The sequence below is a fragment of the Pleurodeles waltl genome, chromosome 3_1, assembly GCF_031143425.1.
Source record: "Pleurodeles waltl isolate 20211129_DDA chromosome 3_1, aPleWal1.hap1.20221129, whole genome shotgun sequence".
Lineage (NCBI taxonomy): Eukaryota > Metazoa > Chordata > Amphibia > Caudata > Salamandridae > Pleurodeles > Pleurodeles waltl.
In genome coordinates this window covers 1678340807-1678771761 of record NC_090440.1, presented here as the reverse complement: position 1 = coordinate 1678771761, position 430955 = coordinate 1678340807, and the positions used below count along the sequence as shown (strand labels likewise).

The 430955-nt window shown below is 39.8% G+C and overlaps 1 protein-coding gene across 1 annotated transcript; it reads left to right on the top strand.

The window, feature by feature from the left end:
- The first annotated feature begins 2998 nt into the window (after positions 1 to 2998).
- TTN (titin) lies at positions 2999 to 374795 on the top strand. The gene is made up of 321 exons (XM_069225433.1): positions 2999 to 3201; positions 5767 to 5870; positions 27122 to 27325; positions 28020 to 28307; positions 29924 to 30009; positions 30100 to 30344; positions 31459 to 31690; positions 31907 to 32137; positions 32393 to 32530; positions 33701 to 33964; positions 34069 to 34194; positions 35055 to 35327; positions 35626 to 35691; positions 36759 to 37017; positions 41092 to 41152; positions 41270 to 41485; positions 42647 to 42789; positions 43603 to 43760; positions 43863 to 44093; positions 45406 to 45650; positions 47949 to 48169; positions 48266 to 48430; positions 48521 to 48689; positions 48779 to 50469; positions 51055 to 51336; positions 51671 to 51937; positions 52028 to 52300; positions 53383 to 53646; positions 54781 to 55041; positions 55709 to 55969; positions 56360 to 56623; positions 56706 to 56966; positions 57059 to 57319; positions 59697 to 59957; positions 60047 to 60188; positions 60549 to 60714; positions 62311 to 62542; positions 64582 to 64866; positions 64967 to 65092; positions 70870 to 71058; positions 71991 to 72365; positions 73002 to 73535; positions 75742 to 76263; positions 76665 to 76721; positions 92553 to 96398; positions 97297 to 97575; positions 98213 to 98776; positions 99213 to 99494; positions 99594 to 99872; positions 102538 to 102816; positions 102915 to 103193; positions 103292 to 103576; positions 103690 to 103968; positions 104071 to 104352; positions 104448 to 104726; positions 104818 to 105096; positions 105192 to 105470; positions 105592 to 105879; positions 105974 to 106252; positions 106345 to 106626; positions 106719 to 106997; positions 107145 to 107423; positions 107528 to 107806; positions 107920 to 108207; positions 108438 to 108716; positions 108940 to 109221; positions 109906 to 110184; positions 110302 to 110583; positions 110697 to 110975; positions 111074 to 111361; positions 111767 to 112045; positions 112147 to 112425; positions 112528 to 112806; positions 112899 to 113186; positions 113742 to 114029; positions 115257 to 115538; positions 117397 to 117675; positions 117791 to 118072; positions 118212 to 118490; positions 118581 to 118868; positions 119010 to 119288; positions 119394 to 119672; positions 119758 to 120036; positions 120167 to 120454; positions 120587 to 120874; positions 122584 to 122865; positions 125243 to 125521; positions 125640 to 125921; positions 126079 to 126357; positions 129375 to 129662; positions 130348 to 130626; positions 130730 to 131008; positions 131103 to 131381; positions 131699 to 131986; positions 133558 to 133845; positions 142881 to 143171; positions 144289 to 144576; positions 145491 to 145583; positions 145693 to 145975; positions 148853 to 149033; positions 149173 to 149262; positions 149349 to 149616; positions 149917 to 150177; positions 150798 to 151007; positions 151096 to 151173; positions 151685 to 151711; positions 152429 to 152479; positions 152632 to 152679; positions 153013 to 153054; positions 154086 to 154154; positions 155119 to 155178; positions 160144 to 160434; positions 161439 to 161522; positions 162539 to 162625; positions 162810 to 162887; positions 163742 to 163822; positions 167532 to 167615; positions 167811 to 167894; positions 168162 to 168239; positions 170353 to 170436; positions 171978 to 172061; positions 175920 to 176003; positions 176402 to 176485; positions 176633 to 176716; positions 176939 to 177025; positions 177412 to 177495; positions 178128 to 178211; positions 178842 to 178925; positions 180179 to 180259; positions 180479 to 180562; positions 180743 to 180826; positions 181261 to 181365; positions 181525 to 181608; positions 183290 to 183955; positions 188390 to 188464; positions 188653 to 188721; positions 190086 to 190169; positions 190664 to 190747; positions 192407 to 192481; positions 195824 to 195901; positions 196111 to 196194; positions 196336 to 196416; positions 196916 to 196999; positions 197440 to 197520; positions 197683 to 197766; positions 198377 to 198460; positions 198828 to 198905; positions 199171 to 199254; positions 203634 to 203711; positions 203881 to 203964; positions 204077 to 204160; positions 206871 to 206954; positions 207068 to 207151; positions 208285 to 208359; positions 208523 to 208606; positions 208722 to 208805; positions 209378 to 209458; positions 213301 to 213378; positions 213544 to 213627; positions 213739 to 213822; positions 216336 to 216413; positions 216578 to 216661; positions 216769 to 216852; positions 217371 to 217451; positions 217746 to 217823; positions 218898 to 218975; positions 219140 to 219223; positions 219333 to 219416; positions 219936 to 220016; positions 221660 to 221737; positions 221902 to 221985; positions 222089 to 222169; positions 222358 to 222438; positions 224546 to 224620; positions 224807 to 224887; positions 228502 to 228582; positions 229581 to 229664; positions 230118 to 230195; positions 230500 to 230592; positions 231011 to 231070; positions 231335 to 231415; positions 234353 to 235636; positions 237342 to 237395; positions 238242 to 238634; positions 239460 to 239735; positions 242364 to 242639; positions 242752 to 242891; positions 244650 to 244776; positions 244870 to 245133; positions 246138 to 246404; positions 247258 to 247521; positions 247616 to 247755; positions 247851 to 247977; positions 249448 to 249714; positions 249824 to 250090; positions 250559 to 250825; positions 250916 to 251055; positions 252224 to 252350; positions 253577 to 253719; positions 258032 to 258155; positions 258240 to 258506; positions 259497 to 259594; positions 261002 to 261170; positions 261287 to 261553; positions 261649 to 261918; positions 262853 to 263131; positions 263487 to 263895; positions 264002 to 264126; positions 264225 to 264491; positions 265001 to 265270; positions 265831 to 266133; positions 266276 to 266578; positions 267190 to 267377; positions 268299 to 268413; positions 268543 to 268827; positions 268917 to 269068; positions 269990 to 270137; positions 270311 to 270488; positions 270575 to 270696; positions 270806 to 271093; positions 271190 to 271486; positions 271594 to 271780; positions 272331 to 272446; positions 272532 to 272831; positions 273034 to 273333; positions 273787 to 273892; positions 274394 to 274590; positions 274709 to 275014; positions 275183 to 275461; positions 275561 to 275860; positions 275955 to 276257; positions 276809 to 277186; positions 277272 to 277574; positions 277681 to 277980; positions 278571 to 278867; positions 278971 to 279255; positions 279691 to 279984; positions 280394 to 280693; positions 280782 to 281090; positions 281195 to 281385; positions 283223 to 283652; positions 284831 to 285139; positions 285224 to 285372; positions 285836 to 285868; positions 285993 to 286122; positions 286222 to 286521; positions 287039 to 287356; positions 287447 to 287743; positions 287993 to 288292; positions 288403 to 288717; positions 288807 to 288955; positions 289039 to 289189; positions 289793 to 290074; positions 290167 to 290469; positions 290848 to 291150; positions 291246 to 291527; positions 291616 to 291915; positions 292014 to 292316; positions 292401 to 292709; positions 292790 to 293071; positions 293679 to 293978; positions 294071 to 294364; positions 294464 to 297430; positions 297539 to 297859; positions 298841 to 299125; positions 299211 to 299510; positions 300780 to 301082; positions 301201 to 301476; positions 301562 to 301861; positions 301956 to 302258; positions 303939 to 304238; positions 304347 to 304634; positions 304721 to 305017; positions 305108 to 305410; positions 305513 to 305818; positions 305906 to 306193; positions 306280 to 306570; positions 306666 to 306953; positions 307070 to 307660; positions 307746 to 307850; positions 309681 to 309878; positions 309963 to 310259; positions 311835 to 312422; positions 312521 to 312823; positions 312915 to 330023; positions 330461 to 330757; positions 330854 to 331441; positions 331528 to 331830; positions 332686 to 332982; positions 333782 to 334069; positions 334162 to 334461; positions 334559 to 334861; positions 336322 to 336627; positions 336731 to 338497; positions 340590 to 340883; positions 341566 to 341853; positions 341962 to 342261; positions 342347 to 344413; positions 344502 to 344804; positions 345617 to 345922; positions 346005 to 346295; positions 347101 to 347397; positions 347490 to 347795; positions 347905 to 348210; positions 349213 to 349494; positions 349616 to 350209; positions 350299 to 350586; positions 350705 to 351004; positions 352778 to 353080; positions 354237 to 354539; positions 354634 to 355218; positions 355333 to 355638; positions 356312 to 356611; positions 357693 to 358268; positions 358353 to 358658; positions 358753 to 359346; positions 359441 to 364852; positions 367723 to 368246; positions 370427 to 370580; positions 373075 to 373365; positions 373491 to 374795. Exons 2-321 carry the CDS (start codon positions 5780 to 5782, stop codon positions 373787 to 373789), a joined length of 106035 nt encoding a protein of 35344 aa, XP_069081534.1. The 5' UTR covers positions 2999 to 3201; positions 5767 to 5779; the 3' UTR covers positions 373790 to 374795.
- The last annotated feature ends 56160 nt before the right edge of the window (positions 374796 to 430955 follow it).

The window sequence follows — 430955 nt, the reverse complement described above, 5'->3', positions numbered from 1 at the left end:
TGGTAAGGAAAAGAGCGATTGTTGCCACAGCCCCTTACAGCATACTCACATGTCGCTGATGAACTCTCCATTGTGAAAGGAGTACTGATGCATGCAGATGTTTGTTTTCCACCTTTATATCTTCATGTCAAGCTTAATGAAACTGCTCATGAAGGTCAGTTAGGATTAAGTGGGACATGCAGAAATATAAAGCAACATTTTTGGTGGCCTTCAATTGACACCCAGGTTTCACATTAGTTAGATACCTGCAACACGGGTCTACTTTCTGACAAATACTAGAAAACTAGCTCTACACCATTACATGTTGTGCCAACACTGAATGATGCTTGGTGTAAGGCTGCTTTAGATTTTGCAGGCTTCTTTCATCTTCTTCCCACTGACAAGAAATATCTCCTTGTATGAACTGATTATTATTCTATGTGGGTTTATTTTGAGTTCACTGCAGCACCTACTCCTTTAGCAGTTATAAGATTTCTAAGCATTGTTTTTTCAATTGAAGGTACTCCAAAAGAATTGGTGGCAGATAATGCCACACACTTTACATCTGCACACATGAATAATTTTATCATATCAAACATCTCAGAGTAGCCCTATATTCTCCATCGTCAAATGGTTTTGTGGAATCGATAAGCAGGTTTTTGAAGGAAGGCAGGCAAACAGCTTTATCTATGCTCCCATGGAAGATTTTCTAAGGAAGAAACTATAGTCTTATTTGATAACTCCGTAGCCAACAACAGAGATCTCTACATTTTGCTTGATAGGAAAAAGTGATCACAGAGCAAATGTATGTGCAGATTGGGTCAAAACATTTGAATTCAAATTATAGTTCCTGTGTGTGTACAGACAGGAAAAAGATGGTAGATACCACATCCCATCAACAGGCACTACAAAAAAAATATTTTGACTGTAGACCTACAGTAAAGAATCAGGACTTTAAACTTGGAGACTGGGCATTGATAAAAAGGCCAGTTACGTTAAAAAAAGGAAATGACTATATTATCATTGCCTGTTCGAGCCTTTAAAGTTGCAAAAGGTCCTTTGCTGGTAGAAAAAAGGTTGGTGGGGGAGAAAATGCCTAGTGAAGCTACCACTTGGTCAAGCAAGAAGTATCATGCAAGGGGGAAACTTACAACACGAGGATCTGTTTGACACTTTACAATGGTCTCCTCCCAACTCAGAATGTTTTTCACAGAATGCTACTGGTTTTTCTACCATAAATATTAATCGGCCTGATCAGAATGAGGGCTTTGACACATACACCTAGGCATTCTTCCACCATGGCTGAGTCTCAAGAGGTCATGGTGGATCAATATCGTGCAACAGGAGAAACAGCACAGAAAGAAGCGAATGCTGGAATTAGAATGTGGCACAATGTTTCAGTGCCTGCAAAGTATAACGTTTTTTTCGTTCAATAAGTATGTATACAGAGTTTATTGTTTGTCTTGTAAAGGGGAAGATGATCTAGTGATTATTATGTAAACAGTTATAACTCTGTTGTTGACATTAAATTTGTAGCTCGTGCTGGTGCGCTTGCACGAGTAATACTTGTAGAATTGTTTCGATTTATTTAAGGCCTGTGACTGCTCACTTGCTCTGTGGATTTCAAATGCCACTGCCTGGTAGTTGCGGCTGGAAACCACAGGATGTGGAAGCAACCCGTGGGCTCCTGCTAATATAATAAATACATAAATGAAAGAATATCATCGAGTTGGTGAAATGTCTCGTCTTCACGGGTTGACGAAATAAAATGTGTGCTTTCCTTCGTACAATCGGCTAATTTTCAACAATACCTAAAACTTAAAGGAGGAAGATGGATTCTCTTTACTGTACATGGAGCACTTATTTGGAGCATCCCCAATATGTACACCATTGACCTCACCTTCAGGGAAAAACGTCAGAACAAAGTAGGAGGCAAACTTTCTAGATTCCGCGCACTTTGGCACCGTCTTCCTCAATACAGTTGGCTTTGCTGTGTTGGTGTGGGTGTCTGTGTCCGGAATAGACCCGTATAAGCTGGCACAGTGCCCTGAGATCGGGCGACGCCCTGTATGCAGCTGTACAAAAATACACGTGCTTAATTTATATGCAGACGTCATGTCGCGATGCCTGTTCTATAACGCTAACATGCAAATGACCAGGCAAGCTGTGCTGCTGCCGTTTCATGTGATTGGCATCTAGACAAGACCAAATACATTCCTTGTGTTAATGCACTTTCTTCCATGGTGAATAGTAACTAGCATTGGATTTGCTGCGTGCCTACATTTTTCATTGACATTGTGTTTACATACACACCTTTCGCCCTACTGCACCGTTTTACTACAGTTGTTCTTCCGAATCCCTAAACCTTGGTTGGGTTGGAGGATTAGACGACAACTTGTTGTTAGGCTAAAATAATTTGTCACACGTCAAACAAGTGATGACAAATGGAAATTCGGTCCATCCTGCTCTTTAGATGCGGACCCTCTCAACAAAGCAACTTCGTCCATTTATTCCCATCTCTAAAAAAGTTGCCGCACCTGCCCGCAGCGAGGGGCGTTTTGAGGTTGGGGGACACGGGATTGTGCCGCATGCATGAGGTCAGCGCACTTGACGGGCCACTAAGCGACACAATTACAGGGCGGAAAGGGCCACTGGCTGAATATTTCTGCCAATGACTGTGCCAGTGGGCAGCAGCGGACTGTAAAAGTAATTCCTTCTTTATCAAACAAGCTGAAGCAGTAAATGGATTCCGGGCCGCAGAAGAAACGAAACTTATAGTCTGTCCGCGCTTTCCCCGGTTTCCGCTCTGAATTTGAGTGGTCCCAAAATTAGCCTCCGCCGGCCGGGCAACAGGTGCGCGCTTGCATAAACCGAAGCCCCGCCTCCTCAAGACCTTCGCCTTCCCGCAGCCAATCAGAAGTTGCCGCTGGGGTCCGGAGGGCGGGGCCGCCGGGCTGTCAGCAGATCTGTGGTATAAGAGGACCAGGGGCCCTGGGGGCGCTTCTGAGCAGTGCGGGCATCCCAACCTCGCCTCGGGTGTAGGGATTGCATGGAGGGAGGCAAAGCTACACAGAGGCAACCGCTGTGTAGTTTTGTTTTCAGAGCAGGAGGCTCAACCATTCACATACTGGGATTGTCAAAACCAACCGGATAAGGAGGTCGTGCCGCAAACTAACCAACTTGGGCTCAGCCCACCCTTTTTAGGCACTCTCGAGAAATCAGGTTAGTGGTGTTTTCTGTCAAACCGCTTGACTTTCTTATATCATTCTAGTCAGGAGCTGGTTAGAGCTATGGGCGTCCTCACATTCATTTATTGCAAGAGCAGCTCATCGCTTTACTACATATGTATAAGTAGAAACATATCGCATTCTTAAATTAGACGTAATTCGATATATTTATAATATGTGTTTCTGAATGGCCCAGAGCTACAGATATACGTATGAGTATAGTACATTATTTTTGTATGTTTGCATGGGAATAGATGAATTTGCTTGTGTTCGTTTTTAAGAATATATATGTGTAAATGGATTATTTGATTTATATAAACCCATTTCGAGGGAGTTTCATAGAGGCGCATATAAAGAAAACTAGAATATATACCTACTTATATATTTGCATCTATAGATGTAAAATGCACAACTTTTTCACGAGTTGGCAGAATATGACCGTACACATATATAGATGTTCTTGTTAACTAGTTGTGTGAGGCCGTGCGTGCCTCGTGGGGGAACCACAGAATAATATGTAAGCATCAGTCGTGCTAAGTTTGGAAGTGGTCGTCTGGTGGGAGGTGCTGCCCAGGGAAGAATGCTGAAGGTTATCTGTCAGCCACCAGCTGAGCAGAGCCAATAATAGCCCCGACTCAGGGCAGGCGGCAGCAGCTGATCAGGCATGGCTTTTTAAGGCAATGGACCGCGAGGGTATCAATTGCCCCCTCTCACCCCTCCCTCCCCAGCCAGGGCACACTTGTCCGCTGTCAGTCAGAGCGGAGAGGGGACTATTTTTAGTCCAGGCCATATTGGATGAATGGCTTTAACCATCAAAAGTATAAATTACCTATCACCAATCTCAATATTTTCATAATAGGCTTTATCAGAGCACCTTTAAAACTTTTTTTGTGTGCTAGCCACATGTCCTCGATTTAATGGACTTAAATGAATAACTCGGACCAAAGGTACAATGTAACCAATATAAGTGGAAACCCTTAACGAAGACGATGTTTTACAGAATAATGTTTTTTTTTAAAGTATACTTACACATCTCATACCCAACTATGCCCCATAAATGGCTTTAACCATCAAAAGTATAAATTACCTAGCACCAATCTCAATATTTTCATAATAGGCTTTATTAGTGCACCTTTAAAACTTGTTTGGTGTGCTAGCCACATGTCCTCGATTTAATGGACTTAAATGAATAACTCGGACCAAAGGTGCAATTTAATCACTATAAGTGGACACCCTTAACGAAGACGATGTTTTACAGAATAATGTTTTTTTTTAAAGTATACTTACACATCTCATACCCAACTATGCCCCATTTAGTTGCGTTTCTCGATGCCCGCTTATTTACATTGCTTTACACCACTCTAAAATATTTTCGTAAACAGAAGTTGTGAAGAAGCCCTTAAGAAAATAGCATTAAACCACATGAAGAGTGTGGTATAATATTTGATTTCAAAACTTGTCAAATTGTGGAAAGCACATCTTTGCTTTGATGCGTTTATTCTGTATAGCGGGAGTTGTGGCGCAGTTGAATATGCCCTGACCACGGTATCTCTTTGGAACTTCACGTCTGCTATTTCGTGCAACCTCACGCTGAGAGGGAGGGAGCTTCTAGACACTCACACCTGTTCACATCTGCGCTAAGCTAGCGCCCCTATCGGCAACTTCTGACTTCTAGAACTGGACCCCCCACCCCACAAGCCTCACCACAAACAGTTGCACGCATTTTATCCACATTCCTTTCAACAAAACAATAAAAGTATAGCAAACGATTTACATTTCGTTCGTGTCGCTTGTAGACATTCAGATCATTAAAGTACCTAATATTTCAGAGGTATTTTTTGATTAATAAACCGTTTCATATTACTACGTTGGGAATTTAAAACAGGGCAGTACAGATATGCGAACTGTCAAATGTATCTTGTGTTTAAATCTGAAATTAGGTATTATGGGAAATGCTAAGTGCCCGCATTAATAATGCCCAAGGATGGGGACGCAGGTGCCTCTTTTGAGTCCGATATGAGGTCGGCGCGTGCCTGCATTGGAGAATGATGATGTCGGTGCTTGGTTTGTGCCGGTGCTTTCGGTAGTGGGCACCGGCAGCTGTGTTTTTTGGGCCTGCCACTTATTTGCCGTTCCCAAACTTCATCCAAAAGCAAGGCATGTAGAGGGAGAACGAAGGTTAATGAAAACGATTACAAAAACACAAAAGTGAGCTAGATTGTCGGGAGAGGTCGAAAGAGACATGAGGTGAAATCAAAACGAGGCGGTCGTCCTTATATTTGTTATCATTCGCTAACCTCGTCTTTTGGCACAAGATCTCCTAAGAAAAAGTAGGGCGGATGTCTTGCTTATTTTATTCATTAAGCACGGAGCCGAGTTCTGACAAGCCCATGGTTACTCCGTTCTTCTCATTGGGCCGTTATGTGAAGTCGAGGTTAGAAGGGTGCGGTGGGGTTGTGGGAAGAGGGGATACCAGGTTCACGTAGGCGCAACACTGTATATTCTTGAACTGTGTATCTATCAACGTCTAAAATACGTTTACACCTGTTCTCTCTTTCAGAGTGCCTATCAAGATGACTGCGCAAGCACCGACGTTCATACAGCCGTTACAAAGCGTTGTAGCACTTGAGGGTAGTGCTGCAACCTTTGAGGCTCATATTAGTGGTAAGTGGACTCTTTAAAATGCATGCTTATATTCAATTCGAGTTGTCGTCGAGCTATGCACACATTGTTTCCAAGCCTGATAACTCTTATAAAATATCGGATAACATCGTTACACCCTGGTTCCAGTCCTGGGCGCCTATTTAACTACTAATGCATTCTGGGATTTGTAGTCTTCTTGCTACCCTTTCTTGGGTTTAAGTATCAGATGAGACGGGTTTGCAGGGCTTGGCAGCGTGGTGTACCTGGTGGCACAGTGTTACCTGGTAATGTCACACAGGCTCTAAGGTGGCACATTTATATTCTGCACATTCCTGTTGATACGAGTGATATTGAGTGCGACTGGATTTTTGTCATTTTGGGATCCTCCTAAGTATCAGCTTTTTATTTGGGTCTCTGGATTTCGTGTTTCTGTCTTAGAAACTGATTCAATATGTACATAAATTCACAGAGCCTAGAATCGTGTTTTCTTCAAGGAGCTAGATTGAAATCCGGTTGTAATGGTGCTGCTGTGCTAGATATTATTAAATAGCATAGACTACTCGTTGACTCACGTACTTAGTTATGTCCAGCAGTTTAACCATTCTTCAAACGAACCACGCCTATAGAAACTTATAGAAACGGTATATGCTCCTGTGTTCGTAGTTCGTACAGTTTGGGCTTTGGCCGGAGAATGGGTGACTAGACCTTTCCAACAGTAAGAGACTTGGGCCCGTATTTATACTTTTACGTCATGTTTTAACGCAAAAGCGGCGCAAACTCACAAAATACAATCGTATTTTGTGAGTTTGCGCCGCTTTTGCGTCAAAATGCGGCGCTAAAAAAGTATAAATAAGGGGCTTGGTGTCATTTGCCCATAGACTTGTTTCGAGCCTGGCCTGCTTGCATTTGTGGATTACTGCTTCCACTACTGTGACTCGCGTTTGGCTCCATGGCCACAGTTTTGAACCTTGAAAGACCCACTCAGCCTTTCATCCCTCCGATGTCGATAAAATGAGCACCATTTAGTTGGGAAGTAATAACATTTGTTAGTTTGTGCTAAATACTGGTTAAAGATGTACTTTACAAGTACGCATAATCTTATGTTATTTTGTTAAGTTATGTTAGCATTAGTGCAGTCGGCGTTCTAGTTCTCATAAAAGCAGTGCCAGTGATCTCAACTGAGAGTCATTCCCTAGAAATAGGGGTGATGAGCTGTTCTACCCCCGCCGTTCCTCACTGGTGACATAATAGATTAGAAGGCTCGGATCCTTGGCATTTATGGAAATGAGGCATATTAGTGGCAGCTTCAGTTTTACCAGTGGAGTAGCATAGGCCCCAGCCTTGGAAGGCCCCGCCCACAGCCTGACTCATCGGCAACTGATACCGGGCTCAACTCTTGCTAAAAGTAGACACCAGACCAGCAGCATTGGCATGTGTAGCGGAAGGGATGCTCTGGGACCGCCTGCGCGCATTTCTCCTGCAGTGGCGCACTATTATTAGCCAGACCTAAGGCCTCTGTGCCTCTGCGCTAATGCCACGGATTACAGTCAGTCAAACATGCTATTCGCCAAGGAATATGTTCTTTCATGCACCACCACGTATTAAAACATATATATAAAAAAGCGGCATATTTGTGCCTTTATTTCATTAGCGCCATAGGCTTAGAACGAGTGCCATGGGCCCTATTTCCAGCAAAGAAAATAGCCCTTTACCCAGCTGGTTGGATAAGAAGAGCCATCGGGTCCGTCACACATCTGGGCCCACCAGGTGACACTGAACCTGCTGCACTAATGATAGCTACGTCAGCGAAGCCGTTGTCACCAGCTCTTTTCCCCCCGCCAAGTAGATATTACAGCATATTTTTACTAAGTTCCAAGGAATGTTCGAATTTAAAGCAGCCGTCGCTTATTTTATCAGTACATAAAACGAACCCCGTAGCGCAGGGCCCAGTTGAAGTCAATAAAACAGTCTCTACCCTCCACCTCACTCTCCTGGGTTGCAGAGCGCTCTCTCGGTTGGGATAGCTCCTCCCTGGTCATAAATCAGCAGAACCTGAGCAGGAGGGGCTAAATCCACGGTGAAGCGCGATAAAGCCTCGTTCGCCAAAGTGTTGTGTGAGAAAAGGACCGCCTTTTAGAGGTGCTACAGCATTTGTCACTGAAATACCCACCTGTTGCCCCCGCTGGGATACTGAGTGTGTCTTTTCACATGGTGGGTTCTCAGAAACAGTGCCAGCGTGGCAGAGCTGAAGAGTTTTAAGAAAAGAAAAACAGCTCTTCTCCAGTATGGGGATAGGCTTCTTTTGCCAATAAACGTATGATGAGCATGACGAACTAATGCAGGGATGACGTGTGGCTCTGTAAGTATCAATGATACAGACATCTGTGCAGATCACTGCACCGTACATTTCCAACTCTGATATGTATAGAGTTGATGTAAATGGATCTTGTGGTGTAGATTCACAAATCTTTTCCTGAAAGTAATCGTGCCTTATGCCTTCCTTAACCACGATTTGCTCCTGGATTTCGAAACCTGATTCACAAAGCAATTTCCGTGAGTAGTTTACTCTAGGATTAGGAATTACTTTCTTATGTCCTCAAACTCACGCATTTGTTCACGAGCAAGGATGTCTCACTCTTGGAAGTTCTGAGATCACATCTAAGCCTGAAGTAACATACATCCTTTCAGGAAACAAGAAAAAAGCAGCGCATATTTTGAGTCGGACCAAAACAATGCAATTGACATTGGCATGGAAATCTACACAAATTGTGTATTTTGAGGAGTACCCTTGTATTAGTCCACCCTGGATACCAAGGGCTTCTTCACACAGCACACATTCTTCTGAAATAAAGCTAGCAGAAAAATGCAAAAACGCATAATATCTAGTTTTGTTTCTACAAGGAGAACACAATAAAATATACGGTTGTTCCACTCTTACCGATCCATTACTACCCTGTACTATTCCCATATACGTTAGTGTACATACAAAGCAAGTATTAATCGCTTTACCTCTGTTTAGAAACCCCAAAGTGCGAAATAAAATTGCGAAACTCTTTTCGAGAGACATAACAGCATTCAGTGGCACCATGTCATACCAATGGCAGAAATGTGTGACACAATTGTTGCATGATTTAACATTGCATAACGGTGTATGATATTACTTGGCCTAGCGGGTTGACATGTCGGTGCTAAATACCTGCATTTGCATCCTTTCAAGGAGGGTCAGTTTTTTAAGTGGAAATGTTAATAAATGTTAATGAAATGTTAATTAAAGTGGAAGGTTTTGGACAACATGTTATGAGTGTACATTTGTATGGTTTTCAAAATAAACGGAGATCTTACATGCGTATCAAAAAGTCATACCTCTTTAAAAAAAGAAAATAAGTGGATTTCAAAATGTGGATTACCTTACACAACGTGTTTTTTTAAACTCTGCTATTCATTACAAGTAGTAGTGGTAGAGTCTGTGATGCGTCAACCAAGTGATTTAAAAAAAATAAAGAGTGCATGTTTGTTTCTGTTTATAATCTTTACAAAAACTCAGTTTCTCAGATGTATGATCAATAAATGAGATATCACTAGAAGTTCCAATTGCTGAATTGGACAGGGGAGTAGTGGGTTCCTGTCCCAAGATTGTTGTCTTGTAGAATGTTGGTGCTCACTTTCAAAGATGGCTACCTTATAGCATATTGGTGCCCATTTTAAAAGATGGCCGTCCTACAGTAGGTTTGTGCTCCCTTTCAAAGATGGTGTCTTATAGAGTTAGTGCTCCTGTTCAAAGATGGTGTCCTATTATACCATGCTGGTTCTCCTGTGCAAAGACAATTATGTCATAGTATGCTGATGCTACCGTTTAAAGACGATGTGTTATAATATATTGGTGATGCTGTTTAATAAGAGAGAACGTATCTAGTGGTGACTCTGTTCAAAGTCCTTTTTGGAGATATTAGAGGAAGAGTTGCAGTGGCACCACTTATTGGTCATTGTGTATAACTGATCGCCAGATGTTATCGCTGATGTTCATTCATTACACTACATTTGTGCTAATCCAACCTGCACGAATGTCTACATAAATTTAAAAGCAAGCCTTGCCCCGAAAATGAATACCAGCACAAGAAACGTAGCCTTGGAGAAAATTTTTAATTATACTTGTCCAGGCATTAGAAAATATAATTGTAAACATTTATAAGTAATTACACATTTTTAAAAATATAATTATATACATTTTTTTAAAGCTGCAAACTCACCAGATGCCAGAAAACTTGAAACCTTCCAAAGTACGAGTTCAATTGTGTTTTTGGTGAATTAATTCGATTTTGGAATTTTCCCAACAAATCCCAGATTAAATCAGTGACGTAACATTAGATCCTGAAGCCCCCGCGATACAATGGGGACCCTGAGCTCATGGTGTCCCCTCAGTACAGTAACCTGGCCTGAGAGCTCCTGGCTGAGACCAGGGGTGGGGGGGGGGGCCCTCCATATACTTTACTGTGGGGGACCATCAAGTTTCATTATGCCACAGGATTAAATGTACTACAAAACATATTACAAAATGGTATTCAAAAACCTATGTACGGAGTTTAGTCTCTGCCTTTCTTCTTTTTTTCTGTGCAGGTGACTCCACCCAAGTGTGGAGTCTGTACACATGTAAAGTATATATTTTAATAGTAAATGTGGGCGAGGCAGAGAGGAATGGCTGGAAAATGGGAATACTTAGAGAGGAACAAGGAGGAGTGAGGAGGGGTTAAGGGAGGGCATAGGTGAGGGTTAGGGAGGAATGTCTATCCACCCACAGAGTAAGCCCATTCCTATTCATAAACTGCACTTCTAAAGTTACTACAGCCAAAAAGGGACTCAAAATGGTAGTAAATTACCCGAGCTCATAGATGAAGTAAGTCCAGCGCCACACATGGTGAACCAATGAGACTGCAACAGCCTTCTATAGAAATTAATGGAGTTAGGGACGTAAAATAAAATCCCATACAACCTTTTTGCATTAAAAAATGTACTAATACATTTCACTTAATATCATTACATTATCTTTAGTTCTATGCATCACTTTTAATAATAATGCATTTTCCTTTTACTTTAAGTGGACATTTATTTTAGAATGTAAACCCCAGAAACATTTTTATTATAATCATGCCTTCTTATATTTTTAACTGTTTTAAATCATTTAGTTTAGTTTAGTAATAATTCCTACGGGGTTTATTTTACGTTCCTACCTCCATTTTTTCTATGGAAGGCTTTTGCACTACCAGCAGTTGGCCATGTGTAGTAGTAACTTACACTTGTAAATTTGGCTTTACCCTTTTTAATGGAGTGGAGATGTGTAAGTCGACACTTCTGTGTAACTTTGCATTCGGATTTTGTGAACATTCAAAAGTAGTATAGTTGCTCAAATGTGTAAGTATAAATTTGCATGTGTAAGTTACTTACAAGTGTAACTTACCTCTGTAAATAGACACATACGTGTATAAATTAATGTTACAAAATAAAAGATAATCAATATTTTAATGAAAGTACTCCCTTGCTCTACATTTATATTTTACATACCGCTGACATAGCCATAAGGTTAGCAGAGCACCTAGAGTGCATTATGGCCATGTGAATATTTTAGTGGTGAACCTAGCAAATGAGTGAAACTGGGCATCTGTAATGACTGCCTGATAGTGTGAAATATATTCAACAATACCAATAAAGCAAATATGTTCATATTTCTTTCAAGATAGCAATATTAAAGATAGCTTGCAACCCACTGTAACTTAGCCTCTAGGCCAGAGATCTATACCAAATGTAAGGTTTTTGCACTGGCCTGCCCCAGGCACACCCCACACTGCATACATTAGCAGGGGAGTGCCTCAAAGTGATTTTGAACAATCTCAAAAATAATCCTTTAGTGCAAAATAGGTTTTGCATTTGAAAGTTAACCCATGACTCCTGTTTGAGTTGCTTTGCAACGCTTCGCAACACTTTGCTTTGTTTAGCATCTCTCCAAATCAAACTCTCAATATTTCTGTTCTAAGACAGTCAGCATTTCATTTGTCTCACAGGTGTGGTGCTAAGTGTAGATATTTATAATGGTCATTAGGTGTGTTGGACCGTAGTGAAATTTAGAAGACAAGTGGGGTTATAGTTAAAAATTAAAAATATAAACGAAAGTGTGTTTACCCTTCCACTGTTCTTGTGTTTTCAGACATAGGCTAGGATTATTAAATTTACTTGCGACTTTGAATCATATGTTCACTGTCATTGGCATAAGACTGGATGCTAACTTTGTGTGCATTAATGATGTTCGGAGTGCTCTTAAATAGCTCTTGAAAATGATTGAGGGCTGCAGATATCCTCGCAGAACAATGTTATTTTCATTTATATTCTGACAACTGCGCGTTGGTTTCCATGTACTCATATTACTGTGACACGAATAGGAGTTTCATGTGTCAGTACTGTTTTGTTACCTACAATCACAAAAACCCATAAGGTTAATTCTGATCACTTTACGTCATTTTTGTGTTGTTCTCAACAATAAATGCTTTAAAATTAATCTTTGTTACTTATTCTAAAGGCCCACAGATATGATGAAGCAAGGGTATTCCTTTGACATTTTTAAATTTAATAAAACATGGTACAGTGTACAGTGTGGTACACTAATGAGAGCATTAGTAAATATAGGCCAGTACGTGGATATTGACATATGATTGTAGAGTTAACTTAGAGGTTGATGATAATCAGTGAATAAAAAGTTAATGTGATAGATATTTGAGAACCTGCAATTAGCGTGATTGTCAAGGGATCATGACACCATGTTGGTGTATTCATTCTGTAATATTTATGGACACAATCCAGAAAAGTGTCAGGTTTTACTTTAAAAGTTACACAAATGTGATGTATGGCAAGGTGGAAGCAGACATCTTTCATTAGGAAACTCTGTTGGTAGAATGTTAAACGTGACGGGTAACGCAGCTCTTCACAGTGAGGATAATGGTGTGGAGAGCACCATACAAGCAGAGAGGCTGTTGAAAACTATGGAAATAACTGAAAAGGCCCCATCGTGGGGTTCACTACAGCCCTTCCTTTGCTGAGGTTCTGAATTGTTCATGTGCAAGTTGTATTTTCTAGTTCAAAATGAGGTTAGTGCAGGAGACAAGAGGCCATTTAAAACTGATGTCCGGAACCCCATAATAAAAAGTAGACAGTATGTTTGAAGTCTTCTATGTGCAAGAAACTGTGGGAGCAAATATCCAATCCAGTTCAGCCTTGCCTGGGTAGTACCACATTTTTGGGATCTGAATGAGTGTCAAAGGCAGATAAGTGAAGTAGCAGCTATGCTTTAAGGCTTTTTGAGCAAGGCTACGGCCGAAATGCATTGGGTGTAAACCGTCTGCAATATTAAATTTGGCAAATGCAGCTACGAGTGTCCGGGACTTCTTTTCACATGAGAAGAGTTGTTGCGTGAATTATTAGGGCTACCGGAGCCCATTTCGGACCACCGAAATCAAGAGCATCTCTAACTCCAGTTGAAAGTTTAGTGTATATATATATATATATATATATATATATATATTCGTAACCAAGTCCCGGAATGCAGGTGCTCCACACAGCGGTCCTGGATGGGTTCCGAGAGACCCTAATATAACCTTAGACACTCCTTCCAATATCAGGAGAACCAGGACACCTCCAATATGAAAATTCAGTTTATTTCAGCACAAAATCCAACGCGTTTCGGCAACAGCCTTACTCACCATGAGTAAGGCTGTTGCCGAAACGCGTTGGATTTTGTGCTGAAATAAACTGAATTTTCATATTGGAGGTGTCCTGGTTCTCCTGATATTGGAAGGAGTGTCTAAGGTTATATATATATATATTTATATATATATTTTGTAACACTATAATAAAAAGATATATTTATATTACATTTTTTAAATTATTTTTTAATTTACTACATAAGTTTACTACATAAGAAGCATAAATATATAAATACATGTATTTGTGTATTTAAATGAAGCATAAAAAAATATTAAAGCACAACTACACACAACTACAATACTTTAACATAAATTATCATATTAATTATATAAATTGTAATTAAATAAAATATAAAAATAAATCGCTAAATGAATCAAATTAAAAAACTATAAAATATAAAATATAAAAAATATTACAAACATTTAAAACATATATAAACAAATAATATAAAATTAAACACAATAATAAATATAGTCCAACAATTATAAGAACAATTAACTTAAATACAAGATGTACTATTCCTACTCCAGTCTGTGCAGTAGTGGGGAAAATGTTGGACTTCAGAGGAGTAAAATATACTATTCCTACTCCAGCATTTGCAATAGTAGAAGCCTTGGACTTCGAAGGGGTAAAATGTACTATTCCCACTTCAATCTGTATAACAGTAGAGAAAACATTGGACTTTGGAGGGGTTACATTTACTATTCTTACTCCAGTCTGTGCAACAGTAGGGAAAGCATTGGAATTCAAAGGGGTAAAATGTACTATTCTCCCCCCGGTCTGTGCAACAGTATGAAAAGCATTGGACTTCAGAGAAGTTACATTTACTATTCCCACTACATTCTATGTAACTGTAGGGAACATGTTTGACTCCAGAGGGGTATATTTATTATTTCCACTCCAGTCTGTGCAGAAGTAGGGAAAGTACTTCACTCCAAACATATAACATATTTTAAAAACACTATTAGTTGCCCTGAAATATAAAACACTTAATAGGAAAACATGTATATATAACATTAGAAAACAATTAAACTCTATACATAATTTGTGCACATTTTACTTATAAGTTAAAAATGTTATTAATTTATTTTTTAATTAAGTTCCCACGCAATACTCCAACAGAACTAGCAGCCCACACTTAAAATGTAACTAAAATAAATAAGTACACCACAATTAACATATTTAGTAATCAATTAAATAATGATTAATATATAATTGTCAATTATTAATTTTACTTAAACCGCTTACCACCCTATATCCGTATAAACACAATAGCCCACACCTAATATACAACTTTAAAACATAATTATTAATTAAGCAGTTTATATCATTAATAATCAATTAAATAATTAATACAAAATTAATAAATAACTGTTAATTAATTGTTACGGAATGAACTTATCACCCTATACCAATACAAACCCAACAACCCGCCCCTAAGTATAACTTAAAAACTATAATAATTACACAATTTCATAATTAATAATGAATTCAATAATTAGCAATAAATTAGCAATTAATTGCTGAATAATTATACTCAATTAACTTGCCACCCTGTACACTTGCCAACCTCACAACTCGCTATGGCACTTTATTTCACTATTAGCAATGAAATTAAAAATTATGAATCACTTAAAATTACAAACTCTGTTTAAAAATATTGTCAACAATTATACAAACAACATTTAACATATACAATTAATATATGAACTAAAACACAAAAAGATAATTAACAACGATATTTCTTACAACTACATTATTGAAAATGACATTAACAACATAGATATTCTTGAAAATTGTATTATTTTCCTACAAAATCTATATTCTTGTCAGCAATATTTCTGCATCATGATATTTTTGTATTACACTATTTTTTCTGATATTTCTGTATCTCAATATTTAAAATGCAATATTTTGTCCAAACACTGAAAATAATACCAGAACTGCAGCACCTAACATGGTTTGCTGATCTTCTTTTCACTGACTTATTGAAGTTTCTGGAGAAGCTGCTTGATGTCTAGCCAATCGATTAATTAAATGGGTGATATTAAGTACTTACCATGTCATAACAGTATTTCAACACTTTGTTGGTCTTTCTTGATATGTTCAAGTACGGAATGGGAACAGTTACAAATTAGCTGTTCATTTGGCAGGATTATCAGTGATGTCTGGATATTAATTGGATAACCCCCCCATACCTTCCTTCACCCGTGTGGCCCTGGCATGTTGGTAAATGAGAAAATTAAGTTTAATTGATCATGGAGTTGAGGCTGGTTCACAATTGGCTATAACAGTCCTAAATCAATGGCATGTTTTTTTGCACATAGAATATGTGTTGTGGTAGCCATTACAGATAGATGTTAATTTAACGTCACTTCCTAATCTCTGTGTTATGTCATGTAGTACACTGGTACCCTAATAACATGTTTTTGTATACATTATTGGTGGAGGTAATATTTTTATGTGAGATGGTAAGGTTAGAATATGTAACGATAGAAACATTCTTAATGTGGCTGAGAGAAATGTGTTGGAATAAGCAATAATTGGAAGCCTGGCTAAGTGGAACAAATATTACTTTATGGTGAAATGTTTGGTGGACAAGGCACCATGTTTCTATCCATTTTAAATCATTTATCAGACTTTGATGCGTTAACTTAATCAAATGTGTGGCTATTACAAGTGAAAATTGAAACCAGCAACTCTGTTACCCCCAGACAGCACATTTCATTCTATCTTGTTGCTGAGTACAGTTGGAGAGTTCTATTATGGTGAGACTGAAGTTCCAAATGTTCTCTATAGAAAAATACACCAATCCTCTCCTGAGGTGTGAACATGTGTGAAGAGAATAGCATGAATTGCATGTGAATGAAGGGATGCAGACACAGACTTAGGTGTCTGGGGATGAAATAGCCTGTATTTAGATTTCTTGAATTCTTGCCTCTTGACTGTCTTTAAACAGGCACAATGTTGCTGTGCATCTTTGCAGAAACGTTGGGTGGCTTTACTGCACATGTAGAGGTTGATTGTAAAGGTAGTCTTTGAAGTAGAATCCCAGTTGCTCTGAGCAGTCCTGTTTGCCTTATATTCACCAAACTTCCCTGGTAGTTATCAGGGAGTAAGACATTCCTCTCAAAATGGAACTTGTAATATGGCGGACATGATATCCCCTCTGCTAAAGTCGTAATCAAGCCCCTAATCTTGACAGAACTAACAATATAGACTTAGAATTATGATCTGGCAATTGGGTGGAAATAGAGTGGAGGAAATGTCTGGCCTTTTGTAAATCTCTGAAATTGTCAGATCACGTAAATTGTGCAACATTGTGGGCCTTGACATCAATACGCAGGACTACACAAATATAATATTGTCTTTGGCAGTTCTTGAATGCTGCCCAATATAACTGCATTTAAGAGGAAACATCTTTTTCAGGTTTTGTGTTGAATGGGATTATTAGTTTAGGATCATATACCCTTTCCAGAATTAATAGAGGACCGCTCTTTGAAATGTATATTCAGCCTTCCTCCCTACATACTGATTCAGGTTAGACTTACACTTGATTTGATCTCTTTGGGATACCAACATTTGCTTTCATCAGAGGAGCACAATAAAATCCCTAAATTGTGTTTAAACAAGCACCAAACTAGTTAAAAAGAATAGGATTTCATAGTATTAAAGTGGATTAAAGTGTTAAAATATTTCTCTTGACGTGAGAACTGAAATCTTTAGGAACTCAAACCTCCACGAGGAGAGATCAGGCCTATTTGGGAAAGAAGTTGTTAATTTCCCTTAATTTAAATTATTTGAGTTCAAAATATATCTATCCATACATCTCCCACTTACCAGATCAAATAACAACAATAGAGTATTTAAATGTAAGCTAGGATTGAACCTCGTGTTCTCTGCAAAATGCATATGGTCTCAAATCCAGTTGGGCTGCTTTCTTTTTAGAGCTTAGTATCAACAACTTTAGAAACCATTATTTGCAAAAAATGGTGTAATGTCTCACTGCCTAGCTAGTAGATGATGGCACCCAGGATTGTAGTTGTGGCAAAATCTATGCCTCTTGATACAATCTAGAATTGGTACAAACTGACATAAAAGAAACAACTTTGAGATTTTTCTGATTGTCCAGATATGATTTTCAGACATCCCAAGACAAAATTTCTTGTAATAGACTAATAAATTGCCTAACTGATGGAATACAAGTAGCTATACCTCTGCGTAAAATGACTTCCTGTAGTAACTTGGGGACTCATTATGAGGCTGGCGGTCAACAGACCGCCAGCCCCGCAGTGGCAGTCAGACCGGCACATAAAGATCCTAGTGGTCAGACCGCCAGGGTTCTGCCAGCACCACCGGGATCGGTGATCCCGAAGGCCTGGCGGTGGCGGCAGAGATCATAAACCCTGCGGATTACAACCTTGTTCTCCGCCAGCCTTTTCATGGTGGTTTCACTTCCATGAAAAGGCTGGCAGAGAACAGGCGCAGGACTCCCCCTGCCCAGCACCCTCGCAATGTTCACTGTCTGCTGTGCACCCTGCGGCTACAGCATTGCCGCCGGCTCGATTATGAGCCAGTAACCGAGGTTTCTGCCTGCCGGCCTAGCTGTAAATTCCTAATAGGTCAGGCGGGGTGGTCTCAAATATGGCAATGGCCACCCTGTCAGGAATTTGGGAGACAGGTTTTCCCGTCATCATTACTGCCAAGAATGCCCATGTCATAGAAAACACATTATCATGAATACCAAGATATCACTCTGGATGCACCTATCCTGGTAACATTCCTATATGGCAAAAGTCATAGGAAACATTAACCTCTATACATTGCTCAGTACCCCCTAGTAGTGCACACCTCATATCATACCACTATGAATCAGGGGAACACATAAACCACAGATTGTCCTCTTATATTACACAAAACGAGGCACTCTTGCGCGCCTATTGCAGGTAATGCTGTAAATAACTTAATCACTCTAGCAGGATCGGGGACCTCCGTTAGGGGTTGCCACCCCGTCCTGCTCACTGCACCAAATATGTTGTGCCAGAAAAGGTAGGCAGCCAATGTGGGAACTACCAGGGAAGCGACCCCACTTCTCTCATGGAGGCTGCTTCAAACATGCAACCCTCTGCCAGGCGGGACCTCCATTGAGGCTCCTCTCCTGCCCAGCGAGGGACAAAAGATGATCAGAGAGGCACTCCTGACTCCCACTGCAGGGACAAATGCCAGAGAAAGTATGCCCCAGCATGGGGACAACACTCTGCTCCCGTCCATGTACCTTCGGGGGCCGCCACCCCCTCTTGACTGGCTCGGCCTCAGGCAGCAGTCTCCTGGGAGGTTTCGGAGAGTCGCAGTACTCCTCTTCTCTAGGCGGCCGGGGCCGCGGCGATGATTGCACCGAAGCAGGGGCTGGCTTGTGCCCCAGGGGCACCTCTAAAAGCGCACCTCATCCTCGCTCGATAAATCACTGCTAACTGCTCTCCTTCATTTCTCCTGGACCGGGGGGCATCCACAGGGTGATCCAGTGGCACTTCCATGTGCCCTGGAGGACAAAGTAAAGCACTCTTCATGCATTTGGGATGCAAAATAAAATAAAGCACTCTTCACACGCTTGGAAGGTAAAATAAAATAAAGCGCTCTTCACACGTTTGGAATCCAAGGATAAAACGCTTCTTTCTTTTTTAGAAGGTGACTGTGGGGGGGGAGGGGGCAGACCTCCCAGGCCCTGGAGACAACAATGGGCACAGGGCTGCCAGGTCTCAACAAGCAGGCCAGCACAAGGGTTGAGACGCCTTAGCAGGTCACTGGTCAGCACAACAGCAGCACAGTTCCAAGGCAGGTTCCTGGTGAGTCCTTCCTGCAGCCTCCAGTGTCCAGTCCCTTAGTTTATTAGTGTCCCAAATTGTGGGGGAAAACCCCTTTTACTTGTACTCATTTTGCAGAGTCTCCACAAAAGAGGGAAAAGGGGGTTCCAATCAGCCCTAACCGGTTGGAGGAATGTCCCCTCTCTTCTCCAGCACTGCCTCCAGACATCAACAGAGGGTAAACGAGCCATTTGTTTTTTAAGTCAGGGCACATCCTTTACAGATGCATGCATGCCCTGCCTCTCCTTCTCCCAGCCTAGGAAGGCCATTCAGTATACAGACACTCTCTTGTGACACCTCCACCCTCCCTTTGTACAGGCTGTCTGAAAAGTATGCACAAAGCCCAGCTGTCACTCTGCCCCACAAGTGGATTGGAGGCAAGCTGCAAAACACCAGAGTCATAAACACAGAGAAATGCTTACTTTCTAAGAGTGGCATTTCTATAATGGTAATAAAAAATCCACCTACACCAGTAAGCAGCATTTCTCAATACCATTACAACCATACCAAACAAGCCTACACTACACCTCAAAGATGAGATAATACCACTTAGACATTTGTTAGGGAATTTCCAAAGCAATCCTATGAGAGAGGCAGCACTCGCAGTAGTGAGAAACTAGATAGGCTGTCACTACCAGGACATGTAGTACATAAATACATATGTCCTACCATTTACATACACAGGACCCTGCCCATAGGGATAGCTAGGGCCTACCTTAGCGGTGACTTATATGTAGTAAAAGGGGAGTTCCAGGCCTGGCAAGTAAATTTAGATGTCAGGTCCCAGTGGCAGTAAACTGCGCATGCAGGCCCTGAGGTAGCAGGCCTGAGACAGATTTGAAAGGCTACTTCTGTGGGTGGCGCAAGCCAAGCTGCAGGCCTACTAGTAGCATTTCATTTACCGGCCATGGGTATAGGGATACCACTGTACAAGGGATTTACATGTCAATTAAATGTGCCAATTAGGTGTAAGCCACTCATATTAAATTTAGAAGGGAGAGCACCGGCACTTTAACACTGGTCAGAAGTCATAAAGTGCTCAGAGTCATAGAGCCAACAAAAAGAGGTCAGAAAAATAGGAGCAGGAAGGCAAAAATTTAGGGATGACCCTGCAAAAAGGGCCCAGTCCAACATGAACATTCTTAAATATTATGAGAAGTGAACCTGGTCATGATCTTCAATAAAATGAGAGGTGTAAAATATTCTAAGACAAGGAAAGACTTAGCTGTTTAATCCATGGTCCCTCACTAAACGTAGCTATTTCTCCATTCCTACCATTTATTAGATTGGACTTTTTAATGTCCCACCACCTACTTAACTTTCCCCAGTGGACATTTCCCTAACCCAATCCCATATTGTATTGCCCTACCATGCTTTACACCAAGAAGCACCTTCTTCTGTGTCCCAGCACATTTTCATACACAAAGTAGCTGTTTCACTCCTTCATAATCGTATGCTGTCCCAGCTTTATTCTACTACTTTTACTGACCAGCTTTTTTAAATTTCTCCAGCACAGTTCATTTATTGGTGAACTCTTCATTGTTGAATTATGGCTTTCATAGGCTCTTCTCTTCACCTCTTTCTTAGATATACCACCTCTTTAAATGTTGCATAATATCTTTCTGACCCCAAATTAACCTTCTGTACCACAACACCTCTTTGAGAGAATCAACAACTCTTTCATCGGTACATAATCACTTTTATTACTCCAATACTGCTATCTAGGGACCCCCCCTTTTTTTTTTTTTTACTAAAACCACATTCATTCCAAACCTCTTTTGGTTCTCTTCTTATATCACTATACCACTTTCATTATTGCTACACCTCTCCTTCGAGTTTCTTCCACTCATATTTTTCTCTAACACATATTTTTCATGTATTTTAGTTAATTAACTAGGTTGCATTAGTACACATGTCTTAGATTACATATGCTACATATTGAACCACATCCCAGGGTTGGGGACATGGTCTGATTTTTAATCCACATTGATTTGGATGCGCATTCCTTATCAGTTATAACAAAGCCATCAGTTTGCTTTCTTAAACTTTCCTATACTTTGAAGTCATTTTGTGGCCTTCATAATGCTATCTATTTAATTCCGACTAACTTGTACTAATTGTTTGAAAATTAGTCTGTTTTAATATCCCTGGTGCCCCATATCAACGGTTTCACACTTTATTCCACCATCATTTTTTAATATGAAGGTCTTACTGAATTCAAGCACTTTGCAGTTGACACTAATAATGGTCTTATATTTTTCTTCCGATATGATACCTGTAGCAATTCACTGATAGCTCCATGCAGAGCCACTAAGTAATCAGGTGGCTCAACGTACCAGTGACATTTTTTATAACAGCCAGTTCTTCATTCCAAAAGGGGTCACATTTTTCAGCATGCCCATCAGATAAGTAGTACCATTCTCCAGGCTGCAATCTCTAAAGTATCAGTTAGAGTCTCTTGGGCACATGCAACCAAGTCTTCCCAGAGGACTTCTCACCTGTTACATATTTCCACTGTATTAGAGCAGCTGGATGCTTTGGCATCCTTGTGTTAGGTGGATTTGCAAGTCTACCTCAGCATCTCTTTTTTAAACATCCGGTTCCAACTGCAGTTTCTTTTTAGTGTCTGAGAATTTAGCATCCTGTCTAGTCAGAGGACTGGATGCCTTGTCAAATACTAAAAAAGAGAACATTAAAAACGGAATTGTCCCCTGCGTCTCACCATGTTACCTCAAACGTCATAACCAATAATTATCACTGGATGTGAAGGGACAGATAACCAGGTTACAGAGTTTGTTTCCTATCATAAAGGTTATAAAAGAAGATACTTTTGAAATTATGATGCCAGGGTTTCTTTGTGGCTTAAACAGTGACTGGGAGTAAACAATTAAATTAATCCTCTGTAAGAAGTTGGAATTCTGAAATGAGAGGCAGTGGCAAGCAGAGATGCTCAAGTAACAGCCTTCAAAGTGACCTCTTCCACAGTGATGTCTAGGTGGAATGTGTTCATCTTATTACATAAGAAGTCAACAATTCTTTACAGAAAGAGAGTTAGGACTACACAGAGGTTTTCATCACAGTCAGAGAATGGAGTTCAATATGGACTTTTATGTCTCTTTAGAAATACATGTGGCTGAAGGATCATTTTAATGGCATAGATTCTTTTGGATGCAGAAGACGTTTTAAAAGAAATATACTAAAAACACATTTCAACAGGTTTTGAGTCCACCCCAAGATTCTTTCTTGTATATGAGATCTTAATTTTGTTGCTGCCAATTTGAGGGCTAAACACTTATGAAATTCACTTTGTCTCAGCGACTTAGAATTAAAAAGTTGCTACTTAAATGAAAACTTTGTGTTTGAGTGAGATGAATTTAAGCAACAGGAGAGTAGGCTGTGGGCTAGGAATAAGATGACTTGTAACTTATGAATATACATTTTATGAAGCACAGGAATTGATTTAGCACCAAAATGGCTGCTTTTGACCATTGCTAGGTGTTTTATATGTTAACATAAAGGTCTGTTTAGGGAAATGCATTGGTTTGTTTACCAACACAGACACTGCTCAATGGTGGGTATGCCTGTGTTGTTAAGGAAGTTGGCTCATTACAGAAGCCCCCTAACTTTTTGCCCCCATTTTTCACATGCTGGTGTTTTCCTAACTCTGATGGTGCCTTGGGCACTGCTAACCTGTCCCAGGGCCTGTGCTCTGATTAAAATGATTATGCAAATTAGGCTAATTGTAATTGCCCATGTCAATGTATCTAAGTCCCTAGTATATGGTAGGGCATACAGGTTTAGAGACCTCAAGATAGGTAGTGCACGCATAGGTGCATGCTGTGGTGCCCAGGGTCATTTAATTTTAAAGGCAGGCCTGCCTTACTGGCTGCTTTTAAGTTATTGTTAATCCCAAATTCGACTTTGGAATTAAAAGTACTTCCAAAGTCTTAAGCTACCTTATTCTTACATGTAGGTCACCCCTAAGGTGTGGTCTAGGTACCCCCAGGGTTGATTGTAGTGTAACTATAAGCAGTGAACTTATAAAAGATGTTTTATAAGCCCTGGTGAGGGAAAAATAGCTAAATTTGTTTCCCCCGATTGTAGTGAATGTGCTCCACGGGATAACCTGAAGAGACTTTATTTTTAATTAATAAGGTCTCAAAAGGAGCTAAATATTTCAATTTTGGTATCAAACTTATTGTTATAATAAATCCATTACCATTGTTAAATTTAATATAACTAACATTTAATATAACTAACTCATGGAAAGAGTTTTAGAACTCTACCTGAAAGTTGCCAGTTTCAGCTCTTTAGTGCCCTTCTCTGATTGCCCATCCTCTGGCAGCCTGACCAGGCTGCCTTGATGAGGGGTGAAGTGGCCTTGGCTGAACATAAAGGAAGTGCCTGGGGAGGAGAACTGCCCAGCAGATGGTGAAACAGGATGGGGGAGAACAGCCAAACTGTGCTTCAAAGGAGGGAAGGACATTTGGTCCTGCAACTGGACCTCCCCCATTTCCTGCAAAACCAGACAGCCAGGTGCCCCCTGATTAGATTAGGAGAGGGCTGGAAATGGGAGTGCTAGGGGAACTTAGCCACACCAGTGGGTGGGCACAGCCAGACCTAACCTCTGAGATTGAATTCCTGCCATTTTGGATTTTTGAGGAATGTCGTTACCTGGAATTGATTTTTGCCACACTTCCCAGGAAGTGATCATCCTAGAGGGTGGTGGCCTGGTTGTAATTGGACAGTTGGCACACACTGATTTCCACCCCAGGAGCAAGGATCAAATTGACAGAGCTGCGCCCCCACCTCAGATCCCTACGAGGAACCAAGACAAGAAGAAAATCTGCCCTGCTGGACCCCTGACCTGCACCTGGAAACTGCACTCTGAAGGACTCTACCAGGTGCTCACTTGCACTTCACCAATAAAAGGACTTTGCCTGTCTTCAACTGGTTCAAGAAGGGACTCCCTGTTTGCTACAGGTAGAAAACAGATGACCAGAGTCCCTGGCATCAAAGTTTAAAGAAATTGACCAGCTGACCAGTGGATATTGGTCAATTTTGGATTTGAGCCAGGTGCATTCTGGAGGTTGGAGTCCTAACCCTCAAGGAACAACTCAGAACTTCTGCAACCTTGGGGTGAGTTGTGGACTCCTAAAGGACCTTCAAAGACCATCTGGGAGAAGATCCAGAAGTTTGGAGAAGATTGGAGAACTTTTGGAAAAAAGCTCCATAAGTGGACCTACTTGACGTCTTGAGTCAAGCCGGCTTACGCCAAACACGACCTGGCCTGACTTGCAGGTTCGTCCTGCTGAAAAACTCCAGATCTCCAGACTTCCAGAAATCCACCGGGGGCTTGTGGTAAGGCAATCCCACAATGTCAGCTCAAAATCGGTTTGCTTTGGAGGGTTGTCCGACGTCAGAGAGAAAAAGCTCCCAAAAAGTTTCTAAGTCTGAACGTAAAAAATTGACCGAGGCTTCCTACGCAGGGTAACCGAAGAGGGTTCCATGGAGGTCTGATTCAATTTCAAGTTTGTCCCTGACGAAGATTTCTGTCACAGAAAATATTCTAAGTCCGAAGGTCGAATTCTTCTCTGAGGTCTCCTGCTATGCGTATCCGGAGAGTGCTCCAGGGAGGTCGGATCTGACTTGTGACTTCGTCCAGATGAAGAAAATCTTCAAGAAAAGATTAAGTTGTAAGGTAAAACGTTGAACAAAGCCTCCCGCTTACTTTAGCCAAGCAGGTCTCCATCGCGGTGGACCTCAAATTTTGACTTTGCCCCGGTCAAGTGCGACCAGATGTCTAGATTTGACGCTTTTAGTTTCTATGCGCTAAAAAACATTCAATCTTTAAATTTTCATATCTCCGGTTCCCTTTATTGGATTTTTGGTTGTTTTACTGTCGTCTTAAAGATAAAAATATAATCTATTTTTATAAATTGGTGTTGGATTTTTATTATGTTTTGTGATTTTTAAATGCTTTACACACCTGTCTCCTATGTTAAGCCTTGTCACTCGTTGCCAAGCTACCAAGGGTTGAGCTGGGATTAATTTATTGAGACCTGACTGGACCTAGTGGGGGTTAGTGGCCTATTGCTCAGTGTAGGTAATTACCTGCCCTTACCAATAATCCACTTTCCAACATTTATCAACTGTTGTTATGTCTGGCAGTGGATTTAAATATGCTTTGATATAAATGGCCCATGTTTATTTTACAAAGAAGTCTGGAAATCCTTCATCTCCATAGTAGCTTCCCAAAGATCCATTAATATTCTAGACTAGTTAAGCTACCAAGTTGCGTTGCAAAATATGGTGTATTAATAAAGAGAGAAATAGAAAGAGAGGCAAAATCCATGCATAACGGGTATCTGTGAAATATAGTCCTTTATGCCACTGAGGTTTTGTTATGATAAATCACAAGATCGAAGACATTGTGGTTTTTAAATGTCATGAAGGAACCGAATATGGCAATATAGTAACTATTACAAAAGCTACCTGTTACATATTTTCATATTACATGTCGAATTTGGTGCAGTAATTGAAAGCAGTAAGCTGAATAGTGCACTATAGTGTGTGATTGTAGAAAAAAGGATGGAAATTTAGTTATTTATGTAGCTAAGACTATTGTTTCTATAAAATAGTCTGCTTTCTTAAAAGACTCATTCTGGTTATAGAAATCTGAGCTCGGAAAACAAAGCAGAGCTAACATTGGGAGCTGATTGCAATTAGTAAAAGTTTCCATAAAATATTATATTGCACTATTTCTCTCAGATCAAGCTCAAGTGGTGGCCAGCTTGTCATCCTGGTGTGTGCACAAATGGGAGTTTGCACCCAAAACGTGATTTGCAGGCAGTCGTAACCAGTGCCCTTGTTTCAATAAACATGACCCTGTTTGATAGAACGCTCTTCTCATGCTACTATAAAAACCACAGAAAAAAACATGTAATCTTGGTGTTTTGGTGGCATTTACAAACACGTGGCAATTGGCTTCCGACATCCATGAGTACATTGCCACCAGAATCACTCAGTGACAGTTTCTCTCTCTCTCTCCCACTCTGCCAATATCTCTCTGCGTGTACATATAATTCCCTAGTTTCCAAATAGAGAGAGCGCGAGAGAGTGTGTGTGCGTGCGTGCGTGTATACACGATACTGAAAGGAGCCTGAGCTCTGGTTGTACATATTGTGTAAAACATATTCATCCGCCAAGCCCTTTGCTACTAGAGAATACTTGACTATTGGCAGTCTGCACTGTCTGACTTGATAAAGAAAATGTACACATTCGATGAAATACAATATGACAACTTAACTGCTATGTCCTTGGTTTTACCCGCTCACTGAAAAGATGGAGCACAATAAAAAACCTTTATTGTCATTGATATGTGACAGAGTCTGAAAAAAAACAGTTGCTGGTACGATTAATTTAAACTGCAGAGGTTCTGCACCAAGAGGCGTTTTGTTTCCTCATCCACGTGTTTATTTTATGTTTGACCTCAAATTGTGGCAGTCTCCAAATCAACAGCAAGATTTCAAATCAGAGAAAAAAAAAGATAAAATGCATTTTGGCTTGAGATCACCAATCCACTTTGCGGCAAGCCGTGTTTAACATTGATTCCATGTAAGCGTGATGGCGTAACCGCCCCCCTTTCTTCTGCTTCCGCTGTAGGTTTTCCGGCTCCTGAGGTGAGCTGGTTTCGGGATGGCCAGGTAATCTCCCCTGCAACTCTGCCCGGCGTGCAGATCTCATTTAGTGAAGGCCGCGCTAAATTGACGATCCCCGCCGTGTCAGCAGCCAACAGTGGAAGATATTCCGTACGAGCCGCCAACGGAGCAGGACAAGTAACTAGTACAGCCGAACTACTAACGACAGGTATGGCAGACTGTGAAGTGGGATTACTGTAGAGTGCTTGTTAGCCTATTGGAGTTGGTTGAAAACATTAAATAGATGACGAATACCATTTAATCATTTTATACACGTCATCTGTCGTTGAGGATGGGGTTAGATCTTTGTACGGGCAAACTGTTCTGTCAAATTATAATTCTGCCTGTGCCTTCCCCTGTTACTGGATTGGCCATTATCTCTGAAGTGCCAATTTTTCACAATTAAGATGTATCACCACTATCTATGAGATATATAATACAGCTAAGCATACTTTCGCCCAAGAAGCTATCAGCCCAATTGGTAACCACAAGGTTGCAATTCATGGAGCACAACATGCAGGGTCTCCTTTAATAAAGCCGTTTACATCCCTATGTGACACGCAGGCGTGCCAAAAGCAGCATTATCGGTGCAAATTCAATTTTCAAATTGAAAAAATATGAACTTGCACTCTGAACTGAGACGACCCAGCATTTGGAAAGCTTATTCACATGGCACACATTCTCAAATATCATAAAACTCCACTAAGTTAATTACAGTAATTATGATATTGGTATTGGTGAGCAACGTGCTACTGTTAGATGATTGAAAGAAAACGTTCAAAAAATATCTATCTAAATATACATTTCTTCTTGGATTGTATTGGTAAATTTTGTTGACTTGGATTTATTTCCCAAACTTGCAGCTGAAACAGCACCTCCTAACTTCATACAACGACTACAGAGCTTGACAGTAAGACAAGGCAGTCAAGTTCGCCTAAACGTCAGAGTGACTGGAATCCCTACACCTGTGGTGAAGTTCTACAGAGAGGGGGCTGAAATCCAGAGCTCCCTTGATTTTCAAATTTTACAAGATGGAGACCACTACAGTTTAATAATTGCAGAAGTGTATCCTGAAGATTCTGGAACCTATTCCGTAAATGCTACGAATAGTGTTGGACGTGCCACTTCCACAGCTGAACTCACAGTTCAAGGTACAGATTACACATTCCACCCACAAACCAACATCTACTCTGGACTAAAGTCACTGTGCATCTTGTGTGTTTGTTGGTTGCTTGCTGATTTCTTCAGTTGTTGGTAAAGAAATGGCAGAGCTATCAATATTACAAAGTTTACATTCTTTAAGTAACAGGGCACTTGTCACTTTCTAGATACATATTCTTAACTTCAGTGTTATTGAACAGCCATGTGAAATCGAGGTTCCTGTATAAAATATATTTTAATTTGAATATGTGATATTTAAAAACGATAGTTGCATCCAATCGGTATACATCTCATAATATACGCAAGCGGGAGTGAGCTGAGTTATGTAGATACAGTAGGATTACTGATACTGGAATGTGGCATTATTGGATTTAATCTTTTAAATTGTTCCTTGTGATATATATAGATTGGATGCAACTATTGTCTTTAAATATCAGATATTGGAATATTAGCCCTGAAGAAGAGGGTTATCCCTCAAAACACGTGTTGGATGGCTGTGCAAGAAGGTCTAACTGCCTAAGACCAGTAAGGTTGGTTTCGAGCGATTGACACCAGGTCCTGTTATCCCCTAACTCCAGTCTTTTTCTGGTGTTTGGCAAGGTGCAGTGTCTGTTTTTCTGTGTGCCTCCAAGTACATTCACCAGCTGTCCAGTTGCAGTAGCAAGGAGAGCAGGACTGGTTCACAGTCTCCATCTGACACCCCCTCTAGCGACACCACTGATTACAATTTACGTCAATAAAAGGATCATGTAACACTCCTTATATTCAATCATCAACTGAAGGCTTTGAGAATAAATTTCTGTTTATTATTATTGCAATCCATATGCCCCATCCTAACTCTCACTGTATCCATTCTTCAGTTTCTTCTTTTGGATTTGCATATGAACTGGTTACCTACTTTCGTCTCACCTGTTGCCTTTACCTTACCAGCCAAAAACAGGCCATCCCCTCTTTGAAAGTTGTGATTAGCAAAACAATGTGATTGACAGCCCGTGAGATCCTTTTCCTCCGATTTGGTTCACCCAGTTTGCATCCTTTTTATAATGATTAAGAAATATTGTGTTTGTTTTCTTATGCCTAAATATCAACAAAATACTCATATAGTTAATAAACATTCATAATGTATGATACCGTACCCTAGCAGTTAGGCAAGTGTTAATAAATACATTAGTCACAATAGATTATAATAGAGAGAGAAATTGTCAATTTATGTTTTAGAGGTGTTCTGTCGACTGGCTGCTGAGTATGGGACGTCCTTTATATACAAAAGATGCCAGTCCGCACCACAGATTTACAGTCTCAAATTGACTTATTGTATCGTTATACCTAATCAGGTGTCATTTATTAGTGAGGATTGCAGGGAAATGATTTGGTCCCTTAGCGTGCAAATGTGAAGTGAATCACTTTACTCAAGTTTAGCCTTTTCATTGCAGTTAGGGTTGCAGAGCACTTTTCCCTTGAATGTCATATATTGATAGCTGCATCACACAAATCATGACTGATAAAGGTGGCCTTGAAATGTTTTAGTGAGCCAAGAACATCCATACCTGTGACTCATAGAACGTACAAAATATTTTCTGACTGTTGTTGACTTTTATTTTCATAGCTGATGAAGAAATACCCGCTAAAAAGACAAAGACAATTATGTCTACTGCTCAGATTTCCCAAACAAGACAAACAAGAACAGAACAGGTAAACCTTTGTCCTCTTGAATAGTTATGAGAAGCCAGATGCTCATTTTGAAAAATAATTTCACATGGATGTTTCTCACTTGCATTACAGAGGATAGAGTCTCATTATGATGCAAAATCTACAACCACTGTTGAAATGCTTGTAGAAGGCAGCCTAGGACTGCAGCTGCCCCACAAACAGCCTCCTCGAACACCTCCAAAGCCTACGTCAAAGTCACCAACGCCGCCAATGATTGCTGCTAAAGTTCATATGGCACGTCAACAGTCTCCATCACCTATTAGACAGTCCCCTTCACCTGTGCGACACGTGAAGGCACCAATACCATCACCTGTTAGGTAAATGATGTAAACTTACTCTACTCTGCAACAACTGTATCAAATTATCTTTAATATTTCGGGCTGCTTTTTCACTGTAATAAATAGAAATGAGAGCCCTAATATGAATGGCATGTGCATCACTTTGCTTTTTGATGTACTGTGTGATGAAAGCTAAGGAGATGCTGAAGATACTAAATCAGTATTCTAATAAATGTGTTAAACTTGGAGATAGAATTAGCCAACTCAATAGCTAAAACATCTGTAGCTAGTGTTACTAACCCCATAGGAATTACACGACCATCCTTAATGAGGGTCTTAGTGTATTAACATTCATTGCTATTAAGTATGCAACATACACACACCTCTATCTATCTATATGTATGTATATTTTTTCTCTACTTTCAGTAGGGTCCTTTCTACCAGATCCCACAACAGGAATTAAAAGACTTCGGGCCAGATTTAGAGATTGGAGGAGGGGGTTCAGGGGTGTAGATCCAGGGGGTTGTTTGGGGTGTTAAACCCCTCCCTAATAAATGTATTTTCAGATAAATAGTTGGGTACAAATGCTTTCAGTCGGGTATGGTGAAGTGTCTGTCAGATTTTACAAGGGATTTTTCAAATATACACAGACAAGGGTGCCCACACTTTTCCTCTCTCTGTTTTGAAAGTCTTCAAAAATCATTTTTTCTCTTACTCAGTACACCTATCAATCCGCATTCCACTCTCTTTCCACTGCCTCTTAAGCCCCTCTCATGCACCCTTCATGTTGTATAATATATTTTAGCATTATTTGCCCAAATGATTGTTGAAAAATCTGACGCTCCCACCCCGCCACCAATCTTACTGACCAAGCTTTGTCGCTCAGGGGGTTACGCTATCACAAACATCTTGTATGGTGTATTACAATTCCATTATAGCCTGTGGAACTTGTAAAATGGCGGCTGGGATATCCGTCACTTTTGTGACGGAGTAATCACCTCTGCGAAACTCTAAATCAGGCCCTTACGCTTTACTTAAGGAATCATAACGGGTCTGACATATATGAGGGCCAATGAGAATAGATTTTCACGTCTGTTTAAGCAGTTGTTCTTCTTCATCGTATTGATGCTTGAATACTAATTTCATTGATTAGGTCAGTGTCTCCGGCTGGAAGATTCTCTACTTCTCCCATTCGACCAGTAAAATCTCCCGCCGTGGTCCGTAAAACACCGACCACTGCACCCGCTGACACACTTCCACCTTGGAAGCAAGAGAGCTATGTGGCTGAAACGAGTAAAGTATCCATGCACACGAAAATCGAGGAAACCTTTGAAGGAACATATAGAGAGCAGGAGCGGGTGACAACTCCTTCTGCTCCGCCAGAGGTAATGACAACCACAGAGAAAATTGCAATGCTTTGTCCATCACAGTGATATGTGTTGTAGTAGGAGCGGAGACTCCAGTCTTGTCCATAAAACCACCTGTGTCTATGCCTCTACTAGATTGTATGAATATTATTTGTTGTAAGGTTCATGTTGATTTTCTCTGTGCTTTCTGTGTGCTATCTGTGAAAAGTATGTCTTTTTATGTAAATAACGTAGGTTCTCAAAGACACTGGGAAGACAGTGGCAGTGGCCACCGTGGTCGCTGCTGTTGACCAGGCCAGAGAAAGAGAGCCCGTTCTGAGCGCCTTTGAGCAGGCTGCTAAAAGGCCTGCTGCAGTCCATGTTCCACCTCCTGCAGTCCATATTCCGCCAGCTGCAGTCCACATTCCGCCAACTGCAGTTCACATTCCGCCTGCTGCAGTCCATATTCCGTCTGTAAAGGAAAAGGTAGAAATAACGCCTTGCTCTTCTGCTATCGCCATTCCACCTGTAGCTAGTAGCACAACCCTAACCAGAGCTACGCTTAACACACACCTGTTTGGTTGATTTCAAAAGATAACATTTCCGCCCTCACATTTTCACTCCTCTATTTTTTCATCTTTGTTATTTATTTATTTATTTTTTGGACGCGTATCATTTGTCATTACTTTTGTTTGAAAGAACGTTTTAAGAAAACACTTTCTTTCCCATTATGAATATCAGATCCGAATCGAAGCTGAGAAAACCTCCGTAGCTTCTTTATCTGTTACTACTGAAAGAGCCGTACAGAGAGACACAGTAACAAGAACTCTAGAAGAGATATCGACTAAAAGGGAACCGATATTTATGACGCAGCAAAAGGTGAATACAGCCTTTGGCCTTTTAAAAGTCACTAGAACATTCCATGCAATTGTATATCGAACCATTTGAGTTTTGCTGTATTCTGCATTCATTCAGTCTCTTCCCATTTGCTTACTAACACCCCGCAAGGCTACTTTAACGTGGTTCTTCGCATATTCCGTGATAATATTTTGTAGTAAGCTTGTTTAATGTTGTATTTTGCCACAAACATCTAGATTATTAATTGCCCCGAGAAAACAGGAGCAGTTGCCACCGTTTTGGCTGCTTTAGAGGAAGCCTGGTCTCGCGAGACTCTTCAGACAGACAATCTGTCAACAAGCACACAGTTAGTTACTGCTCAGGTAGTTTAAAAGGACATGTATGTTACACTCCTAGTCTAAAGTCCCTGCAGTTTTCTTTTTATTGTAAATGGTGCACGCCTGCCCTTCCCGAGCACTGGACTTGTGTGATTTCTGCCTGCACCAAATTCACAAAAACACAAGTAGCCTGATAGGGTTTGCACAGGAACCTTCGTGCAAGATCACTGCATGCGAGAAACCCTGCATTTCTGTTAAGGATTTGGAAGAAGTCACTTGAATCGCTTCAGAAAACGCCAGATGTTTTTATAACCATATATTAAGAATTGAAAGCAACAGTGTACTGTGTCCACAAGCCTGCGAATAATTCAAGCCCTGCGCTCATCACTTTCTTGGTGCTCTATCGTTTGCTGGTTCTCGGTATAACTTCTTGAATAGTATGTCTGTCTAAAATTGGAATGTCTGTCCATTCTTTCATTTCCACACGTGCAAAGTATTCACGTCTATGTGTGCATTTGTTTACTGTCCAATTGTGAAAACATGGATAGACACAGTACATATGTTTCCTTCAACAGTGATCCCAATGCAGGAAATAGTTGAATACCCTTGTATGTAGTAAGCTCTTTAATGTAATTTATTGACTTTATTTCTGAAGGTACTTGGATTTCATTCCTAATAGTTGTCTTCTCTGCAATAACCCTGTTGATTTTCCTCCCACTTCTTTCTTTCTCCATCACATCTTGCGTCGCTCTTATTCCTCAATTTTATGTAAATTCTTGGTGTCCGTAAAGGTGTCTATTGTTTACCTGTATAAATTATTGTGTTTTTTTCTGTGACCATGTCTGTTAAGTTTTCAAATATTACCTTTGTCTAGATCGATACAGGGAAAAAAGCAGAGGCTGTGGCTACGGTTGTTGCTGCAGTTGATGTAGCCCGTATTAGAGAGCCAGAGCCGACTGAAGAGTATGGCAGAGAAAGATTGGAGTATACATATAAGGAGCATGCTTTAGCAGAGAAAACAGTTGAACTCCCGGCTGAACGCCACACTATCACCAAACCAGTAAAACCTGCCATAGTGCATGTTACTCCTGAAACCAAAGCACCTCCCACAGACTATGTGGTGACACCCATCGTGCAGGTTAGGCTCAATTTTTACCCAAGTCTTCAGAATTACATCAAGACTTGCCTTTCCAGTGTGGTGTGAGCACTGATCACTCAACAAAATCTTATTGGTTAATGTAGATCAAAAGAACACCAGAACCACCATCTGAACCACCAGTCCATGTGGAACAACCACGTCCTCATACTCCAGCTCCTCATTTCTCAGTTGCCAAAATCACTGTTCCTAAACCAGATCATACTTACGAGGTAAGATGTGGTGGAAGAGCATGTCAGGCAAGCAGGCACAAGCAAAATGGATCAATGGTTATCGTAAAAAAACATAGTCGTTGATAAAGTCACAAAAACAACTATAACAATCATTTGGCCTTCAGTATGTTGACTGTTCGCTTTTTTCCATCATTGGTTTTCCTTTGTAATTCAAATCCCACATTTGTTTAAAAAATGCTTCAGCATCAGCTGCCTGACCTGCAACTTCCACCCATTGAAAGTAGACGGCTTCCCGATTGAAGCTACCCTTGAGTTATTAGTCTAACACTACAGCCAGTGAATATGTAACTCTTAATGTTGCAGTGTCCGTACTGCATACTAAACCAGCTGATAATTAACATATACTACAGCAATTACCATAACCAAATTTCAAACTTCTAATGGCCAAAACCAATGTTTTACTGCATTTTACAATTACGCTTTTTCCTTATTTTTTTGTGCTTTGATTTTTTTTCTTCCATGTAATTGGTTCACGCCTAATCCAGTTTAGCAAATCATTTTAGTACTATCACTTTCAAATACCTCTTGTTGGCTTTAAAGATGCATTGCATGTTCCTGAAGCACGAGCCAATCCATAGAGAAAGTGTCTGACAGGGAGAAGTGCAAAAAAGCAAATTGTGTGACATAGCTCTGAAAACATGTGGCAGTAACTCCGCTAACAAACGACTAATGCCTAAAGAAACAAGGTTTACAAATGACTTAGTAAAGGACCTTTCACAATTATTATGGAATCCTTTGTCAATAAAACATCTTTTTACCAACAAGAGATCAGTGCATCTTAAAAAAGGAGGTGAAGAAAGTGACAAACTGTGTAACACTTTTTCTCTTGGGTTGGTTAGGTCTCCATAGCAGGGACTGCGATTTCCTCTCTGGAAAAAGAGTTGACAGCAACCACTGCTCAGAAGGTCATAAAACCAGTGAAAGCTCCTTCTTTAAAGCCAACTGAGCCCAGAGGGGTGCCAGAGAAGGTGGTATATCAACCTCTCCTGATGGGAGAGACAACAGAGACATATAAAACACGTTATGATCTTGAGATGAAAAGAGACCTGGAAGTGAGCATTACAACTGATGTAGCCTATGAGGAGCCATTAGCGAAGCACATTAAAACAGAGGTTTGTTATCGAGTGACTTGTGCTAAATCTACATGTAAAGTAGAAGTTCTTATGGCACTCTAACTTGTATATCTCACCCCTCACCACGTGTCCCACCCTATACCTTACTCATGTCTGTCTACCCAACATGTAGCTGTTTTGTCAAGCTGTCCCATGCTTTTAATCATTTAATGTATTCGCAAACAGGTGGCAGTCCCTTTAAAAAATAAATATTCTTCACACACTCTTGGTATTGTGTGATATCCTCACCTGTTGAGCTCTTAATCCTTTTTTACTAACACTATTTTATATTTTTTAGGCAATGGAACCTGTACAGACACAAGAACCAGAAGAAATTCCTGTGACTCCTCCAACCATAGTATCTGTAAGTAGTGTGGGAGAACATGCTCATGTTTGCTGTTTGGTCCTAACTGCTAATGTTTCTGTTTATCTTTGCACATTGTGCACATTTTGTGTTAGGACTATTGTGTATGATAAGGTGTGAACTGGGGGGGGAATGTTGACTAGGTTATGATTCATTCCTTGCTTATGCAAATGCCAAAACAACCCACACACTCTTCCTAATAATTTTAGCCTCTGCAGAATGGAGCCAGGGCTAAAAATGGCATTCTCCTTCGAAGAATTGATCAGCTCCTCAATGGTCTATATCCCAACAGAGGGTCAAACTCATCTTCAGCCCTCTCATCTGAAGCCCTTGCTTTCATCACTTACACATCTTTACAGCTCAGCCAATGGAATCTGCCTCAGTTGACTAAACAAGTCATCCATCCTTGCCTTGTGGAAGTTGTTTGAATGGATTCAATGAAAGGGCAGAAAATGTGGGGTACCCAATGGCCTCTGCACATACCACTTATTCTGCATAGAAGCTGTAATAGACAAAATGAATGAAAAGAAATCCTCTCAAAACTAAAGCATGCGAATATGGACTTCATCATCAATGTCAGCTGGGCCAGACAAAGTCCCTGAATATCATCACCGATGTTAACAGGCAGTGTCAACCTTTTTTTGCTAATCTTAGCATACTACCATTCTCACACATTAGTCACTCACTCCTAATATTAATTTAGCATCCTTTTAGGGAAAGAAGGCAGTGGCGCTGCTTGTACTGTGTAAAGTATTCATGTCATCAACTTTAATATTTTATAGCCTGGATACTTTGTCATACAATCTATGGGTTTGTTATGAAGTTCATAATAATTTTATAGCAGTTTTAAAGACATGAAATCTTTATAGATCTTTTTATGGTTTTAAAGTTTATGACAGATTGTTTACATATGCTGTATTTGATAAAATTAAATTCTTTTTATGGACTTTTATTGTTATTGTGCCAAAGTAAAGATTTTGATCAATAAACATATTCAAATAATAAATTGTATTTCATACTCACACAGTTTCTTAATTCACAAGGTTATTTTTCGTTGCTCACTTTAGGGTCTGAAAAATGTGACTGTTATTGAGGGTGAGTCTGTCACTCTGGAATGTCAGCTTTCCGGACATCCATCTCCAACAGTGATGTGGTTCAGAGAAGATTATCGCATTGAAACATCAATTGACTTCCAAATTACTTTTGAAGAAGGCAATGCCCGCCTTCTGATTAGGGAAGTTTTTGCAGAAGATAGTGGACGATTCACTTGCACCGCAACAAATGAGGCTGGCACCATCAGCACTTCTTGCTATTTAGTTGTCCAAGGTAAGTAAGCAATTCTTTTGAGGGCAAAGATGACAATGTCACAAATGTGTTTTGTCCTAGACATATAATGTACAACTGTATATCTTATATATATTGCAATGTTATGGAAAATGTAGTGTAATTGAAAATGTATTTATGTATGTATATGGTATTTCTATACGCAAACCTAGCCAAAAGGCAGCATATGGCTGTTCAGGTTCAAAGAGACTCATAAAGTCAATGAGTGATAGGAGACCTGATTTTGTTGTGGACAGCTGTTGTGTTCTGTAAAGAGGTGAGTCTTTCACTCTTCCCTAAATTGAAGCAAATTTCAGTCATTTGTGATGGATACAGGGATGCTGTCCAGATTCTGGGTCCATAGGTAGAAAAGGCCTGCTGTCTTGTTTTTAATTTTTTACACTCCTAGGGCCAGATGCAGGAAACGGATAGCGACTCGCAAACGGCAAAAATTGCCGTTTGTGACTCGCTAATCGCGTTTCCCAATGCAGAAATGCATATTGCGAGTCGGTACCGACTCGCAATATGCATTTCAGAATCGCAAATAGGAAGGGGTGTTCCCTTCCTATTTGCGATTCTGAGTGGTATGCAATACCATTTGCGACCGCATATGCGGTCGCAAATGGTGTCGCAGTTACCATCCACTTCAAGTGGATGGTAACCCACTCGCAAATTGGAAGGGGTCCCCATGGGAACCCTTCCACTTTGTGAATGGACCCACAAATATTTTTTCAGGGTAAAAAAATACCCTGAAAAAAACCCGAAACTAAAGGTTTCGGATTTTTTTTTAAGTGCAGCTCGTTTTCCTTTAAGGAAAACGGGCTACACTTAAAAAAAAAAAACTGCTTTATTTAAAAGCAGTCACGAACATGGAGGTCTGCTGACGACAGCAGGCCTCCATGTTTGCGAGTGCCTAGACTCGCTATGGGGCTGCAATTTGCGACCCACCTCATGAATATTAATGAGGTGGGTCATTGCGACCCCATAGCGAGTCGCAGACGGTGTCTGAGACACCGTACTGCATACCAATTTGCGAGTTGCAAATTGCGAGTCGCATGGACTCGCAATTTGCAACTCGCAAATTTTGTTTTTGCTACATCTGGCCCCTAGTCTGCTGTCTGATGGCATCCTGCCTGTGGGCGTGCATAGAATGGCGGTAGTGCCCTGCTCTGTGGTCTCTCAGACACCACACTAGCACCCTTTAAGGGCATCCTACCAGTGCAGCACATCTCATCTAGGGCCTGAAGAAATATGGCCAAATCATCCCTACTCTAATGGAACTCTATTGGCACCTCTTGCCTGCACATGGCATCTTCAGAATCAGCCAGTGTGGTGTCTGATAGACCATAGAGCAGGGCACTACTGCCATCCAGATGCAGTAAAAGGGCTTGAACAGCATTTCTTAAATCACTTCCTGGAAGAAACAGTTTCACTTTCTTTAGAATAGAAAACGTGTACCAGGCCGTTTTTGTTTTTTGGCAATTTGTTCCTTGAGGGTGAGCTTGGAGTCCAGGGTGAATCCAAGTGACTTAGTATTTGGTGAAATCTGGTGTTCAAGATTATCAAGGTTCATCATATCATTGAGCTAGGTTTGTATTGTTGCTTGATTGTTGTTCTTGGCAAACAACAAGAACTTTATCTTGGTTGGGTTGAGCTTCAGGTATGGATGATGTGTAGCTGGTCCTTGAGGCATTGGATGTCTGAAGCAGATGCTGTTATCTATGGGAAGAGCACCAGTTTGCTTCATTTAGAGGTTAAAAATGACAGACAGTATTGAACCCTGTGGGACACCACAGGTGATAGGAATCTTTGGGACCTGAAGGTAGTCTTGTGAACAAACTGATATCTGTTGGAAAGGGTAGAGGAGAACCAGATAAGTACATTGCCGGTGAATCCCATCCAAGACTCCCGGGTCTGTATAAGGGTGGAATATTCAACTGTTTTGAAGGCAGCTGAGAGGTCCAGCAATATAAGGAGGCAAGGGCCATCGTCATCTGTGGTCAAGAGGGTATCGCCTATGATGTGTATGGTAGCAATCTCTGTTCTGAAGCATGATCTGAAGCCAGACTGGTATTCGTGCCGGAGATTGTTAGCACTGGTGTGATCTTGGAGTTAAACTTAGACTGCTTTTTCAATGATCTTGCAGATGAATGGTAGGTGAATAATCAGCAGGCAGTTGGCAAGGTCATCAAGGTCTAGTTTAAATTTTGTTAGGAGTGGAAGAATCTGGTCTGTTTTGAAAGCTTCTGGGAAGATGCCTTTAGTGAGAAAGCATTGGCAATAGTGAGTAGGGGGTCAAAGAGTGTCCCTAGAGAGATAATTGACGAAGGAAAGACATTTCTTTCATAATAAGTGGCTATGAGAGAGTTGAGTATGTCAGTGAGAGATAGGGCTTTGGAAGCTTACCATCGCAGGAGTTTACAGAAGGGGTAGGTGAAAGAGGTAAAGTAGGCTGGGTATTGTCAATGTGCTGTCAGATCTTCTGTATTTTTTCACTGGAGAAGAGGTTGATGGCATTTCACTTTTCTTTGATGTGAGGAATATGCGGGCATGGCATGGCGTTGTTGCAGTGCTTGATTGTCTTGGGTGAGTATTTTTTTTAATTTTGTAGCAGTAGTGGCAATGGATGATACTTAAAGCCATCACACATACACATTCATTCTCCAAAATGAAAACAGAATTTATTGGAAAGAAAAGTTAGACATTCTGGTGGCTTACTAACATCTTTGAGCTGTCATCAACACATTACATATAATAGTATGTCAGCATGATTACAATGCATATTTCTTTATAAATAACTATTGTATTGTTTGGCTGCAGTATTTAGGCCTTATTAGGTTGGCCTCCATGATATTGTTTCCTTGATATTCTGTTGGAAAACCCACCAGATATCACCTCACAAGGCAGTAGAAATGGAAGCTCCACGTCCTTACATTGTGTTACACTTAAGCACAAAACATTTTAAGGTTTAATGGGGAAATTTGCATAATCAACACTGCTTATCAAAATCTGGAATACCAGATCATCCCATCATATCAAGAAATGTCATTACCTTTAGACTGCAGTGCACACAGCTGTTCATGTTTTTTTTATTTAATGCCTCTGGAAAAAAGAGAGTTGAAGGCTCTACATGTGCAGCCATGGGCATGACGACATGCTTTTGTATGATAATGACAGCAAGTCACTATCTCCCTCCCAGACATACAACTCAAGCATAATACCTTGAAAGGTAATACCATTTCTCAAACACAACCACACGTATGCAGTGGATATTCCACTGTATCAAATTCAGATGCTCAGCACAGACTACAGGCAACACTACATTCATGATCCAATCATCAAAATGGTTGTGGGCGCTGTGCTACTCTTTCAAATGAATGAATTGTGGGTGTAAATGGATGCCTACTGAGTGTCACTCTATCAGTTGAATGGCAAAAAGCATCCTGATACTTTTCCACTTCGTACGGTACAAGGAAGAATTATTTGTATATTCAGTAGTCTTAGGTTGCATAGTCATTTATTGATTTGTATCTTTACAACTGCCACATGTTTTTCTGAGGTAATCAGCTGACACATTTTCTCACGCCATTCATTTCAGTGTTGTGAATATCCTAGTAAAGCAGCATGCTCTGATTATTATAACTTTTACAAAAATGTTCACACTATCTTAAGATAATCATAACTCATTATGGCCATCTTCTTGTTTTTGAAAACATTTAGGGGAACCCTGGGTTAGGTAGGAAGGACTGTCTTTCATTTCACATGATGTCCCATTTATGAATTTATTCCTGCTGCAGTTTAGCAAATTACTTTTTCCTCTTGGAAAACTAAAAATGAAATCACTTCAAACTCACACTCCTGTCTAATGATGGCCTGAAAAATGGTTAGTGAAAATAAGCCAATGTCCTTTTCCATCTGTTTTCCAATAACCTGAGCATTCAAACTCAGATTTTCAATTCAGTATATGTAAATTACCACATTATTATGTCCATGTTCTTGGCCTGGTAGTGGATTGTCCTCACCTCTCCAGTTCATATAGAATTTCAAATACTGAATGGTTGTGTATTCCCTTTTTAGTTTCTGAAGAGTTTGAGAGCAGAGAAACCATCTCTGAGAAAATGGTCATTGATGAAAAAGGGTAAGAATTCTACATCTCTTGTTTCTCAAACCAGGATTTCTTTTCACACACATTTCAATTAATGTGGAATTGGATGCTCACAGGCCCCAATTTATTTATACATTTGTGCATTTACAGCTTTGAAGAGCCAGTTAAGGAAATGGATGTGGAGCCTCCCATTGTTGCTGAGCCAACTGAGCCCACAGAAGGTGTTGCTCCATTCTTCATCAGAAAACCAACTGAACAGAAGTTAGTTGAAGGAGGAAGTGTTGTATTTGACTGTCAGATTGGCGGATCCCCCAAACCACATATTTATTGGAAAAAAGCTGGTGTTCCTCTTACCACTGGATACAGGTACCATCACTAATTATAATATATTACACATCTGATCACCTGTTCTGCTATTGTGATCATGAGCTACTCAATATAAAATGGATACAAATAAAATTAGAATGGCACGACAATGAACTTTATTGCAGGCTATGCTGCATTTATCAATTAGATAGGCCCGTTTTTAAAGTTCATCAAAATATGTTCTGAAATGTAATAGCTGAAATATACTTGCATGTTGAAAACAACTTCAAAGATTCTGGTTCTTTTCCTCAAATCAAGGAAAGACCCTTAACTTGTTTAGTTAGAGTGTTAAATAAACAGTCATAGTTATAATCATAATAATTATTGGTTGACTAATGCTGGCCATGCATCAAAGAACAGTGAGCTGTTACAGTGATGGTGGACCACATAGTGGACTTTACAGCTTTGGGTGCCTTTGAAGCCTATATTCATAATCACTTAGTGTGTGATTCACAAATTAATTTGCACCCATTCACTAAGGCGTACAAGGAATATATTTATGGTTCCAAAGGCCACATTCCACGTCACAGAAGCAGAACCAGTGGAATGTGAAAACCTCAGATGCATGTGCAATTTTTGAGAATCTGCCACCATTATAACGTACAAGGGTTTCAACATGTGTTATGCAGTCCTATGTATTTTACCATTCTAATTATACACCTAAATGATTTAACAAAATACAGTATGCTTCATGCAAGTGTAGGGTTCAAGGTTTTCTCACAGGAAAAAAGTAATTTTACTTTGGGAACAGAAGTAAAAAAGTGTAAACCTTATGAGTAACTATAAAGAGGTGGGCCTTGTTCAAGTGGAATAAACATCCAATTAAGGATAAGTGTATGAGCATCAGCGTATGATTTGTTGTAGGTTCAAGAGTTCATGGTTTCAGATTTTGAAAAGCATACTGAGGTCTAAAATCTACACAAGTTGAAGGATAAAATCTGTGAAGAGTAAATTAATATTTTTCATAATATAAGCATGAATTTTGCCCTTCAGAAGAAATAAGAGCAAAATGTTATGGAGTTACACAATAGTTCACTTAAGAAACTGTTGAGATGATCTTTAAGTATATTGCTTTCATATGAGTATAGTGACTTGCCTTGGGCAAAAAATAACACGTGGTAACAAACAAAATGTTGACTGCTTTATCTTTTTTCCTTAAAGATACAAAGTTAGCTACAACAAGGAAACCGGAGAGTGTAAGCTGGAAATATCTATGACCTTTGCAGATGATGCAGGAGAATACAGTATTGCTATTCGTAACAAACATGGAGAAACATCAGCAACAGCAAATTTATTGGAAGAAGGTAAAATGAAACATAACTCAAAATTAAAACAAAGACGATATTATTCATAGAAAGCATATGGTATGTTACATTATGCGATAGTATATAATACAATGTGCAATCACCCCTTAGGGCATCCTGGTGCTACTGTTTTGTAGATGCAAAGTATTTGTTAAAAAGCAAAGCACCAGATATCTAAGCCCCCATTCTAGATATAGGGCTTACCCTTTATGTTGCAGGTTTACATTTCTACTTCTCATGCATAGAACAACTGGTGGCATAACTGAACTATCAATGGTTCACTAAGCACCAGGGATGAAATTATGAGATGGAGTCTGTTTTTCGGTGCATAACGTTATGCTTATTACACAACAATTGTATTACAATAGACCTGGTTCACGGCTTCAATCTCCAGGAAATTAAGATAGGCATGATAAATTTGCATTTAAAGTCATGACATTGGTAGGTTATCCCTAAATATTAAATTCAGTAGGTTTGTGACTTTTTCCCCTATTCAGAAGGTGTGTTGGGTAATCCATGAAATGCTCAAATTACAAATTTCAGTGTTTCATCCAACATCATGCATTAAGTGCTCTACCACTAATTTTCCTTACCACGATTTAAAAAAATTGGAAAGCAGTGTCAAGTATAAGAACACAACACACATCTATCATTTACTGTAAATTAAAAAAACACTTGCATATTCCTTTAAGTTAAAAATCAACCTACTTTAGTCTTACTTATAAATTGGTCTGCTGATTGGTTTTGTTAATGCTGAAAAGTGGTTTATACCTTGAATATGTTCTAATCTTTCAATGTATCTTTAACTTCTAGCTGAATATGAATCATACATAACACAATTAACTGCATATGTTCAAGAACCAAAAATTGCAGAAGAGGCTCCAGAAATTCTATTAACAGAATATGAAAAAGAACAAGCCTTGATAAGGAAGAAAATGGGAAAAGATACTATCTCAATCAAAGAAGTACATGTAAGTTCAACATTGGCTTTGAATGTTAGTATATATTGACTATGTGTATATGTTCCCCCTAGCTGCCTTGAAGATGCATAATATCCCTTTATCTATTTGCAGGAATACCACATCTCGACATTTGAAGAAAGACTAATCAGGGAAATTGAATGTACCATTATAAAAACAACCTTAGAAGAACTTCTTGAAGAGGATGGTGAAGAAATGATGGTTGACATTTCTGAATCAGAAACTATTGAACCAAGATTTGATATAAGATTAAAAAGTTACAGAATACTAGAAGGAATGGGTGTTACCTTTCATTGCAAAATGTCAGGCTACCCATTGCCAAAGGTATGATTTATATTTTCGTAAACCTCAGCTGTAGAAATGTAATGGAATAAACTAGTTCATGAAATAACAAGAACACTTATTGATGCCAAGGTACTATCATATTGATAGCCATAAATAACTGAAAACTTTGTATAGTGAGAGGTTAAACCATGCATACCTCACTAAATAGTTAGTAACTGGGAAATTTAATGAAAGTACTTCTTAAAAATATTCTCTGATGTAATCGTACCAACACATTGCATTACTATCTCCAACTTTAAAGAAACAACAAACTATGTTTAGATATGAAGGCAGAGTTATTCCCTCATAAATTGTGTGTTTTCAATTTATACCATGTATAATTTGAATTTGATTAGTCTAAAGTTTCCTTCCATTTTCCCAACGGTTCATATTTTTACTTTAACATATTCCTTTGAGCTAATTTAATTTGACTTCATTGGTATGAAGAAATCTATCAGTTTCAAGAAGTTTAAAATTATTTGAAAACTTATGAATAAAGAACTCAAAGAAGCATTTCAGTCAAGTATGTACAGTAGTGTATCTTTGAAAATGTGTTTGTTTCAAACAACTCTACAGTAACAGAATTTGTATGTGATATTATTCATATGTGATGGCTTTCCTTTAAATGTTTTAAAATTCCATACCAAATATATATTGTGATTCTACACATGGCACCATTTCTTAATTTATTTGGTGATTGTTGTATAGCAGCCTTATCAATTGGCAAATGAGGTGAAATATGCTTATGATAAATGTGCTATATACAAAGCAGAGCGACATAAAAAAAGATCATCATAAAAGGACATGTATTAGTACTTTGTAAACATTAAAAGGGGGTTACAAACTGGCAGTGAAAAAATGAATTAAGCTTTTAGGTAAATGCTTTGATGAAACTCACAGATGCACTACTGACTTAACAAAGAAGAAATAAACAAATGAGATGTGATAATATTTATTGCTCTGAATTAATTAAAAAAGACAATAGCCTTCTTGGCAAAAAGAGGATGATAGTTGTTGACAGTCCAGGAGGGCTGAATTCTGTAGGGATTCAGGTTTTCTTCAGATAATACTTAGGAGATATACTTACAAACAAGGTAACACTAGGTGTTTACACTGAAAAGCAGATTGGTGAAGCCCTCCAGAACTGCCAACCCATGCCATGAAAGAAGAATATGAATTTGTGACACTAGGCATTGGCAAATCACAGGAGTCCTTAATCTCTGCATTCTATTCACTTGTACACTATTGACTGTTGTGTGCCATATGTGTCTTAATACTAAAGCACATTGCTTATTTGGTTTTTCTATCGTAGATTGCTTGGTACAAAGATGGTAAACGCATTAAACAAAGTGCCCGGTATCAAATGGATGTTTTGCAAGATGGCAGAGCAAGTCTGCGAATACCTGTCCTCTCTCCTGAAGATGAGGGGATTTACACTGCCTTTGCCAGTCATGTAAAGGGAAATGCAATCTGCTCTGGGAAGCTGTATGTAGAACCCACTGCACCAGCTGGGACTCCAGGGTACTTGCCCACTCCAGATGCAGTTAAAAGAATTAGGTAAGTATATGTGTAGCATTCTGTACATATTTTCATATTGTATAATTTTTTTCTCTACTAGAGCGAATGCATTGCCTGTTCATGCTTGGAATATTTTGCATTAGTGTTTCCATTCTAAATTACATTACGTATATTATACTGCAAAATATTCTTAGAAGCTTCTTATAAAGCAATATCATTTAGAGAAAAGCATGCGGGTCAGTCTCCAATGCAGTCACACCCCAAGCATTATTAAAGGGCAAACTTCCATTTACCTTTTTACTTTCAAACACAATTAAGACATTCATACATAGCTTCCAGCAATTGGTGCTTCTTGCAATTAGTGGAGGAAACAAACCCAGGTTAGGTTTTATGGAAATTAAACATTCTGTGCATAAGTTTCTCCTGCATATTAGTTAGGCAGAAGTGTTACATTAGTAATCCTTTTTGTCAGGTTGAGCACAAGAAAAAAGGGTTTTATAGACATTAACACATGTCTGTATTCTAACCAAAATGTGTACATGCTTGACACACAGCTAAATCAATTGGCGAAGAAGGCCAACCACCATCTTCAGAGCTTAATTTGAGCCATACGTTGCTTGCTCTCCATATAGGTGCTATGCATGGATAAATCACAGTGTCAAACACCAAGTTCATTGTGTTTGGGCTTTGCTCAAAACCCACTCAATAAATTAAAATTGTTATTAGACTTAAATTGCAGGAAAGCATCCCTCATGGTTTTGTCTTAAATCAGTTGTTGCTGAGACTTTAAAAGTTGCATCTATTTATCAGACCCATTTGGCATTCTAGACCTCCTTACCTTAGATAAGTGGTTCTTAACCTTTTCACTTCTGTGAACCCCCGCTCATTCACTGTTGTAAGCTGGGGACCCCATTCTAAGCAAATTCTACTATTTGAATCTCAAACGGTACACAAATACAGAATTAAGTATACATCAGACAAATAAACGAATAATTAAATACTCTACTTGATTCACAAAAAAACGAACATTTCACTTTAATAGGAAAATTAGAGCTTTCCAAAATGTATTTTTATTTCTAAAAGATACAGAAATGGGTTAGACTCAAGCATATTGCGTTGTCTTAGTTTCTCCTAATGCATGTGGTACTTTTGTCCATTTATTCCAGTGCTTGGATTGAGGCCACCAATCAATCATTTTAGATTCTGTTTGTTGCACTTGACCTGCTGCTACAAATCAAGCTGATAGCAACTTAATTTTTAGCCTCTGTTTTAAAATTCCTTCACATTTGCAGAGCATTTTATCATGTTCAGTTTTACACTTTATTTATATAGAATGTGTTAACCTAGTAATATTTTCAAAACAGTCTCGGACCCTCTTAATAGGCATGCAGACCCCAGGTTAAGAACCACCACCTTACATCAATTAGGTCAATCATGGATTGTTTTCTAATTTAAAATGAAAACATTTCAGAAGGCATTAATTTGCTGATAATATTGGTAAAACGTCCTCTTCTTTAGGATGCACATTTTAGCACTGTGACTACATAGCTTTGAGTTTCACAAAGGAACTTACAACATATAGCACTGCTGTTTCTCATTGCCCTACAATCAGTTACTTTTCAAAGTAGAAAAGAACGTCTTGTAGGATCACTGTAATTTCTTGTGCAATAGCAAGTAGCTGCTCCATGGCATGTGTCACATTACATAAACATCCAATTAACCTGTAGGTTGTTGTAGTCATGTGAGCATTGGAGTTTGTATATCATTGGTCTACCCAAAACCCCAGATTCCTTTAACATTTCATTAAGTTTCCCTTTGTCGGAGCAAGCCTTTTGACATGCAACAGTATGCCATTTAGCAACAAAGTGTCTATCTCCTGACATCCATCGGGAAACCCATGACAGACAATTGTTGCCCTAGGGCTTCTTGGTTTACGACGTTTAACGATTCCATTACTTAGATTATATTAAATTGACTTTAAAGTTAGCTTCCTCTCTGCATTTGTTTTAGATGTAGAGCTTCATGTACTCTGCCACATGAAGCACGGAATATCCCGGCTTATCTACAACGTGATGTTTGTAAATTAAATGGCATTTTACATTATTTTAGAATATCATACATTTGGCAAAATTCTCATCTGGGTGCACTGATTAGTTTTTTCACCTATCATTAATTATTATCATTTACAACTACTTAACTTTCTGTTTTAGTTCAAACATAAATCTGTATGCAATTCTAGAAAAGAATAATTATACCTATGTGAAATGTGAGTACTAAGTTTAATGTTTTAATTGCAGAAATTAGTGAAAGTCAATATTTGTTTGCTTCTCTTCTCAGATCTGTTTCCCCACGTTCACCAAGTAGATCGCCAGGCCGTTCCCCTGCACGTTCTCCAGCACGCAGGCTGGACGAAACTGACGAAGCTCAGCTTGAGAGACTGTACAAGCCTGTTTTTGTGCTGAAACCAGCCTCATTCAAGTGTGCTGAGGGACAGACTGCAAGATTTGACCTCAAAGTTGTTGGAAGACCTATGCCAGAAACCTTCTGGTTTCACAATGGTATGTATTAAATATAGTCAATATTGTCTCTTAAAAATGAAAACAACTTTCGCATTTGGTGAATCTCACAGGATACAAAATATTTTGTTCACACAGGTCAACAAGTTGTCAATGATTACACTCATAAAATTGTCATCAAAGAAGATGGCACACAGTCACTGATTGTTGTTCCTGCTCTACCACCTGATTCGGGTGAATGGACAGTCATTGCCCAAAACAGGGCTGGCAAAACTTCAGTCTCCATGACCCTGACTGTGGAAGGTATTTGCACATCTAGAAACACACATTTTTAGAAAATAGTTAGCATAATTTTAGAATCTCTTACATTTTTAAATGTGTTTGTCTTTTCAGCAAAAGAGCACTTACTAAGGCCACAATTTGTGGAAAAATTGAAGAACGTCAATGTGAAAGAAGGTAGTAAACTAGAAATGGCAGTAAGAGCGGTGGGCAACCCTAATCCTGACATAGTATGGCTGAAGAACAGTGACATTATTGTGCCACATAAATTCCCAACCATAAAGTAAGTATTTGTAATAAAATAGTCTGAGAATAAAATACAAGTCAAATGTTGATTGTTTCATACCATAATTGCCTTATTGTCTTTTGTAGAATTGAGGGGACAAAGGGGGAAGCTGCACTTAAGATTGAACGCACAACCAACAGAGATGCAGCCTGGTACACTGCAACTGCCATCAATAAAGCTGGACGTGACACAACAAGATGTAAAGTTAATGTTGAGGCTGAATTTGCCGAACCAGAACCAGAAAGAAAACTAATCATTCCAAAGGGGACATACAAAGCAAAGGAGATTGCTGCCCCAGAGCTAGAACCACTTCACTTGCGTTATGGACAAGAGCAATGGGAAGAGGGAGATCTTTATGACAAAGAAAAACAGCAGAAACCATTCTTCAAGAAAAAGCTCATTTCAGTAAGGCTCAAGTGTTTTGGGCCATCACACTTTGAGTGCAGGCTTACACCAATTGGAGATCCAACAATGGTTGTTGAATGGCTTCATGATGGCAAACCTCTTGATGCTGCCAATAGACTCCGTATGGTTAATGAGTTTGGATATTGCAGTCTTGATTATGAAGTAGCCTACCCCAGAGACAGTGGTGTTATCACTTGTAAGGCTACTAATAAATATGGAACCGATCATACATCAGCCACTCTTATAGTGAAAGATGAGAAGAGCCTTGTTGAAGAATCTCAGTTACCTGAGGGCAGGCGTGGACTGCAACGCATTGAAGAACTAGAAAGGATGGCCCATGAAGGTGCTCTTGCTGGAGTATCAGATGGTGAAAGGGAAAAACAGAAACCAGAAATAGTTTTATTTCCTGAACCAGCTAGAGTCTTTGAGGGAGAAATTGCTCGGTTCCGGTGTCGTGTGACTGGTTATCCTCAGCCAAAGGTCAACTGGTACCTGAATGGACAGCTCATTCGCAAAAGCAAGAGATTCAGGATCCGATATGATGGTATCTATTATCTTGAAATTGTTGACTGCAAATCATATGACTCAGGAGAAGTTAAACTCACTGCAGAAAATCCCGACGGTGTAGCCGAACATGCAGTTAAGCTGGAGATACAACAGAAAGAAGACTTCAGATCTGTTCTTCGTCGGGCACCTGAATCTAAATTTGTGTCTCCAGCGCCTGAGCCTGGAAAACTTCAGTTTGAAGTGAAAAAAGAGGACAAACCCACTGATATTACAACCAAAGAGTTTGTGAAGCTGAAGCGTGCAGAAAGGATAACTCATGAGAAGAAAACTGAAGAGAGTGAAGAACTGCGCAGTAAATTTAAACGAAGAACAGAGGAGGGATATTATGAAGCAATTACAGCCGTAGAGCTCAAGTCTCGTAAAAAAGATGAAGCATATGAAGAAATGCTAAAAAAGACAAAGGAAGATCTTCTTCACCACACAAAAGAACTTACAGAGGAAGAAAAGAAAGCACTTATTTTGGAAGGAAGTATCACCATTCCCACTTTCAAACCAGACCGGGTTGAGCTTTCACCAAGTATGGAGGCTCCCAAAATCTTTGAACGTATTCAGAGCCAAACGGTTGCACAGGGAGATGAGGCCCACTTCCGCCTGAGAGTTGTGGGGAAACCAGACCCTGAATGCCAGTGGTTCAAAAACGGTGTCAAAATTGAGAGATCTGACCGTATTTTCTGGTTTTGGCCCGAAGATAATGTCTGCGAGTTGGTGATCAGAGATGTCATTGCAGAAGACTCTGCCAGCATCATGGTGAAAGCAAGCAATGTAGCTGGTGAAACGTCAAGCCATGCATTCCTACTGGTTCAAGGTAATGTAATAAACAGGGGTGCTTATGTTAAACCGTTATTGCATAATTAATAAAAATCGTTGCAATCAGCAATTTACATAAATGATCAAATTGGTGGGCAGGAAACAACCACCGGCATTTCAAGCTCACATAGTGTAAAACAATGGGCACTAGCCAAGATGTTAATGTTAAGTTTAGGTTTCTCTATTTGGCCATTTGCAACATTATTTTCTCTATCAATTGAGAAAGGCAGTTAACTCGTGGCTATTTTTCAAGGCTCAATTAACCACACACATAATTTTACGTCTTTCCCTAAAATGCCAAAAAACCTTTACAACAGAATGAAACCTTTCTAAAATGGTACTTGCTTTCGGCTTATGAATGAGTGTTGTGGCAACAGCCCCAGAGGGCAATGCAAGCAAGGAAAACTGGCTTTAAGCGCTGTTGATGTGTAGTGAAACACAACTATATTTGGGGCATTCTGGACCACGGCTACTCCTTGGTCTCGGTACCACTGCACCTGCTGCACTATTAATAGCTCTGCCCCTCCTATGAATGTTAGTCCTACCAAACATATCGTCAAACACCTCTTTATTTCATTTGTAGGAAAACCACAGATAACCTTCACCCAGGAACTGCAGGATGTTGTTGCCAAGGAAAAGGACACAATGGCTACTTTTGAATGTGAAACTTCAGAGCCATTTGTCAAAGTGAAATGGTTCAAGAATGGGACTGAGATTCACTCTGGCGATAAATACAGGACACATTCTGATCGCAAGGTCCACTTCCTTTCTGTCCTGATCATTGACATGTCTGATGCTGATGAATATAGCTGCGCACTAAAAGAAGACGAATCTATGAAAACGACTGCTAACCTTATTGTTGAAGGTAAGAAAAAATGCGTCAAGCCCTTGTGTCTTACAGTCTGGAGGGCTTGCCGTTTTTTGTTGTAAGACTACTATGACTCCGTCATTTTTCACTGGAAGATTAACTTAGTTCAGCAGTCTTTAAAATATTTTACACCGTGTTTTGAAACTTTCATTACGTAAAAACAAAGACCATGATTCATTTATTGTAATATATACTACTGTCAAAAGGGAGCATTTTTAACTTGACACAAAATCAGTTCATGTGCACATAGGTCAAGAAAGGGGAAACAGAAAGGAGATTTGCATTAGATACATATAGGCGATTTATCAGTGCATATGTTTTGCTTTTTTAGGCACTCCTTTTGAATTCACTAAAACCCTTGATAACATTGAAGTCCCGGAGTCGTTCTCGGGTGAACTGGAATGCGCAGTCACTCTGGAAGACGCGGAAGGAACATGGTATCACGGCGAAAATGAGATCACACCGTCAAGTAAATATGCAATAACTTCCAGGCGAGGCCGCCATATTCTGATTGTTAAAGACGTTGTAAAGGAAGACCAAGGGCAATACAGCTTTGCCATAGCTGGAAAGAAGACCAGCTGCCAGCTCAAGATGAAGCGTAAGGAAGTTTCGTTGTATCCTCTCACGAAAAGTGATGTTTGTGTGTTTTGTTATATATTCACGCCTGTTCTCTCTTGTTGTTTAACAGCGCGCCCCATCACTATCATGCAAGGCCTCTCTGATCAGAAGGTCTGCGAAGGGGAGATTGCACAGTTTGAGGTGAAACTCTCCCTGGAAAATGTCGAAGGTGTCTGGAAGAAGGATGACCGTGAACTGCAGCCCAGTGACCGGGTTCACATCGTCATCGACAAGCAGACACACATGCTGCTGATTGAGGATGCTACAAAGGAAGATATTGGAAGCTATTCTTTCCATATTGCTAATCTCGGACTTTCAACATCCGGCCGCTTGTCTGTTTTCAGTAAGTAAAACTATTTTTTAATAGTTCTGTTTTAAAATAATTCGAATGCACTATTTGAAAAAAATTCAATCAAAAGACTCTGCTAAGATGTTATCACGTGCACTCCAGCGGGCGATGTTCCAACAAAACGAAGCATGCCCGAAACAAAATGGACTTTTCACTGTGTTTTAATCTTACATTCGCTAAGCATTCTCAAAGCCACTAGGTTCGGCTCCAAAATGCTAAGCTATTGGCTTTTTCAATGCCTTTTTTGCCATTACATTGGTGCATGTGCGCCAAGACGCATTCTGCCACATGGCTGTAATCTTGGAATGGGTTTTCTGCTAAAGAAAGCCCTTCCTTTCCTAGGATGCTGCAGTGCTGACATGACTGCATGTGTCGTGCATCAATTTGCGGCCACTTTTAATTATCCAAATCTAACATGTAGGTGGCCATTTTAGACCAGTACATTACAGGGAAAATAAAAAGTCAAACAAGTCACTCAAAGCACAAAAAAGTGAGCGAGCAGACCCGAAGCACTTTGCAGCTGCCAGGCTCTAATAACAAATTAATAATTAAATACATTTACATATATGTATATATTTTTGCTTAACATAGGATGGGGAATGGACAAAGAGTAGGGTAAACAGCACTGAAGAGCATGGAAGGGGAGACAAAAGAGCACTTTGTGGTTGCTGGGCTCGTAAAAAATAAATAGGAATACATTTAGAAAAAGCAACCTGCGAGATAAGACACGGGATGGGTCGGCGAGTATTGTATTGAGGAACTTCCACTAAAACCAAAAGATTTCCCTCAAGTATGCAGCGGAAGGATACAACTCGTCCAATCAGACCATTCTGAGACTGAAATGGCCCTATCCTGGACAAATACAAGCGTAGGGAGCAAACTTATCAGGAGCAATCAATGGAGAGGAACAGTAAGGCTGTCCAATCATGAACAAGTACCTGAACGGAAATCCACTCCAAGTGTATGTTATGAACTCGAAAACAAGAAAAACGTGCACATCTGACACCTAAAAATAAGCCTTTTCCTTCTTTGGCTACAGCTGTTTTTGTAGGTTGACATTTCTGTGACTTTTGCAGGCGTTGATATTGTCGTGCCTCTGAAAGACGTGAGGGCTGTTGAAGGAACAAAGGCTGTGCTGGAATGCAAAGTTTCAGTTGCTGATGTATCATCTGTGAAATGGCACCTTAATGATGAACAGATAAAGTTGGATGACCGCGTTCAAGCAATTTCCAAAGGAGCTAAACAGCGCCTTGTGCTCTCTCGAACCCACGCTTCAGACGAAGGACGATACAAGCTTCAAATTGGCAAAGTGGAGACCACCTGCAACCTCTTTGTTGAAAGTAAGTTTGTTACCATAAGACATAATTTGTACATTCGAAACTGGCGTCATCACCCTTTTAGTCCTGAAAAAAACAAATGCTTGATCGCACTCTACACACAAATGTGAAATAATACTGCACGCATCAAAGTTCTTTATCCCATTCCAACTCACCGACCTTGACAATTACGAAAAAGAAGTAATAGAGTCACCGTCAACTAGGCTTTAATGCCAGGTTTACCTAATGCCATGCACTAATTTACACCAAAAAACACACTTTGTCAGTTTGACCTACTGATAGTTAGAAGTAGAGACCTAAATTGATACAGTGCTACACATTTATAGAGTAAACTAACCTGATATTCAGAGACTGTCCTGTTTGCCGACACAATTATGTATTTAATTGATAGTGGCCAGAAATGTGCATGTTTGAATGCTGAAATATTTTTGTGAGTCTCGAGGTAATCCTGATGTGGGGGCAAACTTGAGTCAGTGTCTGAATCAAGATGTTTGGTAATATCACACTATTTCTATGCCAAAAAATTACCGGATAAAATAAGGTGATATATGTGCTTGCAAATGGGGGGAATATAGCACATTCTCAGTTTTGCAGACTGGAACAGAAGAAAGCACCCAGTGGTACCATGCCATAGCCCATTCCAAGGAGTGGAGCTTTACATCCAGAGGTACTAACACATCCAAAAAATGCTGCATCTGGTGGTATTGAAATCTACCTGGTGTGGCACTATCCCTAAAATAAAGAGGCACTTGAAATGAGGTTCAATATATCTTCAAGTCATTTGTGTTTTGCAGATAAAATGCTGCACCACCAGGGGCCATCATGATATTTTTAGCTAGAGTTCCAAATTACAGAAAAAAAAAATTCTGACAAAAATTGAGTGCCCTAAATATGGTTACAGAAATAACCCCCCCGAGCTAATAAAAGAAAGCAATATTTTAATATATGGAATTTTGGCTACTATCTGCCAGAATATATTTTTCATATTGAAATTCTGACACACAACCATAGAGCCATATTAGCGTGGATAAGTGTGTTAGGGCCAACTGCATTTCACTCATTCACTGTGCTCATGCACTAATTGACGTGTCATTTGCTGGTTTATTTGAGTGTTTTTTTGTTCTCATTTCTCTGCAGAAATAATGATTATTAGAGGCCTCCAAGATACAACCTGTACTGAAACTCAAAATGTCACTTTCGAAGTTGAGCTTTCTCATGCAGGCATTGATGCACTCTGGATTTTTAAGAATCAAGAACTGAAATCTAGTGATAAATACAAAATGGAGGTAGATGGAAACATCTATAAATTGACAGTGGTAAACATGATGAAAGATGAAGAAGGGGAATATACATTTATGGCTGGAGAAAAGAAAACAAGCGGGAAACTGACTGTAGCAGGTGTGTATATGTGTGATTCTACATAGTTGATATTTGTGATTTTAAAAAAATGATATGCTTTAATGTGAGACATCCTAGCGTATTCGTACATTAATAATAGGCTTTATTATTTTACACCAACCCAAACTATGGTAGTATTATTTCTTTCTAAACAATGTTACTTCATTATGAATAAAAAAAAACAGATTTTGGGTAGCTTTTCCAACCTTTGCAGAGTTTGAAGTGCTGAAAGTTTGTGTCTTTTCGTCTGCGAATACCATTATTGCACCTAACAGACATGTTCAAAGTATTAATAATGGCTGAAAACATAAACGCACACCCCAGGATGAGGCGCAGTTAGGGCATTCAGGGAGAACATGAGGCCCTCATTACAGTTTCCATGGTCTTATAGAAAGTCACTTAAATTGAGAAATATAATCTAAATATCGAAAGCTGATGATAATTTGAACAAGCACTAATATCCCTCTTAACATTGTGGCAACCACAGCATAGCAAAGCCTTGCAAAGTAGTTTTAGTCTGTAGAGTTGCCAAGACTTGTTAGTTTACAAGGAGACATCCAGCATGTAAACATAAATGGTATCACTTCAAAAGAATTTGATAACCATATGCACAGGTGATCAAAAAGAGGTACCCTAACCATGATGTTCTTTCTTCCCTTTCCTGTAGGTGGCGCAATCAGCACACCCCTTGTTGATCAAACTGTGGCTGAATCTCAGACAACAATCTTTGAATGTGAAGTAGCCAATCCAAACTCAAAAGGTCAGTGGCTGAAGGATGGCAAACCAATTTCCTTCTCTAAAACCGTTCGAAGTGAAGCAGAGGGCACTACAAGAAGACTGGTACTTGACATCACTAAGATGGATGATATGGGAGAATATACCTATCAAGTTGCAACCTCCAAAACATCTGCCAAATTGAAGGTTGAAGGTTAGTATTGCATCATATATTCATACTTCAAAGTGGGATAAGACCTAAAGGCTCCTTTAATGCCATAGTCAATTTCATTAACTTAGATTTGCATCACTTTGTGTTTACTCGTTTCTGATATGTCAAAACTGTTGCAGCCCTAGGTGATTTACACAAAGTGATGTCTTAAACAACATGCATAGAGGTCTAGAGTTTGATAACATAATGATGGCAGAAGCTAAATGACAACTCCTGGCAACACTTTAAAATCATGAATTCCTTTTCAAGTAAAGCTTCATCAGTTTTCTACTTCTGTCAACTCAGGGCTCCCAAATGTGTGCCTCTGTATTACCCTCCTCTGTGACATGGCAGTTGTTTTTGTTTACCCTTTGCTCTCCTGTTTATTTTCAGCTGTTAAGATAAAGAAAACCTTAAAGAACCAGACAGTCACAGAAACACAAGATGCCATATTCATTGTGGAGCTTACTCACCTTGATGTGAAAGGAGTCCAGTGGATTAAAAATGGTGTCCAACTCGAATCAAATGACAAGTTTGAAATCACTGTTGACGGAGCTGTTCATACTCTGAGAATTAAACACTGTACTGTAGCAGATGAATCTGTATACAGCTTTAAACTTGGAAAGATTGGTGCCAACGCTAGACTCCATGTTGAAAGTAAGTAAATTAATTTTATCCTTCATTATCTGCATGATAAAGTGAAACAGGGTGCTAAATAGCTGTACCTTCTTTTTTCAAGCTATCAAGATCATCAAGCGGTCCAAGGATGTAACTGCCCTGGAAAGTGCCCAGGCTTTGTTTGAGATTAGTGTCTCCCATGACTCCATCCCTGTGAAATGGTTCTTCAAAGATACAGAAATCAAACCAAGCTACAAGCACAAGATGATCACTGAAAGGAAAGTTCACAAGCTGGTTCTACAAAATCTCACACCCGCTGATGCAGGAGAATACACAGCCGTTGTTGGGCAACTAGAATGCAGAGCAAAATTATTTGTGGAAAGTATGTTTTGCACTGTGTGCTCAATTTGTTCTAAACTGGATTTCATGTTTTATATAATCATATTGTAAATGTATTTTAATGTTCCTTTTTAGCTTTGCATATAACAAAGACAATGAAGAGTGTGGAAGTTCCTGAAACAAAAACAGCTACTTTGGAGTGTGAGGTATCCCACTTTAATGTCCCCGCCACCTGGCTAAAAAATGGAGTGGAAATTGAAATGAGCGACCACTTTAAGATAGTTGTACAGGGGAAACTGCATCAGCTAATCATCATGAACACAAGCAGTGAGGATTCTGCTGAGTATACATTTGTCTGTGGAAATGACAAAGTCAGCGCCACTTTGACAGTGAAACGTGAGTACATAGACTTGTGTTCATGGTACCATGTGTTTTGCCAAATGTGCTTCATTTACGTATGAATAATGGTTGTTATAATCACTATTTAGTTGTTATTGTCACTAGCACATTTTTTTTAGCTCTTCTGATAAGTATTCTGATATTTTTATAAGGCAGTCAACTTGATGATAAGGATGGTCCTGCCTCATAGTTGCATTAAATAGTAGCATTATATGTAGCCTACATGACTACACTGAAATTATTAGTGTGTTGACTGATATGTGTACCTATTTGTAATGATTTACAACCATATTATTAATTACGACTAGCTGGTAGATTGCATGTAGCCTCATCTGAAATGTTTTTTCACTTCTATATACCTGGTCACTGAAGAGGTCCAATATAGCTTGTTGCATTTCTAATGTTAGGAAAGGTTTAACCAATGTATCAAGCAAGAAGTGTAATATCCAAAGAAAGTCAGAATCCCCGTGGGGAAAAAGGAACGTGGCTCACCAGTCAACCCTTACCAGTTTATTTGTGCAACCAAGAACAACTTGTTTCAGCTAACCAGTAGCCTTTGTCAAGTTAAAATAATGCACTCTCAAGGCTATAGAAATAGAGATTTCAGTTCATAGACATAAACAACATACTATGCAACAATATCTTTCTATTTATGATAACAAAAACCTTTGTTGCATTTTATATAAAAAAACATTATGTAATTCTATAGTTTTGTTGTAGTTAAATAAGAAAAAAAAAATGTTAAAGATTGAATATCATTACTTGGGTACACCACATTGCATAAATATGGAAGACATACCCCAACCCACATCACCATCTTTCAGGTTCAATACATCAACGTAGAAGACATACTTATGATGATGTCATTCTATTGTGGTAACAAAAACAATGGATACATCTCTTATTGCATTTTATATTGTTTAGGCATATTACAATGAAACAGGAACATTGAAATATACTGATAATGGTTCCTTAGTCCTTATTCTGGTTTCTCATATTATTGCAAGGGTGCGAGGTACATACTTTAATTTGTGTGCCCATATCACTGGTAATGCAACTGGTTATTAAGTCCATCAATTCATCAACATGGTTATCACATTAGTCGATTACACATTTCCCTTGTATTCCTTATTAATATTCATATGGTGAAGGTTTTTCTTCATGATATTGCACTAATTAATTGATTAACACAAGGAAATTGTGTAATCAACTAATGCGATGACCATTTTGATGAATGTATGGACTTAATATTCGTTTGCATTACCAAGAATAAGGGCACATGAGTAGAAGTTTGTTCCCCACACCCTTGAAATGAGAGGTACCTGAATAAGGACTAAGAAATACTTGTTAGCGTATTTCAATTTTCCTTTTTCATTGTGACATGCCTTTCCATTATAAAATGCAATAAGAGATGTATTAATGTTTTTTGTTACCACAATAGTATGACATCATCATAGGTATGTATTCTATGTTCATGAATTGAAAATGAAAGATGGCAAAACCGGTGGGAGTATGTCATTCATATTCATGCGAAGTGGTGCACCAGAGTAATGGTATTCAATCTTAAAATTATCTTACATAACAACAACAAAATTATAAAATTACATGATATGTTTTTGATATAAAATGCAACAAGGGCTCTTCTTATGATAAATAGCATGATATAGTTGCATAGTATATTGTTTATGTCTGTGAACTGACATGTCTATTTCTATGGCCTTCAGTGTGCATCATTTTAACTTGACAAAGGCTACAAATTGTTCTTGGTTGCATGAATATATTGGTGAGCATTGACTGGTGTGCCACATTCCTTCTTCCCTACAGGGATTCTGACTTAACTTGCTTTGGATATAAGACAGAGGCTGCAAGTACCAACACTGAGAGGCAGTGTCAGCGGCACACTTGTGGCATCTTGGATTTAAACTTTGGAATATATTTACACTTTATGTCTTAAACCGACACTGACTGGCTCTTTGAAGGAGAATGTTTAGGATGTAGGAGAAGAAAGAATGTGGTCTAGGACAAAATTAATTGAGCTCCTCTATTGCTTTTCTAAAATTATCAAATGTGTTCTGAGTTATTCAGTTGTGTATTTCATTTCTCTAATTATAGCTTGTAGAGGTCTGGTTCTACTTTCCTGCCATATTTGAGCCCTGCATTGAATATAGCAAGTGTGTTCAACGGTATTAGAGTATTTCTTAACCATATTCAAATTTTTGTTTAGATGAGCTATAAATGTATATGTTTTGAAACTTCAGTGCCACTGGCTGGTAGACCTTAATACTAGGAAATAATACCTATTTAGAAATACAAACATATTCCTGGATAACCTAGAACATGTACCTACTAAGAACTGTATTTGATCTGTTTGCAGCTATCTTGATTACGTCAATGCTGAAAGATATCAATGCAGAAGAAAAAGATACTGTGACCTTTGAAGTCACTGTGAACCATGAAGGCATCACCTACAAGTGGCTAAAAAATGGTATTGAGATCAAATCAACTGACCGATGCCAGATCAAATCCAAGCATTTGTCACATGCTCTCACCATAAGAAATGTCCACTTTGGGGACGCTGCTGAGTACAGCTTTGTTGCTGGAAAAGTAGTATCAAAAGCCAGCTTGTATGTAGAAGGTAAGTGTCCCAATTTCATTCCAATATCTTGAAGCCATCTTTATTTCGATTACATTGGTAAGCAATAATATGTGTTTTTTCCTTCACAGCGCGTCATATTGAATTTAGAAAACATATTAAAGACATTAAAATTCTCGAAAAGAAAAGAGCCACCTTTGAATGTGAAGTTTCAGAGCCTGAGATTTCAGTTCAATGGATGAAAGATGGACAGGAACTCCAAATTACTGACAGGTAATGTTTGATAGTGTGTATGTGTTTTCACTTGAAATAAAAAAACGTCTACAGCTGCCATGGTATCAACAGGCATGAGTATTCATTGCTTTTATTTTAGCCAAATCATTTAGCACTATGAATTGTACTTTCAAAACTGTTTTGAGAATGCTTACACTTGGATTTTCAATTTTGCATTAGATCATTTTGCATGCAATACGCAGAGTAATGTATCTTTATAGCATCTACTAGGATTTATCTAGTGTGTATTAGCAAAAAAGGGTACTATATCCAAAGTGAAGCACTATGAAATTTAAACAGTCTTACTGAGTATTTGTATACCAGTGATTTGATGTGCTACAATTTTACTACATTTCTTAGAATAAAGATTCAGAAAGAGAGGTTTGTGCACCGCCTGTTGATTCCAAACGCCAGACTGTCTGATGCTGGCCAATATACTGCAGTAGCTGGAGGAAATATGTCCACTGCAAATCTGTACGTGGAAGGCCGCGATGTTCACATAACCAGCATTCGTAAAGAAGTGCAGGTAAAAGTGTTTTTGTATTACAATTTTTCCTTGTTTGGTATTCCACGTCTAAATGAACACTCTCTTCCTATGGTCCACGTAATGAACAAAGTCTACGATTATAGAACAATGCAGTAGGATCGACACTTAAAAGAAGCATTCAATGTTTTAGTACACTAAAGCACAGTGAAAATATTTACTAAAGTTCACTGATTGCAGTTTAATGGAAGCAAGGAGGGAACAACCCCTGGCTTCCTCACTATTAATTTTTACCCCATGACTACATCTCTTCCCCCAAGCATGTATGATTTTTATCAGTTCCTTGCTGTCATTCAAATTCAGTACTCATGAAAACTGGCAGAGTTCCCCATCTCCAGTATGGAAAGGAAAGTGATAGCCACTGTAGGGTGAATATCTCTGGCACAGAGGTCATTGATCCACACTTGTAATTTATAAAACAAAAAGTAATTAAGAAAAAAGTATTTCTGACTAAAGGGCTCCTACTTTCGTTATACTAACAAAGAAACTGACAAAACCTCTGGAGAGAACTGTGTCTCCAAACAAAATTGAATATGGACAGAACAAGAGCCAAACAAACATACTTGATAGCTGCATGTGGTGGTAGGAGGTGGTATCTCTCAATTGCTTTAAGTGGTAGTTATTCTACCTGGTCTGAGTCAACATAGTAGTAAAATGTTTGATTTCATTTTACCTTAATGCTCAATCCCAATCAAGGATAAAGGAAAACTCTGATTCTGATTTTTACATGGTTTCCTTTATTGTTTAATGCACGGCCACATAAAGAGCAATTTAATATCAATATCTTAAGAACTTCTCTCACACCCAATTCAATCCATCACATAATGTTTCTACACTACATAGCTCATTAGGTTTTTGTGACAAAAATTGGAGAGTATTTCATCTCAATGGGAAGGCCTTAGAGAAGCCAATTAAGGGCAGGTGCATGCCGGAGTAAAACTCATCATGGTGTAGCATCGTCAACCACACACTATCACAACTACCCCAATTTGACCCACACCGGAATGTATTTTGGTATAACTTTGACAGACATGTTCATCTATTGACATCATAAAAGGCTATCCAGAGGTAGTAACTGCTACTCCTGGCTTGTCTTTTGCTACTTTGTTACCTCACCTCATAGGGGATCATAAAGGCAATGGCTAGAACACAGAAAAGGGCTCGAAGAACCCTGTTTCCTTCCTGCAGTTGCCACTCCTTCTCCTTTCTTTAGCCTTATAACAGTGAATAGGAGGCTGTTCATAGGTAACAGGTATGAACACGGTTCAACCCTATGATGGCTTTTGGGCCTGATGGTGATGCCTCTTTCCCTACACATGACATTTTTGTGAATTGACATCCATGGGTCTGACTACTTTGTAATGGATTAACACATCCTATGGCATACATTTTCACTTGAAAGCATGAACTTTAGTTGATGTTGCAAAGAAGGTTCGGGTTCCTATCGACCCAAGCATATACACTGAAAACATTTAGATTGTGTTTTATACAACAGTAAATGTAAAATATTTTGAAAAACAGTGGTTGGGAAAGTTGGAGGAGTTTGCCATATTTTCATGAAAAAATCATTTTTTAAAGGTTGTTGAGAGACAGCGAGCTGTGGTTGAGTTTGAAGTCAATGAAGATGATGTAGACGCTCGCTGGATGAAAGATGGCATTGAGATCAACTTCCAGATTGAAGAAAGATACCAATATGTAGTGGAGAGAAGAGTGCACAAAATGTGCATCACTGAAACCAGAATGAGTGATTCTGGAGAATACACCTTCCTGGCAGGCAGGAACAGGAGCTCTGTTACTCTCTATGTAAACGGTATGTACAGTTTCCATGTCCAAATCAAACATGTATTTCAATGTTTCTATAACATCATTTTACTGGTCAAGCAATATTTTATTTCTTTCAGTGAGATTTCTAAAGTGTTTATGATGTTTTACAGACTGTGACACCTAACCCACCTTTATAGCATGATTAAAAGAACATTTTTTTAAAATAATTAGAAGTTTAGTACCTTTCAGTGCACTTTTTTGTGTGCTTTTCACATACTGTTTTATTACAGCTCCTACTAAGAGGAGAGCTGTGTGGTCATCATATGTTGACTCCCTTAGTCTTGATATATGTAATATTTGGTGACCGGTTTCTTTGATTTGTATAACTTGCACATTTCCAGTAAATGTCTGGATATCTGTTACTAGTCAAGAGGGAGTACTGTATATACATAAAGTCATGATAATTTAAAAGACAAAACCACACATACAGGACGGTTTTGCTCTCCTCCCACCCACTAGTTTGCTAATGGGTGCTGAAACCTTAGCTTTCTAAATAGAAATCACCTTCTTGTTGAAAGCATATTATGATACATGGTCACTGATAGCTCCCCCCCAATCCCTCTGGATTTCTGTGATGAAATGAAGTGACCATGCCACATCCAGAGTTTGCAATTGATTTAAAATTTATAGGCTGGGCTGTAGTTCTTTGTACAATTAAAAAGGAACATTTGGATCACCCAGCCCAGCCTGTAGTTCCTTGTACAATTAGAAGGGCACATTCGGATACTACAAGCAAAGGAATTTCCTAGCATTTGTCAAAGAAGTCAGATCTGAGTAAAGATAGCCTGTATGTTGCCCTTTTCACCAGTTCAGAAATAACATATGAAGCAGATAAATACTATAATTCTCTAATAGTTCACAGCAATGAAAACAAATTATTTATGCATGTTAAAGAATTCCTTATAACAGTAAAAAACAATGATTCTCTTAAATGTAATTTTATCTTTTTAATTCCTTATTTTAAGGTCCCTTGCAAAAATAAAAGTGATTATTGTCATAAAGGTTTAGGTGCACCTTCTGATAACTATGATGCTTTGCCTGCATTCTTAGTTTGGCACTCAGGTACTGCTGGAGGTTGATTAGTATAAAAACATCAGTGCAATTTCTTCAGTGACCTTTTCGGTCTATATATGAAAACAAATAAATACACAGGGTGTCATTACAACCCTGGGCAGTCAAACTACCACATTATGACCGTGGCGGTAGCACCACGGTTAGACCGCCAGCATCGCCAGCATCGCCAGATCACAAGTTTTTGTCAGTCTGGAGGTGCTGGTGGTCCTAATATGCCAGGGCAGCGTTGCAAGCAGTGCTGCCCTGGGGATTATGAGTCCCTTCTCTGCCAGTGAAAGGCTGGTGGAGACGCGGTGTAGGGGGTTCCAGAGGGGCCCTTCACTGCCCATGCACTTGGCATGGGCAAAGCAGAGGCCCCCCCGGCCAGCCCCATTGCGATGTTCACTATCTACACTGAAGATCGCGATGGGTGCTGGCACACCCTAAGCACTACAGCATTGCAGCTGGCTCTATTATGAGCCAGTGTCAATGTTGTAGGCCATTTCCCGCTCAGCCAGTCCACCCGCTGACCCAATGGGAAACTCTTAATGGGGCCAGCAGGAAGGCAGCCGCACTGGCGGCAACCTCACCCTCAGGACGTCGGCAGATGGCCTTTTCCATCCACCAAAGTCATAATCAACCCCACAGTGTTTTTAAAAATGTGTATATGGATCTCTACCCAACGAGCTTCAAGTGAGCAATGTGACTTTGTAAAAATTGTTATTACATTAAAATGAGCTGGCAATATTTTTTATTTAACTCTGAATCTTTCTGAATGGTACCTAAGAGTTTTATTGTCAGTGAAAACTTCCAAGTCCACAGAAAGTTTTATCAGGTCAATAATTTACAGTGTTGAAAATGTTTTTAAATATTATGATGTTTTTAATTGTACAGCAACCACATTCAATGTAATCTTCTAATGTCACCATACGTCATTGTGTGTTCTAATTACCTGATATGTTATATTTATAGCTCCAGAGCCACCTCAAATTTTGCAGGAGCTTGAGCCAAGCACGGTGGAGTCAGGCAAGCCAGCAAGATTCTGTGCTGTAGTGTCAGGCAAGCCTGTGCCCAAGATATCTTGGTACAAAGAGGAACAGCAGCTGTCTGCAGGATTTAAATCTAAGTTTCTGCATGATGGACAAGAATACACCTTGTTACTCATTGAAGCTTTTCCTGAAGATGCAGCACTGTATACATGCAAAGCAATCAATGACTATGGAGTGGCCACTACTTCAGCATCACTTACAGTTGAAGGTAACCTGCTAAATAAAATATTTTAAATTCTTCTGAAAATTGTATGTTGTGTCTCTTACACTCTACAGATATATCATAAAAGACATTTCTCTTTGTGCAGTCCCAGAAGTTATCTCACCTGATTTAGAAGTCCCATCGTACCCACCTACCATAATTGTACCAGTTCGTGATGTCATTACTTCTGAAGGACAATCAGCTTGCTTTCAGTGCAGAGTTGCTGGCACAGGTGAGAACAATTTTATCATTCAATTTAAAATAAAGTACTGACATATGTCTAGAAAGGAAAAGATAGATTCATAGAGCACACCGGGGTTCCTATGATTTGTTTTTCCTAGCAATAACTATATTTAATCTACATAAACATCTCCTAAAACTCTTTTTTCAATACCAAAGTCTATGCTACAAGATTCATCCTCCATTTTGCTGACATCTCCTTTCCCTTCATGAAAACTACTACCCAGATTTAATAACAATTGAGCTATTACAAGGTCATACAAAGCAGTACAAAGCAAAGAACTGGTAATTACTTTCCGGTGAAAAAGATACTATGCTCTAGAAAGGTGCCTCTTTTTTAGTACAAAAGTGTTGTGCATGAGTTTGTGTTAACAGACATTGCTGGTGTGTTACAGTACAGGCACCCATAGTATGTGACACAAAGCCAGATGTACTAAGATATTCGTCAGACCAGATGTCTTACCAAAAACGAATTGAAGGCAGTGCTCTCAAGGAGGAATGTTTTAATTCCTCCTACAAACCACCCTCACACTGCATGTGTGTTTACATTCATAGCACACACTAATGCATGGGATCTTTCTATTTGACTAGCCATGGACATTTTTACCACAAGGGTTTCCTGTACTGCAAATCCTGTACACCTGTTTGAGGCTGTGCATTGTACAAGGCAGCTTTTAAGTGCATCAGCGCAGGGAAAGACAGCACCAGGGCAGTCTTGGATATGGCTCTGCACTATGTTTTACCCCATGCGCATTGCAGCACAGCAAAATAAACAATAAATATAAACTGAAAATTAGTAATTGTGCCGCACTGTTTCAGAATCTTCCTTATCAGACTTCTCTGCCTCATTTTAAATATTCTTCAGGCCTCTTTTAAAACCTATGTATGCATATCACTCATGAATGATTTGTGTGTTTTCCATTTCATGATGTGTTTGAGTATGTGTGAGACAATATAATTAAACACCTCCCATTACAATTAACATTTAAATCAATAAGTAAACTCCTGAAAAGAAGATGACTTATTATGTTTTCTGTATCATCTAATTTTCACAGTGGATTACTTCCACCTTACGGCAATTAAAATGAATTCACAATTTTATAGTTATACACACAGAAAACATCAATAAGACAAAGTTGTCATTTGCAGATCAACATATTTCTAGAAAACGTGCTAGGTTTCAGCAACTTACCAGCATGCCCATACGTGCATTTGAATGATGGTATCTTGTATGACCCAATGTAAACATTAATTAGACGAACAATGTACCCGACCTAATAGACAGAATATATTAAACATGATTGAAAGTACCCTCTTACAAAGATAGTTGTATGCAGAAATTAATACACCTACCCTTATTGAGGTGGGCAGTCACCCACTTCAAGGAATAATTACATAACTTGTAAGGATGAACCCTAAAGACATTAAATTAACCAGAGCTCAACACCTTTGTAGCTAAGGCATGGAGCAGACAGACTTAACTTAAGGCAATGTGTAAATTATTTATGCAGTACTGAAACAGTAATAAAGTTAAAACATCTAACAATAAAAATCCCTAACCAAATTAGAAGCATAGAATGAATTATAATGAATAAAATGACCCAAATATAACACAAAATGAGGACAGGGAACCTGAGGTATGAATTGTAGCTGTTTAAGTTAAAATAGTCCCAAAAAGCACTAAGCGCCAATGATGTCCTATGGAAGTGATAGCCTGGGACCTAGGTGGAGTTTCAGGCCTCCCTGACGGCTGTGAAGGTCTTGAAAGTCCAAAGATGCTCTAAGTCCCAACTTGTCAGGACTTTTGGGGCAGCTCCCCTGGGTCACTTCTAAGGCTCCCAGAACCTCCGGGCCACCAGGAAGGTCTAGAGCAGGTCCATTTGGTGCTTGTCAACTGGTCAATTCAATAAAAAGGCCTCTCTCAGCTTGCATCCTTGTAGCCATACAGGAGGTCAGTCAACTGACCCATGGAGTCTTCTTCTTTGACCTGGATACAAGAGGGAACAGGTCAAGTCCTCCAGGGCTCCTCTAACAGCGCAGACAGCAGGTCCGGTACACTTCTGATCTTCTCAAGCACCAGAGAGTATTCTGAGGAGGGTTTCTTGGGGAGCCACATTCATTAGCCAGTGAGTGGGGGGTAACTCCTGGTCACTCCCTAACCAATGAGGAAAAAGGTCCTTGGCGCAACTCTGCCTATTTTTTCAACAGATCCTATTTGTACTACAGCAAACAATCTCACAGTGTCCCTCACTCCTAAAATCCAAGGTGAGGAAACTCTTTTTCCGTTGTGCAAAGTACTTAAATCTACAAAGGAGTGTGCCAGGGAAATGATCAGTCCCCTCCCTTGTGTCCATTCCAAATGAGTTCTGGATATATCTTCACTCCCACTGGGTTTTAAAGTCAACCCAGCTAGTGTGGGCTTTGGGGACAAAGATTTTGGGCCTCATTACGATCCTGTGGCACCAATGTCGGAACGCCAGTACCACCAGGTCTCCTCCACTGGAGGGGCTAGCGGTGCTGGTGGTCCTAATCCCCGAGGGCAGCACTGCAAGCAGCGCTGCCAGCAATTACATGACGGTAGCACTTGCCATGGGTAGTGCAGAGGCCCTCCTGGCCAGCCCTGTCATGATTTTCACTGTCTGCTTTGCAGACAATGTAAATCGTGATGGGTGCTGGAGCACCCTATGCAGTACAGCTCAATTATGAGCAAGCGTCAATGTTGTAGGCTGTTTTCTGCTGGGCCAGCAGGGGGAACCTGTTTCTGCCAGCTGACCCACCGTGAAACTCTTAATGGGGCCTACGGGAATGGGACCGCACTACCAGTAACCTGACTGCAGCAGTTTGGCGGACGGTCTTTTCCATTCGTCAACCTCATAATGACCCCCTTTATCTTCTTCAGGTCAATTCCTACACAACTATTATTGGACTGGCCTCACCTCTGTGTCTTAATGGCGTTCCTGGATCCACCTCAGCTGTCCTTCTTGGGCTGATAGGGATCAAATGCTCCACACCTGGTCCATCCTGTCACCTAGCCTGAGCTATTGTTCTGCTCTGAGAAGTTTTCACACCTCGTTAATGTCAATCACTTACTATGCAGCTGCTAACAGGCTAATGCAAATTAGTCCCTAAGACATTGAGACAGGGAAAATGTAACTTTCTAAAATTTGCTTTTCCTGCATATTTATTACAGAACTTTAAATCTAACTTCACAAAAAAATTGGATATACATATATATAACATATATAACCCAGTGGCGGTTATTACACTTAGGATTGTGTTTCCATAAGAAATTGCTTTTTTGGTTTATTTATTTCTTTGCCACCGTTTGATGAATATTCACAAACCTTTCCAAGAAAAATATTTTCACAGAAGGTTCTTCCTTAAAAGTTTTTTGGGGATCTGTCAAGTGGGGGCGGTGACAAACATGCCAGCCACATGCCCTTTCTCACCTTTGCAATGACATGCGGTCCCGGGCATGGGGTCTCTGGGTTCTACTAACGCTCAGGAAGGGGAGCAGAGCTTCCCTCCCTCCATTTTAATGTCAGTGACCCCGGGGATGGGGTTTCTGGGGCCACTATTGGCTCCCAAAGGTTGGCTGCCTGTGGGTGTGGTTGACCCCCAGGCCATGACCACAGCCAGGCCTTGTGGCCAACCCCCTGCTGCATGCAGCTAAAACCTGTGCACAACATGGGGTTGCCTACCTGCAGAAGGATTGGCCAATGGGCCTTTGGCCATGCGCAGCATAGGGATGGCTGCCTGGAGAGGTTGGAAGCAGGGCCTGGCCACTGGCCAACACTTGTGGCCAACCCCCCACTGTCCATGGCCAATGTCCAAGCACAGCATGAGGTTGGCTGCCTGTGGGAGGTTGGGCAATAGGCCCTCTGGCCAACCCTCACTGCACCTGGCCAAAGGCCGAGCCCAGCCTGGGGTTGGCTACCTGTGGGGGCTTGAATGCAGGGCCTTCCTTGTAGTTGCACCCTGTGTCTGACCAAAGGCTGTGCGCAGCATGGAGTTGGCTGCAAGCCCTGTGACCAACCAGCTGCCGCACAAGGCGGGGGGTTGGTTTTACATACAGTAACAAAATATTACATAACGTTGAAAAGACCCTAAAAATTCACTGGAAAAAATGAAGGTTGGAGTAACATTGTAGCTAGGTAAGAATTTCAGTGACAGCATAATGTTTTAAACATATAAAACCACTGAAACCTACCAGCTATGGTTAGCTCTGGTAACTGTAACTCTTATCCTAATGTAAATATAACTTGCACCTTCACCGTGCTCTGCTAATTATCCCACATATTACATCACTCATTACATCTTCTATAACATCATTGATAATATCACTGCAACATTTGCAAGGAAAATATTGATGAGAAAACTGTTCATGGTGGGGGCATGAGTTATAGTTACCTTAGGGCACAAGTTATATGTACCACAGCTAAATATAACTGTGGAATTTCAGTGGTTTTGAATGTGTATGTGTGTGTGTGTATATATATATATATATATATATATATATATATATATATATATATATATATATATATATATATATATCTTCCTTTCTCTGTCATGTTCTCTTTTTTCAAAAATTCTAATCCAAACTTAAGACAATACCTTCAGGCTTATCTTTCTTATTGTCTTCATTCTTGTGCCTTATACTTAAAATAAAATTTATATTCTTTCTACTTTATGTTAGAACCATTTGCACATTGTTTTGGTGAATCTGAAATGAAAACACAGGAAATAAATATCAAATTTCCAATTAGATAACTTTCTGTGACTCCTGTCTATAAAAATTACTTATTGTGAGAAACGTACCTTATTGGGCATATTTTCTCTGTGAACTACCCTTTTAACAAGAAAATATCACTAGAGTTCAGAAGGTGATCCGTGTCAATGAATACACGTGACTTATGAAGCATAAGGAACAATGCTATTATGGTGGTAAAATGTGTGGCTGTCATAGCACCCAATGCATGTGTTACAGGCACATAGCAGTAAAAAACAAGTGGTGCACTATCAGAAAGCTTCAAACAATGATAAATAGAGAAAATATAATTGTTAACTCTGTTGTATGAACTAATAATGTTATTCAGTGTTTCTGGTAACATGATAATCCATGGAGTGGATGGCTGAGTGTTTTATAAATGTCAACAGTGCCCTGGGCTTTGCTGGGACATAATCTACATTTTACCAATTGTGTACTTTTTTCTTACATGTTTACTTTGGTTCAGTTACTATTAAAATAGCCACACACAAACAAGATTTCAATACACAAATTAATTTTACATACCTTATGATGTCTGTGGTTATTAATGAAATCAGTATTCCTCAATTTAGTTGCTTCCAACATCTAGCAATTTTTGTTTATTCTGAATAGGTCAGTTCCTGAAAGGTATCAAAGCGTTCAGTAAGACATGGAAATAAAAATACATATATTCCCTGACAGTGTAAATCTATAAATTTCACTTAAAGTTGCTAGCATTTTCTCCACTGATATTAAATGGCCAGACTTTCCAAAATATTACATTTATGATTTAGCAACATAGATTAAATTAATATTCATATTCACCTGGATGAGATTTATGATTATATTTCTACACAATATTCATCCACTTTAGATTCAGAGGTAATCACTGCTAGCCTCAAATAATAATAGTGTCTAATGAATATATCATGTATTTGGCCACAAGCTATTACTTTGGCCATTCAAATGTATTCTTTTTTAATGAAATTATTTGGTTTTTTTTGTAATTTCCTTATCAGATCTGAAAATAACATGGTATTGCAAAGACAAGGAGGTCAAGCCCTCCCGGTTCTTCAAGATGACTCAATTTGAAGATACTTACCAGCTTGAAATTGCTGAAGCTTTTTCTGAAGATGAAGGAATATACACATTTGTTGCTAGCAACCCACTGGGACAAGTGTCATGCAGAGCAAACTTGAAGCTCGAAGGTAAGTAATAAACATATTTGTTCACATGCTCTTGCAGTATTGGCATCATACTAAGTCATGCATGTTAGTAGCCGGCCTGCCGTTGTAATTTGTTTCTGCTAAACTTTTGTCATGTTGTCTTAGGCATCCATTAGTTTTCTACACCCTGTGCCAGTATCATTGGCTTGTATCTGGTGTGTGTCTCTTTGATGTTGCCAGATTTATCAACAATGCTCCCACATTATGTGTAAGTTCGTCGCTAGAGCAGGTTTTCTATTTCCATGTATTCTAAATAGCCTTTTAAGGTGCAAATGCTAAAATGCAGTCTAGCGTAAGATGATTCAACAATGCACATTGGGACACATATTCAAACTTCATATATATATGTGAATGATTAAGCCTAAGTCAACATCTGTTTCAAACAAATATCAGCCATCTTATATTACATGTAATTGGTTTTGAACTGATTTGTAATTCATGGGAGGAAATAGCCAACACTTAGCTTCACAATTTAATTACCATTGTGTTAAACATCACATTGGAGCATGAATAGACAAGTACCACCAAACATTTAGAACTAAGCAATGTATATGTTAATTAAAGGGCACAACTTGGGGAGGCAATGACCAGTAAAAATGTAAAGCTAATCATTGGGTTTGAAATGGTGCTGAGCATGGTGCTGAGCAGAAGACCTTTGTAATATTTCAGACATTAAAGGTATATACTCTACAAAATAGACATGTAACAAAATAGACAATAGTGGCAATATTGGATTCCTATTAAAATGATGAAGGATAGTCTTCATAGACAATACACTCATGAAACTATTTAGAGGTGTATTACCTTTTTTTAATTACAAAGTTTGACATGTATTCAATTCTAAACTGACAGCAAGAGAATGCCACAACTTCTAGGTAGGTTGCAGGCTTAAATATTGGTGTACTTCTTTTCAGGGTACATAAAAATTAACGAAGTTACATCAGAGTCTCAATGGCATATTTCTTCAACTGTTTCCTTAAAGAAAGATCTTCCTTGCCAAAAGCCTGCCTTCATCCAGCCTATTTCAAGCTGTAGAGTTTGCAGTGGAGAAACAGTCAGATTTCTTGCAAAGGTTTCTGGTTTGCCAAAACCAGAAATCCAGTGGTTTCACAATCAACAATTGATGACACCAAAAAAGGATATAGTTTTTAGTTTTGATGTGTATACAAACACAGCTATGCTTATTATAGTTGATGCCTTTTTAGAGCATGCCGGGCAATACTCTTGTATGGCAAGAAATAGTGCTGGTGAGGTAACATGTGAGGCTTTACTGACAGTGACTGCAGAAGGTAAAAACTTGAAAATCATTAAAACACATTTTATTTATTCACGTGCACAATGTTATTGATGTCAACTTTCATACTCTTAGTATTGTGTTTTCACTGTGTTTTGCACTGCCACTAGTAAAACATGTACATTTTTTTCATATTAAACCTAATGTAGTGTTATAAGAAATTAATACATTTAAAAACTAATCCACATTTTAAATATTATCTACACAGAAACACAAAACTGTTTTCTGGGGTGTAGAGTTCTCTGTATTTATTATGCATGGTCTTATATTGATGACAGTTGCTACTGAATGTACATGGAAGACAATATTTATAACCAAAAACATATGTATTCTGTATCATCAGCTTGAAGCTTTCATTTTTATCAGTGTTAATGCACAGTGTTAAGATGCCAAGTTGTAAATTGTTGGGATATGCTACGTCCTTATCAGCAGCATGAAGCTTTCATCCAGTCATCAATCATGAATGTCATTTTTGTGAATTCCCAGCTGCAGCATGATTATGACATGCTTCATTTTCAGATGAAAATGATAGGTTCTTTCTTTCCATTCACTTCATCTTGAGTGTGTTCATCCTTTTGGCATCCTAAAATACTTTAGTTGTTAATTTATTTTTTGTTGCTTGATTATACAGTGGAAACCATAGCTAGGCAAAACATGACAAGTTCTGGGACATGTTTAGAGGACTCCACTCTTTTAACAAAGGAAATTATGCAAGTGCAAGGAGCTTCGTATCACCATGAAATGCAGGTTTTTGAAAGCCTTTCAGAAAAGTTGACTATACAAGCAGCATCTGCAAGAAAAATAGAAATGCATCAGAAAACATTAATTTCACAAGGTACTGAAAGCAACAAAGTATCTGCAGTCGAACTCTCTGACACTAAGGCTGCCTCTCCAAAGGTCACTCTAAAGCTGCATCCTCTTTGTGTGAAATGTGGGGAGACCGCTCAGTTTATCTGCCTTTTTGATGGCGAGCCCTTTACTGGAATCACCTGGGATCACGAAGGTGATGTGGTACAGGAAAGTGAGAGATTAACAACCTCACAAAATGGCAGTGTTCAGATGCTTACTATCCTTAATGTGCAGATGGCTGATCAAGGACTGTACAGTTGCACTGTACAAAACTGCCATGGAGGAACGACAACTTCTGCACTACTAACCGTAGAAGGTGGTTATTACATTTTAACATTGTAGCATATTATATTCACACTATATTTGTAGATCACAGCTTGCTTGTGTGTTAACATGTACATTTTAACTATTATGTTTAACTTTTTTTATGCATATCTTGCTCTATTCATTAATGATGTATAGTGGCTTTCTTGATAAATACATTTTAATGATGTAGTGCATCAATTCCCATGTTTAAAAACACAGTAACCTTTCCTTGTAATGTTATTCACATCAAGCAAACATTGGAACAACTTTTTATGACATTTGTGTCTGATGCCAAAGATTAACCTTACAAAATGTCGCAAACAGATGTTCCTCTCATTGGTTGCACTAATTTATCAACCATAGTGGGGGAGAATCAGGTGCTTACCTATATTATATTTAGTACCTTTCTATCAGATGTACATGGTGCACAGAGAAAAGTCATGGTAAATTCACCTTCTGGTTCTTACCACAAAGCAGATATAATCAGACTTTCATTCCTTCTATACACACTGGCCTGAACACTCTACTATTTTATCAGAGTAATGCTGATGTGAACATAGTAACAGATGCATTGGGAATAGGTAAAAGGCAGTACAGGTACACAATGGCATTTTCACAAAGGGCAAAGAATCAGGAGCACTACAACACAAATGTGTACATTCCCACCTGCCTAAGGAGAAATTGGATGGTTTCCTCATAACAACCAAACAGCCCCGTAAAAATACTCACTGGCCACCCTCCCCGGACCACATATCTGACAAATGAATAAGTTAGATATATTATCCTCGACACAGTCTACATGCAACCCTTATACATGTCCCAGAGCTCTCATAGCAAGCCCTACTGGCCTAAACACATGTGCTGGTGTTATGCGTGTTTAGCTTTAATGGAACAAAGGCAGATAAAACACAGCATTAAAATTGAGTAAAATTGGACAATTCTATAAATATATTTACAGTTAAGGGGCATTCCACTGTGTGCCATACAGATAAGGTGAGAAACAGCATTTTGAAATCAAAGAAGCATATGTTAATATAAATTACAAATTAAGGTCACCACAGTTAAATCTTTGCTTGTTTAAGTGCAACTGAAATGCTGGGGTAACCTAATGAACAGATTGTGCTAGTGCATCTGAAAATAGAACAATAGACAACATAGTTTATGTATTATACTAGCTTCACCATAATAGTTACTATGAACATTTAGGTTCTCTTTCACAAGTAAACATTGTGCAATGTGTGATGTTTATATCTGCCCAGATTTGATACCTTTCACCTCACGTTTCCACACCATCTAATCTTAGATCTCAATAACTCTAGAATTAAATAAGAACACATTAATGGCTTTAAAGTAGTTAACATGCACATTCCAGGCCTATGTGAGGTAGGTGTAATCTGGTCTCTCTCTATGCCATTATAATGGTGGCCATTGTGGTGTCAGGTAGTGCAAAATATTTCACCTACTTGTACGAAAAAGCTCAAATATTTCTACCTGCCCACAATGTGGCAGCAGTTTTGACCCAACACACACACCATGTAGTCTTGTTTGGCAAAATATTCACACACCCATTACCCCCAATTTATTTTCTGATAAATGCAAATGGTTTCCAGAACCCAGCTCAATCTGTGTATAAAACTCAAAATTCTTCACTAATGTCAGCCACAGCTACATCTCCAAAGATCAAGACTAGTCTTGCCTATGAGATGCAGTTGATGGCTAGTTGATATTTATATCACACAATTTCCTTTTCTCATCATTTCAAAATGTATGAGAACCTTTTCTTTGAATGTGGCATTCAAGAATAAAAAGTAAAGATATTTTCTTCACACAGTGCCAAGGCAAGGTGAATTTTTCCAGTCCATGTGGAAATAATAATTTAATAATCCAAACATTCCACAAAAAAAGAATTATGATTATTACAAAAAATACCTGCAACATTCAATCTGTGAACTGGGCATGCATGCAACTTGCAAGCAGGGTACACCCTTGCAGCTGGCTAAATATTATAATTAACACTTATTAAAATTAACCATCAGTAAAAAGGCCAGTACTAAATTTAGAAAGGCATATGTACTAACCTAGACCTGAGTTGAAAACTAACAGTCTGAGCATTTATTCTCTATACTAATCATAAGGACATTTATATTTTGTTTTGAGTATGATTCCGTTATTCAAAGCAACTAATCTATTGCTTTCCTAACTTTATTCTTGCCTAGCTACAGAATCACAATCAAAATCAGTTACACAAATTACTATTGAGTCTAATACTAAAAGTATTAAAACACACAGAGAAACCCAAAGTAGGACAACCTATGAAATGACTCAAGAATCATCTAAGAAAACATCAAGCATATCAATATCTACATCACAGAAGCCACGGAAAGCAGAGAGACAGAAAAGCAGAGAATATTATCCTGATGTTGTGCCAGCTGAGGAATTGATAGACACTGATATCAGCATACCTGAGTTTCTTGAGAAGCTAACCCCGGAAATGACTGTGAAAGAAGGAAGTGACGTTTCACTCTTTTGCGTTATAAAGGGCATCCCAACTCCATGTGTGATCTGGCTGTTCAATCAGCTGATTCTTGACAATTCTGCCATGTGTATCTTAAAATTTGATGGGCCCATCTGCAGTTTAAAAATGTTGAAAATTGCTCCAAACCAGAGTGGTATATACACTTGCAAAATAGTTAATTCTGCGGGACAAGCCGAGTGCAAAACTCATCTAAAAGTGACAGGTTGGCATTTGCATGTTCCTTCCCAATGTGTCTTCCTCTTGCAATCAGTAGCAACATTTTGTCTCAGACCATAGGAAAAAATAAGGAAATGTATCTTGCTAACATTTCACAATATTGACTTGATGTTTGATTTTTAAAGCATGCTATATCATTGAGAAAAAAATGCAACACATGTTATGGCATAGTGATTAAAACTTCCATACACTTTCTAGAAGGATGTCCCTACAGCCAACACCTACTGTTGGATTAATGTTTGCATTTGTCTGTAGTTATATGTTGCAGCTTCGTGTCTCTTGTACACAAAAAAAAATGTTAATTGTGTCTTTGTCAGATTTTCAGTGAGTCACATTGAAGAACAGAGAAATTAGAGTATTCATTTTTTATTTCTTTTTTCATTCCAGCCTTGGAAATAGTTATTCAAGAGAAGATTGAACAGCAAATTGAATTGGAGGTTAAAGGTACAATATTTTATTGAACCAAAGTCTGAAATGTAATTTGTTGAATAATTTAAAATTACTTTAATGTTTTTACTCAGAATGGAAGTGCTCAATTATTCGGTAAGCATATTTATATTCAGGGTGTGTTTAACTTTATACTTATTGTTGCATTTATTTATTAAGCACTTCAGTGCTGCATATAATATGTATGTCTCAAAGCAAGTGTTAATTATTGACTTAACTATGAATGGCTACTGCAGTATGTAATGGGAGGCTGTAAAGTGGGATAATACATGATGATTTCTGCGATTACATTGATCATTGCTCATTCATGGTAACTGCGATATTTCCGAGGCATCATGGGCGAGTGGCAGTGGGGATGGAGGAATATTACATTTTGGCAAGGTGAAATTTAAGTGTTTTCTACTCATTGATATGGACTTTAATGCTTTAGGGTCAAATGCAAGGTGGCCAGAAAGAAGTGAACTGAATCTCGATATGGTACAGGTGTATTTGGCGATGCTAAGGTGGTGTAAGGTGTATGATGGAAGAGGTGGGTGGAGGTGCAATATTAGAGAGCTCTATGGGGAAGGAGAAGAAGACAAGATTAAGGGCACATTTAGAGCTTTTCAGAGAGATTACTCCATGCAAATGTGATAGAGTTCTGTATGTGCCAAACTCTTGGTCTGCCTATCTCATTTAGAGAACTTAAGTATTCCATGGATGAAAGAACTCCCAATGCGAGAGTTTGTTTCCATAAAGGAAGAAAAGTAAAATGTGAACTTTCGTCAAAACCAATGCAGGCCTTCCACCAAATCTTTAGTACAGTGAAGGGAAGCACCATGTTTGGTGGTCCTTTCAATCTACACAGATGACAAACAGGCCAGTAGTCATGTCTACATTTTGCGTCTGTAGTAAGGTCAAAATGGTGGAGGTAATGTCATCTACAATCCTGACCGACATAACTCTGTTCAACGGACACTACTCCATAAGCCAATCTCTAAATCAGGCCCCACATGACTTGTGTAAGAACCCAAAGCAAACAATCAGTCAGTTTGCTTGGCATCCAAAAGGGTCAGCTGAAACAGGATTTGAAAAGACAAAGGCATGCAAGGCAATGGTGCAAACCTTTTTTCAGAGGCTAGGGTGTGTAAATGGGGAGACTGCAGAGGTACTATTATGTATGCCAATAGTCACAATATTGGAAAAGATGTTATTTCTAAAGATGTTGAAAATAAAATTGGCATGGGGTATGCTGAAGTTTAGTGGGTGGTGGCAGGAGGAGGGTAGCTGCTCAGGAAAGAATGGTTGTCATTCCCATTTTGCTGTTGGAATGAATCTGGAAAGACTGAGTGCAGGGGGAGGAAAGGATGGAGTCAGAAACAAGGGTAAGGGAAAGTATTGGCAGCAGTGAACAATGGAAAGGGCCTTAAACAATAGTTGGCCATCCGGTAACAGCAGGAGTGCAATCTGTTATGTGAACTAAGAGTGGGTTTGTAAGGGAAGGAAAGGAGATGAGAAAATCAGTTTTATTGGTGAAAGAGTGGTAAGAGATGCCACACATAAAGGTTCTGTTACAAAACAAGGCAGTATAGTGTTAAAAAGGATGTGTTGGGCCCTGGGTGGAGTGGAGGGGAAGCAAATGTGCCTGAGGAATCATGGAATTCTTACTATACACTTTGGTCAGAAGAGGATAGGAGTATTCTGGTCAAAGGTATGAAGCATGCCAGAAAGGTTGAGATTTATTATGATGGAGGAGAGGGGATTGTGTTTTATCACGCTGATGCAGCTGCAACTGTGTGAGGCTGTGAAATTACATTTGTAGAATCTGTATTATAGTGAATTATGGAATTAATTTGAATTGAGATACTGATTGTGACTGGTAAATAGGAGGCACAAGTAGTTTTTTTTAAAGTAGTGGAGGAAGATAGTGTGAAGGATTTCAAGTTACAGAAGCTCCACACATATCCCATGACTACAGATAAGCAACCAGGTTTAGTCATGGTATGAGTGCGAATCAGAGTGCATTGTTTCTTCAACATTTGACAAAAGAATTGAGGAAGGATTCAATGGTTGTCGGGGAATCAGTTCAGAAGAGTACAGAAGGGATCAGAAAAATGTATTGTGCTGGTAAGTTTAATAAGTGGTGGGGCCGGGAGAGGTTGGAAAGCCAGGAGCATGATGGGTTGTAATTAGAAGAGCAGAAGTGGTGAATGATAGAGCAGTGGACAGGTAAAAATGGATGTCTTAATTTTTTTGATATTTGCTACTAGGAGTTTCCTGCTTGTTTTTGTGAAGGAGGTTAATCGTACAGGGTTTATGGAGTTTGGACAGAAGGTACTGGAGGATACTGGAAAAATTTCAAGAGTGAGGATGGGAAGGAAGATGAGTGTCTGAAATTAGAAGGACTTGGCAATAGGAAGGGAGAGAGTTAGTTGGTTAAATCATGCTTTCAGCTGATAGTGGATTGGGTGAAGGTGTAGAGACCACGGAATGTTCTGAAGAGAAGATACTTGGAACAATTTTACTTTTCATGACATTATAAACGTTCATCTACGTTTGTACATCTTAACCCTCAATGTCTTTAAAAAGCGTTTGACTATTATACAGGCCATGTTCATGCATGTCTGTAAAGATATTCAAATTAAACCAAAGGCCAAGTATGACATATCTTTAATTTAGGAACATTTTTCAATATTCAGTTCTTTTTAACTAACTCACATAGAAAAATATTATCTCACGTTGATTAGAGAACCATATAACGCCACCCTTGAACCTTCATATTACATATACATGAAATGTATTATTTTGCCTTCCAAATCCATAAAGCATATACATGTAATGTATTATTATTTCATTTCTAAATCTTCCTTACATGGCTTGCAGATAGTGTATGTCGTCAATGTTGCTTGCTTTTGCATAACATTGTGAAAGTAGTGGCTGTATTAGTTCGAATAAACGCCTTCTCGTGCCAGTTTAGTTATATACAGACATTTAAAATGTATAGCATTCAAACAAAATTCGGGAATTTTTATCATCATTCAAAGTTTTCAGAAAGGGCGTTTATTCTACTGTCTGCAAGTCAGGTAAGCTGTATATAACCTGAACACCTAACACACTAAAAAGTCTTTCCAGAACTCAAAACACACATGCACATAAACGTTATTTCGAGATTCATTTTTGTTTGTTCAAGAAGAAATGTCCACAGTTTGAAGAAAGAACAGACAACGAAAGATTCTGGTGTCAGAATTTTAATAAAGAACACGGTGTTGCGTTTATTCGAACAAATATGGTGAGTCCATTTCCTTATACATGTGTGAAAAAGTTATGTAGCATGTGTTTTTGTAAATTTCAAATACTTTATTTTCATTTTTTATTTAAAATATAGTTTTCATTTTATACTGTTATCGTTCTCTTGGCTAGGTAAGTTGTAATTCAGTTTCATTCTGTTGCAGAAATATTCTTCAAGGGAGATGGTGAACATTTAAGAAACCAAAGAGATCTGCGAGATGCGTTTTCAGACACAGAAGACTACTTGGATCATGGGCTTGTGTCATCAAAAAGATGTGCAAGTAGAACATCCTCTATCAGTTCTTGGACTGAATATATAAAGCCATCTTTCACACAAAAGCTTACTTTCAAATCTGTTATGGAAGGAGAGCCAGTACTTTTTAAATGTAAATTAATTGCTTGCCCTACACCAACACTGTCATGGTTTCATAACAATAGGCCAATTGCTAGAGATTTCCGCCGGGTTACAGAAATGGATAGTGATATGCACATTCATTGTTGTAGCTTGAAGATTAAAGCAGTTCAGGAGAGAGATTCTGGAAGTTATCGGGTATTTGCCATAAATAGTGAGGGATCCGCTGAATGCACTGCCTCACTGCTAGTGGCACTCAAAGAAGAACAAAATGCTAAGTATTTGGATTTTGTGAGGAAATCAGAGAAAGCACATGAAAGTATTGATTGCCTGGTACAAAAACGAAGGGAGGAGAGGTTGAGAGTTGATCTAAGATGTGTTGGCTCTCCATTGGATAAAAGAAAGCAAAACAAAATAAAGCCAGGTGACCTTTCCACTAGAAAAGGGCTGATGAGAACAATCAGCTTTGAAAAAATGTCTGCAATAAGCAAACATGACCCAATCTATGATACTGAATATAGAGCAACTAAATACATTGAAGATAAAGAATTTAAGGAAAGCGAAAGTATGCTTGACGTGGACATAAAACTAAAGTTGAGGTGTTTGCGTGATGCCAGAAGAGTTGGCCTAGGAAAAAGAATTTCTGTTTCTTCGTCAGAAGCATCTTCTGAGTTTGATCCTGACTCTATGAGAAGTGAAAGCAGTTTTTCTTCAGGTCTTCTACCTTCAAGCGATAGATATAAACACTTTGCTCAGTTTGATGTACAGGACGATTTGCTCACTCATGCTACTATAAATTACCAAAATGATGCCAAAGAAATACTATGTGAACCAGATGGAATTATAAAAGGGCATAAAGCGATTACTGAGCATTATGCCCAAGAAGGTTCAAAACCTGAAATAATCCAGAGACAGGGAGAAAACTCTGCTGCAGGAATCATGCAGGAATATTTAGAGAGAAACAGATCAATGTATCCTCCCCAAGATGATTTTTCACATGATGAAAGTGTTAGGAAAAAGTTAACATGTGAACAAAGTAAACCACAATCTGAGCATGTTACATTTATGAACATCTCTACAACAACTGCAGAATCAGCATGTTCTTTTGAATACCCTACAGATAAAACGCAGGAACATGTTCCAACCATCTATGAAGAGTTGGGAGAAAAAGAACAAATTGCACATGTAAGTGCTTTGACAACTAAGTTAGAAAATGAGCATGTGGCAAGCGTAAGCCATGTTCAGAAAGGTACACCACATGGTCCCCCAATGTTTGTTCGTGACATTGAGTCTCAAGAAGTTAGTGCAGGTGAGGTGTGTGCTTTTAGTTGTCATTTTCGAGGTTACCCTCAGCCAACCGTCACTTGGTATAACAATGACAAACCAATACCCCGCAATCAAGAATACACCATCCTCACAACAGAAAACCGATCAACGCTAACATTTTGTCCAGCATTTCCCCAGCATGAAGGATCCATAACATGTGTAATATTTAATCAATATGGCACAGACACAACTTTTGGTATGTTAAAAGTAAATCCCACATTGCACCTCAAAGAAGACTCTGTCCCCCCCGTACATGTTTGGGATCATATCCTTGAAACTGATGAAGACAATGAAGAACTCATTGTCTTGTATGATCTTGACAGTGACAATGGTCTTTTTCCTAAGTCAAAAGAGAGGTCCACCCTCCAAATCCCAAATATTTATATACCAACAGTTGGCACTTCAGAATCATCTTTGCTTTCAGCACCAGTTGAAATTAAAGTAACTGCCCCAACTCCAATTCCTGAACAGGATGATGAGTTAAAGGAATGTTTTGAGTCCACTGATTTGCCTGAATCAGCTACAATAGATCACCAATCTCAAGCATCAAAACACAAATTTAAATTTGCTTTTGATGCTTCACATGGAGCACCAAAGATTATAAAGGAAATTGAACAAGATATTAGCTGCAAGGAAGGTGAATCTGTGGTTCTGGATTGTGTAATATCTGGACATCACCCCTTAGTAGTGACTTGGTATCACAATAATATGATTTTACCTGATAGTGCAAAGTTTAGAGTTGAAGAGACAGGCAACAGATACAAGTTATTCATTGAAGATGTTTCCATTGTAGATGATGGCAAGTATACTTGTTTAGCTAAGAATCATTCAGGGATTGCAGAATGTACATCAGATCTTAAAGTGGGGAGCTCACCTCAACGATTCAGCAGCTCCCCTGAAGAAATTATTATTACTGATTTGGAAACCAGTGTTTACCCTGATGCAGGGATTCAGATCAAAACAACAGAGCCAGTATCTGACCAGTATGAATTCTCAATGGGCTCTCCTCATGAAAGTATTAATAATAAAGAGCATGTAGTGAGCCAATATTCTCACAGTCTCAGCCAAATCCAAAAGAGAGAAACAACCCTGAATAAGTCAGTTGTAACTCTAAGTCACATAGAATCAATACTGCCTATAACTGAGGGTGAAATGAACACTTCAATACCTGTGACTGAGCAACCTATATCTTTAAATCTGCCTGCTCATTTGCAGGGTCAAAATGCAATAAAGACAGACATTAGCAAGGAACAGTTACAATCAGAAGGACTCAAGAAGCACTCTTCAGGTGGTACTGATAATGGCAGAAAATCCTTAGATGCAACTGACTATCAGACATGTGAATATGATGTAGAACTTAACCAAAGTACACCTGCATTAGAAACATCACATTTACCAAATGATAAATGTAACACACTCATTGACAGTGATGAAAGGAATTTTAAACCATCTAAAGTTGAAAAGTCTACATGTTTTATGTTAGATTTCAGGGGGAAAAAGGTAAGGGATAAAGTCAATGATTTTGAACACAAGCAGTTATTTGGAACAATAGTCTCTGAAGAGTATAGCCATGGAACAGATGTGAGGGATGCACCATTTGTGGGACACACCTGTGTGGCAGGTAAACATTTTGAAATTAAAGCAGAGAAACAATTTCTGGAGATTGCAGAGCCAGAAATCGAACAACATCATACAAATTTCCAAAAACACGATCCACATTCAGAAGGATCGTTGTCAAGTGACATTCTGGAAATGCCATTTAAGAAAGAAAACGAACTCCATTCCTTTGACAAAATGATACTACCTACTAAGAAAGTGGTGAAAGATCATGAGCATTTCCAGAAATCTGGAACAAAAAGGCAGGATAATGATAAGTATGAAAAAGATGTGCACTTTACAAGTACTTTGAATAGTAAATCCATTGCAGAAGACCAGCATGATCTAGATGTAACTAGCTTACATTTTGCCAAAGACACATACAGTCTTGATAGTAATGCAATGGAGGCTGACACTAATGCAGAGATGCAGTCACTGTCAAGCATAAAACATGACCAAGAGACTTCAGTACAGGACGTAGGCCATGCATTTGCCTATGATCCCAGGGATGAACCATTATACCCATTACTTAGAAAAAGTGGCAGTCATGCACAAAGTGGTTTGGACAGGGCTCAGTCATTATCTAGTGTTTGTACTATAAAAGTATGTGAACAAAAAATGATGCTTGATGAAGATACACAATGTGATGTGACTGGTCAGACAAAGAAGCAACATGAACAAGAGCCAAATCACGAGCAGCATTCTGTCCCTCAACGTATATCTTACTCAAATCAATGTGTGCCCAATTTACAAAACAATAAATCATTTGTTCCAAGAAAGCTGTCTGAAGACCAGGGTATTTCTTGTAGTGATAATATAGTGAGGGAAAAGAGTGAAGTTGAAGAACTAATCTTAGAGCAACATAATATAGCGATAATTGCAGATAAGGTTGTGTCAAAGAAAATCACAGATCCTGGTGGAAAGACGTGGCCAGTGCATGAAGAATTGAGTGCCTACGAGAAATATAAATTATCAACACATTCCAAAGAGATGGATAGCATAACAGGTCAAGATGTCAACTACCTGGTTCCTATCACACCAGTTTCCTTATCTCAAGAAACCTCTGTCTACCAGAAAGCCTTTGACTTTACAAAAGGAGGAGAAAGCTTGGAAGCCACGTACCCACATCCATCAATGAAGGCCTTTGCTATACCTGATGAGAATTTTAAAACAATGGCTGATGAAACAATTGTTCCTGTTGAAAGAAAGTATGTGAAGCCAGACAATATAACTAATATAGCAGATTTAAAAGCGTACACTGCAGAAGAGGTGACAAAGGACATAATTCTGCAAGAGAAAAAAAACAAAATATTTTCTGAGCAGTGCAGAGATCCCAAAAAGAAGGAAGTCCAATCGGAGCTATATTATGAAAAAATTATTCCTGAGCAATCGGACAAATCAGAAAAGTCACTTGGAGAATTGTCCTTGGATCGATATTTTATTTCATTAAGCAGCGAAGCAGACCAGATTCATGAAGAGCAGCACAAAGAAGAAATGCATGCTTTGAACCAGAAGTTTTATTTGGACGAACACAGTGCTAGGGATTCCATTTCTCATGCAAGCGAACCTTTACATTCAGCTACTGAGGATCCCACAAGTTGTCTATTGCACAATGTTCCTGGATACAAGGAGAAGATTGTAAATGACAGTGCAGAGCCAAAGACAGGATTTTCTTTAGCAGAATACCTTCTCAGTACTGGGCAACTGGAAAGGCCACATACTGAAAACATTGTTACTAAAGAATCGGTACCAAGCATAGAGATTGAGGATGTAACTTTCAGCACTGTCTATGACTTCTACAGTCAGAAACAGCAGTTGTCTCGTCCGCTGTCTCCTGATTCTGAAACATCAGTTGAAGTTGGCAGCACTGCTAGCGATGAAGAAGTTGATCTTGAGGGTTTCTATACACCCCCTTCATCTGTGGATAGGTTTGAGTCTCCATCATCTTTTGATTCTTACCACACCCCTATCCATTCACCAGAATGGTGTTTGGCCCCTTTGCAACCAAATGTGATCACTGATAACCAGGCAGAAACATACTTTACAGGACACGATATGCTTGGGACAACATCCCTAGGAGATGGCCAGCATGCATCATTTGGTGCTCCATCAGAAAGATGGAGCCCATCAGAAGCATGCCGTGATAATGTGTTTCCCAGTCCAGGTACAGCTAGTGTACAAAAACAAAACATGCCTCCAGCATTTATTAAACCTTTGCCAAGAAAGCGGATCTATGAACATAGTACATTGGTTTTTATAGCAGAGGTTATAGGTTTGCCAGCACCTGATGTAAGTTGGTATAGGAACAAAGAGTTAATTGAAAAAGACCACAGGGCTAAAATGGGAAGAGAAGGTGACATGTGCATTTTGGAAATCCATGACGTGGAAAGAATAGATGGAGGAGAATACATGTGCCATGCCATAAATGTAGTAGGGGAAGCAAAAAGCATTACACTGGTGGACATTTTACCCCAGGATGGGAGATCAGTGGCATTGCCTCCTACTGTAACTCACCAACATATAATAGAGTTTGACATGGAGCAAACAACATCAAGATCTCCTTCCCCTCAGGAAATACTTTTAGAAGTAGAGTTGGATGAAAGTGAGGTTAAAGAATTTGAGAAACAAGTAAAAATAGTCACTATTCCTGAATTTACTGCAGACAATAAAAGTATGATTATTTCGCTTGACGTCCTTCCTCTCTGGCTCGATGAACAAAACTCACAGTATGCCAACAAAGAAAGTGACAATGTGAAAATTGAAATGGAAGTCACTGAAATGCCACCTCGGTTTTTGATGCCCATCTTTGACCTTCAAGTTAGGGAACACGGAGAAGCAAATTTCAGATGTTCTGTGGTGGGTCTCCCCTCACCGACCATAACCTGGTACAAGGAACATCAAAGTATTGATGCCACACCTGGGAGGTATGTCTTGGATAGTCAGATAGAAAATTATAGCCTTGCTATTGAAAACATATGTGAGTCTGACAGCGGCATGTATGTGTGTAAAGCTAAGAATAGGTTTGGAGAGGTTGAATGCAGAGCATCGCTTACCACGATTAAGCAATAGGCCTCAGCTGCAAAGGTTAGTGGATTAGCAAAACAACACGCGTGGGAGTTTGATCTACTGGTTGATACTCCAGGTGTAGATCCAGTCACACAGAAAAACACTTGAATTTAGCGATTTACCCGTGAATTATCAGAAAGTTGTGAAAACACTATCCGTTATATCCTTGATATATATAGGGAAAGAGAAGAAATGTGTAAATATGACTTTTGATATTTCTGTTTTACTAGAAGAAATACAAGCGATTATAGATGCATGCCACAAATACCGTGGAAACAGTGATTATGTGCAAACTTTAGAAAGAGTTAATTTTGGGTTTTATGACTATTTTATGATTGAACATGTGACATTATATTTTTATGTGTGCCTCTAATGATTCCATCGTGGCTATGTAAACAAAATATAAAAATAGTAGACTCTGCTGTTCCAGAAAGCCAGATGTTTCTGTCTTTATATTTACTTGGAAAACAAATTTCCTTGGCATAATTATGAGGGTAAATATGGGTTTTGTTCAACTACATAGGTAAGCATACGTGCTGGACAGTGTCACTCCCGATACCAACCAAAACCCAGTAAATATGGGTTTTGTTAAACTACATAGGTAAGCACACGTGCTGGACAGGGTCACTCCCGATACCAACAAAAACCCTGGTCTAATATGCTCTAACGTCCTAGCTAGTAAGTAAGATGGTATGGTTAACATAGACCATATATAAATGAGCATGATCTCTGTGCATTCTATAAAGTTCAGCTACTATACCTGTAAATAAACACAATTTCACAAGAACAACAACAGCTCTTGTGCAGACAGGAAAACCAGATAGGCACATTAAAGACAGATAAGAACTCCATTACCGAGTCACTAAAATAAATAATACTTAATACCTACGAGGTAAATATAATAACTAGATTATAAATTCAGATTATAAAGAATGAGGTCCTATATCCAAATCCACCAATATTTATGAGAATTTAATTCCGTTGTAGATCTCTAGTATAATTTATTAGACCTAAAAAAAAAGTGCTATATAATACTGTTGTTTCTAAATAATGAACACGCTCCTAGTGGTGCCAGAGTACTATTAACGAGTTAGTTATGGTTATGCATGGTATGGGATATAGGACCATTACACTAACTGCATCTCTATATTTCCATAATGTGAGTGTATTCTGTACCCGAGCAATTTTTACGGGCATTGCCTACCAAACATTTAGATGATCAGGCTGTAAAATTAAATAACAACAACCTATTTCATATTTATATTTTTCAAAATGTAGTTCTTGCTGATTTTGTCCCATTTGTGAATTAATTTGCAAACACCTACCTGGTTTAAAGTATGTAATATGTCACTAAAAGGTGCTGTTTCTTAAGCTTCTCTTCTGTCAACATGAAGAGTAAATCGTCATCTTCCCTTGCTCTGATGGATCCAGGCTTGTTATTGGGTCAGTGCTGGTCCCTAGGGCCTCGGAAGTTCTTACTCACTTCCTCTTTTTTGTGGCCACTAGAGCTAGCATCAGTCCTCTCTAAAGAACAAACCCAAAAGTGAGAGACACGCGCACACAATTATAGAATGGGGGACTGGGGGATTTTTGACACAATGTTAAACTCTTAGGCCAAACAGTTTACCAACAGTGGGCTAATCTTGTGAGGCAGTTTCCATTTTTATGGCCTATTTGTTGTCAACCCCTATAATTTAGCACCCTGAAGAAAAACAGCATTACAAACGGCCATATTTTGATTTTATGTACAATGTATATGTAGAAATCCAAATATGATTTTGATTTTTATATCAGTCTTCAGATAACCTGCTTTTACTTTTGTTAAGAGATTTTTGTAATGTCTGTTTTGGAGTGAATTGTCCAGCTATGATTTCTGAAGGTGTCAACAGCTAGGTGTATGATCTCCAACTATGTAACTGATTCCCATAAATGTACCCCTGTCTGTTTTGTCAGAGCAGAACATACTATAAAGGTCATGATGGGATACCTATAACTCTTTCTTTGTTTATTGTAATTTATTACTTGTAAAAACATTCATTGCTGTTAGCATGTTGGAGGCAATTGTTAGGATGAAAATTGTTAACAAATAAATGATAGTCACAAATGCCCCATTTGTAAGCCGATTGTGAAGAAAGTCCTTTGGTGCCTATTTGCTATGCAAGCGGTTCATTGGCTACTTTGGTAGTAGTGGTATGAACACATGCCTAGGATGGGTGAAGAACAGGGAGGAGAGTGAAAGGACAGTGCTGTCACTGCCAACCTCTCCTTTCTACAGGAGCTGGACAGGGCAGCCAGCTCATACCCGGTTGGACTATGTTAAGTGTGATTAATATACCATGTGCTGCACATCTGACGATGTGCACATCATGATTAACTTGAAAAAGAGGTATTATTTGTCAAACAAAGATGGGAAAGGCAGCAGAAACATCAGTGTTGTGAGGCTAAGAAATGTGAAGGGAAGAGACAGATGGTGAGGATAGGGAGGGTTGTGAGGAACGTAGGAGAGTCGAGCAAAAATGGGTTTGTCCAGGAGAGTACGTTAGACATGAGTATATTTTAATAAGAGGCAGATAGCTACACATCCTCGTGTGCAAAGAACACACAATTGTCAAATGAGGATAGGACTGATGGGCAGCATCAATGTCGAGGTGAAACAGGGCATTCAGTAGTATTTAATAGTGCTACTTAACCCTAGAAACCCCTAGATTGCCTAATGTAACTGTTATTCAAAGCTGACACCCATAGTGGATTTTATACACAATGGGTGACTGAATCCAGTTATCTAGCACTGCAAACTGGTTGTGTTTTTAAAAAACAAACGTGACTATGCACACGAAAAATCTGCTTAAATTCTGAATCATCGCATGCACATTTGCATCATGATATTTAATGTTTGATATCCCTCAAGCATCTCGCTTAATGACCTCACGAGGTCGAGGGATGGTCATGGCTGTACATTAGCTTTCATTCTTGTTTTCTGTCTCACCTACATTGGGCTGTCCTAGTAATAACCACAGTTGAGATATGGTTTGTTATCAATTGTGTACCACTCCTTTGAAATGTAATGTACCAAATACTATTTCTGATGCCAAGAATTCATTTTGTGTTCGTCCTTTATAAAGTGCAATGTTAACTTGCTTTGGCCTAAGTAAATACTGCTGAGAATTAATAAAACAAATATGGCGGTGGCCATTCTTCTGTGTCTTAATGAGCAGTATAAATTGTGCTTCCTCGCTTGGCACACAGAAAAACATATCATAATGTTTTACTTTAGCAAGTGCCTTTTTATTGTATATGATTTGCCCCTCTGTGATTTTATGATGTAATGAGGTTTATTAATAAATAAAGATTTATTGAGGTATAACTCAATATTCAAGGATTTTTCCTTTCAGTAGTTAACTGTTTGTCAGTCAGCTGAAGCACAAACACGTATTTACTTTTTTCAGTTTTTTTTTCTTTTTTAACGTTAGCATGCTTCACCTGCAGCAAAGCACTAGGCAATCATTTAAAAAGAGCAAATTACCACCTGTGGTCTGAACCCACTTATCTACGCTTGTATACACCAAAAAAAGTGAAACTCGCAGAAACAAACCAAAATGAGGTACTTTTCAACTGATTTTAGCTCAAAAATCGGTGGGGAAGTTTTAGTTTGTCAACTAGCACTAGTACTTATTCTACACGGAATTTGCAAAACCTAAAATGATCAGAATTCAGTAGGATAAGTGACTTTTAAATTCTGGGTTTTCTAATACAACCACAAATCTTGCATGTATGTTGGGGAAGGCAGGTGAAAATGTTTATGGACTGTCCTCTAAATTCAACTAGTGGAGATGTCGGGATTCATGGTCTATTTGAGTCCATCACTTCTATAAGGCAATTGGCTGCTGCCTTTTGAAGCGCTGGGGTGGAACTAGGAAATCTGGCCATGGACTGATGTCCAGGGCCAGTCTGTGAAAACACTAATTCCAGGCCATGGTCTTAAAATCGGTTTCAGAGGTATCTTAAGATTTGATTTTCTTGAGATTCAGCAGTACAATTTTGGTACTTTTCACCCTCTGACTAAAATGGCAACACATTCGGGGTTTTAATATCTACCAAAGCACTCGTCTATGTTGTATCTCTTGGCGACAATTTTTATTGGCCTAAACTGGGAGCCAGTTGCACTTAAAAATGGTTTGCCTCCCATAACTCAAAAAGGCAGTGCCCTAGGCACCTGATGGCCTTGATAGCTAAGACTTTGTGTCCAATTGAGTTTCCTCTACTTCCTGATAAATAGGTAAAACCAATTGAGTCATCCGAACCCCCATGAACAGGATAAAAGAAGAGAACCCTGCTGTGGATGCAGGGGATGCTACCAATTACTGGGCCTCATCAATATTGATGATACTGGATCAGGAGGGCAGCTGATGCAGGGGAGGCAGAGTATTAACTTACACTGGCCCATCTACAGGTGGGTAAGCGTAGTGGGAACTGTATTAAAAGATGCCGCCTTTCAAGAGCAAATAGTTGTCTTTGGAGCCGTGTACTGTTGGCATTGCTTTAGTGCTGGCTAAAAGATAGACTCACTCTTCTACTCTTTTAAATAATAGTTACTGGTCGCTGTTTAACTTTAGACTGCTGTAGTTTATTCTCTTCTTCCAGTATTAAATGTAGCTTGCTTGTTATTAAAACACAAGGGATGGTGCAATATTCTAAGCGTAGCCGGGCAAGAGCATTTTGATTGACCACTTGTTTGTAATTGTACATTATGTAGAATTATGCATTAGGGAAATAGAACCATGGGCAATATGTCACATGGCATTCCCAGTAGTATGCCCGGATACAAGCGCCTGCACGGCGTTGCAGGCACACTCTGCACCATGCAGTTGCAAGTCACACAGGCTAGAATGGCGAATAACTGAGCAGGCCTGGTTTCTCTAGGTGAAAAAAACACATAGTTTTTCCCCCTATTGCGACCTGTTCAGCAATGTCATTCACCATCTGCTGTGTGCAGTTGGTAACTGGGAGCAGTGGAATAAGGGTGCGTCCAGGGGGAGTGGCTGAGTAGTGCCATGTTGCAGTGGGGTGCATGCTGCCATCAGGATTAGAAATGGGTGCATTAACAGCAGGAATGCTGGGGAGCGTGGCTAGCTCCACCCCCTTCCAACTTGGTGCTGCGGGAGCAAGCCCTTCTCCTGCCCCAAACACCTATCCTCTTCATGCACCAGTCCAGCCAGTTTGTACTAGGTGTGCAATCAAACTTGGTGAAACCAGAACCAGGATTACTGGGTGCCATATTATCACACCCACTAATCTCTCATGTGCAGAAAAACAATCCCACGTGTAATGGCCAGAAACCTTATTCTTCGCTCCTACCAGCGGTACTGCTTCAGGCACTCGTAATCAGGGCTATATAGCATGAGGCACACAGCAACCCAGGAACTGACTTAGGATAGCTGTGTTCTGACATTTCAGAAGGTAGCTTCCAATTATAACCATGTGGTCATGGACATCATTTAGGGGTCGCCAGTGGTCGCAGCTGCAACCCCCCAGTTTGTCCCTTGCGACCCCTGGCAGTGCATCTGTGACCCCTTACCTCAGAGGTGGGAAAATCAGAGTCAGGAACATAGGGGCAGCTCGTCCTTATGGACGTTTCTTGTTGCTCCACTTCTTTGTTTTCAATCAGGTTTTTTATCACACTAATATTGAATAATAAATTATTCACTATTAGGGTAATAAAAAATTGAGTACAGTTAGTTGGAATATGGACCTCCTTGGTAGGTGAAGTAAGGAAAAAACACTTTCAAATGTATGTTGTGTGCATGCTTGCGGGTAAGAGTGTGTTTATGTAAAAGAAAGTGTGTGTATGAATGAATGTGTGTTTGTGTAAGCATATCTGTTAGTGAAAGTAAAGAAGAAATGGCGTGTGATGTCACTTTCGCAACCCCTGGCATTTTGGTGAATTGACGTCCATGCATGTGATACAAGGAAAACATACACTGTGCTTCTAACTAATTATCGAAAATACAGACAATTTTCACAAAAACATATAGCTACATATGTGAAATGCCTGCAGTTTTTAAAAAGGATATTTTCCGGTGGTCAGTAATTTGTCATATTTGATCCGAAACGCTGCAATTTACAGGAATTTTTCAACTTCATGTTTTTGTATTATATTGATTGTTTTTTGAAAAATTGATATGTAGACAAGGTAAAACTGTAACACTTTCTTTCCCATACAGACGTGTCTGCTAGCTTTGTTATATCTGGAGAGGAAGACAGAGCTGACCTCCTCAGCAGCGGATCTCAGTTGCCCCACACAGATAAAATACTCAAACTCATGCCTGAATCTCCAGTTTACCCAGAAAGACTTGCCATGAAAAAGGAAAAGGGCAAAGTCCCTGTTTTCATTAGGCATGCTTCCTCAATAGAAGTTAATGTTGGTGACATGGCTCGGATGTCCGTGGTCGTCACTGGTGTCCCAAGGCCCAAAATTGTCTGGCTACATAATGGACAGAGATTAATACCATCAGTGGATTATAAATTTGTGTTTGATGTGGATACATATAGCCTCATTATCCCTTATGCAAAGCTAGGAGATGAGGGTGAGTATGGTTGCATCGCCACCAACAAATACGGAGAGACAGCCTGCAGTGCTTATCTGAAGGTGAACGCAGACCATGCTGACAGGTTGCCAGTAGAGAGACATGATGAGCATAAATCCAGCATGTGCCCTCCTCAGTTTGTGTCTGAGATTACAGCTACCAAGTGTGTGGAGGGCCAAGCTGCTACATTCAAATATAAGGTGTTAGGAGATCCAGCCCCAGAAGTCCAGTGGTATAAGGGAGACTCCCTGCTAAGCAATGGTGAATTTTGCAGCATCTTCCATAGTGCAGATGGTGCAGGTTCCCTGATTTTAAAAAATTGTCACACAGAAGATAGCGGGTTATATAGTTGCAAGGCACAGAACACCACAGGAGAAGCACTATGCACTGCAGAATTGCTTGTGTTGAAAGACACCAGTGGAATACTTATTCAACAAGAACATCAACTGTATCAGAAACATGTTTCAAAATCATACAAGAAATCTGTAAATCAGGAAGCTGTGGAATCTCGCATATATGCTGTGAAACTTCCAGGAGAAGCTGCAGCCAGTCTGCAGAAGGGACATCAGATGTTATACACAATTGGCACAGAGGGCAAGTATTCTCTTAAAAAAGAAGAGGTTTACCAATTAGAGGATCGGTTCTTCTTGGCTGAATCAACAATTAAAGAAAGCAGTCCTGCAGAAGAGATGGTTAAAGATGAATCTCAAACGATGGTAGGTCTTCCCATTTCTGCTAAGACTGAAGAGCCTTTACTTCCAAAAACCGAGCACACACTCCCTTTGGCTTTTACTACTCCAGATGTTCAAGAAGATCTTGGTCTGACAGAGCATCATCTTGAACCTATTGCAAGCCTGCCCATTCAAGAGCTGTCTGCTTTGACGTTGCATGCTACACCTGATCTGCACCTACCACTCGTGGAGGAACATAGACAAGATGTTAAAGAGGAGCACTTTGAGAATGAAGCATCAGAGACCGTTGAACTCAAAGTTTCTAGAGAGGAAAACTCTAGACTGGCACCAGTAATTGCTGAAGAAAAGCATACCAGCGATAGCGCAATACCACTTACCGACATAGATGTAACAACTGGGACTTCAGCGTGTGAACAGAAGCATGTGCTCTGCACTCATAAAGTTGAAAGATTGGATGAGCTGCCGAAGGAGACACCAATGGTGGCAGACCCACCAAAGCAAGAGAAGTGTTCTTTATCGCGGGAAGAAAATGCATTAGTTCAATCTGTTCAGGTAGTAGAGCAATTCAAGTTAACAGAGACTCACGGAGAAGAGATACCCGCTATTGGCTTACCTGTTAAAGTGAACATATGTACTGAGGAGCCACAAAAATGGCATGTGTCTGTATACAATTCTCAGAAAATGGCACATAAAGAAGAGGCATTGCCTGTCATCAAATCTGACAAAGTGCATGAGGTACTAACCCCAAATGTGATTACAAGTTCCATTGCTATCACAGAAGAGAATATGCAGCTGATAGGGGGGCAGGCCGTACCAATTCTCAGTTCAGATGTACTAGTTGCTGCAAATGTACAAATAGAAGCAAAACAGCCTTTGCATTTGCAGGTTTTCAATGGTCAAAGTGCATTTACCAGAGAAGAGAATTTCAGTTTTGACTCTCCTGTTGAGAACAAAGCAAACATCAGCAAAAGTACAACTTTACTCCACCCCTTAACTGTAGCAGTGCACAACCTTATCTCACATGAGAGCAGTGACTGGGTGATCCCACTTGATAGTGAGCTCAACATTTCCTCCACCTCCGAGTACCCTTCAAGTTTTAGTCTTCCAACCAAAAGTTCAGAAGGCATTTTGACCAAGGAAGATATACTGATTTTTGAAAAACCTCCATCTCAAATGGCGTTGTGCAAATCAGAGCAAATACGTAATTGGGCCCTGAGCACAGAGGAGAAGATCAAAGTTTCTTATGAACAACTTGAAGTTCTTCAAACAAAAATAGATGGCGTTCTGCCAGAACAATCACTTGAGGCTCAGCTGCGAAAATGCATTAGCACCATAACAGAGGAAATCCCCTTGCCCAAAGAAAAACTTATAAAGCCAGCTGCAGGGGCAGAGAGAGCAGCTCTGAGAAAGGAAGATCCTCCAAGTGATGTGCTTGTAGCAACTGTCATTGAAAGCCAGTTTTTAAACCAGAGACACGTTGAATTTTTCAGAAGCAGAGACGCTGCTGTCTGTGAAAGCACATACGAGGAGACAATCCCTTCCCAGGCTCTCTTCACTGAGAACTGCGGGGTGCCCATGGAAAGTACTGCTCTTTTAGAAGCAGCTGAGCAGGACTTTGCTTCTCGGATACAGGAAGGACAGTCGGTAAGACTTCCAGTAATGATGGAGGAAAAGCAGATAATCAAAGAGGCACACTCAGTTGACTCAACAAGTATGCCATCAGAAAACATGACAATCACAGAACAGAACAGAGATATTTTAATGGTAGGTGAGATAGAGGAAATAGATGTTCTAGCAAAAGAAGAAAATGTCTTATCTCAGCATCCCAAACCGTTTAGCATAGATGTGAAATCTCAAGCCAGATGTCCACAACGGTCTGCGATGGCAAGTGAACAATGTATATTTTCTGCAGAACATTTACATAATGCAAACAGTGTTACTGCGAAGAAGGTTAAACTTACCAAAGAGCCTTCCTATTTGATCTGCACTCATCTCACTAAAACAGGGAGTTCAGCAGCCCAAGAAATGGCGTTGGCAGTGCAGAAGCTGTACCCACAGACAGCAGATGTGAAGAATGAATTCAAGGCTGCTTTGCACGCCATCATTCAGCAAGAGCAGCAGATGTTATTAGCAGAGCAATTAAAACTGGGATTCATTGTTAGGCCAGAAAAAGTGTACTTTGCAAGCTCTCCTGTGCAGGCATTAAATCCTAATAGTGTGTCAGAAATACCATTAGTGCTAGAAGGAGTTAGACCAACTACAGCTGTTCCGTCACCCCAACAGGCTGAAATGGCCAAAGAATCTCAAGTATATTTTGATGAGCTATCTTCCAAGGAAGCATTAAGCACTCCAATAGAGAAACTGCCAGTTAAAGATGTGGGAGGTATGTCACTCAGTGTTGATGCTAAATTAGCATGCCTCCCATGTGAGGGACCACTGCAAATTCTAAGAAAGGGAGATCAACAGGAAGAAATATGTGAGGATGATTTTTCAGAAGCATATTCCCTCAGTAGACCAAATATATTTAAAAAACTGGAGGATATTACTATTGAGGAAGGGAGTTCCCTATGCATGGAAACTAGGATTTCCAATGTACAGGAAGTGAAGTGGTACTTTGAGGGTAAACTGGTGCATTCAGACAAAGAGTTCAAGTGTTTACAACACAATGACATGTTTACATTAGTGATCAACAAAGTAAAGATGGAGGCTCATCAAGGACAGTATGCCTGTGAGGCACTGAACAAAGGTGGAAAAACTACAACTTCAGCGAAACTCACTGTAGTAAAAAGAGGTTGGATTATAGGAAATACTATCACACTTTAGTGTCACTAATTTACTAATCACATAAACATGTCTGTATATCAACACAAAAACATCACATCACATGTTGCCCTTTGTCTCCACAGTGATCGTATTATCATAATCACAAAATGTTTGTGTCTTCCTATTTATAGTCTTGCCTCAGACATTTTCAAAGCCTCTCACGTTTCTCTGCACAATTCATTAATTTTGTAACACACCATAGGTTGTATTAAACCTCACCCTTCCTTATGATCCGTTGGATAGTCTCCATTTCCTTAATCTGATTATGACAGTAATCTCATTTGCCCATTGTTTATTTCACTATTGAAACTTAGATATGAGGCATGTTCAAGCACTTCCATCCCTAATTTGTGGGACATTATTTTGATAATGATGTTTCTTTTTGCATCTTGTTTGTATAACTTCATGAAACTCTTCATAACCTGATTTTTTGCAGCACAATGAGAGATGAATATCACATGTATGTTTATAACTATGTATCGCCAGGGCCGTTTCTATACATAGGCCTCATATGGTCTTCCTATAGTGACCCTTGCTAGGGGGCACAATAGGCATCACCAGTCTGAGGTCCTGAAGTGTTTCACAGCACATCTGGAGTAATGTCAATGAAAAAAGAGGTACAAAATGAAATAGACCAACAAATGTTGGGACGGCCCTGGGTACCACACTAGTACCACCAGTTGTTTGTTTTATCACTGCACAATAATTGTGTATTTGGTTTGTCACTTCCCTTTCATTTCCGCATCCACTGTCCTGGATTGTTGTTCGATATTCACCTATCTAATTTCCACTTGCCTAGCCATACTGTTAAAACAATGCACACATGAACGTATTGTCAGTTTTTTTGTGTTTTTTTGTTTTTCTAGCTGTACCTGTGTTTCGGAGACGAATTGAATCACTGGAAGTCGCTGTTGGACATACTGCAAAATTCACCTGTGAAGTTGAACCTGCACCTAATGTCAGATTCCAGTGGTACAAGGCTGGCCGGGAAATCTATGAGAGTGATAAACATTCAGTGCAATCAACAAATTACCTCTCTACCCTGGAAGTATTGAGACCTCAGGTCGTGGACTGCGGAGAATACACCTGCAAAGCTTCAAATCCCAATGGCAGCATAAGCTGTACGGCAACCCTGTCTGTGTCTGGTGAGTACAGGTCCACAGGACAATTGTGCCAGTGATTTCATAGCAATGATTCTTACAGGCTTCTTTATACAAGAGCTTCTATACATAGCCATGAAACATTGTATGGAACGTGCATTAGAGAGTGCACATATTCCTAGAGCTACATCAGTGTTTGTACATAAAGTTTCTTTAGATGTGGTTCAATTTTCTTCTCATGCATAATGCTGGAAAAATATTTTATTACACCAATCTTAGCACAAAAGTACTTGCAACTTTTTTTGTCATAAAGTATGCAAAATATTGTACTCTTTCTTAGGGAGCTTTTGGTATATTTTCAAGCAGAATATCAGCGGATTCACTTTGCTAAAATAGGCTAGTAATGGATTTTACAGTCATATTGCATGATCATGCAAGAAGCATCTAATACTGGAGTGGATGATCAACATCTTAGTCATATTTAAACTCTTTAATTACTTCATTACAGGTCAATGTCAGACAAATCTGATTGTGCTACCTTTTACGACTTTCACCAATGTTTTTATTACTCTTCATATGCCATGAAAAGAATAGATCTTATTTTCTTGTAATCTCCTTCAAAAACTAAGAATACTGTTGATTTCCTTTAAACTGAATATTGTAATTTCTTTTCTTTTCACAGAAGCTTTCCCACCATATTTTATAACTAGACCCGAGTCGATTACATCTTTTGTGGGTAAGACAGCAAAATTCCAGGGTACAGTGTCAGGGACCCCAGTTATTGATGCTGTTTGGCAGAAAGATGGGTTTGCAATACCATCTTCGAGGAACTGTAAAATCTCAGCTGCCAACAATAAGCACGTACTGGAGATCCCCTTTCTTACTACAGCTGATAAGGGAGTTTATTCTTGCAAGGCATCCAACAAGTTTGGAACAGATATCTGTCAAGCCGAGCTTACTGTGGTTGATAAGCCACACTTCATCAGGGAGCTGAGCAACCTGAACTCGACTGTCACCAAAACCATCCGCCTGGAGTGCCAAGTGGATGAGGACAGAAAGGTCACCGTTGCATGGAGCAAAGATGGTCAGAAACTGATGCATGGCAAAGATTGCAAGATTTATTTTGAAGACAAAGTGGCCTCTCTTGAAATTCCTGTGGCCAAACTTAAAGATTCTGGAAATTATGTGTGCACTGCTTCCAATGATGCTGGAAGCAGCTCCAGCTCTGCTTCTGTGACCATCAGAGGTAAGGCAACACTACAGGTACAGACACACATAGACACACAACATTATTTAAACCAGTGTTTAATCATAGTCTTGATTAGGACATCTCAAGAACTATGCCACTCACTTGTGTACTTATTTTGAGAAACAAAGTAACATTTAGACCAATCTGCAATGTCTGTTAATGTTTTTGTAGTGTGCCTTTTTTTGAGGCTCCATTCCTTCTAACTTATGGTTTGTATTTTCTTCTACTCAAAACGTTGACCAAATGTTATCCTTTACAAACTCTACTGTTATGTCTCTTGTTATATGTCGTTTCTGTGTGGTTTGGTGCAACCTCATTTCATACTGAGGATAAGAGTGAGTGCAGATTCCTTCTGTGTGTTGACGTTTGCAAACATCCTCATGTGCATATGAGTCTTACTTTAGTTTTTTTCTGTTTTGAAATCTTTCTATAGAACCCCCCTCCTTTTTGAAGAAGGTGGATCCATCTATTCTTTTGAGACAGGGACAGTCAGCACGTCTGCAGTGCAAAGTAAAGGGCTCGCCTCCTATTCATGTCACTTGGTTCAAGAACAACACTGAAATTAGACAGACTGATGTGCGTCGCATAACATTTATCAACTCTGAGGCAGTGCTAGATATTGTTGACATGAAAGTTGATGATAGTGGGCACTACTCCTGTGAAGCAACTAATGATGCCGGCAGCGACAGCTGCACCTCTGAAATAGTTGTCAAAGGTTTGTTTGCTCTAACTTTCTCTTTAGCTCTATTATCTGGGATAGAAATAAATGGATAATAGAGATTAACCATGTCTTGATACTTTAATGCTTTTATAGAACCACCTTCTTTCACCAAAATGCTTGAGCCAGCAGAACTGGTGAGAGGATCCAATGCTACTCTTCAGTGTGAGATTGCTGGGACTGGACCCTTTGAAATGAATTGGTTCAAAGACAAGAAGCAGATACGAAGCAGTAAAAAATACAGACTTACATCTCCCAAGGGTCTCGCTTGCATGGAAATTTCTTCATTTAATAGCGCAGATGTTGGAGAATATGAATGTGTTATAGCCAATGAAGTCGGAAAGTGTGGCTGCAGTGCAACGTACAGGCTAAAAGGTTAGTATTGAGGTGAAACTCTTTCTTTCTACGGATTTTGAAGACCAGCACATTCTTGCTCAAAGGACTCAGCCATCATCTTTATCCAGCCACTCAACATCCTTCAATGGCATTATCTTTTGCTTTTTTACAAATGGTTGTGTTGTTATTAATTTTCCCTTTGAATAGGGTGAATTAAGAGAAAGTAACCTGCAAACCATCTTATAAGTAATTATTTAGGCTAGTGGAGGCTAAACGTTGTACCGTCTATCCTTGTGCATTAGTAATCAAAGGACCATCTCTCCTTATGAAGCTGTATTTACAAGCCTTAGCCTTAATGTACTTGCATTCATTACGGACAGTATGAGCCTTGCAAGCATCCGAAAAAGGAAGTATCATTTTGGTGTCCTTTATTTGTGTGCCTGCCTAAGCCTTTTAGTTATTTGTTTATGTATTTATTTGGTCAGTATCTCAGAGTAGGCTGTTCAGGGTGTACACTGAATTGTACATAGATATTTTGCAGTGGATGATGACCAAAATACAGAACGGGAGTTGTTGGAGAGTGAATAGTAGATGATTCCATATGTTAACTGACGGGTTAAGACGTTAACATCATACCTTCTGTGTAGGTGAATTTTACTTTTGTTGTGCAGGTTTTCTATAGATGCTCAACTGAGTTCCACTGAGTTTAGTGGGCCGTTCTGACAGTGTAGTAATGGTGAATGAATTCAGATTGATGGGGAGGGAATTCCAGTAAAGGAGTGATTGGAAAGGCTAAGATCTGAGTCATAATATTTCACACAGAGTGTGGAGCTTGTACGGTGACCTACAGTATGTGTCTAGAGAACTGAACAAAGCTGTAAGGGTAAATACATTGACTGGGTTTGAGTATGCGCTGAAACGGTACATGGTATTTGATCCATTACTTAGAGCCACCTTCTTTTGTCAAGTAGATAGAATGTGTAATAGTATTCTTTGGAAATACAGTGACTTTCCAGCCGGGTGTGAAAGAGCCTGAGCCAATTTTTATTACATGGATGAAAGCAAAGATTATTCTTAAGGAAATAGACAATGTAGCACCATGGACTTTTGTTACACAAGACTTAGACACTTGTAGAGACACCTATTGTTCATATTAAACAAGCCTTTATGATCACTGAACGACGGATGATGGTGGAAATGCAAAGAAAACATTGATGGAATAATAGTGAAAGGCTGCAGTAGGAGATGATTGTTTGATTCGTTAAGTTTGCTGGGCACAGGGACACTACTTTGGTTCTTTAGATAGTGGAATGTGAGGTGGTGTATCAATTGCAAATATTAAGCATGTGGTAGTACGGGCCAGTGCCATTCCATGGGTTGAAGAAGAATAGAATAATTTTGATTTTATAAACTACCCTTGGATATTGCCAAATTGGTGATTGAGAATGGCGATAGGGAAGCAAGCTGAGACATTTAATGTTCTAAGATGCAGTAGGCAAAGAGAAGTAGAGTTACTTGGAATTGGAGTGTTTAAGCAGCACATGGTCATTCGTGGTTGCACAGCAGGATGGAACTAAGATGCATTGGTATGGTTAATTATCTAATGGAGAAGAGCAAGAAGACAGTCTTCCTGCCATCAGGGATGAAGTAGAGGGTGAAAGGAGAGATGCTGACACTGATACAAAATGAAGAAAAAGGTGTTTAAGGACAGACCAGGGGAGAATTTTCTTTGGTTGGGGGTGTGCTGGAGGAATACAAGGTGACTGATGTGGAATGGTCAGCACAGGAGAAAGAGGGACAAGGTAGGATTGTTTTTAAAGCCCAAACTATGCAAAGAGGAAAAGATGTTGGGCACGACTGTACTAAAGTCTGTTGAGAAGTTTGAAAGAAAAAAGATTCAGAGAGATGACTGTTAGTAGATATTATGATAACTAAGTTAAAAATAGAGAGGCCAGTTTTGAACAGTACATTTTACAGGAGCACAAGTGTAGGGTGATTGTAAGGGTTATTGATGGTGGGGTAGTGTGCTAGTAAATTAAAGATAGCCCCATAAGCTTTATAAAGAATTGAAGGATCAGGTGGTGAAGGTGTCGCTGGATGTGTTTCTTCTTCTTGTTATGTGATAAAAGGTAGTTTGGAAGCAGGGAGAGAAGAAAACAGAAAAGATGCACCAGCTGAAGAGGCGCAGTAAATCGAGACTGAAAGAGGTATCAATTTGTATGATTTGAGGGACAAAGACTTTGGTGGCAGAAGAATAGACTGGTGAGGGACTGGTGAGGCTGGAAGGAATGTAACAAGACAGGAATGAGTCTGAGAAGACCCTTTAAATAACAAAGAGGAGCAGGCAGTGTGACAGAAAAGGGCTTCTTGTGTTCCTTTGGGTTTGGCTGGAAAGGAAAAACAACATAGGGCCTGATTACAACTTTGGAGGAGGTGTTAATCCGTCCCAAAAGTGACGGATATACCACCAGCCGTATTACGAGTTCCATAGGATATAATGGACTTGTAATACGGCTGGTGGTATATCCGTCACTTTACCGTCACTTTTGGGACGGATTAACACCTCCTCCAAAGTTGTAATCAGGCCCATCATTTGTAACGAGAGAGGAATTGCCAACTTGACGTTGTGCACTTGATAAATAATTGCAACTCACAATGTGTCGCCAACCTACCTTTCATTCTTTTGTATTTCTCCCTTAATCAGAGCCACCTTCTTTTATCAAGAAGATAGAGAATGTGACAGCGTTCCTGGGAAACACAGTGACTTTTCAGGCAGTTGTGAGAGGGTCCGAGCCCATTTCTATCACCTGGATGAAAGGAAAGGAGATTATTAAGGAAATGGACAAAGTCAAAATCACTTTTGAAAATAGCATTTCATCTTTGACTATTGCTGACGTTCAGCCCAGTTCTGCGGGCAAGTTCACGTGTCTTGCAGAAAATGAGGCTGGAAGTCAGACATGTTTCGGGGAGCTGTCAGTAAAAGGTTGGTGTTCTAAACATTAAACCCTACAGATTCACTTTAGCACTAAGAGGCATGGTGACAGGCATTTTCTTAATAAAAATTGTTGCATTCTGTTATAGAGCCTGCCAAAATAGTCGACAAAACGGAACTGACCCAGGTGACTGCGGGTGACCCCGCCACTTTGGAGTGCACAGTTGCAGGCACCCCAGAACTGAAAGCAAGGTGGTTAAGACATGGGAAGGAGTTGGTGTCCAGCAAAAAGTACAGAATCAGCTTTAAGAACAATATTGCATGCCTAAAATTTTACTCTTCCGAACTGCAAGACAGTGGCGAATACACCTTTGAAGTTTCAAATGATGCTGGCAGAATGAAATGCCAGCTTACTTTTACAGTGCTAGGTCTGTATATGTTCTTTAAGTAATAGTTGTCTTCGTTATCTTTCATTTAAGTCTAATTTAATGTTCTTTTTTCCCACGTTTAATTCTGCCCTCAACAGATCGCGCGATCCCCCCAACTTTCACCAAACCCCTGAGGAGTCTTGACAGCATAGTTAGTGCAACCTGTCGATTGGAATGTAAACTCTCCGGCTCCTTGCCAATGAGCGCTTCTTGGTTCAAAAACGGGAAGGAGATCACAGGGGAAAAGTACAGAATAGCATTTGGGGAAGGCTCTGCGTCTCTGGATATCAGCAGAGTAGACATGAGTGATGCTGGGATATACACTTGCAGAGCAACAAACTCTGCAGGAAGTAAAGAAAGCAGCGGAACTCTAACAGTGAAAGGTTTGACCCTCTTTTTGCCCTGTATGACATGACAGATGTATGTTAGCTCATAAAATTTACAGTGTGTTCACCTACTGAATACATCCAACATGTTTCTTCTTCGTGAAATGTAGAACCTCCAAGTTTCACGTCCAAGCCGGATTCGCAAGAGGTCTTGCCTGGATCCACCGTGCGCTTGAAGGCTGCCTTCCAAGGAACCGCCCCATTCTCCATACACTGGTTCAAGGGCGAGGAGGAGCTGACCACTGGTGGGACCTGCTACATAACCAAAGAAGCCCTGGGAACAACCCTGGAATTGTATGCAGTGAAACAGTCCAACTCTGGCATCTATGTCTGCAAAGTCAGCAACGTGGCTGGCGCTGTTTCCTGCACTGCGAACTTGTTTGTAAAAGGTTTGCATTCTTGTTGTCTTTGACCTCTTACACTCTTGAAAGCTCTTCAGCTCTTTATGGGCTGCCTCTTACTTTGTCTTAATAACTTTCTTCCTTCCCTAGAACCTGCAACCTTCACCGAGAGGCTGGAGCCGTTGCAGCTGCTAAAAACAGGGGATTCTTTAGAATTGAGATGCAAAGTTGTTGGCACGCCTGTAATTAAGATAAGCTGGTCTAAGGATGATAGGCCCATTAAAGAAAGTGCGAAACATAACATATCTTTTCTGAACTCGGAGGCGGTGCTGCTCGTTAAAGACTGCTCCGTGGGAGACAGCGGGGAATACAGCTGTGAGGCGCAGAACGAGGCGGGCACAGACTCCTGCAGCAGTATTGTCACAGTGAAAGGTTTGTGTGATGTTTGCCCCTTCTTTCCAAAAGTTCAATGTCTCGAAGAAGTTTGGTTGCATGTTAATGAAAGGAGCCCCTTTTTTGCACCACAGAGCCGCCTTCTTTTAGCAAGAAGTTCGACCCAGTGGAAGTCCTCAGAGACACAGAGGTCGTTTTGGAGAGCCAGTTGCTGGGGACTCCTCCATTTGATATTTCGTGGTTTAAAGACAACAGACCTATTCGAAGCAGCCGAAAGTACAAGACACTCATGGAAGATGCATTAGTGAAATTAAATATCATAAGGTTCGACTCCTCCGATGTTGGGGAATATGAATGCAGGGCCTACAACGAGGTTGGAAGCTGCATGTGCAGTTCTGAAGTCACATTAAAAGGTTAGCATGCTTAGATGTTCTTCTATATGGATAGTTTCATCAAACTATTTTAGCAAAAACTGATAACGACTGTGAATTTATTTTTTGCTAGAACCTCCATCCTTCGTCAGGAAAATCGAGAACCTTAGCTCCCTGATAGGAGGGACAGTGACATTCCAGTGCATCGTTAAAGGTTCCCAACCAATCTCCGTAGTATGGTTGAAAGACAACGAGGAGGTCATAGAAGACGATAATATCAAAGCGGCATTTCAGAACAATGTGGCCACACTCTCTATTAGTTCAGTTCAAGCACAGAATGGTGGCAAGTTTTCCTGTCAGGCTAAAAATGAGGCGGGAACGCAAAGGTGCTCCGCCACACTCTCAGTGAAAGGTTAGTTTGCAAAAAATGCAAAGGGTGTTTTTTTTTCTACATTTTATCCAAAATATGTACAAATTGTTAACACTGTCTTTCCATGTTTACTACAGAGCCAGCCACTATAACCGAGAAGCCTGTGTCCATAGACGTCACAGAAGGTGACCCGGCTACCTTACAGTGTAGATTCTCTGGCTCTAAAGACATAACTGCAAAGTGGTTGAGGGGCGGAAAAGAAATAACATTCAGCCCAAAATATAAAATTAATACCACAGACCAGGCATCAGTCCTTAAAATACTCTCAACCGAAAAGAGGGATAGTGGAGACTACACATTTGAGGTGCAAAACGATGTTGGCAGAAGCAGCAGCAGCGCCACCATCAGCGTGCTAGGTCAGTATGCGCACCCACAGTGCCACAGCCATTGCAGAGTTTGTGTATGGTTTAGGTAAGGTAACCTTGCACACTACAATACTTCCACCTAACTAGTCTATTTTCACTCTGTGTTATTTAGATCTAATAATACCTCCCTCCTTCACCAAAAAGTTAAGGAAAATGGACAGCGTCAAGGGGTCCTTCGTTCACCTCGAGTGCATAGTATCCGGATCACACCCGATTACAGTGAAGTGGCAAAAGGAGGGCCAGGAGATTGTCCCAAGTGAGAAGCACAAATTCTCTTTTCATGAAAATATTGCATTTTTGGAAATAAATCAACTGGAAGCCACGGATAGCGGATCTTATACGTGCGCCGCAGCAAACAAAGCGGGGAGCAGTCAGTGCAGCGGATACTTGACAGTCAAAGGTTTGAACTTCTGTCTTTATTCTCCAGCATAAGTCTGCTCACAGGGGTTTCTTTGAGTCTAAAACATATTTCCCTGTCTCTTTGCATATTGCAGAACCCCCATACTTTGTTGAAGAACCATTGTCACAAGACGCCATACCTGGGGCTAGAGTTCACTTCAAAGCCCTTATGGGCGGAACGAGCCCTATGGTAATAAAGTGGTTTAAGGATAGCAAGGAGCTCCTATCGGGGGCATCTCGATCAGTGTGGAAGGATGAGTCTTCAAGTATCTTAGAACTTCTTTCCACCAAGGTGGCAGATTCAGGAAGCTACACCTGCCAAGCCACCAATGACGTTGGCACAGTAACATGCAAAGTTACTCTCTTTGTAAAAGGTGGGCATATCATACCACTGTCATTCTTCAGCATTTTCTAAAGTTTTTTCAGTATCTGTCTCAATAATCAATTTTGCCTTTTTCATATTTAGAACCCCCTCGATTTGTTAAGAAGCCTAGCCCTGTAATGTTGCTCAAAAAGGGTGAACATACATCTTTTGAATGCCAGGTAGCGGGCACACCCCCAATCAAGCCAACGTGGTACTTGGATGGGAATGAAATTGTGGGAAGTAATAAGTACTCAATGTCTTTCTTTCACGATTGTGCCACCCTTGAGATTATCCATTTGGATATTGGAGACAGTGGCATTTACGTCTGTGAAGCTTCAAACGAAGCAGGTAGTGAGAGCTGCAGCATCGATGTGCAAGTGAAAGGTTTGTACTTACTACATTAATCTCTTGAGACAGTGAGTTTTGCTTTTACTCCATAATTGTAATCTAAAACGTGTGATGCCCTTGGTTTCTAGACCCTCCCACCTTTACAAGGGAACTCCAGCCAGCAGAAGTAGTTAAGTTTTCCGATGTGACTCTGGATTGCGAGGTGACTGGCACTCCGCCTTTTGACGTAGCCTGGCTAAGGAATAATAAGGAGATTCGAAGTGGCAAAAAATATACCATCACTCAGAAGGACTCCGTATTTACAATCAACATACTTAAATGTGATGTGTCAGATGCTGGGGAGTACTTGTGTATTGTTTCAAATCCTGCAGGCAGCTGCTCCTGCACAGCACCCGTCGGCTTGAAAGGTTAGTTAGTACAAGAGTAAATTAATGTGAACTAATCCTAACCTTAAACCTAATCCTAATGTGAATCTATCTCAGTAAAAATTACCTCTTGAGAGCTCATCAATTAAAAACTTGATTTCTCTTTTACATTCTATCGCTGATGTGCAGAGCCCCCGTTATTTGTACAGAAGATAGAAAATGTGTCCACCGTGCTGGAAAGCTCTGCCATTTTCCAGTGTACCGTGGCCGGTTCTTCACCACTCTCTGTGTCCTGGATCAAAGATGGCCGAGTGGTGGAGGAAGGGGATAATGTGAGCCTGACCTTTGACAACAATGTTGCCACATTGACAATATATACAGTGGAAAAGAGTCATTCTGGGAGATACACTTGTCAGGCTGCGAATGATGCAGGCACAGAAAAGTGTTTTGCCTCCCTTCAAGTCCAAGGTTTGTGAGCCAGACTATGTCATACTTTAGATAGGCTAGTCTTGATAACCAAATAAAAAGCTGGTATATTAGATCTAAACTTCTTCATTCCAATTCTTACACAGAACCTGCTAAAATCATAGACAAAATCAAGTCAGTTGATGTGACCGAGAGGGACCCGGTGACCCTGGAGTGCACTGTGGCTGGTACACCAGAGCTTCAAGCGAAGTGGTTCAAAGATGGCCGACAGCTCATGCCAAGTAGATACTATGCAATTAGTTTTGAAGACAATGTCGCCAGATTCAGGATCCAGTCAGTGATGAAAGAAGATGGTGGAGAATACACCTTTAAGGTGGAAAATGACTTTGGAAGCAGTAGCTGCAAATCTCTGTTGACAGTTATAGGTTTGTATTTGTGCAGAATCTCTTTTTTTTACAATACTCAAAGAAAAGTATATCTTACTTAATACTGAAATAAGGTAAAATGCAATAATGCATTTTTTACTATTTTTGAGCAGATCAAGCTATCCCTCCTTCGTTCACCAAAAAGATAATGAAACTGGATAAAGTTCTAGGATCCTCTGCTCATATGGAATGCAAAGTGTCTGGCTCAATGCCCATTAGCGCTAAGTGGTACAAGGATGGCAGCCAGATAACTGAAAGTGCAAAATACAGGCTCCTTTGCCACGAGAATACAATATCATTGATGATTTCTAACTTAGAACTGACCGACACTGCAAACTACAGCTGCAAAGCCACAAATGTGGCAGGGAGTGATGAATGCAGTGCAACCTTAACTGTGAAAGGTTTGCCATTCTTTATTCTTCAGTGATTTTATTGACTAACTTTGATCAACCTAATAATAAGCAAAAATGTATCCCTACTTATGACTAATATTATTCCATCTTCTGAATAACATTTTTTTTTAGCTCTTTGTTGATTTTATGCTAATATTTCTTTTAATTTTGTGTTGAGCAATTCTTTCGCCATTCATAAGCAAGAGATTTAATTCAAGGGTTTTTCTTGAACACCACAGAACCTCCGAGCTTCGTAGAAAAACTTGAAAACCAAAAGGCTATACCGGATTCTTTAGTTGACTTTAAAGCCGAACTGAGAGGAACACCACCCTTCAACGTGAAGTGGTTTAAAGAAGACTTGGAACTTTCTCCTGGAGCTAAATGTTTTTTTGGTGTTGAAGGGTCAATAGTGTTCTTAAATCTATTCACAGTGGATATTGCGAAGGCTGGACAGTATACCTGCCAAGTTACCAATGACGTTGGTAGCGATTCTTGTTCGGCAATGTTGGTCATAACAGGTGCGGAAATCTTATTTTTCAATTCTGCATTCTTTAGTCTTTTACCTTGGAGTGGGTGTGTGTGCAAGATTGTCTGTTTGTATTGTATGTCTTCTTCTTGTGAGGGTTTGTAGTTCACCTACCATATTCCCCCATATTTTACTCCTTTGGTTTGCAAAATGTTATCTGACATCTAAACTCATTTTTTCTCCATTCACCTCTTCTTTATTCTCTTGGCTTTCAGAACCTCCCAAATTTGTTAAGAAATTAGAGCCTTTGAAAATAGTGAAACAGGGCACATCAACTCGCTTTGAATGTAAAATAAGTGGCTCTCCGGAAATCAGCGTTGTTTGGTACAAGAATGACAACGTGCTCAAACCCAGTGAGAAGTACGTGATGTCTTTTGTTGACTCTGTGGCAGTCCTGGAAATGGAGGCCCTCAGCATGGAAGACACTGGAGACTACACATGTGAAGCTAACAATGATGCTGGTAGTGCAAGCTCCAGTGTTAAGGTCACGGTAAAAGGTCAGCTTCTAGAGAACTTTTTGTTCTCTCTTAAGTAGTCACGATTGGGTATATTCTTAAAAGGGGTATATCGTTTTCCATGTATTTTGCTTGTGTCTGTTCTTAAAGGGGATATACGGTTTTACAATAGCCCATAGCTATACTCCAGTCCTGGCTGCATGTAAACACCTCCATCCTAACCTGACCTGCATCTCCTTACCTGATGTACTCTGCGCTACTTGACAGCGACGTTTTCCCCTTTCCATGCATTTAGTTGTTTTTCAGGTAAAACATCACCTTCCGAATACCAGACCTAGCATTTGCAACCCTCTAGTTAAGGTTGAAATATTATTTGCAAAGAAAAAACACTTTTTGCCTTGTTTATAACTTTGGCTCCCATTCACCACTTCCATATGTATTGATAAATAAATACTTAAAAGAGCTGGTATATGTATATACTTATAAAATCCAGATCAAAAACTTTCTTATCAAGTTGAGCTTTTGAATGTGGTGTAGGATGTGCCACAGCAACATATAACATGACTATACTCGATTCCTTTTGTCCACTAATAGACGTACACGTTACTCTATTTACATTTCTTGTGGGGGGTGGGGGGGGAGTGGGAGCTTCTTGGCAGAACTTTCCTTGTGGTGATATTTGCGTCTTCATTCCATTCATGTTTGCTCAAACGACTTTCTTTACAGAACCCCCTGTTTTCAGCCGGACACCGAGTCCTGCACAGATACTTAAAGGAGTGGATGTGAGTCTTGAGTGTGAACTTTCAGGAACTCCGCCTTTTGATGTCACCTGGTACAAAGACAGGAGACAAATCCGCAGTAGCAAAAAATATAAAGTTACCTCTAAAAACACCCTTGCAAGTGTTCACATTCTTAATGTTGAAGCATCCGATATTGGTGAATACCAGTGCAAAGCAGCCAATGAGGTTGGAAGCGACACTTGCATCTGTACAATAAAGTTGAAAGGCAAGTATACGTGTGTTTGCATGACAACCATAAGTAACATCTTAAACAACATGTGAAGCCCTGATTTCCTGAAAGAGCACACAGTTCTTAATGTCAGTTGCATCTTTCTTTGCTCAGAACCACCTCGGTTTGTGAAGAAAGTGGACAGCATCACTGTCACTGCCGGCGAACCTGTTGAGTTGCAAGCCACGATTGAAGGCTCACAGCCCATTTCTGTAACATGGCTGAAAGGCAAGGAAGACATTATCAGAGAAAGTGAAAATATAAGGATATCCTACGTGGGCACCATTGCCACATTGCACATCGCAAAAGCAGGTCCAGAAAATGCTGGAAAGTATACCTGCCAAATCAAAAATGATGCTGGGATGCGGGAATGCATAACAACCGTGTCCGTTTTAGGTAATGGGATCTTGGCTTTCTTGGTTCTCTTAGACATTGCGTCTTGTAGTGTGCTGGTGGTATGTTACGTATCATCACCAGCTAATAATGACTGCGATCTTTCTTCCTTTTAGAACCCGCGACAATTGTAGAAAAACCCGAATATACCAGAGTTACTGCTGGAGACACATGTAGCTTGGAATGCACAGTGGCTGGAACACCAGAACTTTCAACTAGCTGGTTTAAGGATGGGAAAGAACTTACCAGTAACCAAAAATACAAAATTAGTTTCATCCACAACGTGGCTTCCATTAGAATCGTGTCTGCTGGCCATGCAGACAGTGGGGAATATACCTTTGTGGTACAAAACAATGTCGGGAAAAGCAGCTGCACTGCCTCAGTGGATGTCCTAGGTTAGTTGGGATACATTTATTTCATTTCCGTAGTACATTGAGCATCAAACCCATTATTTCACTCTGTAAATTATACTTTATTGAATTTCCCTGCACAGATCGAATCATCCCCCCTACTTTCACGAAAAAACTAAAGGAAACCTATGGTGTGTTAGGCTCCTCTGTCCTGATGGAGTGTAAGGTGTCTGGGTCACCGCCTTTTTCCATATCCTGGTATCAAGATCGTCACCCGATTTCAAGTGGAGCTAAATATGAGCTTTCGAGTACCGACAATGTTTGTGTCCTGAAAATCAACACACTGGAGTCACGTGATGTAGGCAGCTACACCTGCAAAGCTACCAATGTAGCAGGAAGCGATGAGTGCAGTGCCACACTGACTGTTCAAGGTCGGTACATATTGGGTTTAGTGCTAGAATTATGTGGTGTAATATCTTTCTTCAAAAGCTGCTAACTTTCTTCAGCTTTCCTTGTTTTTGTAGATATTGATATTGAATTGACCAACAGACATGCGGTCAAAAACTGAATAGCAAATTACCTTCCATGAGCACATTGGGATCCTTCTTTAGATAAGAGTCTCAAACACGAATGTACAAATCAGTTTTTACAGTTATTTTGCCAGTTTTATAAATAATATCAATGTAAATATTTCTTTATTGGCCTGACATTGCAGCAGACAGGCATTTAACTAGCCTATCAGGTCATAATAGGGCTTACACTGGTGTTTTAGCCCCTCTTTAGAGTCCATGGGTAAAGTGTACATATGCAGTCTCCTTTGTTTTATCTTTGTCTAGAGCCTCCATCCTTCGTGAAGACACCTGAACCTGCACACGCCTTACCTGGCATGGATATCATTTTTACAAGCATCATTAGAGGTTCTCCTCCATTCAAAGTGAATTGGTTTAGAGGAAGTTCTGAACTACAATCAGGAGAAGGATGCAACATCATATTAAAAGATGCAATTGCCATGCTGGAGTTGTACAATGTAGATCCAACTCAGAGCGGCGATTACACATGCATGGTGGCCAATGACGCCGGCAAAGCTTCTTGTACTACGCGCCTTTTTGTGAAAGGTTTGTTCCGTTGGTTCTTTTCTAGCGTAGTGCTCACATTGCGTTTTGTCTATTTTGGATGGTAGAAATGCTCACTGCTGCACTTTATTATTGCTTACCAGAACCTGCAGCATTTGTGAAGAAACTGAATGACTGCAGCGTGGAGACCGGCGCCTCTCTTGTTCTTGAATGTACCTATACCGGCACGTCTCCTATCTCTGTCACATGGGAAAAAGATGGGGTTGAGATTCGCCAGTCTGAAAAATGTACAATCACGACTACAGAAAAATCTTGCATACTAGAAGTGATAAATTGTTCAAAAGAGGAGGATGGAGAATACACCTGTAGCGTGGAGAATGAGGCTGGAAAAGATTCTTGCCAAGCTCTTGTGTCAATACTAGGTGTGTGTTCCTTGGATTTTCTCCTAGCATTTAATTCTTATAACCAAGACCCATGTAAAGTGTAATTTGTATCTTTACTGATTGTCATTGTTTCTGCTGTAGAACCACCTTACTTTGTTACCCTTTTGGAACCTGTGGAAGTCACTGTTGGAGATTCTATATCCTTGCAGTGCCAAATCGGAGGCACACCAGAGATTAAAGTATCTTGGTACAAAGGAGATACGAAACTGCGGTCCGCTCCAGGCTACAAAGTATACTTTGCAAATAATGTGGCCACCCTAATGTTCAGCAGAGTGGATAAAAATGACAGTGGCGAGTATACTTGCAAAGCTGAAAACAATGTAGGAGCAGCCTCTACAAAAACCCTGCTCAGTGTGCAAGGTGATGTACCACTTCCTTCACAGATTATTGCCTTTTTTTATTCACATTTTAATTGACATTAACAAATATTCTTAATGCTATTTTCTTTCCAGAGCGTCAACTTCCACCCTCCTTCTCTAGAAAATTGAAGGACATTCAAGTGACTCTGGGGTTACCTGTTAAATTTGAATGTCGTATCAATGGCTCAGAACCCATTGAGGTTTCTTGGTATAAAGATGGTGCACTTTTGGCAGATGATTCTAATTTACAGACATCATTTATTGATAATATAGCAACTCTTCAAATTTTGGAAACAGATAAAGATCATGCTGGCCAATATTTTTGCACAGCGACAAACCACATTGGAACTGCTTCTTCAAGTTCCAGGCTCACACTGACAGGTGTGTTTCATTCTGTTTTCCTCTCTTTTAGAAAATATGCTTTGCTAAGATTCAAAGCTAGAAATGGCTTATCGCAGATCCAACTGTACCTCTTGATATTTGCAAACTATTTGCATCTCCTCTTCCTCTTTTCTTTTTTTATCTTGGATGACACTTTATTTTCTGTTTAATCCTCTCAAATTGTGACTGTTATATTTTGTAACACTACCATGATACTGTCTTGTACTTCACCCATCTTATGGCTCTACTCTTGTAGGGGGTGGGTTTATGTGAGGGATGTTCTTGAGGATATGACGTTGAATGCTGTACTTACGTGATGCCAATTAATGCACACCAGGTGTGGACAGGGTTCTTAAAGCATTTATTAAATCAAACGTATCCTTCTATGGTGGGTTGCTGTATATTTCATAAATGCATTTAGCAAGCAGGAAGATGCCCGTTGAACTAACATTTGAGAACTTAAAGCTGACAATTTAGTAATCACTAACACTGGCAAATTCTGAACTTCAGTGTAACAAAACTGTAAACTATAACATGTGTAATTTCAATTTCCAGAACCCAGAACACCTCCATTCTTTGATAGAAAACTTGTGCCTGTTAGCACAGCTGTTGGACAGAGTGCTGATTTTGAGTGCCAAGTTACTGGAACCCAACCAATTAAAGTTTTGTGGGTGAAAGATAACAAAGAAATCCGAAGCGGAGGAAACTATTCCATCACCCACTTAGGCAACACTGCACATTTGAAAATATTTAAAGTAGGCAAAGGAGAGTCAGGGCACTACACATGCCAAGCGAGCAACGACGTTGGCAAAGCCTCTTGTTCAGCTGAACTTTTTGTAAAAGGTACTGGTTCTTGTTAGGTCTTTTCCAGCTGCGCTGTTTGTAAAATTGTAACAATATTTAAATCTATGATATAGTTTGAATATTCTCAAATTGTTTCGTATTTAAGCAGATTAATATGTATGTTTTCTGCCTTTATATCCACATTCTTGAAGTGGGAAACCTTTTATTCCGAGATTTGTTCGCATATGAATGTTGTTGTAGGTATAATGTTCCTTTGTCTTTTTTGTATGTCTTTTTGTATAGTTTTTGCATGAAATGATTAATGACTGAATTGTGTTTTCTCTTCGTGATTCTTTAATGTTCAGGTAGACAAAATTGCAGATTGGTGAAAGTTAGAGTGAGGTACTTGTCACAGGGAATGTGTTTTGGGAATTGGCTTGCAGCAGCATAGTCAGTGGAACTAACATTTCTCATGCAAAAACAAACATTCAGGGGGTGATTCTAACATTGGCGGGCGGCGGAGGCCGCCCGCCAATGTTCCCGCGACAAAATACCGCTCCGCGGTCACAAGACCGCTGAGGGTATTTTGAGATTTGCCCTGGGCTGGCGGGCGGCCGCCAAAAGGCCGCCCGCCAGCCCAGGGCAAATCTACCTTCCCACGAGGACGCCGGCTCCGAATGGAGCCGGCGTAGTGGGAAGGTGCGATGGGTGCAGTTGCACCCGTCGCGTATTTCAGTGTCTGCTTTGCAGACACTGAAATACTTTGCGGGGCCCTCTTATGGGGGCCCCTGCAGTGCCCATGCCAATGGCATGGGCACTGCAGGGGCCCCTAGGGGCCCCGCGGCACCCCCTACCGCCATCCTGTTCCTGGCGGGAGACCCGCCAGGAACAGGATGGCGGTAGGGGGTGTCAGAATCCCCATGGCGGCGGAGCGTGCTCCGCCGCCATGGAGGATTCCGCCGAGCAGCGGAAAGTCGGCGGGAGACCGCCGACTTTCCGTTTCTGACCGCGGCTGAACCGCCGCGGTCAGAATGCTCGAGGGAGCACCGCCAGCCTGTTGGCGGTGCTCCCGTGGTCGGTGACCGCCAGGGTCAGAATGACCCCCTCAGTCCTTTAAAGTACCACAAGGCCATAATCTGATCTATGAGCCATCAATTATGCTTCCACAATTTGTGGTCAGGACTCATTCTTGTGACAACAGAACAAATGCTACTGTTTATGCATCTTTTTCTTTATTTGCGATCTATGACTTGCCTCTGTAGTTATTTGTTCTCTTTGGCTTCTTAGAACCTCCAAAGTTTGTTAAGAAGTTCGAATCAACAAAAGTCGCAAAGCAGAGTGACTCCATTCAACTTGAATGCAAAATAAGTGGATCTCCTGAAATAAAGGTGACATGGTACAAAAACGAGAGCGAAATCCAAGCCAGTGGGAAGCACAACATAACATTCTTGGACTCAGTGGCTGTTCTTGAAATTGCTGACGCCAGTGTTGAGGACAATGGCGACTACACGTGTGAAGCTCACAATGATGCTGGGAGCACAAGCTGCAGCACTGTCATCACAGTAAAAGGTTAAAACCACTTACTTATTTGCTACTTAGCTACACGTATTGTACCAGAATGTCCTCTGGCGTAGCTTCTTTTGAGCTCTTTGAAAGGTGGCCCAGCAGCCATGTTAGGTCAAATCCAAGAAAAAACTATAAAACGACATTGAAACACTGATTTATAAGCCTTACTGTGGCAAGTGTTTCCCACTCCATAGTTCAGAAGTTACAAGAGTGTTTTTTAGGTATGAAATTCAGTATGTTTCAGGGTGCTCTAATACACTTTAGTGAACTATGAAAGATTGAAAAAGATCATGTAGTTCAACAGCACTTGTGGTCTCAAAGACTAATGTACTACATTCTTGTTATTGGTGGGCCAATAACTACTGCAAATACTAACGCTCTGTCACTTGCATTATTCACCAAGCAGTGAGGATTGTGATCTGCAAAGCATTAGAGTTATGTAAACAGTATATGATGGAAACTAAGGGACATACTTACAAGCCCCTAGCGCCACCTTGCACCACCCTAGCTCTATTTCTTTTTACACCAAGGCGGCGTTAAGGAGGCCTTTCTCCCATGCCTATGTAATGGTGTAATGCTTGTATTGTGCCACTATGTAACCCTTGTGTCACGTTATGCCTGCGCCAGGCATAATGTATACAAGGGGGCATTCAGACGCAGGGAGGCCTGAAAAAATGGCGCTGCGAAATTTACAACATTTCACTGCACCATTTTTTCTGACATTTTAAATGTCTGCTCAGAGCAGGCATTAACATGATGACCCCATAATAACCAATTAACCAATGGGCCTCCCTGTGCTTTGCTGCACTAGTGTCAACATTTTTGATGCTAGTGCAGCAAAGTGCCAAAATTGTAACGCTATTGTCCTACTGACCACCACGTTGCACTATATTGTAAATAACAGTGCAACCATAGTGTCACTAGATGGGGCAGGGTTGATGCAAGAAAAGTGGCAAAGTGGTGAAGTCTGTTTAGAGTATCCTCTTTGATACTTAATACATCATTATGGAAGATTACAACCCGAAAATTCATAGGTACATATTTAGATGTTTTGTGTTTCTTTCAGAGGAGGGGGAAGTCATTGTGCCTCTGGAAGTTAGGAACGGGCATGAACCATTCACAAAATCTAGCATCTTTCACTGTTTTCATGATTTGGAAAGTTCTTGTATGGCAATCCTTTCTAGAACATTCCACTTAAAGACTCAAAGAAAGGGTCATTCTGTCTCCTTCTCCAGACCTCTTACCAGCTGAGCCTACTCCACTCTAATAGAGAGAGCTGGGAATGAGGTTTTGGGAAGCCACCATTTCCACATATTGATTTTATATGTTTTACTAAATTATTATTTAATCTGGAAAAAGAGGGGTTCAACCAGGAAGTAATATTTGCAAGGCATGGGATAAATATGAACATTCCACAAAATGGTTTTAAAGTGGACTGCAATGAGGTGCTCAATATCTGCAAGTATCATGACTCACACACCAAGAAGTGAAGATCCCATTGTTGTCTTGGCTAGGTGAAGGCAAAAGAAACAATATCAATACAGTTTCATCATCAAATTGAGAGTTTAATCAGAGGCAATAGCATGCGATAATGAAAAATGAAAATATGTCCCAGAATGTATGCGTAATTGCAGTAAGGTTCACTGTGTGGGCATCAGGCATTGCTTTGTCAGGGAGGGCTGATTTAGGTTCAGAGTCTTTCCCATCTAAAACAGTAGGTGTGGCTTCCTTTGATGGTCCTGTTGCTATGTCATGCTGTTCTGATAGCAAAGGAAAATAAGTTACATATCTCCTTTACTAGTGGGATGTGTGCAAGTTCTCTTTAAAGTACATGCAAATAAATAATTTTTCTTTTTCGTAGAACCACCTGTCTTTAGCAAGAAACCTAGCCCCGTAGAGGTACTTAAAGGCGTTGATGTGAGCTTTGAATGTGAACTTCTGGGAACACCACCATTTGAAGTTGCCTGGTATAAGGACAGGAGACAAATTCGAAGCAGTAAGAAGTTCAAAGTCACCTCCAAAGACTCCCTTGCGAGCGTTCACATTCTTAACATTGAATCTTCAGACGTTGGTGAATACCAGTGCAAGGCAGTCAATGAAGTGGGAAGTGATAATTGTGTTTGTGCCATTAAATTTAAAGGTTTGTATGCATTCTTGCCTACAGTGAGCTCAACTCTACTTTGTTAATTTTTTTCTTATGCAACCCTCTTATGGCCACTTGCAAACTTACTCTAGTTACATATTTCCTTCAATAGAGCCACCACGATTTATGAAGAAGCTAAGTGATGTGACCTCCCTTGTTGGGGAGCCTGCTGAATTGCAAGCAACAGTAGAGGGTTCCCAACCCATCTCCATATTATGGCTAAAAGATAAAGGAGACATTGTTAGAGAAAGCAACAATATCAGAATATCTTATGTGGGAAATGTTGCCACTCTTCACATTGGAAAAGCAGAACCATCTAATGCTGGGAAATACATCTGCCAAGTCAAAAACGATTCTGGCATGCGGGAATGTGCTGCCATCTTCTCTGTTCTAGGTTGGTAACCAATATGCATATCGGGATCACAGTTGCAAATCTGGTCATGTAAATAACTATTTGCTTTGCCATGAGGAGCTATTTTCTACTGCTTTGCCTTTAAATGTTAAATATGATTACTCTTTGCATCTTATTACAGAACCTGCAAGAATTGTAGAAAGGCCCGAACCAACCAGGGTTACAGCTACAGATACTTGCACTTTGGAGTGTACTGTGGCTGGGTCCCCCGAACTCACTGCTAAGTGGTTTAAGCGGGGACAGGAGCTGACCAGTGGCCAGAAGTATACAGTTAGCTTAATCAATAAAGTTTCAACCCTGAAAATCCACTCTGCAGACAAGAGAGACAGTGGGGAATACACATTTGAAGTGAAAAACAACGTGGGCCAGAGCGCATGCACTGTGTCCGTCGATGTCTTAGGTTGGTGTCTTTGCTTTTGAAATCTTACAGCAGCTTTTAACCACTTTCCTTCCTTCTTTTTAAAAGTGTATTTTCCATTTGCTTTCACAGACCGAATTATTCCTCCATCTTTTACAAGAAAATTAAAGGAAATCAACGGTGTTCTGGGGTCATCTATTCATTTGGACTGCAAAGTGTCTGGCTCACCCCCTATTTCTATTGATTGGTATCAAAATGGAAACAAACTCACTAGTGGAGACAAATACGAACTAACATTTGTAGATAATAACTGTGTTCTGAATGTGAATACACTGGAATCTTCAGACACAGGAAACTACACTTGTGAGGCTACAAATGTAGCTGGAACTGATGTGTGCAGTGCAATCTTGACTGTCCAAGGTTAGTAAAATGTGGTCAAGCAACTTAAAAGTAGGGACATTCAAAATGTCTCCCTGTACTTTATGGCTATTCTTTTGATCTTGTATGGACACATTCTGAGTTGTTTCTGTTATTTTTCTTTTTGTCTGTCTCTGTGCTCAGAACCACCAAGTTTTGTGAAGAAGCCAGATCCTTTAGAAGTACTACCTGGCACTAATGTAACATTTACAAGTGTCATTAGAGGAACACCACCTTTCAAAGTTAACTGGTTTAGAGGAAGCAGTGAACTTCTACCAGGGACCACCTGCAATATTTCCTTGAAAAACTCCTTTGCCACATTGGAGTTATATAATGTAGACTCATTACAAAGTGGAGACTACACTTGCTTTGTAGCAAATGATGCTGGCAAGGATTCATGCACAACACATCTGTTTGTGCAAGGTTCGTCTTTACAGCTATTTTAGTTCACATTTCTTAAACCCCCCTCCCTTGGGACATATTTATCTAACATGCTGTAATTTTGACCCTGTTTTCCTTCTTCTTCAGCCCCAGCTACCTTTGTGAAGAAACTAAATGACTGCAATGTTGAAAAGGGGAAGCCCCTAATCCTGGAGTGCACCTATACTGGCACCCCCTCCATTATGGTGACATGGAAAAAGAATGGCCTGGAAGTGTCACAGTCTGAAAAGTGCAGTATAACCACCACAGACAAATCTTGCATACTTGAAATCTTTAGTTGCACCAGGGATGAATGTGGAGAGTACACATGTCAGGTTGCAAATGAGGCTGGAGAAGATTCTTGCCAAGCATCTGTGTCAATATTAGGTGTGTTAATCTCTTATTTTGCTCAGTCTTTATGTATTTTCCATTATAGGATTGTTTGTGCTCATTATAAATCTTTATGCTTCAGAGCCGCCTTACTTTGTTTCTCACCTGGAATCTGTGGAGGTCACAGCAGGAGATTCAATTTCCTTCCAATGCCAAGTAGAGGGAACACCAGAGATTAAAGTGTCTTGGTACAAGGGGGACACCAAACTGCGATCTACTCCTGCCTACAAGATGTACTTTAAGAACAACGTGGCTACCCTAGTGTTCAGCAAGGTGGATAAAAATGACAGTGGTGAATACATTTGCAGAGTGGAAAACGCTGTAGGATCTGATTCATCACAGGCTCTTCTATCTGTACAAGGTGAACAGTTTTATTTAAAAATAATTTTCATTGTTACCTACTTCAGCGAAACTGCAGTCTTATAAAAGATAAATTCAACATCAGTAACTCTTGGTACGTTATTGTTTCTTCCAAACCTATTTTCTTGCAGAACGTAAAGTTGCACCTTCATTTGCAAGGAAAGTCAAGGACATTCAGGAAACCGTTGGCTTACCAGTTACATTTGATTGTCGGGTCAATGGGTCTGAACCTCTTAAGGCCTCCTGGTATAAAGATGATATGCTTTTACAAGATGACAGTAATGTGCAGACATCTTTTATTGACAACATCGCAACTCTTCAGATCTTTGAAACTGAGATGATCCATGCTGGCCAGTACATTTGCACAGTTTCGAATCTTATAGGATCTGCTTCTTGTAGTGCCAGACTTATTTTAACAGGTTTGTTGATGTTTCCATCTTTAAAAAAAAATGTTCATGTCAATATTTTTGAAACGTCCGCTAAAAATGCATTTCTTATAAATTGATAAAAGTGGCATGGCGTAATAATGTGGTCTTCTTTCTGGTTTCCAGAACCAAGGACACCACCCTTCTTTGACATAAAACCAATTCCAGTTGATGCACCCGTTGGTAACGCTGTTGATTTTGAGTGCCATGTCACTGGTACACAGCCCATTAAGATCACTTGGGCAAAGGACAACAGAGAAATCCGTCCAGGTGGAAACTATAAGATCACCTGTGTAGAGAACAGACCACACTTGAAGATTTTGAAAGTGAGCAAGCTAGACTCTGGTCTATACACTTGCCATGCCAGCAATGACATCGGGAAAGATTCTTGCACAGCTCAGCTTGGTGTTCAAGGTATTTATTTAGGAAAAACATATTTTTCCAAATATGTCAGTGGTTGTAAGGTAATGATTATGACTTGTAAATGATTATAACTAAAGCTATCTTTTATAACGTGTAAAATAATAGATTTGCGCCATAAGGGCATGGTATACCCTCTTTAATAGCTCATACTTCTTTAATATCAGTTCTTGACTTTCTAGCAATTTATCAGTGTGTGCCTTTATATCACTGTATGCTTCAATTCAGTTAATACATCGGCACTGAGTCAAATAAATTGTATATATTTTAACATGTGGATATTGAATCAAGTTAAATAAGGGGTTCCTTGTGAATATGCCATCAGAATCCTGCGTACTTGTTGAAATGCATCGCCATCATTTTAAACATTGTGTATATACTAAAACAATTAGAGAATGTGCAATATTTTAAATTGGGCACAGCTTATGGAGGTGTACACCTGTTGGGATAGGTGGCAGTCTAAAGAACTGGTTGTGCATTGATGATAAATATTAGAGAAACCAAACTAGTTTTTCAACTTGGTTTTTGTAGTTATACCTGGACAGCAAAGCCCTAAATGAACCTCAGTTATTCCAGCTGTGTCCATGGCGACCGGCTTCTTATCTTAGATGAATGCCTTTGCCGTCTCGACCCGAAGCATGCTTACTTGTCTTCAGTTCAGAATTCTTATTGTCTGAGGTGTATGGACTAATGGTAATTTAAAGGGGCACGTCATTCCAAAAATTGTTTATGTCCAGAGTCGATTTCTGTAACAAAAAAAAATCCAAACTGGAAGTCCAGAGTAAATGCATTGGGAGTCTACTTCAAGTTTCCAACCCAATAATTGTGCTTTCTTGTTGCATGCAATTGTTCTGTTTAGATACTTCACTACTTTTGCAAATCACTTTACAGTTGCTATGAACTGTTGTGGACAAGAAAGTGTTATTTATTTATTTTGTACATCTCTGCCTTCAGGTTCTTAAAAAAATAATCTTGGTGTAGTACATCCCAAACACATTAATTCATATGCCATCTCTGAGGTTACAGTTGAGCCATCTGTTGACTTCTGAATCTTTTCTTAAATCTAATGAATTGGCTAAAAAAGCTTTTTTTGCTCTGCTGGATGGGTTCATGCTATGACACATAAAATGTTTTTTGTATTTGAGTTTTACATATATTTTCCAATCATTGAGTATGATCTGTTTCTGAGTCTACTCAATTTCCAACACTAAGGCTGAAAGTATTAAACCATGCACTATTAGAATTGTAAGTAAAGCATGGAAAGTGTGTTGCACTGGCATGTTTTTAGTAGTAAATGTGAAGCGCTTGGTCGATATTTAAGGTTGGGCTCAAGCACTCAGTTTAATTTTATATCTTGAGATTGATGTTGGTATTTAAAAATAATTCAGAACTTACTTTATAACAGCAAATCAGTTTCATGTATTGTCATCTGGTAACTGTACTTGCCACTTATTCAATTAATGATGCAACAAATGTTAATGACTTAATCTTTTCTTTTGTTCTAAGTGCAATGAAAGGTATCTTCCCTTTAAATTTCACCTGACCCTCTTCGGACCCATTCAGTCTTATTTCAAATTTTATGATATATTGTTTAGCTTTCTGGTGTAGGTTTGCTTTTCTTTTACAATTTGTTTCCTTGCAATTTGTTCACTCAATGAACTTTTGCTGATTCAAACACATAACTATTATGTTTGGTCTTGTAGAACCTCCAAGGTTTGCAAAGAAGCTGGAAGCATCAAGAATTGTGAAGCAGGGTGATTCCGATCGTTTTGAATGCAAAATCACTGGATCTCCAGAAATTAGAATTGTGTGGTACAAGAATGACACAGAGATTCAGTCTGGTGGAAAATACAGAATGTCCTTTGTTGAATCTTTGGCTGTACTTGAATTATCGGATGCTGACATTGAAGACAGTGGTGACTACACCTGTGAAGCCTACAATAATGCTGGAAAAGCGAGTTGCAGCATATCTTTGAAAGTAAAAGGTCAGAATTAGTTCACCAACTTTAATTTATAAAAGAATTTCAAGAAAAACAGGATTTTCACTTTGTCAATTTACTACATAATCACAACAAACTACATGAAGTTAATAATTTTCTTAAACAGACTGTAGTTTTATATCAAAGTTTGCAAATCATGATTTGGTCTCACATGCATTAAAGCAGAACTAGTTTGATCACAATAGATTTTTTAGGTACAGGCTAATCCTATTTTGCTGTTTTGTTAATCAGCAATTATCTCACAGTGTACAATGATCAATGGTGTCCATCTGCTTGATGTCTCATGTGGGCTTGTAGCCCTGTTGATATGCTAGCCATCTATGACTTGTCTTGGGTGGAGAGTACATTGCTACCACCACAATACAGGTAGAATTTGTGAATATTGCAATAGTAAAGTTTGGTTTCAAAAGATGAAAAGTGTAGAATTCTTAGAAGACAAAGGAGTGCTCATTGTCAACAAATACCTATAACCTGTTTATCAACTATTCAAATGTTAGTCTCCTGAGTGGGGAGCTTGCTTGAGACTCAAGGTATAACAAGGTTTTTCTTCCCTATAGTGGTTGCAAATAAACAATTTACAGCTTAAATTCAATGTAAGAGTGATACGTGCCACAGTATCGTTGTATAATCCATTGCAGCTTCAAAGCTAACCTCAGGTTAGGTCTGGGACTGAAGATAGGTAAAAGCAGCTATACCAAGAAACAAGACATTAAAAAGTAGAGGCAGCAGGGACCGGAGTTCTTCCCACCAGTGGCCCTGCCTTCTTCCCTTTTGGCTTAGTTGCCTGTCAGCTTCAGCCAATGAGTAGGATCGGTAGGACCGCAAGGAAAGCTTTCACTTTATCCTGCCTATTGAATTAAGTACTCTTTGTAATGTAAAAAAGAGTTGCTGCCTTTTCCCACCACTCACATGCAAATTGTGCATATGGTGGAGCCCTGCGTCTTTGGGCAACCTTCATCCACACGTGCAGTTTGCATGCAAGTAGAAGTAACTGAGCTGATGTTCTTTGAGTGACATTAGGTCATTACAAAGAAACTCGACCAAACAAATAGGTTTACAAATAAACTCTAACATTGAAAATTATTTGTAAAATATCAAAACAAAAATAAAAGTATTGAATTGTTTTGAGATTAGTTAAAGAAAAGTTAGTAAAAGAGGTAAAGTTAGCGTTATGTACAACCTAAGCTTCATGTTAGGGTTCAGTGTTGAGTACATTTTAGGGTTTGTGTTAGTGTAAACTTAGGACCGGTTAACATAACACATTTTCACTGCAAACAATTCCAAAATCATGACTGTAAAAACTGCAGGCTGTAAGAGACCTGGAAGAACAAAACAGGGGAAACTGTGAGGGTTTAAACACTTTGCCTACTACTCATGGCTTTTAATCCAGCAGTCTATCTCTCCTTCTATCTTCCCACTCATACACTACCTTGCAAATACAGTCAGTTGCCTTCTACAAATGTTCATGTTAAGAAAGCTGTAGGGAGACATTTTATTCCACCTATTTCGGGGACTGGTTTGGCTTTTTCCACATTGACTAGCAAACATGATGTCTACACCTTTCCCATTTTATAAAATAAGACATCAGGTAATCCAAGACCTCACAGATCAAGAAATCACATTATAATTAACATATTGGTAGTTAGGCTTTAAGGAACGATAGACTCCGTAAATTCTTCTTATTGCCTAAAATTAAACCACATTCTGCACAAAAACATCCAGCATCTCAAAAATAAACACAGAGTAGCAGTTGAACTCCTAAATAAATCTTTTGTGACAATCCATCAGGTGATGATATTCATATATCTCCTTAACTCTTACCTGCTTGCTGAAAAAATAAAACATATGTCTCTTATCCATAGGTCACTTATCAAATGTATTTTCTTTTATTAACATTTAGGAAATATTTGCTTATTAACCTATATGTGGTTCCATTTTCCATCTTAACACGTGCTGTTTTTGAAAAAAATCAATGAATGCACATAGTTCCACAGGGGTATCTAGGCTCAAATGTGTATTCACCTTAAGACGCACCTTCCTCTGTGGTGCTGCTGAAATATTAGACATCTTTATCTGCAAATTCAAATTTGAGGGCTTTTGCTTTGTTCTTTTTTACTATAAATAATAATTTCATAACTCACTCTGTTTTTCTTAACATATTCATAATCTTCTGAAATGTGTTTGTTGTACAGCTGACCGCTGTACAGATGTCTTAAATGCAATTGGAGTGGTTCTTCACTAAAGTCATTACTTCTACCTTAGACTCCAAAGATTGCACTTGTCAACATCTTGTAATTGGAATGAATCTTTGGAATATATTCATGCATAGACAGTACTGAAATGTGTGTTTCTTCTGTTATAGAACCTCCAGTGTTCATTAAAAGACCTCAACCATTAGAGACTCTTAAAGGTCTGGATGCTAGCCTTGAATGTGAGTTACAGGGTACTCCACCATTTGCAGTGTCTTGGTATAAAGACAGAAGAGAGATTAAAAGTAGCAAGAAATTCAAGATTATCTCTGAGAACATGTTTGCTAGCATTCACATTCTTAAAGTTGATGCTGGGGACATTGGTGAATATCAGTGCAAAGCAAGTAATGATGTCGGAAGTGACACTTGCATCGGCACCATAAAATTAAAAGGTAAGTACTTGGTCTGACCGGTCCAATTTCTTCTTCTGCATTATTACTTTCTTAACAACTGGTCACTCTTATCAAAACTTTTTATGTTTACTTTACAACTTCGTGCTTTCTTTGTCAGAACCACCAATGTTTGTGAAGAAGCTGGAAAACATCTCTACTGTTGTTGGTGAAGCAGCTGAATTCCAGGCTACCATTGAAGGCACTCAACCAATTTCTGTTCTGTGGCTGAAAGACAAAGAGGAGATTGTTCGAGAAAGTGAAAATATCAGCATCTCCTACTCTGACAACATTGCAACATTGTACTTTGCAAATGCGGAGCCATCCAATACAGCAAAATATACTTGTCAAATCAAAAATGATGCTGGAATGCAGGAATGTTTTGCTACTTTATCTGTTTTAGGTTGGTAAAAACTATGATCAAATATGTGCTGTATCTTTCTGATGTAAATGTGCATTTTCTTCACAACTGTGTAGATCAGGTATACATTACTATAACTTTCACATTTAAGATCCTTTTGACATAATGCCTAAGCGATTTGTCTTTTATTCCTTTTCAGAACCAGCCACAATTGTAGAAAAACCAGTACCCACCCGAGTTACTACAGGCGAGTCTTGTGCACTAGAATGCACTGTAGCTGGAACTCCAGAACTTATTGGCAAGTGGTTTAAGGATGGAAAGGAACTGTCCAGTGATGACAAGTACAAAGTTAGCTTTTTTGGCAAGGTGTCCACACTAAAAATATTTTCCACTGGAAGAGCAGATAGTGGAAAATACACTTTTGAGGTGAAAAACAACGTTGGTAAAAGCAGCTGCACTGTTTCCGTTGAAGTACTAGGTTAGTGTGTGTTATTGTTTTGTACTTTTACTCTTCATTGGTACACTATTACACAGTCGAATACAATGTAATTTTATGCATCTTTTGAGAAACACATTTTCTTTACAAAATACATTTTGCCACAAAAAAATAGAAACTTAGAATTTTCTGGGCTGCTTTCTTTTATCCCCTCTTTCACCTTTGAATTGAATGTATACATTCAATGTGTGCTCCTTTCTCTTTAAAAATGGAACTATGGTCATTGGTCATGGTGTGCACGATTTTCCTACATTTGCTAGAGTGAGTATTTATGAATGTTTTTGGTCCACAACTCTTGGACATTCTTTCTCTTTCTGAATTGCAACTCCAACCTTGATGCAAGATCCCAGTTCTTACAAATGGAGAACAATGTATTTATGGCTAAATATGCACAATGTTTGACCTTGACCTCTGTATACTGTGGTGTATGCTGCATTCGCATTAGCTGCGTATCTTTAATGTTAATGATTTTGGATATCATCTTAATGTATCACAGCACTATAATTTTTATAGTATGACAGTCTGAAAAGCATTACATTATTGAAAGTATTCTCATCAATATACCTATTATAAATGAAAATGCATCCTTAGGCAACAAATTCTTCGGACACTATTGTCAAACAAACATATGTTCTTATAAAGGGTTTATGAAAACTATTATTTCACAATAATGAAACAATCTTTATTGACAACTCCCACTACATTAATTGGTTGCTACTTCAAAGTAACCACTAAAGAAGATGCAATCACATTGATTTTGGTAAATACAATAGCTTTTAATTTAAATTAAGCAGTTAAAATAATGTACTTGATTTAATTTAATGTACTTTTTTTAAGGAGTAGTGATATGTATTTTATTTAATTTGATTTACAATAATCGTTAGGGTTAGGTACCATATTTAATGTAATTTGTATTGTTAAATTAGGTTGGGGCAAATGGTATAATGTACTTAATGAATGCAAAATTAAATCACTTTATTTAAGTGAGGGTAAAGGTTTGGGTTTAAAACGTGACTTGACATAATCTAATTTGAAATAATAGAGATTTTGAAATAATAACTTTAATTTATAATGAATTAATTACAGATTAGAGCTGGGACTAGGAGTAGGTTCATCTAATTTACATACATTTGTGAACATGTTTAGGGTTGGCACAGGGGTTCTACTAGGGCTACAAACTTAATTTAGTTAATTTAGTCTGTTTTATGCTTTGGTTTACAATTAGGGCAGGTTAACAGTTAACTATATTAATTTTACTTTAATTAAAAAAGGCTATGGATGATGGAGGTTTGAGGTAGTGAGATCAAACATTTCCAATATACATTAGAGCTTCCATTAACAATGTAGTTGCTCACTGGGGCATTGGCATGAATGTAGTGATACCTTCTGGTAGGGAACCTTGAGGTGGTGACAAACAACCATATTTTAATATTCATATCCTGGTGTGCTGGAGAGAGTACACACCACAATATTTAGCAGTCCTACTAATCTTTTGATGATTGGGTAAAGGGTATGGGCCTTTGATAGAGTTTGGAAGATGGGATATGCCATCAAAACATGGCACATATCATATCTGCCATATTACATGTGCCAAAGGCTATAATACACTTGTAATACTACAAACAGAAGACCCACCAAATCTATGATGGATTATCCCATCTCCCAAACTCTAAATAAGTCTCTAAAATTCATGATGCCTTCTTTCCTTGTGAACACAACCTTCTAGATTATAAGAATCTGGCTGCTCATGGGTTTTCATGAAGGCCCTAGAATGCCTCAGATCAGAAGAGGTCACAACTGGAGAAACAAACAGGCTGGCAGCAAATGTGGCTCGTGTAAATTTGAAGACTGTGCCTCAAGGGCATGTGTTGGACCATGGTATTGAGTTAGCATGTAGAATAGAGCTCTTCAACTGTTACTCTCTGTTCTCTTTTACTCTCATATATCTCTGCAGCATTGTTTTCTCATTTCTGAAAAGCAAGTCACAAAACCTCTTTCCATGGTTTTTGTGTATTAAGTTGTAGATTGCCTGTGATGTTGGTGCCTCCTCTTTATGGACACTAAGACAAATGTAATTGAGTTCGCAACGAATGGAATGTATGTCCACCATCTGTTCTGCCAAGGCAGCATGTGTGCATCAATGTCCTGGCATCAGGCTGAGATTCTCCTTACTTTGACCGATGATCAGATTTTTCTGTGAGGGTTAGTCTAATGTAAGAATGAAAGAAAACCATCTACATCTCACAGAGGAGGACAGCCACAGCAAAGGGTGGGAGTAGAAAAGAGTAGCAAGACTGCAGGCAAAAATCTAATTTTCCTGCACCGCCCTCTGCACAATGTCATGATCTTTTGATATATCAGACAATGCTGCAGAAGGTGGATGGCCTTACTGTCTGTCTGTTCATCACGTTTTATGCTAGAGGATTGCTCACCCAGTTGTTCTCACACATAAAGAAAACAAACAGCAAAGACTAAGTTCCATGAAGGTTTGCACAAAGAAATTGTCATTGTTAAGCTGTTCCTTCTCTAGAGGTCACTAGTTGCCATACTTCACTGATCATAGCAACTACCCGAAACCAACAAAGAATTTTGAGCACCCTCTTTTCTAACATATTTAGTTATTTGTCAGACTTCTCTTTATATCCTATTGGTTACTCTTATGGTACTTTAGTCTTTCTTAAGCTTGATTCTACTATGAAAACATGATCAAGAAGGTACCTTTTGGATTTCTCATATCTCCTAGGATTGTCTTTTAAGACTAGAAAATTATGTCTTGGCTGTGCAATGCTTGGTATTTACTTGTAGAAAAGCTTGATGCACCAGGGATGTCTTGCCTGAAACAAGGGTCAGTGTCAGAAATCTTGGGCAAGGGCACTGAGTGGATGAGCTATCTCAGGTACAAGGCCCAAGTGTTGATTCTTGCAGTGTCTCAAAGAATATATATTCAGCTTCTTCTCTTTCATTACTCTTTTTTTCTTTTTGCCTTATTTGTCATGTAGACCGGATAATTCCACCTTCTTTTACACGAAAACTAAAGGAAACAAATGGGTTGCTGGGCTCTTCAGTTGTCCTGGAGTGCAAAGTTTCTGGATCACCACCAATTTCGGTTGCCTGGTTTCATAATGGAAGTGAAATCATCAGTGGAGAAAAACATCAAGCCACATTAACAGACAACACATGCTCTTTGAATATAAACTCATTAGCAGCAGAAGATAGTGGGAATTACTCCTGTGAAGCTACCAATGTAGCTGGATCCGATGAATGCAGTGCTATTCTATCAGTAAAAGGTCAGTAACTTAAAAAAGCTGACATCCTTTTGTATAGTTAAATTCAATCAGCTCACATCATTTAACAGTAATCTTTGCATATGTGCCATAGTATGACTAGTATTAAAAATCATTTGTCTAGCTTACAAAGCTGCCCCCCTTACGTATTGCACTGTAAATCTTAAAATCTCAGATGGTGCTTTTGAGGTTCAATGATAAGAAGTGACCATTTAAAACCTAGCAAGATCTTGCTCTCCAACATCTGTTATGAAACTTCCCATCCATATAGAAATTTCGCACAACTGCCCCTACTCTCATATTGCAGAATCCTAACAACCCCCTGTTCTATTGATCACTAAAAAACCAACCATCTATGTTCATCTCTTTTCACCTCATATTTTGTTTGTCTTCATACAAAACACGTCACTGAACCTGTCTTTCTGCCAAGTACTCAAAATGTGCATGCATTCTTCTCTGCCTCCCCCTTCCTGTCTTCATCAATAAGATATTTATTGCAAAGTCCATCCAGTTCTGTGTCATTAACAAAAGATCTTTTTAAGGAGCCTTGACTTCATCTTTATCGCTTCATCCCAGGAAAAGTGCCATTTGCTCACTGGGGGCCAGTTTGCACTAGTTAAAAAATAAAATAATATACTAACAATGGAAACCCAGATTCTCACCTCTTGTCTTTGTTATGTTACTCTAGAACCTCCCACTATAGTAAAGAAACCAGAACCTCAAGAAGCCTTACCTGGTGAGAATATAACATTTACAAGTGTCATCAGAGGAACACCACCATTCAAAGTCCACTGGTTTAAAGGAAGCAGTGAACTGGTATCTGGAACCAACTGCAGCATCTCTTTGAAAGATTCCATTGCAACGCTGGAGCTTTACTGTGTGGATGTTTCTCAAAGCGGGGACTTCTCTTGCCAGGTTTCTAATGATGCTGGGAAAGATTCTTGCACAACATATCTTTTTGTAAAAGGTTGGTGCCTATATCCATTATTCCTCTTACTTTTACAGTACCCACCTTCCACTGAATACTTGACATTAAGTGAGTTTTCCCTTATTTATCTTTTTTGTTTTAGAACCAGCTTCATTTGTGAAGAAACTCAATGATTGCAATATAGAGACAGGAAAGTCCATTGTTTTGGAATGTACATATACTGGAACAACCCCCATTTCAGTTACATGGCAAAAGAATGGTCATAACATCACTCAGTCTGAAAGATGCAATCTGATTACTACAGAAAAATCCTGCATACTGGAGATCTTCAACAGTGCAAAAGAGGATGATGGTCAATATGTATGTAAAGTTGAGAATGAAGTTGGACAAGATTCTTGTCATGCCTACCTTTCGATCATAGGTGTGTGTCTTTTAGCTTATGTTTCCATCATCGTTTAAATAATAGTGAAGCTATATTTCTCTTCAATCTTAATATTTAATTGTTTGTTCAACAGAACCACCATCTTTTGTGACCCAGTTGGAGCCTTTGGAAGTAACTGTAGGAGATTCTGCATCTCTGCAATGTCAAGTAGAAGGAACTCCAGAAATTACAGTGTCATGGTACAGGGGTGATACAAAGATAAGACCAACGGCTACAAACAAAATGCATTTTAAGGATAATGTGGCTACACTGGTTTTCAGCCAAGTGCATTTATCTGACAGTGGAGAATACATATGCAAAGCCGAAAACAGTGTTGGAGTTGCTTCATCTTCTTGTCAAATTGATGTTAAAGGTCATTTATTTTACCTTATTTTTAAGCTTTTTACTGTTTATATTAATATATATTTAGCTTCGATTTAAGTTGTAATTGTATGCAGCAGTTCATCTTTTTTAATGAATGCTAATTATTTTCATTTGCCTGCCAAGATTTATATGCACAGTGGCATGTTGAAAAGCTTACCTTTGTTGTCATTGATGCTTACTCGCTCAATTTGTAATATTACCTCATATTCTATAATACATTTCCTGTTTCTGTGTACTGTTGCAGTACACAGAAATAATACGAAAACTTCCAGTAAGCTTTAACGTTTCATATTTTTCTTTTTACAGCACAACAACTTCCACCTTCATTTGTAAGAAAAGTGAAGGACATTCAGGAAACAGTTGGATTGTCAGTTACATTTGAATGTCAAATAAGTGGTTCAGAACCAATTGATGTTTCTTGGAGTAAAGATGGGGTTCTTTTGAGAGACTCTCTTCATGTGCAGACGTCATACGTAGATAATGTAGCCACCCTACAGATTGGGCAAACTCAAAGGAGTTCTGCTGGTCAATACACTTGTACTGCTACCAATTTTCTTGGAACTGCTTCCTCAAGTGCCAAGCTCATACTCACAGGTTTGTTGATTATCATTCGATTTTAGTTTAGTTTAGCACCATTCTCCTATTTGTTTTATGAAGCCTAACTGCTTTGTTCTGTTTCCTAGAAAAGAGCACTGGGCCCAATTCTGAAGAATAGTTGTAACTTATAACTTTCTTAAATTAGACCTATGTCTGCTCTTAACATACACCTCTTGCATAATCACTAACAATCTCTTCCCAAACAGGTGTGACACAGGACAGTCTATGGAAATAGTTTTAAGTGATTGGAATTCACCGATAAGACACTCAAACTTATAAATCTATGTCCAAGTATTTTGTGAATATGTGTAAAATGCACTAGGTTATGGTTAGGATATTTACATATATTTATATTTAACCTTAGTTATTCTTACTTCTCTCACTTAAATATTTTTCTCTAAGGTCCTGTCTTTTCCCACCCACCCTTTTAAAAATGGACTTTGGGCCCTCTTTCTCACACTTTACACTACATACAGCAGTTAAGCCTACAAAAGCCAAATTGCAACTTATTGTGATGTAAGAGTCCAGATAAGTGTGGTAAATGCCTTAAAATATTTTTGAAAATAAAAAAGTTACACCTGAGTGGATGTGTACCATATTTATATGAAATTTTTGTAATCATTCCCATGAGCCCACCTCCCTAACCCCCACCAGTATTCCCACAAGTACAAGCCGTGGACCTCATTTACGAGGTTTTGGTACAGTGTAGTGTTGCAAGGATTCCTGCTGCGCTGCCCTGCATCAAAAGAAAAGGGCAGGAATAGACTGGATCTTTGAGATATGGCGCAGTCCTGTCCTTTGTCCCTGCTTTGGCACACTATGGGCTGCCATGCGCCAACGCAAGCACCTCTACATCATGGTGCAAGCGTGTCTGCGTTGCAAGGATATTTGTTTTTGTGCAGGAAGATATACCTTCCTGCTCAAAAACAATCATGAGTGGCATTTTCCTCTTTATATGTGTGTGCAGAATGCAGCACACAAAGAAAAAAGAAAAACAAGGAGAAATACTTTTATTTATTTGCACCTCCCTTATGCCTCCTCTGTGGAGGCATAGATTTTTGATGCATTATCACATTTACAAAATCTCGTACATCTGGGAATGTCTCATATGCCATGGGTGCTCACAGGAACTAATACCGTAACACCCATGGTACACATCCCTATTGAGGGGTGAGGCAATGCAGTGACTTGCGCTGCATTGCCTCAGTCCATAGCTACAAGGCCATAAAAAAAGCTATGCAGGGTGACTTTATGTGGCCTTGTAGATATTGCCCTGAAGATTGCACTGCTAGACCGTCACTAAAAGTGACCTTCAGGGGCACACAGAGCTTGTAAATAAGTCCCTGAGCACTTATCTTACAGACTTATCTGAGCTAAGCATTCTTAAATCACTTTCATGAAACACATTTGAAAGCATAGGTTACTCCTATTTGCAGATGTACCTCAGTCCTAAGACAGAAAATGTTCTTCATGATTCAGGCTCAATGTGCTTATATATAATGTCACACAAATGAGTCATTAGGAAGGCCTGGCCACGAGTAATTCTTAGTTTGTTTTTTCATTTTTAGAAGGACGTCAGCCTCCTTTCTTCGATGTCAAACTTTCACCCGTTGACATTCCGGTAGGAGAAGCAGCTGATTTTGAATGCCACTTCACTGGCACTCTGCCAATTAAAGTTGCATGGGCCAAGGACAACAAAGAAATCAGAACTGGTGGAAATTATAAGATCAGCCAACTAGAAAATACATCCCACCTCACAGTGCTAAAAGCAGACAAGATAGACTCTGGGCAGTACACCTGCACTGCGGTGAATGAAGTCGGAAAGGATTCTTGCACAGCTGAACTTCGGGTGAAAGGTAACCAATTCTAAAAGTACACATTTTATATATTGAAAGAGTTATTGTAAAGACAAAGCTAATGTTTATTGAGAACACCAGCATCACAGTGGTTTGTAAGGACTTAAGTATGATCATTAGGCTATTTCTCATAAACGTCAGTAATTTACTTGTGAATGCAATTCTGACATTTTTGAATATGCACAGGATTATAGTAGTGTTCTGTTCTTAGGAAACTGTTACAGTTGGTTATTTCCCATGGGTATTTCCAGAATTCATCTGTGCATTACTTCCCCGTAAAATACTGTTCTTCTGCATAAATGTAACAATTGTATATTTACATGTATAAGTATTTTTACCCATGGAAAGCCCCTCCCCCAACATCCCTACTACTTTTATTAGTGTCCCTCCCCATTTACACCAGGATATGCACCCAGACTTCACAGGAAGAAATGAGTGATTGCAAATGTGTCTCGAAAACTTTGAGAATACCCCCAAACTCAATTTGTTTGAGTGTTCACCATCTCAGGAAGAACCTGGCCTGGAAGTTTAGACTGGACTGTTGCAATTGGAGAAGGGTTGAGACTGATATACATATGGCTAGGTCTAAACTGAGGTGCATTGGTGTGAAAAATAACAATGGGTTGGGAATTGGGCACTGATTAATTATCAGTGGATAAGATTAAGTCAAGCATTTCATTCATCACTTTTTTGTATACTTTCATGTGTTCATCTTCTGAGGCACTGTTTTGTAATATGTAATATTGTATATGAGCAACTCCATTTCAAAATGTAAAGTCACTTTTTCTAAATTCAAAATATGACCACACTTATGACTGTAGATATTTGTAAACCATGTTCAACATGCTATTAGTCTACATTATACAAGGGCTAATTCACCAGGACACAATTGAGAAAATTAATTGTGGGTCCTTTGCTGAACTAATGTAACACATTATTTTGCCTCTACATAACTTCGTTCAGTAAACAATAGAAAATGATAGTCAATGAAAATCACAGTGATTTATGGGATAAAAACTGGAGAAAAATGATTTTTCCTCTTAGTCTCTACCTTACATTAACACCCTAAAATTGTGTGAAATCAATTTATACCATGTTTACTCTATTTGAAATAGTATTTTCCCCCCTTTTGTGCATTGTTGGAAAATGGGTTATTGGTAAGGACATGTAAGTACCTGCACTTAGCAACAGGCCACTAACCTCCACTTAGGTCCAGTTAGGTCTCAGTAAATTAAACGTAGCTCAAAACTTGGTAGCGTGGCAACGAGCGACAAGGCTTAACTTAGGACACAGAGTGTAAAGCATTCAAATATCACTAAAAAGTAATTAAATGATACACAGGAAACAGTTTAAAAATCCAAAACCAATTTATAAAAATAGATTATATTTTTATCTTTAAAATGACACAAAAGTGAATAGAATCGGATAAGGGGAACCGGAGATATGAATTTTTAAAGAATTATTGCTTTCTAGCGCCTAGAAGCAAAAAGCGCCAATCTGGTCGCACCTTGACCGGGGCAAACTCAAAAGGCCGACCGCGATGGAGCCTGACTCCGCTACAGCCCGCGGGAGGCCTCAGTCAAAAGTTTACCTTCGGACTTAGTCGTTTTTCTGAAGATTTTCTTCAGCGGGAGGAACCTGCCAGTCGAATCCGACCTCTTGAAACTCTTCTCTGGATACGCGTCACGAGAGCCCTCCGTGGAGTCTTTTACCTTCGGACTTAGATGTTTTTTCGAGGTGAAAATCCTTTGACCGAGGCAAACCTGGATCTTGATCCGATGTCTTTGGAGCCCTCCTCGGATACACTGGCTGGGAGGTCCCGGTCAACTTTCTACGTTCGGACTTAGTCTCTTTTTTGGAGAGTTTCTTCACCGGGACGAACCTGCAAATCTGGCTGGGTTGCGGTTGAGGCAAGCCGGCTAGAGTTGCCGCTGCGGGTCGGTCCCTCTATGGAGCTTTTTTTCAAAAGTTCTCCAAACTTCTCCAAACTTATGTATCTTCTTCCAGATGTTCCTTTAAGGTTCTTTTGGGGTCCACAGCTCACCCCAAGGTTCCAGAAGCTCTGAGATGATCCTTAGGGGTGTGGAGTACAACTCCCAGAATGCACCTGGCGCAAACTCCTTTTTGGCCACTGGACAGTGGTCAGGTGGTTGATTTCTTCAGGAGTTGGTACAGGGGATTCTGGTTAGCAATTTTTCACCCGTAGCAAACACGGAGTCCCTCCTTGAACCAGTTGAAGCCAGGCAAAGTCCTTGTTGTGGTGAAGCCCAAGTGTGCAGCTGGTGCAGTCCTTCAGAGTGCAGGGTCCAGGTGCAGGCCAGGGGTCCAGCAGGGCAGTCCTTCTTCTTCTGTGGTTCTTCCTTGTTGGAATCTGATGGGGATCTGGTAGGGAACTAAGGTGTGGGTGCAAGTCTGCCAGTTTTATCCCTGCTCCTGGGTGAAAAACAGGGGGCCCTTCCCCCTGTGATGACCACTTCCTGGGAAGCGTGGCAAAAATCAATCCCAGGGAGCAACATTCCTCAAAAATCCATCATGGCTGAAAGTGATTTTTGGAGGTTACATCTGGCTGAGCCCACCCACTGGTGTGGCTAAAAATCCTAAACACACCCCTCTCCTGCCCTCTCCTAATCTAATCAAGGGGGCACCTAATTGTCTGGGTTTGCACGATGTGGGGGTGTTGATGGGTTGTTTCAAATGTCTTTATCTGCCTTTGAAGACCAGTTTGGCAGCCCTCCCCTTCCTGCCTCACCATCTGCTGAGGGGAAATCTCCTCCCGCAGGCACATGTCTTTGTGTGAAGCCAGGCCACTTCACACCTCATCAAGGCAGCCTGGCCAGGGAACAGCAGCAAAAACAATGCGGGCGGAAGTTGCAACTTTTAAGGTAAAGTTTAAAACTCTTTGCCTTAACAAGTTATATTAAATCCAACAACTGGAAGTTGTGGGATTTATTCTAACAATTAGGTTGATACCAAACTCTTGGTATCTGTTACTTAATAAAGTCTCCCCATTCTAGCCTATGGAGGCCATTCACTACAATGAGGGAAAAACGAATTTGTCTGTTTTACCTCACCAGGGCTTATAAAACTATTTTTATAAGGCCCCTGCTTATAGTTACATGGCACCCAGCCCTAGGGGCATATAGGGCACACCTTAGGGGTGACTTATTTGTACAAATAAGGTAGTTTCAGACTTTGGAACTACTTTTAATTCCAAAGTTGAATGTGCATATAGCTTTAATTTAAAAGCAGCCAGCAAGGCAGGCCTGCCTTTAAAATGACACTGGGCACCTCAGCAGTGCACTACCTATGCTGGGGTCCCTAAACCTACATGCCCTACCATATACTAGGGACTTATAGGTAGGTTGACTTAGCCAATTATAATTAGCCTAATTTGCATACTGATTTTACACAGAGCACATGCCCTGGGACTGGTTAGCAGTACCCAGGGCACCATCAGAGTCAGGAAAACACCAGCAAAAAGTGAAAAATGGGGGCAAAAAGTTAGGGGGCCTCTGCAATCAGCCCAGTTCTCTCTCACATGCATCTATGCAAAGTTTTTGTAATAAAGACTCCTTTCTTGTCATGTACTCAAATCACTATAATGAGTTTTAGTTTGACACAATATTATGCAGTTTGAACATTCAAGAGGATTCTGGATTTGGATTTAGATATTAGGCAAATGTATAAAGAATGACAAATAAAATATATACCTTTACTATGACTCAAAAAAGTCCCAAAAACATTTCAATTTTATATATATGCCAGGTTACGTATAAAATTGACTTTTTAAAGAAACACAAATTAATATATTATCTATGAAAATTCTTAGGTCATGATTGTTTAGTGCACACAACATTATTGGCTTGAGTGTTTAACACCAAAGCTCAATGAGGAAAGTAATTTCTTTTTAAGTGTGCTCTTGTTGAATGTTTAGCTATTGGGATCTGCAGTCCAGAGCAGCTAAGTTTTGCATCGTTTTGTGAAGGCTGGTCACTTTTCATTGATTTTGGAGTGCTTGTAAGTGTGTTCTCAAAGGCCCATACCAGATGCCAGAAGGCAAATTCTTTTATTTCCTATCATATATTTTGCACAAGGTGATTAGTCTGCCCCATGAACTCAGTTCCTTGTGCTGGTACCAATCCTCTTGGAATAAACACTCCTGTGATTTAATTTCAAAACAAAATAGACAGTAGTGCAGGATGTGAGTCCGAGTTCACCATTTCAGTTAACCCAACAACAAAAACATGACACGTTTCAACCGTAGGCTTGTTCTCATTTACACTAATCTCATCAACCTGCTATCTGTATAGTGTTTCTCCTACCAAATGCCAGTGGGCAGAATAAAAGCTCTAAGATGAGTGGATTCCACATACATAATAGTAAAGCACAAAATAAAGACACCATAGGGAAATAACTAGGAAGAGGAATTGTATGTACGAATATTCTGATGAATTGCAGAGGAGGTGTGCTCATCAGAAGAATTTGTTAATTTCAGCTGTGCTTTTGGGGAAAAAAAACATACTGACCACTTTTTAATACATACAATTTATTGGATTTATGGTGGAATATAAATGGGAAAAATAAACAGTATGTCAATGTGATTACATGAATGAACTGGAGCCCACAAATGGGCATGATGGGAAAAACGCTGGCATGTGAAATAAACGGAAGTGGCAGGAAGGTGAGTTATTAGCACAGTGCAAGAACAGAGTAGTATGCTAATAACCCATTAGAGGGTAGAAAAGGATAAAAATGAACACATGATTTTTGCTATAAGAAATTCTATAACCTATAAGGACATGTAAGCTTAGCATGACAAATCCAGAATGCTTTGCAAAACTAGGGTTTCATGTGGGTAGAATCATCATCATTATTATGAATTGAAAAATGGCCTTACAGCTCAGTACTAAAAATATGCCTTGTGATGAAAGTATGTACTGTGGTGTTTTACCACAGTGTCACAGTGGTAAACTAGACATATTAGCAATACAAAGAGAGCAGAAACACAATTTGGATTGCGTGGTGATGGGATTTGTGTAAATGCAAACGAGAGTACAGTTGAAATATGTACTTTTTTTGTTGCTGGGTGCTGGACTAAATAAAAAAGGTGAATTTGAACTCCCATCCTGGAGCGCCAACCATTTTCTTTAGAAAAAAAAAATACAATCATGTAAATTTTCACAGATAGATTTTTTTGGTTTGTCATTTGATAAATCTTTGCAAAACATTCCCAATAAAACGTTTGGGTGCTCTATCAAGCAGGGGCCGAAAAAAAAAAAGGGAAGATTCTAAAACACAATTTCCTCATGCGATTTCCATGGGGATTTTTGAATAACGCTACAGCGCAAACGGCTGAAAAGATTACACCAAATTTAGCTGAAAACTAGACCTTTATCCAGAAAGCATGCTATTTGTGATTTGGTGTGAACTTATTCAGTAGTTTTGGAGAAATTAAAGTTGAAAATGTATGTATAACTGGATGGGTGGTTCTGCGGGGGTCCCACAGGAGTCCTACAAACATTCAACTTCAAATAACAGAGAGATCTGATTGACTGAAGGAGCTTTTTTTCACATCAGCCACCTTGTTCCCATGAGAGTGAGTGGTTCTCTTGACTCCTACAGGAGCCTGCACTCTGGTTGACTGGCGACAGCAAGAAAAGAAATGTTGTGGCCGTCATTATAGGACTCAAGCAGCGGGGTGCCACAATCATGTGGGAAAGCCACGTCAGTCAGCGCAGTTCCAATGTTCCCATGGGACTACAACTATAGGCGAAAAAAAGAGGGGGGGAGATAACCGTTTGGATTGGGGAGTTGGGGAGTCCATGGGAAGGAGGGTAGAGTGCAGTGCCTGGCCAACCCCACTCTACACATTCACAGATTCTTGAGTTAACTAAAACTGCTGAAAGTGCTTTTTTCAGTTTAAAATGTAACAGTTAAACTGATATTTTCATCTAACCAGAACATCACTTTAACCTTTGAAATTGTAGTGAATTTCTAATGTTTTTAGGTGTAAAATAAGATATTATTGTGATACTAAAATATAGGCCCATATTTATACTTTTTGACGCAAAACTGCGCTAACGCAGTTTTGCGTCAAAAAAATTAGCGCCGGCTAACGCCATTCTGAAGCGCCATGCGGGCGCCGTATTTATTGAATGACGTTAGCCGGCGTTAGCCGCCGTCGGCGTCTGGTGTGCGTTAAAAAAACCGACGTACACCAGGCAGCGCCGGCGTAGGGGAAAATGGAGCTTGGGCGTCAAGAAATGGGGCAAGTCAGGTTGAGGCAATTTTTGCGCCTCAATCCGATTTGCGCCATTTTTCTTTCACTCCCAACCCCCATAGAAATGACTCCAGGCATAGTGGCATGTAGGGGGGCACAAATCGGGCCCCCCTATGCCACAAAAAATAAAATAAATACTTACCTGAACTTACCTTAATGTCCCTGGGATGGGTCCCTCCAGCCTTGGGTGTCCTCCTGGGGTGGGCAAGGGTGACAGGGGGGGTCCCTGGGGGCATGGGAGGGCACCTCTGGGCTCCTTCAGAGCCCACAGGTCCCTTAACGCCTGCCTTTTGCAGGCGCTAAAAAACGGCGCAAAAGCGGCCGTACGTAATTTTTTTTGACCCGCCCACTCGCGGGCGTGATTTTTGCCCGGGAGTATAAATCCGACGCACATGCCTCGGAGTAGATTTTTTAGACGGGAACGCCTACCTTGCATCTCATTAACGCAAAGTAGGTGTCCACGCTAAAAAATGACGCTAACTCCATGGACTTTGGCGCTAGACGCGTCTAACGCCAAAGTATAAATATGGAGTTAGTTTTGCGTTGAAATTGCGTCAAAAAAAACTACGCAATTCCGGCACAAACGGAGTATAAATATGCCCCATGATGTCATTTTAACCTTTGTTTTTGTCAGTAAATATATACACATATATTTAGTTTTCTATAGTTTAGTTTTGTCCCATTTCTCTCTTCCCCTGACAAGTACCCATATTAAATCTACCACATGACCCATGGTGCAAAGATAAGAGAGTATAGGATGCCCAAACTCTTAAATGGTAAGCACCTTACAAAATAATGCACAGAATTTAGAAGACTGTTGCTCTTAATTGCTATTTTCATTCTCAAACAACAGACAAAAGTGACATATGAAAGTTCGGGCTTTAATATCTTGAGCTGATTCTTACGTCCTTCAACATATATATTTAGTACATGGTTTAACGGTTATTATGAGAGGATTCATTGTGCTAATGAACGTCTTGATAGATGTTTTATTAAAAATGTAGTGGTTTCAGGTGCTGTTATTTATGGTCTGTACTTGAGTTTCTTCAGTGTGTCAGTCAGAATAAATAGCCATTACATTAATAACCATTAGTATTTTCTCACCTGAATATCTTTATATAAGATAGCATTAGAAAACAGAAACAAATGCTGTTGGTCCCAGAATTGTTTCCCCCAAATTTCTAATTCATTTTCATTTACAAATACCTGTTGTGAAGCTTTGAGTTTAGAATCGCACATCAAAGGTTGTAGATTATCCTGCCTTATGACTAGGGCTCCCAGTTTATCATTTTTACCGATTTTGACAGATAAATACAGACAAAAACTATTTGTTTTCCTGTCTGCATTTATTATTAAATACACAAAATTGGAAATTAGGCCTTCTTCAGATGCCTTTCTCTACTGTAAATCATGAATGCCAGGTCAGTAGGGGTATAGGTTGAGAGGTTGGGAGATGAAAAAAGACAATAGATGTCCTAATTAAGCTTGATTTAGTGCGTATCGACAGTCATTTCTTCTACAATGCAAATTTGTTCAGATAATGCTATTGCACTCTCTACTGCTGAAACATTTTAGATATTCAAGTGCAAGTATACATTCATCAGTTAAATAGTTGTGGAAAAATTCACCTTGCAGCTTTATTCATACAGTAAATGCAAAATAAAAATGGATAAATACAAAAAACATGAGCAAAAAATCAATATGGATAAATACAGATGAAAATGTTGAAAAAATAAATACCATAAAACCGGGAGACCTACTTATGACTAATGATCTGCAGTGCCATCATAAATCCTCTGTAATACTGCCTGTCACATTAAGGGTCATATTTACACAGAAGTGGCGCAGCTTGGTGCTGCCTTACAATTGTCAGTGCCGCGCTGCGTCACTTCTGAAATGCAGGGATGTGCCATATTGACGCAAATATGGTGCACCCCTGTGTTTCTCCTAGCGCTGGTGCTAAATTTAACTGCCAACACAGGCATCCTTGCACCATACTGCAAGGGTGTCTGCGTTGAAGGGATTGATTGTTTATGATTGTTTATGAAGGTGTCCATTCTGCACGTAAACAATCTACAATGATGAAGTAACAAATTGTCATTATTGAATGGTTATTTATGTGCAGGAAGGGGCACCTTCCTGCACATAAACAATCATTAACAGTGTTTTGCTTTTTCTGCAGCACACATAGAAAAAGCAAAAATGAAGAGAAATAAAAGTATTTCTGCTTGTTGCATCAAGCTATGGCCACCCCTGGGGTGGCAGTAGCTTTTGCCACTGCCACAGATTTATGAATTCCTGTAAATCTAGCCTAGCACTGCCCTGTAAATATGGTGCAGTGCACAGCTATGCCGGAACATCACAAAAAGTGACACTCTGGTGGTGCTAGGGGCATGTAAATATGCCCTTAAATCCTTCCATACATCCATGCACAAATAAGATTCATGATTTCAACAGCATTGAAATACATAGCCTTTATAATAGCACTGCTGATTATTAGTCCTAACCCATGTAAATCAGGGTATCTTGTGTTGATATAATTTTGTTTGGAATAACATGAAAGCTTTCCCAATTTTGATGATTCTAGCCTTAGATCGCTAAAAGGTGTAAACCAATAATCGATGTGTTTACTTTTGCATTCCTTAAAAAAAAGAAGATCAAATGCTTACTTGCATGCTTAGGAAGACCATGAAGCACCTACGTATACAGATGGACTACAATGAGTTAATCATTTGTAATGAACACTCTTTTGCAGAACGAAAAGTACCACCAACTTTTACTAAGAAGCTCTCTGAAGCAATTGAAGAAACTGAAGGAAGCATGTTTACACTTGAGGGCCGTGTGGCTGGTTCTCAGCCATTAGCTGTATCTTGGCTCAAAAACAATCTAGAAGTTGAAGAAACTGCTAACCATGAAGTATCCTTCAAAAACAATGTTGTGCTGCTGCGTATCAAGCAAGCAAGCCAGTCAGATGCTGGTTTATATACATGCAAAGTGTCTAATGAAGCTGGAAGTGTCCTCTGCACATCTTCTGTTGTAATTAAAGGTACATCTGAATTATGTTTCGCTTGTATACGTTCTTCCTCTATTTGCCTCAAAACACACCTACAGCTTGTATGGTACAATAGGTGAAATAATCATTCTGTCACTGCTAATTATGATTTTTGAGCAAGGATTTGTGACCCCATAAACAGCCTTACAAATATTATGAATCAAGATACAATTCTGCTCACTGAAATAGTCCTAAAAATATATATGAACTAGAACTCTTGCAGAAAGATTTATTATACTAAGAGGGAAAACAAATAACATAGTGTGATTCTGCATAGTAACTTTTAATCTACCAGCCTTCCATCGGTGCTCATTAGTTCCTGAGTATGTTCTTTAATTTTTGTTAACATTTTGCCAAAAACAACTAGACTGTATACAAAATTAGAACATATAAATAAAATATGATCCAAAGATTCAAGTAGAGCTTTACAAAATTAGGCAGGTCTGACAGTTGTATTAACCCTTCTCTACCCAAACTCCTTTTATCATATGTAAAGAATAGAAGTGTTACCATTTTTGTAGCAATTTACCAAATACTGCAAAGGCAACTGTTGTGCTGTCAGAAAAGATGTACTAATCGTTCTTATTTTTTCAGTATGTCAAGTCAATATAGTTAGAGAGTCTATTTGAAAGTATGCTAGCAATTCCACAGTATTAATGGGATGGCCAACAATGTTCTAACATTATAACTATCAGCTTACAAACATTTAATACCAATCTATTCAGCAACGTTGCCAAATGCATTTGCTTCTTCACTTCCTCCTTCACTTTCTTGATCCACCACAGCAATAAGTCTTGCATAAAAAGAATGTCAAACTATTACAATTAGGTAAATATAGAACATTCTGTGTGAGTTACAACTTTACCATTTAAATCCTTTGTTGTTCCAAACCACCTTTTCATGGAGAAACAAAATACACATTTCATTTTTAAGTAATGAACTACCTTATGTTTAAAAAAGGCGTCTGCCTACGTCAAGTTATCCCTCACATCATCAAAATATTCATACTTAGAATACTACTGCTGTGACCACCAATGCTGGACTATTTCTACTGTCAAAACATATGCACTCCATAACTTATTACTTAATGAAGAATGTGTTTCCATTCCAGAGCCCAAAAAACCTCCAGTGTTTGATCAGCCATTGGAACCAGTGATGGTTACCGAAGGAGAGAACTTGCTGCTGACTTGTCATGTACAGGGATCACAGCCAATCAAAATCCAATGGCTTAAAGCTGGCAAGGAAATAAAATCATCAGATAAATGCAAGCTGGGCTTTATCAAGGGAACAGCAAGTATGGAACTGAAAGCTGTTGCTAAAACGGAGTCTGGCGATTACTTATGCAAAGCTACTAATGTTGTAGGAAGTGATACTTCCAAAGCAAAGGTTTCTGTCAAAGGTAAGTTTCTAGCATGAGTTGCTCTTTTGCACATTTTCAGATATCTGGTTTGACCACTTACTGAAATAACATAAATGGTAGGTGTTAAAATGAATCACAATTCTTTAAAAGAATCAATTATGTATGGAACATAATGCTAGCTGAGCAGACATCTACTATCCTTTATTCAATAATTGCAATTCTATATTGGCTTCGTAGCATTCGCCACAAACCTGCATGGCATATTAAGGCAGAAAGATTTGCCACCACCATACATTTCTTCTTCACCAACTTGTATCAACCTCAAATGTGATTTCTTTAATTCATGGGAATTTCCCAAATGGAATGTAAGACAAAATTCAAACTAAAAATGTTTCATCTGGTACAAGTTGGCTCCACTCCCTCATGTAAACATATGTTTCAGAAAGTGGAATTTAACAATTTTACAGCTGTGAGCAAGGCCAACATGGCTGAAACATTAGCTAGTCTCCATATACTAAATAAACATGAACAACACTGACGTTGGCCTCAGAGAATAGCTCATCCCTTACTATTGACTAAAATGAGAGAGTTATCTCTGATATCTATCTATCTATCTATCTATCTATCTATCTATCTATCTATCTATCTATCTATCTATCTATCTTTTATTATAAATATATTATTATAGTGAAATAAGAACACACAAGTCAATGCTGGTATGCTGTCCTGTACGTCATTATTCCAGGAAAGGGTAATCACATACTGTATTGCATGTAAACGCACGCATTCATAGGTTAAGCACACTTTTATTCATAGTTTAATCACAGATCCTTATACATAGCAATCATGCACTTACTATTCCCTGTCCATGGTCAAACAGTTATCTGTCTTCACATTTGTAAATGTAACTTAATTTATACCATGTTATCACAATATTGTATTATACTTTCCAGAAAAGCCAGCTGTTGTTCCAGTGGTAAAAAAAGCACCCATTGATGGAAAACTCTTCTTTAAATCAGAACCTCCCGGCATTAAAGTAGCAGAAAGTAAGTATATTATCATCTTTGCATCATACTAAGGATCCCAATACTTATACATAACATTTACTCTTGAAAAAATAAGTTAAAACTAATTCACCATTTTTGCTTTTTCCAGAGAGCACAGCCACATTCATAGCTAAGGTTGGCGGTGACCCTATTCCCAATGTTAAATGGGTAAAAGGAAAATGGAGACAACTAAACCAAGGAGGTCGCATTGTTGTACAGCAGAAGGGAGAAGAAGCCAAACTGGAGATTAAAGATGTAACCAAAACTGACTCTGGCCAGTACAGATGCATCGCTGTCAACAAACACGGTGAAATTGAATGCAGCACAAACTTGCAGGTTGAGGAAAGGAGGCAGGAGACAATAGAGGGAGACCTTCGAGCTAAACTAAAGAAGTGAGTATAATAACGTACATTGACAAGTTGATGAAGTTACCTGTTTAAAGGTTGCTAAGTACCTCTGTAAAGCCACAACATGAACATTATCATGGCTTCACAATAATGAACGGTGGTAGTGGAGGATAGCTAGTCACATGAACCCAGCAGAGGCCAGCAACAGTGTCCAAGACAGGTCCAGTGAAGCTGGCCAACTCGTAATGCAGGAAAAGGGCCTCTTGGAGATAGTAGCCCAAACAGTAGGTCAGCCTTATGACCCTTGTAGTCCACTTCTTTGTGCTAGGTAGAGGGAGAGCAGAACCAGTCTTCAGGGCTCTTCTCAGGTCACAGAAAGCAGCTGCAGCCCTTTTTTAGCCTCCCACAGGTCCGGGAAGTGTTCTTAAGAGGATACTGTGATTGCCACATTTATGCCTGGCACCAGCCTGTGGGTGGGAATGACTCTTGGCACCTCATTGGTTAGAGAGGTGCCAAACGTCATTCCCACCCACAGACTGGTGGTAATTCAAAACTGGTTCTGGGTCAGCCCCTTTTCTATGGATTTTGATGCTTCACTATATTTACAAGAACTTGTAAACCTGGGGATGCTCCAAAATCTTATGACTCCCCAGGAGAAGCGTAACAAGGAGAAATATTTATATTTCTCCTCATTTATTCCTCTTTCTATGGGTGCTGCATTCTGCAACACACATAGAAACAGACATATGCCTCAGAGGATTGTTTTTGTGCAAGAAGGGACATGCAACACAGGTCCAAGTGTGCCTGCGTTGGAGCTAGACAGCCAAAAGGGCGCCAGAACATGGGAAAGGACAGAAATGAGCTGTGTTGTAAAAAATACACTGCATTCCTACCCTTTCCCTTTCAATCTGTGCTGCACTGCGTGACTTGGCCTTAAATATGGCTCTTCAGTTGTACTATTTTTTACTAGCTAAGGGGCAAAGAAGGAGACCGGCCCAGGTGATATGTACATCTGCTTGTGATAGGGCAGGCCTCTTTGAAGTTAATTACGTTCCTAGGCACAGCCCAAATGATCAGCCCACCAGAGAAGCAGAACATCTCTCCACACCCAGGGCCTTTGTTTCAGTTCTGGGAGCAAGTTCACACCTGATCAAAGGGGCTATTCAGCTCCTGTGTGACAGCTGGAAGCTCATGCAAACTGTATCTTTAGACTTTAAGCAGGTAACAAGCCAATTTTTAAAAGTACCTGTTCTAAGGTATTTCCTACAAACCGGACTTTACCAATGATTGGCTTGTAATAAATATTTCATACAGTTTAAGAATTAACTAACCCTGTAGCTGGTTTTTGTAAACAGAGAAAGCAATATAACATTTAATATTGTACACTAATGCTTTCTTATGGAACATCTGACCCTGTTACTATACAAATAGCCTTTAGGTCTCTTTTACTGTATGGAGATGTTTAACATTTACATTTTACATGTCCTACATTTATATACCACACACCCTGCCTTATGGCTGTGAGGCCTACTCAAGAGTCACCTATTAATATTTAAAAGGAGGGTTTAAGCTTGTCAGAAGGGATTACTTTGACAAGTCCAATTTGATCAATAAACCTGCACAGCCTGGCTACACATGGCAGGCGAGCAGTAATGTTTGCATAGTCACTGCAGTGGGTGGCACAATGAGTGCTGCAGCCCACTGGTGACATATAACTTACATGCCTTGGGTACACTTTCAATACTATATACTAGGACCTATCGGAAAATTAAATATGCCAATTTCATCATGTTGAAAGAGGAAACACAGTAACTTCATCACTGGTTGGCAGGGGTAAGGTGGACAGAGTATCTCAGACAGCAATAGCAGCCAAGGCAAAGGTCTGCGAGTACTCCACACAAAATATGGTCATTTCCAATAATTTAACAATGTATTTAATTTATTTGAAGCAGTTTACATAGAACTACAAAGTCTAATTCAGAGTGTTGGAGTGCATGAACTATAGTCCATGCATTATTGGATTTGTAAAGCATGACAATTTGGCACTGGCAAATTGAATATGATAAGTGCTACTATATCATCTGCACAACACCACCACAACTACATTGTAGGATATTGCATCATCTCAGAAGGGTGTGGACTTCCTGATCCTCCAATTTTAATTTATTTACTTTTAACCCTTTCCTTAACATATTTATATAATTGTTATTGCTGTAGCATCCCATAATGTAAAATGGCCGAGTAGTGCCCCATGACGTAGTGGATATGATGGGGTGTTGGAGTGTCATAATTTGTAGAACTTGTAAAACCTGAGATGGGAAAATGGCCCGGCCAAAATAATCAAGTTAAAAATACAGATGTATCCGGTAGTGGTTGGGTATATATAAAGATGTGGTATATCGGCAACAGACCTGTGAGTATCTGGGTATAGTTTATCCAAGTATGTTTCTTTAAGGCAGATGAATTTCAATGTTGTCTGTAGGTGGTTGCCGCAAAGTGTATTCACAATGAAAATTTTGTGATGAATGAAGCTCCAGGATAAGATGATTTAAAAATAATTTAGGAGGCCCGAGGTTTTTTACTGATTTTCTATAACAGCAAACTATTCAAGTCATCATCTAGATTTACAAAACAGTTCCTTAATAATACATCAGCAGGGGATTCCATAGTTTTGGGATGCATGGGAGCCAAGACAAAAAGCTAGGTTTAACTCTGAAAAATATTTATTATCTAGCACAAAGCTTAATTTGCAGATTGTGGTTTTGATTCTTTCTCAGAGAGATTTTGGCATCTTCTTCACATTGCAATTGCACACTAATAAAAATGGTAAACAGAATATTGTAACATTATTATAGTTAAAAGTGATTCAAATAAATAGATTTTAAAAATTCAGCTTGTTAACTTGATCCATTCTGTCAACAGGACACCAACCAGGAAGAAGGAAGAAGAAGAGCAACCCATTGATATCATGGAACTTTTAAAAAATGTTGATCCTAAGGAGTATGAAAAGTATGCTCGCATGTATGGAATTACAGACTTCCGTGGCCTCCTACAAGCCTTTGAGCTGCTTAAAGCAAGCAGGGAAGAAGAGAGCCATAGAATGGTAGTCATCACATTTGCACTACTTTGAAATACCTTATTACTATGCTAATCATGTGGCCACATACACTGGTGTCCCTTAGAAAATTAGAAAAGCATTATGTATGTAAACAAAAAATAATTTATCTTTGTCTTCCAATCAGGAAATTGAAACAGTGGGGAGGTCCCAGGCTGAGGAGCAAGAATTTGATGAATTGGTCCAGTTCATTCAACAAAGGCTCACCCAGGCAGATGTAAGCTCGTGTCTGTGCGCTGCCACAAGTATTTCTTGAAAACCATACGAATTGCAGTTGGACTAATGTAAATCTTTTTTTTCCAGCCAATCACTCTGATCAAGGACATTGAAAACCAAACAGTATTGACTAAGAATGACGCTGTCTTTGAGTGTGAAATTAAGATCAACTATCCAGAAATAAAGCTTTCCTGGTACAAGGGAACAGAAAAATTGGAATCAAGTGACAAGTATCAAATTAGCATTGAGAATGACTGCCACATTCTTAAAATCAAGAATTGCCAGCCACAAGATCAAGGAAATTTTAGAGTTGTCTGTGGTCCTCATATCTCCAGTGCTAAACTAAGTGTGATTGGTGAGTAAACTAGCAAGTTTGAGTTTGAGCATAGCTTTGCAAAGAAATCTGTTATCTATATTCTGTGAAAATAAAATGTAAAACATTAGCTAAATTAGCTAAGGACTTGTAGCCGTTAGTGTTTTGGCAAACATTTAGGTAATATTTGCATGTTTTTAGAGAATAGAAGAACATTCCGAACAGCACAAAACGTTAAAATTAAAACTGTTGCCTTGTGAAAAAGTCAGCCTTTTTCTCAAGTAGCTTTACAAAGACAAAATATCTTTGAAATACTAAATGTATGTTGTTACTTGGTAACAGAACCGATGGTTGAAAGGCACATTGAGGATAATGTTATCAGAGAAGGACACAGCTGCACTTTGACCTGCCAGTTCTCTGTGCCGAATGTAAAATCCCAGTGGTACAGGAATGGGAAAGTAATTGAGCCACGTGGTAGATACAGAACAGAGGTGGATGAGAAAGTACAGAAGCTGATCATCAAAGATGTCACCACTCAAGATGCAGGACGATACACCTGCAAGTTTGAGAGCCTGGAAACCACTGCAGATTTAATGATTGAAGGTTTGTAAAAACAGTTGTTGATTTACCCACATATTACCTTTCTCTATTAATGACAGAGCAGTCTTGTTACATCTTCATAAGGTATAGATCTAGGGGCTTTATATCATTAAGTGCAGTGGTGCATAGCATTGTACATGTGAATGTAAACATCACTGTTTTCATAAAACTAATTAATACTTCATAAACATCACAGTTGTATCACAGATGGTTACAGAAGAGCCTAACAAATGGGATACTGTTCAAAGTTTTGCTGAAAGATGTAGCTAACAATAGGGACAGAATTCTCTATGGCAAAATGTCACCAATAGGGACCTTTTTGGACATTAATCTAGACGGTCCTCTTGTGGTTCCTTTTATGATGACTAATAGAACAGGAAAACAATGCACAGAGTGAAAGAGAGTGTTGTATTTGTAGGGGATTGTGGGTGAGTACTGTTTGTGTAGTGTGAGTTTTGTTGGAGCTAAATTATATGAAAGAATAACAGTGAACTGTACTACAAGTATATACTCAAAGGTTAACACAAGGCAATCTGGATTAGAGAAGAAAATGGATCGTCATCTGAAAGTAATGAAAATAATACATCTGTTGAGAACATAATTTGTCTTTTTTTTACCAACAGCAGAACCAATACAGTTCACAAAGAGCATACAGAATATTGTAGTGAGTGAACATGAGTCAGCCACTTTCGAGTGTGAAGTATCTTTTGATGATGCAATAGTTACATGGTATAAAGGAACAACAGAACTGCGTGAATGTGAAAAATACAGCTTCAGAACTGCGGGTCGTTGTCATTACATGACCATCCACAATGTTTCGTCAGAAGATGAAGGTTTGTTTGCATTGTACCTGATTTACTCAGTTATTCTTTTCCCCTTACCTTCTTTTGCTAATATGTAAGCTTGTCTTTATTGCTTCAGGAGTTTATTCTGTAATAGCAAGTCTAGAACCAAGGGGTGAAGCAACAAGCACTGCAGAACTCTACTTGATGACTAAAGGTAAGTGGATACTGATTGTGTATTACCTAATTATTGTTGTGTAGTTAAATTGTTCAACAAAAGTGTCATATCGCAGCACAGAACCAAAAAATAGGGAACCCACTTCAACACATCATTAGCAAAAATTATGTTTAAATGATTCTGCATAGTCTTGCTAAAAGTTATTTGGACAATTAAATAACATACTACTACCACATTATGGGTACTAGTTGTTATTTCAGACTTTCAAGGAACACTGGGCACTAAAGTTGGCAGATACTGTGGGATTCACAGTCAAACTGCTCTTTAGCTATTAGTTGATGGTATAGCATGGTGACAACCAGTAAAGTGAATAGTTGCTATTTAAGAAAGTCATTGTTTCATATATATGATTATCACCATATTCTAGCCTGTTATATGCTGTATGCTTTCTGTACAGATTGCAAACACAGCCTGTAGAGAAAGGATATGCTTGAGGAAGATAGTATTTGAATTGATGAAAAGTAACATAAATCCCTTTGCTTTTTTTCAGAAATCAAATTGGAATTAAGACCACCTGGTAAGGAAAGATAACAAAAATGACACCTAAGTGTACTTGACAAATATCTATAACCTTTAGTTATGCCATGAATACTGTTGCATGCTTGATAGCATACGCATAAGTAGATGTCATTAAAATCTACAAATTTGATTGGAAGTTATAATGTACCAAAGAATTCAATAGGTTGTTCTTTTGTTAACTCCTTTCAACGTCCAACATTTTGTCCTTTTGCAATAGTGACAATCCGAAAATTAATAAATGAAAAAAATGTAACGCCTGGCCTTCCCCCTTTAAAGCAAATCATGAATTTGTTTCAACCACAATGCTGACAGTATAGCATTTTACAGACTTCAGGTACTTGGACGCTTCAATTGTGAAAAGCTCTGCTTGCCAAAAGAAAAATGGATCACATAATAATGTTTTCCTACAAAAAGTAAGCAGCTCCATTTCTCTCCAAATCAGGAAGGGATGCAAGCTTACCTGGACTGTTTGATGATATTAACTGTCAAGCAGTGCATATATTGAAGGGAGAGGAGGTGTTAGAGCTAAAGCCCACATGTGTTGCTCAGAGTAGGAGGACTTCATAAATGTTCTATGAGTTTATGCTTAAGAGCTGCAAACTTTATTTGCCTCTAGATTAGTTTCAGATGCACACTTTTAGTTAGTGACATGCCTCATTTGAAAAACTAATATTGCTGTCACATGTTTAATTAGGATCATCATATTATTCCCTAGATGTTCCTGACACAAAGATTTCATATCCAGCTGAAGAAGAACTTATTGAAGGTAAGGCACATGTGAATGTTTATTAAAAAAGTGTCTGCTTCAAACTACAAACATATTAGCACAGTTCATTCATCCTTCACTCAGATAGCAAACAGAGTAAAAACTTGAATTTGGGTAGATTTGACAGAAAACCTATTATTTGTGTTTCTAAGAAATATCTCCTCCATTACCAGTACCAGAAGAGAAGAAGCCCAAGAAAGGTACCATAACTGGCTGTGATGTAAAACACATCTTATGCAAAGTGTTTGGACTTACATTTGTTCCCTAAATACTAAAATATAAATATCAGTTTGTTGCAACAAATATAGTTATATAAATCACATTTGTTCATTCCCTCACATATATAGACCTAACATATGTCCCTTATAACATATCAGATACTTATAACGTAGGCAGATTTGCTGATCACTAATTGTAACATATACACTGTTTAGCATAACAGTTACCCCATAATCCTTCACTCAGATAGGAAACCGAGTAAAAACTTGAATTTGGGTAGATTTGATAGAAAACCTCTTATTTGTGTTTCTAAGAAATATCTCCACCAGTACCAGAAGAGAAGAAGCCCAAGAAAGGTACCATATCTGCGTGTGATGTAAAACACATCTAATGCAAAGTGGTCGGACTTACATTTGTTCCGTAAATACTAAAATATAAATATCAGTGTGTGACAACAAATATAGTTATTTAAATCACTTTTGTTAGTTCCCTCACATTTATAGACCTAATATATGTGCCTGGTAACTTTGATATTTATAACATAGGCAGATTTGCTGATCACTAATTGTAACATATACACTGTTTAGCATGACAGTTACCCCATAACTAAATGAGCATTTTAGAATTGCTTACGTGCTATTAATGAAATGACTTAACATTGCCTTTAAAACACAGCTAAAATTGCTAACATGTAAAATCTTTGTTAATGTGTTTCTCAGTAACAGAAATGCAATATATATATGCATAATTTTGAAGAAATGCTGTTTGCCTGTCAATGTATCTACATTTCAGTTCACTTTTATCAGCTGCTCTTCAGACTTTAAAAGCCATTAGTACTTTCTGAAGTATGTTGTTATGAACAGTCAAAGTATGTTTTGCTTAGTATAGTTATATGCTATTTGTTAAACTGCTTCTTAATCATAAGAGAAAAAATGCCCTAATGGAGATGCAATTCACACTTAAGGCCAGATGTACGAAAGGATTTTCCCTATTCTATGTCTATGGGAAAAAGCTTTCGTACATATGGCCCTTACTGTCTTCTATCATTTGCTAACATTTCCATTCCTTGCCTCTTCCTTTCTATCTCACCACAAAAGTCTCTTTTACCCCACTGTAGTAGATAACATAGAGTGCATCCTCACATTCTGTCATTTACATTGTCATTTTAAAAATGCAAAAAACTAAATGCCTACCATTGATTGCTATGTGCTTGATGTGATGCAAACTGGATTTCTCATTCAGTGGCACTATTTTCATGTATGTTTGTCGCATTTGTTGTTCAATGACTTATTTGTGGAAACATGTCTTTAAAGTCTTTCTTAAACACTTTTCTAAAGAGAAGGTGTTGGAAATGCATGTGACCATATTCTTATTAATCTCTTTAAAGTGCCCAAAACTCTTAAGAAAGTCCCTAAAGGAGTTCCACCAGCTATGGAAGAAATGCCCTCTGTCAAAGGTATTGAACGTAGGCACACACACTCTTGATGGCTGAAATTGATTGCTGTTTATATGGTTCAGTTATGTGGTTACCTTTTATTGTAGGTTATTTCCTCAAACATTAGTAAACATTGCAAAGCAATGCACCTAGGCTCCTGCACCATTTGACCATAGCATCTTAGAAGTGCTTTGCTAATTCGGTGCTATCTTTCCAAATTGGTGGGCTTTGCCTTTTACTAATGTTGACATTGACATAGTCGGCAGATGCTAGTGCCTCAAACTGGAGGAAATTTTGTAGCACCCTAACACTTACTGACCTCATGCACCCATACTTTTTCCCATCAAAAGAGTTAAAAATTAAACAAACTGTACAAAACTGTGAAGTCTTGTCTTTCTGATAGGTATTTATAGTTTCAGAGTGAGATCCATGGTAAGATAGCATGCCCACACTGAAGTGTACAGACAACCTAATCCAGTCCTTCCCCTCCATGGACCTAACCTCACAATAGATGTAGAATAGTACAGGGCATTGAATAAAAGCAATTGCAGAAAATCATATGAGTGTGATGTGCATTTGAGGTTTACTTACGCAGTGCGGAGGCATCATTCATGAATGATGAGGTTCAGAAATATTCAAGATCTTCATCAGAAGCAACCACAGAAAATCAGGTATCATTGTGCTTGCATCACAACTTAGTGTTTGTTTCAGCAGTATCTATCAAGTATAATTGTTACCTATGATTAAAACTGTCTTTCAGAACTGATGTATGAACAAAGCCATTAGGAATACAATGACAATAAATGCTTCTTGACTTTACTTTTGGCAAGCAATTTTTCGATTTTTATTTTCAGCTGTGTATTTGTCTGTTGTGTGAACACTTCTGTGTTGAATCAGGATTCTAGCCATAATTTACAAAGCTTTATTTTGAACACCCATTACTGTTTTGATAGCTAACTGTATTGTAATGTTTGTGTGCTTTCAGATATTGCAAAGAAATCAGTTGCACCTGATCTCATCTCTGAGAGTGTGGCTCAAGAAAAAGGTAAGAGATAACAAACTATTAATTAAAGTACAATTTGACTCCCCTTCCATTAAGTACAGCTACATTTGTGCCCCGTATTATGTTACCTTTTAATGGATATTAAAATGCCTACTATTCCTGAGTCAATGTTGTTTTAAAAAAGCAAGTTAACTGCTCAGTTCTCAAAATATATTAGAAGGCAAGTCAGTGAGGTAGGTTGGACATTAATCCTTTGCATACAATTATACAGTATAACATGTCATGGAATATGAATACCAGCTAGCCTTTACAGTAATCATCTTTCATAGCAGTGGTGTAGCAAGTGTGTCATGAGCCATAGCAGAAGCAAGCAAGGTACAACAACCCCTCAACCCCAAAGTCAGGTTGTAGAAACAGCTAATACTGGGGTGCAGGGAGACCAAAACATCGCTATCCCCAGTTCTACTGCAACTGGTGCACTAGAAGCTGCTTCTCTGTTTCATAGAGTGTTAAAAGGAAAGGTCATTTAATACTAGTTCTTCAGTATGCATAGCTCCCTCTCTTTGTCCTCAGAAACATTTTTGCATGCATGGGAGAAAATGGTGAGGTGAGACTTGCTTTATCATTCAACCCGGAAATGTTTCAGGCACAGTGCACAGTTAGCTACTGCTAAATGTTAAATTCATACAGAAAATGAAGCTACATTTACTACTGCAGAGTGTTTTGAAACGGTGGTATTTCATGTGCCAAGGAAACAGATAAATACTTGGAAATGCCAGCCTTATTGTGAGCTGAAAGATCTTTGAAATGCTGACTGCTACAAAATAGTAAATATACCCTGCTATCTAAAGGAAAGCAGAGCCATGATATAATCAACACAACTTTTTTAAACATGTATTCCATTTTCACTGCACATGATTGATGTGGTTTGTTGGCATCTTCATCTTGTTCACCTTCGTTATGTTTACAATTATTAAAATTCAAAGCATTTCTATCATGCGTAGGCTTGTATTCCTTGTGAAGTACGTGTTTAATATGTCTTACTATATGTCTACCAAGACCCTTTAGCCTTACTTACAGAGATGTTATATACACCTGTCCTTAAAAGACAACTATCTCTTTTAGGGGGTAGATCATAACCCCTTGCAGCATCTTTCTATGGGCAGTAGCCATGACTTTAGGTCTAATTTCTTTACTCACTTGGAAACATTAATCTTTTCTCTTAACTCGAAGTTCCAATTTGTGTTCTGAGCTTCTTGTGCACGTGTGCGGCTGTAACATTCTTCAGAGTGTTTCTTGTTTTGAATTAAATTATCAGTATACTTGTTGTTTATGTGATGTCTGTAAAATGTTCATGGAGTTAAAACCCAGCCATAGCCATGAAAGGAAATATCATAAACAGAAATGGAAAAGACAGGCAACCTCATGGTGACTGGGGCGAAAATCTGAGGGGAGTCAAAGAGGACTAGAATATAATCAAGCCACAATGAAATTGAGTCCAGTACGAAGAGAAAAGGGCATTGCCAAATGCAAACCTTTCCATATGCAATTTCATGGATTTGCACAAATATAGAATACAGTATATTTGCTTATTGAGTCTTAGAAAGCACTGCATAGAAGTACTATAGAAGATATTTTGGTTCAGCAATGAGTGTAGCCCACCCCTCTCCTCCAAGGAGATCACACCATCATATAGCAAGTATCCCATTTATAGGTCGTTTGATATGGTATTGCCGCCATGATCAATCAGTAAAGATCAGGGACAAGTGTGTGTGGCCTCTTGGGTTGCAGGTCTGATGCCATTTAGAGGTAGCAGTCGCTATTTATGAACAGTACTAGCCATGTATAACAGCAAACTCAAAGGTCATACAGTAAAGGGGCAGGCATGACTTCGCATTGTCAACCATATTTTAAATTGCATCTCCAATAAGTTCATTTAAACTGAGTTAAATACTTTTTTTGATGCATTTGAAAGGGTGTATAGTGAATGATTAATAAGGGTGTGTTGGTTTATACCACTGTAAGAAATTGGATCATTGTTTTGGGGTGGGTGACTGTCCGCCTCAAGGATTAATCACAAGTTTTGTCAGGGTAACCCTCAAAGTCACTAAATTAACCTGAGCTCCAGTCACTGGTAGCTCTGGCACAGAGCAGACAGGTGTAACTTATAGAAATATATAAAGTATTTATGTAATAACTAAATAGGAATAAAGTCAAAACAAACAATAAAAATCCCAAACAGATCAGGAAAATAGTTGAAAAGTTACTAAACAAAATGACAAAAATCTCATTGGGGAAACAGAGATATTGAGTTTTAAAATTGTTAAGTAGTAATAGCATCAAAAAGCGCAAAGCACCAAAGATAGTCACTGGCCGCAGTAGACCAGGGCCTACACACATTTTGAGGCTGACCGAAATGAAGTGCTGGTTGAATACAACAAGCATATTAGTTCCAGTGAAAGTATGGAAATTAAAAAGATCAAAGATGTTTCTGTGGGACTTTGTTTCTTTTCTGAAGAAACACATTGACATTTCTCCTTAGTCCCAAACAAACACTGGAGTATATTTTTAAGGCTCCCATGGCCTTAGGGGAGGGCACTTAGAGACACTCCGGGTATCAGGCAGAAGCCAACAGCAAAGCCCAGTCAAAGTCAGGTTACCACTGACCAGCCAAGCACTTAAGGAAAAGGGACTCTTGAAGCTTGTTGTGTCCCTGTGGCCACACTGGAAGTCAGACAACTAGCCCTTTGAGTCCACTTCTTTGTCCTAGGTACAAAGAGGAGCAGGTCCAGTCCTTGAGAACTCCTCCTAACTCACAGACAGTAGGTCTAGGCCTCTTGACCTTCCTGAGGTCTAGAAAGTGCCCTGCTGTGGTGCCTGGGGTGCCCGGATCTAGCTAGTGGGTAGAGGTGACTCCTCTGTACTCCCTAACCAATGGGCTAAAAGTTCAAGGGGCAACCCTACTGACTTCTTGTTTGCCTTCCTACAAACAGTCGCAAAATGCCATAAACTAGGGCATTTTCAAGATGGTAAAAATCTGTGGTCCCTCTAAATTTGAGCTCTGAGGATTTTAGGTCTGTAGTTGGAGTGCACTAGGGTAATCACTGGTGTCCTCCAACATCGAGGTCTAAAATTAAATTTGAAGCAGGTCCTATAGCCTTAACAAAAGAGCAGGCAGAAGGCTGGGAGAACAAATGCAGGGTCCTAGAATCCTGTTTTCTTCCTTTCAAGTGCACCAAAGTGTTACATGTCGCTCAATTAGACCTATCAGGCATGCTGTGACAATGTGGAATCAATAGGAAACCCACAGCCCCTACTCCATAGATTCTGCAGAGCCCAGAGGAGTTACCCCTGCTCATTCAGGTGAACCTAAAATATAGCTCCTTGGAGTAATTTCACACAACTTCCACACCTCATTAAAGGCTGAACACAGACTAGGAGTTAGCAGATACTAATGTTAATTAGCCTGCAGAAAGTTTACGCAGGTAAAGAGTACATTTCTATTTGTTACTTTTCCTTATTACTCTTTTAAATCCAACTTCACCTTTCAATTGGATTTTTAATAAATATTTAAAATAGTGATTTAATTATTTTTCTTGCAGGTCCATTTCACGAGTTAGTATTAGTATTTTAATCTACCCTCTACTCTCCTACATAGAACAGCTTGGCCTGCCACAGTGAAAATAGCTTTTTGGTCCCTGTAATGGTAGGTACATGGTGGTGTTAGTGTTCTACCTGTCCCACATTTAAATACCATGCACCCTGCCTTGTGGAATACAGGCCTACATAGAGGTAACCTACTAATACATAAGTTAAAGTCTTTTACCTGTCAAAAAGGGATACTTTGGCAGGTCCGCATTGCAGGTTTTACACTGCAGCAGACATGCTACACAAGGTAGGCCTGTAGCCGTGTTTGCAGTGCCACTGTAGTGGATGGTACAATAGGTGCTACAGTTTACAAGTGACATTTAACTTCAAGGCCCTGGGTGCATTTTATACATGACATACTAGAAATTTACAGGCAAGTTAAAGGTGTCATTAAGAAATAAGCCATTGTAACTATGTATAAAGGGGGGGCAGAGGCACTTTACTCCTGGTTAGCAGGGATAACGTACACAGAGTTCTAAAGCCAGCAAAACAGTGTCCAGAACAAAGGCAAACCATCTGGGGGTGACTGTACAGAAAAGACAGGTTACCTATAGTCATCATACACCACCTCTCTCAAACATATTGGGAGGGGCATTAGTTTGTTTTGTTAGCCTTATTACTACTGTGTAAGAATTGTTTCAGTGATACGGAGTGCATTCTCCTTTAAAAGACAGCTCTACAGCATTTACCACAGTTATGCTGCATGTCCATTCACTACATTTGTATGCTAATTTGCTTTTTATTAGTTACAATGATGTTGATCTAAATACTGAAAACATACATAGATTACAGATACAGAGATGGAGCATCTTAGCATACACATATACTGTTATATTCAAATGGTATAAAGACATAGCGTTTTGCAAACCCCTTCCTAAATCAAAAACAAGCTATTTGCTACCAGCTCAACATGCCAATCACATGCCTACTGTGTGTTGTCTTGTCTAACATGTCCCTCAATTTATGTTGTAACTGTACACGTTTGTACAGCTACTTCTGCTACACTGTACTCAGTGCTACGGACCCAGCTAAAACTTACAAGTTAATTAAATTGGAGGAAATGCAACATCTCAGCCTTCGATGTTTGTGGGAGTGAATGCAGTCTACATTGTTTATATTGAATGTTATCTGTCATTCATGTTCTTTAGTTTTCTTAAGCTTTCTTTCAACTAAAAAAAGTTCAACATCAACTCTTGCTCCAATGAGCCTACTTATCTTGTTACCAAGGACTTAATTCATAAAAATATATCGTTGAAAATTCCAAAAATCTCTGAGACAAGGGAAGCGGTGTTCAAGTGGAACTGTTCGTCTATTTAACATTAAGCGTTTATATATTAATATGAATGAATATTTTTCAAGTTCCTCCGGTGTCAAGGAAGACTCAGAAGGAAGTAGCTATTGTAACTAAAAAGGAGCATATATATGAAGAAGTGTACCCTGAGACACAGCCGGCGTATGAAGAAGTCACCTATGCTGAAAGAGAAGTTGGCCGCAGAGAAGAAGTAGAATATGGTGAACTAGAGACATCTTATGAAGAACATGTTTATGGCCAGAGAGAAGAATTCTACGAAGAGCATGTATATGAGAAAAGTGAAGAATATTATGAAGAAAAAGTATATGGAGACAGAGAAGCATTTTATGAAGAGAAAGGTAGATTTTGGTCCTTTACTCTGCATGTGGTCAGTGTTTTCTTAAATGTGTATCTAAACCTTTGCCGAGAATAGGTTAGTATTTCTTTAAAATGCATCAAACTTCAAACATACACTTTACTTGTGCAGTGCGACAACAGATAAAACAGTACAGAAAGAAAAATATATTAAGCACCTGAATTTGTGTCAATGTGCCTTTCCACAGTCGGTGTTCCTGCACAATTTTATCTTTAGATTGATGTTTTATACTTCAAAAAAGCATTTAAAGTACGATTATTAGTTATGCGTCTTGCCTTAAACAGAATTTTACAATAAATATTTCCAGACCATTCCACAAATTACCTATGCATCTTCTCTTCATCCACATTTTAACCAGAAATGATTCCCAGAAATGTTGAAACCATATGTTTGTGAGTAAGCTGCTTTTCTGTCTCTGTACACTGTTCAGCAGTTTTCTATACTTTTTTATATCTTGTTTTAGGCATAATAATAAATATAAATCTGATAAAAGGCAATAATCTGATATTGAGTTTGTAATACTGCTTACATGAAAAGTGTTCAGAAATATTTCAAGTTAAAGATTTGTTTTAGGCAACAGGTTTGAAAAAACGTGTTCTGTAAGTGGGAAGGCAAAGCATTCAAGTGCACAACACAAGGGAATTTAATATGTCTAACATCACATATTTGTTGAAAAAATGGTTACAAATATACATGGACCCAAACATATATAGCTGCTCAAAGCATCATATTTTAAGTTGATTTTACCTTCCCACAACCACACACAATGCACTGTGGTTAATGGTATATTCTGTAGTGGTATGTCATAATATATCAGTTGACCTATCACTTTCTAGAGCCCTTGATTCATGGGTTAGATACTATTGCAGAATGTTTTGTGATAGTTTTTCAAATATAGGGAACGCTTTCTAGTGAAATGAAAAATGTATACAGTACTGCTGTTTTTAACATTCGAGTCCTCAGTGCAATAACTCATTCTAATTTAAGCTTATGAAGTCTCTGAGGAAGATGTGACTGAAGGAAGAGTGCCAATCACAGAGCCCATGAGAAGAGCGATATCAGAAGGAGCAGGTATGCCGGTTGATGCAACTTGTGCTACTACAGCCAAATCTGTGTATGCTTTGCATATGGGCATAACCACATTTGTTCTTTTCCAACTGCAATTTGTATCCAGAACTCTTTTTACTGTGTGACCTGCCTTTACAGCATGTTTGAGGCACTGGGTGTCATCAATGTTCTTTAAATGGTATCCTATGTAATGGGTCCATGGCAAATACATCAGAGCATAAAGAGGGTACCAGAGATTAACTAGCAATATTGACTGACTCTGAGGACAAGAATGCCACTAGCACTTGAATGTGCCAGTGCTGCCAATTCCACACACTATTCCCTTTATTAATGAGCTAGCTCTTGCCATAGAACTTGGAAACAGCTGTTACATGCTGCTTTCCACTCAATCTGACTGATGCCACATGTGGTACTCTTTTTTTGTTACTTGTGTCGTTACACAATTTTTGTTGATGTCGATAAATGTGCAGTGCTTCTTTTTAATAATCATCTTCACAATCTTTAGTTGTTTAATGTTAATGTTTTTCACTTAACTAATTATGACACTTATTTCACGTTTGGTCTGTTTAGTTAGGGAAGAGTTGTAATTGTCAGTGGGCATGTGTGTTCCTGAGTGGTATTTAAAAATGTCTTTTATAACACCTTGTAGACAATTGATTTGAAAAGTAAACGTCTTTATTATAACTGTCTTCATTAATTTCTTTACATAATACCTAAAAGAGTGCTCAAGGGCAGTGTTGTCCCTAGGCTTCACCCAAATGCTAGTTTGATAAAAGATGCCCAGTTTAATGTTCATGCCATAGACGGTGCTGCTCAGTTGTCACTGTCTAACACAGACTGAGCAGTTCAGGTCATATTATAGTTCCAGCAGTGCTTCATAGAGTTATAGTTTATAGGGCTAACTGAAGAAATGCAGTTGGTTAATAAAATGTTCTTTTGTTAGGGTATTACTTCATATTTTTATACACCATATTTCACAAGTCTAATGAAAAATAAACACTGTATAAATGTCTTTTAAGTACCTGCAGTTGCCAGGAGACCTGTAGATGAACAGTTTGATCGAACCTATGTCAGCCGAGAGGAGGAAGAGTTTATCATGGCTCAAGGTATCTGTCCCTTTTTTATATTTTTACACTAGAAATATTTATTTTCAGGAGTCTTTTGTTTCTTTTGCTCATTAACATGCACTCAAACCATGTTGCTGTCACTTTTGATATGTTAAAATGTTGCAACCTTCAGTGTACTTGCAAGCTAGCAGCAATATCAAAATTAAATGTATTATTTTTAAAGCCCAAGAAGCTGAACGAAAAGTTTTACCAAGAAAACCTGGCCCTACACTTGTGCACGAGGAAGTAACAGAAAGGAGAGGTACATATATCTTTATATTAAAAAATGCATTCATTTAAATTTGGTCAATGTGGGTATGTACTTTGTCTACATAAAGAGAAAATATATGTGTCTTATTTTATGCTACACAGTAGTTATGTGAATATGTATGATTATATTTGTGAGTCCATTAATGTATGCTTTGTTTTATTTTACTACTCACAATATAGTGGTAATGGAATAACTTCATATCAAATGCTATGTTTGTTACGTTTGTCCTATCAAGAGCTACATGTCAATGTTTTCAGTGTTCCAAAAAATGATTGATTTCAGTGTCATAACTTCTTGAATCTTCTTTCAAAAGCTTATCACTTGGAATGCATGTCTTTGCCCATTATGCATGTGTATTACATTGACCTCTCTATATCAGCCACATTGTTCTTTAGGTTTTAAATTATTGGACCTGTTTAATTACTTCCTTTTTATTTGTATACACTTTAAGAACATTATAGTGATGATATAATTAGAGCATGTTCCGCTTCTTATATATTGATAAAATTAAACTTCTTATATTTTTCTTAAAAGTAACTATTTACAGGCATTTCTCCAACAAGGTTTGAGAGTACTGATATACAAACATATATATTCCTTATAGTGCTTTACAGTAGCATGTACATTTGCTGCCAGACAATGACAAAAGGCATATGCCTTTGGGGTTGCTGCCTGCAAATTGAGGTGGGTTGTGCCCATTGTGCAGATTTTCTAGGGGCATGGTATTCAGGCACCTTTTTAATTTTCATTTTTAAGCAGTGAATGTGTTTCAAGGTCCTCTTTATTGTTTCAACCAGTCATAATGCAACAAATGAGCATACAAAATATTTATACTATTTTTAAAGTACAAGACGTCCGGCAGTGGGGTATATCAGAAGAAAAAGTATCCATTTCAGTTGGCAGAAAAGAGGTCACAACTGATAGAGGTAGGAACCAAGTATTACAAAATATGTGATTGTACAACAACATAAAAATGCATATGTTTTCAGTGTGTTCCTGTGTATGTCTGTGTACGTCTAAGTTTCTCCCTGTACATATATACATATGTGTAAATATACAAATATATATATATATACACATACATACCGTTATATTTCTATATACATATCTATATGTCTGTCTCTATCTATATCATGTATCTATATCTATCTATATGTCTATCTATCTACATATCTGTATATATCTATATATATATATAGATATATACTCACACAAATATAGTAAGGTAGCCTTACAATGTGGCCTTAACAATAAAACAATTTGCAACTACACATTTTAGCACTTCATAGAGATATCACTCAAGACATTATGACAAGCCCTCTCCATCTCCTTAAGAGACAACTGTCTTACTGGTTTCATCTCAACTGTGCTCCTCCATATGTATTTGTTTATCTGGGTTATTCTTCCCCAATGGCCAAAATATATTTACATTTCTGCAGTGGCCCAACATCTCAGTGTGAAGGTAAGGGACTTAAAACCCAGAATCTCACCCACTAACTTCTTGAGAATGCAATCAGCCAGTGTTTCATAAAAGCATGGCACCAGAATGATCTCTACAGCCTTGAGGTTATTTAAGATCCATCCCTTAAGGTGAATCAAGCAGGTGAACATAAATTCATCTACGGTTGCTGCTGAACAAACACTGTCACGGTCAGTGTGCAAATTCAACATACTTTCCGGTATCATAGATTAAAATATAGCTCCGCCATAAGAGAACATGAAGAACAATCAAAATAAACATGCAAGTAGTTAATTGAGTTAGTTTTATGATAACTAATTTAACAGATGTGTCCAGAACATTGCAAAACATCTAATCATTTAATAGTCTTCGTGGAAGATCTTAAGCTAGAGAATATTGTTGTTAGAAAGTTGGTTTATCATCCACGCAAATTTTTCTGGTAAGGTAAACCTTTTGTTTTATCTCCCAGAGGCATTATATTACTGAATCTTAACCACAGGTCCACACTGTCTATGCAAAACAATCCACAGAGTGATTAGCTTCTCTGGTGTTGAAGTGTCATCCTGTCAATGCTTAGTGAGAAAGAATGTTATTTCCCTGCCCATTTTTCTTTTCTGAAGTATTGGAATCCACTAAAGGAATACTCAACGAGCCACAATTCTGCAGTTAGACTCAATGCAAAAGAGGAAACGGTGGTTAAATATGAGCAGGAAAGAAGTCAACAGTACTCCCTCTTTACAACAGAAGAGAACATACATTATGGGGGTCATTCTGACCCCGGCGGTGCCCCGCAGGGCATTCTGACCGCGGCGGTAAAGCCGCGGTCAGACCGGCAACACTGGCGGTCTCCCGCCAGTGTACCGCCGCCCTTTTGAATCCTCCAAGGCGGCGCAGCTAGCTGCGCCGCCGAGGGGATTCCGACCCCCCCTACCGCCATCCAGTTCCCGGCGGTCCGCCCGCCGGGAACCGGATGGCGGTAGGGTGGGTCGCGGGGCCCCTGGGGGCCCCTGCAGTGCCCATGCCACTGGCATGGGCACTGCAGGGGCCCCCGTAAGAGGGCCCCTATGAGTATTTCACTGTCTGCTTGGCAGACAGTGAAATACGCGACGGGTGCAACAGCACCCGTCGCACCTTCCCACTCCACCGGCTCGATTACGAGCCGGCATCCTCGTGGGAAGGGAGTTTTTCCCTGGGCTGGCGGGCAGTCTTTTGGCGACCGCCCGCCAGCCCAGGGAAAAACTTAGAATACCCTCCGCGATCTTTCGACCGCGGAGCGGTATTTCGGAGGGGGGAACTCTGGCGGGCGGCCTCCGCCGCCCGTCAGGGTCAGAATGACCCCCTATGTCTGGTAAAGCATTCACTATGGGCTGCACATGTCAGCTATTTGTTTTTTACTGGTCGACAGCAGGATAGGATGATTGAGACTTCCTAAAATGTATTTTAAATTATCTGAACCTGAGTGGCTTTCCTCAAATGCCTTACCTGCCTCGCAAAGACAATAATTTAGTAACAATCAGTCAAATCATACAAATATGTTTCTGTGTCCTCCTTAATTTACATTTACTTGTGTATTTGCGCTCATGTTGTTTAGTAAGTGCGTCTCTCATTAGGTGTGTGAGTATTGATTCTACAAATGTAAAGCTAAAAGCATAGGGTTAACTCTTGACACAGCCACAAAATGGCAGCTCACTTTACATTATGGGCCAGTGCTTCTTTTCACCCCCACCCCCAATTTCATGTACCTCAGAAAACCAATACAAAATAGTTGAGTCAGCCATCAACTCCCAACATTGGTTTGACAAAATAGCAATTTTCCGATATTGATAATGGGAAAATGCCTGTGATGTAAAGTGCTATACACTGATGACATTCCCCATGAATATCTTGGTGACCTTCCAAACATGTTACTTGACCCATAGCAGTGGCTAAGCAATATTGGTACTGTTAGAATAAAATAACTGTGCCCTGGGCAATGTCTCTGCTCTGGCAATAAATGCTACATTACCACAACATGTAGAAACTCCTAACTAGGCAGTGTTTGCTACTTCACAAATCCAGACAATAGAAGGCATTCTCCTTTAGCATCTGAACTTCACCATGGCAATCCAGCTTTCTATCATTAAAGTGAGAATGCCTCTCTTCTCACTATTATGTCATCACTCTCTAAGACAGAAATTGCAGAAAGGTAATTCGCTGAATGGTGCTTGGTGCAATGTAGATCACATTTATAGATGTATATATTAATTTGTTCATTTGTTAGGTATTTGTCAATCCACACACATGTTTACAAATAGCTGGCATCCCAAATCCACCCACTTAAGTATTGAAATGTGTTTTAAATGTCATTACTCTGAAGCAGCAGCATGTCTTAAAACAGTCTGTTGCAGGCATTCCAATGATTGATTCTCATTAGACTTTCTAGATGTCTTCCTGTTTTTTACATTTAAGACAGACCTTCAGGTGGGCAATAAGTCCTCCAGGCATTTTGTGTTGGTCCCAACAACACATGGTGTATCTAAGACACTAATGATGACAGTTAATTCATGCAACAATGTATGCAGCATCATGCATTTTGCAAAACCACAATATCACTAACTCACCTTAAAATATTTCCTCTTAATCTCTGTAAAGTACCTGAGTCAGTCAGGGGAGTTGCACCAGAAATGTGGGAGCATATTGATGTTACTACAACAGAAGAAGTTCCATACACTGAAGGTATGATTGTTAAAACAAATCTTTAAGCTGTAACAAGATTAAAGATTGCTCAAAAACATTATACTTATACTTTCAAATTAATGTGATGGAAATCTACAAACTATAGCCATGCTTAAATACAGCGGCCATTAATATTTCCAATGCACTCATGGGTAAGCAAAATTATTAGGAATTTCTATGAAGTATACTTCTGAACAGCTAATACAAGTTGACCCACAGACAGCATTAACAGACCTGTTGAGTTCTCAAATACATTTTTGTGTGCAATCTTATTTCATCTGACATATTTATGTTATACTTGTTAATAATGTGATCAAAATAAACCAGGCATGGTCTTGAAAGAAAAGGCCTTGAAAGAAAAGGCTGTATTCTAATACACTATTCTTCAGGTATGTGATTGTTTGTTTAATGTTTTGGAATTCATGAACACATAAAGAAGAGTATTTTTATATCTCTTTAAGTAACTGGTGAGTCCAGGAGAACTGCAGGTGAAGATACAATTTCTGTTGGCATCCCTAAAAAAGAGGAGGCTCCTCCAGCAAAAGGTATTCCTGTAGTCCATTTATTTTGACAGCCACTTTGATTTCTGTTGTTATTGAATGTACATGTTCAAAATATGTTTTTGACACATATGTGGAGTTTAGTTTCAATTGCATGCCTGTTCATGCTTGACAAAATTAGATGTTCTTAAGTCTATATTCATGGTGTTCAGTGTTCTAAAGTCTACATTGTCTTTAAAGTACCAGGAGTGCCAAAGACAGCTGTTCTAGAAGAAAAGGTGCCTACTGTTGTTTCTAAAAAGGAACTGGCCCCACAAGCTAAAGGTATCCAGCTCTTTTTGTCCCACACCAAGCTTGTTCTAATATCTTGTGAATATGACTGTTTTCCTATATTGTTGAATATGGCTTCTTTCTTTTGGTGTTTTATGTGTTAGTTTTTCATTTTTGAATGCTTATTTTAAATGTTGAATTGCATGCTGCTTCTAATCTTTGGTGAGGAGTGAATATGTATTTTGAAATATTGCTATCTTCATGTGTGCTTTGGTTAAAGATTGCACGTAATATTTACTTCTGGTCACAATATCTTTAAAGTGACAGCCGTTCCTAAAAAACCTGCCCCAGAAGAAAAGGTGCCAGTTTCCAAAAGGGAGGAAGGCATGCCTACAAAAGGTACACTTGAAACAGCTTTGACTTACGCAGCTTCTGCCTTTGCTTTTTAAGCATATCAATCTTTCAGAATGAAGCATCTCTGCTTGTTCGTTGTATTTTATTGTTCATTTATGTTGTTTGTTTCCTACCTTATGTTTGTAATGTTAAAATGGTGCATTTAAATGGTGCTCAAGAGTTAATATTTTAGACTATTGAACGTTTTTTCTGATAATTAACATTAGATCAGTTAGGAGTTCTAAATGTTGATGCTGTACACCTGAATAATATCTTTCAAGTGGCAGAAGTGGCTAAGAAAGCTATCCCTGAAGAAATAGTACCTGTCTTTCCTAAAGGTACATTGTTCTATTTGTTATCTAGATGTGTTGCTTGTGGTCTGTGTGGTTTTCGAGTTGTGCATCAGGTTGTTAAATGGTACCATTAGTATTTTAGTGTGTATATGTGTTTTCAGAACACACATTTTATGTTGCCTTTTTGTAATATTCTGCTCTACTTCAATATAAAACATATAAAGACTCATGTTTCCCAAAAGACATTCAATTTAGTTTTGCAATATATGAAAAATCCCCATAATTATCATGCTACTGAATGTCCCTTCAAAGCACCACAGGCATACTAAAAACAAACCATCTTGACCCTTAGTCCTATAGTTTCTCCTAAATCTATAGATATTCAAATACAGTAGTACACTAGAGTGAAAGTGGACATAAATATATGTAAAGCCTGCCCATCTCCCAAGCAAAAATATAATTGGCGCTACCTGACTTTAGACAGCACAAAAGCTGTAACACACTTTCCAGCTCTTGGCTCTTGTAAATGCAGTGGAATGGATGCCCAGGCTATTCGCTGGGAGCCCAATGAGCAACATGTCTTTTACTGATTCATAAAGGCTACTAAACATCATGAGGGTACCAAACACCTGAAATGAAGACCGGCAAACAACTGTAGTACTGTTAATGTTGTGGCAAAAGACAAATGAATAGGCCCAAATGAACTAAGCTTGATCAAAACCACAACTTCTACTTTACTGCAAGAAGCAATCTGCCCACAATCCCGACATTCGCTTCAAGAACACTTTGGTACTGCATGCTGATTGGACTCAAAGGAGATAACTAGAGGAGATACAAGGAAACCACAGGAATGAGACTGGTTAAAAAACAAGAAAATGATTTGTGGGAAGAAGGTAGACAAATATGTACAAGGAGGCCAAATATGATCTACTCAACGCAGAAGGGTCACCTGACCACATGACTTACTAATTCATAACCTAACATTTAGGCCTGTACCAATACATAGGAATGTGAAGATAGCATATGAGGCATAAGAGATGTGTGCCATACATTCTGCCACTCTCACTCATACTCCTATCTAACTTGCTGACCCAGAGTCAGTATAGCATACTCTATCGCTGCCCCCAGGCTATTTAGGAAACACATTCATTGCCCCTACCCATGAACATTCTTTCTTAGGATTCTCCACTACATGTCACAAGGAGGCCAAGGAATTGACATAAGTCAGGAACAATGGCACTTGAAAGAATGACCAATGCATACCAAGTTTTCACATTAGTGTCAAGAAGCTATAAGCATGATTTACCATTGTATTTTCTAGTCTGAAGGCTGTTTTAAGCCAGAATAGGTTTACCTGAATTCCTCAGGTTTTCCCTTGTCATAAGAATGTCTTAAGTACCCATTGTAAATCTTGCTCATCTTTTGTGGTTTAAAAACATTTAAACTCTTTCGTTAATCTTTCATGACATCATGATGCAATTGTCATTATCAGCAGGGCAACTGTTTATGTTTTCTTTATTTTATTCACCTTCAATTTTGTAGTCTGTTCAAATGTTTGATCCGTGGTGCCTGTGTTTGTTGGAAAAATGCAAACTCTTCAGCTTTACGCAAAGTTTCAACACAGCACCAGATTTCTTTGCCCTATTTCTAATTGTACCTGTCCGTTTTACATTTGTTTTGACGTTTTTGTGTGTTGTACCTCGAGCTGCCTGTGTGCTGTGCTTCTTGATGGGATTCTTACTAGTTGCTAACAGGAATGGCATAGTTTTACTGCTCTCAGTTAAAAATGGAAGACTTTAGAGAACTTTCACTTGGTATCTTTAAAGTGCCTGAGGAGCCCAGGAAACGTGTCACCGAAGAACATGTGACTTCTGATGTTCCCAAAAGAGAAGAGGCTCTGCCGGCAAAAGGTACTTATAATTCTAAACATCAAGTTATGTTCAATGCCTGCTCTTTCTAAATTTAGGTTGTCTGTGATCTCTTCTCCATCATTGTGTGTAATTGTTTAGACATATGTTTGTCTACTATTTGTCTCTTTCATTTTTTCATTGGACTTTCTTTAGTGGAAATGCTCTAAAACATCACCTAATAGCCATGCAAGTTGAAGGTGCGCTAATCTCAACATCTATTTTGTTTTAATTGTTTCCAACCACACACATTCTCTCTTTTGAAATCAGAAACCCTGAAAACCACACTTGGGGCTACACCATCTCCTTCCACCTGTGGATGGCACAATATATAAATGCATCAGCCCAAACATTAATTTGCATGCAAATATAATAGACTGCAACCACAGAACTTCGCCTTCTATTGGCTAGCTTTGTATTTGAGAAATTCCAAAGACACACATAAAGCCAGCCTTACCAGGAATTGTCTATGTAGTTTTAATAAGTGCAGTACCAACATAATATTTTTTAAGATGTGCTTTTAAAATTGTACAGAAACCAAACATCAACCCTAATGACATCTGAATTAGGGATGAGCAGTAGACATGCACAAGGGTTGGCTTTGGGGTAATAGCAACCTTTTGATTGTACAAACAGATGGAAATGAGGTGTTTTATAAGGAGCAGACTCTGGTTGACAACCCCAAGACATATTCACCTGAGAGAAGCTAGATATCATTCAAGTATATAGGTGCCCACTATTTTACATTCATTAAATTAGATGATATCATTGTCTAAGCATATGTCTAATCTACTGTAAAGATGCACCTAAACAAGGGAAGAGATGTGGTCTAATTGATTAGGTTGCTGGCATTTGATCCTGGGGCCCTTGCTTCTAATCCCAGCTTCCCTACTTGACTCAAACCAGGTTGGGCAAATGTCTATATTTCCCTGTGCCTAAAATATGCAAATGTATTCTATGAACAGTTTGACTGACCATCACACCATTATTTATGTAAACTGGTCAGTAGTGCTCTTCAACATACCTAATCAAAGGAATGGCTGCAATTTTTACAATATAGTATCTTGGAATACATATTTTAGTGCCTGAGAAATGAGCACCAGAAGAGAAAAGATCAGTGACTAAAAAGGAAGATGCTTTTCCAGTAAAGGCCCATGCAGTTTTTGGTTACCTCTTACATAGTTGCCCATAATACCTTTGTGTATTTTTGTTGCTTTGAACATTTGGTTATAATTTGTTTCCTTTGTTTCAAGAAACCCCTTAGCGTAGTTGTTGCCCCTTAATAGAAACTCAATCAACCTGTACCAAACCTTTATGTACTTTTGGCATTAGATGCCTGTTGTATTGTGTTTTACCATGCTACTTCCTTTACATTGTTTAGTGTTTTAAATACGTTTTAAGTGCCACACAGTATTTATTTTACATCATTCTGCATTGCTTTTCTCAAATGAGATCTTTATCAAGTGTAATTTTTGGTGCTATTTAGTTTCGAAGTATTTTAGACAAAGTGTGGCATGTTTTAAAATTGCAAACTATCTTTAAAGTGTCTGGAGTACCAAAGCGAGCTGTTCTAGAAGAGAAAGTACCAGTTGCTGTTCCTCAGAAAGTTGGAGAACCACCTTCTAGAGGTACTGCTTCTCTTTGAATATAAACCTTCATATTATTGTACTCCTACTTTTGTTTGTTGTATTTGTGTTTATTTGTCACCAGTGCTTTTTGTGTGTATCATGCCTTATTACACTATTTTCAAAATATTTCTTAAAATGTTCAGACTATTTAAACATTTGTAAAAGAAAAAATGAATTGGATGCTGCTCTGAAAGGAAAGCATACTTTTCACCATCTAAAAGTGCACTTGCCATGCACATTGTGAAGGTTTAGTCTAATGTTGCAAAATAACAATTGCTTTTGTTTAAGTGCAAATATGTTAAATAGTGTTCCTATGAGTTCTGCCCTTGTTTTTATAATTGTTATGTGTATTTCTAAAGTGTGTTATCACCTGTAAGGGTATCCTGGTGTTGAGCGGATGTGTGTGCCTAGTCCTGCCCATGGTTGGTTGGTTATTTGAAAAGCCAGGTCTTTAGCTTTTTGCTGAGTTCTAGAAGAGAGGAGGAGGCTCCGATGTGGAGTAGTAACCATTCCATGCTTTAGCAATGATTAATAGAACTGCCATTCCCCTTACATGGTTCTGTGTATGCTTGGGATATATGCAAGTAGGAGTCCTGGGGAGGTGTCTGGCTGGTTGATGGAAGGAGATGCAGCAGTTTAGGTAGGTGGTGCCTAAGTTGTGCAGTGCTAGAATGTCTGTGTGAGGCATTTGAAATGAGCAGGTTTGAGTATCTGGAGTCAGTGGAGTTCCTTGAGGTGTGGTGTGATATGTATTCTGTGTGGGAGGTTGAGGATGAGACCGGCTTTTGGATGATTTGTAATCTTCTAGTGAGTTTCTTGGTGATACCAGCATGAATGGTGTTCCCATAGTCCAACTTGCTGGTGACTAGGGCCTGAGTGACAGTTTTTCTAGTGTTGCTTGATAGCCATTTGGAGATCATCCACAGTGTGTGGAAGCAGGATGCAGTGATGGCATTCACTTGTTTTGTCGTGTCCAGTTTACCGTGAATCATTATTCCAAAGGTCCCATGTGAGAGTGCTGGGTGTGGGTCCCAGTTCAGCTGTCCACCAGCTGGAGTTTCTTGGTGAGGTATTTTTGCTGAAGATTACTACTGTCAGTGCAGACGGTGAACAGTGAACTTGTTTCTTGTATTGGGGGTCTTGTCTGAGAGGTAAAGTATGAGTTGTATGCCCTCAGCATAGGAGAGGAGAGGGATCTCGTATGCATTTAAGAGGTTGGGACTGAGTGATGAACCTTAAGGCACTCCGCACATGAGTTTGCAAGCTTCCGATGAGTAAGATGCCAGATTGACAGCTTGTGTTCTATCTGCTTAGAAAGAGCTGATCCAGCAGAAACAGGTTCTTGGATGGCAATCATGTGCAAGCACCTGAGGAGGATGGGGTGAGACTGTGCCAAATGCTGCAGAGAGGTCCAGGAGAATGAGGGATGCCGTGCTGATGTTGTCTAAGTGCTGTTTCTTTACCGTGGTTGGGTGTGGAACTGGACTTTGTGGCATTGAGGAGCTGATGGTTGCTGAGGTGGTTGATGAGGTGTTGGGTCATTAGTTTCTCTAAGATCTTTGCTGTGTAAGGTAGCAGGGAGACAAATCTGTAGTTGTGAAGTGTGGCTGGGTCAGCAAATGGTTTCTTAAGCAGGGGCATGATAGTGGCATGTTTCCAAGTGTCTGGGAATGTGGCTGTGATAATGAAGCATTGAGGATGGGTGTTAGTTCTTCGCTGACTGGTAGGAGTCCTTTAGTGAGGGCATGATGAGGCCGAGAGACAGATGAGGCTCCCTAGTGAATGGTCTTCATGGTAGCAGCGATTTCAGCAGTGGTGACGGTGGGTCTTAAGGTCAGTGTATGTTCTTTCACCATAATGGGAAGTTGAGTTGTGAACTGGTCTGGTTGAGGATCGAAGTTGCTCTATATGGAGCAGATTTTGTAAAAGAAGAATTCTGGGAGCTTGTTGCAATGGTCTTGTGAGGGTGTGAAGTTGTGGGAGGTAGAGAGGAGGCTCAGTGAAATCTTTGATGATGATGAAAATTTCTTTACTGCTGTTAGTGCTTGTGTTGATGCAATCTGCAAGAGATATGCACTTGGTGCTCTGTATCTGCTGGTGGTAGCTTCATGGACTGATTTGAAGATCTTTATGTCTAGTGTATTGATTTGTTCTTCAGTTGTGCTCCAGTTGCTTACAGTGGCGTTTTGTCAGCCTACGTTTCTTAGCAGTTGTCATCAGGCAGGCCCGAGGTGGGAGGGGTTGGAGCATATGGTGCTGTGGGGGAGAAACCACACATACAAGTAACATATTCGTGTCTTGCTGAACACAGTTGTCACACATTTTTGGCTCAGAAATGGCTCTAAAAGATCAGAAACCTTTTATGTTTTTGAAGTCCCCATAAAATGTACCACAGAGAAAATATACATAACACTGTAAACACTGAACAGCAAACATGTCTTTTGTGAGAGATGCTACTTAACTGTGCACATTCATGTGTGTATTCATCCAGTCATTGAAACCAGAAGCAAAAGCATTAATAATTGGCATTACTACAATTTCAAGCTTTAACGAGGCAGGAAGTGAGTGATGGAAAGGGATGGCATCAGTGCTTAATTTGAGCTGGTAGCTGCAAGTGGGGACCACCAGCACTCTTTTTTGGGGACTGGGACTTTTTTTAGTCTTCGGATTTTGACCCAGAACAAGAGAGGGAAAAGCAGCAAAGATTTAAAGAAGGAGGAAGAAAAAGACAAAAAGCAGAAGCAAAAGAAGAAGGCAGGGATGAAAAGGAATCCACAACAGTGCAGTACAGGAGCAGGTAGATTATATTGGTGGATGCAACAGTCATGAGGACCTAAAGACTAATTAGCCTTGGAATTCTGCAACCCGGATATTTGGAAGCAGCACCATTGGGGTTCTCAGAAAAGTTTGGAACCCCCAACATTTATTCTTTACCAAATAAGGACTGGAAGGTGTTAACATTAGACATTTCCAAAATTGAAAGAGGGGGGCAGATCTAATTCTGATGGTCTCCAGACCAACCAGTAGTTAGTTGGATCATATCTGCTTCATTGCTTTAGTTGAATACTTTGGTAATAATGATACCTAGCTGGGAATTCAGGTGGAATTTGTAGCATGAAACAGGAACATATTGAGACATACTATAATGTGCAGCAAAACAGGTGCAGTATTTGTGTTAGGACAATGTAGTCCTCTTGATGCTCATATCATCCCTTTATTTTTGTAATTGGGGTATTTTGTGTGTGTGAGAGAGAGAGAGAAAGAGAGAGAGAGAGAGAGAGAGATGCATGCACACACTTTTAACCCACACTTTGGGGGCAACCATTAATAACTGGATTGGTAATTTCTGACAAAGCCAGACAAACACCATCCATCTTTGTGTGAACCATGACACTATAAGGACCGGTCCCTGTACTGATTTTAAATATAAATACTTTCAAGTGAGTGTATCAAACAAAACTAAAAGCACAGTTATATTTTCTTCAGTCCACCTTATATCCTACCCCATTATGAAGGAGCACTTGGAGTTAGAATACTAAATACACACTCCATTACAGTCAATGACCAGGCCTCCTGTACATAGGTATGTTATGATGTGTGTGGCTTTGTGGATATGTGATACATGGAGGGAAAGAGACATTAAATCATGACAGGTGAGATAATCCTTCTGTAGTTGCAGACAGATAGGAGAACAGATATATTTACTTTTGCACTTTTGTGTCTGCATTTTATGTCTATGACTCTTGTCACACTACATGTCCTTTTTGGAACATGAGCATATTTCAGTTCTACTTCTGCATATCCCTGTGTCTATGTTTGTCACTTAACATACCATTCTTAATATTAATATCTTTGAAGTTCCGGAGGTGCATAAGAGACCTGTCCCAGAGGAAAAAGTCCCTGTTGCTATTCCTAAAAAGGAGGAGGTACCATATGAAAAAGGTACATTGACATTTCTATGTGCTAAAATTCCCTGTCTTGCTGATGTAAATCCTATATCATTATAATACACATGCTATAAATATTGATATGTTTTGTGGTATAAAGTGAATCATGTCTAAATCCTGTGTACATGTTACATATGTATAAAGTCACTGTTTGCTTGGGAAGACTGTAGTTTTCTTAAAGTCAAACAAATCATTTACTTCTAAAACTATTTCCTTTTCTACTTTAATTGTCCATGTTGTCTCAAAGCTTTTAAAGTGATAAATGTTTTGATGTGCTGCTCTTCTCTTTAAAATACATGTTTGTTACAAGACCAATCATACTTATACATCTAGACACAAAATTGCCTGATGTATTACCAAATATTACAACAAACATATTTAATATATTTTAAGTGCCTGAAATTCCAAGAAAATTGGCTCCAGTGGAAAAGGTTCCTGTTGCCATTCCCAAAAGGGAGGTGACACCACCAGCGAAAGGTATATGAACCCTTTTGGTAACCAAAGCAAATACTTAGTTTGTATACGCTGTCAATGTATGTCTCAGAAAGTATGTTTTATGTGAGTTGTGCTTGTTGTTTCCTTCCTTTCCTTCATCTTCAATAAAATATTGCAATATTTTTAAAGTGCCTGAGGTCTCTAAGAAGCCAGTGCCAGAAGAGAAAGTGCCAAGTCCCATTCCTAAAATAGAGGAGGTTCCACCAACCAAAGGTACATCAAGTAACGTAAATCAGTAACACTATTAATTTGTGGTGCTGCGCTATGTTGTTCATGGCTTCTAACATCAGTATTTTCATGATGTGCACTTTTCATTAACTTGAAAGGGGAGCTAATACTATTATTGTAGCATTTGTTTTGTAGCACTTTTTGAAATAATTTCAGACTATTCCACCACATTAAATTCCAGTATTCATGTAACTCCTCTTTCCTAAGTCCCTGCGGTTACGAAGAGAATCATCCCAGAAGATAAAATACCAACTCCAGTGGCAAAGAAAGAAGAGAAAACCCCATCGGTCAGAGGTACACCTGTTCTTCATAAAAAGAAGTGTTTTCTTACCTTTGAGCTTGCTTCAGTTTGCTCTTGCTTCAACTATCTTTTTGGAGTATTTAGTTATGTTTTTGATGCAGTAAATGTCAGGGTCAGTTTTGTGTTTTTATTTATGTATTTGCTTTTGTGTCAGTCATTTTTTATACACTGTTAGTTATGTGTTTGTCCTTTGTGCATTTTTATAAGAATAAATTTTAATTTGAGAAAACTATACTACTCTCTGTCACCATTCACTGTGTGCTTTTTCTTTGTTTTCGGGGGGGGCGGGGGGGGGGCTTTAGGACATAACAACCAAAAATACATTATAACTATCTTTGTACATAGTAATACCCACTAAGATAACATCATATCTTTAAAGTTCCTGAAGTTGCAAGAAGGCCCACTCCAGAAGAGAAAGTACCAGTTGCAGTCCCTAAAAAGGCAGAAATTCCACCTCCTAAAGGTATTTCTTCATAAAAATGAAAACCTTGTTTGCTTATGTTTTATGTGTATATGAGTATTTGTGTGTTTTCCTGTGGAACTTGTCTGTTCTTCGATAATTCAATAAAAAAGAAAGATGTTTTGCCTCTAAATTCTGAACCTGGAATCACAGGATCAGTATTACAAACTTAACTTCCCCACTGTTTTGTGTATTATTTAGTCTCCCCATGTCTCAGTGTATATATGTCACATAACTATTAACATTTAAGTATATGGTGTACATCTGAATCAAGTGCATTATAAAACGTCTGTTCCCTGCAGCCTAGAGTTATTTGACTGATATCTATCTTTTTGGAGTATTTAGTTATGTTTTTGATGCAGTAAATGTCAGTGTCAGTTTTGTGTTTTTATTTATGTATTTGCTTTTGTGTCAGTCATTTTTTATACACTGTTAGTTATGTGTTTGTCCTTTGTGCATTTTTATAAGAATAGATTTTAATTTGAGAAAACTATACTACTCTCTGTCACCATTCACTGTGTGCTTTTTCTTTGTTTTCGGGGGGGGGGGGGGCTTTAGGACATAACAACCAAAAATACATTATAACTATCTTTGTACATAGTAATACCCACTAAGATAACATCATATCTTTAAAGTTCCTGAAGTTGCAAGAAGGCCCATTCCTGAAGAGAAAGTACCAGTTGCAGTCCCTAAAAAGGCAGAAATTCCACCTCCTAAAGGTATTTCTTCTTAAAAATGAAAACCTTGTTTGCTTATGTTTTATGTGTATATGAGTATTTGTGTGTTTTCCTGTGGAACTTGTCTGTTCTTCGATAATTCAATAAAAAAAGAAAGATGTTTTGCCTCTAAATTCTGAACCTGGAATTACAGGATCAGTATTACAAACTTAACTTCCCCAATGTTTTGTGTATTATTTAGTCTCCCCCTGTCTCAGTGTATATATGTCACATAACTATTAACATTTAAGTATATGGTGTACATCTGAATCAAGTGCATTATAAAACGTCTGTTCCCTGCAGCCTAGAGTTCTTTGACTGATATCTAACTTTTTGGAGTATTTAGTTATGTTTTTGATGCAGTAAATGTCAGTGTCAGTTTTGTGTTTTTATTTATGTATTTGATTTTGTGTCAGTCATTTTTTATACACTGTTAGTTATGTGTTTGTCCTTTGTGCTTTTTATAAGAACAGATTTTAATTTGAGAAAACTATACTACTCTCTGTCACCATTTACTGTGTGCTTGTTCTTTGTTTTCGGGGGAGGGGAACTTTAGGACATAAAAACCAAAAATACATTATGACTATCTTTGTACATAGTAACACCCACTAAGATAACATCATATCTTTAAAGTTTCTGAGGTGGCAAGAAGGCCCATTCCTGAAGAGAAAGTACCAGTTGCAGTCCCTAAAAAGGCAGAAATTCCACCTCCTAAAGGTATTTCTTCTTAAAAATGAAAACCTTGTTTGCTTATGTTTATTATGTATATGAGTATTTGTGTGTTTTCCTGTGGAACTTGTCTGTTCTTCGATAATTCAATAAAAAAGAAAGATGTTTTGCCTCTAAATTCTGAACCTGGAATCACAGGATCAGTATTACAAACTTAACTTCCCCAATGTTTTGTGTATTATTTAGTCTCCCTATGTCTCAGTGTATATATGTCCCATAACTATTAACATTTAAGTATATGGTGTACATCTGATTCAAGTGCATTATAAAATGTCTGTTCCCTGCAGCCTAGAGTTAGTTGACTGATATGTAGGAACATATGTTCTTCACACTTGCTGTACTATAACACCAATGATATAAAATAATATGTCATACACATTTTCTGCTCTTTTTCAAATACGCATCTATATCTTACCCATCCTCCAGAAGCATCATCTTTATGTTCCATTAATTTTTTAATGTTAAATATCCAATCTCTGTAAATACCTTTCCACTGACATCATATCTCTGGAATCTTTCTAGTTGTTTGGAATTGGCTTGGCCCCTCACTGCTTTCAAATGCTACTCATGCAGGCCTTTATGACCAAGGACTGTTATTTTCCCACAATGTTTTTCCCTGAAATACCATACATTTTACACCGGTCCAGGACAGGAAGATCTTTCATATAATGAATACCCAAACTGTCTAAAGTCAAGGCACTTTGCTTCAGGCATTATGTATACCTGTAGTATTTATTTAATAATTGCAGGCCCAGATAAACAAATATTTTGTGCTGGCTTTGCGTCACAAAATTGTTGAACATGTGCAAAACTCTACTAACAATAGTAGACAGGGTTTTGCAAAACAAAAATGCTGCCACTTGAAAGCATGCATTAAATAGGAGAAATGCTTTCATCCTCGTAACTTTTTCCACTTTGCACTGTTGCTGCACACATCCAAAGTTGAAAACGTTTTAACGTTTGTCTAGGCATAGTATGTTGTGCTGGAAAGGCACTATTTGAGTACAAATCCCATGCTAGACTCACGCAGACACATTTGCACTTTGGCATCAATGTGTGTGTGTGGCCTTTGGCAGCCTGACTGGGCACCAGGGCTAGTGAGGGAACAGGAGAGTGCTATATCTCTGTCACGAAATGCAGCGCAGCAACTTGATTTGCTGTGCTGTGTTGTGTGATAGTTTGCTAAATGTGAGCCACAGTTTTCAGTACATAGCTAACAATTTCTAATATCTTTGAAATAGCTGAGGAGCTCAAAAGGCCTCTTCCTGAAGAAAAAATGCCTGTGCCCACTCCCCAAAAAAGGGAAACTTTACCAGCAAAAGGTAAACGTAAAGGGAATTGTATGTGTTTGTTGCAGTATTCCCAAAAAACAATATCTGTGCTATCTTGAGTTTATTTGTTTTGCTGTGTTCTCAACATAAGGTTAATCTTGGTCATTGTGTGACAGCAATTGGCATATTGCTCCATTTGCCTTTCTTGATTAATACAGTGACAAATCTTAAGTAAGGTTCTTACAATCATGCTCTTGCAATTTCTTAAAGTGCCTGAGGTTCCTAAAAAAGAAGTCCCAGAAGAGAAGTTGCCAATTGCTGTGCCTAAAAAAGAAGAAGTCCTGGCTCCCAAAGGTATACCATGCTGTACATCTTTGAACAGTAACCTTTACAAGCTTTACAAATATTTAGAGACACATTCCAAAGATTGTTGCATGTCTCAGTTTTGCAGTTCATGCTGATGGCGTTATGGTGTCTTTAGTGTTGTATTTCTGTCTGTTTTACAATACTGAAAACAACTATTACTATTTAAAGTGCCTATAGTTGCTAAGAAGCCAATTGCTGAAGAAAGGATACCTGTTGCAATTCCCAAAAAAGTGGAAGCGCCACCAGCAAAAGGTATTTTATGCTTCAGTGTTACATGTTTTCTTCTGCATGTTCTTTGTAATATTGTTGCCTTTTGTGATAGCCATTTCAATTTAATATCAGTCTAATTGTTCTTCAATTCCAAATGTAATATATGGTTACAATAATTCATAACAAAGATAGATTTACTAAAAAGAAAAGAAATAAATAAATTGGTAGAATGCATGGTGAATTTCCCTCATTATTATAACTTGATCTCAACCATGTGAAGGCAAAGGTCCATGCTATAATAGTTACAGTAATCTGTGAATAATGTGTTCTTAATAATGTCTGCAGATGGTATATATGTTAAGTTGAAGTATATGGGTCTCTGCTCAACTTCATGTTTAAGTTTTGTCTATCAGTCTTGTGTGTTCTTCAGTATTTTTAAATGGAGTTTAAGATTCTTATAATTAATATCTTTAAAGTGCCCGAGGTCCACATGAAGCCTGTTCCTCAAGATACAATATTCACAGCAGAAGAAAAAGTTTCAGTTCTTGTTTCCAAAAAAATAGAAGTTCTTCCTTCTAAAGGTATTCTGGTTTAAAAATATGCCTGTTTGTGAAATTAGTTTTGTGCTCTTTTGTTTTGTTAATTGCTACATGTAACTCTTTCAACATTTTCTTATTTGTGTATGTCTTTAAAAAAATATGATGTATGATTTTGAGATTTCATTTGTATTATTTTTGAAGTACCTGAACCCCAAAAGAAACTCATTTCAGAAGAAAAAGTACCAATTGCAGTGCCCAAAAAAGTAGAAGCTCCACCAGCAAAAGGTACCTTGGAGGCATAGGTTTAACAATCTTCTGTGTTCTTGGTGTGTTTACTTCAATGTTGTAGTCTTAGCAGTTTTTGTTAGAGGAGTTGCACCTTCAGTTATGTTTGTCTTTCATACTAACTTATGTGTTACACGTCACTGTAAGTGTGTGTTTACAATTCTTTAAGTTAATATCTTTAAATTGCCTGGAATACCAAAGAAATATGTCATAGAGGAAAAAGTATAAGTTTCTCTTCCTAAACGTGCAACCCCTCCACCAGCTGCAGGTATAACTTTCCTAGTGAGAAAAACGGAACACTAACATAATCTTATATCCGTTTGTTGTATCTTTCTTTGTCGTGTTAATTCCTAATACATTTTACGTATGTATTTGTCTTTATTGCTTTGCAATGTCAGGACCATTGATTGAGGATAACTGCTAAATGCTGCTTGCTAATCAGTTTAAAAATAAAGAAATAGTGATGACATGCCCTGAAGTGCCTTTGGTAATATTTTTTATTTTCGTGGCTATTAGAAACTAAGCAAAAGGAAAAGGAAAATGTCCTATTCATATTTGAAGACATGTTGAATTTTATCCCCTCTTCAGGATTCTATATTTGATTGTGTGATACACTTGTGCAATTAAAAAACTGTTTATTGTACATCTATGGTATAAAATCAAAACATAATATGACATGATTGCAAAAACAAAACAAAAATAAGACTTTGTAGAGCCATAACCTTTCTCTTCTTACCAATATTTTAGAGGAGAGTCAAATGTATGAGCTGACTATGAAACAGGATTTTGACCAAATTTAGTAAATTATCAGAACGCTGCTTATGTAAGTAAGATACCTTAAAGACGGGTAAATTAACATTCAGCAATTTAGTGGGCAGCATTGTTAAAGATGGAAAGCTGCAAAGTTCATTATTTAATTCAATTAAATACTATAGCACCCCATTAATCATAGCAGATGGCAAAAGCAAGACAGGGTCTACAGAGAGTCCTCCAATCAATATAGATTATGTCATTCTGGAGGAAAGTTGCACTTAGGAAATATTTGCACCTCAACTGGTCATCCAGTGACTGAACAATTCTTCGCTTGTGGCCTACTTCGCCCACAATAATGTCAAAGTCCTTGATCAAAGTCAAAATGTGATGTAACAAAAGGCACAATCTGTAAATTGGCAGTGAATAGATAATGTTACATACTTTTAATGTTGAGGAGCAGGCAGTGTTTGAAGGTAATTCACTAATTAGGTGTACCACTAATCTGTAAATGTAGACTATGAAAAGCCCTGTCCATTTTAACTAGCAGTAGTTTTGTTTAAGCAACACAAAGATGTTTGATTTAGCAGTAAGCAGTTGGTCACATAAACTAAATATTTTAATAAAAAGTTGACAATGAAACCAAACGTGTATCAAGATACAGAAATTAAATTAGGTGATACTGATCTTAAATATACAACTATCATTAAACAACTAGTTTATTAAATCACCTACTTTTCACACCATGCAGTCAAATCAATGTATTTAAAGGATGATCCTACAATGTATCTTTTGTATACCTGGTGCAATGCTCTAATAAGGGCAAGATTAGGCCAAACACTGTGTATTTGTTTGCATGAATATATGTGTTTTCACTATGTTGGTTTAAATATGTCAGCTCATATTTTAACATAAATATGTGTTTTTAAAGTCCCTGCAATTCCCAGACAAGTTGAAGAAGTAAAGGCAATAGCCCTAAAAAGAGAAAGAGGCACTTACAAAAAAGAGGATGACATCCATATAGAAGAGGTCTATGACAGAAAGGAGCAGTATTATGAAGAGCAGATCTATGGAGAAAAAGTCATTGAGGAGCAAGTAATTGGAGAAAGACAGAAAAGACAGATTTATCAAGAGGAATTTTATGAGGAAAAAGAGCAAATCTTTGAGGATGATGAAGAAGTAGTAGTAGAGGAAGAAGAAGAAGAAGAAGAAGAAGAAGAAGAAGCAGAACAAATATATGAAGAAATTCACGAGGAAGAACATATTTATGCAGCAGAGGAAGCACAGCAGATCTCAGAAGAAACAATTTACGAAGATGAAACTACCGCTTACAAAGAAGAAGTCTATGCAGAAACACCTGAAATTGAAGAAGAGGAAGAAAATGTTTATGAAGAAATAAAACAAATAGAAGAGCAAAAGAGGATCATAGAACAAATTCAAGAGGAAAAAGAACTCTACGAAGAAAAAGTTGAAATTGAGGAAGAGGTTGAGCACATTTATGAAGAAGAAGAGATCACTTATCAGGGGGAAATCTATGAAGAATTCCATGAGGAGGAAGTTGTTTCTGTTCAGCTTGAAGAAGTTTATGACAAAAAAGGTACATGTTTGTTTCTCATGTATGTTGTAAATTTCACTTCTTTTTTCTGCTTAAATTTTCTTTGCCTTTTTCACTAATACCCTTCTTGACATTATAAATCATTCCTCAGCAGTGGCCTTAATAATTTCCTTTTCCAAGTGTTACCAGAAATGAAGGGCTATGCACTCTGGCATCTTCTCACTAAATTCTTGTTTACAATCTATTCAGTTACATGCACTCATACATACAAATGTACTACCACACCCACCTGTATTGCAGATGCAATCTGGGGAAAAATCATTTAAATATTTTATTATCTTCAGAGAACCTCTGTCACACTTTATGTACAACAATAAAGCTTGCTTACTTTCTACTCTGTCACATTTATGGCAAATGCAGTGAAGCAGGCATTTTGCACATTTATTTTTGCATTTAAGATTTTGACAACTTATTTTTGAATGGTATACTACAATGTTCCTCCATTGTATTTAAAGAAGAATCCGAAAATGTTCACAAAAAAGATGAGTGATAAATGACTAAACAACAGCAACAGATTTTTCTTTTTTTGCATTTAAAGTAAGCAGTGAGAAGAGCTGTAAATCATGACATTTTTACATCAGGTGGCACTTTATTCATCTGATATCACTACACACAAACTGGCACTCTGTTAGCAAATGCCATTATTATAATCTTTGATGTGCAGCCCATTAAGCTAAAATATGGTGTTGCTCAGTGGGAGTTTATGCACACACAGTTTCATCCTATATATTTCCTTTGTGGTAAGTGGAGAAACAACACAAAACAAGGTAAAATAGAATGGACACTTATGTGACCTAATAGGGATGAGAGGCTTAAGACCTCACTAGGTTGGTTCATACTCACACTTTGATGAATTTGTGAGAAAACAAACAATGACAAGTGTAATAAAATATAATTAATTTGTCATTGTCTAGTTTCCTTTCAGCTTCTGTCACATTATTCAGTCCTTATGTCTTCAAAGTTCCCATAATTTACCCAGGGGTCCTGGGTACAATCTTCTGAGAAAGTAGAACATCGGGTTGTTTTGAGCATCATCCTAGTAAAAGAAAATACATGTAAACTTTAAGCAGACATTATTGCCATCACACCCTATATCACATTGAGCAGGTGATGATGAGTTCCTTCTAAATTACTGACTATCATTAATGAATTTGACATACACAATCCTCTTATACGTTCACAGATGAGTGATACTAGTTCTCATTTACTTTCAGCTATCTTCTAGTATAAGTTTATCATTCTTTCATCAACACCAAAATCAGCTGCCAGTCTTCAATATCAAAATAACAATAGCCACTACTTATTCACACTTACAGCTTCTAGATGCCTTGGTTCCTCGACTCTCATGTATTTCCTAAACCCCCTAATTAATCCAATATCCAGGCTCTGATTTGTTATCTCACCCGGATTATCAGTTATTCCTGACTTATCTAGTCTCCTGTTTTCAGAGCCTGTACTTAATAATTCTCATGTTTTCTCCATTACTCGGTCATATATTCTCTTTTCTTTATTTTATTCAGCTCCTAAATCATAACCTCCTGCTTTCCTAACCTCTAATTTTTCCATTTTCTTGGTTTCCCTTGGGTTAGCAATATTTTAGCCATTCATTGTCTGTTACGCTAGACACTCATTCACTCTCAGTTTCTCAACCCCTCAATCATCCATTCATTTGGATTATTAGCCAGATACTAATAGACTGTTTAGATGTGAGTTCTTGTCCTACATCACTCTGGTTTACTTCAACACCTTACATTCATCTGATTTATCAGAGTCTTGCTTGCTCACGTGGTAGTTTCACACTGATACACTGTCGCCACTTCTAATTCACTCTACTGGTACTCTCTTGGTTTCTCTGCTCAATACACAAAGGATTTCTTCCTTTTCTTACTCATTCATATAATTTCTTCGTTGTACAACCTCTTCACTTATTTACTGTTTTCACTTTCCAACCTGCATTCGCCCAGTAGATTGGATTCTTAGGGCCTTGTTTAGAGTTTGGTCGATGGGTTACTCTATCATAAACATGATGGAAATCCCACCTTCTCTATCACAAGTGTAATAGGATGTAATGGAATTGTAATACAGCAGACGGGATATCCGTCACATATGTGATGGAAGAACTCTGTATACTAACTCTAAATCTGGCCCTTAATCCCCCCTTATTCCACCCTCATCTATCTGATCCATTCCTGATCCATTTTATTGCTCCCTTTCTTGGTGCCCAAGCACTTCGCAAGTGCTCTACACAGATTTCCTAATGCCTCATATACAATCATTTTGTTTCTCAGTACTGCACTCATCGTCTGTGTGTATTTGCCTCTCAATCATACATTTATGCCTTGCAGTAGCTCAGGATGGATTCTCAGCTCTTACCAACTACGGCTGCACAATAGCGCATCTTTTGCTTTTCTGTTGTCCCCTTTCATAATTTGTAACATCTCATCCATTCACTCTCTTATTTGGCAAACCCCTGATGCTTCTAATCTCTAGGTTTCTCAATTGACTCACTAAAATACCCAATCATATTTTACCCTCTCATTTACCTATTCTCTTAGGTGTGGAGCCCCTAACCCATGAGCTTGCTTGTGTGTTTTTATCATTCACTCATTTACTCTTTCGTTTACTCAGACTCTTATGAACTCACTTACTTGATATCCCATCATCCATTTTTGTTTTTTTTCAGTCCCTCACTTGCTCAGTCACCTGAACCTACTGTATTGATCCAGCGTTCTCTGGCTTTGACAATTCCCTTTTGGTGATTGCACACCCAGCACTCATCCATATTTTTGATTTTTGATTTGATGAATGATCCATTGATTAAGTTTCTGCTCTCCTTAGTCATACAATCTCTTGTTTACCCAGACTCACTACTTTTCTGACCTCTTGCCTGTACATCCTCTCGTTCACCTGCTGTCATGGTTACCAAGTCCTCTTACAGATCTACACATTTGGTTTATTATCCCATCCCTTATGCATGCTGTAGAATTTGTATCCCCACACTCCTCTACAGTGAGAGTTACCAAGGATTCTCACACATCATTTGCCTTGATTTCCCAGCTCATCACCTATTTACTATCTTCTCTACCAGTGTCAAATCTGCTATCTGTAGTTGTCACTGCTTACTCATCTACAACCTTGATTTCTCACCACTTTGTGGGTCAGCCCTTCATTCAACTGTTTACCGGGATTTTCATTATGCTCAGCCATTCCTCCTTTGATTTAAACAATCCCACACACCATGCTCCCTTTATTCCTCTAACTTTATTATTCCCTCATTAGGTTTTCAATCCTTTTATTCATCTACTCACTTCAATTGTTTGCATTTCACAAATGATCTATCATTTTCTTGGCACCCACTCAATATGTCTTTCTGTGCTTTATTAATTCACATTAATCTACTATATTAAATTATGATATCCTTTGTTTATCAATTTCAGGACCATCTGTTCTCAGCCCTCTATCTCATTCTTTTTTTTTCTTTCTCAGCCCTTGATTGAAAGGGGGAAATTTAATTTCATTCCACTTATTCATTAAGTTCTCTCACTCCTTGGTGTTCTTTGGTTAGTAAGTTAGTTTAACGACATCAATGACAGGCAACCTGTTTAAAACATCTTCTCTCAAATACACTGACTTTTGGCAGATATATTTAATTAGTAACTGAGATGTACATCAGCTGACATTAGTACACACCTCCATTTATCAGAGAAAAATGGCATCACCATGGAGGCAATGGCAACAATAGTAATATTCTCCCAGACACAGAAATAACACTCATATTGCAGTGGTATTCCAGAAAATGCCATAGTATGTGCCAAGGTTAGTGGTATTCTATCTTTATTCTTTATCAGACTGACAAAAGACGGATAATTTAAAATCTGAGAAGTTTCAGTGTAAATTTGTACCAGATATCAGCTTGTATTGATCCAATTTGTGTTGATGCATTCTAAATTGACTTAATAATATTCATATTTTTAAAAAAGAAGTCGAATACTTATATCACCTGTTCCAATTTGCCCTACCGTCTGTGAACTTTAAAATAAATGCCCCTCATCAAACAGCATATCAGCATTTCATGAAATAATCTGAAATCTGGTTCTGTCATTTTGTTTCATGATTTTTAACTGTTTGACTGTCTACCAGTTAACCACAGTGCCTGCATTTCAAGACGCATTCTACACATGCCTCCCTTATGTACCACTGCTAGATGCATGTGTCCAATATCACAAAAACATGCAAACCCCACCAAATTGATACATGGGAATTATATGTTTCCAAACTTATGGGAATGATATTCTCAGGAAGTTTGTAATATAAAATATATGTCTGCTTTTGAACATGTGTTGCACATTACTGTTCTGTTTCTGTCTGTTTCGTGTGTAAGTATGATATTCTTAAACCAAAATAATATTTTTAAAGTGGCTGAAGAACCCCAAAAAGCTGTTCCAGAAGAAAAAATGCAACTAAAGAAAGCAAAAGCTCCTCTGGTCAAAGGTACAGCATTTCTACCTTAATTGCTGAAGAATCTAATCTTTCTTGCACCTTTTTCGCTTTTTCTATGTTTATAAGAATCAATAAATCAACTTGTAATCAAATTGTGTATATTTTACGTTTTTGTCACCTGTTTTGTGTGTGTTCAACAATAAAAACTCTACTGAATGTCTCAACTAATATCTTTTAAGTGGCAGAGAAGACCAAAAAAGAATTGATGGCTGAGAAAGTTGTTCTTAAAAAGATTCCTCCAGTGAAAGGTATTTGTACTTCATAAACAGTGTGTCTTAAGTTCCAATTTAAAGAAGGCATTAATCACAGAATCATCTCCATCCTCAAGTATTCACTCATACTAGCATTTCATCCAAAAGAAAAAAGTTCATCGTTAACCCCTTTAAAGGAAGCACTCACACTACAACCTCTGTCTGTTACCATCCTAAATGTAACTGTGTTCGTTCATTCCATCCACTTGTAGCTTTTGCTGGCCTGTGACAGTGTGCAACAGGAAGTCAAGTTCATTAATTCTCTTTTTTCCTTGCATGAACATTGTTTGGCTTAATGTCTGTGCTCTGTCTGAGTTAGAACTATACTGTTTCTAATTTTCATTGACGACATGTATGGTAGTGTGTGGAAGGAGGCTTCTTTTATATGCCCTTTTTAGCTAATTGAGAGCCTTCTCAGCATTAAATGGTTTAACATTTTTGAAGAGCTGTTCACTTGCATACTGCATAATAGGTTTCTCTAGTGATATGAATGAAAACAAGGGTCTGTTTTCCATAAAGGTATACTTAAGAAAAGGCCTTATTTTAAATGTGCATTCATTACAATCAGTTTATTTTTCATTTTTTTCTGCAAATGCTTTAACCCACAAATCTTAGAATTGCATCAGAACCTTTTTGTGAGGTACAAAAAATAAAATGTTAATGTTTTCTGTTAGTTATGGTTCACAAACCATAAACTCTTCAGATTCCTGAAAAACATTTAGAGATTATTTGAGTTATTCATTGCCAACATACTTTAAGAGACTAGTACTAACACGTGCATGTGTTTTAACCAGCAACATTAGTACTGCTTCAGATTTCATTCCTTCCCATCAAATGTATTAGTGGCTGAGTCAGAATCTCTTGGAGTGGGTGAGATAATACTTTAACAACAGTAAATATCGCATGGCCAAATCTTTCTACTACATATGATACCACAGTTGATCTCAGGCGACATCCTTTGTAGTCTTGCTAACAGTTTCACTCAAACTGTTGTGAAAATCATTGTTGTAAATGGAACATTGCCCATAAATGCTAAAGCATATGTCTACTCCATGCCATATGTGCCAACAGGGAAGTGGGATGAGGAGCTAAGGGGAACCGTTATGAAGGTATGGGTATCCTACCTTGGCTTGTCTATTTTAGACAACATCCTACTAGAAAAGCCCTGAAAGTGATGATAATTTTTGAAACATAAATTGTATTAGAAGTGAATGTTTTATGTACAACCCTGTTTTAATAATTATCGTGTTTGATGATCCAATTAATTGTAGAGGTCTGTATGGAGTTTTGTGTTATCTCTTATGTTATATTTGTGTCTGGGTAATGTATGATGTTTTCTAACACAAACAATATCTTTAAAGTACCTGAGATTCCAAAGAAACTGGCACCGCAAGAGGATATTTTACCTTCCATTCCTAAAAAAGAGGAGGCCCCACGTGCCACAGGTATAGTACTTCTTCTTTTTTGAAGTCTTCATTTTCTCAGCATATTCATGTGTAATACCTATATATATATGTATACATGTGTCTTGTAACTCATGTAAGACTGAAAGTCTATGTGCTCAATGTGTCTTGTTTTCTCTCTGATCTGTGACTTGCGATTTCTGATTTCTTCAATAAAGTGATTCCCAAATTATTTTAAATACACACTTGCTGCCTTTTCAAGATGTTATTAGTAAAGTTAATCTATAAAATTTAAAAGACAGCGCATACTACATTGCGGATATGGTGGGATTCTTGAGGAGGCTAAAATTCTGTAGGGTGTGAATATAATCAGTTACAATTACATGTTTGTTTAACTGGAATTTAAATATCAACAATGGGGATGTTAGGAAAGATATTTGTAATGCATAATTTAACACCACCTCCGCTCAAAATGTCTATCCTTATTTGTAAATAATAACTGTATTTTGCTAAGAAGAACTGCAATTTCTTTAAAGTTCCCAAGGTAGTTAAGAAAGTTGCCCCCGAAGAAAAAGTGACCGTACCAGTACCTAAGATAGAAGAGCTTCCACCAGTTAAAGGTACATAAAAAGAAAGCTTTAGCAAAGTGATTTACACTTGCATTACTAACATCTTTCTGTAGATATTAACACATCACTTTCTTAAGTGATTCAAATTGTTTATTATAATCTGTTTCCTAGTGTGGTAAAATGAGTAACGTTTCTGGTTTGTTCATACAATAATACTGATGCTGCAATATACATATATGCATTCAGAATTTCTTAGTGAGGATTTGATATTTGATTAGCTTACAAAAGCTAGTTTTAGTAGGGGTGTTACTGTTTGCTATAAGTAATCGAGAAAGGCAAATATTGAGGGAAGATCGCCGCTGTTTAATGAGGACAGTATAGTGTGAAGATGAAAGTGTTTGCAAAATGCACAGACTAGCAAATATGAGGAAAAGAGATAGAAATAAATTGTCAGGTGTTAGTGTGAGTGAACGTATGAGTGCTTGTGTGTATTTCTTTGGGCACATGTGCACTCACACGTAGAAAGAAAACATTTTCAGAAAGGTGTACCTAAATACATTTTGGTTCCAAAATTCACTTTTGTCTGACAGACTAGTTTTTAAGTTGACATTTAGGGGAAGTAATTTTTTAATGGGCTATTTGTGGTGCCTAAAACTTCATATGACAATATTGCAATACTACTAAATTGGTGGAATACAATATATTTGACTGATGTTCCATACTTAGGGCTAGATGTAATAAGCTTTTTAACCATTGCATAAACTCTAATTCAGTGTTTGTGACACTTAAAATACTTTTTTTCAATGTACTAAAGACTTCTTAAGAGTTGGTAAACTTTTGCTGATTCCTAAAATGGCTTTGTGAATGTATACCAATCCGCAATTTTTAAGGGCGCTCCTTCCAAATTGAGAATCAATATGTTACGTATCGATGTTTTAAAACTGAAATACGGGTGCAAAACAACAAAACAAATTTGACTCCTGAGTAGGTCTGGTAAAGTGCTCATAAAAGAAGCCCCCATGTAACCCGTTCTTTGTAAATTACCAAAAAAAATTTGTTTGGGGGTACTGTCCACTCCCAAACACATTTTTTACTAAAATAAATGTTTTGTTTTATAAGCAGCCCTGGTCTCTTTCAGGGAAATGGGGTGTATTTAAAAAACATTTTAACGATCACCGCCATGGTGGTCTGCTCACAAAAGAAGGCCATCATTCTTGTGAAGGCATCTAGTTGGAGTAAGTCAGTTGTAACCTACTTCATTAATATTCATGAGGTAGGTTGGATTGTGACCCATTTTAACTACAAATTTTACAAACCAACCTATCAGTACAGATGTTGTTTCATACAACTTAGTATGGCTTGTTGCAATACTGGTCACAATTTGCCACCAGTATTTTGCAACCAGTTATTAGCACATCTGGTCCTTAATGTTTTTCTGTATATTTTGAGTGCTTACTAAACCATAACTCTTATATTAGTGTTAAATCATTAATGATTGCAAACAATTTTAAGTTTAGAAAGACCATGAAAGATCTGTCTACATGTCTGTAATGTTTTGTCTGATGTGTTAATATGTATGTTTTTGTATGATGTAAAAATATACCCGGACAAATTCTAAAAGTAAGGATGTAATTTTTAATCTATATCTGTGGATGCATATGGATAGATTCTATCTAGATACTAAACATATAATATATATTATTTTCAAAGTCCCTGAAGTGCACAAGAGAGCTATACCTGAAGAGGTTCAATTACCACAAAAGGTGGAGATTCCACCAGTTAAAGGTAAATTTTAAAGTTGCTCAAAAATCTGAAATCTTGCAACCTAATTATTCATCCTTAATTATGGGCTTATGAATTACTTACTCTTCCTCACACCATGTAATATTGTTTCATAATAATGCTTAATGGGAATCTGCAAGACTAATGTTTCTGCTAACACTGTTGCTCAAAGCAGCTACTTGACATACATTTGTACTACTCAATCATACATTCCCTAGTGCTTCTCTTGTAATCAGTAGGTGCAGTTCTTTTATGATTAATCCAAATCTACCTCTCTCTCCCATGAACACGGAGAAGAACACCATGTGATATGTTTACCTTATGTGCAAGGAATTTTACACTTTTTAGAAAAATGTATCAAACTCACTATCTCATGTGCAGACTCTCCTACTCTGCTTAAAATTAATTATGCTTCATGTTGCCCTAATACAATATGTGATTCGCTGTTACAATTACAGCTTTTGATGTGCTCTTACTACCCAAACGTGTGCTGTGATTGTAAATTCCATAAACTTTCGAAATCCCAGTGCTCTCTTCAGATAGGATAAAAACTATTTTTCAAGAGGTGTAATTGTGTTGGTTTCACCATGTCCTTTCCTATTTCCTTCATTGTTATTTTCTTTGATAAAATGTCTTTGCATACTTGCCTCTACTACTCTCCCAGACACTCAAATAGTCCACATCTTATATTCCACAATAAATGTCTTCTCTAGATTTTTGCAGACAATCTTTTATCCTTATCTGGTGTTTTACTGACCAACCCAGCATTCAGTTTTTGTCACCAATCATTCTCTTCCTTTAGAGTTTACTTTTCAAATGCTCTATAATTTCTTGATTTTTATAGTTTAGGAGAAATATTTCTAAAAATACCATTTGTGTCCCATGTCACCTCTATACCAATCCCACCTCATTCTCTTCTTGCCTAATTCACTCTATTAACATATTTCATTCACTAAGTCATCTGATGCCAATACCTCACATATACAGCAATTTTCCATGGTCCTTTATTCTAATGTCCTCCCAATGCTATGTATAAATATGATCAATTCATACATAGTGTTACAGTATATTTCTTTTTATGGTTTACTCCTCTTCTGTTCTCTTATTTCAATTCTCCTACCATTCTGTATATATTCATAGATGAGTTGTTTACAGCCACTGCTTATAAAATATCCTATTCCCATATCTTTAAGTTAGGTCTTGCACATTAGTTTTTGTTTCATTATTTTTAAAAGTTGTGTACATTTGTAATTTAACCTGAGCCATTTTAGAATTGTACAGTTTAAACCTATAGATGAAATACATATTTATTAGAATGGTCAGCATATAAAACAAAATACACAATGATATGCATGTGTTAAATGCAAATGATTAAGCAAAAGAGGCAAACATGTCAATTCTCCAAATACATTGAACTGCAAGATTTGTCAAAGTACAATTCTCACATTATTGCCATTTCCATATTTTTTGTCCTCTTCCCTAACCTGACATCTGCATTTAACACTATGAAAAACCACCATCCTCTCTCATTCCATTCCATAATTATTACACCATGTTATACCAGCTAGTGTAGTGTTTCTCTCTCCCTCATTCTCGCAAGCACAAAAACATACGTCAGTTCTTTAAATTAAATATGCAATTAGCTTTGAACATATAAAAATACAATAGCATTACTTTTAGTGCCAGTAGCATCAAATGATTCTCCATGTAACTATAACTCAAAAACCTAGCTATAACGTCCCTGTAAACTTTGGTTTTTCTAAGTGAATTTCTATGGTTTTTTTAAATTTAATTTCCTAACTATAACATAACCTATCCCTATAACCTTTGCTTTTTAGTGAACGTCTATGTTTTTTGTAATGTACAGTAATTTCCATTACTGCACTACTTTATTCCAACCTCCGCCCGGGGTGGGCAGCCTGGGACATACCAGGAGCCGGCCCTGGGGATGATGGACCCCAGGGCCATCAGTTGCTCCACGAGGGGGATCATGCAGCCTCCTCCAATATGCACACAGCCCTGGAGAGGTAGTGGTCCCCGGGGCTGGGGAGTCCCAAGGGGACCCCGTTTCTGTGTTTTAAATAATTTACCCAGGGAAGGTGGTGATCCCCAGGGCAGTGGGGGAGTGGGGTGCATGCCCCCCCACAAATAAATTACAATTTAACCTGGAGGTGGTGGTCCCCAGGGCAGCGGGGGCATGCACCCCGCATATTTATTCACAGCCCTGGTGGTGGTCCCCAGGGCAGGGGGGCATGTGACCCCCGCATATGAATCTTATGTATATAGATATATATAGATATATATATATATATATATATATATATATATATATATATATATATACATATATATATATATATATATATATATATGTGTGTGTGTGTGTGTATACATGCTCTAAAAACGTAAGCATGCGACTCCTCATATGTAATGTGTCAGCTATAAAAAAATCCACACTCTAAGCATCTAAAAGTAACATCTAATGAACAGTAAATAATGCAATCGTAAATACACAGCCATGATACCAATGCACTGGAGTATGCATGAGAATTTCAGTTGAAAGCTATCACATATCCAGTTCCCGAGCATGTAATTAAAGTACCATATAGTAACCCACTTCTAGAACTACTTTTGGTATTATAGTGGTGATTATGTCACTGCACTGTTATGGAAATATTTGCCTATGCTATTTTAAAACAAATACATATATGATTTATGTTCCTACTAATATGTTGATTTTTGTAGAAGTTGATCATTCTAATTTGTGTATTTACACACATCTGAAGGTAAAACGAAGTATAGCACTTACTCATGAGAGGAACCATATTGAGAATTTGATTTTAGTGAGCTCCTTGAATCTCAATTTATGTTCAAATTTCAATGACATATAAAAACCTGAACACTCCCTATTCAGAAAACCATACACACATCAAACGGGAAGCTTATTCTAATGAATATGCATTTATTGATCATATGCACACAATCTAAGCTGCATAGTTTAAAACTGAAATTACGCATATTCAGCTTAAAAGTATCTGAAAGGTATGCAATCAAAACATAGCCTTCGGAGTGTTCAGATTTAATTCACTAAATGTTAAATTGACTTGTAACAGAAGGCCACACAACAGCAAACTCTTTGGAGACTTGTGGTAAATATACACCAACATATATGGAAAAAAAAGAAACCTATTTAAACATATTTTCAATTCCGGTGAGTTTCCTAAATTAAAATAGCTGTAACAGCCCATTTTTAGGATCTGTGTTCTATGTTTTATTTCTATGCTTGTGTTTCATGTGTGTTGTAACAAATGTACACATTCTGAAACAAAATGGATATCTTTTAAGTGCCTGAAGCGCCAAAGAAACCAGAAGAAAAAAGACCAATTGAAGTTCCTAAGAAGGTGGAAGTTACACCACCAAAAGGTATAATAACACTTCATCTTAAACTTTTAAGCCATCTGTTTCATTAGTGTCCCTTTCTGTGTAGTATGTATTAGGGTGTTGTTGGTCTTAGTTGTATGTGAAATGTTATTATTTGGGCACCCCTTGTTCTATGTTGCATATTATGCCTTAAGTGTCCTTACGTTCTAGTGTATTTTCATAGTCCTAAAATCTAAATAATATCTTTAAAGTACCTGAACTGCAGAAGAGAGCTGTTCCAGAGAAAAGAGCACCCATTGCTGTTCCTGGAAAAGAAGAGACTCCGTCTGCTAAAGGTATAAATACTCTTCCCCTTCAGATCTGTCTTAGAAATACTTAAGATGAGGGTTGTATAGATTGCTTGTGATACTTTTATTCTTTTGCAAATGTTGAGTACAAGGTTTAAGCATCCCTAATAGAGACCAATGTCTTTAAAGTGCCTGTGCTCAGAAAAGTTGTACCTGAAGAAAAGAAGCCGGTTCCTACTCTTAAGAAAGAAGAACTGCCAGCAGTCAAAGGTAGATAGATTTTACACACAAATTATTTTAAACTCTTCATACGTGTTTTTGTCTGTGTTTAAGTGTGTCTACTTGTGAATATTTAGTATGCATTAATGTGTATTGAAATAGAGCTGGATAATAAGAAATTAAAACTTTAACAACTCCAATGCCATTAGTCACACTTTTTTAATTCATCAGTGACACTCCTGACACACATGTTTGTCCTTGTATCTCAATAAGTGACATGATTATATTATGAGAGATCTATTTCAACAATTCTAATTCCAAGAAAGTATTAAAATAGCCTTTCTTATGCCTACTTAGTCTTTGCTAAACATAAACAGGTAATTTTAACACAGGGTAAATGTCCATTCGAGCTTTGACAAGGTAGCTCAGCTAAAGGAGTTGCTTACCATATGCCATGTGCAGCAATTTATTCTATAGGTTATCACTTTATTGTTTAATATTTCAGTTAGAAAACAGGATTTCTAATGTTGTGAACTGACTACACTTTCAGTGCCTGAATTGGAAAAGCAAGCTGTATTTGAGAAAAAAGTCTCAATCTCTGTTCCACACAGAAAAGAGGCACCCTCTCCTACAGGTACACATATACATCTTCTAAAACCATCAGACTTTCATTACACACATATCCTGTCACATTTTAATGTGTGTGTCCAGTCTACCTATATTTGCTTATTGTAGCCATTCAATAGGAGATGTTACTATAGTGTTTGCTCTCCTTTGTCATTCCCAGTTTTCTTTTTGTTTTATGTTTGAGTGCTTCTGAAGTTTTGAACCAAAGGTGCTATCCTGTCAGTAGTACCACAGAAAGTTGAATGTTCAACCCATCATCAAAGTCCCTATGTCCTTGTTCTCATTGTAATGTTTGTAAAATAGAACAGTCTACTTCAGTTAAATTAGTATATTCATTCTTTATGAAACACCACAGTGTTAGTGCCCAATGTCGGTGTTTCTATTTTGCATGTTGTTTTGTTACATGTATGCTTTTAGAGTTCCAAATCAAAGATATTGTCTTTAAAGTGCCAGAAATACTAAAGAAAGAAGCTCCAAAAGAAAAACCTGTTCCAGTTCCTAAGAAGGAAGAGGCTCCAGTTGTGAAAGGTACATAGAAGATACATCAAACAATCACTCACTGTTTCATCATTAGCTTCCATTCTTACTCTATCAGTAGTTAATGGTCCTGTCTGTCTTAATCATCGTGTCCTTGTCAGTTTGATGTATGTACTTTTTAAGATTTATCAATGGAAATACTTTTTTTTAAAGTGCCAGAATTGCCCAAGAGAGTGGTGCAAGAGGAAAAGGTGCCAACGATCATTCCCAAAAAAGACGAACCTCCACCAGCTAAAGGTATAACAAAGCCACAATATATTTATAAAACGTTTAGTCCTTCTTCATAATCACTTTCCATACTACAAGTACAATTATTTTAAGGAAACAAAAAAGGAAATACCAGTGGTATGCTGAAATACAAATTCATTTTTAACTAATTAAAGAAAATAGAGAAGTGTATAGCTCACAAAAATTAATAGGTTATTTTAAAAACTGTGACATGACTAATCATTCACAAAGAAAATATATGCACTGTAGCATTATTAAGGGTACTCTGGACCTTATGGATACAGTGAGCAAAAAATAGCAATGTATGAATTACAACCTTTTACATGGCAGGGGCGTTCATAGTTGACTTACTGAATTATGTGAACAGATAAGATACTACCATAAATGATTTTGTCTTGTAAGTATTTTGAATTAGCAACTTGTCCTTTGTTTCTGACCCACATTTCAGTTTATTCAAAACACCAATTTGTGTTTTTGCAATCCTTTATAAATATCTGCAAATTTGACAACTGTTAAAATAAACAAAAACACTGATGTTTGTTCACGTGCTACAGAGAATTTCTTTATATTTAAAAACTGGGTCTAAATGACTAACAAAAACTGCTGCATGTATTTAAAGTTCAAGAAGTCCCTATGGTAGCAGTTCCAGAGAAAAAAGTTCCGGCTGTTGCTCCAAAAAGAGAAGAGGCCCCACCTGCCAAAGGTACTTATATCTTTTTATCTGTTATAGGCATAAAATCAATTATATAGTTAAGTATTTTAAAGAAAAACATGTGTAGGGTCATGGAAAACAAGATATGAGGAAATAATATTGAGTTACACATAGCTCACATCAATCAAATCTAAATATTCTCAATAAATTGTAACTGATTTTCACTTCATCAGACAGCAAAATGATATAATGCTTGTTTAGTGACCTTTTCAATAAGTAGGGCCTTCTTATTTAAGGTAGAACAATAATTCTGGATAAACCAAAATGGTGCACTCTTTTTATTTATATTTCAACTAATACATTAAACATATTTTAGGTAGTATACATGTAAATTAAAAAACAATCTATATATTTAAAGTTCCAGAGCTGCGTAAGAGAGTTGTCCCTGAGGAAAAGATCACTGTTCCAAAAAAAGAAGAAGTTCCACCATTTAAAGGTATATGGAACTATTACTTCAAACATTTCATATTCGTGCACCCAAACAAGTTAAAAAAAAAATTGTAATAATGAATGCAATACTACATGCCATGATGGCATGTGTACCGATATACAACAATTTTTCAAGATATGGATGCAGAGTGTATTGGTGTGGTTTTCTGTTTTGTTTTGTGTTATTTATCTGTGGACGCGATGTGCATACCTGTTGTGGATAATCTATACAAAACAGCTTTCAAGTTTCTAAAACACAAATATCTTTAAAGTGCCAGAACTGCGCAAAAAAGCTGTTCCTGAGGAAAGAATCCATGTTTCTCTGCCTCAAAAGGAGGAGGTTCCTACAGCTAAAGGTACTTGGAGTCTTTATACGAACCCTCTAAATTCATCAATCATTTCATCTTAACAACATACCATCTTGCTTACAAACTACATCCAGTCATATGTACTGATACTTATATGTTCTCTGTTTTGTGGTAAATGTGCAAATTAAACCGGTAAATTTCAAATATACATGCTTCAAGTTTCTAAAACAAACCTAATATCTTTGAAGTTCCGGAACTACCTGTAAAAGCTGTCTCAAAAGAAAAGGTCCTCACAAAGACATTTCCAGCAGTTAAAGGTACACTGTGTCTTCATTAAAAATCATAATTGAGAACTCTTTTCTTTTGACATAGTCTTGAAATATACTCTGCTTTATAAAGCTGTCAATTGTGTAGTTTTCTGTCTTCTGTTTGTCACTGGTGTGTGCAAATAGTTTGCAAATGTATACTAAAATCTTGCTATGACAAAACTACAAAATAAGCTTAGTGTCTTTGATAAAACTTTAACCCATTTCTGGCAACACTGACAAATAAATAATTCTTTATGCATGTGAAGTTTTTCAGTAAGGGTAAGAATATGGAATTCATTCTGAATCTAGTAACAACAAGTCACACAAGTGTGGGATACTTATGATATTTAAATGAAACCATTTGGTAAGTTGTATAATAATTAGTTTAAATGCCTGTTCACTGTACTAGGCCTGCTCAATGTAAACATCCCGTTGAATAATATTGAATTTAATAGATATTATTTTCTCTATGCTCATAATTCTGTTTGGTTACAATGATTCTTGAGGAATGGTTACCAGAAAGCAAAAATGGGATACAAAGGGCAGTATGCTGTAATGTAATGGGCATCTCAGTATTATTATCATTTGATCATAAGCAGCATTTGTGATCATACTAGAGTACAGTGGACTATGCTTTAGTACTTTTATGAAACCAAAATGATAGCAGAATATTTATTGATGTGCTCAAAATTTTTACATTCTGCATATTGGTGAATGGCTGTTTATATATGCATGTGTGTCTACACAGCATTCTCTTTAAATACTGTTTAAGTGCCCTATGGCATTTTCAAGAATACTATTATTGGTAGGGGTATTTTGCATCCCTCTCCTAGGAGTATTTTCATAGCTTGACCTATAAAAGTTATATTTGTAGCAAATCAAAATACCTGTGGTAATAACAATGATTGCCTCCACATGGATATGTTCTAGCATACCCATTAGAATACTATTATCCTCATTGCCTCACTTACATAATTTTATTTGGTAATTTTGCACCCATTAAATCTTGATATCACTATGTGCAATACTGATTGGGTGCTTAATTCCCATACCATTCTAAATTTTAGATATGTGTTGTTTCTCCACACAAATTGCACCAGGTTTTCCCTGTTGTTTATTAGAACCACATAGCTTAGATGCATGCTGCTGCAGGATAAGGGTATTGCTCTATAAGGCAGTAAGAAAGCATAACATATTAATATGCAAGTATACCTGACAATTATCACATCAGATGTCATTACATTTTCTATGCACTTCTTTTCTGCCTCTAAAAGTAATTGTGCCATGTGTTTTCACCTACTCGTTTTTTAAAGTGCCTGAAATTCCTGAGAAAATCATACTAGAAGAATTGGAAAAATTTATTTCACCAAAAATAAAAGAAGCCCCTCCAGCCAGTGGTAAATCACTTGGCATGACTAACTAATCTCTTCATCACTTCTAAAATGTTCAGAATAATGGATTGCAGTTATAATGATGCTTCAAAACTGTTGGAGTCATTGACTTTAGAAGAGAAAACATGTATTTCTACAGCTACTGATTAAGAACATTCCTTCAATATAACCATGCAGACACTGAAATATGACACAAAATGTCATAGAATTGGACATGTCTCTGTGTGTGTTTGCACATTTTAGATCAACATAAATATAGGCAATGATAAACACATCAAGAGGAGATTAATACAGGTAGCTGCGAAAGGAAACATTGATTTATATTAACCCTCCCAATAATTAACAGTTTTCTAAGAAAAATGCGCTTTTCAATATAATTAACCATGTAGAATATTAGTTCTGATAGCACATACCATATCAAGTAACAGTTTATCCTTCATAATTCTGACAAACGTCAAACAAAATATTGCCAAAATTAACTAGATGTAAATTTTCTTCACAATATCAACATTTCTAAAGAACTGGAGATACTTAGGAAGGCTGTCCCTGAAGAGGTACACATTCCTGCTCCACAGAAAGAAGACATCCCCAAATTAAAAGGCATATCTTTTATCTCTACAAAGTATGCCCGGATATCACCAGCCCAACTTCATTCACTAGATTATTCATCTACATAGTGCATTCATTCTGTATGTATTTCATGTTTCCATGCCAGTACTTTTCAATCATTTACTCATATCACCTTCCCCTTCAAAATACAGCATCTGGGAAACAACTTGAAATACACTCTTACATTTCCCCACACTATCGATATTAATGCTGTTTGTGCCCATTGGTATGCTTTATTTGTATGCCTAAATCCAAACTAGTCTCTTTAAAGAACCTGAAGTGCCAAAGAAGTGGGTCCCGTGAAAAGCACTCATGTCTGTTGCTAAGAAAGAAGTATTCCTAAAAGAGAAGGGTACTTGAGCTACTGAGAGACCTAGCATGAAATAAATGTTGACTACCAAATAATTCATTATTTTATCATTGGATGCATTGATGTGAACAGATGCCAGTCACTGTAGTATTTCACAACATAAAAACATAGGGGGTCATTATGATTTTGGCGGTTGGAAAAAGCCGTCTGCCAAACTCCCGCAGTCAGGTTGCCATCAGTGCTGCCACAGAGTTTCCACCCACTGGCCCAGCGGGAAACAGCTCACACCATTGACAATGACTCATAATTGAGCCGGTGGCAATGCTGCGGTGCGTAGGGTGCGCCACCACCCACCGTGCTAACGCGATGAGGCTGGCAATGGGGGCCCCTGCACTGCCCATGCCAAGTGTGTGCACAGTGGAGGAGCCCCCCTGGTGGCCCCTGCACCTCATCTCCCCCAGCCTTTACATGCAGTGCTACCATCATGTAAAAGCTGGCCAAGAGAGGGGTCGTAATCACCAGGGTGGCTCTGCTTGCAGCGCTACTCTGGAGGATTAGGTCCGACAGAACCACCAGTCCCTCCTGTGGAAGTAAACTGGTGGTGCTGGCGGTCTGACTGTGGGGCAACCACTGCGGTCATAATGTGGTGGTCAGACTGACGCCAAATCGGTCGGATCACCACTCTGGCAGTGGTCAGACCGCCATCGCAAACCTGCCAGTCTAAAGACCACCAGGGTCGTAATGAGGCCCATAATGTATCTTTGAAGGCAAAGTTTGGTAAGCAAGTGAAGGAGGATTAAAACATTTATACATATTCATTATTATGTATTAAGTGCCCCACTATTTATTTCACCATCACCCTAAATTGAACTCTTCGCACTATGAATGTCTAACACAGCAACTAATATCTTTAAAGAAGGTGATGTGCCAAAAAACGATTTCACAAAATGTACCTGAGCTGGTTTCCAAGAATGAAGTTCTAAAACTAAAATGTTATTTGTTTCATTATTACAATATCACCATAACTTCATCATACACCATCCCATAAAAAACTTTTGTATACTGGTGTGTTTTTGTCCAATGTCCTGTTTCACTGTGTTTTAAACTGCATTTCCAAATTGAATATTTATTTCAATTACCTGTATGTGGTCTTCTGTTCAGTCTTGCTATTTTATGTTCAGTCAGTAAATGTTTCATATTCTCACCTATTAACAAAATGTTTATGTCAAAGAGAATGCACCATACTTTCACAGCATGTGCTCATGTTTAGGAATATAATGCAGCACAAGCAGACTGAGATTTGCTGTATGTGCCACTTCTGCTTTTTTTCAAATGAACATTTATTGGCTTGCAGAAGATTTGCTTTCAATCACTTGTGATGTACGCTACCAAGCACTTCTAATTGTTATATGTGCAAATGACATACAATCATAAACTTGGGAACAACTATTTTTTTCCTGTGTATCACTATGCACATTGGCAGTATCAGAACATGTGTTTTGAAACATGAATCCAGTGGTGGAGCAGACAGCAAGTTTGTGCATGATTTGTAGGAGTCACTTCCACCCCTTTTTTTAAATTTCTAGGCTTATGTTAAAAAAGCATCAGATGGTGTAAACCATTTTGCACCCCTTCCTCTTTTAAGAAGAGATAGGTAACTGAAGGTTCAAGCCATGCTTTAATAATAATTGAAGCATTATGGAAATGCAAGTGCGAACTAAACATAAGCACATCTCTTCCATAAGCTCATATTTGCAATGTGAAAGGAGCACATTTATAATGCTAAAACAAAACTAATATTTTTTAAAGAAACAGAAGCACCGGAGAAGATTACACCTCAGAAAAAAGCTGTATCTGTTCCAGTGGAAGAACCTCCAAAAGTGAAAGGTACACCACCTCCTTTCTAGAAGCTTTACAATTACTTCAATGCACATCCACATTGTTGATATTTCAAGAAAGATAAGCTCGGTCCTTTTCCTTGTTTATATCGTTCTCTGATTTGTATTTTGTCTCACTGTTCTGTGTTGTGTAACTGAAAAATATAATATCTTTAAAGTGTCTGAAGTGCCTAAACCAGCTGACTATGAGGAAAAAGTACACATTCTTGTTCCTAAAGAAGAGGAAGTCCCACCAGCAAAAGGTACACACATTCTTGATAGTCCCAAATTTTAATTTAGCAAATATGTGTATTCTGAGATTAGGATGCTACTGTACTGTTTTAAAGTCCTAAAAAGTGAATGTTATTTTTAAAGTGACAGAGAAACCCAAGAAGGTTCTTCTGGAAGAAAAAGTTCTTCCCACTCTTCCAACAAAGGAAGACGTTACACCAAAAAAAGGTAGATGCATTCCTGGAGAAAGTTTTCTAAAAGACGTATTTTTCATCCTTAATACTAACATCTTTAAGGTTTAATTGTGTTTTATTGTACCTGTTTGTCATGTGCTTTTTGGTACAAAACTTGTGTATCTTACAACATTTAAAAGTACAACTGTCTTCATTGTCATGGGCAATATGAAGGTACTGCTTTGCTATCCATATTGTGGTTGATAGTTTCTCATAAATTGACTGGGGCACCATTCACTTACATTTGTAATAGCTATTCTAGGCTAGTTAATTTTATATTTTACCTTTTGAAAGTATATCTGGAGATCAGCAGCCTATATTTTTCTTCATTCAGTAGATTATTCACCTAAATGGTGTAATCAGTCTGTATGGCTTTCATGTTTCTATGCCTTTCCTTTGGGTATCATTTGCTAATATCATCTTTAACTTTACAATTCCACAATGGGCTTGGGGGACTTCTTGAAAGACAGTCTTACATCCCCCCCCCCACCAATTATAGATATGTATAGCATGAGTTTTGCCCATTAATGTAATGTGTTGTATGTTAATTGTCTATATCAAAACTAATCTCTTTAAGGAACCTGGGCTGCCCAGGAAGGTGGTCCCAGGAAAAGCACCCACTTCTTTTGCTAAGAAAGATCTAGCTCTAGAAGAGAAAAGTACTTGAGCTATTCAGAAACCTTGCATGAACTACACCTTCTCTACCAACTAATTTATTTGTTTATCGGATGTACTGATATGAGCAGATGCTAATCATTGTAATATATACAAACATAAGTACATAACATATCTTAAAGGCAAAGTTATATAAAAGGGAAATGAGGGTTGAAAAATTCATGCATGTTCAATATTGTGTTTGAGTGCCCACCTATCTGTTCCCCTCACCAACTATTGTATTGCTTGCACCACCAACTGGCTAACAAAAACAACTAATATCTTTAAAGAAGCTGTCATGCCAATGAAACTTTTTACAGAAAACGTACCTGAGTTGGTTCCCAAGAAAGAAGTTCCAAAATTCAAAGTTACTTCAGTTCAGCATCAGATTCTCACAATCACTTCATCATACACCAACCCCTAAAGCAGTTATTTTTAACGTTTAGTGCTGTTTTGTTAAACACCTTAATTCACTGTTTTAACACTGTGTTTCTTAGATGAAAGTGTTTTGAATTATCTGTATGTGGTCTTTCTGTTCACTCTTTTATTAATTTAATGTCAGATCTGTTTATGTTTCATATTTCTCATCTATGTTCAACATTTCCTTAACCACATGAAAGAGAATGTGTCACATATTTACTACATGGCTTTAGGTGTACAAATCTAAAGTAGCACACCTAGGCTGGCAAGATTTGCTGTATTTGCCTCTTGTACAGCCGAATGAACTTGATTGGCTTCCACAAGGTTTGATTTCAATCTCTTGTGATGAGTATATAACAGAAACTCCTTTCAGATGCATATTATGCTACCAAGCAATTCTAGTTGTGATGTGTGCATATGACATACTATCATAAGCTTGGTTACAAATATATTTCCTATATAGCACTACACACACTGGCAGTATCAGACCATGCCCCTGATTCTAACTTTGGAGGACGGTGTTAAACCGTCCCAAAAGTGGCGGATATACCACCTACCGTATTACGAGTTCCATAGGATATAATGGACTCGTAATACGGTAGGTGGTATATCCGCCACTTTTGGGACGGTTTAACACCGTCCTCCAAAGTTAGAATCAGGCCCCATGTGTCATAAACCTCTATCCACTGATGAAACAGGCAGCACCTATGTGTAGGATTTGTAGGAGTTCTACCTATCATGTATTCATTTTCAAACAACTTTTTAAAACAGTATCAAATACTGTATAATATCTTATGCTTTTCTTTCAATCACTTGCAATAGATATGTAGTAGAAACTCATTTCAAATTGATGTTACATTACCATGCAATTCTAATTGTGATGTCTACATATAATGCACAATCATATAGATTTTATCCGGCATACCACTGTACACACTGACAGCATCAGAACATGTTTTAACCTCTATCCACTGGTAGAAAAGACAGCAGGTTTGGGCATAGTGGGTAGGAGCCCCTATCAATGTCCAGGCATATGTTAGGAAAAGCATCAGATAGAGTAAAATGGCTCTGCCTACTCACCAGCAGAGTGAGGCTGACCAAGCTAGTGCTGACACCACTATGCTGACATCACCAGTGCCAACATCAATATGTCCTGATAGTTTTTTTGTCAGTGTTATGGATATGATGAAAATGCCAGTCATTCACCTAAAAAGTGAGTGAGCGTCTATTGGTTTTTCTGGGAAGAGCAAGCATAGCCAAAGCTAATAAGTCTAACATTAGGCAGCAGCAAATGAGAAATAAAAGTAAGTACATTAATTCCATAAGCTCACATTTGCAGTCTAAAACAAAACTAATATATTTTAAAGAAACAGAATTGCCCTAGACAATTACACCTGAGAAAAAAGCTGTATCTGTCCCAGTGAGAGAAGAACCTGCAGAAGTGAAAGGTACACCACCTCCTTTCTAGACGCTTTACAATTAACTCATTACATCTCCACCTTACTAAGAATTGAACCAATGAGACTTCGAGAAAGAAAAGCTTGATCCCTTTCCTTGTCTCTCTTTCCTGGCTTTGCATTATGTCTAATTTTTTGTTTTTATAACTAAAAAAACTCATAATATCTTTAAAGGGCCTGAAGTGCCTAGAAAAGTGCACCGTGAGGAAAAAGTATACATTCCTGTTCCTACAGAAGAGGAAACTCCACCAGCAAGAGGTACATTCATTCTTCGTGGTGCTCAAATTTAATTTTGAAAATATTTTTATTCTGTGGTTATGATGCTACTGAATTGTTTTCAAAATCCTAAAATGAAAATGTTATTTTTAAAGTGACAGAGGAGCCCAAGAAAGCTCTTCAGAAAGAAAGAGCTCCTCCCGCTCCTTCTAAAAATGAAGAAGTCAAACCAAAGAAAGGTACATACATCTCTGAAGGCATTTTTCTAAAGAATGTCTTTTCCTTCTTTAAGAGTAAAATATTTAAGACTTAATTCAGTTTCGTTGATCCTTTTTGTCATTCGTTTTGCCAAAATAAAACCTGTGTACCTCATAACACTTAAAACTTTATGGCCAGAAGCAGGTCGAAGGTACTGATCTATTACATATATTCTGAATAATGGTTTCTCATATATTGACTGTGACACCCTTCAATTGCATTTCTAATAATTATTCAATTATAGCTAACTGTATATTTTATCTCTACAAAGTTTACCTTGAGGTTAGCAGTCTACATTCCATAGATTAATCATCTACATGCTATATTCATTCTGCATGTCTTTCATGTTTCTGTGCCTGTGCTTGGGAGTCATTTGCTAATATAATCTACAACTTTGAAAAATGCAATATCTTTGGAAATACCTGAATGACAGTCTCAAATTTCTCAGACTAATTTCACTTGTGTGTGATATGTCTGTTGTGCATACCAACATAATGGGGGTTATTCTAACTTTGGAGGAGGTGTTAATCCGTCCCAAAAGTGACGGAAAAGTGACGGATTTACCACCAGCCGTATTACGAGTCCATTATATCCTATGGAACTCGTAATACGGCTGGTGGTATATCCGTCACTTTACCGTCACTTTTGGGACGGATTAACACTCCTCCAAAGTTAGAATAACCCCCAATGTGTGCTATGTGAAATGTCTAAATCAAACTAATCTCTTTAAAGAATCTGAACTGCCCAGGAAGGTAGGCCCAGGAAAAGCCCCCACTTCTGTTCCTAAGAAATACATAGCCCTAAAAGTGGAAGGTACTTGAACTAGTCTGAGACCTTGTATGACATGCACCTTCACTACCAACTAATTTATTATCGGATGTATTGATATGAGTAGATGCCAATCATTTAAATAACTACATAGATTAAAGATAACAGGTCAAATATAATGAGGCAGGAACTGAGGATTGAAAATATGTTTTCATAAAAATTGAGGAACTATGACTTTCAAGTGCAATTGTGGACTAAGCATAACAACATAATTTCCAAAAGCTCACATTTGTCATGTGGCAGGAGCATGTTAATTTCTCTAAAACACAACTAATATCTTTTGAAGAGCCAGAAATGCCCAGGATCACCCCTCAGAAAAAAGCTGCAACTGCTCCAGTGAGAGAAGTTCCAGAAGTGAAAGGTACACCGTTCCCTTCCTAAGAGCTTTACAATTACTTTATTTTCATCTCCACCCGTTATGTATTGCACTAATTAAACTTCGAGAAAGTCTGTTTTTCTACAATTTGCATTATGTCTCATTGTTTAGTGTATTGTATGACTAAAAATCTATAATATCTTTAAAGTGCCTGATGTGCCTAGGAAAGCCGAACATGAGGGAAAAGTACACATTCCTGTTACTACAAAAGAAGAATCCCCACTAGCAAGAGGTATACTCATTCTTGATAGTCCTGAAATTCATTTCAAATATATACATTTTTTTCTGAGGTTATGATGCCCCTGAGTTGTTTTCAAAATCCTAAAAAGAAATTGTTATTTATAAAGTGACAAAGGAGCCCAGGAAAGCTGGTCTGGAAGAAAAAGCTCCTCCAACTCCTCCTAAAAAGGAAGATGTTGAACCAAAGAAAGGTAGATCCATCTCTGAAACACCATTTTCTTCCTTAGCTCTAACATCTTTAAGGTTTATCAGCTTTTCAATGTAGCAATTCATCATGCTCTTTTTGGCACAATAACGTGTATCCCATACCATTTAAAAGTACATTTGCCTTCATTGTCATGGGAAACTAGAAGGAATTGTTCTGCTAGCATATTGTAGTTGATGGTTTCTCATGTATTAACAGGGGACTATTCAATTACATTTATAATAATTATTCCAGGATAGTTAACTTCATATTTTACCTCGTGAGAGTATACTTTGAGATCAGCAGCCTATATTTGTCTTCATTCAGGAGCTTATTCATTTAAATGATGTAATCATTCTATATGTCTTTCAAGTTTCTATGCCTGTCCCTTGGCTATCATTTACTAATATCACCTTTAACTTCCAAATACAATATCTTAGGGAATGGGAAGGTACTACTTTAATGACAGTCTTACATTTCCCCCACTAATTTCACAAGTGTATGATATGTGTGTTGTGTTGTGCCCAGTGGTGTAACCGTTTTTGTTAAATGTCTAAAACCAAACTAATCTCTTTAAAGGACCTGAAGTGTCTAAGAAGGTGGTTCCAGGAAAAGCACCCACTTCTGTTGCTATGAAAGAAGTATCCCTAAAAGATAAAGGTACTTGAACTGTTCAGAGACCCTGCATGAAATGCACCTCAAGTGCCAAATAACTTACTAGATCATCATCTGATGTAGTCATATAAGTAGATGATCATTGTGATATCTACAAACATAGCTATATAATGTATCTTAAAGGCAACGTTCTTTAAACAGAGGAAGGAGGGCAGAAAAATTCACGCATTTTCAATATTAGATTGTGTATTCATGTCCACCTATTTTTGCCAATGTCTTGTTTTGCTAACAAAAACAACTAATATCTTTAAAGAACCGGAAGTGCCAAAAAGACTATTCCACAAAAAGTGTACCTGAGTTAGTTCCAAAGAAAGAAGTTCTGAAATGTGAAGGTACTTCCAGTCATCATTATAATGTCACCATACCTCCATTAAAGGGCAACACCTAAGGCATTTCTTTTTGTGTATTATGTTGTTTTGTTAAACACCTTATTTTAATGTGGTTTTAACACCATTGTACTGATCCAAAATTAAATCCACACTTTTGTTGAAGTTTGTTTTGAAATTCACAAAACTGCATGTTAATAGTAAGTTTATGAGTGTGGAGACTCCATAGTTAGGGCAAAGAACTCCACATTTAAAAAGATAGGCATGTTTTATCTTTTTATTTGTGGAGTTCTCCACCCTGGCTGTGGACTCTTCACAGTCGTAATTTTTTATTGAAATACAGTTTTGTGAATTCCAAAACAAACGTGTAAGTTTCTTGTATTACTTTTTTTCAACTTACTTGCATGTGGTGTTTTTGTCACTCTTTTGTTAAAGTTATGTCATATCTGTGTATATGTTATATTTCTCATCTACTGGCAATCTTTGCTCAACCATAACAAAGAGAATGTGGCATATTTTCACTACATGACCCTGTGACCCTTTAGGCTGAAAGGATTCACTGCATTTAATTTCTCTTTGTTGGAAATGGCCTTTCTACAGGGTCATCCCCAAACTTTTTATCTTCCTCCTTCTCTTTTTCTGACCTCATTTTTGCTGGCTTTAGGACTCTGCGCACTTTACCACTGCTAATCAGTGCTAAAGTGCATATGCTTTCTTCCTAAAACATGGTGACATTGGCTCATACCCAATTTGCATATTTAATTTACTTGTAAGTCCCTAGCAAAGTGCACTACATTTGTCCAGGGCCTATAAATTACCTACTACTAGTGAAACTGCAGCACTTGTTGTGCCACCCACATAAGTAGCCCTTAACCATGTCTCAGGCCAGCCACTGCAAGGCCTGTGTGTGCAGTTTTCACTGCCACTTCAACTTGGCATTTAAAAGTAACCCATAAGTTAGGCCCTAGGTAAACCAGAGGGCAGGGTGATTTGTAGGTATAAGGCAGGAAATGTACCTGTGTAGTTTATATGCCCTGCTAGTGTAAAACTCTTAAATTTGTTTTCCACTACTGTGAGGCCGCTCCTTTCATAGGATAGCATTAGGGCTACCCTCACATACTGTTTGAGTGGTAAATTCTGATCTGAAAGGAGTAATCAGGTCATATTTAGTATGGCCAGAATGGTAACAGAAAATCCTGCTTATTGGTGAAGTTGGATTTAATATTGCTATTCTAGAAATGCCACAAGTGAGCATTTCTCTACACTCAAATCCTTCTGTGCCTTACAGCCTATCTCCAATCCACGTCTGGCTGGGTTAAGCTGACAGCTCCCTTATGCATTTCACTCAGACAACCTCAAACACAGGATGCTCAGTCACACCTGCACACATCTGCATACTGAATGGATCTTGCAGGGCTGGGAGGGTGGAGGGCCTGACACTTACATTTCAAAGGACAGTGGCTTGCCCTCACACAATGGGCTGTCAAACCCCCTACTGGGACCCTGGCAGACAGGATGGAACTGAAAGGGGACCTTGTGCTCTTCTAAGCCACTCTTTGAAGTCTCCCCTACTTCAAAGGCACATTTGGGTACTTAAACCGGGTCTCTGACCCTACCAACTCAGACACTTCTTGACAAGATACCTCTTGGGAAAGAAACTCTAAACCACAACCTGCAACCTGCTAAGAGAAGCTGCCTGGCTGCCCACAGGAATCACCTGACGGCTTTACTGTAAAGGACTGCTGCCTTGCTATTGCCCTGCTGCCTTGCTGCCCTCTGGCTCTGCTGAGAAGTGCTCTCCAAGGGCTTGGATTGAGCTTGCCTCCTGTTCCTTGAAGACTCAGGACCAAAAAGAGTTCATCCCTGCAAAGGACTCCTTGTGCAGGGGAAATCGACGCACAGCCTGCTGGAATCAATGCACAGCCTGCCCTGCGGTGAGAAAATCACCACATCACGGAACCGGAACGATGCAGCCCGGCTCACCGAGTGGAGTTCGACGCAGCGCCAGCATTGCGACCAGAACTTTGATGCACGGCCCACCGGATTGGCACATCGTCGAGCCGGAACAACGCAGCCCAACTTCCTGCGAGAGGAAACGACACAGTGCCTGCCGTGTGACAGACATTTCCCTGCAACACCCACTCGAGCGACGAAGCTCCTGTGACTTTGTCCTGCACGCCCAGGATTTCTCTGCATTATCCCCGGGGCATCCAAATACCCCACAAACCCAAGAGGATCCAAGCCTGCATGTCGGAAATCAATGCAAAGCCCTTGCTGCGTGGAAAAGTATTGACGCATCATCTGTGTGCGCCCAGAGAAACCGGCGCACACCTCCCCATTTTTCACGCATCTCCTCCCCTGCGGTCCCATGCAGATGATTTAAACACAAACCAGGTACTTTGTGCTTGCAAGAGACCATTGTTGCTTTTAAGAACTTAAAACTCATCTTATCATTACAAAAGTGATATTTCAACTTGTACTTATCAAATCTTCATCGTTTTGACCTTAATCTACTCAGATAAATTTTCTATATTTTTCTAAACCTGTGTGCGTTTTTTTTTGTAGTGTTCCACTGTGTTATTCCATGATTTATTGCACAAATACTTTACACATTGCCTTCTAAGTTAACCTGACTGCTCAGTGCCAGGCTACCAGAGGGTGGGCACAGGATAATTTAGATTGTGTGTGACCTACCCGGACTAGAGTGAGGGTCCTTGCTTAGACAGAGGTAACCTGACTGCCAACCAAAGATCCCATTTCTAACACTCTTGTACTGCCAAATGAACTCAATTGGGTTGTAGAAGCTTTCCTTTTAATCATCTGTGATTGATTTAAATGTGTGTTACACTACCAAACAAGTATAATTGTGATGTTGTCATATGATTTACAATCATAATCTTGGTTTCAAGTATTTTCCTATATAGCACTATACACATTGGTAGTATCAGAACATGCATTTTTAAACCTCAGCCCCCTGGTGAAACAGCTAATGGGTACATGATTTGTAGGAGTACCTTATACTCCATTTGAATTTCAAGGCTTCTCTTAGAAAAAGCATCAATAAGTGCAAACTAGCTTTTGCATTGTTTACACTGTTTACCAGTATTTCTCAGGAAGAAGACAAGGAGCGGTGTTAAATTAAGACACAGTTGGGGATTATTATGATAGCAAAGACTGATTTGTCATGACATCCTATTGCTGACATTAATACATGTATAGATAGTTTCTTTTAGTGTTAAAAATATAATGAATCTACAAGTCATTCAGAAAAAATATAGTGAACCTTTAATACCTTTTCTGGGAAGAATGGGTAAATCCAAAACTAAACAGTCAACTATAATGAAACAGAATTTAAGGATTTAAAATATTTTTCCTTCGGAATTGGGAAACTGTGACCTGTGAGTGTAGACTAAACATAACCACATTGTTTTTTATTAGCTCACATTTGCCATGTGACCAGAGCACATTCATCACTCTAAAAAAAACTAATTTCTTTTAAAGAACCAGAGGTGCCCAAGATTACACCTCAGAAAAAAGCTGTAACTGTTTCAGTGAGAGAAGAAGTTCCAGAAGTAAAAGGTAGCCCCCCTATTTCCTAGAAGCTTTACAATAACTTTATTACCTATCCATCTTGTTGTGTATTGCACTAATGAAACTTCAAGAAGGTCTTTGCCTTTCTCTGCTCAGTACCATGGTTCATTGTTTTCCTTGTTGTGTAACTAAAAACCCTTAATATCTTTAAAGTACCTGAAGTGTCTTGGAAAGCTGACAGGGAAGACAGAATATACATTCCTGTTACTACAGAGGAAGAAATCCCACCAGCAAGAGGTACACTCATTCTCGATAGTACTGAAATTCACTTTTGAATATGTAAATTGTTCTGCGGTATGATGCCACAGGACTGTTTTCAAAATCCTTAAACAAATGTATTTTTTAAAGTGACAGAGGAGGCCAGGAAAGCTGTTCTGGAAGGAAAAGCTCCTCCCATCCCTCCTAAAAAGGAAGAAGTTGAACCGAAGAAAGGTACATGCATCTCTGAAAGCAATGTTCGAAAGAACATCTTTTTCTTTATTATCACTAACATCTTAAATTTTAATTGTGTTTCATGTACCTGTTTGTCACGTGCCTTTTGAAACAATAGAACCTATGTATCCGATAACAGTTAACTGTACAACTGCCTTCATTGTCATGAGCAAGTAGGAGGTACTGCTTTCTATCTGTATTGTTGTTGATGGTTTCTCATCTATTGACTGGGGCACCATTCAAATACAGTGTAATGATTATACTAGGGTATACCTCAAGACCATCATTCTATGGATAGTCTGTGCCTGTCCCTTGCATACCATTTGCTAATATCAACTTTAACTTCAACATACATCGGGGGGACTACTTGAATAGCAGTCTTACATCTCACCTCCTAATTTCCCATGTGTACAATATGTGTGCTGTGTTGTGCTTGTTGGTGTAACGTTTTTTGTTAAATGTCTAAATCTAAACTAATCTCTTCAAAGAACCCGAAGTGCCTAAGAAAGTGGTCCCTGGAAAAGCACCCACTTCTGTTGCTATGAAAGAAGTGGCCATAAAAGAGAAAGGTACTTGAACTATTCAGAGACCTCCATGAAATGCACCTTCAGTACCAACTAATTTAATAATTTATAATCAGATGTATTGATATGAGTGGATGCCAATTATGAACTATCTACAAACATAACTACACAGTGTATCTTAAAGACAAAGGCCCTCATTCTGACCTTGGCGGGCGGCGGAGGCCGCCCGCCAAAGTCCCGCCGTCAGATTACCGTTCCGCGGTCGAAAGACCGCGGCGGTAATTCTGACTTTCCCGCTGGGCTGGCGGGCGGTCGCCTTCAGACCGCCCGCCAGCCCAGCGGGAAAGAGGCTTCCACGATGAAGCCGGCTCGGAATCGAGCCGGCGGAGTGGAAGCTGTGCGACGGGTGCAGTTGCACCCGTCGCGTATTTCACTGTCTGCGCAGCAGACAGTGAAATACATGTAGGGGCCCTCTTACGGGGGCCCCTGCAATGCCCATGCCAGTGGCATGGGCACTGCAGGGGCCCCCAGGGGCCCCGCGACCCCCCCTACCGCCATCCGGATCCCAGCGGTCGGACCGTCGGGATCTGGATGGCGGTAGGGGGGGTCGGAATCCCCGCGGCGGTGCAGCAAGCTGCGCCGCCGTGGAGGATTCAATGGGGCGGCGGTACACTGGCGGGAGCCCGCCAGTGGTGCCGGTCCGACCGCGGCTTTACCGCCGCGGTCGGAATCCCCATTGGAGCACCGCCGGCCTGTCGGCGGTGCTCCCGCGGTCCTCCGCCCTGGCGGTCAAAGACCGCCAGGGTCAGAATGAGGGCCAAAGTTCTGTAAACAGAGGAAGGAGGCTTTAAACATTCATACATTTTCAATATTATATTATGTTTGAGTGTACACCTATTTATTTCCCATCACTTTGTTTTGTATGGTTAGCACTATGAATGTCTGTCTAACAAAAAACAACTAATATCTTTAAAGATCCTGAAGTGCCAAAAAAGACTATTCCACAAAAAAGTGCCCAAGTTGATTACAACAAAAGCAGTTCTAAAATGCAAAGGTACTTCAATTCATCGATATAAAGCAACCATCACTCCATTATAAACCAACAGCTAAGGCCTTTATTATTTGTGTATTGGTGTTGTATTGTTGAACACTTTATTTTAATGTGGTATTAACACAGTCTTTCTAGATTAATAGTTTTTCAATTACGTGATTATGGTGTTTCTGTTCACTCTTTTGTTAATGCTATGTCAGATCTGTTTATTTGTCATATTTTTAATTAGTTAACAAAATTTGCTTAACCACAGCAAATAGAATATGCTATACCTACACTACTTGCCTCTATGGACCCGTAGGCTGAAAGGCTTTGCTGTATTTGCCTCCTTTTGCGCTGCCATATAAACTTAATTTGCTTGCCGAAACTTAGCTTCCAAACACCTGTAAAGGATATATAATAGGAACTTCTTTTAAATGAGTGTTACGCTTCCAAGCAATTCTGATTGCGATGTGCACATATGATATACAATCATAAGCCTTCTCTTACAGAAAGCATCAAATAGTGCAAACCACGTTGTTCTTTGTTTACACTGTTTACCAATATCTGTTAGGAAGAAAACAAGGAGCAGTCTTAAAATAAAACCAACTAGGGTTTGCTATGATAGTAGAGTAAAGTCTGACTTGTCATGGCATGCTATTGCTAACATTACTATGTCCAGATAGTTTCTGCCAGTGTCATAAATATCATGAGAACACCAGTCATTCATATAAAAAGCCAGTGAACTTCCAATGCTTTTTCTGGGACAAATGAGCACAGCCAACTCAATATCATGAGGGAGTAACTGAGGATTCAAATATTCTTTCATAAGACTAGAGGAACTATGTCCTGCAACTAGAAGTGTGGACTAAATTTAATCACATCATTACTAATAAACTCACATTTGTTGTGGCCAGAGCACGTTCATCACTCTGAAACAAGCCTAATATTTTTTAAAGAACCACAGGTGCTCACGATTATACCTCAGAAAAAAGCTGTAACTGTTCCAGTGAGAGAAGACTTTCCAGAAGTGAAAGGTAGACCACCTCCTTCCTAGATGCTTTACAATTATTTTATTACATTCCACCTTGTTATATATTGCACTAATGAAACTTCAAGAAGGTCTGTGCATTTCTCTGCTTAGTACTATGTCTCATTGTTTTGTTTGTTACATAACTAAAAAAACATAATATCTTTAAAGTGATTGAACTGCCTAGGAAACCTGACAGTGAAGACAGAATACACATTCCTGTTACTAAAGAAGAAGAAACTCCACCAGCAAGAGGTACTCATTCTTGATAGTCCTGAAATTCACTTTGAATAAGTAAATTTTTCTAAGGTTATGGTGCCATTGAGCTGTTTTCACAATCCTTAAAAATGTTATTTTTAAAGTGACAGAGGAGGTCAGCAAAGTTGTTCTGGAAGGAAAAGCTCCTACCACTCCTCCTAAAAAGGATGAAGCTGAACTGAAGAAAGGTACATGCGCCTCTGAAAGCAATTTTCAAAAGAACATCTTTTTCTTCCTTGACACTAACATCTTTAGGTTTTAATTTTGTTTCCTGTACCTGTTTGTCATGTGTTTCTGACACAATAAAGCCTGTGTATCTGATAACGTTTAAAAGTACAACTGCCTTCATTGTCATGGGCAAGTACAAGGTACTGCTCTTCTACCCTTATTGTGGTTGATGGTTTCTCATCTATTGACTGGTGCACCATTCAATTACATTTGTAATGATTATACTTGGGTAGTTAACTTTATATTTTATCTCTACAAAGTATACCTTAAGATCCCCATCCGATATATATAGAATATGCCTGTCCCTTGTGTATTATTTGCTAATATCATCTTTAACTTCAATGTACAGCATCAGGTGAACTACTTGATTAGCAGCCTTACATGTCCCCCACTAATTTCACATGTATATATGTGTGCTGTATCCATTGGTGTAACATATTTTTGTTAAATGTCTAAATCTAAACTAATCTCTTTAAAGAACCTGGAGTGCCTAAGAAGGGGGTCCCAGGAAAAGCACCCTCTTCTGTTGCTAAGAAAGAAGTGTCCCTAAAAGAAAAAGGTATTTGAACTAGTTCAGTGGCCTGCATGAAATGTACCTTCAGCACCAACTAATTTATTAATTTATTATCGGTTGTATTGATATGAGCAGCTGCCAATCATTGTAATATCTACCAACATAACTGCATAATGTATCTTAAAGGCAATGTTCCCTAAACAGGGGAAGGAGGCTTCAAACATTCATACATTTTCAATATTGTGTTTGAGTGTCCATCTATTTATTTCACATCACTATGTATTGTACTGTCAGTACTATGAATGTCTTTCTAACAGAAAACAACTAATATCTTTAAAGATCCTGAAGTTCCAAAAAAGACTAGTCCGCAAAAAGTACCTGAGTTGATTCCAAAGAAAGAAGTTCCAAAATTCAAAGGTACTTCAATTCATCATTATAAAGACACCATAACGCTATTATAAACCAACACCTAAAGCATTTATTTGTGTGTATTAGTGTTGTTTTGTTGAACACCTTATTGTAATGTGGCCTTAAGACTATGGCCCATATTTATACTTTTTTAGAACCGCATTTGTGTCATTTTTTGACACAAAAGCGGCGTAAACTTACAAAATACAATTGCACCACTTTTGTGTCAAAAAGCGGCGCAAATGTGGCACTAAAAAAGTATAAATATGGGCCTATGTTTTTAGATAAATGTTTTTTCAATTACTTGTATGTGGCATTTCTGTTCAGTCTTTTGTTAACGTTATGTCAGTTCTGTTTGTTTGTCATATTTCTAATCTGTTAACAAAATGTGATTGACCACAGCAAAGAGAATGTGCCATACCTTCATTACAAACCTCTATGGGCCCTTAGGCTAGGAGGATTTGCTGTATTTGCCTCCTCTTGTGCTGCTATATAAACTTAATTTGCTTGCAAACGCTTTGCTTCCAATCACCTGTGAGACAGGAGCTCCTTTTCAATGAGTGTTATGCTTCCAAGCAATTCTGATTGTGATGTGCACATATAATATACAATCAGAAGCCTTCTCTTAAAGAATGCATCAAATAGTGCAAACTAGCTTGTTCTTTGTTTGCACTGTTCACCAATATCTCTTAGGAAGACGACAAGGAGCACTCTTAAAATAAGACCAATTTGGGATTGCTATAGTCGCAGAGTAAAACTGTCTTCTCATTGCATGCTAGTGCTGACATTACTATGTCCAGATAGTTTCTGCCAGTGTTAGAAATATAATGAAAACACCAGTCATTTAGAGGAAAAGCCAGTGAACTTCTAATGCTTTTTCTGGGACAATAGAGCATAGCCAACAAGTCAAATATAATGAGGCAGTAACTGAGGATTCAAATATTCTTTCATAAGAATAGAGGAACTATGGCCTGCAACTGCAAGTGTGGACTAAACATAACCACATCATTACTTGTAAGCTCACATTTGTCATGTGGCCAGAGCACGTTCATCTCTCTAAAACAAAACTAATATCTTTTTAAGAACCAGAGGTGCCCAGGATTATACCTCAGAAAAAAGCTGTAACAGTTCCAATGAGAGAAGACGTTGCAGAAGTGAAAGGTAGACCACCTCCTTCCTAGAAGCTTTACAATTACCTTATTACATTCCACCTTGTTATGCATTGCACCAATGAAACCTCAAGAAGGTCTTTGCATTTCTCTGCTTAGTATTATGTTTCATTGCTTTGTTTGTTGTGTAACTAAAAACCCATAATATCTTTAAAGTGCCTGAAGTACCTAGGAAACCTCACAGCGAAGACAGAATACGCATTCCTGTTACTAAAGAAGAAGAAACTCCACCAGCAAGAGGTACACTCATTCTTAATAGTCCTGAAATTCACTTTGGACATGTACATTTTTCTAAAGGATTATGCCATTGAACTGTTTTCAAAATCCTTAAAAAACTTTATTTTTAAAGTAACAGAGGAGGCCAGCAAAGATGTTCTGGAAGGAAAAGCTCCTTGCACTCCTCTTAAAAAGGAAGAAGTTGAACTGAAGAAAGGTACATGCATCTCGAAAGCAATTTTCAAAAGAACATCTTTTTCTTCCTTGACACTAACATCTTTAAGTTTAAATTGTGTTTCATGTACCTGTTTGTCATGTGTTTTTGACACAATAAAGCCTGTGTATATAACATTTAAAGATACAGCTGCCTTCATTGTCATGAACAAGTACAGGGTATTTCTCTTCTACCCGTATTGTGGTTGATGGTTTCTGATCTATGTATAGGGGCACCATTAAATTACATTTGTAGTGATTGTAATAGGGTAGTTAACTTTATATTTTATCTCTACAAAGTATACCTTAAGATCACCACTCTATATATAGTCTATGCCTGCCCCTTGCGTATAACTTGCTAATATCTTTCACTTCAACGTACAGCATCAGGGGGGCTACTAGAATAACAGTCTTACATGCCCCGCCACTAATTTCACATGTGTATAATATGTGTGATGTGTTGTGCCTATGGGTGTAACATATTTTTTGTTAAATGTCTAAATCTAAACTAATCTCTTTTAAGAACTTGAAGTGCCTAAGAAGGCGGTTCTAGGAACAACACCCACTTCTGTTGCTAAAAAAGATGTGGCCCTGAAAGAGAAAGGTATTTGAACTAATTCAGAGACCTGCATGAAATGCATCTTCAGTACCAACTGATGTATTCATTTATTATCGGCTATATTGCTATAAACAGATGCCAATCATTGTAATATCTACAAACATAATGTATCTTAAAGGCAAGGTTCCATAAACAGGAAGGGTACTTGAACAATTCAGAGACCTGCATGAAATTCACCTTCAGTACCAACTTAGTTAATCATTTATTATCAGATGTATAGTTATGAGCTAATACCAATCATTGTGATATTTACAAAGATGCTTACATAGGGGGTTATTACAACTTTGGAGGAGGTGTTAATCCATCCCAAAAGGGACGGTAAAGTGACGGATATACCACCAGCCGTATTACGAGTTCCATAGGATATAATGGACTCGTAATACGGCTGGTGGTATATCCGTCACTTTACCGTCACTTTTGGGACGGATTAACACCGCCTCCAAAGTTGTAATAACCCCCATAATGTGTCTTGAAGTCAACGTTCTGTAAAAAGGCAAAGGAGGCTTCAAACATTCATACATTTTCAATATTATATTGTGTTTCAGTGTCCACCTATTTATTTCCAGTCACTTTGTATTGTACTTTTAGCACTGTGTCTGTCTAACAACTAATAACTTAAAAGATCCTGAAGTGCCAAAAAATACTATTCCTCAAAAAGTACCCGAGTTGATTCCAAAGAAAGTAATTCCAAAATTCAAAGGCACCTGAGTTCATCATTATAAAGCCACCATCACTTCATTTTAAACCAGAGCCTAAAGCCTTTATTTCTGTGTATTAGTGTTGTTTTGTTGAGTACTTTATTTTAATGTGGTCTTAACTCCATGTTTCTAGATTCATGATTTTTTCTCCATTACTTGTATGTGGTGTTTCAGTTTACTCTATTGATAATGTTATGTCAGATCTGTTATTCGTCATATTTCTAATCTGTTACCAAAATGTGTTTAACCACAGCAAAGAGAATGTGCTATACCTTCACTACATACCCCAGTGACCCATAAGCCGAGAGAGTGTGCGGCAATTGCCTCCTCTTGTGCTGCCAAATAAACCTAATTGGCTTGCAGAAGCTTTGCTTCCAATCACTTCTGAGAGATATATAATAAGAACTCCTTTTAAATGAGTGTTACGCTACAGAGCAATTCTGATTGTGATGTGCACATATGATATACAATCACAGACTTCTCTTAAAAAATCATCAAATAGTGCAAACAACCTTGTTCTTTGTTTACACTGTTCACCAAGATATTATAGGAAGAAGACAAGGATCATTGCTAAAATAAAACCAACTAGAGATTGCTATGATAGCAGAGTAAAGACTGACTTGTTATGGCTTGCTAGTGCTGACATTACAATGTCCACATAGTTTCTGTCAGTGTTAGAAATTTAATGAAAACACCAGTCATTTAGGTAAAAAGCCAGTGAACTTCTAATGCTTTTTCTGGTACGATAGAGCCCAGACAACAAGTCAAATATAATGAGCCAGTAAGCGAGGATTCCAATATGCTTTCATAAGAATTGAGGAACTGTGCAAGTGTAGACTAAACATAACCACATTATTATTTATAAGCTCACATTTGTCATGTAGCCAGTCCACATTCATCACACTAAAACAAAACTAATATATTTTAAAGAACCAGAGGTGCCCAAGATTACACCTCAGAAAAAAGCTGTAACTGTTCCAGTGAGAGAAGAAGTTCCAGACGTGAAAGGTAGACCACCTCCTTCCTAGAAGCTTTACAATTAATTTATTACTTTCCACCTAGTTGTGTATTGCACTAATGAAACTTCAATAATGCCTGTGCCTTTCTCTGCTTAGTATTATGTCTCATTGTGTTATTTGTTGTGTAACTAAAACCCCATAATATCTTTAAAGTACCTGAAGTGCCTAGGAAACCTGACAGTGAAGACAGAATACACATTCCTCTTACTAAAGAAGAAGAAACCCTACCAGCAAGAGGTACACTCATTCTTGAAATTCACTTTTGAATATGCACATTTTTCTGAGGTTATTATGCCACTGAACTGTTATAAACATCCTTTAAAAAATGTTATTTTTAAAGTGATAGAGGAGGCCAGGAAAGCAGTTCTGAAAGGAAAGGCTCCTTCAGCTCTTAAAAAGGATGAAGCTGAACCCAAGAAAGGTACATGCATCTCTGAAATCAATTTTTGAAAGAACATCTTTTTCTTCCTTAACACTAACATCTTTAAGTTTTAATTGTGTTTCCTGTACCTATTTGTCATGTGTTTTTTGCATAATAAAGCCTGTGTATCTGATAACATTTAGAAGTAACTTTTCAAAATCCTAAAAAATAAAATGTTATTTTTAAAGTGACAGAGGAGCTCAGGAAAGCTGTTGTAGAAGAAAAACCTCCTCCTTCTCCTACTAAAAAAGAAATTGAACCGAAGAAAGGTACATGCATCTCTGGAAGCAGTTTTCGAATGAACATCTTTTTCTTCCTTAACACTAACATCTTTATGGTTTAATTGTGTTTCTTTTTACTGTTTGTCATGTACTTTTTGGCACAGTAAAATCTTTGTATCTCATAACATTTAAAAGTACTACAGACTTCATTGTCATGGGCAATTAGAAGGTATTGTGGTTGATGGTTTCGCATCTATATACTTGGGTACCATTCAGTTACATTTGTAATAATTATACTAGGATAGTTAACTTTATATTGTTTATCTACAAACCTTGAGATCAGCAGATACCTTGAGATCAACAGTCTATATTTGTCTTCATTCAGTAGGATATTCATTTAAATGATGCAATCATCTGTATTACTTTCATGTTTGTATGCCTGTCAATCGGGTATCATTTGGTAGTATCATCTTTAACCTCAAAATACATCAGGGGCATGGGTCGTACAACTCAAGTGACAGTCTTAAATTTCCCCCATTAATTTCACATGTGTAAAATGTACAAGCTGTTTTGTGCCCATTTGAGTAACATCTTTTTTGTTACATGTTAAAATCCAAATTAATCTCTTCAAAGAATCTGAAGTGCCTAAAAAGGTGGATCCACAAAAAGCACCCACTTCTATTGCTATTAAAGACATAGCCCTAAAAGTGAAAGGTACTTGTACTACCAAGATACCTTGCATGAAATGCACCTTCTCTGCCAAGTAATTTATTCATTTATTATTAGATGTATTCATGTGAACAGAGGCCAATCAATGTCATACTTATTAACATAACTATATAATGCATCCTTACAGGCAACATTATGAAACAGGAAAAGGGGGTTGAACTAAACATACATATTCAATATTGCATTGTATTTGAGTGTTCATCTAGTTAAGTATTCCTCCCATCACCTTGTATTGTATTGTATGGCATTGTTTGCATTATGAATGTCTGTCTAACGAAAAAACTAATATCTTTTAAGAAGTTGATGCACCAAAAAAGATTATTCTAGAAAAAGTACCTCAATTGGTTCCTACAAAAGAAGCTCCAAAATTGAAAGGTACTTAATTTTATCGTTATGTCACAATCACTTCATCACACACCATCCTAGACAGCATTTGTTTTTGTCTATGTTTGTAGTTTTGTTGAACATTCTATTTTTCTTCTTTTTCTTTGTGTCACACTGTGTTCCTAAAATGGACGTTTTTCATTTAACTGTTTGTGGTCCTTCTCTTCACTCTTTTGTTAATTTTGTGTCAGATTAGTTTAGGTTTCTTATTCCTCATCTATTAACAATATTTACTCAAATACATCAGGGAGAATATACCATACTTTCACAACATTTCCTAACGAGGAATACAAATCAAAGTGGTAATTGTATGGTTCTAGCAAATGATTCAGATTGGGTTGCTAAGGCTTTCCTTTCAATCTCTTGTGTTAGATAATGAGTAGAAACTCCTTTCAGATTTATGTTACATTGCCAAGCAATTCTAATTGAAGTGTATGCCCATGATACACAATCATACAAAATTGATCCTATATAACACTGTAAAGATTGGCAGCATCCCCATGTTTTTAAATCTCAATCCACTCGTGAAACAGCAATTGTGGGCATGATTTCTAGGAGCCCCTTCCTTTTTAGTTGCCAGGCTTATGTTACAAAAAGCATCAAATAATGAAAAATTGTTTGTACCTTGTTTACGCAACTCACCAGTATTGCTCAGGAAGTAGGCAAGGAGCCATGTCAAAATACAAAAAAATGGGGATTGTTATGATTGCAGACTCATTTGTCATGCTGACATCACTGTGCTCTATTAGATTATGCAAGTGTTCACAATATCATGAAACCACCAACCATTCCAGACTTTTAGATGTAAATAAAGTTAACTTATCATGCTTCCCGTGTAGAATGAGTAGAGCCAAAGCTAAGAAGTCGCATTTGATGAACCTGTAACTGAGAGTTCAAAATATGCTTTAGTACAAACTGAAGAGCTATGATTTGCAGCTGAAAGCATGAAAAAAACAAAGCACATTAAGTCCATAATGTCATATTTGCGATGCAGCAGGAGCATGTTTATCACGCTAACACAAACTAATATCTTTTAAACCAGAAGTGCCCAAGAAGCTTATACCTGAGAAAAAACCTATACCTGTTCCAGTGGAAGAAGGTGTTCCAGAAGTGAAAGGTACATCCCCTCACTTCCAGAAGCTTTATAACAACTTCATTACAACTCCACTTTGTTGCGTATTGCACCACTAAGACTTCAAGAAAGAAACACTTGAGCTTTTCTTTTGTCTATGTATTTTTCTGCTTTGTATTTTGTCTCATTGCACTGTGTTTTGTGTAACTAAAACCCATAATATCTTTAAAGTGCCTGGAGTCGCTAGGAAAGCTGACCTTGAAGAAAAAGTATACACCCCTGTTCCTACAGAGGAAGTCCCACCAGCAAGAGGTACACTCATTCTTTATAGTCCTCACATTTAACTTTGAAGACATACATTTTTATTCTGAGGTTATAATGCAGCTGAACTGTTTTCAAAAGCTTAAAAAAGAAAATGCTATTTTTAAAGTGACAGAGGAGCCCAACAAAGCCAGTTTGGAATAAAAAAGCTCCCCCAGCTTCTCCTAAAAAGGAAGAAGTTGAACCAAAGAAAGGTATATCCATCTCTGAAGGCATTTTTCTAAGGGATGTCTTATTCCTCTTTAACATTAATATCTTTAAGGTTTAATTCAGTTTCATTGTACATAATTGTTATATATTTTTTGGCACAGTAAGACTACTGTACCTCATAACATCAAGAAGTAGTAACACCTTCATGGCCATGGGCAGTTCGAAGATATTGTGGCTATTGGTTTATCTTATAGTGATTGTGGCACCATTTAATTACATTTGTAATAATTCTTCAAAGATGGTTAATATTGCAGGAAGGATGGTATATGCATAAAATACAAGGGAATAAAGAATTACAGATAGTGGCTGATTGGGTTGTGAGAGATGAGTGAGTACATGGAGAATCAATATTAATGTATTAAGTATTGTGAGATAAGGTGAGACTTGATGCTTCCAAATGCAAGAGAAGTGAGCACTGCACCTTGGTATATAAAGTTGATGTTAATTAGACTATGGCGCCAAAAGCGACACAACTGGATATCAGATTGATATGAAATTAATTTTGGAATAAAAAGTTGAGAATATGTTGACTGACGGAGCATTTGCTCATATTTGTCATTGTAATACTAGGGTAGGTAATGTTAAGGCAGGGGTATTGTGTACATGTAATACAATGGAACAGTCAAGCTTTAAGTAGTGGATGAAAAAACATGAGAAAATAAGAATAATCAGCATACTAGGATTCATATCTGTTTGTGGATTAGGGCAAATCTCCACTTTTCCAACTAGAAGAAGATGAAGTTTCACATTGCATCTTAAAGCAACAATCAGTATAATGGGGACCAGAAGGTATGAGATTATATAGCCAATGAGTAAAACAGGGAAAAGGACAATAAGTCAACCTGAATTTACAAACTTGCTAAAGATTGGTGGTAACAGTGTGGTAGCACTAATAACAGATATAGACGGTATCTCTCAAGGGGCAAGTTTTTAGAAGTAATTTGAACATCAGAAAATAATGTTCTTTTCTCTATTTGAATCTACAGCTCTAAATGATTTTGCCAACTTGCTAAAATGGGTATCTTTGCATGGTTTATTTAGACACATTTAAACATACCTTTTCAATATGGTAGAATCAACATGATTGTTCAAATTTTCAAAATTATTTAGAGTGCACAAGTTTTGCCTGCTAAACAAAGATGATAAGCCTGTAAATATGGGCTATGGAATTGAAAACTACCAAAAACAAGTATGTGCAAACAACTTGGCTCTTATTTAGAGTCTGGGAGATGGGATATTTCATCACAAATGTGGCTGATATCCGGTCCACTGTGTTATATGCCCCGAGGCTCAAATTCACTTGCAATATGGTGGACAGGATATCACTCACACTTATGACAGAGTATTCCATCTGTGCAACTCTAGATAAGTCCCAAATTCTTCAATGTTTCTTCCAGCACAGTAAAATATTACTCAATGGTGCTGGCAGAGTTTATAATGTCATTATTACTTTTTAGTATCCCAGGATCATGGTAGCAACTGAAAATTAGTTATTTTGTCTAACAGTTTATCCTTTTTTTGTAATTGCTATAGTACACACTGGTGTTCAATATCTGTCACTATGTGTCAGCTCCAAGTTATTGTTTACTGGATATTTAGTTTTTTAACATTGTGTGAATCTTTACTTTTTTTAAAAATATCATGTAGGCAGATGTTTTTTAAAGGAATTTGAATCCAAACTAAGTAATTATTGTCCTACCTGACTTAATTCAGTCATAAGCCTAACACCGCCAATTCTGACATCTTACTCATGTCTGTAAAACCATGCCACGACATTAAATGTATCCCCTTGTTGCAAATTGAGTGCTGTTTGCTATCATGGCTTGTCGCATGCAACTCTTTAACCTGGTACTGTGAGGCAGCTTTTGGCAGTGTGTAGTACCTTTCTTGCAGCCATAAATAAATGTAATAACAACCTTTGGGAATAGGTTAGGGACGAATCTTGTGCCTCCAGGTCTCCATCAAGTGAACAACCTTAAATGCCTGCAATTTGCATAGGTGCATACTATTCCCTAAGTATACAAAATGTTTTCCCCTTTCCATATTATTTTATTTGTAAAGAGAAGACCAATGTGTTTTATGTTATCATTGATTTAATTGATTCCCTTGTATTTATCCCTCTGTTTAAAACATATACATTTTTATGTTGAACATTTACAGAAAATATCAACCAGCATGATTTTTCAGTAACTCTTTTATACACACATTTTCATTATAATCTTAACTATATAATACTGTTCTTTGAAAAGAGTTTGTCCTCTCCGAAAGAGTACACAATTCATGCTTATTGTATAAGAACTACCTTTGAATGGATAAGATTTGTTTAGTCTTTAGTCAGTGATGGCAATTGATATTCCTTCACCATCTCCAAGAGCTGCTTGAAAATCACCTACAATATAGTTTGTTAGTGTTCATGAAGTCCATGCTAAGAAGAGTTCTTGGACTATATTGTATGTGGCTGGGAGGAGCTAAATGTGTGCATTGTGTTTTATGCTGACAGAATGAAAATAGGAGGTTGGAACAGATAATAGATAAAGGTCCTTATTACGGAGCTGGCAGTCCAAAGGCTGCCAGCCTCACGGTGGCTGTCGGACCACCACATTACAAGGTTAGCGGGCAGACCCACCAACCTCTTGCCATCCCCGCCAGGATCAGTGATCCCGGCAGGCTGGTGGCAGTGCAGGTTCAAGTCAGCCAGGCTGGCACTGAACTCAACACTGCCTTGCTGATCACAACCTTTTTCTCTGCCAGCCTGATCATTGTGGTTCAACTGCCATAAAAAGGCTGGCAGTGAACAAGTGCAGGGAGACACGGGGGCTTCTGCATTGCCCAAGCTCCTGGCATACGCAGTGCAGGAGGTCCCCTGCCCAGCACCCTCAAAATGTGCTCTGCAGACAGTGCGCATTTCAAGGGTGCTGGTGCCTCTGCATGTGGTAGCATTGCTGCCGGCTCTATTATGAGCTGGTGACAATGCTGCTGTCCCATTCCCACTGGGCTAACTGGTGGAAACCTTGGTTTCTGCCTGTCAGCCTAGTGGAAAGTCATAATGGGGCAGTCGGGGAGGTTAACCGCATGGCGGCGACCACCCGTCGGGAGTTTGGCAGACCGGTGTTTCTTTCCACCAAACTCTTAATTAGCCCCTATGTCTCTTTACCTTCTTTGTCCAATGCCTTAATCTAAAAGCTGTTAAATAAATATTCACTATTTATATTTATTTTTATTTCGTTAAAAAAACATGATAGTCAACTTGTGTCTTAATTGTGCAATATCACTGCTCACTCGCTTCTTAAACCCTTCTTAGGAAAATTGATCAGTTGCTCTTGCTTTCAAGCTCATCCATAATATTCATATACAGACCAGTATATTTATTTAAAAGTCCATTGTCTTCTTTAAAGCTCCTGAGCCTAAAAAGGTTACACCTGAAAAACCTGCCCCTATTTCTGTTCCAACAAAAGTGGAAGTCACACCAGCCAAAGGTAAAGTAAACTTAGAAGCAATATTCAAATATGTGAGGTCTGGCAAATCTTTAGTAGAATTCTTCCTTAGTTATATCAATAAAGTTCATGCAATAATTCTGTGAGCATAACTATGTATGTGGATAAATATGTTTGTTCATTTTATGTTTGTATAGATGTAGCTAAGGCTAACCTTTTGTAAGTATATGTGTATCCCTACAGATTGTGCATTGCCTGCCCACATATAAATATACATTCCATGTTAGAATTGTGTTTTTGAATTCTGGGACATTGCTGCTAGTACTAAAACTGCTTAATACAAACTTGGAAGACATTTTGGTGCATTTTATACAGAATAAGATAGGCTAATATTTATCCTCATTCTATGTGTAAACGTTTAACCCCGTACCTCAATAATTAAAATGTGAGTAACTTCCATGCACAAAAGTCTGTTTAATTTCTAACAGACTAGAGATTGAAAAAAATAATGTAAGAGTATTCAAATGGGTTGTCTGTTTACTTTGCACAAATTTAGATACACTGGGATAAATAAACAACACTTTTCTGTACAACTAAATTCAACTTGTGTTTGAAAAAGGTGATATCTACAGATGCAGGTGGCAGATTCCAATTCACTAAATCAGAATCTGCTCACACAAAAGGCAGTAGGAGGAGTGAAAACTAGGTATGGAAAACATCCCTTTAGTCACTGAGAGCATAAGAGAAATCCTCTTCTTGGAAGAGGTTAAGGTGCCCTTCAAACCTAACTACAGACCAAATGATTTCCCAAATGCTGTAAATTTAGATTTATGGTTAAGAGTACAGGCCAATATGTATGATTTTATTGAGACTGAGATATGTAGATATAAGAATTTTCTGATTCCCATCAAATTTAACTTCATTAAAACGAAAAATGTAGGACTAACATTTCTAATGAAGACCTTGTAACCAACTCTTCTGTGATGTTGTTAAAATATATTAAAATGTGTGGTCTAAAATAAAAATAATATTCTTTTAAGTGCCTGATGCTGAAAAGAAGGTCCCCCGCAGAATGATTCCTGAGGTTTCTCCTCCAACAAAAGAAGAAATTGTTCTGAAAAAAGGTAGAACAAATTGACATTTGATTACAGCTATTTTAGCCTTCAATGGGAAACACTAATGCAATGTGCCCTTACACAAGTGACGAGAAGATTGTACAAAATATGAAAAAAATAGATTATATCATGCTTATGTTTTTCTGATTACCTGGTGAGCCATGAGATTCCCTTCTGAATACTGATTCTAGGGCTGATTTTGAATTTAGCAGAGAGCTTCATTAATCAAAGACTAAGCTTTCACGAATGGGTGGGATAAAAACCAAGTGGATGTCACCAATTCCAAAGCCGTAATCTGGTAGTCAAGAAAGTATCCATGCCTTCAGTACAGTTTAATTGGTGTCTTGTGCACTACAGTATGTTGCATGTTTTGTGATGTCGGTTTTACGATTATTCTGTTGTACATTTTGTAAGCGTTTTATGTTGTCTTATTTCCAATGGGTTCTTGTTTTTATTTGAAAGTTCCACGAGCTGCAAAGCAGCCTGAAGTTGAAGAACCTCCAGTAGAAAGGGTACTTGAGAAGATTAAAAGAGATGAAGGTACCAGTTCTAATCTAAACAGCACTCTTTGTATGATATTTAATGTGAGATATGATCCAAAATTAATAATTTTAGTTAAAGCTCAGACTCATAGGAAAAGGTTAAATATGGAGAAATATAGGTTAAGCTCTGTATTTTCTTATCTTATACCTGGAAATCAGGATAGCATACACTGATCACAAATGACACAAAACACTTGCAATGTTTCTGTTACACTTTATGTAAATTGATTTATGAAAACATATAATTTTATGAATAGATCTCTGCATAGTGAAATTAAAAAATATATATTTTAAAACACCAGATATTCCCAGGAAGAGGGACCCCGGAATAGAAATATCACCTAAACCAGTTGTGAAAAAGGAGGAGATCAAACCAGCAGTAGAGCTTAAAAAAGGTACAATATGTGTGTCCCCCAAAGCAAGCAACTGAATCTTTCCAATTCCAGTCTGGCATACCAAGTTAGAAAGCAGGTCTATTTAACTACTAACATCTTTCAGTCATAAAAATCTTCTTTTTCTTTTTCATAGCCAACTCTTTCTTCATCATCATAATGTTTCTATGACGTCATATATAATCTCTGCATCTTAATGTGGCTGTATACCATCTTATTGTAAACTCCTCTTGCTAACTTACCATTGTTTCCCTTTTTGATTTATTCAAAGTGAAAGGCACAGAACAGTGGCCTTTCAACAAAACCTTCACTTTTTCCAGGAATTCTTAGTCTTGCTGCCATGCCCTGTTGGTGACTATTGTTTTGTTATACGTTGAAGGAAATACTTTTCCTAACACTTGTATTAATCTTGTATTTGAAGTTCCTGCAGCTAAGCCAGAGACAGTATCCCCACCTGCGGTTGAAGCAAAACCTGCAACAGGTAGGATATTTTTCATTACTTTTTTAATGATTGCAGCTTTGTGTGTTTCGCCTAATTTTAACTAGTCTGTTATTCATTGTAGGAGCTACCTAGCATAGTAAATTATTATGAATGCCTACATCCAAGCATTGATAATACTGAACATTTCTGCAGGTTTTAAGTGTTTTGAATATATCCAGTATAAGTATTCAAATTACTCTTGTATCATCTTAGCGGTCACTTAATTACATGACAATTATGTAATACTTTCCAATGTTTCTATAGATGTAAAATCACCTAAAGCAACTGAAGAAGTGGCAGCTGTAACCGCCCCAGTGACAACTCCAGTTGTTGGAAAGAAACAAGGTATTGCAACGGATTTAAGTATAAACAGTGTAATAACACCTTACAGTGCAATGCATTCAGTTTTTATATATTTTCCATAGAAAATTGCATTCACCAGTCAAGTCCATTGTCAGTGGTATTAGTGTAGACTACTATTTGTCTCCATATTTGTTTGTCCCTTTGTATTTGACACTCTTAAAACAATATAGAACAAACTGTTTATTTTCATTCAGCTATCTTTTCTGGTTGCACTTTGTGCAATACTTTCTTTAGCTTGGTGGTTATTGAGCTTCTTCCTCTGCTGGCCAAAGTTAATGCAGTGGTGAATCTTGTTTGGTCCGATCATGTCTTGATTCCTTTTAAGATTATAACTCAGATGCCTCACAGTTTACCGTGTTTGATTACAAAACCGTCTAGACTCTGGCATAGGGTTGAAGGTTTGCCTCTTACAGAGGCTCTCTAGTTCATCTATTTGGACCTAACTGGACACATAGAACAAGATGTTCGCCTTTATAACAATTGAATTGGGAAGGCCATTTACACCAATGCATTTATGAAAGCCCGCTCATCCATGAGATCTAAGCCATCGGCACCTCGGTTTTTCGATGCTCCCAAAGCAGAGAAATCCCATTGTAAAAAATTAGGAAGGCAATAGAGGATTAAATATGATAAGGAAAAAAAATGATTTATCAGGTCACACTTAAAAGGTATCATGCAGCAATTTGGACGGCTCAAAAAACATATATTGCTACGTCAATTTCTGAAGCCAATAATTTACCTTGTGAACTGTTTAAGGTGGTTAACTCCTTTCCTTCACCTACAGATACCAAATACACTTGTTCTCTCTCTGCGGAACTTTGCAAAGGCCTTTCAGATTTTTTTCATAGTTAAATTCAAGCAATCTATGATCAATACCCTGTGCCCATCTCTATTTCACAAAACATTTTTGCTATATTGCTCCCACACTGTACTATTTTGCTCTTATACCCCTGGAAGAATCCTGTAAGGATCTCATCAAATTGAAATCAGGGTCTCCGCTTTACCTCCCCAGCCATTCTCAAATTGGTGAATCCTATTTTGAATAGATTACACAATGATTCCCTCACCCAGGAGTTTGACTCTTCCAGTTGGAAACAGGCTGTTTTACTCCCTTTACTTACGAAGTCACCAGCTAATCCTAAAATCCTTAGTAATTTAGAACTATTTCACTTCTTCCCAAAGCTTCCAAACTCTTGGAGAAACATATAAAAAAAGGCAGCTTACAGGTTTTTTTGCAGACTAACCAGGTGTTGTACGACTCGCAATCATGATTTTGTTCTAATTACAGCACTGAGACCACTCTTCTTGATGTCTCTGAATATGTCAAAGTAAACCTGGATCTAAACATTGCAGTCATGGTAATGCTTGTAGCTCTTTCTGCGGCATTTGATACTGTCTCCCATGCTATTTTGCTTGAGAGGCTGGAAATGATCGGTATTTGAGACCACACCCTGCTAGGGCATAAATCCTTTATTAGCAGTTGTACGTAGGCTGGTTTCCTTCCTCCTTTTACCTCCGCAGCAAAACCTTTGGGTTGCAGAGTTTCACAGGGTTCAGCTCTCAGCCCAACTCTTTTTTAATATTTATATGTCACCTATGGCTAAAATTGTTGAGTCTTGGGGAGTGAGAATTGTATCATATGCAGATGACACTCAGCTCCTCCTGGCCTTTCAGGGAAACCTTCCATCTACTTTGAGTTCTTTAAGTCATGCCTCAACTCTGTCATGAATTGGGTGAATGCCAGCTTAACCTAGAAGTTCTTTTCTTTGATTTCAAGACCACCCCTGATTCTAATCTCTGGTGGCCATCGGTGATGCCCCCCCCACCCCACCCTTCAACTGTAGAAAGAAACCTTTGGGTGAAATTTGATTCTGTACTCACTTTTGAGCCTCAGATTAAGGCAATATTAGCCTCTTGTTTTTTCACTCTGAGGTCCCTCAGAAAGATGTTCCACCTAATTCCTGTTAAACATTGCAATACAATTGTCCATGCTTTGATTACTTCAAAGCTGGACTACTGCAATAGCTTATACTTAGGGCTCCCAGCTTTTCTCATTCAGTGTTTCCACACCATTCAGAACACAGCTGCTAAGCTGATTGGTAAACTTCCACTCCAGGTCTCAGTATCAAGTTACTTATGCCAACTTCACTGGCTCCCGGTAAACAGAAGGATTCAGTTTAAGGCCCTTACCCTAGCTTTTAGGGTATTCAATTGAAAGAGTCCTTTCTACCTCACCCACTGCTTTAAGCTTTCTTCTCTGGTGCGCTCCCTGCATTCAAATGATCTTAAACTTTTTCAAACACCGCATATATACAAAGTCAGAATGGGAGGCAGATCCTCTGCCTTTTTGTCAACTATGCTGTGGAATTACTTCCACTTCCTCTGAAAAGCTGTCCTTCTGAAACAGTATTTAGAAAACATCTGAAAACGATTCTTTTTTTATTCTAGTTCTAACAACTTTTAATTTTGGTTGTTTTTTTATTGTCATGCACGTACGTTTTCTGCTAGTGCCGGGGAACCTCCTCCCGTTAGCTGTGTGCTTTAGAAATGTATTGTATTGTATTCCTCTTTATGTAATTTTGTTGTCATTTGTTTGTGCTGTTTGTGAAATGTTTTAGTCTTATGCTTGGTGTTCATTGTGAAATGTCAGAAACATGTTGTTATATTTTCACCTACTATTGTTCCAAGTAATTTAGTATTCTTTGTGTTATGTTGTTAGCTTCAGAGAAGTATCTGTTGTGTATTAGTGCTGTCTCTAGTTTAATGTTGTCAGTGTAGTCTGTGTCAAAAGGCTATCATCTTAATGTTCTTCTGTTAAGTCAAAATTTACTTTTAATAGAGTGGTTTATGTATCTGGGCATACCAATGGTAATCTTAATCTCTTATTATTCTTACCAATCCCATGTGAAATCTTTAAAGCTGCAGACACATCAGAAGCAAGATTAATCCAAAAGCAGAAAGGCAGACTTCCACCAGTGGATGAAAGCAAGACAGAAATGCCCATGTTAAAGAAAGTACTGGCTACTCGTGAGAAGCTTATAGTGGAGAAGGAAAGTATAATTCAGACATCTAAGCAAAGACTGAGTGAAGAAAAGGAATACCGATTAAATGTACCTCCAGACAAACTAAAGGAAAAAGCAGCTGATTATAAAAAAGAAGTTTCTGAAGTCATTGTGAAAGTACCTGAACAACCTGCCATGTCAGGAGATCAGGACAGGAGAACTAAAGAACAAATAATAGAAAAGGCTGAGGTTTTTACTGCCAAAAGGGATTTTCCACTTCCTTCAGACAAAGAAAAGAGAGGCCCTGCTCTGCAGTTTAAGGAGGCAGAAAAAATCCAAGAACAAGAAGAAAAGAAAGTACACTTTGTAAGCAAAGAAAAAACAACAAAATCAGTAATAGCCTCAGAAATTAGTAAAACGATTCAGAAAGCAGAGAAAGAACCAACACAAGAGACACTGGTTAGCATTAGGCAACTTGAAGTTGCTACAGACTTAATTCAGCCACCTGTGGAACTTAAAGAAGTTGCCCTTATTAAACCTTTAAAGCAAGATATAACTCCTGCCAGAACTCCCACAGAACCAGTCCTTGTAACTAGGAAAGAAGACAGACCTGCATTAAAATTAATGAAAAGGGTTGCTGAGAAACCAAAGGAAAGTGAAAAAGATACACTTACAGTATTAAAAGAAGTGAGTCTTAAGAAGACCCCTGTAGATAGAGACAAGGCCATGCTCACAAGGAAAATGTCACCTAAAGCAAAAAAGGATGAACAATTAGTAATTCCAACTTTAAAGAAAGTTGTGAAACCTGATGCTGAAAAGCAGAAAACTCCTCTAATAGCTGAGGAAGAGAAGAGTCGTGAGCATGTGGAAAGCATACCTGAGGAAAAAAGAATAGGGCGAATTAGCAGAAGCAGTACACCAGTCATAAAGCCTACAACTGAAAAATCCCCTGAGAAAATAGCCTCCCCCCAAAAGACTCCTGTGAGTCTTCAGGTGCCGAGCTCTCAGAAAGTAACTAAAGTGCCCACAGGCCCAGAGGCAGAAGAGGAACAAGAAGAGGAGGAAAGCTGGGAGCAGGAATTGGCAAGTCTGGCTGAACAAAGTAGAGATGTCTCAGAGGAGGAGGAAGAGGAAGAAGAAGTGCACGAGGCACCACAAGAGGGCGCACTGCAAACTCCAATAAAACCCAGCAGTAGACGAGGTGAGGTGGCTGACAAGGAACCCTATGCAGAGTATTCTCTCTTTCGCTATGATTTACAAGATCACCTTCCATTTCACACCCATCTTCATTCTTCTGTTCAGCCTTGTTATGATAGTACAAGTTATTATTTTGTGAGAATGCTTGTCCCATCATCTCTGTGTTAATTCATCTGATGTACGTTTTATGAGTTGCAAACTAGATGCAACTCAGTCTCTTTGATTCCAAAGAAACTTTAGGTGCACTGAATATGTTTGTGTTCAGTTGTCTGTCTTTGTCATTCACTATTTTATTTCTGGTCACAATCTTCTTTATTACATTTTAAAATGTTAATTTCATTATTTCTTATCCACCAATCATACACATTTGTCTCTCAAACCCATAGTATAATGATAGGAATGAGTCTTCTTCCACTAACACGAGGATGTGTTTTATATTCATTTTCATTATGTGTTTTGTATGGATTGTAACCATGCATGTTGTAATATTGTTTACATCACATAAAGTGTGCTTAGTGCTAAGTCTCTGTAATGCTGAATTGGTGTTGGAAAAATGCAATCTCATCAGTACATGCCAACTACCTGCAATGTTTCTGACCTAGCCCAGAATATACTACTTCTAAAAAGGTTAAATAGCAAAGGAGCATTTAACGAATTGCATGTGTAGGCTTACATTGTTTGGCAATAGCAATTTTTCATTTATAATTATTGATCAATATAATAAATCAGTTAATAGTTTGATTGGCAACTAATACTCAAAGTTCATACAAAGAGGAGTATATATGTGTAGAAGGGTGTGTGTTTTATTTAAGAATGCTCTTGGATCATCAAAGGAAGGACTTTATGGCACACCTATCTCACTACGGCCATCCAATTTCCCAGTTTTCATACCTATGGCTTGATATAGAGATTGGAATGCAGACACTATCTATCACAAATGTGATGCTATCCCACCCCCTTCCTTACAACGGCATTAGGATATAATCCATTTGTAATAATACACACAGGATTTCTGTCACATTTGTAATTGTGTACCCATCTACCAAACTCTAAAGCAGGTCCTTAGTTTTCAAAGGCAGCCCTTGATTGGAAACATTCTTGCCTCATGTTTTCCTGCACTATTGCTTTCCAAGCAAAGTGTGGTTTCAGGCCTCCATCATTTGATAATCCAGCTGCGTTTTTCAAAGAGAAATTGGGTCCTTTAGAACTAGACTTAGTTCTCCAGATGAGGCCTTACTCATGTTGTGCTAATCAGTAGGGCAATCTTTTTCCATCTGTTGGGTTGTCTGATTCCATGGTTGTCCAGTTTATCCCTTTAACTTGACACCCTATGAAGCCACATCAAGGTCATTAAACAACTGACTAAGTTTCATCTGCCTAGAAAAAAGAATCCTTAATGTGACCATTCGGCTTGGAATTTAGGAACTGCAACAATAGACAGCTTATATTTACAAGGAGAAGACAATAAAGTAGCATTAGTTAACAAACACTTGAAATGTCGGTGCAAGACAATATAAACAATTCCACAATATTCATGATGCATAGTTTCTGATACATGGTCTACATTCAACCCTTTCAGTAAAGAAATACCTGATTAATGCATAAGACCATATCTAAGACAGACAGTAATTTTGGGTGGTTAACAAAATGGAGTGCCATTGACTGCAGTGTGTTTTTCCATTTCTTATTATTTGTACATGTCTCTTCAGAAGCAAAACCAGCACCAAAAGAAGAACCTGGCAAAGGCAAAAGTCCTATCAAAGGTGAGGAATAAATCAGAGCCTCCTCTGCATGCCCAACGTCACACTTGACTAGAAAATTGCAGGGCCTGATTCATGCAAAGTTAGCGCGGTCTTTGCGTACTGTTTTGACACAAAAGTGTTGGAAACTTACAAAATTTAATTATATTTATAATATATACTAAATATATATTATTATAAATATAATTATAATTATGTATTTATAAGTTTGCTCCGCTTTTGCATAAAAAAATTACGCAAAGGCGGTGCTAACTTTTCATTAACCAGGCCCGCAGTGTCTTACTTATCTGATTGCAACAAATATTGTTACTCTCAGGTCAGTTGTTTGGGAGATGTTCTGTGCTTACTTTTCAAGTGTGAATTTACCAAGAGTTCAAGTTTAACGACTAACCTTGAATTGTATTAAAAACATAATACTTAAAGTTACAAATAATATCATATTTGAAGTATCTAAAATACTGCTTGCAAATATGTGTGACTGCTCTGCGGGATACATTAGGATTGTTTGCACTTTGGTACCTAACTCAATGAATACAACAATAATAAAAATAAAATAAATTGTTCTGTTTATAAAGAGTGGGATGCCTCTGTACTGTAAAGGCAAACACTACTCCCCATTCAGGAAACATGCTTTTGCTTGTAATTAATCTGCACATTTTGTGCAACAAGACTGCCCACCAACTATACGTCAGCGTTTTGATACAAAAACTTGAAATCCATTGTAGATAGCATTTGCTTGTGTAGATCCAAATGTAAGAAATAGGCTTTCCCTTTTTTAACAAATAGAAGTTGTGGTTAGCATCTGAGTAGCCCACTGATTGAGTATTTGCTTTCACGTTTGATTTGTAGCCAAAAAGACACCATCACCTGGAGATGATAAAAGGAAGATGAGACCTGGCAGCGGTGGTGACAAGCCACCAGATGAGCCTGCCTTTTCTTACCAGCTGAAAGCCGTGCCGCTGAAGTTTGTGAAGGAACTGAAGGACATTGTGCTGGAAGAGGCCGAATCTATTGGGTCCTCTGCAATTTTTGAGTGCCTCATCTCGCCTTCGACTGCAATCACTTCCTGGATGAAAGATGGAAGCAACTTAAGAGAAAGCCCCAAGCACAGGTTTATCTCTGATGGCAAAGATCGGAAGCTGCACATTATTGATGTACAACTTTCAGACACTGGAGAATACACGTGTGTTGCACGCCTGGGAAACAAAGAGAAGACATCAACTGCTAAGCTGATTGTTGAAGGTATTTCAAATAGTGCTCAACATCATTGTTTTTCAGCTGGCTCAAATTCTTTCTTCTAGGGCGCACAGCACAGCAGCGCAGAGATTTGTAGGGTGAGAGGACTGGGACAGAATTTGGCCAAGTACCAAAATAAAAATGATACCCCACTAGCAAATCAGAGAACTAAAAAGTTATCCACATTTGCAAGATGGTTGGACTGTATGGATTTGAGCTTGCTGCAGGCAATGTTTGTGGTAGTATGAGGTAAATCAACAATACAAATCAGCTCACCAGGCCCTAAATAGGCTCGCAACAAACCAAAATAAAACAACCCACAAACTGAACTGTCAGAGTAACCCTTCTATGGCCATAAAGGCCAATGAACAGTTTCTTGGGCAGATCATTAATGTTACGTTGCATTCATTTATAAAGTGTATAGTGTTCTTGAAATTTTAACGCCATTTTCATTTCTGGAATGCTCAAAGTGGTGTGTGGAAATTGTATTTGGCTGGGTGAAGAGAAGAATTATGTTGGGCAGTTGCTGGCGTGTTTAGAATAGACTAATGTATTGTTTAGTAATGGACTGTACTGGACAGTAGCCAATCAAAATCTGCCTTGCACTACACATAGAGATATGCGTACCAAAGGACTGTACCAATTATTTCCTTCTAATACCCTCACTGGCCTGATGTCAAACTCATAAGTTAGGCCAACAAAAGTATGTTTTTTTAGCTCATGGTAAGTAACAGGTCATCTTAGCAAATAAATAAACACACTCTTTAATTTTGATATTGAACATACCACTCATACAGATTATTTAATACTAATAAACCTCTTTCTCCCCAGAACTACCAGTGCGCTTTGTGAAACCACTGGAGGCGCAATTCTCTGTCACCAAAGGGCAGCCCATGTACTTATCTTGTGAACTCAACAAGGAGCGAGAGGTGGTATGGAGGAAGGATGGCAAAATTGTCTTGGCGAAACCTGGCAAATGTGCAATTAATATCATTGGCTTGCAGCATGCTGTCACAATCATGGATGCAGACGAGTCTGACTCTGGAGTATATACATGTACTGTAGCAAACACAGAGATCCAATGTGAATCCAATGTAAAAGTAGTCGGTAAGTTTTTGTTCCTTTTCTGTGAGCTGACATTTTATGTACTCACCACAACATATTATCAGTCCATCATGTTATAGGGTTATTTATAAATTACTTACAGGTGTATTATGTTGCTTTTCTATGCCTGCTGATGTGGTTCATGCAGTCTCAACATATCTACACATTTGATATTTATCATTGTTTTTATATGTTTTCAAGAAGCATTACAAAGTAAATGTAAATGTTCCTTGCCTAGTAGAATATGTCAAAAATAAACAAAATGAGTGATGTGGTGGTTATTTTCACATTAGAATATCTCCCTGTGCCAGACCCAAATTAAGATATTAGTAGCGCTACACGGGTTCAGTTTAAATGTGAGGTTTACTCATCTGCAGCCAACGGTGTTTGTAGGTCATTTGTAATTAGCGAATTCATACAGTAAATTGTTCAAACATTATCTAAATACTAATGTATTCTGTTTGTTGAATAGTGATAACCTTGAACAAGACTATAGTGTTAGGTGTGCTTGTGCAAGACGGCAGAAATTACCATTGCTCACACAAAATTAATCAGAAATCTTCAGCAAAACTCACTGAGGATGCCACTACCTGATTTATGCCAATAATTACAAATGGTGGGCATCAGCGCTCATTTTTGGGGACAATACATTTTTTGTCATTCGACAAAGGCCGAAAGAAGGAGGAAGAGAAAGTTAGGAAAACAGTGCCAAAGGGAGAGGGTAGAAAAAGAACCACCAAAAGTAAAATAAACAGAAAGTGTAGAATGTTAGAAGAAAGAAGCATGAGGTGGAATCAAAACAAGGCATCTTTGGTATTCAACAACTGACAGCACCAGTGGCCGGCTCTTCATAAAATCTAAGGGGTATATTTACATTGAATTGGCACATGGCATCATTGCAAGTCTTTTAGCTGTGCTGCCCTATGCCAATTCGAAAGGACAAGAATGCACCGTTATTATGAGTTACAGTGCATTCCTGTCCTTTCAGCCATCACACAATTTGCTGCCTATGCAGGCACCCTTGCACCATGGTGCAAGAATGTCTACGTTATTGGAAGGAATGTTTTTGTGCAGAAAGGAACACCTTCCTGCACAAAACAATCCATGTTTGCGTTTTCCTCTTTCTGTGTGTGCTGCAGAACGCAGCACACATAGAAAGAGAAAAGAATTAGGAGAAATAAAGATATTTCTCCTCGTTTTCCCTCCCCTGGGTAGGCGTACAATTTTGACACATTCCCAGGTTTACAGATCCATGTAAATCTGGGAATATGTCAAACCCCATGGGTGTTGCATGGGAAAACCCACCCCAGTGCCCATGCAACGCCCCCTGATGCAGTGTAAGGCAACACAGTGACTTGCACAGCGGTGCCTTACACCATATCTACGAGGCCGTGAAAAGCCACAAAAAGTGGTTTTGCATGGCCTCGTAGATATGGGTCTGCACTCTGCGATGCTGGAGCCTCATAAAAAATGACTCTCCAGCAGTGCAAAGGGCTTGTAAATGAGCTCCTAAGGCACCTAGCATTTTTTTTACTTATCAAGCAATAGAGCCAGGATGTAATTTCAAAGGCAAGTTAAGTTCCACGAGAACAATAAAGATGATAGTTGCTGATTCAAGCTTCAAAAATATAACATAAATAGTATAAATGAATATTAGAATTAGTAAATAGAACAATATAGTCAGATACATGGGACAGTTACAAAGAAATTAGAAGCTGATAGGGTGATGTGTCTGCGAAACTACTGTCAGAGTGTGAAACCAAAGGTGGTTTCGGAAGACAGAGGGAATGGAGCGACAAGACACTAAGAGGCTCTTTTACGAGTAAGTGGCGCAGCACTGTGCCAAAATTGGCAGCTACACACTGCATCACTTCAGAAACACAGGGATGCGGTGCACTCCTGTGTTTTCCCCAGACCTGGCGCTAAATTTAGCTATCTAGCACCAACGCGGGCACCCTTGCACAACCTTGTACCATAGTGCAAGGGTACCTGCGTTGCAAGGAATGATTGTTTATGTGCAGGAAGGTGTTCCCTCCTGCACATAAACAATCAATAATGGAAATTTGCTAGTTCTATGTGTGCTCCATTCTGCAGCACACATAGAAGTAGCAAATCGTCCTTATTTAATGATTGTTTATGTGCAGGAAGGGACACCTTCCTGTACATAAACAATTATACATGTTGTTTTGCTCTTTCTATGTGTGCTGCAGGACACATAGAAAAAGCAAAAACGAGAAATAAAAGTATTTCTCCTCATTGCGCCATGCCGTTGCTTTAGTTTTTGGCGCTGCTTCAGATTAGCAAATCCTCTTAAATCTGGGGTAGCGTCAGAACGCCCACAGCAACACCCAATGCATGCCCTTCTGCCGCAGAAAACTGCGTCGTGGACATATTCACAAGGCGCAGTTAAGCCACACACAGAGGCTTAACGCTGCCTTGTAAATATGTAAAATGGCACAACGCCACTGAGGCGTCACAAGAAGTGACGCTCCGGTGGTGCTAGGGCCTCATAAATCAGGTCGTAAGTTGAATTTTCAATATGCTGGAGCACAAAACCTTTAAGCCAAAGAGCCTGCTAGTATGATTTAAACAAGTAAATATGTTGATTGCTTCCTTTCTTTTGCTCTGCAGAAGTTATTAGAGACTGGTTGGTGAAGCCTCTGAGAGATCAACACGTTAAGCCCAAGTCTGCAGCTACTTTCTCCTGTGATTTGGTGAAGGATACACCAAATGTTAAGTGGTTCAAGGGTGATGAGGAAATTCCATTAGAGCCAAATGACAAAACTGAGCTTCAGAGGGATGGCAATAAACTGTTCCTCATCGTCAAGAACTGCGGCCCAGAAGATATTGGAGAATATTCTGTGGAAGTTGAAGGGAAGAGAGTGACAGCAAAGCTTACTCTTGGAGGTTTGTATGCACCAGTTCAGATGTCTTCTACACCGATGTTTCACAGATAATTGCAGTAATCAGTTCAGATCAAGCCACGTATTAAATATATACGCTTCCTCTGATATTTCAGAAAGGGAGGTTGAGCTTCTGAAACCACTACAGGATGTTGTAGTCTATGAGAAAGAAACTGCTTCATTTGATACGGAAATATCTGAAGAGGACATCCCTGGAGAATGGAAGTTGAAGGGAGAGACTTTGAGACCATCACCTGTAAGTATTGTTTCTTTACTTAGCCGGCACAGAACAAAATATAATTTGAATACATTTGACAAGCTAATGAATATTTCCCCTCACAGACTGTCTTTCTGCTTCTTTGGAATTATAGTTTAACATGTATCTTTCAGGTGGGTGGTTGTATTGACATTGAAGAGTGCAATGAGAATCGTAGCTGGATCAAATTAAGTCTGGCTGGTTGTCTACCTTTTAATCTGTCTTTTGAGTAATTCAAGGACACCTCAATGAAAGGCACATACTAATGTTAAAGTTAGAATTTTAAAGAAATTATAATTGAAACTGAAATGTAAATGTGCATGATAACCACATATTTTGCTTTGCTTTCAATTTTGACATAACACATGACCAGTGAGGTGTATGTAGTTCACTGTGCCCACCAGCAAAGCAGTAAATGACCCTTTTACCTATGAGTGTCCTGTGTGTACTTGAGCAGTCTCAGGGGCAGCAATGTATCCCACAGATTACCTCGGGAGTGATAAGCATTGAATTAATTTGTAATACACGGATTCGAATCAGTGTGCCTGAAAACAAGGTTGATGCTTATTCATTGGGCCTCAGATTCTGCCTAGTTAGTGGTTGAATAGCTTCATATATCAAAGTTTTTGATATTTTTTCCAGCTACTCTATATTTGATCATTTCTAAAACCTAACTCAATGTAGAAAGGAAAATCACATTACATTTGAGTTTTGGAAAGCATTGTTTTTCTTTGTTACAGGGAATACTTGTATGAACACACTGTAATGCATTACTTAATGTTTTCAGAACCGGATGACTTTTAAACTCTGTTGTCATGTTAGAAATGGTTAATCATTGAAGCTGCAATTAGATATATTTGAAGCCATTAAAATAGTTGCAGTGTTTTCTATTTTGTCCACCATTCTAGCTGCAACCTTGAAAATACGATTCCCTGACATCTCTGCTCGATCTTTTTTTTTAAAGTCAATTTTATTTGGTTTAATATCAATTGTAAAACAAATGAGTCAGTTGTACTTTGTAATGAACATTGAAACAGTCTCCGGTTTTCCACAACGAATGAAACCTATTGTATTGCTTTCCTGATTTACTATGCAATAGGTTCATAATAGCCTAATTTTGACACATAATTTACTGGTGTCTCTGCCTATTAGTTAATTCACATGGCAATAATACAGGTTTTTAAGTAGCACATAACTTACATCTTCGGTTTTCTGTGCAAATTCCATAACAACTTTCCAAAAATGGCAATTGCCCCAATCTTAGCAACATAAAAACAGTCTTAGATCATGGAACTGCCAAAAACCATTTGTATTTATGAGGGATTCCCCTGGTTTAAGATTGGCATGCCTTGATTAACAGTCTTCGAATTCTGATTTACAAAGATTTTTCCTTGATTATCATACTCTTGCAAAAGTTTTCCTTCAGTTAGAGTTTTGAAACTGCCTCGCTTCTCTTGGAGATATTTTGTAAATCAAGCACACTGTGTTAAGGTATATCTTTTGACGGTTACAGCCATCCTGCATTAGATAAGCAGTTACATTTCAGAAGATCACAAACAGACTAAAAAGTTGAAATACATACTCAGGTCTAAATCAGACATGTAGCTGTACTAATATTTCCTTTTTCCAAATCGCTGCGTCTTTCAATCATATAGGTCCATGTTAATTTAGTTATATTCATTTCTGCACAGTTTTATTTGTGCACTGTGGTCTTTAATACATCAGTAAAACATCATGCAATGTACATTTCTTTTTCAGACATGTGAAATTAAAGCAGAAGGAGGAAAGCGCTTTTTAACATTACACAAAGTCAAATTAGACCAAGCTGGTGAAGTTCTTTACCAGGCACTCAACGCACTTACCGCTGCAATCCTTACTGTCAAAGGTAAATCAGATTACCCACCTGTTAGGATGATGCATGATTTACAATTTCACCACATGCACCTTACTAATACACACACTTGTCCATTGTTTCCAGAAATTGAACTTGAATTTGCTGTCCCTCTGAAAGATGTGACTGTTCCTGAAAAGCGCCAGGCCAGGTTTGAGTGTGCCCTCACACGGGAGGCCAATGTTATCTGGTCTAAAGGTCCAGATATCATCAAGGCTGGGGATAAATTTGACATCATTGCTGATGGGAAGAAGCACATTCTTGTAATTAATGATTCTGCATTTGATGATGAAGGAGATTACACTGCAGAAGTTGAAGGCAAAAAGACAACAGCAAAGCTTACTGTTGAAGGCAAGTAAAGACGCGTGCAGTGTGAAATGACACAGTAGGAGAGTGCGGGGAAAATTAAAGAGACAGTTGTTTATAATGTCTTTCATCATCACTTAACTTATTGCACCAACCACACTCGCCCTTCACTATTGCATGTAGTAGAATGACACTGGAGAGATAGGTCCATGTTCTTGGCCACACAGTGCATTTGGATTCCACACATACCTAGCTTTCACCATATCAAATACTATTTGCCAGTTAGATTTTTGGAAGACCAGTAACGAATCTGCAAACTGTTATATTAATGGTCACCTCTACAAAGTGCTGCTATTTCACATGCTATTCTCGCCCAGTGTGCATAAAATTATAATGTTTAACCCCAAAATGTTGTCTTTACTCTAATTCCTATAGCAGAAGATTGTGTTACTGAATACATTACCCCTGCAATGTAATGTGAATAAGCAAGCTCCGTTTTAAATGTCATGTGACAGTGGATTTGACATCATTTCTGACTCAAACCACTTATAAACATTATCAGTGGAGTGTGCAAAGACGTTTTCAAAACTGCAATGAAAAAGCACATGCATTAGCTTCTGTGCCTCTAAAGTGTAACCTATGGCCATGTTGGACTTCTTTGGAAAATATGCTTTAAAATACACTGTCTCCAAATGATATCCATCAATCGTGTATTGGAAGGTTAGCTAGTAATGTGAATCTATTGATACTAAGGTAAAGACCAGAGATCACATCGTAAGAAGCTAACATTCCCATCCCGGTGCGAACAGCATGAATGGGTCAGGCAGGGGTGGGCCTAACACCCCTGTATAGTTATGGTACACTTGAGTTCCATCCTTATATTTGCATGTAGGTTTGGGAGGTCCTTCATTTGGTGCATCAGGGTGCCATTGGTGAGCAGGGCCTTTTCTGTGCTCCTGTTAGTTATCATATGCAAGAGCAAAGGGTGCCTCCAATGGTATGCTGCTCTATTTCTTTTACATGACTCTAGTCTGTCTCTTTTATCATAGGCATAAGACTAAAATTCATCAGCCCGCTCAAGGATCAAACGGTCAAAGAAGGGGAAACTGCTAATTTTGAATTTGAACTATCTCATGAGAATATGCCCGTGACTTGGTTCCGGAATGACAAGAAACTTCATACAAGCCGAACAGTTCTTATTTCCGAAGAAGGCAAAACTCACAAGTTGGAAATCAGAGAAGTAACTCTTGATGACATCTCTCAGATTAAAGCAGAAGTGAAAGGCCTCCACACCAAGGCTAACCTGAAAGTCCTAGGTAACATGCTATGATGAATACTACATGGTGTTACAAAATGTAATTTATGAACATAATCATCAGGCCTTTTGTCTACCTCATTACCTTCTTCTCATATTGGCCATTCCCTATAACCCATGCACACATGGTGGCATGTTTACTAATATTGCATATTACACAGAGCGGCAAGGGAACTAGCTACACTGCGTTGCATGAAGGGGAGAGAACAGAAATGCTCCATATTTTCAAAGATATTGAGCATTCTTGATCTCTTCTTGTGTTGGTGCACTGTGTGCTGCGTTATGCCAACACATGCACCTGTGCATAATTATGCAAGCCTGAGTTATGGGCGGGATTGCATAAAAATAGTTTTTAGCTGCATATTCTTCTTTCCATGTGTGCTGCAGAATGAAATAAGGAGAAAAAAGAAAGATATTTCTCCTTATTACCTCTCATTCGGGTAGGTCTTTGTAAATCTGGCTTTGTGTCAAAATACATTGGTGGGTGCATGAGAACACCCATGATCCACCTATGTAATGCCTACCCAATACAAAGTAATGCGAGGCAGCGTTATGCGCAACCTTGTTTTGCCTTTTTTTTTACAAAACCACACAAGGGCATGCAAAGTGGCTTTGCATACTTTAGTAAATGGCAAAAATGATTTTGTGTCAGGCTGTGCCACAAAGGTTCACAATACCCTGACGTAAAATCATAGCAAATGTGAGCCATAGTTTCATAGATTGCAAGAGGAGTAGTGGTCAGATTTCAATCTTTAGTGAGAATATGGCATTTTTAATGTTCCACATAAAAAAAGTATTTAAATACGCTACTTTTATATGCCATTTTTAACATGTGCAATGTGATCCATTTGCAGAAGCGGACCCCTATTTCACAGTTAAGCTACAAGACTACACGGCTGTGGAAAAGGATGATGTGACCTTGGAGTGCGAACTGAGCAAAGACGTGCCCGTCAAATGGTTCAAGGAAGGGAAGGAGCTAAAAGCTTCGAAGATGGTCTCCATGACGACCGACGGCAAGCGGAGAATTCTGAAAATCAAGAAAGTTGAAGACAAAGATAAGGGTGATTATGAATGTGACTGCGGAACTGACAAGACGAAGTCTAACGTGAACATCGAGGGTACGTTCAAAAACTTCCCCCAAATCCACAGCCAGGGAATTTTAGAAAAATAGGCCTTTGACAAACTGACGGACATGCCTTTTTGTGTTTTCAGCTCGCGTCATAAAAGTGGAGCGCCCCTTGTATGGCGTGGAGGTGTTCGAAGGTGAGACGGCGCGCTTTGAAGTGGAAATTTCAGAGCCCGATGTCCATGCACAGTGGAAGCTGAACGGAGAAATACTGACCTCTTCCCCCGTAAGAGCCTTTCTGTCACCGTGTTACATTTACAATGCTCCTTTACTTTTTTAAGTGTCCGCTCATTGAATATTTATTTCGTTCCCAAAACACAGGACTGCGAAATTAAAGAGGATGGCAAAAAACATGTCCTTATTTTGTACAACACCAAACTGAATATGACTGGGGAAGTCTCCTTCCAGGCTGCAAATGCGAAAAGTGCAGCCAATCTCAAAGTAAAAGGTAAAAATGATATATTCTAATTATTATTTATTTCATACACCACATCATTGCAAATGCATTCGACTCTATGCGCTACCGCTATAGAGGCACTGTACCCAGCTCAGATAAATGAAATAAAATGATTTTAGTAGTTTTTTTTTAAACAGAAGCTAAGGGTAAAATACTACTAAGCGGTGAATTGCTTTCCGTGAGACAAAGACTGAAGTCTTGTTTAAATTCTCAGTGAAGTTTGGAAGATTTCTGGGAGGAGTTCAGAGTTTGGAGTGTAGAAATTGTCTTTGCCAATCATGAGGTATCAGTAAGAACTACAGAGATAGTTGTGCAAAGTACAGAGAACTGAAAAGTAGATGTTTGAACCAGGAGTATGTGGGCTGCAGAGAGATGTGCCCACACTTTCAGATTTGCAACTAATCTCACAAGCGGTGTTGGATAATTGTAGGTATGACTAGACAGAAAGGCAATACTATCTTGTTGTTAAGTGCAGTTGTACAAGGGGGTATTTATTGGAATACCAGCTTTGATTCTCCTGTACAGTCTGGGAAGAATGATAGTTTATTTTTCAGGGACCTTAATTGGATGTTACATGTTTCCATAACATTGGACATTGGGTTTTATAGCCAATGGTCCTTATTGTAAATTACATCTCTGATTCGGTACGATTTATCCCAGCCATTGCATGATTAGTGAGAGATGGATATGGGGGTTTGAGTCACACATTTGGTGATTTTGGTCCCAGTAGCAAAGGAGGCCATCTTTAAACCACTCATTCTGAAGACACTTTCTCCGTAAAGGTTTGGGAGATCCTTAAAGCACTGCCTACAGCTTTAATTGTGTTTTCTTTGTTGCTTAGCCTGATATAGGCTTAAATATTTCCTATGCAGCAGTTTCCCATGTTTGTACTTTTTGTTACAGGAGGAGTGATTACATACACATATTGGGTATATCTGGGATCTTCATGATCCTTTGGGAGAGGACCATGTCCTGGGGCTGGGTTATTAGGTGGAACTGTAACTGTTTAAGTTTTCAACTATGAGCATTTTGAGGATCTTGGAAATGGTGTGGAAATTAGCAATGTGATGTTAATTTTCATGCTCTTCAGAGGTTTGTTTTGATTCTTTCTGGAGAGGCATGTAAATGGTCAATTAGCGAGCATCAGAGTCTGCTTCTGAAGAGAATCATCAATCGCTATTGTGAATTGGCGAAAACAGCTAGTAGACATGTTCTGAAGGGCCAAAGGGAGTTAGTGTAACTGGGATGATCATGTGTTTACAGATTAAAAAAGGAAAATATTATCAGTTGCTATTGGTGAGAATCAAAGAAGTTTTGCGATGTGGTGGTATTGTCAGGTCACTACAATTATTGCAATACATGAAATAAAGTTCTCTTGTGTTTCCTAAATATTCCCAACAACAAAGAAATTAAAACCAAGAAAATCATTCAACTAAATCTACTTTTGATTATCTATTTCAGAGTTGCCTCTCATCTTCATCACTCCTCTCAGCGATGTCAAGGTATTTGAGAAAGATGAAGCAAGGTTTGAATGTGAAGTGTCCAGGCTTCCAAAAACATGCCGTTGGCTGAAAGGAACACAAGAAATCCAAAGCGATGACAAATTTGAAATTCTGGCAGAAGACACAAGGCATTCATTGGTGGTTAAGACAGTCGCCTTTGAAGATGAAGCCAAGTATATGTTTGAGGCTGAAGATAAAAGAACAAGTGGAAAGCTGATTATTGAAGGTGTGCTTTCAAAAATGTTTACAATTTTATTGAACACATTAGTCAGGTATGCATTCAAAGGTATTATGTGATTAAATTAATTAATTTAAATGACTTTCCTATCTTTTAGGCATCCGTCTAGAATTCATTACACCACTAAAGGATGTGACGGTAAAAGAACAAGAATCTGCGGTATTTACTGTTGAACTGTCGCATGACAACATCCAAGTTAGCTGGTTTAAAAATGACCAGAGATTGCATCCCAGCAAGTTGGTGTCCATGCAAGATGAAGGAAAAACTCATTCCATAACATTTAAAGATGTGACTATTGATGACACCTCTCTGATAAAAGTGGAGGCTATGGGGAAAACATCTGAAGCTAAGCTCACAGTCATTGGTAAGTGACAAATAACAAGGATCTTGGAATTTCTCTGCAGTACATTATAGAATTTGGAACCAGAGAATTGTTTTATTCCCACCCTTTTAAACTCTACATTATATTTATTTCAAGTTCACAAACATATGCTTGTTTTTTATACACTGTCAAATCAGGCGTTAGTTGGTTGTTATGTGTTCCTCTGTTTTGCAAATTATGGATTGAGCCTCAAATAAGGCAAGTTATCCTCACAGGATCAACACAATTAAGGGATTTTAATGAAGTTCTCATAGTTTCTGTCTCAGAACCTGGACTACCTCTCCGCACCATTTTCACAAACATGTTCAGACACAGTTGCTTGCCAGCAGTGCCCCATAGATTGATCTGGTCATGTTTGAAAACCAAAGCATAATTCCCTGTGTGAAGATTTCAGCACAAAAGTTGAATTTTAGTATATTAAAAAAAGTTTCTCTCATTTATCTTATGTAGAGGGGGATCCTTACTTTACAAGCAAGCTCCAGGATTACACTGCTGTGGAAAAGGATGAAGTTATTTTGCAATGTGAAATTAGCAAGGCCAAGGCACCTGTAAAATGGTTCAAAGACGGACAAGAAATCATCCCATCCAAGAACATCATCATTAAGACAGACGGCAAAAAGCGCATGCTGGTCCTCAGGAAAGCCCTGAAAAAAGACATTGGGGAGTATACATGTGATTGTGGAACTGACCAGTGCTCTGCCAAGCTGAACATTGAAGGTAGAGATGTTGAGGACTGCTCCTGCCTATTTATCCTTTGTCACCTTTAGATGGGGTTTGTTGCTGATGCCACTGCTTCTTGCTTTTCAGAGAGGGACATCAAGGTGGTGCGACCCTTGTACAGTGTGGAGGTGACAGAGACCGAGACTGCACGCTTTGACACCGAGATTTCTGAGGAGGATGTTCATGCCACCTGGAAACTGAAAGGAGAAGCGTTGCACTCCTCGCCGGTAACCTTCAGTCCTACACCTTAGACCATCCACACTGTAAAAGACAGTATCACAAATAACATAACGTTTACATTAGAAATATATGTGCACAGGTTATACACTGCTACATCCTTACGCAATAGCACAAAGCCTTCTTTAAAATGCTCAGGATATCCTGCAGCCAAACATACAATAATGTTCTGCATTACACGTCAGTGGCCACAATGTATTAATTTTGAGGGATTTCAAAGTGCTGCCTTTTGTGGTTCACACTTAGAAACCCGGAAAAAAAACAATAGAAGACTGCCTACGGTTTGAAAAGTTCTTACCCCCAATATACATTTTGTTAAATATGCTGTGGTCTTCAGAAGTGGGTAGTGCCTCCTCGCAGAGTTCAAGTTCATTTAGTCTAGAATCCGCCCTTCCTGCTAAGGCTTTCCATTTTTCATTACATTCCCTCTTTGCTCCCTCTCTGATTCACTTTCTGCCTACCTCCATCTTTGCCTCCATCCCTCTCTCTTCACTGTAAGTGTACTCGCCCCTTGCCCCAGCTATCCTCAGACTGCCTCTTCCCTCGGGTTCACGCTCGCCTGCCACCAGTGCCAGGCCTGAACCGCACCACCCACTGCTTGCCAGGCAGCCAGTTTGCCCCATTCACGGCGGGGCACTCCCCGTGCATCATGCCCATGTGGTAACGACTTTTCAGCCATTTTCACTGCAGAGTCTGTGCTTCTGAAGTGAAAAAAAGAGATACCAACGAGCAGGCGACTCTTTCCCGAGTGACCTCATATTTGATTTGGCCGTTGTTCATTCATATGCCAGAACGTGGAATAAAAGAATGTATTTGGCACGCGTGTGCCCCCCATTTAAGAGATAGTTTCGTGTAGTACAAAGGTGTATGACTAGGAGAGAAACATTCTTTGTCACGCCACGACTGATCAACACATTATTTTATTGGGGGAACCAATGTGTCCACTCACCCCTCGGTAGGTAGTGGGGACAGATGTATATGTTTTTACTAATGCATATGTAGAGATCTGCAAAAAGTTCACTTTTATAAAAGGCTGAATAAGAGACGTAAACAATTTTTAACATCATTCGAGGGAAATGTGACGTTTTTCTATTTCCAAAACGTTTGCTCGAGTGGATTTGTGAAACAAAAACTGTTTTCCACCATGTTTCCTTTCAGGATTGTGAAATCAAGGAAGAGGGCAAGAAGCATTTCCTGATTCTTTACAACGTCCGTCTGAATCAAGCTGGAGGGGTCGACTTTCAAGCAGCCAATGCTAAGTCCAGCGCGCACCTGAAAGTAAAAGGTATTTCACTTGGGTTTTGTCAGTCAGGTATTGAAGAGGCCAGCTTTGTTACCAAAGGTTTTAGTTTCCCACAAACAGATAGAAAATATCATATACATTCTGCACCAATAGAAGAAACAGATGAATCCCATTTGTATTATTTTTGCAGCGAACAAAATAAGAAAAGCAGCAATCTGTTCTGCACTTAGTATGTACCATAATACATATAGTTAGATGCCGCGGCGAGGGAAGAAAGTGAAATGATTTTATATTATACTGCCCGGGAAACAGGGGCCCCGTTACACTAATTCTGTTTTAATTTTTAAGTGTGTTAGAGGAGCCAGTTTGGGGAAATCAGTTTAAGTTTTAAATTAATATATACAGAACAAATGTACAGCACAAAACCTATTTCCGGATTTTAGCCCTCGCAAAATAATTACTTAATTTGGGCGTGCAAAATCTTTACATAAAACGATGCCTCGGCCATCGTGTTTGCTCCTTTCATTATAGCAAAAAAAATGGTGACAAGTGGAAATCTCTGTAGGTTGTACTTCGGAGCTATGTTAGGTTGTGTGGCCTAGTCCATTAATGCTTAATTCAGTTGTTCTACTTTTAACTGATCGCTCATGATCAGGATATGTTTTGTTCACAAACAATCTGTCAATGATATCTGTCGGCTTTGACACTGCTCACAAATGTTAAGTGCAATTCCTAGTCATGTTTTAGCAGATCCGCTATTGCCGTTTCTGAATCCGAATTCTGTTTGGATGTAGGCACTCAGTTGTTATGAAACTGACGAGCTACTAAGAACAATATATGCTGTGCTTGCATTTTAAGCATTGCTGAAGGACCTATTTGGGAGGTGCCAAAAGTTTGATGGACAGTAGCAGATTAGCCTGGCAGATGCTGACCCCCTTCACTGGGAAGTGGTGCTATTTTAAAAGAGACAGTCCTTATGGAGCATGAGCCTGCAGAGTGGGAGGGGCGAGGGGGTGGGGCCTGCACTGCACATTTACTGCTGACAGCGTCCATCCGCCTGGAGGCAGCCAATGGACACTGGGGAGGGCCCCTGAGAGCCCGCCCTCTTTTTTTCCTCAGGTGGCCTCTTTTGCTGGCAGAGGTTAAATAGCTTCACTGTGGCTGGTGGCTCTCTTGGAGGTAGCCAGGATGGAGAGCAGGGGGTGAGGGGCAGCAGCTCTCTTGAGTGTGCACAAGTAATAACCTGGATATGTCTTCTCTTGGGAAAGCCCGGGTGATCGGCCTGCTGAGGCCCCTTAAGGATGTGACAGTGACGGCCGGGGAGTCAGCCACCTTCGAGTGCGAGCTCTCCTACGAGGGGATACCGGTGGAATGGTTCCTCAACGACCAGAAACTGGAGCCCAGTGACAAGGTAAGTCTTTCACATCTTCTAACCATTCTCAATTAAAAAGCTTTCAACTCTTGCTCTGCTCACTCACCAGACGAGCTGGTTCATTCATTCATCTCAACTCACATTATTGTACACTTTGAAACACTGAATTAAAATATAAATACATATGAGGCTTCTTTTTAATTCCTCCTTATTGATCATTTCGCACACACTTAAAATACTTGCTGTGATATTGATCAACGGCCCATAGTGCTACGTGCAGTCAGGTAGCAGATATTATTATAAAACGCGGTTTGATAATACCCTTTTTAAACACGGCACTGGTAGCCACACTGTTTATTGTGTGGGACATTGTTGGTGTTTAAACGCATGCCTCTCTTGGCCCCTGCCTCTCGCCGTAGTTATGTAGTCACTTTACTGTATATGGGGATCTGCAGGCTTCGAATTCCACTCCAGGCAACTGATCCGGCCGCCAAGATAGCCCCGGGCCAGATCTGCCTCTCAAGCGTTTCTCGCCGGCTATTTTTAACCCCCCTTCAAGTGCTGGCGATTTACAGGAAGCCCAGGGGCCCGGGAAGTTTTTAATAGCGCGCTTAAATGCAATAACAGCAATGCATAGTGCGAATACTTCACTTAGAGAGAAGTGTTGTACCTAATTACGCTGAGTAAACTGTGGGCTTAAGGATGTGGTATGCAGAGCGCACGCTTTGTTATAAATTAAGTTTACAGCCTGGCAGAGTATTGCCATGCCAAACTGTACACCGACATTTTCACACGGGTTTGTACATTTTAATGTTTTTGGAAAAGCAAATACACACATTTGAAACATGCAGGTACTATATTTGTCTGCGTTTCATGCACAGCTTGACACTTGTCCATTTGAGTAGCAGAGAGTATGCAAGCACCGCTCAACTGGGAGCAACATTTCCAACAGATGTAGTGCCTGGACACGAGAGGTGATACTCTTCATTAAGACAATTTCCGACTTTAAGTGCTCATATACAGGTTTTAAAACACCTTCTTAAAACCGATTCTTCAACATTCTGCAAGTTTAAATGGAATACCGACTAAGTAAATATAAATCCCCCTCGTTCTATTTTGAATTAACAAGTACACAATAATATTAGAATTCATCATCTAATGGACAGGAATATGTTGCAGTTCTTCTTGAGGATCCCAACCGGTTCCTCTCCAGCGGAGGAGACTATATCTCCTTCACATTTCAGCTGCAGCTCATCGAAAAATAGAACGCTCACTTCAATATTCTTTGATTTTCAAAGAAATTAATTTTATTTTAATTTGGTAACGGACTTAAAAGAAATATACGGAATTAAAAAAAAACATGAACATTACCCTCGTGTATACAGAATTCGATTTAGCATTACATAGAGTAAGTGGTGTGGGTGATACAGGAATACCAATAAACTTGCCTACTACCTCTTTCCCATACAATTGAAAGTGTTTTCTTCCTTTTTATTGAATTTCATATAAAACATCACATTACCTTTCTACATGCATCAGTAAAATGCTAATGCAAATTGTGCAACATTAGATTCATTCGCCATTAATTAATTCTTGGCCCAGAGAGCAAATTGTTCTAGGAATGCAACAAAAGTGACTCCATAGGGGAACAGAACATTTCACGACATGGACAAGCCTCTACTCTGTTGCTGCTCATCCAGTCTCATAGATAATCTAAATATTTATTTATTTTCAACTCGGATTTTTCTGCACATTCATGTACATTCTTAAAAATAATTTTCAAATTATTACTCAGAGTCTAGTATAACATTTACAGCATCCAACGCATGCAAAAGGACCCCCAGGATTCACATACAGGTGTTCCACAAACACTCTTGTTTCAGTAACAGGCACATTTTGGGAAACGAATGAACAAATAAAGCAATTTTATACACACACATAAGTGTAAGTATGCACTTCCATAATGATCCACGATTTTTTGACATGTGTCTCTTTACTAAAATAATTAGTGCATCTTGACTGTTTAAAAGTGTAGAAAGTCAAATGGGAAGACACTTCAAAAAGTTAGTTTGTCTATATCACATACTATTTGGCCTTCATGAGCTCTGCAGATTTGCCTTCCTCATAATATTTTCTCTTGAGCTGACACTTTCTTGACTACATTCTTGTTAACTATAGATGTGAGAAAGCACAGACCTTAAAAGGACCAGGTATGCCCTAAAGCCCAATAGGTCTCAAAACATTACTAAACATTCCCCGGAATTTTCTGTAAATGTTAATTGTTGGCGACTGTTGCTTATACAAAATTGTGTAAAGGTAACTATTTGTGACATTTTAACTGGATGACATCTGTGAACTCCAGTCATAGATTCCTGTATTAAATATGGCAATAAACATGTCCAGAAAAGTCATACACGTGTACAATTGTATGATTGTGGGCTTTCTTACACATTTGCATTGAATGCTCAGAAATTGTCCTTGGAATTGATGCACAAGGTGTACCCATAGATCTGCTCATATACAGTATTAGTAGTATGTAAGCTAGTACTGGTACACTACTCGCGAGGTACCTTTCATTTTATGACATGAAGCTTCAAGTAAGATAGATACATGATGTGAGGGAGCTACCTGGGTTTTTTATCATTACTTAGTTGTCAGCTATTTGCTGTGAGCCACGTACTGCCAGGCCACTGTCCTGCTTCTTTATTACAAGAGTAATAGACTCCTACAAGGTTCTGGAAATAGCTTAATTCTTACGTAACATGTCCTATTAGGAACTGTTCCTTGCACAACTATACTCATCTCCCCATTCATTTCTTTATAATCCATTCATTGTAAGGTGTTCGCAGGCTGCCTCATATTATTATTATTATTAGTATTAATATTATCGTTATTGAAGGCATTTTCTTTTGTAGCATGAACTGTAGTTACTCCAGGCTTATCTTCATCTTATTCTCCCATTTCCATTTATTTCTTCCATGTAGCCTTACATTCCCCTCTGTAACATCCTTAGCCTTATTGACCTTGTTTCTTGCTCAAAAAACCTCAAGTGTCTGCCACAGGTCTGCAGTCAAGATCCTGTTCCTTGAGTTCCTTTTACGAGATTAATCTTAGTAGATGCTGAGGTAAACTCAGTTTACAGACCAGAAGGGGCTGTTGGCACTCAAGCAGTATGTAGACATTTACCACAAGCCCATCAATCAACGTTATTACAGAAAACTTTCTGCACGGAGTTTAGCCTTTTTCTAAAAGTTCCCAAGTTAAACTTACAATGTACACTCATTTTGTTGATTGTTAATATACAAATTTACTTCAAGATTAGTGCATAGTGGCACTCGGCAGATCTGTTGCTATCCTATCCATCTCCAAATAAAGCTTAGGAATAATTGTCAATATTAATTATTTACTAATGGGGCAAAGGTATATAGTGCAGAGGTGTTCCTTTAATTATTTGTTTCGTAGAAAGTTTTAGCTGCACACATTTAACCGCAAGGCATGTTTTAATTGCATTGGTTTTAATGTAAGAAATGATCGCATCTGATTGAAATGTTCAGAAATCTTCCTCTCATTTGACCTTTACTGTTCCAATTAAAAATAAATAGATAGGTTGTGTTTTTAGAGGTAAGAACATTCACCTAGCAAAATAAGTTCTCTGGTGGGACTGACACATTATTATATTAAACTATAAACCATTACCAACTCATTGGAAGTCAGTTAATCCAAGAAATGTAGTAACATTGGCTTTTTATGGATTGTGTACCCCAAGTACAAGAGGAACCAATAAATATGGTAGCCACAATGTATTTGCCTGTTCTATTTCGCACTTCATACGCATGGCTCACTTCAAATCAGGGAGAATCATTGTACTTAAGTACAATAGGTTGTTACTGTGTCAAAGTACCATAGTAATTATGACCATTTCCCATTTTCGCAGTTTATAACAATTTCCCATAAATAATGGAGCTGGAAATAGAAACACAACATTGGACTTACTTCACTGCTTTGAACACATTTCTGCCCGTTCTCATGTACAATGGTAGTCAAACAACCCTGCACGTCAACCAAATCTACATCCTGCTTATGATAGAACCACAGCTAGACCATAACCAGTCATCCAACCATTTTTCTTCCATTGCTAATCTTCTCCATGAGGGAGCACTGTGATATGGCCATACAGTGATTTGCTGCCATGATAGGAACACCAACATAAATCAAACATAAATCAACAAATATGTGTGTTTCTCTTTATTTTTGATTAGACTGTTATGTTTTGAACAAATAGAATTTGTGAATTTAAATGGCCCTACCTGTTGCACTTCAGTAAGTTAAAATACTATTCTTCATCTAATAGGTTGTCACACGCGCTGAAGGACGAGTCCACACGCTTATTCTCAGGGATGCCCAACTAAGCGATGCTGGTGAAGTGAAACTAACAGCTAAAGACTTCAAGACCCAAGCCAACCTTACTGTGAAAGGTAAAGTCTGTTGTATACGAGAATGGCCATACATGTGTGAATCAAAATTGCCTTTATTACAAATCATTACATTTGTTCTTTCAGAACCCCCAATTGAGTTTACTAAACCGCTTGAGGATCAGACGGTAGAAGAAGAAGCCACCGCAGTACTTGAATGTGAGGTTTCCAGAGAGAATGCTGAGGTCCGATGGTTCAGAAATGGAACTGAAATTCACAAAACAAAGAAATATGATATTATCTCAGAAGGAAGAGTCAGGAAACTTATCATCCACGGCTGCACATTGGATGATACCCGCACATACACCTGTGATGCCAAAGATTTTAAGACATCTGCCTTCCTCAATGTAGAACGTAAGTGACTTTTTGGAACATCATTAAAAGTCTTTATTTAAGATCTATGTCCCACAAGTACATCTTATTGCATAGGACATTGAGACTAAATAAGCCCCAAACTTTAAGTCAGATTGACAAGCCTATCAACCAGCGGAGCACAGCACTTAAAGTTGCTGTGCTGCGTTGCGTGAGAGAGAAGGAAAGCGCCATATCTACAGAGATATGGCACTACCCTGCCCTCTCCTGGGCGCTGGCACACAATCAGACTCCAAAGCGACACACACACACACACCTTTTCACCACAGTGCAAAAGTGTTTGAGTGAGTCTAGCATAGGTTTGGTGCTGGAAGAGTCGTCTCCTAGTATAAAATACTATGCTTAGACTAACTTTAAAACTTATCCCACTTTGGATGTTTGCTGTGCAGCACACATACAAAGTGGGAAAAGTTAGAAGAAAAAAAGCATTCCTCCTTTTTAACGCCTACTTGAATGTGGTGTGGTTTTATTTACTTTTTCATGCTAACGGACACAAATACCAGTTTTCTTTGGTTTGTAAATCCTAAAAAGAATTTTGCCTCCGCGGTAAAAAAGTAACTCAAATCTGATGCCAAAACCTCAGTAAATCTGTTTCTCAGTTTTCAATCCGAAGTCAGTGTTTTGTTGCGGTTAAGAGTCAAAATTAAAAATTATGCAATCGCAAAATATGGCACTCAAGTACTTTGAATAACGTTTTTGTTATTCAACAATACATAATATGCCACTACATTTTCATCACTTTTGCACCTTGGATACTGGGAGACCCTTCCACTTCTATATTGTGTACTTTTTTCTGTATAAAATTCACTTCCTATCCAGAAATGTTCCCTTTCTTAAACAATTCACACTCATTTCTGTGACCATGGGTCACTAAAATTAATAAAAGATATTTAACGATCGCCTCAGCTTGTTTTAAAGAAATTTTGATCATTAAATTGGTTGAGCATACATTATTTTTGCTTTTACTTTTAGCTCTACATGTTGAGTTTTCGAAGCCGCTCTCAGATCTTGAAGTTAAAGAAAAGGAGGTGGCTCGCTTTGAATGTGAGGTTTCTCGTGAAAGTGCCAAGGTTTGTACATTTTGTGAATTGTGACAACACAGTTACTAGCCTTTCAACAATTTCTAGGGTTGGAATTGAGTCTCTCCGTTGTTTTTTTGTGTACCCCTTTTTTAATGCTCAATTATCATGTAAAATATGTCAATACTCTCTTGAATTAAGTCTTTCACCTCAGCAGATATATGCAGTGAGGGTCAATGGCAGTGCTTAATTTGTAAGAACAAGTCCCGGTGCCTACATGCGTAGAAGGCTGTGGTTGGCGCTATTAAATGTTAGCTTCCTGAATACCAAGGCAGAATAAAATCTACCTCAAGTGTCTTTAATCTACCACCAGACACGCTCTTCCCTCTTGCAGGTTCCTCCTTTCCCTCGATGTGATGTTTTTTCCATCTGTCTCTTCATCGTTCTTTATCCTTTGTGCCCCCTCCCCCTTGTTCTCGGGAAATGTCTGATTAGTAAACATACGTTTTGGTCCCCAAAAACGAGTGCCGGTGGGCCCCACAGCATCCACTGGCTCAAATTAAGCCCTAGTCATTGGATCCGGTTCAGAGTCACTCTCCTGATCCCAAATCCCTTTGCTCTTACTCCCCTGCCTCTCTGGAGCTGTTAGCTTTCTCAGACAATACCTAATCTAAAACATCAGAGGAAACATTCCCCCCCTTGAATACCCTATCACCAGAAGCATCTACCCAGCCCTCCCTTACAATATCTAGTGCACCTCTGAAAATCTTTCATTTCCAACAAACTCGCAGAAACGAGGCCCGACTGCTCTCCCCTCAATCTGATTGTAAATTATCTTTAAGGTCCTTCTCAACTTAGAACACGGCTGGACGTTCTGCCACGTTTTGCCGAACTCATCTGATATGCCACGAACACACCACACACTACCTTCCCTGAACATGAGTGCACCCTTCACTTGACAAGGGCACTGAGTGCAGTTTAACATTTTGATCCATTACCATATCCGATTACCTCCTCTTTGTAACTGTGCGAGCCTTGATGTCATTAGGCTTCCTTCATGCAATTGGGTCCTACTTACGGTAATGTACGCACAATAAAAAGAAATTGAAAATTTTTATTAAAACGTGTTGTCGTAACTAATAATGTAGTATAATACTATTAGCTACAATTACATTTTTATGAATTAAAAAATAAACCCGAAGCACAAAAAGCTTGTACAAAGTGCAGATCGCCGTAATCTGGACCTCACTATTTGAATAGAAAGGTGTTAAAAAGCCATATTCATGTTGGAAGTGGCAGAGGTTCAGTCATATTACCTTTCGAGTCAAAAATGAAAATGACCGTCCTATTCATCAGGTGGCTGGCCTTAAGACAAGCTGGGAATAGTAAGTCACGTGTAACTTGCCACTAGCTGCCTTGATTTAAGCCGTGCTAAAATACTGTTTTTTTATTGTGCAGGTTCGCTGGTTTAAGGATGGCGTTGAGATCAGAAAAGGCAAAAAATATGATATAATTTCTAAAGGTGCTGTGCGCACTCTGGTAGTCAACAAATGCTTATTTGATGATGAAGCTGAGTATACCTGTGAAGCAGGAACTGCTAGAACATCTGGGATGCTTACAGTGATAGGTATGGGAACAGTCACTTTCGGCTTGTCTGTAGAACTATCTGACCATCCTAGACTGTAATAACTGGTAATAAGGAGTGAAAGTGGTGCCATTGTATTTCTTTGATTTATATTGCAGAAGAGGAAGCTACTTTCACCAAAAATCTAGCCAACGTGGAAGCTACTGAGACAGACACAGTGAAATTGATCTGCGAGGTCTCCAAGGCCAGCGCGGAGGTGCTTTGGTACAAAGGAGACGAGGAATTGCCAGAGGGCGGCCGGTATGAACACATTGCTGATGGCAGAAAGCGCATCCTGGTCATACAGAACGTCAGCCTCAGCGATGCCAGCGAATACAACTGCAGACTTCCAAAGTCGCGCACCAGCGCAAAACTTAAAGTAAACGGTAAGGAAACTAATGCCGACAACAGGTCCCACCCAGCGTAAGTGACCCAACAATGTCGTGCCGGGCTCTCATGCTTATTGTGTATGTTGTTTCAGAGCTTGCAGCCGAGTTCATCTCTAGGCCACAGAACCTTGAGGTGCTTGAAGGAGAGAAGGCCGAATTTGTCTGCTCTGTATCCAAAGACACATACGAAGTCAAGTGGCTCAAGGGTGATGTTGTGCTAGAGAGTGGTGACAAATATGACATTATTGCGGATGGGAAGAGGAGAATTCTCGTTGTTAAGGATTCTGTGCCCAAAACAGATGAGGGAAGCTATGCTGCCATGGTTGGTGCTTCAAGAGCAACAGCTGATTTAACAGTCATCGGTAAGTTTTTGTGTTTGTGGTACAAACTGTCCAGACAAAAACATTATTCATGTTTCCTTCCTCGCAACACGGTATATAAAAATAAAAATGCAGGCTTAATTTTCTTCTTTTAAAGAAAGGCTCAACTGTGGTTTGGATCGAACACACTGGTCACGAACCAGTTTCAATGGACGGTGCAGAGTGTGTAGTGGGGAAAGTCAGAAAGTTGTTACACACACACACACACACACACACACACACACACACATATATACATATATAAAAAACACCATGCAGAGAAAATTCACGTAGTCTAACAACACGTTATTTACAGCAGCTGTATGAATATTCGCATGTGTATTACTATAGTGCAAAGGTCACATTTAAGTTTTTACCACAGCATGGCAACAATAAAAAGAGAACTTGTGACTTCCTCTTAGATTGTATATAACAATTACTTCACACCAAGAAACAACTCTTTCAATAGTCATGTTAATTTAATGTTACCTTACTGCACACATTTAACCCCTTAAGTCCTGGTTTGAGTTAAATACATACACTTGAAAACAATGTCATGACATAAACCATATATGCAGATGTGCAGGATATAATATGTCTTTATTATCATTACTGAGGTGTGTGGGGCATCAGAACCCATTCGAGGCTTCACCTCTTGTGAGCCACTGCCCCTCCCCACAGTTAACAATGCAAACTCGTAGCATATTACACTCTTTGTACCTGCATACATACCGTGTGAGTGTGTGTGTATATATATGTATAAAACCACGATATATATACATATATATATGTAATATATATACGTATATATACATATTATTCATGAACATGTTTAGATAATACTACTTTTCTAGCTTTATAAAAGTATATATATGTGTGTGTGTATATAAATATATACATTGTAAAAGTGTACTCATCACTTTCTTTGTCTTTACAGAAAAACTCAGGATTATAACTCCAATTAAGGACCAACAAGTTAAAGAAGGGCAGGAGCTGGTCTTTAACTGTGAAGTCAACACCGAAGGGGCCAAAGCGAAGTGGCACAAAAATGACGAAGCAATCTTTGATAGTCCAAAATATATCATGGTCCATAAAGATCTCGTCTACACGCTCAGAATTAGAGATGCACAGCAAGATGATCAAGCTAGCTATACCATCTCTCTGACAAACCACCGTGGTGAACACGTGAAGTGCTCTGCTACTCTCACTGTCCTAGGTAAACAGTTTGCACTGTACTTTCCAAAGTAAACAAGTACGTTCTAGGTGCTTGGCAGACATTTAGGCCCATATTTATACTTTTTTAGTGACGCTTTTGCGCTGTTTTTTGATGCAAAAGCGGTGCAACCTTACAAAACACAATTGTATTTTGTAAGTTTGCGCCGCTTTAGCGTAAAAAAATGACACAAATGCGGTGCAAAAAAAGTATAAATTGGGCCTTAGTTTACATTTACCTGTGTAATTTGCTGTTTAATATATCTTGTGTATCTAAAACTAGTAAATATCAGTCAGACTCCTACATTTTTTGCACAAGTTCACAAGAACCAAATTATTTTTTATTCTCATTTCAACAGAGGAGGATCTTAGGATTGTGGAACCAATCGAAGACATTGAGACAATGGAGAAAAAATCTGTCACATTCTGCTGCAAAGTGAACCGCCCGAATGCCACAGTTACATGGATGAAAAATGGTCAAGAAGTGGTTCTAGACAGGCGTGTTTTGTATAAAGTAGACAAGTACAAGCACTCCCTTATAATTAAAGACTGTGGTTTTGTCGACGAAGGGGAATACACCGTTACTGCCGGACAAGATAAAGCTGTGGCAGAACTTATTATCACTGAAGCTCCAACTGACTTTACGCAGCACCTTACAGATCAGACTGTCGTTGAATTTGAAGATGCTGTCTTCACCTGCCAGCTTTCAAAGGAAAAGGCAAACGTGAAGTGGTACAGAAATGGACGTGAAATAAGGGAGGGCAAAAGGTATACAGATGGACTTGTCCTGCCTCATTGTGAATGGTCCAATACACTGAAAGTTTCATAATTAGTTACTGCACATTAAACCTTCTTCTTCATTTCTCTTATTCAGGTACCAATTTGAAAAAGATGGAAGCTTACACAGGCTGGTCATAAAAGAATGCAGACCAGAAGATGAATGCGAATACTCTTGTGGGGTCGATGAGAGAAGATCGAGAGCAAGACTTTTTGTCGAGGGTAAGTTTAAAAATCTAGTTTTTTCAGATTTTCTCAACTCCAACATACAAACACCCAGATTCAAGACATATTTGTTGCTGTTACTTCTTTCTGTTCAGAAATCCCGATTGAGATCATCAGGCCTCCTCTGGACGCCTTCGAAGCTCCAGGATCAGATGTCATATTTGAGGCTGAATTGAATAAAGACAGAGTGGAAGTCAAATGGCTGAGAAACAACATGATCATTGTCCAAGGCGACAAACACCAGATGATGAGTGAAGGAAAAGTCCATAGGCTACAAGTGTGTGAGATCAGGCCCCGTGACCAAGGCGAATACAGGTTCATTGCCAAGGACAAAGAAGCCAGAGCCAAGCTTGAACTGGCTGGTAAGTCTCAAGTTTGCAATTACTGAGTGCAATGAAAAACGGAGGTTCAAGACTTATAGAAACTTTAAGGATTCCTTCTAAGACTTTTCCATGGAAATAAAATACAGTACATATTATTTTAATTTAAATCAAATAATCTTGTTGCAAGTGACATCTGCCAGTACCATAAGGACATAAAGTAGGCAAACGCATTCCACCTCTCCATTCAACTGACATAACATTAAATCGCATAATAGAACTAACATTGAAAATTAACAATTACAGTAAATATAGAAGACGTGATTGCATTTGAACACATGATCAATACATTAAGGGCTTTTTAACACCTTATATGTACCTGTTGATCGCCTACTATGTCCGATTCCAAAGGCTAAAATTCAGAGCAGCAATGATGTGAACATATACAGCCCTTTATATTGCAAGAATTCTATGTTAAAAATTAGTTTCTATATTTCGCTTTACAGAATGGCATCAAAATGCATATATTAACTAGTCCTGTGTATTTGCAGCGGCTCCTAAAATCAAGACAGCAGATCAAAACATAGTCATCGATGCTGGAAAACCTTTAACAATGTCTGTACCCTACGATGCCTACCCCAAAGCTGAAGCAGAATGGTCGAAAGAAGACGAGATTCTGCCCGATTTGCACGTTGACACAACAACGACTGATACTATCTTCAGGATCACCGAAACAAAGAAATCAGACAAAGGAAGATACAAGATCGTACTCAAAAACAAACACGGCAAAGCAGAGGCTTTCATTAATTTGGATGTCATTGGTAAGATATTTGTTTTTAGCATCTGCATGATAAGCCAGCATCAATATCATCTCTGTAGCTGGACAGATTAGTATTTAGAGGTGCAATACAAAGGATAATGGTGATACCAGGAGCTCCACCTTCAGAGCTGGTACACGCTGAGTGTACGAAACCCAGTAGGCTGAGCTTTTAGGAATACCAAAGCAAAATAAATGTGCTCCCTTTCTGTCGAAGTTATGAACCCCCTTAAAGCAGCAGAAATGGCAAATAACGCCCATAAAATAGAAGTTTGGACATAAAAGAATGTAATCATTCATGATTCGTTCAGCCTATTTCAGCTATTTTCTCTCAAATCAAAAAAAGAACATTAGTCTCCAGAAACTGGTAAATGAAGATGTAAGAAGTTATACATTAATGTTATTGTTGCACGAGGTACTACCACTAAATTAAATTAAGCATTTTTTTAATGTAACAATACATTTACATATTTAACGTCTGCAGTATGTGGGCACCCAAGATAAATTCATAGGAACGTTGTCCGACTTCCCTTGAACTATATCATCTCTTTCTTCTATCTGCAGATGTCCCAGGCCCAGTTCGAAATCTGGAAGTGACAGAAACATATGATGGTGAAGTAAGCCTTGCTTGGGAGGAGCCAGAGAGTGATGGTGGCAGTAAAATTCTGGGTTATGTGGTGGAAAGGCGTGACATCAAGCGCAAAACTTGGATACTGGCAACTGACCGTGCAGACAGCTGTGAATATACCGTCACGGGTCTTCAGAAAGGAGGAGTCGAATACCTCTTCCGTGTGAGCGCCAAGAACAGAGTGGGAACTGGTGAACCCGTGGAAACAGATAAACCCGTGGAAGCAAAGAGCAAGTTTGGTAAGTAACGTGGTCAAGATATGAAATGTTGAGCTTTACAAATCTAAGTATAGAAATAAGTTAAAGTGTTTTGTACTATGCCATCTCAAATATTTCTCCATGGTCACTCAATGCTATTTATTTGCATTCTTTCGTATTACAGATGTGCCAGGTCCTCCTCTGAATGTAGATGTCTGCAATGTGAACAGGTTTGGTGCAACCGTTACCTGGGAACCCCCAGAATACGACGGGGGCAGTGAAATCACTGCTTATATTATTGAGTTACGGGACCGAACCTCCATCAAGTGGGATACCGCAATGATCACCAGCCCGGAGGAACTTGCAGCTACACTGAATGATGTTGTAGAAAACAAAGAATACATTTTCAGAGTTCGAGCAGAAAATCAAGCTGGAATCGGCAAACCAAGTGCTGCTACTCGCTGTGTGAAAATCATGGATCCAATTGGTAAGTAGTAGTAAAGCAAAGGCAAAACTGCATCAATTGAGTTAGCATAGGGTCAATAACATAGCATCGAAGAGAGGTCTTTAAATGTAACTCAGAGTGCCCATAGAGTTGCATTAAAGTGAGCAAACACAGAAGCTGAAAATGCTCCACTATTATATTGGTCAGTCAGAGGCCGAGATAAGTTCTCATTCTGCGATCTTTAAATCCACCGACCCATGCACATGCTTTTGACTGGATTTATGATCCTGCAGAATTGACCACGCTTTGACATTATGTTCATGTTAAAAAACACTTTGTAAAATGTAGACTGGTACTGTAGGAAGGTTTACCGCTGAAGACTACCCAACATATGCTGGTAACACACCTCTACACAGGCAGCAAGGGTCACTTCGAAATAAGGGCATCCTCATAAGCTCTGTACTAAGTAACTTCGACCATTATCAATATGTCAAAGCACACATAGTAATTACAGTTCTCTCAACTTAAAGACACTTTTTTAAAAAAAGCATCTAATGATTAATCAGAATGTGGCTGAACTTGAGTCGAGTGTAATTTATAGAGTTGGCCGCCATAAAATCTAATACATCAAATTATTTTTTTCATGTTTTTAGAAAGGCCAAGTCCTCCCATCAATCTTGCTCATTCAGACCAAACAAAGTCATCGGTGCAGCTTACATGGGAGCCACCTCTTAAGGATGGAGGCAGTCCAATACTCGGCTATATTGTTGAAAGATGCGAGGAGGGATCTGACAAATGGATCCGATGCAACATGCGTCTTGCTTCTGACCTTACCTACAAGGTAAAGTACCTTGTTTTCAGATGTGCCTGTAAATTTGATGTTTGATGTTAATGGAGATGCACTATATCGTCTCCATCAGTATCAACATCAAATGTCTTTGTGAAGTTGTACTGACAGTGACTGAAAATATTAATTGCACATTTGGCCACAGTATCTGACTTGTTTTATCAGATTTACCCAGCTCTCTTACTTATGTGCTAGCTGCTATTATTATTTTGCGCAGATTTTAAGCTACACGGTGAAGTATTGATTGCTCACTTTTGTTGCATGCTTCTAAAGTTGATGTAGAGTTTCTTCACTTCTCATAACAATACAAATAATGGTTTTAACCCACATCTGGTGAACGTTTATTGTGTTTCTGATAGCTGTTTGCAGGTAATTACAAACTGCCAAAAGCAGCAAATTCTATTTGAAGATCAGCTGCAAGTCAATCACTCTCGCTCACCCATTTTATCATTTTGAAAAGTTGTTTATTTCCAGTGAGGCGAAATTTCTCATTGATAATTATGTGCTTAGGCTGACGATTCTCACAGGTACAATGGCAGCCTATTTAAAACAAATTTTTTCAGCTTTTACCCCACATCTTTGGAATTCAGTTGCTTCATGCTATTTTACCATTTCACTGCCCTCTTAAAATTGACTTTATTGCTATCTTTAATCTGAATTGCTGGCACTAATTGTGTGCTGTTTGTTTTCGCCTAGTTCTTTCTTTTATGTTTTTTTCTATGTTCTTTTCCAGGTTTGTTTCATTTATGCTGATAGGTATTATAAAATGGAAATGTACATTTTTTAAATTGTAGCATTGTACAGCTCTCTCTTACCCTTTGGAGGGTGGTTGGCAAGAGAACTCTACAGCAAGAGCCCATAATACACAAACAATTATTTGCTAAATAATTGAATACATCTTTTTTTGTGCCTCAGGTCACTGGCTTAAAACAGGGCGTTAGCTATTATTACCGGGTCTCTGCAGAAAATGCAGCAGGAGTTTCAGACCCCGCTGCGGCTATTGGCCCACTAACTGCAGATGATAAACATGGTAAGGCTCCTGTTGATTCTTTTAATTTACACACAACATCAAACTTCAAAACACAATTAAAATGCACCAAGTAAAAACAGAACAAGTGGCAATGTTAATTGATTTCATTGTATTCACTTTGTTTTTCAGTTGCACCCACTATGGATTTGAGTGCATTTAAAGATGGTTTAGAAGTCATTGTTCCAGAACCTGTGAAGATCCGTGTCCCTATTACTGGCTATCCTGTGCCAACTTCAAAATGGTCAGTCCACGATAAAATCTTAGAGGCTAATGAACGTGTGAAATTTGAGACTACATCCACCTTTGCTGAGCTTATCATCACTCCAAGCGAACGCCCAGATAAGGGTGTATACACCCTTGAACTTGAAAATCCAGTTATGTCCATTTCAGGAGAAATCAACGTAAATGTGATTGGTAAGTCAACAAAGCCTTGCTTGTAACTCAAGACAAAACATTGCAACACATATTTGTAGAATTAAAAAGATTCCATCTTTCTCTTCTAGCACGCCCCAGTGCGCCCAAAGAGCTAAAAGTTGGACAGATCACAAGGGACACAGTTCATTTGCTGTGGGAGCCACCTGAGAATGATGGAGGAAGTCCACTAACTGGCTATGTGGTGGAAAAGCGTGAAGTCAGCCGAAAAACATGGTCTAAAGTATGTGTACATTACTTCTTGATTTTGGGTGGCAAATAGAGTTACGTATTTTTATAGTGGCGGTAATAATGCAATGTATATCACATAATATATAATTGTAGTAGCAAACAGACATACCAGGCTAGCAACAGTGAACAAAGGCCATTAATCACCAGATAAAGAAAAGCACCACTGATGAAACTGTGAACATTGCTAGTGAATAATCATGATCAAAATGTTTAAAATAATGTCTACTTTTTGTGTATCAAGTTATTCTTGTTCAATAATTCATTGGTTTGCCGAGCCATCTGTTCAGTGTCCATCCCTGTACTGGTGTATTGGCCTTAAACAAATAATCAGGGTCTGTGGCATTATTGTTGAATTAAATATATTTTTCTATGAAAATTTAAAAGAGGTTTACTTGGAAAATGTCTTTGGTTTAACTTTGAGAACCACCAGGAAAAATATAAGACATCTATATTAGAGAGTAGCTGCTTTAAAGTGGCTGAGCATGTTTTGTTGGCAATATTGATATTTTGTAAACAAGCAGTTCATTTGAAGGAGCGATCCCCATTCTGTAAAGCTGAATCCCAGCAGTGGATTTAAGGTGTGTATGCTTTCAGTAGTGTATTCTCTTTTAAGATGAATTACTGTATCAGTGATAGGCACAATTCATCTGTGACAGTGACAGAGGGGAGTGGCGTAATAAACCGTGAGGATGCCACCCTTCTAGATAGGATGAAGGCCCCTCCCCCCACACTCACATCAGTTAAAGGCCAAATGGAACTCTGCAGTATGGGTAAGCTGGCCCCCGCACCACAGCTCAGGGGATGCGGGGGCCTCTCTTATGCACCTGGCAGGAGCATTGGATAAAATGTCTGTGAAAGTCTTCTTAATTAAACGTTAATTTTGAAGTAAATTGGAACCTATTTGCTCTTTTAGGTTGCCGAAAATGTCATTGACCTGGAATTCACTGTTCCAGATCTCTTCCAAGGAAAGGAATATCTATTTAGGGTTATGGCATGCAACAAGTGTGGGCCAGGAGAGCCTGCATACATCGATGAGCCTGTGAATATGTCAGCTCCAGCAAGTGAGTTCTATCTATCCGCCTATCTATCTTCTGTCTGTCAGGAAATTATGTTATATGCAGAAACAAGTCACATAATTTACTCACATCTCCTCCTTTAAATATGTGGCACAGTTAGAAAAGTATTTATATTCTTGCATTAATATTAATTCAAAGTATGGATTTCTGTCAACCAGCTGTTCCTGACCCACCCGAGAACGTTAAATGGAGGGATGCAACTGCTAAAGGAATTTTCCTAACATGGGAACCACCTAAATATGATGGTGGCTCAAGAATTAAAGGTTACATCGTAGAAAAATGTCAACGTGGTTATGACAAGTGGGAAGCCTGTGGGGATATTGTTGCAGAAACTAAGTAAGTGACATGAAAATAGTGATTGTACTTAATTGTGCATTTTTACGTGCGGATGGTAACATTATTTGCTCTTCTTACTTGAACAGATTGCAGGTCACAGACCTCACTGAAGGTCAGTGGTACTCATATCGTGTCAAAGCACTGAATCGTCAAGGAGCCAGCAAACCAAGCAAGCCCACGGAGGATATCCTGGCTACCGATCCAAAGGGTAAATTTTTCTCACAATTAATTTGGCTCACAATTCTTACTTTAGCATGCTTTTCTTTTTGTTCATCAGCAAAGTTCACAACTATGTATTTAAACATTTCTCTCAACAGAGGCCCCAGAAATTTTCCTGGATGTCAAACTGCTTACTGGCATCACTGCAAAGGCTGGGACTAAAATTGAACTTCCAGCAACAATTAATGGCAAACCCGAGCCGAGAGTAACTTGGAACAAAGCAGACATGCTTCTGAGGGCGGATAACCGAATAACCATTGACACCAAACCCGGCCATTCAACTGTAACAATTACAGACAGCAAAAGGAGCGACAGCGGTAGCTACATCATTGAAGCAGTAAACACATCTGGCCGTGCTAACGCTGTTGTTGAAGTTAATATTTTAGGTAAAGTAGATTAATACCACACAAACTATGACAACATATATTTTTTTTGCCAAAATTGGTGGAAACAAATGATTACATTTTCTAATTATTTCACAGACAAGCCAGGGCCCCCTGCTGCATTTGATGTTTCAGAAATCACAAACGAATCATGTGTCTTGACATGGAATCCTCCAAGAGATGATGGCGGCTCCAGGATCACAAACTACATTCTTGAAAAGAAAGCTGCTGATAGTGAAATATGGCACAAGCTTTCATCAACCATTAAAGAAACAAACTTCAAAGCTACAAATTTGACAGCTCTAAAAGAATATGTCTTCCGGGTCAGTGCTGAGAACATGTATGGCATTGGAGAACCAGTGCAGTCCATTCCTATCATAGCAAAATATTCATTTGGTAAGATTATGTGAACTGGATTATCAGCCATGGTATTGTGGGCATTTTGGTGTGGATGTTCATAGATGTACCTATAACATGGTTTGTGCTTTGAATATTTTATACAGATCCTCCTGGTCCTCCAACACGCCTTGAACCTTCTGATATCTCAAAGGATTCTTTGACACTAACATGGTATGAACCAGATGAAGATGGTGGAAGCCCAATCACAGGATATTGGGTAGAGAAGTTTGATCCAGAAAACGACAAATGGATAAGATGCAACAAAATACCAATCAAAGACACAATGTTCAGGTATAACTATACAGATGGGCATATCTGAACTGATCATAACCTCTGTAGATAGTTTAGTTTCATCCTAAGATATTATTCTCCATAGCAATTTCGCTCTAAACATAAATGCGAGCTCTGATTACAGTGATTTCCTAGGGATTTACTAGAAATGTTTACTAAACTAATCAAAACACAAGAACATATCCAGGCACAGTACACCAGCTCTAAAGAGATGTTAAATCCTATTTAGAGGATACAGTCTACTACTCTCAGGGGTTACCAGAAACCTATGATCAGCTGTAAGACTGTATCCTGAATGTAACTGGGACAGGAAAATGTAGACAGAAGTCACCAGAAAACGCCCAAGAAAACAGAGTTTGTTTAGAAATGAATCGAAAACATGTTTAGACTCATTTTTTGAGTGCACCCCCTTTTCGGCTAGTCACTAAATTATAATGTTAGATGAATGTGTTTAATTCTAAGCCTTTTTGTTATAGATCATGTTCCATTTAACTTGTAAACAACATTTCACTGCAACAGAGTAATGCAAGAATATATTTACCATTAACAGAGTTAAAGGACTTACCAACAAAAAGAAGTACAAGTTCCGCGTTTTGGCAGAAAATCTCGCTGGCCCAGGGAAACCAAGCAAAGAGACTGATCAAATCTTAATAAAGGATCCTATTGGTATGATAACTCCACTACAAATGTACCATTGTAAACAATACATTTGTCATGTTTCTAAATAAACACAAGTGCATTTTGCTTTTAGATCCACCATGGCCTCCTGGTAAGCCAACTGTTAAGGATGTTGCTAAAACATCATTGTTCCTGACATGGACTAAGCCAGAGCATGATGGAGGCGCAAAGATTGAGTCCTACATCATTGAACTGCTCAAAACAGGAACAGACGAATGGGTTAGAGTGGCGGAAGGTGTTCCAACTCTGGAACACTTTCTTAAAGGACTGATGGAAAAGCAGGAGTACTCCTTCCGTGTCAGAGCTGTAAACAAAGCTGGAGAAAGCGAGCCAAGTGAGCCCAGTGATCCAGTTCTCTGCAAGGAAAGACTGAGTAAGTGAAACCAATAATAGCACTACGTGCAGTGTCACATACAATAATTATAGGTTAGGCGCACACCCATTTGAAATGCTTTTTGTACCATTCCATAAAAATATAAAATATTCTTTGCACACATTCATTAGCGTTACCATTTTGAAGGTAGTCTGTCCTAGCAACACACTGGCTAACGTCTAGCGGTGTTTCTTTTCGTCAGATCCTCCCTCACCACCCCGCTGGCTGGAGGTTATCAATATTACTAAGAATACAGCTGACCTCAAATGGACAGCACCAGAAAAAGACGGTGGCTCTCCAATTACCAACTACATTGTGGAAAAGAGAGACGTGAGGCGTAAAGGCTGGCAGACAGTTGACACTACTGTGAAAGATGTTAAATGTAATGTGACACCATTGTCTGAGGGGTCACTCTACGTGTTCCGGGTTGCTGCTGAAAACGCTGTTGGGCAGAGTGAATACTGCGAACTTGAAGATTCAGTTCTTGCAAAAGACACCTTCAGTAAGTTCAGCCATTTTCTCTGTATTTTGCATATCTTTTCATCCTATGTTTTTTAGTTATGGTCTGTAATGCTAGCATGGAATATCTGCATTGTTAGTGCCAATAAAGTGTGTTTTCTAAGGCAGAGCAGTGCTGCTGCTTATACTGGTGTGCCTGTGAGTTGAGATCTTATTATATTACCGCATATTCCACGACCCCTGAGCAAAGGCTAGAGGCCATCTCATTGGAAAAGCACACCGTAGATAATGCAGGCTACAAATGTGGTCTACCATGCAAACTAAAGACCTGGGCGGTACTAATACTGCTACTCCAGCCAATTGTGGAGATTTGTGTCCTTATCTCAGAATCTGACAACCTACATTTCTAGTCATTAATTTCTATAGATAATGGATGGTTTCATCTGGGTCTTAAATATCCTGTTCTGATTCTTAAAATGATCATGATTTCTTTCAGCTACCCCTGGACCACCTTATGCTCTTACAGTTGTTGACATAACAAAGAGACATGTTGACCTAAAGTGGGAGGCTCCCAAAAATGACGGAGGCAGACCAATTCTAAGGTACATCAATGTTATGTAAGCTTTTGGGAGTTTTTAATGGTGATTAACACACACAGCTGCTCAATAAGCAGATTATCATGTTTACTTTAGAAACACTTTTTCGGATTTGCTCCCTCTAATAATATGTGATTCTTATTAGCCTGACAGGTAAGCTCTCATAGAGATTATGCTTGCAAAACGGCACGTCACTGCATAAACGTACACACACACACTCAAAGATATCAATGAATTTCTTTTAGTCCATGAAGATAGTTCCACATAATGTGAGCTCAATCCAGGGGTGGAGTATGTGAATGAAGGCCATAGACAGTTCTTAGAAAGATTCTTGTGCTAGGAAGCATTTGTTTAGTCTTCCCTTTATTTATACGCCGTGCCACTTCATACTGCTTGGTTTGCTAAATGTTGGTGGTAGATAATAGAAATAAGCCCACCAACATACTTTCTGTTAGGATAAACAGGCAGTTATTTTATATCGGACACCATTTTTTCTCCAATATGCAGATATGTAATTGAAAAGAAAGAAAAACTTGGAACGCGCTGGGTAAAAGCTGGCAAGACATCAGGACCTGACTGTCACTACAAAGTAACAGATGTGATTGAAGGAACAGAGGTTCAATTCCAAGTTCGTGCAGAAAACGAGGCTGGCGTTGGCCATCCAAGTGAACCTACTGATATGCTCATGATTGAAGACCCAACAAGTGAGTAATAATCTGATATAGTTCAATAATCAAATCGAGAATTTAGCATATTGCACAATTCACTCCACTGACAAGATGGTGCAACAAGTGAAATTACATTGTGTTTTTGTTTCTGCAGGTCCTCCATCTCCACCTTTAGAATTGCATGTCACAGATGCAAGCAGAGGTCATATTTCCATTGCATGGAAACCACCAGAGAAAACAGGTGGCAGCCCTATTCTCGGCTATCATGTGGAACTATGTCCAGCCGGAACTGAAAAATGGATGCGAATCAACTCTCGCCCAATAAAGGACCTGAAATATAAAGCAGAAGAGGGTATTTCACCTGACAAGGAATATATTTTAAGAGTCAGAGCTGTAAATGCCATCGGAGCCAGTGATCCATCTGAAATCTCAGAAAATGTTTTTGCAAAAGACCCTGACTGTAAGTAGTTTAGTACTGAACATTTTTAAACAATGTCTTAACTCAGCAAATGTTACTCTGAGTAAATTGCAGATGACACTGTTAAGTAAAGTCACACCTAATATGATTTGAAAGTTCTCAGATGCGTCTTAAACTGTCTGTTAATCACATGCTTCTACCTTTCTGTAGGTAATCCAAGTATTGATTTGAAAACTCAAGACATCACTGTTGTTGAAGGAGAGAAATTAACCATACCTGTGTCCTTCAGAGCTGTCCCAACTCCCTCTGTGTGTTGGCACAAAGATGGCAAAGAACTAAAGGCAGTAGATAGAGTGACAATGAAGAGTGACTACACATCTGCATCTGTGGATGTTGCTAGTAGTGTTCATGCAGATGCTGGAGTATATACCATTACCTTGGAAAACAAACTGGGCACAACAACAGGCTCCGTCAATGTTAAAGTTATTGGTAACTATTAATTGTTTTATAGCAAATGCTTCATCAAAACCATTTTCGGTAAACAAGGCAGTGTTTTCTCATAATTTTTATTTTCCTATTACTAAATAGGTCTACCAGGACAGTGTAAGGACATTAAGGCAAGTGATGTGACTAAAAATTCATGCAAGGTAACATGGGAGCCTCCAGAAAGTGATGGTGGATCTCCAATACTGCATTATGTACTTGAACGCAGAGAAGCTGGTAGAAGAACGTACACTCCAGTTATGTCTGGAGAGAACAAACTGACTTGGAATGTGAAGGATCTTATACCCAATGGGGAATACTACTTCCGTGTCAAGGCAGTAAACAAGATCGGTGGAGGTGAATACTTGGAGCTAAGGAATCCAATAATTGCAGAAGATTCAAAACGTAAGTTTTTATCAGTGCTGAATCTACATTGCAGGACTGTGAAAAAATCCCTGACATAGATGATTAACTTTCTATTTATTTCTTTATACTTCAGAACGTCCTGATCCACCTGTTGATGTTGAAACACATAACCCTACATCAAAGACAATAACTCTGACATGGAAACCACCAATGTATGATGGTGGATGTAAGATAATGGGGTACATCATTGAAAAATTGCCTAAAGGTGGAGAAAAATGGGAACGCTGCAATGACTCTTTGGTACCGGTGCTAACATATACTGTCAAAGGCCTAGAGGAAGGCAAAGAATACCAATACCGTGCACGTGCCGAAAATGCTGCTGGTATTAGTGAGCCTTCTCGCGCAACTCTTGGAGTGAAGGCTCTGGATCCTATTGGTAAGTTAGTATCACAAGCAATACATGCATTATATTTTTACCCATGCCGTTTTTTACATAGATGTGATGATTTGCAATTAGAATGATTTACCTTACTATGTATCCTTCCCGTCAATTGCCAATATCATTTCCTAAATGCATTAACTAATCTACTACACCTATGTTCCTCTCCAGAAACAAAATTCGATAGGCCAAGTAACCAGTGCCATTTTAGAAAATATTTTATGTTCTGTATTGTTATCATTTTATTCCCTCTCCAATACATTCATAATTTCTCCTAGTTAAAACAATGTAACAAAGTAAGGGTCACAAATAGAAGCATTGTTGACATATATGAAAGACACTCACATACTAACTGTGGAGAGCCACTAGCGAGACCTTCTCTTAAACTGTGGATGAAATGTGAGATCCAGCTGAATGGTTCAAGTCAATCAGAAAATAAAAGTTAGGTTCTCTGTGTACCCTTCAGGTCACACTCTAGTACATGTTCTGGAAAATGTTTCCATCTTTAGTAAAGTCTGTGCCAAATAACAACCAATTTTCTATTGCAGATCCCCCAAAGGTGTCTCTTGCTGCAAATCTACAAGGTGGTGTTGGTGTAAGGCAGGGTGATGAAATTGCTCTTGAAGCAATCATTTCAGGCTCACCATATCCAACTATTACATGGCTTAAAGATGGTGAAGTGATTAGACCTGAAGAAATCAAAAAGAGAGTTGATAAAGTAGTACCGGCAAGAAGGAAGAAGGAAATTGTGGAGGAGGAGCCATTCCACCTAAGCCTACCAGAACGTTTAACCGTTGACAACAGTAAACAGGGAGCTTCCTTGCTATGGGTTCGAGACTCCATTAGAAGAGACCACGGGGAATTTACCATCAAGGTTGAAAATGATCATGGTGCGGCAAAGGCTTCATGTGACGTGAATGTATTAAGTAAGTGCATATTGAAATATTTCAATTTTCAGTTTTGTGTAATGAATAGAACTGCTTTCATAATTTATTTTTTCCTCCATAATAGATACACCTGGACCTCCAGTCAACTTTACATTTGAGGACCTAAGAAAAAATTCAGTTTTATGCAGATGGGAGCCTCCACTCGATGATGGTGGTAGTGAAATTTTGAATTATATTTTGGAAAAGAAGGACAACACCAAGGCAGAAATTGGTTGGGTGAATGTGACATCAACACTAAGACAGTGCAAATATCCAGTCACCAAGCTCATTGAAGGAAAGGAGTACCTCTTCCGCGTTACAGCTGAGAACAGATTTGGTCCTGGACCAGCATGTGTTTCACAGCCACTTACAGCAAAAGATCCATTTAGTGAGTATACTGTTTCTTATCTTGAGCACATCTTTAACATTCTTATTTTTTCAGTTCTGATTGGTAAAGACTAGGTACAAACATCTATTGTGGTTCTTTTCATCAGCTCCTCCAGATGCACCAGAGAAGCCAGAAATCGAGGATGTAACAAGCAACAGCATGTTGGTTAAATGGATAGAGCCAAAAGATAATGGAAGTCCTATTTTAGGATACTGGATTGAGAAACGTGAAATCAACAGCACTCACTGGGCTCGTGCAAACAGAAGCCTTGTTAATGCACTGGAAACAAGAGTAGAAGGCCTTTTGGAAGGCCTCACTTACATATTTAGAGTGTGTGCTGAAAATGCTGCTGGCCCTGGGAAATTTAGTGTCCCATCAGATCCGAAGACAGCACAAGATCCAATATGTAAGTAATGTAGCATAAATATAAAACACATATGCATACATTTTGTGAAAAGACTGTCAAAACAAGTAGTGACCCCATGTCCCCCCACTAAAACAGATATGTTGCCTGAATTAAATTGATGAAATGTTGGTTTGAGCCTAGGCAGTGTCTTTTTAAATGTAACACATATCTCACTAATTTCACCAATTATAATTGTAAGAGGAGTTGATTCAATGTTTTGAACCGCTTGTTCTTAAATCAGAATCAGAATCATACATACAATAGAACAAAGCATTAAATTGTGTGATAATACCAAAGTGATTATTTTGGTACTTACATAACCCGTAACTGCAAAGTGGATTGCCTCTAGGCGCTTGTACCATATTGAAGAGTATGTTAGGATCCTACTCTGCATATGGGCCGTAGATAGATTTTGAGACTCTTGCAGAAGAGAGCAGTTCTTACAATAAATTAAAAACAGTGGTATTGAATTTCACAAGAGTGTTCGATCTCCAAGAATCCAATTTTAAAACGTCTATTGATTACTAGGAGAATACATTAAGGGTACTATTGTCCTAATCATCTTGCATCTACAACCTTTTTATTTAAAGTGCCACCTGGACCTCCAACTCCCAGAGTTGTTGATACAAGTGCCTCTGCCATTGAGATGGAATGGGATGCTCCAATTTACAACGGTGGAGGAGATATCTTGGGCTATTATGTTGACAAACAGCTCATGGGCACAAATGAATGGTCACGTTGCACAGACAAACCAATTAAACCTCGTAAATACACAGTCAAAGGAATTCGGGAAGGTGCTGACTACAAAATCCGTGTGATTGCTGTTAATAATGCTGGTGAAGGTCCTCCTGGAGTAACAGAGCCAATAACAGTTCTGGAACCACAGGGTACTTATGAATGTGTTACTTTACATGGCTAAAGTGTAAGAATATTAATCTCTTATTACTGGTCTTGCTATAATGTCATTACTTTTATTTATTTTTTCTACAGAACCACCAATGGTAGAATTAGATGTTTCCGTGAAAGGAGGTATTCAGATACTCGCTGGACAAACTCTGAAAATTCCTGCTACCGTAACAGGCCGACCCACACCTACCATTGAATGGACTGTGGAAGATGGAGAACTGGAAACAGAACGAGCAGTTGTTACTAATATTGGCACCTCTTCAGAATTAACAATTCTAAATGCAGAGAGGAAAAACCATGGAAGATATATCATCACTGCCAGTAATGCAAGTGGCACTAAATCTGCTGCAACCAGAGTTGAAATCATGGGTAAGCAAGTGAATTCAAATCCTTTTGCGAAGAATGTTCATGCACAGCGTGTGAGACCTGCAAAACAATATGCAAACTGCTGTGATGGAGGAAATCTATAAGCTGTTATAATTTATAACCTTGTGCTTTGGAATTAGATACATCTAATTGCCTAAAATGTGCGAAACTATTTTTTCTTGCTTCTTTTTCTGGAACAACTCTGGGAAACCTTATATAATGAATACCATGCTGTTCTGTCAAATTATCCAGAAATACTGAGATATTGATTATTTGTTGTTGTTTACCACTCCTATTCAATGTCCTTCAATGTCCTATGCCTATACATAACTATGCATTATTTACAGGGATAGCTAACAAATAAATAATTCTGATTTCAAATCTTAATTTACCAAGCACATATACATAATAATTTGTTCATGTCACTTTGTTTTATAGATGTTCCAGGTCCAGTACTTGATCTAAAACCTGTTGTTGTGACAAGAAAAATGATTTTACTCAACTGGTCGGATCCTGAAGATGATGGTGGAAGTGAAATCACAGGCTTCACAATTGAACGGAAGGACGCTAAAATGCATACATGGAGACTGCCTATAGAAACAGAAAGATCTAAATGTGATATAGTGGGTCTCCTAGAAGGACAAGAATACATGTTCCGTGTTATTGCCAAAAATAAATTTGGTAGTGGTCCTCCTGTAGACCTCGGACCCATTCTTGCAGTCGATCCTCTAGGTAAATAACACATTCATCCTCATAAATTGGTTGCAATTTTTAAATTGTCCTATTAAATCTGTTATTGTTGTTTATATTGCTAAGTTATTTTGAAATCACCCCTGAATTTGCATTTCATTATAGTATATGTTTTTGTTTGTTTGCTTCACTTTTTATATAATCAATCTAAATAGATGAATAATAATGGCATTTCATATTTGCCATTACTTAGTAATAAAACCCATTTAAATTTTAGAAAGATTGTTAAAAAATCCACAGCACATTTCCGCCTTTCTATACCTCTCAATATCTTTCTGTAGATTTGTATTTAAGTTCTTTGTTATGTAAGCTCATGTAACTAAAATATATAAAACATTATAGTTTCTCAAACAAAAGGTTAGGGTTTATAATATTTTCATTTTATGCACAGGTCCTCCTGGTGCACCAGAACGGTTTACATATACGGAAAGAACAAAGTCAACCATTACTCTTGATTGGAAGTACCCTCGTAATGATGGTGGTAGCCCTGTTACGGGATATATTATTGAAAAGAGACGACATGATGCAACTGAATTTGAAAGAGTTAACAAGCGACTGTGCCCGGATACATCATTTGTGGTAGAAAATCTTGCTGAATTGCACATGTACGAATTCCGTGTCCGAGCTGTGAATGCACTTGGTGAAAGTGAACCATCACTTCCACTTAATGTTGTTATTCAAGATGATGAAGGTATGCATACTTATACATATCAATAATTATACTATTATAAATCTCTGCAACTGCTTAGCTTTTACTTAATATGTTTATTTCTTTTTAGTACCTCCTACCGTAACATTGCGTTTGACCGTCCGGGGTGATACCATCAAAGTAAAAGCAGGAGAACCAGTTAAAATTCCAGCTGATGTAACAGGTCTTCCAATGCCCAAGATTGAATGGACAAAGAATGATGTGCCACTTGAAAAATCAACACCGGCTCTTAAGATCGACAAACAAGAATTATCAAGAAGTGAAGCCAAAACAGAAATAAGTATGCCTGCATCAGCTCGAAGTGACACTGCAACCTATGTTGTGACAGCATCAAACCGACTGGGAACTGCATATCGTTCAGTGAATGTTGAAGTACTTGGTAAGAATTTATCTACATAAAAACTACATTTTATGAGCAACTAAACATAAGCCTACCATTGTCATATTTTAACACATTTATTTATGTCTTTTGTGATTAATTAGATCGCCCCTCACCTCCAAGAAATCTTGCTGTTACTGACATTAAAGCTGAATCATGCTATTTGATTTGGGATGCACCTCTGGACAATGGCGGAAGTGAAATTCTAAACTATGTTGTTGACAAACGAGATGCAAGTAAAAAGAAATCTGAATGGGAAGAGGTCTCAAACACTGTTGTTGACAGAAGATTTGGGGTAGGTTTATCTATCATCAATACACTTACAATAGTTAAGACTGGACTGTTGATGTTCTTTATGGTCCTTATATTTTGATTAATAGTTGATGAAATCATCAAAAGTTAACAACATGTTTTTATTAAAGGTTCCATTTTTTATTACTCATTATTCATATTGAAGCATTATTTAGTTCAGAAATCATGACTTACGTATCCAAAATGTATTCAGAAAAGCACTAATTAAGAAATTCTTCAGGTGAACATAACGGATGAACTGAGGCTTGTGCTCTTAATCACTAAAATAGTAATCACTCTACTAATGCTGCAGAACTTGGATTCTATATTTACTAGAAAATGCTGCTTTTGAGTGACTACTTTTTGACAAGTTATATGGTTTTTTATATTCAAGATATATTATGCAGTCTGATCAAATGTTTGCTTTAGTTCTTTCATATTGCTAGTGATATCAAGGAAAGCATCTAAGCAGTGCTATACTTGATATTACTATATTGTGAAACTTACCATAAGGTACCAACAGTAAAGGGTATTTTTGAATTCAATATCCAGAGTGGTTGTACGCACAAAACAAAAGGACACATCGATGTTGCAGATGTATTAGTAAATAACCCTCAGTAAAGAGGATGTTATACTACATTTGTTTTCAGAAAATAAAAGCATGAAACTTTTAAATGTTCACTTTACTTGTATTAGTTTCAATATTGAGATACATATTAATAGAAAAGATCATTATAAAGCAATGTGTGGCTTCACTTGTTACGAGGAATTCTAAAATCCACGAGATAGGGTTGTAATGGATAATGTTTCTATAACTATTTTTATTGCAATGGTGAAAATCATAGAGTGCATTATCATTATAGGTATGTGGGTAAAAGCCAATTATCGTAATGTTAATGCTCCTCTTTAATAATGCTGATATAGTCTGCAAACTGTGAGCAGCCAGAATTTAGTAAAATTTCCATTTAAACAAGTTTTTAAAAACTGCAAGATTTTGCCTAATGTATTTGGAAAGCAATGGATGTTCACAAGCACAGTAGTGTGACATTCCATTGAGTTTCTTGAGAAGAGCTAAGCAGCATTACCTGTGAAAGTCTCTTTGTGATTGGCCTGGTAAATCATTATGTCATTGCTTGCAAAAGGCAAGTCTCTTTCAAACATTTGATCAGCCACTGTGAGCATTATAAGTGATCAATCCATGAATTGCATGTTCTAGTACAGCATTAATGAACATTCTAGCTGGCAGTGTCATTAGGTAACGTCTCTCCACTCAAGCCAGAGGGAAAGGCACAAGGGATGTTAAGGAACACTTATCTCAATTATAATGCTGTGTACCCATTAAGGATCTGTTGTAAAAGGTTTACATGAACTGCATGCTTTTATCCTAATGTAAATGCAGTGTAGTTTTGATTGAAAGGTATTATTGATTCATTAAGGCATCACAATTAGTTGTTTGAAAAAAGTAAGCATCACCGGAACAAGCTGTGAGAGTCTCAGTGTTCTTGGTTGGCAAAAGATTATTATATAAGAGGCTTCAGAGTTATGGAGAGAACACAATCTTAGTACTACCAGTTAGAGCTCTCACTTTGAGGATTCAAATTGTTCTGGTTGTTGACTGCATATTATAATAATGAACAGGTCTTCAAACTAAAATAAGGAAAATGTTTTATAAAAATATATTTTAACATTTAGAGCTATCTGGATTTGGTTGAAGGTGGGGGCTTTGCAGGTATGAGTTGTGCATCATGAGGCTGCTGCTGATTTTCACATGGCATAAGGTATACTGTACTAATCAAAACAAATGAAACAGCTTAAAAAAGTTTGCACTATCATATTCTTAGGTCTGGAACCTCATAACAGATGGTGAATATCAGTTCCGAGTCAGGGCTATCAACAAGTATGGAACAAGTGATGAATGCACATCAGAGAAAGTGGTAATCAAAGATCCTTTTGGCCTTCCTGGACCACCTAAAAAGCCAATAGTTTCAAACTGTGATCGATCCTCAATGTTGGTGTCTTGGCAACCACCTGCAGACAATGGTGGCTCCCCAATTACTGGCTACTGGCTAGAAAAGAGAGAACTGGGTGGAGTCTACTGGGGACGAGTCAACAGAGCACCAGTAACAAAACCAGCAGTAAAAGGCCTGGAATACAATGTGCTGCGATTGATCGAAGGTGTTGAATATCAGTTCAGAGTAATGGCTGAGAATGCTGCAGGAATTGGTCCACCAAGTGAGCCTTCCGATCCTGCCCTGGCTGTTGATCCCATTCGTAAGTATTGCATTGCATAAAATTATTTTTTAATACCTGCTCAAAAATGTAAAGCTAAACTTTGTGATGTATAGAGTTTTGCTTCAGTTTATAAAAATAAGTCAATGTAAATAACAAAATTATTACATTCATGAAATATGCCTAGGTGATGCACTAGATAGCCAAAATAGGGAGTGATTAACATAAACTCTGGAACAAAATAATTGCTATCACACTGGAGTGTCCTTAAAAATGTGTGGTGTATTTTTAATTTAGATTTTTAATGCTACCCATCCCACAAATTAGGAATCAAAAGCCGAGTTCTGAAATCCATTAAAAAACACCAATGCAGATTCTTCAATTTGGAGCTGAATAATGTCAGGAGGAATTAGAAAATAGTTAGTAAAAACTATTTTTGCATTGTGTTCTTAATCCTTGAGGCATGCCATTTTATTAAATAAAGTCCTAGCTTTTTTAATAAAGAGCACCTATCATGTGAGACATGTAGCCCACGTTTGCAAATGGCAATGAAGAAGTACAGTGCCGGAATGCAAAGTATATAATTTTGTGAAAGCCCTACTGATTCAATCATAAGTGCAAATGGCCAGACTATTGTGTTATCAAATGGCAACTATTTGGTTGAATTTATCTGCACTGCTGGTCAGGTATGGAACTGTTTCTGCTTGTAAACAAGCAACCTGTATTATGTTAACACTGATTTGTATGGCACTGTTTGTGATTGATGACAACAATGACTAAATGAGTTTAAAAAGATCACCACATAGAAATAAAGCAAGCACATTTTAAAATCATTGCATATAATTTTTAAATAGAAAAGAAGGTAGAGACAATATACAATGAAAAAGAGAGAGAAAGCAGGAGACTACATGTATTATAATCTTTTAGATCCCAAATTTGCCTTTCAATATTTCCGTAAATTCTGTTACTATGTGAAATTGTATTTGATGTCTACAAACCACTCTGCCACTCTACTAGGGTTGAAAATTACACAAACACTAAATAAATGGATTTCATGCATAGATAAATCATATATGTACAAATTCAGTTGCATGTCTTTTTAAAATCTTTATAAACATAATTCTCACTATAATATCTTTATATGTTATAAGTAAATGTGTTGGAATACTATTCAACAAAATTTAGTTTACATGTTGATTTATTTTTCCCTTCCCTGATAGATGTACCAGGAGCACCATCATGTCCCGAAGTTAAAGACAAAACAAAATCAAGCGTGTCCCTTGCTTGGAAACCACCAAATAAGGATGGAGGCAGTCCTATCAAAGGATACATTGTGGAAATGTTGGAGGAAGGAACCAGTGATTGGAAGAAGGTTAATGACCCAGATAAACTGTTTCCTACTTGTAACTGTCTGATACCGAATCTTCAGGAACTCAAAAATTACAGATTTAGAGTGAAAGCTGTGAATGCTGCAGGAGAGTCTGAACCAAGCCCTGGCACTACAGAAATACCAATTAAAGATGTTCTAGGTAAGACTATTTACTTGTACTCCTGTATACTGTATCAACCTTAGTTGATGTAATTATTAACCAATTTGTAAATTCCATTTGCAGAAGAGCCTGATATTTCACTTGAGATTAAAGCACAAGACCTTCTAAATTGCCGTGCTGGTACACTAATCAAAATTCCTGCAATTATTAAAGGACGTCCAGTTCCTAAAGTATCCTGGGAATTTGAAGGACTTGCAACAACTGCATTAAAGGTAAAACAGGCACACAGAGATAAACTGTAAACTTTGCACTTGTATAGCGCACTACTCACCCATTAGGGTCTCAAGGCGCAGTACTCATACCGCTATGGAACCCCTCCTGGCTTTTTCCTGTGAGGTGCCCACTCCTGGGCACCCCCAGCATGAAGCCAGGCATCCAAGCGCTGGTGGGGCCGTTGTGGAGATTAAGCAAGCTATTGCCCAGAGTTGCAGAGTGAGACCCATTAATTAGATTAGGCACTGAGGCGAGAATTATCTGGTCCAAGGGAATTGAGCCCAAGATCTGCCGAAGCGGGACTTGAACCCTGGTCTTGAGCCAGATCTCTGCTTTAGGGTCTGCCACTCTAACCATTGTGCCACACTTCTACAGCCTAAGCTCTTACATCAACCTAGTTTATAGTGAAACACTTCCACATGTTTTATGTCATTATTTTGTTTTGTTTTCAATTCATTTTAGGACCAAGTTCATAATGTCCCTGAAGATGCACAGGTAGAATTTTACTTTTTTTGCTTTTCATTATTATTAATTTACAAACAATATGTCATAATAATGTGAGGCTGATGCAAGTCCAAGAATATTTTAACTACAGTAATTTGTACTTTTCTTCTGGCAGGTTGAATCAACTGACACTTCTTCAGTTGTGATCATACCTACGTGCAACAGAGGTCACTCGGGTAGATATAGTATTACCGCAAAAAATAAAGCCGGCCAGAAGACTGTCAATGTTAGAGTAAACGTTTTGGGTAAGTTCATGAGCTCCTGCAGTATGAAACAGTGTGCTGTAAAAATGCAAAAGTATAGTGTGCCTTAAACATATGTTCATTGTTATCTGAATATGACAGATGCACCAGGACCACCAAAAGATCTCAAAGTCAGTGATCCAACAAGATCTTCCTGCAAACTTTCATGGAAAGCCCCAGATAACGATGGTGGTGACAGAATCAAAAATTATATCATAGAAAAGAAAACAGTGGAAGGAAAGGCCTGGGTCAAGGTTACCAATGACTGTGGAGGCACCTCATATGTTGTACCTGATCTTATTGATGGGCAAGAATACTTCTTCCGGGTGCGTGCAGAAAATCGTTTTGGTGTTGGTCCTCCAGTTGCAACTATTCAAAGAACCAAAGCAAGGGATCCAATTCGTAAGTTTAATTAAATGTACCAATTACTTATGAGAATGCTCACAAATTGTTTCCTGATGCATCGAAAAGTGTACTTCAGTGTACTTGGTGATGGTTGTGTAAGACAGAAAATACAACATTTAGGAAGTCAAATTGTTTATTTTGTAATTCTACATTAAATATTGCAATACTAGAACGTGAATGATAGGTGTAGCAGAACTGGGGAAATTGTTTTATCCAAGGAATGCCTAGAAACATTATGTTTTCAAGAATTTCTCCTAAGTAGTAATTTACAGCATACCATTTTTATATTCATAAACAAAATTGGTACCTCCTACTATGTAGGGATGGTCACACTCTATATTTCAAAGTTTTCCAAAGCATTCCACTTTTAGGTGAAGGTACAAATAATTTTTTCTAGTCTCAGGATGCACTATAAAACATTCTCTATATACATTTTAAAGTTGTGCACTTACCTATAATTGTCTTCTGCTCTGTTTAGTGATGTAGGTTTAATAAAATAAAATATTTTTTGTAGATCCACCTGATCCCCCTACAAGACTCAAGATTGGCCTTGTAACAAAGAACACTGTGGCTCTCACATGGAAACCTCCAAAGAATGATGGTGGTGCTCCTGTTACACATTATATAATTGAGCGATTAACCTGGGACCCTACAGGACAAGAAAAGGAATCTTGGAAACAATGCAATAAGCGTGATGTTGAAGAAACAAAGTTTACTGTGGAAGACCTGAAGGAGGGTGGAGAGTATGAATTCCGAGTAAGAGCAGTCAATGAAGCAGGAACTAGTAAACCTTCAAATACTGTTGGGCCACTGGTTGTAAAGGATCAGCAATGTAAGTAAAATACTAATCAATTCACAGAAATAGAAATATTTCAGGAGGATGGATACAGACACTCAAATGTTTTATTTTGTTTACCTTTAGGCCCACCATCGATCGAGCTGACAGAATTCCTTGAGGCTGAAGAAAAGACAGATATCAATATCATAGCTAAAATCAAAGGGGTGCCCTTCCCCATACTAAAATGGTTCAAAGCTCCTCCAAATAAACCTGATGACAAAGTACCAGTTCAGTTTGACCAACATGTCAATAAAGTTGTTGGTGAAGATTCTTGCACCTTACTCATCCAGCAGTCACGCAGAAGTGATACTGCATTGTACACTTTGACAGCTGAAAATAATCAGGGGCAAGATTCAAAGGAAATGAGACTCAATGTCCTTGGTAAGCATATCATGGTGTATTAATATGCTCAGGGATTGAAAATGAAAATAGTTTTTCTCTTTAAAAAAAATATGACTGGATTCTACAAAAAAGCGTAGTTCATTATGACGTTTAGTCTTTCCTTTGAAGTACTTAAATACTAAGGGAGTCTTAGACACTCCAAAATTTCAAACAAATAAAACATTGTTAGTTTCAAATGAAATTCTATGGACAAATTCATGTTTGATAAACCTTTGTCTTTAATACTAGGCCGCCCTGGACCACCAGTTGGACCCATTAAATTTGAAGCCATCACCGCTGATACAATGACACTAGCATGGCTTCCACCAAAAGATGATGGAGGGTCAAAGATTACAAACTATGTCATTGAGAAGAGAGAAGCTAACAGAAAGACATGGGTTCATGTAACTAATGAAGCTAAAGAATGCATGTACACAGTACCAAAGTTGCTGGAAGGTCATGAATATGTATTTCGTATTTTGGCACAAAATAAATATGGAATTGGAGAACCACTTGACAGTGAGCCTGAAACTGCAAGAAACCTGTTTTGTAAGTATTCAATTAAGTTAAAGTAATCTAGATTTTTTAATGGCAGTTTGTTAAATGAAACACTTTCAAAAACATTGTTCCTAAATATGATCTATTTTGATACTTTACAGCTGTTCCAGGACAATGTGAAAAGCCTACAGTTAGCAGTATCACACGAGATTCAATGACTGTCAACTGGGAAGAGCCAGAATATGATGGTGGCTCTCCAGTAACAGGTTATTGGTTGGAAGCAAAAGAAACTACAGGAAAGAGATGGAAAAGGATTAACCGGGATCCCATTAAAGCAATGCCATTTGGTGTCTCTTACCAGGCAAAGAACCTTATTGAAGGTTCTGATTATCAATTCCGTGTGCTGGCTATTAATGCTGCTGGAGTTGGTCCTCCAAGTATGCCGTCTGACCCAGCTACGGCCAGAGATCCCATTGGTAAAAACTGTAAAAAAATGCTCTTATTTATTTAACGTTTTCCCTGGAGATAGAAAAAATACTGATATACCATCATTTTATTTTAATAGCTCCACCTGGTCCTCCTATTCCAAAGGTGACTGATTGGACAAAGTCAACAGTAGATCTAGAATGGGTTCCACCATCAAAAGATGGCGGGTCTAAAATCACTGGATACTTTGTGGAATATAAAGAAGAAGGAAAGGAAGAATGGGAAAAGGTAGGTGGTATATAATCTCTGGCTTAGGGTGTCCACAAGTCTGATAAACATATATATGTAAAATGCTATTTCATTTTATTCAGGCCAAGGACAAAGAAGTAAGAGGCACAAAGTTTGTTGTACCAGGATTAAAGGAAGGAAGTTTCTACAAATTCAGAGTCAGAGCAGTCAACGCTGCTGGTGTTGGAGAACCTGGTGAAGTTACAGACATTATTGAAGTCAAGGACAGGATAGGTATGTAACAATATTTTCAATGCTCAGCATGAATATATTTTTGTTAGGCTTGTCTCTTTGCAATTTTCTGAATTATCAAACAGTAGTAAGGTATTTGTATAATCCAGGCCTTCTATTGCAAATTTGTGGAGCAACGTTATGTGACGCACAGCAAATGCAGTGCATTGCAAAAGTAAAGTAAAATGGATTGCATGAATGATGCACAAGTGAATAAAGTATAAACAGTTGTAACAGAGAGAGTTGGGAAGTCCTTTTGTTTTTAGAGTTGTGCATGGTTTGGTTAAAATTTAGCTTTCCACCACAATATTGTAATGATCAGATTTAGCTTTAAATAATGAAGCAATGTGGATCCAACCTATGTGTTTAGGTTTGATAGCATTGCTGTGCTGCTACAGTCAGAGGAAAACCAATACGATTGTAAATAACACTGAACTAACTTCAACTACGGTCATAGGTGTAAAAAGTGAATAGATTATCCTGAAGAATGCTGTAGGCAAAATGTTAGGAAAAACTAGAATGATGCATTTCACATAAAGATAAAAACACTTTTGTTGAATCTTTGGAAAACTTTAAACCTCTGATATTAATTATGTTTTCCTACAGTACTTCCAGATATCCAACTAGATGCAAGTGTCAAAGACAGAATTGTTGTTCATGCTGGTGGAGTTATTCGAATTATAGCATATGTGTCTGGAAAGCCTCCTCCGGAGATCTCCTGGAGCCGAGATGAGAGGCCTTTACCACCAGAAGCTGAAATTGAAACAACGTCTATAAGTTCTTCAATGGTCATTAAGAAGTGCCAGAGAAATCACCAAGGCTATTATACACTACTTGCTAAAAACGAATGTGGAGAAAGAAAAAAGACAATTATTGTGGATGTATTAGGTTAGTACACTAAAACAATCTTAGACTTTTTTTATTGTATCTTGTGATTAGAAAAAGGATGTCAAACAAAATGTGCTTTTCTCTTTCTACAGATGTGCCTGGCCCAGTTAGTGAACCGTTCCTTACAGAGAATTTAACTATTGACTCATGCAAACTCACATGGTTCTCTCCGGAGGATGACGGTGGGTCTGCAATCACCAATTATGTCATTGAAAAGCGTGATGCTGGCCGCAGAGGATGGAGTCCAGTAACATATACTGTGACAAGGCAAAATGCAGTTGTACAAGGATTAATAGAAGGTGTGGCGTACCATTTCCGCATAGCAGCAGAAAATATCATTGGCATGGGCCCTTTTATTGAGACTCAAAGAGAGATTGTTGTCAGAGATCCAATTAGTAAGTCATTTTTATGTTTTACAACATTTAATTTATATTCAAGTACTACATTTATCCAATATTTTTGTTTGTCATTACCTTCTTGTCTCATAATTCAATATGACATATACCACGTGATATTTTTCTAAAATCTTTCGTTTTTTATATTTCCAATTTGAGTTCTGACACTTTCTTTACAATGTACTTCACAATTTCTTTGGCCTGAACTTGTCTCATTATGTTCAACGTGAAATTGTTGGTAACAAACATGCAGCAAACAGCAAGCAGGTCTTGAAGGTATTAAAAGTGGCAAGCTACTGCTTGATGACTACATAGCTGAATATTAAGATGACAGGCCCATGTCTGGCACTGACTAGTGTTTGTTTTCTTTATTTGTAGCTGTGCCTGAGCGCCCAGAGGATCTGCAAGTAACAGAAGTAACCAAGAACTCAGTTAGTTTGACCTGGAACCCACCTAAATATAACGGAGGATCAGACATAACCATGTATGTTCTAGAAAGTCGTCTCATTGGAAAAGACAAGTTTGTCAGACTTACTAAGGAGAAAATGCTTGACAGAAAATATACTGTTGATGGTTTGAAAGAAGGAGACACATATGAATATCGTGTAAGTGCTGTCAATATTGTTGGACAAGGCAAGCCTTCATTCTGCACAAAACCAATCACTTGCAAAGATGAGCTTGGTATGTATTTGTTTTAATTTTAATCTGAACAGTATATATGTAGAACCATGTTCTCACCTATTTTGTACCACTAACTTTTCCTATTTTAATTCTAGCACCACCAACACTTGAGCTTGCCTTTAGAGATCAATTTATTGTACGAGTTGGTGAGTCATTCAGCTTGGATGGACGATACACTGGAAAACCAGCACCAAAGATTACCTGGTTAAAAGATGAACTGGTAGTTAAGGAAAACGAACGCACAAAGATCAAAACTACACCAACAACCTTATGCCTTGGAATACTGAAGGCGGTTCGTGAAGATTCTGGAAAATACTGTGTGATTGTAGAGAATGTCACTGGAGCTCGAAAGGGTGTTTGTCAAGTAACCGTTGTTGGTAAGATTTTCCATATAGAATAAATAAAGAACAACTTCCCAATGAATGCGAGGATAGAAGATAAATACTTGTTCTTGTTTTTTAACAGACCGCCCGCAGCCTCCAGTTGGCCCCGTAATTTTTGATGAAGTTCACAGAGATTTCATGGTTGTCTCATGGAAGCCTCCTCTGGATGATGGAGGCAGTCCCATTTCGAATTATATAATTGAAAAGAGAGATACAAATCGGGACCTGTGGATGCCAGTCACATCTGCAAGTAACAAGACCACCTGCAAAGTTCCAAAATTGATTGAAGGAAGAGAATATGTTATCCGCATATGTGCTGAAAATATGTATGGAATAAGTGATCCCCTGATATCTGATGAAATGAAAGCGAAGGATCGATTCAGTAAGTATGGCAGCCCTATATATAACCTGTGTCTTTTGTGAGCATTCATGCCCTGATTTACAGTAATTTGTTACATGTATTTCTTCATATTTCAACAGGGGTTCCTGAAGCACCTGAAATGCCAATAATTAAGGATGTTACCAAAGAATCTGCCTTGGTAACTTGGAATAGACCACGTGATGGGGGAAAGCCTATATTTGCCTATATTGTGGAAAAGAAGGAAACAATGTCTAACCGATGGATCAAATGCTCAAGAGAACCCATTTATCCAGACACTCAATATGTGGTAAACGATCTCTTGGAAGGCTGTGAATACGAATTCAGGGTTTCTGCTGAAAATGAAATCGGTGTAGGTGATCCAAGTCCACCATCAAAACCAGTGTTCGCTAAAGATCCAATTGGTATGTATCACGTTAGTTCTTCAGAGTACATCCTACTAGTAAGTATTTGACATACAGGTATGTAATCTAAGGTCTGTTTTATAGTTAAACCAGGTCCACCTGTTAATCCTGAAGCAGTTGACAACACGAAAAATTCTGTTGCTTTGTCTTGGCAACCACCACGACATGATGGCGGAGGAAAGATTTTTGGTTACATTGTTGAATACCAAAAAGTTGGAGACGAAGAGTGGAAGAAAGCAAACTATACAGCTGATTCATGCCCTGAAACAAATTACAAAGTTACTGCTCTTACAGAGGGAGAAACCTATAAATTTAGAATAATGACAGTCAATGCTGCAGGTGAATCTGAACCAGCTTATGTACGTGATCCAGTTGTAGCTAAGGACAGACTCGGTAAGTGATATTTATGGCAATTCTTTTCTGAACAACATGTAACATTACTTTTGTGTAATACATTTCCCTGTTTTTCACAGAACCTCCTGAGCTGATCCTTGATGCTAATATGGTGCGAGAACAACACATAAAAGCTGGTAACACAATAATACTCAGCGCACAGATCAAAGGAGTACCATTCCCAAAAGTATCTTGGAAGAAGGAAGATAAAGAGGTCTCAACTAAAGCTGACATTGAGGTCACACCTGTTGGAAGCCGGTTGGAAATTCGTAATTGTGTTAAAGAAGATGGTGGCGTGTATTCCCTCACTGTTGAGAATGAAGCCGGATCAAAGACAGTCTCCGTGAAAGTAGTTGTACTAGGTACCATGTCTTTCCTTTGAATCTTCATTTTCAAAAGTAGAAATATTAATACCATTTGCCCAGTGTTTAATATATTTTGTATTTACTGGGTGCATGTCCCTCTCTGAAATAGGGTTTATGTGAAATAATGTAACATAATTTAGCTCCATTTGATCAAGACACAGATGATGCATTGTAAAATAAACTTTTGGCCTTTAAGTGGCATTAAAAGAGATTGCAATCTACCTACAAGACTTTTACATTATGCCATATATCAAGAGAACCTTCAAGGTGGAGATGTACAACATATTGGCTATAGAAGGATGATAGCTGTTTCGGGTGATATTATGGTGTTGAATTGAAATAATGGTGCTATCCTTAGTGCAATAAACTATGAAATGCACGAAGAGCATCCATGCTGCATAAAGAGAGGCACAGACATTTTAATAAAGGTTTAGAGAACATATAAGGCCTGTTTTCTGTTAGTAAATTTGAATGTTGTAAAGACTTTCTATGCCAACAAAGCTCTTAAAAACACAGTATTATGCACTGTAAATCATTGTTGCGAATAGAGCAAGTGATCAGCAGGTTTTACAATTTGGATTTGCTTCCTTTTTTTTCCTTTTAGATAAACCTGGCCCACCTAGAAATCTGGTCATTAGTGAAGTCAGAAAAGATTCTTGTTATCTCACTTGGAAAGAACCAGAAGACAATGGAGGTTCTGTAATTACAAATTATGTGATTGAAAAACGAGATGTTGCAAGTAACAACTGGATACCAATCTCAACATCATCCAAAAAGCACAGCATAATGGCAAAACATCTAATGGAAGGCGCTCAGTATCTCTTCAGAGTTGCTGCTGAGAACCAGTATGGACGAAGTACTTATGTAGAATCAACAAAACCAATAAAGGCAACTGACCCAATATGTAAGTTGCATTGTAAATTAGCAGCCCTTATTAAACTGTACACTATGTTTAGAATAGGTCCTGTTCTAACACTGTTTTTCTGCTTTAAAAAGATCCACCTGGGCCTCCGAAGAATCTGCATCATGTAGATTTTGACAAGACTGAAGTTTCCCTAGCTTGGAATTGGCCAGATCGTGACGGAGGCTCTGAAATCACAGGATTTGTTGTTGACTATCAAGAAGAGGGTGCAGAGGACTGGATTCCGTTCAAAACTGTTTCCATACCAGAGTGTGTTGTAACTGGGTTACAGAATGGAAAGATTTACAAATTCCGTGTAAAAGCTCAGAATGCTGCTGGTCTCAGCCGCCCAGATACTACTATACCAATACAGTGCCAAGAAAAACTGGGTAATTTATTTTAACATGTACAATATAATATAACATGCTTTATAGATTTCCTTATTGAATTTCACATGTCCTAATCTATTTTCTCGTATACAATTTCAGTGCCTCCAAGTGTGGAATTAGATGTGAAATTAATTGAAGGCCTTGTTGTAAAAGCTGGAAGCACTGTACGACTTCCTGCAATCATGAGAGGAATTCCTGTTCCAGCTGCTAAGTGGGTAACTGATAATACTGAAATTAAATCAGAAGGGAACTACTCCATTGTTACTGATAATTACTCAACAGTGCTTACCATCAAAGATTGCACAAGAAAGGATACAGGAGAATATTTGCTTACAGTTTCAAACATAGCTGGCAGCAAGACCGTAGCCCTACATCTTACAGTTTTGGATGTTCCTGGTCCTCCAACAGCACCACTCAATATACTTGAAGTAACACCGGAGCATATGGTTATCTCTTGGAGACCTCCAAGGGATGATGGTGGCAGTCCAATCATGAACTACATTGTTGAGAAACGAGAAAGCAAAAAAGAAACCTGGGGTATTGTCAGTTCTGGAAGCACAAGCACAAAGGCTAAGATTCCAAGGCTCCAAAAAGGATCTGAATATATTTTCAGGGTGCAAGCACAGAATAAAATTGGAATTGGAAAGCCTCTTGAATCCAAACCTACTATTGCTAAGCATATGTTTGATCCACCATCACCTCCTGGGAAACCAGTTGCGTATGATGTTACCGAAAATGCTGTAACAGTTTCTTGGACAATACCAAAGTCTGATGGTGGTAGCCCAATAAGTGGATACATCATTGAACGTAGAGAAATATCAGGTAAATGGATACGAGTGAACAAATCGCCTGTGCTTGACCTGAAATTCAGAGCTACTGGTCTATTTGAAGGCAACACATATGAGTTCAGAGCCTTTGCTGAAAATATTGCTGGCTTAAGTAAACCATCGCCTGTTTCTGATCCAATCAGAGCATCACGCCCTATTACACCACCTGGCCCTCCAATTAATCCTAAACTTAAAGACAAGAGCAGAGAAACAGCTGATTTAGTCTGGACAAAGCCAACAAGGGATGGCGGAAGCCCAATTTTGGGATATGTTGTAGAATGCCAGAAGTCAGGAACTGCTCAGTGGAATAGGATTAATAAGGATGAGCTCATCAGACAATGTGCATTCAGAGTACCTGGTTTAATTGAGGGAAACGAATACAGATTCCGTATTAAAGCTGCTAATGTTGTTGGAGAAGGTGAACCAAGAGAATTACCAGAATCTGTTATTGCAAAGGACATCCTTAATCCTCCAGAAGTGGATCTTGATGTAACGTGTCGTGACCTGGTTACTGTTAGAGTGGGTCAAACAATTCACCTTTCTGCAAGAGTAAAAGGAAGACCAGATCCAGACATTACATGGTCTAAGGATAGCAGAACATTTGCTAAAGAAGCAAGAATCGAAATGATTCAGGACTTTCCACATGTTGAAATGAACATAAAAGGTGCCATCCGAGCAGATCATGGCAAATACACAATTACAGCTAAGAATAACAGCGGCCAAGCTCAAGCAGTTGTTCTTGTTAACGTGCTTGACAGGCCCGGTCCATGCAAGAACCTGAAGACAAGTTATGTAACTAAAGACTCCTGCATGGTAGCCTGGGAGAATCCAGATGATAACGGCGGCTCAGAAATTACAAATTATATTGTAGAATATCGAGAACCAAGTCAGAGAGGATGGTCGATAATCTCTTCAGATCTTACGAAACGTCTCATCAAAGCGTCCCTTATAGAAAATCATGAATATTTCTTCCGGGTCTGTGCTGAAAATAAAGTTGGACCAGGCCAGGTCATTGAGACAAAAACACCAATACTTGCCATTAATCCAGTGGAAAAACCAAGTGAGCCACAAAACTTCCGTATTGAAGACATTGGGAAAACATTTGTTCTTCTTAAATGGAATAAACCAGACTACGATGGTGGCAGCCCTAATATAACTTATCATCTTGAGAGAAAACTTAAAGATGGTGATGAATGGGAACGAGTCCACAAAGGCAGTATTAAAGAAAGAGTATTTATGGTGGAGAAGTGCATTGAAAATCAAACCTATCAGTTTAGAGTCCAGGCCAAGAATGAAGGCGGAGAAAGTAACTGGGTAAAGACAGACGAAGTTGTTGTTAAAGAAGAAATACAGAAACCTGTACTTGATTTGAAGTTAGCTGGAGTGCTTGTTGTAAAAGCAGGTGATTCAGTTAGACTTGAAGCTGGTGTTAGAGGAAAGCCACAACCAGAAGTTGCATGGGCAAAGGACAAAGATGCTGCAGACTTGAGTAGATCTCCTAGAGTTAAGATTGAAACAACATCTGATGCCTCGAAATTTCTTCTTACAAAATCAAAACGCTCCGACACTGGCAAATATGTTATTACTGCAACAAACTCAGCAGGTGCTTTCACAGCCTATGCTCTTGTTAATGTTCTAGATGCACCTGGAGCAGTAAGAAGCCTAAAAGTTTCTGACATCTCAAGTGACAGATGCACAGTTAGTTGGGAGCCACCAGAGGATGATGGAGGATGTGAAATACAAAATTACATTTTAGAAAAGTGTGAGACTAGGCGTATGGTCTGGTCTACATTTTCTTCCTCTATATTAATGACACAGGCACATGTCACACGTCTTGTTGAAGGAAATGAGTATATCTTTAGAGTGCGTGCAGAGAATAAGATGGGTACTGGGCCCGCAACAGAGACAAAGCCAATTATTGCTAAAACAAAATATAACAGACCAGGTCCTCCTGATGCTCCAGAGATTACTAAAGTGAGCAAAGAGGAAATGACTGTAGTATGGAATGCACCAGAATATGATGGTGGGAAATCAATCACAGGATATATCCTGGAAAAGAAAGAAAAACTATCTTTAAGATGGGTTGCAGTTACCAAGAGCCCAATCCCAGAAAGAAGAATGAAAGTTGGAAACCTGATCCCAGGTCATGAATATCAGTTCCGCGTCAAAGCTGAAAATGAAATTGGGCTTGGAGAGCCAAGCATGCCATCAAGACCAGTTGTGGCTAAAGACCCAATAGGTAACGTATGAAAGGACTGGTGTTGGTGATCCTGTTAAATCTACACCATATTTAAATGATTTCAGATAGTTGTTTCATGCTGGCACCTATCTCTTTTATTATTTGCAGAGCCACCTGGTCCTCCAACTAATCTGAAGGTTGCTGATAGCACAAAGACTTCTATTACACTTGGATGGGGAAAACCAGTTTATGATGGAGGTGCTCCAATAATTGGCTACATTGTGGAAATGAGACCGAAAGGTGCAAGCACAGCTCCAGATGAAGGATGGAAAAGATGTAATGTGGCTGCACAAGTTGTCCATACCCAGTTTACTGTCACCAGCCTTGATGAAAAGCAAGAATATGAGTTTAGGGTTTCTGCTCAAAACCAAATTGGAGTTGGTCGACCTGCAGAGTTGAAAGAAGCTGTGTCTCCAAAGGAAATACTTGGTAAATGCCCAGTCCGTCTCTAAGAGTTCAAAAATGAACTATTTTAGAATTAACAAAGATATTTGTATTTATTTATGCCTTTTGCAGTACAGACATGGCCTGTGGTCAATAGGGTGATTAAAAAAAAAAACACTTAAAAGTATAGTCTAACGTACCTAGTACCTAAATAAAAGGGTGCATTGCAAATACAAAAACCTGGTGTGAAAGTTACAAGAGAGTTGCAGTATAAAATAGGGCCTTGAAGGTAAAGAAGACCAAGGTATAAAGAAATAAGAGGGAAAAGAACTATGTGAAAAAGTAGACTAGAAACAGTTCACTGGCATCATAAGTGGGGATGTTGCAAGTAGAGCACTATTAAGGAAAAAGGGAAGGATGATGAAGAAGCAAGTGCAGCTTTCAGCTTTCAGACAGAATGTTGGCCTTTCAAAACTTTCAACTTCCTAGTAAAAAAAAAAGACGCTCTTTTAAGTATAACTAATACAGAAAGTCTTCTAGGTCAATCTAGCACAAACAGTAAGCTTTTGAAACATTCGTAAGATGTGGGTTGATATGATCAAATAGTTTATGTGACAAAGTGAAATGCTCTATGCAGAACTGCAATGAGTGATGCAATGTACATTTCTGGTAGGCATTTAAGCAGAAGATGCTATGCTTTACTTTTGAGAAGACACTGTGCTATGATTTTGGGGTTCTAATTAGTGATTCACTGTGTTATCTCCCGCAACAGTCTCAATTGAAATGAGGCACTATTAGCTATGCTGTTAATGTGGGTTAGGAGTTAAAGTTTTTGCCGAGTGATAAAATCTAGATAATTGAGATGTCACTGATGACAAGATTACGAACAGGAATGTTGCATGAAATAATTCAGATTTGCACTTTGATGTTGGAGTTTACAGCAGAAATCACAAGAAGGTGATTTTTCAATGAGTTAAATTTCAAATGTTTTAATATTCTAAACTTTCTTGTTCTTCCATTGTACAGAACCACCTGAAATTGATCTGGATGCAAGCCTGAGAAAACTAGTCACAGTGAGAGCTGGATGTCCAATCAGATTGTTTGCCATTGTCCGAGGGCGACCTGCACCCAAAGTTACCTGGAGAAGAATGGGCATTGATAATGTGGTCAGAAAAGGACAAGTTGATTTGGTTGATACTATGGCCTTCCTTGTTATTCCCAATTCTACTCGTGATGACTCTGGGAAATATTCCTTGACACTAACCAATGCAGCAGGAGAAAAGGCAGTGTTTGTAAACGTGAGGGTCCTTGGTGAGTAGCCACACATCATATGTAAGAACAGTTGACCAATATAAAAGATATGCTTTTATAATCCTGTTTATTTTCCTATTTACAGACACACCTGGTCCTGTGGCGGATTTTGGTGTCGCTGATGTCACAAAGATGTCTTGTCAAATTTCTTGGACACCTCCTGAAAATGATGGTGGTAGTCCAGTGACCCACTATATCTTAGAGAAACGTGAGGTAGATCGGAAGACCTGGGCTACGGTCATTGCTGATATAAAGAAACTTAGCTTCAAGGTGGCCAATCTTGTACCAGGAACAGAATATTTCTTTAGAATAACTCCTGTGAATGAGTATGGCTCTGGTGTTCCAAGAGAGACTCCAAAGCCACTTCTGGCAACAGATCCTATTAGTAAGTACTGCCTTAGATAATATTTTTGTCATCTGTTATTGGTATACAATTAACAAAGACACGTCTAATCAGACTGAAACTGCCAGTATTGCATTTAACAGTGACTATATGGAGAGACTCAATATGATTGTATCCGTGTGTTTAAATACTATTTTTATTGTAAGTACTCTCTCACAGTTCACTTGTTTATGTGGTCTACTCACTGAAACACAATGTCGCTTCACCCTCCCGCAGTCGAATGCCCTGTACAGCCATAACTGAATGTGCCCCCCTGTCCAAGTGTCACTCTTTCAACCTACATTTACCCTCTCACATAAAAAATGCACACATCAGCAGGGGCCAAGTGACTATTATTTGACACAGGCACGTACCTTTCCATAGCAGGGATATGCTGCTAATGCACGTCTGGTCATTCTATTGAGATTCCTAATGGTTTGCCTCTAAACCATCTATAAGACAAGTAAGGAAAACAAGTCACGTCAACTAAGGTATGCATCATACATCACAGGGCATAGCAGGTCATCTAGTCTTGAAGCATATACTGCTTTGTAACAAACAATGGACATTATTTCCCACTGCCGTCCTCAATGGAACTTAAACATGCCAATCAGTTTCTGTGCATGGCATTTAAAGAAGCATCTTGAAAAGTTTAATGCCAATTTGAAAAGCAATTTACAACCACTAGAGACCATTAACATTAATACTTTAACTATTTCTCTCATGTCTGGTATGTGTATGTGGCCTTCAACATAATAGTTGCAGGTGGGCTCAGTGCGGGTTGCAGAAAGCAATTTGATCAGTAAAGCCCACAGCAGAGCCCATTTTTATCTGGGCTGATCTGTCATCAAATGCGAGTTCCACTGTGGAGAACATACTTTAATCACCATCTCAAATAACATGTATAATGTATGGTTAGTGACCCCAGTAACATAAAGCAGAAAGAGCAATGAACCAGCAAAACAATATTAGATAAATACTACCGTTTGGGATTCTTGTAGGTGATCAGTACATCTGTGTCCATGCATCTTGGGTTGTTCAGTTACATTGAGGAATTAAGTTTGCAGGTCAGGGAGTCTCTGTCACAACTTTAATAACCGCTTAATTCACCTTCTTTTATCATGAAAATTGTAGCCCATTGATAATTATTAAAATGTTGCTACAATTGGGAAATGTGTTAAATTATCGAAAGCATTGCCTAACTGATGGATCTAACATGAATATAAATGCTAATGAATGTGCTAGTCTAAGTTTTCTTTTATTCTTTTAAAGGTGAACCTGACCCACCTAAAGCGCTTGATGTTACGGAGATCACAAAGAACACTGCCACTTTAGCTTGGTTGCCACCACTCAGAGATGGAGGATCAAAAATTGATGGATACGTGATTGGCTTTAGAGAAGACGCCGACAAAGAAGACAAGTGGACCCAGTATTCTGTTGTGAAAGATCTGAGTATTGTGGTAGTTGGACTCAAAGAAGGTGTGAAATACAAATTCAGAGTAGCAGCGAGAAATGTCGTGGGCATGAGCTTGCCAAGAGAAACAGAAGGCGTCTTTGAAATCAAAGAACAATTGAGTAAGTGCAAAGACAGTTTTGTTCTATTTCATCCAGACAATGATTTCACATGTTTAAGTATGTTCTTCTGCAACTATTTACCAAAAAAGTACATTAATATTTTTAAATGTGTTTTTAGTGCCACCGAAAATATTAATGCCTGAACAAATTAGCATTAAAGCTGGGCTAAAACTCAGAATTGAAGCTCATATATATGGAAAGCCTGCACCTGTTACCAAATGGATAAGAGCAGAAGAGGAAGTGATGGTTTCAAGCCGTCTAGCGGTACACAAGTCACCAAATTCATCCGTTCTAATCATAAAGGATGTGACTCGGAAAGATAGTGGATACTACACACTGAGTGCAGAAAACAGTTCTGGACTAACCTCACAACGAATCAGAGTTGTTGTTATGGGTGAGTTAAGTGCTTATATAATTCCCCTTTGCTACAGATATTTTATTGGTAATTATGCTAATATTATAATAATACATTTCAACAGATATCCCAGGTCCACCAGAACCCCCCTTCGACATTACGGAAATTGATGCTGATGCTTGTACTCTATCATGGCATTTACCACTTGAAGATGGCGGCAGTAACATCACCAATTATGTAGTCGAAAAATGTGATGTAAGCCGAGGAGATTGGGTCACTGCCGTATCTTCAGTAACTAAAACAAGCTGCCGAGTGGGAAAACTGGTACCTGGACAAGAATACATATTCCGTGTTAGAGCAGAAAACCGATTTGGCATCTCAGAACCTCTAACCTCTGACAGAATGACTGCCAAGTTTCCATTTGGTAAGTCACTACTTGATAACTGAATACCGTTGTCTGTACATAACTTGAAGCTTAGATCGCCCTAGTAGCAATCTTTTTTAAAAATCTGTTTTAGATGTTCCAAGTGAACCAAAGAACGCACATGTTACCAAAGTCAACAAAGACTGCATTTTCGTGGCCTGGGAGAGACCAGACAATGATGGAGGCAGCCCCATTACTGGATACATTATTGAGCGCAAGGAAAGGAACAGCCTGTTGTGGGTGAAGGCTAATGATACCGCTGTCCGCACAACAGAATACCCATGTGTTGGGCTGATTGAGGGTCTGGAATATACATTTAGAGTTTCTGCTTTGAATAGAGCTGGAGCAAGTAAGCCTAGCAAACCAACTGAGTTCGTCACAGCAAGAACACCGGTTGGTAAGTGCATTCTTTCAGTGGTCGTGTTTGCTATGTAAAAAGTGAAGTAACATGCACAGAATTTACTTGGTGTAATTTTTCCTTAGTCACCAATGTGATTACTCTTTCTGCTCTAGTGTACACACAGCTAATCACAGTCTCAAAGAGATGACAAGTGAAGCGGGGGTAAGTTGTTCGATGTCATCAGGGTTGACATCAAACAACTTGCTGTTAATTGAAAGAGAAGGCATATCAGGTATGGGTGTACCCAGAACAATGAAACACAAATTAATTGTTAGATCATATGTTTTTAAAACTTACATACCAACCACAATCCCTAACATACTGCCTGGACTCTGACCTTTACCCCATACCTCCACATTTCAAGGTTCTTTGTATGTTCTAAACCTTCAAACATTCTGTCACACATTATTAAAATAACAGTCAGTAATCATGTAACATTTAAAACCTAAAGGAAAGAGGTATGCTGTTATTCCTGGACACTGGGTAACCCACTGTACATCTACAACTGTACTTACTGGAGATACTCCAGTATTGATTTGTAAGATATTCCTAATGTTGTGAGACTAATGTGTGCAGACGGCTTACACCTGTTGTGGTAGACTGAGATTGGGAGATTCATTTTTGACATGTACTTTGTCATTCCATTTAAATACTAATAAAAAAATATGAAAAACATTCTGTCATGAATCAGGTCCCAATAGCCCCATACCCCACTAGCCATGCTTTAAACATTCTCCCATTTGCCTCTGTTGGGCAGGCAATATTAATAGTATTGTAAATACTAGTACCTCCTAAAACAGACATAAAATCTGCTCTACCATCCAAATTACAACCACTCACTATTACATCCAGAAGAAACTGGTCCTGTAACCAGCCTTGGTATGTTCATAGCTATCACCCCCCAGAAGAGCAGTAATAGCCAAGCAATTCACACAAGCAAAAGTAGTTCAACTATCTATTGTGGTTGTCCCTCACCTTAAAGGGTCTCACTGCTCATGAACCTTAACCATTTGTACACCAGTCCCAGCTGACAGAAAGAGCACTACAAAATATCACATAAACAACAGTAAAACATTATGCCATATAGCCAAGTAGTACAAAGCAGTCCATGAAGATTAATGATTCATCATTCCGTCCATCAATACACAGGAGCCACAGTGTTGAATCCCAAAGTTTCTTTTATTAATCAAATCCATGCATCCAGCCCAACCAATGTGTTTCGAACTTCAAAGAGGACTTCATCAGGGATCACAGCTTCTTAAATTCTTCACCATATAACTAGCATGTTGTGCAAATGTGCATGACAAGCATTTGCAAGAAACGGTCTCACTTCCGTCCTCCACAATGTGCGTGGTAAATTCCGTGATAGAGCGCGCCATGTAGCTTTGACACAAACACTCATTTTAGATATTTGTGTAGAAGCTACACAAAACGTTAGAACAAGGTCTGTGGAATGTTGGGACACAGGGAATTTGCCACAGACATTGTGGAGGACAGGAGTGAGTACAAACTGTTACCAACAATGGTATAGTAGTGAGAAACTATTTTAAAAAAATCACCAGCCTGAGCTTTGAAGTAGTTTCAGGCTCATTTACATTTTATTTCATAATTGTATTTGATTTATTTAGGTCATTATCAAAGAAAAAAAAACAAAATGATGTAACCTATATTTTTCAGATCCTCCTGGCAAGCCAGAAGCTCTTGAAATGACTAAGAACTCTGTTTCACTGGTCTGGACCCGTCCAAAACATGATGGTGGAAGTAAAATAGTAGGCTATCTCGTTGAATCTTGCAAACTGCCAAGTACGAAATGGGTACAATGCAACACCAGTTATCATCAAATACCCAGTGAAGAGTACACTGCAACTGGATTAGAAGAAAATGCACAATACCAATTTAGAGCCATTGCTAAGACAGCCATCAATATTAGCAGGCCATCTGAGCCATCTGATCCAATGACCATTCAAGCTGAAAATGGTAAGGCACCTTTACCATATTTGTATTGCCAAACTTATAACGTTATCAATGAGTTGGATGTCATACCTGAACCCAATGTGTAACATCTCAAATATATTGTTCTTTCAGTTCCTCCCAAAATTGACCTGAGTGTAGCTATGAAATCTCTGATTACTGTGAAAGCTGGTTCAAATGTTTGCCTTGAAGCACAAGTGTTTGGAAAACCACACCCAACAACTGTTTGGAAGAAAGAAGGGGAAGTTATAAAGCCCACTGAAGGCATTAAAATCACCACGAAAAGGCACTTATGCACTTTGGATCTGTTCAGCGTCAATAGGAAAGAGACAGGAGAATACACAATTCATGCTGAAAACTCAAGCGGCACTAAATCAGCAACAATTAAATTGAAAGTGCTTGGTAGGTCAATATACTTGACAACTAGAGTCTTGTGTTCATTTAAATTAACTGTAAGTTGAATTATAATTTTTGTCTTTTTTTTTTAGATAAACCTGGCCCTCCTGCATCGGTGAAAATCAACAATGTATACACTGACCGTGCAATGCTCAGTTGGGAGCCCCCTCTTGAGGATGGGGGAGCAGAAATAACAAACTACATAATTGACAAACGTGAAACCAGCAGGCCAAACTGGGCTCAAGTCACAGCAAATTGTCGGATTACAAATTGCACCGTAGAGAAGTTGATAGAGGGACATGAATATCAATTCCGCATATGTGCTGAAAACAAATATGGAGTTGGAGATCCTATTTTGACCGAGTCTGTCATTGCGAAAAATCCATACAGTAAGAAAAGCCTGGAAGGTTGCTATTACTTTTCTATTTTGTGTACATTATGTAACTGAATGTAACATAATATTTCTATTACCTTAACAGATGTTCCAGGACGTTGTGATCCACCCATAATAAGTAATGCCACAAAGGATCACATGACAGTAAGTTGGAAACCCCCAGCAGATGATGGTGGCTCACCTATCACCGGATACATGCTTGAAAAGCGTGAAACCACGTCTTTCACCTGGAACAAAGTTAACAGGAAGCCTGTCATAGAAAGAACAGTAAAAGCTGGAGGACTCCAAGAAGGAACTGAATATGAATTCAGGGTAATAGCCCTCAACAAAGCTGGGCCAGGAAAGCCAAGTGATGCATCAAAGGCAGCCATTGCAATTGATCCTCAGTGTAAGTATAAACCAAAACATCTTAATGAGCCATGGCTTTGTATCTTTGAGAACAATTATAAAAAAGATCTGCCCTTCTCATACTCATTCTTTTAACATTTAGATCCACCAGGGCCACCAGCATTCCCCAAAGTGATTGACACTACTCGCTCTACAATTAGTCTGTCTTGGAGCAAACCAGCTTATGATGGCGGAAGCCCAATTTTGGGTTACCTGGTTGAGGTAAAAAGAGCTGACACTGATCACTGGGTCCGCTGCAATGTGCCCAAGAATCTTCAAACTACCAACTATGTTATGACTGGTCTAATGGAGGACACGGAATATCAGTTCCGCGTTTCTGCAGTCAATAAAATTGGATACAGTGAACCAAGTGAAATTCCTGACAAGCACACCGCCAAAGATATCTTAAGTAAGTTTGTATATGCGAACAATTTTGTAATATAGAAGGATACAGTTAGAGATCTACTTCTAATGATTTAATTTTCTGTTCATATAGTTCCACCTGAAGGAGAACTTGATGCTGAGTTGAGAAAAGCCCTTGTGTTACGGGCTGGCGTAACTATGAGGATTTATGTACCCGTGAGAGGACGTCCAGCACCCAAGATTACTTGGTCTAAACTTAATGCAAACATTAAGGAGCGGCAAGGGCTTGACATCAAGTCAACTGACTTTGACACCTTTGTACGCTGTGAAAATGTTAACAAACATGATGCTGGCAGATATATACTCACCTTGGAGAATAGCAGTGGCATAAAGACATACACAATTGTTGTGAAAGTCCTAGGTGAGTCTTATACAGCAGCTTTGTAAAAGGCACACATGTAAAGTACCTGTTGCTACAACACTTGTCTATTTGTTTCTTTAATGTAGATACTCCTGGACCACCAGTCAACCTTATGGTCAAAGAAACCTCTAAGGATTCAGCTACTATTTCATGGGATCCTCCACTTATAGATGGTGGCAGCCCTATAAAGAACTATATTGTTGAAAAACGTGATGCAGAGAGAAAGGCATGGTCCACAGTAACAACAGACTGCCCTAAAACTGGATACCGAATTAGTAATCTGGAGGAAGGAAAGTCATACTTTTTCAGAGTACTGGCTGAAAATGAATATGGAATTGGTGATCCTTGTGAAACACATGATGCTGTAAAGGCTTCTGGTAAGAAATGTGTTAGTTCCTGTGCCAATAACTTTTAGACCTCTTCCCATAGTCCTTGGAGGCATGAACTTAACATATCATTTTCTTTTCTTCAGAAAAACCTGGGCCAGTCATTGACCTAAAGGCCTTAGCTGTGTCAAAGTCTTCTTGCACTATTGGGTGGAAAAAACCCATCAGTGATGGAGGAAGTCGTATTATAGGATACAGTGTTGAACATTTGATTGGTGAAGACAAATGGAAAGAAGTAATGAAATCAAAGAATCTACAGTATGTCATGAAAGACCTGCAGGAAGGAAAGGACTACTCCTTCAGAGTAATGGCTCACAACGACGCTGGACAAAGTTCACCATGTGAACTTACAATTGTGGCCAAGGATGATGTGGGTACGTATATGAAGAAAGTGCAATCTGGGTTTGCAGCTTATTAAAACTATGATGATAATTCTGTATTGATGATTTATTTGGATTCAAAATAAACATAACTTTAATTAATATTACAGTGGCACCAGATATGGATTTGAGAGATCTGCCTGACTTGTGCTATTTGGCGAAGGAAGGAAGTAGCTTCAGACTCAAAATCCCAATCAAAGGAAAGCCAACTCCATCCGTTACATGGAAGAAAGGTGAAGATCAAGTATTAACAGACAGTGGTAGAGTAACATTTGAGTCCAGTGCAATTAACACAACTCTAATAGTTCGTGAATGCCAAAAGAGTGATGCTGCAAAGTATACTATCACCCTCAAGAATGCTGCAGGAATTAAGGAGTCAAATATTTTTGTGAAAGTTGTTGGAAAGCCAGGCATTCCAAGTGGCCCAGTGAAGTTCGATGAAGTCACAGCAGATGCTATAACCCTGATCTGGGGTCCACCAAAAGATGATGGTGGTTCAGAGATCACCAACTACATTCTGGAAAAGAGAGATTCTACCACCAACAAATGGGTAACATGTGCTTCAGCTGTCCAGAAAACAACATTTAGGGTCACACGACTCCATGAAGGAAACGAGTATATATTCAGAGTCAGCGCTGAAAATAAATATGGAGTTGGTGATGGGCTTAAATCAGACCCGATAGTGGCCAGACATCCATTTGGTAAGTTATAATAAAATGATAATCCTAATGTCACAAGATTTAATCTATTTGATTCCTCGTGATACAAATTTCATTTGTTTTTCAGACGTACCTGATGCTCCGCCTCCTCCCAGTATTCTTGCAGTCAGGCATGACTCCGTATCGTTAGCTTGGAACGATCCAAGAAAAACAGGTGGCTCACCAATCACAGGTAGGTATTTTGAGCATTATTACTTCTGATTTTATTAGTTTAGCATTTCAATTAGATTATTTTGCTTATTCTGATCATGTATAGGACAGTTAAACTGTACAAATTTGATAAGTATGTCAGTGTTTTTCTTTCCTGTGCTATACTCAGGAGACCTCAAAAGAGATCTTTGTTGTTCAGGTTTCAACTTAACACTTGCTTATTTGCAATGCCTGGTTCTAGGTTTTAAGATTAAATGATCAGACCTTGTTTTGTTTATACCATTTAAAAGTTATAATCTTGGCAAGACAATTTACATCTTGAGTGTCATGCCACTAAACCATTTCTCACTTTGGATCACTAAGGCCCTGATCCACTAGGGAACAGGCCACAAAAGGCAGCTGCAAATTGTGCAGCAACCTTTAGTGAACTGTCTCTGACTTTGCACATTACAAATCTCCAGTCAAAAGGAATTGCAAAATGATCTGCCTAATGAATATTAACTGGGAAGGTCACTATTTGTGACATCTTTGTGATTGGCTGTAGACTCACGGATGGTGTCCTGAAAGCCACAGCAGACTATAATCTCCATGACTGCATTCCCAAATATAAACTTTGTTTTTATAAAACAGACCATGTTCCTTAAATGAATTAGAGCTGCTTAAAAAAAATGATTACAGTTTGGGACTAAATCAGGTGAACCAGGTCTGGGGTCTGTTGGATGTCTACCGGCTCCCCACACCAGAGGTCACCAAACATGATTCACAAAGGGAACACCTTCCCCTTTAACAGACAGTGACCACCTACCTTGAAGTGTTGGTAACTAACAAATAGTTTGTAATCACAATTGCAGTCACAAAGAATTGATACAGACCACTGTATTTTGCAATTAGGAGGGAGTGCCATTTTACACCCCTTTTTAATTGCAAAACAGCACTGATCACAAAATCCATTTGCAAGTCGAAAGGCTTTAGTATATTACAGATAACAATTTTGAAAACCAAACCATGTGATTTTGAAAAACACAGTGCTTGCGAATGCAATATAACTGTTGTTACTGAAAACTGATTTAACATATTTACTAAAAATTGTTTTGACATATTTAACACCAGTACTGAATATCCCAAGATGTTTTAACAAACATGAATACCTTTCAGTTGCTGTATTATATCATTACTACTCACCATTTCTATTTAAATCTTGAATTACATATTTTGCACAATTATGATTCAAATATTGTTTGCTAAGTAGATGAGCAGTGGTTCATCTGGCATTAGTCTAGTTCATCTGGCATTAGTCTAGTGAAAGATGATCTGTGACTGCAATCAAGCAAATTTCTCAATGTAATCTTCCTATAGAGAGCACATTTTAAATTCTCTGCGATCAATCAAATTTCTCAATTTTATCTTCCTATAGATAGCACATTCTAAATTCTCTTATCACCACCCTAAAACTTGAATGCAAAGGGTGTGATGCCTGGTGAGGGTTACTATATTGCAAGGCAAAGTATTGCATTCACTGTTTTGCTACCACTGCATTATCAAGTTAAGTAGGTATGCAGTTAGGAACACACTTACCTTGACAATGTAGCGGTAGACAGTAAGTATGCAGTTGTAGGCAACCTGACATTTTTATGTGAGCCAGTATTGAGTTGACCTCGTCATTGTGACATACAACCTGCTATGAAAACTGCTAAGAATACAACACAGCTACTCTACACAGAGATTCACCAACTGGGCTGCCATAAGAGTTAAGCAGTGATGACAGCTGTGTCACTATCTAGGAAATTGCTGTAGCAGGTCTTCATATTGGGGAACATGATTTTAAGATGGAAAATGTATTTTGTAATTACAGGCTACCATGTTGAACTGAAAGAAAGAAACAGCCTCCTTTGGAAGAGAGCCAACAAGACTCCACTGAGAATGAAGGAATACAGAGCTACAGGGTTAACTGAAGGACTTGAGTATGAATTCAGAGTCATGGCAATTAATATGGCAGGAGTAGGTAAACCTAGTCCACCAACACAGCCAATTGTAGCTCTTGATCCCATTGGTAAGTAATAAGCAAAACACATCAATATTTTCACTTTATTTCATATGTATACGTCCAAGTCTTACCAATGTAATTTTATTCTAGATCCTCCTGGTAAACCCGAGGTTATTAATGTAACAAGAAGCTCAGTGACTCTAATTTGGACAGAACCCAAGTATGATGGTGGACATAAACTAACAGGGTACATCATTGAAAAACGTGACCTACCAGCAAAATCTTGGATGAGGGCTAACCATGTCAATGTCCAAGAATGTGCATTCACTGTAACTGACCTTATTGAAGGAGGGAAATATGAATTCCGAATTAAGGCCAAGAACACCGCAGGGGCTATTAGTCCTCCATCAGAGCCTACAGACACCATTGTTTGCAAGGATGAGTATGGTATGTACCTTTCTGCTTTCCACTGCAGCCACTAATAGAACATTTCTTAGTGAAATCATACAGAAAACCTGTGTCAACTGCATGTAAAAGCAATGATTATCATGTTCACTGCTAAAATACTTCCTTTTCGAGGATACATTGAATTGACACAAGACTATACAACTGAAAAGTGTAGAAAACATTCAGAATATTTATTTAGACATTGACGGATAACCAGCAACATGAAAACATAAACATAAATGATTATTGTATAAAATGCAGAGACTCTAAGACAGGCATAGAAAAAATTAACGAGGCTTGGCATGGTCAGACCTAGATGATTATCAACAAAGGCAAACAATAAACAATTAATTAATTGTGGACATTTTTATGTAAATACATGTAAAAAGAGCGTTTGTATTTTAGTACAGTGAGAAGTGGAATACAACAGACTGATAGAAGCAAACATACACATTCTTGGCTCTTGAAAAAGAAACATCCAGTGTCTATTTTACATGAAAAAGAAGCATACGTAACATTTTGTGATCACTGGATTTTAACACTGAAAATTGATTCGGCCTTTCGCTTTACCTGAAATCTCTTTGTCTCAGGTTCTTAGACAAAGGGGTTGGAATTCCACTAACATTTCAGATTTTTTATTGGTATTGGTTTAAGCGAATTAAAAAATGCACAAAGTATTCTATGTAATTCACCCACCAGATGCTCTTCATAGTTTCTAAGAAACAGTTCATCATAAGTATTAAAAATGAGATAGTATTTTTCAGACTAGCTGAAAACCATGAAAGTAAAGACAAAATAAAATAATTTTGCTTAGGCTTGTAACACTGCTTAAATATAGAGGTGTGCACACTTTGCACAATTTTCTTACACATAACTAGCAAAATTATGTAAAGGTATGTGAAAATACACAAAATGTAAAATCAGTCATTTCGCACTGTATTTCAGCACAAAATGTGTCTTCAGGTCATTTTTTGGGAAAAGGACACATTTAAACAGCACCATGAACAACAGCCGGTCCCATTCTGTTGTTCTGGTGCATTTGGGATAAGTTTTAACAGCGAACTGCCCCATTTGTGTTAAATTTGTAATGTGTATGGTGTGTAATTTTATGAAGTGGTGTAATAACATAATTCAGGAATTTCACATAACAAGCATAACACAAAAGTCCCCAAATTACCTGAATTAAGCCATCGTAATTAACATTTTTCCCAGGCCTACTAAATGCCCATGGTGAGGAAAATGCACCCACTGGATGATGTATGCAAACAGAAAGTTGATAAATTGGAATCTTACATAGATGTTGGAGAAAACATATTCTCTGGTTTCTGGTAAAAGCTCTAATTATGTTGTACATTCTACTTTCTCAAGTTCCTGTATCATAGTAATATTTTTTATGGGACAAATTCAACCAGCAGATTGTACGGCGTATTTATAATTTCTCCCACAAGCTGAAGGATTACCAGTTCCCTTCAAATTCTAATTAAGGCTTTTAATACAAGAGTAAATCTGCATGCATGGAATGACTAAGAGTATATTAATCAGTTTATTAATATTGAATATTCTTTGTTATTACAGAAGCACCAACTATTGTTATTGACCCAACTGTAAAAGAAGGTTTAACAGTAAAGGCAGGTGAAACCATTGTGATGACTGCTACTAGCATCCTTGGAAAACCACCTCCACAGTCTGTGTGGTCTAAAGGAGGAAAAGACTTTAAGCCCTCAGACATTGTTCAGATTGAAACAACTCCAACATCATCTACACTTTCTGTGAAATACGCCACCAGGAAAGACTCTGGTGAATACACAATCACTGCTACCAATCCATTTGGTACCAAAGAAGAGCATGTGCATGTGAAGGTTTTAGATGTACCAGGCCCACCTGGACCAATTGAAGTCAGCAACGTATCCTCTGAAAAAGCTACTCTTACTTGGACACCACCAACTGAAGATGGTGGATTGCCCATTAAATCGTATGTTCTGGAAAAAAGAGAAACTAGCCGACTGCTATGGACTCCAATTGCTGAAAACATTGATGGTTGCAGATATGTTGTCAGCAAACTTATCCAAGGAAATGAATACATATTCCGTGTTTCTGCTGTCAACCATTATGGAGTTGGGGAACCAGTGCAATCAGACCCCATTAAGATGGTTGATGGGTTTGGTAAGTTAAACTCAGATAAAAGGTACAAGAACATTTTCTAAACTATAACCTGCAGTGTGTTCTATAACACTTATTTTTCATGTAATTCTTTTTACTAGGACCTCCTGGTGCTCCTGGAAAACCAGAAGTAACAAACATAACCAAATCTACAATCACTGTTGCCTGGAAAAGACCAGTTGATGATGGTGGAAGTGAAATTACAGGCTATTATGTGGAACGAAAAGAAAAGAAAGGCTTACGATGGGTCAGAGTAACAAAAAGGCCTGTTTCAGATCTTCGATACAAAGCAACAGGACTCGCTGAAGGAAATGAATATGAATTCCGTGTTAGTGCAGAAAATAAAGCAGGCATTGGACCTCCTAGTGATGCCTCACAACCAGCATTAACCAAGGATGTAGTCTGTAAGTATCTTTTTTCTACTTATCTTACCAAATAGGGTAAGAAAATGGTATTACTTTGTAAAGTAACGCTTGTCTTTTGCCACAATTTCAGATCCACCAGGTCCACCCTCCAACCCAAGAGTGACAGACACAACAAAGACAACTGCTTCTTTGGCCTGGGGCAAGCCTCACTATGATGGTGGACTTGAAATCACTGGTTACATAGTTGAGCACCAAAAGGACGGAGAGGAAGAATGGATAAAAGATACGACTGGGTCAGCTTTACGAATCACCGAATTTGTTGTTGCTAATCTTCAACCAGGTGGAAAGTATCGGTTCAGAATTTGTGCAATTAATGCAGCAGGTGTTGGTGAGCCAGCTAAAATTGTAGACATCACAGAAATTAAAGATCGTGAAGAGAGTCCTGATTTTGAATTGGATGCTGAGCTGAGAAGAACACTGGTTGTTAGGGCTGGACTGAGTATACGTATATTTGTACCAATTAAAGGCCGTCCAGCACCTGAAGTCACATGGATGAAAGGTGACATTCCACTAAAGATACGTGCTAATATTGAAAATACAGAATCATTCTCACTTTTAATCATCACAGAGTGCAACAGATACGATGCTGGAAAATACACTATGACTCTTGAAAATGCAGCAGGAAAGAAATCTGGCTTTGTGAATGTAAAAGTTTTAGATTCACCCGGGCCACCAATAAATATTAAAGCCAGAGATGTAACTAAGGACAGTATTACACTCCAGTGGGATATGCCTCTTCTTGATGGCGGTTCAAGAATAACAAACTATATTGTTGAAAAACGTGAATCAACTCGTAAAGCCTATTCAACAATTACAACTAACTGCCAGAAATGTTCTCTTAGAATTCCAAATTTGGCAGAGGGCTGTGAATACTACTTCAGAGTTTTGGCCGAAAATGAATTTGGAATTGGTGAACCTGGTGAAACCGCTGATCCCATTAGGGCCTCTGAGGCACCATCTCCACCTGAAAGTCTTAACATAATGGATGTTACCAAGAACACTGTTAGCCTAGCTTGGCCCAAACCCTTGCATGATGGCGGCAGCAAGATTACAGGCTACGTGTTAGAAGCACAGAAAATGGGTTCAGATCAATGGTCACACATTACAACTGTGAAAGCATTGGACTATGTAGTGAAAAATCTGAATGAAAATGAGGAATATGTTTTCCAAGTGATGGCAGTCAACAGTTCTGGGCGAAGTGATCCAAGAGAAAGCAGGCCAGTTCTAGTAAAAGAACAGCAGGCACTCCCAGAGTTCGACCTTCGTGGTGTTTACCAAAAACTGGTCATTGCCAAAGCTGGTGACAACATCAAAGTTGATATCCCTGTTCTTGGACGTCCAAAACCAACAGTCTCCTGGAAGAAAGAAGGACAACTTCTTAAAGAAACACAGAGAGTGAATGTTGAACGTACAGCAACTTCAACCATATTGAACATTGGTGAATGCACAAGAAATGACTCTGGGAAGTATACACTTGCAGCTAAAAATATCCTTGGAGAGGTTAGTGATGTTATTACTGTGCAAGTACATGATATCCCTGGGCCTCCTACTGGACCAATCAAATTTGATGAAATTTCATCTGACTATATTATTCTTTCATGGGACCCACCAGAGAATGATGGTGGAGTGCCAATAAACAGTTATGTTGTTGAAATGCGAGAAACTAATACTACCACATGGGTTGAACTAGCTGCTACAGTGATACGCACAACCTTCAAGGCTACCCGTCTTACTACAGGAGCTGAATATCAGTTCCGTGTTAAAGCTCAAAACAGGTATGGAACAGGCCCAGCTCTCAATTCGGAGAATGTAGTTGCTGCTTATCCATTTAAGGTTCCTGGTCCACCAGGTACTCCTCATGCTTCAATAGTTACAAAAGATTTCATCACTATTAACTGGCATGAACCTGTTACTGATGGTGGAAGTGCAATTTTGGGATATCACATTGAAAGAAAAGAACGAAACAGCATTATATGGCAGGTTATAAGCAAGGCCCTTGTTGCAGGAAATATATTCAAATCAACAGGACTTACTGATGGCATTGCATATGAATTCCGTGTCATTGCAGAAAATATGGCTGGAAAAAGTAAACCAAGCAAACCTTCAGATCCCGTATTTGCTCTAGACCCAATAGATGCTCCTGGCAAACCAGTAGCTCTCAACATTACCAGACATGCAGTCACACTTCAGTGGTCAAAACCAGAATATAATGGTGGATTTAAGATAACTGGGTACACAGTTGAAAGAAGAGACCTCCCTAATGGCCGCTGGCTTAAAGCTAATTTTAGCAACATATTGGAAACAGAGTTTACAGTAAGTGGCTTGACTGAAGACGCTGCATATGAATTCCGTGTAATTGCCAGAAACTCTGCTGGTGCTGTGAGTCACCCATCGGAGCCATCAGATGAAATAACATGTAGAGATGATATTGAAGAACCAAAGATCAGAGTAGACGCTAAATTTAAAGACCTCATAATAGTGAAAGCAGGTGATCTCTTCAGGCTTGATGCAGATGTTTCAGGTCGCCCTCTTCCAACAATGGCTTGGATAAAAGATGGGAAAGACATCGAAGAAACTGCAAAATTGGAAGTAAAGATTTCTGATTTCTCTACTGCTCTGATTAATAAAGATTCTGCAAGAAGAGATGGTGGGGCATATACCCTTACTGCTTCTAATCCTGGTGGTATTGCAAAGCATGTCTTCAACATTAAAGTCCTTGACAGACCTGGCCCACCAGAGGGTCCTTTGGCAGTATCCGAAGTCACAACAGAAAAGTGTGTACTTTCTTGGCTACCACCATTAGATGATGGAGGTGCAAAGATTGACTATTATGTGATTGAAAAACGTGAAACCAGCAGATTGGCTTGGACAAGTGTTGCAACAGATGTGCAAGTGCTCAAACACAAAGTTACCAAGCTACTGAAAGGCAATGAGTATATATTCAGAGTCATGGCTGTCAACAAGTATGGTGTGGGTGAGGTCCTGGAATCAGAACCTACACTTGCAGTAAATCCGTACGTCCCACCAGACCCACCAAAAACACCAGAAGTGACAAATATCTCTAAAGATTCAATGATTGTATGTTGGGGACATCCAGATTCCGATGGTGGAAGTGAAATAATCAATTACATTGTAGAACGACGTGACAAATCAGGTCTTCGCTGGATAAAGTGTAACAAACGAGCAATCACTGACTTACGTTATAAAGTCTCTGGACTGACAGATGGTCATGAATATGAATTCAGAATCATGGCAGAAAATGCTGCAGGAATAAGTAAACCAAGTGCTTGTAGCCCTTTCTACAAAGCTTGTGACACAGTATTTAAGCCTGGCCCTCCTGGAAACCCTCGAGTACTGGATACCAGTAGATCATCAATAACAATAGCTTGGAATAAACCAGTATATGATGGTGGGTCAGAAATCACAGGTTACATGGTTGAAATAGCCCTACCAGAAGAAGATGAATGGAAAATTGTAACTCCACAAGCAGGACTTAAAGCTACTTCTTTTACTATTACTGGTCTTAAAGAGAACCAGGAGTACAAAATCCAGATATATGCCCTGAATTCTGAAGGTGTTGGCGAAGGTGCTCTTGTTCCTGGCTCACCAAAGGCTGAAGAAAGAATGTTGCCTCCTGAAATTGAGTTGGATGCAGAACTTCGTAAGGTTGTTAGCATTAGAGCTTGCTGCACTTTAAGATTATTTGTTCCAATTAAAGGAAGGCCTGCACCTGAAGTGAAATGGACAAGAGAAACTGGAGAACCATTAGAAAGGGCGTCTATTGAATCAACAAGCTCATACACCCTGCTTATTGTTGAAAATGTGAATCGATTTGACAGTGGAAAATATATGCTTACAATAGAAAATAGCTCAGGAAGCAAATCAGCATTTGTGAATGTTAGAGTGCTCGATACTCCTGGAGCACCACAAGATTTGAAAATTAAAGAAATTACTAAAGCATCTGTTACACTAACATGGGAGCCTCCACTCATAGATGGAGGTTCAAAAATAAAGAACTATATTGTTGAAAAACGTGAGTCTACCAGGAAAGCATACTCAACCGTTGTTGCTAATTGTCACAAAACTAGCTGGAAAGTTGAGCAATTGCAGGAAGGTTGCAACTATTACTTCAGAGTTCTGGCTGAAAATGAATATGGTGTAGGCCTCCCAGTTGAAACATCAGAGTCTGTAAAAGTTTCTGAAAAACCCCTCCCTCCTGGCAAAATAACCTTGGTAGATGTAACAAGAAAAAGTGTTACCTTATCTTGGGAAAAACCAGAGCATGATGGAGGTAGTAGAATTCTAGGTTATATTGTGGAGATGCAGAGCAAAGGAAGCGACAAATGGACAAACTGTGCCACCGTGAAGGTTACAGAAGCTACTATAACTGGACTAACTCAGGGTGAAGAATATTTGTTCCGTGTTTCTGCTCAGAATGAGAAGGGAATTAGTGATCCTCGACAGTTAGGAGTACCAGTTATTGCAAAAGACCTTGTGATTGCACCCACATTTAAACTGCTATTTACCACATTCAGTGTGCTTGCAGGGGAAGACCTGAAGGTTGACGTACCATTCATAGCACGACCAAAACCAACTGTTACATGGCACAAAGATAATCTGCCACTAAAACAGACTACTAGAGTAAATGCAGAGGACACAGACAGCAATTCACTTCTTACTATAAAGGAAGCCTCCAAAGAAGATGTAGGGCAATATACTGTGAAACTTGTCAACACAGCAGGGGAAGCATCTGAAAATCTTAACATTGTTGTCCTTGACAAACCAGGTCCTCCTACAGGACCTGTTAAGGTAGATGAAGTCACAGCTGACAGCATCACCATTTCCTGGGAACCACCACAATATGATGGAGGAAGCTCTATCAACAACTACATTGTCGAAAAACGAGATACTTCAACAACAGTCTGGCAGGTTGTGTCGGCAACTGTTGCAAGAACAACCATAAAAGCAACCCGACTCAAGACTGGATGTGAATATCAGTTTAGAATTTCAGCTGAGAACAGATATGGAAAAAGTGGATATCTTGCATCAGATTCTGTGATAGCCCAGTATCCATATAAAGTCCCAGGTAATCCAGGAACACCTTTTGTATCAAATGTCACAAAAGACAGTATGATTGTACATTGGAATGAACCAGTCAATGATGGTGGTAGCAGAGTTATTGGCTATCATTTGGAGCGCAAGGAAAGAAACAGCATTCTTTGGGTTAAATTAAACAAGGCAGTCATTCAAGACACTAGGTTCAAAACAGCTGGTCTTGAAGAGGGAATTGAATATGAATTCAGGGTTTATGCAGAAAACATTGTAGGCATCGGAAAGCCCAGCAAAGTGTCAGAATGTATTGTGGCACGTGATCCATGTGACCCTCCAGGTCGCCCAGAAGCTATTCTTGTGACAAGAAATGCAGTAACAATTCAGTGGACAAAACCTGAATATGATGGAGGCAGCAAGATAACAGGCTACTTTGTTGAAAAGAAGGAGTTACCAGAAGGCCGATGGATGAAAGCAAGTTTCACAAATGTAATTGAGACCCAATTTGCAGTAACAGGTTTAGTTGAAGACCAGAGATATGAGTTCCGAGTTATAGCAAGAAATGCTGCAGGGGTTTACAGTGACCCGTCTGAAAGCACAGGGCCTATAACAGCAAGGGATGAAGTAGATCCTCCTCGTATAAGCATGGATCCACAATACAAAGAAACAATTGTATTGAACGCTGGTGAATCATTCAAGATTGATGCAGACATCTTTGGTAAACCTATACCTTCTATTCAGTGGCTGAAAGGTGATCAAGAGCTCGCAAATTCTGCCCGATTAGAAATAAAGAGCACAAACTTCACCACAAGTATTAGTGTGAAAGAAGCAATCCGTGTGGATAGTGGCCAGTATACACTGCTGTTGAAAAATGTAGCCGGTGAAAAATCTGCAACTGTCAGCGTGAAGGTACTTGATAGACCAGGACCACCTGAAGGACCTATTGTTGTGACCGGAGTAACAGCAGAAAAGTGCATCTTAGCCTGGAAACCCCCCCTTCAAGATGGTGGAAGTGATATTTCACATTACATTGTTGAAAGAAGAGAAACTAGTCGTTTAGTATGGACAGTGGTAGACTCTAATGTACAAACACTAAGTTGCAAGGTTACCAAACTCTTGGAAGGAAATGAATACATCTTCCGGATTATGTCTGTGAACAAATATGGAGTGGGTGAGCCCCTTGAATCTGAACCAGTAGTTGCAAAGAATCCCTTTGTTGTACCACTTCCACCCAAGGCTCCTGAAGTCACAGCGGTTACTAAAGATTCCATGATTGTTGTGTGGGAAAGACCACAGTCGGATGGTGGCAGTGAAATAAATGGTTATGTTGTTGAAAAACGAGATAAGGAAGGTATCAGGTGGACCAGATGCAACAAGCGATTGGTCAGTGAATTACGTTTTAGAGTAACAGGGCTTATTGAATCTCATCATTATGAATTCAGAGTATCTGCTGAAAATGCTGCTGGCATGAGTGGACCTAGCCCATCCTCAATTTTCTATAAGGCATGTGACCCTATTTACAAGCCAGGGCCTCCTAATAATCCTAGAGCTATTGATGTCACAAGATCATCAGTTATTCTTTCATGGGGAAAACCAATCTATGATGGTGGGTCTGAAGTACAAGGATACATTGTTGAAAAATGTGATGTGAGTACAGATGAATGGTCAATGTGTACCCCAGCAACTGGTATCAAAGAAACACGCATTGAAATTGAAAAGTTGTTAGAGAAACATGAATATAAATTCCGGATATGTGCGGTAAATAAGGCTGGTGTTGGAGACCATGCAGATGTCCCCGCTTCTATCATTGTTGAAGAGAAACTTGAAACTCCAGATCTTGATCTTGATCCAGAATTAAGAAAAATTGTGAACGTGAGGGCTGGAGGTTCACTGAGATTGTTTATCCCTATTCGTGGACGTCCTGCACCTGAGGTGAAATGGTCAAAGGCTGATGGGGAGATCAGAGATGCTGCTCAGATTGATGTTACTAGCAGTTTTACAACACTTGTACTTGACAATGTGAATCGGTTTGATTCAGGAAAATACAATCTAACAATAGAAAATAGTAGTGGATCCAAGTCTGCCTTTATAAGTGTGAGGGTTCTGGACACACCAAGCTCACCAGTTAATCTTAGGGTGAAGGAGATCACTAAAGAATCAGTTACACTAACATGGGAGCCCCCCGTGTTGGATGGTGGAGCAAAAATAAAGAACTATATTATTGAAAAAAGGGAAACCACAAGAAAAGCATATGCTGCAGTGGCAACAAACTGTCACAAAACCTCCTGGAAAATAGAGCAACTTCAAGAAGGGTGCAATTACTACTTTAGAGTGACAGCTGAGAATGAATACGGAATTGGTGTACCTGCAGAAACAGCTGACCCTGTTAAAGTATCTGAAGTTCCACAACCTCCAGGAAAAATAACTGTTGTTGATGTCACAAGGAACAGTGTATCTCTGTCCTGGGAGAAACCTGAACATGATGGTGGCAGCAAAATAATTCAATATATTGTAGAAATGCAAGCCAAAGGAAGTGATAAATGGTCAGAAAGTGTACGTGTCAAGGCACTTGAAGCAATCATTACTAACTTAGCACAAGGAGGAGAATATCTCTTTAGAGTAATAGCTGTAAATGAAAAAGGCAAAAGTGATCCAAGATCTCTTGCCGTTCCAGTGGTTGCCAAAGACTTAGTAATTGAACCAGATGTAAGACCTGTTTTCAGTAGTTACAGTGTTCAAGTGGGACATGATTTGAAAGTGGAAATACCAATTTCAGGACGACCAAAGCCAACAGTGACTTGGACAAAAGATGGTCAGGCTCTTAAACAAACCACAAGAGTTAATGTCACTGATTCGGCAAGTCTCACAATATTAAACATCAAAGAAACTATGAAAGATGATTCTGGCATGTATGGAATAACAGTGGCTAATATTATTGGACAGAAAGTTGCATCTATTGAAGTTATAACTCTAGACAAGCCAGATCCACCAAGTGGCCCTGTAAAATTTGATGAAGTGAGTGCTGAAAGTATTACATTATCGTGGAGCCCTCCAACATATACCGGTGGTTGTCAGATCACAAACTACATTGTTGAAAAGAGGGACACCACAACAACAGTATGGGAAACAGTTTCTGCAACAATAGCAAGAACTACACTGAAAGTATCTAAACTAAAGACTGGAACCGAATATCAATTCAAAATTTTTGCTGAAAACCGATATGGTCGCAGCTTTGCCTTGGAATCTGCAGCAATAGTAGCACAGTATCCTTATAAGGAACCAGGCCCTCCTGGTACACCAGCTGTCAAGACTATTACAAAAGAAAGCATGATCGTACAATGGCATGAGCCAATTATTGACGGTGGGAGCAAAATTTTGGGCTATCATCTTGAAAGAAAAGAAAGAAACAGCATTATGTGGACAAAGATTAACAAAACCATTATTCAAGACACATGTTTCAAGACAAGTAACCTTGAAGAAGGTATTGAATATGAATTTAGAGTGTATGCTGAAAATATTGTTGGTATTGGCAAAGCCAGCAAAGTTTCTGAGTGTTATGTAGCTCGTGATCCATGTGATCCTCCCGGGTGCCCAGAACCAATTATCATAACACGAAATGCTATAACTTTAAAGTGGGCCAAGCCTGAATATGATGGTGGAAGCATGATTACAGGTTACATTGTGGAGAAAAGAGATCTACCCGAGGGTCGCTGGATGAAAGCAAGTTTTACAAATGTAATTGAAACTCAATTTACTGTCACAGGGCTGACGGAAGATGACAAATATGACTTCAGAGTTATTGCTAGGAATGCAGCTGGTACATTTAGCAAGCCTTCTGATAGCACAGGACCTATAACAGCAAAGGATGAAGTAGAGCCTCCAAGAGTTTCCATGGACCCACATTATAAAGACACCATCATTGTTAATGCTGGAGAAATGTTTAAACTTGAAGCTGATGTTCATGGAAAACCTATTCCCAGCATCCAGTGGTTCAAGGGGGATAAGGAAGTTGAAGAATCTGCCAGATATGAGATAAAGAACACAGATTTTAGAGCTTTAATTGTTGTCAAGGATGCTATTAGAGTTGATGGTGGACAGTATGTCTTACAGGTTTCCAATGTAGCAGGCACAAAGTCAGTTCCAATAAATGTAAAAGTGCTGGACAGACCAGGGCCACCAGAAGGGACAATTCAAGTTACTGGAATTACTTGCGACAAGTGTTCACTGGCATGGAATCCCCCTCAACATGATGGCGGAAGTGACATTTCCCATTACATAATTGAGAAGAGAGAAACAAGTCGCCTTGCTTGGACTGTTGTTTCACCTGATGCAGTAGCCACAATGCTGAAAGTAACAAAACTTTTGGAAGGCAATGAATACATTTTCCGTATAATGGCTGTCAACAAGTATGGTGTTGGAGAACCTTTGGAATCTTCCCCAGTGCTGATGAAAAATCCATTTGTGCTTCCTGGTCCCCCTAAGGCATTAGAAGTAACCAACATTGCAAAAGACTCAATGACTGTCTGCTGGACGCGACCCGATAGCGATGGTGGAAGTGAAATCATTGGCTATATAGTAGAAAAGAGAGACAGGGCAGGAATTCGATGGACAAAATGTAACAAACGCAGAGTCACCGATTTGAGGTTTAGAGTCACAGGATTAACAGAAGACCATGAATATGAATTCCAGGTATCAGCAGAAAATGCAGCTGGAGTTGGAGAAGCAAGTCCACCTTCAATTTATTATAAAGCCTGTGACCCTATGTTTAAACCTGGGCCACCTACTAATCCTCATGTTGTTGACACTTCCAGAAACTCCATCACCCTTGTTTGGGGCAAGCCTATTTATGATGGGGGAAGTGACATCCAAGGCTACATTGTAGAAATATGTAAAGCAGAGGAAGAAGAATGGATCATGTGTACTCCACAGACTGGATTACAAGTCAATCGATATGAAATTAAAAACCTAGTTGAACATCAAGAATATCAAATTCGAATTTGTGCTATAAATAGAATTGGTGTGGGTGAAGCTGCTTCAGTTCTTGGTACAGTTAAACCAGAAGATAAACTTGAACCCCCTGAATTAGATCTTGATTCAGAATTAAGAAAAGGAATACTTGTCAGAGCTGGTAGCAACGTAAAGATTCACATTCCATTTAAGGGTAGACCTGCACCTGAAATTAGTTGGTCTCGAGAGGACGGTGAACTGTCTGATAAGTCACAGATAGAAAGAGGCCTCAACTACACCCAGCTGTCAATAGATAACTGTGACAGAAATGATGCTGGAAAATATGTTCTCAAATTAGAAAACAGCAGTGGTTCGAAATCTGCTTTTGTGACAGTAAAGGTTCTGGACACACCAGGCCCACCACATAATTTGCTTGTGAAAGATATCAGGAAAGACTGTATCACATTAACGTGGGAACCACCTTCCATAGATGGAGGAGCAAAGATAAAGAACTATGTAATTGATAAGCGTGAATCAACCAGAAAGGCCTTTGCCAATGTTACTACCAAGTGCAGCAAAACAAGCTTCAAGGTTGAAAACCTAATAGAAGGTGCAATTTATTACTTCAGAGTTATGGCTGAGAATGAATTTGGTGTTGGAGTTCCAGTAGAAACAGTTGATGCAGTGAAAGCTTCAGAGGTTCCATTACCACCAGGAAAAGTTACATTAACAGATGTTACTCAGAGAAGTGCATCACTTATCTGGGAAAAACCTGAACACGATGGAGGAAGTAGACTTATAGGATACTTAGTTGAAATGCAGCCAAAAGGAACAGAGAAGTGGAACACTGTAACAGAAACGAAGACTTGTAGTGCTGTTGTCTCTGGCTTAAGCTCAGGTCAAGAATATCTGTTCCGGGTGATTGCGTACAATGAAAAGGGAAAGAGTGACCCAAGAGCCCTGGCCATCCCTGTCATAGCTAAAGATCTGACCATTGAGCCAAGTTTCAAACTTATGTTCAATACATACAATATACAGGCTGGTGAGGATCTTAAAGTAGAAATACCAGTCTTTGGACGACCCAGACCAAAAATAACTTGGACAAAAGATGAGCAATCTCTGAAGCAAACAACTAGAGTCAATGTGGAAGATACACCAACAGCAACTATCTTACACATAAAAGAGAGCAGCAAAGATGATTTTGGCAAATATACAGTGACTGCAACAAACACTGCTGGCTCTGTCACAGAGAACATTAGTATTATTGTGTTAGATAAACCTGGCCCACCACAAGGACCTGTTCGTTTTGATGAAGTTAGCTCAAACTATGTTATCTTCTCATGGGATGCACCAGCATATACCGGAGGGTGCCAAATAAATAACTACATAGTAGAAAAGCGCGATACTACTACCACATCCTGGCAAACTGTGTCTTCAACAGTTGCCAGAACAACAATCAAGGCAACAAAGCTAACGACTGGGTCTGAATACCAGTTCAGAATCTTTGCGGAAAATAGATATGGAAAGAGTACTTCATTGGACTCTGCTGCAGTTATCGTTCAATATCCATATAAGGTGCCTGGTCCCCCAGGTACTCCTTTTGTAACATCTGTGTCAAAAGATCACATGGTTGTGCAATGGAATGAGCCAGTGAACGACGGAGGAAGCAAAGTTCTTGGTTACCATTTAGAGCGCAAAGAGAAAAATAGCATTCTTTGGGGAAAATTAAACAAAACTCTCATTCAGGACACAAGACTGAAAACAAATGGACTAGAAGAAGGCTTGGAGTATGAATTCAGAGTTTACGCTGAAAACATTGTTGGAATTGGTAAACCGAGCAAAGTCTCTGAGTGTTATGTGGCTCGTGATCCCTGTGACCCTCCAGGATGCCCAGAAGCAATTGTTATAACAAGAAATTATGTCACACTGAAGTGGACAAAGCCTGAATATGATGGTGGTAGTAAGATAACTGGATATATTGTAGAAAAGAAAGAGCTCCCTGAAGGTCGCTGGATGAAAGCTAGCTTTACAAATGTACTGGAAACTGAATTTGTAGCAACAGGCCTAGTTGAGGACCAGAGATATGAATTCAGGGTAATTGCAAGAAATGCAGCTGGTAGCTTTAGTGAGCCATCAGAAAGTACCGGCCCAATCACAGCTCGAGATGAGATTGATGCACCAAGAGCATCACTTGATCCAAAATATAAAGATGTCATTATTGTTAACGCAGGAGACACCTTTGTTCTAGAAGCTGACATCCACGGTAAACCCATCCCTGAAGTAACATGGTCAAAAGATGGAAAAGAACTTGAAGCAACAGCTGCAAGACACGAAATTAAATCCACCATCCAAAGAACAGCTCTTACAGTTAAAGATTGCATAAGGATTGATGGTGGACAGTATATTCTCAACTTGAGCAATGTTGGTGGTACAAAATCTATACCAATAACAGTAAAGGTCCTTGACAGACCAGGTCCTCCAGAAGGCCCTTTGAAAGTGCAAGGAGTTACTGCAGAAAAATGCTATCTGTCATGGGGTCCACCATCTCAGGATGGCGGCGCTAACATTTCCCATTACATAATTGAGAAAAGGGAGACAAGCAGACTCTCCTGGACACAAGTTGCCTCTGATGTTCAAGCTCTGAGCCACAAAGTAACCAAACTTCTTCCAGGTAACGAATATATATTCCGTGTGATGGCCGTGAACAAATTTGGAATTGGGGAACCAATAGAATCTGAGCCAGTTTTAGCATGTAATCCATTCAAACCACCATCTGCCCCTTCAGTTCCTGAGGTTACAGCAATCACAAAGGACTCAATGGTTGTGACTTGGGGACGACCCGAAGATAATGGTGGCGCAGAAATTGAAGGATACATACTTGAAAAACGTGACAAAGATGGCATTAGATGGACAAAGTGCAACAAGAAGAGACTGACCGATTTGAGATTCAGAGTAACTGGTCTCACTGAAGGGCATTTCTATGAATTTAGAGTAGCTGCTGAAAATGCTGCAGGTGTAGGTGCACTAAGTGAGCCATCTGTTTTGTACCGTGCATGTGATGCTACATATCCACCAGGACCACCAAGCAATGCAAAGGTAACTGACACATCAAGATCATCTGTATCTCTTGCATGGAACAAGCCTATTTATGATGGTGGTGCTGAAGTAAAAGGATATCTTGTAGAATTTAAAGAAGCTTCATCAGATGACTGGATTGCCTGCACACCACCAACAGGACTTCAAGCAAAACAGTTTACTGCAACAAAACTTAAAGAAAATACTGAATACAACTTCCGCATATGTGCTATAAATGCAGAAGGAGTTGGAGAGCCCGCACTAATACCTGGCACAGTACTTGCAGCCGAAAAAATTGAACCTCCTGAGATCGAACTTGATGCTGATCTAAGAAAAGTTGTCTCTGTTAGAGCTGGTGGCACTTTGCGCTTGTTTGTAACCACCAAAGGCAGACCTGAACCTGAGGTCAAATGGGAAAAAGCAGAAGGCAAGTTAAGTGAAAGAGCCCAAATTGAAGTTACAAGTTCATATACTATGTTGGTCATTGATAATGTCAATAGGTTTGACAGTGGCAAATACAATTTGACATTAGAAAATAACAGTGGCTCCAAATCAGCATTTGTTAATGTGAGAATACTTGATTCACCAAGTGCACCAGTGAACTTTATTGTTAAAGAAATAAGGAAGAATTCTGTCATATTATCTTGGGAACCCCCTCTTATTGATGGTGGGGCTAAAATTACAAACTATATTGTTGAAAAACGTGAGTCGACAAGGAAGGCATATGCTACAATTACAAACAATTGCACAAAGAATACATTCAAAGCTGAACAGCTGCAAGAAGGAGGAATCTATTATTTCCGTGTCTTAGCTGCCAATGAATATGGTGTTGGCTTGCCAGCTGAAACAGCAGATCCAGTAAAAGTATCAGAGCCACCCCTACCTCCTGGAAGAGTAAGTCTTGTAGATGTCACACGTAACTCTGCTACCATCACTTGGGAAAAACCAGAAAGTGATGGTGGTAGTAAAATTACTGGGTATGTAGTGGAAATGCAGACTAAAGGCAGTGAAAAGTGGAGCACTTGCACTCAAGTGAAAACACTTGAAGCAACAATATCAGGCCTTACTGTGGGAGAAGAATACACATTCAGAGTAGCTGCTGTTAATGAAAAAGGAAGAAGTGATCCAAGACAGCTTGGTGTGCCTGTTGTCGCCAAGGATATTGAAATTCAACCTTCTGTTGAACTTCTCTTCAATACATTCAGTGTCAAAGCTGGAGATAATCTCAAAATTGATGTGCCTATTCGAGGAAGGCCATTCCCAGCTGTAACCTGGAAGAAAGATGGACAAGCATTGAAAGAAACCACTAGAGTCAATGTTGAAACATCAAAGTCTTCAACACTTCTCTCTATTAAAGAGGCATCACGTGAAGATGTTGGAAATTATGAATTATGTGTTTCGAACATTGCTGGTTCAACAGCAGTCTCTATTGGTGTGATAGTTCTTGACAGACCTGGAGCTCCTGGACATGTTCGTATTGATGATGTCAGTGCAGATAACATATCACTATCTTGGGATCCTCCAGAATATGATGGTGGCTGCCATATTAACAACTACATTGTTGAAAAGAGAGACACTACAACCACCACATGGGAAGTAGTATCTGCCACAGTTGCAAGAACATCAATTAAGGTAGCACGCCTCACAACAGGTTCTGAATATCAATTCCGCATTTGTGCAGAAAACCGGTATGGTAAGAGCCACTATGCTGAATCTTCAGCTGTCATTGCACAGTATCCATTTAAACCACCTGGTCCACCTGGAACACCCCATGTCGTACATGCAACAAAAGCTTTCATGATGGTAAACTGGCAGATACCAGTTAACGATGGTGGAAGTCAAGTCATAGGCTATCACTTAGAACGAAAAGAGAGAAGTAGCATTCTTTGGACTAAGGTCAACAAAACTTTGCTAACAGACACACAAATGAAGGTTGTTGGTCTGGAAGAAGGACTTATGTATGAATATCGTGTCTATGCTGAAAACATAGCAGGTATTGGTAAATGTAGCAAATCATGCGAGCCTGTTGCTGCCAGAGATCCTTGTGATGCTCCTGGTCAACCTGAGGTAACAAACATTACCAGAACATCAGTCTCACTGTCTTGGGCCAAGCCAGAATATGATGGTGGAGCTAAAATCACAGGATATATCATTGAGCGTAAAGAACTACCCGAAGGCCGTTGGCTGAAGTGTAATTTCACAAACATCCAAGAAACCTACTTTGATGTAACTGGACTTACTGAAGAGCAACGGTATGAATTCCGAGTCATTGCAAAGAATGCAGCTGGATTGTTTAGTGATCCTTCTGATTCAACAGGCCCTATTACAGTAAAAGATGATGTTGATGCTCCAAGGATTATGATGGATGTGAAATTCAGGGATGTTGTTGTTGTTAAAGCTGGGGAGATATTGAAAATCAATGCAGACATTGCAGGAAGACCACTGCCTGTAATTTCATGGACAAAGGATGGCAAGGAAATTGAAGAAAAGGCAAGAACAGAAATACAGTCAACAGATAACACAACACTTCTCATTGTTAAGGACTGCATTAGACGTGATAGTGGGCAATATGTATTAACACTTCAGAATGTTGCAGGTACACGATCATTAGCTGTAAATTGCAAGGTTCTAGATAGACCAGGACCATCTGCAGGACCATTGCAAGTAGCTGGTGTAACCTCTGAGAAGTGCACACTCGCATGGGGTCCTCCTCAAGAAAATGGTGGTGCAGAAATTGACTACTACATTGTAGAAAAACGAGAAACAAGTCGACTTGCATGGACTCTCTGTGAGGGAGAACTTAGGACAACATCCTGTAAAGTAACAAAACTACTTAATGGCAATGAATACATCTTTAGAGTCATGGGTGTTAACAAATATGGTGTTGGTGAGCCTTTGGAGAGTGAGCCAGTAAAGGCCCAAAATCCATTCACAGTACCAAGTGCTCCCAAGTCTATAGAGATCACAAGTGTCACCAAAGAGGCTATGACCCTCTGTTGGGCTAGGCCTGAAAGTGATGGAGGGAGTGAAATCTCTGGCTATGTAATTGAACGACGTGAAAAGAGTAGTCTACGGTGGATGCGTGTAAACAAAAAACCAGTCTATGACCTAAGAGTGAAATCTTCTGGCCTTCGAGAAGGATGTGAATATGAATATCGTGTCTATGCAGAAAATGCTGCAGGTCTCAGTCCACCTAGTGACTGCTCACCATTGGTACGTGCTGAAGATCCAGTATTCTTACCATCAGCTCCATCTAAACCGAAGATTGCAGATTCAACAAAGACAACTGTAACAATTGCATGGGCAAAACCATTGTTTGATGGAGGTTCTCCAGTCACTGCATATACAGTAGAATATAAGAAAGTGGAAGACACTGAATGGTTGACTGCCGTTACAAATGTAAGAAGTACAGAATACACTGTTATCGGATTAACATCAGGATCAGAATATGTCTTCAGAGTCAGATCAATTAACAAAGTTGGCCCTAGTGATCCAAGTGAAGTTTCGGAACCACAAGCAGCAAAGGAAAGGGAGGAGGAGCCTGCATTTGACATTGACAGCGAAATGCGCAAAACCTTAATTGTAAAAGCTGGTGGGTCATTCACAATGACTGTGCCTTTCCGAGGAAAACCAGTGCCCAATGTTCTCTGGAGTAAGCCAGACACTGACCTTCGTACAAGAGCAAGTATTGATTCATCAAGTTCTAAAACATCTCTGACCATAGAAAAGGCAACAAGAAACGATTCTGGAAAATACACTTTAACATTGCAAAATATTCTCAGCACTGCTTCTTTGACTCTAGTCGTAAAAGTTCTGGACTCGCCTGGTCCCACATCAAATATAACTGTGAAAGAGGTAACAAAAGAATCTGTCTCTTTGTCTTGGGATGTTCCTGAAAACGATGGTGGTGCACCTGTAAAGAATTATCATATTGAAAAACGAGAAGCTAGCAAGAAAGCCTGGGTTACTGTGACCAACAACTGTCATCGCCTTACCTACAAGGTCGCCAATCTTCAAGAGGGTGCTGTTTACTACTTCAGAATCTCAGGAGAAAATGAATTTGGTGTTGGAGTACCATGTGAGACGAAGGAAGGTGTTAAGGCCACAGGTATGAGCACATATGTTGCAGTCAGCATGTAATGTGTGTAACAGGAATGCCAACGTAATGGATAAGACATCACCAGTAACATCACTTAAATGGGTGCCATTACAATTTAAGTTGATCGTACATTCACCTCTTTGCTTAACAAAAGCATGTTTTAACCAAAATATCAGTATGACATGATTTAAATTACCGAATCTTAACAATTAAAACAGGATTAGTCTAATGCTTGCTTTAATGTAAAAGTATTTCTTTATTTTGTTCATAGGTGTCTGTGCATTTCAGTTTTAACTACTGGTGTTAACTTGTGTTTCTTGCCATTCACCCACAAAACATTTAATACCATTTAGATAGTACTGCTAGCATTTAAAGGACCTGTGAAGACTTGATTTCCTTTCTTGAATAGAAAGATCTTGCTACTTACAATTCTGCATTTTTTCCAGAAAAACCCAGCCCTCCAGAAAAACTTGGGGTCACTAATGTTACCAAAGACAGTGCGTCACTAAGCTGGTTGAAGCCAGAACACGATGGTGGAAGCAGGATCGTAAGTTACCGCATTGAAGCTCTTGAAAAAGGACAACAGAACTGGGTTAAATGTGCAGATGTGAAGACAACTCATCATATTGTACGTGGTCTTAAGGAGCATGTTGACTATTTCTTCCGTGTTTTTGCACAAAATCAAGCTGGACTGAGTGAACCCAAGGAACTTCTGCTGCCTGTTACAATTAAAGAACAGCTAGGTATTTTATTTTTAAATGCAATGTATTCATTCTCTCCTATCGTGTTTGATATTTAACAAAAACTTATGCATTTTCCTTTAAAATTATGTCTTTTAGAATCACCAGAGATTGATATGAAGAACTTCCCTCATAATACTCTATACGTACGAGCAGGATCAAATCTTAAAGTTGATATTCCAATTTCTGGAAAACCACTGCCAAAGATAACATTATCTAAGGAAGGTATTCCTGTGAAATCTACTCTCCGATTTAACACAGAAACCACAGCTGAAAGCATCATTGTCAATCTTAAAGAAAGTGTTGCGGCAGATGCAGGAACCTATGAAATTACTGCTTCTAATTCCAGTGGAACAACTAAAGCTCTCATCAAAATAATAGTATTAGACAGGCCTGGCCCACCAGTTGGCCCTGTCGTCATTAGTGACACTTCCGAAGAGAGTGTGGTTCTCACATGGGACCCACCAGCTTATGATGGTGGAAGTCAAGTTACCAACTACATTGTCATGAAGAGAGAAACAAGCACGGCTGCCTGGTCAGAGGTGTCTGCCACGGTTGCAAGAAGCACTATTAAAGTAATGAAACTAACCAAAGGAGAAGAATACCAGTTCCGTATCAAGGCAGAAAATCGCTTTGGCATTAGTGATCATATTGATTCTCAGTCTGTGACAATGAAGCTTCCATACAGTAAGTCAACAATATTTAATAATGTTTTAGCTTGAAAAATATATACATACACCTAGATTGCTCATGATGTTTTTTATTTCATTTAGCAATACCCGGCCCGCCATCAACACCGTGGGTTAACTTGGTTACCCGTGAAAGCATTTCTGTTGGCTGGCATGAACCTGTGTCTAATGGTGGCAACACTGTAATTGGATATCATTTAGAAATGAAGGACAGAAACAGCATTCTATGGCAAAAAGTCAACAAGACGATAATACGCACAACTCATTTCAAAGTTACAAACATCAGCGCTGGACTGATATATGAATTCAGAGTGTATGCAGAAAATGCTGCTGGTATTGGAAAGGCCAGCCATACTTCTGATCAAGTGCTTGCCATCGATGCTTGTGGTATGTAGTCAGATCGAATTATTTTCCTTTCAGTGTAATTTTGATTTTAACAAAACCTGGTCTACAATGACAGTGGAATAAAGCCAAACAATCTAATCATCGCATGAATGATGCATATCATAAAGCAAATGTTAGATCAAAGTTCTTTTAGTCAATAAGCTCCTGAAGATATGTTTATTTCTAGTCAACTCCATTTGCATTTCCTAATTGTACTGATAATACAAACAGATTAATAGAAAATTAACCATGTGGTAAAGGCAATAAATACGGTCAGGGTGCAATAAATGCAAATCTTATAACACATAGTCCATCATTTTTATCTGTTATTAGTTTCCACCCCCGGCAGGAGGTGTCAGTATGGCTGTCCTAATTAGCCATGTGACATTGTGAGGAAAGCAGGGGACTGTAGACTAGAAATCGTGTTTCTATTCTGTCTCTATCATCAATGTAGATGCCAATCAACAACACCACAGTGTTGGACTGCATGTGCTGGGTATCAAAAGTTGTTAAATAGTATGAGAATGTTACTCAATTCAGAATTGTAAAAGAGTGAAGTACCTGAACTCGAACTATACAGTTTGGCAAAATAATCAAAATAGATGCAGTCAGCGCAGTCATCAAAAATAGATTTTAGATTTAGTCAAGAATAAATCAATGCACTACTTTGGCAATCCATCTCTTTCTAGATAAACATTTTCCTAAGGTCTCAAGAGGGCGGTCAGACTAAGTGACTCTTCCCACTGATGTTCCTTTGTAGGGAAAAAAAGTGTAGAAAAGTATTAGACATTTTCTGAACACCTATATGAATACAGAAAAGGTATAATTGATGTAAAATTGTTTTTGTTTTTCTCTCAGAACCACCAAGGAATGTCCGTGTCACAGATATTACAAAGAATTCTGTCAACCTCTCCTGGCAGAATCCAGCATATGATGGAGGAAGCAAGATCACTGGGTACATTGTTGAGAAGCGTGATCTTCCAAGCGGAAGGTGGACTAAGGCCAGCTTCACCAATGTCATTGAGACTCAATTCAGTGTCTCTGGTTTGACACAAAGTTCTCAATATGAATTTAGAGTATTTGCTAAGAATGCAGTTGGTTCTACTAGCAATCCATCTGATGTTTTGGGACCAGTCACTTGCCTTGATACCTATGGTAAGCATTTCTCATTTTAAAGTTAATCACGATTAACAATTTCAACACCTGATCAAGGTTTGTACTGATTTTGAGATTGAAAAACTCAGACAAGCACGATTATGAATGACGCTTGAGTCCGGCAGCAATATTCCAGCACCTAGAAGTACCTCTATTGTACATATCAGTAATTCTTGAATGCAGACATTCTGGCCTTGAAAGGTCAACCTCTGACAAATGGGTATTTAACAGAAGGAAACAATATTTCCACAAAAAGTAATGCATGTTTTTCCTCAATGCCATGAGTGTTGACACCCAGATTTTTCTTTTTCTTCTAACCAATGAAACCCCCAGGTCAAAACAAAAAAGAGATGTGGTGTTTCCACGAATACGGTATTTTCAGCCGATATGGTCTTTCGGGCCAAATCAGGAATTACATCCATTTTAGAATGAGATCACTGTCTCTTTGCTCAGTCTTACTAATAGGCTAATGTAAAATGTATTTATAAAAGGTTAGCATTTTATAGAACGCCACACAAGAGCACAGAAATATCACTTTTGGTGGTAATGTTCTTTATACATCCACTTTGATTCATTTAAAATATGATAAGCAACCATAGTAATTTTGACAGTGTCAAAAGAGAATCACTGGCAACATTACACAGTATATTCATTCTACTAGTATTGTTTTTTTATCACCAATTGTATTACTCTGTCTTTGTCTAAAATGGGTGTTTTTTTCCTCTCACACAAGTTCAAATGTACAGTGCCTGACTTGGGGTATGCAAGTATTAATTTTGTGATGTATGTTTATTTAAAGGTGCACCCGAAATTGATCTCCCACCAGAATACACAGATATAGTGAAGTACAAAGCTGGTACAGCAGTGAAACTTAAAGTGGGAATATCTGGCAAGCCTCTGCCAACAATTGAATGGTTCAAAAATGGCAAGGAGTTAGTAACAAGTGCTCAAGTATCTCTTGAAAGTACAACAGAGTTTGCCTCCATACTCATCAAAGACGCAACTCGTGTAAACAGTGGAAGTTATGAATTGAAACTGAAGAACGCTTTGGGTTCTGCATCAACAAGCATCCGAGTGCAATTACTAGGTGGGTATCATTGCAAGGTGCTTGGAAAGTACTAGTCCCGCTACTCAGAACGTGAATGGTTAATAATCCAGTGTTGTTTTCCTTTCAAACAGACAAACCAGGACCTCCAGGTGGACCAGTTCAGTTTAAAACAGTCACTGCTGATAAGATTACCCTCATGTGGGATCCCCCTGCTGATGATGGTGGATCTAGTGTCACACACTACATTGTTGAAAAACGTGAAACAAGTCGTGTGGTTTGGTCTTTAGTGTCTGAAAAACTTGAAGAGTGTCTCATTAGTGTTACGAAGCTCATCAAAGGCAATGAATATGTTTTCCGTATTCGAGGAGTAAACAAATATGGCATTGGTGAATCCGTGGAATCTGAACCTGTGGTCGCCAAGAATGCATTCGGTAAGAAAAGCAGGCAACCTTTACAACAGTGCTTTTGTTGATCGTAATCTGATCCCATGTACATTACGTCCATAATATTTTCGTATTTGATTTGCAGTCACACCTGGCCCTCCAAGTGTCCCAGAAGTCACAATGATCACCAAGAGTTCCATGACAGTTACCTGGGAGAGGCCTACCGCAGATGGCGGAAGTGAAGTAAGCGGGTATTTCCTTGAGAAGCGTGATAAGAAGAGTCTACGATGGTTCAAGGTGACCAAGGAATCTATCCGGGATACCAGACAGAAGGTAACAGGGCTTACCGAAGGCTGTGAATATCATTTCCGAGTAAGTGCTGTAAACTCAGCTGGACAAGGCCCATTCTCTGAAGAATCTGATTTCTACAAAGCTGCAGATCCTATTGGTAAGTTTTACTGTAAGCCAACATTATTATATATATTATTATATGTATACATAAATATATATATATGCATATATATATACAAAGTAGGTTTTGTTATTGTACAAATAACATCGGATTAAAAACCTACAATTCGAGTTTTGACTTTTTGCTCCATTATGTTCGAAATAGCACCCCTCAGTGACATGATAGCAAACACGTATTTGTCATGCACTAAATATTATTCTTTTTAGCGATGCAACCACTAGTAAGATCACATTCAGCGTGGACACGGAAACACTGATGAAAGTTAAATGTGCCAACTTTGATGCGATCCCATTTAACAGTGAAGCTATTGGCACTGCAAAAACTATTTTTATGTGGCAGTGATTAAAACGTTGTTCATACAGCCTCCGTAGATAGTCATATATTCTGGCTATTGTGTTTTGAACTGGTTCTTAATTAACTGCTTGCACGATCCATTAATATACTTGGACTGATAATCAAAACCCAAACTAAATAAACCTCTCGTCCTTTTTCAATAGTTTCTCCTGTTTCTTTTTGTGGCTAGCTTTAAAGTTTTTTTTTAATTCACTAATGCCACGTTTCATACACAGTCCCTAAAATGTTTCCCTACAGTCAACGAGAAACCTAACCACAGCCAAGAAGTGGAAAAATGGCTTTGACCATCATATTTCCAAAACATCTTATTAATGCAGAATAAGGTTTTGAAGGTTACACCATTAGACAAGGAACTCGTATTTTGCGTCTGTCCTAGCGAACTTCCAGATGGCATCCTTGGTTTGACCTCCACAAATATTTAAAAAATACACACCGTGTGGCTTGGGCTGCACACAAAGGAGTATTACTTTCTCACATCACACTATTGGCTTTCCCGTGTATCGTTCTACCTTTTAGGACGTGCTTCAGTTCTAATGCATGAGAGACTATTGAAAACTACCTCTGAAAAGCGGATTGTCACAATCAATTTTTATCTCCCACTTGTACTTTGCACAGAAAGCAATCTCTTCGGTACGTCTCCAGCAATGACAAAACTAACGGTTCAGGCTTTAATGTGATTAGCAGAATTTGTTCAGTCAGCTCATTCAAATAGCATTTGCGAATGCCCATCTTTACATGTGTTATCACATTAAAGCCAAACCTGTTGGCTTTGCCAGTGCTTGTTTACAAATAGCCTACCCAGTTTGGTGTCCCAGCAAAAGTAATATAAATCATACTACCCCACCACAAGTGATTTATGAATCTATTGTACAGCTGTGGCACACACCTAACACTACTCAAAAGTAGTGCAATTAATTACAGCAACTGTAACCGGTTATCATTTAGCTTGGCCACTTAATCAACAATAGCATTCCATGTAATTTGAAAAAGAGAATACCTAAAGGCATACACATGTATATATCTATGCATATGCATTCTAAGTTTCTTTATGACATGTTTTCATACAAACATTTAATTTACAGATTTGCCAGGTCAACCAATTAAGGTTAAGATTGTGGATACTACAAAATCATCTGTCACTCTCAGCTGGACTAAGCCAGTCTACGACGGAGGCAGCGCCATTACGAGCTACGTAGTAGAAACAAGAGAAGGAGAAGAAGTCGAATGGACTGTGGTTAGTGCCAAGGGAGAAGTGAGAACAACTGAATATGTTGTGTCTTCCCTTAAGCCTGGAGTGAATTACTTCTTCCGCGTGTCTGCTGTAAACTCTGCTGGCAAAGGAGAACCTATCGAAATGACGGAACCTGCCCAAGCTAAAGATATACTTGGTATTTATATTACAGTAACTTATAATTAACTAATAGTAACTATTATGGTGCATCTTCCATTGGTTAATTCTAATTTGCTAATTGCTCCTTTTACCTTTTGCAGAGGAACCAGAAATTGACTTGGATGTTGCTCTGAGAACTTCATTTGTAGCCAAAGCGGGCGAAGATGTACAAATAATGATTCCATTCAAAGGAAGACCTGCACCAAGTGTCACCTGGAGAAAAGGAGAGAAGAACATAAGTAATGACCCAAGATATGACATTCACAACACAGAATCTTCTACATTAGTTAGCATTTCAAAGGTTACTCGGGAAGACACAGGGAAATATGTCCTGACAATTGAGAACGGAGTCGGGGAACCTAAATCCTCTTTTGTTAATGTTAAAGTGCTAGATACACCAGCAGCATGCCAGAAACTGCAAATCAAGCATGTTTCACGGGGTAATGTTACACTGTCATGGGAGCCGCCACTTATTAATGGTGGGGCCGAAGTAACTAATTACATCATTGAGAAGAGAGATGCCACTAAGAGGGCATGGTCTGCTGTCACAACGAAATGTTCGCACACAACATTCAAGATAAGTAACTTGTCAGAGAAGACTTCATTCTTCTTCCGGGTTATTGCTGAAAATGAAAATGGATTGGGTGAACCTTGTGACACAACGGAGGCTGTGAAGCCTTCTGAGGTACCAGGCCCTGTTAAGGATCTTGCAATGAAAGACTCCGCCAAAACCTCTGTTACTCTGCAGTGGAACAAACCTGACTACGATGGTGGCAGTTCTATTACAGAGTATATAATTGAAAGCAAGCTAAAAGAAGAACAGGAATGGTCGCCAGCAGGTAGCAGCAAAGCATGTGAGTTTGAAGTCACAAAACTGAAAGAGCTCTCTGAGGTAGAATTCAAGGTGTCTGCCAAGAACGAAAAAGGGTTAAGCGATGCTGTCAACCTTGGACCCCTCACAGTAAAAGATTATGTAATAACACCTGATGCTGATCTCTCTGACATACCTGGACGGCAAATTCCTGTGCGCATTGGTCACAATGTACACGTAGACATACCATACAAGGGTAAGCCAAGACCAACTGTATCATGGTTAAAGGACAATTTAGCTCTCAAGGAAAGCGAACAAGTTCGTTACAAGAAAACCGAGACCAAAGTAAGCTTAAGTATCAAAAATGTGAAGAAAGAAAATGGTGGCAAATACACCTTGGTACTGGACAATGGAGTCGCCAGGAAAACATTTGCATTTACAGTAATAACACTGGGCCCGCCATCGAAGCCAAAGGGACCTGTTCGATTTGATGAAATCAAAGCTGACAGTATTATCATTTCCTGGGATGCTCCTGAAGATGATGGTGGCGGAGAAATTACTTGTTACAGCATAGAGAAACGTGAAACTTCTCAAACTGTCTGGAAGATGGTGTGCTCAAGTGTTGCCAGGACTACATATAGAATACCCAACCTTGTGAAAGGACTAGAGTATCAGTTTAGAGTTCGGGCTGAAAACAGATTCGGAGTAAGCCAACCACTCAATTCAGTTGATGTTATCGCGAAACACCAATACAGACCACCTGGTCCACCTGGTAAACCAGTTGTCTACAACGTAACCTGTGACGGAATGTCGATATCGTGGGACGCTCCAATTTACGATGGAGGTTCAGAAATAACTGGCTTCTATGTTGAAAAGAAAGAAAGAAATAGCATACTGTGGCAGAGAGTTAATACAACAGCCATATCAAACAGAGAATACAGGATTACTGGACTAATTGAAGGCCTGGATTACCAGTTCCGCGTACTTTCTGAAAACAGTGCCGGCCTTAGCCCAGCCAGTGAACCAAGCAAACATACTCTGGCAGTTTCGCCTGTTGGTAAGTAAACTTTTACTTTTCACATTTATTAACTCATTTTATTGGTATTTTCTTAGTAAATAGTTCATTAAGTGTAAACATTTGTCCAGGATTATACATCATATACAGTGAGTAAACTGCAAATACATTATGTAAATCATTTGCATAGGATTAACGTTGTATCACTTGAGTTTGGCACTAGCATATTTTCGACTAAGTTGGGTTTGGAATAAGCAGAGGGGAGGTGGTGTACCATCTCCTCTGGCTGGGATGCGGTGTATATGAATGCCAGAGGCACCCTGCAGAGGAGTACTGAACAGTTAAGAAGAAACCGAACAGGAGGGCAAGGAAGAGTGGCCTAGTGTAAAAATGAGTTATTCTCAGAGACTGCAGACAGGGAGTGTGCAGGTTTCTGTGTTGGTGGTGTGGAGGAAATAGGGGGCTAGGATATAGTTGATTCCCTAGAGTAATTTGGGAGAATATAAGGATTGGCAAAGGGTGCTCAGATGGTTCCTAGGGTGAGAAACAATAAAGTCACATTTTCTGTGGTAATTCATCATATTTGGTTGCGTCAACTAGGTCAGAGAGAAGTGTGTCCAAGCCTTGGTCTACTGGTTGTCTGAGAAGTCCCCTAGCCTCTCCCTGTGGAGGGCAATGCACATTTCAAAATTGTATCATAATAATAAAAAACAATATGGGGGTGATTTTAACCTTGGCGCACGGCGGAGGCCGTCCGCCAAGGTACCGCCGTGAAATGACCGCACCGCGGTCAAAAGACCGCGGCAGCCATTTAAACATTTCCGCTGGGCCGGCGGGCGCTCTCCGAAAGAGCGCCCGCCGGCCCAGCAGAAATGCCCCTGCAACGAGGACGCCGGCTCAGAATTGAGCCGGCGTAGTTGCAGGGGTGCGACGGGTGCAGTTGCACCCGTCGCGTATTTCAGTGTCTGCAAAGCAGACACTGAAATACTTTGCGGGGCCCTCTTACGGGGGCCCCTGCAGTGCCCATGCCATTGGCATGGGCACTGCAGGGGCCCCCAGGGGCCCCGCGGCACCCCCTACCGCCATCCTGTTCATGGCGGGTTTCCCGCCATGAACAGGATGGCGGTAGGGGGTGTCTGAATCCCCATGGCGACGGAGCGCCCCCGCCGCCATGGAGGATTCAATGGGGCAGCGGTAAACCGGCGGGAGACCGCCGGTTTACCCTTTCTGACCGCTGCTGAACCGCCGCGGTCAGAATGCCCTCGGGAGCACCGCCAGCCTGTTGGCGGTGCTCCCGTGGTCGGTGACCCTGGCGGTCACCGGCCGCCAGGGTCAGAATGACCCCCTATGTATTCATCAAAATTAAGTGAGTCCGAGGTAAAATAAAATATTAAAGCAAATGTGCTGCTCAGCTCAATAGAACTGACCATCTACAACGAACTATGCAAAATAAAAATTCACTATCCAATAGACTTAAGTGAAACATTTATTTATGGATACAGTTTAAGTCTGGGTATAGAACCATGAATAGGATAATATGTATGTTGTGCTCAGTAATAGAAGGGTAAACCCTCCAAACAGTGCTCTGCGACATTACTTGCTCTATCACAAGATAGGAGTAATTAAAATAAGTAACAAATGAAATCTTCATTTAAGAAAAACACTCTGATGTTTGAGATTTGCTGTAATATCCAAATACTCTTCACTGTTTAGTAGTTTGATACTGAATAGTGTCAGAAGAGCCAGCAGATCTACACTGTTTTATGGTTACGGAAACAAAAGAAACCTTTCACACAATCCCATTTTGCTGGAGAATTGCTTTGCCTTGATAGCATTACTGCTCCCTTCCACCACTTGGATGACTGCACTAATGGCTTAGAAACATGGCCACAATAGGGCGACTAGCCCAACACTATAGAAATAGCCAATGTTTTTACTCATTCGGATGATTTTCCCAACTGTATGAAAAGATAAATCGCTCATTTGCCCATGAGTCCTTGCTACTTAAATATTTTTTTAACAAATAAATACATATTTATCCCAGGGAGCAATTTCTTACGATACGTGATTGCTGCAATACAGGCATACCAACTTTAATGAATGGAGGAGTAACATTCTACCTACTTGATTTCAGATCCTCCGGGCACTCCTGACTACATTGATGTGACAAGAGAAACCGTCACACTTAAATGGACCCCACCAGCTCGCGATGGAGGCAGCAAGATTGTCGCCTACAGCATTGAGAAGCGCCAAGGAAACGAGCGCTGGTTGAGGTGTAACTTTACAGACGTCAGTGAATGCCAGTATACTGTCACAGGACTGAGCCCAGGGGATCGATTTGAATTTAGAATCATTGCAAGAAATGCCGTCGGCACTATCAGCCCACCGTCTCAGTCTTCAGGATATATTATGACCAGAGATGAAAGCAGTAAGTACTCATTGTTGGATTTCTCCAGGTATTCTTAGAACTTGCTTGTTTCTAAGGGGTATGAACGGATGAAAATCCAAAATCTTCCGTCGATTACTATATACACATATACATTAATTAATATATGAGGCAGCAGAACTAACAATGTTTCAGGTGTACAGACGTGCAGTACTTTGCCTTCCCATTTTAATGCAGCCAAGTGAAGACCCATCGTATAGACACATTATCGTAGCTAATCCCAATTAATTCTAATTGATCTCTGCGTTTTACTCTTTCTATGTCTATATATCCAACTCTCGCGATACAGTTTGAAATCTCTTTCTCTCTCACCCCTGTGTCCTTGAATTGAAAATGACGATTCTAAAATACATCGGGTTTGCATTCTATACCCAGAAATAAGAAAGAGTACCTCTTTCCTTCCCATGCTGTCGAGTGTCCTGCTAGTATATAACTATTATTGTAATAAAATTATGTGTTTTAGTGAAAACGAGGACAGCATATTGATAACTCTTACGCTTTTGATGGGGGAGTGATAAGATGCCAACGTCTTTAAGTATCCGAAATTGGGTAGCAGTAACATCCCTTATTTATAGTGCTGAAGCTTGGTCTGAAACAGTATATAAAAACATGCTGTCGGTATTATTATTGCTATTATATTCTCTGTTTTTTATTTATTTTTTAGTTGCCCCGACAATTGAATTTGGAGCTGAACACTTTGAGGGGCTTACTGTCAAGTCTGGGGATAACATTCGACTGAAGGCTTTGATTAAAGGTCGCCCAGTACCTCAAGTGACTTGGTATAAGGATGGAAAGGAGATTGATAAACTCCTTAATGTGGAAATTACTACTGCTATCGGATTCAGCTCAATGTTTGTGAGGGATTCTGCAAGGGACCACCGCGGCGTATACACCGTGGAAGCAAAGAATGCATCGGGCACCAAGAAAGAAAATATTACAGTGAGAGTGCAAGGTAGGTTTGAATTTTCCTTAAAAGTACTTTATTAAAGAAAAACAAAAAAACTTATATTTCCTTATAAGATGAGAAATGTAATTGTTTTCATTTATGTTTGCATCACAGACACACCAGGACAGGTCACTGGACCAATTCGATACACAAACATCACTGGCGAGAAGGTCACACTATGGTGGGATGTACCGGCTAACGATGGCTGTGCGGCTATCAGTCATTATGTAATAGAAAAACGTGAAACCAGCAGAATATCTTGGGCACTTGTTGAAGATAAATGTGAAGGCAATTCATATACAGCGACAAAACTAATTGCTGGAAACGAGTACCAGTTCCGCGTCTCCGCAGTTAACAAATTCGGTGTTGGCAGGCCGCTGGATTCTGAACCAGTGATCGCTCAAATACAATACAGTATGTTTTATGTTTGTACTTTTATAGTAATGGACTTTATTAATATTTTTCAGATGTGTTTACAATTTTATGTTTTATGTTTTAGCGGTTCCAGATGCTCCTGGTACCCCAGACGCCACCCACGTCACCGGTGATAGCATTACAGTGACATGGACAAGACCAAAATCTGATGGCAAAAGTGAAATCAAGCATTATATCCTGGAAAGACGCGAAAAGAAGAGCATTCGGTGGGTCAAAGTATCCAGCAAACGTCCAATTACAGAAACAAGATTCAGGGTGACAGGTCTGACTGAAGGCAATGAATATGAATTCCATGTCATGGCTGAAAATGATGCTGGGGTTGGACCTCCAAGTGATACCTCCAGGCTGATTAAATGTAAAGAACCAGTAAATCCACCAAGCTCTCCTAGTGTGGTTAAGGTGACTGACACAACAAAAACCTCAGTGTCCTTGGAATGGACCAAGCCTGTTTTTGATGGAGGCATGCCAATTATTGGTTACATCATTGAAATGTCTAAAGCAGATCTAGGAGAATGGCACAAGGTTAACCCAGAAGTGTGCCTTAGCACCAAGTATACAGTAACTGAGTTGGAGGCAGGTGAAGAATATAAATTTAGAGTCAGTGCAGTGAATGGAGCAGGTAAAGGAGAAAGCTCTGAAGTACCTGCTACAGTTCAAACATCTGACAGACTAACATCACCTGAAATTGATATCGATGCTAACTTCAAACAAACTCATGTAGTTAGAGCAGGTGCAACTATTCGCCTATTTATTGCTTTCAAGGGCAGACCTACTCCTGTAGCTACCTGGACTAAAGCAGACTCAGACCTTGGTCTGCGTGCTGATATTCAAACCACCGACTCATTCAGTACACTGGTTGTAGAAAACTGCAATAGGTATGATGCTGGCAAATACACCCTGACTGTAGAAAACAACAGTGGTAGCAAATCTATCACATTCACTGTGAAGGTGCAGGACTCACCTGGCCCACCAGGTCCTCTTACATTCAGAGATGTTACCAGAGGTTCTGTTACACTGCTGTGGGATGCTCCTGCCAACGATGGAGGAGCACGCATTCATCACTATGTAGTAGAGAAGAGAGAAGCAAGCCGCCGTAGTTGGCAGGCTGTCAGTGAAAAATGCAGTCGCCAGATATTCAAGGTTCCTGATCTTGCAGAAGGTGTTCCATACTTCTTCCGTGTTTCGGCGCAAAATGAATATGGCCTAGGGGAGCCATATGAAACACCTGACCCTATTGTAGCCACAGAAGAGCCTGCTCCACCTAGACGATTAGATATTATTGACACCAGCAAATCATCTGTAACATTGGCTTGGCTGAAACCTGAACATGATGGAGGCAGCCGCATTACTGGTTACTTTCTTGAGATGAAACAAAAGGGTTCTGACCGTTGGATCGAGGCTGGTGTCACCAAACACCTTACTTTCACTGTTGAAAATCTTACTGAGAACACTGAATATGAATTCCGAGTTAAAGCAAGGAATGATGCTGGCTTTAGTGAGGCAAGAGAAGCATTCTCTTCAGTCATCATTAAGGAACCACAAATTGAGCCCACAGCAGACCTGAGTGGAATAACAAGACAGCTCATTACTTGCAAAACTGGAAGCAAGTTCACCATTGATGTGCCCATCAGTGGTCGTCCAGTTCCGAAGGTTTCATGGAAACTGGAAGAAATGAGACTTAAAGAAACAGACAGAGTAAGCATCAAAACAACAAAAGACAGAACTACACTTCATGTTAAAGACAGCATGAGAGGGGACTCGGGCAAATATTACCTGACACTAGAAAACACCGCTGGAGTGAAGACATTCACTGTCACAGTCAACGTGATTGGAAGACCAGGTCCTGTCACTGGCCCTATTGAAATTTCTTCTGTTTCTGCTGAATCTTGCGTACTGACTTGGAGTGAGCCTGAAGATGATGGAGGCACTGACATTACCAACTACATTGTGGAGAAACGAGAGTCTGGTACAACAACCTGGCAACTTGTTAATTCCAGTGTAAAGCGTACACAGATCAAGGTTACTCATCTTACGAAATATATGGAGTACACTTTCCGAGTTAGTTCAGAGAACAGATTTGGAGTCAGTAAACCTCTTGAATCTGCACCTGTAGTCGCAGAGCATCCTTTTGGTAAGAACATTACTATTCATTTGAAAGTCTTTGATGTAGTTATGTAATTTGTGATATGCTTCTAATACTCCTTTTTTGCTATTATTAGTGCCACCTAGTCCACCTACAAGGCCAGAGGTATACTTTGTGTCTGCAAATGCTATGACTATTCGTTGGGAAGAGCCATACCATGATGGTGGCAGCAAGGTTAATGGATACTGGATTGAAAGGAAGGAGCGCAACACCATTCTGTGGGTAAAGGACAACAAGGTGCCATGCTATGACTGCAACTACAGAGTCACAGGCTTGGTTGAAGGCCTGGAGTATCAGTACAGAGTATATGCACTCAATGCAGCTGGCGTGAGCAAAGCCAGTGAAGCCTCCAAACCTGTTATGGCTCAAAATCCAGTTGGTAAGTGTCAAATCATGGGATTATGGTGTCCTTTTAAGTGCTACATTTAAATGCAAAAGGGGCATTAGCCTGTCAAATTGAGAGGATTATTTGCTTAACAATAGTCCATTTTGTTTGTATTTTAAGTTTTCTTGGCTTAATTAGATACAATAATCAAAGCAGGGTGGCATTGCAGACTGGGTAAAAGCAGAAGGATTGATGGAATTTCTCGAGTAGAAAGAAGGGTAAGGTGGGTGCGAAGAAGAGAAAGGACATGAAGAGCGAGTGGAAAAAGTAATTCATAAGTCTTAAAATGTAATTTTCTAAATATTACAAAACATGTTGTACGTAACATGGCATCTAGGTACGTGTACATGACATAACAACCATCAACAACAGAACTAGATACTTAATTTGCCAATTAAGTATTTCACTTTACATTTCTGAAGGCATAAACTCTTCAAATTGTCCAGGGTCATTGTTTAAGAGTTATTTTTTTACCTTTAAAAAAATGTTTACACTGAGGTAGGGCATCTAGTAGAAATGAAGCAGTGACCCTAAACCTGATCAAACAGCCAATTTAGTGGCTAATCTCTCATAAAAAATGCTAACTGGTAATCTAGAGTAACATTTGCTGGATGTAGCTGGATATCACTCAAAGAGGAAGCAGGCATATTTTTGCCAAAATGATTACCATGAATAGATGGTGAAACCAGAACCATGTGATTCACATATTGGTTCCAAATAATTGTGTCCACTGCCAATGTGTAACATTTGCAAAACAGTTTTTTGAAAAATGGCAGTCACTTTGATTTCTTTCCACTTTTTCCTAGATCCACCCGGCAAACCAGAGGTTACAGACGTCACAAGGTCCACCGTTTCCTTAAGGTGGTCTGTTCCAATGAGCGACGGTGGCAGTAAAATTGTAGGGTACATCATTGATCGTAAGCCATACAATGAATTTGGAGATGGTCGCTGGCTTAAGTGTAACTATACCACAGTTTCGGAGACTTTCTTCACCGTGACCGCCCTCAGCGAAGAAGAGGTTTATGAATTCCGAGTGCTAGCTAAGAATGCAGCTGGTGTAATTAGCTCTCCATCAGAAACAACAGGCCCTGTGACTTGCAAGGATGAATACTGTAAGTTCCTTTCTTGTAATAATCACTGTTTAGGGCATTGGCATAAAAACTGAATTTCATTGTGTGTTTCTGCCTTTTACAGCACCACCAAAAGCCGAACTTGACAGCAAATTGCAAGGTGACATTGTGAGTATAAGAGCTGGGTCTGACCTTGTTCTTGATGCATCAATCGGTGGAAAGCCAGAACCAAGGGTATTCTGGGCCAAAGGAGATAAAGAACTGGAAATGTGTGAAAAGATCTCTCTGCAGTACACCAGCAAGCGTGCCCTTGCCATTGTCAAGTTCTGTGACAGAAGTGATACTGGAAAGTACACCCTGACTGTGAAAAACGCCAGTGGTACTAAGTCTGTATCAGTCCTTGTAAAAGTGCTTGGTAAGTGTCTCTACGGTGTTTCCACCTATAATGTAGAACTTTTAACTTTTTGAAATACCATTTTCAGTTTAGTAGACAATGGAGTTTTCAGGTACCTTGGCAGATGTCGGTATTGTGTTCACAATTCTCTACCATATACTCATTAACTAAACGTTGAAGGATATCTGCCTCAAGGTACTTGGCAAATCCCTAAATCTACCGATACAGGGCCTGGTTTATCAAACGGTTTTATCCATTCTTTGTCTATGAGACAATTATGTTAGTACACATGGAACATAGTAGTTTGACATGCTCTTTATTTCAGAATAGTGTTTAAGCAGTGCTTAAACAAAAACATAGCAAAGAGAAATATTTAATAGCTACAGAGTTTTGTGTGGATGTGGGGATGATTTTATATTGGTTTTGACCATGGGGAAGTTCCATCATTCAAGTTTATCTCTCTCAGTCTAGCGTTGGATAAATAATAACAATTGTACATCTTTCAGACATCAGTTCTGTGTACATTTATGCAGACACTTTTTGCTCAACAGTAAATAGCAAGCCATGTGACGATATGGGTGGGAGTTTTTAACTGAGAACGTATATAAGCCAAAAGGCCTCACATTGGTGCCAACATGGTAAGGATGGTTCACTTATCATCGGCCCATGCCCAGTTGCTGAAGTTTCTAATGTAGCCTGGTAGACTGATGTGACAGACTATACATTTTATAAAAGGCCTGCTTAGCGAGCTGTACGCTTAAGCCTCTGATTCTCTTCTCCCATGCTTGGAAACATGATTTGTTTGATGTCATTCTGTTTTTCACAGATTCACCTGGACCTTGTGCAAGCCTTAACGTCAGCAGAGTCACAGAAGAGAAATGCACTCTGTCCTGGAACATGCCGCAAGAAGATGGTGGTGCAGAAATTACACACTACATAGTAGAAAGACGTGAAACCAGCAGGCTCAACTGGGCCTTTGTCGAGACCGAATGCCAGACACTGTCCTGCGTAGTTACAAGGCTTATTAAAAACAACGAATATATCTTCCGCGTGAGAGCCGTGAACAAGTACGGTGCCGGTGTTGCTCTTGAATCCCAACCAGTAATAGCCAGGAACTCTTTCAGTAAGTTCTCGTTTCTTATCCTCTTTCACAAGAAAACTGGCACAGCTTCCTCACATGCCCCCTACTAATATTACATTTAATTTATTCAACAGCCATTCCATCTCAGCCCGGTGAGCCTGAAGTCTTGGCTGTGGGCAAGGAGCATGTCGTGATACAATGGCTTAAACCAGAGACTGATGGTGGCAGTGAGATCACCACCTACTTGGTAGACAAACGAGAAAAGAAGAGTGTACGCTGGACAAGGGTTAACAGGGACTACACAATTTACGACACACGATTCAAAGTTACTGGTCTAATGGAGGGAAGCGAATACCAGTTCCGAGTCAGTGCAGTAAATGCAGCTGGAAACAGTGAGCCTAGTGATTCGTCCCAATATGTCCTCTGCAAAGAGCCAACATGTAAGTCCTATTTTGTTTTTTTAACCCTCAAGTTGTTAATGTATGTGCTGATCCCTACTGATGGAAGAGATAGTTTACTAACATGTTGATTGCTCTGTTTTATTCATAGACACTCCCGGATCACCTTCTGCTCCAAGAGTTGTGGACACTACCAAACACAGTATAAGCTTAGCTTGGAACAAGCCAATGTATGACGGAGGTGCTGACCTCGTTGGCTATGTTCTTGAAATGCAAGAAGGCGGCACAGAACAGTGGTACAGACCGCACACTACGGCTACTCTGAGAAACACTGAGTTCACTGTGACATCACTTAAGACCAGCCAGAATTACCACTTCAGGGTTGCTGCTGTGAATGTCAATGGCATGAGTGATTTCAGCGAGTCATCAGCTTCCATTGAGCCAGTGGAGAGAATAGGTAAGACCAATACCCATTGTGTTTTTTCCTCAACAACAGTAGATATATATTGAAACAGAAGTAAGTGGATGCTGGTCTCAGATCTGCTGTTACATGACAACCAATGGTAATAAGATCTGACATCAATGACTTTGGATAATGTTTTTTCAGCTGAGCCACTGAATAGCACTCAGACATTCTGGAGGGTCACCTCAGAATGACTGGAAAAAATGCTAGCTTAATGTCACCCTCACTATGGCATAGCTATTGATAGTGCAGCAACTGCAGTTGGACAATGGCCTTTGAGCCTGAGGGGACCACCACTCCAATAAGTGGCATTTTATTTTGGTTTTGTTTACGATTTTGTTTTTACTAACAAACCAGGCGGTGGGGAGCCAATTTTTTTACTTTCTTTAGGGCCCAGGGTTCCATTACTACGCTATTGCATTGAAAAGACCTTCAGCGCTGTAGAATTACTCCTGTGACCACTTCCATCGCCCTAAGCACTGATACTTATTCATCTTCAAGGAGCATTAGTATACAAATGCTCTTATCCCTACTTATTAATAGTCGTTGTTGTGTCAAAAAGAATTGACCATGACAAGGTTGAAATCAAGATGAACCAAACAATAACTGAAAGAAGAAATTGTGAAGATGCAGAATCATACGAATCAGTGGGTATTGTGCGATGGAGTTTGCTTTTGCGGGATTTACTGTCCTGAAACTGCTCTTCTCCCTATCAGAAGTTACCAAAAACCCCAATTTGACTGGCTGATATTAATCCAAAAGCACATAGCTAGTAAGACAGGCAGAACAATCCCAAAACATAGTTCTTTTGTCTTTATTGTCACCTGTGTTGTAACATCTTAGCTGACATGAACATGGCATCCCGCCACAACATAAATCTGAACACTTGAGGTAGATAAAATGAATATGAATTGTATTGTAAGAAGTACCAGTTCTATTTTTTAAATTCATTTTCCTTTGTCGTTAAAAAGATCGATCTTTTGTATCGTTTTCTAGAAATTCCAGACCTTGAACTTTCTGATGATCTGAAAAAGACTGTCACAGTCAGAGCCGGAGGCTCCTTGCGCCTCATGGTACAGGTATCCGGCAGGCCAGCTCCCATCATCACCTGGAGCAAAAAAGGCATTGATCTCGCCAGCCGTGGCCTCATCGATACAACAGACAGCTATACACTGCTCATAATCGAGAAGGTTAACCGATATGATGCAGGAAAATACACCATTGAAGCTGAGAATCAGTCTGGCAAGAAATCTGCAACAGTCCAAGTCAAAGTGTTTGGTATGTACATATTTAAGAGTTCTCATAAAATATAGATATTTCGTAAGCCTTGTTCGGGATGAAAATGTGGTATATGCAAGGACAAGTAGGGAGAATTAACGTCTGTTGGTTTGAATTTCAGATACTCCTGGTCCATCTGCTGCAGTGAAAATTAAGGAGGTATTCAGAGATTCAGTGACAATTACCTGGGATATCCCAGCAATCGATGGTGGAGCTCCAGTAAACAACTACATTATTGAGCGTCGTGAGGCTACAATGAGAGCATTCAAAACAGTCACAACCAAGTGCAGCAAGACACTTTACAGAGTATCTGGTCTTCAGGAGGGTGCCATGTACTACTTTAGGGTTCTGCCCGAAAATATATATGGTATTGGTGAACCTTGCGAAACAGCTGATGCGATACTTGTCTCTGAAGTGCCAATGGTGCCACAGAAACTGGATGTGGTTGATACAACCAAATCAACAGTGTCACTCTCCTGGGAGAAGCCAATGCATGATGGTGGCAGCAGACTAACTGGCTATGTCATTGAAGCCTCTAAAGCTGGCACAGAAAAGTGGCTGAAGGTTGCCACTGTTAAACCAACAGTCTTGGAATATACTATTATTTCACTGAATGAAGGTGAACAGTACTTGTTTAGAGTCCGTGCACAGAATGAGAAGGGCGTGTCAGAACCAAGAGAAATTGTCACTGCTGTAACAGTACAAGAACAAAGAGGTATGTAAAATCAGTTTAGGTAGGACAAAACATACACAGCAAGCGTGAAAAAATTTATTTGACTGATTTTATGTATTTTCTTTATGCAGTGGTGCCCAAGATTGACTTAGCTGGAATACCCCAAAAGACTGTTCATGTGCCAGCTGGTAGACCCATAGAGTTGGCTATACCAATTATGGGTCGTCCTCCTCCAGCAGTTTCCTGGTTCTTTGCTGGTTCTAAGATGAGAGAAGTTGAACGCGTCAAGATTGAAACCACAAATAAAGTAGCCAAATTGACTGTGCGTGAGACAACAATTCATGATACTGGAGCATACACTCTTGAGCTTAAGAACACCTCAGGAACAGCAACTGAAGAAATACAAGTTATTATCCTAGGTATGAATGTTTTCTAATAAATTCCTTGTTATCTGCTGCCATATTAAGGTACACATTATCCATGTTTTATATGCACTGCTTGATTATTAAAGATTATGCCTCTTTTATTTTGATTCAGACAAGCCTGGGCCTCCCACTGGACCAATCAGAATTGATGAAATTGAGGCCACATCTGTCACAATTTCATGGGACGCACCAGAGATGGATGGTGGAGCTGCAATCAGTGGCTATGTCGTGGAACAGAGAGATGCTCACCGTCCTGGGTGGCTACCAGTGTCAGAATCGGTAACAAGAACCACATTCAAATTCACTCGATTAACCGAAGGCACTGAATACGTGTTCCGTGTTGCAGCTACCAATCGATTTGGATTTGGATCATATCTGCAATCAGAAATTATAGAATGCAAGAGCAGCATCAGTAAGTATCTCAGTCTTTTCCACAATCTATTCACCTTCTTCGACAGAGTTAATGTGCATAATTGTGCTCATTATTTTACCAAATATATTAGAATATATATGTAGCTACCAGGAGCAGCTTGCTGTACTTTTTAGGGGCAGGGCAGTGCTTCAGGACGGACTCGGGGGTTATTTAAAAAAAACACTTACCTGGATCGTCGCTGCCGCCACCACCACACCATTCCTCTGCTGCAGTCACAGGTTCACAGCTTGCCCTGCGGCCAATCTTGACACTGCTCAGAGCAGCGTTAGGAATGGGTAGGAGCACCCAGCCAGTGCCCTCCCAGGCAGACTGGGAGCCTGTGCCTGCTCTCTCCCACCCGGCAACACAGTGCGCATGCGTGTTTGGACGGCCCAAGATGGCTGGCCAAACATACATGCACAATGGGGGGGGAGTGCTGAGCACTCCCTCTCAGTGCTCATCATCCCCAATGCCCTGTACCTTTTTACTACAAAACGATAATAAACGTAGTTTATTTTCGTTTTGTAGTAAAAGGTTTGCAGCTGCTGATGCTGGCGGAGGGGTGGGGGGTTGGATGACGCTCCTCCACCCTAATGGAGGAGTTGCGCCTGATAGCTATGCAATGTTCAACTACGGTCACATTTTGCCCTTTTTTTTACAAACTTCCCAAACTTCATCCAAGAACAGCCTAATGTGAAGTGGTGTCAATAATTTACTTTGGATAACACTTGCTACATCCACACTACCTAAAGCTTCCCTTAACAAGAGCCTCTTATATATATATATATATATATATATATATACATATACATATACATATATATACGTATATATATATATGTATATATATATATATATATATATATATATATATACATATATATATATATATATATATATATATATATATACACACACACATACATGATTGACTTCAACATGCTTGTGTATCCTAATCTATATCACAACCAGACATGCATGAAGCCTTCCAAGGAACGTTACTCCTTAAGTATAATAACAAAACATTTTTTTTTAGATTTACAAGTCTGGGAATGTGTCAGATTCCTATGCCGCCTCAGGGGTGGCATAAGAGAGATGCAACGGGGAGAAATATCTTTATTTCTCCCTGTTGTTTCCTCTTTCTATGTGTGCTGCAGAATGCAGCCCACATAGAGGAAACACCTCTTGTGATTGTTTTTGTGCAGGAAGGTGCCCCTTCCTGCACAAAAACAATCATCCCCACAACAACGCAAGGGAGCCTGCGTTAGCACATGACAGCAATTTGTGCATCAGCGCAGTGGAAGAGGACAGAAATGCGCAGTATCTTGTAGATACAGTGCATTTCTGCCCTTTCTCGGTGGCGCAGCAAGCCACTTGCTGCACAGCCCTGTGCCATGCGGCCTTGTAGATGAGGCCTATAGTTTCTTAAAATGTCACTCTAAAATGGGCAGCAGGTGCAATCTAACTATATATAAATCCCTTCTAACACAAAAAATAAGATTGGCTTTCTTATCATGATCTCCCCAAGGGTTAGACAATCATCCTTGGAAAAAATAACAAGGCGGTGGAAAGCAATCCAAGTGCAGATATTTGGACTTAACCTTACTTATTTGAATCAACTGTTCTAATTACTTGTATAACCAAATACCTTGGGTTAAACTGCGTTGGCACTCATATTACATTTTACTTTGTAAATTCTATGATTCATATAGGTGAATGAGTGCTACACATTCAAAAATACTTATAAATGACATTAAATATTTTTTCCAACAGGTATTCCTGGGCCTCCAGATACCCCACAAGTTTTTGATGTTTCTCGTGATGGCATCACTCTTACTTGGTACCCACCAGAAGAGGATGGCGGCTCACAAATTATTGGGTATATTGTGGAACGCAAGGAAGTTAGAGCTGAGAGATGGGTCCGTGCAAACAAAGTTCCAGTGACTATGACACGCTATCGCTCCACTGGTCTTATCGAAGGTCTGGAATATGAACACCGTGTTACTGCGATAAATGCAAGAGGTGTAGGCAAACCCAGTCGTCCTTCTAAACCAACTGTTGCCATGGATCCAATTGGTAAATATGCTTGACTGTTCATAGATTTATACATTTTTTTAACTCTCTTGATACTTTATTGCAAAGACTTTAACAGTTAGGAACATCTAAAACTGTTTTATTCATACGAAGTAATGAAATTGTTGCCTATGAACAAAGACAAATCAGGATTTGGGAATTTTAAAATGGTCTTAATAATTATTAAATAATGAAAGCAGTCAGTTCTTAAGGCCCTCATCGGACATTACCTTAGAAAGTGGGAGAGCCAAAGGATGCCCCTATCCTTAGGACCCTGTAGAGTATGTTAGGGAACTTAAGGACTTGCCTCCCAACCTTAAAACAGGAACCATGAGAGATACGACTTTGCTACCCAATGCCTGGCCCTCTGAGTCCCAGTAGGTGCTATTGACCCAGTCTGTTTGCCTTAAAAGTCAATTTTGGGGTATTTTCCTCTGGTTTCCTGCCTTGGGCACAGCTGAATCCTGGTTTAAATGTCACCCACACCTTGAGGACAAAACTAAAAACAAACTGATATAGCCTGGCCAAAGTACCCTGTACATCACCGAAGTTCAATACATTGCATCCAACATTCCAAAGGGAGCAGATATCATATCAAATCACACAAATAAGCATTACACTTGAGCAGCAGCAATATTTATGGTAAGAAAACATCCTAGAATTGTGTATTCTGTCCATTAAATCTGTTACCATATCTACTGCATGGCTAACCATCTATGAGCCATATCCCTCATAAACCCTACAATAAAGGGCTATAGTGAGCAGAATAAACGTACATGTGTTTATTACACAAAAACGAAGAGGAGGAAAGATGTGTTTTCTTAAAAATCTCACAAACCTTGCCCCTCTATATGCCACATTTTGAAAGAACAGCCAGCAGCATTAAGTTCATTCTGTGTGTCGAAGAACATATGCACCCAAGTGCAACTGAACTTTCAAATGGCATAGGCAACTTCTTCCCACCCAAGAGTTTCCAAGGGTGAGGAAGTGGCTTGACATTCTTCCAAAACTCTCATGAAACCTACCCAATGTACCTGTGCATGGTGACAAACTTACATTGGAATTGTCTTAGTCCATTCATTATGTTTCTGTTTAATTGCTTTAAATTTTAAATTGCTACTAAAATATAATCACAATTTCTCCATATTGTGTATTTTAGCTCCTCCAGAAAAACCACAAAATCCCAGAGTTACAGATACAACAAGAACCTCTGTTTCCCTTGCCTGGAGTCCTCCGGAAGAGGAAGGTGGTTCTAAAGTTAGTGGTTACTTAATCGAAATGCAGAAGGTTGATCAGTTTGAATGGACCAAATGTAATACCACTCCTACCAAGATCTGCGAGTACACCCTGACACATCTTCCACAAGGGGCTGAATACAGATTCCGAGTCCTGGCATGTAATGCTGGAGGCCCCGGTGAGCCTGCTGATGTACCAGGAACAGTCAAAGTAACTGAGATGCTTGGTAAGAAGTTATGAATTTCTTTATTTCCTATTTACCACATTTTTAATCTGCTTAAAATTAAATTTGGACAACATGTATTTTTGTTTGGTTTCAGAATATCCAGATTATGAAATTGATGCAAAATACGAAGAGGGCTTAATTGTGAGGCAAAGTGGTGTCATCAAGATTACCATTCCAATTAAGGGCAAACCAATTCCAATTTGCAAATGGACTAAGGAGGGCCATGATGTAAGCAAAAGAGCCATGATAGCTACATCAGAAACCCACACTGAACTTGTGATCAAGGAAGCAATCAGAGAAGATTCTGGCACATACGATTTAATGCTTGAAAATAAATGTGGGAAGAAGGCTGTTTATATCAAAGTGAAAGTCATCGGTGGACCTGATACACCAGAGGGACCACTAGAGTATGATGACATCCAAGCCCGCTCTGTAAGAGTAAGCTGGAGAGCACCAGCAGATGATGGTGGCTCAGATATTCTTGGCTACATTGTTGAAAGGAGAGAAGTACCAAAGACTGCCTGGTACACCGTGGATTCTAGAGTTAAGGCAACATCCTTGGTTGTCAAAGGCCTTAAAGAAAATGTGGAGTACCACTTCCGTGTTTCTGCTGAAAATCAGTTCGGTATTAGTAGAGCTTTGAAATCAGAAGAAGCTGTTACACCAAAAACACCTTTGAGTATGTATTCTAGTCTTCATTTATGAAAATAGTTTTGTAGTGATAAATGTATGTGTGCCATGCAGTGATGAAAGATCACAAGGTGTACTAACTTTCATATCTATTATTTTGTAGATCCACCAGAACCTCCCTACAACTCACCAGAAGTACTGGATGTGACAAAGAGTTCCATCAGTTTATCTTGGTCCAGACCTAAAGATGATGGTGGTAGTCGTGTCACTGGATACTATATCGAACGCAAAGAGACAACTACAGACAAATGGGTTAGACATAATAAAACGCATATCACCACAACGATGTATACCGTCACTGGGCTTGTTCCTGATGCTGAATATCAGTTCCGTATCGTTGCGCAAAATGATGTTGGTCTAAGCGAAGCCAGCCCAGCCTCTGAGCCTGTTGTCTGCAAAGATCCATTTGGTAAGATAAAAGTGTGTGGTCATATTTGTGAATAAAGCTGAAAAGTGTTTTCATGTTATGATCTTAGTGTGTCCAGGCTGGCATTTCACCTTAACCCCAGATGCATTCCCCAGAAATCTCCGAAATTCAAACATTCAATGTTTAGACACATTTTACTGGAATCACCAGATATTGTAAATTAAGGTAACACCGGACATAATTTAAATTCTCTACAGTATTCTTACATCAAAGAAGTTTGAAAGGTTTCAAAAATATTTGTACTGCACTCAATATAGCATACACCTTTGTTAGTTGTATAAAAACCTACATTTTGCGATTCCTGGATTGGGCAAATACAGCATCAAACATTTTTGGAGATTCTTATTAAGTGGTTTGACTAACATTTGGTGATGACAAGTTTGTATGATGCACAGCCAGTCTAAGCTATTAGTGCTGGCAGCTATAGGCTGTCCAGTGGATTGGCGTACAACGTAACCATCACAGGTCTCTATGAAAGTGTAATCTAGGCCATCTTCATGGGAGTACAGAGCATTGCTGCACAGTTGATGGCCCACATCATATCTTATCAAAAGATGAATTTATGCTGGTGTGTGTGTAACTGTGTTAACATATTACAGAGCACCATAAAAAGAATATTAGGTGACTGTCTTTCTTGTCTTTTCTTATTTTGTAGATAAACCAAGCCAACCTGGAGAAATTGAGGTAACCTCTGTTTCTAAGGACAGTATTTCCATTCAATGGGAGAGACCAGAGTGTGATGGAGGAAAGGAAATCCGTGGTTACTGGGTGGAGTACCGCCAGTCTGGAGAAAGTGCTTGGAAGAAATGCAACAAAGAACGTGTCAAAGACAGACAATACACAATGGGCGGCTTACTGGAGGCAACTGAATATGAATTCAGGGTTTGTGCTGAAAACGAAACCGGCATCAGCAGGCCTCGTAGAACTGCTATCACAATAAAGACCAAACTGACATGTGAGTTTACCTGTTTATTATTAGCCAAATGTTTTCGTTGGTGTACATCTCGCATTGATATTGTTTTGGTCATTTGAATAGCACACCATCTGCTAGGTAGTAAAGGACTGAATCATATTTGTTAGTCGGGTGACTATTCTGGTGGTTCCGAAGTTTACAACACAGACTCAAGTCTGGTTCGGTTTGTGGAAAGTTGCTGTCAGTGGTTTGAAGGAGGGTGCTTCTCTGTTGATGAATGTGCCAGCACTGAAAAATCGAGAGTCTGATGAATGAGGCCTGTGGGCACTACCAAATCCCTTTCAAATCTTCTTGACTGAACAAGCACGCTCATACATCCCTTCTTCGGGGTTTTCCCATTGCATAAATAGCTTTCTCATTTTCATTGCAGTTTGCGTTATTCATGAGAATAAATTTACATTTTAGCCAGTCACGGCTGGCGACTTGAAAAAGTGGCGGGGCAAATAAAACAAAAATAAACAACACAAAAGAATATAAACTAACTTGGAGGTCTCAGCCACTCTCCGCAACACTTCAGGTAATGCTGGGCGCTCCGGCTCAGACTAGGAGCCTGTTCAGGCTCTCTCCAACTCAGCAACACAGTGCCAGGTTGAAGAGAGGCCTTGTGCGCATGTGTGTTTAGCCGGCCCGAGATGGCTGGCCAAACATACATGCGCACTGAGGGGGAGTGCTCTGTGCACTACCCTCACTGCCTGTTGCCCCTTTAGAAATAAAAGGATAATAAATATTGTTTATTATCCTATTCTCTTTAAAGGTTTGCATTTGCAGCTCCTGCTGCTACTTGCGAGGGGGATGCTGGCAAAGCTCCTGATTTTGGCACATTTATCACGGTTTGTGTGTTTTCATAAATTTGTGTAGTGTATGTTTGAGATTGTGGGACACTGCCACAGATTGTGGTAGAAGTGTTTTGTTGTAATATGTGGTAAGAAGTTTCAAACAGAACCAGAATTCTCGAACTAGTAGTCAAACCTACTTACACAACAGGCTGCTAGGAAGAATATCTCTTTCATAAAGTGTAATTTAAAAAAAAAGAGACTTTAACAGTATTTCATTTCTCTTGCAGCTGGAGAAGCACCAGGCCTTAGACAAGAAATACAGGATGTCACTGCCCTTCTGGGTGAATCTGCCAAACTGACATGCCAGATCGTTGGAAGACCATTGCCTGACATTAAGTGGTACCGTTTCGGTAAGGAGCTTATACAGAGCAGGAAATATAAGATGTCTTCAGATGGTCGTAGCCACACATTGACTGTCCTGACAGAAGAACAAGAGGATGAAGGTCTGTACACTTGTATTGCTGTCAATGATGCTGGAGAAACTGAAACCAGTGGCAAACTGCTCTTGCAGGCCACTCCGCAGTTCCACCCTGGCTACCCACTGAAAGAAAAGTACTACGCAGGTGTGGGCTCCACCCTCCGCCTCCATGTTGTGTACATTGGCCGTCCAGTACCTGCCATCACATGGTTCCATGGAAAGAAACCATTGAAAGCCTCTGAAAATATCCAGATCGAGAACACAGAGCACTATACCCATCTGGTGATCAAGAATGTACAACACAAAACCCATGCTGGAAAGTACAAAGTTCAACTGAGCAACATTTTGGGAACAGTAGATACTGTACTCAATGTTGAAATACAAGGTAATGTTTACTAAATTATCCATCGTTTTGCAGAAATATTATTTAAAAAGTATTTAGTACTTATTGTGCCTTTTGATGTTTTAGATAAGCCAGATAAACCAACAGGACCAATTGTTGTTGAGGCTTTACTGAAGAACTCTGTAGTCATCAGCTGGAAACCTCCTGCAGATGATGGAGGGTCACTGATTACAAACTATGTTGTAGAGCGCCGAGAGGCCAAAGAAGAAGCGCAGTGGCAGCTTGTATCTGCAACTATTTCTGGAACAACCTGTAGAATTGTTAACTTAACAGAAAACGCAGGGTATTACTTCCGTGTTTCTGCTCAAAATGTATTTGGCATTAGTGAAGCACTGGAAATTCCTTCACTTGTCATCATCAAGAGTCCATTCGGTAAGTCTGTGGCTCAATGTCCCTTGTAATGCAATGACTGAAGTAAATATGTAATTATACACTGCTTTTTAACATGTTATCATTCATCTTGTAGAAAAGCCCGGCACCCCAGGCCAACCAATAGTGACTGCAGTGACCAAGGATTCGTGCTTGGTGTCATGGAAACCCCCTGCTAGTGATGGAGGTGCAAAGATCAGCAATTATTACCTTGAAAAACGTGAAAAGAAACAAAACAAATGGATCACAGTGACAACAGAAGAAATCCATGAAACTGTCTTTGCTGTGAAAGGCTTAATTGAAGGTCTTGAATATGAGTTCAGAGTAAAATGTGAAAATCTAGGTGGTGAAAGTGAATGGAGTGAAGTCTCTGAAGGAATTGTTCCAAAATGTGACGTACCAATCCGTGCACCACAGTTCAAGGAAGAGCTGAGAAATCTGAATGTTAAGTTCAAGAGCAATGCCACCTTTGTTTGCAAGATTGTAGGCCATCCAAAACCAATTGTTAAGTGGTTCAAGCAGGGTAAAGAGATCTTGGCAGATGGTGTGAAGATCAAAGTACAGGAGTTCAAGGGCGGGTACTACCAACTGGTGATCACAAATGTAACGGATGAAGATGCAACTGTGTATCAAGTCAGAGCCACCAACCAGGGAGGCTCTGTTTCTGCTACGGCATCATTAGATGTTGAAGGTAAATATTGCTTTCTAACTCACTTTATTATTTGAAGCATTAGCTAGCAGATACAGATTAGAATAACACATTGTCTCTCTGTTTTTCCTTACAGTCCCAGCACAAATTAATTTGCCTAAACATCTTGAAGGAATGGGAGCAGTACACGCACTTAAAGGAGAAATAGTCAGCATAAAGATTCCTTTCACTGGCAAACCAGATCCAGTTATCACATGGCAGAAGGGGCAAGATCTCATCGACAATAATGGGCAGTATCAAGTCATTGTTACAAGATCATTCACTTCTCTTGTTTTCACCAATGGTGTTGACAGAAAAGATGCAGGATTCTACATAGTTTGTGCAAAGAACAGATTTGGCATTGACCAAAAGACTGTTGAACTAGATGTTGCTGATGTACCTGATCCACCAAGAGGTCTTAAAGTCAGTGATGTTTCTAGAGATTCGGTTAACTTGACTTGGAATCCTCCTGCTACTGATGGCGGAAGTAAAATCACCAACTACATTATTGAAAAATGTGCCACAACAGCAGAGAGATGGATTCGTGTTGCACAGGCCCGCGAGACAAGATACACTGTTGTTAACTTGTTTGGTAAGACGAGCTACCAATTCCGTGTTATAGCAGAAAACAAATTTGGTCAAAGCCAGCCATCTGATCCTACAGAGCCAACTGTGACAAAGGAAGATAAGACCCGAATGTTGAACTATGATGATGAAGTTTCTGAGGTCACAGAAATCTCCAAAGCTAAAGCAGCTCATTCTTCCACGAAGGTACTTCATGAGAAATATATGATTGCTGAAGAGTTGGGGCATGGACAGTTTGGCATTGTGCATAGATGTGTTGAGAGCACTTCAAAGAAGACATACATGGCCAAGTTTGTGAAGGTCAAAGGTGCTGATCAGGTGTTGGTCAAGAAAGAAATTTCTGTCCTTAACATTGCTCGCCACAAGAATATCCTATACCTTCATGAATCTTTTGAAAGCTTAGAAGAGCTTGTTATGATCTTTGAATTTATATCTGGAGTTGACATCTTTGAAAGGATCAATACAGCTGGATTTGACCTTAGTGAAAGAGAAATTGTTAGTTATGCTCGCCAGATTTGTGAGGCACTTGAGTTCCTGCACAGCCACAGGATTGGCCACTTTGACATCAGACCAGAAAACATCATTTATTGCACAAGAAGAAGTTCTACAGTTAAAATTACAGAATTTGGTCAAGCAAGAGAATTGAGGCCTGGTGATACCTTTAGAATCCAGTTCACAGCCCCTGAATATTATGCACCAGAGATACATCAACATGATTTGGTCAGCAGAGGATCTGACATGTGGTCACTTGGTACATTAGTGTACATTCTTCTAAGTGGCCTTAATCCTTTCGCAGCTGAAACAAACCAACAAATTATTGAACGCATTACCAATGCCGAGTATAACTTTGAGGATGAAGCATTCAAAGAAATAACCACTGAAGCAATGGATTTCGTTGATCGCCTCTTGACTAAGGAAAGAAAGAAGCGTATGTCAGCTGTAGAAGCACTTGAACACCCATGGCTAAAACAAAAGACAGAAAAGGTCAGCACTAAAGTCATCAAGACATTACGACACCGACGGTACTACCAGAGCTTAATTAAAAAAGATTGGAACTTTGTTGTTTCCGCGGCTCGCATATCATGTGGTGGTGCTATTAGGTCTCAAAAGGGGGTCACAACAGCTAAAGTCAAAGTTGCACCAATTGAAATAGGGCCCTTGACTGGACAGATAATGCATGCTGCTTCAGAAGAAGGAGGGCACGTTAAATATACTTGCAACATTGAAAACTATGACCAGTCAACACAAGTTAGTTGGTACTTTGGAATTCGGCAGTTAGAACACAGTGATAAATATGAAATCAACTACCAAGATGGGCTAGCAACAATATATGTAAAAGACATCACACGATCAGATGATGGCACTTACAGGTGCAAAGCAGTCAATGATTATGGTGAAGACAGTTCCTATGCAGAACTATTTGTGAAGGGTGTAAGAGAACAACATGACTATTACAGATGTCGGGTTGTAAGGAAGGTGAAACGCCGAATGGATACCATGAGGCTTCTAGAAAGACCACCAGAGTTCACACTTCCACTGTTTAACCATTCTGCTTATGTGGGTGAAAAGGTCAGATTCGGTGTGACTATAACAGTTCACCCAGAACCTCGAGTAACATGGTTGAAATCAGGCCAGAAAATCAAACCAGGTGACGATGATAAGAAATACACTTTCATATCTGACAAAGGACTGTATCAGCTTATCATAAATAACGTGACTGCAGAAGATGATGCTGAATACACTGTTGTGGCAAAGAACAAATATGGTGAAGACAGCTGCAAGGCTAAACTCACCGTTACTCCTCACCCAGCGGCAGCAGACAATACATTAAGACCAATGTTCAAACGATTGCTTGCAAATGCCGAATGTCAAGAAGGTCAGTCTGTCCGCTTTGAAATTAGAGTATCAGGCACACCAAAGCCAACATTAAAATGGGAAAAGGATGGCCAAAGTCTAACATTAGGACCAACAATTGATGTTATTCATGAAGGTCTAGATTACTATGCTTTGTGTATTACAGACACCTTGCCAGAAGATTCTGGTTATTATAGAGTGACTGCCACCAATAGTGCTGGATCAACAAGCTGCCAGGCTTACTTGAAGGTAGAACGAATGCGCTATGTCAAGAAAGAATATAAGTCTAAAGAAGACCGTGAAATCCATGTACAGAAACAGATTGATAAGACACTGAAAATGGCGGAAATTCTTGCTGGAACTGACTCTGTTCCACTTACACCAATAGCACAACAAGCTTTACGAGAAGCAGCTATTCTCTATAAACCAGCGGTTAGCACGAAAACAGTTAAAGGTGAATTTGAAATTGAGAAAGAAGAAAGAAAGGCAGAAAAGAGACTGCGCATGCCATATGAAATCCCAGCACCTCGCGTGCGTGCAGTGACTGCTCTTGAAGAGGATCAAACCATTAAACAGTTTGTGCCAATGTCAGAAATGAAATGGTATAAGAAATTACGAGACCAATATGAAATGCCAGGACCACTGGAAAGAATTGTTCAGAAAAGACCGAAGCGAATACGCCTCTCAAGATGGGAGCAGTTCTATGTCATGCCACTTCCCAGGATATCTGACCAGTACAAACCTAAGTGGCGCATACCTAAGCTATCACAGGATGATCTTGAAACTGTAAGACCAGCTCGCCGACGTTCACCATCACCTGATTATGAACTTTTCTACAGACCAAGAAGGCGTTCTTTGGGTGATGTTTCAGATGATGATTTGCTGCTTCCTGTTGATGATTACTTGGCCATGAGGAGAGTTGAAGAAGAGAGACTGCGCCTTGAGGAGGAACTTGAACTGGGATTCTCAGCTTCACCCCCAAGTAGAAGTCCACTACGGTTTGAGCTATCTGCTCTCCAGTATTCGTCACAAAGGTCTCAGGCAGTCACAGATGAAGAACGAGCTCGTGAGTTAAAATACTCAACCTATCACATACCATCCAAGACTGAAGTTAGCACCAGTTATGCTGAACTCCGACAGCGCCATGATAAGGCTACATACAAGCCACCAAAACAGAGGCAACGGATAATGGATGAGAGAGAGGATGAAGAACTTCTACGTCCATACACCACATCTCAGAGACTTTCTGAATACAAAAGGGAGCTTGAGCATATGGAGCAGGAAGGAAAGATCAGAGAAAGAACAAGAAAGGAAAGAGTAGTAACAGAGATAAAAACTGAAGCAGAAGAATATGGGGAAACAGAACAAGTGGTAAAACGTTTTCAAAGAACATCTCCATCTGTTTCCAGGCTGTTAGGAAGAAGAAGGTCTCTTTCACCTAGTTATATTGAATTAATGCGCCCTGTATCTGAACTGATCAGACCTCGTTCTCGACCTGCAACGGAACATGAAGTAGAGAGAAGATCTCCCACACCTGAAAGAACAAGGCCACGATCCCCTAGTCCTGTCTCCAGTGAGAGATCTCTTTCAAGATTTGAGCGATCTGCAAGATTTGACATTTTTTCAAGGTATGAGTCAATGAAAGCAGCACTGAAAACTCAGAAGACCGCAGAGAGGAAATATGAAGTTGTGACTCAACAGCCTTTCTCTTTGGATCATGCTCCACGCATCACACTGAGAATGCGATCTCATCGTGTGCCTTGTGGTCAAAACACAAGATTTATTCTTAATGTTCAATCAAAACCAACAGCTGAAATCAAATGGTATCACAATGGCATTGAAATCCAGGAAAGCAGCAAGATACACTTTACTAATACCAGTGGTGTCTTGACCTTGGAAATCTTGGATTGCCAACCTGAGGACAGTGGAACATATCGTGTTTTGTGTACAAATCATAAGGGAGAAGCTTCGGACTATGCAACGCTTGATATTGCAGGAGGAGAGTATTCCACCTACACATCAAGACGTAAAGATGAGGATAGGCCATTATCTGTCTTTCCAGAGTTGACAAAAACAGAAGATTATGCAATTTCCTCTTTTAAGAAAACCTCTGCAATGGAGGCAAGTTCTGAAATAAAGGAAATCAAGTCATCTGTGACTGAGACAAGAGAATCAGTATCCTATGCTTCAGAAGCAAAGAGTGTCACCAAGTCATCAGCGAAAGCTGTGGAAGAAAAAACTGTTTCTAGCAAAAGCAAAAGGACTGCTCCAGCAAAGATTCTAACAAAGCCACATTCACTCACGGTCTCTGAAGGTGAGCCTGCAAGGTTTGCCTGTGACATCGATGGCGAACCAACCCCAACAGTAACTTGGTTCCGTGCAGGCCAAAGCATTGTTTCATCCAAACGCCACCAAGTGACAACAACAAAATACAAGTCTACCTTTGAAATTTCTGCAGTTCAGTCTTCAGATGAAGGAAGCTATACCGTGGTGGTGGAGAACTCTGAAGGAAAACAAGAAGCACACTTCTCTTTGACAATTAGGCGGACACGGGTAACCGAGAAAACTGTTACATCCCCTCCCAGAGTGAAATCTCCAGAGCCTCATGGGAAATCTGCAGACTCCATCAAATCACCCAAAAGAGTGAAATCCCCAGAACCAACATCTGCCCACCCTAAAGCCAAATCATCACCATCAGGAGTCAGAACAGCATCTGCAGAGAGAGTTGAATTGCCTGCAACTACGCCTCCTAAAATAACCCAGCAACTGAAAGTGGAAGCATGCAAGGATAAAGTGAGGTTCTCTTGCGCAGTAGAAAGTACTGTCTTAAATGTGAGAGAGGTGGCATGGTACAAAGATGGCAAAAAGCTGAAGGAAGACAGCCACTTCACTTTTCACTATGCGGCTGATGGAACATATGAATTGAAAATAAACAACATTCTGGAGGCTGACCAAGGAGAATATGCCTGTGAGATTGTTGGAGAAGCCGGAGTTTCCAGAACTACATTCGCATTTGTCGGAAAAGTGTTCAAAGATATTTATAGCCAAGTGTCAAGTCTAACAGCACGAGGTTGGTAGCCATTTTATGCATTTTTATTGTAGAAGTGTTACTAACAAAAGTGAAATGTGCTTGAAAGAAAATGAAACATTTCCATAAATGCATGAATATCATTCACACACCTTTTAGCAAATTTTCTGAAAGAAAAAAACGCTTTATTTAAACACATGCTAAAGTGTAACTTCTATTCTAGAGTCTCTTTTGAGAAACAATTTTCACTAACTCCGAGTGTCATTTTCTAAAACATCTTTCACTACTGCTCACATATATGCTCTCACTGCATGCAAAGACCGCAGCTTATTCTTACAATTTAAGTGTTTTGTTCGATTCAAATGTTAGGGCACTAGCGACCCTTTTGCTTGAGTTAAAGTTTCTCAACACATCGTCTGATACCACGTTGTAAAAACAGTGCAATAGTTCTAGGAATAAATCGCACGTCAAATAGACTTTGTTGTCATCTATGTATTAAGAAATTAGCTGTCACTCTGTTATCTTCAAGATACAACAACGCTGACAATTTTTCAGCTTTGATTACTGGGTAGCTGAAAACACGTCTGCCAAAAGGAAGTCTTCGCAGCGCACAAACAACACTGACTTTAGTTGCACTGCTTACCGAAAGGTGATTATTACACTCAGTCGATTTGCTGATTGGAACAGTGACGTTCTACAGACATCAACCTGATGCTATAACATTGAATAATGTCCACCTACACATTATACTAGATCTAATTATTTTGCTGCGATGGTTTAGTCCTGGTCCATGGCTCTTTTTTGAACTGCCCCTACCTCCTTACAAGTTGGCTCTCAGGATTATACTGAGTCTGTGCAGAGCTTTGAAATCGAATTTCACAAATTCGCTTTTCCTAGGGTATGAAAACAGCAACGGTCACCCCCTTTCGGTTACCTATTAACACTAATGGCCTCTGTCTGAGCTTAACTGGGGTAAGTGGAGGGGTAGTTACTAATCAATTCGGCTGGGCCTACCTGGTATTTCATGTGGCATCTAACGTTACGGCTACCCACTGAAGAACATGTAACATATCAGAAGTAATGAACATCCTTGCTGACAATTCAGTTGGCAGGGAATCAGTGAATTAAGAGTGGCACTGTGCAAAATGGTGGTTGAGTCTGTGTAAACAGATAAAGCGAGTCTGGCAGTCTCTGTCTTCCTCTCCGGGACATGCTTAGTTCATCAGGGTGATGGGATTACTCATACCCACGTGACGGTCTTGCACCCCGATAACGAGAGGGGGGGGACTGGGGCTGCTTAAACCGTACAAATAATCCTCTTGCTTGTAAAAGACTTCATCTATTTGGCCTGATTCGTTGTAGGATACGGTAAAATAAGACATTGTCTTTGGTCTCATGCCCTGTCAAACTCTGAAAGAGCTACTACAAAATATTTGCAGTTAAACTGTGCCTTTCACGTAGTGTGCTCTTCCTAAGCAATAACAGTATTTTGTATCATTTATTAAAGTTTCTGTACAGCTCTATAACGTCTATAAAGCATTGAAAGTTAATTTAATATTAGAATTAATGTAATGTCTATATATATATATATATATATATATATAGACATTAATTAATATATATATATATATATATATATACGGGTAAAAGGCAGGGCTGACATATGTTCTGTGTAGACTGTGACATTTCTGGTGGGGGTGGAAGGTAGTGGTCCAGAGAGCAAACTCCATCAGCATCCAATATGTTCTGGCCTATGCAGAAAGTACGCGTTGAATGAAAAGCAGTGTATGTTTTACACAAATGAGGTACAGGGAATACTTAAGCACAACAATCAGACACAGCACTAAAGAAGAGAGAAAAAAAAAACATTTGGGTCAATGAAATACGCAGCGGTGTCTGACCCCTAAAGCAGTGGTTGTCCTGGGCCTCTTACTAATGACACGTTTTATTTTACCATAATTTATTCCTGCAGTATCCCAGCGGTAGCACCTCTCTAGAGCAGTCAAACAGATTGTAATATCTTCAAGCCATGATATACCTGCTCATACACAAATTCAGTTCACTGATTAACTCCTAATCGAATAGCACCGTCATCACTGAATAATGCAAGCCCATACTGTTAGGTGAGGAGATGACTTTACCTGGTAGGTAAACTGAGGCAAACACAATGTAAAACACATTAAAAAATCACAAATAAAAACAAGCCAAAAATGTGTCGTCTTCAGTGTAGAAAGTAAGGGAAGCCCTATATATCTAGAAAGTCACACCCCTAACTTTTCCCCGGATTACATTAGGTCATTAGGAATGGGCAGAATGGTAAGCCATTAGAAAGCCACGGAAGGTATATCTCGCAGAAGAATGACAAAAACCATGCTGTTCACACACCGAAAACATCCAAGGACCCACAAAAACGTTTTTAAAAGAAAGTGGTCGAATATCATCCCATTGTAAACATTGACTTACAGAGAACGTGGAATAATTATGAAACTCACTCATTATACATACTGTTCAAGAAGTGCGCGTTAAACAGTTTCCATAGTTATTTACATTTCTACAGGACTGGTAAAGAATAGAACATGCTAATATTAAGAGAGAGCGGAGATTTTAAGCGTGCATTTGCACGATGTAAATTTGCATGATGAACTTGCATGATGAATTAGAATGTTCCATGATGGCCGCGTTTCACAAGCGCTGTAAATGTCACTCCGGTCTATAATGCTCGAGTTCAGCTGCCCCTTATGCTTGCAACCAGTGGCTTGTGTACTAACAGAGCCATTCTTCACTTCTTGGGTGTTCTTTCCACTTCACAATTTAGCCCATTTGGACATTTTTTCCAGTCTTCTACGTACATAGGGCAGCGGAACGAGAACACACAATCATGTTGATGTGTAAACTTGTGTTTCGTTTCACAGCTAAGGAGGTTGCTGCAGTTGAGCAGAAAAAGGTGGCCATGGCTGCTCAAGAAAAGGCGGTGGTCCAGGAGGAAGTCATAAAGAAGGAGCTTGTTTCTGAAGAAATCAAGACACAGCTCACGGAAGTGAAGGCCTCTGTGTCCAAGATCAGTGTGTTGGAGGGTCAGAAGGCCACTCTGAAAGCCAACATCCCAGGTGCATCTCAAGTCAAATGGGTCTTGAATGGAGTAGAACTCAAAAATTCCGAAGATTACAGATATGGGGTCTCTGGGAACGACCAGACGTTGACCATCAAGAAAACGAGTCATAAAGACGAAGGAATACTTACCTGCGAGGGGAAGACGGAACAAGGAACCATCAAATGCCACTTCGATTTGGCATTTTCAAAAGAGTCTTCTGATGCACCATCATTTATTGCACAACCAAAGTCTCAAAACGCAGATGAAGGTCAAAATGTAGTCTTAACGTGCGAAATATCTGGCGATCCTCACCCTGAAGTTGAGTGGTTCAAGGATAACCTGCCGGTAAGCAACCAATTATAGCTACAAACTGCTTGTTTTTATTTAAGAGGGTTTAGGGGTGTGCCTTCCCCTTTCTGCTGCACGTTAATCTTCCTCACACGTGGATGTTAAGAGGGGAAATCTCTGCTTTCGTAAAAACGTATACGGCTAGCGAAAAAGTAGGAATTACATTTAAGGGGGCACACCAGATGGATGCCGGTGGTAGAACAATAAGAGAGGGACATTTTTATACTGAACTATTATAAATTCTGATCACCCCTTTATACTTCTGCCCTCCCTAGTGTACACCTGGGTCCTAGTACGGCAGCTGTGAACGACCCGTGTGTTTGGCATTTAATGCAGCTCCTATTTTTCGTACATCGGGTGCACGTAAACACGATTTTCTAAGCCTTGTGCCATGCCTGGTTATGACTCTTTGATCCAATATGGATACTCCCTTTTGCCGTTCATTTGTTGTACTTTGCCGTTCAAGTATGTTTTAATTTACCTTATTTTACTTTACCTTTTAAACAAGTTGTTAAATTAAGTTCACATATTTTACGGGAACATGCACGTTTCTAATCTAGGCGCAGCTGTACAAAGATGTTCAGTTACATGGAATGTGCCTAGGAGAATCTCGTAAAAAGAATTGTATTGTGGTTATATTTTATGTCCGGACTAGGGTAACACTGTACGCCTAAAAGAAACTCGCGGTTCAAGCACTCATTCATTTTCTAGAACCAAAAGTAACTTCTGATTTCTTAAGACTTAACATTGCACGTGAGCGATTCCTGTAGAGTGTTAGGTACGTAAAGCATGTCTCTGGTGTGTGCATCTGGAAAAATGCACCAACGCAGACGCAAGTTGGATGCGTTTGTCACTGCAGTCCGGCAACATCTACATAAGGTAAGATGCAGACCACACGTGGGGCTCTTGACACCTGCTACCAAGCCTACAATCCTTTGCACTAAACACAGATTAGGTCCTGCGTACTTGCTAACTGCTTACCTGCACTTATGTTCTCCCTCAAGCAAATGGCATGTGCTCATATCCCTTACCTACGCAACCATAGGTTTGCTAGCACGCGAAGAGGCTTATTGTATGACAAGTAACAGCCCACAAGCCCAAGAGAAATAAAGCAGAACATTTGGAGTCATTTGCTTTCATCATTAGTGTTTGCAAGGCTTCTGCTGGTGGCCAGAGAGAGCGGTGTCCCTCGCCATGTCCAATAATAACATAATCCCGGTCTCAAGCAATGTATCGTAGGAACTGTTTGGGTCAAGATTTCACTGGCTACCTCCACTGAGACTGAGTCTCTTTGACAAAACCATTCACAGACGTCCTTCTCTAGTGTTCAGCCTTTTCATTGGTAGCTACAGAATGGCCTTGGAGCAATCACCTTTATAACAAATCCTGCAGAGCCCTGTAAATTGTTCCTCAGATTGGAGTTTCCGGTTTCATTTTAGCAGGTTGGTAGTGACCCGGATCCGGTCACTTCTACGAGATGAGAACACCCCATACATCCGGCGCACCAGCAGAGGATAATGAGGGAATACCCACCCACCCTTCCTTGCACATCTCATAGGTCCAGTATCTCAACAAAGAGTGGGTAATGGGGAAATCGGGTAACGGGGACTACTCTACCCACGCCTCCTTGCACACTTCGTACAGCCTGCGCGTTAGCCGACAGTGGGTAATGGGCAAGTACTCTACCCACACTTGCTTGCACACCTCACACATCCATAGCACCAGCAAAGGGGCGATGGCTGAATACTCCTCCCTTTCTAAAGACTGTTGCTCACCAGTGGGGTCAAATAGCTTTTTTATGAGTCTCCTCTTGCATTAATTCTTTAGCGAGCCTACATGGGCAATGAAAGTTGTCAACTATTTCCAAATCAGGATATTTGAGGCACGTGCGTCATCAAAGCGCTGTAATGCTATGTTTCATATCCCTTGAGCTTGCCTGACACGTATAAATAATTGCAAAGTAAAAGGCAACATGGTGCGGGAATTTTCAGGAAAAAAATCTTGTGTATTGGAAACAGCTGCAGCAATGTGGCGCCACCCTTCTCACATATTTCTGTCACACAATTCACACCGCTGCCAGCGCTCCATGTTCTCATATAGTTGCCAAGCTTAGGAGGTGTCAGCTTGAACATTTACCACATAAGATCACCATATAACATTACTACTTTCTTCTCCAGGTTGCCGTTTCATCAAACATTAGAGTAAGTCGGTCCAAGAACATCTACACGCTAGAAATTCGGAGTGCAGTAGAGAGCGACAGCGGTAAATATACGGTGAAGGCGAAGAACTACCACGGCCAGTGCTCAGCCACCGCATCCTTGACCGTGCTTCGTAAGTTGGTGCTCAGAATACTGTTATCTGTGTAAAAGTAGCAGGCGTGCCATGGACCCCACTGCAAGCAAAGGAAATGGCCCCTCCATGCCCCTGCAGAGTAGCAAAAAGCAGCCCTTACGGAGCTGCAGACGACCCCTTTCCACACCTGGTCCCGGGTGCCACTGCACCTGCTGCTGCAATATCTCTAGCGGCGCCCCGTCTGTGTAAATATTTTTTGTTTGTCGTTCGTGCATTATTTTGTGGAACGGGCTGAGTGAGTCTGTGTGAAATTGTAAAATGTCAGATTGATTTATGGTGTTTAGGTGGAAAAATGTTGGCTTTAGAATCAATTAATCAAATGACGTAATGAATGCGTGACATACCGCTGCTCTCTATAATATTTACTCAGGCCACCACAAGGGCAAACCTCATCACAATTTACACGAAATGATAGTTCGCGGCCCCGCCCCTCGGCTTTATAGCTTCTTGTATTTGCAGTCTGTCTCCCCCTGCTGGTGGAGCCTACACCGCTGCCTCGCCTTTCCTTGCTCGAGAACCGGCCATCTTACATAAGGGTTGGAACGCCTGCGTCATCTGCAGAGGGCCTGGAAACACCCTTACACTCCTTGTGATAACATTGCGTTTTCATGGTTGCCTGAGTTAAGCCCTTCTATAATTATTACTAATGTTCCAAGAACCAAGAAAGTGGTCACCGGGAAAGAATATACGTTTTAGTTTCCTAAAAAAAAGCAACTTTTCATCATTCATCTTGTTTTTATGGCGCTAGTTATTTCTTTTGTAGCAGTCAAAAAGATTCAGGGCTCGACTGACAAATATTTTGTAATAAGAGGGTGTCAAATACTCATGTAATACTCTTGGCTTAACAATTATACCCTTACACCTAAAACGTAGGACTAAGCCAGGTGTTTTGTATCAGTAAGTCGCAGTAAGATCTTTGTTAAGAGTCCTATATGTCAGAATTGTAAACAACTAAATAGTGTCATTATAAAAAAAGGTGAACCCCTATTACACTGAAAGAAAAATCGACAATAGGGAAGGGAAAACCTCACCTTCTAACATGGGCCTTTGGCTCATGATAAACAGTTTGTTGAACAACATTGTACACTTGCAGAATAATAATAAAAAAAAAAAATACAGTTCATTATAAATAAAAGGGGTGGGGGATTTAACCACCGCTAACCCATCACACCCGCTCTTTTATGATTAACATAAAAAAATAAATTTGTATGGCTGGCTCCAGATAATAAGTTAATAACCCCAGCACTAAGAGGGAGAAAAACAAGGCATGGAAGTGCCAGCTATGTTGTAAATGGAGACAGTGTAGTGTAATGTTCAGGGAGGGTAGCTCAAGCTGTCACTATAGTAACATAACCATATAGAGGATGACACTAGATGTCTGCATTAAATAGAAGACCTCTCTTCATCAATGATTTGGTCAGTGACCGACAATCAGTGGATCAGCCTAGACCTGTTCTGTGGCTGTAATAACCCCTCTGGCTTTCCTTACAACAACATTCTGATGTCTGAAATAAACTGTTGTAAAGTCGCTTCTTCTCTTCGAGTTGGCATGTAAACACCATCATGTCCGTTGCCGAATCACGTCTGCTCTGCTATCTACGCTCCTTATACTGCCACTGTAATAGGAAGGTATAGAGTCAATCCTCAAAATGATGAGCAGTGAGTTGTCTATAGCAGGAAGGTAACACCACAAAAACTGTGATTTTGGAAAAAATACAATTTAAGAAGTCAGACAGTGAATGTTCAACAGGTTGCACAAATAAAGGCCTGATTTAGAGTCTGGCGGACATGGTACTCTCATAAACTTGGCGGATATCCTGTATGGCTTATTACAACTTCATTATACCCTATGACAGATGGGGTATTCATCCGCAATAGGATATAATGAGGCGGACACGATATTGGTCACGTTGGAGAAGGAGTAACCCATCTGCCAACCTCTAAATCAGGCCATAAGTCACCAAATATACTTCATTGCAAGTCCATGTGTACATCTTTTTTAAAAAGTCAGTCAATTACATTAAGCACCATAAATTATTGTCTCTTGTATTATTTGTATCAACCTGTATGTGTATACAAGTTGTTCTTAGATTTGTACATAAAAGTGGAAATATGCATTTTTCTGAGTAACAGAAAGATAATGGAATCTACTTTAAGCCTGTAATTTCTATTTACTAGTAATGTGAACAGAAAACCTAGAAGTTCAGCAAAACTTGCATGTAGTGATATAGGTTCGATTATTTATTTTCTTTAACTTATACAAATATAATTGATATTAATTTATGGCTCTAAACATCTAAACAATTTTACTTACCAGTATGGCCTTCATGCTTCTGCGATTAGATGAATTTTAGCAACTCCAAGTATAATGTATTATTTCCATTTTTATATGCATATCTAAGATAAAATGACCTCACTAATGTAGGTGATGTCATTGATGTTTTCTTCTCATTTTGTTTGCTATGCTCCACAGCTCTGGTTGAAGAACGTGCCCAAAAGGTAGTTTTGAGGACAGGTGGTGATGTGAGCATGCAGGAAAGTTTCTCTTCACAGTCAATGCAAATGTCCGCCTCTAAGCAAGAGGCATCCTTCAGCAGTAGCAGCAGCAGCATGGCTGAAATGAAATTTGCAAGCATGTCTTCTCAAAGCATGTCCTCCATGAAAGAATCTTTTGTAGAGATGAGCTCCAGCAGTGTTATGGCATCATCCAGTCTGGCCCAGCTGGAAAGTTCATCTTTTACCAGGGTTGGAAGGAGATCGAAAGGTGAGAAAAACATTATTGGTAGTCATAGAAACGTCGTTTGACCGTACTACGCCTTTTGTACAGGGAAACATCTCTTGGGCCTATTATGCAGTTATGTAACTTTTCTTTCGTTATATTTCATGAAGGAATCCCTCCCAAAATTGAAGCTCTTCCCTCTGATATCAGCATTGATGAAGGAAAAGTACTCACGGTGGCTTGTGCCTTTTCAGGAGACCCTACTCCTGATATCAAATGGTCACATGGAGGATCACAGGTCGCAGGTCAAGTGCAGCAGGGCCGATTCCACGTGGAGACCACCGAAGATCTTACCACTCTTATCATCATGGATATTAAAAAGAATGATGGCGGACTTTACACTCTACAACTTACAAATGACTTTGGAATCGATATGGCAACTGTGAACATTAATGTCCGATCAATTTAAACAGCTTGATCTATTTTCTATACACTTGTTTTTTACAAGTGGAAAGCACATGGACTACAATATCTGATTTGTAAATATAAAATAATATTTTTGTACCTAACTAGATGAGACAAAGTCCAAGGATATACGTCATGACGTTTTGTCATTGTAGCTTGACTTAAGAACTTAAATCATTTTTCATTGACATGTACATACATACTGTATATAGCCGAAGATAACGGTTATGGAGTTTTGTACCATTTATTTTTTGACATTTTCAAAAATGCAACTTGTAAAACTACTTTATTAGCAGGAGAAAGTTTCGTAGGGAACGAATACCCTGCTTAACTGTTAACTAATCGATGTGCCTCAACACAATGTTGACGTTTAAGCATGCCTCAGCGGGTGGAGAAACTCCCCGTTGAAGAAGACTTACACTCAAGAAAAGATGCCATGCACGGTCCCTTCGGACGTGCAAGAACATAATGTATTTATGTGACCATAAGAATGTAAAACGCAGGTGTTGTTTGCAACTACCCTCATGCAGGCAACACTTGCGTGTTTACAACGGAACTGAAACCGAAACTGTTTTACAGAGACATGAAAGAAATGTTTTGTTCAAAGTGCTAGCGGCCAGCGCTTTGTTCACTCATCTCCAACACTGTTTCTGCCATTTTGACTGCCTAATTAGCTTGCAGTAGTACCATCACCTGGCCATACCCTCATGAAAGCAAGTTATTTTTGCACTCAAAGTAGCAGAACCAGTGCAAACCTGGGAGGTTCCCGGGGTGCAGTGATTGTGTTGTGTGTGGTAGTAGTAGATCTCTAATTTACATTGTCAAACCTGAACAACCAAGCGATGAACCACAGTGAAGAAGCACAACTGTTGTTGAAATGATGCCAAATGCCAGTCACTTTAATGTGATGTCGTGCTTTAAATGCAATTAATATTCGTTGAAGTTTAATTTATGGAACCTCCCGGTGATAGTATTGTGATTTAGAAATAAAGCATGCTATCAGCACCCTATTCTTTGTGTTTGTCTTACATTTTTATAAGGTGATGCCCAGTGTGAAACAACAATGAACTACTGTCATCACACCTTGTCCAAGGAAACAAACACCACTATTTTTCATTTTTTTCTTGTTCCCTCTTACAATCTGGATTCTCTCAGATGACCCCGACATCAGGGCAGAAGAATCTGGAACTACTTTCAGCTCATTTTCCGGGGGACGGTAAAAGCTGCTCCTTCTGTAGTATGGCTGTTAAAGCGGCCATAAGATGACCAATGCCACAATAGACCTCAAACCCCTAGCAGACACCATCAAAGTAACCTTCTGGAGTTCTTATTGTCAGCAGATGTTAGTGACACAGGACTGGGTAAATAGAGGCCCCTTTAAAGAACCAGCAATAACGTGAAATGTTCATTTGGTTGTCTCCCGAGAGCCCTTAAAAATAATCGGATTCAATAAAGCAGCATTTGGTGCACTAGGGACCTTATTACGGTTCAGGAACTGGTAAGTCCAGTCCTGATTCCACTCGTTATTCATCATTGCCCCAGAGGTTTACACAAGGAGTCTACATCCTTTTAGTAGGTGGATTCTCAGGTGACCTACTCCTGCGTTGTAGGTTTACCACAGATCTTGTACTATCGATTTGTCCAGTATGTCGTGTTACTGAGCATCTGAGGACTGTGTAAGTCCTTATAATGAGTCCTTACATCCATAGCTGGGGTGCTGCTACATAAAAGTATCATGATTCTCTGCTAGACATGAAACAAATGATACACCAACTGAATGCCACTAATTACCTTCAAAAGTCTAGCAGATGACAGACTCAATGCTGAGGTACACGTACAACGAAGTAAACTGAATCACGACCCCCAGCCGTGCACCCGATGCATCTTGTCTGTGCCTCTACCCTCCTTTACAACTGCCAGCCAGCTCAATTAGAGGCATGGGGTGATGGGGAGCGATTGGGGACAGGGGGTTAACGTCCAGGAGTTCAAGCAATACTTGACTAACTTTTCCATATTCTGGCATCTGAACCCCCCACCAACACCACCTCCTTTTTTCTACATATGAGGAACACTCAGCACAGCAACTGAATGGTGGGATGTACAACAACAATCAAGTATAGGACACACCTGTTTAATGATTTTGGACCAAATGGCAGACTAACTAAAGTCCAGGCAGGGGTCGTTGATGCAGACATGGTGTGGCATAGATGACTGCCTGCAGAAGGAAAGAGACCAGGCTTGGCTTGCCTGTGATACACTGGTCATGTATGCGTTCCAGAAAGAAGTCACCTGGAGGCAGTTACTTTTATAGGTGAAAAAAGCTATTTATTAAGCAATATATAGCTCAGAAGCATGTTTGCCAAGGTGATTACTTCGACATGTACCAAATATGTTTGTGTTAATTTAACAACCAATGCAGAACTACGCGGAGGTTAATTGTGAAATCATTCTTCTACTCTTAAACTACAAAAGATTAAAAATATAGCTCCGAATTCATATAAAAGTTTGGGCATACTTTGACAATGAACAAAGGGGCTGTTCTTGTCAAACACACTTCATGGCTTAGAAGCTTATTGATTTTTTTCACACTATGCAGGCAAAAGTGATAACCACTGAAGAACCATATAAATGTTGCTCGCCGGCCTGGGCTCAATAGTGGAGGTTGGTCAGGTAACCAATAGGAGTCTTGAGCAATGCATGACACTTAGTCAGACATTTTCATTGCCTTTTCAGGCATCCGACATGCTACAGTGATCATATAATATGCTGGGTATGCCTTCTAGGAACCCATATCCAAATTCCTTATCTATTGTGAATGTGTACGAGGTCAGTGAAGTATTGCACCTCATCCCAAGTAAGATAAAATTTGGACTTAACGGCAGAGGCTCGTATTTTCTTGCTCACCATCCCAAGAAGGTTTTGCCATGTGGTGGGCATAGCTGGAATAGAACTGCATTTTCCCTACACAAGGATACAGAGCCAATGGTAAACTGTATGAGGATAGTAGTGTACAGACAGATACCACTTTGTTGGATAAACCTTCCTATGTATTTTCTTATCAGTGCTGTGTAGAAGTCACTGGGGAAAAGCATGACATGTTCCATTAGATATTTGCTTGGTGCACATTCTCCTTTCGAATATGGGGCAGATTGCATCTGGAATTTCCTCCTTAGTAGCCCATGAACCAAATCTCAAATGCTAAGGTGAGTTGCATTGTTCTGTAAGATAAGTTATTATAGTTCTGTACACCTTTCCATAGGCATGTCCTGTGAACACTGCCAGGGTGAGAAAGAATGGGCCTCATGATGGAACCTCACATCAGTAAAGTAGTTCAACCCTATTTCTTCCACCTGCACACTATAATGGATTGTTCTTGTAGGAAAGTGGGTTACTGGTTGAGGGGGGTGAGCTCTTATCAGTGAAGTAGTCCAACCATGTTTCTTCCACCTGCACACACTATTATGGATAGTTATTATAGGAAATTGGGTTACTGGTTGAGGGGTGTGAAACCCTACTAAAGCAGCAACCACAATTCCTGTCAGGGTGAAACACAAACAAACCCCAAATTAACGTGTGCTTAACCCACAGATACCTTCACACAAAGGCAGTCAGGATTAATAGGCAATGTGTAAAGTATTTATGCAGCACTTCAAACAATAATAACATGAAAACACAACACAATAAAATCCCATATCTTTTTCGAAAAACAGAGTAAAGTTTCATAAATTATTTGTCAACAAAACGACAAAAAATCAAATAGTAAAACTGGATATTTGCAGGTTTATCTGATCACTCCGGACCAGGACAAAATAATAAGTTCAGGCTGACCGCAATGGGGTGTGGGCTGAGTACAGTGACAAAGTATAACCCACTGAACAAAGCACCTTAACTCCATTGCAGAGTCTTGCAAGGTCCCGTGTAGAGGATGTGTTGCGCAGGGGCAGTGGGGCTGCAAAGCGATGTCCTGCATCAAGGATGTGTTGCCCAGCAGCGATTCTTAGGATCTGCAATGCAAGGTCCTGCATTAAAGATTTGTCGTTCAGCAGTGGTTCTAATGCAGAGCTCCAAGGTAATGCATTGCACTGAAAGGACCACAGTTGGGCTGGCAGAGCACTTTCAGGCTCACTTCCAAGGGTCCAGTACTTGGTTGGCACTATTTGGGGGGTTAGGACTCACAGCAGACAGAGCCCAGATGCAGAGTTCAAGTTAGTTGGAGCCTTTTCTGTCCCAGATGCTCTGATAAGAAGGCCAGCCTACTAGCCCTTGGAGTCACTCTGCTGATCCTGGGTTCAAGATGCAGGTATGGTCCTTCTCATTGAGGCAGCAGAGTAGCAGTCCTTCTTGCAGCAGGGTAACACAGCAGTCCTTCTTCTGAGTCTTCCAAAGGTCCAGATGTGCACTGAAGACTTAGGTCTGAGGGTCCACTATTTATACTTGGTGTCTACTTTGAACTGATAGAAGCTTCTAGAGTCCCCCTGACAGAGATGTCTGGAATTTCCTGCCTCCCTATCCAGATCCCAGTTTGTCTGGGGGCACAAAAGACTAGTGTGAACCCTTTGTGAGTGTGCTAAGGCGGAGCCTTAGTCATGTGCAAGTGTGGTAGGTGACAGCTCGGCCCCCATAAAGTCAGAGATGGCCAATCCTGCCAACACCTATTTCCCCTTTGTCTCACTGCCAGGGAGCAATATACAAAGCCCAACTGCTATCTACACCTAGTCACGTGAACCAGGATACAGGCTGCTGGCACCTAGTGGTGGGGCAAGAAAGTGCAAACTTTCTAAAAGTAGCCTTTTCTATGACTTAAAATCCAACTTTACCATTAAAGAGGTTTTAAATTACAATTCTTTAGAAACAAACTTGTCTTTCTTACCTCCTCCTAATTTAAAGTTATCGCTTATTAAATGTAATTATGTAACCCAACGTATCCTATGGGAGAGGTAGGCCTTGAAGTAATGAGAATTTTTTTTTTTGAGTTTTTCACTACAAGGATATGTGAAAGTTAAAAATACTTGTCCAACTTTTTAATTACACTGCACTGAGCTCTATGAGCTGTTTAGGGCCTACCCTAGGGGTGACATATGTACTAAAAAGGAAGGTTTGTACCTGTCAAAAGGTTTATTTTGCCTGGTCGAAATGACAGTATGGAACTGCTCACACAGTTTGCAATGGCAGGTCTGAGCCTTGCTAAAAATGGCAATTTATATGAGTGGCACAATCAGTACTACAGGTCCCCTGGTACCATTCAACTTACAGAGCAGGGGTACAGGTAGTACTACTTTGCTAGAAACATAAAAGTGAATTGGATTTGCCAACTGGTTAGACACCAATTTTACCATGTTTTAGGGATAGAGCAGACGCAATTAAGCACTGGTGAGCAAAGGTAAAGTGTGCAGAGTCTAAAGGTAAAAGCATTGAAGGCAAAAAGTTTGGGGAAAACCACACCAAAGATGTCAGGTCCAACATTGCCTTACTTAGCCTACCTTCAACTTCTCTAATCCTCCCATGTCTTGACCACCTAAATGCCTTATTCCCGCCCTCCACCCTTTATACATATCACAAGGAAACTGCAGAGGGTACAAAATGCAGGCGCCAGACTCCTAGTACACATCAACCTAAGAGAAAACATCACACAAGTACTACACACACCATAATGGCTACCCATCAAACGTATAAAGTACAGTGCACCATGCTCTACAAACAGCCTTCTACTGCATGGTCATGAAGCTACTTCCTGCCAAAGTATCCAACCAAACACCAACCTGCACACAACCTAAGATCCAGCAGCACCCTCCTAACCACAAACATCCCTTTCAAGAAGACACATACTGGAAGTATGCAACTCTGTGTAAATGCAGTAGATGCTTGGAACTCCCTGCCCACTGCCATGCACACAAAAGTGGACCCCTTGGACTCTTGGGAAGGTTTTAAAAGATGGCTCTTCAACTCTTCATCCTAACAAAATCACTACATGGCAACCTTCTTCCAATCTCACCCTTCACATAGAACCTCTACCAGAGAGCCACAGCACTATCCTAACATTACAATTAGAACACTGTCTATAGGTCATAGATACCCTAACCAAATATATGATGCACTAATCTTGATGAATCCCCGCACCTACTCCTCAAGACACTGCTCTTCAGAGCACTTGGAGAAAGCCATGTAAATCTAAGTACCACAAGAATATCACCACCTCTAAAACATATTGACCTATGCGCCTTTCCCCAATACCTGGCAGTGACCTCACTCTCAAGCCCACCATATAACTCACAAACACAAAAATAACTGAAGCAAATTTACACTGGCACCACACAATGACACCCATCATACCACACAAATTTCATGCCCCAAAGTCACACTTTATCTGCTCCACCACACACATACAAATACATAATTACCAGTTCCAAATAAAACATACCTGCCCACAAAGCAATAGCCTACACTCCACTCCACTTGAACACATAAACCCCAAATATTAACAAACCTGTGACACAATGCTGTACCCTTTCCATACACTTTCTTCGTCCCTTTCCACACAACACACATCCTTTCCTCCACTATAGAAAACTTAAAAACATCAGTTTCACAACTCCTACACATTAGCACACTCACACATGATATCACCATCTTCTACATAGATATCCTCCCTACTCCATTCAAATCCTCTATATTGATTTTACACTCAGGGTCTCTCCCTTTCACTCGCCACTCTTATCTTGCCTGTACCTCCTGACGCCTATTCTTTCCTCTGGCCCTGGCTCACCACACCGCCTCCCCAGCTATCATCACGCCCATACTCATCTTTGATCCATTTTGTCTTTCATCAATCTCCTCTCTCCCTACACCAAACTCTTACACACCTCCACCACTAACTTCAACCTACTTTTATCCCGGATTCCTGCCTCCACAACCTCCAATCCTCTACCCACCACCCACTGCACTCCACAGCACCCTCTGTCGACTTACCACCTTTCATTTCCTTTTTTCCTGTTGCCTTCCAGCATCACCACTAGCTCCTATAAAACTATTCCCGTCTTCCTCTGTTGTGGCCTCACCTGTTTTATTAGGTTTACCCAACTTTTCATTTTTCATCTTGCTCATGTTGTCATATTAGCTGTCTTCAACCACACCACCCACCACTTCCCCTCCTCTTTCTCTATTCTGCCCAGTCTATGTTCCACTTCCATGTCCATCATGTCCACAAAATCCTCATACCTTACCCCATGCACTACTTTCCTCTCTTCCTTGCCACCCAGCACCCTCATGACTGCTAAGCAACTCATGCCCTTTATCCCATTAGCTACATCCTTACCTCTCATCCCCTATATTCCCTACACTACTTATCTAGTCCCCTCACACCTCTTCCACTACCCTACTACTAGCATGTTAATTACATCATTACCTCAAACCTATCCAGTCAGTTTTTCACCTCTTCCACAATAACTACCTTACTTACAATACAACCCAACACTCATCCACACTTCTCACTCTAATATATGCCCTGCCCACTTGCTCGACTTCAGTTGCCATCCCACAGTATTCTCCACCACCTGCTTCTCACCCCATTCTTCCTCAATATCCCCGTCATCCTCGCACAACAAATCCCAGCACAAGCTCATTCCCCGTGACCAGCACACTTACACTCAGACCCTACATGCTGCACCTTGCTTCAATTAACAGCGTTACCATCCATACACCCAGGGTGCCTCTGTTTAATGGGCCTCTTGGGTGTTCTGAGGTGGACATTCAGGTCATGAGGTGAAAATGCATGGCTGGGCATAAGAGCCACATATAATTATCACAACTGAACACAACTCCATAATATACCTTATGTCGGTTTGCAGCCACCCTCTCCCCACTCACCTCTGACCCTTTTCTCTCAAGCACAGCAGACAATACTTCTTCACCACTCATCATACTTTATTAAAACACAAAGTGCACCAAAAACCATACCTGAGCCCTTACCGCAGAACAAGACAGAAGAGATCACACAATTGCAAGTCAACAGCTCAATAGTTCATTATCCTGACCAAGCCTGCACTGTCCCACTGCACCTAGCTGGCAAAGCTGCAGAGAAAAGGTGGACATAGTCCACCCATACACTACTCTACACATCTCCTAATAATACAGTGTTAGAAATGGGGTCTCTGGATGGCAGTCATTTTGCGCTCTGTCCAAGCGGACCCTCACTCAGGGTAAGGGAGATACACAGCTCAGATAACCCCTGCTCACCCCCTTGGTAGCTTGGCACAAGCAGTCAGGCTTATCTCAGAGGCAATGTGTAAAGTATTTGTACAAACACACACAGTAACACAGTGAAAACACCACAAAATCACACAACACCGGTTTAGAAACATAGCCAATGTTTATCTGAGTAAAACAAGACCAAAATGCTAAAAGTCCAACATACACAAGCAAAGTTATGAATTTGTAAAGAATAAAACTTCAAGCTAGCGCTTAGAAAACACATATGCTTCAATTTGGTGTTATCACAGCATCGTAACAGAGTAGTTCCCAACAATCCAACGCCGACGGAGTCACGCGGACCCTCAGATACAGTACCTTAGGTAATGAAGTAACAAGCCGGTGCACGGAGTCAGGGAGGGGAGAAGACGCTGGATCTGGTACAGCGTCAGTTCCTTACTGCAGAGCAGATGACGTGATGTGGCGTTGGTGCGAAGCGTCGATTCCTTACGCTCTGGCAGGGTCGATGTCCAGCAGGTTTAGACTGGGTGGGGCAACCTCATGGGGTCACTATGAATACATACGGATGTGGGAGCCGTGGCTGAGTGAGGTGTCACTGAAGTTGGTGACACGCACTCAAAACTCACAAATTCATGGGACGTCAGCAGAGCTGCAGTGGCATAAAGCCTGCGATATGGGCAGGGTCGTCGCACTCCAGCAGGGACCACGGCTTTGGTTGCAGGTGGTGTTGTGTGCTCAAGCAGCGGCGTCGTTCAGACTTGGTGCAATAGGTTTTTATTATTTTTCAACTAGCTTTCACTACCAGGGGCCCAGAGACTGGAGTATGCACCAGGCAGAGTTGCAGGTCCTCCTCAAGCATCAAGCTCTTCTTCTTGGCAGAGGTTCCTCTTGTTCCAGAAGTGAGCTAGAAGTCTGGGGTTTTGGGTACACTACTTATACATATTTTGTGACCTATTGAACCTACTAAGTTGAAGTCCCTTGGTGTGTTGCTACAGAGCCTATTTTTGCAACCTGTTGTATTATTTAACAACACTGAGTCCTGATGATGGTCTGACGGACCTCTGACTACCACCACAGGTCGAAACGTCGACATTACATTCTCATTTGACAAGCTGAATTGAAAGTCCATGATACTGCTTGAACTGGGACTAAAAACCAGGCAATTATTGTGCAGAACTGTGTCATGAGGAGGGCTATAACCCCTTCCTGGATCTGCAGTTGGGATTCAATATTATGATCTAGAGGGGTTATATACAGTGTTGTTGTTTATGAAATGGACATTCATTGGAATTGTACATTTTTTTGAACTTCCTGAATCCTATTGAGTAATATGTTGGATTTTAACAGTACAGAGTTGTTTTATTCTCTAATTGAAAACTGGATAATATATACGCATACTATATGTAAGTATAATTCCTCTAGGAGCATTTTTAAGTGAGACATTGTCAGTATCCAGTTCCTAGGGGAATACTGGGTTGCCCCTAAGTGTGCTCACTTTCAAAAAGAGGCATTTTCAAACTGACAATCTAAAAACCAACATTACCAAAAGATGTATTTTAAAATTGTGAGTTCAGAGACCCCAAACTCCACATCTCTATCTGCTCCCAAATAGGAAAGTCCACTTAAAAGATATTTAAAGGCAGTCCCTGTGTTAACCTATGAGAGAGATCGGCTGTGCAATAGTGAAAACCAAATTTGGCAGAATTTCACTACTAGGGCATGTAAAAACACCAGTACATGCCCTACCTTTTAAAATACACTGCACCCTGCCCATGGGGCTGCCTAGGGCCTACGTTAGGGGTGACTTACATGTAGTAAAAGGGAAGGTTTGGGCCTGGCAAGTGAGTACACTTTCCAGTTCGAATTGGCAGTTTAAAACTGCACATACAGAGACTGCAGTGATAGTTCTGAGACATGTTTAAAGGCTACTCATGTGTGTGGCACCATCAGTGCTGAAGGCCCACTAGTGGCATCTGGTTTACATGCACCTCTAGTGCACTGTACTAGGGACCTACTAGTGAATCAAATATGCCAATCATGGATAAATAAATCACCAATACAATTTAGACAGAGCACACCTGCACTTTAGCACTGGTTAGCAGTTGTAAAGTGTCCAGAATTTCAGAACCAGCAAAAACGAATTATAGTGCAGGGTTCAAAAACAGGAGATGAGAAGCAAAAAATACAGGGAGACCACCCCAGGAGCTGCCAGGTCTAACATACAGAAATTCACTGCTAAACGTAATCTATGCTTTGCCACACAACTATCACCCCAAACTAACATGGACACAACTCGATCATAACACACCTTCACACCTGGTGCATCACCAAGTGCAATCCCAAACAACTAATCACACCAACAGAATTCTATAACTCATTAATTTCTGGATCCAATCCTGACCGCACAATCCCACCTCTAAAGAGCACCAGCACAGCTCAAGCCAGTTATGACCTACAGAGAACAGTGTCAACCATGCACAGACATTCTGCAGCACCTTTTATACACATCCACTCACATGTGCACCACCCAAAACTATGCTACTTTCAACACCCTCCTGTGTCCTGAAAGGCAGACCCTGTGAAGAAAAATCCACAGCTAACGCTGATTGGATCAATAGTGCTCTCGGTGTCACCCAGGAATAACAGGGTTTCGCATTTCAGAGAAAGATACTGATGAAAAAGTCTCACTGTACGCGGATGACATCTTACTTTTCATCACCAACCCTGAGCACACTGTCCCAACTCTCCTTCAGACACTAGGGGAATACGGCACATGTTCAGGCTACACAATAAACTGGGACATGTCCTTATTATACACCCCAACAGACCTGACTGACCCGCTCATGTTTCAACGGGGACTGCGGGTGGCGTCGGACGGCTTCAGATACTTAGGGATATTTCTCACTACCTCGCCCGAGCTATGTATGCGTCACAATGCCTGACGAGTTCTGAAGGACTTCAATGGCGATACAGACAGATGGACATACCTACCCCTGAGCTTGATGTGTAGGTCAGCTATGGTTAAAATGATCACACTCCCAAAATTCCTATACGCACTCCAAAACTCATACTATCCTGTCTTCCACACCTTTTTTGTTAAAAGAAATGAGGTCCTACGAACTTTACTATGGGACGGCCAGCATCCAAGAGTATCTTTAAGAACACTCCAACACAATCAATACTGTTATGCATCTCATTTAGTTATTATCAATGAATGGATTCATGCACCACAAGACCACCCTACATACCGCTTGGAGTGGGCCAGATTCTCACCAAGAATGTCATTATATATCCTATAAGGGGGCAAAGGGACCCAGTCCCCCCTGCCGGCCACTAGGGCAGCTCTGGGGGCCTGGCACAAAACCAAAAAAGCTGCAGGATAGCATCACAAAGTCATCAGAGCGATGCCCCTTTGGGAAGGTAACTGACTTAGACAGAATACAAAACTAACTGGGTTCAGGTGCTGGGATGATACAGGCATTTCCAAGTTAGTTGTTATCCTACAACACGGAGAGCTGATGTTGTTCGCATCCATGCAATCAGAGTACCACCTCCACCACACACAGTGTCTCCAATACACACGCCTGAAACATGCTTGGTCGGCGGAGGGCCTACAAGGGGGAGATGTGCCTGACCACGCTCCACTGGAGGGACATGTCCTCATGGAGGAGCTGGGCGGGGAGCGGTGTCCGCCACATACTGCACAATTAGCAACAATATGCCAGATACCCTAGGCCCTTTAAGGGAAAACACACGTACAAAGTAGGAAAAGTTTTTAAAGTTGGCTAGGCATAGTATTTTGTACTGGAATGAAACCCTTCCGGACAAAAACTATACTAGACACACACACTATGGCGCAAAGGTGTGTGTGTGGCGCAAGGCAGCAAAATTCTGAACCAGCACTAGGGAGCGCAGAGGACAGGGTCATATCTCTGTAGATTTGGCTCTCACCTGCCCTCGCCTTGTCACACAATGCAACACAGCATCTCTGGGTGCTGCACTGTGTTAGGTGACAGTTTGGAAAATCTGGCCTCCAGAGTTCACACTGAGCTAGACAATGACATTTGACTATGTATGGGAAAAGACAGCTAGATTTGAAGCACAAGTAAATATTCAAAGATCAGGGCAGCCTACCACACACCCTCCAACCCAAACACACAGTTTTCACCTTCCCTATGTCTAAGAAGTAGCCATACCTAACAATACCCAAAAAACAAACTGACAATCAGAACATTTACATCCCCATCTCTATGCACCCCACAGTGCCAACTGAAAAATACAGCAGATACAGACTAGTTTTGCCTCCCTTTAGAGCACAACCAATGTAAACATCCTTCCCCAAATACAACATGTCACTCAATGGCCCACAACGTATCCTTAGGACATCCCTCCTCTCATGCCCTCCCCATTGATGGCCTCAAAGGTGATCCCATAAACACAGATGAATGCTCTCCTCCACAAGAACTAAGAGACCATGTAACTGGAAAATGTGGTACACACAAAAAAGTTAACTTATAGCATTTAAAAAGCACAGTGTACCAACATGGCCAGTTTCAAAGATCATCTCAATCTCAGCTCCATTGCAGAAGCAGACGGTCATAAACTTCACCAAACATTTGCCACTTTATATGGCTACCACTAATTGATTCACAGAAACTATATGCAGGTACCATCAACTCACCACCCTTTCCTCAAGGCAAGTATCAAATCATCATCCTACACAACGCCCTCTCAATTAGCCTATTCAACAAATCAAAGACATTATCACCAAAACCTTCTTGGAGAATGTCCAGACATTCTTTCCTTCTGCCTGTCTACCTTAGTTTACATGTTGACATTTATTATTGCAACCTAAATATGATACTCACTTTTCTATGCCCAAAACAAAAAATTACAATGTCTAAGCCTCTCAAAAACAACAACCCAATTAACTGTCAAACCAAATCTATTTTGTTTCACCATAAAAATCAAGACCTCTTTAGCACCACAGATGACTTCTGCATTATCTAAAACGTGTCCAACTGTGAACAGCAAGGATGAGTGGCAGTGAGGGTACATAATGACCACATAGCATCTTTGAAAACAAAAGGACATTAAGCATCACAATCAGTGCTTTAAATGGAAAAATAAAAGTGCAGGTACTCTCTATCAGAGTACCTGCTTGTTTCAGAGAAGTGCCGGTACTCTCCAATTAAAAGTATTACGTTTTTCTTGAGATATGCCGGTACTCTCCCTCTCAAAATAAAAAAGTGCCGGTACTCAGTACCGGAGAGTACCGGCCCATTTAAAGCACTGATCACAATATAATCTGCCAATCTCCACAGAGAATGCAATATTCAAAGAATCAATTACAGCTATCACTCTTCCTCCCCCTCAAAAAAAATTAAAACGCTTTCTTTTCCACCTGCACACCGGCACCTGTATGCAACACATTTAGCAAAAGCTGTAGCTCAATTCCTTGCCTCACAAATTGGCACAGCACTGAATGATACTCTGTCCACACCTGCACTCACTGATTAGATAAACCTAGTGTTGATAAGCAAAAGATTTTAAAGTTCTGCATTGTGCCATCCAAATTGAATACTTTTATCTCTGCCCTGCTAATCTGTCCCATGGTCAAGAACTCACAAACTGTACCTAGATGCTGGAATGGCAATGTCACCTGTATGGTGTAAAGGCATGTCCCCTGCCCTGACTGCAAGTTGCATGTATATCTGGTGTCCTGATTTTTAATGTATCACACTGTTTTAAGGGAGGGTTTAGAGACCTAGGTTTGTCCTTGACTATGTGAGGTCCTGGAGCTCCTATTACCTGGACAGGTACACCAGTTATGACATACAACTACTGTCCCTGACCTCGGTGTAGTGCATAAAGTGGTGGTCGTAACATACCTTGTTTTAGAAGGATCAATAGTGTGACTGGTCCTTGTTCCATTATTATGTGTATGCCTAGAAACTTGTGCTGGCATCCTGTTTTTATTTCAAGTACATGCACATGTGTAGCTCATATTAGAAATGTGCAGTGACAGATTGTTTCAGTGAGCCTGAATAATAAGACCAGTGGATTCTATTTTGGACCCGTTGACCTGGTATAGCATACGATGGAGGGTAAGAACTGTTCTTCCAGACAGTGGAAGGGTATTGCCTGCATTGCTGTGGCTGAAGAGAAAAAATCCAGACACTAAAGTGCAGGGGATGGAGATAGGACTACCATTAGAAAGTCCAGAAGACCCCTTGTTAGAAAGGTGCTGATAAGTAGACTACCTGAGATATTCCAGTAGACCTTTTGTTAGAAAGCTGCTGGTGAGTAGTCTACCTGAGCACTGATATTTGGTGACTGGTAGAGGTGATTGGTGGGACTACGATTTTTATTTTCATTTAAGCTGAGAACATTTCTTGGTCAAGCATGCCCTTTTGTCGGTCCCTGATTACTCTTTCAGTAGCGCTAAAGATACCCAGGTGCAGAAACCTCACACCTTATTTTTCCTGTAATGTGGATGCTTCAAGTTGGAGACAGCCCAAGGGTGCCTGCGGTGAGAAGCATCACTCTGCACTAATGCTGTCTTTAGGAAGCAGCCTGAGTGGAAGAACCACCCCAAACCAGTTCTGCAGTTTGAGACAGTGGATCCAGAGCCCTGGTCTAGGAGACATGTATAAAAGAGGGACCAAAACCATTAGACTTTGTTGCAGTTCTTAGTCCTTTACAACAAGTGAAGGGAATGCTCTGCAGTGTACTCAAAGAACTGCTGTGCAACCAGGGCTGGGGTCTTCAGGATAGCCAGTCTTCCACTGGGTGAGGGGACACCACCTAAAGTCTGCACTTTGTGCTGGAGGAGCTGTGGATCTGCCTGAAGCACCTAGATGCCTATCTGCAGACAGAGATAGAGGGAGTATGTCTGGCAGGCCCTTTAAGTCAAGTGGAAAGAGATCCAGCATGTCCATGGGACTGAGGGGCAGCCAGTGAGCTGACTGCCTGAGAACACGCTGGGAGTGACTTGTGCCTCTCACCACCAGCTTCTAATGGGCACTGCTACAAGCTGCTGTACCTTTGGCCTGGGAAGGGGTTGCATCTGCCGTGATCATCGTAAGTTCAATCGGCTGCATCTATCTTTGGGCCTGGAGCAGCAGCATCACAAGACTGAACTGGGAAGGCACAGGAACTGATGCATCCCATGCTGGTCCTCCTTTGCAGCTTTAAGGAATTCTTGCTCACTACGTCCCTCATATAAGACATGCGTAGCAGCTGCCTGGACGGCTTGAGAGGAGTGAGAAACAGAGAATTACTTACCTGATATACCACAAGATTTGCCTGTGATAACTCAAAGAAAAGATCTGTGCTTTGTTAACACTTTACCTGATTTCCAGAAAAGAGGGAGGGGAGTCAAATAGAGAGAGATGGGCTGTCAGGGAGGGACTAGCAAATAGGAATCAGGGCTGTAGCACTGTGAAGAAGCATTGCACCCAGGGCCGCTGTCCTGCATTACACATTGGATTGTGTAGTGTTACGTGATACAATGTGAGTGAAAATATCTTTTTACTGAAAAGACAAGCACTTGGCTACACAATGAAGTTTTTGTGTCTGGTGTTTGATAGTTGAGTACTGAGTTTTAGTACCCTACACTACCTCTCTTTTGGATGAGAACAGTCCAAACTGGTTCCTCTCTTCAAGAAGCCCTCTGCCGACCCCTGTGTTTTAGCAAATTTCAGACTCATTTCCCTGCTTCCAGTGCAAAAATATTGGAAAAAATAGTTAACAAGCAGCTTTCTAAGTATTTAGAAACTAACACGATGTTGCATCCTAGTCAGTCTGGATTTCACCCCATGCACAGTACAGTTACTGTGCTCTTCTGGTCTCAAAAAGGTGCACATTACCATCTTATGCGTGGCTGTGCTCCCTGTGAAAGGGAAGCATGCCGTAACTCATAGCAAAGTCAGTCAATGGCTGAAAAGGGATATCATTGCACCTTGATGCATTCTGGAGTGGGTGGAAGAACATGTGAATGACATTAATCACAAATTAATGGATGAAGTCTGTCTGAAACCGCTATAAGTAACAATGTTATAAAACTTTTAGTAAAATCAAAAGGTCATGGCTAACACTGGTCTGAAAAAAATCAGTCTGGCAGTGGCTGCTAGCTTTGCCTTTGAGAAAGAAGGAAGGAAGAGGGGAGACAGACAAAAAAGGAAGGACGTAGGGCAAAAAAGGAAGGAATAAAAAGGAGCAAGGGATGCGACCAAAAAAGAAAATAGATAAGAAGGGAAGAAGGCAAAAAAAGAAGAAAAAAGGCAGCAAAAAAGGAAAGAAAGACAGAAAGTAAAAAAAAAAAGAAAAAAGGAAACAAGGAAAAAAGAAATATAGAAGGAAGGCAAGAAAGAAAGAAAAAAATGAAGAAAGAAAGAGAGAAAGAGAGAAAGAGAGAAAGAAAGAAAGAAAGAAAGAAAGAAAGAAAGAAAGAAAGAAAGAAAGAAAGAAAGAAAGAAAGAAAGAAGAAAGAAAGCACAAGAGAAAAAAGGAAAGAAGGAAAAAAGAAACAAAGAAGAAAACAGAACTATAGAGAGAAAGAAAAAAGAAAACGAAAGAAACTGAATGAAAGAGGGAAATAAAGAAGGAAATATGTATAGAAAAAAGGGAAGAATGCCAAAAAGAAAGAGCAAAGTAAAGAAGGCAATAAAGAAAGAAGGAAAGAAAAAAGAAAGAAGGAACACGTAAAAAAAGACAAGAAATAAAGATTCAATAAGGAAAGAAAGAAGAACATGTAAAGAAGATAAAAAAGGAAAAAGGACAGAATTAAAGAAGGCAAAAGAGAAATAAATATGGATACAGAAAGAAGGAAAGAAAAAAGAAAAGACAAGGATTGAAGGAAAGAAAAAGGAAATAAGGCAAAGAAAGAAAGAATGCAAAAATGAAGGAAAATCAAAAGGAAGGAATGAAAGAAAGGAAAAGAAGGCAAATAAGAGAATAAGGAAAGAAAAAGGAAAGAAAAGGGAAAGAGAAAGAAAGAAAGAAAGAAAGAAAGAAAGAAAGAAAGAAAGAAAGAAAGAAAGAAAAAAGAAAGAAAACAGAATGAATGAAGGTTCACAGTATAAAATATGGGATCAAAAAACCCAAATTACACCCCACCTATGTTTAAATAAAACCGTTACAAGTGTGCTGCAAATTAAACATAACAAAGTTTGGGTTTCTTCCTGGGCAAAGTTGTACTAAAGAACCATGGGTAAAACGGTTTCCATGAACACAATATGGTGTACTGTGAAATAGCAACAGTCCACTTCAAAAGGAATTTACAACAGCACTGGAAGAAGACAGGAACTGATAAAGTTGGAATGTGCCATGTTTTCACTTAAAATATGTCCTACTATCATTTGAAGCAGCACTGGCACTAAAAGGAACTACCTTGTGCATAGATGTCCTCCTTGTGAAAGAACAAAATGCAGTCACTCAAAGTGAAGTTAACCAGAGGCTTAAGTGGGCTGACCCATGATGTATGACTGCATACTGTATGCTTTAGTGAGCGGAAGCAAAATCGGAATGACACAACAGCAGACCAATGGGGTAAGAGAGGTGGCTGAAAGCCCCTTTAAGTAAGTATATTATACATATTATTTTGGTAAAATCAAAAGATTTTGGCTATCGCCACACCTACAAAAACTAAACAAATGTTAGAATGTAAAGGGAAATGTTTGCCAATTTGCTCTCCACAGGATTCAGCCACTTCGTCCTATACAATAGCATAGGGAGCATATTTATGGGCACCAAGAGAAGTATCATGCTAAGTACATCCGTCACACCTGGGGTGAGTGAGTGAACATGGCAGATGGCTCTTCCCCCGGCACCATTAAAGCCGTTGTGGGCCAAAGCTTCTGCTTTCACGCAATATGTGAAATGCAAGAGACAAAACAAAAACAACCCTTAAACTCTACTCTTCAGCCATGCCCAAGAAAAAATACCCCTGTTGTTGTGCTTTTACAGAAAAGCTGGGCAGTGTGGGAAGCAACACAGCTGGTGAAAAGACATGCACTCCCACTCACTGCTAAAATAAAAATAAATAAAAAAATTACCTAAACGTGAGTAGTGAAAGGATACAAGTTAGCCAATCGACTTGTAATCATTTATTCCTTTCATTTTAAGGATTGTAAAGGTGGCTATGCTCCAGGAGATGGGCAAACGCAAGAAGAAGAAAGCATGGCGTTGAACAACAAGCAAGCTAACCAAATGGTAGGCAGTGAACGGGCTGTAAGCTCACTGTAAGCTTTTAATAGATCTTTTGCAACCAGACAGCTGGCTGTTAAGTGAGACTCAAAATGGGTCCCAAACAGGAACAAAGGAACTACCTGCCCATTGCTTCTCTCCAAAGACCTTCCACGATGTTTTCTCCCCATACATTACACAGCTCTTATCACAATCCCTGGTACGCCTGCTGGTACTTCACAATTATTTCTGAAGTGTTTTAGCCCACTTTCTTCGTCTATTTTCCCTGTACTCTGTCTTCACCGTGTTCTCTCTCACTACCCTGTATTTTTCTGTGTACTGCTTATTCATCGTTCAGTCCAGTTAGGCTCTGGACAGTTGTACTCTCCCACTCCTTATCTTAACAGTGCTTCTCCCCATTCACTGCAAAGTGTTTCTTCTCCACTAATCACATGCTTCTCTCCCTCTCACTCAATGATGATATTGGGTAACTCCAGGGGGCATATTTACAAGCCACTAGCACCACCTTGTGGCTCCATAGCATCATTTTTTCACGCTAAGGCGGCGCTAAGGTGGCTTTTACCCTGCGCCGTTATCTACAAATTGTTGCAATGCTTGCCATGTGCCACTCTGCAATCCCTTGCACCACATTATGCCTGTGTCAGGTATAATGTATGCAAGGGGAACGTTCTGACGAAGGGTGGCCCAAAAAAATGGCACAGTGAAATTTACAGCATTTCACTGCGCCATTTCAGCCGTCATTTTTAACGCTTGCTCAGAACAGGTGTTAAAATGATGCACCCATGTCAATTAATGGGCCTCCCTGTGCTTTGCTGCACTAGCGTAAAACAAATTGACCCTATTATCCTAATGACCCCCACGGTGGGCCATATTGTCAATACGGTGCAATCATGGTGTTGTTAGGTGGGGCAGGGGCGACGTGAGAAAAGTGGCGCATCGGAACTGATGTGCCACTTTCTTGTAAATATGTCTCCAAGTATGATGAATGATGAACTCTGCTCAGTTGCCATGGAGCAAGATTGGTGAACCAGATCCAAAAACCATGCTTCCTATACTTGTGGAAAAAGAGGACACACATGGGTTTAATCACCCCATTGTTTTGTTCTGGCTCTTCACTAAGGGACAGAAGGGGCTGCCCATCACACATCAAGTGCTCCAATGTTCATACATCAAGTATCACTGCACACCCCAAATCAAATTAAAAAAAGGTCTTAAAACTCAGAAATGGTCACATCTGATGGCCTCACAAGTGGACCTGCCTAGCCTGTGACTATCAGGCTGGTGCATCTGAACGGTCAATCGGGCTGCAACAGACTCAGTCAACTGAACTATAATTGTGCAAGTCTATAAGTTTGCAGTAGAATCAGTCACAGGCAGGTGGCGAGAAAATGTAAAGGAGGGGGGAGTCAAAAAGATCAAATCAAGGCTTTGCCTTGTTAAGGCTCATGCGACTGCAGCAAAGGTAGCCGGAAGCCAGGGTCCTGCACATCTCCGAAAGCCGGTAGATTTAGAGGCAACAGTCACAAGTTAGCCACGTACCTCGAAAAAGACTACTGTGGTAGTGGCAGTCTGTCACACGCCAGGTGTGGAGCTCTGGAAAGACTATGGGGGTGATTCCAACTCTGGCGGGCGGCGGTAGCCGCCCGCTAGGCGGGAACCGGCATTTGCCCGCCATGCGGCCAAAATACCGCTGCCCCCATTCCAACATTCCCGCTGGGCTGGCCGGCGCTAACCATGTTAGCGCCCGCCGGCCCAGCGGGAATGAGGCCGCAACACAGGAGCCGGCTCCGAATGGAGCCGGCGGTGTTGCGGCGGTGCGACGGGTGCAGTTGCACCCGTCGCGCTTTTCACTGTCTGCTAGGCAGACAGTGAAAAGTTGGCCGGGGCCCTGTTAAGGGGCCCCTGCACTGCCCATGCCACAGGCATGGGCAGTGCAGGGGCCCCCAGGGGCCCCAGGACACCCCTTACCGCCAGCCTCTTCCTGGCGGTGAAAACCGCCAGAAACAGGCTGGCGGTACGGGGGTCAGAATCCCCAGGGCAGCGCTGCTTGCATCGCTGCCCTGGCGGATTCTCCCAGCCGGGGCAAAAACTGTGGAATACCGCCGGCCCCGGCAGGGCGACCGCGGCTTTACCGCCGCGGTCAGAATGGCATGGGAAGCACCGCCAGCCTGTTGGCGGTGCTTCCGTCATTCGTGACAGGGTCAGAATGACCCCCTATATGTTCTTGATCAGGATACCTAAAACTCTCAGAAGAGCGAGTCAACAGTAAAAGACAACTTTGAAGGTAAAGCAACAAAAGCATCACCAAATTAGGCCTCTGGTGGGGATGGTTGGTATCCAACAGGAATATATTCAGTCACGAGGTCAAATACAGCCTTGTGCCAACATAAATTATTCCTTTCATTTAATGCTGCTGTTGGCTTCAACTGCAAGGCCGCCTCTACTCGTTGCTTTCAATAACAGTTAAAGGGGTATAAAGTGAAGTTGATTAAGAAGGCCCAATGGGCATCATTAAGCAATATCCCAGGCTGTATCAGTATACATACATTTTGTTTGGGGATACATTTCTAGATTATGTTTAGACGTGGCCTTGGTGTTTATCAGCATGCAGCTCAGAGCTCAGATAAGTCTATAGCCGTATTATTAAGAGCAGCGGTCCCTTAACCTGCTTGGGCAGGGATAAAAAACATGAAAATCAGTTCTTCGCATATTTAAAACCTTCAGAAGTGTGCTTGGTCGGTCTGGTACATGTGGAACTGTAGAAGGCAGTGAATGTATGGATGCAAGCTGGGTGATAATGATGGGTTTAAATGTAAAGTGGCGGTGATATTACAAAAATATACATCTCAGTATGATGCACTGCACAGAATCAGAATAAATTCCTGCCACATGACAAACTCATGCAATACCAATGCAGTAGTTTACCAACAGCGTCCAAACTAAGATATATTTAAAACACAGAGGATATGTAACATAGTTAGGAGTACAGGGGGGTTATGAAGAAGTCAAATGTAAAACCTAACACACAAAGATTTCAACTAAAACCCAGAACAAATTAACAGAAGAAATAACAGTTACCAAGATAAATAAAACTTTGTAGAAAACCAAATCAAAGATCAATAACGGAGACTACCAATCCAAATCTTCTCGTGAGAAAAGAAACGTCACCAGTGAAAGTTAGTTAAATTGCTGAGGTGAATACACAAACGAGTGCACTGTTGAGTTTGGCAAATTACATTCTTTAAATCTGCTCTCCATTCATCAAGCTCATTCTGGCTCAGATTACAATACATTGTTCTCACTTGCACTCTGTTTTATGCACCATTCTTTAAATCATGTAATACCCCTGTGCGTCTATTTATGAATGACTTATTTCTATGGTCATTATTGACCAATTTTCTGTCCATGTAATGTTGTTATGGTGGGTTGTCAACATTTATGGTTATCGATGTAACCACTTCAAGTGTTTCTTCCCACTGTGTAGAAGAGGTGCAATATTTCCTTATGCCAGCAAGTAATATGTGTTAGCCTTCTGACCTCATCAATTCAGGTGATCTTCCTTGGCAATCTGTAATGCCCATCAAAGATAAAAGGTAGCACACGTGTCAAAGAGCCTTATCTACACAACACGGCTAACTCGTACTGAGGAAGGAAGAACGGATAGCCAATGGATGGTGGTAGCAGAAAACGGAAACTCGGAATCACAAACAATTTTTGGTGCCAATCAGGGCCTCGTAGTGGAGTCGGACACCAGTGGTCTAGTAGAAAGTTGCATACTAAAGAAGCTGGACAATGTGCAGACTGTCTGGTACATTAACCGCCTTGATGGCGTAAGGTTCAGGATGGTTGCAGAAAAAGGTAAAGATTTCTCGCACTACTGCCTGGACAACGAGATCTTGGCGAGCGTGGAATACCTGCCACGGAACCAGAATACAGTTGCACAATGAAATTGTGGGCACCTTGTATGCTCTGGAAAGTGGACCAGACGATTTTTCAGGAGTTGATGGGCAGAGGATGCCTCGTGAGTCAGATACAATTCAAATTAAGGTTAAACACACCATTGCCAAAATATTTTAGTTTAACTGTATCCAGTCTGAAAACGGTTTTTGACATCATAGGTTCAGATCTTGTGCGCATCTTGAACTTCCTTTCAGAAGAATCCAAGGAAGGATCAGTTGATGTTAATTTCTGCAGTATCGCTACAGACAGCTTCAACTGTCTTTCATTGCAGCAATACAAACACTACTAAATAGTCTGGGCTTTGGTTCAGCCTTTGCTCATGATTTTATGGCTTTCATGTCCATCTCTGTTCTCTGCTCTTAGTTAAACGTACTGTCTCCCTATTCTTCGGTTTGTCCCACCCAATGAGCATTTTTTCTATACCTCTTTTTTGGTTGGATGTGTTGTATCCTTCCACTGCTGACATCAGGGGATAATTTTTTCTCGAGTGTTTTTCTCTGCTGTTTCTAATTGAGAACTCCACGAGAAAGTATGTGTTAGAAATAGGGTCTTTGGTTGACAGTCAGGTTACCCCCTGTTCAAGCAAGGACCCTCACTCTAGTCAGGGTAAAAGAGAATCAACCTCAGCTAACCCATGCTTACCCCCTTAGAAGCTTGGCAGAGCAGTAGGCTTAAATTCAGAGTGCTAGGTGTAAAGTATTTGTACCACCACACACAGTAACTTAATGAAAACACTACAAAATGACAACACAGGTTTAGAAAAATAGGAAATATGTATCTAAACAAAACAAGACCATAATGACAAAAATCCACCATACACAAGTCAAGTTATGAATTTTTAAAGATTAAGTCCAAAAATATCACTTAGAAACACAAAATGCTTTGATGAGGTGTTAACACGGTGTTGTGACGGAGTCGTTCCCAACAATCCGACACCAGCGGCGCCGGCCACGGAGTCACGGAGACCCCCACCCAGGTACAGTACCTTGGTGAAGAATGGAAACAAGTTAATGCGTGAAGTCAGAGATCACGGCGTCTGTGCGAAACGTTGAATCCGCACACTTCGAGCGGCATTGGTCACTCCTTGGTGCAGCGACTTCCACGGAGTCGTGGACTTCAGCGGGACTGCAGCGGTGTTGGACCTGCGAAGGTCATCGCGTTCCAGCAAAGATCACGGAGTCAGGTGCAGGCGGCGTCACCGGATTCCGCAGCGGCGTCGGTCCGGAGCCATCCGAAGTCGATTTCCTTGATTTTTCACCAGATTTTCCTTTCAAGGGCCCAGGGACTGGATAGGGCACCACTTGTCAGGGCAGGAGTCTCAGCAGAGAGTCCAGGTGCTGGTAAGGGAAGTCTTTGATGGTCCTGAGACTTCAGAACAGAGGGCAAGCTCAGTCCAAGCCCTTGGAGAGTCCTTCTCAAACAGGAATATACCACAAAGTCCAGTCTTTGGCCCCTTGCACAGGCAGAAGCAGCAACTGCAGGATAGCTCCACAAAGCACAGTCACAGGCAGGGCAGCACTTCTCCTCAGCTCTTCAGCTCTTCTCCAGGCAGAGGCTCCTCTTGATGTCCAGAAGTGATCTAAAGTCTGTGGTTTTGGGTGCCCTTCTTATACCGAATTTCTCCTTTGAAGTAGGCCTACTTCAAAGTAAGGTCTCTTTTGAATGTGAAATCCTGCCTTGCCCAGGCCAGTCCCCAGACACTCACCAGGGTGCAGGAGACTGCATTATGTGAGGGCAGGCACAGCCCTTTCAGGTGTGAGTGACCACTCCTCCCTTCCTCCTAGCACAGATGGCTCATCAGGATATGCAGGCTACACCCAAGCTCCCTTTGTCACTGTCTAGTGTGAGGTGCAACCAGCCCAACTGTCAAACTGACCCAGAGAGGGAATCCACAAACAGGCAGAGTCACAGAAATGGTATAAGCAAGAAAATGCTCACTTTCTAAAAGTGGCATTTTCAAACACACAATCTGAAAATCAACTTTACCGAAAGATGTATTTTTAATTTGTGAGCTCAGAGACCCAAAACCCCACATGTCCATCCGCTCCCAAACAGAATCTACACTTAAATCAGATTTAAAGATAGCCCCCATGTTAACCTATGAGAGGGACAGGCCTTGCAACAGTGAAAAACGAATTTAGCACATTACTATATGTCCTACCTTAACCATACACTGCACCGTGCTCTTGGGGCTACCTAGGGCCTACCTTAGGGATGTCTGACATGTAAGAAAAGGGAAGGTTTAGGCCTGGCAAGTGGGTACACTTGCCAAGTCGAATTTACAGTTAAAACTGCACACACAGACACTGCAATGGCATGTCTGAGACATGATTACAGAGCTACTCATGTGGGTGGCACAACCAGTGCTGCAGGCCCACTAGTAGCATTTGATTTAAGGCCCTGGCACCTCTAGTGCACTTTACTAGGGACTTAGTAGTAAATCAAATATGCCAATCATGGATAAACCAATTACATACAATTTACACAGAGAGCATATGCACTTTAGCACTGGTTAGCAGTGGTAAAGTGCTCAGAGTTCAAAAGCCAACAGCAACAGGTCAGAAAAAATAGGAGGCAGGAGGCAAAAAGATTGGGGATGACACTTCATAAGCAAAAACGTCCAACAGCATGTATTGTTCAATTCTTTTTAGAGTGCACACTTGAGCACTTTCCCTCACTGGCCAATCCAATCATCTTGTGTCCTCCCACTCACATATTCTGCTCCTTCCTCTTTTGTTTTCTCCATATAAAAACAGCATTTTCTATACTTTCAAGTTGGCCTCCAGGTTGCGACTACACACAAAATGACAGTAATCATGAAAGTACAGAGAATTATGTTTTCATACTTTCAAAATGGCTGCCATATTGAGTGTAGGTGCAACATAGCATACACCTCAAACATATAGAAAGTTTTATATTCTATACTTTCAAAATGTCCTTCAGCTTGCACATAGACGTAACAGAACTGCCACACTGAATGAACAGAAAATATTATTTTCTCATGCTGGCACAACTTTAAAATAAATCCAGCACTGGCAAACCCAAAAGCAGTGAGCCAAAGGCCAATTTGGCTTTGCCAGTGCTTGTTTTATGTCAGCCATCTTGGTAGGGCACGCTCCATGTGATTGAGCATAGGAGGGCAAAGGCTCATTAGCATGTAAGCTGCTTAGAGGAATTAAATTGACTAATCGTCCAGCGACTAGATACACCGATTTGGGCAGATCAATGCAACTGTTTTTGAACTGGCCCCTATTGACAATGTCTCTGGGAGCTCTAAGAAAAAGCTTTTTGCTAAATTAATCGTGATATTATATCTGGCAACTTGAAGAACAGCGCCAAATGTAAGAGCTTGTATTTGCACAGGATGCTTACCACCGAAAAGGGTATTAAGATGAAATCCAACATTCTCTTGTTTTTGTATCCTTCCTTTGCCAATGATACCAGAATATAAGTAATAAGTTGTTTAAGGCAATTGAGGTGATGAAAATAAATTGGCCTGAGATCCTTGGGGACTCATCAGATGTTGATGCTCACAACAAAACCAATTAATCCAGTCTCATCACCAACTTGGGTCAGGTCAGTTCAACAAGTGTTGCAAGAGGCTGGTAGTGATATTTCTAGTATTGTACATTTGTCAAGAGTCACTGTGGCATCAAAAGCTGTCTTTGTTGGAGAAAAATGTTCGAATATCATGTTCTCAGACACGGTCTGATGGAATCTAACTTCAGCAAGTTCTATTTTAATAGAGTGGTGCATGTGGCCCCTATAATAATTTTGCTTTAATGAGTGTAACCCACACCTGAGGTCCTTGCACGGAAGTAACCATTTCATATCTATTTGGAAGGTTTACATTTTATTAAGAACAGGTAGGAATGGAATATTCCTTCCATTAGCAAGTTAGGGGCAGTTTATAACTTAACATTTCCCAACCAAATTTTATGAAATGAAATACCTTACATAGGTTGTCTTGCGTTAAAAACCCTATGGTGAATATTTTTATCACTCTTGAAGATTGAAAGACATGTGCCTCCATTCTAGTTGATTTTTGGCAATGACTGGACAATGTTTATGATGTTGTGGGCTTTCAACAGAAGAAAGAATAGGAGGCGATGCATCTAAGGTTTTAGGAATGCTTCTGCATTGTGATTAGGTGACCCAATCAATCAATCAGGGATTTGTAAAGCGAGCTACTCACCTGTGAGGGTCTCAAGGTGCTGGGGGAGGTAGGGAGGGTGCTGAGGATCAGTCGAAGAGCCAGGTCTTGAGGTCCTTCCTGAACTGTGACAGGGTGGGGTACTGCCTGAGGGTGTTCCAGGTCTTGGCGGTGATGTGGGAGAAGGATCTTCCTTCGGCTGTGGTTTTCTGGAAGCGGGGAATGCTGGTGAGTGCCTGGTCAGGGGAGCGGAGTTGTCTGGCGGGAGAGTAGGAGAGTCTGTGGTTAAGGTAGGCTGGTCCGGCATCGTGTAGGGCCTTGTAGGCGTGGGTCAGGAGCTTGAAGATGATTCTGTTGTCGATAGGCAGCCAGTGTAGGTCTCTCAGAAGAGCGGAGGTGTGGCTGTGTCGTGGGGCATTTTTGATGAGACAGGGGGAAGCGTTCTAGATGCCTTGTAGTCTTTTCAGGGCCTTGGTGGTGGTTCCGGTGTAGAGTGCATTGCCGTGGTCGAAGCTACTGCTGATGGGGGCCTGGGTGACTGTCCTTCTGGCTTTGGTAGGGATCCACTTGTAGATTTTTTGATGCATGCGCAGGGTGTGGACGCAGCTCGATGAGACAGTGCTCACCTGTCGGTCCATTGAGAGCGATGACTCTAAGATGATGCTGAGATTGCGGGCATGGTCGGTTGGGGTGGGGGTGTTTCTGAGGGCAGTGGGCCACCAGGAATCGTTCCAGGTGCAGGGTGTGGAGCTGAGGATGAGGATTTCTGTTTTGTCCAAGTTCAGTTTGAGGCAACTGTCTTTCATCCAGGCAGTGACTGCTTTCATTCCTTTGTGGAAATTGTTCTTGGCGGTGGTCGGGTTGTTAATGAGGGAGACTGTCAGTTGGGTTGGAGACAATGTTGAGTGCGTGGCTTCTGACGATGGCGGCCAGTGGGGTCATGTAGAGGTTGAAGAGGGTGGGACTCAGCAAGGATCCTTGGGGGGCGCCGCAGCTGATTTTGGTGGCTTCTGAGAGAAAAGGGGGTGGGGGGGAGTCGGTCCTTCTGTGTTCTGCCAGTGAGGAACGAGGAGAGCCATTGCAGTGCTGAGTCTGGGATGGTGGCGTTGTGGAGACAGGTGCATAGTGTGTCGCATGAGACTGTGTCAAAGATGTCAGAAAGGTCCAGGAGTATGAGGGTGACGGTCTCGCCTCGGTCGAGGAGGGTGCGGATGTCGTCTGTGGCAGCGAGGAGGGCGGTATTGGTGCTATGGTTGCTTCTGAATCCTGACTGAGATGGGTTCAGGATGTTGTTGGCTTCCAGGAAGGTAATGAGTTGCTTGTTGACTGCCTTCTCGATGACTTTGGCCAGAAAGGGGAGCAGGGAGATGGGCTGGTAGTTCTTGGGGCCAGTCAAGTCTTCAGTAGAGGGTTGATCTCAGTGTGTTTTTAACTCTCTGGGAAGGTGGTGGTTTCGAAGGAGCGGTTGGTGGTATACCAGAGTTTGGGTGCGATGAAGTGGCTTGCTTTGCTGAAGATGTGGTGAGGACAGGGGTCGGTGGGTGTTCCTGCGTAGATGGTTGCCATGATGTTGCGGGTCTCATTGTCGGTGATGGTGGAGGAGGGCGGGGGGCGTGGTGACGCTTCGGTCGACGGGCTGGTGGTGAGAGTAGTGGGGGCACCCTGGGTGGTGAAGCTGTCGTAAATGTCTGCAATCTTGCAGTGGAAGTAGTTGGCGAGGTTTTCGCAGAGTTCTTGCGACGGGGGAATGTCGGTGGAGTTGGAGTTGGGGTTGGTGAACTCTTTGATGACGGTGAAAAGTTCCTTGCTGTTGTGGGCATTTTTATTGATGCATTGTTGCAGGCCGAGTTGTTTGGTGGTCCTATTGAGCTGGTGGTGATGTTTGACGGTGTTTTTGAAAGTTTCGTGATTTGCGGGGGTCTTGTCTGTGCGCCATTTCCTCTCTAGACATCTGCAGACTTGCTTCGATTCTTTGAGTGCAGGGGTGAACCAGTTTGCTTTTTTGGCTGTGCCTCTGTAGTAGGGTGTCTTGAGGGGGGCGAGGGTGTTGGCGCAGTCGGTGATCCATTTGTGGAGGTTGTGTGCGGCAGTGTTGACATCGTCGTTGGCTTGGGGGGGTGTTGCATTGAGGCTGGCGGTGAGGTGGGCTTCCGTGACCTTGTTCCAATTTCAGCGGGGAAGTTGGTGAGCGTGGTGGCGACCAATGGGTTTGTTGAAGGTGAAGTGAATGCAGCAGTGGTCGGCCCACTGGAGTTCGTTGGTGTGGCTGACAGAGACGTGGTTGCTGGCGGAGAAGATGGGGTCCACTGTGTGACCGGCTGAGTAAGTGAATGCGGTGACGAGTTGCTTGAGTCCGAAGTTGGTGAGGTTTTCGATTAGGGTGGTGGAGTTGTTGTTGTTTGGGTTTTCCAGGTGGAAGCTGAGGTCCCCCAGAAGGATGTGGTCTTTGGATGTGCCAGCGTGGGCGGTGGCTAGGTCAGCGATGGTGTCGCAGAATGGGGGGCGGGGACTCCACGACCTGTAGATGAGGGTGCCCCGTGGAGTGGTGTTAGGGTTGGTTCCAATCTGGAAGTGGAGGAGTTCCATGTTGGTTGTGGAGTCTTCGGTGCTGGTTGGGAGGCGTAGGGACTCTTTGTGGACGATGGCGAAGCCTCCCCCGGGGCCGTTCGTGTGGTCTTTGCGGATGATCTTGTCTGGGATGGAGATGGCGATGTCTGGAGCCGAGGAGGGGTTAAGCCATGGAGGGGTTAAGCCATGTTTCTGTGAGGAAGGTGACGTTCAGGGATGTGACGTCGATGAGGTTCCAGAGTTCGATGGCATACCTGTGGATGGAGCGAGTGTTGGTCAGGATACATCTGAGGCTGTGATCTGCTTTGTGGGTCCTCTAGGGTGGGCTTAAGTGAAGGAGGCTGGTGAATTTGCAGTGGCGACAGGTGAAGGGTCCCTTGGTGAAATGCCTGCTTCCAGTTGTTGTTGTGTCCTGGGTTGAGTGCGATGAGTGCAGCAGTGGTGGGTGAGAGGTCCAGGGGTCCTGGGGCTGGTCGCGGTCGGGAGCAGGCGGGCTTTCCTTAGGCGTGCCTTTGGTGCGCCCGCTGCATGCAGCCGCCATTAGGTAGGGGGGCAGGAGGAGAGGACAGCTGGGAGGCGGGAGCGGGGAATGGCGCAAAAAAAGGGGGGCGTAGCCGTGGGAGCAGCAGCGGCAGGGAGAATGAGAGAGAGGAGAGAAAGAGATGTGAGAATGAGAGGAGTGAGGAGGAAAGTGCAGAAAGCGAAAGGCATGGAAACAGCACACTAAAAGAAAAAGGAGGAGAAAAGGTAAAGAGGCAAAGAAAGAGGAAAGTGCAGAAAGCGAAAGGCACAAAAACAGTACACTAAGAGAAAAAGGAGGAGAAAAGAGAAATGAGGCAGAGGGCAGCCCAGCAGAAGAGCAGAGCTCTCCCACTAGGCACCAGGGATGAGGTTGAGGCAGAAGCCTGCAGGTGGAGGAAGGCCTCAAACTTCTGACTGAGGTCAGAGTTCAAGACAGGATGGGCTTCCACTTACTGGTGGAGCTATGCAGAGCAGTTCACTGACCAGGTCAGTGAGGTTGCTCTTCCTACCGCGCAGCGGCCACCATTAAGTAGGGAGAGGGTAGAAGAGGACAGCTGGGAGGCAGGAGCAGGGAACGGCGTGAAAAAAGGGGGTGGGGTGCAGGGGCAGCTGCAGTGGGGAGAATGAGAGAGAGGAGAGAGAGAGAGATGTTAGAATGAGAGGAGTGAGGAGGAAAGTGCAGAAAGCAAAAGGCACAGAAATAGCACACTAAAAGAAAAAGGAGGAGAAAAGGGAAAGAGGCAAAGAAAGAAGAAAGCGCAGAAAGAGAAAGGCACAAAAACAGCAAACTAAGAGAAACAGGAGGAGCAGCCCAGCAGAAGAGCAGAGCTCTCCCACTAGGTGCCTGGGATGAGGCGCAGGCAGAAGCCTGTGGGTAGAGTAGGGCCTCGAACTTCTGACCGAGGTCAGAGTTCAAGACAGGACGGGCTTCCACTTACAGGTGGAGCTATGTGGAGGCAGAGCAGTTCACTGACCAGGTCAGTGAGGTTGCTCTTCCTACCATGCAGCAGCTGCCATTAAGTAGGGAAGGGGGAGGAGAAGACTGCTGTGAGGCGGGAACAGCGCGAAAAAGTGGGGCGGGCCGGCATGGGCGGGAAGAATGAGAGGGAGGAGAGAGAGGGAGATATGTGAGAATGAGAGGAGTGAGGACGAAAAGGCAGAAAGCGAAAGGCACAGAAACAGCACACATGAAAAGAAAAAAGAGGAGAAAAGGGAAAGAGGCAAAGAAAGCGCAGAAAGCAAAAGACACAAAAACAGCACGCTAAGAGAAAACAAAGGAGAAAAGAGAATAGAGGTAGATGGCTGCCCAGCAGAAGAGCAGAGCTCTCCCACTAGGCACCAGGGATGAGGCGCAGGCAGAAGTTTGTGGGTGGAGGAAGGCCTCGAACTTCTGACTGAGGTCAGAGTTCAAGACAGGACGGGCTTCCACTTACTGGTGGAGCTATGTGGAGGCAGAGCAGTTCACTCACCAGGTCTTGCGGTTGCTGGTCAACTGTTTCAGTATTTAGTTTTCCACGTTCATGAGAAAAGTACGTTGTTAAGTGATTATTTTGTTTGTTTGCCAAAAAATTGAATGAACAAAACCCTTGCCACTGTGTCTTGAAAAATACGTTATCAATCATATAATTGGTGTAACTGTGTATAGGAGAGATGATTCTTCTTATCAGTGGTATCAATGGTGAGCTTCTTCAGTTTCTTAGCATGCATCATTAATTTCAAGAGCCATCAGGCGTTCAAATTCTCTCAATCCCTGAAGGTCATTGTTAGAACTGTGGTCTTTGGTTGGTAGTCAGAATGCACTCTGTCCATGCAGGGACCCTAGTCAGGGTAAGGGAGATACACACTTAGGATAACCCCTGCTCACCGCCTTTACATTCACACACAGTAACACAGTGAAAACACCACAAAGGACACCAGGTTAGAAAACTAACCAATATTTATCAGAGTAAACAAGGCCAGAACAACAAAAAAACAACATACACAAGCAAAGTTATGAATTTTTTAAACATTAATCTTCAATATAGCGCTTGGATACACAAATGCTTCAATTTGGAGATATTACGGCATTGTGATGGAATCGTTCCCAACAATCTGACACCAATGGCGCTGGTCAAGGAGTCGCACAGAACCCCCAGGTACAGTACCTTGTGAAAATGAGGAAACAAGCTGGTGCACAGAGTCTGGGATCAAAGCTTCAATGGATCCGGTACGGCATTGGTTCCGGGGCTGCGGAGGTGTCGTTGCGAGGCTTCGGGTCATCACTGTGGAGATGAGTCGGCATTGGTGCGGAGCGTCAGATCCTTACACTTCCAGCAGAGATGGGTGTCACGGACATCTGTGATACAGCACTATGGGACTCACGGAGTTGTGGACTTTAGCAAGGTTGCGGCGGCATTGGACCTCCGGGGTCATTGCACTCCAGTGAGGATCACGGCTTGTTACAGGCGGCGCAGAATCCAGCAGCGCGCCGTTAGTCCGGACGTCATCCGAAGTTGGTGCACTTGGTCTTTCTTGGTTTTTCATCAGCTTTCACTCCCAAGGGCCCAGAAACTGGAATAGGCACCACCTGGTGAGTTAGAGTCCACAGCAAGTGAACCCATAGGCTGGTAGGTGAAGTATTTGCTGTCCCTGAGACTTCTTATCAGGATGCAAGCTCAGTCCAAGCTCTTAGAGACATTTCATCAGCAGGATTGTAAAAAACAGTCCTTTCCCTCTTAGGCAGAACCAGCAGCAGCAGGCCAGCACAGCAAAGAAACCAGCAGAGTGTAGTGCCTCCTCAAGCATCAAGCTCTTCTCCTTGGTAGAGGTTCCTCTTGGTCCAGAAGTGATCTGAAAATCTGGGGTTTTGGGTCCTTTACTTATACCCAGTTCTGCCTTTGAAGTCTCTGTTGTTCACAAGATCCTGCCTTGCCCAGGCCCGGCCCCAGACACACACCAGGGGGTTGGAGACTGCATTTTGTGAGGACAGGAACAGCCCTTTCAGGTATAAGAGTCAGCTCCTCCATCCCATCTGTAGCTCAGGAGACTCACCAGGATGTGCAGGATACAACCCCAGCTCCCAATGTGTCACTGCCTAGAGGGAATTCACAACAGCCCAACTGTCAGTCTGAACCAGATGTGGAATAAGCAAGCAGGCAGAGGCACAGAATGGCTATGCAAGAAAATTCCCACTTTCTAAAAGTGGCATTTTCAAACAGACAATCTAAAAATCAACTCTACCAAAAGATGTATTTTCAAATTGTGAGTTCAGAGATCCCAAACTCCAGATCTCTATCTGCTCTCAATGGGAAACTACACTTAAAATATATTTAAAGGCAGTCCCTTTATTAACCTATGATACGGATAGACCTTGCAATTGTGAAAAACAAATTTGGCAGTATTTCACTATTAGGACATGCAAAATACATCAGTACATGCCCTACCTTTTAGATATATTGCACTCTGCCCATGGGGCTGCCTAGGGCCTACCTTAGAGGTGACTTACATGTAGTAAAAGGGAAGGTTTGGGTCTGGCAAGTGGGTGCACTTGCCAGGTCGAATTGGCAGTTTAAAACTGCACACACAGACACTGTAGTGGCTGGTCTGAGACATGTTTACAGGGCTATTCATGTGGGTGGCACAATCAGTGCTGCAGGCCCAGCTGTAGCATTTGATTTACAGGCCCTGGGCACCTCAGGTGCACTTTACTAGGGACTTACTAGTAAATCAAACATGCCAATCATGGATAATCAATTACCAATACAATTTACACAGAGAGAATATGCTCTTAAGCACTGGTTAGCAGTGGCAATGTGCCCAGAGTCCTGAAGCCAACCAAAATTGGTCAGAAAAAGGAGGAAAGGAGGCAAAAAGTTTGGGGATGACCCTGCAAAAAGGGCCAGGTCCAATGCAACCCCCCCACCAGCCTAAAGCCAAGGGAGACCAATCAATACCTTGATGGACTTCCCTGATTGGGGTGATAGAATATGGACAGCAGGGTCATGTTCCAGTTCTATGCCTTCCTGAACCCAGTTGGATCCCTCTGGCCATACTCAGGACCCACTAAGCTAACCCATGGGGAACCCTCATCCTCACCTGCGGATACCATCTGTGCAGCACCTAACCTTACTTTGCTCACAGATGTATCCCAGTGGACAGACAGTACCATCATGGGCAACACAGTGGTGTGGCCCACTCCACCTCTGGGGTGTGACTCCTGCCCCCCCCCCCCAGGGGCACCTCTGGCCACCAGGAAAGCAAGCCATAGTGGCCACTAACAGCTGTCAGGGACGAGAGCCAGGACCCAGGCTTTTCAGGTCTTTCTAACCACTGTGACTTTGGAGAGTTGGGGCGGTAGCCCCAGGTGCCTGCCACCCTTTGTCCACTCTCCCTACCACCAGGGATGGCATCCTGACACTGGTCCTCCCCTATGGGGCTCTCTACCCTCCCCCAGGAGTGGCACCTCAGAGTCCAGAAATGTCAGGGCGCTTGTAGAAGCAGTCCTGCACAATTCTCCCTCCAGGGCAGGGATGTTATCCTGCAACTGGTCTTCCAACGTAGGGTGTATACCCTCAATTTGGACCGGGGTCAGGGGCAAGGCTTCCCTCCCCTACCCTTCCTTCTGGAGTTCTGCATCCCTCCACCAGGAGTGCCCCCTCAGAATCCAAAATTATCAGGGTGTTTGAGGAAGCAGTCCTGCACAATTCTACCACCTGTGCAAGAATGGCACCCTGACACTGGTCCCTTAGCCCAGGGTCTGTACCCAGAGGGGAGTCTTGCCCTCCCCTGCCCCCACTTCCAGAGTTCCGCACCCCCCACCTTGGAGAGTACCCCTAGAAGTCACTCCAAGGGGGGTAGGGGGTGATTAGGCAAACCGCCCCCCATCAGGCCAGAGTTTACCTCCTGAACCTGACCATCCAGCCTAGAGTCTGTACCATTAGACTGCACCACTGCCTGGCCTGCCAAAGGGAACCACATTTCCTGAGACTGGTGAGACAGTATCTGACTGCCCTGACACCTCAACCCACACTCCTATGGGGTGTCTACATACTTCACAACCAGGACTTCTTCCTAGGAAGACTACTCTCTATGCATAAATCCCTCAATGCCGGAACCTAGAGGTTATATAAATGATATGTCTTTTCTAGAAAGTCTGTTTAGAGGTTAGTAGGCTCACACAGACTTAAGTCTCCGTGCTAAACACCATTAAAGGGACTTTACCAGGCAGGCTCAAGGAGAACAAAGATTTGTCAGAGTCTTGATCTGACAAAATGGCGACCTGCAGTGATAGGCTAAACTAGTCCTTCAGGGTATGCTTTGTCTGACAACAAAGACACAGCTGTGAAAGGTGCTGCAACTAAATTTTGCACAGCAATACAGTTCATACAAAACTGGACCAAAGGTCTTTCCAGTACTTTAGTGATGTGTGGAAAAATGAACCACAAGTATTAGAGCAATAGAAAGATGAGACTAAAGGATAAAAAGTGAGTGCCCCTCCCATGCAAGTTAATGAAATTAATGTAAGTTAATGAATTAATGATTTCTGTAAAAATACACGTTAAATGTACAATTCCTTGTAAAATGAACCACTGTGGACTAAGAGCTCAGTAGCCAACTAATGAGTGCACACAGTTGAATAAAGATGCCACACGTTGAATCCAGCAATCACTGTGTTTTGTGTTTTTTACATGATGCGGGGAAGCCATTTTAGCAGCGGAAGCATTGGTTCTGAGATTTCAGAATTATTTAGTAGCCATAGATGCTGGCAACTATTCCCCACCAAGGAAACCTGATTTATTAGTCATCTGCTGGGCAGATTTCTTTTACCGTTTACCTGAGTTGCGATCACTTGATGATAAGGAACCAAGGGCCAGATGTATCAAAGGGTTTTATCCATTCTTTGTCTATGGGAAAATGTTTTAGTGCATATGGCCCCAAATGTAGAAGTTGAACAATTTAATTTGTATCCCTGGAAACAATCTGGGTGTCAGTAAGATGCAGTAATGAGAATTCTGGCAAGCCCTTACAAATTTGAGAACAGTATTGACCAGTAAATTAGAGATTAGATTGTTTTAAATTGTCTCGAAAAAAGTCTAAGAAAAACTTTTGCGCTCTGCTAACCCCACACTTAAAGAAACTTTTAGAATCTCTAAGGTTATTAAAGGTTCGGCAAAATGTATGGGTAAATTCAGGCAAAGTAACTGAGTTTGAATGCAAAACAGTGAATTCTGTATAAAAATAAACAAATTTAATAAAAACAGGATGGAAATTTTAGAAATACCAAGTTAGTCTCACATAGCTCGACTTGATTCACCTGTGGGTCTAATAAGAGCAACTGTCCAGCTCAAGGAAAGAAATGTAACACATTTAAAAAAAAAAGAAAAGAAAAAACAATTGGACATTTTTTGTGCTTCTGTCTAGGAGCGGTGGGGTCATGTTAAGGTTAATAGGGTTCCTAATGAAATTGGACAAGATGCTTGTGTTAAACTTGAAAATGTCATTTTAAGAGTACAAGCAGAGTGCGAGAAAGGCATGATTGCTATTAAGAAGAGTCCTTTTGTAATGTACATATTGGGAATACTAAAGTAACTATAAAGGCTGATTCTGGACTCCGTGTCACTATGTTGTCTGATTCAACGCTTAATAAGTTTTAGGTGAACACATTTAAAAAAAAACATGATATCAGAGCTGCCGCCCGTGGCGACAGTGAAATAGACTACTGGGACGTTTTTAAGATACCTTAAACTTTTCAGGCAGGGTCATTTTTACAAAAATCTACACAGCCGTCAATGGAAGGGACATCATAGGGTGGATAGGTCAAGGCAAGCTGGGGAATGTGTTGTAACCTGGTGCATAAATTATGGTTATGTGGCATAAGTCTAATGACCTTGTGGCTATTTTATGGAAGTATAAACGTGAGCAGTGATAAAATAGAGATGGTTAGAAGTTTTGAGCACAAAATAATTTTGAAGGACAATACTATTCCTGTTTCCCATTAAGTCTATGAAGTGTCACTCAGTACTAGGGGCAATCTGAGGAAACATCTTGATGAACTTTGTAGAAGTGGTGTAATCGAATCTGTGAATTCTTTTGAGTGGGTTAGTGCTATAGTTATTGCTTAAAAAGGGGATCAAACTCACCTGTGTGCAGACCTTACGTCCCTAAATAAGAATATTCTTGTAATTGCCCTCCATTGCTTAAGTTGTAGACTCTAATCAGTGGTACTAAATGTTTTAGCACTGTTGGCTTGAAATCAATGTACAATCAAAGTGGCATTGGAAAAGCCTACTTTACTAACAATTATTAGAGCGTTTGGTGTGCACGAGTATTTGGGATTAACCTTTTATTCTAGATTTTGCAACTTGTATCTTCCAAAAAATTGATGCACTGCTTCCTCAAGGATGTCCCTGGAATACAACCCTTCTAAGATGACATTCTTATTTATGCCTAGAATATTGATGAACATAGCTGGATTTTAGGTCAGGTTAAGCACATTCTGAAAGAGCGTGGAATGACTGTCTTGGGAAAAATACCACTTTTTAACTGAGTCAGTCGACTATTTGGACTACAGGCTTCATCTGAGAGAATTAAGCCTAAAGATAACTTGATCAGGGCATTGAGACATGCTCCATGTCGACGTGACAAAGATCAAATGAAGTGATCTATTGGTTTTAGTGATTATTATTCCTGTAACATGGAATGGTATGCTACTATTATGGAAGCTCTCAAAAAGATATTAAGAACAAAGGAAAAATTTACATGGTCTGAAAAAAACAAAAAGTATTTTAAAACGTACAAGTATTTTATTTAGCATTCCTGCATAAGAAACATTTATTTTGGGACATAAATGCACCTTTACAGTGGATGTTAGTGCTGTTCGCTTTGGTTATGTTCCTTGTAAAGAGTTTGTGGTTCAGAAATCAGTTTTGCATTTGCATCATGTGCACTTATGGATGTAGAGAAAATATATAGCACTACTGAAAGGGAGGCTTTAGTGTGTGACTGGGGAATTTAGAAATTCAAAACATATCTCTGGGGCACACAAGTTATTTTGCGTACTGATCAGAAATTGTTCATATATCCTTTTAGTGAGAACAGAGTTGGATCAGCTTCGAGATTGAGTTGTAAGTTTATCAAAATTAAAACTGTACAACAGTACACTTTTTACGGGTTCATCCCCAAACTTTTTTCCTCCTTCCTCCTATTTTTTTTTTTACCTCTTGCTGTTGGCTCTAGGATTCTGAGCACTTTATCACTGCTGACCAGTGCTAAAGTGCAGGTGCTCTCCCTTCTAAAGTTGGTATGGTTGGTTTACACATAATGACACATTTAATTTACCTGTAAGTCACTTGTACAGTGGTATCCCTATACCCAGGGCCTGTAAATTAAACGCTACTAGTGGGCCTGCAGCTCTGCTTGCGCCACCCACAGAAGTAGCCTTTCAAACCAGTCTCAGGCCTCCCTGCGCAGTTTTCTGCCACAGGTACCTGCCATCTAAATTTACTTACCTTGCCCAGAACTCACATTTACAACATGCAAGTCACCCCTAAGGTGGGCCCTTGCTATCCCTATGGGCAGGGTGCTACATATGTAAAATGCAGTACATGTGGCTGGTTTCATGGCCTGTCCTGGTAGTGACAAACAGCCTATTTGGTTTCTCACAGCTGTGAGCGCTGCCTTCTCATAGGACTGCATTGGAAATGTCCTGCCTTATGACTAGGGGGTATTGTCTGATTTATGAGGGGTAGCGTAGGCATGTTTGATATGGTTGTAATGGTAGTGAGAAATACTGCTTACTGGTGTAGGTGGATTTTTTATTAGCATTATAGAAATGCCACTTATAGAAAGTGAGCATTTCTCTGTGTTTATGCCTCTAGTGTTTTGCAGCTTGATTCAATTCCACATCTGGGCAGAGTGACAGGTGGGCTTTGTGCATACTTTTCAGACAGCTTGTACACAGGGAGGGTGGAGATGTCACAAAGGTGCATCTACATGTTGAATGATCTTCCTGGGCTGAGAGAAGGGGAGGCGGGGCACACCTGCATTTGTAAAGGCTGTGTCCTGGCCTCACACAAAGGGCTTGTTTACCCCCAACTGATGTCTGGAACCTGTGCTGGAGGACAGAGGAGACACTCCTGGAACCAGTTGTAACTGGTTGGAACCTGCTCTCCCCTTCTTTGTTAACACTGTGCAAAACTGAGTATAAGTACATGGGGTTTCCCCATGTAAAGCAGACACAGACACACAAGAAACATACTTGGAACTGGACACAGAATGCTGCTGGAGGTACTAACCGGGAACCTACTTGGACTGCTGCTGCTGTGCTGACCCATGAGTCACTAGGAGGAATTCCACCGACTGCATCCCTCTTGTGCTGACCTGTTGCTGGGCCCTGCTGCTCTGTGCCCTCCGTGTGTTCCCAGAGGCTGGGTGCTGTGTTCCCCTGCCCTCTGCAAATTGCAGTGTTTCAACGCAAAGGAGTGCTTTGTCCTGATTACCTGAGTGCTGGGTGAGCGCACTTCTTCATTCACTAAAGCACCTCGAGAAGCGTTTTGCTCTTTGGCCAGAGCGCTTTTTCTTTTAATGGATCAGCACCTCGAGAGCGCTTCTGGAGCCTTGCTGCCGGGGAAATCCCTGCTGCAACCCGGGCTGGCTGTAAAGTCACAGCACGTTCGAAACGCGCTCCTTCAGGTGCCCACAGTTCATGGGAAAACAAAGAATGGAGCAAGCGCGCTCCTTGCGGTGTCCCCGGGGCGACAAACGCTGAACCCAGTGCCCCTGGGGCACAGTAAGCCCTTACTTTTGCGAAATTCACCGCTGGGTACACTTGCGCATCAGGTAGGGTGCGGGCGAGTGTGGAAGAGCAGTCCTACGAGGAAGGGAAACCTCATTGGAGGTCTCTCCAACTCCCAGGGCCACCCCAGGACCGGCAACGTCGTCGGAGCGTGCTCCGGGGGGAGCTGCATGGTCCCCAGAGGTGCAAGAGGTGGCAAGAGCCTCTCCCCTTCTACGAGGCGGCAGGAAAACCTCAACAGCGGTCTCGCCCAGCAGAGATGTAGTGCACGGTGCCTCCAGAATAGGAGGGGGCACCAGAGAAGCAGGACAAGGGGGGGCGAGTGTGAGTCCCTCTTCCCCAGTCACTGCGCTAGGACAGGAATGCTCCAGTAGTGTTTTGGGCCCTTGTCCCTCCGGCCACTGCAAGGGTCAAAAGAGGCCCCTGTAGTTTTGCCTCTCACAGCATCTAAGCAGGCCGGGGTGGTGACCCTCAAAGGAGGTCCTCGGCCTACCACCCCTACGTAAGGATCGGAGCGCAAGAGCCCAAAGTTTTGGGCATGTGAGTCCCGTATTAATGCGTCATCACCCCTCGTGACCTGTTACGCTAGAAATATGCTCATCATGGTATGTGCATTTGCTTTCTTGGGACTTGACCTATGCTCTGGGGAAGTAATTTCTTTACGTGGGCATTCAGGGTAGTGCCTGGGCCCCTTTGATACTGGGTTGACATATTGATGTATCATGTGTTTTACCAGGATATGTTCATTCTTGATGATGGGTTTGTGACCTTCTGATGTTCCTGTTATGGGCATTTATGATGATGTGTTTTTTCATGAATTGCATATATTTTCTGATGTTCCTTTTTATGGGCATTTGTGATGATTTTATGACTTGCATTATTTTAGTAATGTTTTCCTAACTACTGCTTATGTTGCAGAATAATCAGTAACCTGTGTGTTCAATGTGATTACTGCTGGTTTTCACAGAGTAATAGTACTGTGTAATGTTCTGACACCTGCTTGGGTAGCAGGGTATTAATGACATGTGCTTGGTTTAGTGATGTTATGTATAATACAGTTTGTTTTTATATAACTTAGTGTTGTGTTTCCTTTGTGGTGGGGATAGTGCGTCTTGTGTGTTGTGCAACCACTTTACACATTGCCTCTGGGATAGGCCTGACTGTTCGTGCCAAGCTAGTATGGGGTTATCTTAGGGGTGTAACTCACTCGCCCTGACCAGAGTGGGTGGGTTCTGCTTGGCTTAGGTACACACCTAGCCAACCAGAAACTGCATTTCTAACAACAGCACACTAAGGAAAGTTAGCCCTCCCCCCTTCACCCGCAAAAACATAAGTCTCCTAGTTGAAAACATAGTCAATTCATCTGAGAATTGTTTATTGTCTGGAAGATAAAGGGTGCTCACCTCAAACCTGTTTCATTCCAGAAACATAAACGGAGATAAGCCAGTACTACATGCAGGGATATTTTTATTAGCTGCTTAGGTGATGATAAAATCAAGAAGATAGAAAACAGATATTTACCTTTCTGGACCGTCCAGATTCACAAATGTCAATCGTAACTTGGTTAAGTTGGGTGATGGTTAAAAAAAAGAATTGTGAGAGCTGAATTTAGGTCAAGGAACACATATTTTGCTGTCACAAACATGTTGGGAGGAAACCTATTTTTGCAAACAATGCCTCTCCCTGTAACAAACATTACACCTTTTACACCTCCCAGGATTGCAAAGAAGCCCACCTTGTCTCCTACTTAATGACGCAATAGATTTATGAATGAATTCAGGCAGGCAAAGAAACGGGTGCAACACAGCGATCAACAACTTTAGAGTCATCTCACCAAGGTATTAGCGCATGCAAGCCTGAGTTATATGCACAATCAGTTTTTTGTGAGTCCAAAACTATATTTCCTATTCATAAAGGTTGATTTGAGATTTCAAAATAGTAAAATGGTTTTACTCGCACTGACGTTTTCATGCAAGTAGATCTATTCAAACCAGAGAGTGGGCATTTCAGGGAAGGAATGTCCTAGAATTTTGTGCAAACCAAAAAATGAAAATATTTATGGGTATTCTCAAACTATTTTTCAAAGGTCAAATGTTTAGTCCTGTCCCAGTGTGGGAAGGTGTTTGCACTTTTGCTCTGATTTTTAGGTCATGCCTATCAGCAAGTATAAGCTGACTGGTTGCAAGAAACCTATTGTGAACTTCCAGTGGGCTTACAGCCCGCCCGTTGCTTGCCACTGGTTAGCCTGTTTCTCAACCTCATTTGTTTGCTTCTTGTTTGATAGCTTGCCTTACTCTTCTTGTGTTTGTCCCTCTCTGATAATGTAGCCTTCTTACGATCTTTTTGATTGGCTGACTTGTATCCTTCCACTCCTCACATTTAGCGAATTTATTCTTAGGTCTCACCTAAGACAGAGCATGCACTGTCGCTTGTGAGATCTTTTGTAACTTAAAAAAACAATAAAAATGTGGTTATAGTCACCCATTACTTACCATTTGTTGGCTTCATTATCACTCTGATTTTCCTGATTCTCATTAATTAGCTTGTGACGGATTTGACTTCCCCTCTTGGTGTGCTTTTCCCCTCGAAAGTCTGATTAATGTCTTCATTAGTGCCCTTCCTCAGGTAATTCTTTTTTTTATTGTTGCTTCCACTGTTGTTGCTTCCCAGTCATTGTTGCTTGCCTCCCTTACCCCTCCTGTCGTTCTTGCTTAACCTAAGCTTTTCCACTGAACACGCTTGTCTTGCAGTTTGTTAAATGGTTTCTCCTTTACTGTTTACATGTGGTTTTTTATTTTTTTTGTTTTTTTTTAATACGGCTTGTGCTTTCTTGGAAAGCATTTTGTTTTAGGTGTGATCTTGTTTTTACTAGTTCTAACGATTTTTGCATTTAAAAATATACATACCCTGTTAGTTCAGACACACCATTTATTGAGAAATTTCACCTCACATGCAAAAGAACTCTGGATGTATGAGTTTTCAACGACAAACTCAAGTTTTTAGCTTCATATTTTAAAAAAACGATATGGATTGTTTCACTGCACTTTTGTAACTGTATCTTAACCATAATCCACATGTTTTCATGACCAGTTACAGCGGTCAAATCAGCCGCTCCTCTGAAGCCCGCTATGAAATAATTTCTACACAGAATCGAGTTAGACGTTATGTGCCCCCAGCCCTTAGCTTCGAATTTAACCATTACATAAACACCGAGACTTTGGTAAATATGTAACAGACTTCTTTAGGCCATTTAGTTTACAGCCCGGGGTTTTCATTACACTCAGAGCACTGCATTTTGAGAGCCGTAGCCTAGTCCAATCACATGAGTCATTTGGACTAAAATAAATGAAAAAAATATATATATATATTTGTAAAAGAAAAGCACACTACTTAAGTGCGTTTGATCCAAAGATCTAGTTTTAGCTTTGCATCACTGAAGAATATCTTGTATCTTCAGGGTTTTGGATCCAAGAAAGGGGTATAAATGGCTTTGGAGGCCAACAATTCCATCCTTGCTGTGTCATGGAATTCTCCCCAACCCCAAAACTGGTGTGTACTAAACTCACCTACCAATGCATGCACCGGGCTCAGTTCCTTTGTCCTCCTTCTGTACTCCCCCGCCCCACAATTTGTGGTGCTTCCTTCTACCCATGTACAATATGTTCAACACTGTCGACAATCTGTACAGCGTAACTTGCACCTCGAGCATTTTATTAGGTCATCAGCAGAATGAGCTGGCATACCTTGCACGTAGCAGCACGTAGCAGAGTGTTAGACACTGTATGTGCGGGGGCTTACAATGTGGTCTCTGGCGGCCTCTTGCAGGGGGTTGTGTCATTATCTAGGAGCACCAGGACAGCAGAGTCTTAACCACTTGCGTGCGTCATACGGCCAGGAGCCTGTCTGATGTTGCAATGTTCTTGTGTGTCAGACTTCTCCTGACCGTCCACGCACATGGCACTGAAAATCCCTCTGGTGCGTACACCAGTGGGATTTCCATGTGCAAAAAATAGCCTCCAGGAATTTAATACAATATCTACTTGTGTGGGACAGGTTGCTTCATAAATCTACTTGTCCTAAAAGAAAAATCCACTTGTCCCTTTGGTGCTACATAGTGCAGGGACAAATTATGGCAGCAATATCAATATATAGGAGCTCTAATTATAGCCTCTCAGATTATGCCAGGGCTTATACTATAGTAGGGCTGGTATACAATTTCCTTCCTTTGCCACCTTTCTGCAGATATGCATTCTTGGGCTGGAGGTAGCAGTAATCAGGACTTGCAGGGTTTGAATGCCCTTTGGAGTCTGTACAAACCTACTAACTCGTATGTTTTTAAGGGTTTTCACCAGCTCTTCTTTAATCTTTTCCCATACTGAGAAAGGTTGGACATTTACTCCTAACAAGGGCAGAAGTATAAGTTCTTCCAAGGTTTGGAAAAAGTGGCTGGAGCAAAAGTGATCTTCTAAACGATCAGTAGATTTTCACAAGAACAAAACACATGCATATTTGCTTGTGATAAAATACAGTTCACTTCTGTAAATTCTTGTTAATTCCTGAAAGCCATAGTTATGCATTAGTGCAAAAACATATACCATGTGTGAACTTTTGTGACTTTCTTTAACAACTGGGCCCCTACCTAGGTTTTGCGTTAACCAAGACCTTTTGTTTTTATTAAAAATCTATTTCTCCCTCTTTCCATTTATCAGCTGACTTCACTTTGAGTGATAGCATTCTGCCCTTTCCACAAGGAACATATTGGCACATAAAGTAGTTTTGTTCAGTGCCAGGAACTACTGTGGCAATATGTGCTTTTTGAGAGCAATTTTTGTGTGCCTTTTCCCAATGTTTGTTACAATGTTTGGGGCCTGGCATCTCACACAACAATAAAGGTTTACAAAAGCTATGTCAAAACATGACATGCACTGACAAAACCAAAACACTGACCACCAATGTCAGATTGGTTGGCTTTCCCAATGCTTGTTTATTTTCATGTTTCACATAATCTTGTTGAAACTGGTTACACTGATTTTCCATTATGAACATTATTTGGACATACTGGCCTGCCTCAACACTTTTCAGTAATTGAAGCTTCAAAGAAATAGTAACTAAAATTTCACAGTAATATTGCAAAACATTTTTTTTCTACTTGCATTTTTTTTTGAACATTTTGTTTTGAAAGCAAAGAATCATCAATCTTGCTTACAAGCTTCTGCAAACATTTGCATCTAATCGGAGGGCATTCTGGAAGCAGTATACGCAGCCTCATGTTGTTAAACTTCTCAAATGTGTGAGTATGTGTGTGTGTGTGTGTGTGTGTACACATCTTTAGGGTCGAACACACAAGCGATCTGGCCTGCTGTAATCTCTCTGCGGCCTTTTAAAATTCACTTAATTTCATTTGTGAAAGGCGTGCATACGTCATGCCTTTTCCGGTGTTTAGCCGTCCTCGAGCACACTGGCAAACAACTGAAAACATTTGAGGATCCTTGTTTTCCGCATGGTTTCTGGACTACTTTTTCTTTTTATTACCTACACAGCTCAATCTAGTTGGGTTTAAAACAGCGTGATCGCGCTTGTTTTATTTTAAATATTTTCTTTGCAAATCTTCCCCATCCGCCCTCCCCTTGAGATTTGCGGCGGCTGCCGCTGCACATATGCATTGCCACGCATCCTATAGTTTACATCGTTAATAGCTCAAACTTGAACAAACGCGTTTCCGATGATGCATTGTAAGCTCTCGTTCATGGGAAGAAAAATGTGCAGTGCGGTCCTTGTAGATGGATGGTGTTATTCAAGTTCATTGCGCGACATCTCATTTGTGCTGTATAGCGCTAAGATCTAGTGCTATGTTCAACATTGTCATCTGCTCTACTAAGCAATGGCGGCACGTCCTTTAGGGCGGAGGGGCCACGCCCCCCCACCTTTTGCCCCTCATGAAGAGTGTCTGTCAGGCTGAACAAAGGTCAGCCTGACAGACACTCTCCATGTTCAGCTCAGGCAGCCAGGAGCAGACATGCGCGATTTGCGCACACTCCTGGCTGCCTGAGCTGAACTTTGCTGGGCTGAGGAGGTCACAGCTCCTATGGGCGTGACCTCCTCAGCTCAGCAAAGGTGCCTCGAGGAACTCCCCTGGGTGACAAGGAAAGCGTCACCAATTAACACTCTCCGTGGGCGCTTCAGGTTTAAGCCCTGAAGTGCCCAGGGAGAGTGTCAATCAGTGACACTTCGTTACAGAGTGGGGTGGGGTCAGCAATCTCACTGACACATCCCACTCTGTGACAAGGCTGGGACTGCTGCCTTCCATCATTGGCTGACCTTAAGTCAGCCAATGATGGAAGGCAGCAGTCCCCACCCTCCTGGGACCTGGAGGCAAGTGTGTGATGTTTTAAATTGAATGTTTGGAGAGGGAGAGGGAGAGAGAGAGAGAGAGCCCCCCCTCCTCCTAAGGCTGCCAGCCGCCACTGCTACTAAGTGCCTCCAGCAATCTGCAAAACAAATAAAGATGGCGCTGATGCAAGAGTGATCTCAGCTGGCATGTTACTGTGGTATGTCCTCAGTTGGCACCTTCCTATCCTCAGACAGCACCTTACTCTTCTGAGCTAGTAAACATGCAGAGTCCAGTGGCAAGACTGTCAGAGTTCAGCGTGGAATTCCTTATTGCCACCGAGATGAATTGATTGATCAATTTGGACATAGATAAAATCGGTCCAGAGAACTCCTGATTTCATAAATGCCGGGTGGAAGCATGTCCGATGGCACCTTGAGACAGTCCTGGTTTTTTTTCCAAGAGCATCTTGGCACAAGAGATTGAGTTTAAAAAAAAAAAAAATGATTTTGATTGTACGGGCTCAGAAATTCCAGAGTGCAAAGCAATGCAAGGCTTCTATAACCACCGGTGTGTGTGGTTACCTCATAATGCATCCAGTGTAATCTTGTGCGTGTACTATGTGATGGAAGATGTAATCTCTAGGTCTGCTGCCCTAACTGCCGTGCTCCAGTGCCATCTGTTTACAACTATGCATGCATGTTTGTGAGCATGCATGATGTGCCTATGCGTTGACTGCTGTGCACCCGCAATACCTAAGATTCAAGTGTGTGAGGGAGACTCAGCTGGCACGGTGCCTTTAACCCTCTTACTGCCACACTAGAAGGATGCTCAGTGCTCATGCCTGCATCTCACGCTGTTCTTTTCCTGAAGGAAAGCCTGTATGCATTGCAGTGGGTGCCTGCCTGTTCAGTGCTATGGATGTGGGTGTTTGCAACATGTTCCTCAGGCCTACTTGTTTCATGAAAGCATTAAGCTCTGGCGCTGTTCCCAGTTTCCCATTTGCGACTGGAGAATATACAGTGTGCTACTTGTGGGAGGGTTGTAGGGATTGCAAGCAGCATGTCCAAGAACCCTGAGCACCGTTACATGTTATGACGTATGTCTGCACTCATACTGCATTGTTTGCCCCACTTGGCCTTGCACACACTTGAGTCACGTGGTATTCGATCGATCTTTCCTTGGCTTGTGATATAAAAGGGCACTCCTTACATCTGTTTCTCATTAGAATGGATAGTTTTTGCCTTTAGGACAGAAGGTTTTGAAATGTTTTGGATATCACAGAATGCTCAGCTTTTCTGGGTGGTGTCAATATATGATAACAAAGTTCACACAACCTGTCATTTGGCAGGTGCAGTATCATTTGCTAACAGATGTTGGTAATTGAGAATCCCAGTGGCTCCAAACAGGGCAGAAAGAAAAGGTAAGAATGTATTTACTTTTCCCGATTTTTTATTTTAATATGATGGAGACCGCTCTACACTCACCGTTTTTTTAGTGTCAAGCCTGTGAGTGCATACGTCTCGCATGCAAGACTCTGTGGTATTCAGTAAAGGGCTTGGAGCCCGACTGTCGCTCACCATTTGTTGGTTTGCGTGGCACTCTTCTTTGCAGCCTCGTAATTCGTCAAGGCATGTCTGGCATCATTTCCGGTCCTCTTTGTGTCCGCTCCTCTTGACGTGATCGAGGTACTATTTGTTCTTTTCAATTTTAAGTGCCCCCACAAACAGAAGGCTTGTGACTGGCAAAAACGTGCCCAGCAGGGCAAACAAAATTGCAATGCTTTATTTTTTTTAAAGCTAACTGTATTTTCTTTTGTTGTTTCTTTTTTTCTGTTTCAACTTATGTTTATATTGTTTTTGCTCATGAGTGCTGTTGTCTAAAGATGACAATTAACGTGTTTGAAATATGCGAGACCCACTGCATTGCAAATCCTTGTTTTTTTATTGCATCCACTGTCGGTCGTGCAACATGAGTTTACAACATTTATTCAGAACGCTGACCCTAATAATTATAGCTTTGCATTAATAAACAATAAAAACAAGTTTAAACAGCATTAACAAATGAACACAAATATTACCTCAACTGCAGACAGTTCCCTTTCCTGGAAACTGGCAGCCAAAGGGTTTATGCTGCAGGGGGTTCGGCCAACTTATCCCAAGGACAAGATAAACATGAAAACTTGTTGTCCCTGACCCCAAACAATATGTCCTGAACATCGAGCTACAGGAATTCCACACCCATGAGCCTTAAAGCGGGGGGAACAGCTTCCCCATCTCCCTAGGCTGTTTTTCGGTTTTTAGAAAAATGACTACATTTCTCTGATAACAAAGGTGAAATGAGCCAATCAGCTCATTTCACTTTCCCTGTATCAGTGCTCATGCAGCCTCATGTACCCTTTCCAATGGTACCTTTCCCAAGTGGATCCCTGCTAGGAGATTGCCCAAGGGGGGCAATACTCAAGTAGGGATCCACTAGACATGGGGAGGGGAGCAGCCCCTTACACAAGGGCATTTGCACCCTAATATCTTTATGGTGCAATAACCCCTGATCTGCCCCCACCCCCAAGCACACCTGGGAATATTTTATTTACTTACTGATGGGCCTGTCAAGGCCTCGCCCCAAAAAATGTGAGCACAGTCTTTTTCTGCCCCCTTTGCAGGAAACAGCCCTTGATCTGTCTTCATGAGGGGGAGTAAGCCCGCTAGGAGCCAGGGGATATTTTTCTTTTTTATTAGTGTAGGGGTTGCTCAGAATGGGCACAGTCCTTCTGCCAGGCCGCCCCCAGGGGCAGAAAACCCATTAGGCACCAGAGACTATTTTTTTTTTTTAATGAGTATAGGGTTGGGGGCTGCCCAGTGTGGGCATGGCAATGCCCCCAAGCCACCAAAAAATGGGCACAGTTTTTCTGCCCCCCCAACACCTGGGGACTAAAGCATCTCATAGCAAGCAAAAGGAGATTTTACTCTTTTGGGTGTTGATTTTACATATGGGCCAGCAGAGCTTGGCTAACTTGCAATGGTGAACAGCAGCACTTTTTGGGCTTGGTGTCATTGTCCCAGCTGGGAGCAATGCTAGTCATGCCTTACTCCCCCCCCAACCTTATGAGTGATATCAGAGATGTTATTTTCTTTTCATCACAGTACGAGCTTGACTCATGCTATGTCTTTGAAACTTGGGAACTCAGTTATTAACAATATGGCAATGTTCAAAGCAGATCTAGACCAATGCTTGCAGTCAAGATAACTTCTGATCATCTGGGCCTCACCCCGGTAATCCAGGAAGCACATGTCAACTGTATTCAACCACCTGGGCCTCACCCTGGCAATCCAGGAAGCACATGTCAACTTTCGACAACTGCTGCTTCTTTAATTGATCCTCCTAATGGAAAAAAGACATTTGAGAAACATGTGCAATTACAATAATGACTAACGAGTTCCTTTTTTCTCCATTGTGTTTCCTTGCATGTGGTCCGGTCTGGCTATAAAAGTTGTTGTTTAAGACTTAATCCTGCTAAGCCTTGTTTAACATAGAAGCAACGCTTACCTGTCTCCAGTCTTCAGCAGCCTTCCCTATGCAGTGGCAGTCCTCTCTTCGCAGTGGCATCCATACCTTCACAGCGACAGGCTACTCCCCACAGTGATGCGCCTCCTGAGTTCAAACCTAGTATTTCCGATCTTCTCGCAGCTACCACAGTATCTGTAAAAGGCGGGCAGCTTGCAATTCATCTCTCGCATTGTGTTTTTTTGTAAAAAGACACGAGTCATCCCAAATAAGGTAACACAAGTTTTTCTGTTTAATTTGGGATTTTGATCAGCGCTGATTAATCAAACTTATCTAAATACAGCAATATTATTTGGATCAATCTTGTGACTGACGAGACATTAGAGAAAAGTCGTATTTCTTGTAATTCCTGGATCTTGTGCTTGAAGTTGGTTTTCAATCCGTGTTTTCTCAATCAGAATCAGATGTTGGTGACCTAAAGACTTTTGGCACAAATTGAGAACTATAATCTAATTGCCAATGCATACTTGCATATGAACCTTGAACGCTTGACTCGAACTACTGAAGAATTTGAAGTCGTTTTGTAGTGAATAACCCCGTTATTTTCTCTCAGTGGAACTCTTTCTACATGATGATTCCAGTTCATGATAATTCCTGGATAATTCTTGAATCACAATGCGGAATGTTTCTAGTGTGAATTACTAGTATGTTGATTTGCCGTTAATTAATGCCAAAGGTCCGTTTAGTTTTTTCTGTTTTAAAGTGTGGTTTCATTACAGGGAAATCCAAGTTCAGACCCTTGAATCAGAATAATCCTGATTGCCAGTATCCAGAATCAGATTCCAGATATCTTTGAGTCCAGCACAGCTCTCAGTAGAGAAATCTGAATACACACTCTCTTTCTCTCTCATCCCAACCCCCCCCTTCCGCTTAGAAACTCATATGGTTGCAGTGTGTCCTTCACTGCTGCCCTGTCAGTGCCCCATCAGAACAACCTGGAGTTCAGGTGAGTAGCTCACAACACTTGGGTAGGTGGAATCAGACCTAGTCACTTCTGAAAAGTAGGCATCTGGCGAAGTCCAGGGTGGTTTGCTTTACATGCACAGCACACCCACCTACCCACATCCAATGTGCGTCTTACCCACATTCCCTGTAAATCAAAAACCTTTCCTGAAATCATGCATTTTCCCTACATTTCTGTGATGTAAACTTCCAGAATCTGCAGAAATCCACAAAATTCCTACCACCCTGGATTGTCCCACGTGTCGATAAAAACTCTGTCCCACCTGTGTGGCTTGGTCAAATACCAGCGATCGGAACGGATTGAACCACTGTCTTGGTTTGAACCTTTCCTTAGGCAGCACTAGGCCCAGCCACACAAGTAGGGCAGCACGTTCATTGCACAGGTGGGGCAATGCTGGATGGAAGGAATTTAATGGATTGCTGTAGATTTCATAAGTTTCCATCACAGAAATGTAAGGAAAATGTGTGATTTCAGCAAGTTTCTAGTATGCAGGGCATTGTGGGTAAAAAAAAAAAAAATAATGAGATCCAAGCAAGTCACTCATCCTGGATTCCTCTAGGTGTCTAGTTTAAAAAAATGTACAGGTTCGCTAGGTTTCCCTAGATGCTGGCTGAGCTGGGTCCAAAATCTAGAGATACCTACATCGGAAAGAGAGGGTCAGTTTTCGATTGAAAAATACACTGCATACAGGATGTGTTTTGAGTCATTTCCGGTCATGGGCACTAGGTCTACCCTCACAAATGAGGTACCATTTTTATCAGGAGACTTGCGGGAGCATAGAATAGTAGAACATTTGTTATTAGCAATAAGATTTTGCTGTATTTGTGCCTTTCAAATGTAAGCCAGTGTATAAGAAAAATTCAATTTTGAAAAAATATCCATCAAATCATATGCTTCTACGGGTACCCACGAATTCAGAGATGAGAAATAACCACTGTTCCTTAACTCTATATCTTGCATCCATTTCAGACATACATAAGTTTCTCTGAGACCCATTTTTCACTCTGCCTATTTCGGTGTAAGAATTAATCTATACTTGGTACTCAATGAAAAACTTTATACCATGCAGCTCAGTTGTTGGCACTGGGTACCTTAGGTTCTTGGAGAACCTACAAACCCTATATATCCCCGCAAGCAGAAAGGTCTAACTGATGTAATGGTATACTGCTTTTGCCAATCGGTCAGAATGACTAAAAGTTACAGATGAAAACGTCACAAATGCCAGGTTTTTTTTTCCTACTCATTTTCAATATTTCTTTATTTAAACAGTTATTTTCCTAAGAAAACCTTGAGGGATCTACACATATGAACCCTTGCCGAATTTAGAATTTTGCCTACTTTTCAGAAATGTATAGCTTTTCTGGATCACCCATGAGTTTCACACTGGTTTCCACCACAAACTGGTGGTAGGTTGAGAGCACACAAAAAAATAGGGCAAATAGGCTACCTCTTACAAAAAAAATGCTAAAACAAGGGACCAAAATTCGTTTTTTTGATACATCTCTGCATGTTTCTGAAAGCTGGGAAGATGGTAACTTTAGTAAACCGTTGGTGGGTGCCATTTTCACGGGGAAAAAAACTGACATTTTTATCTGGAGCACCTTTTCCCTATTTTTTCTCAAAAAACTCAAAATTTTGCTATATGTTGTTTATTTTCTCAGTCCACTCCAGGGGAATCCACAAACATGGGAACTTTAGAATCCCAAGGATGTTTGCGGAACAAAATGGTCACAAATTTGGCGTGGCTAGCTTACGTGCACAAACAGTTATAGAGGCCTAAGTGCAAACTACCCCAAAAACCCATAAAAGGTCTCACAACTAGGGGTCAGGTGGTGGGAGGGGCATAGTAGCAAAAGGGTTAACTGCTCTGCAGGGCAGGGGACCTCCTCTTTTGGCCCCTTGACCACACAGCAGGCAACATCGCCAGAGGCTCGGGACCTGCGGCAGGGCTCGCATCATACTCACAAAGTACAAGTGACTTTGGAGATGTTGCGGATTGTGGTTGAGGACTACCCTCAACCTAATAGGATTATAAAACTGTAAACTTCGTACTTGTATAGCGCACTACTCACCCGTTAGGGTCTCAAGGCGCTGTACGCATACCGCTGTGGAACCCCTCCTGGCTTTTTCCCTGTGAGGTGCCCACTCCTGGGCAACCTCCAAGGTGAAGCCAGGTATCCCAGCGCTGTTGGGGCCGTTGTGGAGATTAAGCAAGCTATTGCCCAGAGTTACAGAGTGGGACCCATGAATTAGATTAGGCACCGATGCGAGAATTATCAGGTCTGAGGAAATTGAGCCCAAGACTCGCCGAGGCGGGAATTGAACCCTGGTCCCGGGCCAGATTTCTGCATCAGGGTCTACCGCTCTAACCATTGAGCCACACTTCTCCACCGGATTATCTGTGGCATGTAGCGCCCATATCGTGACTCTTACAGATAACGTAGTAGTTGTGCTCAATCAAATCCTTTAATTAATTTTACTTTAAATGTAAGGGAGCAGTTCCATTTGCGACCAGAAGAGGAGGCACAGAGACTACCTATATGAAATTGGGCAATTTGTGCAGCTCTATGAAAAAACGTTCCCCTACTTTTTATGAAAAGAGAACCGTTCTGGAACAGTAAACTCTGATTGTGCAAATGCTTCAGCTCAAATTTCATTCAGGGAGTCTCCTGTGTTGTGCGTCCGAGGGTGGGGCAGGCAGCTTGACAAACAGGTCTGCTTGCCAGGGTGCCTCCTCGCCTGAAAGAAAAGCAAATGTGCACAACTGGTTAATATGCAAATGTAAAGGTAGCTTGGAAGCAGGTGCTGGTTTAATTGATCGAATAACATGAAGCTTCGTGATAACAAAGATTCATTCATTTCGACTGGTGTATCAAGGCAGTTACCAGCTGAGCAGTGTGTGCTTTTCAGGGCAGATAAATATAAATCATCATTACGTACAGTCTGGGTATTCATAAAATGTATCTTTTGGAAGCACCATTTTATCTGAAACCTTTTGCACATTTGGTAGCAGTCTGTCTTAGACTGTGTGTAACGCATGTTTAACAAAATGACTTACACATTCTCAGTGCGTTCTGACACAGACTAGGCCCTCTGCAAGCCACAAGTCTCCATTGCACCAACCAAGATTTTATTCTGTGACTTTCTGGTTACACACAGACCTCTCAGCGCATTAGCTAATACAGGTTTCATGATACACAATAGTGCTCTTACCACTGATTAACAACGTTTTAAAACGTTTCATTTAATCAGTGAGTTATTTTATATGTAGCTGCCTGAAGGAGAATATATATATATTTTTTTTTCCCACATCTTTGACCCCGCCCCCATTGCATGCAGCATCACAGTTCCAATACTTTTTTTAATGCACTTCAACCGCATACTCAGACACCTGAAATGCCATGGCAATGCAAAGGCTGCCAATAGGTTCTGTTCAACTCAGCAAACGTTGGGTAGGTTAAGAGGCGCTACTACTGCCCGCTAAAGTCAACAAGAATGAAAGAAAATTGTTTGGGAGGTGGTGGGTGTGGGGGGGCGGCCATTGTGGATGATGGACACTTGGCTCAATATTGAATTCAGGATAACATAGGCATGCTGAATCTGTATTTACAGTGCAGGGTGGTTTTCATATGTGCAAACCAGAATGATCCTCAAGTCCTGCAGGTAAGGAAGGTGGAGGTGAATCAAAAGGCAGCAGCATCAGCGACCATGCCCAATCTGCAGGAGTCGTCTAGTGAGACTGTAGTACTGTGGAAGAGAATAACATTACAGGGGTCCACAGATACTGGCTCACTCACATGTATGCAAGGATTGTAAGAATGCATCCCACTAGGGAGGAGGAGTGGGGGGGGGCAGTGTCATGGGGGAATAGCTCTGTATATGATTGGATCACGTTTTTGCAGTAGGCTTTTATCTATATCTAAATCATATTTAACATGTAATGGTACAGGGAATTTTAAGCACATATATTTGAGTCATAATTAACACATAACTGTATAAGAAATTTTAAGCGCTCATACCGTTGGGTTGATAAAGTGGCTAAAAGCACTAATGGTATGGCCAATTATCCGGAGAGGACTAAAATCCATTTGTGATATTCCTCACCTTAGGCTCTTTACATGCCCCATCTTTGCCAGAATGTTTTTTTTTTGTTTAGAATTTGTTTTTATTAAACTTTCAGTACATCAATAACATTGTACCATTAACATTCGTGAATGTATAGGCCAGCCCCCCTCCCCTTAAGACAACGGTAGTATTCTCATAAAACAACTCAGTGATTACAGAGCAAGTACATCAGACATAAACATATTTTTGTCAGACTGGTTAACAGGAATGAATACTACCAGTCGCCTGATCTAACAGTGCTGTAGCACCTGGTCAGCAGTAGTAAGTGCTCACAAAATAACACCATATTATATTGCCCCTACAGAACTGTCATTGCTGCAGCAGATTGTTGTTTGCAGTACGTGCCATTTTTGGTAAAAATGGAAAGGCAGGGGTTAGGGTATTTTGACACGAATGCTGCAGAATATGTGGCACATAATGGTAAAAAAATGACAAGGTGGGATTGTTTTAGTTGTAGGACAATATGGTGGGCAGGTTATGAGTAGAATGCGATATGCCATGATATGGATTCCTGAGCCTAATAAGTAATCAATGGGCAGCACCGAAATCTATCCTACAAAATGGTGGATGCCACAAGTTACTGTAGTGGGTTAGAAGATAATATGTGAGTAAATCTGAGGGCAATGATAGGGACTTGCTATGCAAATGCTCACTTTGCGCAGTTTGTTCCCACAGCAAGTAATTTGTCAGCAACGATGGTCCAAATTCAGTTAGTGACTTACCTTCCTGGACTTCCTAATTGAGGTTAGGCAGGCTATGTAAGTGGTGAAAAATCTTGATAAACGTTAACAGTGTACAGCGAAGCAATACAGATTGTGTGAAACATGCAGGTATGTCCCATGGGGAGCCTGTGAGACAATCTTGTGCAATTGGGATTGTGACCTGGTTGGAGGAGTAAATGGAGCTCTGAAGGCTGGAGGTGGAACTGTAGGCAGGGAGGTGGAACTGTAGCACCTGAGGAGGTATGCAACCGTTGGGGGTCCTTTGTCTACCACCGCGCCGGGCTGCAACGTATATTGGGCAGCGTATCCACAAGGCAGTGTCTTTACCCAGACAGGTTAAGGCACAAAACAGGCAGATTCCTGCCAGCAGACTAATTGCGTTTTTAACAATCGGTTAGACATCCCCCACCAAGCTACACAGAAAGTGTCTCAGGTACCAAGAGAAGACTAATGTAGAAAGGGATAACAACATCCTATTTGAATTCCCACATAGGGATGCCGATGGTGAACCAGATAGGTAGTGGTATAGTAATCATGTATATTTAGGGAGGGCAGCAAGACATCCTTTTATCCTCGTTAGGCCATGTATTCTTCAACCAGAATGCGCCAGCAATGCTTTGTTTTACTGCATCAAATCCCTGCATTCATGCATAATTCTCAAACTGATATACAAGAGTTTTCTCAAGAGAAGGAGCAATTGACAGAAAGGACACCACCGAAGGCGACAAGGCGACAAAGCGTAACGCGAAAATAAGCACTTCAAAGAAAGAGTGAAGAGCAGTTTCACAAAGGATAATTTGCTGCTAAAATGCAAGAACGAAGGTGTGTGCTTAAATAGGTTGTTCGATGATTTATGGAGTCGCCAGGTTCTAATAAGCCTGGACAAGCCAATAATTCAAGGGGAAATTTGAGCAGATGCCAAGTGATGAAGGAAAGTGAAAATATTTCCCACTCCAAGTAATAAGGATACAGTCAACAAGATTTGTTTGGCACCTAAAAGCAACCCTGCACTGACACAAAGTTTTGAGAAGTAAATGAGATTGATGGAGTCGTAATTCGAACCCACTTCAACGCTTCCTCGCAAAGGCACAGTGGCTGCCATAGGGAAGGAGCAGATTTTACAAGGCTTATGTTTGCTCACCAGTGCTCTGGATGGGAGAAAAAATGCCACTTTGTGTACCAGCCTTGAGAGACAGTCCACCCGGGTAAGGAACATGGTATTTACCAGGGTATACTTATTTCTGGTTTGTCCACACACCAAAGGTGAATGCAGTGAGGAAGCTGCAGCAATCGTGCACAGAGGATCTGCTCCGTAATGAACAGATGACACTTTAGGAAAAGGTAGCCAGATATGTTGTAGGTCTCAGCAACTTCACATTCATACTTACTGAAGAAAGTCAGAGATTAGTATTGTTCAGAAGCAGTAAAGCATTACTTATAGATTGGCTACCATAAAGAAGGAATGGAGGCTTGAGTTTACCACAGTTTTTATGACTGGAAGTTTCATGAGTGGATAAGAAAAAAGGATAAAATCTGGAGTGAGCTATGATGCGCATGGGTGCTTCATACGGAGTACAAGTGGGTTAAGTATAGATCGGAGACTAACTCACTCCATTAGCTGCATGGCAGTGTTAACTTTTTGCGCACTGTGAGCCAATGAAGAGATGATTATCCTGTATGGCTCCTCATCAAGGAAGACAAGTAATTCACCTGCATATCCTGCCCTGTGGCATTGTCTTAGAGCATAGGGATAACTACCTTATAGTAACTGGATGGAAATAAAGCAGCCGGCGTTCCCGATATGCTGTCACGTTGAGCCCTCAGTAGGTGGGCCGAGAAAGGAGACGAGTCTAGGACTGAAAGAGTGCACATGATAATCCTGGTGCATTAGTACTACCAGCAACGTTGCTCAGTTACTTCTGCTAGTGCAGCACTACTTGTAGCTGGCATGGCCAAGCAAACTGTTGCCCATTGAGCATGCAATGGGGCCTATGTGGGTAAAAGTACTGCTATAATGGTGGAAGGAATTCTCAACTTCATGTTTGTGGTTGTTTTATTTTGGTAGTGCTAGTCACTAT

Excerpts from the sequence above, each read along its gene's own strand:
- TTN (XM_069225433.1), top strand. The coding sequence starts at position 5,780 with ATGACTGCGCAAGCACCGACGTTCATACAGCCGTTACAAAGCGTTGTA. Across the intron at positions 106,253-106,344 it reads AGTTACTCTCTTTGTAAAAG|AACCCCCTCGATTTGTTAAG; the intron begins GTGGGCATATCA and ends TTTCATATTTAG. Across the intron at positions 305,411-305,512 it reads CATTGCAATTGATCCTCAGT|ATCCACCAGGGCCACCAGCA; the intron begins GTAAGTATAAAC and ends TTTAACATTTAG.